This window comes from Dermacentor variabilis, chromosome 6 (assembly GCF_050947875.1).
Source record: "Dermacentor variabilis isolate Ectoservices chromosome 6, ASM5094787v1, whole genome shotgun sequence".
Lineage (NCBI taxonomy): Eukaryota > Metazoa > Arthropoda > Arachnida > Ixodida > Ixodidae > Dermacentor > Dermacentor variabilis.
In genome coordinates, this window is record NC_134573.1 from 40,435,665 (window position 1) to 40,997,544 (window position 561,880).

Below are 561,880 nucleotides of genomic sequence, written 5' to 3' on the forward strand. Positions count from 1 at the left end.
TTCCCCCTCATCTTTTAAGAGATTCCATACATACAAGCATTTGTCTCGCAAACGAGATTTATTTCAAGGGAATTTTCCACGTCTCAATAATTTCTCTCGTCGTATTCGAGTGCTGATTGCCGTGTTATAGTTTGTTAACGAAGCTTCCCCTCAAGTCTAAATATTGTAAGGCAGTTTATCGTGTGCGTATCATGGCCACGCATGCTTATATCGCCTTTCCGTTTCTCTACCACGGTTGTGCTTTAAAACCACGGCGCTGTAAGTTTGCTTCAGAGACTTTCCTTTCCTTCCCTCTTCTCCGCCCTTAAACTGGCTCTCTTAACTACTACACGCACAGAAAAAGCAACAGCGCGCGCTTTAGATCCTATAGATGAGACGAATATTTACAATTATTATTAGGGTTATAATTATATTCGAGTGCTGATTGCCGTGTTATAGTTTGTTAACGAAGCTTCCCCTCAAGTCTAAATATTGTAAGGCAGTTTGTCGTGTGCGTATCATGGACACGCATGCTTATATCGCCTTCCGTTTCCCTACCACGGTTGCGCTTTAAAACCACGCCGCTGCAATATTGCTTTCCTCTCCTTCCTTCTTCTCCGCCCTTAAAGTGGCTCTCTTAACTACTACACGCAGAGACAAAGCAACAGCGTGCATGCGTTCCCATAGATGAGATGAATACATATATATAGACAAGTATTAGTCATAGCTCTCGTAGTATAGCCTTCTGAGCCGTTTCCTGATTTTTTTTCTTTTGTTTTTTCTTTGAAAGAAGTCCTATTAGGGTTATTATAATTACACGAAGGTATTTCGCCCTCGCCAGCAGCAGTACTTGAGATAGCTATTCCGGCGGCTAGCTTCCAACGCTGTGCGTGCCGCCTTCGCACCTTGTTAAGCTTTTTCCTAGACGCTAGAGCTATACAATGTCCGCGCAACCTTGAGCGATCGGAAAGCGCGTTTTCCACTCTTGGCCGGCGGAGAGGGGAGACTTCGTTCCGGCCGCGAAGCTCTACATCTCAGTAAGGTGCCTGGTGGTGGTCTCGTGCTGACGATGCCCTCTCGGTGAGCGCATATTTCCCCCCTCATCTTTTAAGAGATTCAATACATACAAGCATTTGTCTCGCAAACCAGATTTATTTCAAGGGAATTTTCCACGTCTCAATAATTTCTCTCGTCGTATTCGAGTGCTGATTGCCGTGTTATAGTTCGTTAACGAAGCTTCCCCTCAAGTCTAAATATTTTAAGGCAGTTTTCCTAGTCTCTAAAGCCGCTCGAGTTCACGCTGCTCCTCTGGCGGCCATTTTTCCGAGAAACTGGACATCATCAGTCCCTTTCCACATAAGTATGAGGCTCGGAGCAGGAGATATGGCGCTTGAAAGTAACCGTTGGCTTGACGAACCAACCGACTGAGCTACCTTTCCGGGCAACATTGAAGGATCACGAGTTCAAATCACATGTTATGTTCCTTTCCCCCCCCCCTTTTTTTCTTTCTTTTAATGTATTTTCCTTCATTTTATCACTGTACGGAAACCCTCCTAAAAAAATTATATATCCTCAATTATGTGTGGCCACACATGTGCAGGTCATAAATACCAGGTTCTCTAGCCGAGTGCCATCCATGCGGTATAACCGAGCTCAGATTGGTCCACCTTGACTGATCAAATAGGGCACCACTGTAGGTTAAATGAGGCGTACAACTCCTGCGGGACCCGCCGTGGTTGCTCAGTGGTTATGGTGTTAGACTGCTGAGCACGAGGTCGCGGGATTGGACCCCGGCCACGGCGGCCGCATTTCGATGGGGGCGACATGCGAAAACACCCGTGTACTTAGAATTAGGTGCACGTTAAAGAACCCCAGGTGGTCGAAATTTTCGGAGCCCTCCACTACGGCGTGCATAATCAGAAACTGGTTTTGTCAGGCAAAACCCCATAATTCAATTTTTAATTTAACTCCTGCGGGGATGGTAGAGTATCCGTCTCCAGTGCAAGAGGACCGTGATTCAAATCCCGGTGCCGCGCAATTCTCCACCGGAAAATACAAAAAAAAACCGTGTGTTGAGAAAATTGCACAAACAGGCCTGGAGTGGGGCCTGATCCCGGTGACCAGAACCGGTAACGCACTCTCTCACCAGAGCAGGATTGGCCACCCTGGTGCAGTACTTGGCCACAACCTCCTATATGAATACAACAATCAAACCCCGGCCGTCAGTCCCCAGCAGCCGCGAAGCAACTGACCACGGCGGCGGTCAGATCTGTGACGCTGCAGAGGGTGCTAAGAATACCTGGCTCCGGACAGGCCGCCATTGGAATCTGAACCTGGCAACGTTTAACGTTAGAACGCTATCTAGTGAGGCGAGTCTAGCAGTGTTATTGGAGGAATTAGAGGGTAGTAAATGGGATATAATAGGGCTCAGTGAGGTTAGGAGGACAAAAGAAGCATATACAGTGCTAAAAAGCGGGCTTGTACTGTGTTACCGGGACTTAGTGGAGAGACGAGAACTAGGAGTCGGATTCCTGATTAATAAGGAAATAGCTGGTAACATACAGGAATTCTATAGCATTAACGAGAGGGTGGCAGGTCTTGTTGTGAAACTTAATAAGAGGTACAAATTGAAGGTGGTACAAGTCTATGCCCCTACATGCAGTCATGATGACCAGGAACTCGAAAGCTTTCATGAAGACGTGGAATCGGCGATGGGTAAAGTCAAAACAAAATACACTATACTGATGGGCGACTTCATTGCCAGGGTAGGCAAGAAGCAGGCTGTAGACAAGTCGGTGGGGGAATATGGCATAGGCTCTAGGAATAGCAGAGGAGAATTATTAGTAGAGTTTGCAGAACAGAATAATATGCGGATAATGAACACCTTTTTCCGCAACCGGGTTAGTCGAAAGTGGACGTGGAGGAGCCCGAATGGTGAGACTAGAAATGAAATCGACTTCATACTCTGCGCGAACCCTGGCATCATACAAGATGTAGACGTGCTCGGCAAGGTACGCTGCAGTGACCATAGGAGGGTAAGAACTCGAATTAGCCTAGACTTGAGGAGGGAACGGAAGAAACTGGTACACAAGAAGCCAATCAATGAGTTAGCGGTAAGAGGGAAACTAGAGGAATTCCAGATCAAGCTACAGAACAGGTATTCGGCTTTAACTCAGGAAGAGGACCTTAGTGTTGAAGCAATGAACGACTATCTCATGGGCATCATTAAGGAGTGCGCAATAGAAGTCGGTGGTAAAGCCGTTAGACAGGAAACCAGTAAGCTATCGCAGGAGACGAAAGATCTGATCAAGAAACGCCAATGTATGAAAGCCTCTAACCCTACAGCTAGAATAGAACTGGCGGAACTTTCGAAGTTAATCAACAAGCGTAAGACAGCGGACATCAGGAACTATAATATGGATAGAATTGAACAGGCTCTCAGGAACGGAGGAAGCCTAAAAACAGTGAAGAAGAAACTAGGAATAGGCAAGAATCAGATGTGTGCGTTAAGAGACAAAGCCGGCAATATCGTTACTAATATGTATGAGATAGTTCAAGTGGCTGAGGAGTTCTGTAGAGATTTATACAGTACCAGTGGCACCCACGACGATAGTGGAAGAGCGAATAGCCTAGAGGAATTCGAAATCCCACAGGTAACGCCAGAAGAAGTAAAGAAAGCCTTAGGAGCTATGCAAAGGGGGAAGGCTGCTGGGGAGGATCAGGTAACAGCAGATTTGTTGAAGGATGGTGGTCAGATTGTTCTAGAGAAACTGGCCACGCTGTATACGCAATGCCTCATAACCTCGAGCGTACCGGAATCTTGGAAGAATGCTAACATAATCCTAATCCAAAAGAAAGGGGACGCCAAAGACTTGAAAAATTATAGACCGATCAGCTTACTGTCCGTTGCCTACAAAGTATTTACTAAGGTAATCGCAAATAGAATCAGGAACACCTTAGACTTCTGTCAACCAAAGGACCAGGCAGGATTCCGTAAAGGCTACTCAACAATAGACCATATTCACACTATCAATCAAGTGATAGAGAAATGTGCAGAATATAACCAACCCTTATATATAGCTTTCATTGATTACGAGAAAGCGTTTGATTCAGTCGCAACCTCAGCAGTCATGGAGGCATTACGGAATCAGGGTGTAGATGAGCCATATGTAAAGATACTGGAAGATATCTATAGCGGCTCCACAGCCACGGTAGTCCTCCACAAAGAAAGCAACAAAATCCCTATAAAGAAAGGCGTCAGACAGGGAGATACGATATCTCCAATGCTATTCACAGCATGTTTACAGAAGGTATTCAGAGGCCTGGAGTGGGAAGAATTGGGGATAAAAGTTGATGGAGAATACCTTAGCAACTTGCGATTCGCTGATGATATTGCCTTGCTTAGTAACTCAGGAGACCAATTGCAATGCATGCTCACTGACCTGGAGAGGCAAAGCAGAAGGGTGGGTCTGAAAATTAATCTGCAGAAAACTAAAGTATTGTTTAACAGTCTCGGAAGAGAACAGCAGTTTACGATAGGTAGCGAAGCACTGGAAGGGTTAAGGGAATACATCTACTTAGGGCAGGTAGTGACCACGGATCCGGATCATGAGACTGAAATAACCAGAAGAATAAGAATGGGCTGGGGTGCGTTTGGCAGGCATTCTCAAATCATGAACAGCAGGTTGCCACTATCCCTCAAAAGGAAAGTGTATAACAGCTGTGTGTTACCAGTACTCACATATGGGGCAGAAACATGGAGGCTTACGAAAAGGGTTCTGCTGAAATTCAGGACGACGCAACGAGCTATGGAAAGAAGAATGATGGGTGTGACGTTAAGGCATAAGAAAAGAGCAGATTGGGTGAGGCAACAAACGCGGGTAAACGACATCTTAGTTGAAATCAAGAAAAAGAAATGGGCATGGGCCGGACATGTAATGAGGAGGGAAGATAACCGATGGTCACTAAGGGTTACGGACTGGATTCCAAGGGAAGGGATGCGTAGCAGGGGGCGGCAGAATGTTAGGTGGGCGGATGACATTAAGACGTTTGCAGGGACAACATGGCCACAATTAGTACATGACCGGGGTAGTTGGAGAAGTATGGGAGAGGCCTTTGCACTGCAGTGGGCGTAACTAGGCTGATGGTGATGATATATATATATATATATATATATATATATATATATATATATATATATATACGCACACATGCTAGCACACCTTAAACACAGCTGGTAAACTCAGTCTTGAACAAGAAAAAAGGACCAGCCCCTTTTGTAAACCCCTTTCACACATTTAAATGAGGCACATGAGTACAGCGAGGTCCTTCGAAACTGGCGCGAAACGCGTTTGCACCATCTGTGTACAGAACTAGTAAAAGCTACGGGCTTCGCCATACAGAAAGAAAGGTAGATGGTGCGAGCTAACGCTCCATTGCATACTGAGAACGAGAGCCACTGAATAATGGCCGAAACGTCTTGGGAGGCGTAAAAAACCCACGCAAAGGTTGTTGGCTTGCGCAAGCATTCTATTTTACAGCGAGTAAAGAGCACAGCAGCTTCTACAAGACCAGGAACAAAAAGAAGAACGTTAGAGAAGGACAGAAACGCGTGTTTCTTTGGAATGCAGAGCATGCAGCACACAAAATATAGTGCCAAAGAGACGGGGAAAGCAGATGGCGCGAAGGTGTTTGTCCTCAAAGCTTGAAAACGATTTGTAAACTACAAGGTGTGCCGAAGTCCACCTCCTCTCATCAGGTTGCAATTGCATTTAAATTAAAATTACAGTTGCCTCAAATGCAGAGAGAGAGAGAGAGAGAGAGAAAATGTGTACACTTGCTTCGCATAGCTGCATGCAGCTGCGTATGCTGTGCATTGCCTGTGCTGTGCGTGTCATGTGTGTTGCATGTGTGTGTTGCACGTGCCGGCGTGTGTTGCGTGTGCTGTGCGTTGCATGTGCTGTGCGTTGCATGTGTGTGTCGCGTGTGCGTGCGTGTGTTGCGTGGGCTGTGTTGCGTGTGCTGTGCGTAGCGTGTGCTATGCGTTGCGTGTGTGTTGCGTGTGCGCGCGTGTGTTGGGTGTGCTGTGCGTTGACTGGGCTGTGCGTTGCGTGTGCTGTGCGGTGCGCGTGTGTGTTTCAAGTGCGCGCGTGTGTTGCCTGTGCTGGGCTTTGCATGTGCTCTACGTTGTGTGTGATGTGCGTTGCCTGTGCGGTGCATTGAGTGTGCTCTATGTTGCGAGTACTGTGCGTTGCGTGTGTGTTGCGTGTGCGCGCTGTTGCCTGTACTGTGCATTGCATGTGCTGTGCGTTGCGTGCGCTGTGCGTTGCATGCGCTGTGCGTTGCGTGTGCGTGCGGCGTGTTGCGTGTGCTGTGCGTTACATGGGCTGTGCATTGCCTGTGCTGTGCATTGCCTGTGTGTGTGTTCCGTGTGTCTGTTGCGTGTGTTCCGTGTGGTGTGCATTGCATGTGCTTTGCATTGCGGGTGAGCGGGTTTGTTGCGTGTGTTGTGCACTGCGTGTGCCGTGGATTGCCTGTGTTGTGGGTTGCGTGTGTATGTGTTGCGTGTGCACGCCTGTGTTCCGTGTGCTGTGCGTTGCATGAATGTGTTACGTGTGCGCGCGTGTGTTGCGAGTGCTGTGCGCTGCATGTGCTGTGTGTTGCATGTGCTGTGCATTGTGTGTGCTTTGCGTTGCATGTGCTGTGCGTTCCGTGTGCGCGCGCGTGTTGCGTGTGCTGTGCGTTGCATGGGCTGTGCGTTGCCTGTGCTGTGCATTGCCTGTGTGTATGTTGCGTGTGTCTGTTGCGTGTGTTCCGTGTGCCGTCCATTGCATGTGCTTTGCATTGCGTGTGCACGGGTTTGTTGCGTGTGTTGTGCGCTGCGTGTGCTGTGCATTGCCTGTGCTGTGGGTTGCGTGTGTATGTGTTGCATGTGCACGCGTGTGTTCCGTGTGCTGTGCGTTGCATGTGCTGTGCGTTGCATGTATGTGTTGCGTGTGAGCGCTTGTGTTGCGAGTGCCTTACATGTGCTGTGCATTGTGGGTGCTTTGCGTTGCTTGTGCTGTGCGTTGCGTGTGTTCTGCGTTGCGTATGCGTGCGTGTGTTGTGTGTGCGCGCTTGTGTTGTGCGCGCGTGCATTACGTGTGCTGTGCATTGCGTGTGCGCGCATGCATTCTGCATGCTGTTCATTGCCTGTGCTGTGCGTTACGTGTACTGTGCATTGCGTGTGTGTGTTGCGTGTGCTCTGCGTTGCATGTGCTGTGCATTGCATGTGCGTGTTCCGTGTGCTCTGCGTTGCGTGTGCTGTGCGTTGCATGTGTGTGTTGCGTGCGCTGTGCATTGCATGTGCTGTGCATTGCATGTGTGTGTTGCATGTGGGCTCGTGTGTTGGGTGTGCTGTGCATTGCTTGTGTGTGTTGCATGTGCGCGGGTGTGTTGCGTGTGCTTTGCGTTGCATGTGCTCTGCGTTCCGTGTGCTATGCATTGCCTGTGCTGTGTGTTGCGTGTGTGTATTATGCGTGTGTGTTGCATATGTGCGCGTGCGTTGCGTGTACTGTGCGTTGCGTCTGTGTTGCGTTACCTGAGCTGTGAATTGCGTTTGTGTGTTGCGTGTGTGTTGCCTGTGCTGTGCGTTGAATGTGCTGTGCGTTGTGAGTGCTCTGGGTGTCGTGTGCTGTGCGTTGCATGTGGACTGCGTTGCGTGTGTGTGTTGTGTGTGCGCGCGTGTGTTGTGTGTGCTGTGGGTTTCATGTGCTGTGCGTTGCGTGTGTACGTTGCGTGTGCGCGCGTGCATTGTGTGTGTTGTAAATTGCCTGTGCTGTGCATTATGTGTGCGGTGCATTGCATGTGCTATGCGTTGAGTGTGTATTGCGTGTGCGCGCATGCATTGTGCATGCTCTGTATTGCCTGTGCTGTGCATTGCAAGTGCTGTGCATTGTGTGTGCTCTGCATTGCGTGTGCTGTGGATTGGCTGTGCTCTGCGTTGCATGTGTTCGTGTGTTGTGCGTTGCGTGTGCTGTGCGTTCCGTGTGCTGTTCGTTGCGTGTGTGTGGTTCGTGTGCGCGCGTGTTGCATTCACTGTGCGTTGCGTGTGCTGTGCGTTGCCTGAGCCATGCGTTGGGTGTTTGTGTTGCGTGTACTGTCCGTTGCGTGTGTGTGTTGCGAGTAAACGCGTGTGTTGCGTGTGCGGTGCATTGCGTGTGTGTGGTGTGTGTGCTGTGCATTGTGTGTGCTGTGCGTTGGCTGTGCTCTGCGTTGCGTGTGTGTTGCGTGTTTTGTGCGTTGCGTGTGCTGTTCGTCGCGTGTGTGTGGTTCGTGTGTGCGCGTGTGTTGCATGCACTGTGCGTTGCGTGGGCTCTGCGCCGCGTATGCTGTGCAGCAAGTGCTGTGCGTTGCCTTTGCTCTGCATTGTGTGTGCAGTCCGTTGCGTGTGTGTGTTGCGTGTGCGCGTGTGCATTGCCCTGTGGAGTGTGTTGCGTGTCCTGTGTGTTGCGTGTACTGTGTGTTGCATGTGCTTTGCGTTGCGTGTGCTGTGCGTAACGTGCGCTCTGCGTTGCGTGTGCTGTACGATGCCTGTGTTTCTTGCATGCGCTGTGTATTGCATGTTCTCTGCGTTGCATGTGCTGTGCGTAGCGTGTGAACTGCATTGTGTGTGATGTGCATTGTGTGTGCTGTGCGTTGCGTATATGTGTTGCATGTGCCTGCGTGTGTACATGTGCTGTGTATTGCATGTGCTGTGCGTTGCGTGTGTGTGTTGCGTGTGCATCGCGTTCCCTGAGCTGTGTGTTGCGTGTGTGTTGCATGTGCTCTGTGTTGCGTGTGCTCTGTGTTGAGTGTGCGGTGCGTTGCATGTGTGTGCTGCCTGTGCTGTGTGTTGCGTGTGCGGTGCGTTGCGTGTGTGCGTTGCGTGTGTGTGTTGCCTGTGCTGTGCGTTGCAAGTGCTGTGCATTGCGTGTGCTCTGCGTTGCGTGTGCTGTGCGTTGCGCGTGCTCTGCGTTGCGTGTGTAGTGTACGCGCGCGTGTGTTGTGCGTTTCATGTGCTGTGCGTTGCGTGTGCTGCGGGTCGCATGTGTACGTTGCGTGTGCACGCGTGAATTGTGCGTGCTGTGCATTGCCTATGCTGTGCATTACGTGTGCTGTGCATTACCTGTGCACGCGTGTGTTGCGTGTACTGTGCATTGCATGTGTTGTGGGTTGCGTGTGTTGTGCGGTGCGTGTGCTCTGCGGTGCGTGTGTGTGCGTGTGTTGTGTATGCGTGCGTGTGTTGTGTGTGCTATGCGTTTCATGTGCTGTGCGTTGCGTGTGCTTTGTGTCGCATGTGTACGTTCTGTGTGCGCGCGTGCATTGTGTGTGCTGTGCATTGCCTGTGCTGTGTATTACGTGTGCTTTGCGTTGCGTGTGCGCCCGTGTGTTGCGTGTACTGTGCGTTGCATATGTTGTGGGTTGCGTGTGTTGTGCGGTGCGTGTGCCCTGCATTGCGTGTACTGTGCATTGCGTGTGTGCTGTGTGTGCCTGTTGCGTGTGCGCGCGAGTGTCGAGTGTACTGTGCGTTACCTGAGCAGTGCGTTGCGTGTGTGTGTTGAGCGTGTGTTGCGTGTGCTCTCTGTTGCGTTTGCAGTGCATTGCCTGTGTGTGTTACCTGTGCTGTGCATTGCCTGTGCTGTGCATTACGTGTGCTGTGCGTTGCGTGTGCGTGCGTGTGTTGCGAGTACTGTGCGTTGCATGTGTTGTAGGTTGCATGTGTTGTGCGGTGCATGTGCCCTGCATTGCGTGTGCTGTGCGTTGCATGTGTGTGTTGCATGTGCGCGCGTGTGTTGCCTGTGCTGTGCATCGCTTGTGCTGTGCGTTGGCCGTTCTCTGCTTTGTATGGTGTGTTGCGTGTGCTGTTCGTTGCGTGTGTGTCGTTCGTGCGCGCGTGTGTTGCGTGCACTGTGCATTGCGTGGGCTGTGCGTTGCCTAAGCTGTGCGTTGCATGTGTGTGTTGCATGTGATGTGCGTTGCGTGTGTATGTTGCGAGTGTGTACGTGTGTTGCGTGCGTGTGTTGCCTGTGCTTTCCGTTGCACGTGCTGTGCATTGCGGGTGCTGTGCGTTGCGTGTGCTGTGTTGCATGACTGTGCATTTCCTGTGCCCGTGCGTTGCGTGTGCTGTGCATTACGTGTGTATGTTGCGTGTGCTGTGCATCGCGTGTGTATGTTAAGTGTTCTGTGCGTTGCGTATGTGTGTTGCTCGTGCGCGCGTGTGCACGTGCGCTGTGCGTTGCCTGAGCAGTGCGTTGCGTATGTCTGTTGCGAGTGCGCGCGTGTGTTGCGTCTGTGTGTTGGCTGTGCTGTGCGTTGCACGTGCTGTGCATTGCGTGTGTTGTGCATTGCGTGTGCTGTGTTGCATGTGCTGTGCATTTCCTATGCTCTCATTTGCGTGTGCTCTGCTTTGTGTGTGCTGTGCGTTGCGTGTGCGGTCGTTGCGTGTGTGTGTTGCGTGTGCTGTGCGTTACGTGGACTGTGCGTTGTGTGTTTGTGTTCCCTGCGCACGCATGTGTTGCGTGTGTGTGGCCTGTGCTGTGCATTGCATGTGTTTTCCATTGCGAGTGCTCTGCGTTGCGTGTGCTGTGCATTGCCTGTGTTGTCCGTTGCGTGTGTGTGTGTTGTGCGTGCGCGCGTGTGTTGCGTGTGCTCTGCCTTGCATGTGCTGTGCATTGCGATCGCGTGTGCTCTGCATTGCGTGGGCTGCGCGTTGCATGTTGCATGTGTTGCGTGTGTGTCTTGCGTACGCTGTGCATTGCGTGTGCTGTGCATTGCGTGTGTGTGTTGCATGTGTGCGCGTGTGCTGTGCGTTGCGTGTGTGTGTTGCATGTGCGCGGGTATGTTGCGTGTGCTTTGCATTGCATGTGCTCTGCGTTCTGTGTGCAGTGCGTTGCATGTGGTGTGTGTTGCGCGTGTGTGTTGCGTGCGCGCGCGTGTGTTGCGTGTGCTGTGCATTGCGAGTGTGTTGCGGGTGTGCGGGTGTGTTGCGTGGGCTGTGCGTTGCGTGTCTGTTGCGTGTGCGTGTTGCGTGAACATTGCATTGCCTCAGCTCTGCGTTTCGCGGGTGTGTTGCGTGTGCTCTCTTTTGCGTTTGCAGTGTGTTGCGTGTGTGTGCGTGTTGCCTGTGCTCTGCGTTGCATGTGCTGTGCTTTGTGTGTGCTTTGCGTTGCTTGTGCTGTGACTTGCGTGTGCTCTGCGTTGCGTGTGTGTGTTGCGTGTGTACATGTGCTGTGCATTGCATGTGCTGTGCGTTACGTGTGTGTGTTGCGTATGTCTGTTGCGTGTGTGTGTTGCGTGTGCATCGCGTTCCCTGAGCTGTGTGTTGCGTGTGCTCTGTGTTGCGTGTGCGGTGCGTTGTATGTGTGTTGCGTGTGCGGTGCGTTGCGTGTGTGTGTTGCCTGTGCTGTGCGTTGCAAGTGCTGTGCATTGCGTGTGCTGTGCGTTGCGTGTGCTGTGCGTTGCGCGTGCTCTGCGTTGCGTGTGTGTGCGTGTGTAGTGTACGCGCGCGTGTGTTGTGTGTGCTGTGCGTTTCATGTGCTGTGCGTTGCGGTGCAGTGGGTCGCATGTGTACGTTGCGTGTGCACGCGTGAATTGTGCGTGCTGTGCATTGTCTATGCTGTGCATTACGTGTGCTGTGCATTGCGTGTGCACGCGTGTGTTGCGTGTACTGTGCGTTGCATGTGTTGTGGGTTGCGTGTGTTGTGCGGTGCGTGTGCTCTGCGTTGCGTGTGTGCGTCTGTTGTGTGTGCTATGCGTTTCATGTGCTGTGCGTTGCGTGTGCTTTGTGTCGCATGTGTACGTTCCGTGTGCGCGCGTGCATTGTGTGTGCTGTGCATTGCCTGTGCTGTGTATTACGTGTGCTGTGCGTTGCGTGTGCGCCCGTGTGTTGCGTGTACTGTGCATTGCATGTGTTGTGGGTTGCGTGTGTTGTGCGGTGCGTGTGCCCTGCATTGCGTGTACTGCGCATTGCGTGTGTGTTGTGTGTGCCTGTTGCGTGTGCGCGCGAGTGTCGAGTGTACTGTGCGTTGCGTGTACTGTGCGTTACCTGAGCAGTGCGTTGCGTGTATGTGTTGAGCGTGTGTTGCGTGTGCTCTCTGTTGCGTTTGCAGTGCATTGCCTGTGTGTGTTGCCTGTGCTATGCATTGCCTGTGCTGTGCAGTACGTGTGCTGTGCGTTGCGTGTGTGCGCGTGTGTTGCGATTACTGTGCGTTGCATGTGTTGTGGGTTGCATGTGTTGTGCGGTGCATGTGCCCTGCATTGCGTGTGCTGTGCGTTGCGTGTGTGTGTTGCATGTGCGCGCGTGTGTTGCCTGTACTGTGCATCGCTTGTGCTGTGCGTTGGCCGTTCTCTGCTTTGCATGGTGTGTTGCGTGTGCTGTGCATTGCGTGTGCTGTTCGTTGCGTGTGTGTGGTTCGTGCGCGCGTGTGTTGCGTGCACTGTGCATTGCGTGTGCTGTGCGTTGCCTGAGCTGTGCGTTGCGTGTGTGTGTTGCATGTGCTGTGCGTTGCGTGTGTGTGTTGCGAGTGTGCACGTGTGTTGCGTGTGTGTGTTGCCTGTGCTTTGCGTTGCACGTGCTGTGCATTGCGGGTGCTGTGCGTTGCGTGTGCTGTGTTGCATGTGCTGTGCATTCCCTGTGCTGTACGTTGCGTGTGCTGTGCATTGCGTGTGTATGTTGCGTGTGCTGTGCGTCGCGAGTGTATGTTGCGTGTTCTGTGCGTTGCGTATGTGTGTTGCGTGTGCGCGCGTGTGCACGTGTGTAGTGCGTTGCCTGAGCTGTGCGTTGCGTTTGCTGTGCGTTCCGTATGTGTGTTGCGAGTGCGCGCGTGTGTTGCGTGTGTGTGTTGCCTGTGCTGTGCGTTGCACGTGCTGTGCATTGCGTGTGCAGTGCGTTGCGTGTGCTGTGTTGCATGTGCTGTGCATTTCCTATGCTGTCAGTTGCGTGTGCTCTGCTTTGTGTGTGCTGTGCGCTGCGTGTGCGGTCGTTGCGTGTGTGTGTTGCGTGTGCTGTGCGTTACGTGGACTGTGCGTTGTGTGTTTGTGTTCCCTGCGCACGCATGTCTTGCGTGTGTGTGGCCTGTGCTGTGCATTGCATGTGTTTTCCATTGCGAGTGCTCTGCGTTGCGTGTGCTGTGCATTGCCTGTGTTTGTCCGTTGCGTGTTTGTGTGTTGTGTATGCGCGCGTGTGTTGCGTGTGCTCTGCCTTGCATGTGCTGTGCATTGCGATTGTGTGTGCTCTGCATTGCGTGTGCTGCGCGTTGCATGTATCTGTTGCGTGTGTGTGTTGCGTACGCTGTGCATTGCGTTCGCTGTGCATTGCGTGTGTGTGTTGCATGTGTGCGCGTGTGTTGCGTGTGCTGTGCGTTGCGTGTGTGTGTTGCATGTGCGCGGGGGTGTTGCGTGTGCTTTGCATTGCATGTGCTCTGCGTTCCATGTGCAGTGCGTTGCCTGTGGTGTGTGTTGCGCGTTTGTGTTGCGCGTGCGCGCGTGTGTTGCGTGTGCTGTGCATTGCATGTATGTGTTGCGTGTGAGCGCTTGTGTTGCGAGTGCATTGCATGTGCTGTGCATTGTGGGTGCTTTGCGTTGCTTGTGCTGTGCGTTGCGTGTGTTCTGCGTTGCGTATGCGTGCGTGTGTTGTGTGTGCCGCTTGCATTACGTGTGCTGTGCGTTGCGTGTGGTGTGCGTTGTGTGTGTGTGTTGCGCGTGCGCGCATGCATTCTGCGTGCTGTACTTTGCCTGTGCTGTGTGTTACGTGTGCTGGGCGTTGCGTGTGTGTGTTGCGTATGTGCACGTGTGTTACGTGTGTACTGCGCGTTGCATTTGCTGTGCGTTGCGTGTGCTGTGCGTTGCGTGTGTGTGTTGGGCCGATCCCGAAGAATGGCCAATAGAAGGTCGACCCACGGCGGATATGAAACAGGCGTTAAGCACACTCCATACGTGGGCCGATACCGAAGATAGCGCCATACAGGCCGACCCGCGGTGAAGGTGAAGCAGGCGTTCAGCATTCCCCATACGTCGGACGATACCGAAGATGGTGAAATGGCGGGCCACCCACGGAGGAGGTGAAGCAGGCGTTAAGCACTCCCCATACGTGGGCCGAAACCGAAGATACCCAGGCGGCACGTCAGGTCGGGCCAACGTTGGAAACACATTGGCTCTTCCTGGCCCAATGACGGCCCAAGATTAACAGCGTGGTTCCAATATTGGCACTGCCATTTTGAATCCTGGCCCAATGATGGCCTAAGGTTAACAGCGTAGCGCGAATATTGGCTGTGCCATTCTGATAGAGATCCAACGTTGGCCCACAATACACAGTCAGTAAACAATATTGGCTGTGCCATTCTGATAGAGATCCAATGTTGGCCCACATTACACAGTCAGTAAACAATATTGGCACTGCCGTTCAACAAGGCGGGAATTATTGGACCGACTTTCGTACGGATTTGCCAAGATGGGTTACTAGTTGGCTTTCTTTGGAGGACATTGGCCCGTAATAAGCCAATTTTCGCCTTGTCGGTTTTTAGTGCTCTACGACTTGCTGGTATTGAACAACGTGTTTTGAAAACTAATGCACTGATCACAGGCACACTGCGCAGGAACCAGAAATATGCTCTCCCAAGTCAACTCCATGCATGGTACACCGCCATTTTTGTACTTCGCGTTCACCGAAATGCGCCCCCTAAAGAGAAAAGCCAGTGCACCACGTAGCAAGCAGGGGCAGTCGCATAAAATTAGCCGCTGCTTTATTGATCGTGCATGGGAACATGAGCTTTCCATAAGAAGCAAGAACCGCGGCTTTGCAGGATCAGGATTCCGAGGAGAATCGAGAATTACAGTGCCACAGAGTTGATGGAAACGTTTTATATTGCATCGAGATGGAGCGCATATGTATTAGTGAAACTTTTGCTTTTTTGTTTAGCATGCATGGCACGTTGCGGTGACGTAATCATCATGCTCCTATTCCAATATATTTGTTTTTTCGTGCATGTTTAGTAAGCTCCTTGTATGAATGCCCCTGACAGAAAAAAAAATTTATTGCACGTTTTGCCTTTTCCTCTTGTCTTTGCCTGTAGTTCGCACGGCGCATTCCGGATTTTTTTTCCCGCCTAACTTTTCGTCCTTCAGCCCCCCCTTGCCACTCCCCCACGCACCCACGTGAGCCTGGTCAAAGCTGTCAGTCAAGCACTCAGGCAGCTATAAGCTGCTGTGTCGAATTGGCTGCTCTCGGAAGCACGGAGAAAAGCGGTGGGGTCACTATTGTCCTCCTTGTATCCCTTCGTCGCTGCCGCCCAAGGAACGCGGTCGGGCTAGGTCCAGCGGGGGAAAGTGGCGTTTACACCGAATTCTTGATTCACCCTTTCCTTTCACTCTTTCCTTCTATGCATCGCTAGCACGCCGACTGGGTGCAACACCGCCTGAGTGCTTGGCGTCTTGGCCGTGTTTGTCAGCGCACTCCTATCGTGAAAAATGCTCGCTTGCGGTCGTCATTCCTACTGAGAAGCCTACATCTTGAAATACACAGCAAAGTGGCCACGAATTTTTGTAAGTGTTAGAATTAATATTGGCGAAACAACAACCAGAAAAAAAGTCGGCGCTCGTGGCCACCGTCTTCGATGTGGGATGAACTCGGATACACAGAAGCGAGGATCTTATAATGGTGAGTGCATTTGTTTTGCGCATGTATAAGTTTTATAGGGAGCAATATCACCCAATCAATATCAGGCGGTATATATATTACGGAAACAGCCCTGGCTAATGTAGAGTGCTTCTAATTACATAGCTCTTTTTTATTCGCAGCCTTTGAATAGTGCCCGGAGTATAACACGTGTAAATCTCTGTGAATTTCACCCAAAGCTCCAGGACTATGATTTTATCAAGCCATGCGCGCGACCTGATCCTGCTAGTGATACCGAGGAACCGCGCTTCTTCTCACTGTTCTAGGTCGAGCATCATTTCCAGCCGGCAGTATTTCTTCCTTTTCGTATAATAAATGCCTCTTTTGCCAGTGTTTCCTGAAAGAACTACTCGGTTTCCACATAAAAACTTTCCTGCGAAGACCGCATTCTGCCTAGACAGTCTGAAACTATAGGCTTTTTGGGCTGTAGCAGGTTTTGCTGCAATTTTTTAATTATAAGGTGCTACGCTGACTAGGTGTGGGGTGTAAACAAGGCGGACGGATCCTGCGCATTTTATGTTTGTTCTAAATATTCTGTTACACCTACGAAATATGCCATATATGTCGAAATATTAAAAAATGTTACCTGACAAATCTTGCAGGAAAGTTTCTTGATTCACCCCTTCGACCTCTCTGTTCAGACTCATAATATTGTTGCGGTATGGCGATTTTTCAAATGAAAACACTGCCACATACATTTGTTATACCAACATCTCTGATAATGTTTCTTTTTATTTTACAGTGCAAGCATCTCCAAGTAATGGTAAAGTGGCTATGGGAAATGGTAGCAGTTTCAATGAAATTACCGCGTTATCGTGGTCCTCGCGGGCTTGATCAGCCCGCCGTCATCCAAGCACTGACCAACCTGGCTACCAACGTCAGCTCCCTGCCCTGAAACCCCTGGCCAGCCTACCGTCCTCGGCACCTTGCCCAATGCAATACAGGCCGACCCGCGGTGGAGGTTCAGCAGGCGTTAAGCACTCCCCATACGAGGGCCGATCCTGAAGATTGAGCAATAGAAGGTTGACCCACGGCGGTAATGAAGCAGGCGTTAAACACTCCTCATACGTGGGCCGATCCTGAAGCTAGCGCAATACAGGTCGACCCGCGGTGGAGGTGAAGCAGTCGTTAAGCATTCCGCATACGTGGGGCGATCCAGAAGGTAGTGCAATACAGGCCGACCCGCGATGGACGTGAAGCAGGCGTTAAGCACTCGACATGCGTAGGCCAATCCCGAAGACTGAGCAATAAAAGGTCGACCCGCGGTGGCGATGAAGCAGGGGTTAAACACTCCTCATACGTGGACCGACCCCGATGATAGTACAATACCAGGCTGACCCGCGGCGGAGGTGATGCCGGCGAGCTCTCGCTATACGCGGCCCGATCACAAAGATAGTGCAATGACGGGCCGACCCATGGCGGAGCTGAAGCATGCGTTAAGCACTCGCTATAAGCGGGCGGATCCCGAGGATTGTGCAATGCCGGGCCGATACGCGGCGGATGTGACACCGGCGTTAAACACGTAGGCTGATACGTAGGCTGATGCCGTATATTGTGCAATACAAGGTCGACGCGTGGTGTCAATGAAGCAGGTTTAAGCAATCCTCATACGCAGCCCGATCTCGAGGATAGTGCAATGCCGGGCCGACCCGAAGCGGATGTGACACCTGCGTGCTTAACCCCTGCTTAATCGCCACTGCGGGTCGACCTTTTATTGCTCAAGCTTCGGGATGGCCCACGTGTGGGGAGCACTTAACGTTTGTTTCTCCTCCACCACGGGTGGGCCTGTAGTGCACCATCTTCAGGATCGGCCCACGTGTGAGAATGTGCTTAACGCATCCTTCAACTACCCCGCGGGTGGCCCACCATTGCACTAACTTCGGTATCGGCCCACGTATGGGGAGTGCTGAACGCCTGCTTCACCTCCGCAGTATGTCGACCTTGTTTTGCTCAATCTTCGGGATCTGCCCGTGTGTGGGAAGTGCTTAACGCCTGCTTCAGCTTCACCGTGGTTGGCCCACCATTGCACTATCTTCGGAATCGGCCCACGTAAGGGGAGTGCTTAACGCCTGCTTCATATCCGCCGCAGGTCGACCTTTTATTTCTAAATCTTCGGGATCGGCCCACGTGTGGGGAGTGTTTAACGCCTGCTTAACCACCACTCGAGTCGGCCTGTATTGCACAATCTTCGGTTTCGGCCCACGTATGGGGAGTGCCTAACGCCTGCTTCACCTCCACCACGGGTGGCCCGCCATTGCACTAACTTCAGTATCGGCCCACGTATGGGGAGTGCTTAACGCCTGATTCACCTCCACGCAAGTCGGACTTATTGCACTATCTTCGGGATCAACCCACGTATGGGGAGCGCTTATCGTCTGGTAAACCTCCACCACGCGTCGGCCTGTATTGCACTAACTTGGGGATCGCCGCACGTACCTGGAGTGCTTAACGCCTGCTTCATCTTCACTGCGGGTCGGCTCTATAACACTAACTTCGGGATCAGTCCACGTACAGGGAGTGCTTAACGCCTGCTTCATATCCGCTGCCGGTCGACCTTTTATTGCTCAAACTTCGGTATCGGCCCCCGTCTGGGGAGCGCATAACGCTTGCTTCACCTCCACCGCGGGTCGGCCTGTATTGCACAATATTCGGGATCGGCCCACGCGTGGGAAGAGCTTAACGCATGCTTAATCTCCACCGTATGTTGGCCTGTATTGCTCTTTTTTCGGGATCTGCCCACGTATGGGGAGTGCTTAACAACTACTCACCTCCACCCTGGGTCGACCTGTATTGCGCAGCTTCAGGTTTGGCCCACGTATAGGGAGTGCTTAACGCGTGCTTCACCTACACCGCGGGTCGGCCTGTATTGCGCTATCTTCGTGATCGGCTCACGTATTGGGAGTGCTTGATGCCTGCTTCTCCTCCACCTCGGTTTGGCCTGTATTGCACCATCTTCAGGATCGGCCCACGTGTGGGAAGTGCTTAATGCCTGCTTCATATCCGTCGCGGGTCGACCTTTTATTTCAAAATCTTCGCGACCGGCTCGCGTCTGGGGAGTGCTTAACGCTTGCTTCAACTCCACCGCGGGTCGGCCTGTATGGCACTATTTTCAGGATCGGCCTTCGTATGGGGAGTACTTAACGCCTGCTTCACCTCCACCGCGGGTGGGCCTGTATTGCACTATCTTCGGTATCGGCCCACGTATGGGGAGTGCTTAACGCCTGCTTAACCTCCACCACGGATCGGTCTGTACTACACTACCTTCGGAATCGGCCCACGTATGGGGAGTGCTTAACGCCTGCTTAATCTCCACTCGAGTCGGCCTCTATTGCACAAACTTCGGTATCGGCCCACGTATTGGGAGCGCTCAACGCTGCTTCACCTCCGCCCTGGTCGACCTTCTATTGCTCAATGTTCGGGATCTGCCTGCGTGTGGGACGTGCTTAAAGGGACACTAAAGGTTACCAGAAACTCAAGTTAAAGTGGTAGAGCAATGTTCTAGAACGTCTAAGGCGTCAATATAATCGCGAACAGAGCTTTAGTAACCGAGAAATTGAGGTGAATGCATGACACGATTTGAGACCCCCCAGCGACATTGCGGTACTAGCCCGATGACGAAAGGTCTCCTCATAATTTGTGTTACTAATACTCAACTACTCGTATTAAAAATATCATTTCATTCGATTATAAGCCGGAAAAAATGCTACTTGTCTACGTCTATTCGATTCAAGGAAAAAATAACATTTTGACGTTACCCTTCAGTAATATGGGTGTTCGAAAGGTTTCGTTTTCGCTCGACTCTGCGCCGCGCACGCTTTGGAGTTTCAGTAGTTTCGTTATCGCGTCGTGCTGTGAGGGTTCTGCTCGCGAAACTTTCATTTGGAACAAGCAGCGAGAATGCCACGTCCATGTGATGTCGTGGGAAGCCCTCGTTGCTTTCCCGCTCCGGAGAGCCGGTGTCGAGGCCGCCGTCGTAGTACGCAACGGCGCCGGCAGTGCGAGCCCTCAGAAGCAGGTCGCGCTCGTCGGTGCTCAAATCGCTGAAGTTGAGCCCACCATCGCGAGCCAATCTGTCGGTGTCAGGGTCCATTGCGACGAGCGTCGAAGTTAGCGTCATAGAATGAAGTACCAGCTTATGGGCGTCTTGCGCTGGAGTGTGAGGTATAGTAGCGGCGCCTGGTGGCGGTGCGGGAAACGACATCTGGGTCGTGCCAGCTTGGGTCGTATTGAGCCCTGGCTGTGGCGAAGCACGTTTCTAGGCCGAGTTTTGCGTCGATTCGCACATTTTTATGCCCTGTTGCGAGTGCGAAAAGGCTCGTCGCTTCTCATAGACCACGCCGACCACGCTGCGAGCTCGCTGCAGCCTATAGTTTAACGAAAACGGACTCTCCGTGTGCCGTGGGACGTAATGTGGGACGTAATTAGTTCCTCTTTGCGCTAGCCACCACACTCCCGCTTTCGCTCTGCTGTCGGCTCTGTCTTGGCTCTGTTTCTGGCCGCGCGTTCGCGTTTTGCGCAGAAAAGCCGTAGCGCCGTCTGCGGACGCCGTTCTACTCACCGATGGCGCAACGTCACTATGAGACCATGATGTCAGTTCTCCTCGATCGGAGGGCGGGCTATTTGAACTGCGCTAGAGGTACGCGGACGCTTCAGAACGCATTTTCTCTTAAAATAAGTCTCTCCTTGGCACGAAACAAGCGTTTCGAGGTTTCTGGGATGGTATTTCAACAGTCCACGTTGACTTAATAGTAACCTTTAGTGTCCCTTTAACGCCTGCTTCATATCCGCCGCGGGTCGACCTTTTATTGCTGAAACTTCGGTATCGGCTCACTTCTGGGGAGTGCTTAACGCTTGCTTCACCTCCACCGGCGTTCGGCCTGTATTGCACCACCTTCAGGATCGGCCCTCGCATGGGGAGTACTTAACGCCTGCTTCACCTCCACCACGGGTCGGCTGCATAACACTAACTTCGGGATCGACCCACGTACGGCAGTGCTTCACGCCTGCTAAATATACTACGCGGGTCGACCTTTATTGCTCAAACTTCGGGATCGGCTCACGCCTGGGGAGTGCTTAACGCTTGCTTCACCTCCACCGCGGCTTGGCCTGTATTGCACTAGCTTCAGGATCGGCCCATGTGGCGGAAGTGCTTAACGCCTGCTTCACCTGCACCGCGGGTCGGCCTGTATTACAATAACTTTGGGAGCGGCCCACGTACTGGGCGTGCTTAACGCCTGCTACATTTCCACCGTATGTTTGCCTGTATTGCTCTCCTTTCGGGATCGGCCCACGTATAGGGAGTGCTTAACTATTGCTTCACTTCCACCGCAGGTCGGCCTGTATTGCACTAACTTCGGCATCGGCAAATGTGTGGGAAGTGCTTAACGCCTGCTTCATCTCCACCGTATGTTGGCCTGTATTGCTCTACTTTCGGGATCTGCCCACGTATGGGGAGTGCTTAACGACTGCTTCACCTCCACCCCGGGTCGACCTCTACTGCGGTAGCTCCAGCATCGGCCCACTTATGGGGAGTGCTTAACGCCTGCTTCACCTCCACCGCAGGTCGACCTGTATTATATTAGCTTCAGGATCGGCCCACCTATGGGGAGTGCTTAACGCCGGTGTCACATCCGCTGTGGGTCGGTCCGGCATCGCACTATCCTCGGGATCGGGTCGCCTATAGCGAGAGCTCGCCTGCTTCACCTCCACCGCGGGTGGGCCTGTATTGCATTACCTTCGGAATCGGCCCACGTATGGGGAGTGCTTAACGTCTGCTTAACCTCCACTCGAGTCGGCCTCTATTGCACAAACTTCGGTATCGCCTCACGCCTAGGGAATGCTTAACGCTTGCTTCACCTCCACCGCGGCTTGGCCTGTATTGCACTAGGTTAAAGGGACACTAAAGGTTACTATTAAGTCAACGTGGACTGTTGAAATACCATCCCAGAAACCTCGAAACGCTTGTTTCGTGCCAAGGAGAGACTTATTTTAAGAGAAAATGCGTTCTGAAGCGTCCGCGTACCTCTAACGCAGTTCAAATCGCCCGCCCTCCGATCGAGGAGAACTGACATCATGGTCTCATAGTGACGTTGCGCCATCGGTGAGTAGAACGGCGTCCGCAGACGGCGCTACGGCTTTTCTGCGCAAAACGCGAACGCGCGGCCAGAAACAGAGCCAAGACAGAGCCGACAGCAGAGCGAAAGCGGGAGTATGGTGGCTAGCGGAAGGAGAAACGAATTACGTCCCACGTTACGTCCCACGGCACACGGAGAGTCCGTTTTCGTTAAACTATAGGCTGCAGCGAGCTCGCAGCGTGGTCGGCGTGGTCTATGAGAAGCGACGAGCCTTTTCGCACTCGCAACAGGGCATAAAAATGTGCGAATCGACGCAAAACTCGGCCTAGAAACGTGCTTCGCCACAGCCAGGGCTCAATACGACTCAAGCTGGCACGACCCAGATGTCGTTTCCCGCACCGCCACCAGGCGCCGCTACTATACCTCACACTCCAGCGCAAGACGCCCATAAGCTGGTACTTCATTCTATGACGCTAACTTCGACGCTCGTCGCAATGGACCCTGACACCGACAGATTGGCTCGCGATGGTGGGCTCAACTTCAGCGATTCGAGCACCGACGAGCGCGACCTGCTTCTGAGGGCTCGCACTGCCGGCGTCGTTGCGTACTACGACGGCGGCCTCGACACCGGCTCTCCGGAGCGGGGAAGCAACGAGGGCTTCCCACGACATCACATGGACGTGGCATTCTCGCTGCTTGTTCCAAATGAAAGTTTCGCGAGCAGAACCCTCACAGCACGACGCGATAACGAAACTACTGAAACTCCAAAGCGTGCGCGGCGCAGAGTCGAGCGAAAACGAAACCTTTCGAACACCCATATTACTGAAGGGTAACGTCAAAATGTTATTTTTTCCTAGAATCAAATAGACGTAGACAAGTAGCATTTTTTCCGGCTTATAATCGAATGAAATGATATTTTTAATACGAGTAGTTGAGTATTAGTAACACAAATTATGAGGAGACCTTTCGTCATCGGGCTAGTACCGGAATGTCGCTGGGGGGTCTCAAATCGTGTCATGCATTTACCTCAATTTCTCGGTTACTAAAGCTCTGTTCGCGATTATATTGACGCCTTAGACGTTCTAGAACATTGCTCTACCACTTTAACTTGAGTTTCTGGTAACCTTTAGTGTCCCTTTAAGGATCGGCCCATGTGGGGGAAGTGCTTAACGCCTGCTTCACCTCCACCGCGGGTGGTTCGCCATTGCACTAACTTCGGTATCGGCCAACGTATGGGAAGTGCTTAACGCCTGTTTCACCTCCGCCGTGGGTCAACCTTCTATTGCTCAATCTGCGGGATCTGCCCGCGTGTGGGAAGTGCTTAACACCTGCTTCACCTCCACCGTGGTTGGCCCACCATTGCACTATCTTCGGGATCGACCCACGTACGGCGAGTGCTTAACGCTTTGTTCACCTCCACCGCGGGTCGGCCTCTATTGCAGTATCTTAACTATCGGCCTACGTATGGGGAGTACTTAACGCCTGCATCACCTCCACCACGGGTGGGCCTGTATTGCACTAGCTTCGGGATCGGCCCACGTATGGGGAGTGCTTAACGCCGGCTTAACCTCCAACGTGGATCGGTCTGTACTACAACACCTTCGGAATCGGCCCACGTATGGGGAGTGCTAAACGCCTGCTTAACCTCCACTCGAGTCGGCCTGTATTGCGCAATCTTCGCGTTCGGCCCTAGTATGGGGAGTACTTAACGCCTTAATAACTTCCACTGCGGGTCGACCTTCTATTGCTCAAACTTCGGGATCGGCCCAAGTGTGGGAATTGCGTAACGCCTGCTTCACCTCCACCGCGGGTCGCCCGCCATTGCACTAACTTCAGTATCGGCCCCCGTATGGGGAGAGCTTAACGCCTGCTTCACGTCCACGCAAGAGGGACTTATTGCACTATCTTCGGGATCAACCCAGTATGGGTAGTGCTTAACATCTGCTTAAAATCCACCACGGGTCGGCCTGTATTGCACTAACTTCGGGATCGGCGCACGTACGGGGAGTGCTTAACGCCTGCTTCCCCTCCAACGCGGGTCGGCTGTATAACACTAACTTCGGGATCGGGCCACCTACGGGGAGTGCATAACGCCTGCTTCATATCCGCCGTGGGTCGACCTTTTATTGCTCAAACTTCGGGATCGTCTCACGTCTGGGGAGTGCTTAACGCTTGCTTCACCTCCATTGCGGGTCGGCCTGTATTGTACTAACTTCAGTATCGCTTCACGTATGGGGAGTACTTAACGCCTGCTTCACCTCCACTGCGAGTCGTCTGTATAACACTAACTTCGGGTTTGGCCCACGTACGGGGAGTGCTTACCGCCAGCTTCATATCCGCCGCGGGTCAACCTTTATTGCTCAATTTTCGGGATCGGCTCACGCCTGGCGAGTGCTTAACGCTTGCTTCACCTTCACCGCGGCTTGGCCTGCATTGCACTATCTTCAGGATCGGCCCATGTGTGGAAAGTGCGTAACGCCTGCTTCACCTCCACCGCGGGTGGCCCGCCATTGCACTATCTTCGGTATCGGCCAACGCATAGGGAGTGCTTAACGCCTGCTTCACTTCCACCACGGGTCGGCCTGTATTGCGTTATCTTCGGGTTTGGCCCACGCGTGGGGAGTGCTTAACGCCTGCTTCATATCCGCCGTGGGTCGAACTTCTATTGCTCAATCTTCGGGATCGGCCCACGTGTGGGAAGTGCTTAACGCCTGCTTCAATTCCACGCGTGTCGGCCTGTATTGCACTATCGTCGGTATCGGCCCACGTGTGGCAGGTGGTTAACGAGTGCTTCACCTCCACCGCGGGTCGGCCTGTATAACACTAACTTTGGGGTCGGCCCACGTACGGGGCGTGCTTAACGCCTGCTTCATTTCCACAGTATGTTGGCCTGTATTGCTCTCCTTTCGGGATCGGCCCACGTATGGAGAGTGCTTAACGATTGCTTCACCTCCACCACGGGTCGACCTGTATTGCAGTAGCTTCAGGTTCGGCCCACGAATGGGGAGCGCTTCACACCTGCTTCACATCCACCGCGGGTCGGCCTGTATTGCGCTAGCTTCGGTATCGGCCCACGTATGGGGAGTGCTGAACGCCTGCTTCATATCCGCCGTGGGTCTTAACGCCTGCTTAACCTCCACGCGAGCCGGCCTGTATTGCACTAACTTCGCTATCGGCCCACGTATGGGGACTGCTTACGGACTGCTTCACCTCCACCGTGGGTCGGCCTGTGTCAAGCTATCTTCGTGTTCGGCCCACCTATGGGTAGTGCTTAACGCCTGCTTCATATCCGCCGGGGGTCGACCTTCTATTGCTCAAACTTCGGGATCGGCCCACGTGTGGGAAGTGCGTAACGCCTGCTTCACCTCCCCCGCAGGCGGCCCGCCATTGCACTTTCTGCGGTATCGGCCCACGTATGGGGAGTACTTCACGCCTGCTTTACCTCCACTGCGGCTTGGCCTGTATTGCATAATCTTCGGGTTCGGCCCACGTATGGGGAGTGCTTAACGCCTGATTCACCTCCACCGGGGGTGGCCCGCCATTGCACTAACTTCAGTATCGGTCCACGTATGGGGAGTGCTTAACGCCTGCATCACCTCCACGCAAGTCGGACTTATTGCACTCTCTTCGGCATCAACCCACGTATGGGGAGTGCTGAACGTCTGCTTAACCTCCACCACAGGTCGGCCTGTATTGCACTAACTTGGGGATCGGCGCACGTATCTGGAGTGCTTAACGCCTGATTCACCTTCACTGCGGGTCGGCCTTTATTACACTAACTTCGGCATCGGCCTACGTACGGGGAGTGCTTAACGCCTGCTTCACCTCCACCGCGGGTCGGCCTGTATTGCACCACCTTCAGGATCGGCCCACCTATGAGGAGTGCTTAACGCCTGCTTCACCTCCACCGTGGGTCGGCCTGTATTGCGCTAACTTCGGGTTCGGCCCACGTATGGGTAGTGCTTAACGCCCGCATTACTTCCACTGCGGTTCGGCCGGTATTGCACGAACTTCGGAATCGCCCCACGTATGGGGAGTGCTTAACGCCAGTTGTACCATCCGCCGAGGGTCGACCTTCTATTGCTCAATCTTCGGGATCTGCCCGCGTGTGGGAAGTGCTTAACGCCTGCTTCACCTCCACCGCGTGTCGGCTGTATACCACTAACTTCGGGATCGGCCCACGTACGGGGAGTGCTTAACGCCTGCTTCATATCCGCCGTGGGTCGAGCTTCTATTGATCAAACTTCGGGATCGGCCCACGTGTGGGAAGTACTTAACGCCTGCTTCAAATCCCCGCGTGTCGGCCTGTATTGCACTATCGTCGGTATCGGCGCACGTTCGGGGAGTGATTAACACCTGCTTCATATCCATCGCGGGTCGACCTTTATTGCTCAATCTTCGGGATCGGCTCACGCCTGGGGAGTGCTTAATGCTTGCTTCACCTCCACCGCGGCTTCGCCTGTATTGCACTATCTTAAGGATCGGCCCATGTGTGGGAAGTGCTTAAGGCCTGCTTCACCTCCACCGCGGGTGGCCCGCCATTGCACTATTTTCGGTATCGGCCCACGTATGGGGTGTGCTTAACGCCTTCTTCACCTCCACCGCGGGTCGGCCTGTATTGTAATATCATCGGGATCGGCCCACGTATGTGGAGTCCTTAACGCCTGCTTAACCTCCACCGCAGGTCGACCTGTATTAAACTATCTTGGGGATCGGCGCACGTATCGGGAGTGCTTAACGCTGGTGTCACATCCGCTGCGGTTCGGCCCGGCATTGCACTATCCTCGAGATCGGGCCGCGTATAGCGAGAACTCACCTGCTTCACCTCCGCCGCGGGTCGGCCCGGTAATGCACTATCATTGGGATCGGTCCACGTATGAGGAGTGATTAACCCCTGCTTCATCGCCACCGCGCGTCGACCTTGCATTGCACAATATTCGGGATCAGTCCACGTATCGGGAGTGCTTAACGCCGGTGTCACATCCGCTGCAGTTCGGCCCGGCATTGCACTATCCTCGAGATCGGGCTGCGTATGAGGATTGCTTTAACCTGCTTCATCGCCACCGCGCGTAGACCTTGTATTGCACAATATACGGGATCAGCCTACGTATGGGGAGTGCGTAACCCCTGCTTCACCTCCACCGCGGGTCGGCCTGTATTGCGCTATCTTCGGTATCGGCCCACGTATGGGGAGTGCTTAACGCCTGTTCCACCTCCATCGCGGGTCGGCCTGTACTACACTACCTTCGGGATCGTCCCATGTATGGATAATGCCTAACGCCTGCTTCACCTTGACCGCGGGTCGGCCTGTATTACACCATCTTCGGTTTCGGCCCCCGTATGGGGAGTGCTTAACGCCTGCTTCACCTCCTCCGTGGGTGGCCCGCCATTTCACCAACTTCGGTATCGTCCGACGTATGGGGAATGCTTAACGCCTGCTTCACTTTCACCGCGGGTCGGCCTGTATTACACCATCTTCGGGATCCCCGCACGTATGGCGAGTGCTTAACGCCTGCTTCCTATACGCCGCGGGGCGACCTTCTATTTCTTCAATTTCGCGATCGGCCCACGTGTGGGAAGTGCTTAACGCCTGCTTCACCTCCACCGCGTGTTGGCCTCTATTGCACTAATTTCGGGATCGGCCCACGTATGGGGAGTGCTTAGCGACTGCTTCACCTCCACCGCGGTTCGGCCTGTATTGCACTAGCTTCGGGATCGGCCCACGTATGGGGAGTGCTTAACGCCGGTGTCACATCCGCTGCGGGTCGGCCCGGCATTGGACTATCCTCGAGATCGGGCCGCGTATAGCGAGAACTCTCCTGCTTGACCTCCGCCGCCGGTCGGCCCGGTATTGCACTATCATTGCGATCGGTCCACGTATGAGGAGTGATTAACCCCTGCTTCATCGCCACCGCGCGTCGACCTTGCATTGCACAATATTAGGGATCAGCCCACGTATGGGGAGTGCTTAACGCCGGTGTCACATCCGCTGCGAGTCGGCCCGGCATTGCACTATCCTCGAGATCGGGCCGCGTATAGCGAGTGCTCGCCGGCTTCACCTCCGCCGCGGGTCGGCCCGGTATTGCACTATCATAGGGATCGGTCTACGTATGAGGAGTGCTTAACCCCTGCTTCATCGCCACCGCGGGTCGACCTTTTATTGCTCAGTTTTCGGGATTGGCCTACCTATGTGGAGTGCTTAACGCCTGCTTCAACTCCACCGCGGGTCGGCCTGTATTGCGCTATCTTCGGGATTGGCCCACGTATGGGGAGTGCTTAACGCCTGTTTCATATCCGCCGTGCGTCGACCTTCTATTGGTCATTCTTCGGGATCGGCCCAAGTATGGGGAGTGCTTAACGCCTGCCTATCCTCCACGCGAGTAGGCCTGTATTGCACTACTTAGGGATCGGCCCACGTATGGGGAGTGCTTAACGCCTGCTTCACCTCCACCGCGGATCGGTCTGTATTGCACTAACTTCGGGATCGGCCCACGTATGTGGAGTTCTTAACGCCTGCTTCACCTCCACCGCGGGTCGGCCTGTATCGCACTGCCTTCGGGGTCGGCCCACGTATGGGGAGGTCATAACGCCTGCTTAACCTCCACCGCGGGTCGACCTTCTATTGCTCAATCTTTGGGATTGGCGCACGTGTAGGAAGTACTTAACGCCTGCTTCACCTCCACCGCGGGTCGGCCTGTATTGCGCTATATTCGGGATCGGCCCACGTATAGGGAGTGCTTAACGCCTGCTTAACCTCCACCGCGGATCGGCCTGTACTACACTATCTTCGGTATCGGCCCACGTATGGGGAGTGCTTAACGCCTGCTGAACCTCCACGCGAGTCGGCCTGTATTGCAGTAGCTTCTGGATCGGTCCACCTATGGGGAGTGCTTAACACCTGCTTCACCTCCACCGCTGGTCGGCCTGTATTGCAATATCATCGGGATCGGCCCAAGTATGGGGAGTGCTTAACGCCTGCGTCACATCCACCGCGGGAGGCCCGCCATTGCTCTATCCTCGTGATCGGACCACGTATGGGGGTGCCCAATGCCTGCTTCATCTCCGCCGCGGGTCGACCTTCTATTGCTCAATTTTCGGGATCCGCCCACGTAAGGGGAGTGTTTAACGCCCGTGTCACATCCGCTGCGGGTCGGCCCGGCATTGCACTATCCTCGGGGTCGGTCCGCTTATAGCGAATGCTAAAGGCCTGCTTCAGCTCCGCTGTGGGTCGGCTCGGCATTGCACTAACTTCGGCATCGGGCCGCGTATAGCGAGAGCTCGCCTGCTTCACCTCCGCCGCGGGACGGCCCGGTATTGCACTATCTTCGGGATCGGTCCAAGTATGAGGAGTGATCAACCCCTGCTTCATCGCCGCCGTGCGTCGACCTTGTATTGCATAATTTTTAGGATAAGCCCACGTATGATGAGTGCTTAACGCCTGCTTAACCTCCACCGCGGGTCGGCCTGTATTGCGCCAACTTCGGGATCGGCCCACGTATGAGGAGTGCTTAACGTCTGCTTAACCTCCACCGCGGGTCGGCCTGTATTGCACTATCTTCGGCATCGGCCCACGTATGTGGAGCGCACTTAATTTAATTAATTAATTTAATTATGGGGTTTTACGTGCCAAAACCGATTTCTGATTATGAGGTACGCCGCAGTGGAGGACTCCGGAAATTTCGACCACCTGGGGTTCTTTAACGTGCACCTAAATCTAAGTACACGGGTGTTTTCGCATTTCGCCCCCATCCAAATGCAGCCGCCGTGGCCGGGATTTTATCCTGCGGCCTCGTGCTCAGCAGCCTAACACCATAGCCACTGAGCAACCACGGTGGGTCGGAGTGCACTTAGGTTTCATTATTCGAATTAGCTTTGAAATTGAAAAAATTGATATTTCCACACCCATAATTTTTACTCAAATACCTGAAGCATAAGTCATTTGAGGACGTAACTTCAGGAATAGCAACAGTATGCCACCAAAGAGTCAACACAGCTCAAATTTTTTTACATTCTTTTACAATTGTTTCCTAATGTACATTCATTAAAACCATCTTAAGCCTCAATAATTGACTAAACTAAGCTTTGATAACAGCTGCATGCTTGGAACGAACGGTGCATGTTCCGGCCACTCTAGGGTAGCAGTTTAGGGTAAAAAATATCCGTTACTTAGGAATGCCACTTGGTGACCTTGTGCAGAGAAACCCCAGCTGGACTTTACCATCTGAAGCTGCTGCGCACAATGCCTATCACTGGCTTCTTTGGTCTTCTCGATGGCATCCACTTGCTTGAGAAGCTCGACCTCAATGAGCTCAATGACGTCTGACCACTGGCAGCACATATTTCTGTTTATCACAGATGAAAATTGCCTATGAGCTCTTATTTCGCCCAAAACACAGACTTTTGCCACATTTAAGAAAGTGGCACTCTCCAAGTCAGTGTGGTCAGCATGTCTGGCATGCACTTTCATCTCCTGCGTCAGAGTGGAGTTACTATCTCAGATTAATGTGCTACAGAGATGACAGAGAGGTTGGCAAAGAAGTTATGTGCCCAGACAGAAAGAAAGATAATATTTATGTCTACTGCAATTCAAAGCCATCTATTTGAGCACCTTGCACCACCAGAGAAATCCTAATGGCTTCCTTTTCTTCCATCTCATAATGTGGGCGGTAACACCCCATTAAAACGTCCCTAAGATGGTTTTTGTCAACCCTGAGGAAATGTCTCGCAGAAAACTTGTAGACAGTCTTGATAAGTGTTGTCAGATTACTTTTCAATGTGTTCTTTATCATCACTGTGGTGATCGTAATTTCAATTCATGTGCAGCACTCACACAGTGTGCAATCCTTGCAGACATCTGTAACTAGTGGCAGTTCACTAGCATACTTGAAGGGAGGAAAAAAGAGCATGGCCACACCAACCACAGCACAGCATGTGCATGCATCAGATGACATTGTGGAACCTAATTCTATGTCAGCAGGAAATGCATGGCTGCTGTCACTATTTCGAGTGCAAATATTTGTCCCACGGGTACAGAGAAGTCATTATGGCAACCACATAATCCAGGCAGCTTAGCGCTGGGCAACTGCAATATTTATGAAGCAGCACACTGCATTCAAAGCCAGGCGCTGTCACACTTGTCTGGGGAAATCGGTGCTTGTATACACAGGGGCTGGACCATTTCAAACCACAGTCACATTGGAACTCTGTCCACTCTCGTAGGGTGTATTTTCTGTGTAGTCACTGCCACTGCAGGAATAATTTTCTTCGAACTGCACAGACAGAAAATTGCAGCACTGTGCTCTGCAGTGCTTGGTGGAAAGGCAGAACAGCCATGAGCCTTCTCCCATCCACAATTCAGAAATCCGCCAATACATAGATGGCTTACAGTGGCATCCCTACAGGCAGCACACACCACCTATATGCTGCCACTTAGATTGCAACACACTGAGGGTCTCCATGCCTTTATGTAAATGCTCAAATATACTACAGGACAGGATCTTTAGGGAATAAAGGTTGTTTCACAGTCCTCATATCTATGCTACGACAAAGCCAACTCCAACTGCACAGGTAGAAATTGCTGTGGAAAATTAAATTTTACAGTTCCATGTACCATATTTTCCATACAGTACTATAGTCTGCAGGATCTAATTCGGGCTGAAAAAGCCCCTCTCATTAAGCACCATGGCAAATTTTAGTTACAGGTACATTGGAAGTTGTAAGATGCCGTCAAGGGAGCATTTTCTCAAACAAATATTTCTAATTAGTTCATTATTAAAGGAAATGGAAGAAATGGAAATGTTACATTTTCACGCTGCCAGGAGGCGAGTGCTAAAAGCGACGGCACTCAACCCCTTTTCCTCCAAGTGATCTTCCTTCTTCATCTTCCCCCATGACGGAGCCAAGGGTTCACGTCACACTCGCATGACGAGCCCTGTCTTTTCTTTCCTTTTTTTTTCTTCTCTTCCTTTTTTGCTGTGGGGCACACATCCAGGGATGGCATTTAACATTGGTTGGCTTACGAAAGTCACTGCCATGGTTGGTGATATTGCAGGCAGCACGTTTTACATAGAAACATTTGTGCATGTAACCTTGACTCTGGCTGAAGCAGGGCTTCGTTGAGACCATGATGGCTTTTGTTTAAAATTTCAGCTGTTTTCCCACTGTGCATCATTTTGTTAATTTGGAGACAGGATTGTTAGTGTGTGATCTATGCATTGCACTTGTCGGTTTGCAACTTCCAATCTTGGTGAGACGCCTTTTCATATATCAAAGTGCAACTGAACTTCCTGAAGGCATTTGCCTCCTATGTTCAAGGGAAGCAGCCCACATCCGCATACCTTATTCACAGATGTCAATTCTTTTTTTGCTGCTGCTCCGTATTAAAGATGGGAACCCAAGACTGTGGAAGTAGCGTGGCCTTGGTGGTCTGGAGCTTACCGTTGGTTGCCGGATCGTGCCGCTGACTGAATTTTGCAGCGGCTCATGAGTCCGGAGGGGGCCAGGCAGGAGATACGGCAACAATGCAACGAGTAGCAATGAATGTTTACTTCACATTGTTACGGAGTGGTCAACTCTGCAAGTTTCCCGATGGTGAGTGACAGACATGCTACTACTGACAGACATGCTACGTCCTTTATAGTGTTTGGAAAACCCTCGCTCAAGAGAAGGAGAGAGAAAACACTCTCCACGCTGGCGGCTGCCGCTCGATACATGGAAGTGTTCAAAAAATTTTCTAACCCTCACTGGCTCAGCAGAAGGAAAGGCACTGACATGCGCACACAACGCTGGCATCTTCCCTGCCGAGGACGAAGAGAAAGAACGAATGCACACACGAAGCTTTATCGTCTCACTTGCTGAAGGGAGACTGCACTGTGGAGACTAAGCAGACATCAGGGTGTTGTGCAAGCCGTGGGTAAGAAGGCGAAAATGGCTGCACAAATGACAAGGTCTTATTGCTATTGGGGCCTCCTAGGCGTTTTCCAACGGATGCAGGCGGCTCGGCGTATTTAAAGGGTCCAGCCTTTCGCTGTTGCTTTGGCGGCGCGACACAAATCATTGACCAAACAGGCCAGTCATAACATCAGTTAGACCAGTTCTTGTGCATGCTCAAGGACACTGAGCTTGAACGACGCCATGAATGCTCTGTCTTTTCAGTGCTATTAGAACTGTTCTTGTATTTTCTGTGTATACGAAGTTGATTATAAATCCTTGTGCATTTTGCAACGTGGCCTTAGATATCCAAGCACTGAAACGCAGCCACATGATCAGAGTGAGCAGCATTCACTTGCATATCGTGAGTTGCCAGAATAAATTGAAAATATTGTGCTGCGACTATCATTACTGCGTCATGAAGCAACCAGAAATGACAGTACTATGCTTCACAATGCAACTTTCATTTCTCCCCTGGTGCGCTTGTACTTCTCTGGTCCCCTTTCCACTGTGTAGGGCTCCCAGAAAAGCTTTTCTCAGGACAGGGGACCATACTGTGCGCTCAACCAGGTGGCACCCATCACCACAACATTGCCCCAATCAGTCTCACCTTGTCATCACTCGTCCTGTCCTGTGACGTCCTTCACATTTCAAGGATGAAGGTTTAGCACTGTGCTTCCGATGACTCTTTAGAGCTCTGGGACAGTGCTTCCGCTACCAGGGGCAATGCTACAGAACAGCGAGTCCACTGACGCAGGTACGCGACGTTTGAAGAGACAAAGATAAAACCTTGTGCAGGCTGTCCGACATGCATATACATCTTCTTCTGCGCCTCTTTCTAAGCAACAATGCTTTCACTGGTGAACAGGAAGGCAGCCTTTGTTTCTTTTTTTTCATTATCGTTTCTCAGTTCTACAAGGCCATAAAGAAAAATAAAGAAAACAGGAAAGATTGCGAACCAGCCCTGCAATTTTCTTGAATTATTGGAAACGAATATGTGCGAACAGAGGATGCCAAATGAAATTAACAGCCAGGTGCAACAACAAGTGACATCATTCAGGTGGTGCAGGCGGTTTGGGAGGCCCATAAAATGCCTTAATAATGGGATTTATTTGAGGGTGAACATGGTGAGAAGGCTGCTTCTGCCTTGCAGTGGTGTAAAGACTGCTGCATGTCTGGAGGTTAAATGCTCATCATTCTATCATACATGGAAGTATTCCGACTATTTAGTGGAGGCATGGGAAAGCCACTCAAGCCTACATTAGCAAAATGTGTGGTACTGATTACAGCGAACACACTCCCTCCATGTTCATGCAACCGAATGTAAACATACTGAAAGCTGAGGTGTACCTGACGAGTGTACCATTGTGATGCTTGCCAACAGCCCATAGAACAGGAAAGGCAAATCCCTGTGCACGCATAGTGAATTCGTCACTACTGTGCATGCTCATTTCTGCAAACTGGTATAACAGATGTATTGCGAGTGCAATATGTGACTGTAAAGCATGTGGCGCGTCTTTGTCACCATAACTTGAGCTTGGTGAGAATCAAGTGGTTTGATAAATGTACAACAGAGTCAGCAATGGTGGGACAGTTCTTAGAAACTTCACAGCATGCCCGTCTGCCTCTACAATGTAAAAAAAAAATTGGCTTTGATCCAAGAGCCAGATCTTTCTGACTGGGCAACATTCATGCACCAGCTTTGTCAGTTTTTTGATGCTCCCACTACTTGTGCTGAGGTTGTGAGAAAGGCCCAGAGAGAGTATACAATTAGAGAATCATGTACCTCTTACATTGTCGATGTCCTTGCACTGTGCTAACGCATGAACACCACCACGTCTCAAAATGATCGAATGCGACATATTAAAGGCACAAACACTGTTAGCTTATACGTCTTTGGTATGCAGAACCCCAGCACCTCCACCACTTCTAAGGAACCGCTTTATTCTTGCCGAGCTAGAGCTATGGCGAGGAAGAAGCGACACACACTACGTACGGATGAGGAAGATGAAGGAAAGTCACATTGCGCTCACAATATCGCTAACGTGGTAGTTTCCCAAAGGAAGCGGCCACACCACTGCGTATAAAGTGTATTCACAGGGATTCTCATATGTCTTCCCTGTCCAAGGGATTGGTTTCGCGTTTTCCGGCGCAACGAATAGCAATGTTGCTGGCAAAAAACACGGGACTTTCAGCCAGTTTCGGTAGTTTGCGACTACCAACATAAGCAATGGTTTGTCCCTGCCTCTCAAACTTTTATTTTATGAATACATATCCTGCGCTTAGCAATTAACAATTCGTTGAAAAGCTCTATGGGCCTGTTGTTCGTACCCCGTGTAGCAAGTAAATAAACATCGTCCTATGCGCAGGCTTTCCCGCACTAGTCCTCCACTGGTCACGTGTCGAGGCGGGCCGTTCGGAAGCGGTGCTGCCGCTCTGCCGCTGCGATGAAATTCCAACTTGCCCGAACCTCGCCGCTCCCGCCGCTAGTGCCGCCGCCGCCGCTCGAAACAGATTTCTGCGGCGCGGCGGCAGGATTCGCGAGCATTTTCGCTTGCATGTGAAACAGGCTTAACGCTTTCGGGCCCGTTCGAATGACCAGGGCGACCCGGGCACAGCAGACACGGCCGCAGACGGCCCCTGCGCATAAAGCAGTGTTAAACTTGTAACCTAAATTGATAACTTAATACCGCATATAAAAGGCCGTAATATTTATTGACATCAATGAGCAGTATCGCAGAGAAGGGAACACGGCAGGCGGGAAGATCGCAAAAGTACGGCCGTAGTCAGCCGTAGTTGTGCACAGCACGTGTGCATTGGCGGCTGCCATGTTGCAGTGTACAGCCTCGTCCACACGAGCACATCGAAATTGGATTTCACCGCTCTTTCTGCGCACGCGCGAGGAGCAGTGGTTGCGAGAGAGAAATGTGGGGACTTTAGGTGCTCAAAATTTCTCGTCATTTAGGTACTACGGGGAAGAAAACCGTTTGCTCCGTTTGTCCCTAGCCGAGCTTGCTGCAGAGAATCGACAGGATGCGTGACCGGCAAGGCGAAAAAGCCGCGTCCGAGGTGAGTTTGTTGCTATTTTGTTGCGACGGTAGCATATTAAATTTTGTAGTCGCAAGGGGATACGTTTGGAAGTGAGGTGTCTTCTCGGATGACTTTAGTGGCAAAGCATTACGTCGTGCCGATGCATTGTTCATTAGCGTCGTTGATCAAGGTCAGCATACCACACACTGCAGGGGAATTGCGGGAACGGAAACAGTTTATGAATTAACTGCCGTGCCGATGCATTAGTTCTTAATGTAACTGAGCATACAACACACTTGGAGATTCGTGGGAATAAAAATTTTGTACTCTGTATGTGTATGTGTGTACTTGCGTCGCCATGCAATCTGAGCCGTAGATCGTTGAATAATCCCGGCTGTTACGATGTCTAGCTCATATACGGGGCGCTCTGTGTGGACGAAACAAGGGCTCAGATCGCTACAACCGCATGCGAAATACTCTGAATGCCTGCCAGTACACTTGTTCGGCGTCTCCGTGCTTGTACTGCGGCAGGAGACGTAACGGCAAGTGGGCACGTATATCATAGTGGCCGCTTTCACGCTTGGTATACTTTGCCGCAATACAATGCGCATGCTTCATTGCTGGCTTCGAAGCTGGCTTTAGGCAAACGGTATTATGCAACGCTCGAGCCATGTTGTCCGTCACTGCGGATAGAAAACGCATACACGTTCAACCTATTTGAGCTGCATCATTTTTTCGATGTTTAACCCTCTGTACTAAATGAAGAGCATAACGTACGCCTGTGTGGGTGATTTAAAAGATTGATAAAAAGCCTGGTAACATGTGCAGTCAGTCAAAAAACACTATTTATGCAGGCGTCCACGCTCCTGTAAAAAAAATGCAATTCAGTGATGACCCTCTGCAGGTGGATCCGCACCTATATAAACACAGCCGGCTCATCAATCACAAAGTAGGAGCTGAAAATAAATTTTTAATGCTCATTACACAGCGATTCATTTGTGGTCAGCCAGTGACAAACGCATTGCACGAAACAGTGAGACTTCGTTTAATCCGCAATGCTTATGTGGCGAACAGGAGAGCAATAACATTTCTAGCAGAAAATGCTTGCTCCTTGGCATCCGATCTCCTTATTCATTTGCTACTTTCTTCAAATTTTTCTTTTTATGTGATGCTCTTGCCGTCACACACTGTCAGACTTCTCCTTCATGCGTTTCCTTAATACTCCTTCTATCCGCTTCTTGCTCGACATACCGTGCATGCCTTCAGTCATGTCCAATTGATCGATGCAGTCTTGTCCTTTTGTCTCTCTCCTCCAGAACCTGCAACTTTCAACAACCACTCCCCAGCATTATTTTGCTTCTTTTTGTGATGGTGCCTGGCTATCTGTTGCTGATGCCACACATTCATTTTGCAATGGTTTATTCCACAAAATTCATGCAGAAGTGGAAACACAGATTACACTTCATTCTTCACCACAGCTTACTATGTCTGCATCAAAACTTGATATTACCTACACGTCTGCACTGTCTTTGTGTCTTCCTTTGCAGCTGTAGGTCACTGCATGAGCAGAAAAAGATTTTGTTGCTTAATGTTCATGTGCTTAAGCAGGCAATGTAGTGTACTTGATTTTCACAATGCTTAACTCAATTGGTGGTATGCCTGCACTATAACATGCACAAACTGAACAGCATATCCAAACAAGAAAATTGCTAGCCTATCACAGTTAGGTTGAGTCATTTGAATGAAAGTTGGGACAGTTTTTGTATGGGATGGCTGATGGCATTCAGGCTCATCATGTCATCCTCAAAGTGGGAGCAAAAACGCAGTACATGTATAAAAGATGAGCAGTTTTATTGGATTGTGGTGCTTTACATGCACCTCACTTCAAGCACAATGATGTCTTTGCGTGTCACCTGTGTCGATATGAAGCCACTGCAGCTGGTGAGCAATGTGCTTGCAGATGGCACTGGCTACATTCCTTTGGAAAGGCATCATGTTGCACAATGTAGTGAAGATGAAGGCTTTTAAATTAATGTGTATTTTACTTTTTATTTACCTCTCACCTACTGTTGCCAACACAAATGATGCCTCCTGGTAAGCCGAATGCCTGTGAACATTGCAAGGCAAAGTGTCAGGCAACCGTTTATAATCTTCAGCATAATACTGTAGAAGGCGGCCTTCTGGTTTGTATACATGAAAGCACCAGGAAAGCAAGCTAGATAGGCTAAAGACTAGCTGACTTGACAGCTCTGTACAGCCTGTACTGCTTACAGAAAGCAAGTCACACTGGTCATGGGAGCTATAGCAGCGGCATGCAAATAGAGGTTTGTATTACCTGTAGTACATATACATAGCCTTTCTTTCATGAAAAATATGTTTGGTCACTTTCCATTAACTTTACCTAGTCAGGACATGCATTATCACTTAAACTGCTTAGTCTTCAAATAAAACAAGCATTTTCTGCATAGTAACTTTTACTTACATGAAATATGTGGTCGTGTTGACCTGCAGAAGTGTACAGAATACATAAAATCTTGAAGCACTTAAGCAGAATTTATAAACAATGCTAAATTTAGGTGGACTGACAAACTGGACTCTACAACACAGATAATATAGGGCACTTTCAAGACAGTTTCTTGATGGCCTACTACCTAGAAGGTATTTAGAACAAAAACAGTGTCAACTGATTGGAAAAGGAAAGGGGACAGACACAGTGCTCACTTACGACTCAAGGTTTTTTTTTTTGTGTGTGTGTGTGTGTGTGTACAGTAATATATACAAGGTGGGTTCAAAAAGAAACCGAACTTTTGAAATAGCGTGTCAATCAGCAGAGGGAGCGCGCTGCGGCTACTGAGCGCATGTAGCGGCAGGTTTAGACAACAAACTGCCATTCGCTGCGTTTCGCTCTGGCTGTTATTTGGCGAGCTACAGCCGCTGAAGTGAGCACATGAACAAGCTGCTCTTCGGATTGGTGCCAAAGTGACAATGAAGGAATTGGAAGAACAGTGTGTGTGTGTGAAGTTCTGCTATAAACTTGGGAAAACTTTCACAGAGACATTTCAGTTGCTTAGCCAAGCATACGGGGAGGACTATATGAGTCGCACGCAGTGCTATGATTGGTTCAAGCGTTTTGAAGAGGGAAGAATGTTGGTCGGTAACGATCCCAAGCCTGGACAACCTTCCACATCCACAGATGATGACCACATCGAGAGAGTTCGAATTATGATTCGTGGAAATCGTTGTTTGACTGTTTGAAAAGCCGCTGATGACGTGGGTATCAGCGTAGGATCATGTCATGAAATTTTGAGTGACAAACTTGGGATGCGTCGTGTCAGTGCAAAATTTGTGCCACGTTTGTTGTCTGGTGCACAGAAGCAGACCCGTGTTGAAATAAGCCAGGAAATGCTTGCCGCTGCCAATGACGATGAAAACTTTCTTAAGAACATCATAACAGGCGATGAGACATGGGTTTATGCCTACAATGTTGAAACGAAAGTGCAGTCGTCGCAGTGGGTGGCCAAAGGTTCTGTTCGTCCAAAAAAAGCACGCATGAGTCGGTCAAAAATGAAAGTGATGTTGGTTGTGTTTTTTGACTGCAAAGGCATTGCCCATCAGGAATTTGTGCCACATGGTTAGATGGTAAACAAAGAAGTTTGCCAGGGAACCCTAACATGTTTGAGAGATTGTGTGTGCAGTAGGAGGCCTGAATTGTGGGAAAATCAGGCTTGAATGTTGCATCATGACAATGCCCTGGCTCACATGTGGCTCCTTGTCTGCAGCTACTTAGCGAAACACCACACTCCTTTTGTGCCCCACCCACCATATTCTCCGGACCTAGACCCTTTCCAAATCCTAGAGGAGATCCAGGACAATGCGAGAAGAGACCTGCATGCCATTCCAGAAATTGCATTCCAGGAGGCTTTCCAAAAAATGGAAGAAAAGATGGGAAGAGTGCATTGCCAGTAGAGGGGACTACTTTGAAGGGGACATCACTGAAGATGTACCATAAGCAGCAAAGCTGTTATAGCAAAAGTTCGGTTTCTTTTTCAACACACCTCATATGCATGGAAAGGGTGGGGTTCAAGGCAGGTGCAACAACAACACCCAATGTGAGGTCGAATGTAGAGTTTAATGTCCAAACCACAGCAGTAAGCTGGTAACTTTTAAATGGTAAGCAGAACAGTAATGCTACGGGAACTGTCATCCCCTTCATAATTGTAACAACCGTCGGAATATTGAAGTGTCTTTTCAATGTCCCATTAATTTCCACTATTCTCATTCTAAATGGGCAAATGCACCTCCATTCATTTACCATAAGACATATCAAGAGATCAACCCCAATAATGCTAGTTCTTTCTAGGTAGCTGAAGCAAAATAGCATTTCGTTCAGTCAGTATTGATGCAAGTTTTCAAACACTCCTATCATGAAATAGCTCAGTTGTCCATCTTGAGCAAGGCAGTTATTAGCTGGTATAATGTCAGAATTTGTTTATCATTTACTGGTAGACCTGCTGATGATAATGTAAGCAGAATGCTGCTGAGACCAATGAGAAAGTGTGAAAAAGAAAATAATTATAACATTGTTCCAGCCATCATTCCCTAAGGTGTCCACCCTGCCCCATCGTAAGCAATCACTTCACATCCCAGCATGCATATCTTGCGCATTTCTGTATTTCACTTTTTCTCTATTGTGTAGGACTGGCCATATTAGCTTAAAGCACTAGAAATCAATAACAATGACATCAGCATTGCCGCTGAGGAAAGACTGAAGTTAAAGAAAACAGAACAAAATCGTACAAGGAAAGTAAGGAACACACACGAGCACCTATTCACAACTGGAAGTTTATTGGTGAAAAAACAGGTACAACACAAATTGATAAGGAAAAAAAATGTTCACGGAAAAACTGTACATGTGTAACAGAACCTTGTGGGTGCATAAAGAAAAAAAGAGTAAATGTTAACCTCATCACCCAAAGGGTCCCTGAAACTATTTTAGTTGTGTGTTACCTACACGTACACAGTATCTCTCCTCGAATGGTTACTCAAAAAAGCTTCATGTCACCATGCTATATAAAGAGCTGCAAGTGGTTAAAAATTACCCTCCTCTAAAGCCTTTCCTCTCCAATGTCACTTTTATTCTATGTGGCCTTGGCTATGTCCTGCCTCATTGGACACAACATCGTACAATGACAGTAGTGTTGGCTACTTGCAGTTTACTTGAACCTAGTGTGTTCCTGTGTCACTTAGAGATGCAGCTTTTTTTTGTTATTGTGGTGATGAAGGCCTCAAAACGAAGTTTACATAGAGCGCTTATGTTTTGTACAGTGTGCAGTCGCGGTAACTTACTCTCTGCACTCCCCTGCAGTACAAGAATATAAGTGCAATAGATACAGTGCAAGTTTCTGCCACCACATGTACCCCTCTGCTGCTTTGCTTTGGTTGCTGTTGTCACTGTGCTATTGTTAAACATTATTGCATTCTTTTTCACTTTTTGCCTGCACATCTACAGCCTGGCACATCTATAGCAAAGCCCTGATTTTTTGGGGAAACTTTCTAATTCATACCTTCCCTACCACACACATACAAATGTACTATCGACCCAAAAAGTTAACGAATGGAGGGATCTCACAAAAAGCTGAATATCTCCGCAGCCTCAAAACGAAGCCTGGTATTCCCATTTCCAGCCTCTACTAGTATATGCGAACATTGTGATGTACGGTTTTACTGGCTACTTTTAAAGGCTGCTCGGATATTTAGCGTTTTCTGAGATCCCGTGGTCCGTAAACTTTCTTAGTCAATAGTATGTGTGTAAACAACAGTGGCAGACAATCTGCTATCTCAGGCAAGTCTACCATTGGACTCAAGAAACATCTACATGTCTTACATTAGTGTGTTTACTTTTACAGGTACATCAATTACTGTGCCTTCATATCCTACTAAAAATAAGCTTAATGAGGAGGCTTGCTTTGCGTATTCTTAATGATGTCATGTGGGAAGCCAATCCACTTCATGAAAAAAAGATCACTTGTTCGTTCTACTACGGGTGGCTCAAAACCTGGGAAGTGGTGCCGCTGTGACATCTAGCAATGGTGATGTTTAATACCTAATAATTACGCAATTTATGCAGAATACCTAAATTTTATTTCATCATTCATCATTAGTACAGATGGAGGTCCCAGAGTTACAAAAACTGTCAGTGGGACCTATTAGTAGTTAATATAGTAATGAATACATTATGGCAACATAGCAGTGATACACATCAGAATACACGAAGTTAATGAAGCAAGTAATCAAATACAAGGAAGGTGCTTACAAATGCAAGCAAATGAAATAGATGATGTGTATGAATAAATAAAAATGTAGTAATTGGCACGTTATGGAAACATAGGGATGACACATATCAAAGAACACAGGGTTAATGTACGAGATAATTAGAAACAAAAATATGCTTACAATATGCAAAGTACAAGTGAAATATATATTGTGCGACAAAAAACTTAAAATTTCTAAAAATAAGGAAGGAAAAAATAAAGACAATGGGATATAGAGAATAAAAGCGATACATTAGGCAAGTACAGAAGCACTGAAAGTGGTAAAATAAATTTGTATATAATATATGTTCGTAGTAATGAGTCTGTAGCCAGTAGTGTCGATAGTAAATATTTCTTCATATCTCTCTTGAATGTTAATGTTGTGCGGCAGGCTTTAATAGGGGGTGGTTTAATTTAGTGTTTAATCACCATAAAAGAGCAGTAAACATTGACAATTAGTGTTTATTTGAGGAAGGAAAGAATTGTTAGAGGAATGTCTCGTATTGTTAGTGTTGGTAAGAGCAGATATATTAAATGCTGAACCCTTGATGATCACCAGAAGGTACGCTACTGACGGTGCACTTGCACAAAACTCAAAATAATTTCAGAGCCCTAAAAACGAAGCTTTCTTTTCCCTACTCGTCAGGTGTTTCACAATCTGCACTGATGGTGTTCTTCTCGAGTATGGCTTGTGCTGTGCGAATGTTCAAAATGTCAAATGTAAATCGAATAGTTGTTGACCATTTGGATTTGTATTCAGTTGGAGAACACGCAATTAGAAGTTATCAAATCTTCCTTTCTGTCAATAATTACACACACTAGAATCTTTAGGGAGAAAGTCAGGTGCATGTGGTGACCATTCTCAAAGGGAACTGCAGTTCCTGAGTGGACATATAGAGCAGGTACTTTTTTGCTTTGCTTAGTAATTTCTAGTCACGCAGTAGGGATGCCTCGCCTTTAGGCAGCCAACAGATTTGTTTTCTCAATTGAGGCTGTAAAAATTATCATTTGGACAATGTGAACATGTTCCTGATGTCCTCTTGGTGCGGCAGATACTATTACCTTTCAGTCACTCTCATTCACAAACTTATCAGTTGACCAGAAGCCTGGTTGTGACTGGCATTACATGTGTCAAACAATCTAAAAAACATCTCTTCTAAAGCTTTCCGCGGTTTCTTTTCCACCTCTCGAGTTTCAAAACCCGCCATAATGCCTTTGGCATTGTGTGCTGCTAATCCCAAGGGCGCGGAATCAAATTCCAACTGCAGCAGCTGCATTTCCACGGGGAAGAAATGCAAGAACACCTGTTTACCATGCATTGAGTGCACATTGAAGAATTCCAGGTGGTCAAAATTAATCCGGAGTCCCCCACTATTGTGTGTCTCATAATCATGTCGTGGTTTTTGCACATAAAACCCCAGACTCACCTCTTGTGTCCCCTGTAAGTAGCATTGATTACACGCATTTAAGGCCATACTGCTCCACTCAAGGCCCATGTGTAGTAGGGGTTTTCATATTCTGATATTTCTGGATAGAATTAAATATGGATATTTGACGAAACTGACCTATTGAATATTGAATAACAAATATGTTCACATTTCAGAGAAGTGTGGAATATTTTTGAAAAAAAAAAAGAAACTTTACATTGCAAGGGTGGACTTTTAACATTGTTGGTACAACATTTTTTTAGTGCTTAGCGCAGAAACCATACACAAGACAGACGAGAGAAGAGACCACACACAAGTGGTACTTTCAACGATTTATTGGAAGTTGGATCACGGGTTTATACATGCAAGCATTTGCTAGCATTCTTGATAAACCTGGCCAGATTGATGCTATATTCCTGTATTGCAGACAGAAAAGCATTTGAGCTTGTTTGACACTCAAAACTAATTGAGAAGCTCGAAATCACAAATCTTCTGCCATACTTAATTGGCTGAATCTCTGCATACTTAACTAAGCACAAACAATTTGTCAGCATAAGCGATTGCCCTTCCCATGAAGTGCTAGTTACTTCCAGTGTTCCTCAAAGCAGCATGCTTGGCCTCTTGTCATTTTTAATATATATTAATGATATAGAAGTAGTCAGTCACCCCTTTTAAGTAAAGTTTTGTTGATTTTTTATTTAATGAAATATGTTTCTGTTAGCCCAAACTTCTGTTATTTCAATCTCAAAATTGGCCTTCGTCAGATAATTCGAACCTCACTGGTCAGATTCGCCCAAATACAGCTGTGTTAAGCGCTGAAGCATATGCAACTTACTGTGGTGAAGCATACCAAGAATGGAAAAGGGCCACTGTCACAGGACATAGCACGTGTTCCTTGATTATACAGGCATGCAGTCTCCTGTCACAGTAGGAGCACCTAGCCACCTAATAAGCATACTGGCAGCCATTCAGAGCTGTTTCTTACGTTTCAGTGGTGATTTGAGTCCTTTTTTCACCTTCCATGCATGTCTCGTATATGAGACCATTAATGAGGCCTAGTATGTGTTCTTTAAGTAAATGTGCCGTGCACAGAGAAGTGGAAAACAATCATGTGTTTTGGGAAAGCTAGCAAAAAGGAAGGCAGTAAGTTGAAAAAACTGCGATAAGCCGAGGAGATGTTAAAAGCCAACAAAAGAGTGTGAATATATCAAACTCTGAAGGCCTGCCCATACACCTATTAGGCGTCTTGGTGCTCATACTGTGACTGGAGACTGCACATGTGCATGTACGTAAACTAGGGAACACGTGCTGTCTTGCAACAATGGCATCTTTCCCTGCTTGGTATGGTTCTATGCATAACATGGCTGTATTGCAGTGAAGCTAAAATTAAGAAAAATAGTAAACTGGGCGAGTTGGTAGCTGTTGATGGTTGCAGGTGTAGCGCTAAACTGAAACGCGGCCAAAGTTAATTTTAAAGGCAAATACTGTAAAGTGAAGCAATGGCATGTTTCAATGTTCTTTTATGCCTTTTGTTCAATTCAACCAGTCTCAATGGTCCCGTCAGGATCAATTAACGGGCATGCCTCATAATCAGAACTGGTTTTGGCAAGTAAAACCCCAGAGAGGTGATCAAATTAATGGAAGTCGACTGTATATATGGCTCATGAGTAGAGCCACCACTGTCTAAAACCGGTACAACAAGAAAACACCAAGAAACCTAAATGATCCATTGCAAATGCAGTCAACTTTCATGGCATGCGCAAATAATCTAACTTTCTCACGGACAATGATAGTGATAGTTCGCTGATACATTGGTCAGCGGCCGAGAGGATTTGCCCAGTTTCTACTATTAATTTTACACACTTGTGCTTATCCCTGTATATAACAGCGGTGTCATTTAGAAGAGGGCGACATGGACATGTATTGCAATGCAAAGCAAGAAAATCATCACCTGATACACTATATTTCTGTGCTCTCTTAAGTGCTCATTAATGCATCTTCCGGTTTGGCCTATGTAGCATCTACCGCATGACAGTGGAATATGATAGACCACTCCTACAGCGCATCCGACGAACTCATCTTTGCGATTCTACCGCAAACCGGCTTTTTTGTCCTTATTGGGTTAGTGGTTTTACACAAGGTGCTTAGCTTATTTGGAGCTGAAAAAACACCCGCACGTTACCTTGGCTTCCTATCTTTTTCAGGCTATGTGATATCTGGTGTATATACGGAATCACAGCGGTTTTCACCTGGTCACGGCTGCTAGCTCTTGCATTTGCACGGAGGCATCGTCTCGAACGTTCCTGTTTGAGCAGCCTTTCTGCCATTGACACCAACACATGGTTAGGGTAACCAGCCTCCTTAAGACTTGCAGCCTGTTGCTGGAAACTGGTTTTCATCAGGATGTTTTTGAAACACATGTTAGTTACGAAGGGTTTAAGATTGGGCTTGTTGATAAATTATGCTTCAAACTCAGGTTAACAGCGCAAAGCCACCAGAAGGGATAGAAGAGAGAACGGAGTGCTGAACTTCCAACTGTTTATTTTCTTTTCAGAAAGCATCGCTATTTATAGTCACACAATAGCCCACTAACCATACTTAGAACGCCACGACAAAGCCACACAAAATTCAACGTGGTGATAGCCCGAGGTGTCTGATCTCCTCGTCAGTGAGAGCAATAGAGGGGTGCTGATTCAACCATTCTTTAAACGTAGAATTTCTCCCGCTTTGATTATCTCATGTGTAACACGGTCTCTGTGTTTTGCAACGATAAAACATGTTTTGAATTTCGGCCTACATCCACATGCGCAGCAGTGGGCAGAAAGCCATTCCTATTAGTTAGTTATGCCCCTATTCACCAAATTCAAATGGGCTGAACGAAATTGGAGAAGGGGTTTCTTAGCTCATGGACTGTAAGCCCAGCAAGTCCTACTATCAGTAGAGATGAACTGAAAGTCAAGAAACTGAAACGTATTGCACTTCAAGAGGTCTCAAACACTCGCAAAAAATCTTAGACATCAGGACATTTTTCTAGAAAACTATTACTAGGGAAATCCAGATACACTAAAAAATTGTTGACAAATCTAAAAGCTCGCTGAAAAACTGTTAGTCCCGTGAGGTGGTCATATATGTGCCTATCTAATTGTGCTAAATATAGGTTGCTAAAGACGGGAGCCAGACACAACCCTATGCAAATGCCTTTCTTCTGCAGATGCAGCCTATTGTTCCACTGTGCAAATGTTGACGACATGTAAAAACACCATAATTCTAAATACCCTTCTACTGAAACAACCTGCTTCCTGTGAAAGCCTTACGGCACCATATTTGTCAATACAATCCTCGACACATTGAATAAGGTCATTGAGCAGGATAGAATAATATAATTCTCTGACCTTAGCTGAGAAGGCCTTGAAGCCCTTTTTGCCGTGAAACCTAACAAAATCAAGGATTTGTCAGAACCTTTTACAAGAAACTGGTCATCAATCTAACGTTCAGCTTTGAAACCAGGTACAGGGCAGCTTGCTTCTGCCAGGTACTCCTTTCGAAAATTATGACCTGAAAAGGAACATCCTCCTTGTGCACTTACTAAAAATTACATCTCTGAACTTTTCCTTAGTTTATCGAGATTAAACTTTCTGTAAATTTCACTTGGTTTCGCTGCTGCTTTCATAAGTGATACATGCTTGCGCTCATTCAACACTGCAGAAATTGCTTGACTGGCTTTTTCCAAGAAACATTTAAAGGAAAAAACTGCAAAACCACCCTCTTTGTCAGCTGGTATAACACACAATGAATTATTCTTCAGGTAACACTACACATTTTACAGGTAACTTAGAAGGTTGGGGCTTACATCGTAACAGGGCATCTAAACCTTCCGAGTTCGTCCTCACACCATCTTCTTGCGGGGCTCTTCTGGACACTTTACTTATGATGGACAGGGAAGTTCCGGTTTAGTCCAGCTGGTAGCTTGGGCAAATTTTGGACCGAGGCCAAGAACTTTGCACACACTGTTGGGAAGGATGAAACCTTCAGAAACGTAGACATCACTTGTTGCTTTCTGTCAATTCTTGTCCACGTGAGCCCGTAGTAGTCTTATTTGAGGTTGCCAAAGGAACTTGGTGGCCTGATCAGCTAAGTGCAGGTGCCTCCACAGAAGATTCCTTGCGACGCACGGCTCATACTGATCAAACATCTGCACGCTGAGGTAATCTCTGTGGAGACATGCCTGCTGAAGTCGTTTAGCACATACAATCTTCAAAATTCTTTTTCCGTGACCGACATTCGAATGGTGCGAAACCAGTAAACAACGATTTTATATCCTGTGGAAGCTGCTTGTTATGAATACGGAACGTTAGGACACACGTGCTGCTAGCAGCCGTGGCAATGAGGGCAACAGTATGCCCAAAATCCCGAGGAACATATTGAAAAAAGCCTGTTGTACTAGAAATGAAATTGACAAGGGTGTCAATATGGGCTTGTTGGTCGGTCATCATGGAATGGTATCTGGGTAGTGCAGCAAAACACGCACACAATAAAAGAAAGCTAGAACTACCTGTGAGCACATATATATGCACAAGTGTATGGTTGAATAAACTCACAGGTGTTTAATTTTTTTTCTTCTGTTGCTACTTTTTCTTGCATTTTGATTGCTACATATATTGGTAATTCCCGCAAAAAGCATCAGCTGGTAGTCACCACTGTATTTTGCTATGCAATTTGTATTTTGTTATGCAATTTTAGCATCTCAGCGCGCGCCTGAAGGCGAAATTGTTGCCTAGGCAAACTATCGCCGAAGTGGAACGTTTCAGAATACGTCCCCAAGTATGTGCACGAATACTTCACTGAAAAACATTTCAGGCGTATCTTTGCTTTATTACTAAAATTTCGCAGCAACACAGCATTTCTTTACTCTAAGTTATTTAGGAATCACTAGGTGTCATTATCTACGTCGTTCATACGTACTTTAGGCAGTAAAAACGGCACACCCACCTGCGAGCTTCTCCGATACCGACGTGTCTGTTATAAGGCGATGATATATATATTATTCTGGACAAATCGGGCGAAGCCAACATGCTAAGCATATAATGTACGATGTGTACCAACTAATGGGATTTTGTTTTGAAATCGAACTAGAACTGAAGCAAATGAAAACGCAGGTTAAGATTACGGTAGATTACGGTAGAGATTACGGTTACGGTAGTACCCATGTAGTGGTTTCAATACCACTTTTCATCAGGCCTATAAGAAAGTGGCGGTCAGATGCAGCCGTATACCGATAAAGCATGTATTAAATTACAAATATTGCCCTTGCAACGAAGGTCGGCGCAAGCTGGCTGAGAGGGTTTGCTTACCTCCAGAGATGGCGCGTATACAAAGACACACACGTATCGATGCAGGACTTTCTAGAGGCTCCACAAATACTCACAGCATCTATTCAATGAGATTGCGTTATGCATAACGGCACACGAAAGCTTCGAGACTCAGCCACACTCAGCTGCGTTAGTTACGCCAACTTCGAAAAGTAAACAGGAAGCTGCCATGGCACTTTTTTCAGGAAGCAGGTGGCGCTTCATGCATCAGAAACCGAAACAGAAACTAGCAAAGCCAATCTTTCTTTTTTTTTTTTTGTAAGCGTTAATCTTGTTCTCAGTGCTCGGAAGTTATAAGTTATTCTATTGGTTTGTTGCAGGGCGTCCGTGTCATTGAAGGATTCAGTCCCAGTTTAAATGGTTTAAATTCTTCAAACAGCTAGTATTTTTTGCACCGCCAGTACACAGAATCGTTTTATAACGATCTTTATTGATAAATCGATATGTGGCCATTGTTTATTGCGTTTTGAAGAGCACTCGCTTCGTCTTTCCAACAGGACGCGTAGGTTCGGCGCTCCGATTTGCATTTAAGGCGAGCTTTTGATAGCCTTACTTTATCCATTTACGCGCTGTAGATGCGTTGTGACGCCTTTCAGTAGTTTGCGACGACGCAGAGTATAACAGCGGAGTCCCGCTGTTTACCTTTAACATGTTAAACGAAGCAAAACCTCGGTAGTGCATCGTAAATTTTTTCTAAACATAATGCAGGCACCACTCGCACCGTTAAAGCATGACTGTTAAGAAGCATTTGCAGCAGCTCATTTGTCACTACGTTGGTGCGAGAATATTGCTCATCTGCCGCTTTACCTTTACTGCTCCGTATTTTTGTGTATCCGGATATTTTAATTTTATGCAAACCACCCCTTCCGTGTGAAAAAGAAAAGAATTTAAGGAAAGGATGATGCAACAGTTGCAAGGAAGGTGCAACAGTTGTGTGAAATAAATAGTGCTTTACCAACATCTGTAGTGACCTGGTGATCGTGCGCCTTGGGCGAATTCATTTTGTGTAAAAATGTGTTCCGGCTACTTAAAAAGTAAGCGTGACGTTATGGCATCAACTTCTATCTCTCATGTTGAATGAATTTTTGACAATACGTCATGGTCATGGTGCCGAGGCAAAACACAACTGAAAGTCACCTTGCAACCAAAACGCTGCCTTTCAACATACGACAGGAACACGTAAACAAAACATTACGCTTCAGTATACCTTATTTTTACAGCTATTCTGAGCTATAAAGCTTAGGTAGTTGTGAAAATGAGAGGCAGCTGTGATGGATATAGAAGAGCATAGTATGCTTGCAATACCTAGAAATATTTTAAGGATGAAATTTCAGTACTTGAAAACAGTGCATAAAAGTAGAGCACTGCATGGACACTTTTCCCTGGCCTGACCCGAGCCAGTGCCATGCACTGGTCCACCCTTGTCTAGCTCAGCTAGGTTTGTCCTGTTAGCCCTTCAGCCTCAGTGTAGCATGATCCACCTCTCTGTTGTTATGAAGATGCCAACTGCATACGTATTTGCTAGATACAAATCTTGCTAAGCAGTTTTCCACTTGCATTGCTGCCGACAAGTGGCAAAAAAAAATAATTTTTTAAAAATTTTTGGCAGCAGTGAATAATTTGCCACCTTGCATTACTTTAGCTGTGGTCATAGTAATGCAAGCACAAAAAAAATTAGAAAATTTCTCAGAGCAATGAAATTAATTGACATGGAAGGAAATAAATTATGGATATGCATTCACCAATTATGTTGCACGTTAAGGTGTAGTCCAACCGACTAATGATTTCCATTTAATTTCTTTATTCATTGTTCAAGCAAGTTGAATGAAGTTGTGTAATTCATTGCATAATTACATCAGCATGAATGAATTCTTGATTGAAAGTTTTCTTCAATAAATACTTGAAGGGGGGATGCTGCGAAATTTCTCATTGGTGAAGGGGATTTGAAAAACAGAAAAGAATGTAATGTCTCACCACAATGTCGATGGGATTGGTGGATGAACAGGCGACCAGAGTGTGGTGACTCCGGTTTGAAGAGGGAAGGCAGGCGGCGGCAGATGGTGATGGCGTTCTGGCCAGGCAGCTGGGCGTAGAACTCGGGTCCATAGCCCGACTGCTCTCGTTCTGCTCATGGGCGCAGAAACTCGCCGGTTTCGAGCAGCCGTTCACGATCGGGTAGAGTGGTGAAGCCCAGGAACGGGTTGGCAGGAGGTTCCAGTTGGGTGAAGTCCTGGTGGCTCGGGTCCGCAACCTGCCGGTCGGTCTTGAACTCCCAGTCCGGTAACCGACCTTCTCTTGGCGTCGCTTCCTAGAACTCTCCCTTCTGCCAGCGCACCTCGCTTTTCTGCTGCTCTCGTCGATTTTTCGTTTCCTGATTGGCCCCTGGAAGCTCTGTGTTTTCTTCTGATTGGATGCATTTTCATTTTTTTTTTCTTGTGCTGCGTGCTCACGTGCCGGACGCTCTTCAACGTTGTCTTCCATCCAGTACGGAATTCGCCTCTGCGCGCACATTCTTTCCCGTCTGCTTATTGTCTCTCTCCATCTGCTGCACAGTGTCGCACACTACACACCACACTATGTAGTACAGACATTCATATTATTACGATCTCATCGAGAGATGCTCAAGAGATGAGCCGCCGCGAGGAAGAGATGAAGTGTGTCTGGGCTCATGGCGTGAGCGAGTGTCGGCCTGGCTGTCTGGCTCCAGTGTAAATAGCATGTAAATAGCCTCTTTCATCTGTGTATTTCGTCTGTGTCTGTGCAACATTCTGGTGGAGGTTAGCGATCCCCGTCCTCGTCACGGCACTCCAAAGTGGTCGGTACATCGAGCTTGTCACCGTACCTCCCATTGACGAGACCGCATCTGCAATGGCTTCAGCTTGTCCGACTGCTCTTATCGTCATGGTTGCCCAACATCGTGACCCTGGTCTCTTCTGTGGCCTGGAGGGACAGGACGTTGATGATTGGCTCAAGCTCTATGAATGCGCCAGTGCTAATAACAGGTGAAATCCAACAATTATGCTTGCTTATGTAATCTTTTATCTCGGTGGCACCCCACGCATGCGACTCTGAACGCATGACGAGATAATAAGCTGGGACAGTTTCAAAGTAAAGCTAAGAGAACTGTTTAGCGACCCCTTTGGGTGCAAGGTTGCCGCGAGAAAGGCTCTTGCGCCTCGTGACCAGACATCTACAGAGCCATACGTTTGATACATCCTAGACGTCTTGGCTCTTTGCCACAAAGCCCACCATACTATGTCTGAAGCAGATAAGGTGGCTAAAAGGCATCGCCTACGACGCTTTCAATTTTCTTGTTTTCGGCAACGTCTTTCCTATCGGCGCCATGACAAATTAATACCGTCGTCTTGAACAAGCTAAGAGCCGCCGTATCACACACCACATCACGCAGCTACCCAACACTGCTGCTACGTCGACATGTGAGGGTCGACCACATCAGGCGACCACCTGTGATGACCGAACCCGTATTGTTCGCCGCCAGCTCGAGGCCACCTGTTGGCCAGCCTTCTCTGCAACACCTCCCGACCCGCCAGCAACCACAATTGCCAGGATTCAGGCCGTCGTCAGACAGGAATTTGAGAACATGGGTCTGAACTCCGTGTGTTGCACGTCTCAACCCAGCGTTCCCCCGTTCTCTAGCGGCCCTCCTCGTCCCCGGCACTCTTTTTCTGCCACATATCGCAACCCGTCCAAATAGCGTACCCCTGATGACAAGCCGATCTGCTTCCACTGCTGTCGCATCGACCACGTCGCTTGTCACTGCCGCAACCAATGGCCACCACCTCCTCGGACATACGCCTGCGCTTATTCCTGCACCTTTGGACCTACTGTTCCCTATGCCACCCGCCTAGAACCCACTGCCGCTGATGCCCCACCTCCGAACCTTCGCTACAGCCACTCGCCCTCATCTCAATGCCATTAGTCTCGTACACCCAAGGCCCGTCGCTTCTCCTCGCCGCCTATTGCCTCCTGGATGCAGCCAAAAAACTAGGCACCACAGCTTCTGGAGGTGAAGCTGTGTTGTCGACCCTGCCCTCAAATTCTCTGCTCATGTTACCTACGAACCAAAACTTTCTTGACGTTGACGGGTATCCTGTGTTACGTTCGACCAGCTGGTGCTGGCGATCTTCGAGGAAGGGACCGACGGGAAGGCGCCACCAGGTCTGCTGTGACGACTCGCTTTGAAAGGACGACCAGACATCAGTCCCCAGCCCATCGGCGCTACCATGGCTGTGGCGGCGACTGGTTTTGTAAGGAGGACAATGCGCCTCGTTTCCAACGGAAGGGTGCCGAGATGGCTAGACACAGTGGACGGAGCAAGTATTGTTAGTGTGTTCACCGTCAAGGTCTGCTTGGAGCAGGGGAGCTCCTGGAAGATATTTTGCGGTGCCGTCTCAGGCAGCTTAGAACCCGTCTCACGCATCAATCAATGGACAGATGCGGCGGCCACTGACTGCAGGGTCAACTCTGGAATAAAGAGGCGCCTGCTCGGGTCAAGCACAGTGTCTGCGAAAACCCTCTCACCTTGGTGTGGTCAGTGCAACCTGTGCAGAAGTGAGTGCATAAACCCTCCCCCTCAAAGGCGGGTTGGTTACGATGACTTTGGACGCTCCGAATTAGTCGGCGGTGAACTGCCGTTTTCCCTCACCTAGGGATTTCGGGAGGACAGTGTATTTAAGGAGCCGTTGGCGGCTCCTCAGGGTGCATTCCTTTTTCAGTCATGTTAGACTGATGAACTGTCACATTCTCATGCAGATACTGTAAATAAATCCCAGATTCCTCATTCTTGATGAGAACAAGTCTCTCCCTTCAACAACGTCCTCAGCGTGGATAAGTTCGATGACCGCATGGGCCAGCTACCATCTATTTCATGCCCGACTCCAACCATTACACCTGTCACTGCACTCATCGATGCAGGAGCACATCTTTCTATTATGAGTGCTGCCTTCCGACGACGACTGAAAAAGCACTTCACCCCAGTGTCTGCACACGTTGGTTGCGTTGCGGATGGCGGTACTGTGCCTATCATCAGCATATGTACGGCATGTGTGAGCATCGCCGGCCGCCACACTCCTGTCCTCTTCACCGTGATTGCTCATTGCCCCATGGCCTAATTCTCGGACTCGATTTTCTCTCTGCGCATTCTGCTCTTATTGACTGCTCTGCCAGTACCCTTTGCCTTGAGTTGCCGATTCTCGTAGAACCTTCTAACGCACCCCAGTGTCGCTTACGCCTCACCTGCTTTATTCGCCTGCCACCGAAGTCAATAGCTTATATTAAACTGTTGTGTTGCCCACCTGTTCTTGATGGCGAGTACCTCGTCACTCCTCTGCCCAACATTCCACTACAGTATGACATCACCGTGCCTCACAGCATTCTGACTGTTACTGCTAACCATACTCGCATGCCTATCTTTAACTTTTGATTGGGAAAGCAAATCCTACTGCAAGGTATTTGCCTTGTCAACGTTGATTGTCTCGGCGACTATCACGTAGCAGCTTTATCAACCGATGGTTCTTCTGAGCTTAGCAAGCCCGTTGCACCAGCCTCGGGCACCGATGCCAACATAAAGAAAATGGTTGCGGTGGACCTGTTCTCTGCGCAGGCTGACAACCTTTGCCACGTATTATCCTCCTACCGAGATATTTTTTACTTCAAACGATCACCCTTTAGGCCAGACGCTCGCGGTCCAGCATCGGATTTCTACTGGCGATGCTACGCCTATTCACCGATGACCATATCAAGTTTCTGCATCGGAACGCCGAGTAATTCTAAGTGAAGTGAACAAAATGCTAGATAAAAACATCGTTAAGCTTTCTTCAAGTCCCTGGGCGTCACCTGTGGTTTTGGTTAAGAAGGACGCCACGTGGCGCTTCTGTGTAGACTACCGTCATCTGAACAAAATTACTAAGAAGGAAGTCTACCTGCTCCCAAATATAGACGATGTCCTTCACTGCCTCCATGGTTCCAGCTATTTCTCTTCTATTGATCTTCGTTCTGGATATTGGCAGATTTCTGTTGGCGATATGGACAGAAAAAATACGCTCAATCAGCTTGGTAAGTTTAAAAAAGTAGGGTACGCTGTTCACTCCATAGAGAAATGTTTTGCGTTCCTGGTTCATTGGCCTTGAAACGAAATTGCCCTCGCTGTGCAGCACTATAACATGGTTGAACTTCAAAAGTTCCTCTCATAAGAATGCAAAGAAGCTCCCCAGAAGGACGGCTGCAGTTGTCTAATGTGGCTATCACTAATATTACCCACAGTCAAGATTCTATGGCACATATGTTTCTTTGATTAACAAAGCCAACGTAAAAGCAAGATGTGTGTTTTTACACCATAGATCAGCAGCACATAACCTCCACCTTAAATGTGATTGTTCACCTAAATCTGCCTGCATTTGGAAAGTTAGTGCAAACATTAAAATTAAATTAAATTGTGGGGTTTTACGTGCCAAAACCACTTTCTGATTATGAGGCATGCCGTAGTGGAGGACTTTGGAAATTTCGACCACCTGGGGTTCTTTAACGTGCACCTAAATCTAAGTACACGGGTGTTTTCGCATTTCGCCCCCATCGAAATGCGGCCGCCGTGGCCGGGATTCGATCCCGCTACCTCGTGCTCAGCAGCTTAACACCATAGCCACTGAGCAACCACGGCGGGTAGTGCAACCTTCTGTGCTGTTGGCACCCAATTTCAAAGTGTTTGCCCAGCCCTGTGCACTGTAACTTGATGGTTCCAAATTGCTGGTTTTTAGGCCCTTGCCCAACTGGTTTGTTGAAATAGATGTTAAAACGAATGACAGCTACAATTTCCTGGACACTTATCAATGAGATTCCGCTGTAATTTCAGCGGTGCTCACAGCAACAACAGATTTGGTGAAGTAAGGGACAGGCAGAGTGTTAAAGAGAACTGTGAAATCCATCAAACGGATATGTTGAGCTAACAATGTGGACTGATTGTATAAAGCGAGCAAGCTGCCGAGAATTGCTAAGCTTGATGTGCAGACCTCATTTCTTAGGCAAATAAACTGTGCAATGTCTTGTTTTATTATTGATGACTGCTCTGCCAGTCTGCCTGAGTTGTCATTTTTTTGTATCTATCATAAAGCAGGCACTTTCATGTTTTTGTAATTGTGTGACACAGAGTCATTTGTTTCTTACAGCTGTCATCTTCTCAGAAGCAGGTACTCATGCTTGGAGACCTGGAGAGCACAAGCTGCAGCATGTATGCCGAAATAAACAGCCTATTTCAAATAGAACCAATGTAAGGCAAAGCCCCTTTTTTGCTGTACTGTGCTTGCAAATTGCAAAGCAATGATAAGACACAATGTAGAAAGAAACATTTTCTTTTATTTGGCGGACATTAGAGTGGCATCAAAAAAAAAAAAAATATTGAGCAGCCCCAAATCAGTCACTACACTAAGCAGCTCCACTACAATTCACATGACCTAGGAATCCCAGCCATAAAACCGAATGATTATTCGTATAAGTGACGATCAAGATCATTCTTCACTTGAATGCCACGGAGCGCTGTTCAGTAACAGCAGTCAGTTTGTGTCCCTGCAAGCAGGAATATTAATTCGTGTTTTGGTTAATGGTGACATAACGAAATTTATAGTTTTCTGGCCCATCAGATGTTTGAATCAGAAATAACTTCGCCAAAGATGTACACCTTGTCAGCGGTACATGCAGGATGATTTGCGTTGGCCAGAGACTTTTGAGTGGGACTTCGGTATCAATGGAGGTATAATGTGTGTGTGCATGCTTCAGTACAAGGGAGATTGGAGGCAGCATCAAGGCAACCTATAGGCACCGCGTGAAAAATCTTGAAAGCTATGCTATTTGCTAATGCCCTTCTGCCCTCTGCACTTGATAGAATACTTTCCAGGTTTAATTTCAATCAGAAAAGAAATTTAGTATTTTCTGATGCTACCTTGACATGCAAACAAGTTTTTGTCATGTAGGAGGAGGGGTTAGGTTAAACTACAACACAATTTATCTAAAAGTTTTTCAGCGTCCTATTTCATGTGTGGTACACTTTCTTTAATTTGGCTTGCTGACCTGGCAGTCGCTTAGTCTTGGGCCAGGGATGACTGGATGGGAGAAGACAATGAGGTGTACTGTTCATTGTTTAATAGGCGCTTGTGTACTATAACATGTAAAAATAAAAAAAACGAGTGATATTTTTATGCTTTAAGCATTTTGCAGAGTGAAGTAAAGTTATAACGATTTTTTTTTTCTCTAAGAGATGAGAGAAGATGGTGTTGCTTGCTCATGATGTTGCTGGGATACCCTAGTACCTAGCTCATAACTCTTTAGTGAAGTGAAGATCACCAGGTAGAAACCACATCAATTTGTAAGAGTTATGAATCTTCAGCATGAAAGTAAAATAGTGCTTTATTTTATTGGATACGTTCCCCTTTTGGAAAGTTCTGTGAACAAAATGAAAATTTGCAAAAGGAACAAATAAGAATTTGGAACAAGCATGCTATCAACACAACTAATGCAAAAGCAGAATTTAGTCACACTACATACCAATAAGGACAGTGTAGGTGTGAGAACGTTGCTGATACTTTACTTTTCCACCTATGACAAAGGAAAAAGTATACTCCAGTAATTCAAATGAGAACACAATTCTTGTTCCACCAGGTGTGGCAAGCCCGGGAGACAGCAAGAGCCGCAGGAGTCCTGGACTAAGGGCGCCTCCCACACAAGCAGAAAGACACCTGCTTTTCCTTTCTTTCTTTTAATAAATGTTTTTCCTTCTCCTCCTCTTCCTTATAATATTCTTTAATACAATGGTTTACCTGACTTGGAGGCAGTTTTATCTTGGGAGCTCCTATCTGAATACATGGGAACAGAGAAATAGTTTTTCTCTGAAGCCAGCAGCAGAATTCGATGAGGTTGGTTACATGTAAAAAAAAAAAAAGCTGAAATGTAGAGACTGTTTTAGGGGGCAATTTTTTGTGGCAGGAAATTTTGAAAATTGTGAAATTAAAAAGACTTCCGTATGAAGTTTACAACTTGATACAAAAGCTATGAAATTGTAAACTTTGTGCTTATATTTGTAAGCTTACTGACTCTCAGCAATTTTTCCTAAATATTCAAGGTCCTAAATCAAAATTATGCAGCCTAGAATGACTAAAATTTAACTTTTTCTCTCAAATGCAACAAATTTCATTGAAATTATTCCAGTAGTCTCAAAAGCATTTCTGCATTTTACATGTATTTGAATGAAGAGATTAGAGTTGGCACTGAACTAGAGCATCCTCCTCAAGGTAAGCACATCATTTCTGGCCGTAAGGCCAGTTATCAGTCGACACTCTACACTATAAAAGAGAATTGCCTTTTTTTACACTTTTCCAGCAATTCCAACTTAGTAGCATGCTTAACTGAATGCAGCTAGGAAGAAGGAAATTTGACAATTTTTAGTTTATGTGCAGAATTAATGCATTTGTATGTCACTGAATTTTGGCCTTCATGAGCATTCATATCCTTGAATTTTCTTTCAATGTTGAATCGAACATTTTGTACAATACCTGAAGCAGCCATCAGGCCACCAAGCAACGTAAGGGCAAATAAGAGCTTCATGTGGAAGCACTTAAAAGGTCTGCTCAATTCACCTGCACAACTGTGAACCAGTTAACGGAGGTTCACGAGAAGTTCAGAAATTGTGCAGCTTGTTTCTGCGGTGCAGGCACAGCGCAACACTCGAAACAAATGCCAAGGTGCAGATGCGGTGCAGGCGTTATGTTATGCCCGATTAATGTGCACAGAGTGCGTACATTTGAAAGATTGTGAACTACAAGAATTATCAGCTTGTGGGCCTAACTACAAACCACACTTGTAGACACATCAGACGTGTGTAAGCGGGCTTTTAATGGTGCTTGCACCCATGTGCTGGATTGTCTGCTGCACTGCTGCGTCGCACCTGTACACCTGCACCAAGTCGGCACCGACAGCGGAGTAGGTGCAGCAAAATCATGAACCAGCCCTGCACCTTTTGAAACGAACGGAGTGGTTCAGCGGGTGCCATTGCTGCACCACGGGAACGAATGGCAGGGTGCAACACCTTGTGAACTGGTTCAGGCGGTGCAGGCGCATTGAACGCACCTAAAGTAAAGCACATTCAGGGGTGCTATAACATAAAATGATTTCAAACTGTTTTGATTCCAATCTCCTGACATCAAATTTATGTAACCGGCGCAAGCATCGGGCAGTGACTTGCAGCGTGGTCTGAGCAACCCAACCAAACACACTCCTCGTTTATAGGAGGTCACCTTTGTTCACTTCCAAAACCAATAACATTGCCTACACTCAGCGGTTTTTCTTATCTAATTAGCTGACAAGAGGCGAGGTGTACGGTCTAGTGGAGAGGGTTTCGATGGGGCCGAGCCAGCACAGTGAAAATAGATAACCGCATGAAGAGGGTGGTGCTGGCTTCTCCGAATGGTCCGCTTCACCTTATTTAGCTTGCGGTGGCTGGTCGAAAATCGCGGCGGCTTGCAACAGAAGGATAAGAATGCCGCTAAAACAAATCCTCAGCAAGGAAGAGTTGGCAGAGCAATGCTGTATACATGCCGCAAGGGCTCGATAACGTTTTACTGCCGTGCAAAAAGGTTTATAATGTGCAAATAAATACATGCTGACCGGCAGGTGTGAGTAGCGAGGGCCTGAGCAATCGGCGGGCAGCCATCTTCTATTCCTTTCAGAACGGGGCAGTCTCTGGCTATTCAGAAAAATTTTCAGTTTTGTTCAGCATATTAATGCATTTTTTTTCCACGTACACGTCACTTTGATGCAGTCAGTTTTTGTGGTTTTGTGAGGTCGCGTGACAGACAGGCGAGGTGGGTGTTACCCAAAAACATTGAACCAATAGCAGAGGGCCAATGGTGAAAAGGCGTTGAATCAGGAATAATTATTTTTCTTTTGTGCAGTTTAATCATTCATACTCAGTGTGTACATGTATAGCAGATGGAGAGCCATCACGGTTTTCGTGACAGACGGGTGAAGTTTGGAGTGGCCTGAAAAAGTTTTGACCAATCGTGGTGGGCTGATTGCAGAATTGGAATAGAAAAGTTTGGAATCATTTTATGTTATAGCATCCCAGGATTCTACAGGGGGCCATAGAATGTAGGCTTCCATGCAAAGATGGCCAACCTCACAAGGTTCACACGGCTGACGTAATGAAGTCAACCTAAGCTGATCTCAACCTCCCTAAGTGATGCGACATTGGTTGGCTGTTAAAATTTTTTAGCTATGGCAGTGGCAACCTCATGGACAAATTTGAGGTTGACTGAGGTCGAATGCTCGGTGAGGTTATATTTCACAGCAGCTGATGTGCACATTTCCACCTCATGAATAAATATGTGGAAAGTTTTATGATTTTACTGATATGAAGGGGTAAATATTTATGATAATAATACAATAGCCCCAGGCAGGAATCTGGAAGTGGGCCTCACCCCAAGTCACCTGAGGCTTTGTTTTCAATTTGTATAGACAGCTCTCGTCACATATGAACCATAGGTGTACATTTCTTTTGCTTTACTTCAGATGTGTGACACCACCGCAGTTGGATATCTTACATCGGCCTGTATCCTCTGACCTTACTTTTAAAAGACAGTGAGTCACATGCCAAACTTCTTCCTCGTCTGCTCTGAACTAACAAATGACAGTTGTTGCCTCTCATTCAGTGTTGGCCAAAGACACCTAGCCAGAAACTTGGTACTGAATAATGAAACTACGCAAGACAAACATTCTTTTTTCTGGTATGTTGCCTGTAGGCAACAATTGTCAATAAAGGGTTAATGAGAAATAAATTAAAAACTGAAATACAGTAGAACCTCATTGATACGATCTTCACAGGAACTGGAAAATAAAGTATACCATAGGAAAATCATATCATCCAACATATTATCCAACCAAACCGGATTTTCAAGAAAAAAAAAAAAACTTAACATTTCGAAAAACGTATTAAGCAGAATCGTATCGAGGTTCCACTGTATAAAAAAACGACACTGAAATTGGCTGTAGAAAAGTCAGTACTACTAATTACTAACTGCGCTCTGAAGCTTGTCACAATTTTTTCTAGAGTTTAGAAGTCTAGGACCTTGATTTAACGCAAGAAATGAATAGTCAAAAATATCATGTAAGTACCCCTTTAAAGTTCAACATCTTGAGACGTATTTCTGCACATTGAGATGTAATATTTACCAAAGCCATAAGACTCTTAACAAAGCATGTTTCACAGTCTTGCAGGCAAACCGAACATTTACAGTGGTGCACCTTCAAATGGTGCAGTCAATTCTATGGACCTAATGCTTGCATCTTGCACACCTGCTCAAGCCAGAGGCAGGAAATTAGGAAAACCTCCAAAACACTTCAATTATCTCTTTCTGAAAGAGAGAAGTATGTTTTATCCAGCAATTCTTGACATGGCCAGACTAGTCAAAAGGTAAATTGACAACTATGTTCCTCACAAAGGCCTGATTCACACAGGTGTTATCGGCCCCATCACGGTACATGCGTCTGTCAGGACAGAGCATTTCCTTGCCGATTTCTCTGCAGAAACAAGACGCTATCGACATTTGCTGATGCTATAAACATCATCAGTATCCTGTGTTAGAGGAGAAAATGGTGTGAAAACCCTCTATTTTCACAGATACAGGTTCCGTAACATTTGGTGCCGAGACATGACAGAATGGGTCAAATGTGTGAACCAGAATTAACTTACAATGGCACTTGAACATAAGATAAGTTAGAGAAACATTGCTGTAAACAGATGGCAACACAGGTGAAAAGTTTTAGATAATGATGCCAAAGGACAGACACCATTGCTTGTAATGCTTCAATAGAAGCATAAGGTGAGATTTTCAAGATCATAAGCTGGAATCTAAACCATGCAAGGCAAGCAAAGCCCACCTGCCAACTGTGTTCACAGCAGCCTACACATATTGTCAACCCACGTGACGTTTCTGTGGCCAACATACCATGGCGGTTGTGCCAGGATGACTGTGGATGCAGATGGCAACGTGGCCAAAGCATTCTCGCCTTGAGCTAGCATTGCAGATGCAGCCAAGGAGCACCTACTGCATAAATCAGTCTTGCGTCTGGAAGCGTCCGCAACCTCCATGAAAGTGTTACAGAGGAAAAGAGATGCACCAAATATGTTTACTGAATATTTACAAAAGCTGTAGCAGCTGACAAGATAGTAGTTAGCACGCAAAATCCAAAAGTGTTCCCTTTTTCATCAGCCTTTTAAAATATGCTCTCTAGATCACTAGACTATCTAAAGCAGAAACAATCGATCGATCCTCTTCAAAAAAAGACAATACAGCATTGACATGGATACTCACATGAATGAGCCCACTTCATGTGTCGACCACTCGAATCTGTTTTAAACACAGGCCTATTTCCAAAGCTCTAACTGCAGTGCACTTGCTTTTATGAGATATGTAAATTAATTTGGGCTAGTTGATGGGTCTTAAACGAATGCACAAATATAGATGGAAGTGACAATGTGGACAGAACCGTCTTCCAACTGTTTCTATTAGAGCATAACCTCCCTATAGCAAAGCAACATATAGGGAACTGACAGTTACAGTGAAAAAGTGCCAGTCCTGATTACACTCCGTTAGGCATTCACATATTTTTCAATGATATCCCATTCATACACTGCGTGCACAAGAGACTATTTAAATATGACAAGCCTTTGGTGTAACTTAGAATGATCAGGGGTTCCCTGCAGTGCGATTAGGTGACAAGTTTGGTTCAGTACATATTGATTGGTTTCATTGCATGGTATTTATATAATTGTTACTTTTACAAAATATTTCGCCTACTGCCTAATGCGAAATTTGAGTGCAGCTCTATACAGGTTTCCATTTCGCAATATATTGGCTAGCATGGACAATCTATCTCGTGTGGCACTTCGCAAACAAAGCAAGGTGTGGTGCAACTGCGTTGCTAATTGGAAGACCACGAGAGCAGCACATGGGTGATGCGTGGGCGCAATTCACAGCAGCTGCCGCAGACAGACCTTTGCTCATGCAGTGCTTTGTTTCCTTACAGATGATGCGCACTAGTGTGGTATAATGGCTTCCAAGATTTTCCTTCCTAGGAAACATCTAATGAAGCAATAGCTCCTAAGAAGGCCACTATCCAAGATAATCAAGAAAGGAATAGAGAAAAATGTCACAGAAAATCACATCAAACTAGGTCAGAGCATCAAAAATTGACTAACATTCTAGGCCTTGCCCTTGGAAAAAGTCTTGCAGCAAGGTTAATTGAGCACAAATTATATGCAGGTATTCTATGGAGTGATGTCAAAGCTCAAACACTGAGCTCTGCTCTTCTGCAGGACCTTGGTGATGCACATTTTAAATACCTTTCTTCTGGCTACTATGGTTTCCAGGAAAATTGGTCATCCTTAAGAGGACAGGACACCACCATAGTACATTTTCAGGCATATTACTTGCGCTAGCAGGCAAAACAATTAAGGTATACTGACAATGAACATTTGCAGCAGGACGCAATAGCAATGACAGTATTTGGCAGGATGTTTAGACAACAGACTAAAAAGAGTGGACTGGAGGTGAAAGCAGTTCTTTTGGTGAAGTATTTAGCTCGGCTTTAAACAGTGCATTGCTTGCATATAGGGTAACATACTTGTCATGTGCAAGTTTGTAACAGTGTACTTATGATGGAAAATTCTGATCAAAACCACACAGTGGCATGGTGAGGCCAGTGGACAACACAGTGGTTTTAAAGCATTGTTTCATGCTGAGTACTAAGTAGCAAGTTCGGTATTCCCACACAGCAGCCAGGTTAATGAGATCAAAAATGAGAATAAAATGTCAAACCAAGTGACAAAGCATGAAGCAAGACCTATAAAGTTTCAAAGTTCTTTGACTCGTGTGTGCACCTTGTTGGCAAATGTGTGAACTTTCGACGCAGAAAAAATGTTGTCATAGGAAACAACTTGTCAAAGATAATCACTTGTTTATCAACAAAGCGAGATTTTATCACACAAGAGTTCAAAAATCGCTGCTTAAAAAATTAGAAACACCAGTAATTTTGACCTTCTCTTACATTGAACACCCTGTGATTAAACTGTCTATGGCATCTCTAGCATGTTGTGCGGACCAACACCTAGGCAAGAGACAATGCCAGCAACTGCTGCAGAATAGGCAAAAGCAGAGAAAACAGTAATGGCACGAAACAGGCTGTAGCATTACAAAAAGAAAATGCACAAGTTTGATGACAAATGATAAAAAAAATACAATTCAGAGCCCTTCCACTATGTGAAGATGGAAGACCAGCTGAAGCTGTACTTGTTGACAAGTATATTGAGTTATATATGGTTAATTGCTATATTGATTAAATAAAGAAACATACACACAACTTCGTTATCTTTGATCTTCTATTTACTTTGTCACCATGGTAACCATTGCTTTGTGGTCACTGTGATATACTGCAATTGGTCGCCGATGCTTTCGTGCCCACTCCCGCTTCTGTTTGCAAAGGTGATCCTCACGGGCACGCTGTTCTTCATCGGTCACAGAGCAGCTAGCCGACATTACGGATCTGCAGACAAGGCGGGTCTGGCTATAGCAACTGCCCGTTGCCTTCACGCTGTTGCTCACACCGGTGCTCTTAACATGCACATTGTTGTTCTTCAGTACGAACTAGACGCGTCCTGGCCATAGCAGGACCAAAGTAAAACTGCTGATAACGTCGCTAGAGCGATGTCGACTTCACAAGAAAACGAGGCACAGACATTGGTGGGTACACAATGACGTTTTATTATTCTGCCATGCACTCCGGAGCCACTGAGCACTGCTGGCGCACAGCAGGCTACTGTGGATTCAATTTTGTCGACGCAACTTTTTTCTACACACCCTGTCGATGTATGCACTATTGGTCATGGTCAGAACCTAGCCATATACAGCTTCTCTGTAAAAATAGCAGGGGAAACAGAAGCAGACACGTTCAATGCATCACAAAGGAATGCAGCAGGCAAAAAGATGCGGTTTCTGCAGCACAAGCCATGACCTTGTACAGCTTGTGGCAAAAAAATGCAGCACAAGCGGATAGCTCAATCACTTCGCAGTTGTTCTAGCCTTGTGAACTGGAGCAACTGGCTTTCCTGTCCAGGAAGCATGGGCAACGACACTGCACACATGTTGGTAATATCAAGCTTTGATGCAGACATAGTAACGTGTGGTGAGGAATTAAGTAATCTTTGTTTCCACTTCTGCATGAATTTTGTGGAAGTGCTGGAGGGTCAAGGTTTTATACAGCTATTAATTTATGTATGTGGTCTAATAAACCATTGCAAAGTGAATGTGTGGCATCAGCAACAGATAGCCAGGCACTATCACAAAAAGAAGCAAAATAATGCCAGGTTGTTGAAAGTTGCAGGTTCTGGAGGAGAGATAGAAAAGGACAAGACTGAAGGCATGCACGGTATGTTGAGCAAGAAGCGGACAGAAAGAGTACAAGGAAACACATGAAGGAGAACAGTCTGACAGTGTGTGAAGGCAGGAGCATCACATTAAAAAAAATTGGGAGAAAGTAGCAAATGAACGGGGGATCAGATGCCAAGGAGCAAGCATTTTCTGCTAGAAATGTTATTGCTGTTGTGCCTTAGCCCTGGTGCTGCAAATGGAAGGTGGAAGAAACAAGTACAGTACAAGTTGAGAAAGCGTTGTGGCAAGAGTGAGTGGCATTAGATCGGTGCCTCATCAAAATGATAGAATTTGCAGTGCTCATCTGCACTCAACAAAGTGTGGTAACCTGTGTTGCTGGAAGTGTGTAAACTATCTCGAGATGAAATGTACAATCAGCCAGCTCTTCCAGATTCAGAAAAGACTTAAGACCAGAGGAAAATTTCAAAAATTACAAGACGGCAACCTGATTTGATAAATCATATTTTGGATGTTTCCAGTAGAAGCACTTGCACCAACGGAAACTAAGCTGCATTAAAGGTTGGACTTCAGAAAGTGCATCAACACTACACCAACGATAAATGCAATTCCACTACATGGATGACTTGCCTTGTATGAAAACATTGTTTTCACCTTTTGCTCTCCTGTTCGCCACGTAAGCATTGCGGATTAAGACGAAGTCTCACTGTTTGGTGCAATGCATTTGTCACTGGCTGACCACAAATAATCGCTGTCAATGTAGTCTAATGAGCATTAAAAAGTTCTCTTCAGCTCCTACTTTGTGACTAATGAGCCGGCTGTGCTTACATAGGTACGGATCCACCTCCAGAGGGTCACCACTGAATTGCATCTTTTTTTTTCTTTACAGGAGCGTGGAGACCTGCATTAATAGTGTTTTTTCACTGACAGCACATATGTTACCGGGCTTTTTATTAATCTTTTAAATCACCCACGCTGGCGTACGTTATCCTCTTCATTTAGTATAGAGGGGTAAACATCGACAAAATGATGCAGCTCAAATAGGTTGAACGTGTATGCGTTTTCTATCCGCAGTGACGGACAAGATGGCTCGAGCGTTGCATAATGCCGTTTGCCTAAAGCCAGCTTCGCTGCAGGGCACCAGTGTCGCGCAATGAAGCATGCGCATTGTATTGCGGCAAAGTATACCAAGAGTGGAAAGCGGCCACTGTGATATACGCGCCCACTTGCCGTCACGTCTCCTGCCGCAGTACAAGCACGGAGACGCCGAACAAGTGTACTGGCAGGCATTCAGAGTATTTCGCATGCGGTTGTAGCGATCTGAGCCCTTGTTTCGTCCACATAGAGCGCCCCTTATATGAGCTAACATTGTAACAGCCGGGATTATGTACTAGCCAATATCAGTGTTACTGTACAGCTTTCACAAAGGTCTACTGCTATGAAGTTGCATGACGACCATTTTTCTTTAGCATACATTTCTTCCGTATTCATCCGCAGGGCGTAGTGTTTTGCCAGTGTGGCTGTACAGCTCTCACAACGATCTACGGCTCGATCGCATGGCGACGCAAGTACACACATACACATACAGAGTACAAAATTTCCATTCCCACGAATCTCCAAGTGTGTTGTATGCTCAGTTACATTAAGAACTAATGCATCGGCACGGCAGTTAATTCATAAACTGTTTCCGTTCCCGCGATTCCCCTGAAGTGCGTGGTATGCTGACCTTGATCAACGACACTAATGAACAATGCATCGGCACGACGTAATACTTTGCCACTAAAGTCATTCGAGAAGACACCTCACTTCCAAACGTATCCCCTGCGACTACAAAATTTAATATGCTGCCGTTGCAACAAAATAGCAACAAACTCACCTCGGACGCGGCTTCCTGGTCTTGCCGCCCACGCATCCTGTCGATTCTGTGCTGCAAGCTCGGCTAGGGACAAACGGAGCTAACAGCTTTCTTCCCCGTAGTACCTAGGCGAAGAGAAATTTTGAGCACCAAAAGTCCCCACATTTCTCTCTCGCAACTACTGCTCCTCGCGCGTGCGCAGAAAGAGCGGTGAAATCCAATTTCGATGTGCTCGTCCTCGTCCACTGGGTGAACACGGCTCACCGTGGCCGCGCTCAGCGGGGCGCAAGTGCGTCCGGCGCAGCGGCGCATCGAAGTGAAGCGGCGCAGGCGCACACGGACCCAGGGGAGGTGCTTCGCGTCGTCTGCTACAGCGCTGGAGCGCGTCGCCTCTTGCTTTGCTGTACACTTCGCTACACCCAGGTGACTGAGTGCCCGAGGTGGCATTGCGGGAAGCCGCACTTCAGTAACTGGAGCATTTTCCAGCTGGTTCCGTCTACAGCTTGTGAACAGCCTGCTTAATCAATATACATAAACAGAAACAAGCTTCTCACCACATAAATCACTTAGCATGTTTTTTATCACTGATGAGGGTAAAAATACAGTCATTTCTTTCGCGCTCTTTATTAGGCTGGGGCGTAGAGGAGACGCTTGATAGTCGTGTCAGGGAAGTCACCCAGCCTGAGGCTGTTCTTAATTTCTCGGTGGAGGTCGGGTTTTCAGCAGCCGCCGCAACAATGGTCACTCTTTGCCGGGCTTTACGGGGAGCATCCGCAATTGCTCCATGCTTCTTGTAAGCCTGGACGATTCTATTTACAGTTCTCAGTGGCCTTTTTGTCATCTCCGATATAACGCGTTGAGCATAGTTTTGTAGGCATAGATCTACGATGCGCCGTCTTTCTTTTTCCAGTACCCGCGAAATGGCTAGTTTCCAAAGTGCACCGGGGAAATGAAATTATCCTGCACTTTTACAGCGTTTTTATCGCCGAAGTGCCATGGCAACCAGCAACCGAACAACATGCAATTCATCATGCAAGTCGACGGAAATGCGTTTAATGGAAACACCTATGGTGTCTCTCGATTTGGCAAGTCATCCCGGAATCTTTAACTCCGGAGCGGCTAGTCACTCAGTTGAGTAGTCGTTGGCTGCACGGGATCATCATATTAAGCTAAGATAGGGTAGCATGACCTAAGCAAACAAAAAAAAAAGGGGGGGGGGGTCTCGGCGGTTGATCGGGCTGACGCCCATGGTCAGTTAAAAAGTAGACTGGCTCGACCACAGCAACCTGGCTTGGGCCGGGCTTAGCTTTTACAAATGGCGAGCCCGTTTGCAGACCGCCGGCATGCGGTGGGCAGACGACACCGGGCCGGCATCATGACCGCCGGTTTAAATATCTTGGCCGCGATCGCCCAACACACGGACCGGTCACTTCCCCACGACGGCAGCAGCGTCGCGTATTCGCGGCAAGGGTTCCTGTGCCGTATTCATATTTGGGTTTCACCCACTCAGCCCAACCCACCCCCGTCTACCCCCTAAAAAAAAAGAAGGAATAAATTCCTCCTAATCTCCAAATTTATCCGATGCCCTCCTCTATGGCTAAACTCAGATGCCATATGGCGCTTCGGGACATATACCGCACAATTAACAAATTATTATAAGCTAGTGAGAATATGCATATGGCCCATTCCGAGGAAGTACTGAAATGAAATAGAAGCGAATAACGACCCAATTACCCGGCAAGACGTAATTTAAGCTAGAAAACAGACGTGTAGATTATAGATTTTCCACTCCAATTACCTATTCAAAACCGACGGAAACAGCATTCGCATGCGGCGTGCATTGACTCCAAGGAGAAAAAAAAACAAAAAAATAACGTCGGCACAACATGTTTTACTTCACCTAATCAACGTAATCAAATAATTGACCGACGATTCCTCTAAATGAGAATGCGACTTCTAGCGTCAGGTAGCCGTCAGAAGACCAGCACCGCTTCGGTGATTTTACTCAAACTGTGGCAACAAAAATAAATTTAGTTCTCTTATAGGATGTAGGAAGATGAAAAGGGGGAGTAAATGAAATTGCCGCCAAATCAGTTGCTATACCGTGGAGAGCACTTTGCTACATCGCGTAAAGCGCTCATTGCTCTCCTACCAGCGACATTAACGCGTCAATAAGAGAGTGCGAATCAGCGGACACCACTTCTTAGTTGCTGTCGAAGTAATAGTACTGCCCTCCTTAATGGTAAAATCGATGGCAAACATGATGATGCGTGATTGAACAATCGCTCTCTTAACTTTCTGCAAAATTTATAGCGGGTTTAGGTCGTTTTCTTAAGTCAATTAAGCACATTTGTTCTAGCATCAAGACATGCGCGAAACGGCGCGCTAGGCTCATCACATGATGACTCCAACCAAGAGGGTGCCTAATAGGTTTCTTGGTACGCACTACACCAACTGTTGTGAGAGTAAAATAAAAGGCCCCAGCCTAATAAAGACCGCGAAAAAAATGATTGTATTTTTACCCTCATCACTTATAAAAAACATGCTAAGTGATTTATGTGGTGAGAAGCTTGTTTCTGTTTATGTATATTGATTAAGCAGGCTGTTCACAAGCTGTAGACGGAACCAGCTGGAAGATGCTCCAGTTAGGGAAGTGCGGCTTCTCGCAATGCCGCCTGGGGCACTCAGTCACCTGGGTGTAGCGAAGTGTACTTTACAGCAAAGCAAGAGGTCGCGCGCTCCAGCGCTGTAGCAGACGACGCGAAGCACCTCCCCTGGGTCCGTGTGCGCCTGCGCCATTTCACTTCGATGCGCCGCCGCGCCGGACGCACTGGCGCCCCGCGGAGCGCGGCCACGGTGAGCCGTGGACGACGCTGTACATGGTGTACTGTAGGCATGTCAAGGCGATGTGTGCGCGATTTTTAGTGAATGAACGATGTGTTTTTAAGGAACCCGAGGTGCTGGCGTCTGCGCAATCTTATTCCTGCAGCATTATGTTTGGATATGGGTGTTGTGTGACTTCAAAACAACGGAAGGCAACTGTTTTTTACCCCTGTGCTTCGTGGATCTATCAGCGTGCATCGATTTGATGTGTTTTCGCCGGCGCCGATTCCTTTCCATTTGGAGGTAACTATTGTACTTATTTATGCTTCTATAGTATAGCATAACGTTGTTTCTTTATATCCCAATGGTGGATGCATTTCAGTACTGTGTCATTGGGCCGATTGTTGTGCGCATAGCAGCAGTGACATGCATGTTTCCGACAATGGTGTGCAAGATTTCTGTCTAAAGTTGTTCCTTATCTGCCTACAGTTTCGATGTAACTCACAGAACATATTAGGTGCATTCTATGTGCTGTCTAATTGTTCTGTCATATCAGATGGCGTCATTTTTCTTTATGATAAACATGTCAAAACTAAGCATATCACACTTTGTCCTAAAATTAGTTTGGAAATTACGGGGCCATATTATTCCAATTTAGAAGCAAATATTGCCTGCTTAAACATTTAGTGGTAGAACTAGCACCCCTGCTTTTAAATGTTTCGATATGTGTGTATGTTTCTGCCCAGGTTTTTTTTACCACTCCAGAAGGACATTCTCTGGTCGAAGTGGTGGAGTAAAAGCTCTGGCAATCAAGATTACTGACCTGACGAAGATCTCGAAAGAGAAATCTGTAAAAATATTTGTGTGCCAATAAATGCTTCTAGCAATTATGCCTGTTTTTCATTCTGTAACAGGCGCATTGAAACCTTTTCTTTCACACCAATAGACCTATTAGACTAATACGCCGATATACCTATTAGAGTAATACACCAATAGACCTATCAGACTAATAGGCCAATACACCAATATATCTATTAGGCTAATACACTAATAGACATAATAGAATGTATTAGTGTCAGCCTCATAGGCTATTAGTTTTTGTATTAGAATTTTTGCTAGGGTACATTTCTATGTGTTTTTGCTCAACAAATTCTCATGGAAACTACAACAGCGCAGATTGTGCTTGGTGGCCAAGCAGATTCTCAGGACATTGGCCTGCGCCCATGTCTATGTTACAGAAAAGTGCTTGGCCTCCATGGTAATATATGCGCAACATACCGCAGATATCGGCCAAGCCTGTTTCCTTGAATTCTTTGGTAAGGGCTAACTACTAAGGGAAACGCATTCGTATAAAAAAACACATTCGCCGCTTATTCCGCCATCTTTCCCATATTTAAAATGGAGGCCATGTCCTTTTCGATCACACAGCCAGGGCACTGGCCAATTACAATGGAAGCCGATGGGAATCCAGGATGTGTCCAACCATCGGCCGGTAGGGACATGTGAAGGTGGGTGACCAGCAAAGCTGTGCGCGCGTGGGCGGACTGTCAATCGCCGTGCACCAAACGCCGTATGTGCATATGTGGAAGGTGAGGCGTAAGCTCCTCCAGGGTGTTGAGCCTCCGAAGATTATAAGGCATCGGGGGGGGGGGGGGGGGGGGGGTATACATACCCATGTATTGTTGCAAACCGCGGCATGACACCTTTTACCAATGAATCCCCTGGAACGTAGAACACACGCACACCGTACCGCACTCAAAGGGCACATACTGCTTCACCGTAGCCAAGGCAGTCGTGCATTGGTCCACGTCTCGCAGTGAAGCAATGGTTGTGAGGTCACCCAAAAACAAGTGGTCACAAACCACACAGGCCACACAAAATTGGTTCCCCACAAAATCCCTCTGAAACCTGGCTGTTGCTCCGGCATAATCGTTCCAAGTTTGCGGGATCGGAATGGTTCACATTTTTTTCCGCCTTGCGGTCTTGGCAGGCAGCATGCTTGCGGGACCACCCCCACGAGAAAGCGGAAGGAAAGGAGATATGCAAGGGCTTAAAATTTAAATTATGGGGTTTTACGTGCCAACTGTTAAACTAAGGTTACTTACGATGCCACACGCACCACAGAATCGACAAATACCTTGATTGACCTTTTTATAACCAACCAGCCAATAGACACAGTTATATCCAGAGCTATTTCTTCCCATATCAGTGATCACCTTCCAATATTTTTATTCGTTAGGCCTCGCAAATGCGGTGTTAGTTATTGCTCATCCATTAGAACAGTACAGAACATTAATCAACACAGTTTAGACAATTTTCGCAAAAAATTATGTTTGATAAATTGGGATGCCGTAACTCGAGCAAGGACATCAGATGAGGCGTATAACATTTTTATTCGCAAGTTTGCAGAAGCTTATGCCGAATCGTTTCCACTGAAAGAGATAAAGAACGCATGTAATTCGCGTAAGCCGTGGATCACTAGAGAGCGCAAAAGATAAGAAAAAAAAAATAAACTCTTCCAAAGGTTTTTAACTTCACGCAGCTCAGATGATTGGGCTATATTTAAACAGCATCGGAATAAAAGCAACGCCTACCTGTGAAAAACAAAATACGCATATTTTTGTGGTGCTTTTCAGCAGTACGGAATGACCAAGCCTGATGTTATGTGGAAAAAGTTGAACTAATTGCTGAGTCGCTCACATTCCGCAGGAACTATTAAAGAATTGATGCTAAACAATGCACCCATCAAGGGTTCAGAACTAATTGAGTCATTTAATTATTTTTTTATACGAGTTTAGTAGTCAGTACGCATTACCCAGAGGCAGCAAACAAAATAAAAACGATAGCAGTATATATCTCAGTCCTACAGATTATAATGAAATCGTCGGTATACTTAATTCCTTTAAAAATAGTGCAGCTTGTAACATAGATGGAATACAGATAAGAACAGTTAAACATGTAATAAGACATTATTTTACCACATCTTTGCAATATTTACAACTTAGCGCTCCGTACAGGTGTCTTTCCTAAGAAAATGCAGATATCAAAGGTGGTTGTGATATTTAAAGGAGGTGACACAAATAACTTTTCAAATTACTGACCAATTTCCATACTACCCATTCTTTTGTAAAGGCGTAAAAAATTTGACAAGGTTAACGAAGTTCACTGATAAATTCAATATACTTAATGATGCCCAGTTTGCCTTTCGCAGTAGCCGTTTAACCGAACTTGCACATTTAACTCAGAAAGACTATTCTCAGAGCATTCGAGGAAAAGCAATCAGTCATGGGCATTTACATAGGCTTCTCGAAGGCGTTCGATCGACTGACTCATCAAACACTACTAATAAAATTACAGTTGTGTCGCGGTTTACCATTAGATCTCACAGCATATCTCCGGAATCGCATGAAATATTGTCACGTGGTGGTGACGTTGAAGAACACAGTAGCAATACTGTGAACGAAAAAACTAACTTTTATTGGGCGAACCTGTGCCCACAAAACAGGCTACACATATAGCACAACGATAGCGGCGAACACGGTCGGCGATCGTTGAAAATCTGATGAGTGGTTCAAATGAGTCGGCTTTTATACATCAGTCGTCGAATGTTCCAGAGCAATCGCTGGGACCCGTGTGCCTTCCACAAACTTCTACACCATTCGCGTCACGCATAGATGCAATCAGATTACACAAGCTGTAGTGAAAGACAGTGGACGGAACCATCGATAACATTCCAGAAACTTCTTTTACATGCAGGCGCGTCCTGCGCTATGCGATAACATTTGTTAGGCGGCGAAACGTAATCGCCCGATAAAGTTAAGTACATGTGTCATTACCCCCCTCTTAAAAAGCATCGACCCAATGCTGCAAACAAACGAAAGTAATGAAGAAAAGCACTCGTAGCAAAGAAAACAAAAGTAAGGAAGTTCGTCAGCGTCCGTAAAAGGGCTTAAGGCGCACCACGTGGACAACTTCAGATCGTGCGCGGCGCCGCTATGAATGCGAAATTCCGTCTGGCACGACCTCATAGTCCAGAGCGCCAATACGTCGGATGACCTTGTAGGATCCGAAATAGCGTTGGAGTAGTTTCTCACTGAGTCCTCGTCGGCGTATCTGGGTCCATACCCAAACACGGTCGCCGGGCTGGTACTCGACGAAGCGTTGTCGGAGGTTGTAGTGTCGGCTATCGGTCTTCTGCTGGTTCTTGATCCGCAGGCAGGCGAGCTGTCGGGCTTCTTCGGCGCGCTGGAGATAGGTAGCTACGTCGAGATTTTCCTCGTCATTGACGTGCGGCAGCATGGCGTCGAGCGTCATCGTCGGGTTCCTGCTGTAAACCAGCTTGAATGGCGTGATCTGTTGTTTCTTGCCCCGCCGTGTTATAAGCGAATGTTACGTATGGCAGGACCGCATCCCACGTCTTGTGCTCGACGTCGACGTATATTGCAAGCATGTCGGCGAGGGTCTTGTTCAGGCGCTCCGTGAGACCATTCGTCTGAGGGTAGTAGGCAGTTGTCCTCCTGTGACTTGTCTGGCTGTATTGCAGAATGGCGTGCATGAGCTCTGCTGTAAAAGCCGTTCCTCTGTCGGTGATGACTTCTGGAGCACCATATCACAGCAGGATGTTCTCGACGAAAAATTTCGCCACTTCGGCTGCGCTGCTTTCAGTAGAGCTTTAGTTTCAGCGAAGCGGGTGAGATAGTCCGTCGCCACGACGATCCACTTATTTCCGGAAGTTATGTCGGAAACGGTCCCAACAAGTCCATCCCGATCTGCTGAAAAGGTCGGTAAGGAGGCATGATCCGCTGTAATAGTCCTGCTGGCCTTGTCGATGGTGTCTTGCGTCGCTGACAGTCTCGGCATGTCTCGACATACCGGGCGACGTCGGCTGTTACGCGCGGCCAGTAATACCTTTCTTGTATCCTCGATAGCGTCCGGGAGAAGCCGAGGTGCCCGGCGGTCAGATCGTCATGTAGGGCGCGCAGTACTTCTGGACGCAGCGATGACGGAACAACAAGAAGGTAGTTGGCGCGGACTGGTGAGAAGTTCTTCACAAGTAGATTGTTTTCAAGCGTGAAGGAAGATAATCCGCGCTTAAATGCCCTGAGGACAACGTCGGTGTGCCCTTCCAAATATTCGACGAGGCTTTTTAGCTCCGGGTCTGCCCGTTGCTGTTCAGCGAAGTCTTCTGCACTTATCATTCCAAGGAATGCGTCGTCGTTCTCATCATCTTGCGGCGGCGGGTCACAGGGGGCGCGTGATAGGCAATCGGCATCGGAGTGTTTTCGTCCAGACTTGTAGGTTACAGTGATGTCGTATTCTTGTAGTCTGAGGCTCCACCGCGCCAGTCGTCCTGAAGGATCCTTTATATTCGCAAGCCAACACAACACGTGATGGTCGCTGACGACTTTGAATGGCCTTTCATATAGATTAGGGCGAAATTTAGCTGTAGCCCAAACGATGGCTAGGCATTCCTTTTCGGTCGTAGAATAGTTTTCGGTCGTAGAATAGTTCCGCTTTTGACAGCGACCGGCTAGCATAAGCTATCACCTGTTCGACTTCGTTTCTCCTCTGGAATAGAACGGCACCGAGGCCTAGGCTACTGGCGTCAGTATGGATTTCTGTATCGGCGTACTCGTCGAAGTGTGCAAGTACCGGCGGTGACTGCATGCGTCGTTTGAGTTCTTCAAATGCATCGGACTACAACGTTTCCCACTTGAACTCAACATCACATTTAGTTATACGTGTCAACGGCTCAACGATGCGGGAAATGTCATTGACAAAGCGCCTGTAGTAGGCACGCATGCCAAGGAATCTACGCACTGCCTTCTTGTCGATGGGTTGCGGAAACTGTGCGATGGCAGCTGTCTTTTGCGGGTCTTGGCGGACACCAGATTTGCTGATTACGTTGCCTAGGAACAGAAGCTCATCGTAAGCGAAGCGGCACTTTTCGGGCTTCAGAGTGAGCCCTGATGACTTGATTGCCTCTAGTACTGTCGCAAGCCGCCTCAGGTGATCATCGAAATTTCCGGCGAAGACGACGTCATCCAAGTAAACGAGACAGGTCTGCCACTTCAATCCTGCTAAAACCATGTCCATCATGCGCTGGAACGTTGCAGGCGCCTAGCACAGTCCGAATGGCATAACCTTGAACTCGTAGAGGCCGTCTGGGGTGATGAAGGCCGTCTTTTCGCGATCTCTTTCGTCGACTTCTATTTCCCAATAGCCAGGCTCGAGGTACATCGACGAGAAGTATTTAGCGTTGCAGAGCCGACCCAATGCGTCTATCCGTGGGAGGGGGTATACGTCCTTCTTCGTGACCTTGTTCAGACGACGATAATCGACGCAGAAACGTAGGGTTCCGTCCTTTTTCTTCACCAGGACAACAGGGAATGCCCACGGGCTTTTCGACGGCTGGATGATGTCGTTGCGCAGCATTTCATCGACTTGTTCTCTTATAGCTTCACGTTCTCGCGGCGAAACTCGGTAAGGGCTCTGGCGGAGTGGTCGAGCGCAATCCTCGGTGATTATACGATGCTTGGCGACTGGTGTTTGTCGAATCCTCGATGACGTCGAAAAGCAGCCTTTGTATCGTCGGAGCAGACTTCTGAGCTGCTGTTGCTTAATCACGGGGGGACTTGGATTAACGTCATAGTCTGGTTCGGGAACCATGGTCGTCGGGGTAGATGCGGCGGGATCCGAGAGGACAAACGCATTGCTGGTTTCCAGAATTTCCTCGATGTATGCGATCGTCGTGCCCTTGTTGATGTGCTTGAACTCCTGGCTGAAGTTTGTCAGCAACACCTCAGTTTTCCCTCCATGAAGTAGAGCGATCCCTCTTGCGACGCAAATTTAACGGTCTAGCAGTAGACATTAGTCGCCTTCGATGACGCCTTCTGCGTCAGCGGGTGTTTCGGTTCCAACCGAAATAACAATGCTCGAGCGAGGCGGGATGCTCACTTGATCTTCGAGCACACTCAAGGCACAGTGACTAGGAAGGCTCTCCGGCGGTATCGCATGATCTTCCGACAGCATTATTGACTTCGACTTCAGGTCGATGACTGCGCCGTGTTGAGGAAGTCCATGCCGAGAATGACGTCTTGTGAACACTGTTGGAGGATAACGAAGGTGACAGGGTAAGTCCGGTCATGAATGGTAATTCTTGCCGTGCAAATTCCAGTCGGCGTTATGAGGTGTCGTCCAGCGGTCCGAATTTGAGGGCCTTCCCACGTAGTCTTGACTTTCTTCAACTGGGCGGCGATGTGTCCACTCATGACGGAGTAATCAGCCCCTGTGTCGACTAAGGCAGTGACTGCTTGGCCGTCGACGAGCACGTCGAGGTCGGTGGTTCTTTGTCTTGCATTACAGTTCGGTCTTGGCGACGGATCACGACTGCGTCGCGTTGACCTGTGGCTGGTATGCGACATCGTCAGGTCGTCTTTCGTCGTCGCCTTCTTTGCTTCCAGACTTCGTCGGGACGGCGGCGTGTCGTTATGTCGTCGAGGTAGTTTCTTCGGCGTCTTCGGCGGCGGCGGAGGATCTTCGTCAGTTCGACGAACAGCAACCACACCTCCATCGGTTGCTGCCTTTAGTTTTCCGGATATGGGCTCGCTGACCTGCCCCGGGCTGGGCCAGTGTATGGTCCGCGCTGCGGTGACAGGTAGCGGCCTGGTGATGGCGAACGCGACAATCGTTGAGAGCTCCATTGAGTAGTGGTGAGCTAGTCAGCGATATCGCGAGGGCGTTCACCTTGCTGCGGGCGGGGAGCGTTGACGGCGAAACCTCGCAGTCCCATCTCTCGGTATGGACATCGTCGGTAGACGTGACCTGCTTCTCCGCAGTGGTAGCAGAGCAGGCGGTGGTCAGGAGCGCGCCAAACGTCCGTCTTCCTCGGGTAGCTGCGCTGGGCGACAGGTGGGCGTGCTGGCGGCGACGGCGGCGGTGGTCGACGAAATTGTGGCGTTAGAGGGCCCTGGCGCGGTCGCGGAGGATGACCTTGACGGCGTGCGACGGCGGCGTAGGTCATCGCTTCTGGCTGAGGTTGCGGTAATTGAGGTTGCACCTCCGGAACTCCAAGCGACTGCTGAACCTCATCTTTGACGATGTCAGCGATCGAGGCCACTTGAGGCTGCGACGACGGGAAGATCTTCTGAAGCTCCTTTCGTACGACTGCCCTGATAGCCTCGCGCAGGTCGTCGGAGGCCAGTGATTGAACTCCGGCATAGTTTGTAGAGTTGGTGCGGCGGTCGAATTGCCGGTTTCGCAACTCGAGTGTCTTCTCGATGCTGGTGGCCTCACAAAGAAACTCGTCGACGGTCTTCGGTGGGCTTCGTACCATTCTGGCAAAAAGTTCCTCCTTCACACCACGCATGAGTAGGCGAACTTTCTTCTCCTGGGGCATTTCAGGGTCGGCGCGGCGGAATACACAGCTCATTTCCTCCGTGAAGATCGTGGTTGTCTCATTAGGTAGCTGCACCCAGGGTTTCTAATAGCGCTTGGGCTCGTTCTCGGCGTACGACGCTTGCGAATGTATGCAGGAAGGCGCTTCGGAACAGGTCCCAGGTCGTTAAGGTGGCTTCTCGGTTCTCGAACCACGTCCTGGCGGCGTCTTCCAATGCAAAATAGACATGTCGCAGCTTGTCGTCGCTTTCCCAGCTGTTAAACGTAGCCAGCCTCTCATACGTTTCCAGCCAGCTTTCCGGGTCCTCAAATGTGGAACCGCGAAATGTCGGTGGTTCCCTGGGCTGGGGGGGGGGGGGGGGGGGCTGAAGAATTATTGGGGCCGCTGCGGCTGCCATTGGGGATGTCTTCTTGGTCGTTTCTGGACGATCTTCTTGGACTGTTTTCTTGGTAGTATCTGGTAGAAGACCGTGTTCTGGGGGCAGCTGCTGTAGCCGGCGGCTTGCTCGGTGTTCTTGGACAACGTTGGTGTTGTCTTTGCGGTCCAGGCTTGGATTACGGCTTGTCGGGGGCGTCCGGTACATGAACGTAAAGCACCTCCACCAGATGTCACGTGGTGGTGACGAAAAACACAGTAGCAATACTGTGAACGACAAAACTAACTTTTATTGGGCGAACCTGTGCCCACAAAACAGGCTACACATATAGCACAACGATAGCGGCGAACACGGTCGGCAATCGTTGAATATCTGATGAGCGGGTCAAGCGCGTCAACTTTTATACATCAGTCGTCGAATGTTCCAGAGCAATCGCTGGGACCCGCGTGCCTTCCACAAAGTTCTACACCATTCACGTCAAGCATAGATGCAATCAGATTACACAAGTTGCGGTGAAAGACAGTGGATGGAACCATCGGTAACATTCCAGAAACTTCTTTTACATGCAGGCGCGTCCTGCGCTGTGCGATAATATTTGTTAGGCGGCAAAACGTGGTTGCCCGATAAAGTTAAGTACACGTTTCAATATGAAGAAATCAATGGCTACTCATCGTCGTGTAAACCCGTAAATACAGGGGTACCCCAAGGGAGTATTTTAGGTCCCTTGTTTAATCTATATAAATGACATTGCAAATATTAATAAAACACCTAAATATGTCTTATATGCAGATGATACGACACTATTATTCCGTCCACAGGATTTACATAGTACAACTAGTGATTTAAACATTGTTCTCCTAAGTCTTAGCACGTGGTGCAATTTGAATTCATTACAAATAAATGTAAACAAAACAAAATTTATCATATTTTCACTGCCCCAAATAAACTTATCACTAACAGACATCCTAGTTCTGGTAACTCCATCCTAGAGATTGTGGACACTGTCGAAACTCTGAGTTTACTTTCATAAAAATTTGTTGTGGGATACACATATCAACCATCTCGTTGCCCACATTTCCAAAACAGTAAGTGTCTTCGCAAAATCACAATTTTTACTTCCTAGTAGTGTCAAACTACAGCTGTATCATGCAATAGCTTCCTCTCAAATGAGCTACTCTCCTTGTTTGTGGCACCACGTCACTAACATAGATCACACATACTGGAAAAGAACGCTATCTGTCATACAGCTGGAGAACACTACAGACCACACACAGGACCGCTATTTACACGGTCTTGCGCAGTTCCTGCTCACAACTTCTATGCATACAATTTAGCCTTCAGATACAAACAATGCCTTAAATTTCCTGATGGGACATTATGTACATTAGCTAAACGTAAGAAAAACACTCACCCTTACCCTTTCCGTAATACTTAAAACTGGATTATTTTACACACTCGATTTAATATGAGTGAGCAGACGCTTTGTTACAGACTGCCAAAACTTTTAATTTACTTGATAGAATGTGAAATATTCATTGAATCTACCAGTAAGAAAACACTAAGAAAATTTTTTATATCTGTTGAGTAGTGCACATCTGTGGAAAAATGTACATTTCTTCTCTTTCTATGTTTTGGTTTTATAGTGTAATGAAACTGTACTAGTGTCATGAAACTAGTGAAATTAAACTGTAATGAATGTTTCATGTATTTCTTTTGTTTTCAGAAATGTAACATGTGGTGTTTTGTGTTTTTTCTTTTGCATGTATGCATACTAAGTGTTATATGCATACATATAAAACACAAGAGGGCACAGGATGTTTTGTTATCGTAATTACGCATAACAAGTGTTTTTTTGATGTTCCACATCAACTGCCATGCTATATGCCTTGTAAGGGGAGCCCGAATCCCCACCAAGTGAACAGAGTTTCACTTTTTGTTTGGGCCTCCTCCATTCCCTTTTTTATATCTCAAGAAAAATGGAATAAAATTGAATTGAATTGAAAACTACGATTATGAGGCACGCCGTAGGGGGGGGGGAGGACTCCGGAAATGTGGACCACCTGGGGTTCGTTCACATGCACCTAAATCTAAATACACAGGAGTTTTCGCATTTAGCCTCTACTGAAACGTGGCAGCCGTGGCAGGGGCTCGATCCCGCGACCTCGTGCTCAGCAGCCGAACACCATAGCCGCTAAACAACCTCGCCAGGTTCTGCAAGAACTTGAACGCCAACAAAGAAAGTGGTGCGAGCGTAGACCTGGCCGACGCAGGTCAAAGTGTAGTATATCTGTTCTTATCAGCTTAATTTCTGATACGGGTTGTCTTTAGACCTAAGATTAAATTTATTTTTGCAAGTTGGCAGAGTGCTTAAAGCCAGCCTCACCTCCGCCGCGGGTCGGCCTGGTATTGCACTATCTTCGGTATCGGCCTACATATGGGGAGGAATTTTCTATCTACGCGGCTCGATAGACGCATGCAATTTTTTCCAGTACCTAGCCATATAGAGCTTTGCTGTAGAAGGCATGCTTTAGAATCAGGTAACTGCCATACTCCAACACTGTGAGCTTGAATATTTTCCTGGGCAGGGCGAGAAGCTTTTGATGGGAGATGACTTGTGTTCAACGCATTCAATGTGCTTTGGGCTCTGCCGAGACAGATGCTACCAGTAAAGGGGTCACTATTGTGGTCACTAATGTGGTCAGGCGTGTGGATTCTTTCTGGTAACATTCAAATTATCCGGTGAAGGCCAATTTTAGGATAAAAATAAAAGCTTGGATCCATAGAAATGCATGGGCACCAGCTGGGACCTTCAGCCAGGAGTGAAATAACCGAGAAATGGAATTAACCGAAGTCAAATTAACGAATGTCTACTCATAATCGATCTTAGGGATATATAATATTAACCCTCAAAGATCAGGTTCAAAATCAAAAGCAACAACACTGCATGCATTTGAGCTCCCACAAAGTCAACACATCATCCCTCTAGCTAGTTCTAGATGCAGCCCGTTTTTTCCTCGCTGGGGCCAGCAACAAGTGGAGTGTGCCTGTGTCTATAATGCTACCTTATTGCTGTGCATTTAAGGGCCACTTTACCTACCATGCAACACAGATGAAAAAGAGGCATGCAAAAAAAGAAAAAAGGAGAAATATGACTATGTGCAGCTCAGAGTTTGTCTCATCGGCAAATTTCCCTGAAGTGTGGAAGGACGTTGAACAGTGCAAAATACATGCGTGTGAATTTCGCCTTGGGGAGTGGATTTACAGCAGCGTACACTGCACTGACATGAAGAAACACCTCAAGATAAAGTTATCTACCATTAAAGGTTTCATTGTCTCATAAGAAACCACCCACCGCATTGAACCTTCCTTTTCCCTTTTATGGTCACCCACTCTAATCCTCATTTTGGCTCGCCATATTTGCATTTTGGCTGCATCAGTAGTTGGAAACCTGCACAATCTGCATCAGCGAGCCAGAACTTGGATCATGATGACCTACGCTTGGCAGCAGTCCTTTACTGCACTGCAAAGGCTGAATATTGCCACTGTCACTGAAGCAGTGTGAAACACAGCTGCTTACAGGGATTACGTCAATGAGCAGTGCATCCGTGAATGAAGGCTCTTTTTATGAAGACTGGGCGGCATTATATGAAGTTACTTCCACAGGTTAAGGTTCACATTTCTTTTTCCGGGGTGTTCAAATTGTAGGTGCTAGTTATACGTGGAAAAATACAGCATTCGCACGCCGGAGAACGTTTAGTGGAAGTGGTATGCTGTATAAATCACAGCTCATCTCACTATGCTTAGAGGTCGATAGTTTCTAAAATGCCCCAGATGCTGTCCCATGTTTGGAGAGAAATTCTGCACAAATGCCACAGGCTGGTCAGCACAGAAGACTTGCCAGTAGCTTTCGATGCCTTCAAGAAAGAATTACATTTGAAGCTATGCTCGTTAAGGACTGCCCTTGAGACACTCATTGGCGACATTGACTTCTGCTCTCAAACAATTGTAGACAAAGCAAAAAATTTATTGCATTGAAAAAGTGGACGGGAATCTACACAGCACTCCTTAGCTCCAAGTTACTTCCGTTTCCCTTTTCTTTGTTTCAGTTTCCATTATAATGTTGCTATTGCCCCGGTCAACACATCCGTTGCCCACAATCTGTCGAATATCCACATTCTTTCCTCGCATTGGTGCATAGAAAAAGTGTTGCCACCCAATGGCCTTGAAGGTGCACAGCAGGTGCATGTCATCCGGTCCTCGAATCGCAAGAGGTCAGCTCTGGTATTGGCACACTGCAACTGCGGCGTTTCCATGGCAGATCCTTAGGCCACCCTGCCACAGTTGACAGCAGCAGCCACCTTACAAGTATCCCAGCATGAGCAGTCCCTGGCGCACGGTCAGTCCAAGCAAGGCAAACATGCCGAAGTACTGGAAACTGCCACGCATCCGCTTGGACGGGTCTGCGAGCAACGAGTGCAGAGTTCAGGAATGAAAACTATCAAGATTACGAGTGCACAAGCTTTCATCAAAAAATTTTGAAGTGATGAGTGCATGTGGGCAGTGACTGTCATTTTCAGCATATATTGGGCCACCTGTGGAATTTATCGCACTGCAATACTATAAACATCGAAACAGCAGTTTTTCTCACAATCCTGGGTGTCGAGCATGCTGAAGTGTTGTAGAGATTCTGCAAAAGAGTTTGGCAACAGGTCTCAAGACTTGCACAGTGGTTTCAAAACATTTTGAAAATAATATCTGTACTTACTGTCCTGTACTGTAAGGTGAGGGAAAGCATGGGGAGGGCATCATATACCTACCTAGTCATCACATTGTTATATTTGCACAGCTGAACTCGCAAACATAAATCACTGGCACTAATATGGTCACAATGATGAAAAGAAACAGTTCTGAACATCATGGCACATGTCTATATGGAGCAATTGTCTTCGTAAGAGAGATCACACCTACAAAGACTGGTTTACCAGAACGTCTCCAATGCGTGCAATTTGAGCAAGGCTCGAAATATCGCATTAAAGGAGTCCTGAACCACTCCTTGAACAAGGTGAAAAAACACTTCACAGATAGCATACGCTGCTGTGAACATCTCAGCCAAATTTTGCACTTGTGCACTACACGCGTGGTTCTCAAGTGGAGCGCGAAGTCGCCTTTTTCTCAAACACCTTCTTTTCAACAGAAGCCTTCTCATCCTTTTTGGGGCTGCCATATTTTGTCATAGAGCAGATTCCCATACATGGCTGCTATTGGCCAAAAGCTGACATCAATCAAGCATGAGCAGACTATCATCTGTCTACGTAGGAATGAAACTGAACACACTGCTTGTCGAGGTGTCATAGCCGTCGGCTCTTATTTCAATTACAGTTAAAACTCGATCTAACGAAACCCAATCTTACAAGGTCCCCAATCTGATGAAGAAATTTGCAATCCCTGGCAAGTACCCATAAGGTTCAATGTTACAACCAACTCAATTTAACGAATGTAGCTTGCATTTAAACCGATTTAATGAAGCTTTTTCAGAAATAAATGAGTAAAGAAAGCACAGCTTTCTTCCTAGCTTTGACGCAGACAGGTTTTTCTTTGAGCGTGCGCTCCAACACTACCGCATTTAAACCTTTAGGCACCCTAGTCATGGCCCTAGCTTAATTTTGACGAGGCTGCACACTGCACCCATGCATGGAACAGACTCGGCAGTCGCTAGCATTCTCACGTACCAGATGGCGCTAAGGCTGGCGGCAGTTGAGCTGCCCTCGCAGACTTTTTACAAGCGCAGGCATGGGTAAGCAGCAAATACAATGCCGCGGTACCTTTTGGGTGTCGCTACGTTACAATTTTAGATTTCGAAGGGCCGAAAATCCCTTACTCGATTTTCCGAACTTCCCAATTTAACTAAATAATTCGAGCGTGGTCATCACTTCGTTAAATCGAGTTTCAACTGTAGGCTGGAACACTCAACCAGCCTCGAACTATGAGGAACTTGAGCCTGGACCACACATACGCTATGCTTGCCGTGCCTCGACGTGAATAGGGGTTAGAATCCAAAATTAAGGGACGCACGCCAGCATGTGCTCGCTCCCGGCCACTTCTGGCTAGATGTGCTTCATTTTAAGCTTCATACTGAAAGCTAGAAAGTAAGCAATCTGGATCTGCCTACTATCCGAGCAGGAAAAGGCCCGTCCGCACCACTAAGCAGCCAGGCGGGAGCACACAAGTGTGCACTCCAGCCCTGCAGTGCACTTACAGTTGCACCAAGCTACACAAAGCTGCATCTGCTGCATAGAATAAATAGCTTACTACTCCAGTGGCAGCTGCGTATGGCAGAGCTAAACAACGTTCTTATACATATTTCAGTTTCACAGCATCACTCGGGAGGTGGACAAAGTAGTGGTCGCACAAACTATTGGCACTGTGGTCGCATCTTTCATCACTTCTGGCGCTTCTGGTTTCACTTATGCTTACAGTTCGGCATTCATTTTGGTGTATTGTCTGTCGGTATACTGTCATCACATTGTTGGTGTTGCGTGATGTGTGGCAGTTTTACCTGGTGAAAATTTTTGCGCAGAAGCACTTGGGCATCTCACAAGAGGAAAACTTTTCTATGTGGTCCTGCTTTGCCCATGGCTGCTCCAGCAGGCAGATTCATATGGATGCTGGTGCTCACAATTTTTTTTGCACTGCGACAACAGAAGAGAGCTTTATATATGGAAATGCATGCTACGCTGAAAGGAACAATGTCTGAAAGATAAGCTCGAAGTGTGCGAACATCACATTGAGGATGATGATCTATATTTTTAAACATTATTCTTGAAAACAAAGATGCATGGATTCCTCGCAGAAAATATGGGTGCTAGTTCCCAGAGCAATTCCTCTACCTAATTTTTCCCGTTCTTCCTTACGAGATCTTGAAGCCAAGAAATGCGATGCAAAAGCGAACTAAAAGAAGGAGCTCTAGTGTTGACGGGTACTTTGGTGGAAGCTTGCAGTGATGCGCTTCAGGTTTCAAACCAATTGTCCTTGCAACATTGCTGTGCTCGCTCTCAAACTATGTGCTACATAATGTCATCAACAAGCTCACAACCATCCCTTTGCCTTCTGTACATTTAAAGCTTGAATTTATTGAAAATGGCGCCTCACAGAAGCGTTACGTGGATCGCTTTACATGAGGCAACTGGTAGGCAGGTGTCTTTCTGAGTTATGGAAACTGTAGTCCTCGGATAGTATCGCACCTATTTTTCTGCACGAAAGGCTGCAACAAAATCCACAAAATGATATTTCTAGTGGTTATACTACTTTCAAAAGCAGAGAAGCACAAGGCTTGAAAATTAAGCATGGGTGTGCATACCATCAAGCCAAAGTAGATGGCAACGTATAATATCACTATGCACCACAAACATTGTGTAGTGCACAGTACTTACAGAAGTGTGGGTGCGTTATGTCTGGCTGCAGAGGCAACTTGCCGTAAAAACCCGCACATAATACAAACCTGCATATAGTACAATAAAATTTTTGGGACGCGAAATGGAAAAAAAAAGTTTTATCTACGTATAATACGAGTTGGGAAAACTCGAGGAAAACATTTATTTAAATTGCACTCCGCACTTCAATCACTGTCTTCCTGAGCTGCGCTCTCTTCGGATAGTTCTGTGCTGGACATATCTTCCCAGACGTACTCGTCCTCTGTGCCATCGAGCGCGTTTGAGATGCCGCACTTCTTGAATGCGCGACGCACAAGGTCCTCTGGTTTGCTGGCCCATGCATCCACAATCCACTTGCATAGCATGGCTGGCGAAGCCTGTTTCAGCAGCCCGGTTGGCATCACTGCAGGCTCACCTGAGCGCATATAATCTGCGTAACACCGCTTGACCACGTCCTCGAACGGGTTGTTCACGCAAACATCTAAAGGCTGCAGCTGAGACAGTCATCCCACCTAGGATAATGACGAGTTCAGTGCCGGATTCACGCAACAGCCTCTTCACTGAGTCGGCCAAATGGCAACGAAATTCGTCCAGCACGAGGATGGACGGGAACGAGAACAGTGCGCCTGCCCACCTACACCAGACAGACTTTATCCAGTGAAGCACAAGATCCTCATTCATGCAGTCTTTCCCACGGCATATCACGACCACATTTTTTGGGAGCTCTTCACCTTTAGGCACTGTCTTGTGCTTGAAGACATCTAGTGCGGAAGCTTGCGTCTGTCTGCCGTGCACGACAACATGACGGGAACTCGCGTTTTCTTGTTGCCAGTGGACCGGACATAAACTTGTTTAGAGTCCTTTTAGTGCACGGTGAGGGGCAATGGCATGTCCAGATAAAGCAGCGTTTGGTCAGCACTGCTGATTTGCCCTAGCTGGAAGTTCTTGGACTTGCGCAGCAAAATAACGTGGTGCTGGAAAGCCACAAGCAGCTCTTCGAATGATTCGGGCAGCTTTTGCGAAATCTGTTTGCATGGTGCACACAATCTGATTAGACATGGTTCTGTCGCTGTAGAATTTGCGACACCATTCAGGAAAGTTCCGATATGTGTAGGCCTGTTAACACTGAGCATTAACTTTGTAACAGTGGTTAGCCGGAGAAAAACAGTCACAGGGAAAAGGACAGGCACTATATACTGGGCCATTACTATGCCATGTATAGTGCCCGATGTGGCTTGTGCTCTCATTAAAAGCAGCAGTAAGGGGAACATGACTCAACATGCACAAGAAGCCAGAATGCCAACAGGGAATCTGCAATTGCCAACCAAAACTTCCAAGTGAGGTGACAATGTTAGCCTCGCTCCTTGCACCACTAGTGGCAGGCTTTTCAAGCGGCTGAAATATAGCAGAACCTCGTTGATACAACACTGTTTTGTACAAAACGGGCCCCACCAGATCTGCACACATCGGCGTCTCATGCTGCAATTATTTGCGCAACACTTTGGATTAAGGAGTCGTCAACTACAGCAGAGTTGAATTTTTTAGTGACTTCGGATCATGTCTTCCCATGTAGTCAGGTTGTTTTTTTGTTGCACTTCTTTCGAAAAAAAAAAGAACGAGGTTATACTGTATTCCTTTCCCAGTATAATTCACCAGACAGCGTCCATAACTAAAGACAAAGCCAGGGCACAGACAACTGGCTTACCTCCTGTGGAGTACCCGATGGCATAGACAATCCTACCAGCCAGGTACACTAGTCCAGAGCAGGCAGCGAATTTCTGTACAGTAAAAAAAATCCACATCACTTGCCAGATCACACTACTCTTGCACAGTACGACCACCTCAATGAAACACTCAGCCAACACTCAATCACTCACTGGGCGAGATATGCCAGGCATTCCATTCAGGTGGCATTGTCCGTTAGCTGATGCCTGTGTCACACATACACCCATGCAACAAATGTGCCAATTCTACCTCAGTGCCTTGCATCCCAAGACTGTACAAAATGCCTTTAAATGTTATTTTCAGGTTTGCCTACCGAAGAAACAAAAATACTATCACCACGCAACCAAGGTGTACTATCATGGACATGTTCCATTTCAAAGATGATAAAAGTGTGGGCTCTGCAAAAATGACATAGTACCAGCTCACCACTGCACTTGACTTGATAAGCATGCAACATGTACCCCGAGTTATTGTCCTCAGAGGCAATCCTTACCTTCCCTTTTAAAGAAAGAAGACTAGTTACTTCAGTGGCTGTACAGAATTGCATTTGTCTGTACTGTTTAGCTATTATTAGTTAAATGTGTTTAATGTGAAGGTATTTAGTGTTTATAATACTATTTTTGTATTACATCTGTACTTGGCAGCAACCTTTCTTGATGATGATGAAGCAACATTTACTGGGCCCGAAATAAATCTGTGATGCACGCAGGCACCAGACGGGGTGGTTCCCTAGTTACGGGACACATATGTTTCCAGCAGCTCCTGGCCCCTGTCCGTCAGCGCGAGCTGAATCAGTAGGGCGGGGCTGGATAACAAGGTCTCCCATCGCTCAAGGGGTTGGGGATTGGGGGTGTTGGTGGGAAGGGGAGGAGGGGGTGTCTTGAGTTCTGTGCACTCTGCCAAGACGTGCGGCAGGGTGCCCTTTTCTCTTCTGCAAAAAGGACAGAGCATATCGTATTCCGCAGGGTACATGCGGTTCATCAGTACGGGATGCGCATGCAATCCTGCCTGCGCTCGACGCAGGATCGTCTGTTGTTGCCTGGTGAGTTTGGGGTGCGGTTCTGGCAGTCGGCACCTTTCTTCTCGGTACATCCGCGTAATGTCCCGAAAGCTGGTAACCGAGTGCGGTAGCTCTTCTGGCTCGTGCTCCGCCCGGATTGACATTTCTCGGGCATGGTAGTCGGCGATGGTGTTGCCTGCTACCTGCGAGTGAGCCGGGACCCACATGAGCTCTATGGCTCTTCCCGGAGGCTTGTGCTTGGCTAGAATGGCTCGGGTTGCGGAGGAGATTACCCCCCTGCGGAAGCTTCTGTAGGCTGTCTTTGAGTCGGTGACTACGGTGTCCACGCTCGGCTGTGCGAGTGCGAGGGCCACGACCGCTTCTTCGGCAACTGCGGGGTCTGTTGTCTTCAGAGACGCGCTGACGATCAGCCTGTCTTTTGAAGTAACCACCACGGCTGCATGGTCACTGTGTTTTCGGAGCGAGGCGTCCGCGTAGAGGACCCTGGGGTTCTCTTCCAGCTTACAGGCTAGGGCTTTGGCTCGCGCGGTGCGCCTCTCGTCGTCCTTGCCCGGCGTCATGTTCCGGGGAAGGGGTTTTGTCTGAATGATCGTTTTCCAGTCTTCCGGAAGGGCAATCTTGATGGGTACTGGCTCGATCTGCCATCCTATCTTGCGTAGGACGGCTCGTCCGTGTTCCGTGTGACTGAGCCGGATTCTCTGATTAGAGAGGTGGGCTTCGATGAGCTCCTCCACCGTGTTGTGGGCGCCCATGTCTAGCAGCTTTTGCGTGGACAAGTATATGGGCATGCCCAGTGCTTGTTTCGTTGCCTTACGAAGCATCGTGTTTAGGGTGTCCCTATTCGCCTTCGTCAGCTGGAGATACGGGGCGGAGTAGGTAACCCGCGACACGACGAACGCGCATATCAGACGCATGGCATCGTCCTCTTTAAGGCCTCGGTTTCTGGTTGATACCCTCCGAATCATACCAAGTATCTGTTCAGTTGTAGTCTTGATCTTTGTGATGGCGGCCTGAGCCTTTCCGTCGCTCTGAAGTATTAGGCCGAGAATCCTAATCTGCTGTGTTGGCTTGATGGTCGTTCCGGCGATCGTGATAATCACGTTCGGCGGCAGCTCCTTCTTGGGTTTTCCCGGTTGGATCATGAGCAGCTCTGATTTCTGGGGAGCGCAGCTCAGTCCGCACGACTTTGCGTACTCGTGCACGGTCGTTGCCGCCCGCTGCAAGACTTCTTCCATCCAGGCATCGGATCCGGCTCGGGCCGTCCACACCGTAATATCGTCGGCGTAGTACGCGTGATCCACGCCTTCAATTTGCTTGAGTAGATCGGGCAGGGGCAGCAGGGCCAGATTGAAGAGCAGGGGCAACAAGACCGATCCCTGAGGGGTGCCCCTATCGCCGAGCTCAATCGGGTCCGACTTCTCCTCCCCTATCCTGATGGTCGCCGTTCGGTTTGACAGAAAATCTTTTATGTAGCCGAATGTCTTTCGGCCACACCGGGTTTTGTTTAGATTCTGCAACATGCTCGCGTGGGACACGTTGTCAAACGCTCCCTTCAGGTCGAGGGCGAGTATCCCGCGCAGCGCGTGCCTCGTTGCCGGCTTGACGACCAGTTCGTGGAGTTGGATCATCACGTCTTGTGTGCTGAGATGTTGCCTGAAGCCATACATCGTCTCTGGCATCTGACCTGTTTCTTCGAGGTGCTTCTGCAGCCGGCGAAGCACCATGCACTCCATCACCTTCCCCACACAGGCTGTGAGGGAGATGGGCCGCATGTTGTCTATCATGAGGGCCTTGCCGGGCTTTGGGATGAAGTGGACCTCGGCGTCCTTCCATTCCTTCGGCAACTGTGAGCTCTCCCACGCTTCGTTAATGTGCTCTAGGAGGCCGCGGGCCGCTGTACCGCTCATGTAACCGAGTAATTTGTAAGTTATGGCGTCCCTGCCGGGTGCACTTCTCTTGTTACTGTCATCTATCCCTGTCCACAGCTCCGTCAAGGTAAACGGCCGGTCCAGTTCTTCGTTGTCGGGTCCTTCATACCTCTCGGGCACCGGGTACTGGCCCTTCTGTCTTTAGGTACTTGGCCTTCAGGTCTTCCAGGAGCCTGCGGCCGTCTGCCTTGTACGTGTTGAATACTTTGGCGAGGTTGCGATTGGTCGCAGTTTTGCTACTCAGCGGGTCGATCAGATGCCTCAAGAGACACCACGTCTTCCACGTCGAGAGCTTGCCCTGTAGGCCGTCGCAGGTCTTCAGCCAATTTTCCTTAGATAGTTTGGCCGCGTACTCGGCGATCTGTTTGTTCAAGAGTGCTATGCACTTGGCCAGCTTTCTGTTGTGTCTCTGACGTTTCCACCACCGCGTCAATGAGTGTCGGGCCGCCCACATGTGGGTCAGTCTGGCGTCCACGTACGGTGTCTGCGACGTCGTTGCGATTTCTTGGGTAAATTTATCAAGAGCCTTCTGGTCCCTCGTCCATTCGGTGTAGGTCATTTGTCTTTCGGCCTGTCCCGTTTCTTCCTCGGATGCCTCTTCTTGTTCTTGGGTAAACTTTCTCATCTTGTCCCAATCCGTGATCCGCGCCGTCCCCAGTACAGCCCGATATCGGGAGCCTCGGATCGTGATGCCGATCACGCTGTGGTCCGACCCCAGGTCCACTTCTTCGCTTCTCCAGGAGATGTCTAGCGTGCCCGATAACCACGACAGGTCTGGCGTGGTGTCCCTAGCGGCACTGTTGCCTCTTCTGGTGGTTACGTCCGGCTCGTTCAGGAGGGCCATCTCGTGATCCTCTATTGCTTTGGCCAATGCTTTTCCTCTCTTGGACTGAAACTTATAGCCCCACGTTGTGTGAGGGGCGTTAAAGTCGCCGAGGATCAGGAGCGGCCTGGTCCCCGCCAACCCTTTCGCCTGGCTCACGATGCGGTCAAATTTGTACTGCCGTTGTGACGGCCGGCAGTGCGCGCTCATTACAAATAAATTGCCCGAGCTGCCAATTTCTCTCGCATGAATTTCGACCAGCGTGTGCTCGCACCCACCCTGCACCGTGACATGTTGAGTTGCCGCCACGTTGCTGCTGCGGACGAGCACCGCCGTCCCGTTCTCCGTGGGGTCCGTGTAAGTGACGTACCCCGGAAGTCTTGGTTTCCCGTTTGTTTCTTGCACACCAATTACATCGGGCTTGCTTTCTTGTCCGTCAATGTGTAGTAATAGTTCCGCTTCTTTGTTGCGAATCCCGCAGCAGTTCCATTGGTAAATTACTGTGGTATCCCCCCCGGTTTTCTTCTTGTGCTTCTTACTTGGCGTCAGCATCATCCTTTCCGGACGTCTCGAGTCGATTGCGCCTTTTCGCGATCGCGCCTTTGATTTTTTCGGACCGCTCCTTTTTCAGGGACGCGAAGCGGTTCCTCACCGAAGTTGAGGCTACTTTTGGCGCTAGGCGCTTGTGCTTCACCGATCGCGTGTGAAACTGACTCTCGACAGCCTCGAGTCGGGCGTCCATTTTGCCTAGCCTTTCATTAATTTGGGAAATTGTGGCCAAAATGGCCGTCAGCTCTCCTTCTCGCGGGATCTGTGTCGTTGCCGTGGTCGCGGTCTCTGCGGCCGCCGCTTCCTCTGCGCTCGCGGGGCTCATTTCAGCATCCATCGCCTCGTGATTACTTGATGCACGCTGCGTAACCCAGCCTCTCCCGCCGCCCGCCCTAGGCGGAGCGAGGGGGGGTCCCTCCGCGACAATATGCGCAAGCCTGCGGCGTTGTTTGCCGCCGTGTTGTTTTTATGAGGGCTTGCACTTGCAGAGCGTCCGTTATTCGCCAGCGTTTAGATCTTATTCATGAGCGCCCGTATTTGGGCGTTCTGCTCCTGGATCTGAGTGTTTTGGCGCTCTATGATCCTCTTAAGTTCTATCACTTCGCTACTGTCCTTTTGCGGATTCGCTTGCGAGTTAATGGGTCGGGAGGGGGTGAGCGGTGGGAATTCGGTGTTGTTGGTTCGAGCGACGGGAGACCTGTTGGTCCAGCCCACCTTTTTCTCAGCGATCCCTCGGCATCTGGTTGACTCACTCCGGGACCTTGAACTGGCCCCGGATCTCGAACTGGCCCCGGATATCAAACTGGCCCCGGATATCAAACTGGTCCGGGAGTGCGAGCGGCGGTTGCCGCCGCCGTTGCCGCCCCCAGGTGGTGTCTTCGATCGGCAGCGACTCCAGTGGCCGTTTCCGTCGCCACTGTTGTTGCTGCTCCGACCTGGCGTGTGTGACCGGCCCCGTTGTTTGGAGCCGCTACGGCGGGGTCCGCCTTCAGGACCTTTCTTGTTTTGGTTTCTTCTCCCAGCGTCTTCTTCCTCTGCTCGGCGCCATTCCCAGCGTCGCCGGCGGACGACGTAGAGCGTCTTGAAGCGGGCTTTGCAGGCCTTGTCCGCAGTCAGGTGTTTGCCTCCGCACAGGCCACACTTCGGGACACATCTGTGGTCTTCGGCAGGGTTGGAGATTCCGCACCCTTTCTCGACACTCAAGGTAAAGCTATGATGGTAAAGCTTTTGCACAGGTGTCACTCCGCCAAGCAGCTGAAACTATTGGGCTTTCTGGCACCCCTGCTTTCCTTTTTTTTTTTGTATTTTGATTGATATTGACACACACAAAAAAAGTGCTTCACATGGAAAGGAAAATTACATGGAAAGGAACTTTGTGGTGGCGAAATGGTTGAGGAGCTGCCTCGTACATTGGAGGTGCGGGGTTCAAATCCCAGCACTACTTTGAAAGGACCAGTTTTTCCTATGGGTAGAGGTGTACCGCAGCCTAGCACTTGGCGACTTATTGAGGCTCTCATCTCGAGAGGCGGGCCCCTTAGAGATTCAAACCATTGAAAGCAAGACATCACCTTTCTGGTTTTTTTCCCCAAGTATTGATAAATGAGATTTGAAGTTACCTGCGCCTAATAGATGAAGGATACACAGGAGACAACATTCATGCACAAAAGCAGACGTCTACTTAGCCCGTATTGCATACAAAACCCTACCTTGCCAGGCTGGCCAATCACCAGTAACACAGTGACCAACCAGGGGTGGTATTATTGATCGTTTGCTTTTGGGGATGCAATAACTTTTGCAAATTCTGGACTTGTGAGACAACATTCCTGGCATACTGTCCACCATAAAAGCTGATGCATCCAATGAGTGTCAAGATTTACCAAGGAAGTGATCATATCCCATAAAAGTGAAGGATCAAGAATGCTACCCCAGCACAGAACTTGAAAATTAGTGCAGTGAATGAGGTATTTGTGCCTACACGTAACAAATTCATCAGGGCACAGTTCACAGTCACTGGCACCACCATGACTCAATACCATGACACGCAGGTAATATGAGATGTATACATGGCTTGCGCACAGTCAGCTCCCATTCATAAGGAATTGCAGCATAGCACATAAAGTGGAACCTCATTCGTACGTTCTGGAAGAAACCGCGAGAGAAAACGTACTAACCAGCAAACATACGATCCGAAGTAACGAAACAAATTTTACAGACTTGATTATTGTTCGTGTCTACATAATGCGAAGCATCGCGCGGATCGTGGCGGCACAAGACGCCATCGCGCGTCGAACTGGTAGAGCTCCGGTGGCCCGAGATGCATTTTGTTGTTTTCCTATTGCGCATTGATTTAGGAGGGCGACGGGAAACAGAAATGAAATCGAGCTGGAAGGCGTCGCCGGATGCCACCATAGTAAAAAGTGATGCCCATGTTGCAGCGCCTGCAGCAGGGAACAACGCGCATTTGGATTATCGCCTACTAAAAGGGTGCAATACGCTACCAATGGCACTGCACACCATGAGCTGTAAAACAGATAGGTAGGTGAAGATGCTTATCGCAAGAGGCTTGGCAGCGATAGCTGTCAATGCGGTGTGCGACGACCCAGCCGGAGATTTGCTGGTACCAGTATAAGAAACTGTGCGTGCCAGCGTTTTCATGTGAGACGGGCAGGCAAGTATTGCGGTGAAGCTGCCGCAGCAGGCAGCTAGCTATACACTGTTCTCGATTGCGTGCCTCGCGCATTTTATTTTTTACATCGAATCTAGCAGCCGGAAAACATATCATACGATCGCAGTTTGGCAACACACTAAACATTGGTGCTGAAAAATTGTGTTTTCTGGGAACGTATGAACCGGCAAAAAATGAGCGTAACTCTATTGGGTCATTTTTTGTTGTTCTCAATTGCGAATGTTGGCACAGGGAAACGTACGTAATGGAAATATACCAACAATGTTCTATAATTAAGGGTTTGACGACTGTTCGTCTGGTCAGGCATGGAAATGAAGGAATTATGGTCACTGACCAATTCTGATGAATAATCTGACATTTCGGAACCGCGTACGGGCCACACGACGAACGCCATTGCCGAGCATGTGCATGAACATAATCACAAGATTGACTGGGACAATGCCACTGTTGCTGCCAAAGAAAAGAATGTGTCATCCCGACGGCTGCTAGAGTCTCTAATCATTCAATTGACGCCAGCTACAATGAACCGGACACCAGGGACTATGCCTGCCGTTTACGCATATTCATTACGTCACGTGCTGGCTATATAAGTGACGACGATTTCTTGTCCAACTCAGTGAACAAAAAAACCGTACGCGGTTCCGAAACGTCAGATTATTCACCAGACTTGGTCAGTGACCGTAATTCCTTCACCAACAATGTTCTACTGTATTTGCAATTGCCAACACGTAGTTAAGGTCAGGTACATGCAAATTCCTCTTGAAACTCCTTGGCAGAGAAGTAATGTGTTCCCACAGCTGAGACGGTAACGACACTAGATGGCATGTTTCAGGTATCGTGCTTCGACATCCTGGCCTCAGCAGCCACCCACAGGACTGCTACATATTGATCCCCTGTCCATTCAGCACCCGGGTGTCGAACCAAGCTGGAACAGAATGGAAAAGCAGAGCTGATCCCTTATTCTAAGCTGAGCCAGAACCAAACCAATATTTTTTCCGCCATTTTGGAACCAAACCCTAAATTATGAAGGAACCGTTTCGAACTGGTTCAACCACAGGTTCAGCACAGGCCAGGGTTGGGAAATTTTACAAGAGTAGATAACACCTCTTGCATCAATTCTGCATAGTATCCAAAGCAGAGGGTTGCCACTGAAAGTCATGTAGCTTGCCACAGGGATATTCTTGGCTCACGCCTAATCTGCTCAACTGTACACTGGGTGCATGGTCAGCACACATTGTTCAGACAGAATGTCTCCAATGCTGCATCATCGTGGAAGACGCTACTTATACTCGGGCCATCTGCCGAGTTCAGGAACGGCAGCGTACTAGTTGTGCTGTCCTATACAGTTACTGTTGCCGACCGATGATTTGGACTCCAGAGGAACCATCAAAGATCTGAATAATCGGGAGTTCGAAATAACAAATTTGCTCAAAAAAGAAGAGAGTCTATTCCGAAAGTGGCCAAAAAAGGTGTGCGGTATTCTTGAATCGTCACTATCGGGGATACCTTAATTTTACGTGACTAGCGTTAGACACATCAGTGTCAAGCATGCTATTGCAATGAAGAAATGCTGTGACACATCTGCACGTCACAAAAATGAAATGATCTTTGAAAGTGATCGTTCAAGAATACTGCCCATGTTTGTAAACGTGTTGCTGCATGCACATATGCTTGCCTTTGGCCTAGACATTCCACATTTTCTGGCAATGCCTTTTACATGCCTTTATACCTTTTGGAGCTTCGTCAGTGGTGAAAGCGATGCTCCACATGCATCATCAACGGGATGAGCCGGTCCTGAACAGTGGATTAGAGTGGCACACAATCAAGTAGGAGGCATTGCTATAAAATCACAGCCCCTATGTCAACCATTGTCATGCTGTACAGCTAGAGAAAGTACAGTCAAGACATGCACCGAATCTTCAACGATGACTATAGATCGACTAGGCCTTGTTAGTTTCGGTTTCAAGGAAGCCATGGACTAAGGCTATGGCTTCAAACTTGCAGGAATTCACACCAGGCCCCTTGCCGGTGCATAAACAACACAGCCCGCAATCTATATCATTGATACCACATGCAGCTGCATACATAAATGTGCGATTGCCACAATAAGGCTACATGAGCAGCTTGGTGAGAGGCACAAGAGGACCTGACCTGGAACTTTGAGGTGATCAAGCTGCTTCAGTTTTGGGAATCCTGCCAGCGTACCATTTCTCAAAGCGTAGTGGCAAGGTGTACCCACATCAAACCACAGCATGAACGTTAGGCCTGAGCTCTCACTCTTGACAGCCTGTATCGAGAGTGTGAGGCTGTAAGGTCACACATAGTTTTCCATAAAACAAGTTACATGTCTTTTTGGCAGCACAGCCCTTTACGAGAAGCCAAGCTCGAGCAGGGGGACTGTAGGATTTCTTTCCTCTCTTTTAAACCTTTACTGTTAATGTCCCTATTTTGCTCCTACCATGTTCGTTCCCAACAAGGTGAGATTTCCTAAAACCCTACTTCAGCGTGTTTTTGCATCCAAGCCATGCTGAAATGTTCACAGTGTAACCGCAAATTGGGGTAGCAACCTCACTCCCCAGTGCTAAAGGCTTGTTCTCACATTGCATGAATGACAGCCTATAGCACTCACCGGATACTCTAATCCACCGAGGAACAGCAGCATCAGGAACTGTGGGTAGTTCTCAAGGCTGCACAAGACAAGAAATGGCACCAGATAAGTTAGGTATGAGATTTGTAAATATGATGTTGGACAGAAGTCCTGCTCTTTCTGGGCTACCCCAAGACACTGTTATTAAAATTCATGAATTACATTCATTACATTAATAATCTTCCCACTAATATTTCTTGTAGCATATGTTTTTTCACAAGCAAATTTTTGCGTGGTTCATCATTAAATCTTTAATGATAATGACTTCCCATCACTACAAGATGATGAACAACATAGCTGCTAATGTCAATGAAGGTATCAAATTGTTCTTAGTTTAATTTACTCGCAAAAAGTATTTAGGTCCACCAAAGTACACTATCTGCAGGACTTCAATACCTTCTGCCAACACATCTAAGCAGCTTGGCACCTTTCCATATTCTTTCTTCGTCCTCTCTCGTAACGGCTACCTCTAACAAAGCCAACCACATGATTGGTTACTTTCACAGGAACTTGCACTCTGTTCCCCTCTCTGCGAGATTACTAGCTTATATATCTAACAAATGTCCAAAATGAGTGGACCAACATCAATCTAACTTGTCTAAAACACTTGAAGCAGTTCAGAATCACGTGGCTATACTTATTTAAATTGCTCGCATCTCACCAGCATTTCCAAATGTAAACTGAAAGCACATCTTGCTAACCTACACCCAAGGCATCTTAATTTAGCCTGCACATTTACCACAACTTTTACCATTCCTTTTTTATAGCCTTGTTAACTTTGCCAGCTCACAGTCTGTCTTGCTGCATAAATATGCAAAAGCTGTCTACCCGGTGCCTGCACAAACTGTTGCTCACCATGGCCCCCTTTTTTTTTTTTTTTTTGAGAGCTGCGCAAGACTGGAACGCTCATCCAGAAGCACTGTGCATCACTTCTGCCTGTATGGTTTCAAGGTTGCCATCAAATCAGCACTAAATAATGGCCCTTTCACCCTTGTAAAACCACATGCTTGAGCCACTGGAGGACTTCATAAATAGAAAACATGTCAAATAAGTTAAGGCAACACCATACTAAAGATAAAATGGTCATGATGGCACTGAAAACTGGACAGCACAGAAGCCATGACATTCATCTAAGCAAATGGTATACACGAGTGGAAGAACAGATTTTGTAAATTTCTGGCAACTTGCAAAAGCCTGGTGTAGGTGTTATTCCAGACATTCAAATCCCGTGATATTGTTGAATTCTGCAGTGTTGGTGTTTTGAGCCAAACAGGGAGGGTGCAGCCGCCCTGTGAGCCAATCAAAGATGACAAGATGGTGAATTTGACAATGTCATGGAATCTGAGTGGCCAGAATGGCATCCCTGGACTAATGCTTCCCAAAAAAAGTCACCCTGGTAGAATTTCTCTATTCTGATTATGTTTTCTTTTTCTTCTTGCCAACCAAAAATGAAAATGGAACTGCAGTGCTGCAGCATCTTGGCAACGTCACGCTCTGCAGCTCATCTACACTGAGCACAATGCTCCGATAGATAAAATAAACGACAATGCACTTACAAATTCTGGTGGGATCTCTGGATGCAGTTGAAGGCAATGTTGGTGTCCGAGTACATGGTTGGGTACTACGAAGCAAGAAGAAAAAGGGCAGCCAGGATTAAATGCGACTGCCTCTCAAATTAGCTGTTGAAATTCTGAGTTTTTAAGCGATTATGATTACAATCTGATTATGAGGCATGCTGTAGCGAGGCACTCCGGATTAATCTTGACCACCTGGGATTCTTTAACATGCACCCAATGCAAGCACACTGATGCTTTTGCATTTCACCCCCATCGAAATGCGGTTGCCGGGATTCGATCCCACACCCTCGGTCTCTGTACAGCAACGCCATAGCCACGACACCACCACGGTAGGTAGGATAGCTGTTCAGACTCGTAACACAACTCCGAAAATTTCGACCACATGGGATGCTTTAACTTGCACCTAGATCTAAGTACACGGGTGCTTTTGCATTTTGCCCCCATTGAAATGCGGCCGCCATGGCCAGGATTCGATCCCGCCACCTCGTGCTCAGCAGCCCAACACCATAGCCACTGAGCAACCACAGCGGGTTCAAGGCAAAATTAAGCAAACACTTTATTGCAATGCCACTTATGCCAGCCAGTGTGCTCCAAGTGCCAATGTTAATTAAAGATTCATTGCAAGTCAAATTCGTCATTAATGTACCATGGTTGTAAAGAAACCGCAAGAAAGCGTAACTTCTTTATGCGCTTAGTAGTGAAAGTTTACCATGCACATCATACAGCACATTTCTTCAACTTTTCTCAAGAGAATCACAAGAATAAGCGATTTATTCTATGAAGTCATTAGCATAATGGAGCATGTTCCTACTGATGAAACAACACAAAGACAGGCACAACAAAGCGCTTCATGTGCCAGTTTTTCTTTTTTCACCAGCATTCAGCATGCTCCATTATGAACACCACCAACCAGCTCAATACCGTGTCAAACTAGTGCCGACCAGCCACCAACCAAATGTTCCAGTGGTTCCACTACACCTGTACAAGTGGCTAGGCTCGCGACTGGCAAAAGTGGTGGTGATTCATTGCTATTCCACCGTATTTACGTCCACATAAGACAACACAGGAGGTAGTCCATAAGCACATGCACTTATCACTGTATCCTGCCTAACCCTTTATTGAGGAGTGTTGCCCACAGGCAACATACCAGAAAAACAAAACTTTTTAGCAGAGTTTCGGCACTAAGCACAAAGACTCCGGCTAAATGTCAGCCAACGATTAATGGCAGTAAGTGACATCTGTCGGTTTGGAACAGGAACACAGGACGATGAAGAAGTTTGGAATGCGACTCACTTTTTTTTCAAAGCACGGTCAGAAAAAACAGACCAATACAAGGTCTCCATTTGCAGTGATATCGCACATGTCATGTAAAGCAAATGAAATGTACGTCTATGGCTCACATGAGGAGAACTCTCGAACAGATGACTACTTACGGAGAAATCCTCAAATACTACCGAAACACTCACTATAAATACCCTTCTCCTGACAAATCATTAAACAAACACCAAGCAAATACATGGAGACTTCTACAAACAAGCACCTTTCATATGCCACTACTCATGCACCGAATACACTCAGAAACATACTCGTCCCCCTGTGTAAGACATATAATACACCACGTGCAAACCTCCGTCACATTATATGGGCACGCCCATCAGCTCAAACAATATTAGACGCAGTATAAACCACAATGCTAAAAAAAAAAACCCTAAGCAGTGGGAGGCTGTACTGCCCAGCGAATGCCCAGAAGACTAGCTCTGGGCTGTCCGTCCGGCGGAGGACGCTGCTACAGTGCAAGGCCTGGCCTGCATCTGACTGAAAGGGGAGCTTTACGTGGCTAGCTTCCCAGCCTCTCCGTTCTCCTTTCAAAGTCAGCAAGGACTTTTTTTGTTTTCAATAAACATGTTTTATCTCTCTCTCTGTCGCTAAAAATTTCAAACGAAGCCATAGGTGGCTTGAAGCCCACTTCGTTTTCTGCCTGCTGTATACTGTTTTCTGCCTATTGTTGAAAATGTTTCCGCAAGATATTCTTTCTTTTTGTTAATTATGTTTATTGTCAATGTGTCCTGCACATTTATAGAAAATAAACATTTTCTTCGGGTATTCATATGTGCAGTTCACATACCTGCCAACCCTCCCGATTCGCCCGGAAGACTAGATTTTCTACTGAACTTTCCTATTGTACGATCGCTATCTTACATCTCTCGAAAACTGGTGTGTGTTCGCACAATAATGGTTTTTGCGAAACCGGCACCACAGAATCTACAGCTACATCGTATTCGTCAGCATCACCAACAACAACAGCACTAGCACCATCAGTATCATCGACTAAGCAGCCGACTACAGCGCCTAGTAAGCCGACCAAAGCCAGAGCCAATGTAGTCCTTGTATTTCATGCATGCCTTCCTCCATGGTGCATCTTGTTGCTGCTGCTTGTGTGTATGATTAGTGTTGGCTAGACCGTCTGTGTGCGGTGCACCGTGTAAAGTTAGAATTCTCGTGTGCTTGATGCCATGGCGCTATCAAAGACGAAGAAAAGGTATTTGCAGAAGTTATTGCGAACTTATACTTCAGAATTTCCATGCTTTTTGACATCGAGAAAAGGAGAACACCTTAAGGCAAAATAGTGAACTTTCTGCGGAACAAGTGCGACGACAGTGTCATACGTGTGGAGTGCCTGTTTACGGGATTCCTCGTCGAACACAAGCTACCCCTTAGTGTCAGCGACTACGTTGGGCCTCTTCTACGGAAAATATTTCCAAAATGCGATGAGGCGAAGCGCTATAGATGTAGATGAAACTCTGAAATGCAACTATGAAGAATGCAGAGGTGGTCAACCTGAAATTTATTTCACAGGCACCGCTCTTGAGTCTTCGTTTCTTTATTCAGTTTCCCTCAGCTGCTGCCCCGAGATTTCAATGAATCTGCTGAAGACTCTTTAGATGCTCTCGAAGCTCAGTTTGCCACACTACAGGCGTACAATCTTCCAGAAGACATTCTTAATGAAGAAAGGTGGGACATGCAGTGGTCTATGGTTGGAAAAATGAAAAACACTGATGGAAAACATGTTTCACCGAGTTGCTAAGGCGATGCTGGATTTACTCGTGATATTGCATAGCAATGCAGAGTGTGAGAGGATTTTTAGCACGGCGCAAAAAACTAGGACTGAGTTCCGCTCATCAATGTGCAACACAACCCTCCAACACCTGCTGCTAGTGAAGGGCCGTCAGTCTGGACCATGTTTTGAGTAAAGCTACTCCGACAAATTTTTGAAGTGAGCAAGGTATGCTACTGCAAGGTGCTGCAAAAGGACTCATCGAACACTACCTTAAAGGGCCCCTGAAACGGTTCGGACAAATTTTGTAGACGCATAGGGTACAGCTTAAGTAGAAAATTCACACCACAATTTAAGTGAAGCGTTACATATTAATGGAGCTATAAACGATTACAAGTTACCCTCCTCCCTAGCCAAGCTTTTCGTCCTCAACTCGTTAGCAATCGGGGCTAAGCTCCGCCTTCACTGGTTCTGCGTAACGACGCGATGCCACATCGTCCACTTCCAGTTGTTTTGGAGCCCGCCCGCGCGAACGTCTCCTCTGCTAGCAGCTTGGCTGTCAACCCCAAGCGAGAGCTATCGAAGCAGCGTGCGTTACGAGCATTCTGTCGTAGCGCCGAATGTGTCTGGTATTTCGGTAATCACACACTAGCAGAACGGTTCGGCGGAACGGTGAAGGCATAAGCTCAAGCTGATGAAGGAACTTTAGCGTAGACGTACGTGAGCTGCCTGATTGGTCTCCACGGTCCAGCCACCCGTTGGTGCACAGCTTAACCAGCCAAAGAAAGGCTAATATTGCTCTAACCAAGTGCAAAAGATTTGAAACATTTACAAAAACAACATGTTAATGAATACACTCCTGCGAAAAATTTACACCAGCAGCAAAGAATACATTTTGTTACTGCTACTGTGTGTGGTTGAGCTCTATGCCACCAGGTGGCTGTACCACTCAGACCATTCACATTTGCGCTTCTGTTCATCCCCTGAAACGACACACAAGGAGACACAACCAGGCCGTGTCCCCTTGCACTTGCATTTACCCTAATACAGGACTCGCGAAACGCTATTACGTCAGTAATCTTCCGGTGTAAAGTGACTGTTGCAATCGCGCAAATCCTGGCGCCCATCAGATAGCGGCAGTCCAATGTGCTGCAGCCAGTCCGCTGGTCTACTGGCTTGCAGAGGAGCACAATGTTGCAGCTTGACATATTGCCAGTCGCTACGTTTGCAGTTCACAACGCAAAATCATAGCACTCGCGTCCCACATGCGTTGCCAGTGGTTTCGCAGTTTTTTTCGTATGTAAGGTTTCAGATCTGTGAGAGGCACCAAAGCAGTCTTATTAACAGCAGGGGGTGCAATTGACGTAGCCATCTGGTCTGCCAGAACGTTACCTTCGATTCCCCTGTGGCTAGGTACCCAGCATATGATGATATGCTGGCTAGATAGATAAGCTTTGCACAGGTCAGAATAGACCTCAGTGTGTACAGGATTTTTCTTTTTGTAGGGTGACATTAAGGCCTTCACTACACTTTGGGAGCCTGTATATATTACGGCTTTTTGGAGTTTTGATTTCCGTATATGCTTTACAGCTGACCATAATGCGTAGGCCTCTGCTGTAAAGATACTTGTTTCTGGATGCAGTACATCAGATTCCGAGAAGGATGGACCGACGGCTGCATAGGACACTCCGGCATGTGACTTAGAAGCGTCTGTGTAGAACTCTGTGCACGAGTGCTTGTACTGAAGTCGTAGGAAATGCATTCTTATTTCAACCTCTGGAGTGTGTTTTGTGACTTTTAAAAAGGATACGTCACATTCTATCACCTGCCACTCCCAAGGGGGTAAGAGCATGGTTAGGTGCATTAAGGGAAGCTCGAGGAGTGGGACATGCATTTCATCGCTAAGCTCTTTCACACGCAGCAAGAACGCCTGTCTTATAGAGGGACGATTGCGGAAAAGTGTAGCACACGTCACATCTGTAACGGTATTAAAACATGGGTGTTCAGGATTTGAGTGCACTTTAAGGAAATATGTAAAGCTGACGTATGATCTCTGTAAGTGGAGTGGCCACTTATTCGATTCGGCATATAAGCTTTCGATCGGGCTTGTTCTGAAAGCGCCAGTGGCTAGGCGGATACCTAGATGATGGACAGGATCCAGCATCTTTAGTGCGCTCGGGGCGGCAGAGTTATACACTATGGCCCTATAATCTAATCGTGACCGTATTAGGGTCTTGTAGAGATTCATTAGACACTTTCTGTCACTACCCCACGTAGTCTTAGATAGAAGTTTCATTAAGTTCATTGTTTTTAGACATTTTTCTTTCAGATATTTCATGTGTGGAATGAAAGTGAGTCTATCGTCAAGTATAATACCTAGGAATTTGTGCTCTTTATTGATAGGAATTTGTTGTCCACACCGTTCTAAGCAAGGATCTGGGACCAGGCCTCTCTTTCGTGTAAACAGAACACAAGAACTCTTGTTAGAATTGATTTTAAATCCATTTTTCTCTGCCCATTTTGATACGTTGTTCAAACCATGCTGTACCTGTCTCTCGCACACTGTGAGGTTACAGGATTTAAAAGCTATTTGAATGTCGTCCACATAGATAGAGTAAAAAATCGCCGGTGGTAATGAAGCACAAAGCGTGTTCATCTTCACTATAAAGACTGTGCAGCTAAGCACGCCTCCCTGGGGTACACCAGTTTCTTGTGAAAAAGGATGTGGCAGTACATTGCCGACTTTTACACGGAATGTACGGTTGGATAAATAGCTTTGTATTAGGTTTAGCATATTACCATGAATGCCCATTTCTGACAAGTCTCTCAAGATTCCGTAGCGCTACGTTGTGTCGTATGCCTTCTCCATATCAAGGAATATGGACAGGAAAAACTACTTGCGTACAAAAGCGTCACGGATGTTTCCTTCGATGCGTACAAGATGGTCAGTTGTGGAGCGCCCTTCTCTGAAACCACACTGATAGGAATCAAGCATGTTGTTCAGTTCAAGGAAATGTATGAGTCTGCGATTAATCATTTTTTCAAATACCTTACAAAGGCAACTTGTGAGGGCTATCGGGCGGTAACTTGCCACTGAGGAAGGGTCTTTGCCTTGTTTCAAAACAGGGACCACAATGGCTTGTTTCCACGCGATTGGAAGGTATCCCACAGCCCAAATAGTGTTAAAAAGTGAGAGTAGTGTAACTTGCGTGTCATTGTGTAGGTTTTTGACCATTTCATACATTATTCTGTCAGATCCAGGTGCAGAGCTCTTGCATGCGCTCAAGGCAGCCCTAAACTCTGCAATACTAAAAGGACGGTTGTATGGTTCATTTTGACGATATTTTCTGATGAAATGCTTACATTCTTCTATTTGTTTGTATTTGAGAAAGGATTGTGAATAATTTGTTGAACTTGACACGCTCTCAAAATACTCCCCAAGTGAGTCTGCCTGGTCTTGCAGTGTATCGCCCTGTGTGTTTACCAGAGGTAGTGAATATGTTTGCCGCCCTCTAATCCTATTAACCCTGTTCCAGGCTCTGGCCTCATCTCTGAATGAGTTAATACTCGATAAAAACTTGTGCCAACTTTTTCTTTTGGCCTGTCGGCGGGTTCGCCTGCCTTGGGGCCTTACTTTTTTAAACTTGATAAGATTCTCTGCAGTGGGAGAAGCGCGTAGCAACCCCCACGCCTTGTTCTGAATCTTACGCGCGATCCTACATTCGCTGTTCCACCACGGTACACGTCGTTTGCATGCCGAACCACTTACTTCAGGTATGCATTTTGATGCGGCATGTATTATGAATGCTGTAAGATACTCCACAGCAGCATCAATTTCTAAAGAAGACATGTCAGCCCATGAGATGCTAGTGAGAGTTCTAAATTTCTCCCAGTCGGCTGTGTCTATCTTCCACCTAGGAGCTTGTGGAGGATATTAGTTTTCTTTAGATGTTGTTATCAGTATGGGGAAGTGGTTGCTCCCGTAAGGATTGTTCGTAACTTCCCATTCGAGTTCGGGCAGTATGGACGGGGAAACGATACTAAGATCTATTGAAGAAAAGGTTCTGTTTGCTAGGGAGTAATATGTGGGTTCCTTCTTATTCACCAAGCAAGCACCTGAAGAAAAAAGGTACTGTTCAACAAGACGACCTCGCGCGTCTGTACGAGAGTAGCCCCACAGGGAGCTGTGCGCATTGAAATCGCCAAGAACAACATAAGGTTCGGGCAATTGATCTATAAAGGATTGGAATTCATGCTTCGTTAATTTGTAGTGTGGGGGTACGTAAAGCGAGCAAATGGTGACGAGTTTATTTAGAAGAACAGCTCGAACCACCACTGCTTCAAGGGGCGTTTGTAGCTGTAAACGCTGATACAAAATACTTTTATGAATAGAAATAGCAAAACCGCCTGATGATACGACAGCATTATCGCGATCTTTGCGAAACTTGACATACGGTCAGAGAAAGTTTGTGTGTTGTGGTTTTAGGTGTGTTTCCTGTAGACACAGCACTTTTGGATTGTGTTTTTGGAGAAGCTCTTGCACGTCATCAAGGTTCCCAAGAAGACCTCTGACGTTCCATTGAATTATTTGTGTATCCATATTGGAAGTAAATAGGTGCTGTGTATACGGAAACAGAAGTATGAATTACAGAGATTTCAGAGATTAGATTACAGAGCTCTTTCGAGGCCCTTTTTGAAGCGTTCGAGGGAGCCTCGCCGCTCCTTAGGCGCTTGGTGCACCTTGAGGATAGGTGTAATGTCCATTGCCTCTTGTGAGGCGCCGGACACGTGCTCTTGCCAGCGAGAAGTTTCCCGAGAGAGTCCCGCCTCGGAGGGCAGGACCCCTGCGCCCACCAGCCCGGAGGTCGATTGGGCTCCCTGAGGGATTTGGCTGTGCCGGCTGTTGCCAGCACTGGAAGAGGCCGGGGAGGTTGGGGCAGCCTCGGCTGCGCCCACCTTCGGGGTTGATGGTCCCTTCTGCTTGGTTGGTGGAGCAGCGCTAGCTGCGACCACCGTGGGGGCAGATGGCGTAACTGCCGACTCACTGCTTGTGGGTCGGACAGCCGCCGGAGGACGTTGTGACGCTGCCCCCTGATGCGCCACTTCGGCAAAGCTTTTCTTTGGCAGGTATGCTACCCGCCTTCGTGCCTCTTTGAACGATATATTCTCTTTTACTTTTATCCTTACAATTTCTTTTTCCTTCTTCCAGGAGGGGCACGACCGCGAGTACGCGGTGTGATCCCCGTCACAGTTTACACAGTGGAGAGAGTTCTTACAAGCTTCAGTGGCGTGTTCAAGGGCACTGCATTTTGCACATGTTTGGCGGCCTCGGCAGCTCTGCGAGCTGTGGCCAAAACGTTGGCATTTGAAACATTTCAGGGGATTTGGCACATACGGTCTTACACGGAGCTTAATGTACCCGACCTCAATTGACTCAGGCAGGACACTTGAATTGAAGGTGAGTATTAGGTGTTTGGTCGCAATTTTTTTACCATCTCGCCTCATCTTGATTCTTTTGACATTTATAACATTCTGTTCACTGAAGCCATCGAAGAGTTCAGCCTCAGTGAGCTCCCGCAAATCATTGTCCGAGACAACGCCGCGGGTGGTATTCATCGTGCACTGCGGGGTTACTACTACTTGGGTCTCCCCAAATCATACTAGTTTAGGCAGTTTCTCAAATTGTTTCAGATCGCGGAGCTCCAAGAGGAGGTCACCGCTAGCCATCCTCGACGCCTTATAACCTGGGCCAAAAACTTCAGTAAGGGACTTTGATACAAGGAATGGTGAAATTGTTCGCACTGGTTCAGCTGGTTTATCAGAATGGATGACGTGGAAACGAGGGAAAGATTCTTTTTGCTGACTAAAAAATTGGAATAATTCATCAGTGCGCCCCCTTTTCTGAGGGCGATCAGGGAGTGGGGGAAGGAGCTAGCCATAAAGATATGCGAGATTTCGGCAGCAATGCCAGCCACCCACCATGGTGTCCTACAAGGGGACGCTGCAGGACCTGTGAAACACGGCCTGCAAATGCCAGCTGTACATTACCACTATAACCAAATCTGAAATAACCTAGGTTGGCTATTCAGACAAGGTTAACCCTTGCTGCCTGGAAAAATTGGTAGTAAAAGGAAGCCAGAATAACAGGAAAGGTGGAAAGTAAGGAAAAGACGAAGGTTGTAGGGAGAGAGAGACAGGAAAAGGCAACTACCAATTTTCCCCGGGTGGGTCAATCCGGGGGTGCCGTATATGTGAAGCAGAGGCCAAAGAGGTGTGTTGCCTCTGCCGGGGGGCCTTAAAGGCCCAAACACCCAGCATCGGCTCAACCTCCAGGATCCCCCTTTCCCCAAACACGGCTAGGCCGCGCACGGCTACACGCAGGAGGGTCCAACCCTCATGTGCTCGGGTCCGTGGTGTCTCAACACCCCAAACGGCTGCTGACGCAGACGCCCCTGCGGGGGTTTGGTGCTAATAGTATGAGACGAAGTAGCACTTGACAGCAATGGGATTAGGGATTCTTGCTCTGAGAAGTGGACAGCCATGCTGTTCCAAAAGCTGAGCAGCATGGATGAAAGCTTATCAGCTCAAGTAGCCAATTGCGCACCCCCATTCAGCAGATGACAGCATGTACGACTCAGTGTCCTATCCGACGTACAGCCATGGTAGTAACTGATGAACAACTAAAGCTGCTTGCACAATTTTCCGATCAGTTCAACAAAAATCCCAGATATTAAAAACTGGACCCGCCATCCTTAGACACGTCTCGCATCGTACCACTCTGCATGGCACAACCTTACGCCCGATACCACACGAAACGATAAATGGCTGCGAGAACATGCCGGAACCTGACAGAACCTGTTGCAAACATGTTTGAGGAAGCTGTTGGGTAATTTTGGGTGTCAACATATTTCTGTTGGGTGAAGGGGAGCTGGGCAGAATATTATTCTTCAGTTTCGTCGGGGGTGCATGTGGTCACTACATGACTTGGCACTATATGGAAAAAGGAGGGAAGGGGGGGATCATGGTACAGGACGAAATAGTGGGGGGATCAGTCGTCCCTCTCGCCCACTTTTAGAGCTGCCTCTGGCCATCGGTTATAGACAGGGCTGTGCGAATATTCGCAAATTTCGAATATTGCCAAATATTATATTTTGCAAACATCCACCTGCTATGAACGGGTGGATGTCTGAGTTTCCCTTTATATTTTGAATATTCGTATTCGATTCAAAAACAAGGTATTTGAAAATTTTTGAATATTTGACCGGATACAAATATTTGAAACAAATCGAATATATTGCTGGCTGTGCGGGAGCAAATAAGGTTCATAGCGTTTATTTCTATGTAATCTAAGAACCCGTGTGATTTTGTGCCGAGTTTTGCAGTGATTTCATGCTGCTGGCGAAATTTTGCTTGTTAAATATGCTTACCCACTGGACGACTGAGCTTTGCAGAAAAGCCAGCCTCTCAAAAGCAAGGAGCAACGGGTTCACAAACAGCAAGGGTGCACTCCTGTGCAGGTTCCACACCTAATCCTGAAGTTATTGCTGGACAGCAAATGCAATGAGTCACAACTGGTACAAGGTCAAATGCCCCTGAGTTTACAAGAAATTGATGCCGTATAATAAGCTACAGGTTAGCAAGAACAGACGACTAGCAGAAATTTTGATTTTCCAAAGCTAACATCAGCCAAATATACAATTTTTTAGTATAACAGCTTACTAGCTTATTTTTACTCATGACAATGTAATTGCACTGTTCCAACACGTCAAAATAAGCCAACTTGCTAATAAATGCATGAGCATGTCATTATTCAATATTCTATGCAATATTCGACCCCAAGTATTTGTATTGAAAATTTTAATATTCGCACGCCTCTATTAATAAAACACGGGATTGCATTCCAAATCATATACCTCTTGTCTCCTGCTCAAGTGTGATATACTAATCTCCACTATGTTTTCCCAGCTCAAGCACAAAAGTAAGCAGAAATAGAAAAGCAACAGCAAAGTCACAAGTCAATCTATGTCCTGCATGCTTTGCCACCAACAAGAACCCAGTAGTAAGTCCAACAAAACAAAGAAAATGGCCTTCGACAATGCTCCTATTCATAAGGAAACAGGAGAAGTATACATGTCTAACTTTCTTGTTTTGTTGTGGTGGCCAATGAAAGAAACACTGTCCACATACAAAATGCAACACCTTGTGTGTGCCTTCTTTGACCCTGCAATTCATGTCTTAGGCCTGGAATCCCAAATGGAGCTAAAGCACACATGGTAGGGTTACTTTTGTAAACAGAATGATAAAAGGTTAAGAAGTGTTTCAAAACCAACACTTATGTCCCGCTTTTTAAAGTAGCACTTTTCTAAATAAGTATGCCAAACAGTGACGAGGCTAGACGAATTTCTGTGGGTCATGCACATTATCAACAGGTAAATAGTGCTGGCCTCACATTAATAGCAAACGTTAATATTGGGGTATCTATGCACAAACCTAGCTGAACAAGCTAAGTAATTTGGCACATAACTCAACTTCATCTGGCCACAAACACAAACCACCAGCCTTTTTCTTCAATTTGATGTTGTAAAGCTACTTGTGTCTGTGTGGCAACATAACAACGTACAATTTTGTATGTTGTTATTGCATTTATGTGTATTTCTTGTGTTTGAGATATGTTTACTCTGTTGTTTTAACTTCCGTGCATGTGTTACAATTGAAAGAAGAAAGGCTAATTGAGGAAGTAGAACACCAATACGACGCCAGCTGAGACCGCAGCTGCAGCATGTAGCTTTGCACATGGCCTGCTGCCAAACCTGTCTGACAGTGACCATATTCGGCATAGTACTGTGGAGGATTGCACCCGCTGCCGCTTCGTCCTTGTGCATGCCTGCTGCAGGCACATTGCCATACGAAACGCTGGAGGCATCCCTCAGAGTCTCTCTACGTCTGCATTGTTTCGTGCACATTCATGCAAGCCACACAGTTCACTGGTTTTTTCAGCAAACAGGAAGCATTGCCACAGATGCAGCACCACTTGCTTGAAAAATATGGTAACTTGAAAGAAACTCCACGCCATTTGCAAATTGCCACAGGGTTCTTGTGATCCCTTAGGGCTGGTTGCAATGCAATCACACATATGTAGTACGTATGATCTTGTTATTTCATCCACGTGGATTGCAAGATTGACAAACTCGGCAAAACTGCCATTGTAGTTGGCCATATTGCTTTAGATAAGTAGCACTTAAAGGGACCCTACAGCGATTTTGTTGGTTTTGTACAAACATACTAAGTCGTTGTGGGCTAGACACTTCTTATCGTTAAGTACACATTTAAGCACTCCGCATAAAGCATATAATTTATTATAATGTTTTAAAAATGTGCACTGCTATAGACTGCAGCAGCACGAGCACAACAGCACTGCTACCCTGAGTTTTCAGCTGCCCTGTAGCAATTAACGTAGAGGGCACATGTGACGCCAGTTGGGCGAGCTATCCGAGTGGCTGTTTAGGCTGCGTCATCAATAATTTTTGCAACTTTATGGCGAACAGATGTTTGTAATATTTGTAATGTTGGTTAATTTGTTCTTATAAAAAAGAAGTAACAGTAAAAATACACGACAATTTATCACTACACTCAAGCACTTCCAGCACATGGCAAGCGTCGTCTGCTTGTGTTACAATGTGCTCCATGTTGACGCAAGCTGCACGGCCAGTGTTGGTCTCATGCTTTCTTTTTGCCAGCACCATGGATCGCCCTTGTCGGGTCGTGGGCATCAAATCTAGTGATCGGCGATATATCAAGCTGCAATACTGTGTCCCTCTGCAAGGCAACAGGCAAGCAGAGTGGCTGCAGCACACCGCGCTGTCGGTATCGAATCAGCACCAAGGTCTATGCATTTGGGGCTACCACTTCAAGTCAGAGGATTACTACCACAATAGAGTTTTAGTGTGTCCAGTATTGCAGTAAAGAGAAGCAATGGCAGGGCCCACCTTGATGTCAAACCGCCTCCGTGCACTTCCGACACGGAAGGCGAGCCACATGTTGACGACGGCAGAGCCAACTCCAACAAGCACCACGTAGCCATACTCCCTCAGCAGCACCGGGTGATATATGGCCATGACTGAAACAATGCAGCCTGCAAGTGTAACATGCAATTAGCCCCATCTCAGAGAAACAAATGTGAATTAGCAAAGTTTCTGGGAGAGTTATTGCTTTGATATCATCCTTCAAACCAGACCCAAAATTACACGCACTCACAACAGGTTCAGAACAAGCATATTTGTCTCGTGGTGTGTGTGTGTGTGTGGGGGGGGGGGGTGATGTGCACGCATAATTTTGTGCCCGATCTACTACAGCAAAGTACTGCTACTCAAAGGCTTGAACCAGCTTAAACACAATGGACACATAAAGAGACACTGCAACACTGCTGTGTTGGATTGCAGGATGTTAGTGGTAAAGCGATTAAATAACAGAATCCAACTATGGTACTTTGAACTCTGAATCAGTGCCATCAGAAATGCACACCAGCACATAGAGAATGCAGTGAGAACATGGTCAACTGCGATACATGAACAACATGACGAAGCTAGAGTTCCCACTATACTTTGTGTTGCTAAATATGTGCAGTACTATGAAGGCTGTGGCTCATGTCAGCCAATCGGGATCGAGAAACGGCTGTCAAGCAACATGTTGGGCAGTCAGATTCACAGATCACAGAATCATAAGCCTACCCCCCCCCCCCCCCTATGATTTGTGCGCAACAGAAGGCGGCATGCTTCCTCTAGCTTTTCTCCCTTGCGCACACAAGACTAAGCCACCATCGTTGGCTCACCTATCCCCCGCTTCCATCCAACGCTTTCACTCGCACATACAGCATGCGGCGCTCGGTGACAATGTTATTGCCCTTGGCCTTTATACGGAACAAGACAGTGACAGCAGGAGTGCACCAGGAGTGTCTATATGATTGCTATCACAATAATATAATAAGAGTATCCGGCAACTGAAGAGTCCCGTGGCTCATTACTTTCTGCAAAAGAAGTAACAAAATTGAACTTTCACCATGAGACAATGTGCTGCGCCGTAACAATTTCTTTTTTCTTAAATTAAGTGACATACCTCCCCCACCATGCCTACGCCACCACTCCTTAGACACATTCCTAAAGCACCGCCAAATTAATCTTGAAACTGGACAGCTATTCGGCGGTCAACATTTGCTGCCTCTTTCACTCCTTTTGGATGGCGGTAGCTACCCGGCATCTCCTGGGGTGTGAAGGTCAGTTTTCTCATCGATTCGGTGCCCGCATGTGTAAAAAAGAGTAAGAAAGTAAGTTCTCTACCATAGACTCAGCTAGCTAACCATACACTTGGTTAAAAAACGAGCTCAGGTCGACAGCAACCCGCGAATGTGCCCCTGCGGAACACAAACACGCAACGCAAAGTAAGGCACACGCGTACACTCGCCCCAAGCGGCTCCCATGCAAAAATGGCGCCTTGCGAACTTGGGAGAGCAAACAGACACACAACCTTTCTCTTTGAAACGCAACTTTACTCTCTCTTAACACAGGCTACTGTACACCGCCAGGGTCATAAGACACAGGGCTCGAGGCGGAGGAAGATGCCTGCAGTCAGCGAAGGGGGTTGAACCAAGGGTCGCAATGAGGCTGCAGGCATGCAGCCTGCCGCTTGTGGGACTGTCTCCTCATTGCCTTCGAGGCACCTGGGTTTCCGAGAAAACCGAAGCCTGGTGGTCATGGTGCCATCTTCGTTGCTTACACGTGATTAACTCGAGATGCGTTCAGTTGTCACCATCTATTGCAACAGTCACACGCACCGCTGTTTCTTCCTTAGTTCAATCTTCTTTGTTTACACTCATCCAGGGACCAAGAAAGGGATTCAGTTCGTAGTAAGTTGGTCTGTATGCTCTTCGAACGAGTTGCGGCCGGAGAAAATGCCAGCTGTATTTAACTTCTCCTTTTGCCTCATTACTGCCTCGAGTGATAGCATGCTGCGTTGCTGGCAGATCCTCGGAACCACATACCCATGATATGGGTTAGAAAGGTGGAAAATAAGGTCATGCGAAACAGCATCCATCATCAAACCTTGCAATAACCGTAAAACCCATAGGCAATATGAATGTCGCCCATTACCTCGTCTGGATTTTCCCTAATTGTACAGCACTTTTCGTGCAAATTGGCAACTGGAAACAAGAGACGCAAGGAGTTTAGAAATTATGTGATCTACTAAGGGAGAGAGCCGACTCGAGAGCCAAACAGGAAGGAAAAGCGAAAATTAACAAATTTAACCATTGTTTGCGAAAATATTTATGGATCAAGATCTTTCTGTTTAACAAGGAAGTAGAAAAAATGCCACCGGAAGTGGAGAATGATTCCGTGTGTTTTGAATGACGCTTCTACAATTATCAATCGAGCCGCCTGACATAGCCACTTCTCTGCTGTGCTTATGTGGGCGTTTTCTAACCTTTGCAGTGGGCGCAGTTCGTCTAGAACCGCAGCGTCCGGCACTCTATGCAATTGTACGGGACCTGCAGCCTCGCATCATTACACAACTTCCCAATTAACGATACGAGTCGGTTTTGGCACGACAGAGCAGTAAACGAGGGATTCACTCACAGTGGTTGCTCAGTGGCTATGGTGTTGGGCTGCTGAGGACGAATCCTGGCCACGGCGGCCGCGTTTGGATGGGAACGAAATGAGGAGACACCCATGTACTTAGATTTAGGTGAATGTTAAAGAATCCCAGGTGGTCGAAATTTTCAGAGTCCTTTACTACGGCGTGCCTCATAATCAGAAAGTGGTTTTGGAACATAAAACCCACAGTAAAATGCACAGCAAAAAATGCACAGCAAATAAGATGTCTTAAAAAAAAACGCAAATGGAGTCTGACATCCCCAAACACGAATAAATAGGAGATGCATACAGAAGCAAATATTTTCGAATATGAGCTATTTCTATCGACTGATAGCAAGCTCAGTGGTATGAGGCCCGAACTTTGTCACAATTAAGATTCTCTCTCAAGAGCCCGTAAGTCAACCTCAGCTGTCCTGAAATACTCTTAGCCCGCGCACGATGCCTCAGTGTTGTTTCACTACTTTAAAGAGTTTATTTAGGTGCAGATGATGGACACCTGCATCCCGGCATCAGCTAACACTTTCTTTCTTGAGCTCAAGCTCCTTCAAAACGGCGGCAGCACGCTTCTTTTCTCGTTCATTCCTCAATGCATAGGTTCTTTCTGTTCTTGTCCTCCTTCCACCACTCGTTCGCCCCACGGACAATTTGAAGCATCTTCTTCGTCAGTTGTACAATCCAAGTCCGATTTTTCGTACTCCCTAGGGACTGCGAAAACGTCCGAAAAAATCGGCCAGTTGGAAAATATGAATGCATGTCATTTACTGCCCTTACGGGCTGAAACCGCCACAGGCACATTCGAAAATGCTCTGGAAGCCTGCCGGTACACGTATTAGGCATATCGGTGCTCATACTGTAGCAGGAGATCCCGTATGTACGCGTGTGTAATTAAGGAGTGACCCGTGACAACTGCCCCTTCAGACGCTTGTAATGCTTCACCGCAATACGTTTGCGTATGCTTCACCCCGTAACATTCCTGTACTAAGGCGAAGCTGACGTTCAGGAACCGGTTTTATTTAGCGCACCATGCTTTCCGAGCTTCCAAGCCCATTGCGAGGACCACAAAGGCGCAGTCGGTGCCATTGCTGACAGCAGCGAATTATTTCAATGAAAAACACGGCACCCAACGGCAAGAAGCTTAAAAGCTAACGTCGAAGCAGCTAGGTCTAGCGTTGCCGCAGTGGTGGCTACGGCTGCCAGCGGAACTCCGTGCGAAATCGCCGGTTCGAAGCGGCGAGGTAATCAAAACGGCAGCGGTGGTGGCTTTGATTATTGCCGTTTCGGACCTGCGGTCACGGCAAAAAGTCCAGAAAATCGGACGGCGAAGGGTTCTTGCGTCCCAAATTTCAGACGTTCCGATACACTGACTATATGGGGGTACGTGGTGGTGCCGCGAAGCCGTCCAAATTATCGGGCATCCGGAAAGTCGGTCGTTGAGTGTACACTGGAAACTCCTCCAGCCGACGACAGGGCGCCAAAGACGATTCATTACGATTCCTGTCTATTACTCGAGCCGCGACTTTCGACCCTTTCAACAAAATTACCGCTACTTAATTTTCCCTGATAGAGGCACAAATTCCCCGAGCTTTCCGAGTTTTTCCAGACTACTCAATATCCCTGAGAATTCCCGGTTTTCCCGGTGGGTAGACACTCTGGCTTCAAGGATCGTTGGCGAACAAACCCCGACGGGCAGCGAAAGTACCGTCGAAGGGCAGCGGGAGAACTAGCTGCTCCTCCTCGGGCCAGCCCAAGAGGAAGCGACGTATCGTGCTACAAGCTCGCGGATGCAGAAAGTGCTGCACTCCAGCTGCCTCGTTAGCCCCGTGCACTGCAACGAATGCTACACCTCGTGTCGGGCAATGGAATCACATTTATTTCAACATCAGTGCGGACAGAAAGCCTTGTTGGGAAAAGATCGACTACGGGTCCGCGCGCCCCTTATATACACAGACTCCATACAGGAAAAAAAAACAATGACAGGAACAACGGAAATAATTGGAATACTAACAATTAACAGCACAACATCGAAGAAACAATAAAATAACAGCAATGAATTAGAGCAAGGCACCGATCAGTAAGATATATCCATTCGGTTATGGCTAAACTTGGGATATAACTAATAATGCAGTAAGAAGAGCCGGCTGCTTGCTCCAAGGCAGGAATGCTATCCCACTGCATGCTACCGATCATTCTGCGAAGCTTCCGTTCAGCTGGCGACATACGCGCGGTCGGAGGCGGACGATGGGGCCCTTCTGGTTCTCTACTCTAGTTGGCTGACACAACCCATAGCTTTCGCTACGCTGTACGGAATCGATGAGACGTAGCACGCTAGGGGGAAAAATCAAGACCTCGGGCAAGAAGCACACCGAAAGACGGCATTGGGGAAAGCCAATGTGTCGCGAGACCCTTCGTCTTGCGTACAGCATTGATACAGGCCAACTGTCGGCATTCCGCCGCCTCCGAAAGCGCGTCATTACGAATAACTCGAATTCCGAGCTCTCACCGTCTGCCTCGTCAGTCACTTTTCTCCCCAGTCCTTTCCTAATCTCGCCTAAGCAGGCAAGGAAGTGCCGACTTACTGCGCAGAGGGCCCCCGATTGGTGTCGCTGTTGTGTCGCGACCAGGATGAATTAATTTTGAGCTTTTGTTCGTAAGCCTCGCCACTGACCCTCCAGCCCTCTGCTTAGGCACCTGAGCCATCCTTGGGATAAGTGCTCATTATTTCTCTGACATCGGCGGATGCCAGTCGATATGCCGCTCCAGGAAGGCCGCTTTACTTTGAGGGTCCCTTTTTTATTGTAGATTTCAACACTTCAGAGTGATCTATTTCAAGAAAAAATGAGCAAGGAATTGTTACGCGACATTAAAGAAACTTTTTTTATTTGATGTATGCCCTGTTACACATGGTTTATTGCTAAATACATGGATGAACTAGTACACGCTCATATTATAAAAATGCAATAACAGGCTTGACACCTGCATTTTGCAACGTTTCACTTCATTTTCCATTTTTATCATGTGCCGTGTCGAGGGTGCGATCCCAGCCAAAATATTGGTGCGGCGGCCTTCAAACTATGTCCGAACCACTGACGAATATATGTGGTAATTTGTTCTTGGCGCATTATAGTCTGCACGGCTGTTGCGCTATAAAAATCTCAAATCATCATCATCATCATCAAATCATCATTATATGTGGTAAGAATGGAAAACGAGGTGGATCATTAGAGAATACAGCCCCAGAGACGCGCGGCCACATCGAAAACGAGACATATGTATGACTATGTATGTATAGACATATGTATGTATGAATAAATAAATAAATAAGTGAGCGCCCGCAGACTAAGTGTGGTGCGCACACGTAGGAAAAACTAAACGAGTGAGCAGCTCCCTGCTGTCTCGCGCGCGGCGCAACAGAAGGCACGCACGCGGGCCGGTTTGCTAGGGCCCGTCTGCAAACACCACACGCGCAGTGGCGTAGCAACAGGGGGGGGCCGGCGGGCTGTGGGCCCCGGGTGCAAAGGGCCAGTGGGGGGGGGGGAGGGGGGTGTCATATACCTCTGAAGACACCCCTTTTTCCGCCGGCTACACCCGGGGGAGGGGGGGGGGGTGACAGAAGACCTATGGGCCCCGGGTGCCAGACGACCTAGCTACGACACTGCACACCCGTACGGGAGATTCGGAAAAGACAGTTTCACCACCGCCCCCTGCGCGTCGTGAGCACGAGGCGAAGCGGTCTCTTCGATTCCACTGCACTTTCTGCTGCAGGAAGTGCAGCACTTTTGTGCTCGATATTTTGCAGTGCAGCGCACGCCGCCTGCACCGCGCTCTTCGATTTGAATTCGTGCAAAGCGAGTTCTGCTCGAGTCCACAGTTCTCCTGCGCTCACTACTTTAGATGTGCAGGCGTCGCGCAAGCTCTCCTTAGCAGACGACAAAGACACACCGCTAGTTGAATAATGTCGCGCGGACGTACTTCATATATCCCGCTTTGGTTGCAACAGTTTCATACAGCTGGCATAAGAATGTGCATGCGGCGCAAGGTCGATGCCTGAATGATTGTGAGGGCAGTAAAGTCACGCGACGTGTTAAATCGCTGTCAATCGCATGCGTTTTACTTGGAATGCGTTCGCTGACGAAAAACCAGCATCCACGCCCACGTGGCGTTCTCATGACGTAGTGCTATCCCGACAGCGAATATTGCAATCACGAAAAGAAAGTACCCTTCTTTTTGGTAAGTGAACGTTCACGAGAGGCCTATACTAAGTAGAAGGGAGATACTGTCAGATCGCAGAATCATGTCCGCATAGGTACCGAACTTAGCACCGAACCGTGCTGGTTACTTTCCTGTCAAAAATGTACAGCCACGCTGATTACGCCCGTGCGGTTCGTGTCATGAACTTACCGGGCGCCAGCGTTAAAGAAAGGCGCGCAAAGTACATGGGGATTGTCGTTGTGGGACAAGATAAGCCCCAAAGGGCGCTAACTTCTTCAAGAGTAGTGCAAGCACTGCACTTTCTGGATTGACATTGGCCTCTGCTGCACTCGCACGGTACCGAAACGGAATTAGTGCAGTAGGTGCAGCCAAATCGAAGTACCGCGGTGACAGGCACCATAAAGCAAAGCGAAAAATCAGTTCCGGAGGAATCCGAGGGGCGGCATCACAAAAGGATTTTTTTTTTTTTTTTTTTGTGGAAGCCACGGATGTTGGAATCACCGCTATCAGATACTTGGTTGGAATACTCTAGAGTTACGCTAGGTGACGGTTCTTCCCATAAACGCGCATTTTCTCAGACGTTCGATTATAGTTCATCACCGCCGTACATGTACGGCAGTGACCCTTTGAAACACCAAAGAGAAAAACATCACCTTCAAAAAGTTATCCTTCTAGCATACGAAACCAAGCACTTCCGCCGGAAGAAGATGCTCGGCAAGCAGGAAAAGACGCAACACAGGTGGCGACGCCGCCTTGAAACCCCCGGACCCCTTCGTCGTGACGTCACGGATTTAGACGGCGTACGCTAGGGATAATTTTAGTGGATCGGTAAAATGCGACTGCATCCTGTTCTGAAAGAGACAAACACTGAACGTGGCAAGTTTCAAGAACTCTGGTTAAGTCAAAACGCCCCAGACACGAGAAAATACTTAGAAATATAGGTAATGTCACGCAGATGTATCGGAGACGAGGTTCCGGCGCGGAATAATATATATATATATATATATATATATATATATATATATATATATATATATATATATATATATATATATATATATAGCTTTCAATTTCTTTGGTGTAATATTCAACCTCTTACCGGGAAATTGACAGAAATAGAGTTTTAAAAACGGATGACAAGCATTGTGGACGTAAGCTGTAGAACATCCAGTATAAAAGGTAAAATAAACCCTCCTGCTAAGTTCCACAGCTCTATATTTACAAAATGCAGGAGGAATACGTCCGATAATTTCATACCGGTACCGGTATTAAATTTTTTTCGGTACCGGTGCGAATTGCTGCGGGCGACAAGTCAACAACAAGCATATGTTGCTGACTGTTGTCATTATTTTCTTTCTTTTTTACCCGCGCCCGAACCGAACGCAAATGATTCGGCAAGTTTTTATAGAAATAGCGCTCATTCGATTATTTGAAGCAAAGCCTTACAGCACCTAAATGGGTGTGAATCACGCAAAATCGAACGTAAGGAGCCATGATTCATTTTTTTCGAAATGAAGGCCGTATAAAAGTGACCCCCCTCCCGTAATGATCCATCCAGTAAAGCACGTTTTCACAACCTCATTTCAGCAAGCTATACGCGTCCACGAAAATACTTTCAGACGAAGGGAGGAGGGAGCGCTACCACCCGCAAAGACTGACAGGGCGCAATGGGCACAAATTTAAATTCCAATGTGATAACGCTAGAACCCGTTAGAAAGCGTAATCACAGGCGCGTAAACGATAAGGTTAAAACGCAAGAAAACGGCGATATTTGCAAGTCCGAGAGAGGTTAGAAGCAGAAACGACGCGCTATCCACAAACATTTACGGTAACGTATGCGTATCGCATACGAGAAAGCAATGCTTATTATTGTAAACATAAGGTTGCAGTGTTGATCGGATATTTCCTAAAAGCAGGTAGACACGCCCACATGAAATGACCACGGCCAGCTGTCAACTAAGCTTTAGCTGAAAGGAGAACCAGGATATACACTTACGTAATGGGCAGCACATCACTAGGACAAATTTGGAAAAGGATAGAATCGCTCTCAGTAATTCTGTGCAGCGCTGCGGAAGTTACGGACGGGCACCTCGACATATTTATCAGGAAGGAAAACACATCCAGGAGTTGTATAGTCCACGCTCTGTTGCAATAATAATAATATTTGGGGTTTTACGTGCCAAAACCACTTCCTGATTATGAGGCACGCCGTAGTGGAGGACTCCGGAAATTTTGACCACCTGGGGTTCTTTAACGTGCACCTAAATCTAAGCACACGGGTGTTTTCGCATTTCGCCCCCATCGAAATGCGGCCGCCGTGGCCGCGATTCGATCCCGCGACCTCGTGCTCAGCAACCCAACAACGCTCTGTTGCAAGCATATGCGTTTTCAGGCTTCGCACCCTTGAAACTGCCGCGATGAACTGAGACAAAGTATAAAGAGCAATGTTAAATGACACTAAATGAAAATGATTAGCCGAGCTAGGCCAATGGTTCACTCCTTAAAAGAGCTTTATCATTTCCCGCGTGCTAATATCGCATTGTAGCACAGAAAATTGCCGCCGAAAGTCCCGCTGTTGCTCCTCAATTTGAACTGCCCGAGCCAAAAAGTACGCGTTGACATGACCTTCACGTCACCTCCCCCTAAGCCACTCCCTGTGAATCGGCCAGTGCTGACGTCGACCAAGATGCACTAGAGTCCACGACAGGTGGAGCCATTCCGATTTTAAAGGCCTGTTCTCCCAGGGAATGGCGAATTTGTTACAGACGCCTAATTTTTCCATCGAGCTCGAGTGAATATTTTCGCTTAGTGTACCTTTAAATCGGCCCAAATTCGTGTATAACGCTCCTGCAACAGCCACTCTTGCAGCGCCTGCATGCTTGGCGCACCATAGAAGACGCAAGAACAAAAGACAGATGGCTACAGTACACTCCCAGCGCCAGCTTGCCCTGAAGTCATGGACTTCGACAGCTACTATTTAGGCTTACTGAATAATTTGTGGGGTAAATGGCTACACTGCGAACTAGAGAAGTTTCCAAAACTTCGCCTGCGACACATACGCGCATATACCGGGGGGAGGGGAGAGGGGCAAGGGGGCGCTTGCCCCTGCCTACGGTTGAAAGTGGGGGCCAAAGTATGTCATATGTCAACCCTCGTTTTTTCATGTATTTTCGCGTAATACCTTCAGTCCCAAATTACGATCGACTGTCCATAAATGTGTGAAATTTACATAATTTTATCCGAGGGCGGCTGTAGACTCCACACAGAAAGCAAGTCAAGGTGGGAGAATGACTCTGCATTTTATAGTGACCCATCATAATTACATAGTAATCAAACAGTGCACAGTCAGTCATGCTAAGTTTCTTCACTCAATATATTGAATCACCCGCTCGAATTACGTGCACAGGCTAATTATTGGGCGCAAGCATTACAACGAGGGAAGAAACAGTCTTTCGCGATTACTACCGGAACGCGCCCCCCTTGAAACGCCCCGTCAAAGACGGTAGTGCCTTCGTGAAAGCGGTCGTGTGCAGCGATACATTTCACTCGGAGGTAAAATGGGCGTACTTTAAGAAATCAGAATGTTCAATTTACTCAAAGCTTAATGTTCATTGTCTATTCCTTGCAATCACTGTACAGCAATCGCGAAAGTAAGTTGCGTTCACAAATGTGTACGCCACGACTGACGGGTAGATTACGAGATTCGCAGTTTGTTTCTCCGGCGCCCTCCGTGAGCTAAACAAGGCATCATGTTTATATCTAGGGAAAATTACGGGCATGGTATGTATAAGGTGTAGGTAACGCGCCAAATGGATGGGTTAAATGCGCTTCTTCTAGCAGAATATAGGTACGCAAGTGGTCCATAGCCTTATTAGTCCGTTTTACGAGCGGCGCAAGACTTAGGCGGCTGCGCTGGCATAATTACAACAAAAACTGAGGTAAAATTTTGCGAACCTAAGGAGAACAGTACGCCAAGTTTATGCACGATGGTAAATGTGTGTTGATCAAGTAGAGAATTAAAAAATTTGTAAGCAAGTGTTCGAAATTATCACACCTGCTATTAGCTAGGTTTCCCAATATGTCCCAAGAGAACTCTGCGTTTCAGATATTTTATACTTTGAAGGAATAGGCTACACTTTAAGTCGAATGTGTTGCGTAGTTTCAACATTTCTGGGTTATATAGAAGCGTTACGAATAATTATTGAACCCTCTTTCCTTTCTTACTTTTTCATGCCTGATATCTTGGTTTTACCTGGTGCCGTCGCTGAACTAAAGGAGGCAGCTTCGTTACGTTTGGTGACTGCAAGGACAAGTTAACGGGAGATGTGGAGGTGAAGTTCAAAATAGATGGACAATTAGGGGTTTGGCAATAAATTACTTATGCAAGCACTCCGGAGTGTTATGAGCGTGTCTAACGAGCGGGGAAGAATTGAGCCCGCTGCCTTGGCTATAAAAGCCGCCGAGGCCACATTTAGCCGAAATTGGTGGTACACTATGGAAACTCTCTGTGCTAAGTTAAATTATTATTATTAAATTCTTATTAAAATGTTAGAGCACGCGGTATGGCCGCTATCAGCTATGCTTCCCAGTGTCTTGACATAGCTATAGATTACAAGTATACTCCCCCCCCTCCCCCCCCCCCCACACACACAAGAAATAGTTGGTACGCCACTGCTGCGCCGAAATTACCCGAACACGAGAGAATGCTCGCGACGCCACAGTGCACGTGCCAGCCGCTCGATCGTGTCCTCGCCGTGGCGGGTAAGGGGAGAGAGGGCAGGCGCACTAGTTGCATGCAATGGACTGTACGCACACGCACTGTCCGGCACGCGGTACTGGCACTGTACGCGCGCTACACACAGAAGCAATGAGTCCACACGTAGGTGCGCATGCGCAGAACGGCCGCACAGAATACACGCCCAAAAGCCGGCTACTATACGTACAGCACCGCCACGCGACATGCCGATTGTAGTGCGTGTTAGCCTTCGAAGGAAGAGGCGACAATTATAAGCAGCTGCTTGAGGGTTTGAACGCAATTTTCGTGCCTACGAAGTTCACGAAAAATCATGCGTGCCCTCCCCCACAGGAACCGTATACCCGGAACTTGCATTTTAAGGAGTATTGTTATTTGTGCGTACATGTGCACATGCATGCGTGTGGGTCTTTCTTCACGAGCACGCTCCACGCACGAGACAAGGTTTTTTCTTGCATTCGGAAGATCCCACACCGCAAGCGAACGTATTGGGAACCGCCCCGCACGATGGCCGTGCCGGTTTTGTCGAACATACGCAACCGCGCCTACATCCTACACTGAACTGAGCGGTTCTGTAAGCGTTCATATTGAAAACGTCGGGCGCCAGTTCTAGCCAGGACATGAGTAAGTTACCGTCTCTGATGCACTGTCTTTTTTTAATCGCGAACGGTTTATTTTTAATCGCTGTATCTTGTGCATAATCCATCGCACGTCTGCGTGTGACGCGCTGGACGTCTGTAAACAAAGGAGAAACTGCCAATAGTGTACAGACGCACGCAGTTCAGAAAGAAAAGAAAGCATAGGCAAATGAAATTGGTCAATTCGTTCACTGCCCCCTTCGCTTACACGTTGGTAAAAGCTTATGCCAGTGTGGCTTGTCCACTAACTTTGATAATTACGCTTGTGAGCTAATACAATCTGCGCATGTCACTCGGGATATAAATGGCGGTCTCTCTGCCCACTGCGTAAGTGACGTAAACACCACCGCATTTTCACAATTAGGCTTTGCAACCGAGCGCTTGCGCAGCGTCACACCAATGTCGTTAAAATTCTGGGCTTTTACTTGACAAAACCACAATCTGAATGTAAGTAAATCGGCACGCAGTGAATAGCTTTGGAGAGATTGTGTTTCCTTGTCTGACCTTTTCCTTAGAGGTGTCTTCCTACTTTTCTTTTGCAGAATTAAGGTAGCTGTAGAATCTCTGTAGATATTTTCCAAGATATTTACGTAGGTGGTCTCTACTCCTTGATTACGTAATGCCTCTATGACTGCTGGTATCTCTATTGAGCCAGATTCCTTTTCGTAATTATGAAAGCCATATAGAGAGGCTGATTGTACTCTGCGGATTTCTCGATTACCTGATTAATGACATAGATGTGATCAATTGTGGAGCTATAGTATCCCTTCCTGAAGCCAGCCCCTTGGTTGACTAAAGCCCAGTGTTGCCATTATTCTATTGCAAATTATCTTGGTGAATATTTTATATAATACTCTCAGTAAGCTAATGGGCCTATTACTTTTCAATACTTTAACGTCTCCCTTTTTTTTTGGATTAGTATAAGGTTTGCATCCTTCCTGTTTTCTGGGACCCTTGCAGTCGATAGACACTTCGTATAGAGAGCCGGCCGCCAGCTTTCCAAGCATTATGCCTCCTCCATCTTTGATTAAATCGACTGTTACTCCATCTTCTCATGCCGCTCTTCCCCGTTTCATGTCTTGCAATGCCCTTCTGACATCATCGGCCGTTATAGGAGGAGTTTCTGTATCCTGTTCATTATTGCTTCGAATGGAGGTATTCTGACTACTCTGGGTGCTGTACAGGTCAGTATAGATTCCCTCCGCTGCTTTCACTGTATCTTCGAGATTGCTGATGATACCCTGCATATCTTTCAGTGCATGTACCTTGGTTTGTCCTATGCCAAGTTTCCTTTTCACTGGTTTCAGGCTGGGTCCATATTTTACGGCTTCTTCAGTCTTCTCACGTTATAATTTCCGATATCCCTTATTTTCGCCTTGTTTACCAGTTTTGACAGTTCCGCGAATTCTACCTTAGCTCTTGAGTTGGACACTCATTCTTTGTCGTTTCTTTATTAGGTCCTTTGTTACTTAGGAAAGCTTGCCTACTGGTTGCCTTCATGTCTTGCCTCCCACTTCAATTGCCGCCTCTGAAATGGGAGGCAAGGCACCAAGGCAACCAGTAGGCAAGCTCTCCCAAGTAACGAAACAAGCTCTACCTGCTTCTATATTCTATCTCTATATACGCCTGTGATGATCCCGCCCTCACTTCTTGCTTGCTTTTTTTTTTTTTTTCATTATGAGAAAACGGAGTTACACATTTCGCGCTTCCAAATTTAGGGTGTTTAAACCAGCGGCCTTACATAAACAGAAAAAATATGGATACAAAAGAACACGAGAAGGTACAAAAGAACGCAAGCACGGCCATGGCGGTTTGGGTACGACGCTTAATTGGGTGCGCTATATCTGAAACTTCCGCTAAATGCATAATACCTAGCTGGCCATCACTGTGAGATGAGAATAGGCGAAAGCGTACTTGACCACCTACTGCTCGCAGACGCAGGGAGGAGCAAGCCGCAAGGACGAATTCGGATCGAAGGCGGCGGCCTATAGGCGCCGCCATGTTACGCTGGCTACGCAATCCGCAACGCTAGCACTTACAGGGTGTCTACCAAGTTGGCATTTCCAAATTACCTGAGTTTTCCAGGTTTTCCCCGAGTCCCTTCGCAATATTTTCTTAATCCAGTTTGAATAGTAAGGGGTAGTGTTCATTTTATTCAAAAAGAAAGCAGAAGGGAGGGGTTAGTAAAATGCACAGCGAATAAAATATCTTCGAAGGAAAATAGCAAAACCCATTGCAAACTGAGTCGAACATTCTCAAATGTGAATAAAAAAAAGATGCATACAGAATATTTTCGAATATGAGCTATTTCTATCGATTGATAGCAAGCTAACTGGTATGCAGCCCGAACTTTATCACAAGTTAGATTCTCTCGCAACAGCTGGTAAGTCAACCTCAACTGTCCTGACATACTCAGCCCGCGCACAAGGCCTCAGCGTTGCGTTTCACTGCTTTGAAGAGTTTTTTTTTTTTTTTTACTTGGGTGACGGACACCTGCATCTCCGTGTCCGCCAACACTTTGCTTTTAGAGTGCAAGCTCCCCCAAAAAAGCGGCAGCGTGCTTCCTTCCCCGTTCATTTCTCAATGCGTAGGTCCTTTGTCTTCTTGTTTTCCTTAGGCTGCGCATTCGCCACACGGACTATTTGAAGCATCCTCTTGGACAATTGTGCAGTCAGCGTCCGATTTTTCGGACTCCCTAGGGGCCGACAAAACGTCAAAAAAAATGAATGCATGTCTTTCACAGCCCTTAAGGGTTCAAATCGCCACAGGCACGCCCGAAAAAGTTCTGAAGGCCTGCCAGTACACTAATTAGGCATAGAGGTGCTCGTATTGTGACAGAAGATGGCGGGTGTACGCGTGTATAATTAAGGAATATATGTCATACTGTGTCCCGTGCCAGTTGCCCCTTCACACACTTGTTATGCTTCATAGCGTAACACTTCTGTAATGCGGTGAAGCTGACTTTCGGGAACCGGCATTATGCAACGCGCCGTGCTTTCCGAACTTCAAAGCCAGTCGCGATAACCACAAAGGCGGTGTCGGTGCCATTGCTGATAGCGGCGAATCCTTTCAATGAAAAACACGGTACAGAATGGCAAGAAGCTTAAGCTAGGCCTAGCATTGCTGCGGTGGTTGCTACGGCTGCCAGCTGATCTGCGTGCAAGTGTGCCGGTTCGAGGCGGCGAGGTTATCAAGATGGCGCCATTTGTGGCTTTTATTAATGCCGTTTCGGACCTGCGGTCACGGCAAAAAGTCCGGAAAATCGGACGGCGAAGGGGCCATGCGTCCGAAATTTGTGCGTTCTTATACACCCTATGGGGTACGTACTGGTGTCGCGAAGCCGTCCGAGTTATCTAGTGTCCGGAAAATCGCTCGCTGACTGTACTCTGACAACTCCTCCAGCCGATGAGGCGGCGTCAAAGGCCATTCGTTACCAATCCTCTCTGTTACTCGGGCCAGCATTACCGTGACTTTGGGTTCGCTTTCAATAAATTTACAGCCAATTTTCCCTGATAGAAGCACAAATTCCCTGAGTTTAACCTGAGTTTTTCCAGACTACTCAAAATCCCTGAGAATTCCCGGTTTTCTCGGTTTTCCCGGTTGGTAGACACCCTGACTTACATCCAAAGGTTGGCGTGCGTAAGTCAACCGAAAAGCCCTAAGTTATTCATCGTGTTCTGCGTACGCGCAGTTTGGACCGGCTATTAGAGTGTACGCAAGAACTTTGCGTTCGTTATGCCAGAGTCCTCCGATATCAAGGAAATATGGAAATACCGAAACTCCGTTATGACGTCACAATGCGACATCACAGTAACGGTAGCAGAAGCGTTTCCAAGAGCCATTGCCAAGTTCAGGGTAAACACGCAGGAGGGCAACACATTCTGCTTCCGGACCAGTGTGCGCAGCGCCACAGAGGGGCCAGTGCACAAGACGCAGACGAGATCACAAGAACCAGCCGGTACACCTACGCGTATCGGCTGCGCACCGTCGCACCAACAAAAGCGCGGTCCATGCCCGACCTGCCCGACCTCTTACAATTACGCACACTTGGAGCGTGCACATGCGAGACCTCGCTCAACCTACCGGCGACCGCAGTTTCTGGGCAGGACGTCACCGCCGCGTGTAAAGAGACGTCATCAGCGTCTGTCGGCGCGAGGGCGTCTCACCGCAAGTGACGCATACGTCACAGCGGACTCCATCAGCGAGGAACGAAAAATAATAACGAATGGAGGCGACAGCCTCTGCCGCTCGAAGCCAGCCGGCTTGGGAGCGCGACGACCCCATGTCAACTTCCTCCATCCTCCCGACCTTGCGGCGCGGCATCCTCCTTTACGACGGAAAGCTTCTCGCAGCGCCAAAGCCACTTCAGCTAATGTGTACTAGCTCCGACGGGGTCGCGTCAGGGCGGAGCAAAAGCCACACGGAGAACGCGCGCTGTCGTCGCGAGCAACGCCGCCCGTAAGAGTTTCATACAAAGCACCCTAGAAAGAAATATGGCGCCAGTGTCTACGTGGTGCGCTGAACCGCGGAGGAAGCCAAATCTGTCGGCCCAACACGTGATCGCATGTCAAAGTGCGCGGTTGGTTTTGAGTGTTGCCAGTGCTCTAAGCAGAGTCATGGCAGGGCAGCCGAACAAGCGTGCACAGAATAAAGACTAATGGCATAGCTATCGGGAACCGAACGTCTCGGCAAATCTCGATCCTTGCTCCGTGATCTCGACGCAAGAGAATACGCGTTGGGTCGCCACTGAGCAAAGGGACTGGCTTCACAGAGCGTTCGCTTGCCAAGGTTGGCTTTGCATGACGTAATCCTAGCTCCTTACTTTTTTCCTTCTCCATGCGCTGAACAGTAGGGAGGTTCGATGACAACGGGAATGGTCGGTAACATACCCGTTTGTCTATATTTAATCCTTCTGCCTTCGAAGGACCTCGTGGGCTCTTATTTCGACGTTACCAAAGTCCATTTCTCGACGCCAATTCTTTCTATCGCGACAGTAATTCATTTTCTGATTTACAGACATGCCAACCTTGCAATTTGAAAAATACTGTGCGCAGTCGAAGCCAAGAAATACGAAAAGTTGAACAATAAACCATTATTTTACATAACTCAAGATGACCGACCTAAAATTTAGACGTTATTTTTATTTTGTAGGGACGCTGTCATCCGGCACTTGCTGCTATGACCTGCGCTGTACACAAACAAAAATATCTGACGTTTATTCACGAAAAATCTGCCGGGTTCTGAAAGTGAGGCTCTGCAATTTCGGCCAGTGACCTATCACATTCTACTTCTGCTGTAAAGCGTTTGTAGCGACATGATCGCTAATGCGCAATTTATGGTTTTCCTCCGACGAGAACACTCACGCAACACAAGTTTTAAGAACCGTAACAAATTGTGGTTGGGCAAAGCCTCAGAAGGTGTCGCTACCAGCCTGGTTAGATTACTGCCGTACAGGGCTCCCGTAATCCGGTAAACCTCTAACGGTAACGGTCGAGCTAAAACTACTATTGTCATGCCCACGTACTCTACTGAGGGGAAGAAAGTAAAATAACCATCGATAATGAAGTCAAGCTTGGTACTAACAAAGAAGAAGAGAGTTTGAACACTCCCAGAGATTGAAAGAACGCGCTACGGTCCTGTCCAACAGCCGATGCGGAACGCCGTTACGGACTCGCAGTAAGCAGTGCCCGAACAGAAAAACTGACCTTCGTCCGGGTGGTGCCATTTTTCGTTCAGAACCAGAAAATAATTCACCGACGATTACGATACTCCCTAGTGCGAAATTTGAGCGCAGCTGTATACGTGTTTTAATTTCGCGAAATATTGGCTGGCGCGCACAATATGTATTGTGCGGCACGTTGCCAACGGAGCGACGTGCCGCGCGACTGCATCGCTAATCCGGAGATCGCGAGAGGCGGGGCGATTCACGGCAGCCGCCGCAGACAGACTTCCGCTCATGCAGCGCTCCGTTTCCATACAGACGATCGCGCTACTCTGGCGCCATCTTGTAGCCATCGTCGCCACAAAGCGCGTATTGGGCAGCACTACGCTATTCTTACGCTTCCGCCATACCGTCCTCCTCCGCTTTCCTCCTCGCGCCCTCTTCGCTATCGCAGTCTCTCATCCTATGTCGTGAAGGGCAGCCCGAGGGGTGCAGGAGTTCAGTCACGGTGTCGCACGGCAGACCGTGCCCACGGTAAACACGGGCAAGAGACGCGCGCGCGAGCGAAAAGCCTTTAGCTCCATCGCATTTCCGCGGCGTGCTGCTGTTTCTGGTGCACTTTCTCTCCCTCTACTTTCATTCCCTACCCCCTGTGCAGCGCGGTTGAGGTGTCCTCTGCTGAGAGACAGTTACTGCGCTGCACTTTACCCCAACCTTTCCTTCCCATCAACAAGAATCTCCTTCTTCCCGTTGCGTTCCTCGTTCGCTTTCATCCTTCGCTGTGTTCGTTCGCTCGCTTACGAGGGAGAACGCCGACGCTCGCCGCAGCAACGGGCGCCAGAGAGCTGCGATCTGAAACTACTTTCAGTGTAACAACCCAACAGCACTCTCTTGGGTCATTCTGTTCCGCACCTGAACGCCTTGCTTACACTAAGGACAGAACAATCAGTATTATACTATCGTTTACAGCAGAGTCCTGCACTATTACCTTAAGCGTGGCTGACAATCTAATCGTCATATCGCTCACATTTTCGTTTTCAATCATTTACGCTGATGAAATATTCCCAATAATATAGGTTTTACGATGACCTAATATTAAGGAAACTCGCAGCTGAAAAACTGAAAACTGGGCGAGTTGGTACCGATTTATATTGTGTACTCACAGTATAAAGAAACTCGTAATGACTCACTCCTGTATATGCAATAATCCCGAATGATGGGTTGACAAAACGGTGTTTATTAAAGAGCCCCTCACCCGGTCTTGCCATTTTGAGCTGACAAGCGCCTTGAATGCCAAGGTAGTAGTACATCGCTACGCGCCGTGAGCTGAAATTTCAAGCCGTACGCCATTTACGCTCCTCCTCCGGGCGCAGCGCTCCCAGTCGGAGAGTCAACGCACATCGCGCAAATGCGCCTACGTACATGGCAGTGCCGTGACGTCGCTCATGGTGGAACGTAATTCCGAGAAATATTCGAAGCAACAACTGTTGTTATTCGCGTAATCTGTTGCTTCAGTAGACGAATTGAAGTTTAGCGGAACAAAACACCCAAACCGCATGTCTGCGTGTTTTTGTTTTACATCGCACCGCAGCAAGATATGTGCTTCCGTTTCCTCTAGTTGTTCCCACGTCGTGCAGTCGCGCACGCATAAAACAAACACATTTTCTACCGTGTTCCGGAGCGCGATCGTGATCTGTGATTCCGTTGTGCCTGCCTCAGTATAGGTCACTGACTTATGCCGCTAGTCAGGTGCTCTGGTGCACAGCGCACAAAATCGTGCGCTGCGCGAAGCGCACGGGGAACGTGTCCTCCGTGAGACCTGTCCCACGAGCACTGGGCAGGCGTCACAATGCCCTCTGGAGCTTCCTGGCCGTTGCCACAATGCCCTTGGGACTCTCTGGCCGTCGACACAATGGCCTCTGGACGGCTGCAACTACGCGTGAGCCCCCGCAAAAGCATTGCAGAAGCTGAAGCGCTTACTTTGTACTCGTGTGCAAGGAGTCCAAAAGGGAAGAGGTCGAATGGTAGAGCGGAAACGAAGGAAAAAGAGAATGCGTAAAGCCAGCGCCGTGAAGAAACGAGTGAAGAACAGCCTTGCCATTCTTCGCTTGTGGCAGCTTATATACATGGGAGGATCGCCATGTCAGAAAGCAAGCTTAGTTTACTGTGTATTCAAAAAAAAAAAAAAAAATAGCAGGTGACCTTAATCTTTCACTTAGGCGTTTCTTCGTGGCACTCGCACCTCGGCGTTGGTGTTCTTCAGGTAAACTTTAGGCGAACGCAACGCACGAACCGAACTCGGAGGCAACTGTTTTGCATTAATAAGCCAGTTAAATATCAGGCCACCTTGTGTGTGACGTCATTACTTCCACTTTATACTTCCGGGTTTCCAGGAATTTCGCCGAAGTCATGCTCACGTGGCGAGTCTCTGAAGTCTACGATTCTGCGCTTTGGTGTGCGGTAATCAGTGATTTCTAATTAATTCTAATTATTCCAGGCACTTCAGTAACTAAACTTGTAACTGAACTTATGCTCTGATAGATCTATAATGAAATCCATGGATTTCGTACCGTACTTTTTTTTTCATTTATTTTGAATTTCCTCCCCGGTTGTCTCAGGAGGTGAACCGGAAGTGCTGCGCAAGGAACAAGAGCGTCACTCGATGCTCGTGCCACTAATAAAAGAAACGCTACTTCTGGACACAGGCAAATTGAGAACAAACTAAAGATTTGAATTCCGCGTAGGGCACGGCGCGTTTCTGTTATTTCTGAAAAATAAACGCCGTGCAAGGTTGTCCATGCGGACGAGTGACGCATGAAGCTAGGACGTGCGGAAGGAAAGCCAAGCACCGCAGCGTTAAGACAACAAGCCAACACTTCAGCCACGATGGGATGCGTCGTGCGAAACAATGACAAGCGCTAACCTTGTCGCTGGATACCAACTATGGCGCACAAAAACGACTCGAGCAAACACGTCTCACTGTGTGCTCTGTGTACTTCGTAGACAAATAACTGCTGCACGCAAGGTAAGGTTAATATCACATCAAGACTGTCGTATGCCGTCAACCACCGCCAAATATCGTCAGTGATCTCAAACAGCAAAGAAAGCTTCGCTTACATCGCCTTCCTTTCTTTTAAGAAGCCTAGGTTATTGGATATAGCAAGAACTTCTGAAAAATTTTTTGTAGGGGTTCCCTTTTACGAGTGGGTCGCACAGTATTAGCTGTGCATCAGTAAAAGGGACAACTTGTTCAGTGCTCAAATAACGATTCCTACAGGCAACCGAGCTTTCTGCAACCTGAAACACTGGCACGTGATGGAAAATACGTCTCGTGGCAACTGATGCTGAGTGTACGCTGACGTCAGGGAGGCGCACTGCTGGCGTGAACCAGTGGCGGCTGTAAGACGCAACCCAGAAATAGCGTCGAAAAGTCGGTCCCAAAAGGCATCGCACCGCAATGAATCTAAAAGCGACCGAGCGCGTTCAAGTCGTAAAGAGGCACGCTATACAGAAGTAGGACGCGAGCTGCAAAAACCGCTATCAGACACGACAGATAGACCGCTGAATCTGCGCGGCGAACATGAGACAAGGACGGCGACAGGGACGGGGGGGGGGGGGGGGGGGGGGTTAATGCCCTCATCGTTCGCGCCGACCCCACGCGCGTAAAGGCCGCAAGTGCTCGCTTCGTGCGGATACGATGCAAGGCCCATCAAGAAGTAGGCATCAGCGCGAACTTTTCACACGCCGCGTCGCTGCATGGGAAGCGCCAAATTTGGGGGACCGCCACTTTTAATGACTTCACCTGGAAAGTGGGCAGGGCCGTACCAAAACCATACGCATAGCTAGACTTCGTCAGCCGAAAGCGACTTCTGTCATATCGCTCGCCGAAGGGGTACTTCTGCGTTTAGAGAGTTATATCCGGCTGTTTAAGCAGGGCTACAAAGTTGCAGGACATCATAGTGTGGGTGCGCCTTGGACGCAACCACAGAAGAGACGATTGTGGAGCTGTTTTTGTCTCGTGGCGCTGGTTGACTGCGTTTACGGCTCTCACGGCGTGCGCGCCTATCGTCGGTGCGGTGCAAATATTTAACGCGAGTCTTTCTGGCAACATTGTTGTAACAGCACGGGCGACATTATCTCGGCAAGGTTGGCTGCACCGATAGACGTTGGAGTTCGCCAATACGTCCGGTGGTAGCTCCCGAGTCCGGTATATTATAGCCGCTTGAGAAAGCCCTCAAGGTCCGCGTAATCTGGGTGATTACGGCACAATCGTCTTTTTTTTCTGCACGCTGCCCTTTTCGAAAGGTAACGGGAGCAATTTCAAGCGGTAAAAACACTTACGTAAATCGGCCGCGAGAAGCGATTTGGTTCGGGCGGCGTTACTTCTTGCGACATTTCACCGAGGAGAACCGCACGATGCTGAGTTTTCAAAAAATAACCGCTTGACCGCGAAATGCACGCAGTGTTAGCAGGTAATACACGTTTCGGGACCTTAGTGACTGGTCGACTTGCTTGCTTCTCAGCAGAAAGCTTTTGGCGGGAAATTGACCCGGCTGAATTAAGCTATAGTGAACAGTGGTATGGGTATTTTGCGTCAAGAACGACGCCATCCCTAAAGCACATTATATAAGCTTGAAGCGCTCCATACTTTTTTTTTTTCGACTCAAATGCGGTTCCTCCATGATGCATTCAAATGTAATCGCTAAAGAGCACGTATCCGACGCTATTACTTGCGCAATTTACAGAAACCGCATCAGGAAGAATGATAATATGCACCACCACAAACTGGCAATCATAGTAGGGGCATGCGTAAATGACTTTACATCAACGTTGGCATAAAACTGGTTTCGCGAGTCGACGTGACGACATTCGGCCACGTTGTCGTACAGCCATCTTGGTGCTGCGGCACGGTGCCCGTGGAAATCGAATGCGGTCGCATGATAACGGGGCGAAGTAAACGTTGTAGACGCGCCCGTATACATGGAGCGACCGACAACGAATGTGTACGCGACTACTGGGCGAAACTTGCCCCTCGTTCAGGACGAACTTGTGGGCTAGTTGGTTGTACATGTCTATTGGATCACAGCGCACAATAAATCGCAACGGACTGACAAGAGTTAAGACGCCACGAAGCGCCGGCTCTTCGTGACGCAGAATGTGTTGCACGCGACCACCGATAACCGCGGCTTTTCCGGTTCGGTCTTCCCGTCCTCGCTCCATCTCGTGCTCGCACAGCCCGTACAAGAGATATTGCCTCACTCTACTAAAGGGACCCTAATGAACAATAAATTAGTTTACATATATTTTATTTCGGAACTACTTCTGTTCCTTTCACACACACACAAAAAAATATATTGAGCGTTACTAGATAAAACGCAGTGTCAAACTTACTTCAGTTACGGTTTGTTTTAATTTCGCGCTGAAATCTGAACATCAATACGAAATTCAAAGTGTTTTCTCGTCCGTTTTGGGGCACGAAGATGATGTTGAGTCTCAGGGTCTTTAAGAATGGCAATCTAGTCTATTAACTCCAAACCAGACACAAGCAGGCGCTGTCAAAATGCATTGAGCAGACGTCACAGCGCGGTGGCGTCGCCGCGCGTCTCCTGTTCGTCGTCCTTTTCCACCAAGCCTCCCACCATGGGGATCGGCCGCGCTGACACAGCTGAAATCACTGTTCTACGAGACGAGAAGAATTGGGATTGGGGGGCCTAAATCGAGAGGACGTCTACGTGGATTTGCTACAGCCACCCCCCCCCCCCCATTCCCCTTTCACACACGCTCAGACACCCTCAGATATACTCGAGATTTATTTGAATCCTCCACTATGGAGCCTATCGTATCTACGCTGCGGCTTTCGACGAAAAATCATTCTTCTTTAAACAAGAACGCGCATCTGGCTTTTCGCGTTCGCCATAGACGACACTATAACGCGATTCACCGCATGTAAGCTTCTGGTTCTCACACATCTTAATGACAACACACTTTTTTTTTTTTGTTTCTTCCCCGCTCGGTTCCTTGACCGAGAGGCACAACGACCTCACGTTATGCAAAAGCTCCCCGTACACGTCCCCACATGAGAGCATACCGCACAGGTGCACTCGAAAGCCGGTCGCATGTGCCGCTTTGTGTTCCCCGCAAGAAACCTCGACAGTCGCATTCGGATCGCACTTGCAGGTTGCCCAGCATGCCGCGTTTGTGTATATGTGTAGAGCTAACGCGTACGGGAGGGCCTATTCGCAAGCACTACTACCGGCGTTTCTTTTTTTCTTTTTTTTTTCCTAGCTGCGCGAAATTTTAGACATCGCGCCTGTGACAGAACTTGATGGGGCGGACATTACTTCCACGAGAAATCCAAGTGCTTAATAGAACAATTAACAAGATTGGACGAATTAATTATAATTAATTATTCTACCCAATACATTGCAATTTGCGATTTGTAGCCGCTGAGTTGTTCCACAAGGCGTATTAGAACAAACTGGGGATGACAAACACACACACACACACACACACACACACACACACACACACACACACACACACACACACACACACACATACACACACACACACACACACACACACACACACACACACACACACACACACACACACACACACGCACACACACACACGTGTGCATTTTTCACGGCAAGTTTGATGGCGCATATTTCGAAATCGGAGGCATTTCCGAATTCGTTCCAAATAGATATGCCATGCACAGTAAAGCCAGCCACAATTCGTGAACTGTAATATAGACCATAAATTAATAAGTAAAACGCCTAATTAGTGAAATTTTGTTAATAGTCAATTGCGCATTTAACTGCTCGTGGAAGTAATGTCTGCCTCATCGAGCGATTTAGTTCAAGGGTTAGAATAGTGCTATCAACCACCGGCCATTTTTTTTAATTTTGGTGCAGCAAAAAAAAAAAAAAAAAAAAGCGCCCGATGTAGTAAAACCGCTCCAAGGGTGCTGCTGGACTTAATGTCTCTAAGTACAATCGACACCATACAAATAAGGAACCGGTAAAGTCCGCTTACGATATCAGTAAAGCCAACCGTGAAACTATCCCAAATTTCTCGAGGCAGTATTTCACATTGAGGAGTCAAAGCTTGAAAATGAACTAAATGAACAAGCGTCCCATGGAACCACTTTCCCTCCACAATCACCAGCACAACTGCTGACCACAAGTTCAAGATCGCTTTACAAGAAGCCGTGTATGTTTTTTATTTTTTGTTAGCTGCTCGTCTTACCATTTCCCCCCCCCTCTCCTTTCCGTAGTGCCTTTGCGCCCTGAAAGTATTTTTAATAAATAAATAAATGAAGAAAAAATGCAACCCGGAGAAATGTAATGCGCATTAGTTACAGCCTTCCCTCTCGGTTAGCTTTTCGCGTGCGCACGCGTACCCGAGTATCGTTTCCTAAGGGTTAAGCACCCGAAGGTCGCTACGTGAAGGGAGCAGGGAGCTGAAGTCATGTGGTAATGCTAGTTTCATGGAGAAACAAAACAAAGAACAAAACGAGTAATGGATTCCATCAAACAAGGCGGATATGTGCGGGGAGTCAACCAGCAAACGCTGACTCAGAGAAAAAAAAAATAAAGAGAACATGGCTAGAAAAAAAATCACGAGAACTGTTTAAGCATACAGTTAAAGAATATACCGCATCACGTCAGCCGCGCAAAAGCAAAATAATAAAGATAAAAAAGTTTGTTGCCTTTCACCCCATAAGTATATACAGCTACAGTATGTACAACTATAGTGTAAGCGGTCGTCCTCATAAATTTCCTTGTCTTGCGTCATCAACTTGAAGTTCATCGTGTGTTCCTGTCTCCTCCTGCCCATTAAACTGTTCACGACGACAGCATTTCCTTAACATCGTAAGCCGGGCGCACGCCGCGCTGGATTTGCAGAGTAGCAAGCGCAGTCACGACCACGTGGTCAGAAATACAGAGATTAGCACCCGTTTCGAGATACCTGCGTGCCGCTCCCCTCTCCCCCAAATTTGAGGCGAAATGTTTTTGTTAATGTTCAGCGTAACAGTTGAAAATTGATACGGTGGAAATGAAAATAAAGCACTAAAGTTTACCAAACCAGTGTAGAAATTGTTAACTGCTTAAAAAAAACGCGCCAACTTTATTTTCCGTTAACAAACATTCTGCACTATACAGGGTGTCCCAGCCAAGTTTAGACAGAATTTAAAAAGGTGCGGATGACACGTAGCTGGGCAGAACCAAGGCAATGTCGTTTGCCGTCGCTTGGAGATACTCAAACTATTTTTTAATTCTGCCTAATTAGATATAGTTAGTCTCAAATAAATAATCAACTCAAATATCATTAAACGAAAAGTGTAAATGCGAAAATTGTAGAGCAACATGCAAAACTCCCGATATAGCTTTCGGTGCTCAATAAGTGCCACATAAAATGTTTTTCCGAGCGTGAAAGAAGCCCGCGAATAACGCAAAATGCCTCGAGATGCTGCAGTCGCGCGGCAATGTATTCGGTGATCCGCGTATTACAGTTTCGAGAAAACGCCTTCATCGTCCTCGACGTCCTTCTTGTAAATGAAGACGATTTCGCTATCGAAGAGCCTGAATTAAGGGTTGCGGGACGCGGGTTAAAGCCGGCGTATTTCGTGGCTGACCTGGAGGGCGTTAAACGTGTGCGTTTCCACTTGCGTACCATAGCGTCCGTGCACCTTCGGAGCGCGTCACAGCGACAAGGGATCGCACCCGCGACCTCGAGAGCACAACGCCGTCGCCACTGAAACATCGCGGCGGTTTCATTTCCCTGCACGAGAACCAGCAACGATGGCAAGAATGGTTTCAAGTTGCGTCACTCCGCGTAGCCTGTGCAGGCACCGAAACTTTAGGGCTGGCTCTCGCACACGTCAACGCGTGCTCGTAGGAATAGCGGCATTAACTCAAATTTAGCCTTTCTTTTTCTTGCGTTATTTGACTAACGCAAATTCTTAAACTGACTACATTTTGTGCTTTGCCCGGCTTGACTTTGACTTAAAGCGCAGTTCTTAGGCGCTCGTTCCTGCGTTGAGCGTCGGCGTAACCGAGCGAACGCGGAGCGTAGCGAGCAATGAAAGAAGGCGATAGCGAAGAGAGCGCAAGGAGGAAAGCAGGGGAACCCACCTTGAAGCACCACCGGATGACGCTCACGTACGCGCATGCGCGGACGTGAGCGCACTACCGAACCAAAGATCAATGGGCCTGTTGGCTCTGGGAGCCCACGGTAAAACCACAATTGAGGCAGTGCAGGATGACATATGGGGTTGGGGCTCTTTTGGAAGTCAGAGGAGGGCAGAGCAAAATTAGTTTTGAAGAAGGACTCGGGAGCATGAATGAAAATAAATGGGCAGCTAAACTGCACGAGCATCTGTACTTGAAAAGCGTAGACACAGAATGAAGGAAGAGCACAAAAATTTGGCAACCAAGTACAAGGTATACCTGAAACTGTAAACAGAAGACAACCAGGGATCATCAGAAAGAAAGTGAGAGAAACAGAGACAGCGAATTGGATGCAAAGAATGGAAACAAAAAGGTCCATGGATATTTACGAGAACGAGAAGAAAGAAATTAGAAGGGAAAATCTGTACGACCGCACTAAGGACAGTACCTTGCTATTTGAGGCTGAAGCCGGGTGCCAGCGGACAAAAACATTTCGGAGCAAACATTCGGAAAGAAATGAGGCATGTGTCAGCAAAATCCGGAGACCACTCAGCACATACCAATTACATGCGAAGGAATTCACCCAGTAAGAACCATTATGTAACGTACACCTTCCAGACGCGCTTTAGTTTTAAGTGGACCGAAGCATCAACCGGTCAGCTGTCGAGATAAGCAAGAGACGCGTACAGTGTCGATGAAAAAAAAAAGAAAGGAAGTTGATACGGCCGGATCCGTTACAGGCATAGGTAGCAATGCAAGTTAGAGAAGTTCTGAGGGGAAAAAAGATTATGGAGATGTATGCAAACATGCTGGATAAAAACATGTATAGCGTACCTCATTAAATCTAGCAGGCTAGGCGACTATTTATCACCACCCCGTTTCACAGGGGATTAATAATAATAATAATGATAATAATAATAATATAATCGTGTACGCGCTCACGCCGAGGACGGGCTATTATTATTATTATTATTATTATTATTATTATTATTATTATTATCGTACGCATCCGCGGCTCTTTCGCCCTTCCGGGCGAAAGAGAAAATTGGCTGCGGCTTGGCTCAGCTAACCCTGGATATGCAAAGCGAAAGTTTGGTTTAGCCTGGTTAAGTCTTGGTTTCCTTGGTTAACCTTTGATTTAGCTGTAGTTGTTATACTTAGGTATACAATCATCGCTAAGCCAGGTATGACGGCTGTGCCTAGGTCGGTGGCTAGACATGACTGATTAGGCTTGGGTGGACACGCATCGTTCGACGGTGCGATGCCTGTTGTGCCACAGGAAAGACGTGCAAAGAGACGCCGCGAACATGCGCATCGTCGAAGCACAAACGGACAGGGCGCGAACGCGGTCTCTACATTGATCTCGACAATGCGACATTCCGGACCCTCTCCAGAGGAGCTGCTCACCGGGCGATATCCGCGGGGTGGTCAGACGCTGCTTATCGACGTCGGCTCAAAGCCTCCCGCGCAACGCTCAGAGAAGACGGGCCGGCCTCGCTCTCACTCATGCGCAAGCTGGCACTGACAAGGCGAGCGCGGCGCTCCCCTAGCCAGGCGCGTGGCGAGTCGCGTGGTCAGGCGGCGACCCATATGCGGAGAGCGCATGCGCCAAGTCGGCGGCAGCGGCGCCGGAGCTCGGCGCAGCGAGTCACACGATGCGTTGCCAAGGCTTGCGTTGCGTTGCCAGCTGCGGTCAAATGAAAGCCAAATTCGCGGCGATGGCGAAACTCGGCTGGAGGAGGTTAATAAAGCTCTCGCTTGAAAAAAAGAACCAGGAAGATCGCTTCGCGCACAGCGTTCCCCGGTAAAGACTACGGTTGCATAAGCTGCAGAAGCCAGGAAGCGGCAACTGTGTGGCCGCTCTTTGTATAGCGCCGCGCATCGCGGCTCTGCCAGTCGGTGCGGTGATCGGTGCGATGCTTCAGTATATCGCGAAATGAAAACACTTGCAGAGCTGCGCTCATATTTCGCATTATGGAGTATCGTAATCGACGGTTAACTTTTTTTTTTAGTTTTCAGATGGTTGTTACTTAAAGAAACAAAGACAGTGACAATTCTACAAAAAACATGAACGAAGGAGAGTACACATGTACTACAGTCAGTTTCCCATTTAAGGGAAAACCCGGAACGCATTGCATCGTGATGCGGCGAGCGCTGGAGTCGGACGGCAGCAGCAGCAGCTCGCACAGGCGCTCGAGGGGCAGAGTCATTATCTGCGTCGTCTGCCACGGCGGCGCGCGCTGGCCACATTGTTCCACAAGGGCAGTGCACCGATTTCATCGTTACTGCGGGAACTGAGCTGATATTCTTAACGTTGTGCGACGCCAAACTGAGCCTTCATTGGCGATAATGGAGTTCCACAAACTTCTTTTGACAGCATACTTCCTTGGTTGTTTCGAAAGGCCGAGGTACTGAGTGGTACTGAGCGCGTGCACGTATATTTCTTCACTGTGTGTGCTACCGTAATACGCAGCGACAATACGCACCAAGATGTGCACGCAACGTGCTCAGTCTGACTCGAAACGAAAACAAAGCGCTCAACAATGATAACTATGGGGGTCAAACACGACGAAACAAACGGATACGAATAAAGGAATGTTTTAGGTTAAGACAGGAAACGATTTTTCTCGACAATCATGCACTACACCAGACAGACCCTGCGCGCCGGCGAGGAATTGGACACGTCACGCTCTGCACTACAGTTAGAAGTGCAGAGCGTGACGTGTCCAATTGGCAGCGATGGCAGCGATGACAGCGCTCATCCTGGAAGGCTGTGAAGTGTTGAGTGACTTGATCAGCGATGTGTTCATTCGCAGCACGTCTCAGTTGCTAACGATGGTGGACCGAAGCCTATCCTTGGGCGACCGATGGAGAGAATGGTGCGCCAGCGATGCCATCGTGGCGATACTTTCAATAAGCCGCAGACAATTTAAATGATGTTGACGCCCGAGAATTGGGGCACTACTCCAGGAGAGTGACGGCGCGCTCTTCGAGCAGTTCTTGCACAACACGAGCAGTGTGGATCGGCGGCCTACCGTGTTGGAACGTATAGTCGCCTTCCGGGAACGGGCCGTCAAGAACGTGTGGAATCAGTACGTCGTCTATGATTGCCCTGCACCTTTCAGCATTGAACTTACCTTCGAGGCCTATCAGTGGTCGTCGGACAACGCTTAGTAAAGAATACCGGCTCGTTTCACGCAGTAACGATGAAATCCGCGCACCGCCCCTGAGAGTAGCACGCTTCCCGACAATGCAGACGACGCCGTTCATGACCTCGCCCCTCAAGCATTTGCGCATGCGCGAGCTGCCGCCACCGCCTCGCCGATGCAACGCGCTCCAAGTTTTCCCCGAAGTGTGAAAGACTACATAGATGTATCATACACTTCAAAAAAAAAAAAAAAATCGTGAGCAAGACCAGCCCCCAATCTCCTCCGGAAAAAAAAAAAAGACTAATTAAGACGACTGCCTGCATTGATTCTACAAACAACCTGGCTAACAAAAAATAGCCCAGATAAGCTCGTAAAACTATATACGAGGATATTTGCTTTTGAGACCGAACCGTATGGTATAGACGACAGCCGACGGCAACCTACATCACCTCTGATAAACCTGCTTACACAAGCACTGCACCACGCGTTGACGCCACCTGCAATGTTCTCTCTGACGACATTCTCTGTTACAAGCATTTTAGCTCTACTATTTATCGCGCGAGAATTTTGGCTACACAGAAAGGAACTTCGTTTTTTCACTATCGCTACAGAGTTTCACTGCTTGAAGCGTCCGGTTTTAGTTTTCCGATAACCGTACTACGACACTGTCGAACTGCATAGCGTGTTGCGATCTGTTCTGTCACTTTAACGGAACTACCAAGGTGCAGACAATGTAGTAAAAAAAAAAGGGGGGGGGGAGAAAAAAAACCGCCGTGCTACAGCTGTTAAGAGTACACGACTCGCGACCGAAAATTCATGAGCACGAACCATGTCGGAAAACGATTTTCTTTCCCTTTTCCACTGTTGAGCGGACTCCCCGAGAGAGTGAGTGAGTGAGTGCGCTCTATAACTCGCTTTTGATCGGACGTACCAAGAAACTCACGTTGCAACACGGTCCGCGATCAGTAGAATTACTTTCGCCATTACAACAAAAAAAAGCCCCGGTGCGTTTGTAGCAAGCGGCCGCCTGGCACACCCGGCACTACACAAGGCGCGCACACGTGCGCTTCTGTTCATTCCGGTTCCTCCGCCACTCCTCCCAAAGCCGGCTGAAAACTTTTCCTGCTTCTCGTTCAGCAGTCACGGCCAGTCCGTGCCGCGTCGACCGGAAAGCGTTCGTTGGGGCCGCGCGAATGCGAGGCGACGGTGCCGCTCGTCGAGCCACGTGTTGTTCGCTCGGGGCATCGGCGATCGCCCGCCTCCGCGGACGAATGTCACCGGGACTCCGGCGTCCTTGGACCTTAACGACGTCGGAGACGATGTGTGCAGTCGCTGCATCGCGCGAGTTTTTCCTCGTTGGCGACGACGACGTCGGCAGTGATGCGGCCGCCTACAGACCAGAACGAGACGCTGAAAACAAGCAGGGCGCGAGTGGGGCGGACGTTCAGGAGAAAAAAATAAGCGGGGCTGCGTTACCTTTCTACAGTAACAAAAGTTGGGAATTAAATATTATTCTACAACATCAAAAAGACGCAAAAATATAACTTGGTGATTTCTAATAGCATCCGCTTCCAAATGGGGGATGGAAACAAATGGACACCTAGCCCGCCCGAGGTAATCAGGCTTTACTACATCTATTACATGTCTGGCGTTCTGCCTGTCTCTTTACCGTAAAGTTGCGTATGTCTGTAATGACCCCGGCTCCAGACCTTGCTTCTTCCTTGCTCCACATCTCGCTAAAAGCGTGTGTCGCTCAGCCTGGCCACTCGGCAGAAGAAGAGCGGGCGGCGGTGACGCCGTCTTCTCGCGCCGTGACGTCGCCGATTCTGACGGCGAGGGCTTACACGGCCATTCGGTTATCGGTCGGCAGAGGCCACACGATTATTCCAGTGGAGTCGCAAACACTGAAGTTAGCAAGTTTCACGAAGCTACGCTGGGCCACGACAGCCAAAATACGAAACAAAATCAGTTTTATATCCATGAATTCCCACGGATGCACAAGAGCAAGGGTATACAGGCGCGAAATAAAAAAAAAGGAACCCCCGAATTTCTAATAATCAACCAATTATCAAGAATTTAACGAAGAAAGAACTTTAAAGCGAAGCGTGATTCTAAACTGATTTAACCTCTCTCTCTCTCTCTCTCTCTCTCTCTCTCTCTCTCTCTCTCTAGTGTTGCTTTAAACAGGTCGTCGTCTGAGGTATCGCCGCCACGCACTAAATTGCTGGATTATGCCACTACGCTCTTGGTTCGGTTTCCTGTTGACCCATACTCTTACCCAGGCGGTTTGCTGGCTTAATATACTGCAATTTTAATGAAATACTACCGACTCCAATTGCACCTCTAATTAATTAAGTGATGCCCACGAAGTATGACTTCCGGGATGGAAATGTTGAGAGGTGGTGCGACCATAGGTAGGTGTTCTCTCCATTCGCACTTCTAACCAGCAAATACAATTTTAAAGAAAGCTAGTCGAAAAGCGGGCATATGCAAGCTGCGACAATAACTGCGTGACGCGACAGTTAGTCTTCTTCTTCGTTACATCACACAGATTTTTAAAATTAAAACAAGGTAGTGAGTGCATGCAGCGAGCGTGGCGTTCTCGCAGACCGAGTTCCCAGGCGAGGTGGACATAATTTTCCGTTATATTAAAGTGAGCTTCAAGTGACTAAGAAACAGAAAAAATTCTTAATGAAGTTTCATTCGTGCCTCGGGGGCAGTTACCTAAATGTCTGATTTGGAGGCAGCGACGTTCGCACGTCCGCCCATCATTTAACCATCTTCAAGACAGCACCCAATTCGAAATATTCGTCATCAAATTTCAAATTAGATCGAGGCAGTATAGAGACTGAGCGCATCCCCTGCGCGTCAGACGGCAACGCCTCCCCCCACCCACCCCCCCCGTGAATAAGTGTGGGGCATGCCGCGACATATCCCGACCCGGCCCCCAGATGCTTGCAAGGTCAAGAGTGCCGTATCAGCGGCTGCCGACACTGGCCGAGGCGTTGTTCAGCCCTCGAGCTCGTCGTCGTCGCGCGGTGTTTCGGCCTGATACGATGGCAGCGGGGCCGCGCCTTTTCGGCGCTCCCTTGTAGGTGCGACTTTCTCAAGGTCTTTAAGAGATGAGGGCGCATTAAAATATTAACGACTTTCAAATTCGCCTTTTAAATAACTGCGCCTAAAGCACTAATCAAAAAAGTTAAATAATGAATTTTCGGCAGTCTTCGGGAGCTTGACCTTATTATAGCGGCAAAATATATCCTCCTCGCATACAGGAACCCCTCTACAAAAACGTCACGTTCGCTGTGCTTACGTAGCATTTTTATAAAGAAAACAACTATATATTGTCCAAAGAGTCAGTATACACTAGTATCACTATATAGCAATACCTACGGAGTGAAGCATACTGTGAAGCTTCAACTTGTTAGGACTGCACATTGGGCAAGTTGTCAGCGATTCATACTGCAACAGCTCTGTAAGCTGGTGTAATTCACCTATAGTAAACTCGGTTGGTATAGTCCGCGTGTACGCGTCATGTGTTCCCTCTCGTTTGTAACTGTCGCTCTTGAAGCACGCGTGACCACAACTTGCATAAATGGGTTATCTGTCGTCTCACAACGAAAACTATACTTTAAAGTATTTTTTTAATAGGAGGGAGGGGGGGGGGTCGAGTCGAGGTAAGCGGGGAGAGTGCTGAAAGTCGGACAACAGTCCAGCGCAAATGGGAACGTAACTTTTAACGGGCCTCGGATGACCCTATAACGTCTAAATGTGCCTCCGTCTCCCAGAAACTCCCCAGAGCGCACATTAATTTCAATGCAGCAACAAAGTTCACGATTCCAAGGGCACACGCTGTACAGCGATCGCCAGCAGCAGAACACGACAGCCAGCTTTTTACGCGGTCATTGCCGAAACACTTATGACTACATTACAGTATGCACCGACATCGTCGTTTCATTCAAGAACACCACCATCCTTAAACGAACCGTTCCCGCAATATTGGATCAAATAGCTGTCAAACGGCGCTTAAAAAAAAAAAAGAACGAACTGCACACAAGTTTGTAGTAACACCAAACACAAACAGTATCAATATTTTTAAAGTGATGGAGTAATAGCTGGAAAATATTTTTGTTCCATTTCTATAATCCCACCACTACCTCGAAACATGCACCCAATCCATCACAAGCAATGCAGAGAGAAATGGGCCGAGGCTCTTGAGAAGCGTTTCAAAAACTCGAAGGACGTGCTCTACGTTGATGCTGCAGACTATGGCAACGGCCGCATGGCGTAGCGAGCGCTGAAACTAGATTGATAGCCAGTGGCACAGTTCCAACGGATTGCTCTCAGATTGGAGAAGAATCTGCCATAGCACTTGCAATTGCAAGTGCTTCAGCCAAAATTATAGTCAGCGACTCTAAGGTTGCGGTGATGAACTTTGCCAGAGGCAGAATTTCTCCCGAGGCGAACAGAATCCTGCAGACCTGCAGAGATAGCAGGAAAATTGAAATAATCTGGGCACCTGCGCACGCCTCCCTCGCTGGGAACGAGGCGGCCCACGAATTAGCTCGACGACTTTACATTCCGAGCTGGCGGGCTAGCCGAAGGCTTCACGGGGCGGGACCGCTTAGTGTGTTACAGAAAGATCACACAACACTACAGACTAGGGCGGGTTAAATATCCTTCGGCTGATATATCCTTAAACAAGAGCCAGGCCTCCAGTTGGCGTCGCCTGCAGACCAACTCGTTTCCAAGCCCGGTGTCGTGCAGCCTCTACTACCCGGGTCAGTACTCAAGCCAGTGTAAGCTATGTAAAGCCAGGGCTAATCTTAATCATATTCTGTGGGAATGCCCACAGGCTCCCTCTGAGGGAAGAATAAAGTCTTTAGAACAATGGGAGACCTTATTACTCAGCTCCGATCCCGAGATTCAACTGAAGACCGTCGGACTGGCCGAAAACGCCGCTAGGGTCCAAGGACTCCTGGCCGTCGTCTAGGTGGGAAGGCTTAAAGCCTTCCCTACATCTGTTGGACAAATAAAGTTTTACAATCTAATGTTCATTTCGAGCTAGGAAGCTGGTTACTAGAAGACAAAATGAAGGTCGGCATGTTACTTCTTTTAAAAAGTTACCCGTCAGAACCCCAGCGCCGCTAAGTCAGTGCAACGCCACGAACTTTAAGTTTTCGTATTTGTGCCCCTGTGGTTCAGTGGAGATTATAAAAGCTGAAGTTTTACTATACTCTGAGACAAAGAATCACAAGGTTCAAGTACACGTACACAATTACAAGTACACGTCTAACACTAAAACAAAATTTGTACAGACGCGCCAGCCAATTACATTCACTTATTTAGCTGACGTCAAGCGGTTTCGCACGTTTGAAACAACTTTTCTACGCGTACAGATCGGTGACTGTGTCACTGGTTTCAGGAGGAAACCTGAAAGTCTAGCCACATTTTATATCCCGATGCCGCTGCTGAGCCAAAGGTAGTATTTTGCCTCGAAACAACTAGCTTCTATTTTTCGGATTAGCCTAGCATTTACATTAGCTGACCAAAGTCGTTAAGCTGTGGGCGCACTCCAGCTGATCCAGCTCTCTGCCTGAGATGACGAGCGAGGCCACCGCGCCTTTTGTGGGTGAAGCTTCTTTGCAATTCTTAGGTTGACATCGACTAAACGGCTTTCTTTTCTTTTTTAGAATACAGTATATAGTTCATATTCACCGATAAATATTCATCTAGCGGCCACAGTCAGGGAGAGCTCGTATGGGCACTTCAAGGCTTCGTCGCCGCTGATCTTTCGCTTTCATGGCTCGCACAATTAATGCCCGCCCTAACTGCAAAAATGACATTCTGGTATTGTTAAAAAAAACAGACGAACATTTTACTCATAAGGTGGTGTCGCATTAAACTGGCGAAATATTATTTCGAATCCCTCCGTTGCGTTTAATTGACAAAACAAAACCTTGGCCGCCAGAAAGGGGAAAAAAAGCAATGACCGAAAAGATTCCCCCCTCTTTGAATTTTGCGACGAGAGCGCAGCGCGGTGATGTCAGTGACACGTGACGAATTTCGCAGTATATACTTTGGTGTATGGTAATTTTCGAGTGGTGAAAGTACTCGAAATTAGTCAGCGTTTAGCTTCTTTTCTTCTTTTGGCATTTCTTCTGGCGCCTTCCCTGAGAGATGAATCCCCCTAAATTTTCTTTTACCTTTCTGACTTTTCTCTGACGTGTACGACTATGTAACCATTGTCACGTGCACAAATCTTCCTCTCCCTTGCAGGTCAAGGCTGTTTGGTTCGTTGTGCAGTCGTGTGTGTCGTGCTATTCAGCAACTTATTTATCGGAGTACGCACAACGTCCTTGCGGCGTTAAAGCAGAGAGGGAGCACAGCAGAACGGACTGGAAGAAATTGTGCGGCAGCACCTGCCATATTTGTCAGTGTAAGTGAACGGCTGAACACTTCTACGGAAAGCTAGTGCATGCTTGGTGAAATAAATGTCGCGCTAGACTGCGTACATTTAATACAACGAGGGTATTTAGGTAGCGTTCGTTGCTTCATTCGGTCGTTCGGTAGGGAAGAGACCAGCACACCTGTAAGATTAGTACAGGTACACACGGGTGGCAAAGCCGATTCGCCATGTGTGCTCTCTCCAGCAACCGAGTGCCGGCATACTGCCACCCTCCTCTCCCGCAGAGGCCACCGGGGGAGGGGGGGGGGCGAAACTACAGGCAGGCCCCACTGCCTCCCCGGCCGGCCCAGCGCCGAGTCTACACTTTCGGACGCCCCATGCAACGCGCAACAAACAGCACGCACGTCTCAAAGCCCATCTCCGCAACTCGGATGCGCGAGAACACGTTTTACAGCGGTGCCTCCGCGTCGGCGAACCACCGAGCGCCAACCACGAAAGCGGACGCAAAGAATCTCTACTCGCCTTAAAGCACCAACCACGCGGAACGATTAGCGCAGAGCAGTGACTGCGTATTCTAAATCCATCAGTCACAAATAGAGGAGCAATTAACGATCGCGACGATGCTAACAATAGATCCATAAACACATCTGCATCGCCATGCACGAGAGCCGTAATCTTACATTCACAACCTGTTGCGCTACTTCGCGGGCATTTCCCTTCTTTAGCGCGTTTAGTCGTATATCAACAACAACAAGAACTTACCTCTGAGAGTTGTCTTTGAACAATAATCGTATCTTGCGCGCACCTGATTTTCCAACGACACCCGCCGCGGAGTGGCGTCGGGACGTTGCAGACTCGAGGTCCCGCGCTTCACCACGGTCGCATTTCGATGGCAGCGAAATGCAAAAAACGCGGTCGTGCATTTAGGGGCACCTCGAAGAACCCCGAGTGGTCAGAATAAATCCCGAACGCCCCGCTATACGGTGTGCCCTCATAATCATCGCGGTTCCAGCGAGTAAAACCGCGCAATTTAGCACCTATTCCATTTTCTTTCTTTCTTCGGCGCAGTGCCGATTTCCCGTCACGAACGGCATCGCGTATCAGCGTGAAACAGCGCTCCTCGCAGGAACGAAAGGAGGTGAACGTACGATGATTACGGATTAGGTATACAAGGTAAGCCCACGAAGGGTCTTAAAAATCTTTGCAGAGACACGTGCACTTAGCATGGTGGCTTTTCAACAGCGCCCCCTCAAGGTGCCAAGCCGTCAGGAGGGTAGCCAAGAAAGGTGGGAAAGGGCCCGTCCCGAAGTTTCTGTGCACCAGCTGGAACGGCCGGGCCCGGCAGCGACTGCGCAGGACCTGGCACAAAGTCACGTGCCGGGTGCACAGGTCCACACTAGCGGGGGAAAACGCGCGCCGCAGAAGGCGCCAACAAGTGGCGTGGCCACACTTGCGGGCGTCCCTGCCGCCGCGGCAGGAAAGCGAATCGCCGTCACCTGGATTCACTGCGAATAGGCGATGCTAATTCCCTTCGCGCGTGTGCTCGCACGAATGAATCTGCCGCTCCGCGTTGGTATCCCCAATCGGCGGCGAGCGGCCTGCGGCAAAAGAGAGCTCCGACACCCATCCGCTTCGCGGCAGGAAAAGTCGCCGATTTCGCGGCACGCCGCGCGCGTTCACGCCGCTAGTGTGAAGCGGTCGAGTGCGAGGGAAAGGTCGCGGAACCCACGCGCAACGTAGCGATCCCCTCTGTGTCGATGGCGGCCTGGCCCTCGGGAAGGCCGGCACCGAGGCCGCGACCGATAAAGAGAAGAATCGAAGATGCGGCGGCACTCTGTTATAGATCGCGAACAGCGGTACGGCAAGCGCTTTATGGCCGAAGCCCAAGCTCTGTCCTCCAAAAAGGAACTTTCAATTGTCGTTTACCGTCGCCACGCTAATTGTGTAATTTTTTAACTAACATAAGGTTTCTTTCTTTCCGTAGCATATGTGTGCATACGTTACATATCATATAAAATGCTGAATGCCTTCTTACTGTATGTTTACCGTTATTAATGTATTTTTTCAAGTGAGCTACGATTACATATGCATCTCGCAAACCATTTCTTTCTTTCTTTCTATTGCTTTTCTGTAACTTGAAGTCAATGATGTAAATCAATACGCAACGCTTTTAGGTTGTTTCATCAACATTAGTCGCAGCGCGCGTTCACTGCATTACGTTTGCCCAGATCGGTACCAGCTAGGCAACAATAAATTCTCGAGCACCCGATTCTTGCTCATTAAAAAAAGAAATTACGATGAACGCAATGAATAATTACGGTTCGGCAAAATACTAGAACATTTACGTCATTGAAAAGAATGCTTAACGCTTAGAAATGGGCTACAGAAAATGCTGGCATCTGTCACGCTTAGGTTTCACAGAATCTTTTCTCCCTCTCTTTCCCTCTTCTGTCTCGGAAAGTGTGAAGAACATCGCCGAAGGCTGTCGGCCACACCGACAAAGCATGTTAATGAGATCGTTGACCAACTGTCAAAGAAACGTACTGCTCAGCGAGGGATAGCAACAAATATAGCGTGAATGCCATTTATGTATATACAATTCGAGTACCCAGGATTTTGACACAGGAATTCGAAGACCTAGCAAATGCACCACGATACCACCTTTGTTATTGCGGGTCACATGCATGGTTTTGAATGAGTCAATAGCGACTTTTGTTTGTTCAAAAGAATTGAAAGCCCCCTGAAATGACCGCATTTTGGAAAACGAGACTGCACCAGTGCAAAGCGACAGCTGCCCTGGCCGCGCTTCCCGTGGAAGGGTTCCGGGACTGTTTCGCGAAGTGCAGGGAAAGACCGCCAGCGTGTGGAACTATACTGTTTCACGCCAACACAAGCGCTCGTTTTCTTTTAAAACGTGACCCCTGTTAACGGAGACGCGGCACGAATTGTACCCGACTTCTGTTTATTTAAACGTCCGAGTACCATACGATCAATGTGGCGTAGCACGTTTTGTATATTTTATTCAGAAACAGTGAATACACACAGACACGAAAACATAACTGGGTGAACGGATGTAATGAGCGTCCCCTCTGGAACGGGGCGGTGGGTTGCGCCACCAAGCTCTTGCTATTATAATGCCTAATGTCCTGCCTAGGTTTAAAAAAAAAAAAAAAAACACGCTGAATTACCACAACCAAATTTCATGTGAACTCTGATTTTGTGCGTCTCCGTTTTTTTGTCGTTTCCCTACTTTTCTTCCACCGATCTTCAAATCATTGTTTACCAATATTTGTTCAAACGTTGCTCAAACCAAACGTTCTTCCACCATTCTTTCAATCGTTGCGTGCAAGTCGCAGCTCAGCCTGCATCACGCGCGCAGTCCCTTCCCGTTTCGTTGGCGCAAAGCTATGAGCATGCACGTGCACAAGAAGGGAACACAAACGTGCGTCTCACGAAAAACACGTGAAAAAAAAAAAGAAACAAGCAGGGTGTATACCGAGTTGACATTTCCAAATTCCCTCACTTTTCCAGGTTTTCCTTGAGTGCCTTTGCAAAATTCCCTGAGTGATGCAGAACTATGTTCTATGTCAAGACTGGCTGAAACCATATCGCCCGATGCTGTCGCTCTCTAGTAAGCATGCGAAAACATTAAAAAACTACATAGTCCCATTTGAATACTAAAGAGCAGTGTTTGTTATTCAAAAAGAGAATAGAAGGGATAGGTTAGTAAAATGCACAGCAAATGTCTTCGAAAAAAAAATCGCAAATCAAGTCGGACATTCTCAAATACGAATAAAAAGCAGATGCATACAGAAGCAAATATTTCCCAATATGAGCTATTTCTATCAAACGATCGCAAGCTCAGTGGTATGAGGCCCGAACGTTGTCACAATTGAGATTCTCTCTCAACAGCTCGTAAGTCAACCTCAACTGTCCTGACATACTCTCAGCCCGCGCACGACGCCTCAGTGTTGCGTTTCACTGCTTTGAAGAGTTTATTTTCATTTGGATGAGGGACATCTGCATCTCGGCATTAGCCAACACCTTTTTCAGCTCAGGCTCCTTCAAAACGGCGGCAGCACGCTTCCTTTCCCGTTCATTCCTCAATGCGTAGGTCCTTTCTGTTCTTGTCCTCCTTCCGCAACTCGTTCGCCCTACAGACCACTTGAAGCATTTTCTTGATCAGTTGCACAGTACAAGTCTGATTTTTTTTAACTCCCTAGGGCCTCGAAAACTTAAGAAAAATCGACCAGTTGGAAAAAATAAATGCATGTCATTTACTGCCCTTAAGGCCTCAACCCCCCACAGGCACATTCGAAAACGCTCTGAAAGCCTGCCGGTACACGTATTAGGCATATCGGTGCTCGTACTGTGACAGGAAATACGGGGTGCACGCGTGTGTAATTAAGCAATACATACTGTGTCCCATGGAAATAGCCCCTTCCACGCTTGTTATGCTTCACTGCAACACTTTATGCTTCACCAAGTAACATTTGTGTACGAAGGCAAAGCTGACTTTCGGGAACCGGTATTATGCAACGCACGTGCTTTCCAAGCTTCTAAGATAACCGCGAGGACCACAAAGGCGGAGTCCGTGCCATTGCTGACAAAAGCGAATTCTTCCATTAAAAAACACGGCATCCAACGGCAAGAAGCTTCATAGCGAACGCCAAAGCACCTAGGCCTAGCGTTGCCGCCATGGTGACTACGGCTGTCAGCAGACCTGCGTGCGAGTGCGCCGGTTCCAGGCGGCAAGGTAATCAAAACGGCAGCAGTGGTGGTTTGATTAAAGGGGTTGGGACACCAAATTTTGAGGCTATAAAAAGCATGTTGTGGGCTGCTTCCGTATGCAAGGACACCCAGAACGAGGTATTGGACGCTGCAAACATTTCAAAATAATTTTAATTCAGCTCCAAAAAGTCATTAAAAACTCCTTCTCGTAGTCGAGACCCATAGCTGGCGCGGCAGTTACTACGTCACAGAGGAGGAACGAAAATACCCACGTCATAGCACACTAGCACAAAAACGTGACGTATCATGAGTAGCGATGAAATGCTGAGCCGAGCGACCGAGCATAGCCTCCACTATGACCGAGCTACAGGCATATAGAAATCCTTTCTTAATGCTAAGAAGGGGTAAGGCGTGCAGACACGGACACGACAAGAGAGAAGTGGACAACACGAACGCCGCACGGCGGCCCGCGAACGTCAAACTGCATGCGGCGAGTTGCCGTGCGGACGGGCCTTTGCACGTTTGAGTGTAACACTAGCTGGCCGACTCCGAAAGGGACCAGGATATGCGGTGTTCGTGTTGTCCGCTTCTCTCCTCGCATAGCTGCATAGTTCGGCAGCTCGGAGCGGTCTCTCGTTCGCTTGGCCTTTCTCAGTGTGAGGGCACGTCCACGTTGCCGGCACGGAAACTCGCCGCACGCTGTTTGCCGTTCGCGGGCCCCCCTTGCGACGGCGGTTTCGCTCGCGAACGGCGAGATTTCCTTGCCGTAGAGAGGACGGGCCCGGGACCCATTTGTGCGGCAGCCGTACGGCGAAGCGGCCAATCAGCGACCGAGGAGTGGTCACTCTGGCACCGACGGCAGCTTCACCGCCTCTGATCGTTCGGCGCCGCCGATATCGTCGCTAGGCCTTTTCCGGTTCACTTAAAAGCTAAAGCTTACGGCGCTTCGGAATGAATCACCGACTCTCACAAGCCGCAATACTTTCTTACCGTTGTTGTCGCTCTTCGGAATAATTATAATAATCGCGACATGCACTTCGAATCGCCAGTGGTTGACCTCTGCTGGCAGAGCACGCGTTTGCGCGAGCAGACGACGCAGCATAGTTTTACGTCACTATTTTTTGTGGCCCACGTGACCAAGCCATGTTGAGTTTTCTCCTCTGACGTCATAGCTTCCCCCGGAGCCCAGAAACCGAAACCGAAATCGCTCGGTATAATAATGCTGTTATTAAATTATTTATCGGATATATATGAATCCCGCTGTGTGTATCGTGCTCCCTGAAGCATGACGCAACGTTTGAATCAACAAACTCATGAACGAAAATGTTGATGTCTCCACCCCTTTAACGCCGTTCCAGACCTGCGGTCACGGGAAAACCTCCAGAAAGTAGTACGGCGAAGAGTTCTTACGTCCGAAATTTAAGACGTTCTGATACACTGACTCTATGGAGTACGTGGTGGTGCCGCGAAGCCGTCCAAATTATCGGGAACCCGGAAAGTTGGTCGTTGGCTGTACACTGGAAACTCCTCCAGCCGACGACAGGACGTCAAAGACTATTCATAACGATTCCTGTCTGTTACTCGAGCCAGCATTACCTGGACTTTCGACCCTTTCAATAAAATTACAGCTAATTTTCCCTGATAGAAGCACAAATTCCCTGAGCTCTCTCTGAGTTTTTCCTGACTACTTAAAATCCCTGCGAATTCCCGATTTTCCAGGTTGCTAGACACACTGACAAGGAAGGACTGTTTGACTTGGGATATGCCACCATATTTGGGACATTTTTCGCTCTCTCAGCAAGTCAGTGCTAATGGACACGTGACCGGAAAACGAAGGCGTTTCGAACGGGGGCGCCAAAAATAATCGCCGTGCTCGAACGTTCCACGGCTGATACGAGAATATCAGAAATGCCGTAATGCTGGTTCTATAAACGTTTGCAGTTTTCTTTTACAATAAAGAATCTAGGTCAGTAACAGGTGCCACTGAATAGCCTGTGTTTTGTCAGAGATATTTAAGAAACAGGTTAGGGCTTAATCATGGCTTGCAAGTCCAGCTGCCGCTTCCTGGCCAATACCGCTGGGGTATAACCACGCATACGAGAAAAAAAAAAAGAGATAAAACCTTCGGGAGTTTATTTTACGTGAACGAGAACATCCCATTTACAAGCGCGAAAGTGCCAGAGGCAAGTCAGCCGGAAAAAGCGGTCGTCTCGTACGAACGCATTGCGACACCGCTGATGCAACAAACACACTGTGAGTGTAACATTTCAGCGACGCAAATCACATCGCCACTTGCCTCATGTTACGCGCAGAAACTAGCTGGACCTTCTCTCTCTCGACATTACGATCGCATACTTCGTCATATATACCGTAAGCAGCTGGGCTGTACAGAGAGCGCCAGCTGATCTGACGCAAGCCACCTGTAAATGTCAGTGTTCTGCCGGCTGGACGACGCCTGCGTGTAACTGAAGCTTACACATTCACGTTAAAAGCAAAAAATAAAGCAAGCGCAAAGTAATTAAGCCTATAGACACCAAATCGAGATATCCAATGGATACACTAAAATGGTGCCGGTGCGCGCGGCCGATATTCCAAGCACTTCGCTGAAGCGACGGCACAAGCGCTTTTTCATGTTTGCATGGTCGTGTTTTATTCGTATCTCAATGTGCAAGATGTAAGTAGTTTCCTCCCCTGCGACTTTATCCTCTCTCTTGCCTCCTTTCCCTTCCCTCTAACAACACCCCACTCAGGTATCAACAACAGTGCGGTCAACATTGATTTGCCTTACTTTTCTTTATATAAAACAGAAATAAAAAATATGTTACTTAGTATACTACTACTGCTACTACAGTGAGCACCGGTATGCATATGCCAACTTGTACCATCACAAAACGTGGCTAAATGTGGGCAAACAAGAGAAGCCTCAACCCGAAAGCAAACGTTTCGACAAAGGGGACTTGTCCCATTGCGCCCTCGCTCCGCCTGCCCGTGGGCCCTTTGTCGTGTTCGAAGTTGCACGATGGCAGCATTGTCACGCAGATCGACCTGCTCGCTTTCAACCGTTAGCTGCAGCTGAAATATCGCATGTCTAACAAGAGACGATCAGACCAGTCGCACCATTCCTCTCACAAGGCTAGAGTTTCACGCCGCTTTCGAAAACGCGCGTGCGCCACGAACGTGCTGCGCATAGCCACGCCTACTGGAGGATATCAATGACTCCTCTTTTTTTGAGGAGTCAATACAGTTACAGCACGCTGTTACTAATTAAAAATGTAGAAAGTAAAGTCGCTTACCCAAGAGCTGTACACAAGAGGAAATAGGCGATCAGCCGGCGTGAAGGCAGTGAAGGCCGTAGCAGCAACAGTCGCAAACAAGTGGCACAGGAAGCGCTGTAAATGCTCGTGCTTTGAAAAGCGCGAACGGGCACGACTTGGCGCGGTGACCTTGCGACAATGCGCGCTAGCTGGCGCCACTATTGAATCAATATTTTACAAATAGTGAAATTTACATACAAGGATCGAGTGCAAAAATGTGTCACGCTAATTTTATAAAATGAGTATGATTGTTAATATTCTTGGGCGAAGATAAATAACTGCCACGAACACAACACATAAAAAAATCTTCGCCACCCAGACGCGACATCTGGCAGCCACAGCGGGAACCGGCTACAAGCATCCCAGAGGGACTGCGGACTGCGGTCCTTCCGGATTTTGGAGTTTTTTTAATCGCTTCGATCGTAGCGATGTGTGGACGAGGAATGTGACCCCCGGCCCGAAAAGGAAGGATGGAGCTGTCGCGCTGTAGGATCAGGCGCACCGGATGCAATGCCCTGAGAAGCTGTTAGTACGCTTTTTCTCATCCCTCGCCGTGTGCTGCACGCCCAACCACGGCGCGCGCGCGGTCGCATTGCGTATGTCTTTCTAATCGGTTCTCATTCGCCGCGCGAGCGGGCCTCCCATCTCCGCCGCCGCCGCTGTCAAAAGCGCGCCGCCGTCGGGCTGGCGGCGTGCGCTCGGCGTCGAGTACTCGGCGCAGGTGCACGATGTGGCCCACCCTCCCTGCAGCTTCCCGTGCGTGCATGCCGCACTGATGGCCAGCGCAGAGATCTCGGCCCGAGCGTCGGGCATCTGTGCGGAGGAAGGGGAAAAAAAAAAACGCGGAGACGAAGGAGCGCGTACGGCCGGAGCTCATCTCGGCGCGCGGGTGGGACGGGCCGCTTGCGCGCGCCCGACTCCATTGAAGCGCGCGGCGACTGGCGATCTCCAACGCGCGATTCGAAGATGTGCGTACGCGGTGAACTGCGGTCTGCGGTTTCACGACGAGGCGGAGCGTGCAACGCGCGCGGCCCGCACCGTTGCGATAGAGGCTACGGGCGCCGCCGGAGAGTGCAGGCGATCGCGCTTCTGTAGGAGCCGAGCAAACTCTGCATGCTGGCCGTAATTGCGAAACAGTGCTCGATCGGGACCGCATCGTTTGCTCCTCCTCGATCCACTCTCTCCGTACGTTCGTGGGTGAAGAGCATATTACATCGACCTTTCCATATATACATGCGCTCCGGCTCCGGAGCGTACTACATACACTCTCACATATACTATGGTTACATCGATTTTCTTTTTCTTCTCTTTCCGACCACCGCCTCGAAATCTTCAGGTTTCTATTGCACCGTGGGCCTCATCTGGGCGGACGGCGACTGCGTTTTCATCACACCGCTGCAGCCGCCCAAAAACTCGTCGACCAGTCATCACCAGGTCCACTTCTGCCGTCATCAGGTGCTCGGCTTGTTCAGGCGAGTGTGACCTAATTTTCTCTCGTCGCATCGCTTGGAGTGCGTCCTTGCCTACGTACGTGATATCTCCCGAACCACGTATACCGCTTTTCTTACTCCAGAACAGAGCACAAAGCGCAGACGTTCTCTCGGGACGCAAGAAAATATACAATAAAATCGTACTCGATCGCCCAGCAGCGCTTCACATATCCTTTCACGTCGGGATCGCGCACATATATCGGCGCGCGTGCTCGTATTGAATAACTTATGGGCCAGTTTTTGATGCCTCAGTGGCGCTATAAAAGAGCCTCAGGAATACTTCCAGCTATTTTATGTCCCTTTCTTATTTCTCTGCGTTGTGCATGCGGATCGATATCTAAAATCGCATATCGATGACCGTTCGTGTGTGAGCGCGCGCGGACGTGTTATCCGCGTGTTTTGTGCGGAGACGGATGGATGAAATGGTCCGCGGGAAAGAAGAATCGCGTGTTCATTCCAGAGGCCTGCATTCCTCCCCATTTTGGCCCGATCCCGTGTGAAGCCGAGGCTGCGCCAGTGCCTGTTTACATCCTAAACCGTCAAATCGCGACGACGGCTTTGCAGAAAGCGTGCTCAGCCACAGTACTATGTGTGGTGCGGTGAAGTGTCTTTTGAGTGCAAACGTTACGATGTTCGCACAACCTCCGTGGCGTACGTACTTACTTTACGCTCACACTTGAAGGCGGAACGTTAATAAAATGCTCGAAGGTAAAATACATTGATGCGAATATGTCTGCCTAAAACGTGGTTTAGTCTTGCAAACGAACTTTTCATTCACTAGGCCTAAACTTCGTTTGGGGACTTGCACATGTGTGGAGGAATGTATGCTATGTTATAATACGATGTGCGACATAGTTTTGTGTGTTATTAGCGCCTATCCATTATATTAGAGAACAGTGGCTTTGCAAATCACTTTTTTCTTCTTCTTGATTCGTCATGCTGTGACGTCGTGAGACGTACGGCGATTAAAAATTTGCCTAATTTATATGCTGCAGATAAGAAAATTAACTGTGTGCATATTTCTTTTTGTCATCTTAATTATATATTTGTTAAAGATACATTCAGCTCTATTGTAAAGACTACGTGCTTTTATATTCCGCGCAATCAAGGAAATTGTAGACTGTACAGGAAGAGCATAGATTTGATCAATGGCAACTGCTGGAGGATATTCATATTTCTATTATGCACTTAATTGAGATCAATATACCCAGTAATTGCAAGCAACGGATACCGGAGTCTCAGGGCTTACATCCTGACTCACGAACGCGTGATATTTTCGTTGCCATGTGCTTTGCAGTTGAGGTGAGCTTTTCATGTTGTAAATTATATGAGGAACATTATACTGAAACTGCACATGCATGGTTAGGCAACTACATAACTTCCCTCATGGATTCAGTATATGTATCACTTTGTCATATCAATGAAACATTGCTTGCATTATTTGTCAACGAAAGCTGCATTTAGTATTATATACATTATATATGAACTTGCTACAATCGGGAAATTGTGCATTCACCTAGGAAACATATTTAGCTGGGTAGTGAGAACACATCAAATGGGTAATTGAGCTACTGAGTCAAGTAACAACAAATTCTATCTGGTATTGCTAGATATATTTTTTACTGAAGTAACCGATGGATTTGTTTATTTTCAGTGTTAAAATATAGCCACGAAATCTTTTTATTTTCTTCAAAAACAATATATTTGACATTGTCCAGTGACATTTCATATAAGTTGAACTTCGGTATATTGAACACAAACTAATGAATTATCAGACATAACGAAGTAAATAATGCCTCACCGCTGTTACTAGTGCAAATTATGTGTGTTTATAACGAATATCAGATATATAATGAAGCCAGATGCTACTTTGTTATATGCCATGCCGATGTGCCAGATACTACTTTGTTATAATGGCCTTCAACTTACAATTGTCCGTCTGACTCCATTGTTAACATATGTTTAACATTGTGCATGCTTCAAACCATCTGCTGCTTGCATTTTCGACTACAACTGATTGCATTCAGCATTGTAGCCACCATCAAGTTAGTGAGGGTAATAAACTTATGTAATTAGCTGCAGAACTGCTTGTTTCATTTGGCAATTGACAGAAGGGAGTTGTGACAGGTTGACTCATAGCTCCTGATGGCTATCAATGAAGACTCTCGGAATGTCATTGACCTTCTTTTTATAGTGATATGAGAATTATTCATTCTTTTTGAACTAATTACCTTTATTTTTTCGTATGCTTTGCATATATGTAGCAAAAAACAGTCAGTTGGCATAGTTACATTCCTGTGAAGCTATGGTTTCTCATGTTTTTTCGGTGATATTTCTGAGCAAGTAATTCTGCCCATGGTTCACCTGATATTTAATATTGACCCAGTAATGTTATAAGTGCTTCATTTTATCCAAGCTTTCTTTTTATTTTTTCTCACTTTCTTTGTTTGATCAGCTTAGAGTGTCTTTTCTGTGCATGAAACAAATGTCTTGTAAATAATGAATACCACAACAAAGTATATTTGCTCATTTTAAATTCTTTTCTTTTTTTGCAACAACTATAGTAGCTTCCAGACTGCTTTTGCCTAATTCTAAGCTGAATAAGTGGTACAGTATGAAAAAAGATGTATATGAAGAATGGAATTGTTATCAAAATCTGGTGCACGTAGAAAAAAGAAATTTGTGAGCAGCACTTCGTGAAAAAAATATGTTTTCCACATTATCTATTGTTATCTTGATGATGTATATTTCCCAGTGCAAGATACTAGCATTGCCCTCTTCTTTAGCTGTTTTTACTCCAACAGTAGTTCCAACAGCAGCAGTGCTATGGCTGTTGCTATCTATATATATTCTATCCAAATGAGAAACCGTATGTATCTTCATTTTACCATATTAAAACTATAATTACATTTCAAAGATACAGCTTTTGATATAGTCACTCAAAACTAGTTATGGTCTGCAACCACATCTCTCAGGTATGCAAAGCCCCCCCAGTTCTTGACGTCCCTTGACTCTTTATGGCTTGGTCAGACAGCTAATATATGTAAACCATGTGGTCCCTGAAGTTGGACATACACACTAATTAACACCCTTCTCATCCCCGTAGGTGCTTCCAAGGGGACCATTTTGAAATTTGCTTTTACCTGTGCATATAGATCCACGAGCTGAATGAGGGTGACAGGAAATGTTCTGGTAGCATTCATAAGCCCAACGTGTCTCGTTCGTGTTCACAGCTAGTTCTGCCATCATACCTCTGTTCTGACTCTGCCATTCATTTCAAAGCTTTTCCCAATCTCATACACTCTTACTGAACTTGTGAAAAACATGTAACACCAGCACAATTTACTCTAGGCCTCTCTACTTCAAGCTCGGCCCACTGCTGACTTATACCCGTGTCACACAGTCACTTTCAGTAGCGATCGGGCCTGATCTGGATTGAAATTCTCAACCGTGATTGGTTTGGTTCCGCTGCTTGTGCAAATGAACCAGTCACAACCGAAAAATTGGATCGAGCTTGATCACAATAGAAAATGCACCATGGGACGTTGGTATAAGCTGCAAGTTCATTGGTATCAACATTGGTCCAGCCGAACTAGTGGCTTTGGCTGAGCGTGGGGGATGAATTTCGCAGAATTAATTGGTGTTAGTTGCAGCAAGAAAGTAGGAGCAAGGATGATGATGATAACAATGATGAAAAGATGGCGGAGAGGACGCAATGCACAAAGGGATCAAGGAAAGGTAAACTGTTTTCTTTTTTTTTTAACTAAAAACTGCGGGTGTGCAAATATTTGAAACTTTGAAAACCACATATATTGGCAAATTCAATTGGGTCTTTGAATTGTATAGTTACTATTCGTAAATACAAATGCATATATTTTGAACAGTTTTAAAATATTTTATATCATTAGTGGTGGATGACCAAACATAAGGTTGGAGCAAAAGTGCAACGAATTTCTTCCCAGAATAGACGTAAAACATGAGAAAGTCACACAGCAAGACACTTAGGGAAGCAAAGCTTTATGGCTAAACTGCTGTCATTTGCACTGACTGAGGATTCTTGTGCACACAAACAAACTGTTTATTTGTTCTCGATCCTTTACTTGTGCTTTTACTGAACAACGCTTCATAATGTGCAGTATAGTGACAGAAGCTTGAAGACATGCTGAAGATACTAAGATATGAATATCCTTTTTATTAATGGTGAAATTGGCCTGTTCTATATCTAAAAAAACATTCGATATGCAATTCGATTTGCTTCTGGCTCTATTTAGCTCATATTTGATTCATTCTCAAAAATTTCTATTCGCACACCTCTAATGGAAGAGTAGCAGGAACTGGAGCAGCTATCTGCACCTGTCTATTAATTATCAATGCAGTGAACCAACAGAAATTATGGCGCCTTGATCAAGTTAAAATAAAAGGTCAATGTTGCGCAGCCTTTATTGTCTCCTTGAACACATGAGTCTGGCATGATGATGTGTTTATGTACACTATTCTCATACATGTCACAGTGAGCACTATAACTTGCCAGTTATGAGTCCCCAAACAAGTGGGATGTGTCTGTCCTTATTCACTCCAGGAAACTAGTTCCTGCGTCAGTTCCTGCATCAGTGACTGGCACATAAAGAAAATGCCTCCATTACTCAACAACAGTGATCATGCCACGGTCGCGCACCACATGGACAAACAACCCAAACCACCAGCAATGGAGGAGACAGGTCAAAGCACAAGCAGTTGGTTTAAGAGGGACTAAAAGAGAGATTTTCCTGACCTTCTGTCCAAAGTACAGACTTTCCAAGAACCAAGTGACTTCTGAAAACTTGGCCACTTCTTTTAACCTTGCCTTTGAGAAAAAACATGACAGTAGAGTCTGTCAAATTTTTTTAGGGGGGGAAGGGGGGCATACAAAGTGATTGCAATGTCACCAAATCTCAATGGCGTGACACTTTGTGGCTTGTCTATAGTCTATACTTGAATATTGCCCATGCAGCAAAAATTTCTATTCCTGGACACATATAGTCTACATGTACTGCACACCTACCAACTTTTACGATTTTATCATGAAATGCTGGATTTTTTAGCGCTCGTCTGTCTGTGTAATATCTACACAAATATTTTACTACCTTTTCATTTTTGGGGCATTTTAGGCCAAGAACAACTTGAAAAAAAGAAAAAGACATGCAGTTGCTAAGTGATCTTGATGATTCAATTTTTCAGACCTATTGTGTCTGTTCTGCCTATAAAAAACTATGCAATATATTTGTATAATGGGTTCTGTGGCCGTGACAAGTTCGTGTTCTCTTTTGTTTCATCTCTATCATACCTGTTTCAAAAAGCTCTGTGAAACCTTTCCACGATCATTTGCTTATGTAATCTGATTGTGGTTTTTGTGTCTTTCTGCATGAATGTTTTTTTTTTGTTAACAGCAAGTAAAAATGCATGTTTTCTGTCAACCACTATGATGCTGCCTGTGTATGAGGTGGCCAAGTTCCCCTCAAGCTGCAACCTGCAGCTTTTTCGCGTGGTCTTCGTCACAACTTTGTTGCAGCATAAACTTCAATACAAATCAAATTATACAGCCGTTCTTGTGAATGTTGCATTAATAAGCTTTATAAACATTTTTCCTTCACTGTGGCACAGTTCATTGTTGCTGTGTCTATATAGAGTCCATCTCTTTTTAGTATTTTAGTATTTTTTGCCTTCTGCTGTAGCATATCTTTAATTCTAAGGCTACTGTGATCTGGGTCCTACGTTCTTGTGTCAACTAGCAAACACGTTTGATCCGTGCTTGTGGAAGCTTGAGTGAAGATAGACATTCTGCACCTGTCATTCAGGGTTGACAAGAGTGGAGATTCGGCTTTGTCGGTGCAACATATTTATAAGCTTATAGTGCAAAGCCACTGAAGTTAAGGTGGAAATCCAGGGTAATCAGTTATCCATAATCATCTAATAATAGCACATAAAATGAGAGACAAGCAGAGTTATGTTTATGTCTCTTCTGTGTTTGTCCCTCGTTTTGCGTGCTGTTATTGGATGATTAAGAAGGTAGAGCTTGTGCTGTGTGCATCCGGTTTGACCTTGTGGCTTTGCATGATGAACTTATGGCAGGGTCTTGGCTAGCTTGCACCAAATTGGTTACATACTGCTGGTGTCTGTTAGCTACAAAAATTTTGGAGATTCACTCGGCTGCATTCCAACTTTTTCTTGTGTTTAAACACAACACTAAGTCGTTGAACATGCCTCTCATGTTCGCAGCACTGAGTAGTGCAGAGCATGGGTTTCTGTGACAACCATTTGGTTGCCACTTAGGTATACTTTCTTGGCTGCTTTCGAAAACTATATTCACAAGAGTCCTTCTACTTAAGAGCCCTTCCTGATTGGGCATCAGTCAGGCTCTGCTCTTTGTGATGGCAATCAGCTTGATAATGAGACAATCGCCACAGCTGTGGCCAACCGTGGACAACATTTTGATGGCTAGGTTTAGTACACATGCACAAACGCCCAAGTGCTCATGTGTGTGGCTACTGTGGCAGCCCAGTGGTAGAGTATCGCAGATGTAATGCAAAAAGTTTGGCTCCTACCTACAGCACATTGCCTTTTCATCCACTTTCATTTGCACTTTTTGATGCAATTTCAGAATTTCAGTTTAAAAAGGACAAATAATTTCTCATATCCTTTTCTGGCTGTTCATCTTCTGTTGGCTTCATGCTGATGTAACTTACAAAAAAAAAAATTCATCCCACAGTTTACTTTATTCTTTTAGCTCGTTGCATAACAGAAGTTTTGTGAATACAGGCCCACAACATTGCACAACCCTTGTCTTGCTGACTAGTGAGGACGGAGTAGTTCCTTGGCTACTATTGGGCACTCCGTGGCTACTCATGTGTTTGGGGCTGAGCAACGTGCCTGACGTTGCTGTGCAGGACGGTGCACGGCCTGTGCTACAGCAGCCCCAAGAAATGGCCCCCGCTGATCAGCGTGGTGGCCGAGCGGGTGGACGACGGCTCCCTGGAGCTCTCCATCTGGCGCATGAACACGGCCGTCCAGTGTGTCTCCTTCTCCAAGTGGGCCATCCTGGCTTTGCCCCAGCTGCCCGTCCTGCAAGGTGGGCACATTCTTCCCTGCACTGTTTATTTGCTTTTTTTACACAGCAAGGGCTATATCGCTGGCTCACACCCCTCGTTGCTTTCACGTCCCCCAGGATCGCCAGTGTTCATCACAAGAATCCCCATGTGCGTTGCACGAAGTTTATAACAAAATAAATAAATAACGAAAGGTTGTAGTGCTCCACAAGAATTTCAACTCCAAACCCTTGGTTCGCCACTAGTAGGTTTTACCTGACAGCCATTCTGCCAATGCTACAGTAGAGAAGAATACTTCACCTAGGCAACGTGGTCATGCCACCAGCTACTACAGTTGGCTGACACACTATGACTTAGTTATGCCATGCTTTGAAAGCTTCTGCATTGATCAGCACCTAGACGAAAGCATTTAAATGACGCCAGTGATAAGAAGTAAAAGGCAGTATAGAAAGGTGGAGGAAAGAAAAGCTGTCTCTCCATTTCGCCACCACCATGGAGTGCCACCTCCACAAACAAAAAAGACAAGGGCGAGAGCCAACGTAGAAGGAAATTCCCTTTTTTTCAAAAACAGATTGCTCAGGTGCACCGCAAATGTTAGCTCCAACCAATTCCGCATGATAGAGGGCAAGATTTATTGTGCACAACATTGCACCACCTATCACACACTTCTTTGCATTGTTGACGAAGTTGCTATCTTTGTTTTTTATTGAAATGAAAACGAGAGACGGAGGTGTATAATGTAATCCAAATTCTTGGCACTAACTGCTGGTTCGTCATCATCACTGGACAATCCTCATAATGAGTCCTGTTCAAAGACCGGTGTAGGTGGTAAAGAAGGCAGCTTTGAGGAGACAATATATAAGTGTGTAGCAATGAAGACTGCTTTACTGTCTAGTGGCAGACAGCAAAGACAAGTAGTTTTCTTTGTATGTGTGCTACAGTGAAAGCTGTATTGTTTTGCTTTTTGATTTTCTTTTTTCTGTTGCATTGTCATAAAAATTGTCATTGTACTCTTACCTGCATCGTCACATACTGTCAAGGGGGGCAATTATAGGTCTCGTCAAGTGGTTGATTCCACTTTTCACCGATAGTAACTTCCAAGAAATTTTCTGGAAGTTAAACTAATTTAGATTGAATTGACTAGGTAGCCACAACGTATAGTGAAATCAATCAGCCATACTTACAAAATGAGTCGGCTTTCTTCAAGGCTTACTCACACAGAAAAAACTCTAGGCATACGCTTGAGGTAACGAGTCTGAACTGTGGATTAACATAACTAAAGGGATGCTAAAGAGAAACATTTTTGGAGCTGTATTAGTAAATTCCCCTAACACAATACGTAAAAAATAATTTTTATCGTGAAAAGGTACTTTATAATAAAAAAAAATATGCAGAAGTTAAAGACTAGTGCCGAAGCTACCTTAGAAGTTGCCGCACCAGATTGCTCTAACATCATGGATTTGGCGCCGTCTTCTTGGGCCTAGTTAATTTTTCACCGGTAAAGGTTGACTCCATTGTATTCTAAAAGGTCCAAAGACTGAACCTAGTAAGTTTCGAGAACTTCCACTGAGCCACAACTCCTAAAATGAAAGAAAAAATACTTCGAAATTCATGTCGCACTGACACAGCAGCGCTAGGGTGTTGGCGTGAAATTTAAAAAATAATAATAATCAAATTTGACCTTGATTTTTTTTGTATAATCAGTCTTTTACCAAGAATTCAATGAATATAAGGTTTTGAATGAATACTTTATCAACTAAACAGATTGAGTGTTTATCTTTCTTGCCCTTTTATGTGGTACTTTTTAGTTGGGATTAAGATTAAGAAGTGGAGTTAGGCAGGTTATGTGACAGAGGTAGAGCAGATAAATGACAGTCTGTTACATAAGAGGGTAAATGCCAAAGAAAGAGAACCTATTTATTTATTTATTTATGACAAATTGCAAACACTGGTGACATGCGTTGTATGACATCGCTTTGTTCTCCACAATTTTAAATTGTTAAGTGAATGAAGGATGCTGATGTAAATGAGCAGAAGAGGAACACTGTCATTGACAGCAGAGGACTTGATGCCGCATTGAGATTAGAACATTTGCAGATGTAGGCTGTGTTTGGTCTGTGCAGGACAGAATTGACTTTAAATTTCCAGAAGGGATCTTCATTCTGCCACAAGCTTGCTGTTGTTGATATCATTCTTTATTAGTACAACTGCTACGTACTACTACTACCACTACTACCACTACTATATTACTGCTACAAAATAACAATAATTGTACCAGCTTTCATTAAATGTTTTGCCTAATATGCACGCACACAAAAAGAAGGTAAGGAGCCTGCCTATGTCGAGCTTGCCTGGTGTGTCCTTGCAGCAGTGACCATCTCATTTAAAAAGAATATTATGTGATTTAATATTGTGCCTAACATTTGCACATCGCCTCTGCTTCGTACGTGCACAATAGAGGATAAGGCGTCATCTTTGCCCACCATAGTAGATTATTTAGGTACGGCGCTCTATTGCTGCGCACCTGATCACAGGTTTGAGTCCCAGCCACATTTTGATGGAGATGCAAAAACACTTGTAACAGCATGTTGAACTGGGCCGGTTGGCGCATTCTTGGAAGGGAATCGAAGAGCACTTCAGACAGGATGCTGAAGGCAGGACCGGGCAGCGCTGTTAGTCAATGCGGTGTCTGCCGTCCTTATTTTGTCCTGCCTGAATTGCTGTTCGATCCCACTCTAAGGACACTCGTATACTGTGCTTCGAGGGCTTGTTAAGAGGCACCTGGGTAGTGAACGTTAAAGGAGCACTAAAGATAAAAATAATTTCAGCTGCAATAGTAATGACACTTTATCAATACTGATAAAGCCACTCTTACCATGAGAAGAGGCTTTGTCATCAAGAAAAAGTGGAAAAACGAAAGACGGGGGTCGTCTTGAAATTCCCACACCAGTCAGCCATGACCTTATGTCCATGGATATTTATGGCATCTGCTTAGGCCCAGTTATTATTTATTGGTAAAGACTGACGACATTGTATTCTAAAGAGGCCCAACACTACACTTACAGTGGTAGGAATGCTGTACCAATGTTGCTCTTATGCTGATTGTATTAAAGGGTCTGACAACTGGCCAGAATGTGTGGTGAGACGATGATGGAAATGAAGTGGCCATCTTTTACAGTGATAGAATCGAGCACGCTGTTAGCTATTTAAGTAGGAATTATAATTTCAAATTGTCAAAGGAAGTTACAAAAACCAATAAGTGGCGCGGCCTGGCGGTGAAATCTTGGTGCTTCACTTCACTTCACTTCACTTTATTTCCTTAAAGACCCCACAAGGGGGTGTTACATAAGGGGTGGGTTGTACAGAGATGTTACAAATGCCACAGGTATTTAACAAGACAGGTATATGGATACACTTTGAATAAAACGTGATGGACAGGTGATTGAAACAATGTCGTGGGGAAGGCCATTCCATTCTGAAGCTGCGCGGCAAAAAAATGATGCAGAAAAAGTAGTGGTGCCAGAACGGGGTCGGGTGACTTGAAGTGGATGGCCCGTGCGGGGGGATGTGCGAGCGGCGGGAGCGATGTAAGGTGGATGGCTGAAAGAACTGTGATAAAACTTGTGGTAAAGTGATAGTGTGGCGATCCTGCGGCGAGACGAAAGAGTGGGCAGACCAGAGTCATTCTTAAGGGATGACACACTGATATCATATGAATAAGAAGAATGAATGAAGCGAGCAGCACGATTTTGCACTGCTTCGATAGCGTTAATCAAATAAACTTGGTGAGGGCTCCAGATTGGTGATGCGTATTCAAGTTTGGGTCGAATTAACGATTGGTAAGCCAAAAGTCTTACGTGGTAGGGTGAGTGACGCAGATGACGTTTTAGAAATCCTAATGATCGGTTAGCCGATGAAATGATATTCGTGACATGGGTGCGCCAGGAAAGATCAGGGGTTAATGTTACACCAAGGTATTTATAGGATTCACTTGTTCCAACTGGTATGTTAGCGATTTTATAAGGAAATTGGAGTGGGTTTTTGCGGCGGTGGAAGGAAACTAATTTACATTTGTTAGGATTAAGGGTCATTAGCCAGCGGTTACACCAGTCTAACACTTTATTAAGATCATTTTGTAGGGCTGTTTGGTCAGATATGTTAGTTATTTTGCGGTAGATAACACAGTCGTCAGCGAACATGCGGATGTTACATGATAAATTATTAGGCAAGTCGTTGATATATATTAGAAATAAAAGTGGGCCGAGGACAGATCCCTGCGGCACGCCGGACGTTACAGGGAGCGAGTCAGACTTGACATTGTTAAGGGAAACAAACTGAGAGCGGTTAGTCAGAAATTGGGCGATCCAGTTTAGAACGTCGTGTGGCAGATTTAGTTGAGAGAGCTTCATTAGCAGACGCTTGTGTGGTACTTTATCAAAAGCCTTGGTGAAGTCAAGAAAAATGGCATCTGTTTGTAGGTTAGTGTCGAGGTTAGCATTCAGGTCGTGAAGAAAAAGGGCTAGTTGGGATTCGCATGAGAGGCCTTTTCGAAATCCGTGTTGAGAGGGATTAAAAAAGCTGTTAGAATCAAGGAAATGCATGACCTGAGAGTATATGATATGTTCCATGATATTCCATGCCGACGTATTCTATGAGATTACTGTACCCAAGTCTGCTGTTATTAAGTGTAGCACATCTAATGCTCAAAATTGCAGTTTGTATATCATTAGACTCTTGCGGCTTTACTCTATGCATATGGCGAAGTAAAGAAAGTCGATGGCAATAACGAGCAGCAAACGTGTCCCACAGTGCATTGCAGCGCACATGCTGTCATATGTGCGCGAGTTTACGAGTAAGTACCCAGAGCTGTGGTCTCCCTGTGAGATACAAAATGCCATCGGCTAGTTGTGCTGTAAATGTGTGCCAGCACTATGTACAATATTAGCACACGCATGGCTATGGCAAGACACTGAACTGCATATCACGTGTAAAAGCGTCATTTCACTTTCAATTACTCAACTTGGCTTGGCTAAAAAACACCCTTGACCGGTTAGTGGCCAAAGCAGTTGCACAGGAAACCACAAAAACATATAGCTATTATTGCAGACACAATTTTACACTTTCGAAAACATGGATCGCAGGAACGTCGGCTTGGTAAACAAAATAATACTTTCTCACAGCTCTAGTCACACCTGTTATCTCCCTTCCACCAATGCTGGCATACAATTGCTATCGCACTCACTTATCACTGTTTTCAGCATGCTTCCAGTGAATGACTACATCCTCACTGCAGATAAAAAAATGTATGAGAAAAAATTTTCCACAGCATTTTCCATGCTAGCACTACGTGATTACACAGTCTGACTGGTAAGCTTTCCATTGCTCTGAAAAAAAGAATGGGTACCATAAAAATTGTTCGTCAGTCCCTTTAATGTTGGCAGACATCTTGAGATGGGCTTGATGGAATTTTTCGGCCTTAATTGCACCATTCCTGCGCCATGGCATACTTTCGGTGGTGCAGAAGTTGGGGAGCTACCACACCATACAATACAAAGCGTGGCACTGCTGCATTCATCGGCTGCATTAGTTTGTGGTATTATAGCCAGTGAGGTACAAACAACACAGAACAACACCATTCACTCGAACAAATTATGGGTATCAAGACCAATATGATCAGCTACCCTTGCTTTTAAATATTGCTGAGAAGGAAATAAGTTTTAATGCACCTGCAGTTGAAAAACATTATATGAAGCTTTTCTGCTAAATCATTACATTTCGTACATATAAATAAAGTGCTCCCTGAGCTGTAATCCTGGTAGAAACAGAGAACTCTGTGTCCTGATTTAAGTGTATGTGTTGTTTTGTGTTGGATTTCAAATCTGTTAGATATATAGGTTCATGTGAATGATCTGTGTGTGACGTGCACGAAAAGAGTATGTCACTAAGTGTGTGCACAATGTAATAGACCTGTATAAAATGTAAATGTACCTGCATTTCAAATGGCAACAGAAGCCAGCAACCCTGTCAGGACACACGGCCTTTAGCTCTTGCTAAAAAGCAAGAATATTTTTTTAGAGATTTTATTGCACTAAAGTGGTTTTGTGTCCATTTAATGCTTGCTAACTTAAGCTACGCAGCTGACGGCATGTCCTCTGCTCCCCTCTGTCAACATCACATGCTGCGATGAATCATTTGTTCTGTTCCCTGTTTTTATGAGAAAATTATTATAATTTATGTCAACTGAAGAGAACTGTCAACTAAACTTCATTTCTCTGTGTGTGCTCCGATCACAGGAGCAAGTGCTCCAAAAGAATATGTCACCTGCCCCACTGGCTGTTCCAAGATGCACAAAGGCTTTCCCACCATTGCACTTGCGAGTTTCAATGACTCTTGCTAAGGCCAGAATGGCCCAAATATGAATATATGCTTCAACAATTGTGACGTCGCACTAACATAACGGTACTTGAATTTTTTTTCTATTACATTCATAAAATGGAAGTTTGACCTTCAATTTCTGTTCTAGTAGCAAACTTCTTGCAGTGCAATTCATAAAAATTAGGTTTCGAGAGAACACTTTATAAGAGTAAATTGATTTAGTGTTTATCCGTAGTGTCGCCTTAAAGGAGTATATTGACACATACTTTTGGAGTTCAAACTATGCTGCGCACATCCTGTACTGGCCAAGTTGGAAATGTACAATATCTTAGTAATTTGGTACGAAAGTTGTATCCCAATACTAGCTCTCAATGTCAGTGGCATAATGTCTTCATTGTGTATTGTGTCATCATCCTAATGTTTTGCGGCATCATAAAATAGAGTATATAAGGAGTCCATAAAAGAATTAACAGGAGTGCTGTGCACATTTATGCTGGCTGTGCTCGCATGTGACAGCAACGGGGGGAGATAGTGCATCATGATGCATCCAAAGGCCTCCTCTAGATACCGAAACTGAAACACTGGTTTATAAAAACAAGTATTAGAGTAAGTTACATTGAACGTTTTGATGCTTGCCAGTAGTTTAGAGTTTAAACCTGCCTTTATTGCAAGAGAAAAACAAGAGGCAAGTTGGAAATGCTGTGCCAGTACTTTTTTAATCCAGAGCTATGTACTATGGCATCTCATAGCTCCCATATTGGTTCAGGATACCAAGCCCCACTGGCTGCAGCCCATGTTATTCCATCTCATTGCTTGTTTACAAACACTGAACGACAGTGGCAAGGAGTAAAGGGCTCGCATACAAACAGAAGATGCGCAGGATCGGAGAGCCGAGTGTATATATATATATATATATATATATATATGCTAACAAGAGGATCGAGATATAACATAGCGAGCGGCAGTACGACATTACGTACGCTGCCAGTGTATTGTGATACTCACCTGTCTGTTTTCGGCACGCTATCTTGCAGCAGGCTATCCTGCTCGCTGACGCGAGACTCGAGGCGTGTCACAGCTGAGCGGGCACCTTTGTTTGACGAGCACTTGTCTTGAGAGCCCATTGTTCGAGCTCGCTAGGTCTTGAGCTGTAGTGCCTCCATTGTGCTTGGTTGGCTCGTAGCGAGTATTCCTCATTCACTTTGCTGTTGTGGACGTGCTTTTTGCTAGCAATTGACCCATTTGTTGGGTAAATACTTGTTAAGCAATTTGGCCCAGTGTGCATTCTGAAAGAAATAAGCAGAATTGAACTGCGCACACTAACAAATCACTAGAGTGATAAATTTATTCATTACTCTTTCATTCCATAAAGAAAAAGAAAATAAGACCTGAAATGGGACACACTTATGAAGAAAAACAAAAAAAGCTCTTGTTCTCCTGTATGGCAGCAATTATTAGAATTTTGTGGTGTTTTTAATGTCACAGTGTGCACACTTTTTCGTCTTAACACAAAAAGAGACCACATTGAATCATTTCTTTTTTTTATTGGAGACTTCCTACATTGAAAGGCTTATAGATTACATAATTTAAGAAAAGATTCCATTCCCACAATTTACTAACTGCCAATTTCCTAGTTGCAGTTTCACATCGTTTGCATTGAACTACTCACTACTTAATCCAAGAACAAATTATGGCAAATTTATGACCGATTATTTAGCTACATTATACTGTGGACTTTATTAGCAACTTGTTTAAAGAAAATATTGTCTGTCTACTTTTGAATCACATTTTAGTTAAATTTTTCAGTCAGTGCAATCGTTCCATTTACTGCCCTTATGGCAATAATTGTTCCTAGCTATGGACACTAGCTTTTTTGGTTCTCTTTATATTTTTAGCTATTGAGCTCCGAAATGCATGGTTTTAAAGTTTGTTCGTTTGTTTGCTTGCTTTTAGTTTTTAAGTTAGGACTACCAGGAGGTTCTCTTTTTAGTCTGTTAGAAACGGCACTTCACTGTGGATGCATACTCAACATATTGCAATATATTGTTATAAAAAATCAGCTGAAACTTTTTACACTCTTGAAATAGTTATGCTTACTTTGTAACTTGCATATTAGCAGCGTTTTTCTACAGCCAAAGTGCACATGCTTGATATTGCACATTGTAGTAACAGTGAATAACCAGACACCGCCAAAACTGTCAGTCCTGTGTCAGTCCAGAACCTGTGCCTCTAAAGACGAGTAACAGTCGAATCACAACAATAGCAGTGACCACAGTGGGTGGACGTTGTGCCTGAGTTCATGGGTCAGGTACGTCTGCTACATATGTGTGTATCACTGCACATTCCAGTGCAATCACTATTGCTTGAGCACATTTGGAAATGTGTAACACTAGCCACATGAAGCAGGTAGTCTGATAAGATAAGTCTCTTTCAGTAGAACTGGCGACAGCATACAAGAACGTTTAAATACAGTACGCATGACATGTGCTGAGTGATGCCTTGATAACAGTGATGATCCGGTGAAAAATTGGTCACCAGCAAAATATAAAGCAATGCACACACGAGAATGCCCCACTCAGAAAACATCATCCCAATGCTGCAAGCAATGCAGAAGGCAAAAAAAAAATCAAGCATGAAAAATAAAAATAAGAAGCCGAGCGAGGTATCAGAATGAAACTTCCACAGTTTGCTAGCATGCGTAGAACATATTAAGGTGCACTGCATGGATAACTTCAGGTTACACACAGCACTGGTCTGACTGAGCACGCATTAGAATGTTGCATGCAGGCCAGCTGTTTCGATGCATCATAGAAAAGGCCATGAAACTGCAGTAGCATGTTGTATTGGGGTGGTTGGTACACCACTGAACTTCAAGGAAACAGCGAAAGAGTGCTAAAAAACAGGATGGTGATGAGAGGAGACGAACACCCTGTTTGCGTCCTCTCCTCACCATCCCATTTTCTAGCGCTGTTTCCTTCACGCTCATAGAACTGTGCGTAGCATGGTCACGCTACAGCAGTCGCTGTCCAGATGCCACTGTCAGCTTCTCGGTTAGAATGAAAGCAGTCAGTTGACTGAAAAAAAGTGCCACCGTGCACCTGTAAAAAAAAATATGTAGCTGCACTGTGGATAGTATAATGTTCAGACTTAATCAGAGTAGTGTACCTTGACTGGTGGCTAAAGGGTGTTTGATAGCCTCTTTTGTGAACTATCTGCAATGCCTTAGAGTGCCAAATCTGACCTGCCTTCCTGAATAAACCTGAGAAATCAATTACCCGGTGCTTTGGTGAAGGTGCAACATAAGTATTAAAACTGTGCTTTAGAGATAGCAAAATTACTGTTTTAATGGTCCATTACTTGCACCTCCATAGGCACCAGGAGCTGTGCGATTATCACTTCTTAATTCATTAATTAGTTAAAATTCTGGCTGCAGCGGCCGCATTTCGATGGGGATGAAATGTAAGAAATGCTCGTGCCCCAGGTGGTCAAAGCTAACCCGGAATCCCCCATTATGGCATGCCTCATAATCATATTGTGGTTTTGGAACATAAAGCCCCATAACTTCATTTGCATTAATTAGTTAACTAGCATTTTACTAGTTACTGTAGGCAACACATTGCAACTGGTGCTTAGAAAACAATAAGCATTCAAGGCACTTTCGCTTTGTAGGTTTTCTGAAAATAATGCCTGTTCTGAAAACCTGTTTGCAAACATAGTTGAATGCATTGACAATGTCCCACTGATTATTTTTCCAGAAAGCCTTTTTCTTGCACGTTGTGGAGCAAAGTTATGAAAAACACGACAGTATCTTGTGGCACACCTTAAAGAGGAGTACCTTGAAAGTGGTGCCAGTCTTTCGGTGCATAAGTGGGCATGCCTTTAGTAGTGGCCGTCTACAATTCTCCAATCGCAAAATTTTACCCTGTTCGACTCTTTAGAGAAAACTTGTTATTTACATAAACTATAACGTAATGCAATTTCACCTGCTCTAACATTGCGTTTCCTTTTGTCTTGTGACTGGCACAGCATGGCCTTACTTGCCTTTGTACCAATTAACTAAAATTAACCAACCAACCAATCGCAATGTGTGTCTTAAAGTAATTAAGTAGAAAATTAATTAGTAAATCTTACCTAATTGAGTTGGTAATTGGTGATTATCACCCAGTCTGTGATGTCTACTGGCACGAATAATGTGCAACGAAACAAATACTAAGCTTTTCATCCCCACTGCTCTGCTTTAATTATGCAGTCTTATTCTGAAGCACTTGGCCTAGACAGCCGTCATCTTACGTCTTCTACCGTATCTTAGCTGGTAACCTTTGGCACTGCTCATACGTTTGGCACCAATACATCACTGATTATGCATGCACATATAGTCGCAAGGATCTGCCGTGCTGGCTGGAAATCAGTTGCATTAAGCAGCTAGGCACAAGGTCTCAGGCTCGGTTGCTGCTTGCATAGTCGCATTTTAATAGAGATGAAATGCAAAGGTGTTCATCTTCTTTGATCCAAATGCATGTTAAGAAAACCTCAGCTGGTCAAAGCCCTTATTGCTCGCCATGGAGTTTCGGCATACAAAACCCCTCAAATTAATACTGCCGTCATTTTCCCAATTTTAAGAAGCGGGTAAGGCCTCTAATTCAGGTGCCTCTGTGCCAAGCACCTGTCAGATCAGACTGGCAAAAGCAGGTCTGACGTGGATTTTCGACGTGGATTTTTATGGAAACCACAAGACTTATTGAGTGATGAGAAGTCTGGTGGTTTCCGTAGAAATTCACATCGAAAATTTCGTTGGACAGCAATGGGTGACTTTGTTTCCATATACGACACCACACAATGGGCTCTCTCTTGAAGTGTGGTCATTTCTGGTATTTATTCAGCACCTTAAACAAAACAATATGTTAAAAAAACTACAAAAAGTTTTTTGAATTGTTTTACATGCTGCCACAAAGTGCAGGTTTCTATGTATCATAGTCTTTATTTATTTACTTCATTTTAGAATCAAGGAGGTTTCATGTGGACACCCTGTATATTGAGAGCCAGAATTTTGGCCGCCATCACATGAATATTTCATGAATAAGCTTTGCCAATATTTTTGTATGTCCATGGTGCAGGTCATATGCTAGATGCAACTATATCAAGCACAGTGCCTGTTCACACCATCCTTATCCAAACATTTTAAACAGTCAGCATATTGAGTAATGACCCGCCGTGGTGGCTTAGCGGCGATGGTGTTGCACTTTTAAGCATGAGCTCGTGGGTGCAAATCTCGGCCGCATTTCGACTGGGGCAAAATGCAAAAATGCCGGTGTTCCATGCATTGGGGGCACATTAAAGATCCCCTTGTGGTCAAAATTAATCCGGACTCCCCCACTACGGCGTGCCTATAATCAAGTCATGGTTTTGGCGCGTGATACCCCAGAATTCAATACAATTATTGAGTAATGATGCAATTCATAGCATTTTTTCAAAAAATGTTAGCATTTCTTGCCTTTGATTGTAATATTTTTTCGAGGTTAGCAGATCTGAATGTGTATGAATATATAGTTTACAGTACAGGCTGAACACAGAGGGAACACTGAATTAGTGTTGAAGTGACACTTATTTGCACAGTTCGCCTGTTTTATTGAGCAAAATATATGGCGAGTGTACTATTGCCCATTAGGTATCCACCTGCCATGAAAAAAAAAAAGATTACAGGTTTTCATATCCCTTCTGAAGTGTAATCAGCTTAGAACATCACTCGTATCTTCTAAATGCAGCTCATACTATGTGATGTGTATTTCTGATTTTAATTAGCTTGATCATTAAATGCTTATTTAATATATTTCATTTGTATGAGGCCATTTTTAGGCTAATGACAGCACCTAATTGGGCTTGTTATTAAGCGCAAGCTTTAGCTCAGCTGCTCTGATCTAGTTACATGGGTACGGAGAAATTGTTTTTCTCACTAACTGCTGCACCAAATTTGATTATGTTTGTCGCATTTAAAAGGAAACTTAAAAACTGTGGTGAATACAAGAACCAAATTTTTTATTTATGTCATCAATTTTTTAATAAGCAATGTTGAAAATTGTGAATCGTAACTCAGCAACAACTAATGATAACTAATTACTAATAATGACTAATAACTAAGTAAAATAGCAGCATAACTGGGCCCTGAGCTAAAGCTTCTTCTTAAGGTCAAGAGGTCAATGTTTTGTGTGCATGTGGCGATGAATTTTGCTGGAAGTAGCAAGGAGGTGGTGGGAGTGCTGCTTAACAGCTTATGCTGCCTTTAGTACGTGCTTGTTAAAGGCTACATGAACATAGTAAGGAATCTAGTGAAAGAAAATGTAGCATACCAGTTAAGGAGCATTGAAGCAAGGACCTCTGCACTCTGCATGTCATTTCATTTCATTTATCCTCCATCAAGCTACCATTATTAAGGGGAGTGGGCGGCATGTGAATGTAGTCAGACAGAAACCACACATCAGCCAAGCTAAAAAGTTCAGCTTCCTCCCTACCCAGGGTTGGTAAATTCATTCGGTCATCTAAAAAATAACTTGCTGACCAGTAATGAGTAGTCGCTTGTTTTGGAGTAACTGCTACTACACACTATCCTGTCTTTATGCAGGGTGTCTTTGGCACCCCGAACGAGATGTCTTCTGCCTGGTGTTCAAAGACTCAGCACGCATCTATGTGGTCAACGAGGACAGCTCAGAGCTTCAGGAGGTCAAGACCATCACTCCATTTGCTGGGTCAGTGTCACAGCTGTTGGGCACATTACTACGCTTGTAGCTGTCAGGAGGCGTTGTAACAGCACTGACCACGTGCATATAAAGAAGTCACTGACAGAACAGCAGCTCTCCTGTCTTCTTCTTGTCAGTCTTTTCCTTTCTGTTGTTTTTTTTCTCTCAGTGCCACCCCATTTTTATTCTTTTTCTTAATTTTCCTTCACACTTTATTTCTTCATTTATTATCTTTCTGCAAACTCTTATTTTCTATTCTTACGTATTAAACATCTCTTTTATTTGGTGGCACATTTTTAAACAATTTAATTTGCTTTTTTAACTTTGACTTTATTCTCAGACGCCACTTTTTTTTTTTTTTTTCGTTCTCTAGTCCCTTTCGCAAGATTCCAGTTGCAAAAACGCTTGCATAGTTGACTTTAACTCCATGGTAAAGAACCTCAGGTGTCCGAAACAAATCTACAGCCTTTTACTACAGTGCTGCTTCAGGGCATTAAACCGGATCAATTATTTGCTCTCTCAGCAGAAGTTCGCCTGTGTCGACTGCTTTTTCTGTATTCTCTTAGTTGCACTAGACACTGTAAAATGTGCAGTACTTACCTGTTTACAGTATCAACGCAAAAGTACAGGCGAGTTGACTACCGATAGTGTCAATACTTTTTTTAAACTACTGATAGTGTAAAAAAGGATATTGATAGCACTTTTAATGGTATTACAATATTTTGCCACGAAACCACGAATAGTGTAACAAAATCTATCGATAGTGGCATGATCTATAGTACTTTTGATAGTGTAGAAACAGACAGCCCACAAAGGATTGCCACTTATTAAACAGATGACTGCGTTGATATCGTGGCTGCCATCGTTGAGCCTATACGCCTGATGGCACTAGTCCAGTCTCTTTTTCTCCTACCATGGGGCTCTAGAAGTACTGTCCACTAGTTGCGGGTGTGCCAGTAGAGTAGTGGTGGCAAGGGCGTTCTTGGCAGAGATAAAAGCAGATTCAGCAGCATTAGTCCATGATATAGGCATGCTAGCTCATGGTGTGCCAGAGAGTAGAATGTGCAGAGGCTGCAAAATTGAAGCACAATGAAGAATGAAACAGCGATGGTAATTGGTGAGGCCCAGAAATGCCCGTAATTGCTTGGTGGAAGATGGACGTGGGAAACCTTTAATGGCTTGGACATGGGATGGGACAGGTTGGATGCCATGCTCATCTACTCGAGGGTCCAGGAAATCAAGAGAAGCTACGCCAAACTCACTCTTCGAGATGTTTACAACCAGGCCTTATTGATGGAGGTGTTCAGACACTTTACGTAGGTCATATTCATGTTCCACAGCAGAGCTACTGAATACAAGAATGTCGTCTCAATAGACGAAGCAAGAAGTCAGGCCATGGTGACGAACTGCTGAAATGTTTGAGCAGCATTTCGGAGGCCAAATGGCATGCACACCTGTTCAAACATGCCAAAAGGGGTAATGATCACGTTTTTAGGAATGTCTGAAGGCTCAACAGGAATCTAATGGTAGGCCTTTACTAGATCCACCTTGCTAGATATGCAGCACCCATGAATCAATTTGGTGAAATTGTGGATGTGAGGAGTCAGGTACCTGTCGGGAATTGTCACTTTGTTTAAGGCGCGGTAATCACCACAGGGTCGCCAATCACCCACCTTCTTGGGTGCCATGTGTAAAGCAGATGACCAAGGGCTAGCGGAAGGACGAACAAAGCCCAACTCGAGCATGTGTTCAAATTCTTGCTTTGCAATTTTCAGACGGTCTGGTGGTAAGCAGCAAGGTCACAATGTGGTGCGTGACATTGTGCAGTATTGGACGATGTGGTGAGGGTGGTTCGAACAGCTCTGCAAATTCCAGCAGTATGGTAAACCATGGTTTCGGTACCTAGGTGTGTGCTTGTACAAGACACAAAGGTTATGCAGACATGGTGATACCTTGTAAGGACAGGTTTGTTTAGGAGCCAAGAAGGTGGCAGTTGCGAAGCTCGACGAGAAGGTTAAACTTTCATAGAAAATCAGTGCCGATGAACGGCCCACGGACATCAGCAACGGTGAATAGCCATCAAAAAGGGCATCGCAGACAAAGGTCGAGTAACAGATTTCTGATTGTACATTTTAATGTTGTAACCGTTGATGGCAGTGAGAAAAGACATGTCATGGCGATGTCTTCTGCGATCTGAAAAGTAGGGGGAATGACACAAATTTCCGCACCAGTGCCTACAAGATAGCAAACTTTTGTGACACGGTTGGTGACGTAGAAGAGGCACCTTGATGTAGGGCCAGTAGCATTAGCCGCGATCAGTGTCTGGCTTGATCATTGCCCAGAAAGTTGCAAGGCGGACGGCACTGCAGTACGTGAGTGCCATATCTGGCGTGATACCAACAAATAAAGGGAGACAAAGGGCGTGACACGTTTTGGTCATGCGAACGATACCGCTGCTGATGGTTGTTCGCCCGAAAGCATAAGGGAGCCAACTGGTTAGTTAGCTCCTCTACTTGTGCAGCAAGGTGTGTGCTTGAACTGTTGGGTTGGGGTTGTGTCACAATGGGTGCAATACAACAGTCAACAGTGGATATCACAGAATGCAAAGAATCCATAATCTGGTCTGCCGTCATCGCTAAGGCCTCGACAGATGTCGTAGTAGGTGAGGCACATAAATTCATGCGTACCTGGTTTGGTAGACGCTGTAAAAAAAGCTCCCGAAGGATTTTCGGGTCTGTTGATGAGGGACTGGTTCCCAGGAGTTGTGTCATGCGAGGAAGCAGCTTAGTCAGTTTTCTGTCACCAAGTTCCTCCGATGAGAGGAGCTGTTGAATCCGTTGCGACTCAGTGTCCGTGGTGCACCGTAGTAACTCCTGCTTAGGAGTAAAGTACTGATCATCGGGCAGAGGAGGTAGAAAAATGTTGTGGACCAAAGCTGCAGTGGTCAGGTTGAGCACACTCACGATGTTGTTGTACTTGGCCGCCCGAGATGTGACTCTGTGACGGCGAAACTGCGCCTTGATGTGGATGAACCAGAGTTCACAGTCCGAGGGCCAGAAATCTGGAAGTTTCAGTGCGGTGACGGAAGATGTTCCGTTTTCTTCGAGACATCGTTGTTCGGCGGCCGGTTCAATGGCGTCGAGAAGAAACTCGGTAGACCTATACCGTTGCAATATGGTATCACATCCGTGGTCACCAACTTGTAGGAACAGACAGCCCACAAAGGATTGCTATTTATTAAACAGATGGCTCTGTTGATGTTGCAGCTACCATCGTCAAGCCTATGTGCCCCTGATGGCGCTAGTCCGGTCTATTCTTCTACTGCAGGGCTGTATGAGTACTGTCTACTACAATAGTATTATGGCAGTTCGCTATTAACAATGTCATCACTGGTTTTGAAAATCTTGGCTAGTGATATCACAATAAGTTTTCAGATAACTGACCATCATTAACACTCAGTTTATGCAATTGGGAACAGGGAAATGTCACCAAATTGACATTGCAGTGTTTACGTGCATTACATTGCATGATTTTACATTATCGATAGTGTACTATTGATTGTTCTACCGACAGTTCACTCAAAAGTACTACGTATTGATATCAGTAGTGCACAGTTAGCAGTATTGTCGACAGTGCACTATTTATATTTTGATAATGACTCAACTATCAATAGTATCTATACTAGCCTTATTCATAATTTAGCGTCACAGATCTGTAGCTGTACAGTGCATTGAAAGACCGAAACCACTCCCGCCTCTCAGGCACAGAAACTGGCTGCTGTGCTGCTTGGAAGCTTGACATCATTTGGTGTTTTGAGCACATTTAAGAAAGATTATGAAAGGAACAGAATGGATTTTCTCCTGTGCTGTTCCTGTTCCTGTCCACAGAAAATATTCACTAAAACTTACTAAGTGCCTGAAGGAGAGTAGGTGGACATGCCAGTTGTACCCAGCTTATCTTTTCACAATGAATCTGTTCAGCTAGCATTGCGCACAGGGGCATTAGCAGCAGAACACTGCTAGGCAAGTTGTAAAAGTTGTGATCTGTTTTTGAAACAGTGCAAGTGAGTTGTTGCTAATCCGACGTCGTCTTCTTGCAGGTCTCGGTTTGTGTGTGGTACCTGGAGCAAAAATGGCAAGAGGCTTATCTTGGCGACGGAGTCAACTCTCATGGTGAGTTTCAATCACTCCACCTCCCAGCAAGACTGCATGGCATGCTGTGTGTTCTGAACTTCTTCTTCAAGGGTACAGTTGTGGTGAAGTTGTAAATTGTGACAGTGATGACTGGCAAGTTATTACGAGCATTTCATAGAATCGTAAACAGGGCTAGTCGTTATATGGTTCTATATGGTCATATAGTACTGGTTCATAATTAACAACAGGGCAAAAAAACAGGGATAGAGAAACATGCAAGAATGACAGGAGCACGATGCTGGCTATCAACTCATTAATTGTGTCGCTTCTCCTTTCTATAGCTGACGGGCTAGCTTATGCTGTGTGTTTATTGCCAAACACAAGAGCATCAAAACAAAAAAGGAATGCAGGAAAACAAAACTTGGTACATTAACCTCTTCTGTAACTTAGCAGAGCTGGGCTCATCCACGTGTTTCCGGTAAAAATGGCCCAAGGAGGAGCTCAGCTTGTCAACGGTACTTTACATTTTCTAGCAATGCCATGGACAAGGCTCATGCTTTTTCATCCTTTTGGTAGATGGCAGCATGCAATCCATTGGGCAGTGAAAGCAGAAGCGAATTTATTCTTTTTGAAAAAGTACTACATGTTGGCAACTAGGGTTCTGAAAGATAATTCGGCCATTTTTGGTTAGAATTTAGAATTATAGTGTGGCATGAAAAGGGTGAAGCCCCACCAACCAATGCAGTCAATCCATCAGAGAGTTTGTTTCTATTTCAATGGATGCAGAATGCAGAAGTACAGTATAATAAGTGCCCCAGTTTATGTCTACATAATCCCATTATTTTACAGAATTGTGAATTTTTCACTAAACTCAGAAAAATATGCAATGTATGTGCAGTAACTACAATGAAGCAGGGTTTGGGTACGGGCTAGTTGGTACTCAGCTAGTTGGCACTTGTCTTTGTCATTCTTTCAGTCCCTCTGTCTATGTACGCGCTGTGAGTGATGTTTGCAGTAACTACATTCTGCCACATGTCGCATGACAAGTAAGGACAACGGAGCAAAAGAAATGTTTATGATGTGTGTGAATGCAGTGGTGTGTGTTTTTCCTTCTTATTGTCCCCCGAAAATACAATATGTGTCAGTCGTTCTGCTATGTTTCAGTAGGCAGGCTATGACAGGCTAAAGTAATGTGACATCTACCGTTGAATAGGCACATGTGTGTGCACAGTTTAACCCTTTAAGTGTCGTTCCCCATCATACTTGTCTGGGCACCGATGCACACTGTGAATGCACAATTTGCAAATGTGAAAAATTGATAGACTGGTTGTGCCAGCTACACAACGGTTGGTTAAACTAATATTGTATGGCAGACTTAGTTATAAAACAAATGGCGTGACAAAGCTTGTCTTATCTGTTTGAATTGCTCACCAACACGAAAAGGCTGCACATATTTTTTAACGATGCACAAATTCAAGAACTTCTTATGAACTCTGATTAAGAGGACATTGATGTTGATTAAGACTCTGTCTTCAAGTGGCAATGACAGCTTTGAAGGGGTAATATGGGCTGTGGAAATTGATTATCTTAATTAACATAATCAATTACCGTGTCTTAATTTTTATGAAAATATCTTTATTAAAAGTATTTGTTAATGTTGCGCAACATATATCTGACAAATAGGATTTGAATTTAAAGCCTGTTATGTGTTATAGACTAAAATTTCAACAAACAGCATGTGGCAACATTTGAAACATTTGAAACACTTGGCACCCAAAGGGCTAATAAAGAAAACTAAGAAATGCAATTTCTTTTGTGGTAGCCAGAGCTCAAGCATCTCTGTTGCTGCAAGTTATGTATTAATTTAGGTAGTTAATTACCAGCAAGCAAGTCCAGAACCATGTGCACTCACGAACAGCTTTCTGTGGCAGTGAATTGAATGAGCTACAGGAGGATGAGCTTCTGCATGTGTCTGTACTGCACCAAGCAGTCCAGCAGCATCTGACAATGCTTTTGGCTTCTCGGAACAGATACTGAATCAGTGTGGCATGTGCGATGGTTCTGAATCTTCCCAAACGTGAATGAGAAAAGCAGAAAAATAAGTCAAGATTTAACACATTGACGCATTTTGTCTTATCTTGCTTTTGTCAATAAGATGCCTATGCTTTCTCTTCTCAAGCTTGAATTAATGCATATGAGAATGTGGGACTTCAAGAGCGCTCAGAACTATAACGGCGCGCTTTCTTTATCCATGTCTTTCGTGCCTTTTTCTTGCTGCAGTTTTACAGCATACCATGTTCCGACATCGAGCAAACGGAAATGGAGGTCATTCTCGGACTGGAAAGGCAAGTGCAAGGAGTTTATGCAAAGCTCTTGTTTGTGAGCCGGGTTTGTCAACAGTTGTAACACAACAAATGAATACAGGCAGCGGTTATATCACTGCGCTGCTTGGATATCATAGTTGGCGTCTCCTTAAATGGTAGTTTCCTTAATTTTTGGTAGCATCTATCTGCCTGTCAAAAAAAAAAGAATACATAGACTGCTGTTTTCTCACGTTCTCTGATGTCTAATAAATATTTTATGATATATATATATATATGTAGTTAGAGGAGCTGGCGTGCCACTACCTGAAAAATTTGTTGGCTTCAGCTGTGGTCACTTGACCTTTCACAACAGTGCGCACAAATGCAGTGTTTCACTGTACTTGCTCACAAGTGATGCCTTTCTCTGTCACATAAAAACGCCACTGATTCCGGTCACATGCAGGGTGTGCTGTATCGAGGGACTGGATGGGGACCGGTTTGTGTGCACGGTGGAGCTTCCCCTGGACAGCATGGTAGTGAGGAGCCGCTCGGAGCGCTACCTCATGGACCAGACTCGGGGGCCCCTGGAGACCCTGCTCAACATCCATGCGGCCACTGAGGTCAGTCCTCCTTCCGTCGGGGGTCTCTTAGTTGCCACACCAATGCGGTACTAGCGTCAAAAAAATGTTGGCTGCAACAAAAAATTGCGGCAGGGCCAATCTCTCGATGACTGTCTAGGGTAATGCATTAGCATTAAATCAATATAACGACACAAGGTATCGCCACCGCTGAAACAAGTTATGTATGAGGCACGTTGTGCAGTGTAACTCCTCTTTCACGCTTCTCCAAGAACATTTGGCACCATCTAGTGCTGTCACCGCAAAGCCTGCACGTGACCTCCAAAATGCACGGTGCACCAGTGCATGCAAACACTGAAAAACACGCCATATGGCAACCGGTCTCGTCTCTCGCGCTTCTTTGTGGACATGCTGTGGCACCGTGGCATTCAAGATGACAATCGTGGCACACTGGTGCATGCGATCAGAGAATTATTCCTCCACATGCCGCACACTCAGTGGCACACACTCGGGGACCCAAGTTTGCAGGAGGTTCATTGAAGAGCAGCACATGCCGAGTGCATGCATGGCACAGGTCGCTAAAGCATTGGTGTGAAATGCGTTCTCTAAAAAGCGGCACATACCCAGTGCATTTGTGATGCAGTCTATGAATGCGTCAGATTGCTGTCATTGAGGAACCCTTGTGACATGGGTTCGATTCCACTTGGCATCAGAGAAATTTAAGGGATCTTTTTCATCATTGTCGGGCAGCATTGTAGGGCAGTGGCACATACCTAATTACCCGATTTGGCATAAAAGAGGTTCATTGAAGACCAGCACCAACCGAGTGGCACATACCCAGCGCTCCAAGTTGGCCTCAAGGAATTTTTTTCTAACAGCAGTGTTTACCTAGTCTGGCGTCTGCAGTGGCCCATGTCAGCATGAAAGAGCTTCATTGAAGAGCTGCACGTATGTACACATTGGCACATACCCAAAGAACCAAGTTAATTCAATGGTTATGAACCCTGTTACCTCAGTACAGCAGCTTGATGCGCTAATCATTCGACCACAGACTACACCGTGGAGAAGGTAGGCAGAAAAATAGTTTGATACAAACATAGATAGATAGATAGATAGATGGAGGGATGGATGGATGGATGGATTGGATAGATGGACGGACGGACGGACGGACCAAGGAAAGTGCGTGAAGTACCTAAAGAATACAAATGCATTGAAAGAAAAAAACTGCCGCAGAACCCATCTCACAATGACTGTCGACGGTAATGCATTAGCATAGAATCAATATAGCAACACAAGTATTGCCAGTGTCAAAGCAAGATGAGATATTTATTGCAGCAGGACTGCTCTTTTGCACTTCCTTAAGAACACTCAGCGCCATCTAGTGCCGCCACCATGACACCTGCATGTGGCCTCTGAAATGCGTGCCACCTGACAAACCCATCATGTAGCAACCAGGCTCCTCTATTACGCTTATTTCTGTACACGCTGCGCCATCTAGTGGCACTGCCACAAAGTCCACACATAGCCTCCGACGCAAGAAGCATGGTGCACCGTTGCCTGTGAACACTGAGAATTGTTCCCTCACTTCCCACACACTCAGTGGCTCATACTCAGTAATCCAAGTTGGCAAGCAGTTCATCTAAGAGTGACCCATATCCAGAGCATTCTTGGCACAGCTCGCTAAAGCACTGGCATGAAAGGCATTCGTTTAAAAGCGGCACATACCCAGTGCATTTGTTGCGCTGCCTGCTAATTCGTCGGGTTGCTGTCCTTGAGGAACCGTTGTGGCATGGGTTTGGAATCCACTTGGAATTGGAGAAATTTAAGGTACTTTTTTCATCATTGCAGAGCAGCACACTCTAACAAGCGCGTAACTATGTTCAAAAGTTGGTGTCGAGGACGTTCATTGAAGTGTGCCACAAACCTACAGGCAAAAACCTAGAGCAAGGAAGTAAATACCAACATACCATACTTATTTGTGTAAGGCCTGCACCCTGGCAAAGACTTCGAAAAAGAGCTTCAGTAAGAGTCACGTGAAGCATGTCTATGTGCTCATAATTCGTTCAAGTCACTATTAGTAGCACTATTTATGGTCCTGCCAATAATAGCATCATCATCATCACCATATCCCGCTGGATTGCAATTACACAACGTAGATTCAGCATGTTTCAACTGTAACACTGCACTGTGGCATACTTGTTTAGCTGCAGTGCACTTCAGGGCCCATTCAGAGGGCATCACTACAGAATCTCAAACAGTAATCTCAGATGAGAATCTCAAACAGTAATGGACAGCTTGTAGGACGACCAGGTTTGGGAGAGGACTGGTGAGGTGAGCTTGTCGAATGACAAGGGCAGCTGAAGCAACGATGATGACTGAACGACTGAATAAGTGTGTGTTCATAGCAGTTGATCACCAGTGGTTGGCGTTATTCTGCATGGCAGTTGGAGCGCAGTTCGAGGCTTTATTGAGTAGCCATACATGTGCCTGTTGTAAGTAAGGCCTGTTCACTGCAATAAACCTGAAAAAATGTGCAGGCTTCACACAAGTAAATACAGTATATAGCCAAGTATGAATATGTCAAACATAGAGGAGATCATGAATAAATTTGATATATTGAATTCAATATGTGAAGATGTGAAGATGTAATCTGTAAATTGAACCACCATAAGTCGTTGCTGGCTTCCTGCTGCCACAAGAAACCATAGCCTCAAGGTTACCGCATTCAGAACCCCACAATTTGTGAAGCTCTTCATGGCAAAACTGTGCTAAATGTACGTAGACCCTTGCCCAAAGTACGAGCTTAATTACGTACAGCATGCAACCTGCATTGCACTGCAAGATGTGGCTATGGCACATCACTAGCTGACTCACAGGGTCACTGCACTGAAGTGGGCAGCTGCTGTATGACATAAGGCAGCACATCATGGAAAAGGCTGCCAGCATAGCTACACAGTGGCATGTTTGCTTGGATGTAGGTTGGCCTCAATTGCAGCTTGATAGCTAATTAGTAGAGGACTGAAATGTTCGTAAAAGAGTATTGACACAATATTTTCAACACTTCATTTCTTGCGTCAAATGAACGTCCGGGACCCCTGAGAAAAAATACTGGCAAGCCTCAAAGCACCCTAAATAATTTAGTATAACAGCTTTCTTACCGCCAATTCAGTTTTGTTTCTATTTTGTGTTGTGATGTCATGACATAGAAGGTAGTCACATGGAAGCAGGACATTGTGATGTTTTGACAGTCACTCCAGCTCGCCTGATTATATGCTATGCTGCTATATCAGCCCTCACAGTCAGTAGCAGCATACAAAATGACCAGGCAAGCCACAGCGAGTGTCAAAACGTTGTAATGTCTGGCTCCCAGGTGATCATGTACTGCACCATGACATCTCAATGCAGTATCCTTCTGGGAAAAGAAACGAAAACTGGCTGCAGAAAAGCTAATATATTAAATTATGTATGGCGCTCTGAGGCTTGTGACTGTTTTTTTCTATAGTTTGGAGGTCTAGTACCTTCATTTAATGCAAAAAACATGAATAGTCCAAAATATGTCAGTATACCTTTAAAAGAGAAGTATTTTTTTTTTAATGCAAGCAAGCTAGAGAGGACATCAACAACAGCAACACAAATATAGTTTTACATTCAATCATAGTCTATGGCATGATGGAACACAGCACAAAATGTGAGGAAAAATGGAGCGGAGTGCTCTCCATCATGTCAGCAAAGCATCTTGCTCGATGGATGGGCTAGTTGGTTCAGATTACAACAGCTATAATAACAAGCACACAGACAAAGTGCTAACTGTGTGCATTTATTATCACATGCCATATGCCTTTTATATGTGGAGAAAATATATAGGACCGAGAAAAGAATTTTAAAAGGAGACAGAAGACACGTGAGGCATTCCTATCATGCATTCATCCGAGAGATCACAAAACCATGGTGAAGAAATGCTGGCTCTCTCGTAATCGAGAGTAGATGTAAGCATGAAATGGCTACTGGCAAAGCAGATTGGTCGGAACAATTACGATTACTCACAACCGTCCGCGGGGCACTGGATGCTGTTGGCCTGGTCACACAGCGTGGCGCCATCTCTCGAAGGAGGTGGCACAAAAGCTGCGCTGCTGCACTGACAGATCGCTGGCAGTGAAAAAAGCACAGGCAACCCTGTCTCAGTGCCAAAAGATGACAATCAAGTGTATGGTGCACTGTATCTGCCTTTTAAATGTCGCTATTGCAAATGACAAATTGAACTTCAGCATACTAGAGGTTACAGCTTAAGTGATATTGTGAACATTAGGTAGAGGTCGTAAGCAATATTTCTTTTAAACTTGTATGGGCACTAACTAGCATACGTAATACAGTCCTGTACAAAGGATTGGGGGCCAGAGACCACATTTTCTTAAGTTTTGACTGTTTGCCCGGATGATCTCGTTTTGCTCTCGTGACGATGCCCGGGTGTTCCCGTTTCGTTCTCGCCCCACTCTCGTACCATTCTTGTCTTGAGTGCCCAGATAACAGCTCTGGGTTATGGCTCAAGGTGTCTTGAAGGTCGCTGACAATGGGAGCTAAAAGCATTTTATGCTTAACAACTCGGTTTCTTTTGCAAAGTTGGTTAGTCTCAAAGGCCTTAAGACCTCTCTTGTGCATTTATCGAGGTAACTAACAAAAGTTTAACACTAGGAAAGCATAGGAGTATGTTTGTATTTTGAACATGCAAGACAAGTTTTTCAGATATGCCGAGCTTGCCTTTGTTGCTTTTGTGCTCTCGTAGCCAATGTCCCATGGTTTTATTATCTCCTGTGCCAGTGTTCACAAGTCATTTGTGTGAATGTATCTCGTCATGCCAGCTCTTCAATTCTTAACTTAGTATGTATAGGTCATTGCAGGCTCCCTGTGGACATCAGATGGCATAAGGTGCATGAAAGTTGTGGCTGAACAGGATCTTACAAACTGTAGCTTTGGACTTAGTAGCTTTGGATTCAATACCTTTAAAAAAAGATATTGGCCTGGATTTGAAAACAGTGTACATTCATTTAGAGATTGCAGTGAGCTGTAAGAACATCCTCTAGGAATAGATGAAGGACAAATCAGTCATCTCAGTGAAAATATTGTTACGGTGAAGTGAAGGAAGAAGTTGGATTAGACTAGAGGAAGACGAAGTCTGCCAGTTGCCTGAACGTCATTAACCTCAGTTGTAAATATACATTATTTTACACTCGTGGGCCCGCTTTCTTCCTGCAACATTTTGGTGGAAGGTGCGGGGTACAATCACGGAACTTCACAGTGGACATCATCTACCTGCCGCCACAATGGCAAATCAACCGACACAAGTGACAGCGCCTCAGCAGCCCGTGCCAACGATCATCCTCACTCATCCGCAGCACCCAGGGACATTTTATGGCACGGACAACACCTACGTCGAGGACTGGCTTACGATGTACAAGTGAGTGTGCGACAACAACAGGTGGGATCCAACAATGATGCTAGCAAACGTGATATTTTATCTAAGAGGAACTGCGAAGCAATGGTACGACACACACGAAGCTGACTTAACGAGCTGGGATGTCTGCAAAGAAAAAATGCGAGACCTGTTTGGCAGACCTGTCGGTCGTCAGCTGGCGGCAAAAAAAGAACTTGCGTGTCGCGCTCAGACGTCCACAGAATCCTATGTCGTCTACATACAGGATGTGCTGGCCCTCTGTCACAAGGCTGAAGGCAACATGACCAAGGCAGACAAGATTGGTCACATACTGAAAGGTATTGCAGACGATGCCTTCAATCTCCTGATCTGCAAGGATTGCGCCACTGTGGATGCAATTATAAAGGAGTGCCGGTGCTTCGAACAAGCGAAGGGCCACCGCGTCGCTCAAACTTTTGACTGATTGCCCAATACTGCCGCGACATCTTCTTGCGAAGACCCGCCGCGGTTCGTTCAGCCCACAGGACCGGAAGAAATCACGCACATCGTTCGCCGTGAGCTTGAGGCCATGGCTCTGGCTCCAGTTCGTCCCGACTGTCGGGAAAGCGTGCCCGCTATCTCCGTTATACAAGCGGTCATTCGGGAGGAAATAGCAAGTTTGGCCATTCCATCTCTCTGCTTGGTCTGCCATACAAACACCTACCAGATTTCTCCGGCCGCTCACTCCCAGACACAAAGCTTTCCGCCACCCGTCGCAACCCAGCTGACTGGCGCACAGCGGATGATAAACCTATCTGTTTTAATTGTTCCGGTATTGGACACACCGCCCGTCATTGCCGCAACCACTGGTCGTCGCCTCCTCGGTGGTCGTCTCCGAGTCACTACCGCCAAGTACCGGACAATCATACTTTCTCGCGCTATACGCCGACTAGGAACATCAACGCCGACAGTGCTCCACCAAGATCCAGCCGCTCCCCGTCTCCATGAGGTCGTAGGTCCCGTTCGCCTCTCGTTCACCGCTCTTCGTCCCCTTCTGCAACCGCTCGCTTGGCTTCGGGAAACTATGCGGTGCAGCTCCCGGAGGTGAAGCTGCAACTCCCACCCGGCCCACAAATCCTCTGTTGACCCTGCCAACATGTGGAAACCTACTAGACATTGAAGTTGATGGCTTTCCTGTTAGATCTCTCATTGATACAGGAGCGCAGCTTTCAGTTATGAGCGCTGCTCTCCGCCGAAGGCTCAAAAAGGTTCTGACACCCGCCGTACCGTGCACTGTGCAAGTCGCTGATGGGAGTACTTCACCTGTCCTTGGAATGTGCACAGCACGTGTGACCATTGGGGGCCATTATGCCGTTGTTCTATTTATCGTCCTTGAACACTGTCCGCACGACCTAATTCTCGGCCTTGACTTCCTTTCGAAACACTCTGCCCAAATTAACTGCTCCGCAGGCGTTGTACAGTTGGATCTGCCGCTTCCTGCCAATGCAACAACTTGTGCTTCACACAGCTTATGTTCTGCTGAGTTTGCAAGGCTGTCTCCACAGGCGGCTACAAATGTCCTCCTTACGCCCTGTCTTCCCATACCTGATGGCGAGTATGTCGTGTCGCCGCTTACTGACGTGGTTTTGTCGTGCAATATTGCCCTGCCGAGCACCTTAATCCGGATCCGCGAGAACTGCACTTGCGTGCCCATCCTCAATTTTGGATTTTCATCCCATGTGCTGCCACACGGTATCACCATAGCACATATCACTCCTTTGGAAGAAATTGAGGTTTCTTCTTTGACCTCTGAATCTTTCCTCAGTGCCAACGGTCCTTTGTCACCCACTCCTCCGTACTCGACACCTGCGGACGATGTTTCTAAGATAATCGCCCCTGACCTTCCTTCCGAACAAACAGCAGCTCTTCGTCACCTCCTGTCATCTTATCAGGACATCTTTTATTTGGACGACCGTCCACTTGGCCAGACATCTGTTGTCATGCATTGCATCAACACCGGTGACGCCAGCCCCATTCATAGGCGGCCATATCGTGTCTCCGCAACAGAACGGGCCATCATACAGAAAGAAGTAGACAGGATGATGGACAAGGACATCATTGAACCTTCCAGTAGCCCGTGTGCATCACCGGTTGTCTTAGTAAAGAAAAAATACAACTCGTGACACTTCTGCGTTGACTACCGTCACCTCAACAGGATAACAAAGGATAACACAGTTTCCCGAAGTGAAGCGACCGGTTGCAGAAGGGGACGAAGAGCAGTGAACGAGAGGCGAACGGGACCTACGACCTCGTGGAGACGGGGAGCGTCTGGATCTTGGTGGAGCACTGTCAGCGTTGATGTTCCTAGTCGGCGTATAGCGCGAGAAAGTACGATTGTCTGGTACTTGGCGGTAGTGACTCGGAGACGACCACTGAGGAGGCGACAACCAGTGGTTGCGGCAATGACGGGCCGTGTGTCCAATACAGGAACAATTAAAACAGATAGGTTTATCATCTGCTGTGCGCCAGTCAGCTGGGTTGCGACGGGGTGGCGGAAAGCTTTGTGTCTGGGAGTGAGCGGCCGGAGAAATCTGGTAGGTGTTTGTATGGCAGACCAAGCAGAGAGATGGAATGCCCAAACTTGCTATTTCCTCCCCTGCCTCGCATTGATGATGCTCTTGACTGCCTTCACAGATTCCAATACTTTTCATCAATTGACCTCCGCTCCGGCTATTGGCAGATTAGCGTCGATGAGGTGGACCGCGAGAAAACCGCCTTCGTCACAACGGACGGTCTGTACCAATTTAATGTCATGCCCTTTGGATTATGCCTTGCGCCAGCTACATTCGAGCGCATGATGGACTCTCTCTTGCGCGGCTTGAAGTAGTCTACATGCCTCTGTTACCTCGACGGTGTGATTGTGTTTTCGCTGAACTTTGAGGGCCACCTGCGGCGCCTCACAACCATACTCTCCGTGTTTCGCAGGGCTGGCCTTCAGCTAAACTCCTCCAAGTGCCATTTCAGTCGCCGTGAAATTAACACGCTCGGCCATCTCGTCAACGCCACTGGAATCCAACCTGATCCGCACAAAGTTCACGCCATGCAAAATTTTGCTGTACCTTGTTCAACAAACGATGTCCGTAGTTTTCTGGGCTTATGCTCTTATTTCCGACGATCTGTGAAAAATTTTGCCGACATCGCTCACCCTCTCACTGACCTTCTTAAGAAAGACGTCTCTTTCTCTTGGAGACCACTGCAGGAGAAAGCGTTCTCTACCCTGATTGAGCAGCTTACAACTTCCCCAATTCTGTCACAATCCCGTGGATCAACCGGACGATACTGATGCAGACTCGGCCATCAGTGTTCTATCCTTCTTCGGCTTCCTCCATATTGGCGACGAGCAGTGCAAAGATCCTGTTCTTCGAACACTTATGGAACGCCTAAGCTCCTCGCCCAATGACCCATCCCTCCGCATATTCACCTTGCTCGATCGAACTTCATACCGTCGTAGCGTTCGTCCTGACGGCCCAGAGCTCCTCCTAGTCGTTCCCAAGCACCTTCGACTAGCCGTGTTCCAGCAACTTCACAACGCGCCTACTGCTGGACATCTGGGCATCACTCGTACATACGACCGCCTGTGGTGATGCTTCTTCTGGCCCGGCATTTATGGCTCTGTGCGCCGTTATGTCGCTTCTTGCGACCTGTGTCAGTGCCGGAAGACGCCTGCTATGCCTCCCGCTGGTTTGCTGCAACCAATTGATATCCCTACAGAGCCCTTCTTCTGTGGGGCCTAGACCTCCTTGGCCCCTTTCTAATTTCCATCAAAGGAAACAAATGGATTGCTGTAGCAACCGATTATGCCATGAGATATGCCATCGCACGAGCGCTACCAACCAGCTGCGCTACAGATGTCGCCAACTTCTTACTATACGACGTCATCCTGCATCACGGCACCCCTCACCAGTTGCTTACGGATCGCGGCTGCTACTTTCTATCAAAGGTCGTCGATGATCTGCTCCACTGCTGTTCTACAGAACACCAGATTGCTACCGCGTACCACCCCCAAACTAGCGGCCTCACCGAGCGACTCAACCGCACGCTAACTGAAATGCTGGCCATGTACGTTTCCGACGATCATCACGTCTGGGATGTCGCTTTACCATGCATCACTTTCGCATACAACTCGTCCCGTCACGACACTGCTGGATTTTCACCATTTTACCTGTTGTATGGCCGCGACCCCACCTTGCCCTTTGACAGGTTGCTGCCTTCCGCAGTACAATCACCCAGCACTGGTTACGCTCGCGATGCTATTGACTTAGCCGCCAAGGCCCGAGAAGTCGCCCGGCGTCGCCTCACAGTCTCGCAAGCTTCTCAAAAGCGACGCTATGACCTTCGGTACCGAGACTCCCATTTTTCACCTGGTTCCCTTGTCCTTCTCTGGACACCTTCACGTCGTGTTGGCTTGTCGGAAAAACTACTTTCCCGTTATTCTGGTCCGTACCAGATCTTACGCCAACTGTCCGATGTGACATACGAGATCGCCCCAGTCAGTCAGCCTTCAATGCCTCCCAACGTCACCAGCGATGTTGTTCATGTCGCCAGGCTGAAGCCATATGTCCCCCCATTAAGTGAGGCTCTATAACTTGCACCAGGACGGAGCTACTCCGCCGGGAGGGTGATGTTATGGTGAAGTGAAGGAAGAAGTTGTATTAGACTAGAGGAAGACGAAGTCTGCCAGTTGCCTGAATGCCATTAACCTAAGTTGTAAATATACATTATTTTACACTCGTGGGCCTGCTTTCTTCCTGCAACAATATCTCATTGCGTCTGGTCCATCTGGCTTGTGTCTCAAAACACATCTAAACCAACTGGAGCCAGTTTCAAACTGATACTTTGAGACGACATAAACCATTTACACCAGACTCGGTGAGGTTTTTCAACCAAGGTATGAGTAGGGTCTGTTCAGTTAAGGCTTTGTGCTTAGTTAGGGGTGGTTAAGATTTTTGTCACGCTTCTATTTGGTTAGTTCCATACAGGTTTGGAGTCACATTTCTGACACAGGAATTATTTTTTAAAGTTGTGTGCAGAAATTCACTTTAGCAGCTGTGCGAAGCGAACTTTACACTCGGGAATTGCTGTTGTTCTCAGATTGTCATTCTCAGTTTCGCTGAAATACGGTCAAGTAGGGCTCCTGCACCCAAAATGAAATTTGTCCAAAGTTGTGCAACAGAGTGTCAAGGTGACCTTTGGTACTGAGTGTCTCCTAGCTGACCATTATAACTACACAAATTCTGCAAACGCTTCACGCAGGGTCCACTGGAAGGCAGCTCGCAGCTGTTTCTACTACAGTGGAACCCGGACACGGACAAGCCAGAAGTCCGAAGCTGGGACGAGCTTTATGGCATCCTCTCACCTGACCTCTTGGCTGTCGAGGTAGTGTCAACCTGCCAGCTGGCATGTGCCACTGTGTTGTTATTCCTATTGACAACATCAAGTTCAGGCGTCCAAGCAACTAGACATATTAGTACAAGTCCAAATAAGTAGCGTGGCTTCTCAACAGGCTTCTACAGAAGCACTGAAGTGCCACTATTGTGGGCTCTTAACAGGAGAATTTTCTAACTGCAGCAATCAATGCATGGTGCTAAGCTGCATTTGGATACAGGTATGTTCAGTGTTGCATGACGAAGTTAAGTTGACATCGTTGCTCACAGAATCTAGGGATTATTCATATTACAGCACAAGATGGCAGCACTCATAAATTGAAAATAAAATTGTCTGTAAGTAGCTTAGTCTAGGCGTAATTATTTATTCACATACAGCCTCCGAAATTTCTAATAATATCTTGTGTGCATTGATTGCATGGCACATCAGTATGCCTTATAATGGTGAGAGGTGGTGAGATTGGCAATAGTATGTGCATCGTGTGCTATGCTGTCCCCTTCAGGGAGGCACACACCCTGGCAGAGTTTACTGTGCAGCCCTGCATAGTAAAAGCAGGTGTGATGGCACGTGCATGACTAAGCTAGATGTATCGTCTGCCGTGCACTTCTTTTTTTTTTATTACTGAAGCCCACACATGCGCCAGGAAATTAAGATAAAAGAAAAATAAAGAAGGACATTTTTCTGTACGTGCAAGGTTCCATATAAAAGAAATGACAACCATTCCACTCTGTGAAGATGGAATGGCAGCGAAAGCTGACGATAGTCAAAGCTCTCAAAAGGAAAAACAAAGTGCTTTCACTGCCATTCCATGTTCACAGAGTGGAATGGCTGTAATTTTTTGCGTTGCAAGTCAGGCGTCGTTGCTCATTCAGAGGTGCGTAGGCTTGCGATTGTCATTTTGGTTCAGCATCGCGGGAATGTTCTCTGTCGGTGGTTGTTTTGCGCCAGCGCCGTTTACATTCTCATTGCTCTTCCCTCCGGCGCTCCTCGTATGCATGTTGTTCTTTGGGTGTACGAACTATACGTGTCTGCCCCATCGATAACCCAGCTGTTTTTAGTGCTGACACCTCTCCTGCTTATATACTGCGATAACCTTGATGTCGTGCTATAGTTCACGGCAAGTGTTCTAATCTGTTCCGCATTCTGCCATCTGCATCGCTGCACTGCACCTGTATGGGTTTGTCAGAGATCGCCAAGTACGTTTCTGTTGGCGGACACCCAAAAAATTATGGAAGGTTAGTCATATACAGCTTTCACTGTAAAAGCAGAAGCTGGCCTTGTTATATGTGGTAGTGCACAATGGGACCTTGTGGATAACAAAAGCAAGGCGCATGCTCTGCCGAAGCGAACAGTGAAACAGATAGTACTCTCACTAGAAAGCATACTATCGTCAATCTCACTGCCTCTCATCACTATAAGGCACTGACATGCTGCGTGGTCAGTGCTCGTGTGATATTATTAAAAATTAAGGATGCTGTACATCACAAGCTCAAAATGAAACATTGCATGAAGCGGGGCTACAAAAATTCTTCGAGTTTAGATTTTGTACACTATAGACATAGATGTATAGCTGGTAGAAAGTGTCGTTAAATAACACTAAGTGATGATTAGATTGATTACAAAAAATTAGAGGTGTTCAAATAGCAAAATTTCCAAACTGGATATAATATTCTGGAAAAATGCCTTTCGAATAGTGAGTGAAATATCGAATAATTTCCCATTTATAAACGCAATGAAATAACAAGCTTTTGTGGAGTCCGTCTGCTAAAGAAATGAGGCTCATCTACATTACTTGATATGCATGCATGTAATATGCCTTTCACAACAGCATTTCTAGTCTACTGAGAAGCTTGTAAATTAGAAACAACCGCTTTCTATTATCGGCTCTCCTGGAGCATAATAATTCGGAATGGTCCTCACTTACGTCAACCTCTCTCCTCGTGAGACTCCCACAAGTGCCGTTATCCTATATCTTAGAACAGAAACGAATATTCAACACTTCTGAATAATGGGTTCTCAAATTGAATACGAGTCTACTAACAAAGACTGTTCAATTGGTATTTAAAATTTCAAATATTCGCACACCCCTACAAGAAATACAATGCATTGCTCGAAGTAGAGTTACAGAAAGCAAAAAAATATGTATGCATATATATGATCATTAGAAATTTATGACATCTAATCACTTCAGTAAGTACAATTAAGCACATAAAAAAGGGAAAAAGTAGCGAAACACAGTATTACACAGCACTCAGTGCTGTTAATGAAGAAGTTTTGTGACTTAACGAAGTCTTTGTAATTTAAAATAGTTTCATGTACAGCATGTTTTACCTTTATCGAAGAATAAATTGCTTTTAATGACACTCTGAAGCACTTCTAATTACGAATACTAATAGTGTTATCTGTGGTGTTTCCAACGCACAAAGAAAAAGGCAATGCTGAGCACTGAGTGTATTCAATTATTGATACATCGATAACTGGCAAGATTGTGTAGGCAACATGATGTGTGATGTAGCTGAACTTATGATGAGTGTGAACTATGTTCTGTTGTGTTGTGTTGGCAAGGGAAGTGTGACATCCCTGTGGGACTATGGGCACCCTGCAATGAAGTTTGGCCTGTACATGTCGCGCCACCTAGCAGCGGCGGTGAGCACCCGCGGGTAGGCCCTCACCGTCATTTCACTATTGTCCGTGGTGCGCTCAGGCCCGCCTGAAAGCCTGCTTTTCCAATTTTCCAATGGATTCACCGCGGCTTCTTGGCAGCTCTTTCGTGAGAAGTTTGAACAAAAAGAACAAGTGCAGATACTGCTAAGGAAGAGAACAAGTGCTAAGAACAAGTGCAGATACTGATACGTTAAGGATTGTCACCGCCTCGAAGAGAATGTCGATCGGTATCAAATAGTACCGCTTCCCTTCAAAACCGGGGGAAGCAGCCCTGCGGCTGCAGTGGATCGTCGCGGTTCGTGTCAGTCTTCTGAATTCTGTTCAACGGACTAAGACGTAAATGCAAATACAAGAAAAATAAAATAAGAACGAGCAGCGGCATCTGTAAAAATATGCAATAAAGCGTCAACTGCACAAAAACGCGTGAACTGATCCCCGCTCTTGTAAATCAGTTTAGATAGTTTTTTAGCTCGTCTTGCTCCAAAACAAACGCGTAGTGGTTGTTACGTGTCAAATCTAGCTTCGTAAGCGCGCCATGCTGGAGCTTTGTACGCGCTGTGTTTCTTCCTGCGTCAAGATCAAGACGCGAATGCTGGAAAAGAGCTCATTCGCGCCGATATTTTCTCGCGCTTAGAACAGAACTAAAGTTGGAGTACACTGCAGCACACGTCGAGTATTTGCAAATTAGCATTTCTCTCGCACACGCTAGCGCATATTTGTTCAGTCTTCACGTTGTTTAGTCTCCAGCTGATTGCCCTCTATGACGCTTCAGCGGTAATGCCCCCTCACATTCGAGCCCAAACGGCAATACCAGAATATGCTCGAGGCACTTTGTTCAACGGAGAAAAAAAAGCACTTGCCTGCCAATTCGCCAAAACCTCTACAGTTGTGAGGCGCAAGGTACGCTCCATTGAAGCGACAAATGACAGTTCAAAGACGCCCACGGCCGTATTTGCTCACATAAGTGGCATAAAATCATGATTTGTTAACTCAGTTTGAGTTCGACGTAAGTATGCTGGTTTTGTTGTGACCAATACTTCGCGACCTGCGGTGCTTGCTTAGTGGCTATAGACGGTGTTGGGCTGCTAAGCACGAGGTCGCGGGATTAAATCCCGGCCATGGCGGCCGAATTTCGATGGGGTCTAAATACCAAAACACCCTTGTAATTTGATTTATGTGTAGGTTAAAGAACCCCAGGTGGTCCAAATTATTCCGGAGTCCCCCATCACGGAGTGCTTCCTAGTCATATCGTGATTTTGGCACTTAAAAGAACATGATTTAACTTAAGCACCTCGCTGTGATGATGTCCGTGCTGTTTACTTATTTGACGTGATATACATGGCTGTTGTAAATTTGACGTCCTTTCTCAAGCGTCGGTAGTCCAAGATAGGCCTCGATGTTTTCGATTGCCTTAAAACCACAATTTAGTACGTCCGGCAAGTTTCAAACGAGCGCCGCAAAAGCATGCCTCCGTAGCAGCGGCCGCCTCGGTGTTTCGCGCAACTGACACGGTGGCGCTGACAGCTGAATCGATCGCTGCACCGCCTGACCATTGCAGGGTGCCTATACATATAGTAACAGCGATCATTTTTATTAGTCGTGCTAAAATGTCAGTTCTAATCGCGGGAGGATAAATGTGCAGCATGGTATTTAACAGCTTCAATGAAACAAATTAGATAGGCTTAGTGAGGTGAAATATTTGAAGCAATAGCTCTAAATAATAATCCATGGCAGGTCATTGGAATAGAACATGTACATTACGCATTGCACTATGGAGGTCATTTGTGTTCGTTATAGGCATTGCAGCTTGTCCAGAAAACTCTGGACAACATGTTGTCCTTGTATTGTGAAAGAAACTGTGAAAAAATAAATGGTATGAAGATGGAGCGCTAGGGGAGACGAGACATACACTGAATTGACAACTACTAATGCTTTATTCTCACATACACATGTACACATGAGGTAACAACATAAATTCAAAGGTGAAAAAATAAGACTCCCTTGTTCTTTTATAGGTACAGTGGAACCTCGTTAAACCGTAGTTGGCCGAAGCTCGGAAAAAGTACATACTAAACGGTAGTACTGCTTAACCAGAATAGCATAAGATCGCCCACTTACCTGTCTAAAACGGAACTTAGAGATAGTGCAATGAAAGGGGAAAAAACATGCAGTATTTATTCACTTTGCGCGACAAAAGTGTTATTTTCGTTTCATGACACAGCGACCTAGCAGCGACGACAGTAGCCTCAAACTTGCTGAACCTGTGCGCCGGCTTTTCAGCCAGCCCCCTCTTCTTGGCAGACACTCGCATGGCAGATTCTTCATTGGCATTGCATATTCTCTGCGAACGAGTGCTGTAGGGCTGCAGAAATCACTGAGCACCTTTTTCATTGCGAGGTGCTGTTCTCGTCGCGACGATTGCATTCAAGAGGCTGATGTAATGCACAGCTTCTGCCACTATCAGGCGTGAATCGCCTGTGCTGTCGCTTTTCGTGCTGTCCTCATCACTGTCGTTAGGCGACACTTCGGCAACAACAGAGGCAACGATGGTGAAAAGTCGAACCTTGTAGCCGACATCTTTTCGCGGTCGCAGCAGCACTGCCGAGCAACTTCTTAGCATTCCAAATGCCGCACACTGTAGTCAACAGTAGATCCATGTCACGTGCCAGCACCGACCTCTCCATGTCATGTTCGATAGCTGAACGATGTGTAATTTTTCTTCTATGCTGAGCACCCGGTGTCTTTTTTCTCCAAGTTTCTGCATGATGCGAGTCCTTGCTTACACGACGCCACAACGCTCTCTGGCACGGCATGGTACCGAAATGATGTTGACATGGCTTCACGCGCAAATGCACAGGGCACTTGGAGGCCGTTGTTCTGATCTCTGAGGCTTGTTGTTCTACCCGGCCGCCCGATGGGGATGACGCACTGCTGTGATTGCACGACAAAGAGTGGAAACACTACGTGTTAACCGATATGTACGCAATAAGCTGGTGCGGTTTATGCAGATACAAAACATATTATGCTCAATGGCCGCTGAGCCGGGGATTTGACTTTACTACATTTAAAACGAAACTACTGTTTAAGCAGGTATGGTTTAAAGAGGTCCTACTGTATACACATATCAAGAGCCAACAATCTGTAAAGGCATGCATTTACAATTCCTTTATACATGTGCTGCCCGGCCTTGGACTTGTGGAGTATATCTGCTTTTTTAAAGCAAGCTACCCTCATGAGTTGATAATACTGTTAGTTATTTATTATGAGAAAAAAACTAATAAAAAAATTTGCATAGCAGTCTTTTTGTACCACTTATGATATTAAATAGGGCAGCACATGCGTTAATAAATAATGCTTACTTTTCTGTGTCTTCTAGCTATTGACGTGTACAGCTATAAAAAAAAGAATGCAGTTGTGCACTTTCGCTGTTTTATATGTGCGGCTATCTTGAGTATGTTGTATGTATGCTGTTTGCAGGTAACGTTTCGGTTATGAATTAAGTGCATGCCTTGTCTTCCCCTCTGCACTTTGTATCTATTTTCTCACGCTGTTTCTCTCACAAAATCACAATGGAGTGTTCCCTTGTAAACAGCACTTGTTGTGTTTCTGCATGCACAAGCTTCAGGTCGCCTTGCTTTCCTTTTCAGCCTTCATCGAACCTCATCGTGGTCGGGAGCAACAGCTGCCACACCCTGTACGTGTACGGCATTGTCGACGAGCAGCTTGAAAAGCTCCACGACATTGTGAGTTGGACGTGGGGGCTCGAAGGGGTCTCACAACAGCTGCTCCCCTTTGTACCTCATACTACATAGTTTAGAATAGGCATTCAATAATTTTCTAGAACCTGTCAGGCTCGTCATTATGGGGATCACACAGTGGCATGGTGTGTCACTGTTTACCATCGGTGTGTCTCTCACCAAGAAATGCGAAGTGCTCAGAAAAGTCAGCAGTTGTCATTGCTTTCTTCAGCATAAACAGCTGAACTCTTATGTGTTAGTCAACAAAGCACTGCAGTGAGATGTCAGCCAAACCTTTTTTGTTTTGCTAGGAGGTGTAAGGAGAAAGATGCCTCGGAGTAGTGTGGTTACAAAAATATTTATATGCTAACTTGATGGCCAAGGTTTAAACAACAGTTTTAGCACAATGACAGAACATATGCTTATAATGAATATTTGATATAGCAAAGGTATTTAATTCCATGACTGTTGCTGCTTTGTTATCTTTTATTTATTTGTTTTATTTACAAAATACTGCAGAATACAAAGTCTAAGCAGGAAGGGCAAAAGAAAAGGAAACTTCAAATGTAGTGATTTCAAACATAAAATAACATAAAAGGAGAAAAGGGCTGTACAAACACTTTCATATGACTATTGTATACGATCACAGTTATTAACAGTATAAAAAATTATTTAGTGTATTGGAAAATCATTGGTAAGTATGACATATTCCGGTAATTTGTTCCAGTCCTCAGCTGTTTGTGGGAAATAAGAATACCTAAACATATTAGTTCTGGCAAAATAAGGTGTCAGTGTGCTTATGGCACATTTTAGCTGTGGTTAGAAGGATTATGCGAGGTTAAAGCAAAGTTAACTTATAATTAACAGGGATGGAAGTGCTGCACCAACCTGCGCGATCTTGCGCCAGACCATCGAGCTGCACCAGCCTGCAGCAAAACATTAATTTCAAATGAAATTGCCAAAATTAGCAGGATGTGCGTGTTCAGTGACAAGTACACAGCCATAGACATGCATTGGCTAGCACTCAGCGCTGCAATCCAAGCCTAAGCAAACCGTTTCAGCCTCGGTGTCTTTGGAGTGTGGGCATGTTTGGTGGCATAATTGTAACTAGGCCACAAGAAAATGAAAACCGTTTTGTGTTATACAATGGACTACAATTGTTTTATGAGAGTGTTACATGTTTGCATATAAGCTGACTAGCTAAAGATTATTTGAACTGGTGCTTATTTCATGAGGCACTCGGAAAGGAAAGGTGCGCTAAATGAATAAGCTTGCACCGTCTGCCCAGCGTGTAGCTCATCAGTTTTGTTATACATTTTAGCACACGACTTTGCGCCCTAATGGTGCATCTGTGTCGATTCATGGGCGAAAGCCGTATGTGTGACATTCCAAATCCACTTGGCACATGCCCCAAGTCCGGTTACCAGGATGATCTAGTGTGGCATGCTCACAAACGAATTGCTCGCTTTCACGAAGCTTCTTGGTCACAAATACCTAACGACAAGTGCAATCATCACTCAAACTTGCTCTCAGACTACACTATTTTCTGCCCGGCCACACCACACAACATCCGGCTCTTGCCGCCGCAGAACGCAAGCTAATGATGACAAGTTTCATATTTTGTCAATCTCAGCAGCCAAATTGTGGTCGTGATTGACCCGCCGTGGTTGCTTAGTGGCTTTGGTGCTGTGCTGCTAAGCATGAGGTTGCGGGATCAAATCCTGGCCATGGTGGCCTCGTTTCGATGGGAGCAAAATGTGGCCGTGTACTTAGATTTAGGTGTACGTTGAAGTACATCAGGTGGTCAAAATTAATCCATTGTCCTCCACTACGGCATGCCTCATAATCAGATCGTGGTTTTGGTACGTAAAACCCCATATATTATTTTTTTGTCGTCGTAATTACACATTCGGTGAAACCGCAAACCTCTTAAATTGCATTCGCGGCAACGATGTTCACAACGCAACTTGCACACCTCGAGTCCAAAAATGTTAATGAAACATCGTTTGACACACAAAATATCAACTGCCATTTTACACTGGCTCTATGGCACCTGTGGTGGAACCACGAATAAGCCTGAATAGCCAAGCTTATTCAATATATTGGTCTATAACGCAGACCAGAAAGCCAGGGAACACTTTTATCTCTTTATTGTTTTCAAAATACCTTTCAGCTTTTTCTCGGCAAGCGATGTGAAATACTGGCAAATGAGCAATGACTAGTACATCACTTGACATTTATTCTGCACTGTTCTGCTATCTTAAGTGAAGGTCACCAAGAATTGAAAATTACCTCAAGCACTATGCGAACGGTGCTCACTGTACCTTGATAGGGGTTGTTCATGGTGACCACTGTGAATATTTCTCATTCATTGTGCATAAATACCTTTAATTAGATCAATTTATAAATTTACCTAATCGATGAGATGGCAATGAATAAGTTGTGGATGATGTTGGCAAATGCCCGATAACCACATTTAAAACAAACTAAGATTTGTGAAGACATTTTTAATAAGAAAGAAAGCCATGAAACAGATGAAAAATAAATGAAAGCAGCTGTGACCATGACAATGCTTCTGAGCACTGAAAATTGCACCAATCTTTACGCAGACCTTGTCAAATGGAGGCACTGGGGACAAGCAGCTACGCTTTTTTCTCATCGCGTCAGCAGTTCTTGGTGCGCATCTTCGGTCCCTATCAAACGCAAGGAGTGCGATCTAGTTAATGGTTTACTTTCCGAACCATTACAAGACCGTGACCCAGGTTTGCACGTTCGTAATATACACAATGCACCGAAGATGTTTACGTCTGAGACCACTTATATTACTGGTGCAAAGATGCGTTGTCACATCGATATTTAAACAAATTTGCAGGCATTTTCTTTTTTTTTTTTCTTTGTCAGAAAAAAAAGACCACACAAGGACTAGGTCGCTATATATGCTGCTATCTATCATTTATCGATGTATTCCACAACCTTTTAATTGGCACCTTATTGAATAAGTAAGGTAATAACAGTTGGTTCATTAAAATTAAATATTAGTTGCTTGTTCACAATGAAAAAAGAAACTTAACTAGCATCATCAAAAGTCTGTCAACATAGAGTGGGCGCTATTTTAGGAAAACCCTCGGTTATTTTTTTATTGACCACATTTAGTTGCCACAGCCGGTATGTGATTTAATGGTGGTTTCTGAGAAACCTGTATTCCTTTGTAACTTCAAGCTACAGTCATGCGAATGGCAATTTTTCCCTGTCATGAATTTTGCTTGCCTCGGGCTTCTGCAGAACTGATCTGCCATAATCTAATAGTGTTTTGCAAAGAGAAATAAAGAATAACTTTTCTTCACATGCCTGTATTTCACTACCTTTACTAAGCTGCTCCAAAACGCATATTAACCGCTCCAAAACAGACAATTCCTGCTCCAAACTTGTTTCAAAGTGAGAAATTTGCTGCTCCCAGAGTTGCCCCAAAACTTCCATGGCCACTTCCATCCCTGAATTAACTGAAGATTGTAAATAGCGCAGTCGGACTACTGTCCTTTTTCTCTCTAAAGGGGTTTAATCTGATTGGCTGACGTGAGAGCGCACGGGGAACCGGTTCTCTTGCATGGAATAAATCTGAAGCCAACTGAACAGGGCTCGACTGTAATTTGCCATAGCCGTTTGTTATGTCGAGGTCCAACTGTAGTCGTATGTCCAAAGGTTAGCGGCTGAGAATACCAACCTAGGGGTGTCATGCCTCGCTGGAAATTTCACCCGTGAAGCCCCGCTTGCGCATGCGCTCGCACAGAACCTCCCCAAGGAGGAGCGGCCCAAGGGGGTGACAATCCACAACCAGGAGGCGTTGCTGATGATGGCCAAGCTGCCCGAGGAAGAGCGCCAGGTGCTGTCGCTGCCACGCTCGGAGTTTGTCGAGTACGAAGTTGTCCTCCAGAGCATCCCACTGTCAGCCCAGCCCCAGGGGGCCTGCACGCTTCAGAGCCTGCTGGGTCAGGCCGCCGCCAAGTCGTCTGCTTCGCTTGACAGCGCCGTCTCAGACCCCATCGCCAGGTATGGCCGCCTGTACGTGACAGCATTCTTCTGCTTGTTCTATTATAGTTGCATGAATGTGCCGAGCCAGTTTGTGGCCAATTCGCGAGTGTCCGAAATTGATGCTTCGTGTGTTAAAAAGACATTCAACTCTGTTGTATGCCATGGGGAATCATTGGCCGCGGTGGTCTGCTGCTAAACACAGGGTCATGGGTTTAATTCTCAGCCGTCTCCAGACTCTGCAGTTATGCATGCACCGCTTACAAAGGGCCCCCCTGCACCGTGCCTTAGGGTTTGTTTGCACCAAGCTGCAAACATCTCAACCAAGTTTTGTAGTTAAGCACAGTGTGTTCGGAGCTAACAAACACAATGTGCAGTTGGCTCCCTTGTTTTCAAAGAGAGGGTCTCTTTTTGCCATCTCTGGAACTACCAGCTGATGGCAGGTTGCAGCAGCAGCCCATGAACGTCAGCCATTGGACAATCATTCCCGACCACAAGTTACGTGTGCCAAAGCTCACGCATTCATATACCCTGTTCCAGATTTGTCACGAATTAACAGGGGGTGTACTACAGTTGAGCTCACTTGTAACAATATTCAGGTGCAAAAAAAAATCTCGTGGTTACAACAGATAATTATTGTAACCGGGTAGCACGAAAAAAAGCAATAGGTCAAACATTCAAACATTTCATTTAAATAGAAAGAAGCACTGTTGAACCCACTTATAGCACTACTGGTTTTAACAATACTCGAATCTAACAATGAGCAGCTGCCCGTCCCTGAACTTTTGTGTGTTCGTATGGTCCATTATTGACTATAACAATTAAATCTGGCTACTTGGTGTCTGTGCCCAAAAGAAAGGGAATGTGAAATCCAGGAATATAAAAAAGAAAGCCAACACCTTACACCTTTGTGCCACGCATCCTGCATGGCACATCTTATACCCCTGTCACACGGGAAGATTTAATGTCATTCGAATTGAATGGCATTCAATGCATCGAATGGCATTCGGTCCCTTGCGGTGCTACACAGTAAAATATAATGGCACTCGCAAATGATAGCAATGACTATCTGGAATGAAAGTTGTGAAGTTCAAAGAAATTTTGTGCCTATTAAATGCGTTTAAGAACTTTTGCGAGTAGTTTTAAAACGGACGAAAACATTTTGACGGCAATTATTCACAACTAAAAGCACTTCGATCAACACATGCAATATGGCCGACCGCCGCGACAGACTCCTGATGCAAAGAGCAATTGTGCTTGAGCACAGCCCGAATGAAAATAGCATTGTGGCAAAAATAATTATTGCTTTTTATAAGTCTAAAGAAATATCGTCTGACTTTGCTGATGCACGCATTATTTTCTTGCGTTGTGTGTCGCTGTTGTCTATCTGGGGTCAAGAGTGTGCGTTCGGTTTGAAATCAAATGCGAATGAGTTCCCCTAACTCATTCGATAGCAAATGTCATTCTATTCGAATTACAGTAAATTTTCCTGTGTAAATCCTGATTAGTGGGATTATATATGAATGCCATTCGATTCTAATGACATTAAATCTTCCTGTGTGACAGGGGTATTAGTCACCCCTCTCCAATAACTCTTACACCACTACGACATCGGCGAGGGGTAGGGAGGGAAAGGGGCATGGCACAAAGGAGGATGTGGCAAAGCAAACATGTCGTATTTTTTTTTTTTTTTTTTCAATTCAAAGCAATGTGATGAAGGCATGCTATGTGCGAAAGGTGTGTGCGGCACAGAGACCAGTGTGACGAAATGGTTCGTGTTTTTTATTGGCACAAACACCAAGTGACAGTCTTGTTTCTTGCACAGCACTTCCGGTTCACCTCCCGAGACAACCGGGGACGAAATTCAAAATAAATCGGAAAAGAATAGAAAAAAACAATATGGTACAAAATTCCTAGGTTTCATTATAGATATGATGTCAGAGCATAAGTTTATTTACAAGTTGAGTTACTGAAGCATCTGGAATAATTAGAATTAATTAGAGATCACTGATTACCGAACAGACCAAAGCAAAGAATTGTACACTTAGAGACCAGCCACATGACCACGACTCTGGCGAAATTCCTGGAAACCCGGAAGTAGAAAGCGGAATTAATGATGTCACTAATGATGTCACACACAAGAAGGTTGCATGATTATTTAACCGGCTTAGTAATGGAAAATGGTTGCCTGGCACAGACTGAACATCCGCCTACCAGAGTGGATGTGACGTCACTCCCTCGCTCTCGCTTTTCCTCTCCCAGCGCTCACCTGCTCGCCCGCTCGCTGGCAACATGCTCTGACGTCAGCACCAGACAGGGCGCGTAAGGTGTGTTTTGTGCGCCGCTTGCTATGGGGCTACGCCCCACCAGGTGGCGCATGCTGCGCTTCCTCCTCGCCCTCCCTCGCTCCTTGCCCGCATACCATGCCAGGGGAAAGATGTCCGCTCGCTTAACCTAAGGAACACCAACGCCGAGGTGCAAGTGCCACTAAGAGACACCTAAGTCAGAGATTAAGTTCGCCTACCATTTTTCATTTTTGAGGATTTGGATTTCCTTTTTTCTTTCAGAGAATGCATCCTGTAGCCAGATTTAATTACTTATAACCAATAACGCGGCATGGGAGCATTGTAGTAAGCAGTTTATATTACCCTAGAACATATGCAAAAGTTGATGGTGCATCAGTTGCTCATTGTTATACCCTGTATATTGTTAATACCAGTATCGTTATAAGCGGGTTTGACTGTGGTGCCGTAGCAGTCAGTCCCGATTTAATCCTTGTGGCCCTCTAAATTGTTCCTGCTATGCATTTTAAGGCTCTGCATTGATGAGTTGCAATGTACGCCCAGTGACACGTATGGTGCTTCACCTGGTTTTGTTTTCTTTTCCACCTTCATCCAGTGATGGTTGCGACAGACATTGTGACTGCGTGAGTAAACAGGGTACACTGTCTTTTGCCACCGTGACTGCATGAGGGTAATGCGGGTCCTCACTCTGTTGCTTTCAATCCTTTTTTTTTTAATCTGCCACTCCGCCTTCTTAGCTGTTCTCTAGTTGCTTGCTTTTGTTTATCACTTTGTTCATTGTGCGCTACTTTGATTCACAGACCAGCACTGATTGAAATGTTTAATTAATGTTGACCGGTGCTTGTGCCAGAATGTGAAAGAATACAAAAATCACATTCCGCAGCCCTGAGTGAAGGACTGCGTTAAGCCCCTCCACTGCAGTGTTCCACTTTGCATGACCTAGCAATCCCGATCATAAATGAATACTAAATAAATAAATAATGCAACTGAACGAATGTTTACAAAAGCAATGCATACAACTGGTCTTCTCTTGAACACTGCTGTGCACCGCTGAGTAACTTGGCACTTTCTACCTCCGCAAGCAGGCAAATTGATCCGCCATGTGGCAGTTCGGGTTCTCGGCGACAGGGTGAAATTTGTACTTCTCCATTGTTTCAGTTGCACGAGTGAGGAACAACTCCTCTGAAAGATGCATACCTCAAACAAACAAGAAAAACTATGACTTCGGCTTGAACAGGCTGAGTCTGTGTGTGCATGCTTAAAACATGCATGAGGTTCAGGGCACGAGTACTGAGACAGCCCACAGTGCGTCGCTGTAAATCTTACGAGGCCATGGAATCGGCTAGTGCTTACCTGCCAGCCTTGCAGGAAAGTACTCAAAAACCGCAAGATTAGCACATGTTGTTCATTTAACACCACTTTTCAGGTTTAATTTTAATCCTGAAAGAAAGGAGTTTTGTAATGCTACTTTCATGTAACACTTTCACGGCGACAGAACATTCTTGTAACACTTTCACGGTGGCAGAACATTTTTAGGTCCCGATTTACATGCGTCGTGACCCACCAGTAAATCACACTGCTCTGCATCTTTCTTGGGCTCCAAAAAGATAGTGCGGCCACCTTTGGCATTAGGTGCCTTCATTTGAAAGATGTTAAGCTATTTTTTGGCCTTTACTGCGTCGTCTTGTGTTGAACCACAAAGTTCTGGAAACCAAACAAAGTCAGCTTTTCTTTTATGAAAAGCTTTAATTGTTAAATGTGTTTAGACGAAATTAAAAGTGAGTAACACTCAACAGCTTTAGATGATGTCTGGAAGTTCATTTTAAAATCCTGCTTGGGTAATCATTGAAGTTTGCTCACTTCACAGGTTTCACTTGTGTGCAGAATTGAAGCATGGAAAACACACGAACGGTTTGCCCGGGCATTCTCGACAAAAGGTGGCCACTTTGCTCACCTTCACCTTTGCTACAATCAGGCTACTACTGGTTCTAATGGAAGCATATAGCAGCCAGTGCAGTTCCGTCGAGTCTTGTATGCTGACCCGCCAGTCTTTTCAAGCATGTAGGTCCACTTTTTTCCACGTGTTTTCTTGCTGCTGTCTGGATGAGCGCTGTGTAGTTAGTGAACAAGCCAGTTCCCCTAGAAATTTTCTAACTGGCGTAGCATTTCCTTCAACCATACAATGGATGTTTCACACATTGATGATAGCACTTCCGGCATGCGACTCTATGGCCACCTTTCGATACCACTTGAGTTTTTTTTGAAGACAGCTGTAATATGACGCCATTTGGTCGCTATAATGTCCACCTTTCTTTGCTGCGTTGCAATCGAGGCCGAACAGTCACGAAGCCTGAGGCTTCGTGACTGCTGTGCCATCTCTTGTTTTCTTCGTGGTGTTCTATGAAACAGCTTGGAATAAAGCAATTGAATTGACTTGAACTAGCCTCTTGTCTACCCACTTCAGCACTTTCACTCTCTCTTTGGACTGAAGTCTGATCACACTACCTTTAATACCCTTTCCTTCGGTCACACCTTTTCCCAGTCCTTTCCTGTTTAGCCGAATTGTACCACAAATACATGTGCCTGCCTTTAGCAGGCAAATAGCGAGTGACACACTGGTGCAGAAGTTGTCCACGTTTAGCGTGCCCACGTTTAGCATGCATCTGGCTCTCTCGTTTCTCCATGAGTTTCATTGCCACACCTTTGGCTTGTCTAACGCCAAGTTGTCGATCAGACTTTCCAGCATATACATCAACTTTCAATATTCTTTAGTATATGCCTTGGAGAGTTTGACTCAATACTTGTGAGCTTTTCCGAGAATGTATTGTCTGAACAAAAGTTGGCCACACTATGACACCATGGTTTCATCAACTGCAACTGCTGTGCTCAAGCTGCGAGCAGCTTGAGCACAGCAGCAAACTTGTTGTTCAGTTTGTCTACAAAAAGTTGTATCTTGAAGGCACAATGCCGCATCTCTGTTGGCAGCTCATTGTCCGCAAAATGCGAGAACCTGAAAAGCTGCAGAAAGTGGTCTCGGGTCATATTCTGAAGAATCATTTGTACTCCATACAAGTAACTTTTTGCCCATTAGTCACTTATAGTAGTAAGTCGGACAAGGCCAATACAAACCAGGATTCCAACAAATGTTTTCGTTTCTTCCACATCGGTGTCCAGCCATTTCTTCAACCGCAAGTTACATTTCGAAGTAGTTGATTCCAACATTTGTTGTGCAAACCTGTTTCTTTCATCAACCATAATTTGCCAGTCTGTGATAATCATTGAATATAAAGGCAGGGCACTGTTGCTAGATTGCACCTGAATTATTTTTGGAGGCCTAGAGTATGACGTCACATTTGGGGAAGTAGTCATTGCTGGTGCCCACTTGTCTGCCAACAAACCAGGTAAGGCGAGAGAATCGTCTCCTGAATTGTCCACCTCAGAAAACTCAGTCAAGTCCAACTCCTCATTCAACGTGCTTGCTGAGCTCTGTGATGGTCTGTAAATGCTTCCATCTTCACTGTCTCCACTGTCCAACCACTGTACAACACCTGACACTGATACCCGTGACTCACTGGCCAGTGATTGTGAAGTTTCCAGTGCATCATTCTCGCCAAAACTAAATATGTTTCTCTGATGTTTGTTTCGCTTCTTTTTGTGTCTGCAAAAGCCCTTTGGATCCATCAGATGCGTTAATATGTTTTATTAGTCATATCATAAGAGGCCAACAAGCACTGGCACCAAGACAACATAGGGGAAATTACTTCTGCTTAATAAATTAAATAAAGAAATGATAAATTAATGGAAATGAAAGTGGATGAAAAAACAACTTGCCGCGTGTGGGGAACGATCCCACAACCTTCGCATTATGCGTGTGATGCTCTACCAATTGAGCTACCGCAGCACCGTTTCCCCATCCGCTTTCTTGGGTATTTATGTTTCCTAGTAGAACTCTGGGAGTGTTAGCCAGCGTCACCACTCACAAACCTAGGCGGTGGATGTGGAACATCCTTTCTGCCAAAGGCGCCACAAGAATGATTTTTTGGGGTGAAGGCAACCGGTCAATAAACTCAAACATGCTGCCTGAAGGCATCAATGTTGCTGGATTGAATGCAAAAGCAGCATGACTTCTCCAAGTTCCAAATATCACAGCCATGATATTTGGAGCCATGACCATGATACGTGACGTCATACAATATCACATGTCTTTCACAACTCTACCTTGATCCACCTTAATCCGCCTTGCCCTAATTTGTACCAACCTTAGTGCACCTTGACTCACCGTGCTCTAATTTATATAAACCTTAATCCATTTTAATTGACCTTGCTCTAATTTGTACCACTTAATCCATCTTAATCCACCTTTCTCTAATTTTTACCAACCTTAATCCTCATTAATCCACCTTAATCCTCTTTAATGCATCTTCATTCACTTTACTTCACCTTAAACCACCTTGAGCCAAACGACAGCAAGGTAAAAGTGGGAGCCAACGTTTCAACAAGTGGACTTGTCTGTTTCAAGGCACCATTTGAAGACAATTACACTTGTCGAAATGGCTCCCACTTTAACCATGTCCTTGTTTTGCTCATCATCTTGAATTTTCTTCTCCCACATTCCCCGTGGTTTCTCTGGACTTAAACCACCTTAATTCACCTTCATTCACTTTACATCTCCTTAATTCACTTTGCTCCACCTTAAGTCACGTTACTCTAACTTACTCTAACTTACTCTGTATTACTGCATACATCATACGAGACACTGATGATGTATTTTTGGCACCACTCATTGTGAACAACAATGCCGGCCGGCTTTTCTGCCTCCTGGGACATGTAATGCTTTTGCATTAGCATTGTTACAAAAGTACGATAAATTTTATCCCCAACAGCCGTAAGCATAAAATGTGCAAAGTTACACAATGGAGAAGGCTATATCGCTTGGGAAGCCAGATTTTGCCACCTAAACCATGATCATTGACACTTTCCAAGGAGCCCTGTATATGTGACTGAACTGCTTATTTGTTCCTAATGCTCACTTTGGGCTTTTAATAAATAATGCTTCATAATGTGCAATGTAGTGAAGAAAACTTGGTAGTGTTATGGATGTAGTACTAGGATGTGAAGATTGCTTTTATGAATGTGGAACATGGCCATTAATTAGCAGAAAGCTATTAAAAAGGTATTCAATATCCAATTTGACTTGATTCAATTCTAGCACTATCCGATTTGTATTTGATTCAGTTTCAGTAATTACCATTCACACACTCCTATCGTAGAGATGATCCATTTCTTGGCCTATAACTACTTAGTGCAGTAAAAGGAAAGAAAATGCACAAGCTCCACAATAATAATCATTTCAACAAGTGTTTGCCATGTTGGCAGTTGTGTGTCACAGGAAAGCCAGCTTGAAACTTTTCTACAAAGGTTTATCATTCACGAAGAGTTGAGGCCCGTATGACTTTTCTCAAAGGGATGATCGGGCATGCATTTTTATATACCAACAAGATACCCGCACCACTGCCCTGTTTTGTTGCAGACGGAGGGATTCATACAGACGGGACAATCTGGCGGCCGAAAGGTAGTTGCTCAAAGCGTTTACTAATAATCCCTGCACCGTGGTTGTGTGTGCAGCAATCGATCCTTGCACTCCTTGGCTTTCTTAGCTTTTTTTTTTTTACTGTGATACTCGATGAGAAAGTGGCTCTTCAGTGCATTCTTACTTGCCAGTTGTGTGGGTTGCACCTTTCCTGTTTGCACTTTGCTTTTTTGTTATGAGACAACTGTGCATGATGGTGGCTCATTTGAATATGTTTGCAGGCTTTTATTTTCATATGATTTTACATTTCTTCATGGCCTTTGTTTAGTGGCTGTACCGTGTCATCGTTGTACGTTTGCAAGCTGTCTTTGTTTTGACTGACATCTGGCATGCAGTAAAGCCTGCCTGGTTCTTCATAGTCATTGCTGTTCTTTCGGAGCTCTTGACACAAAAGGTATATGTGATGCACTGCGCTCCTGAATGTCCTGTTTCAGGTTTCCAATGAGTGTTTTGAATAGGCACATAGATTAGAATGCATTCCATTCTTTAGTGAACACAAAATGCTGCTAATGTACTGTCATCATCAGCCTATTTGTGTCCACTGCAGGACAAAGGCTTCTCCCAGTGGCCTCCAAGCTGTTTGTGTCGGCTGACAGCATCTTATGCCTGAAAATTTCTTAATTTCATCACACCACCTAGTTTCTATTACTTTACCATGAAGTGCTATATCACTTTATCACTTTAAGTGTGGTACCACTTTATCACAAAATGAAGCAGTCAACAGGGCCATTAAAAATGATGTGCCAGATTTAGTCACCTTTTAAAACATCCGTGAATATTTATAAGTACAGAACATCTCTCAATAAAAAAAACATTCGAACCTCCTTAGGTGAAATTTACCACATTATTAACTATTCCACCCTTTTGTTAGACTTCTTTTGAAATGCCTTTCGAATTTATGCATCTCATGCTGTAATGTGTCTGGCCAATATGCAATATGAAGTTTTTCACCAAGTTAATCTATCCGGCAGTGAAATTAGTCAACAACATACTATTGCACGTTTTATACATGCATTGTACCTGGTACGGTTTGTTCTTAGTGCAAAGTCCAACTACAGCTGCTTAAATGCCTTTTTAACTAAAGCAGTCTGTCATTAAATTAATAAAATGTCACTAATTCTTATGTTACCTTCTGTGAACAAAAAGCAATGCAAATATGTAAGACAGGTAGTTTGGCTCATGAGTTCTGGTTGTTCACTTACATGCTGCTGCTCATCATAGATGGCAGTGCAACCACACCAAGAAAAGATATTGGCACATGGTAGCCTATGTAATCAGGACACCTGTGCTATTCTGTTAAAAAAAAAAACAAGGCATTAGTCCAAATCACCAAGCTACAGGAAGAAAAATAACATGCCAAGCTGACGTAAACTAGATTTACCAAGCAGCAGAGTTGTATCCATGCACAGCATTAGCAGAATGCGTGTCATTTGAGTGACATTCTAATAGTCCCAGCATGAAATTTTGTACCAGTGAGTTTGTTGCAAAAGCCTTATGACTTTCTCAAGAGCAGAACAGTGCCAAAATAGCATCAGAGGAAGGAACAGATAACACAGGGGACCCTGTAGTCCATTCAACCCGCCCCTTGACATAGGGCAATCAAAAACTACTACCATGACAAGCACACACAAGAAGACCATGAAGCTTTCGTAATCCGAAATGCAGGCTTGGGTAGTGTAAGCATGCTGTCAATAGCACTATACTATATAGAAAGGAATGCACATGTTAGTTACCTCAGTTCGAGTGCTGTTCATGAGTGGCGTTTTTCATTATTTTAAGTTTTATTTTTGTCCTTCCTTTCATGTAGCATGTATATATGTCCTCATTCAAGAATCACCTGTTGGCATAGTTGTGATGCTGTTTGTTTCTTTTCTTCTTTTCATCCGGCCTCTGCACTGTTCCACTCGAGATGCAAAACCACCCCGGCCTTCACGCTTCTGGTGACTTGATTGGCGCAGGTACAGCAGGACCCCGCAGGGTCCAGCGTCAACGGCCAGCTCGAGCCACCTGCTAGCCGGTGCAGGTGAGCTGAACCGGTGCGACCCCGCCGCTACCATGACCTGGCCCCGGGGCCTGCTGGGCGACCTCAAGAGCCACCTACAGGCATCGGCTGCACCCCCACCACGGCCGTCATCGTCGGCAACCAGCGAGAGCCACCTTGCCCACCGGGCCCAGGCAAGACGTTCGGTGCGCGCTCCCCATGGCTAGAGTGTGACAGTACCCGTCGAGTCTGCAATGATGGTGTCTGGTTTTCCAATGACCCAGAAGTCATCAAGATGCTTGTTTTCAAAGTCTTCGTTTGATTTTTAGCATACTAGTACTGCTGCTTCTATAAGCTACCAGCTTTGGGCAGAGTAGTTAAGCCACGCCAGGTGCATACACTGTAACTTGATTGCCACACACTAAAGCCTTGCTGATGACTGACGCAATATCGGTAGAATAGTAGCAGTGTTATAAACCTCTCTATTTACACAACGATGAGAAAATGAGGTGGGAACAGTGCAAAGGACTAGGACAAACTGAAAGCACAACACACTGCACATTTTTTTGTTGTCCTTAGTGCTACTCCTGCCTGAATATTAATAACCAACCAACTGATGCTTTCACCTTGTCAGGAAAGAGATTTGGTGCACAATCAGCCGTGCCAGCCCGGTCTTGAATGATTGTCTTGAAGCTTCTCGAGACCCTGCAGCCGTGCAGCCACTTGCTTTAGAGCTTTTTGAGAGTTTTAGTCATCAGTGAGTTCAGCTGGTAGCGAGCCCCTTGGAGCCATGGAAGATTACATTTATCTAGGCCAGCCATTCACAGGAAATGCAAATCATGAGTAGGAAATCTTCAGAAATATAAAAATGAGCTGGAACACATATGACGGGCACTCTCAATTAATGAGCGGCAGCTTATGATACCCTTGAAAATAAATGCATGCAATCAGCGCATTCTGCCAGTAGAATCTGTGGGGCCAAAACATGGGAGATAATAGAAAGTTGAAAGGTTGGGGACTGCACAAGTGATCGGAAAGAAAATGATGTGCATAATGTTATGAAACAGGATGGTCCTATGTGTTGAAGAGGCGAACATCCTAGCTGTTATTCTGTCTGAGATTAAGTGGAAGTAGGGCTGGGGAGGTTGTCTAATGCATAGATGAATGCATAGAAGAGTTAACCAGTGGTCTATTTTAGTAGCTTGATGGGTGTCAAGGGCAGCAGAGCGTTAGGCAGCACAATGAGACAAAGAAATCTTCAGGCACGGTATGGAGTCAGCTGAAGATCACTGGGATAGGCCTTTTGCTTATAGTAGACATAAAATATACTTACCGTCCGTTGCCTCCAAAGTATTTACTAAGGTAATCTCAAGTAGAATCAGGAACACGGTAGACTTCTGTCAACCAAAGAACCAGGCAGTGTTTCATAAGGGCTACTCAACAATAGACCATATTCACACTATCAGTCAGGTGATAGAGAAATTTGCGGAATATAACCAACCCTTATATATAGCTTTCATTGATTATGAGAAAGCATTTGGTTCAGTCGAAACCTCAGCAGTCATGCAAGCATTACTGAATCAGGGTGTAGACGAGCCGTATGTAAAAATACTGAAAGATATCTATAGCGGCTTCACAGCCACTGTAGTCCTCCATAAAGAAAGCAACGAAATCCAAATAAAGAAAGGCGTCAGGCAGGGAGATACGATCTCTCCAATGCTATTCACAGCATGTTTACAGGAGATATTCAGAGACCTGGATTGGGATGAGTTGGGGATAAGAGTTAATGAGAATACCTTAGTAACTTGCGATTCGCTGATGATATTGCCTTGCTTAGTAACTCAGGGGACCAATTGCAATGCATGCTCACTGACCTGGAGAGGCAAAGCAGAAGGGTGGGTCTAAAAATAATCTGCAGAAAACTAAAGTAATGTTTAACAGTCTTGGAGGAGAACAGCAGTTTACGATAAGTAGCGAGGCACTGGAAGTGGTAAGGGAACACATCTACTTAGGACAGGTAGTGACTGCGGATCCAGATCATGAGTCTGAAATAAACAGAATAATAAGAATGGGCTGGGGTGCGTTTGGCAGGCATTCTCAGATCATGAACAGCAGGTTGCCATTATCCCTCAAGAAAAAAGTGTATAACAGCTGTGTCTTACCAGTAGTCACCTCTGGGCCAAATACCTGGAGGCTTACGAAAAGGGTTCTACTTAAATTGAGGACAACACAACGAGCTATGGAAAGAAGAATGATGGGTGTAATGTTAAAGGGGGATAAGAAGAGAGCAGATTGGTGGAGGGAACAAATGCGAGTTAGTGACATCTTAGTTGAAATAAAAAAAAAAAGGAATGGGCATGGGCAGGGCATGTAATGAGGAGGAAAGATAACCAATGGTCATTAAGGGCTGCGGATTGGATTCCAAGAGAAGAGAAAGGAAGCTTAGCAGGGGGCAGCAGAAAGTTAGGTGGGCAGATGAGATTAAGAAGTTTGCAGGGACAACATGGCCACAATTAGCACATGACCAAGGTAGTTGGAGAAGTATGGTAGAGGCCTTTGCTCTGCAGTGGGTGTAGCCAGGCTGATGATGATGATGATTAGGAGGAGACATAAGTTGAGAATGATGGTAATATAATTTTAGTCAACAGTTACCATCCTCCCCATCTGCCAGCTTTGTGTCTACTATTTTTCCATTTCATGCATAACAGGCAATGCTACAAAGGCCTAGAGAGGCCTACAAAGGCCTACATAGAGAAGCTTCTCTCATCTTTCACATTTGCAACTAAGAAATACTGCATCAGACAGGAAAGAAATATGTAGGTAGCATCATGTATTTTGATGTAACATTACGTTTAAGTTGCAAAATATGATTTAAATATTACACTGAAGGCATGGCAGATATGAATGTACTTACCATTGAATGAGCAGATTAGCGTGTTCCTACAACCAACAGCTACCGCTTGTACTTGCGTAGTATGTAAAACATTGCATGTTAGATGTTGAAAAAACAAAGATGTAGAAATATGCGACTTGACTTAACCTGATGTCCAGAAGTTGTATTTGTAATATATGAAATAGTTATTTTATAGAAAGTGTCCGTAACGCATCCATAAGAAAAACTGCATGCAAAATGCACGGAGGGAGACTCCTGTGACCACACTATTTGTCTGGCATCTGCAGTGTTACCTGCTAAGTGTGTGCAATGAAGTAAATAAGCCACACCACGTGTGCGCATTGCATGAATTGACTAGCATGTGAGAAGCTAGCGGGCCTCATTGTGGTAGTGATAACGTAGAGTAGCAGTGACATGCTAAAAGTTCCTATTCGCAGAATGTTTAGGACAGACATATGGCTCAGCTTGTGATGATGATGACTTCACATCATGATCATCAAGAAAATTTTTTCTGTTCAGTGAGAAGAACCAGTTGCATCACCATTTCAGAAGCAACAAAGAGAGTTTGTAAGGGAAGCCCAACAAACTCTCTCCCTGCAAAGTGTCCAAGACATAACGATACCAAAGTAGACAAAAGTTAATTGCTGTCCCATTGGCATCATTGACTGGGGAGTCACACTTTCTCAGTGAGAGTTTTGTGGATCACACGGGTGACTGAAGGTTTTAAAAGCAACTGTGGTGTACATTTTCCCTAAATAACCATTCATTTGAGAGCTTGTCGCCAAATGATGACCAAACATTGAGGCAGTCACTCATTGTCGAGCACTGTTATTTTTCACATATATTACTTGAGATGGGTAATTTTTGTCAAAACGGTATTACACAATCTGTAAGGCTCTTATGCAAGATGTGGTATGCACTTCAAATGGTTTAATGTGGCCAGTACTTTTGGCAGAGATTCACATCTCAACCCAAAGCTCACAGGAGTCTCACAATTCATCAGTGCAGTAAATGTCTAGCACAAATGCGTAGCACAGAGTCTTGGCTTGACATAGAGAGAGTCAATGAACCGAAGATGAAATTAGCAAAATTTCGAGGTTGTGGAGTAATCGCCATAGTCATAGTCATCTGCTAATTATGACATGGACTTAGACAAGTTTGACCAAGTAAAGCGCTGTTAGCTGCACGGCTTTCAGCACAGCAGTTCCACTCAGTGTTCCTTTTACAAGGACAGTTTTTCACTCTTTTGGAATGCCAGCCATTGAAGCATCATCATTGTGCCTTTGTTGTCATCAAAGTCATGGTCATTGTCACATTGTCATTGTCATCACTACATCACAGTCATTGTTGTTGGCAGTGCAGGTTCATATTAAATTCCTTGTCATATATGCTGTAATGCTGCTGTTGTAATTGGGTTTTCAACTGCTTTACATAGAAAATGACTTTAGGATGCCAGGGATTTAAAGTCTCTGTCTAGTGCATGGCCTGCCTGTTTAAAGGGTAAAGCCACACTTTGCTGTGTGCAATATGTCCTCAGCATTGGCCCTCCCCTGTGATTCTCTACAGCGGTGCGCTGCATACACCATACTGGTGTTAAGGGCTGCTACGTACAAAGAAATCCAATTGACCATGTTATCTCATGCCAGCAAAATGCTTATACCTACAGCTTTCATTGAACTATCTTGGCCACAGGCAATCCCATTAGACCCTGTTAACCACAAGCACACCTCGTGCATTGTCCCCACAGGATCCAACTCCACTGGTTGAGGACCTGACAAGCTTGCTGCACTTTCATGAGGCCGGAAGAAGTGCAGATCCCCCGCCGGCCAATGACCTCCTCGATCTGTCAAGCCTCCTGTCGGGCGGCGGCCTTTCCTCTTCCGAGTTGCTCGTGGGCCGGAACTTCGAGGAGCTCGACGGGGACGTTGGTGGCCGCCTCGGCGGGGGCTTCCACGAGGAGTTCTTTAAGAAGTCCTCCGGCACTGGCGACGGGGTGCGCCAGGACATCGGCGGCACCCCTCGCACTCCCATGGCGGCACCGGGAGGCGGCTCGCACACGCTGCCGCGTGCTGCCGAACATGCGGCGCCCGCTGCGGCAACAACTAGCACACTCGGCTCAGTGGCCTCACGCCTAGCAGGCCTCGAAGGCTGCCTGGCTGCACTGGGCCGAAGCCAGAGCCGCGAACTGCAGGAGATCAAAGGGGAGCTATCTGCTATCCGCCGCCTTCTGATCTCGGTCCTGTTCCACGTGCTGCCAGAGGAAGCGAGGAGTGACGCCGTTGCCAAGTACACGTGAGCCGAGACTTACGAAAGTAGTTATTTCGGCACCCCGCAATGCGCCCAACGTTGGCCACGGGCAGAGAGTTAAGCGAAGAGAGCTCCAACCGCGAAACACGCGAAGGTTTATCGCTGTCCACGTTTTGGTAGTCGGGCACAGACAACGTGAAAAAGCTCCAGGTCTGAAGAGGAGGTGTATCTAGGTGACATGGTGCCGTAGACCTGTCTCGACATCAGTGCCGGCTGCAGCCGGACCTTGCGTGGCGAGATGCTACCCACCAGCAACCCCCCCGTACCCCTGCTGCAACTGTCTTATGTGCAGTTTGTGGTTGCAGGCTGGCTTCAAACTGTGAGTGATGTGCTGTGTCGCACGTGTGCGATGCTCATGCTTGACTGAAAAGCTTTAGACTGGAATCTACTCTGTTCCACTACGTGTGGCTGACGTACGTTGTCTACTTTCTAGGTGGCTGCATTGGTGACAAGTGTGCTTTCTTTTCTTTCTCCGCCTGTGCCACAGATGTTCCTTTTTCAAATGCTGAGACTTTGCTTCCCGGAGTTTGTGCGAATGATGTGCATTTCATTGCTAATGCAGTCACAGTATACAGTGTGCAGTTTAGTGTGTCGCATTAATTTTGTACGAGCCTACGCAATACTAATATGAAAGGCGGATTTCTTCTTTTCGTGACCCAAAGCAGTGGAGTATGGGTGAGGCAATGCAAAGAAGGGGACAGTGGACACTGCTGACACAGACCACAGGTGCGTTTTAGAGTGGCCAAGAATTCCAGCGCAGCACTGCATCAAAATGTCTTGCTCACTACTTTCACTCAGGTGTGGTGGCGTAGAACAATGGCTCTTACAGCCTCCATTTTTCTGTTACATCTTCTTTTTTACATGTTCTCTTACACCATAGGTAACATATGCGAACTCTTATCTCTCTTTACAAATTCGTCTTCGCACAAGGCACTTCCACACAGATGAAGCACCCTGCTTTCAGGCTTTGGCTGAAGCTGCAGCAGTTCAACGAACCCACCTAAAAGGAGTTGCCAGGGTTTCTGCTGTACACACGGGCAAATGTCTGCAACAGACGACGCATTGTGCTGTTACGTGTTGTGCAGTGTCGAGATAAGTATACACAGAAGTGCATACAAGCGTATACAAACAGCCTTGCTTGCACAGAATCCCAACCACGGATACGAGGCAAGGGTGTGGCTGGCTCGATGTCATTGGAAAAAGTTTTTCCTGGAAGCACATTAACTTCTCTGCTCTCAAGAGACGTTCTCACGTGCCTGTGTGTGTGTGTGCATGTGTGTGTATGTGTGCAGAGAGTGCTCATGCGGACAAAGAAAACCCAAAGCAGCAGGTCTCTGCTGATGCTGCACGACATCTGCTGCACGCCTTGGAGACCGGCCGACTCAGCCCGGGGTTTTTGGCTTGCCTTCTCCTCTTCAAAAACTCGGCCGCCGGTAGATTGACTTCAAAGCACAGAACCTGGGGCAGGGGAGGGCGGGGTAATGGGGGTGGGGCGAAGGAAAGGATGGCACGACGGCAGCCACGGCTCGATCGCTCGGTCACGTTTGAGTATTCGTGGTCGAAACACCTCCTGCCGAAACCTTCTGCAGCTGAAACTCTCTTGAGAAAAGCTCCAGCGTCGACCGCCATTGTCTACACGCTGCTGGAACAAAAACACTTGCCGCCGTTGCCACATGCGTGTGTTCCACGATGGTGGATGTGACATCTCTCAGTCTACCTGTTTGGCACACATTCTTTGTACATATTATACATAGAAGCAGAAAAGAAGAGAAAAAGGTTACAAAAAAAGAGGGAAAAGGGAAGGGGGAACAAAGAACAGTGCACAGCCATAGGTGGCAAGGTTCTGCTTGTGAACATGCTCAGCAGGTTCCTGCCTAACACTGACAGCAACAGCAGTTGCCAGTGCCACAGCAGTCACGACACAAGAATGGGGAACTGGAGGGGGGGGGGAAAGATTCTTTCCTTTCTGCTTTTTTATAGGATTTATAAATACATTTTTAAATGCATATATACACTCGTGTCATTGAGAGGCAGTAGTCAAGAGAAGAAGGAGATGAAGGGTGCTGCATACTGGCATCATTTGAGTGTGAGTGGAGGAACAATCTCTTGCACAATTGGCCTACATTGCTGCACCTCTTGTCGAACTGCTCTATGCCAGTGATGTGCGTCGTGCAAAGCAGAGACATAAATCTTGCTGTCCATCCGCCATTGTTCAGGTTAACGCGTGTGCTATCGCATGCACCGCTAATGCCATACGGCTGACACTGGCCTGTTTTGTTTGCAGAGTGTTTGTTACGGGTGGGAATTTATTGTTTCTGCCGCTCCCTTCTTAGTTGATCCTTGTGCAAGCATGCAGACATCTGTCCTGGAAGGGGGAAAACAAGAAAAAAAAAAGCTAATGGTAAATTCCATTTGCTGTTTCGAGGATGCTACCTGAATGTTTGAGAAAGCGTTTGCACTATGCTCAAGCTTCACGGAACCAAACCTATCACAGAAAAGCATAGCAGTACTCTGCGCTAAAACAGCACAGAGTTTGTTGCATGCAATATGCACAAGTGTCACTACATGCTGTAGCACTTCTGGATAAATCCGTAAGCCAGCAGTGGAGCAAGAGAAAGGAATCCGCTGCATAGTGAGAAGATGCCTAACAACCATGGAAAAATATGAATCTGTTCTGAATCAACTGGTGGAATGGCGTTCTTCTGTAGAGGAAAAGAAAAAAGAGCTATAGATTGGCCAGTGGAGTTCACCTTAAGGCATGTGGACTGAGCAGGGCCTCTACTTTCAAACTTAAAAACCGCAGCATGTCCCAACTTGCATTCATCACTGTGACCTTGTAGCAAACCGATGTGTGCAGGAACTGCCTCTGCAAGATTGCACTTGTCGATTTGTGGGAAACACTTAATGCTCAGTGCAGCACAATGTGGCTTTCAGATAGATCCACAGACTTTGGACGCCAAAAATGGTTCATTCTATGCTCTACTTCCACCCTGGCAGCTTGATGTAGAAAGCACTTCTGCTGCTACTTCCACTGCGATGCTTGCTCAGTGACTTGCGGTAACCTTGCTTCGTTTAGAGCTCCTCTCAGCTTTCGGACATGGTGCACTCATTATCTTCCTCAGCTCTGCAACTCAGGACAAGTTTGAGGCTTGGACACATGAACAGGTGTGCGCTATAATGTATTCACATAGTATTGTTTGGTGCAGTGAAGTTGCACTTCTTCATTGTACCTCTTGGCCACCTCAGTTCGATACTGGGCTGTCATTAACCACTCAGTGTCCCGTCTGAAAAGAAAGCACGTGAGTTTGGCTCGTCCTCCTCCTACCACACTAGACTGCGCTCCCGGTTCATCTTGAATTTGCAGGAGCCCGAACAGAGGCTAACGCAATGGTGCTGCAATCTCTCAGGCTGGTTGCATCGCACATATTTGGTACGGCCACTGGTTTCAGAAGGACGGTGAACCGTCTTCGCATGCCAGTCATGTTAGCACTGTGTTGCACGAACACCACCTGTGTTCTTGTTTGAATGTGCCCAGTTGACCGCCTCGCGTGTGCTTGGAAACTTTGGACGAAAGGCTGAGGGTTTCCTTATTGCACTACACAGGACTGGTGGGCATGGGCATCCACTGCTGCAGTTTATTGTGGCCACCTTCTCGCAGTTGTCTGATATCTCGTTGGCCGCTGTCGCTAGAAATTCCACACACAGACACCTCTAGTTTGTTCCGCCACCATTCCCTTTATTCCCAGTGTCTTGCTTGCACTGGCTGTACAAGGCATAGAGCAAGGTGCGAGGTTATGAACCACAATAAACAGGAAGTGGCAGCTTTATATATAATATATATAACACACACACACACACACACACACACACACACACACACACACACACACACACACACACACACACACACACACACACACACACACACACACACACACGCACGCATATATATATAAACACACACCTAACATGGTTGAAGATGTGTGCCACTGCACCGCGATTGATGTGTTGCTGTGGGGGAGAAAGAAAAAAAATAGCCATGATTGCTCAACACTTTTTATACATTGGTTGTGTAGCATAGTGATCGCGTGGTTGAATCTTTCCGTGTAGCTTCGTGAGGTCGTGTTTGTGTAGTCAGTCCCATGACAACTGACCTGCTACACCGAGGCTTTGGCCCCAGTTTATTATATTGGGTCGAGTTTGCTGGTATTATATCGCGCCATTTACATTTCGCTTCCTCCCATCCGAAATCGCTGGCGTTGTTCCTGCCTTGTTTTGTCTTGGCAGGCGCCGGAATGGGTACTAGTTTCGTGCTGTCACCACTGCCTGCTGGGTCAGCGGTGTGAAGATGCACGAGAATAAACGTTATGTAGCTAGCTCACACGAGACTACGCATCACTAAAGATCTTAGAAGTGGCATCGATGAACTCTCACAGAAGAGCCGTGGGTGCCTAACATTCGAAGTGTGGAAAGAGCTACAAGCTATAAGGTAAGGTAAGCAACCTTACTCGGTGAACATCTCGTACGGTGAGTTTATTCTTGTGTGCCCTTGCAAAATGGGCCCAGCAGTTCAGGTGCAATGAGTGCCAGTACCAGCCACATTGCTATCCATTTTCACTTCACTTCAGGCACCGATACTAGCTTGCACTATTCTAACCCTATTGGAGGGCATCCCCGGATTATTAAGTACTGTTCACACGTGCTGGGAGCAAATCCTGGCAGCATACACCACTCGCACTATGTCAGTTAGTTGTCAGAGCATGGTGTGGCCACTTCTGTGCCAGTCGTGGTGTGGAAGAAAAAAATAATCTCTTAATATATGCTGGGCATTGTTTTGGTGCCTTTGGCTGGGAGCATGCCATGGCATTTCCTTTCTCTTCTTTTGCACCACAGTGGAACAGAACTGCTTTCAGGGAAGACTAACTGTGTTGCTTGTTACATTGTAAACCGAACTGATGACCCGTGCATCTTTCAGCTAGGTCGAAGCAGGACAGCCAAAGAAATGTATTCAGTGTACATAACCGTGGGTCCAGTGCTTTGCTTGATTTCTAAACCAATGCGTTAACAATTTACATGTCAATTTGCTGGGCACTGGCATTTCATAAAGCATAGCAGCTTGTCTTATTGTGGCACAACTTTGACCATTTGATGTCTTTCTTTTTTTTAAACTGCAGCCATAGGTTTAAGCATATGAAACAGCATATTCATGACTTCATCACCACTTGGAGAACAAGAAATGTTTTGGAAGAGAAACTCATCTTCTTTTATTACTATCATTAAAAAAACTTGTAAGCCCTGTCATTTGCCACTGTAATGCAGTAGCAGTGGCATTCTCTCGCTGGAGCACAATGTCACAGGCTTGATTCCTGCAGAAGGGTTGAATATTGAGCTTGCCGGCACGTTGTTGGCAACCTGAGAACAGCACGATTCCTGGCTGTGGCGGCCACATTCTGCCAGAGGTGGAATGGAAAAGTGCCAGTTTGCCAAACCTTGGGTGCATACGAAAGAATGCCAGGTTGTCTAAGCTAATCTGGAGCCTTCCACTACGGCATCCTTTGCGGCCCCTGTCTTGTCTTTGGGGAAATGTTATCCCCCTCTCTTCGATGATTCTGTATAGTCATGTAATATAATGTTGAGCTTTTTTTCCTGTTAAGATGCCTTACATGGGAGATTATTGTATCAGAGGTTGTAGGGTTTGTGTCTTTCTGTTGTTAATGTTTCTTTTTATAGATTCTTCCATGAGAGCACAACCTGGTGGTCAAAATATGGACTACCCCGTCAAAGTGTCGCCAAATCTCCCCCAGAGAGGCATAATAAGATTTCTGTATCTTTTCTAAGCATGGTGTTAAGTTTCCTGTGTACGCTGACGCCAAATGGGAGCTTCTCCTCCTAAACATTTCTTGCACTCATAGCAGCATTACATGTAAGCTTGATCAGCTGTGAGTTCTCCCGTAATGTGCTCGCATGGCTGTGAGGCCAGCCCACCTTTTCTTTGCAACCGAGTTTTGAGTTGATCACGAGTGCTTATGCTGTTTGCGTCCCTAATTTTTCTCACGGTGCACTTTCCAGCCATGTTTCTGTCTTGCATTATGATTGCACCTCATTGCTGCTACACTCCATCCTATATTTAGCAGGCAATGTGTGGAAGCTGTTGTACTAGCACTACCATAGGAGCCCACATATTCTATTGTGAATTGGTTTTGATCTGAAACATCCTCTATGGGGTAACTTCGTCTGTTGCCACCTTAACATCTGTAGTTCAAGTAATGCCAAATTTCACTATCTTTTATTGTGGTGTTTTTTTTTTTTTTTAACACAAATGGCATGCAGTGCATCTTGAGGGAGATAGATAAAGGACGGAAAAGCGGACCGAGACTGGCTGGCTCCCCTACTCTGGGGGGAGGGAAAGGGAAAAAAAGAAGAGATATGACAGAGTTCAGGTACACTCAGATGCAGACGAAATGCGATTTTCACCAGTGTCACATGCAGTCACTCAGCCTGGTTGACTTCTTAAACCACAGCAGCGCTGTTGTGGCTCATAGCAAGGTGCACAGCAGAATTGAAAGTTGGGCAAGTAATGGTTGCACACGACGACTTGGTAGAGAAAATGTAAGGCAAGGCTTAAAAGGCCCATCTGTCAGTCTATTTTTTCTCATTCCCCGTGTTTTATCAACCAAGTTGCTTCATGCTCTTCTTTCTATAGTTGCAATGTGCATGGCCACAGTCTCAAGGCCTTGGTGCCAGAGAGAGGTCTTCCATCTAGAACTTGTCAAGCAAGTTGGCTGATAGTTGGGAAAGCCATTACAGCACTAATATGGTGAGCACAGAGGCCATAAGACAGGCATAGCACCCATTCTGTGCTGTCCTCTGTGTCCACTTTATTAGTGCTACGATGGCTTCTACAAGTCTTCTGTCTAGCTGGCTGAGGGGTGCACGGAGAACAGACCTTTGATCTTTAGAGGAAGAACAACCGCTGAGAAAATGTGCAGTTTCTTCACAAGCACAAGTGTTGCAGTTGGTGCTTTTGCTTTCTTCAATCGAGGATTAGTAAGCATCATGGGGGTGTATGCAACAACCAAACAAGAAGCGATATGACGGGCTGGCTTTACATTAGTGAAGACCAGGTAACAGGTGCAGTTGCATGGAGGACTCCACTGAGTACAGTGCTCTCTGTGAACTGCACAAGTAGCGCAGTCCTAAGGTGTATCACTCTATCGCTTTTCATCGTGAAGCGGTGTAGATCTGCAGGTTCTTCTATAGCTTCTTTATCGATTATGACTGTAACACACAGAGTCATCATTTTATCTAATGATAAAATTGTTTTTATGTTTTTTTGCTCCTAATGTGTGATGCAAAGATGTCATATTGGCTGAGTGGCTGCGATATTCTGCTGAGCACACAATCAAGGATTCAATTTTTGGCTCTGCCAGCTGCATTCTAACGAAGGCAGAATGCAAGAGTGGCTTGCATGCCAAGCGAACATTAAGGGCAGTAAGAATTAGTCGGGAGCCTTCCACTTAGTCGGAAGCGCCTGGATTGCTTTGGAACATTAAACGTCATCGACTAACTCTAATCCATACTCAATGCACAATTTTTTTTATTGCAAATGCAGCCAGTGCGAAAAATAGCTCCAGTTTCCACAGCATCGCCTGCTAAGTATGAAATGGAATGTACATATGTCTTTGTAATTCTTTATCCTTGTGTTGCACTTAGAGGAGCTTATGACTTGTCGAACAGTGTACGCTTCGGGTGATTGCTCTCTCTCTCCTCCGATACACAAGCACGAACTAATGGGAAAGACAAGGTCAGCTGAAATGCATTTTGCACAAACACCACGACACGGCAGGCACCATCTGCATTGAACACCTTGTGCTATGCCCTAAGCACAGCGTCTCGTTTCTTAAGCTCTGTACTTCATTGAAGCATTGTCCAGTTGTGTCAGTATTTATGAAGTAGGCATTCTTTAGCCATGGTGTTACTGAAATGACTGACGGAATGTGAAAGAAAAATACATTAGAAGTTATTGGGAAGATAAGCAAGAGTAAGAGATAAACCTGGAAGTGAAAGTCTTAAAAAAACACTAATGGTACATTCGACTGGTCGCTTTCAAGCACTCTCGTGGTGCAGTTTGCACTCAAACGGTCAAAATTGAGTGCTTGGAACTCATTCGTTAGGTTCAGTCAGGGCGCCGTGTCCCAGCTCAGAGTGCTTGGAGACACTCTTACCTTCAAGGTGGAAGCCATTTGAGATCTAACAATCTCCATCACATGGCTACTCCAATTGCTCTGGAAGAAGCTTAATGTTTGGCTCAGACAGTCTTCCTGTGGCTCGAATGTCGAAATGCATGGCTGCAAACCAATTCAGAGTGCAGTAGGAGTCAGTCGAACATACCATAAACAGAAAATTAAGTTAAGCGTTATCAGTAAATTGTGCTTCCACAAAACAAGAAAAAGCCACTCCAACACAGAGAAGGCTTTCATAAGCCAGCGAAGACATCATAACAAACGATGGTTGGTGATGCTGCCTTGAAGTTTCCACTCCAAGCAGCTTTGACAAGTCCAAATTCTGAAGTGTGCGCTCTTTGAGAAGTTTTGCAACGTGCATAATTGACAAGCTCCGGTATTGTCTGGTGGATCGTGCCTTTGAAATTCTGTTTGCGTTTCTTCATGGAAGAAGGTTTGTTACCAGCAAAGACGATGAATACCCAGCTTCTGTTTTTCAATTTTGGACCCATGTCAATTTGGACCCTGATCAATTTTAAATCCAGGTCATAGCACTGATGGTATCAGTCGTACATAAAGGATTCTGTGGTATTTTCACATATCTGTAACTCATTTGTACAGGGATAGTCTACAAAAATTGCTTTCTTAAGCTTTTGTTTTCTACTTTCTGCTGCAATATATGTGGTCGTTGTCATTGATATACAATGAACTAGTACCTACTGAACATCGCCAAAATGTGGGACATCTCGAGAATCTGGTGCAGAAATTTTACGGTGGTATTACGAATTGTCTCGTTCTTATGTGGTTTGCAGCTTACCAATACCTCGCTTACAGAACCACTGGCCTCGTGGTAGCTCCTGCAAGTTCATGCTGGAAATTTATGTTTCTTCATTGCTCCATGTGCTGCCACTTGCCTGTGCATAGAGCAACCGAACATGGTGCTTTGTTTCCTCATAAAGGTCCTCCTCACTTGGGAGTTATAAGTTGTTTAGTGGGCCAAATGTGTTCCTACTATTTCACGGGTTCTGCTGAAAGACATTTTGGTAGCAATAGCAATCTAATCATGTGGATTGGCTTTGAAATTCTGTAATGTACAAAAAAAAATTTTTTTTTTTTTGTTGTCTTGAGCCATGCTGCGAAGGTTTGCTTGCAATTACTTATTTTATTTTAGCTGTTGTTCTGATTTCTGCCCTTTTATTCCCATTTCGTTTTTCTTTTTTTTTTTTCGTGGCTCAGGCTTACCTTAAACCTCAGCCTGAAATTTCATGAATAGCAGTCCTTAACCAAAGATACTGTTCAATTTGAAGCAAAAGTAGTGTCGACGTTAAGTAGGACGTCAACATAAAAGAATTCTGCAAATAATTTATATTTTATTATTTTCTGTCTTTTTTAAGAAAGCTCTGTTGAAAGATCTTTATGACATGACTTTGGTTTACTTATATCATTTGATGTACACCTGGGGATGAAAACTTGCACAACTTCACACCAGCGCTTCAAGAAAAGAATGAATTTTCTTGCAGAATCGGCATATAGTTTTGAAATTGATCATATACTGCATATGCCTCAATGTGTGAGCATTGCAGTAAGCACAGAGAAACCATATTTTTCTTGCGGATTGCCAGTTTGCAAACTTTGCTCCTCCGATACACTCCTTATGAAAAAAATTGAAACATTGTGTTATCGTATTGACAACAAAACAATACTTGATAAACGTTTGTGATTATTGCACTAGTCCTTCCATTGTGGTGTAATGAGGCTTTAGCATTTAATTATATGTATTTATTTACCATTCCTTATAACAGCACGCATGTAATTTTCTTTTTCCTTAACACAGAAAAAGTAATGGTCAGGGACCTGAAAGGCACACGCTGCATGGAATGCGGCACAAGGAAAGCTGCCATGCTTGTCACGGAGCAGTTCTCAAACCAAAGAGGGACAACTTATTTCTTTGTGTAACGTTGTCGTGATACGTTGTCTAACCTGAACTGGTCTAATCCTCAATTGTGTGCTATAGATAAGCGGTGGCTAAACAAATTTGCCAACACAAGTTCACTAATGAACTCCACACAGGGTTGACTTGTTGAAGGTAGCTGCTCATGTTTGGTGAACACTGTTTGCTTGACAGCTGTTGCCATCACGGAAATGTCGCCTCTTTTGCCAAGACTGGTCACAACTTGAATCTTGTTTGGAGATGCTCAGTGTGGTGTAATAGCTAGGGATTCTCCTGCACTTGCATTACGTGGTCGTCACTGTTCTATTGAATCATAGCACTGCTTTTTTTTTTTAATTGATGCCTGTACCCATCGTCTTGATTGCTTGCTCCTGCTTGCATGTGGTTTCTGCGTCACACACTTGGTGAGCCCTGAAGACTTTTCTGCTCACAATCACAGTGATTTTGCTAACTCATGTCATTTACCATCATTCAGTCTTGTCAGCATTCCTACATAGCTAGGTAGTAGCAATTAAAAAAGTTGTAGGTGCATACAGACTTTTATAAAAACTGTACCAAGCGATATTGACCATTAAACGACAAAAAAAAAAAAAGAAAAAGTATATTAAATGAACAAGCTGTAGTGGTTAGGTGCTTACTTGAACTTTCGTTTTGCAAGAGGTGGGTCAAATAACGGTTCCACTTAAGTATAGAACAGCGCTGTCATGTTGCAAGAAGGATTGACAGTGTTGACCACCGACCGAACGGTACTGTTGTGTTTGTGTTGGTACAAATGAAGGAGTAGTCGTTGATCTGTTGCTGCGTTTCTGCTGGCATTTTTCTCCGTGGCTGTCTCCCTGCAACAATTAATATATGGCAAGTATTTTAAGTGCATTTGCACTCTCAAACATGATGACATTGTCAAACGCGACATGATGACATCACTCGCATTGGTGCAGCAGCTGCTCTTATACTCATGTATTGCTTCTGCATTAATCTTGGCACTGTTTGTGGTTTCAGAACCTCTGTGATTTTCACCCTGCGGTTTCCAACGACATGAAGCAAATATATAAAAATGAAGCCACCACTTTGCTCTGCTGATAACAAGCTCCAGGAAGTTGTTCCTGCCTTGAGATAATGTTAGAGAAAAAAATGCATAAATTTAGCAAAATGCGACTCTATTGACTTTAAAACATGCGTTAGCTCAGGGTGTACTTTTGATTTCTCTTTTTCCTGTACACGCGAAACACATTTACAGGGAACAGGGACATGAGGCATGCTCTTGTTAGACAATCGCTGAATAAATTTGAATTAACTATGTTGTATTTAAAAAGCTAAATTCTACCCTCTGTTAGAAGCACAATTTCTTCGAACAGTACATAATATTTAAATTTTGTCTGCCAAGGAAAGGTTGAAGCAGTCAAGGACGGCTGAGGGTTAGGCGGTGCAATGAAAATATAAATTTTGTAGGCATAAGATGGAATCAACATATGCAAGGCAGGAGTAATTGCAGATTTCTGGGTGAAGTCATTGTCCTGCAGATAAGCATAAATTAGGCTGATAATGATGGATGTGACGATGATTTTTAGATTTTCTAATAGTAGTATGTGCATTTTATTCAAATATATCTTTTATTGCTGTTAAGGAGTTGTAACCTAAATTCTTGTTTTCATTTTCTTTAAGAAATTTGCAGCGGTGCTTCGTTCATAAAATTGACAGCCTAAATAAAAAACTTGCTTCCAACAGTCAGTATAATTTAACAACATTTCTCAAATGCAACAAACGCTATCAAAATTGCTCAAATTAATGTAATACAAAACAACTTCATCATTTCTGTGTATTTAGACAGAAGCTTGCAAGGAAGGGGCTTTTTAAGAAACATAAATTGGCAGTTGTATTTTTGTGTTTCCTTGCTGTGTATTCAGGGAAAACAAGGGGAAGGAGGGAGATGGAAATTCAAGATGACGAGCAAAACAAGAACAAGGTAAAAGCGGGAGCCAACGTTTCAACAAGTGGACTTGCCTTTTTCATGACAACTCCACTCGAAAAAGACAAGTCCGCTTGACGAAACGTTGCCTCCTGCTTTTGTCCTTTGCTTGTTTTGCTCATCGTTTTGCTGTGTATTGTCACATAAGGAATTATTTTCTTTTGTGCTGCGGTGGTTAACTAGTAGCACAACTAGTAGTTGTGGGTGCAATGGCATGCAGTCAGGAGAGACCATGTAGGCTTTATGGGCAGGTGCATTCACGATTATGCATTAGAGACATTCCATGAGCATTGTTAATTCTAAGTCGGCAAGTTTGTGAAGGAAAAAAATGAAAGGGTGCAACTTGCTGAGTCACATACCACAATATCTGGCCCTGACCAGATGCAGACATAATGACCTGCTTGTGTGTGCGAAACACTACAACATGTTCGAATGCTGATTGCGCCATTTATTTATTTGTGTGGCCGCAGGGACTCGCACCACTTTATAGCAGCAAGGGATTTCCCACGCTTTACCTAAGCTATAGCTGCTTTCTTTCTTGTATTAAGCAGGTACACCTTTTGTGCTAGTAGATTAGAATCGTGTTTACTGAAGAGCGGGATGAATTTTGTGCAATTGAGCTTCCAACAAGGCTCCCAGAGAGGCTATGTCTGCAGCTACCCGAAAGAATGCAGGTCATGTGTTTTGTGTGAACCAAAATGATGCAATTGTACCAGGATGTTTCTTTGAGACTGCCCTGTAGACAGAATGATCCTTCCATTTTATGTGCTTCCTCTTGCGTTGCGGCATATTAACCTCCTGCAGCGCTATGAAAAATTATTACAGGTAAAATGGGTGCCAATTTGTTGGTCAAGCACACCGCTGAATGAGGGAACATACGAGTGTTGGTTGGTGGGTTTTCAGGATAAGTCGTAGCACTGTTACTTCCACGACATGTTTCACGCTGTGTGGAGCACCTCAATGTTTGACTTGCGCTCGAGTGCCATGCTATTGTATGAATTGGCCAGATGCACCTGTGGCAGCCACCTTCTGCTGAGTGGGCATAAGCGGCAATTGTTGGCCAATGCCCCAATGCCTCCTCGTCGTTCATCTTTAAGTGACACCGACTACATCCAAATGTCAGGATTTTGGGCTTTGTAGTTTTTGCTACAGGCTTGTTGGTTGATGATTTTGAATTTTTTAACAGTGCAAACAGGACAATAGTTCTTATTTCAACTGCGCTGTTAAAAAATTCAAGATTCTTCTAGACGTTAGCTATGGCAGGAACAGTGCTAAGTACACGGACGAAGGCGAGGGCACATAGTAATCAACACATTGCACTGTCCTTTGTCCGTGTCTCTAGCACTGCTACCATCTGAATATGAATAACCAACTAGCCAATGCTTTCATGTTAGCTATGGATTTGTTACAAGTGTCCACCAGTATTGCTTTCTTCTTGCAGTAGTAACCTTGGTGGGATCTCCCTTAGCTAAACGTGCTGAATTTTACCAGCGGTGGTGGCTTAGTGGCCGTGACATTCTGCTTTAGTGAGGTTGTTAGTTTGATATCCAGCCATGGTGACTGTTTTGATGACGAGGAATGCAAAAATGCTCCTGTTCTGCATATTAGATGCAACCCAGGTGGTCGAAGTTATTCCGCAGCCCTCCACTGCAATGTCTTTTATAGTCCCTGCAGTGCTTTGGGACCCTATCGATCAAATTACCTCAATATCCAATGATCCCACATAGACATGCAAAATCATACGGGTCTTTCATTACGGTTCAATTATACATGTGATCCTCCTAGGGCATCCAATGCAAAACATATCAATCAAACAAAAGAAGGCATTGCGGGCACATATGTCTTGCTTCTGTTCTCAAGCAGCCATATGCTATCAATTGCGCCGAATTACCAAACTCTTTGCGGATAGAAGACACATAAATGCTAGGTCAAGTTGAGGCAAGTGGACAAACATAGGGGCCATTAAGGTTGCAACTCTACCTGTTGGTATGGATCTCTGGCTACCGGCTGTGTGAGACAGACGACATGTGTCAGCTGTTCCTTGTCTTTCCATTTGTTTTGCTCTGCCATTAACCATCAATTCATATAAACTAATCTGATCACAGTGTTTGCTATGTAAAAACACTGCAGTTTGCACGTGACTGAAGAATTTTTCTTCTTTTTTTTTCATATTCTTGCTGTTAAGGAGTTGGCAAGTGGCCTAGTGCCAATGGAAGCTGGGCACATTGTTGCGTTTGAGGAGAAAGAAAGCAGTGCACAGAACTGGAGCTACTGTAACAGCTGAAACAAGTACTGATGCAAAATGTGTCTCATTTGATCTTTTCATTTGACATCATACCTGTAGAGACAATGTTTTCTCTTCTTTCATTGTTTCATGTTTCTTGCACCACTTACAATCAGGTAAACACAGTATGAAACCTCAATCCCTCAAAAGAACAATTAATTAATTATGTCTTTTGACATGACCAGTTCAAAGCGCATGCCAGTAAAGCATGGCTTCAGGCTTGAAGCTGGCCTACTCATTACACAAGGAACATTTTAGATAGTGGTCACATGATCTCAGAAAAATGATGTAAGAGACTGGTTTAATTATTTGTAGCATGTCTAAGAAATGGAGGCCTCATTCTGTGACTAGAGTCAGCCACTATATATTAACAAAAATTTAGACAAAATTTCATGTTGATGCTCTTTTAAGGGCAAGTTAAGGAGATTGTTAATTCAGGCATTCAGGAATTCAGGCATCTACATATAATCTACGTATTAGAAATATTGACTGAACATTCTGGTTTGCTGTCATGGTAATTTAGACAAAATTACACAGCCATGTTGAATCTGATTTATACGCTTTGAACTTATGTTCAGAACTTGCATGGCTGCATTGTGAACATGCCACATCTCAATTTCTGCTCAGTGAATTGACAGTTCGATACTTATTAACACTTGCTCTATACATTGCGCAAAGAACAACATGAACCCTCGTAGATGTTGCCAGTATGCGTGCAAATTCTGGCGATTACATCTCAGGCGCTATCACTTCATCTAGAACAGCATCTCACAGCAGTTTTGACTTCAGCTTGCTGCTGTTGGGTGTTTTCTAGTTACCCTAGGCAAAAATGTAAAAAAAGAAAATTACTAATTGTGTTCAAGGGGATGAGTTACAAAAAATAAAATGCAGCTGAAATGTGAAATTCTGCAAAGAATATTGTGTAGCTGCCTTTTAATTGGGGCCACTTTTTGCTACCAGATTCTTTATTGGGTGAAGGCATAAGGGTATGGTTGCCACATGTGCGTCTGGCCAGGTTGACATTTTTACAGGCGCTGGCTTTCTGTCTGTTGTGTGTGGTATTAATCTGCCAAACTATTTTGTTTTTGCTCGTGTTTTTATTTTACCTTTACCGGAGCTGCGAATGTGTTGTACATGTAATAGGCCTCTGCTAAGAGTGAAGCTGTGGAGGCTATTTAGTCTTGTCTAGTGTCAACATTTAATATACACACACACACACACACTGTTTCATGAAGCATAGCACTAGCAAGCAGTTGAAAAGATGAGCTTTCAATTAAAATTTGTAAGTGGTACTGTCACCACTTTTCGGAAGGCATCGCTGACACTCGCTGAGCAAGCTGTTGGTGATACCATCTATACACTTTTGCCGAAGTGAGCTACAGGCAGTGTCATTACAATCAGTTACTGTGCAAGTCTTTGATGGTTTCATTGCTTATATGCCTAGTTTTTGTGTCGTCTGCAGTGGTGTTGGTAGCATCAAAATGATTGGCAGTCCTTGACAGTTGCGGGTGTTGAAATGTGTCAATAGCACCAGTAAAGAGATAGTGGTAGTTTTTTTTTTTCTTTCTCTTTTTGTCATTTGTCTTAGAAAAGGGCTTTCACCAAAGTATGTGGTTTGGGTGGGTGCAACATAATACAGGCACGCACTGTGCAAACACGCCACTTTATAAAGGAAGTTTCGAGCTTGCCACATGCATACTGGCCCGATCACAAGCCTGCTGTCGGGCATGCGTTGAATGACCGTTGGGTTTGACAAACACAATGTAGAATGGGAGCAGAATGCTAAGGCAATATGTAACGAGGTGGAGTTAGGTGTTTGCATGTGATAAGACTTTTTCAAACTCCTGTGGCCACTGACCGATGAGTGTTATCTGCAAACATATTACAACAATTGTTCCGTGCTGGTCTTTTTCAACACCTCGCATAGGAGTTACTCATTCTCAGCACATGGAGAACAAAAACAAAATTTAAAAATGCACGCTGCTTTGACAGTGCCAGCCCAGCCAGAACTGCTGTTGAGAGACATGTCACGGTAGTGCTTTCGGCGTCCTGTCTTCGCTGTGACCAAGTTTTTTTTTAAAGGCTGGGTGAACTCAGTGTTGCAGTATTAAAGAGGGATACAACAGCCACGTCGTCGCCTCGGTTCCTTTGTCCGCCCAAAAGCCACCTGAAAGAACATCGCAGGCAAAATGCCTCACACAAATGTACCATGCTCTGTTTGAGATCTCATTTAAGTTGGACCTTGATATAACGAATTATCAGTTATAAAAAGGAAATTTATAATTATTCTAACTGATATCAGCGAGCAACGAAAATATGATTTTGATTAATATTGTATTGATACAACAAAGGTATGTTCAAGTTGGGTGTCTTTGTTGTAACCTGGCTTGACGATAAACAGTGCTGGCTAAATGCACTCTTTCTGCCACTCCCACTTTGTCTGGCTAATCATGCTTAGCCAAAGCCATCCTCTACAGAAATGATGTGCATGCAAAAGAAAAAATGATTAGAAAAGAATGTATAGGGTAGCCACACATTAGCTGAAGGCCACTGCGTGGCCATTTGCCTTGATCGCATGTGCGTTTTGTGACAACGGCAACTTATAACTTTTCGTTTGCGTTCTTGTTGCTGTGGTATTTTATACGGGGTAGCACTCTTTTTTTTCTTGTTAAAATAGCTCATAGCCACAGATGCATTTCGACTTCTGAGGGTATTGTGGCTGCAGGAAATCTAAGAACAAAGAAAGAGACAGCTGGAATGCCAAGTCATTTTTAGCAGATTTTGAGGGGGGATATCTCAAAAGGGGGGCTAGTCAGGATTTCTACAAAGCAGACATGATTTCACTACTTGGCTTCAATTTCTAACATGTGCTGTAAGATCGGTAATAGCAAAAGTTTAAATAATTTAGTAAGCATTTCAGATAATTAACAAAATTATTGTTGAAATTTGCTGCTGTCTCCCTAGCCATGTAGCCTATCCACAAAAAATGGCAGGGCCTTGATATTTTTTTTATTGAACTTGAATGTACACCAGGTTAAAAGACAGTGCTCCTCTTATAATAATCTTTTTATCTGGTAGCAAAGCCATTTGATAACAAAATGTTCTTGCAATGTGTAATTGTAAGCAACAAAGAAGTCAATGTCTCATATCTATGAAAATGAGATCTGGGGGGCCGTTATTTTAACTGTCTCTTATAGTCTACTCTGTCGAACTGACAGATGCCCTCACAACAGATTTTACCTATCTGCCTGGTGTGTACCTACTGATGTTCTTCATCCAAAGGCTAACAATACATGGTACTTAAAGGAGTGCTGAAACACTTTTCAAACTAAACATAGAATGACATCACTATTGAATAACATTGCCTCCCAAATCTCCTGCCAATAAAATTTTGCGATAGCTTCAAGCACAAGTGAAGCTAGACGTAGTTATCAGACCCGATGAGCGGCTTTTTCACTTCATTTTCACTAGCATGCTGGAAGCTACACAAGATAGACGGCAAGGGGGCAAGAGGGTGCAATGCCCAAAGGTTGCACACCTCGGCGGTGAGACAGCTCGTGGCGGCCGTGGCCTCACTTTTCATCTTGGAAGCCACACATAGCAGACTGTTGTGTGTAGACCGGAAGTCCAAAGATGAAATGGCTTTTCTGTTGTTTTAAGATCGTAGACATAAGTATTTTTCATTTAACTCAAAAGAGCATTCATTGTAGTTAAATCTCGATATAACAAAATTCTCTATATAACGATGTAGTTAACATTTTATAACCTTTTGTCTATAGAACATCATGTAATCAGAACCTCAATATAAAGAAGTGTGTTTGTATGCGATTTCAATATAACGAAATTTGGCTTCCGCAGCAAATAAATGCGGCAACATTAAATGAAAACTTCCACGGACACAGATGGTTTAATTATTTAATTACAAGCAGTTACTTGCAAACGTACCTCTCAAATAGCGTGCTGCACGACAGGAGCTACCGACAAAGTAGGCTGCATTTATAAAGTCCAAGTGTGATAAGACCCTATGCGCCCAATGCATTTTGTGCTTTAAACGCAAGTGAAAGTGTGCGAGGGTGAAACAAGGAAGATGGTGGCTTTTCATGTGCTGCCTTCGCATGCAAAAGCAAAGGGAAAGAGGTAGAGGGGAGCGAGCTCGCGGTAACGCGATCATGCACGCGTGAGGGGCGTGGCAGGGGTAATGGGTGGGCGTTTCGGTCGTGGCTGTGCATGGCTATAAGGGCGGCTGAGTGCATACGCAGCCATGCGCCCTGCTTCAGAGGTAATCCGTTGTGTGTGCAAACAGTGGGCATGGCATTATGTAAGCTGTCTTCCCACGCATTTAGTGTTGAAGGTTGCATAATCGTAAAAAGGTTGAATTTCGGTGGCCCGTTGGAGGGAGAGGCAGAGAGAGCATTCGCTGCTGGTGCTTTTACTGTTAGCGTCGTCCCAGTGCAGGTGACGCTATCAGCCTTGGGGGCGGAGTGCATGCAAAGGCATAGCTGGCTTCGCTTAATTTGTGCCGCCTATGTGAAGATATGGTCGATGCGATATGAAACTGTATCATTCGTTACCGACTCTCAAATTCATCAAAATGAATTGTTTTCTCATTCAAGTTTGCTTTCTTCAATTGCATGATAACTCAGAAAATTTTGCGGCCCCTTTGCTTGTAAGAAAAAACGATCGGCAACTGTACTTATTTGCATAAAAGGTCGAATTTCAATACAATGAAGCGAATTGCCGATTTTACCTACTTCGTTATGTTGAGGTTTAACTGTATTACTAAGAATGTTCTCGCTGTCCAGAAATCAGCCAGTAGCTGCTGTGGGTCCAGCAGCTCGCAATTACCCTGCATGACGACATTGCAAAGGAGAGAGCAAGTGATTTTTCACTGCTTTTAACACAAGATTGTTACTTACCGGCTTCGTGTAGTGCAGTAATATTTGGCTCACATATTTGCTGGAGCCTTGTTAACGGATCTCAACATTTTCTTACTCTGTTCAAAAGGTGTTTGAGGGTATACTTGGAATTTAAAAGTGCAAAGATGGAACACCAGTAAAAGAAGGACATCAACACCGTGCTTACTCACAACAAGGTTTATTCGTCAGAACCACCGCACAATATATACTTGCACAGTATATGTATAACAAAATAAGGAAATTCCAATGAAAAGAAAGATAAACGGAAGAGTCTATCAGACACCGTCACTGCAAGCCATACAGATTGCATGCACAAACATGCAAAGTCAAGAAACGAGGAGCATGAATGTTTGTGAGATAGTGAACTAAACATTGTCATAACGAAGTCACATCAGACACCAAAATATCTTCCGTTATATTCTATATTCATTGCATGCTGATGTTGAAATGAAATATTTTATATTTACTTCATTACATATCCAGTAATTAAATATAACAACTTCCTTGCCAATATATCAGCATTTTTTTTTACCTTGTCACATCCAATAATTTGGCTGAAGTGCCCTATATATGGCCTCCAAGCTGCTTCCCATTGTAAAGGGACCCTAAAACGTTTTTGACGATTTTGTACAGATGTACTGAGTTGTTGTAGGTCCTTCTGATCATTAAGTGATGCATCTAAGTGCTCCGCGTAAAGTGTGTAATTTATTATAAGGTTTCAAAAATGTACATTGCTGCCAATCACAGCACACCGCTCGGCTCAATTTTGACGTCAAATGGTTGAACCATTTGACATAAATTGCACTAATGACATTAATAGGGCGAGCTATCAGACTGGCTGCCCAGGGCACATCATCAATACTTTTTCAAATTTTACGGTGAAAAAATATTGTTCGTAATAGTTGGAATGTTAGTTAATTTGTTTCTATAGAAAGTAGCAGAAAGACAATGCACAATTTCTCACTACCCTTAAGCACTTCCGGCACAAAGCAAGCGTCGTCTGCTTGTGTTACAATGTGCTCCGTGTTGACGAGAGCTCCGCGGTCAGCGTTGATCTTGATCTTTTCGCAAGCACCATGGTTCGCCCTTGTTATGTTGTGGGTGTAAAGGTAACAAGTTGCTGCAAATGTAGCAAATAGCAATATGTCAAGCTGCGACATCGCGACCCTCTGCAAGGTAGCAGACGAGTGGAGTGGCTGCAGCGCATTGGACTGTGGCTATCCGATCAGTGCCAGGATGTGCGTATTTGTGGCCGTCACTTTACGCTGGAGGATTATTACCACAATATCGTTTCACGAGTCCGGTATTCGGGTAAACGTAAGTGCATGGGGACTGGGCCTGGCCACTTGACCGTGCCGCTTCACGAGATGAGCAGAGGCGCAAACGTGAATGGTCTGCACGGTGCAGCTACCTGGTGGCAAAAGCTCAACCAAACACAGTAGCTGTAACGAAGTCTATTCTACTTTCATGCTGTAGGTGTAAATTTTTCTCAGGAGCGCATTTGTGAACGCATTGGTTTTGTAAATGTTTAAAATGTTTTACGCTTGGTAAGCTCTGCGCCACCAAGTGGCTGAACCATGCAGACCGATCAGGCCGCTCACGTTCATCTACGCTAAAGCTCTTTCATCATCATGAGTTTACGCCTCCACCTATCCATCGAAACGCCCATCTCGTCTCTGGTTATCGGAATACCGGACACACTCTGTGCTGCCACACAATGCTCGCAACCCTTCGCTGCTTGCTGTAACAATTGCTCTCACTTGGGGTCGACTGCCAAGCTGCTGCCGGAGAGGGTGGAGAGGCTTTGCGCACTTACTCCTAGACAACCGGAAGTAGACGACATGGCATGCCATCATGATGCAGAGCCAGTGAAGGCGGAGCTTAGCCCCGATCACTCGGCGAACGAGTTGAAGAGAGAACGCATGGCTATGGAGGAGGGTAACTTGTAATCATCCGTAGCTCTCTTAATATGAGACACTTCACACAAATTGTGGTGCGAATGATTAACTGTAGCTGTAACCTATGCATCTACAAAATTTGTCTGAACCGTCTCAGCGGCTCTTTAAGCATATTTTGTAGGATAGTCAACCATCAGCTGCTCAGAGGCAGCAGGCCCTCCATGGACTCTCTCTCTTCGAGGTGTAGACAACAAGGTCTATAAAGAATTGTGCACATAGCAAGCCATTCTACTCAAGCCTCTTTGGTTTCATAAGGAATAAGCTTTATGAATTTATTTAATGCGTAGGCCAAGAGACCATGTGTAAATCTATTTTCTAGTTCTTTAAATTTGTTATTGCTTTTCATTTTGTTTTGGTAGATGTTTCATCTCTCATATACAGTAATTTGTTACACCCATGTTTGTTAAATCAAGGTTCGACTACCTGTAAAGCAGTTCGGTGTGTTTCTTTTCCCCATTAACCTTGCTTCTGCGTATTGCTTCCAGGGTCTAAGTGAAAATCGGCAAACACAAATTTTATTTCACCCCTAATGGTGACACGAGGCAATGGGCAACACAACAAGAATATGTCAGCCAAAGCACAATACATAAATGTCACGGTAACATTTTCACTGAATAAATTCAAGAAATACTTAGTGAATTAGGCTGCTCATGTTCTTCTGCACACTTAGTTTGACAGAATATGCAACAGCAGCCGACGCTATGGCAACAAGGTTGGTGGCGTGTTCAGCGGCAAAATCCGGAAGTGTTGCGATGTACAGGTTCGTCGAAATTCTTGGTTATTACGCAGCTCCTTTAACACTGTTGCCTTCGTTGACTTTTGCCTCTACCTCATCCTTGAGGGCCTTGACAATGCCATCGTGCCATCAGTTCTGAGCAGACCATCACCTATGACAAAAATAGGGCAGGCAGAAAAGGGAGGAGGCGTGGCATAGCTAATTCAGTGCCCCAACCCTTCCGCAAAGTGCCGTTTCCTAGAGATCCTTTGTATGAAGGCTGCGTAGCACCACGGCTCTGTGGCCGCTATGTACGTTCATTGTTAGCCCTCAGGGTCGCCTATATTCCTTCGTCGTACAGGCAAATTCATTGTAGGGGGCCTTCACTGTAGAGACGTTCACAATACATGTGAAAGATGGGAATTTGGCTAGGACATACGAAAGCCACACTAAACTCGGGAAGGTAGGCAAAGAAAGGTTCGCTTTAGAATTATGCAGAAACTATCAAACCTGATCAACTGAGCGAACAGCTTTCTAACCCCTGCTGGATTACCTATGCAACTCTGTGGATTACCAAAATTTTTTTGTAACTTTTGTTAGCTTTTCGAAGTTATTTTTGTAACTACTTGTGGCATGAAGAACACCTTCTTTTTCCTCTTTCCAGGCAGCTCGGAAGGACTGTTGAGTTCTTGCACAAAATAAATCTATACTGCTTTTCTATAACTATTATTCAGTTATACAAATGAATGCAAGGTGGTTCAAGCCAGTTTGAATATCTTTTTCTCTGAAGTTGAACTAGAAATTAACCGTTTTCACTAGAGCGATGTGATAACTAGCACGAAAAATGTTTCGGTTTGACAGACTGCATGGCACAAGTGTAACAGTGTTGCATGCAGCACTGAAAGTTTGCATCTAGTATGTTTGTGGACATGATGCCTTAAAGCTGCCTTGGTTAAAGCACTTCTTAACATGAACTGTCTTTCTACCTGCCCTGATCAAAACATCAAATTTTTCCAGGCATTTTGAATCGTGGGTCTGAAAGAAAGCTTGATGACAATACAACAGAAGAGATATTTGCAAGGATTAAATATTTCGACATTTTTGATGCAAATTTTTCTGCGTCAGAACTATTGGCATCAATTTTTTAAATGTACCTTACTTTTGCCCTGTTTTGTTAAGTACACTAAACAGCACAAAGAAAGCATACCTCACTGAAATGTTCAAGGTTTAGAACGATCTTACGAATGGTTTCATGGAAAATGCCGCTATAAGTACTGCAGACCTGACTGTTGGAGAGACTTTTCTATCATAGGAAATGCAGGGGAAGCAGCTGGCAGAAGTGTCACCAAAGAGGAATGCAATGATGCAGGTGGCGAAAGATTTAGCAAGTGCAGCTCAAGGAGGATCAGTGCATGAGAAAATCATTTTGCAGTACAATTCCTTCAGGAGATGAGTGGACAAACTTGACTTCATTTCACTCTACGGGGGATGGAACAAGGGAACAAAGTGCGAGGGTAATTTTTCACTTTGAATATTAAGCACCGTGCATCTACAGCTGGTGAGAATACCTCAGAGGTGCAAACACCAGAGAAGCCCCCACTGCCCCGACCCCCAAAGAACACTCTGGAGAAACAGATACTGCACATAGCTTGGTCATCTGCAGCAAAACAGCAGCACGAAAACGTGGCCAGTCAAGCAATGAAAGCCAGTGCCACTACTAAAGGCAAGCACGCAGTCGCTAATGACAGAGGCCGACAGGTACAACAGCTACGATCACTAGCCGGAGCACGATGGCACACCAGATTGCCAGAAGTTCTTGATTTGCTGCCGAATGTTTTTCATTTTCCCATGCTTTTCAGCTCAAGATGTCTATATCTTGCATATGGTACAGGGTAACGCGTTTGTGTTGCTTATCAAATGAAGAAAGAGTGAAAAATAACTTGTGCCACATAGCCGGCAAAGAACACCTAAGAAGGTTTTGTTAGGTGCGAGCAATGTTTATTTTTTTCTGGCTTCAGGTGCACTGTCTACGGATTCGGACATCACGAAAAACAGTTAAAAATTAATTCTGTCTTTTGAAAACCATTCCTTTGAAATATGGAGAGGCCGAAATGCTGATTGGCACATTTTCTCCCCTCAGAAGCTTTAATTTGCTGCCTGAAGGGGTTAAGGTACCCTCAACTGTTATCACTGTAGAACTCTGAACTTGCTGCATAAGTGCTACAATATACAGCAGCATTTGTCTGAATTGAGAACGAGCAGCTGGGTGTGCAAAATTTTTTATTGTCAGCCCACTTCAACCACGGTCTGCAATACATTGTGCAAATAAGAGAGCTAAGTAAGCTTGGCTCTCCTGGCTCAGTTACCGACTTGTTTGCACGCAAATTTTTCACGGAGGTGGCATTTTATGGTACATATTGTAGTGCCTGCATTGTCTAGAATAAATTGCAACTACACCTTGTCTGCAGCAACGTAGTCATAAGAAAGCAGTTTGTCACTGAAAAGAGTACTGGCGCCATCTGCCATTGTTATGGCAAAACACAGTATGCCATGTTTCGTCGTAACTTTGACAGATGGTACCACTGTTCCATTGCAGAGAAAATCTGCTCTTTTCACCTGGCGTCACTGCAGAAAATGTGCAGTTGAGACTTAATCTTAATGAAATATGAAACTACCATAGGCAAACATATTGAATTAAGCACACTGTAAAGGGCCACTTCAGCTCAAAATTTCAGTGGTTTAGCTGGGAAAGCCCGTCCCTCATATTTGCTTAACATTCGACAAATGTGCATTCAGTGAAATGGTGCCCCCCTGTGTTGCACATAACAAAATGCACGTGATGACGAAGATGACAAAGATGATAGCGAGTGTAAATGTGTTGAGCCTCGACACCATTTTCGCCACCTTTGCAGACATGCGTCAAGTTTGAGTTTGGTGGCAGCGTGGTCGAACCCTTCTGCACCAGTTATGGCCATGTGATTGGAGTCCGGTGCTTTTTCCTCGGAGGTCCGTCGCCCTCGCCGTGGCACCTATTTGTGACACTCGTCTGCAAGGGCAAAATTCAGTTGACGAAAACAAAGTGACAAACCAAACAAGCCAGCTGTCACTAAAGGTGTGTTCTTCCCCACTCAGTGCAGACAGCTACTTCCCCATCTTCGCTAGACAGTCCCCACATAGATGCCACATTCAGCTGGTCATTTGAGAGTGTTACCAGAGTGCTCTGATGGCTGTGTTAGTAGCATTGGTAGCAGTACTTAGTGGCCCTATTCCAGCTTTGTTACCACTATAGGAGCGTGCATCATCCCAATAATGCCTAGTTACCTTGTTAAAAGACCTTCAAAGCTTTGCAAGAGGGCTTGGAAGTGGCCAGTAAAATGTGCCTGAAGTCTCAAATTTCAAAAATTACCTTAAATTCTGGGTTTTTACGTGCAAAAACCATTATCTGATTATGAGGCCCGCTGTAGTGAGGGATGACTTCGGACTAAGTTGGACCAACTGGGATTTTTTAACGTGCCCCCAATGCATGATAGACTGGTGCTCTTGCATTTCGCCCCCATTGAAATGCGGCCACCGTGGCCGGGATTTGATCCCACAATAAAATCTTCCAATCCAGACCCCCTTAGAGCCTCAAGCTTGACCTGTACTCATGCCAGCTTGTATTGACGTTGCCAAGGATGGACACTCAAGTGCTGTGCAGATAAGTGGCCACAATCTTTGCACTGTAACATGAACTTATCCACATAAATGTTTTTTTTTCTTTTTCCTCCACAACTGTGTTGGAGTGTTGTCCAACACTTTGCTGCATAATTTTGTTGTAGCACAAGAGGACGAAGACATAGACAAGATCCACAGGACGAGTGCTCATTCTCAACTGAAGACCTTATTGAAAAAGATTGTACATAGTAAGCGATTGCAACACACTTACATGGAAACCAAAAAAACACCCGGTCAGACACAATTTTTAAGGTTAACAAAGCATAATAGTTGAAAGCAAATATCAAACATCAAGCACTGCCATAAAATCAAAACCACAAATGCAGAAGACACTTATAGTATTAACAGATTATGTAGACCGAGCATACATACTTAGCAAGTACGCATATTCCATGTCCGACAACGAATGTGTCTCTCTTCTACGTTTTCGTCCTTTGGCGCTACAACAAAATTATGTTGCCGTACCCAGTCGTCCAACTATCGATCCTATTAAAATGTGTTGCTCTGAAGTGTTTCTGAAGAACATGTCCTCATACACAAAATAAAGCACCCAAAGTGAAATTGCCTATTGCGTAGTTATTAGCCCTAGTAGCTGGCACACACTCCACATTTAAGTTTGTTGAACAGAAATCTATTGCTTCTGTTTTTTTTTTACTTGTACAGCATGTCCTGCTTAGGCAAAATGTAGCATGCAAAACTAAACAAGGAACTATAACTGACTTCAGATGGACAAAGTTTGCATAATGCACTACAGGTAAAAAGAAATAAAAAATTGCAGTTCCGCCCAAAAGGCAAAGCCCCGATTGCGATAGCAAATTAGCAGATAGCTGTACAAAGTAAGGATAGTACTTTTATCGCCCATATAAACTTGTCAACATTCGCTTACTAATTAAATTAATGATAGAATGTGTAAGCATGACTCAATCATCATCATCATCATCATCATCATCATCATCATCATCATCATCATCAGCCTGGTTACGCCCACTGCAGGGCAAAGGCCTCTCCCATATTTCTCCAACAACACCGGTCACGTACTAATTGTGGCCATGCCGTCCCTGCAAACTTCTTAATCTCATCCGCCCACCTAACTTTCTGCCGCCCCCTGCTACGCTTCCCTTCCCTTGGGATCCAGTCCGTAACCCTTAATGACCATCGGTTATCTTCCCTCCTCATTACATGTCCTGCCCATGCCCATTTCTTTTTCTTGATTTCAACTAAGATGTCATTAACTCGCGTTTGTTCCCTCATCCAATCTGCTCTTTTCTTATCCCTTAACGTTACACCTATCATTCTTCTTTCCATAGCTCGTTGTGTCGTCCTCAATTTGAGTAGAACCCTTTTCGTAAGCCTCCAGGTTTCTGCCCCGTAGGTGAGTACTGGTAAGACACAGCTATTATATACTTTTCTCTTGAGGGATAACGGCAACCTGCTGTTCATGATTTGGGAATGCCTGCCAAACGCACTCCAGCCCATTCTTATTCTTCTGATTATTTCCGTCTCATGATCCGGATCCGCCGTCACTACCTGCCCTAAGTAGATGTATGACTCAATGAGGACGTAGAAAGAAACAGACACACAGAGACAGTGCTGTGTTTGTGTGCTTCTTTCTACGTTCTCGTTGAGTCACGCTTAAGCATTATATTATGGATTCAAACCAGCCAGCCTGTCAACGTGTTTTAACTAAATTAACCAGCAGATTGTCCAGTGCACACAGGTAAAGATGAACACATCTCACTCGATGACAGCAGAAACTGTCTGTAAAATGCCGGTTAGGAATCGCGGCAGCAGCTGCAAGCCAATTGACCTCCATGCATCTGTCGCTTCAACGCAAATGAAATGTTCAAAGCACAGCACATACAAAGCTACCAGCACTACACGCACTCTGCAAACATAGCAGATCGCTTTGAAGATGAGGCCCGTGCGAGCGCGCACTTTGACGACATCGCAGATCGCTTTCAAGACACACGAGCGCCGGCAACACGTCCCTACGGTGTCCGTTAAAGGCGTCTACTACGGCGTCCGCGATTCGCGCAGCCAAAGCCGCAGTAGACGCCGCAGTTGTCTCCACTCTGTACAGAGCGGTGGGTGAGGAGGACATCAAGGCACCCTAGCAGCTGCCCAAGAAGAATGCCCCTCCTCCCTCACCTGACCCCCCTGCCTCGCGCGCCATAGAAGGAGCATCTGGGCAGTGTTCGTCGCTCATGCACGCGAGATTGAACCGCAGTCACCAGCTCACCCTCACGCGCTTTCACTCATACGAAACATCGCGGCGAGGGCCACGGCAGAAATGCACCTGGGGCATCCATTTAATTTCCATCGCAATAAAAAGACCCACCTTGCTCGGTTTGGACTTGGCTTCTTCATCCCAGGAGCCCCACTCGCCGCCCCCACTCGCTGCGGCATCCGATTTCCTGTCTCTCTTTGCAAGAGGATTGCTTGGCCGCCGCCGTGCCTTGTCGTCGTCATGTGCTTGGCCATGGCTGCCTTTGCTGTGTACATGCAGTGCAGCGCAATGAATGACCCGTTAGATGCTCAGACTTGGACTGCGTTCGATGAGCTTTTCTGTGCAAGCAAAGTGGTCTAGTGTGCGTTCAACTGGCACTGGAGCCTCCACATGCTTTGTTCAGTTCCTGTTCAGAGCTGTACAGTAATGGGAAGCGTTGCACAATATTGTATAGTGATGAATAATGACACTTGCACAGGTGGTGTTTAAAATCGAAGAGATTTGGCTGCTAGTAAAGAGTCAGTACAAGGTCAGTCTGAAATTGGACAACTTTAGTATAACGTGTAGAAGTAAATGGAGGAAATAAGCATTCGCATCAGCGTTGCGTGCTCCACAATGCACATGCGTTGTGCATAAACAGTGCTGGACCTCCTACGTATGTACGCTATACATGGGATTTAATGTTGAATGGTAACGCACGCAAGCGGAGCCTTATGTATGGCAACATGGCGGCACCAGTCGAAGTCAGAGCTGCCCTCTTGGGATCCATAGAGTCGCCGGCCTGCACTGTTTGGCTCATTCATTCCCTGCTAATGCTCACGTTTAGATTTGTGTGATGATGTTTTGACAACGTCGTATAGGTTACAAATGGGCGTCAGCTTCAACGTATGTTCTTGATTAGCGGCGCATTAGGCTTCATGAGAGAGGTTGCTCATCTTTGCTGTAGTTGCGCCGAGATGGCGCCAATGCCTATACTAGTTCTTCGTGTCCAGATGGTGCCATATATGTTTGCATTAGTATTACCGTTTTGCTTCATTCAGCTATTCTAAAACAGTAGTTTATGCCGCCCAGTGCAGCCTTTCTTAGCATTAACATTGCGTCGCACGCTAAAGCAAGCGTTTTGCGCTATGATAAAGCTCTCTGTTGACTACATGCTCTTGTGTGAGTGAAAACCACAAACGACGGGAAGGACTGTGCGTAATAATCTGTACGTATGCTGTTGAAACACTGATGGGTAAAGGCAACCCATGGTGGGAAAAATAAAGTTGAACTTGATATTATTTGAACACGATTATCAAAATAACCTGAACTCATGAGCATCTACAGTTTTTTTAAGACATCATTAAAACAGGCTAGAAATTAGATTGGAAAATTAGACAATGCGAGTGAAGCTTCTGTGTTTTAATGCCACTGTCATTTAAAAATTATGTTGCAGAGTTGAGTAAAGCGGAAATTTCGAGTAGTTTTATTTTTCCAGGCTCCTAAATCTGTCAAATAATTAAAGTTCAGTCATTATTTCTGATGGTGCATGATGATGTTAGTAGAAAAATTCCAAGGGAAAAGTTTAACAATTTGTAAAAAAACTGTCAACCAAATTGATTTTGATCTATTTGATCAAAGATCTATTTCCAAGGCACAGTAAGAAAAGAGGTAAAAAATATTCATGATTTTTTAGGTGCATTATTTATTTCTTTGAGTCTATGTTGGCTCATTGATTTCACACATACAGTCGAACCCACTTATAACAATATTCAGGTGCCACGAAAATTCCATTGTTATAACCGATAATTGTTATAACCGGGTTGCACGAAAAAATCTAAATAGCGGGATGGCAGAGCTGTTGTGAGAAAACTATAATGGCGGGGAGGCCAGTGCCCCTCCCCACCACCCCCTCCCCTGCCCTACCGCGTCATCGCTGCCGTCGCTGTCTCATGCAAGCACGGTCACGACGATCGCCTCATCGGTTAGAAGCACTTAGTTTCCAAATCTACAGCCATGCGCTTTCTTTTCACCAGCAACGTCGTGCATTGCCCATGATCAGCAGGTGGATCAGCCATCTTTTGTTTCAGCGGCGAGAAACTGCATGGCCAGGAACGATTTCCACTCAAACAACGAAGACCAGTGCGAGCGATTAAGCTGTTTGCAGAACTGCACTGAATGAGGAGCCAGCGAGCAGTTGGTGCGGTCCATTCGTGTTTCGGAGGGTGGGGCGGCGTAGAGCTGTGGGCGCAGCTTATCTGTGCTCGGAGGGGTGGAAGAGCGATGGGATGGAGGCACGCAGAGATGGCTAGAAAATGAGCGCATGGCGGCTGTTGGAGCAGCGGCCCATCGTGCAGCAGCTCGAATTTCTCGTTTTCTTTTCAAGGATTTCGCATTTCACTACCTTTCGGCTTGGACACCCAGCAGCCAAACTTCATCATTATAACCGATAATGCAGCATCAGGGCATTGTAGTAAGTGGGTTATTTCACCATAGAAACATACAAAAGTTGACGGTGCAGCAGCTTCTCATTGTTAAAACTGATATATTGTTAAAACCGGTATCCTACCGGTAACTGGTAGGTGCAACGCCAGGCGGCGCGCTTTATTTGTTCGAAATATAGAAGGACAGACTCAGTTTCGGCAATGTTAAAGTCTTGCGGTCTTGAATTATTGGAAGATCGGTGCAAGAAGCAGAGAGTAAAAATGTTATTTCAAATAATTCACAGCGAACTAAAAATTAATAAAGATTTGTATTTAAAACCTCCAGGCAGACTGAGCTCCCGCTTAAACCATAGTGAAGCTATTCAACCGTACTGGTCCCGAACCAATGCCTTTCGTTGTTTGTTCTTCCCAGAGTCAATAGAGCTGTGGAACAAGCTGCCTGCAGAAATTGTTCGCAGTTCTGATACTGCATTGTTTACAAATGCAATCAAGGTGCTTTACTAAAGCTGTACCATGTGGATATTGTAAAGTGTTTTTCTTTTCTTTTTTTTTTTCTCTTTTTCCTTTTTTTCTGTTTGTGCGCGTGCGGCAGCTGGTTGAACATTTGAATACATGTCTTACAGTCTGTATATCATATCTTGTATTGTATCCGTAGGACACTGTAGTGCATGTGCATATTTCTTTTGTATCTGGCTGTCTTGTATGAACGTATATGTAACATCCCTCCCTGTTATGACCCTCAACTGAGGGTTGACAGTATTTCTAAATAAAATAAAATAAAATAAAGTGGGTTTGACTGTATAGCCGTCTTGTGATGGAATCCATTATTCATTTTGTTCTTTCTTTTATTTTGTATAGTTTTGATCAAATTGATTGATTTATATAGTTACAGTAACGAAATAGTTAATTCACGCTGCCATGTTCCTGTCTCTTAATGTTATGCCTGTCATTACCCATTCCATCACTCACTGCTTGATCCCTAATATCTATCCACCACGGCATGCTGCTGAGCTTGACGCTGCGAGTTCAATCCCACCCGTGGAGGCCACATTCTGATGGAGGCAGAATGCAAAAATGCTCATGTATTTAGATATGGGTGCACATTAAAAAACTCCGGCTGGTCAAAATTAATTTGGAGTCTCCCATTATTGTGTGCCTCATAAGCATATTCAGGGAAAACACGGGGAAAGCAGCAAATGGAAATTCAAGATGATGAGCAAAACGAGAACAAGGTAAAAGCGGGAGCCAATGTGTCGACAAGTGGACTTGTCCGTTTCTTTTTTTGCCTTAAAAAAAAAATATGTGTCCACTTGTCGAAACGATAGCTCCTACTTTTACCTTATTCTTATTTTGCTCATCGTCATAATAATATAGCAGCTTCAACACATAAAACCATGGAATTTAATTTTTTCCCCTTAATAACTTGTTTAGTATGTTTGTTATAACAAGTTTCAACCTCACAGGTTATACTCGGAAGAATGCATTGGTTATATACTTTTAAAATATGTCAGGAGGCTGCTGTAACCACCAAGATGGAATGAATTGCTCTACTTCTCATGAAACACTAAAAAACATTTAATACACTTTTTTGAAGACAGAGCAACATTTTTTAATTGCTGCATGGCTATGCGTTATTTGCAAGAAACTAAATGAAGATTTATTTTAAAAATGTTCAGGTTCGTTGCCTTAGCTAAAATGACACCACAAAGCCACTCCTCTCGGGGTTAGTGAGAGGCGCTTGCTTGAAAAGCAAAGTTTAGCAACTGTTCAAAAAAATACTGCAGTCGACATAAGTCTAAGTTTCCTTCAGTTCGAAGTTCTATTATAGGTAAAAATTAGCAAAAGAAATGTCTGGCGGTGTACAATATTTTAGTTTTGGATAGGTCATCAAACTAGTAAAATCAACAAGTAGCAAAAAACTCTTTTCTTAACTTTTAGTGACTCGCAATTTTCATTCTCGAAATCCATGCCAAGCCTCACAAAACAAAGGTTGATTCCTTTCTGCACAAACATTCACCCACCTCATATAAAGTTTTCACTGAATACAAAAAAGTTGTGTCCTTATCTGAACACACCCTATAGATTTTAATAAGCCTTTTCATAAAATGCCTTGAGTGAGTTCATATAGCTGATCAATTTTAATGGTAAAATTGGTAAATGGTAAATTCCTAGAAACTTGTGTGGGTTCTTTGTATGTTCAAACTATAGCCTTACAGATGCCCAATTGTCTCTTTCATATGCTCTCTTTCTTTTATAGTGAACAGGAGTCATGAGGCAAAGAAAGGACATATTTGCCCATCTGCAAAAATTCTGGAAAATTTTCATGCAATCTAAAAAAAAGAAGAGTGTGCGATGGTGCGGGGAATCAAACCAGCATTTATGTGACTTCAAACCTACCACTGTAACTAGCAGCACGTGTCTTCCTTCTATTCTGATCAACCATTATAACTAGGATATGTAGGTGGGGTCCCTCATTTTTGGATTTTATTGCATGGGTTCTCAACATCATGCTGCGCTCTTCGAGCAGTGGAAGCACCATTGATATTTACACAGACTGGCAAGATGCATATCATGCTTGTAAGTCCTGCTTCTTGGCTGCAGCTGACAATGCAACTGCAGCCAAGAAGGTGGTCGCCCACTGAGTACCATCAGCTCACAGTGGTATCCATGGAAACGAGAAGTCGCATGAGGTGGTGTGAGCTCTAGCTTCCAACTGCTCCTCTTTACTGTTGCCTGCCTATTCTGCATCACCAACAGCCAACTCTATGCTCAATTTCCAGGACCCTGATTGTGTCCAGCACTCCCTAAAAGGGCCGCTCACCAGGCCACATAGCGAATGCTGATTATATGGGGTGCCACTGGAGGACGTCGTTTGAAATGCACATTCAGTTTGCGCTCAGTTTCACCTCACGCGATTGGCCTAGGCTGTGCCAAGTCGTAATCCACACCCAGCGACTAACGACTCAGCGCGGCCTAGGCCAATCTGCGCGAGGCAAAAATGAACGCAAACTGAACATGCGTTTCGGACAATGATCTCAGATCGTGCTCATGCTGGGAGTTGTTACATGCCCTTTAGGGGTTGCCCTACAGCAAGAATTTTTCAAACTTCGAATTGGTTCATTATTAGCGGAGATAGAAATATGTGAAGTGTCACGAATTCACGATTTCAGGAGGCAAGTGCAGCGCCCACAGACGCCACTACTTGTAGATGTTAAAAGTCGACGCCCCCAGTTGACATGGCAGAAAATGAGAAAAATAAAGTTGGGCAGCACGTTCTCGCGGTACAAGCCCTGCATGCACTAGTTCGTTCTAAGAGCCTACTATGCTGGTCCTCTGGTCCTGGCACTTCGCTGCAACCTCTCAGTTTGCAACACAGGTGACCCTGTAGAACACGCCTTTCACCGAGCGTCACGCTGCCATGGCTATCTGGCTCGAGCCCCAGTTCGATCCACCACTGCCACCCTTCGAGTCAAGCTACGTTGGTGCATGGCTTGCGCAGTTCGAGGCAGCTCTGAAGCTGAGCAGCGTCTGGGTCTAGGAGTTCCAGTACCAGGTACTCCTCTATGTCCTACTGCTTGATCTCCAGCTCTGCCTCAGCGTCCATCACTTAGCCCATGCCCCTGCGACGAGCTCCACGGCGCTCCAGAGGCTGACCGCATGGTGTGCAACTCAACTCTGCCAGCAACAGCCAACACCAGGCATGGCTCTTCCTGCACCTGTGGGCCATCATCAGCAGGCCGGTGTCCTCCCCTCGACCTGCCACGATGACGTTTCATCGGCCGACAGATGCACTACGTGAGATCTCCGGTGTCATCACCTTTATCGGCACCTATGATGGCACGTGCCAGCAGTGACATCGCCATCCTGACGCTGACTCCTACGCCGCACGCCATTGGGGCTGTCACAAACGCTATCGCTCCTGCCGCTGGACCCCGATCAACCCTCTATCTGATCCGTTCACGTCGGCCACTGAGCCAGCCTCGGCGTGCTGGCTCTGCACCGGGCCGACTCCACTGCCTGTGACCGTGCCAACAGACTCCACCTCACGTGATTACTCCCCACGCTACATCATGGCACCTACTCTAAGAACAGTTTACATCCTTTGGCGTGCCCCTTCTGCCACACAACAAAAATCGTCATCTGCCTTGATGCGTTTCCTTTCTTTATCGCCGTGAGCGCGGAACTTTCCAGTAACAAACGGCACTCGCGTTATCAGAAGGGGCACTCCAAAGGGTGTAAACTGTTCTATGCTGATAACGCGCGTGCCGTTTGTTACTGGAAAGTTCCGGGCTCGCAGCGTTAAAGAAAGGAAACGCATAAAGGCAGATGATGATTATTGTTGTGTGGCAGAAGGGGCACGCCAAAGGGTGTAAACTGTTCTTAGAGTGTACGAATGAGCGAAAGTAACTCAGCTGCAGCAGCGATCTTCATTCCTTCCCTCGGCACTGGGAATTTGCTCGTTTCTCTCCCACGTCCAGGCTGTGCAAGACATCCCAGCACCCTATGCAGTACCCCAGACTGCAGTACGCTATGCCAGCTGCGTGAGCTCCTGGGCCTAGTGAATTTCTCCCGACGCTTTATTCCGCACTGCGCTGAGCTTCTGTACTCATTGACTGACCTTCTTCGCTCGACCAAGGGTTCCTCATCCACGATTTCCTGCTCTATCAAAGCTCACGCTGCTTTCAGGGCTGCTAAACAAGCCATCGCCAATTCGGTGCTTCTCATCCACCTGAGAACTAACGTGCCGACCCGCTTCATGGTGGATGCTTCCAGCGTGGCCATCGGCTTTGTTCTCCAGCAGCAAATTGAGTCTGAATGGCACCCACTGAGCTTACGGAAGCTCCAATGTGCCAAGACTCGCTACTGCGTTTTTGGCTGCACGCTGCTCACTGTCTACTCCACCATCCAGCACTTCCGGCTCTTCTTGGAGGGTCAGCTATTTTATGTTCTAACAGATCATAAGCCTCAGATATGTCTTCCGTACAAACTCTACCAAATTCCAAGTGAACTTGGTCAACTGGCCTATATAGTGGAGTTCACTACGGATATCCGGCACATCAAAGGCACCGAAAATGAGGCAGCTGATACACTCTTCCACATCGCTTCACTCGGCACTTCTACATCAACTGTGGAGTGCAAACGTCTAGCTTGGGTGCAGATGGAAGACCATGATCTGCAAGCGCTGCGTGACCATCCCTGTTCCCTCTGTCCACAACTCATTCCTCACCAGTTTGTGCCTGGCTCACTCTGGTGTGAAATGTCAGCGGCTCCACCTTGCCACTTCATTCTGGCTGCCTTCCGTCGTGCGGTGTTCGAATCCCTTCATGACATCTGCCATTTCAGCATCCAAGCCACGCAGCGTGTGGCCTGGATGGACGTGGCCATCACTTTGACCACTTCCATCTTGATTTGGATTGACCATTTCCTCTCTTTCATGACTGCAAGTACATTCTAACAATGACCGACCGCTTCACACGCTGGCCCGAATCCACGCCCATTCCGGACATCACTGCGGAAATGGTCACCAAAGCCTTTGTTTCAGCATGGGTTTCCCGCTTCAGCTGCCTCAGCATCGTGACCGCTGATCATGGCCGGCAATTTGACTGTACCCTCTTCACTTCCCTCAACCGCCTGCTTGGCACTAAAGACTGCCATACCTTTGCATATCATCCTTGTGCCAACAGCATGGTTGAACGGCTCCACCGCCAGCTGAAGGCTGCCTTCACTGTACACATGGATTGGGAGCACTGAGTCGACCACCTTCCTATGGTGCTTCTCGGCCTACACGCTGTCCTTTGTTGCAACCTTGGCTGTTTTCCGGCCGAACTCGTCTAAGGTGTACCCCTGCGGGTCCCTGGAGACTAGTTCATTCCTTCGGACCCCTCGCCCCAGCCGCTGCAGTACCTTCACTACCTACAGGACTGCACTCAGCAACTGCGCCCTGTCGCGCCTCGATCTTTGGACCACAGCATCTTTGTGCACCCAGACTCTGTGTCTTCAACCCATGTTTTTCTCAGATGAGACGCCGTAAAGGCACCTCTTACACCCTCTTACGATGAGCCGTACCATGTCCTCCACAAGACGCCGAAGCGCACCACCATCCTACTGAATGATGGTGAAGAGGTCGTCTCATTAGACCACCTCAAACCGGCCTACCTCGAAACGCCTCTCACAAAGCTCCCCTGAGATGTCGCCAAGTATCCATAGATCTGCATGTAACGAAGACAGCACAGTCTTTACTTCGTTGCTTAGTACATTTCGCTGTTCCAACTGGGCGAGGGGCCTTTTAGCACCCACCAACGCCGCTGTGCGCGAATGCTAGAGGTCAGCACTCTCAGTTGCCATGGCAAAAGATGAGAAAAATTAAGTTGTGAGCAGCGCGTGCTCACGGTGCAAGTACAGCACACGCTGGTCCATTCTAAGAGCCTGCTAAGCTGGTCCTCTGGTCCTGTCGCTCTGCTGCAACCTCTCGGTTCATGACACAAGCTTCCCTGCCAAGACTGACACTCTCGCCACTTGCCTCGTCTAGCCTCCGCAAGCGAAATTCCTTCCCTACGTCCTCCCATAGACGAAGCAACCTAAAGTTTGCCCGCGCGGCACCAGCGCCGAATGCTCCTCTAGCGGACCGATGGAAGTTCCGAGGGTCGTCGCTGCGCTACCACGCGCCCGTGTTCTGTACGGCGGGAGCGCTCGTGCGCGTGGTTTTTGCGATGCCGAGTGCGACCTCATCAGCCAGGAAAGGTGGCACGCAATACTGATGTGTTGTTGATTGCCACAGCAGCCTCGAAAACACGAAAGGTCGTACGCCGCCCGTGAAGTTCTACAGATTTCCTGGGAAGTGGTACGAGAAGGACAGATGACAAGCATGGATAACTGCAGTGCGCCGAGTCAAGTAAGTCTCATACTTTCGCATTCGCGTGTAATACCTTGAAAGCGGAATAGTCATATGCCTGTTTTTAGTGCACGGCCGTTTGTTTAGTCGTGTCGCGTTGTTGAATTGTGGTGGCATCCGCCGTTTGTTAGTGGTAAATGCATGCGTGTCGCGCCGGTAAGCTCTACGACGCGTGCTCGATTCCTAGCCACGGCGGCCGCATCTCGATAGGGGCAAAATGCAAGAACACCCTTGTTACCGTGTGCTTTGATTTTTATGCACGTTAAAGAACCCCCAGAGGTTAAAATTATTCCTGAGACTCCCCATTACAGCGGGCCTCATAATGATTTCGTGGTTTTGGCATGGTTTTGGCACTTAGAACCCCCGAATTTATTTGATTGCACTGTGCCTTCCCTCGCGATCGGCATGGACGAGCTCAAGAGAATTATTTCCCTTTTCCAAACGCTGCAACTTAAATTACTAGTTGTGCAGGTAACGAAAGGGGCCGCGCGCTACTTTTGTGTGGTAGCAGACTGTATTTAATGCAAGCCGCGGTCGTCGCGTGCGTCGGGAAGCGGCAGATCAGAAAGCAGCCGCTCGAGACGTGCGCGTTGTGTTTGTTGTTTGCCCATGCTTTCTAAGTATCTAAGTGTGCAAGTATCATAACTTGTAGTGGTACCACTCTTGTAGAATAATATATGCACACAATCACAGGAACGTTACCTTTGCAAACATATTAATAGGAGTAATTTAATCCCCACAACAAATAGGCACACATACTGTTTCATTTATAAGCGATGCAGATGGAAGCGGCGCCAAACAGACCAATGGCAATCACAACAGTTTTCTCAGCAGTCAGCACCACCGGGACATGTGCTTTCGTACTGCAGCGACACAGCTTTTGAGCAGCAGCAAGACACGTGTGAAACAGACTCCAGAACATGCCTTTGTGAAGTGACGGAACCGTCAAGAAACAGCCCAATGGATCTGCAGTCATCGAGTAGTATGACAACAGAAGTTCCTGCTGCCAGTGTGACTTATGTTGTAATTGAAATAAAGGTGGCTAAATTTCTGAACATCGTGCGTACCTCTAACTCGACGACGCCTATGATCTTGTCGGACACCTGTGACATGCACTTGGCTTTCACTCTCACATCACCGTCCACAATTTGTTCAACGCCGTACACGTTCGGAAGCAGACGCTCCCCTATCGTGAGGTTGCCGCCACGAGAAAAAGCTGTCGGCGTCGGCAACCTTCTTGAAACCGCATGGCAATCTTTGCATCGCTGTTGCTCAAGCAGGTGATCTGCCGCCGTCGAAAACGGAGCGCCGTGCGAACGAGCAGCGAAGAAAAGCGCAGACGGCACAATGTAAACAAAGTGGAGACTGCGCCACGACGCGACCGCGCTGCTTGGCGTTTCCACATCGGGGCACTGTCAGGAGGCGCAGTAGCGCCGCCTGGCCATGGTTTTCTCGTCTATACTGGAGCTGGAGGATCATGTCATGCACATGTCATGGTCCTTTTCCTCTTCCTTTTTTTTTTGTTTTCTAACATTTTTGTTGTCAGGTGCACTTCCAGTGACAATCCCGCATGCTGGAGCAGGTGCTGTTGGGTTCGTTTCGTTTTGCTCTGTGCTCCATCTTGTGAGCTGTGCACGAGAACACCTACCTTGTTGTCTGGATACTTCTGCGAAATGGATCCCTCAGTGTGCGCACGTTTGGAGAGGCTGGCCCCGCTGATGGATCCTTACGACGATGCATATACCACCTCATTGTACCACTGGAACCAGCATCAGGGACGATGCCCCTAACTAGCGGAATGATAATTCAGTGCCACATGAACACTGAGGTAGAGGTGTGCAGATGAAAGAGCATGATCACATGCTGGAACACGGTGGAAAGTAGCGTAGTCTCGTTCTCTGAGCACACGAAGTGGGAACAAGCAGATTAAACAGAAGTACATCCCTTTTGCAACGGTACGAAATAAAACATAGATATGCAGACATTCGGCTTTTATGTTTTGTTGTTTCTCTAAACTTTAATTCGTCTATTGAAGCAACAGATCAAACAGATAGATGATGTTGCTTTGAATAATTCTTGAAGTTGCCTGTTACTGTAAATGACGTCGCAGCTGTTAAGGTTGGCGTCTGGCACCACATGCTGAAAGGAATTTCATCCGACCATCTTCGTCGAAAAGAAGCGTGACTTCCTAATTCGCCATGACCATTTCGAGTGTCTGCCGGTCTGGCGGGAGCCCCGCAGTGTACAGGCCTCTTTTTCTTTTTTTTTTTTTTTTGTGTGTGTGTGTGTGTGTGTGCACGTGCGTGCGCGCGCATGCGAGTTTAGAGAGACCCTTTTCTCGAACAAACTACAGGAGAACTTCCATGAACCCGCAACGTGCAGAAGAGACGGACAGGCATCTACAATTCCCAGAGGCGGGACAACCTCCTCCTTGCAGCAGACTCAGTATAACCAGAGGAGAAGGGGCCCTCTTTCTGTGCCAGTCACGTGACGTCGACGGAAGCAAGATCCCGCCCACAATTGTAGAGAGCCTATTTAAGGTGCTCTGAAATGTACTTTTGAACACTTCATGCTCTTCTCATTTTCTTTCCTCTACCTTTGAATAAACCGTGCAAGTTTTGCACTAGAAATCGTCTCGCCCTTGCTTGGTCGCCATGGTCTACCGGACGCCTGCAGCCCGCCGACAACGCCACGCTACCCGATAAGTAACGTCGGTCGAGCTTCAATAGGCAGGCGTCGCTACAACTCGGGACCAGTACGATACGCTACCCTGGAGTACGCAAAACAGTGCAACCATTTACGCAGGTGCACTTGGGTGACTGACATCAACTCTCCAACTGAGAGCATGGTGCCCTTGAGAAGGGCGCATGGCGTTTCATTACAGTCTGGCTTTGCCTTCATGCCAGACGTACTAGAAAAGTGGCACACTTGTGCAAGACATTGAGCAGAGGCAAGTTGGCAAGGTATTTATGCTGACAATGATGCACATGGTGCCCGCAACAGTGGCCATACCTGCTACGACTGCAAACAACCAGTACGACCCACCGCCAGTCACCTGATGTGGGAAAGTTCGACATAGCATCTGGTATGGAGAAAGCGCCTTTGTCAGGAAGACTTACCGAGCTACAAGGAGTGAATCTGACCGGTGGGCAGTCTAGAGGACTGTCGTGCAGCCCTGCAGTCCTTCCTGGCTTTTCAAACCGGTTGGAGACCCTACTCCTAGCATCACGCCTTGTACTCTTGACATACTTCTTCCCCTTTCCCATTTGCTCACTTGTATTAGGCCAAAGAGCCATTCAATAAATAAAACATTTATTCAATCAATCCAATCATATTTTTTAATTCAGGGGACATAAAAATCTAGAGTTTTGAAAAATTTAAACCGGCGAGAACTAGGGGGTTTTTTCATTGTCTGGCACCAAAATTGACGAGAAATCAGGGGTTTTGTCTTCTAGCAGGAAAGTTCAGTATTTTTTAATAACTTTTATACAGGCGACATCGACATTGGAGACTTTTGGACACATTCTACTTGAGCAAATGAAATCATTCACAAGAACATGTAATGGCAAGGAGAGCTGCTCGCAAATGATGTGATGAAATCATCACTACATATCCTGCTTCTCAGGCATTACTAATACAGTCAGAAGAAGCCATATTAATGAAAACAATAAATAGAGATGGTTTTTGATCCTTTGTTTACTTTGTTCTCTCCACTTGTCTTAACAGAAAAAAAGTATAAACAGTCACAACTGTTTATACTTTTTTTCTACACGGGCAAGCTTCACAGGAGGTGTACTATTCCTTATCTTATGAGTGTACATTATCGTATGCATTGGGAGTATTTCTGTGTCATCATATAGACCTGTTCTACCTTTCATCTTCCTCTGCTGTTGTCCTGTTCTATAAGCTCCTAATACGCAGTCTTGCAATAAAATTAATGAACTACCCAACTAGATGAATCAACCACTCTCCTGTAAATGTAACCCAGTTGTGTAAACATCCTCTCAACCTTACGGCTATAGTTCCTAATGCAGAGACACGTCAGCTCTGTGTTAACTCACTTCCTGACGCATTACCACAGTTTGCATGTATGTGACGGGCAGGAAATGTGATTCAATGGGCTATTGTTGTATTCATGCTAACACAGCTGATAAATAAGCAACAAGCATTCGATATTCAAGGCTGGCAGGCACTGAATAGTATACACTATTTTTATACATGCTGGTTTTTGCTTTATTGATAAGTGAAAAAGAGGCACGTACCATGTACCAAATAAAAGTAACGATGTGATATATCTTGACCACTTGCTCATAAAAGGTTCGCAGCATTCATTAGTTTTGTAACACTTGCATTTATTATTGTCCCTTACAAGAAAGCAAACGTTGCAGAGAAATTAGGTTTAACCACGTTTTCATAAATTTTGTTCAGGGTGCACAAATACGTAATTATCTGGTTTTACCCAAACAGGAAGGACCCTAGACATAAACTAAACAGATATGTCCCCGGCTGAGTATATTCACTGGCCAGCACATAAAAATGCACAGTAGAAAGGAAAGGGCTTCACAACATGGTAGATGTGAAGCCAGAGACGATTACAATAAAAAACTCTGCACCAGCTGTCACCAGTACAGAAAAAGTGCTCCCCATCAACGAACAAAAATCACCGCTCAAGCACTCCGTACAGATGTTTAGCCAGCGTAGCAGAAACATGCGACCCCAGTGTTTAGCACTGGGTTAATCCCGACTGTTCATCAAATGACGGCTTGGCAGGCTGCCGGATCCTCGGTACGCAGTTGCCGGTTGCGTTCGGCTGCGCGAGCCTGTTCTTGTGCCTGGGCTGCAGCATCAGCACGGCGTAGACGAGCTTGCTCCCAGTTCGGCTTGTGGTGTCGATCATCGAAAGCTGCCTACTCCTCAAGAGTATGTATGACGCATGGCCTACCCATTTCGGAGCCGGAGAGAAATTGCTGTGCGTGCGCTCAGCTGAGATGGAGAGCAACGTCAGTACAGGCGCAGCTAATCCAACGCCACCTAGATTAAACAAGGCCTTTCACTCCAATCCATCACGTCATGTCACCTGGCCCGACTGCCATAGAATCTAATGGGGATGCTCCTGAGTAGGCAACAGTAATTTTGACATCACCGCTTTTATCATGCCAGCCTTGTCAATGGAAATTTCCGGCCAGGTAGTGTGACGTCAAATATCAAAGTAAACAGGCCTTGTGCTAAATAAGTGGTGTTGGTTAATTGCGCACTTCTCCTTCTTTCTCTCTCTCTCTCTCTCTGGTTTTTTTCCGTGCATGTGCATGGGGTTGCACTGGAGGAATTTTCAGCGTACAGGTGACCGACAGATGGATGGACAAATTGGCTGGCCATATACAGCTTCGCTGTAAAAGCGCAGCGAGGGCCTTCGAATCAGATGACCAGGGACAAAAAGCATGAAGCAAGAAAAGAAACAGTCTGGGAGGGAATGTACACTCTATTAAACCAGAACACCACCTACACAGTATTCTTCTAAAGATCATGTGGGAGGTTTTGAAGAGCCAGGGCACTAATAAATGCTATTTGAAGTAACTGAGTTAAGTGAACGAAAGAGTCACTGGGATCCGCCAGTGTTCTTAAAGGACAGCATGGAATATACTAGTATATTGACATCAGAATATCACAGCACCTCCTTTAATACTGCATGCACACAATAAAAGAAATCCAGAATTCCCGTGTGGGATAGCACATCACATGATTACACATCACAGACTGCTGTTGTCCGCCCCTTGTCTCCTATCTGTACAAATGGAAAATGCCAAGCTATTTCCCACATTCGCTGGCTGTTGAAAACCACGAATTTAGCCTGGAATGCCTTGCAAAACAGAACCAAGGTCAGTTTTTTTTTTCCTGGGATCTTTTTTGCCACAGCTGCTTTAGAGTTGGCATCATTTCATTTTCCTCCATATTTGTGCTCGCTTCGCTAGGTTCCCACCACACTCAGTGGGGGTATTTTCAGTTCAATTAAACCTGCCACTAGTATTTGTAGAGACTGTGGGGTCGAGAGTAGTAGTGTCGCTCAGCTGCGTCATCTGCTCACCTCCACTGTCATGTGGACGCTCTTTGCAACCATATGGTCTTCAGAATTATTGTTAGTGGAGCAGTCATCTGTGAAGCCATCAGTTACTCGGATGCACTATAAAAAATTAGGGTGTTTGCGCTTAGTCTTCTCTTTGCAAGGCGTATGTAGGTGCCACGCTGAATATGGAAAGATGAATGTTTTGTTTATGCACAAGAAAGTGACCACAGCACAGTGAAAGCAATAAACGCATGCTCAAGCTCCATGCTAACAAACTTCTGTTTGTAAGTCTGTGCACGCCACAGAATGGTAAGCGAAGTCTGAAGTCAAGTCATACTAAACTTGTGCTGTAAGCTGTATGATATAATGGTAATATCTGTCTTACTGCTGACATCTATTGTTGCTTCCCCTCTGCCAACTCAGAGACTCTGCCAAAGTCGCAATATTTGGTGGCCGCAGTGGGATTTGACACCCACCTTTATCAGACTGCTGTCGATTTTGTGCGACCTGCATCTCTGAATTTCACTACACCGTAGGAGCACAAGACTGGACGTTAATGGACAATGAGAGTCGTAACTGACCGGTGCTTTGTGGACGTTGAGTCAGAGGAAGACTCCTGGGAGGCCTTCCGCTTGTAGCGGCTGTTGGCCCGCTCCCGCAGGGCTGACAGGGCTCGCCCCGACCGTGTGTCGCGGTACTCCCGCTGCGGCAGTGGCAGCACTGTCTTCTCGTACAATTGCACCAGATCCGCTTTGTCCAGTTCCTCAAGCCGCGGGTGCTTCACATACCGCTGTTATGGAATCGTAATTGCATGTGTGAGACATCTTTTTCATCTTCTAAATTAGAAAATTAAATTTTACCCTTTTCAACTTATGCAGGAAGCACCGTTTCAAGTCTTCTAGCTCTTATGTGAGCCCCTCCGCCCCCAAGTGGTTTATCAACACCATCACATTGCAATCTTGGGAGCAAACAGTGCAAAAAATGTGGAATGAGGACAGACAAGACCAAGAAGGAAAAAGTTTGTAGTCCTGTTATCTTTTGCTTCTATTCATTCCGCAAGTATGTTCAGACTGTACTTTGTCACAACAACTTCATACAGTGCAGCAAAAGTTACAAGCCCCATCAGCTAATGAGGAATGAGAAGCCAAGGGACTTGCCCATTGTCTGCTGCTAATCTCTTTGTGCACTATACCGGATCAGCTAAACGACCAGAAGGACTAGAAGTGCACAATGGGCAAACCTCCCCTCGCTTTGCATTGGCTAGTAAGACCCGTAGCTTTTTTGCTGCACTGAATGCAACTGGTGAGGTGGAGTACAGTTCACTTAGCCACTTCATTATCAACAAACAAACAGCGTCTAGAACATTACAGAGGTTTGTTTCAATATCCCCCTATCACACTGCAGTCCAGTAATGAGTTATAATCTCTCAACTATACACTGCTGTATGCCAGCTGGTTAATAATTTAATTGTGGGGTTTTACATGCAAGAACCACTTTCTGATTATGAGGCACGCCATAGTGGGGGGCTCTGGAAATTTCGACCACCTGGGGTTCTTTAATGTGCGCCTGAATCTAAGTACACGGGTGTTTTCGCATTTCACCCCCATATGCCAGCTAGTTTCACACAGCTTCAACATACGATGTATTCAAATACATATGATACAAAGCTCACCATTACAATGAGTTATTCTTTACATCGGTCTGCACAGAATGTTCATGAAAATGAATGATTGCACCATGGCAGCCGGTCAGTACACTTCCAAACCGCTTGCTTGAATGCTCTGCAGATGAATGAACCCAATATTCTGCATTGGGGTGTGATAACAAAACAGTCACAGGTTGCTCACCAGTATTGTGAAGCAGTACACACTGCTTCAAACTTGTACGGTCACAGTGGAAGAGCGGCTCACACAATGAGATTAAACATTGTGCTACAAGAGATGACATACGATACAAAGTCTAGAACCAGAACGAAATAGTCTAGCCTTTCATCTCTTATTTGCTTAGACGAATGTGGCAATTGCCAGCGTAATTTCTTCTTGCAATGATGCTCCAGACAAGTTCAACAGAAATCAAGTTTCTTTGTTCCCAGCACACTTGATGGCGGTTGGGTGGTGGCGCACAAGTCAGCCACTGAGGTGACATTTTTCCTTTCCACATGCCACACTCAAACCTCATTATAAAAAAGTTTGATTTGACATGAAAATACTTTCATTGTATCCGATACTCGCAATAAGCACATAATCATTATGCGCTGATATTGGCATGATTTAGATTTTATTTGTCACATACCATAATTCATTATATCCATGTTCACTATATTGAAAATATTCTGTCAGCATTCCTCTAGAAAGGCTGTCATATGCTCTATGACCCATACTTATTTGTCTATAAAGATTTTCTTGTCATAGCTCTGGATCATAGTGATTGTCTTGTACAATAAAAGACATTCAAATGAACCCTGAGAAAACAATATTTTTTTCTGGCATATTTATTTTGTGACTTCTGTGGTAAATACCGTTATTGCATGAGAAGCAATGATAAATATATATACAGACTACACTGAGCACTAACCTGTCACCATGTACACCTGTCGAAACAGCCTGTCACAATTATTTCTGTAATGCACTATGAAATGGATGGTGGTCACGGAGTACTGTGTATTCATCATAAAACCAGTCGGCATGCTTTATAGTCCTTTAGGGCAACTGTTTCACTAACGGCATTGATATCTTGTTCAAATCTTGCAATCAAAGAGCCCCCAAGCTGATCAACAGTTATTCTAATCCTTCCTACAGTGCCTTAAAAATATTTCAATTTCACCAGACAGCCAACAGGCATATCATTAAGGCAAACTGCCCAGCTTTCTATGTAACACTTGTGCAACTATAAATAGTGTTTTCCAAAGAAAAAAAGACATATACACATGTTCATACAGTTTTTGTGGCGATTTCTACAAGCCCAGACACATTCGCCGTAAGCAAGTGTAGCATGGAGATCCTTCGCACAGTACACAATTATCTTAGCACGCACGTTTCGCAGGGCCTCGCCACAGAAGTGCGAGTGCAATCTGTACATGTTTTGCTAATTGTTAACACCCGCTTTATTACACATTGCGCAGTGTTCAAGTACTACCACACCCAGAATCACTAGGTGTGCTGTACAAGATTCGTCTCACGTATCACACGTTTTTCAGTTGGGAAGCAACAATGATTCAAAGGGAAGACTTAAAATCTACTGAAAACGCCGAAAATTTAGATAAATATTGAAAAAAAGAATTGTGCAGATCCTACACACTGTGGCAATCGACGTTATGCGAAGCTACACCAGGCTATCTAGCATTGTTTGGGGTACCCCGAAAGCGACACCAAGTGGACTAACGTGTGTGTGTGTAAATTGAGCAGTTTGTGTGCGTTGTGGGCGTACGGTGCCTGTGACGACAGCAGCACGATGACGACAACGTTGAAAACGATCGTACGGCGGCAACGGCATGGCTTCTAAGCCGGCAGTTTGGTGCGGGCTTGCATGGCAATTGTCGGCTCTAACACGAGTAGTGGACGAGCGAAAACTTGAAAAACCCAGACGATGAAGTCACCAGCGACTACGTGTTATGCAATCGTACGTATCTGTGGCTATGCAACGTGGTGTATGTAAGACGACGATGATATGTGCACTACAGTGAAAAAATGCTCAAGCACGATTAACTTGGGCGATCACGAAGTCAGTACAACGTCGCACAATTTCTACGGAGCGTGCTACGAGGAAAGTACCCAGAAAGTGGGCCGGTCCCGGAGGTAGTGCAGTCGACGGCAGCTCAGAGCGCGGGCTGTCAAAAAGGGAAGATGACGAGGTAGTGTCACGGGGCACACGCGCCGCGCGTTTCGAAGAGCTTGCTGGCTTTGGAACGAGAGAAGTGCGTGTACCGCACGTGCGCGATCGCGGCCAAAACAGACAATATAGGTAAAAAAAAAAAGAAAGGGCTATCGTCGCCTAATTGTTAGATAACCGGAATATTACGTTTGATAGGGAAAAAAAAAAGGAACACCTGCTGTGCTCGACGGCAGAAATTCGATTCCATCATCGCTCACGCGTTACTTCCGTTTTCTCAAAGCGAGGCGAGACAGGAGCCTACCTACCAACCGCAAAGTGCCAAGAATGAAGCAAAGAATACTTCGCATTAAAACAATATGCAAGAAATGCGTTCATGCACCAAGGAAACGCATGCTTCATGCACGACACCGGTTTTTCAGAGTAGCGCGAAATCGCACGTGAGATAAAAGGGAAAGCGACGGGCACATTGCTGCCCACAATCCAGTGAGTAGAGACGGGAGTGTTTTTCGGCAAGTAGCGAACGAACTAACGACAGCACTGCCAATGTAAAGCAAAACGGCAGGCTGCTGAGATCGCTAAAAACGCACATACACATTCCAACGGGCGCTAACGACGCCGAAGGCACCGGTACACGGCTGCGCGTTGTTAATCGCCGGAACTAAGTTATCTAGCACATGTGTTTTTTGCCCGCGAAAGAGCCAAAACGTTTGCTCACCTCTTTCAAAATTTTGACGATGGCCTTCACCGACATAAGCTCTGGATAAAGTAGGTCCACATCTTCGGAAGGAGCTGACGACGCGCCGCCGGCCGCCATCGCGGAATTGAGTCGCCGCTGTTGCCAGCTGAAAATGGGTTTAGGGCAGCAGATAACTGGTGTTAAAGATTAGTTGGTTACAATCTGTAACAATTACCATAAAATTTAATCTCCCTAGTAACCTTGCAATAACTTAGACATACACTTTGCGAACAACTTATTACATCCGCTATAACTTTTGCGAGTCACACTTCTGGCACAGTCTACTGGACTGACTGAACAAAAGGCATTGACTGAACTTATGAAAGCGTTAAAGTGCTCTGTCGTGTAACGACGATGAAGCTGAGTTATGGATATAAATGTCTTTAGTAGGATTATTCCGGATTTGCTAACGCTGTTGTCGCGGCAACGTATGATTATTTTGTTAAACGACCTTTGAAACTTCGCAGGAGCGCTCGGAAATAACCTGTCAAATATGTACCAGTATATGCCCATGGGTGGAGGGATTGTTAAAACAGATGCGACAGTGCCAGGTGTTTGTTTGCATAAGTTACCTAGCGCTTCAGCGTCAGCGATAATATCTCATTTTACACGGGGCATGGACTTCGAAACTAAAACTTGCGATCATAATTATTGTACTGTCGCAAGAAAGAAAAAGATAGACATAGAGCGAAAGAAGCAAGCAATCGAACTTCATAGACTGAAAAACTAATTTCGCACGTTACACTAGTTTCACGCACGGTCTTCTTTTAGAACGGTTTGCAATTATCAGGTTTTTGTCAGAGAATTCTTAGATATATATATATATATATATATATATATATATGAATGTGCGTTCCTGAATGAAATGTATGTCGCATATATTAAACCTTCATGCCAGCTCGCAACAGCGAAATGTAGAATTCTTGCGGAAGCATGACACAAAGAAAAAAACAACTGGAAATTGAGACATTCAGCTGCAAAAGGATTAAAGACTTCATCGGCGCATTACATACGTGCACTCCAACCGCTGCATGTAACAGCGCTGAGCGCTTCAACGAAATAATCAAAGCACAGAACTCAAGTTGCTACTGGGTATAATGCCTTTAATCTACTTCAGGAATGACGAAAGGACAGATATACACATCGGAACGCAAATGTTTATGCCACCGGTAGTGGCAGTGGTTTATACATCGATGGGCTCCCTACCTGACCTCGACTGAGCGGTACCGGCCGCGCCTCCTCGAAAGAGAGGAAGGGTAAAAAGGCACGCCAATTCAGAGAGGGAGAGGAGCATGCAACTTTGCGTTTCTCCCTATGTTTCTCCTCTCTCAAAGCTTCCAGCAAACATGTCCGCGCCCAGACCCATGGCTGCGTACGCCAGCGCTTCGTGAGTGTGCGGGAAAGCAAAAAGAGAGTGGCTACCCGCGAGCGAAAAAGTCATGGCTGTGGTGCGTGCGGTGATCGTGAACTTTGTGTTGGCCTGTGCGTGCGTCGGTGTGCTCGCGCAGTTCAACTGGCACGTGCGGGACAACTTCGACGACATCCGGACACGGATCGACAAAGTTAAGGGCGAAAACTGTCGGGTCGTCGATGTCAACGAGCTCTTCCTGCCCAACGAAACCGTCACTCATGTGCCCAACATCCAGAGGCTCAACATCGATCCGGTCTTTCCGAACCGGACCAATCTACTACACGTACACAACATGGCCATTTCGCGGGCATTCTTCTTCAGGTAAGCTATGCGACGCGTCGCTGGCGACGCCCTGTTTTGCTAGATGCGCTCTCCACGGAAAAAGCGGCACATCGACTCATCGCATTCCACGATCGCTTACGTACGCTCTCGGCATCGCTAGGCGTCCGCTCTGATGCCGTAACATAAGTTCTCGACCGTTGCGATTTGCTCGGAAAGGTGTACGACTTGACGCGCATCAAAGCACGACGCAGGAGTTCCAGGCTGGATAAACAGCATCCTGTTAATTCGTAGTTCGCGTGTGTAAAATTTTGACCGTGTAGGTGCCTCTCGATCGAAGGAGCCCCTTCTAAGCCGAGGACACGCATTCAAATCCCGTTACCGTTTGTGCGAAGCCTTACAAACCAGCGCAGCGCGTACTTACGCGGGAAGCGCATATTTTTGAAAAACCTGATTCGCTCGCCACACGCGACAACAGTGCAGCCGGGTTATTTCAAATCCGTTCCACTTCCGACGGCGGCCTCGAAGCGATCATGCATGTCTTGTGTGTTGCAGCTTGCGATGCGTTGTCACCACGCGCAGTGGTAGCTGACGAGAAAAACGGGCTGTTGAAACCGCAGCAGTACTGTCGCAACTCATGCCGCTGTGGTCTGCGGCCTTGCGAGAGCTTTCTGTGGGAAGGGGTACGTTTTTATGATGTGCATCATTAACGCCGCAAGTGTCCGCGCAAGTCCTGAGTGAGCATATCAAGCAGTCGCCTGGTTGAGAAATTAATTTATCACAAGGGGATATTTCCGTAGCTAAGCAATGTCGCATCGACAGACGGCATACATTACTTCCGTCTTTATGTATTGTTGTTCTATACTTGCGTTTCATTCCGTAGCCAACGTACGCATTCAAACAGTTCAGTAATCAGTTCCCATATAATTAATTTCCATCATGTTTACCCCTTCGGCTTATCAAGTACTTAATTACCAGATTCCTTATTCTCTTGAACATTTCAAACACTATTACTGTTGGATTAGCAGCCCATTAGTTCCCTGTGCTTTGTGCAGCAAGAAATTCAGCTGCACATACCATAAAAGCTTTTGTAAGGAACAGCACAAACAATTGCATAGAAAACTATCATGTGTCAAATAAAAGCTTCATAAATCCTCAATTCTCTAATTCATCATGCCTCATAAACAGTTGCCAAGGTTTAGCTGTTCTTTTCTTTAAGCCATCTCACATTCTATTGTGAGCCTGTGGTAAAAAGTATATGAACTGAGGAGTCTGGAAAAAGCCAGAATTCGCTTGTTTCTTTGGTATGTAACTATAGTCCTTCGTTTATGGATTTTACATTTTCTTAAACTTGGGGTTTATGAATCGGGCATTAATTTGAAAGAGGAGAACAGGGGAGAATTTCGGGCTTTTGTGCCTGCACCCCAAAATTCGGGGATTTTCGTGGTGACTTTTGGATAGTGTCCAAAATACTCTCCAACACTCTCCCTTTGGACACAAACATCCTATTTAAGTAAGTGAAATCACTTACAGAAACATGTGATCGCAAGGAGAGCTGCTTGAAAATCGTATGGCGAACTTATCTCTACAAATCCTCGTTCTCAGACATTAACCACCCATTGAAGGAAACAACAAATAAAGTTGGATCTGTCGATGCCTTTTTTACTCTTGTTCTTTACACTTTATTAACAATGGAAAAATACAAAAGCTGTGCACACAGGTACACTTCACAGGCGGTGTCAAGCTTTTCCTTATATTACTAGCCCTTGGTGCCATGCAATATCATATGCCTTTATGTTTCTGTATTATATATAGACCTGTTGGGCCTTTAGTCTTTGTCTGTTGTTGGACTCTTATAACGTCAAATTATTCCAATCTGTTTTTATCCCAAATCGGACATTGGCCATCCCTGATAGGTCAAAATGTCTCGGGCTCTGCCCATGTAGGCGTGGTCCCTTCCCATATGGGCAGAGCCCGAGCCATTTTGACCTATCAGGGAGCGCTAATGTCCGATTTAGGATAAAAACAGATTGGAATAGCTTTACGTTATACCAGCCTTGGTTTATAGTGAACACTCTTGCAACAACATACCAAAATATATTCATGAATCATATTTGCAAACAATATTCACAAATCAGCCACTCTTCTTTCAATGTAACGTAGGGCCCTATAACGTAAAACTATTCCAGTATGTTTCTATTGCAATCTCCTGACGTCAAATTTGCGAAACCACCGACACAAGTACCGGGCGGTCACCCACAGGTTTGTTTGTACAGACCAATCAAACACTCTCCTCGTTCATAGGAGGTCACTTTTGTTTGCTTGAAAAACGAATAAAATTGCCTACACTGAGCGGCTTGTCGTATCTAATTGGGTGACAAGAGACGAGGACACCGCTCAAGTGGAGAGCGATCCGCTGGAGCAGAGCCAATGCACTGAAAATCGATAACCGGATAAAGAGGGTGGTGCCTGCGTCTGCGATTGGTTGGCTTTCCCTTACTTAGCTTGTGGTGGCTGGTTGAAAATCACAGCGGCATGCAAAGGAAGCTTAAGAATGACGCTAAAACTGACCCTCAGCAAAAAGAGTTGGCAGAATGAGGTGGTAAACATGCTGAAAGTGCTCGAAAACGTTACACAGCTACTCAAGAAGTTTTATTACATGCAAATACACCCATGCTCTCCGGCAGGTGCGACTAGCCAGCGTCTCAGTGGTCGGCGGCAGCCATCTTTTATTCCTTTTGGAACGGGGCAGCCTGCGGCTATTCCGAAGAAAATTCAGTTTTGTTCGGCATATTAATGCATCTTTGTCACGTACACATCACTTTGATACGGTGAGTTTGTGCAGTTTTGTGACGTCACGTGACAGGCAGGTGAAGTGGGTGCAGCCCGAAAACTTTTTACCAATAGTGGAGGGCTATTGGCGAAAAGGGGTCGAATCAGAAATAACTGTTCTTATTTTTTCTGTCAAATCATGCATAATCAGTGTGCACACATCATATCAGATGGGGAGCTATCGTGGTTTTCGTGACGTCATGTGACAGACAGGTGAAGTGGGGGTGGTCGAAAAAAGTTTTTGACCAATCGTGGAGGGCTGATAGCAGAATTGGAATAGAAAAGTTTGGAATAGCTTTACGTTATAGCGCCCGTAGTTGGGTTAACCATCCTCTCAATGTCCCAGCTACCATTTGCAATGCGGAGCAATGTCAATGTTGCATTAATTTACTCCCCAGCGCATTACCACATGTATGTGACCGCTGTGACGTGCAGAAGATGCGATGCAATGCACCATTGTCGTATTCATGTAAACAAGGCTACTAAAGAAGCAACAAGGTTCCATTGACTAACGGTCAGCAGGCGCTGAATATATTATATTTTAAATCGAAGCTTTCTTTGATTTTTGTGCTGCTGCTGCTGTTGTCTTGCACGTGGTGCCGGGGGATGTCTCAGAGCGTGTATATGCATGGCAGAGAGGAAAGTCCACGCGAGAAGCTTGTTCGGTCCTTTCCGTCTTGTGGCAATTATCCATGACCCCACTCAAAAGCATTACAGAAAGTACAGCGCTTACATTTCTACTAATGTGCAAGCCCAGAGGGGACCTAGATAGAACTGTAGAGAGGAGGCAGAGAATGGGTAGAACCGACGCAATCCAGCAACGACTGAATAGCAGCCTTGCCACTTTCGCAGTTCGCATACTTGGGCAGTGGGTGGTTGAGGGAAAAGATGATGTGAGAAGGCAAGGAAGCAGTGGTTACGGGCAAACTAAAGGTACGGTACAGTAAGCTTCTGCTATTTCTGAACAATAAGCATCATGCAAATTTGTCAAGCAAACAACTGACTCAAAGCCACATTGAAACACCGTAGTGTCCAGGCGATACTACAGAAGCGGTCGCAGGTCAAATGAACACTTCTGTGCCTGCCGTAGTAGCTTGACCGATATGGCATTGCTCGAAGTCACACATTTAATCCTGACCGTGGCAGCCGAATTTTGACAGGAGCGAAACACAAAAGCACTAGTGCACTTAGATTTAGGTGCATGTTAAAGAAGAGTGAAATGTCAAAATTAATCTGAGATCCACCACTATGGCGTGCCTCATAATCTGATCATGGTTTTGGCACATCCAGCCTCATTCATTCATTTTAAACAGCGTTAAAAAACATGGACAAGGAAGGGCACGAGACCAGCGCTGGTCCCATGCCCTTCCTTGTCCATGTTTTTTTTTTTTTTTTTTTGCGCTGTTTAAAATGAAGGGTCCATACCAACTAGCTTGGGCCTGGACCCTACTGACCTATCATTCAATTAAAATTTAACACTTCTACCACGATACGGTGTGCCATGTGAGGCAAGAGAAAGCTCAACCCTCTTAGAGATTATGAAAAATGGCGCACAACGCCTCAAGGAAACATGTCTCCCTGTGTGTTGGCTTCCACGAATTTTACGTTCGTGTTAACGAACAGAATTTCCTACAGCTATCTACTGAAAGGAATTTCAAGTCACGTTTGCTTTGTCAACATGGAATTCATCATTTGCAGCTGGAAATTGTTAAATTTTGGTCAGTTAATCTTCGTTTACATTTGCAGGCAGGATATAAAATTCTAATTCCAATGACAACACACATCACAATTATAACTAACCTTTATTATCTTCATCCCCCATCACATATTTGAAAGAAAAAGGTGGCACAAATTTGCATCTCACTCACATGCTTTGAGAAAATAAAAGGGCTGAAAAACGTGGGCCCTGTCAACAGTGTGCTGCATCATTTCCAGGCAATATTCTGTATTGGAAGTAAAAGCTTGAAGCCACTTGCTTCTTAGCACACATCTCGTAAGGGTGAAATGATTTCACTGGCCATATAATTATTATTTAGTTTGAAAACATATATTTACAGTTGAGCGACAGGAAAGAAGGAGAAAAGTAGGCTGGCAGCTGCCACTGGAAGGGGTGCTGCACTTGACGGTTGTTGAAGAGAAAAGAAAGAACAAGATGACAGATGACAAAGAGTGGAGTATGGCAATAGAAACTGAAGAGAAAAACCAAGGAACTCTCCAGGTTGCTCTAATTACAAAACAATACAAAAAAGTCCAAGGTCTCATCACTTGCTAACAAAGAAAAGAAAGATTACATATGGGAAGCCAGGGCAGTTTCTTGTAGGAAAGTAAGTAGAGCACGATGAGCCTGGTCATGTCGAGATGCACAGTCACTGGGATGCAGGCATTCATGGGGCTACAGTGAGAATCATGCATAGAACTGATGGTTGTCCCGGTGCAATCACACATTGCTGCTGCAGTGTCGTAGTGGCTGCACAATCAGCATGGGTTTTGTGGGTAGTGCTTGAATTTTTCTTGTTGTGCAATAGAGTTGACGTTGGACAATCTTGTGGCGTCTTATGTGAATGTTTAAAAGGCTAATTTGGTGCCACAATAGTTATATAGGACTAGTTCACTTCAGCCTCGAGTGTTGCTGACTGACTGATTTTATGAAAGTGTAACGTTGTGGGTTAAAAGAAACGTCATTAACTAAAAAAATTCAAATTGTGCAGTTAAGCATCCTGAAAATGCACAGTCGGTTATGAGGGACGTGGCAGCGAAGCTCTCTCGATTAATTTTTGTCACCTTGGGTTCTTTAACGGCCATCTAGTTTAAGTCCATAAGCATGTATGCAGTCTGCCCTCATTGGAGTGTGGCTGCTGTGGCAGGTGCCATTAACCAACAAGTATCGTCTTTGCATATCTTGTCTTATTTGGGTTGACTTAACCGTTCCAGCCAGAAATTGCCCATAGGCTAGGATTGGATAAGGTACAAAATGCTGGAGGGGCAGCATTTTACATAATGAGGTTTACAAGCAGTACATCAAGTTGTTGAAGGGTTGGAATTTATGTGCACATTAAATAACAGTAAAACATAGCTATAACATGTTTACTTATTTATTTGAAGGTAATATTAGTCCAGTTCTGGACATAGATAGAAGTGGTAAATACAGTTTACATATAGTACATTTGCACTTATATTTAATAACAGCTTGGCACATCAGTACAATAAAATACTGATTTAATATTTCACTACAGTAATACAATACAATGGCTATCCTTGCAAGCATGCTGAAACAAGGGCAGAGAGAAAATTTGGCATTTGCAATGTGAGATGAGGACAATTTCATTTGTACAATAATAACACAGGCCAATACAGTAACAACACATTAGCACATCAGTAGATAAAAAAAAATGGCTGTTGTTTAGCCCTGGTTAAACCTGGTTGAATTGCAAAAACAAAGTTTCCTGGGCACGCTGCAACCTCTTTCTCTCATTCTTCCTAGCTTGCTTAGCTTTCTCCTTATAGAATTTAACTGTTCGGAAGCAGTAGAGCAACTAGATTCAGATATAGACTCTTCGTTGGTAACTTCCATGGCGAGTCTGATCAACCAACGCGTAGCGCACCGCTATGTATCCCAGTGAAGCCGCACGGAGCGAGCGCAAGGCGAGGAGGTCGTATGGTCATGTCAACGGAGAGACCACCTGTTAGCCGCGGCGCTGGCTTGGGGACCGCGGTAAAGCCCCTCAATTTTTCAAAAGTAGCGCCATTCTTAGATCTTTCCGCCGCCCCGCTCAACATGGCGCGTCCTCCTCCACGCCTCCTGTCGCCCCAGCATCCTCCGCTCCCCCATTGGCCAATCTGTGTCACGTGGAAGCAGCCACCGCGCTTCCGCACGCGCTTCCGTATATTTTTGTCTTTCCAGCATGGAGCAGGCGCCGCGCTTTTGTATATTTTTTTCTTTCCAGTGCGCGCCGACCTCCATTGTTGGGCCTGCGCGACGAAAGTACTGCAGGCTGACTGGCGGAGTGCGTTAGCGTAATAGAATGTGTAGGGCCGAGAACTTAATTGCGATGCAGTGCTGCTGCGCCTTCGGTTGCCGCAATAGATACAGTGAGGGCAAAAAGCTTTTTGCTTTGCCGTCCGGCGTGCGCAACGCAAGAAGTATGGATTCGCAGGATCGGACGGGCTGACTTCGAGGAAGTGGCAAAGAACGCACGGCTTTCTGAAGTAAGGGCCGCGGCTACTCACAACCTCTTCTTTTGAGCCTAGTTCACGCCTTCAGCCTGTTTCACATGATGCGATTTTCGTCGCACCGGAAGTGCGATTTCCGTCGTTTGCGATGAAAATCGCAGTCGCAGTGCCGACCCCCCGATTTTCGGCTGCGACCAACCGGTTGGTCGCACAGTCGCACCGTCGCACCGATCGCTGCGATTTTCCGTCGAAATTGCACGGAGAGCTGTCAACGGAGCTATTCCGCCGGTTTGTTTTGGAAAATGGCGTCTCGCACGACAAGTGCAATGCGCGGAGACGTGGATCGTCGAATTCGGTACGTACGCGAAGAAAGAATAAAAAACTTGTACCGCAGATTGCATTCTCCGATTGCTATGCGTTTGTTGACACGCTACACAGCAAATGAAGTGCATTTTCACGTTTGCTTCGTACGCCTTTAGGAGTTCTCAGTGCTAGGAGGTGTTCGAACCCCAGCAGACGACGAGGTCGTCACAATTTTCTTTTGCTGAGTAGCATGCAGAAATCGCGCTTACAAAGCAGCTTGAATTACTTCAAACTTGGCAAGGGCAAATGACAAGACAGCAAAGTACCCGAAGTTTCAACGTTGCGCTGAACGCGGTACCGTTCAGTTGCATTTTCTTGTCGGTTTTCAAGCATGAATTTCCCGATGCATCTTGAAAGCTTATCTTGCCTCTTATTAAATTTGACAGAGCGAAAGTGTAGGCTATCGTAATGAATTTGCTACGATAGCATTAAATCCGTGGCTTGAATAAAACATTACATGCACGTCAAGTTGCACCTCTTCTCTGGATATATTTTTTTTTTCTTGCACAGAAACCAATAAACATTGACTATGTTGCGGACTTTGTATCCTTACTGCATCTGTATGAACACATGCTCTGCAAGGTACTTAACTGTACAGCTAGTAGATTAAGTAAATTGCTTGCTATAGTGGCAAAGTGACGACGTACCCACCTGCACAATTATGTAGAGCTCGTGCAACAATGCGAAAAGCAGGCAAACGGCCTGTTCTTGTGGGGATAAACCAGTATAAAACGACAAGCTGAAGAAAAGTAAATCAAAACTGTGCAGTGAAGTCAGCCAGTACAAGCAGTTCTTGCACGTTCACGGCTGATCAAGTGTGCAGAAACATTCATGCCTTACATGTTTCTAGTAAGTTTCTAATAAGTTTGTGATCACATATATTAGTGTGTAAAACCATATAACGATATCCGCTGCGATTACTATCTTTATAAATAATGAAATACCATGCTACTTGCAAGAACATATATCACCCGAGGATTTTAGAACAAATTTCTGCATTTCAACTATACACAATATGTGGTTTATTCAATAAAATAACACAAACTGGGCTTTTTTGCAATGACAAACTTATTCCAAACTTTACTTACATACAGGCAAGAAAAAAAATTATAGACAGAAATATTGTTCTTCAATTTGCTCACCTGCCACTGTGGCTATAGCATTCTGCTGCTAACACAAGGCGAGGGGTTGTTTTGCCAGCCATGGAAGTCGCATTTCAATGGGAGTCATAGGTGAAAAAAAAAGCTCTTGCACTTAGATTTAGTTCATCACCTTTTATTGAACCCTTGCACTTCAATATACTATTGCATAGGGGGGCATGCTTATGCAAAATCTAACACCAATAGAAAGCAAAGGGCAGAATTGTAAAACAACCATGTTTCGTGATAATTCGAGTGTGTAAATATTCATTGCGTCAATATGTATTGTTCAACAGCACTGCACAAATAAGCATGATCAGGTATAGCAAGTACTCTGTCAGGAAGCTGGTTCTACAGATGTATAATATCAAGGCATGAATGCTCATACTACATATACGTCGCACACATAGCACAAAGAAAACCTTTTTCAAGAGTTGTCCCTTCTGGCAGATATGAGTGGGCCATAAGCAGCAGGAACTTTATTGCAGGACATTGTGTAATACCGCTTATGAAAGAATGAAGAGAGTTAAGAGGCTTTTAACAGGAGTACCTCATGCTGCTCTAATAAGAGGAACGATGAGCAAAAACATTTTTGGTAGAGCACTTAAACAGTAACTTTCTGAAAGGCAGAAAATTCCAGGTGAGAGTTGGAGGTACATTTGGCCCACACATACCAACAACACGGGCATACTACAAGAAACACTACAGCCTATGGTGTATTACAGTCTATGGGAAAGCTATCTTATGCAGAAATCAAGAATGATGCAACAAGCCCTTGACAACACTTCAGACTTTCTTGGCCGGTCTGGCCTCTCGCTTTCTGATAAGTCAGCTCATATCAACGTCGAAAAAAAAAGAAAGACTAGAATCAAGAACTGCCCCAGATTGCACATTGTGATCCACATAGCTGGACAAGTATGCCCACAAGACAACATCCACAAATCCTCAGCCAGTGTAAGCCCATGACGGCAGAGCCAGCACGTGGGTGAAACAATTATGCAATGCCTGGACGCAACTTCCACACCTGGTGAAAAGAATAATCTCGAAATAATGGGGGCGGACAAGTGGATACTATAGAAAATCGCAGATGCTGTGCTTGTGTCCAAGGTATGGTACGGTATGAATTACCAGCAGCACACAAAAAAGACAACTCGTCGAATACAGGCATCGGGTAGTAATAACAGGTCTTTCCAACTTTACCATGCTTGAAGACCTCTATGAGAAAGAGCTAACGAACAAGCACCTAGACAGTAGAGTTGCAGCCTGCAGCACAAATTCTTTGTCTCAAGAGCTCAGAACCTCGTCCCAAGATACTATGCCAGCTAGCATATGAGATGCAAAGACGACTACCCCTCCCTTCAGAAACACAACCTCGGGAGTGCCTGAACTTGAAACACAACAGGCCCATACCGTGGAATATGGGGGCAAACAATTAAGCCAGGAGACTATATGCAACTGCCAAACACACAGAGGAGGTTGCTAATCATGAAGATGCAAGCAAACATAAGGCACATATGGCATGGCAATAGCAGTGTAACAGTAGTATGACACTACATAAAGCTAAACCCTATATAAGTGAGTACCATTCCAGGTCATCCTACACCTAGAAAAGCTGAACTGAAAGCAATCAAAGCAGCACTTGTAGTGCAGATTACACCCTGCACAACACCCTGCATGGATTCACTAGAAACTATTTGGGCCTGCACATCACACAAGATTGTCAGGAAAATCAGGAGATTGACACGCGACTTGCAAGCACATGGCCAGAAATTAAATTACAGGATACATAACCGTGCAGATATTCCAGGACACAAGCAGGCTTATAAGCCCGACATAATAACTGAAAACTAGATGACTTTGTGTGTAATCATTATTAACTGAAGTGCAACAGATTGACAACAGACAAGAACGAAGTGCTCTGTGTGTTCACTTCGTTCCTGTCCATCGTATTTCTGTTGCACTATAGTTAATTACTATAGATTGTAACACCATAACTTGATACAAACATGCACACTATAGGATGCAGACAAATGCTCAGGACAAACTCCAGAATGTTTGCATCCTGATACTTATGAAAGTGAACGGTTTCATTCCATGGCTGTCAATGAGACGGAGAGAAAACTTGATTGTGTTCGTGGAACAAAAATGCATTGATAAGCTTAGACATATAGTCATTGCTTAACACTTTCGAAATGAATAATTATAGCTTGCTATCGACATTGAAGCAGCCTTTCGACAGCAAGAAAAGGAATCAGTTTTTCCAGCTCTGAACATCGAATTGCAGGAAATGCAAGCAGACACAAAATTCTGCCAATATAATCTGTTTAGGAATACCAAATTGGAATAAACATGGAGGCTTGCACTTGTACTTTCTCTGGCTGAGCAATCTAGTTTGAAATGACTCCCATAAGCATGTCGTAACAATGTTGATCTAATACAGGTTAAATGCATGACTATCTTAAGAAATCTGGAAGATTGCTATAAATTACAGTGAAGAAACTATAATATCTAATAACATTGATAATAATATTTATTTCCACAGAACAGGCTAACCGTGAGAGGCGTGCGAGGCTGAGCAGAAAGCTGAAAAATTCTACGGCAAGTGCGCCTGCCGTGGGCCCACGATCCTGCATTATGGATAGCGCGTATTGATATGGTCTTCTTGTTAGAAGTTCCGAGTATAGTACCAGCGCGAGACACGGGACAACAAAGTGGACGAGAAGTGTGTCTTTTAGAATGCTATGTTACAACGTACAGGTTTCTACAAAAGTGACGGTAACTGCTCGAAACATTTGATTCGTCGGCTTTTGCGCCTTTAGAAATATTTATAGAGGGCTCCCATATATATATTCGCAGCGCAAGCACGGCGATGGACGAACCAGGCTAGCGCTAAGGTTGAATTTCACAACACAATTTTTATTCCACGTCGTAATCACACAGATCGTTTGAGGCTTCGTTCAGGGGCACACGCGGGCGTTCGGGTTGGTGCTTCTTGATGCGTTTGGCGTAAGAATATGGCTAGGAGCAGGCACCACATATGCGCAATGACGGGCATTGTACACGCATCATTTCTCCAAAAGCTGACGCCGAGCACGGGTAGCGCGAGGATCTTGTTGGGCTGACACGACAACTTCGTGCAGCCGAACTCCGAATACTGCATATACGGTGAGGGCAGCTATATGAACTTGTCGGTAGGCCATCTTGTAGATTGTTGTAGCGCAGGCAAAACGAAACGGTCATAGAAGGTAGATAAGACAACACACAGCGCTGAACCATAGAATAAAGAATTGCTGAACCACCTGCGAACAGCTGTTTACGTGCGCGATGTTGCACTGATCTACAGAAACCGCCGTCGCGCACTCCAAGACAAATCTTAAATAACGGTTTTAATTTAGTAAACGTACATATTATTTGCTTCTAATCAAGATAAGTCAATAATATTATAGTGTAAACGTTTTATTCACTACAATAAAGTAATTATGCAGCGTGTGCCGCGAAACCTGGCTGTAAGCAATCCTGGGCGTCGCACCAGTCGCATTGTTGAAATCGCAATCATGTGAAATGAGCCCTCTAAAAATCGCATTGCGACGCGCGCGACAGCACCGATTTTCGTCGTTGCAGTCGCAGCATGTGAAACAGCCTTTCCGCTTCGAAAAAGTGTGTGTTCATGCTCTGCGTGGTATTTAGCGCGTTGGTTGACTTTTCTTTTTCGAATGTGCTCTCTTTGTTTCATGTAGTTTCGTCTTGCGGTGAAATGCACGCATCTGCAGCTGGCCTGTGACATAAAAGCGACTTTATTCAGGGTGTGTTTTGAGCTCCGCCAGAAGTTAGCACATGCAGGCGTACATTATGTACGCCCGCATGTATTGATTTGGTTTGTGGTGATTAATGTTTTTAACGTTCCGAGGCGACTAAAGCACGCCTGGGGATGTTTAACGTGCACTTTGATCGTAGTCGTACGTGGGCCAGTAAATTCCTTGTTGGCGTTTCACAATACTCGCGCGGGCGTGCTAGCGCTGCTTTAGAAGTTGGCGCCTCGGCGCGATTGTATTTCTTCAATAAATTTTATTTACTAGTTGTAACAACTTGTCATTATTTCGTATTATTGACGGCACCTCCAGGGCACCAAAGCGGCAACGGGAACACCAAAGCTAGAACCAGGGCTGGATGGCGCTCGCTGAAGCCTGTGCATGCCAAGGGGGTATAAGATGGCGGACAGCCAATTTTGTATGCGAACACTCCCTGCGACGCCTGCTTTATTGTAATGTCACGTGCTCTTCAGAGGCCTCCGTTAGCTATTACATGTGCCCTCCTGTAGCAGTAATTGTAAAACAAAAACAATATATCGTCACGATTACCAAAGCACCCCGCAATGAAAAAAAAAACGGCCCTATTGCCAGGCATTGCTGACCGCACAAAGCCGGAATCTCTCACGCGACGGCCGAACAAAAGTATCCTGCAGGTACGCAAATGAACCTACGAAACCACGTACACATACTTTCACGCTGTCAACGCCTGAAACTTTGGTAATTACGCGCGTGTTTGAGTACACCGCTTGCTTGCGTCGTGTTTCAGCAACACGAACTCTCAACGTCGCGCGTTTTACGCCTTAAATACGCCTTGAATAATGGTGCTTTTCTCTATTTCTTCCGCGATTCCAACACGAAACTCTAAAGGCCAGTTGCCGACTGACGAAAAAAGATCTCGATTAAAAAGACTGCTCCGCAGGGCTCGAACGAACTTTTTTGCGGACTTCCTCCCGTAGCGTGTTAACCGTCGTCTGCTACGGCAGGCCAAGCACCGGCGGCGCGACCGTCGAGGCCGCACCGAGCGGAGGAGGAGGGAAGTGGCTGGCGCTACTTTGGGAGATTGAGCGCCGCGCCGGCTCTGGGGGGCACGGCATACGCAACAAGCGGTTAGACCTGGCGTAGTATTGCTTTCGAAATAATAGCACATTAGCCCTTCACTGCACTACCAAAATCTGAGTGCTATCCTTGCAGTCTGGACAGGGGTAATTGGAGATTGCAGGGAGAGGCCTTCGTCCTGCAGTGGACATAAAACAGGCCGATGATGATGATGGTGATGCTTGCAGTCTGAAACAAGCATTGAAAAATAAATTGCAAATTTTGGCATTTACATGCTCAGGAAGATGGTCCCATTCATGTGCAGTCAACAAAAAAACCAAGTGAGTGTTTGAAACAGTTATTTGGGAATTACGGTTCCCTCACTTGTTGGTTGTGCTTATTGAAAGTAATCACATCAATTCTTTATTTGTCTAGAGACTGTTGTCTCTACAAGTGTTCCTCATTTTTTGTATTGTCACGCTGTAATGATAATGAAGAAGGAGAAACACTACCAGGAAGAATGAGTGACAAATTTAATTCTTTATCGGGTGAATTTGTGCCCAACAAGAAAAGCGTCACTCGGACGACAGTGATAGCGGTGAGGTCCTCGGTTGTTGAATCTGCACGCGTGGCCCAAGTCCCCATACATTCCAGATATTATTGCCGATGCTCCTTTAGATTACAGCATGTAAACACCGTTTCCTCAGAATGACTGAAAGCTGAGTGGTAGGCGTTTGTGATACGGAAGAGCAGGCATGCAAAACACGGCCACAATGAGAGAGAGGGACAACTCAGTAAGGCCGAGTGTCAACTAAAATGTTGCATATTGGCTGAAACAAAACGTGTGAGACATAAAACCTATCTGCACTTCATTATCTAGGAAAGACTTCCGAAGCATTTCAGTCATGGACACGTGTGGACACCTGCCAAAAATGGTGGTTTAAACATCACAATTTCTCTTTATGCATGATAATCGAGGGCTGATTTATGCACATGCTACCACTATTATTCACATGCCATACGTCAACCATAAGCAACAGTTCATTTTTATGTTGAATGGAGCCTTACCGTTTGCAAATTTAGGAGTACATTTTCAATCGCGGCAGTGCCTCTAAATGTGCATTGCCGTGCATGCAATGTGATTAGATGCTGCCGCCTCGCTGTCAGTTTGATGACAATGTTTACGAAGTTTCTGATGCACAAAGCATGTACTTGCTTGAGGATGATACTGGATAATGGTGATGAACCAGTGAAAGCAGTCACTAACAAAACGTAAGACAATATGCACGTGGCAGTATGCCTGATGGCTTGTGAGGGAATTTGCAGTACAGTAAGGGCCAATGTGCAACCTCATTCTTCCTAATCTGTGCAGGTCACCATCACCCTTAAACCTTTGTCATCGGTACAGATTATCACCAGCACATTCCTTGATTGTCGTAGCTTGAGCTTGGCAAGAATAAAATGGTTCATTCGGGTATATTATAGTGGACGTGGTCCAGAGCAGCCATAAGCACTATAAATCAGTGTTGTTTCTGATAGGACTAGGTTTTTCTTCCATTTATGTCAGGGGCCTTTGTTTCCATGTTCCAACTTTATTGTGGATAAATGACCATCCCTTCTTCTCTTGTGGTGCAGTTTCATCCTGCAGAAGGCAGCGGACAATGATGAGCCTGGTTTCATGTACTACTTCATGTCGGTGATCTCAGATGTGGCCGCCAACCGTTTCATCAACAGCAGCGCCATCTACTACGGCCCCAACATGTCATTCACACCGTCGTACAAGGGTTTCTTCAACAAGACCATGCCCTTGTTTGCACCAAGGGCGTACAGGTGAGTGTGGCTGGCCAAATATATGTTGTGATGTGCAGGTTGCTCAGTGGTGCAGCAGCATGCATGCACGTGTGTGTCCGTCTCCATGAGTATAGCAGCTTTTCTACAGGGTGTCCCTGCTATCACGCACCAAGTTCTTTCTTTTTGTTTAAAAAGAAATGCCTATTAGGCTTTAGAACATATTTGGAAACATAAATTTCATTTGTTTTGTGGCAATATATTGTGTGGCTCTACTTTCCACATTTTAAAGAGACCCTGTGAAACACAAAAAGACCTGACACTGCTTCTTGCTTGCATCTCACTGCAGTGGCACTCAAGCATGCTACGAGGCAACTAAATGCATTCCCCATGGTTGCATGGTTGTGTGTCATTTGATATGGCTGTAATATTTCTGCTAGCGGCAAGGCCTCGTGTCTAATCACTTGACAGTTTGTAACAGTGGTAAGCAGAATGCCAAGGCTAAGTTATCAAAAACATTACAGCTCAGGCTATTAATCCTTTAACCCCCAATCTCGAGCTGTACTCGTCATGGGAGGTTGTACCAATATCGCCAGTGACCAGTCGCACTCGCTGAGCCTGATTTTGCGCTGCTGCCGTTGCCAAAAACGAATTACGGTCGGCATTGAGGGAACATTGCCTTCAAAGTAGATTTGCTTTTTGTTTAATCTGTGTGTTAATTCTAACCAGAAACCAATAAAGTAATGTATATTCAGAATCAAAATGTCATAGAAAAAATTATGACTACATAAAAAACTTATAAAGTTTGATATGTTTCTCCAGAATTATTTTGGGGATTAAAGGGTTAATTTGCCATGTGAAGCCAACCTTAAAATGGCCATGAATATGTAGCAGCCACCTTAAAGAAGAAATTAGACTTCATGTTTATGATTGAAATGGTCAATTACACGGGCAGAATTAGTTTTTTTTCGCCACGTGTCAGAAGGCAGCACTGCGGCGGTGCACAAGTGGGAAGCTCGGTTGGCTTTTAAAATATGTTGTGAGCTTTTTCTTTGGATGCAGAAAAAAAGTGCAGGGCAGGAGATAGCGTGCCACAAACAAAACCGTTGAAAGTTGGGTTTTTGGTTATGCTCTAAAACCTAGTGTTTGTATATGTGCCATGAGTGTAATAATTCAGTTATTAATTAACCATTACAAACTAATAATTAGGAACAGTATAGAAACACTGAACACTTCAGGTTGGTGTTAACAGCATATAGTCTGTTTCATCTGGATATAAGCCTTTGCTTTTTAAAAGACTTGGTGCATGATAGCTGGGACACACAGTATATGAAGTATACCTGCAAGTGCATTGATTTCAGTTTTGTTTTATAATAAATTAGTATAATAAAAAGAAAAGGCTAGAGACAGACATGTTTGGCATCATTATGTCATTTACTGTGCAGCGCTGTTAACTAACTCTGGTTGTTTTCTCTCATTTTATTAAACTGCAAGCAAAGCACACTTTCTCCTTGCCACCCTGAGCTGCCATGCTTCCGTCGATGAATTAGACAACCTTTCGTAATTATGACAGTGTCAATTATCATGTGACCTTGAAACTCTGGATATCTCGTCTTTAGCTCTTTGACTCTTTTTGTACTAAATCTTATTTCTAAATCTCTCATAGCCTGCCCAAGAAAACAATTTAAAGTGTTTGCTTCTAGTGTTACACTAAAGCATGGTGTTAAACTTTTCTTTTTTCCAAGGGTTATTGGTTTGTGCACTTAAAGTTTCATGCAGAATGAATGCGGCATGAGGTATTATGGCGCAGATCACATGGCGAACCTCTCATGGTAGTACAGTCTGATAAAAATTAACCAAAGGTCTGAGCTACATTGAAAAATAGAAAATGAATGTAAGAGCAAAGTGTATGGCAGATAACTTGTGCGATCATATTAAATGCCCCAAACACTGAGCATGCCCACTAAATACCTATCTGATCCAGTTTCTTTCTTCTCCTTTTTCTCTTCTTTGTATAACATTCATTGCACTGCTGTGCTTCAAAGACATTAGTCATAAGCTGTTGATTCCCACCACATCATCATTGTTTTTTGGGGGGTTATAGAAAAAAAAAGTCTGTTAATTTTACATTGCATGTGAGTTCTACCTTTTACGTTTTCCATATGCATGATGAGCTGAACCATTTGCTTGCTGAAAATACATAAGACCAGCTCAGTCCGAACTGAATAGCTGGCATGTCAGTGTGATAGCATGGATTTCCACGTATTTTTGCATGTCTGGGCTGTGCAGAAATAATGAACAAAGCTTGCTGTGTTAAGTCTGTGGCTTCTTTATTATGAAATGTTATCTTTATTTATTAATTAACAACTGAGTACTCCAAAGCATGCGCTGTCAAAGCCTGCGACGAGCAGGGCTGGAAACTTCAAAGTCATGTCATTGCACCTCTTTCGTGTTTGAGTCTTTTCTGGCTTACCAAGCCTCCGCTTATGGTAAAACTGGCCTTCTTCTTCTTTTATTCTTTGGAACCCTGATTTACCCATCCAGCATAACCTGATTGTGTTCAGCTTTAGTGCGACTGAAAAGCAGGCCTAACCAGCTTGTACCATGTGCAGTTAGCAGGCAGCCTTTCAAACAATCAATGGCATATATTTTTCGCTTGTGTGCTGTTGTGCAAGAAATGATGCTCTTCTGTGCAGGCTTGTTTGCTGTGGTTCAGTGATAGCATTCTCCTGCTAAGTGCAAGGTCACAATTTCGATTCCCAACCATAGTAGCTGCTTTTTTGATTAAGGCAAATTGCAGAAATGCTTGTGTACTTGGGGTAAAGAACCTCTAGTAGGCAAGATTAACTTGTAGCTTTCCACTGCGCTGTTGCTTATAGTTCCAGTGTTGCTTCAGGATGTTGAACCCCACGAATGAATTATTCAGTCTTGCGTGGGCACTCGCTTTCCTCAGCACGAGCTGTTCTTGCTGAGCTATTGACAAATGTGAGGGCTTTACTGTGGTTATGCCATGACCACTTCTACTGTGTGTTTTTGCTCACACGTGCTGCCTTGCATTCTTTTAGGGCTGACGACTTCAATGACCCGTACCATCTAGAGGGCACGTCAACGTTGAACACAATCGACGCCGTGGACCTGGGTGCCATTCCTGTGGATACGCCAAGCCGCAACTACTCGAGTGACCAGTACCGCATCAACGAGTGGTACCACCACTGGCTGCCAGATCTGACCAAGCGCCAGGACTCCAAGACTACGTACACCATTCAGATCACCCACTTCAATGGCACCAACGAGACCTTTGTGTGGCACGGACCTCCGGGTGAGTCAAGCCTCCTTCTGTTTCCTGAAAATAAGCAGCTAGTGACTTCCTCCACTAAGCTTCAAGGTGCATTAAAAAGAAGGGTTTTGGTTCTGGTCTGACCCGGCACTACATATAGCTACTACAGTCAAACCCAAATAATAATAGAGAGTTTTAGTATAGGGGCCCCAATAGTTTGGGGCCCCATAGAACTTTGCAGGTGTTAGCGTTGGGGCACGCAGGAGTGAAGAGTTTTATAATAGCGTTTTACGTTTGCGGATAGCGTCTTGCGCTGACAGCGCCACTACAGCGTCAAAGAAAAGCTATTTGAAATAATTAAACAAAATATACTATTTTATGATGGAAATAATAATTTTGACTTGTGTGTATTCGCATTTAATTACAATTTATAGGTTATTCTGTAAGCAGCAAACAATTAGTTGCGCTTAGTTTTGAGCAAACCAACTTAGCCAAGCGTAGCCGTTTTAGGCCTATGAGCCATAAAATCCACAATCAAATTCAGAATCAGCGGCGTCTAATGAATCAATCTTCATAACACAAGCTAGTTGAGAAAAAGCGATAACCGCAGTCACTTCTCCTAGTTTGTGAACTTCATGCGTTACCAAGAATCAAACCGTTTAGTGCTAGGTTAGAGCCGTCACTTCAATCGGTGCCACCATGTTTGCAGACGCAAAGCTTTCGGGGCCTCTATATGGGCTCCCGCTAAATCGGTGAAATAGCGTTCCCAACGCAACGCCCAAACGCAGTTTGCGTCTCATGCATGCGCAGTGGCCTTGACTCTATTTCTTTGGGGCCCCTATTCTAAAACTCTCTAGTGAAACTGGGTACAGTATATTGCGCTCTATGTTGAACACGCAAAAGGTATTAAGTCATTTTCATACACACTAAATTGTCCCTTGAATGGTTGTACAGTAAACCCTCCTTAACTGGAACCCTGATATCTTGATGGGTCAAGTCACATTTTGTTGCAGCCATGGTTTAAACCCATGTGTATTTCACCTATCATTTCTAAAAGTTTTTGTGCTGCACTCGAGATATCTCGACTTCGAAATCACCAGGAAAAGGGCAGTGGTGCAGCATAGGTAGAGTCGCTTGCACTCACTGTTTTACACGGCGGCTACTCGCTAGCCAAGCGAAATGCTGTGCCAGGCCGCGCTCGTCTTTCCCGCTTCTTTCTATCAGTCACCGCTTGAGTGCACTTGCCTGGCTGTTCGCTGTCACTTTGTTCTGGCTTCTGTGGCATTGGTATGCTGGGTGTCGCTCTTTTTGTTTCTTTCCCCTCTCATTTAGGGCACTATCAGTTGCGCATCAATGTGGTCATGGCGTATTAATGATGATCTTGAGCAAGATGATTGGCATTTTTGAGCAGGCGCAATCAGCCCTTGCACTGCTTCAAAAAGAAGCCAGTATGCAAGCCCACAGCGTTTCAGCAAGATTGCAACTTGATATGGATGCTAGCTTCATGTTCACTCGACCATGAGGCGTGAATGCTCAGTTCAGTTCAATTCATTACCTCAAAAGTCCCCTGTAGGGACGTTACATAAAGGGTGGTTTTTTATAAAACAGCAAAAACATTGTGAGATATAATCATGTAACAAAGTAGTCTGTTACAAGTTCTATAAACTAAGATGGACAAGTGAAATGCTGTGTCACTCGGAGGTGTCTGCTAAAGGCTTGACAATTGTGCACTTCACCAATCACGGTTTTTGAAGGTATATTGTCTAGAATTCATTACGATGTAGAAAGCGATAGCGCCAGCATTTTTTAGATGTTTGAAAATGGTTATGCTTGAATGATTGGCTTCGAATATATCATTAAGATCAATTGTCTTGACTGTGCACCAAGTATGCTGTCTTGGCACAGTGCCAGTTGCCTGTCGATGCCGATGTCGCAGGGCTTAACGCGTGCAAAAGTGACCTAAGATATTACTAGCGGTATTTCGGAAAGGCTCCATGTAGTCGGTGTGTGGCCAAAGCGCTTCTATTTTTGTGATTTCGCTTAGGCCAAAATTCCGCTTATATTAAAACATCTTATGGTTTTTCACAATTTCGAGTTAACGAGGGCTTACTGTACTGAATTCTGCATGCCTACAACCTGCTCCATATAACTGCCCGCAACAGCATCTCTTGTTCCATGTATGCTTTCTGAGCATTTCTTTTTTGTCAAGCGGCTCACCGTGCTCTACAGCATGTTACTTACATACGCTGCTACGTGAATCAGGTCGCTGTAGGACATTTCAGCAATTTTGCACAGCTTTGAACTACTTTTAACACACAGACCAGTTTGTTATAAACGGGTTTGACTGTACAGTGAGGAAAAAGAAAGGATGTCTGTAAATGGTCGTGTAGTGATTGGCCGCGCGCTAGCCACGGATGCCACGCATACTAGTTAGATGGCCCCCGGCTCCGGATGGCTCCTATGAGTGTAACCCAGTACTGCAAGCATCCAGTCCCTGTCATGGCTGGTGCGTTGGCCGCCGGCCTTCTCTACTTCAGGCAGGACTAGGGAAGGGAATCTTCCTCCTCTAAAGCAGTCTTTCTTTTCTGAAATAAACCATGGGCTTACAAACTTTGGACAGTGAAGACATTTCCCTTCCTCCCAGTGGAGCGAATATATTACAGTTGTAAATCAAGTAGCTGTAATCCGCTCTGTTTCATTGCTTCTGCTTAGTTTTTACTTGGAGCAGCAAAGTTGACCCAATACAAGTTGAAAGATTGTTACTTTTCTGATGCCCTTATCACTGCACTGCTCTCACACTTGGCCCACCCATTTCTCCCAAAGAGATGTGGCAAAACATGCCGCATGGGGCAGCATAAAAATGTTGGGGGCTAACTGTTCTTTTTTTTTCACAACAGTGGAATGAAGTGGGTACTAAATAGGAGCATATAATCCGTTTATGTATGCAAGATGTTTAAAAATTCTATTTTCATTCATGCCAAAGTCATAGCACCGGTGACACCAGGCGATGACAACGATTTTGTTGCTTGTTTTAGTATTCTGGGTGTTTTCTTGCAGGACAAGTACCCACAAGTAGCTAGGCTGAGTCTTTGATCATGTTAAAATGCAACGTCATCCTTCTGTACATACGTAGCCCGGAGCAGATGCTTTTAAAATGTGTGTCATGGAAAGCCTGTGTGGGAAATTTCAGAAGCATGTCACCGCCTGTCTTCCATTTCTTTCTTTCTTTCTTTCTGGCTTATAACTCCTCCTTTATGGCTTATAAGTTCCCTGCTCATGGTAAGACTGACTAATTTGGTATTCGACAAGTGCGATTTAGCACACTTGTTTTAAAGGACACTATTGGAAGATATCAAGCTGAGCTAGATTGACAGAGTATTTGTCTAGAAGTTTTTCACTTTTTTCTCTTGTGTTAATTTATTGCGTAGAAAATGGCTAAAATGGCATAAAGGGATTGTATCAATGAGGTGCCGCTGTACCAGTTATACTTCGCATGATAATTTGAAGATAATTTGCGCTGACTGCAATCAAAATGTGCCGTCATGTCCGCGGTTCCATGTATCGGTCATCATGGCGTGGTAGCAGTGGTTTCTAGTGTCTGGTGACTTTTCTTTTCCTCCACAAGTTTTCTCTAGATGTGAACATTTTTTCATAAACAGTCTTTAAAATCTCTTCATCTAGGGACTTTCTTTTGGGTTGGCAGCACCGTACTGCACTTCTTACTACTGCCATCTTGTTGTAGATTCGTGTACTAAAACATGTTCTATAGGTTGCCACATGCTGCGCCCATATACTGCATGTACACTGCAGTGACCGCACTTTATTTTTCAGTTGTGTGTGCGTCAAGATTTCGTTTTTCGCAGGTATGCATTTTGTAACCTCTTGCTGAACCTTTCTTTTCACCTCCTGCATTTCTCAGAAGTAAACATTCAAAACAGCACAGGCGAGACGCATGAAATTGGGCTCAGGTACCAGTAGCCAGGTTGTGTACAGCAAAATAGAGCCAGTGCATCATCAATATCACTGCATGTGATTGATTGGGGGTGACTAGGCGATAATATCGCTAGGGTCATTTACATAGGGGCAGCATCACTGATTGAAGCCTGTTTTTTGTGGGTCATCCGAAGTGCTACGTTTAATTAAGGCAACAATGTGCTCCCCATGTAGATCCATCAGACAATCCGGGACCTGTCAAGTGGTCTCGACCATACTTTGACTGTGAGCGATCCAACAAGTGGGTCTACGGTGCCACGTCCCCAATACCTGACATCTACCCACGTCACACACAGTGGCGTCACATCGAGATCCCCAAGTAAGCCTTCTTGCATGATAGCTATTGTGGGGTTGAAAAGGGTGCGCACTGAGCAAACTCTGGCATCCCTAACGGTTGATCACATCCTGTGGTATTGTGCATAGAGTTTCTCATTATAACACCTAGAGGGAAATCTGGCACCGCCGTCTATGGGAGTTTCCTAAGCGGCGCTGGTGCCGTCATGAGAATGACGGTATATGTGTCTGCGAGGCTTGTGTTGGCTGGTGTTGTAAGAGGCTTCATTTAAATATGGCTACACAAATAACGTAGTCTTAAATTAAAACCTTCATGAGAGGTTTTCATTAACTCATATTACATCTTCCAATGAAATTTACTCACCTACAATGCACAAGCAAGCAAAGAAAAGCAAGAACAGATGAGAAACTGTTACAAAGAAACCGCAAGTCTTCTCTTCTGTCCTCCTACTTTAGTGGCCTGCTGATGCTTTTTACGTTTCATATAATTGTACATGCAATAACAAGTTCTCATAATTAAACAAAACATCTTTTTATATAATAGTAAAGCTAAAACAGCTTTTTGCATGCAGTTTTTGTAGAAAGTGAATCAGTGTGACAGACGAAACGCTGCTTACCTGGTGCGTCTTCAAGGTGTCCTGGCTCTCCGACAAAAATGCCAATCCAAAGTCGCAATATACCGGCATTTCCTTGTATATACCACAGTGCAGCAGTGCCAGATTTCCCTCTAGGTAATATAGTGAGAAACTCTATGGTTGTGTGCATGTAAGTGTGTGGTGCAAGCCAACTAGAGTGGGCCATGCTGTTGGTAACAGCAGGAACAATGATACAAGAATGCAAACGAACAAAAAGAGCCCATTACCCTCTATTTGCTCCCCCACCCTTCTTTGTGCAGAGCTGTGTTATTATTTGTAGACATGCGCACATCCTGTCATTGACAGCTTGATTTTCCATCAATGTCCCATGTGGCTCAACTCATCACATTGTGAAGTTAAATCCTACATCAGTTTTTAGAGCATCATTTAGCATATGACTCGAGGAGCTTTCTCATACTGCACTTCTGGCAAAACACAATGGGTTGTGGCCATTGTTAACCTCCGACCCTTCCTTCTCTCTGTATCTATGGATAAAGAACTAACATTATAGTTGTGCAAATGTGATGTTAGAGTGAAATCCCAATAATTCGAACTGATGGATGATTCGAACCGCTCTGTTGGTCCTGGCAAATTCCTATGCATTTGAATAGAGTAAAATTCGGGCGAAATCGAACTGCAAGAACGGGGCAGTGATTATTGCGCGCAAAATTTCTTGCTTCCATGAACCACTCTGCAGAGAGACCCAAGAAGCTTCAATGTGTTGCTAGCTAATATAATGTGTTGTCCTGCAGACCGAAACGTTCCCCAGTCCGGTGCGATTGTGCCACATTTTCCCAGCGCAATACCAAAACGCTCTTTGCGAGTTATGTCAGGCAACTAGAGCGACGCTCTCGCATATGTTGTGGGAATGTCCTGTAATATCAGCTAAAATGACAGCAGCTCCGGAGGCTCTTGCGTCGAAGTGGGTCGCCGCTCTGCGCAGCTCCAACCTTAAGACACAAGAGTGGGCAGTCTAGCAGCCCGAGAGGCCGCGACGAGGCCTCAAAAGCCTCAAAAGTGCCCTCATGGGAGACCTGAGCCAGGGTCGTTAAACTTTGCCGGATTTATAATGAAGTTGTTTCCATCCATCTTGTCATAGGAAAGACGTGCGGTCAGCTGAGAGTGAACTGAACCAGAGCAAGCAGGGTGGTGTGCATCTTCCTTTCCCATCCAGCTTACCGTACTTACTCGAATCTAGGCCGACCCCGATTCTAAGCCAACCCTCTAAAGTCCGAAGCCAAAAAAAAAAAAGAATATATATATATTATCTCAAATGTAGGCCGAACAAAAAAAGTGAGGACAGCGTTCAGAAAATGCAAACAGCATTTATTTAATCTGAACGTGCAGAGCTTATTCAACGTCGTCTTGAGCAGGCAATGTCTTCCTTTTAAATATCATGTAAGGAGGGAGTTTATGTCCATCAGCTGTGCAGCACAGCATCACAGTTGCGTGCTGCTTCTCATAGCCCACAGAGCGCACCCTCACCTCCTTGGCACCCTTTTCATTCACGGTGTACGCCACTGGCATATCAAAGTACACGGCCGTCTGGTCGGCGTTGCTGATTTGTCCAAGGCTGTAGCCTGCTGCTTCTCTCTTTCACAGCATATAGCGCTGAAAAGCTATCAGCTTTTCTTCGAAATCGCTTGGCAGCTTCTGGGTGATTGAAGTGCGATGTCGGAAGCTGAAGATAGAGCACTTCATGAATTTCTGAAGCAGGCCCCGGCTGACTTTGAGATCCTTTGGCGGTAGGCCTCGCTCCCTTGAAAGTTCCCTAGCTTTCGCTTGGAGCACTTCTGTTGTCACTGGAAGGGCAGCTGCTCTCTGCGTCCGAACAAAGTCGGCCAAAACTGTCTCCACTTCGTGGTGACGGCCTTTGTTTCGTCCGCTAAATGCCATCCTCGTTACGGCGCACGCAAAAAGCTGCTGTCGTTGTCCCCTCCAACGACGGACATTTTTCTCGTCGACCCCGATGTCCCGCCCGGCTTGAAGGTTCGACGATGCCTCCGCAGCTATCACAACTTATCGCTTGAAAGCGGCACTGTAGTGGTATCTCCTGCTTGGTGCCATCGCGATAACACCACGTCGCGCATCGATACGGCCGACACGACACAGGTCAAAATGGCAACCTCGCTTGTGTACGGTTGGCTACTGGCACGGCTAGTAGCGGCTGCGATGCTGACTTTTCTAGATGGCGCTAACTATGCACCATATTTAGCAGTTTCAATGAAAAACTGGCGTGTTTATTAAAATCCTCGAACCTAAGCCGACCCTAGAGTTTGGAATATGATTATTTGAAAAACACCATCTGCCTAGATTCAAATGAATACGGTAATTGAACGGAGTTAAAAAGAGCCCCCTCACCTGCCTTCGCAGTGCAGCTGGGATTGTTATAACCTCTTATCCGTGCTACCTGATTCTGGTACACTCTAATTAGCTGACGAATAATTTGTTTAAGGTTGCTGACTGATTTTTTGGGCCTGCTCAGTTATTCAAGAGGCACTGCCACCTTTCTTATTGATCCAATGCATAATGATGACGAAAGTTTTGTGCACCGTACGGTGCCTCACTTGATTTTTCAGGTGCATCGCCCGCACGTGTGACGCTGGAAGAATGGTGGCCATGTAGAAAGTAGGCACCATTCAGCCTGTCCCCCATGCTCTCATTTTTGTTGGCGAGGTGGTGTCTCAGCTTTCTTAGAGTTGTAAAGCTGCTGCGAATAGATCTGTGTTGAATTGGCACCAAACCATAGCTTTAGTCACTAACATCTGGTAAGATAGTGCTGATTATGCCTAAGAACCAAGGCAATGGAATAAAAACTGAAAAAAATTCGCTTTTGGTTAGCGTGGTGGCAGGCAGCAAACCGCTGCAAGAATTTCACCACTTACCACTGATCATGGACAAAGTTCACTGGGGGAGCCAGGGTGTATGCCGCTACCATTTTCCAAGTTCACTGAGACGACATTTATGAAGGTGGACAACACAAAGAGAAAGCCAGCACATCTCTTGTATTCATGAGATAAATAATAGACAAATAACATGAAATGCTGTGGCACCATCTGGCAGGTATAAATCTAACACCTTCCGTTAGGCCTAACCGTGTCAAAACAAACAGTTGACCTCAGTATCGGCAAAACATTGCCAATCCTTTGTCATCGTCATGAGATAAGACTAAGCAAAGTCTGATTTTACTGTGTATTTCTTGCTGTTCTGATGGAGAGCAAGTAGCAAGGGCAAATTGGGTTCAAAGCCATGCTGGGCACTGTGATGTTATTAAGTTGCTCAATCACAGCAACTGGTGGAAACCATCTTGGTTGGCTTGTCGGCTGGTAGCGGCAAATATCAAGAGCCTTAAAGCTCCATACTTGATCATTCATTCTTGTCAGCCGGTATTGTAAACAGTAGGATGGCAGTGCTATTATGCTAAAACACTGCAGTAAAACCTCAATAATTCAAAGGTCGCTGGACCACGAAAATTCTTCGAATGAAGCGGATTTTCAAATTGACCAAAATGAAGAAAAAGAAAAAAAGAAAACAAGCAAGAACTTGCTGCAAAAATAAATCGCCTTTATTTTTGATGACCGAGAAAGATTACTTGAAGTAATAACTGATGCGGGATTGCTTGGCATGGTAGTTTGCTGCTCCAAGTGTCCTGTTCTCCACCTCGCTCACAACACGTAGCATATAAAGATCACCACCGCTGCATTCAACAAAGCTGCGGACGATGTTCACGGAATCAATAACCGCTGCTAAAGCAGGCATGCTGGTGCTTGACTCCAAAAATTCTGACTTGGTGGATATTGTGGACTTAATAACAGTGTTTTGACACTGTTAGGCCTAACGGATGGTGTTAGATTTATACCTGCCAGATGGTGCCACAGCGGTTCATGTTATTTGCCTATTATTTGTCTCATGAATGCAAGAGATGTGTTGGTTTTCTCTTTATGTTGTCCACCTTCATAAATGCCGTCTCAGTAAACTTGGAAAATGGTAGCGGCAAACACCGTGGCTCCCCCAGTGAACTTCGTCCATGATCAGTGATAAGTGGTGAAATACTTGCAGCGGTTTGCTGCCTGCCACCACGCTAACCAAAAGCGAATTTTTCTCAATTTTTATTCCGTTGCCTTGGTTCTTAGGCATAATCAGCACTATCTTAATAACTGGTTTCTATTGATAATGCATTTCTGCGACTGATTTATCAGACAAATTGAGGCCCCAAAGGTCAATTTTGACCAAAGGCCCCAAAGGTCAAATTGCTCATTCCGAGCCACGCTACGTGTTCTTGGAGTCTGCCATGTTGGATTTTTGCTGGCTTGGCTTTCAGTGGCCCGCTCTATAGCCTCTAAGATTGGTAGGTGCACGGGATCAAAAATAGGAGTGAGTGCTATTCTCCGGTCTTGGAGGCCATGCCTGCTCTTCCTTGACTGACAAAACGCTCCAGGGGACGGCACTTTTTCTTTCTTTTTCAGGTCAGCACTATCGTCAGAATCACTTAATGCATGAGGTTTTTTTTTTTTTGTTTCTTCTGAAGGTTCGGTTTCTATTTTGCACGTGGCGTGTCCACTCAGCAGGTGTGTCTCGAAGATATTGCCACATCTTTGTGGGCGTTTGTGTAGCTTCGCATTTGTGTGATCGGTGCCACCTCCAGTACACTTGCAAGAGCCAAGTGGTTCAAAGAAATCATGCCATCTATCACCATGGTGAACTCCGCTGGCAGGAAATGCCAACGCGGTGACACTCTTGTCAGACTGTATACGGAGGCGACATCACTCTCGCACAAATCTAAGCAAGTCTGATCGCTTCCAAGTGTAGTATGAGGGAGGGCGCTATTATAGATTTTTTTAAGTCGCTTTAAGCCAAATAACTTTCATTTTTTTTGGCTGAAGAAGCTTTTTGGGCTATTTTTCAGTCCCTGTCAGGTCTGGAAAATTGGTTGGCAAATGTATGTAGTGCCCTAACTTAAGTGTTGCACATTGCTGCCGGCTGGAAACTACGGATTATCCGGATAGAGCCACGAAGGCTATTCAAATTATCCGGTAGAATTTGCATTGAAAATGAAGGTACTGTCCGAATTCTTCGAATCAACCGAAATGTCAAATTATCAAGGTATTACTGTATATTATTGAATGACAGAAGACTAGCAAACTGAAACTGCAGTTGTTGCAATTTAATGCCTTGCTAGTTCAGTCAGGAATATTGCTTGGTCTCAGCCACAGTTGTCATTGGAAGTCATGTGCACGCCCAGGTACGTGGCGGTGGCTGTCCTAGAGCTGGATTTTGAGCGTCTGGACATCAACCAGTGCCCCATCGGGAGCGGCAATCCCCGGCCCAACTACTTTGCTGGGACATCCCGCTGCAAGAATGACACCACTGAGGTTAGTTGGCAATCACGTGGTGCACCATTCCCTGTGATGACACTTCTAGAGTGTTTAGTGCAACAATCACTGTAGTGAACATGCCATACAACTCGGTGTCGCTAGTCCCGAAATTTTACCCTTTATTTAAGAGTAAATTTTTTTATGGAACAGACATGTCGGACATAGCCAGAACATGTCCAATTTGTCAGATTATTGAAGGGGGCATCTCAAAGGCCTGCTTTCACTGGCCTTATAAAACGCCAGAGTGAAAAGGTGAAGTCAGGAAAGGCAGCGGCAGTTGTTACCCAGGCATGCTGATTGTGCTGACTTAACAGGAAATTCACCAGGAATCCTGCATGGGTTGGACGAATCCTCAGTGTCAAAATGTTGTACCTGGCAGCTCATAGAGGAATGACACAAACATGCATGAAAATGAGCGTCATCTTCTTTAATGTCCGCCTCAATGCCTTTATTCGTTTGCTTGCCAGGACTGTCAGACTGGCTCATTGTCTTCAATATATGATGCCGCATCCTTGCAGTGTGAACCAGTCCACGGATACGGCTTCCGACGTGGTGGCTACCAGTGTCGGTGCCGGCCTGGCTACCGACGTCCCCGGATTGTGCGCAACCCATACCATGGCGAACTCATTGAGCGTGCCACCGAGCACGACTACCGCACAGGCTTCAACTGCGAGAAGATTGGCTGTGAGTAATGCTGCTGTGTCATTGCCTAGACTGTGTGTTTTTAAAGTGGGTTCTGCGGGCCCCTCCTCGTGGTTCTACGAGCCACTGATAAATTCTCCCTGTTCTGCCCTCACTAAGTCACTTAGACGGCAAAACACAAGGTGCGCTCGATCCAAGGAGCCTCCATTACCCATGCCCGCGTAAAAAGCACATCACAGTCTGTAGCAGAAAGACGCGAGCCGCACAATAAATCCGCCAGCAGCTTGTAGCCACCATATCCTTCGAAAACGGGCAGCATGCCTAAGCTTTTTCACTTGAATCTCAGAGGCCGTAACTTACCCTTGTGCATTTCTCTTGTTTGTTCATAGGTGTCGCTAGCATGCACACTGATGTATATGTCAGACGATTAATGAAAAATGCATGGATCAGCACAACACAGTCGGTTTTAGTACGGTAGCTCGGCGAGTACGGAGCATCGCATATGCGCGACCAAAGAAAAACAAAAATGCTGCGAAACTAAAATGAAGCAGTGCAGTCATAACTGTAAATCATATACAGAAATCGTATAGCATATGAGGATACACAACTGACTGCAACTCCGGAACGCTTTGTGCCTAGTTGTGCCTTTAACGCCTTTACTTTTCGGATTATCGCTGCACATAACAGCGCATTGGCGGCTTGCCGTGTGCCTTCATTACTGCATAGTCACCATCCATGATCCTGTCAGTAGCCACCACGGTTTCATTTGCAGCTAACAGTAGTTTCGTTTTGACTGGGTGCATGTGTCAGCCGCACGCCTTCAAAACTGCATAGTTCCCATCCATGATCCCTTCAATAGAGACCGAAGTTTCGTCTTCAGTTGGTGAGTGAATGGTAGTTTCATTTTGACTTGGTGCGTGCATCAGCTGCCTGCCTTCAGAACTGCAATGTCGCCGTCCACGATCACGTTGATAGCTGCCACGGTTACGTCCACAGTAGTTGTGGAAAACAGTAGTTTCGCATTTACTCAGTGCACAGCTGTTGAGGATGGAGAGCACCGGCTGCATTGCTATGGCTGAACGACTTGATGGCAACCAGCTCACTGGCAAACAAAATAGTGGGATGTGTGCGGCACAGTAGTGAAGAGCGTGTTTTAGTGCGTCCAGTATTTCGTCAAGCGCAGTAAGTTTGCTGGGTAAGTGGGAGTGTAAAGGTAAGCAGCTGGATTTGTGGTGTCACCTGCTGGTGCAAACCTCAATGAGACAAACACAGAGGTTAGTACATTCTCCTTCGCTGCTGCTGTAAATTTTTGACAGGGGCATAATCATGTTCGCCATTATAATGCTGCCAAAAAATTTGTGCCAACAATGAAGTAGTGTATACTTGGGTACTGCAATATTAGCTCTGTCTTTTGTTTGCTTGAGCTCTGCAGCACCAGGTGGCTTACGCCTCTGCCCATCTGAGAATCCACCCAACCCACCTGCTTTTGTTGAAATACCGGACAGGCTAGAACTCTCTAAAGACACGCGCTGCAGCCGCGCTGCGAAGGAAGTTGCGCGGCCTTTATCGCTGCGTGTGCTAATTAGTCATGAAATGATGAGAATTGCAGTTTCTGCACTGCTTTTGTGCAAAATAAAAGCAGGATTTGCGATTCATTCAGCAAAGAAAAGCGTGTTGATGTAGTAAGCGTTTCTTTATTGTTTTCTTGAGACCCTTGGTAATCCAACATTTGATTAATTTGGACATTTTTTTCAATCCCTTGAAATTCGAATGAACAAGGTTTTGCTGCATTCAAAGTAGAATCGGTACTAATTCTAAGACCTTCTGTGATAAAGTGTTACGAGTGTTCCTGTGCAATATATGCTGAAAACTGCCATTCTTTCTTGGCATGCCTTGGTTTCGATGCTGTCTTGAATGACGACTGCAGCAAGTTTGCACAACGGGGGTTGCACGTCGCTGTCAAATAGCTTGCCCACCACCACTGTTGGCCCCAATGTGTTGCGCACTGCGCCTAGCCTCTCTACTACTTGGGGTTCCTTGGCACTTCATGGAGCTCGGCAGGTTTCCCAGGGACCAACATGCATGCGAACCCCTGCATGGAGTGTCGGCAATTGTGGATTCTCAGCACACCGCCAAATTACTTGTTGAATAAGAGTTTCGAGTCACATGGTTCGAACAAGATGTGATGAGATAGCCAGAAGGTGCAATTTTACTAATTTTATTTGTAAAATATCTTACAAAGCCCTTACATCGGGCACTGAGTAAGGGTGGCGAAGAATCAAGTAAGCACGTACAATCTCGTAACAGTATGAAAGTACAAAAAAAACAACACCTGCCAAGTGCACAGCCGAAAAATTAGAGAAACATATTACAGTGAAAGCTCGTTAATTCATGACTCATTAGTTCGAAATTTCGGATAACTTGAAGTAGCCGCTGCGGTCCGTCTAGCAGTGTATTGAAAGCAGTATGTAACACATCCCGCTAATTTACACTGAAATCTGCCCCCCCACTGATAATTCAAACTCCGCACCATCGTGGATGGGGAGAGTGCTAGTACGCGGGAGCACGTGGGCGAGTCGCCGCGCGGCCTGCACAGCGTTGCTTTTTCTATCTGCGGCCCTTTGTTTAGGCTTGACTGGAGAGAGACGCATTTGTCCATCCGCACCAGTTGGCATGGCGAACGCACGGATGGAGCAAGAGCCATCTCGACGTCGGGCATGTCGGACTGCATTGGCCGCATCCGGTTACACTGGCTGCGTCAGTGCTTCAAAGTGTAGACGTTATTCACGACGTGACATAGCATTTATGCGCGCGTGCTCACACTTCCTCGGACTGTGTACGCGCCTTAATCGAGAGATTTTTTTCTGACTTCCGTTAGTTGGAATTTTGTATAACTCGAATTTTCGTAGCATCCCCGCAGAATTCTAATTAATTATCTTTTACTGTAGCTACATACAGCTGTATGTGAGTACAATACAAAGGAACTCAATAAGTTTATAACAAACGTATTACAATGCAAGGAAAAAGTAGGAAAAATGAAACCAAACAATGAGTATGATAGCAATGGTTAATAAGGGTTAAGCAAGTTGAGTGAGTGCTTGAATTTTTCACGGTCAGTTTCCGCAACTATGTTATCGGGGAGGCTGTTTCAGAGACGAATGGCACGTGGAATGGCAGACGAGTTAAATGCTTCAGTTTTACCATAGATGAATGTGAAGCTCAGGTGATTGTGTAATCTGTGCCACGTGTGCGATGACGTTTCTAAGTGTAGAGAGTGCTTGTTAGTGTGGTGGGCGTACTTATGAAATAATGACAAAAGGGCTATGTCGCGACAATTACTTAGCAGCTGAAGTGAAAGGTGAAGCTTTGTTTGAGTTACACTAGAATGGTAGTCATAATTCTGGGAAATGAAACGTGCAGCTCAATTTTGGATTGATTCCAGCATGTTGATTAAGTAATTTTGTTGAGAAGACCAGATCGGAGAGGCAAACTCAAGCTGTGGGCAAACGAATGTTTGAAATGCCAGTTTGCAGATAAGTGTAGGTGAGTTTCGAAGGTTGCGCCGCAGGTAACCCAGTGATCGAAAACTACTGGCACAGACGGTGGTAATGTGAGCAGTCCAGGAGAGGTTTGTTGAAAGATTTATGCCTAGATGTTTTAATGATGAGGTCCGAGATAATGGGACATTTTTAATGGACACTTGCCGAGATACTTCGTTGTACACACGCGAAAGATGGATAATGGTTCAGGGCTTTGTAGGAAGGGGAGACCCTGCTCTTGGGAGCTGAAAATTGGCCCAACTATCTTTATGCGTTGCATTGCTCCAAGTAGGCATAGAGCATTTATTCTTGCTTGATTGGTTTATCCTCTGCTATAATCATCATAAACAGGTTGTGGAATGTTTTTCTCATTTTCTTAAAACAGAATTTCTGATGGTCTCACTGTTTTGTAGTGATGATATCTCTGGTTCTGCTTATCCTATTATCCTATCACAACGATTCATTTGTTTGTCAGAAAGGTAGACACATAGAGATTGCAGTGGGTATATAATATGGGCAACTATTATGACAGAAATATTAAAGAAGTAATAAATTTTCCTGGGTGTTACTATGAGTTGATGCTTTCAAAAAGCTTGACATGCTGTAACTTTGGTTCCAATCAGTCTAGAGCAATAATGCTTGTACCACTGCATACTGAGATTACTCAAGATCATTTTGATATGTTGACATATATTACACCTTATATAGTTTAGCAAATAGCCCACCTTCAAGCTTGTTATGATTTTTTTTTAATTTCTAGAAATATACTTATTGTGTAAGATAACTGAATGTATAGCTTGAATTAACACACGGAAATACATAAACTCCACAAGTTTTATCAAAATCAATTGAGAAATACAAGAAAAGTGTTGATGCAGGGTCTCTTTTAAGGGGACATCGCTGAGAAAAAGAAGTAGAACTGTATTAATAGATCCATCTTCTATGATCCCAAAAAAGTCCACTCTTACTGTGACTGAAGGCATTATAAGCCAGAAAACACACTAGAACGAAAGATGCGTGGTGATGTCGCATTGACGTTCCCACATGAGGTCACTGTGACAGAATCGTGGATTTCGGCAGCATCAATTGGGCCTAGTTAATTTTTATCACTAGATATGGAGCATTCTAATTGAGGCAGAGAGTGAGCACAGCAAGTTTTCGTAATGTTTACTCTGCCACAATGGCCTGATTATGAAATAATATTTCGAAATTCCTAATGTTGCACAGACATACTGGTGCTGGGGTTTTTGGTATGAAATTAAAACTGAAGTTTAGGATTCATTTTGTCTTCTGGTAATTAACCTCCTGTTGTGAACTCAACAAAAATGATTTCGAAAGTGTACTTTTGTCACTCTAAACGGATTTAGTCTTTTCTTTGCTGAACCTTTAAGATATGTGTTAAAATATTAAATTGCTTGGTGCAATATTTGACTCAGAATCAGCGTGAATCTGTTGCTTTTCTCATTGAGTGGTTGGAACAAAGTCAACTTTTTGTGTGCAGACTTGATGGTGCAGACACAGAATCTGCTCCGCATAGCAGAGGAGGACCGCCTCCGCTTCATCGGCATTCAGTCCAACCACATGGCCATCCTCAACATCAGCAGCGGTGCCAACAAGGACCCACACCTCATCTTCACCCTCATGAAGGCGGTGAGTCGGCTTGGTGTTCGGTTAAGGTGGGCCGGATGCACTCTTTTGTTTCAGTCTTAGCTGGGAGCCATGTAGTAAGCAGTTGTTTGGTGTAAGGAATTACAGGTGTTAAAGTGTTTATTTACTGAAAAAGACGCTGGAGTCTTAAAGTAGCAACACAGCTGTTAATGTGAAGCTTGCGCTCTGGTCTCACTTCCTGTTCGTCTTCACTACAGAGGACTTTGGTCCAACTCGTGCACCCCACACAAATAGGAAAAGGACTCAAGAAAATTACACCACATTTATCTTACTGGACAATAGGATGACTGCGCCAGATGGTATGCAACAGGGTGAGACACATGAAGCTAGAATGACTGTGGTTGGGCGCGGTAGTTCACAAAACAAACAGTTCAAGCCCTCTCGTTGTAAAGGGGCCAGCAGAGCAGACGAAGACAGGCTGTCAGAGAGCGAGGCGTCACGAGAAGACAACAAAGAGCAGATTATGCCCCGACGGTTAGCACTCGGGCAAAAGTGGTGCTTGATGGTTCGGGAACGGGATGTGACGATTCATGCAACGCTCAGCCTTCATCTGAGCTGCAGTGCATGAACCGGGAGTAGCCAGCCCGCCCAGTGGACCGCTTGTGCGCAAGCTGCAGTGCTCGGTGCAATTTTGGCCATAAGCCACGCCACGATTGCTGTTGTGCCAGAGAGATGACTGGTGAGATGGCTTGCCCGTGAGCTGCGATTGCAGCTCGTAGCAAGAGGCTGCACAGCATGCCAGGCCAAGCTGTATGTGAGCTAGTGTACCTTGCTAGTGTAGCCTGTGTGCTAGCTAGTGTAGCCTTGGTCAGCCGGCAGCTCTACGGACAGCCATGCTCTCCTGAGCGTAGGTCGCCAGTGTTTGGCCTGCTGGCTTTCACCTGCAGCTGTGTGGCTGCACGTTCCTCACCAAGCATTTCATCGTGTGTGTGGTTCAATTGTGGGGCAACAAATATATGGCACAATGCGAGGCCTCCTGTTACTATTTGAAGACATCACACGCACACAGGGTCCAATTGTGAATGTACCCGTTGCAACGCTTCGTTATTATAGGTCTCTCCTTTTCCTTTCGCTCATCACACCAGGATACATGAACAAAACACAAATTGTCATTGTTGAGCAGTGATGGCGAAAACTGTCATGCGGTCACTTGTGTGTCCTTTAGATGCCTGCATTGTGACAGGTAACACAGTTAACCTCTTTGTTGCCTGAGTTCCTGAAAAAGAGTGTAAGAACATCTAATTTGTTCTTGGATGTACTTGTGTGTGAGATATACTTGTTTGTGGGCCTTCCGCAAGTGAGCTACTATGAGTGCTTTTCCAGTACTTACAATATGCAACACATGCGTTTACTTTTCTGTCTTTTGTGTGTTTTGCCACACTCTTTGTTCTCTTTTGTTCGTAGCATCATAGCATTGTCATGTGTGCCTAGGCCACTAGGCACTTTATTAGCCATTTCTGAGCAGTACTGGCTTCTTATTACATTGTCATACTTGCTGTATGCGCCTTCGAGAAGTGCAGAATATTGAATTCTCTGGATGGCTAGGCTGAGCACCTCTAGGTGGGACTAACCAGCCATGTGTTTTCTGAGGAAAGTGAGGGTAAATGAGCAGGCAGCATGGCTTCAATAAAGCAATATATTATTGAAGTGCAGTGTGTGTTTGTTATATGTACAGTCAACGTTCGATTTTTGGAACTCCCTATAGGTCGCTAAAATGTCCGAAAGAAATGAATGCATGCCCTTTACTGTCCCGAAAGACTCAAATCACTTCAGGCACGGGGCGAATTAACATCAGAGAATGGCAGACAGTAAAAACATGTAATCAAGTGTGAAGAATCAAGTGATGTATTTCCATATTCAAAAAAGCAAAAAAAAATTCACAAGTTCATAAAAACATTTAGGAAATTTGGTATACATTTTTCGGGAAATATTATGGGGATTAACTGTTTCCTACCATGGGGAAAATAGGTGTCTTTTGTAGGTTGCGCGATTCTTTTTTTCCCAAGGAACTACCGAACTCAATATTTTATGTAATACATAAGCAAAAGGCAGAATAAATGCACTTTTTATGCATCAAATTTTTATTCACGAGATGTATGTCATAAAAAAGATATCATTTGCCAGAATGAAGATTGTGGGACAAAATTGAACAAAGTTTGTAAAGACATGCTTGTATCTACTAAGAAAAAAATTTAACGAAAATTGTGAGGTACACAAAATCCATTGCCATCTAATAGGCACTATCTCCACAAAAAATCAAAATTTTTCATTGAACAGGTACTCCACTACAAAAATATAAGTGCAAGCACTATAGCTTGGCGTGCCAAGCTGCGGCCGCCAATGGTTCGGGCTTGCTTGCGTCGTCGTCACTCTCAGAGTCAAAGTTCGACGAAAAGGAGCATCCTCAGACTCGCTGCTGCTCGATCCGTAAATAAAATCAGCCGCAAATGCAGCGGAATTGCGAGATCTGCAATCTTTCAATGCGCTCGCGTTGCTCCCAGGGCTGGCCATTTTTGCTTTCTGCCACACGATTGCCAAACTTCAAAGCACGTTCAAAAATTAACTCCTGGCGGGGAAAAAGTGAACTCCTTAGGAAACAAAAATATAGTTCTCATTCGTGTCCTATGACGCATTGTCCATGAACGGCACGGAAGGTCTGTCTTGAAAGTGATGTTTCAAACCATTGATAGTGGGCGGTCATTTTCGCTTTCTCCTTTGTCGATTGCGAAACTTGGGAGCGCATTCAGAAATCACTGCCTAGGGGAGAAAAGCGAACTGCTTAGGGAAATAAAGGAATAGTTCTCCTTCATGTCCGATAGCACAGTGTGTCCATGAGCAGCTTTGGAAGTCACGAAATCAATGTTTCTAACCATAGTTAGCTGGCTAATGATGCCCAATGGGCACAGTACAGAAAGAGTTAAAGGGTTAAAAAATACTGTATTCCATGACAGTGGCCCCTTTCTGCTCTTGGCATGTTTCACCGCAATGCATTACGTATGCTTGACCGCGTAACACTATTGTACTGCGGTGAAGCTAACTTTTGCAAAAGAGCAATATGCAACACTTAACCCTTGCCATGCTATCCACGTTTCGAAGCCATCGGTAAAGATGACAGAGACGAAGCTGACAATTGCGACTTCCTTCAATGAAAAACTCTGCACCGAACAACAGGAAGCGTGGTAGCAAATGTCGAAACAGCTAGGCCTGGCGTTGGCATGGTGGCTATGGCTGCCGGTGCGTCAGCGTTTGATAGCGCTGGTTCAAGACTGTGAGATAACCAAAATGACGGTGGTGGTGGCTTTGATTAATGCCGCTTCGGACCTATGGTCTTGGCAAAATGTCCAGAAAATCCAGAAAATATTATACATACATACATAAGGGGTACGTGGCAGTGCCGCAAAGGTGTCCGAATTATGATGGATGTCTGAAAAATCAGTCATTAACTGTACTATATGTGATGTAACTTTTATTTTTCCTTTTTTTTCAATCCTAAATTACCCCTTATATTATATTTGGGTTTTTACGGTAGTTATACTCCATTTGAAACTCAAGGGTAAAAAGTGGAAAAGGAAAGGGTGTTATCCACCCAACAGTACCTTGAAGCTACAGAGGAACTGCGTACGAGTTTCTCAGAAAGAAAGCTTTGCAGTTTAAAAAAAATTCTTCCTGGTTTGGGGACCAAACCCAGAACGAGCACCTTTCCGGGGCAATTGCTCTGTCAACCAGGAGGCTAGTAGGTGTAATCGTGAAGCCGAGTTACTAGACAACTAAAAAAGTCAGGAGCGCTGAATATAGCGAATCATATCTGCAGAAATATACCGGGTGGAGGAAATTTCAGAAAAGGATCGTTTGTTATATGCAGTGTGAATTTCATGTGCTGGTTACAATATTGTCTTGCCATATAATGACGGTGAAGAACCAGTCATTGCCAAGACTGTGAGTCATGAATACAGCACTTTATTTTTTATTGGGCATACTTGTGCCCAGAAAACAAATAACACTCACAGCGCAACAATAGTGAGCACAACCATGAGTTGTCAAAATCTGATGTACGGGTAAAGTGTGTTGGCTGTTTATACGTGGCTCATCATACATTCTAGCGTAATTGCAGGTGATCTCGTACATTCCAGAGTGTGCACCACTATCGGCGTCACGCACACAATCTTATTAGACAAATGTTCTTTTGCTGTACGATGAGCGACAACTTTGAGAAAGTTTCGATACACGAAGGAGCCCCTTATGAAAAGCAATAACTTTGTAACAGCAATTAGCATGTGAAAAACTGTCACCGGGAAAAGATAGATAAACAATGTACTTGTGTCAATATCCTCCTGAGGCCCGAACATGTATCAGGGGCATAATCCCTTTTCAAGTTGGCTTTTTTTTTTTTTTTGCTGTCTAGTGTTTCACAAATGCGAAAAATGCATTAAAAAAGAAAATACCATGGCTGGATCCTGGAAGCAGAACCTCCATGTACCGTATCTACTCCATTGTAATGCGACCATGATTGTAACACGAGAAGTGACTTCATCGTGCGCATTGCGAACAAAAATAAAACTGCATATAGAATGCGAAGCCAGCCAAGGCAAAGGAACATTTATTTAGTAAGCAGTGTGTCTACAGGTTATCACTTTCAGCAAAATGCGATACTTTTGCTAGGCATCATCGTCTTCGGAGGACGAGTTCTCGGAAATTGAATTCTCCTCCTCACTATCACCCCACCCGAACAACGTCATTCTCGGTGCCATCAAGTGCATTTGGTATGGAGCATTTCTTAAACGCATGAGCAACCATATCAGGAGGGAAATCGTACCATGCGGCAGACACCCACTTGGTGATCTACGATGCACTCGGGCGCTTGATCCTTCCCGATGGTGTCAGGGCCTGATCTTTGCAAATCCAGTCGGTGTACATTTTCTGCATCCTGTCCTTAACTTTAAACAAAATTGAAAGCAATGTACATTATAATGCACAAAGGTTGTTTGGAGGATATACTAGCTAAAATTGGTGTCTAGTATGAAAGAATTATGTGCATTCCTTCTCATTATACATTCTTTTGACTTAGAACATGAACTGTCTTATGTCTTATGCAGCCTGTAAAACAGTTCACAAGGCAGAGGTAACAATAAAGGTACCATTTTCTGTATCACTTCTCTGATACCTTCATCTGCATACAGTAGAACCTCGCTCATATGTCTTGGAGAAAAAACAGTGCAAGAAAGCTGTACTAATCAGGAAAACATACTATCTGAAGTCACTAAAGAACGGGGCAGGCTAGTTGACATCTACGTAATGTGAAGCATTGTGCAAATCATTGCGGTAGGAGATGCCAACGTGCCGATCTGGTGGAGCACGAGTGGCCCGAGGCGTGCATTGCCATTTTTGTGGCTTGGCTAAGCTTAGGTTTCAGCTCCTTGAATTTGGCCTGGTTTAGCAACTTCTTCAAGCAGAGAACTTTGCCGGGATGTTTTGACGTGCCCATTTGGTGTAAATCGTTGCGGCACAAGCCATGCTACCACAGAAGTGCATTGTCATTTTCCTATTGTGTAGTCTTTCAAGACTGCGACTGCAAACCAAAACGAAAGCAAGCTAGTGGGAGATGGCGGAATACGATGCCTATGATCTGGCCAGAGTGAAACATGATGCTCACACAGTGGCGGGTTTGGCTTATTGCCTGTTAAAAGCGTGCAGTATGCTTCCCACCACTACCCCCCATGCACTATGAAACAGGTAGGTGAAGGGATACTTATCGCAACAGGGTTGGCGGCAATAGCTGGGAATGCGGTGTACGACGTTGAATGAGATTTGCTGGTACCAGAATAGAAAACTGAGTGCATGCCAACGCTCTCACGTGAGACAGGCGGGCAAGCACTGCGGAGAATTTCTTCTGTTTGGTGGCTGCTGTTCTCGATCACGTGCGCCTCGCACTTTTCATTGTTTACACGGGACCTAGCCGCAGGAAAACGCATCGTACAATTGCAAGTTTGGCGCTGTGTTGAATGTTTGTGCCTAAAGATCGTGTTTTCCAGGAATGTATGTACCAGTAAAAAAGAAGCGCAGTTGTGTTGGGTCATTTATTGTGTTCTCAATCGTTAACATTGGCACCGGGTAATCATACGAAATGGAATCGTATCAACGAGGTTCTACTGTACTCATCTGTATACTGTATGGATGTGTATATGTATAGTCTATGTGTATTGGGCCTGTGCCATTTAAATGTTGTCGTCATCTTTCCCTTTGTTTTGCTCCATGCATTGTGTTGATTACATTTTTCTTTTTGTGTGTTTATTATGTTTTTTTTTCGCTGCTACATATATCGTTCAATTTGTGCTTTAGTGCGCCACACTAAAAGGACCAAACTGTTTGTTTGTGGTCACATTTTCAATAAATAAAATAAAAATAAAATATTCTGCAATTTTTGTGATATGAATAAAATTTAACCTCTCTCTCTCTCTGTCTTTCTGATAATAATAATAATAATAATAATAATAATAATAATAATAACTGCAATTTGTGCATTTCAATGGATGTAGCTGTGCGAATTTCTTGCAGTGTTTTAGCCTATTTGGGAAATCAGCATGCAGAGCGTAATTTTCTGAGCGAGAGACGCAGATGTATTGATGTCAGCACTGGCACCTGTGAATGCAAGTGCTGTTGTTACGTTAAGCTGAATGATTAATATTAAGTTAATCTGAATTGTTCATGTTAGGTTAATTGAAATATTAAGGTAATCTGAATTTCTAAATTATACATTTATAAAAACAAAATAACAGGAAAGGTCAGCCTGACCATGTGTGAAGGACTTATAAACCAGACAAAAGTGCAAAAGCATTCTAAAGAGTCTAATGAATTGACTTAGCATTTAATAACTTTTTCTCCATAGAAGTGGCCTAAATGTGCAAAAGTAGTTCAAAATCTTTTAAGTTGTTTTGATGTACCATGCTTTGTACTACCCTTCACATTCTCAGCTCACAAACAACATCTGGCTATAAAGCCAGATGAGTAAAGGCAAATAAAGTCTTGAAAATTAACTTGTGGGGCTACGGCAGTGGTGTCATTGAACAGTGTATGGGCAGATAGTGTGTATGTGGCCGGAGTACTTGTACTGAGGCTCCATGCTGAACACAGGGTGGCACTAGGTGCGAGTTGGACAGCGGAATACTGGGGCAGTCATCTTGGCAGGCAGTGGCGAATGGTTGTAGACGAAGCACATACAATGCCAGTTAGTAAGCATAACGAACAATCCTGGCACACAAATGCGTCTCGGGTGTGCAGGTGACGGCGTCCAACTGTGCCGAAATCGGGCAAGAGCGCCCCGAGCTGCTGCGTCTACCGGGCGATGTGGCGCACGGTCGCGAGTGGCATCTGGAAAATGAGGCACGCTCAGCGGTGCGGCTAGCAAACTTCCTCTCGGGGTTCCTGCAGACCGTTGACCCCAAGGAACTGTTCGCCGAGTTCCGAGTGCCCGACCGCTCGCTCACGCAGGACCAGATCATTGGTGAGTGTGGTGCTTCTCGATTCTTTGTAGTCGCAAGCTGTGGCTCGGTGCGGTAGTGGCATCACCATCAGCATCAACACAGAGGACCAGAACAATGCAAATGGCCACTGTTGGGGGACTTGTGCAGATTAGAGAGTGGAGATTCAAAGACACGCTGTGGCTGCGGACGCCTTCTCATAATGCTTCCAGCGGCCTCAATTCAAGCACACCAGCAGTGCTTAGAATATGGCATTCATTGTTGCCCTTTGTTATGTCATCTGTTTGCCTTTACACAACAACCTTTGGCCTCAGAAGTTGTGTCCATTTCCTTTTCTTTAGTCATAGCCATCCTGTCCCAGTCTTTGAAATTGAAAAAAAGAATCCTGCTGGGATGTGTTTCATATGTGGAAACATTTAATCCAGAGCACCTTGTGACAAGTGACAAGTGTTCCTCCTTGCATGTCTGTGCCACAGAAAACCTGCCCTACAACCTCCAGCATACTCGCTGCAGTGTTGTGCTGCGGGGTTACGGGTTTAATCTTGGCTGCGACAGCCGCATTTCGATGGGGGCAAAATGCAATAAAGTGTTTGTGCGTAGACTTAGTTGCGCATTAAGGAACTCCAAGTGGTCGAAATTAATGTAGAGGCCCCAGCTGTGGTGTTCCTCATAATTGGATCCCTGCTCTGGCTTTTAAAACCCCAGAATTTAGTTTATGTTTACAACCTACAGAATGCTTTGTCTGACCAGTGAACGATGTCTATGCAACCGTGTCTATGCAACCGTGTCTATGCTTACCTCTACCATTTTGGAAGCTAGGCACAGTAGCTTTATATTTCTATGACAGAGAGCTAGGAGGCCAGGTTTGCCAGCACGTGTCATTTTGTGTACGGGTACCAGAAATTTCACAAAGGGCATACTGACGCATGCACTTGCACTGTTGCTATGAGGTGTGTACGCAAACAGTGTGCAGCCTGTATGCTTGGGCATGTTGGTAATTCCCTAGGACACTCCCAGTTGTTGCAGATAGCTGGTGCATGAGCGCAAGTGACTCACTTGGAAGTGCAGTCCTGTTTTGGTGGTACACATTGTATTCAATCCTTCTCAAAGCACGAAGTGATTACATAACATTCACCCAGGTTATGATGTCAGATACACATGGAATTGTGTGAAAGGGCTTTAATCACATTCTTGCTACCAGCTTTCGAGAAAATTAACACTAATATCACATAGGCTGCTGTGTTGTCACAGACTACAAGAAGTAATCATGAAGGGTGTCTTGAGTATCGCGAAGTGACACAAAATTTCGTGACGCAGCATCAACACAATGTTAAATCTTCATCTCTGTGTTTTTGCAAAGAAAAGCTGTTTTTAACACGTCAAACGTGAGGAGATGGTTACTCTGATCATGTCAGGGTTCTTTCCACAGTGGGCAGCAGTGGAAATTCCTTACACTGCACTGGCTTACCACCCACCGCTCCAATTTACCACCCACGGGACTCTGCATAGAGAATAGGCGATTAGATCACCATTCCCAAACTATTTTCTTTCGACACTTCCAGTTTTTTGTTTTATTATTGCATGGGGATATATTAGAAAGGAACCGAAATACAGTGGAACCCCGATCATACGCTTTTCACCGGACCGAGGAAAAAAAACGTAACAGCCGGGAAAACGCAACAGTGAGGAAAGCTCCGAAAATGAATGAAAAAAGTGCAGCTTCAACTATAGACAATTTATTTCCACAGAGTGCGTTTAGAACTTAAAGAAAGTCTAGAATGGTTACTTGCCGTTTCTTTCACTTGCTAGAAATCACCACACGTTTCTCAATAGCCTGGAAGGTCGCATTGCTGTCAGCGTCGCTGTGAGGTGCGACGTACCTGCGGAGGAGGTCCAGAGCCGCGACGGCTTCTCCAAAGCTAGGATTTGGCAACTCCCCGGCATCATGCGGCTCGTGCTCCTCGTCGTCACCGCGCCATGGCAATGTCAACGGACGAAGGAATATCCGCGGGAAATTTTGCCCTCTTTGGCATAATCATGCTAACGTGCTAACGATTGTTTAGTATTGCTGCGGAGCGCGCGCGTCCGAGCAGCCCGGTTGCGCGCAGCGCGGCGTGGTTTCGCGAGAAATGTAAACAAGAGAGGAGAGCTGGCCCGATAGGCAGAGCAACTATAGCTATAGCTATAGCTTCACAAAGAGTGACGTCAGGGCCTCTCCTGAGTTTCCTTCCTCCGTGAGTCGACCCGTCCAACAAACCATGCGGTGACCGTAATCACAGTGATAGTGAGAGCATTTTTCACGTACGGCCATCTATTGGCGGCCTCTCGAACTGGCGTGCGGCTTCTTGCAGCCAGTTCCATAGCCAAGCTCGGCCAAGCCCGGTCAAAACTCGTCAAAAACCAAAATGGCGGTTGGAGCGCGTTGCCTACTTTAGCCCAGGCGGGTTCGGGTTGCGACGCATCATGCGGGAACGTTTTCACAGCTACTACGTAACAGCGGGGCTCCTTATACATTGGATCCTATGGAAGCTATGCCGGGACCGGATGAAAACGACGTAGCAGCTGGGAAAACGCAGCAGTGAGGAACGTAACAGCGGGGTTCTACTGTAGAAGTTAAAACGACATCCCTTTTCAAGTATGCTGCTGACAAAAATCTGGTAGGAAATTGGAATCAAGGAGGTTCTATTGGATCGCAGATTGTGCGCTTTCCGTGGGCACAACGCTGCCATCTTTCTACCATCGTAAAGACGACAGATCGGAGCTTCAGGTAGCCACAGCGCTATATTTTGCCGCGCAAAACTAAGAGGGAAAGAATCTAGCGAAAAGTGGAAATACTGGCACTACAAATCGTTACTTCTTCTACATGCGCACAGGAAGCACTCCTATTGGCTGGCACAGATTTGAATTGCTGATGTGCATTTCATGCTCATTTCGACAGTGGGGAGCTACCATATAGACTCATGTAAGGGGCACAGCCATAACTTGGCAGCCCAAAATTTATGAGAGTGAGATAGTGAGATCTGCGCCTTGACCTCTGATGCAATGGTACATTCGAGGTGTGTGCAATTTTTACCAAAAGGTTCGGTTCTGGGTAAGGGCCCCACCTCGTCAAAATTTAGAAAAAAAAGTATGGCCCTTCCACGAGTCTCTACGGTATGCCTTTTTTTTTTATCCCAGCAACGTTTGGTGACTGGATGCGGTAGGCTGCACCTCTGGCTCGCATTTCTTTCGTTAATGCGTCCAAAGTACAAAATTATTGAATGTACCGTGCATTGAAAATGGCAATGGCCATATCATACTGGGAAAAAAAGGTCGGGGGGATACAAAGGGAGAAAACAAAGTGTCCCCTGTAAGCGTAACATTTTTTGCACCTTGAAACGCTAGACGGAGGACGCTTTCGTGAGCGGGAAAATTGTATTAGTGTAGGTCAAAAGTGGTGCCATCATGGTGAGGCTATAGTACCACCTACCAGGACGTAAATAGTTCGTTCAGAGTGCTTAGAAAGACTTGTAACATGGGGACTAAGCTTTAATGAGAGCATAGGTGAGCTTGAAGGGGGATTGTGAAGCCCGTTTTTGCTATTTATCTGCTGAATATTGTAATACAGCAAGTCCTGCAGCAATTCTATGGCACCTTGAATTGACCCGAGGCAGAGCAGTTGCTGGCAAGTCCTGCAAGGCTAGGTCTGCTCGCAGCTAACGTCCTTCTCCTTAAAATGACCACTTGAATACGTTTTTAGTTATTACTAATGTTTGCTTTCAGTGTCACTGACCCAAGCTAGCTTCCTTTGTAAACTGTACATCGACGCTATGCCAAATGGTACACAAGTGCGCAGTTTGAGCACTGCCGATCGTCGAGAAACTTTTGCCAACTACCCTTCTATGTGGTGTCGTGAGTTTGTTGTGTTCAACTCCAAACTGCGGGCTGCAGGCGAAGCCATGTCACTGGTCGCTGGCAACCAGCGGATCCTGGGCTGCGGTGTGTACTTTGACCGGAAACAGTTTCCTGGGCGGGCCCTCTACGCGCCTTACGCCTATCGGCGCCATCGCAATGAGCGGCGCTTCTACGTTGACGATATGGCACGCTTCCGTGGTGCTGCCTACCTGCAGGAAGGGTTCTTTTCCCATCTGAGGACACGCTGGGCAGCCAACCTCGATGACCTGGTCACTTACACCACCAAGATCCGCATCAGGTGTGTGCTTGCATGCAGGCATATTTTCACTGTCAGGACTATTTCTCGTCTTAGTCTCCACTTGCTAAAGGGACATGTCTTGGGGTAGCAGTGGTGCAGAGGCCGTAGCACTCGCACAAGTAGTGAATGAAAGAATCAAACTCTTTGTCAGGTAGACTTTGGCTCAGAAACCAGGGCAACACTTATAGTACCAGCGATAGTGACGAATTCAGTGAATCCAGTAACTCTGCTAAGTCCATTCAGTATTTATATATGCATTGCTGTACATTCTGGAGCAGTTGGTAGTGATTGTGCAGATTTAAAGATTTAAATACTATTTGCACCACATATGCAGTTCAGTTAGACGGGCCTGTCTCGCTACGGTATTGGTGACAATGGAGTTTCCAATACAACGAATTGACACTTTGTGCGATAGCACTAAAATAACAGAGATCATTCTGTCAAGGTGACCACTAGCAACGAGTAAAATTGCATATATCACAATATACCTCTACACAGAGGGATGCAAAAGTGTTAAACATGGACTACGACACCACCTATGTCGTCACTAGCGTGTATTGCTTTTGTGTGCTTCTGCCTAGCTATAAAGACGTCCTTCATGCAGTAAGTCTTGTTAAGCCAGCATTTTGCCATGAGTTGCAATATGTTGCATCTCTGCATGCACAAGAGAAATGGTTCCCTTCCTCTATTTGGCAGAAGGATAACCAAAAGGATAATGCAGTCGAATCTGGATATATGGAATCTGAAAGGGATCACAAGAAAAGTTCAATATATAGGTCATTCGATATATGAAATAATCATTTTATACGAAAATATTCAACGGGATTTTACTGCTGTTTGTTATATACAATAATTTGTTATATGTGGGTTCAGTATATCTGGGTTCCTCTGTATTTGCACAGCCCTACTCTTTCGTGCCCTTGCCCAAGCGCGTACACTATACTCGTCTGGCTACTGGTGCTCAGCCCTGACCATGCCTGATTAAAGCCATGTCATGCATTCTGCACGCTCCCGGCCCTTCCGAAGATGTATATATGAAACATTCATAGACTGGCTGCGTTTACTCGGAAAGTGGTCACACTAAAATGTTGTGGTAGGTTTTGTTTTTGTACGACAGATAGTGTGTTGACAAAGCTTAACGCGTCATGTTGATGTTGCTTGCATCCCTCATTTTTTCTCATGGAGGACTCGTGTTAAAAAAGCCTGCATGTCTTGGTGAATCTCGCGAATTTCGAGGTCCCCAGGTTGAGAGGTATGCAACAGCACAGTTGTCAGGGGGACTGTCGTGAATGAAAGCAAGTGCCTGTCAAAGCTCCAAAACCCTGCCCTCCAGGTGTAGCACCACTCAGCTTGGCAAAAAATAAAATAAAAATTAGAGCGAAAGGAAATAAATAAAAATAAGAGTCAAAAGAAGGAGAAAGTGTGCCCATGGGACTGGCTGTATAAATACGTCAGAACCATGTTGCAAGAGAGAAAAGGATGCATGGAAAGGCAGGGAAGATAACCAGAGGCAATTCCGGTTGGCTACCCTGCACAGGGGAAGGGTTAAGGGGGATAAAAAGTGAAAGAGAGTGGAAGGGGGAGCTAGAAAGAGAGACGAGCACAAAAAGAAATGCACACACTATAGAGTGGCAGGGGGCGGTACTGTTGCAAGCCTGGCAAAGGTACAAGCAGCGAGCAGGGCCTCCCTCCTGCTGTATTGTTGAGCCGCTGGCCACGCATTGCAGGGGAAACAAGCAGTGACCGAGCTGTGCTGTCAATCACAGCAGTGCCTAAACCTGTTGCTGCTTTCCGCAGGTACAACTCCACGGGCCACAACCCAATCAACTACGACCACTACCCGCTTCAGTATGATGCGGCAGAGGTGGAACACGGCTACTGGACCGACCCGTACTTTGACTGTGGGGGCCTGCACACTGACTGGGTCATGGTGTACGCGTCACCTTTCTTTGGCTGGGACAGCCTCCACGACCGCATCGAGTTCAAGTAAGTGGGGCCACCGTCGTGCAGCGTTGGTGCTCTTCTCTCGACAGGGTAACAGTGTGCAACAACGTGCACACGGCCAATAGGATATGCAGCAACCGACCGATTTTTCAGACCTCACAGGGACCGAAAAATAGTCTGAAAGATCTAACAGTCCAAAAAACTCATTCAGCACAAAAAGACAGAGAGAGGGAGAGAGAGAGAAAGAAAACATTTTAGTCTTGGAGTGGCTTAAGAAAATCTCTAGTAATGCCCTGCCTCATACTATGCTTGTAGGCCATCAGATTTGCTTGGATTTGCGCATGAGTGACATTGTCTCTGTGTACAGTTGGCAAGAGCGTCACCGCGTTGGCGATCTCCGCCAATGGAGTTCACCATGGAAATACAAGAAATGAGTCACGTTTCTTCGCACCACTTGGCCCTCGCGAAGACACAGGAGGTGGCACCGACCATACAAATGCGAAACCGCACAAACACCCACAAAGATGCGGCCATGTCTCTGAGTCACACCTGCTAAGTGGACACACCACATGCAAAACAGCTAACGATAGTTTAGAAAAAGAAAAAAACACCGGATCATGCATTAAAGGGCCCCTCACCAGGTCTGGCCATTTTGAGCTGACAAGCACAGATCATACAATGCGCGCCAAGGATTGTATTTGCAAAGAATTACATCGCTACACGCCGCGGAAAGGTCTGAAATTTCAATCTGAACACCGCTTTCCCTTCTCCTCACGGCCGCTGCGCTCTAAGCCATTCGGTGACCTACTCACGTCCCTGTGCCTATGTATTCAGGTCCACAGTGTGACGTCGCTCGTGGTGACCTGTGACTTTGAGAATTATTCAAGGCACCATCTGTTATTTCTGTGATCTCTTGCTTGAATTGACAAATTGAAGTTTAGAGAAATAATAAAAGACACAAATGGAATGTTTCCGTGTTTTTTGTTCCACTTCGCACCGAAGCAAGAGAGATGTACTTCCGCTTCGTCTGCTTCTTCTCACGGTCGGGCAGTCACGTGCCCAGGTACCGAGACTATGCCATCTTCTGCTGTGTTCCAGCATGTGACCATGCTCTGCGATCCGCTTGTTCTGCCTCAGTATTCGTGTAGCGCTGAATTATACCGCTAGTCATGTGTCCTTGTGCACAGCGTGCAAAAAAGTACGCTGTGCAAAACTAGACAATCACAGCAGCTTGTGCGCAGCGGCACAAAAGAAGAAGCGAGAAGAAAAAAAAAAATTGAAGGCGGGGCCCATACGTAGGGGTCACGCGATCCTCAATGACCGGTATGGGAGACCGCAGAGAATGAATGAGAAGGCTAGATGGGGCCAGTGGAGAGAGTGTCTCGCTATGCAGTAGAGCCCGCCTGTTGAAATCATGGGTTCGCAGCACTCAAATATTTCTATCTTGGCTATTAATGAGCCGACATGAAGAATTTTTGTAGCAGAACGCTGCCTAGAGGACGCGTAACAACTTGCAGCGTATAATCAGAATTGGCTATGGGGCTTGGTGAGAGGCCTTTTAAGTGAGCATGATGATAGTGCTGACTGAAAAAAAGAAAGAAAAAGTGCCATCCCCTGAAGCATTTTGTCAGCTAAGGAAGAGCTGGCATGGCCTCAGAGACCGGAGGATTTCGCACGCTCTTTATTGATAAAATGTGCCTCCCAATATTGAGGCTATAGGGTGGTCTACTGGAAGCCAAGCCAGGGGAAAAGGCAGCATGACAGCGTCCAAGGTCGGGTACCGTGGCTTGGAACAAGCGATTTTGTCTGGAAAATATTACTTTGGGGCCTAAATGCCTCAGAAAAATCGATTGCGAGAATGCATTAGCTCTATGGGAACCCTGACGGTGCGTATATGAAGTCTAGGATATCGATCAAGTCTAAATTTTTGGAGTCCGAAAAATCTGTTGGCTACTGTAGATACTTTTGTTAGGGTGGCTAGAATGGAGAGGTGTGAAAAGCGTGGCACATTTCACTTGCCAGACAGATGGTCCCTTGGCGCACTGCCTCTGCAGGGAGCACTTCACTGTACCGCCACCGCCATCACAGATTCCCCATAGAATATGCATTGTCGTCACTGGGGTGCTGCTGCGTTGTTTTTCTTTATCGTTATTGTTAATGGACAAGATGCTATGAAAAGTTAAATGCTTCGTTATATCGAGAATTTCATTATATTGTCATTCGTTATATCAAGGTTTAACTGTAAAGTCGCCGACCGTTTATTCGGACCTCACGGGGACTGCAGAAATGTCCGAATAAACAGGTGTCCGAAACAGCAGATTAAGAAAAAAAAGAAGATCCTTTATTTCCATGCACTTATTCGGGCTCGGCAGTAGGCTTGAAGAAATCGTGAATACGCCATTGCACGCTGTTCCGTTTACACGCAATCAGATAAGCCTGAATCTCGGAGAAGCGTCGTAAGGTCACTATAGGCGGCTGAAAGGACAGTCACTGCTTGTACACGGTCCGCATGCGACGGCATCGTAGCACATGGTGCGTCATCTTCCGACTTGGAGTCATCGTCCGACGGCGCAGCAGAAACCTGACGAATGATCTCGCCATCTTCGAGTTCTGCGCATGTCCGTACAGCAGTATCAGCACCTGTGAAACTGTCAAATGAGACAGTGTCTGGAATGGCAATGAAACCACTGCGCAGGTCTTGGCAGAACATTTTTGTAGTCAGTAGGGAGCACATTGGAAGGCGACAAATCCTTGGCCTCCCGGCACCCGCTTGCTGGCAATCCCCAGCGCAGTCTGCGCGGGCACTGTCGGCGCCATTAGATGTTCGATGCGATGTTTCCATATGCCGCGTTGCTTCACCACAACCTCAACACAGCACACAAAGTAAACATCACCACGCCATCACGCCGACACCAGTAGCACAAACGAAAAACATGTCCTACTCGCAGTGTCGTGCACAAAGAAACAAATCAGCTGCTGGATTGTCTTGACATGGCTTACTAAGCTGAGACTGGAACTGCTGTAGCTACGAACCAGGCAGAAACGATGATGATGAGCGGAGATTTGCAGTAGCGCCACTTCGTGGGGCAGCAAGGAGGCTCCGTTCAAAACAAAAATGGCGTTCAGCAAGTCGAACCATGCACCAGTCAGAGTCGATGCATGATGCTTTCGATTGAGTTGGCTCAAGGAGTGTCCGAAAAATGAGATGAGAGGTTGCAAGGTGTCCGAACTTTTGGCAGTTGTTATACATTACGGTGTATAGGGAGAATGGCGGTGCCGCGAAGCAGACCGAATAATTGAGCATGTCCAAATTTTCGGAGTCTGAAAAATCAGTCGGTGACTGTATATGCATGGTAGAAGCATGGCAGAAGCATGGCAGAAAGGAAAGTGATGCAAGAAACTCGTTTGGACCTTTCCATCACATGGCATCTGCACAATGCCCTCTGGAGCTCTCTGGGTGTCGCCACATTAGCCCCTTGACAGCTGTAATTACCCGTGACCCCTCTCGTAAGCATTGCGGAAACTGCAGTGCTTAGATTTCTACTACCGTGCCAGAGGGGACCTGTATAGAACTGCAGAGAGGAGGGGGAGAGCACACAGGAAATGGGTAGAACCGATGCAGTCGCAAAACGAGTGAATAAAAGCGTTGCCGCTCTCGCAGTTCCCATACAGGGGGAGAGGGTGGGAGAGGGAAGAGATGACAAGCCAGAGAAACAGTGGTTTCTAATCTGCCTCCTAATCTGATTGTGGTTTTGGCACGTACAGCCCCATAATCGAATTAAAATTTCATGCTTCTGCCACGATGCGATATGCCATGTGAAGGAATGACATCGCTCAGCAATATCAGAGGTTATGAAATATGGCGCACAACAAAGCCTCAAACAAACACCTCTCCCTGTGTGTTCTGTGTACTACGCAGACAAACAGCAGTGGTGCACGCGAGGTAACGTCTTAACGCGTTACTGGACTGAACGTTGAAGAAATTACACATTCGCCGCCAACATCACCGCTAATTATCAATCAACGCAAACAGCATAGAAAGCTTCACTTACATCGATTTCCGCAGTGCGTGGGTTCTGCATATTTTTTTCAACTCTATTGGTAGCCTTCCACACAAGTGTAACTCGAATGATGTTTATGTATGTTAGACATCGTTGCACATACTTAGCCATAGTTCCAGCTATGTATCTGTGGAAGAATGCTCCAGATACAGCAGACTTGCATTAATTTGACTCTGGTTCATTCAATTTTTTGGTCAAGTCAATCTCGACTGAAGGTCCCGGCCAGTGCACATACATTTCTATGGGCCCAAACTTTTGTTCTTTGGATCCTGAAATTTGCTTTCTTTGGATAATTCTAACTTTACTGGTCAGCATGCAATTGATTTTACCATTGAAATTGGTTCTTTCATTTTTTTTTTTTTTTTCCCCACTGCTTAACATGTTGACTGCAGCAGCACTTTTTGAAGTCTTGATTTCTTTGTGTGATGACCCGCCGGTGAGTCACTTCGCATATTTCTCTGGTGCTTTGTCACGCATTGGCAAGTCGCCAGGATTCTGTACTCCTTTGAAACTTCCTCAAGGTGCAGAGAGGTGGTTCCACGACATGGCAGATCATAAGCAACAAGAATTTTTCCTCGACCTTGATTTATAGCAAAGATGGCACTTATGCACTGCAGGAAAGCCCTGCACAGTCGCACAGGGGAATAACTGCTGATATCGACCCATGACCCAAGTCAAAGTGAACATGTTAATATAGAGCTCTATCTGTGTCCCAGAACTTTGTTGGCAACTGTATTGAGATTCTATTGTTGTCATGCAAATATGTTGCCATTGTTGAATGAGACTGGGCAGAGACGTGGTGTGCAAACAAGACCAGAAGCTGTGGTATTCTTAGACAATCACCCTCAGGGATAATTTCACTTTTGTGAGATTTCATATGACCAGTGTGAAAATGAAAGTGTCCCAGAAAATAGGGGTGCGCGAATATCGAATATCACCAAATCGAATTGAATAGTGAACGCTTGAACAATTCAATTCGCAAATCGAATATCTGCTGTCTGATTTTTAGAATAATAAATATATTTTAAGTCACGTAAGTCGTGATGCTCAGTTCTTTCGTCTGTCGTGCAGATTGCCCTTACGATAACCCACCTCCCATAAAGTTGGGATATGCCTGCTGCATTTTGGATAAACACTGTAAAGCAGAACTTTCTGTGCAATAAACAAAAGATTGCAGCAAAACAGAGGTGCATTGTTAATCTGAGAACCACATTGGTATTCAGTGCAACAGAACATCACGAATTCATTAGTTTCAGAAAAGGAAAGAAGAAAGAAAAAGAAAAGCTCTTGATTCTATTCAACAGAAATTCTGTTGATAAAACAAATATCTTCCAGACCTTCATATATTAGAACTGAGCTGTAACCAGTGTAATTTGGTGTTCCCTTTAATAATTGTAGACTGTACTGTATATCTTGATTCCTAGGTACCTAAGCTACTGAGAGCTTCCTACAATCTTTTTATACACAGCGGTGTATTTTCTTGCCCAAAATTTGTAAACATTAAATTGTGGGTAAAATTTTCTGATATTCGATGTGCACTTCGAAATCTACTAGTATTCGGTATTTTCACACCCCTACTAGAAAGTGAATGGCCGTGAATGCAGCTGCAGGATATTGTGATGTGGTTTCCTTTCATAATATTGCGCCTTGCTGTGGAGGCCTGGTTGGCACTGGCCACGTAAGCACTTCATGTCTGCGTGCAGGGGCGTAGTGGCCGTGACGGTGATGCTGTCGGAGCTGGACATCAACCAGTGCCCAGACTATGACCCGTACTCGGAGGAGAACATCTTCCAGGACACGCACAAGTGCGACCGCCGTTCATCTAGGGTGGGTGTAATATTCCTTTATCAGCCCTTTCAGTTGGAAGCCAGGCTTGTCAACCCATTTTTACTAGGAATGGGCGGTTCACAAATGACACTCATCAAGTCATTTGCGTTCATTTTGCATTTAGAAAGGATGTTGATTGATTGTCTGTGGCACAAGTCTTACTGAAATGCATGTTGAAAAGTTTGGAAAGGAGTTTAGTTTTGATTGTAGGTTAGCATCTCCTGAGAACAAAAATGTTTACCCGCTCGTGAACTCCGTAAGAGGGAGTCTATAAGAAAGGGTACCTTAGTTAGCTTTATATTTAAAACACGGAAAAACAAATTTATTGCAAGGGCGTTCTTACAAAGAGTAGTTACATAACTATTAACCACCTGGTGTGGGTCTAAAAGGGTACAGCTCATACTATGCAGTTCTTCAAGCAGCATTTGCAGCAGTGGGATTTGATGGTAAAGTTCAACCTTGATGTAACAAACTTCAGTATAACAAAATTCCTGATATAACGAAGTATTTAACTTTTTATAACTTCTTGCGCATAGAACACCTCAGCATAATTTAGTATGTTTATACAACATGTCAATGTAACGAAATTTCACTGCTGCCGGGAAGGAATACTGGGACAATAAATGGAATTTCAGCACAGCTGAGCGTGTACGCAGCCTGTGCACCAGGTCATTTGCAGAGGGTACCGGATGAATTGCGGTGGCCATGGTTTCGCGTGCACCGCCTTTGCATGCGTTCGGTGCTGGAGGTCTTGCAGAGACGCAGACAAAGCGTTCGCTCCTCTGCCTGTGCTTTCCGTGACTGCAGGCGACACTGTCAGCCGTGGCATGGCAGTGCACGAGAAACCTGTGCAGGCTTCGCTTTGTAGATATTGTTAACACAGCGTGAAACTGTAATTTTGATTGCCAACGCAAATTTAATAAATGTATTTCTTTTTCTCATTGAAAGTAATTTTTTTTTCCAATTGCCCAATAATTTGGAAAATTTAACGGCCCTCACATGTAAAAAAAAGCTTGTTGGCTACTGTACTTATTTACATAAAAGGCCGAATTTCAATACACTTCAACTGAGACATGATATAACCAAATAACGGATGTAATGAAGTAAATTTTATTCCCCTTGAAATCCCCATAGAGATCTACATATATAAAACTTCGTTTCAGTGACGTAAAATTGTTCTGACAATGGAGGTAATTAACTAGATTCGTCTCCGAAATCACCAAACATATCACTTTCTGCTGGAATCCACACTCGTTTGGCATGGCAGTTCAATATTCCCGCGTCGAATATGCTGCCGAGCAACACTGGTCTTTCTCACCGCCACGTGTAGGCGCGCGCGCAGTGGCCACACACAACCAGCACTTCTTTCTACCTTCTTTCTTACCTTATGTCTCTCGCTGCAGCATGAAGCTGGCAAAGCTAGGCCACCAGGTGCACCCTCCAAGATAGCAATCTCGGAGGCCATGCCTAGTTGTGCTGCAGGTCACGCCCGTCTCACATACTTATCGCTTTTCTAGCGGCACCCCCCTCACATTGCACGTGGCTGCTTCTTTGTTCGGTTCACGTGAAAAAGATCCATATTGATTGAAGGAGGGACATTTCTCGAGCCAGCTTTTCAACAAAGGGAATTGTTTTCGTCGAGGCAACAAGTGCCACGGGTTCTCGATGGAAACATGTGGCCGTGAGATTGCTAGGTGAGTGTGTACAGTATGATGACAAACGTCGAAATGTTCAAAAACGAGAGTTATGTTAGCCACAGTATAAGGGCGGGTGGGGGGGGGTATAGTGGGGGAGGCTGAAAGTGAGTCTTTCAAGTGGTGGCAAGGGTATGAAATAGACAAAGAGTCCTCACATGTAAGCAGGGCCTGTGAATCCCAGAGGCCTAATTTTTCGTGAGAAGAGGAAGGAGAGTTACACTCATTTGACTGTTAAATAAGGAGCAAAAAAATAAAAGAAGAAAAAAGATGATTAACAGAAAATGAGTTGTATCATTAGACTGATATTCATGCTCATTGCTTTCATTTCACATTTGCTCTACTCAGTCAATCCGCTCAGTGGTTGTAGTGTTGCACTGCTTAGCACGAGGTCATGGATACGATTTCCGGTCACGCCGGCCACATTCCGACAGATTTAATGCACAAAAATGCTCGCGTACTGTGCTTAGGGTGCGCAATCAAAATCACCACGTGGTAGGTCTCCACTACGGGTCTCCACTACGGTGACCTTCATGGACCAATTTTCAGCTTCTGGACATTACAACTCGCAATCTAACATAACCTAACACTTTTCACACGGCTGTGCACTGGAAGAACAACAAAACTTTATGCATGTTTATCGCATGCAGGATAACATAGAAAAATAGTGTGAATGATTTGTTTGTTTTGCATACATGTTTCAAAACAAATGCACTAACAGAGTGAGAATAATTAAATCACAACCTTCCGGCACTGAAAGTGCGAAATATAAATTCAGCAGGACGCACACGAGATCAATAAATACCCACAGTTGCACAGGCTCCTGAGAGTGAACATAACGTCCTGCCGACTCAAATTTTATTTTGAAGCATGAAATTACCATAAATATCCATTCGTCTTCGTTTAAGCCTCAAAATTTTGTGATCATATCATTACCAGAAGAATAAAAAAAAAAGGTACTGATCTGATGCTGAGGATTCTTTTGGTGCAAAATTATTGTATCAGAATGTTTTGCCTGAGAGTCATTTAAAATATGCGTAAGGCAGAAAAAAGAAGGCTAGACAAAGATGCACATTCCCTTTCCACAAGCACTTTTCTTTTTCATGGCTTGCTTCGTGCCATCGATTTTATGATGCCGGGCCAGCTGTGCTTTCGTGATGTTTCAGTGGGGAAAATAATTGTTTGAGTTTGATCCAGATTACGGGGTGTAGCTGTCTTTTGACACAAAGCACTTGTGGCAAACCATCGGCGCAAAATTTATGCACGCAGTCAGGCGCGCGCAGAAAATCGTACTTTGACAGTGCAGCAAAACGGTCGAGCATCGTGCGCTGTACCCCTCATCCATTGTAAATTTTTTTCAGTAGGTGGTGTCTGCAATTAGTGCCACAGCGCCCCCACGCGGCACTGTGGTCGTCTATAGTCGGTGCACCGTGTTGTGGGCCGCGTGCCGCTTGAACTTGACGCACTAGCTGTTTTCTTCGACCGTGTTGCTGTTTCGCCGGTTTCAGGACAATATGAGCGAGCCAAGTGGAATGCGAAAGCAAAATGCCATCACACTGGAACATAAGGATACTACCGTAAAGGCTGTCGTGTCAGGTGCTATAAAATTGCATGTCGCACACTCTGGAGGGTCACCTACTGTTGTTTTATTAACATTTCATCGCGGACGTGGCTGCGTAGTAGTTCGGCGGCTGGCAGAACCGTAGTCTTTTTTGCACATTTAATGTTATAACACCATTGGGCGTATACTGCAGTAATGGGCAATAGTTCACATTTTGAAGTAATAAATATAACGAAGTAATTTGGCTTGCCCTTCAACTTCGTTACGACGAGGTATGAGAGTATAACGAAATTTCACTGTGCAGTGAAGTAAACTGCTGATTTTGCCGACTTGTTACATGGAGGTTTGACTGTAAATTTCAATCAGGATCTCGATCCTTGAATGCTCCGAAATGGTGGGGTCCTATAGACAGCCCTAAGAATGCCATGCACTCTGAACACTTTACAGATATGTGGAAAAGGTGTGACGTTAAGTGACAGAAAGGTGGCAGTATGGTTCAGAGAGACAACATGGCTAGCTGGTGTTTTAGTTGAGATTAAGAGGAAGTTGGGCAGGTCATGTAATGCCTAGAGTAGATAGCGAGTCATCTATTAGACTTATGGTTACCAACTCTCGAGTGAACGAAGTAGGCACAGGGAGGGCTGGCCAGTAGGAGTCGCCCGTATGTAAATGCAACAATGTTACATAAAATTTTTTTAGTCCTAGCATGTAGCCATTTACCATAGGAAAGGTGCAGGCTGGCATTGCTGCTAATACAGACAGGTACTGTGAACGGTTAGGGTAGGGCCTACACCATAACTAGAACCATGACAAGAACGAAACCACCTGTATGTTTATGACAATGCAACAGAAAACAAAAGAGAAGAAAGACAAAACAGGAGAACACGCGACTGAGTGGTCGGAAATTATAAGAAGGAAATGTGGTCTGTTGATTGTTATTCAATAGAAAAAAGAAAAGTCGGGACATTTGGCCGCCTCTACTCCGTGAAGTCGGGACTCAAGGCATTTGCACTCAAAAGTTGAGCCTGTCCGGCTAAATTCGGTATAGTTGGCAACCCTGATTAGACTAACAGAATTGGTGCCGAGAAAAGGGAAATGCAGTGTAGGGTGGCAGAGAATCATGTAGTGTGATTGGATTAGGAAATTTGCAGGCATAGTATGGAATCGGTCACTGCAGGATGAGGGTAATTGGAGATTATTGGGAGAGGTCTTCATCCTGTAGTGGACTTGTGATGATGGCCATGACGAAAGCGACTAACTGCACTTTGTCCCTGTGTCTCCTTCCCCAGTGTGTGCCAATCTTGGGTCGCGGTTTCGACTCGGGCGGCTACAAATGCGAGTGCCTCCAGGGCTTCGAGTACCCCTACAACGACCCCATCACCTACTTTGATGGCCAGATTGTCGAGGCCGAGTTTGAAAAGGTCATCGAGGACAACCCCAGCAAGTACGACACGCTCAAGTGCCGCATTGCGGGAGCGTCGACTGTGTTCTCGAGTGCAGTGCTGATCGCAGTGGCTGTGGCACTGGTGCGGACTCTGAATGCTGCTTGAGCCTTGGATCTCAGTTGTGAGGTGCTCTGTGGAAAGCAGGTGTCAGAGAGCGATCAGAGCAGCCATTGTGTTGAATCGGATAGATCTTGAACGTTAGTTTCTCTTTGTGCGCTGTCCTCTTAAGTGGACTGCAGGTAATTTGTGTTCAGCGAGATTGAAGAAGTAGTAAGCTGCTGTGACTGAACGGCACTCGTGGTTGTGCAGTGGAAATGCACTTCAGGACACAAACCAGCATGTTGTGATAGCTGGCTAAATATTTTTGTCATTGAAATATTTATAATTTCTTGGAAAGGCTAGAATTAATGTCATCTGTCTAGCAAAGGAAAAGCATAGCAGCTCTTCTTCCAGCATAAGATCAATTTTTTTTTTCAAGCGAAGCTTGTATACGCTAGCCTGCTCCGGCAATGTAACGCTAAAACAGATCAGCTGCTCTCAGCGCTGCGCACATGTACGGATTGCTATAAAAAGAAAAGAGAAAACAAGCAATAGACCCATTGAACAGGGAATCCCGATGCGCTGCCGCACTACTGACGTCATTTTCTCCGCCAGTAGGAGTCGTGTGTCTAGGTAACGTGAGAAGAACAAGTGTTTCTCGCGTCAGAACACCATCGGAGCTGCGATGAGGTGGCTGCGTGCGTGCGTTCAAGCGAAGAACAGATGGCGTTTGATTAATGCCACCGCGAACTCACTCGAGAAAGGGCTTACTGTGAGGGAGCGTGAAGCTGAGGCGTTACGACGGTGCTGGCGGTAGCATATGACTAAAGACATGTTTACTGCCAAAGGCTGCAATTTAAAGTTTGAAGGAGCTTAGCAGCTGCGTTAGGGATTTGAAATGTCGTGGACGTGTGAAGAAGTAGTGATGAATGGAGACCATGTTACTACCACATGGGCAGCAGCGTGGCTAGGAGGGAACAGAGGAGAGTGAAGCGGGTCAGTGGGAATGAATTCGAGAGGAGCAGCGTCAAATTAGAATGGAGACCGGCTGACGGCTTGCTGCGTGCCAGCACATTGCAGAAGAGCACGAGGATGAGTGATAAGCGCTATGTTTGTGCTGGGCCTGTTGTTTTCAAGAACAGTGGAGAACAGCAGACATATGACACCGAAGTAAAATGTGCAGGCCAGGCCTGCCACACTTCAAAACTCAACTTCCCTGTTCTAAACATTGCTGTGCTCAATGCTCGACTTTGACTCCAGGATATGGATGGCATTGCTGCCCCTTAAGAGGACGGGGCTTCAGTAACCCTTCTGTGCAACTCCTACGTTCTTAAATATGGTACACCCGTTAGCGTGTCATTTTGCTACACGACAGTGACCGTCCATCCTGTGCACATTTTCTTAACACGGTCTGCCTGGTACATTCCTGTCATGATCACATCCCATAGTATTCCTGATGGGGAAGTATCAGGTGCTCACACACAGAAGAATGTTGGTGCCCTTTCGGGATTGTCTTGTCCCCAAATGGTAATCGTCATTAATCTTGCGTGTATTTTCTTTATTTGACACTCACTTACTTTCATATCAAAAGGGCTATCTATGTCACACTGATACATGCATGCCATTTGTGGCCTGAAATTACCAGGAGCTCAACATTGAAGGAAGAAAAGTGGAGGGGTGTTCCTCAAGCGACTCCTCACCTCGGGGATTGCCGAGAAGTGCCATTGAAACCTGAATACTGCGTCTATTGAGAGGTGGCAACACCATCGGCTTTCTGGAGTCAAAGTGGAGTGTCAAGTGGAGTTACGCTTGAGAGCATGGGCGTAAGCCTCGAAGCAAAGGCTGCACACTGCCTGAAGCACAGCATGTAAAAATCTTGTAATAGGATGTAAGCTCAGAAAATTATTACTCCAGGGAGAGCATTGAGGCGGAGCACACATATTAAGCACATTGAAAGAGCAGCTTGGCATGCACTAAGACAGCTACCACTGACACGGTCTTTTGTGTGGCGAGCAAACAAAAACTGTCATGGTTTCGTGTTAGTATGTGGACTGCTTTGTGACTGTTTGTCACATAGTGAACCTTTGAGAGAGTCTCGGAACAGTACAAAGAATGGTCTGGCATATTAAAGCTGCCATCTGTGTTGCGAGGAGGCAAGAGCATTTATATTGAGAGGGCTCAGGAGTGAACAAGGGTATAACCGTAGACGCGGTATAATTCGTATTTGATGTCATTTGTGCTGTTGCCTTGACAGCAGTTGCGCAGTAGAGGAAGATTGAAAGCAGTGCCTTTCTGGTCGGACCAATTCGTGCCATTGAGGATACGTTGTTTTGTTTGTTTGCCTGGGGCAAATTTTAAGCTTTTAGAGTGTGGCTGTCATGATTCTTTGTGGTTTATTATAACCCCCCCTTTTTTTTTTGTGTTGGTAGATGCATTCCGTCCACATTACATCACATGTGTCATACCTCACCAGTTGCATCGCGGTTCTAGAGCTTGATAATTACTCTAATGAAGCGACAGCTCTTAAACAAAAAGAAAAGCAGCCACCATTTTCAACGCTTAAAGCAGTGTCAGTTTTCATACCGCCTTTTCTGCAACTCAGAACCTCACATATCAATCAAGTGAGCATCTAAAATGTTGAAAAGGCATTCTTTAAGGATTTACCTCGTTGGTGCATATCACCCGCTTTATTATCTTCATTTTTTGACAGCAAGTGCCTTTGAGTGAAGTCAAAGGATACGATCTCCTGAATGGAGTACCAGGGGCACTGTTTGCAATGTTTATAGATTGTGTGGTTCCTATTGACCATGCCAGTCCAGCCGTCCATTTTTAGCTGCTCCCGATCCATTATACCCGGTGTAAATCAAAAAAGTCCTTTCACAAACTTTCTTTTAAATGCTTGTTTAAGAACTATTTCTGATAGTTTTCTTTTCTGGCAGACTTTAACTGTAACTTTCTTTTATGGTGTGTGTTTCTGATGTACACTTACTTTTTACTTGCCTATTTTTATACATATGACTGTTTTCTGTGCTCTTGCGAGTTGACCAGCTGGGGATGTTTATGTACATATTAGCCAAGACTACTGAATAGGGTGAATCTCAGGCACATGCCAGTGTGTGTGTATGTGATGCATGTGAAATGCCTTCACTTCTATTATCTGTGACATTCCATGAGCACCTTTTACGGTGACTCAGCACCTATTGAGCACGAGGTCGCGGGTTCGACCCCTATTCGCACTCTGATGGGAGGCAGAATGCAAAAACATCCATGTACCACTCATTGGGTGCACTTCCAAGAACCCCCAGATGGTCCAAATTAATGTAGAGGTTCCACATGACAGCGTATGTTCATAGCCTGTCTTTTTGGAGGATCAGCGCCCTCCATTGCAGTGTTTGTCGTACATGAGCTTTATGATATGTAAGGCTGCATCAGTTATTACACTGCTTGGAAGAAAAATAACTGCAGTGGGACTTCAGATCATATTTGTGATTGGAAACAAAATCTGGTTATGTGATATTCATGAGCTATTATTGGTATTGAACTGGTCTGTGTTTGGAAACCTGTGGATATTTGTGGTTTCTTGTTTTGATGGTGGGTTTTTCTCTGCTGTGTGAATATCCATGAGAGCATGCCTCATTTTATTTTTGTCATTATTTGTTTTGTTGCCTCTTTGTTTCAAGATCTGCATGGCTTTATTGCACTATTCTGCCTTTCCTTGTGCCCAGGTTGTTTGCTAATACTGTTCTTATGATGCAGACAAGATTTTTTATGTTAATTAAGATCATTCTCACATAGCAGAAAACAGGATTGATCGGTCCTTGTTGCATTTGTAGAAAGTTGCAACACATGGCAGTGTTGGTATTCTCTGTCTACCATTCCTATGAGGGTAACTTTTCTACAGTTTCAGCTGTTGTGTAAAGAGTGCGAGATGAGTCGACATTTAGACATTTTAAGAGTTTTAGTGCATGTTACGCAATACTTCTGCTAAAACTCATAATGGTGTCTGTGAACTGTGAAGCTCGGACACCTGTACTGAATTTAGTAAAAGACACAATTTGAACACGGACATACTGAAATGATCCGAGCAGTTCTCACCCAGTGCATTAACCATCTCGTCTGTGTTCCTGCTGGTTCTTCCCCTAAACTCGTTGTGCATAATTAACTAGCCCATACTGCCACTGTGCTCAAGTCTGTATTATGTACTCCACTATTAAAGTGAACTCCATTAAGTATTTGGCTGCAAATTACACCTAAATTAGAACTTGAATCTATGCAGACTATTTTTATTGCAAGCATGTCAGCGTAGTGGCATCCTACCAGCAGTTTTTTTTTCCCCAGTGAAGCAGAGGTGGTTCAGTTATATTGTGTTTACTACTATGTAGCTGTAGGCGTTCTGTTTAAAAGGTTGAACCGTATTGTGCACCTGCATGTCTAGGAAAAAAAATTGCTCATTATGGAGTCCAATCAGTTTAGCCGAAATAGTTTTACCTCTGAGTAACAGGCTGAACTATTAAAATTTCTGTCGTGAAAGCATGCTTACTTCACTGTTTTTCCTTGTGAACCTTGAAGTGTTGATGTTCATATTGACATGAGTTCTCTGCAACTCTTTCTCATGCATAGTAATTCTCTCAAATGCAGTACTGTTTACTGTTAGGAGGATGGTTACATAATCTACGTGTGAATACTTCAAAGGACTCCAAAGAGAATTGCTAGAACAGATTAGATGAGTAAAATATCCTTTCAAAAGGCTGGTATTTCCATTCATTTCGCTGGAAAAGGTTGATCGCCAGCAGTGGAAATCAAAGCCAAACTTTCCTTAATTCCATGCCCCAGCTGCAGTGCTGGCATGTCAGTATGACATCACACATTTAGAAGTATTTTCTATGTTTGGCAAGTTTTTGTATGAAGTTGTGATAACTGGCTCAGTTGAGACCTTGGGTTCTTTGTAATGTAAACATTATTCGTCGATAAAGTAGTTCTGACCAGATTCTGTCAAAATTTATGCTGTCATTGGGAGGTGTGGTGCGGGAATGTGAAGGTGGCATTGCCAACTGTGTCTTTAAGGCAAGGCTTTCTTAGCCAACCTTCCCAGACTTTGCCGACCGTCGCTGCTGGGTGCTGGTGTCTTGTCAAATAGTTCCCACACAGAAAACAATTTGCGTGTCTGATGGTGTTATCAAAGCTTGGTCTCTCGGCATGACAGCCTTATGCTCTAATGATTAGGCCACAATTACACGCACACTGCTCTCGTGCCAACGCCAGGTAGCTCTTCAAGATGACTGGCACGTGCGTTACATTGCATAGCACGTGTGTGCTTCACAAATGTTTAATTTCACATAGATCCCAACATGTGCATTGGAGCTGTATAATGTTTGTTTTTATATCTGGCTTACCAAGCCTCTACTCACAGCAAAGCTTTGGTATGGCAGAGGTGTAGTTTGCCAGTCAAACTCTACCTAATACTATTCCTATTTGTGTCCCTTTACTATATCTCTCTAGTGCCTCTTTCAGTGGGCAGGCTTATTGAACCGTGTCATCCCTAGGTTTCTGATAACTCCGCGCGATACTACAATAGACTTCCATTCACTCAGCTCTAGTTAATTAGATTTTTTTCAATAATTCGATCCTGGCCCAAGGTCCCGACTGGCGTCCATAGGCCCAAAGGCCTATAGGCCCAAACTTTCGTTATTTCAATCCTAAAATTGAGCTTCGCCGAATAACTCGAACTTGATCAGTCAGCACGCATGTGTCCAATCCCAATAGGGACTCCAAGAGCAACTTCTTTAGTGGCACCGTCTGTCTCAGCGGAGCTTAAGGGACAGTGAGCGCTTTGAACACATGTGATCTCCTGTCGAAAATGGCTACTTTTGGTGTGCCCTAGGAAGATTTTTAAGCAGTAACTGTAGCTCACAATGCCTGATTACACTATATACCCAATTCTAACACGTGCCTTTCTTCTTTCAAGAAAATCGAGCCGAAAATCGCCTGCACAGCGCATTCTGGACCCGATACCAAAACTGCCTTTGTGGTGTTCGTTGCTTTACCGCATAACATGGACGTATTGTTGCAAAGCTGACAAAAATTTGTGGAACAAAGCTGACTTTAGAAAACCGGCTGTCATTGTGCAACACGTTAGACCCTTGCCCATTTTTCTTGCTAGAAAATCAGGTGCTTGTTAGATTTCTACTTTTTTTGGGAGCTTGAATGTCATTTCTGTGTAAGTTCTCTAGTGTAGAAACATCGAAAGCAGGCATGCGTTTGTTTCAGGGGCATGTTAGAATCTTGAAAATACTGCCAAAATAATCAGCAGTGTGTTTCAGCGTTTTTGTCCTCGTCTTGTTTAATTTGACCAGTTTGGTGGGTCCTGTCAGGGTCAAATTAACAGAACTCGACTGTACCAATAACAGTAACATAATGCTGTATTTCATGGCTGGGCAGTACAACTTTGATTTTGTTCATGTTCTATTGCAATAATGCAATAGTACATGACACGGTAGACAGATATTTACCCTAAGTCCCAGTAGGTATGACTGTACTCCAATGACCTGTAATGTTGCCCATGTAGCAGGAATATTTGTGCACAGAGAATTTCTGCTGAAAGGTCGCGACATGTTGATTTGAGGATACTGGACACTCTCTTTCACTGCTGTTACTGCTGTTTCACTCTGCAAAAATTGTGAATTGTTTATGTTGTCTTGTTCTTGCTTAATTCCACTCTGTTGCATTTATAATTATCTCTTGAATCATTGTGGTAGTTAGTGCAGCTTAATTTAGATAGGTAATGAGAAAAATTAGATGCAACAGGAACGGAACGGGTAATAAGCAGCGAGACATTTCATGCTGCAGTCGTGGTGGTCAGCGGGAATTTTAAAAATTGTCATGCACATTCTGCATGCTGTGTTCCTGTGCCTGCAATGGCATTCAGGTATCCCGCAATTTTTTCTCAATTGATCTGCTGCTTTTGAGCACAGATTTCGCAGTGACTAAGCCATCTTTTGGCACAGAAGAAAAAGGTTTGCAGGCAGGACTGTAATGTATTGCTCTACCAAGACTTAATGTGTGCCTAATGTGTTGGTTCACACAAAGAGTTTTAATTTTTTCTTATTTGCCTAGGGGTTGCCATGTGGCATAATGTCGGAAAGAAATTATACAGGTAGTATCGAGGCCGGTTTCATATAGGTACTGCAAGAGCGACCTATACAATGTATTATCAGGGTTGTAAGTGGGATCATGCATTCCATCCACTTCTATTATGACTGGTGCAACAATTCTTGCTGCTATATCACTTGGTTTGTTAAATGCGTGATGAGAATCTCTGGAACCAAGGGTATCGATTTTTAACGTATCCACATCCTCTAGCTGGATTTTCTTGTATATTTATGTTTGTACTGGGGGGGGAGTGCTCTCTCAATAGTGCTGTACCCCTTTACACAAAATGGCAACACTGTATGTTGACTTCTTGCCCTTTCTCTGTCACCATCGTTGAAATATACAGCGTGTTCCAAATACCATGCATCACAGTTTTAAAAAGGACGGGCCATTCTTCGCAAAGATAACAAAAGTGGATGTTGTTTACAGTCGAGTAGAGCAGCTGGCAGTGTTTAATTGCAATAGCAATTATATGAACACTCCTGCCACATTTCTGCCATCGGCGTTGCCTTGAGGTTCCGTATAAAGTTCAAGGGTGATAAAATTGTCACCGCACGCCATGTGCTGTATGTGTGAGTGAAAGTGTGCGAGGGTTAGCTGGCAATCACAGCTGAATCTCGCACATGCAACGATGGAAACCGGGGAGCAAGTGTGCCGTCTTTTATCATGCGCATGTCTCCGGCAGGATGGGGAGGGGCCAGTTTCTACTCCAGGTGGCTCTGGCAGCTGTGCGCCCGGCCTGGCCGCTGTATCTTAAAAGCCATATGTGACAGGCACAGAGTCGGTGCTGCGCCGTGTTTTTGCAGCGTAGTTGGCGTTGATGCGAGCACCTGCACGAAGGTCAATTCGCCTGCTGCTGCTGCCGCGCTTCCTCACTCCAGCATTTTGACAGCGAGTTTCCGCAGTCATCGAGTGAGATGCGTTCATGTTGGCTTGTGCGTGCATGACACCATGCTTGTTAATTTAGTTAGTATACCTATGTTTACAAGTTCGCACGGTTGATAAAATTACTCTCCTTACTTCGTATAGCTGTCCACCAACTTGCTATTGCGATCGATGCTTCTGGGCGAAACTGCGACTTTTTGTCAATGTCATTTAATTTAACATATAATTTTGATTAGCTAAGTTTTTAATTGCTGCAGCCCCGAATGCAATGCCGTCGGGGAATAATTTGTAGGAAATTGAAAGAAACTTACACTGGCATGTTTTCAGTCGGGCACATTTTGCCCATTAATTTTATTGCGGCTGATAAAAAAGCCCACAAGAAATGAAAAGATATCACGGGACTAACTGTCCGCCCGCATCAAAAAAGCAGCGCCCTCAAACAAGCTCCATAGCAGTTAGCAGAGCTGCCAATGCTTGTCTTGTAGCAACACCAATTTGTCACACTGTGGCGGCTGGGGTGTGACAAATCGCCTACTAACTCCTGGGGAGCTTGTTTGAGGATGCTGCTATTTGATGCAGGTGGACGGTTAGCCATGTGACATTTTTCATTTTTCGTGGGCTTTCTTTACCAGAAGGAAAAAATAAAGGAGACAAAAGGTACTAGGCTGAAAACATGCCAGCGTTAAGTTTCTTTCAATTTCCTACAAATTCTTCATTCACAGCAGGCATTCATAGCAGTAAATAAAAGAATTAGTTGATTACAATGAATTAATAAATTGAATAGCATCAACAAAATATTACTGGTGGCTGCTGTAGTCGAGTGTAAACAAGATACACTTGGTTATCCTTGCGTAGAATGGCCTGTCTTCTTCAAAAACGTGATGCATTATAGCTGGGACACCCTGTATAAAAAATATTCTCTCTATATTGGTTGCTCGCTTCTGTAACTCCTTATATAGTGATGGAGCTCAGCTTGTATGCATGAGATTGTGGAATGCTTTAATTTTGTTTGGCTGTGATTCACCACTTCAACAGTAGTATAAATAGGAAGTTAAGATTCTGTCGATGTGCACACCTTGTGAGGTGAGACGGGTGTTAGGCTGTTTTTCTTTTTTTTTTCGTTCAAACTGTGATTTGTTGTTACATGTTGCCCTGAATTGCATGGTTCATAAACATTGATTTAATATGTGTCCTATGCTTTCAGTAATCGCAAGCTTTCTATTGCATTGCATGTTTGAGAACATTCCATGACATTTCGTCCCATTCTTTGACCTTCCAATAAAAGCACCACTTCAAAAAGGAGACTGTGCAATTTCTGTGTAAGGAATGCACAAGTTTTCACCATTCCATCCTTGTATGTGAGGGGACCAGTGTATTACAGGGGCAGCATTGGAGACCACTGCTGTTGAAGACAAGTGTATCGTGCAGTGTTGTAGTGCACCAATTGTAGCAGAGCAGCATAATCACACCAGATGGATATTTAATGTTAAGCAGAAGATGCATGGTACAATGTAGCAAGGCAGAAAGTTGGGTGAGTTGGTTCAAGTTAATGGTGCAAAAGGCGCACCTTTAACACACACGGACAGAAGAAAAGGTGAGAATGAGCACCTTTCCTTGTCTTTGCTTCTGTCCGTATGTCTTAAAGTTGCGCCTTTTATATCATGGTGCGATCCAATGTCTGATATGACTCCAACATGCATGGAGTCTGAAAGATGGGAGCTCTTAAGTGTTTTAACCTTCCAAAAACCTGATGGGAACTTGCTGGATAAGCCTGTCAGTACAACAGCTTTTACTGAGATTGCATGTGAAATTGTGACGTGTGTCTTCTGCTTTATGTATTAGGTACTGCTTGCCCGGTGGAATGCACATTTATTTGCTATGAAAGCGTGCGCCCCTTTTTAATAGCTTCCTTTCAGTGTCTTGTAATATAGTGTGTCGACCGTAAGCGAGGTGCCAACTACTGTCTCGGTAGTTGTTAAAGAATTGCTCAATTGTGTGAGTGCCCAACAGCTTGCCATGCCTTAGTGTTGTGCATACTTGGGAAGTTACGTTGAAGGAGTTGAATCTTGGGCTGCATATTGGAATGATCACTTTCAGGCACATTGTTTTCAGCAAGTGCCAATTGGGTGAACGTCATGCCGGCATGTAATATTGCAGAATTTTGTGTATTCATTGTACTCATAATTTGGATGACTAAAACGTTGGTATGCAAGTCCTTCACATCAGCGATGAGTCTTGCCGAATATTAGGTTAAGTGAAAACACCGCTGATTGTGACTGTTCCAAAATGTGTGCGTGCCTTATGGTAACCTTGATCATATCAATTTCTTATGTTTTTGTCTGTACATCTACTGATCTATTTGCTGTGCACAGCAATACAGTTCGTGAAGTTTGTACGAAGAAATAAATGACTTTAAAATTGTGGCTTGTGTAATGTGGTTCTGTATATGGATAAGCAGATACACTAGAGTCTCATTAAATTGAACTTCAAGGGTCTGCAGAGATGTGTTCTGATTAACAGGAGTTCTATTTACTGAAAAAGGTGTACAGAGGTGCAGCACTACATTTTGAGAACTTTTCTAAAGGACAATGAAAAAATGAGACGCAGAGAAATGGCAGGACAGGGGCCTTGTACTGTTGTTTCTCTTTCTCATCTAGTTTCTCTTTAAAAAAGTTCTCAAGATGAATATCAACCAACCTGTTTGTCCACCTTGCTGCACTATACACTTAAAGCTCGATATAACAAACCTCAATATAATGAAATTCTCGATATAACGAATTAATTTTTCATAGCCTCTTGTCCATAGAACATTACACATTTAGAACCTGAATTTAATAGTGTAGGCGATTTCAATATAACGAAATTTCGCTTCTGCCGCAAAGGAACGTCGAGACAATAAATAGAAACTTCTGCGGATGCAGATGGTCATATGGTTGAATTACAAGCGGCTGCTTGCAAACGCGCCTCAAATCGCGCGCGGCGCGACAAGAGCGAACGCCGAAGTGAAGGCGCATTATTATGTTCCGTATGTAGTCCAAGTGCGATAAGATCCCATCGCGCCCAGCGCAGTTTGTGCTTTGCACTCTAAAGCAGTTGCACCCTTTGGGGTGTACCACACAACGATAATCGTCATCTGTCGTGCTTGCGGTTCCTTTCTTGAAGACGGTGCGCTCGTTACTTACCTGTCGAGAATGCTTCGTCATGCTGATAACGCGCATGCCGTTCGTAACTTGGAAGTTCCGGGCGCGCAGCATTAAAGAACGCAAACGCAAGCTTGTGTCCGCGCGCCCACGCATGCGCAGACAGTGCGGCAGTGCTCCCACGCGTCGAAACGCGGCACGATCTCTGTGAGCAGCTGCTCTCTGTTATCGCGCGCTTGGGCCCGCCATTCTGCTGCGTGTGCAACGAGTGGGCGTGCGGAGAAGGCGTGTTATCGTGCAAGATATCGTTGGAGATTGCTTAATCTCGACTTCCGGCCGCCCGTCGGAGCGAGCACTCGTCTCGCTCCCAGCTGCCGGCGCTTTCCACGACAACGTCGGCGACGCCCCAGTGCGGGCGACGCTATCAGCCGCGTAGGGCGCGGTAGCGTGGCTGGCTTCGCTTAATTCGTACCGCTGATGTGCAGATATCGTCGACGTGGCGTGAATCCGTGCCAGTCGTCGCCGACTCCCAAATTGATCAGAATAAATTGTCATTCAAATTTGAATTTTTGCATTGCCCGGTGATTCGGAAAATTCTGCGACCCCTTTGTAAGCAAAAACGATCGGCAACTGTAGGTGTATGCATAAAAGGTTGAATTTCAATACAACGAAACCAATTACCGATTTTACCGACTTCGTTATATCGAGGTTTAACTGTGTGTAATTAACGTTCTTAATACTGCTGTAAAAAATGTTGAAAATTAATTGCAGTGAATGCAGTAGCTAGTTAAAAAGAAAAGAAAACGCAGCCTCGACTCCAGTTGACATCGACATAAAGTGAAGCATTCTTGGTGTGATTGGCTCATGAGCCATGTGCGTGCGCATATGAAGTGCGCTTTTCGAGGTATAAATATTAGTGTTAAATAGCAGCACATTACACGAAGAAAATGATCTTATTTGCGGTGAATTATAGACAGGCTGGATATTATATACGCACAATTTACTACACACAGTACATCGTACATATATTGCTAGCTTTAAATTTTCAATGGTGGATCCATAGTCTGGCGTTGCACTCGTGGTGTTTCTGATGCGTCAGTTTCTTCTAGTGCAACTGCGAATCGAAATGCGCCAAGCATCTCAACGCGCTAGCTTGCCCGCGAGAAAGCGTGTTCCGTGCCACTTGTCGAAGCATGCGTCCGTGGCTTTCGGGGTTAGAGGCCAGATACGCACGAAAAAGTGCCTGAAACTCGACAACAAACCTTCGCTTTTAAAGGGACAAGGTGCTTAAAATTTTATTCTGGAACCAGTACAATTGCCGGCCAATAACTGAGACTCAGCAGGGACCGCCTACAAGTTCAAATAAGTATAGAAGTCCAAGATAATGAATGGTTTCACCGAACGCTAATGGATTTATTCTCCAAGTGGCAATAAAAATAATAGAACAAGAGAAAAGGCTGCCCGACGCATTGCACAAACATGTACACGTTAGCATCCGTCTGTACATTGCCCATCGTTGTGCTGTCACTACAGATAGACAAATGAGTACGGGTAAAATCTGCATTCTCTCAACTTGAATAGAGGTCGGCCGTGCTGTGAGAGCTGGATAACAGCTTTTTTTTTTTTTTTCACAAGGGATTTTCTGGCACTTCCGTTGCTTCATTGTCGCATTCGTTGGAACAACCATCGAGGGTGGAACTATCGCTCTTTCAAGGTCCTAGATTTCGAGAGGCAAAAATTAGTAATAGCAGGCAAAGTTGCCCACGACGCTATTTATAAGACGTAAAGGAAAACGCCGTGCGCTCTGGGCATGCTGCATGTCCAACAAGGATGAGTTTCTTCAGAGAAGACAGGTGTTGCAACAACAACAATAATAAATGAACAAGTATATAAAATTCAGATTTTGTCTGAAAAAAAAAAGATTTCTTTAGAGGTTGATTGTGTAGTTATGTTTGTAGGGATTTGAAAATTGTAACAGCGCTAACACATGCATCCACGAAGATAATTATACAAATGGCGCTGTTACAATATTCAAATCAAGTGTGCACCAACTCGCCCAGATAGAAGTTTTAATGTTTGTAGGCAGTTGGGAACGTGTTCCGATTAACAAATATGTTTTTGTTGTTTAAATAAACAACCAATTGAGAGCCTGTTCCGTTTCACGGCAATCCTGTTTAAGGGATTACCGAGAGTCTACTATATATATATGGGAGCGTTCGGAGGAGCTGAAGCATGTTGTTGTAGTGAACAAACTACAATTGAATCTCGATACAGCCCAACCTCGTTATAGCAAAGCCGAATTAAACACGAATATATTTTGAATATACTTTTGTTATGACCAATATTTTTTTATGAGCGTGTTATATGCTTATATCGGCATAAAACGTTTTAGATTTACCTCGTTATATTCACGAATTCGTCATATTCGTGTTCCTTATGTCATGACTCGATTGACGAAGCTCTAATTGGCGAAATCCGTGGTATAACGACCATCTTATTAATTTCCCTGAAACACCACATATTTTGTTTAAACCACGAATAACATTGCTTGTAGTATGGTCGGACGCCTCGAGCTGCTACGAAATACCCTGTATAAAGAAGGATTCTGTATGCTGCGGTTGCATTCATATCATTCGTATGCATCGTGAACGGCTCTCCAGCGAAGGCCGCTGCAACGAATTTGCCTATGCAACAAAACAATTTCGGCGTCTTCGGCGGCCGGTTCGTTGCGTTACGAAGAGCGCGCTCGTACATAGCGCCGCCGCACAGGGAGTGCCGGCCTACGGTGCACGCAGCGCTGAAGAGCCTGCAGACGAACAGACGGTTTCGACACGCAAGGCCTCGCAGCTGAACAGTCGACCGCAAAAGTTTGCAGACAGCGCAAGCCCTTGCCAAATTCTATACGCTCCTAAACTGCCTTTCCGCTCCACGTGCCAACCTAGCGCCACCTATAGTGGTGCGACATCCGATGGACACCTGCCCGAAGAACACGAGAGCAGCACTACGCCGGAAATGTGTCGGAAATGGCGGCGCAACATTTTTCTTTCTTTCTCTTCGTGTCCAAACACTTGCTGGTACCGGCTATTCTTGTGCCGCACTTCGGTTTTCTGACCTCGTTTTCACGTAAAGCGTCCGGCCCCATCGGCACGCTGCTGATATCAGTTCAGATGATATCTGTCGATACAGATATCATTTGAACGTATACATATATAGCGGTTGTCTTGTCCGTTCATTCGGCTTCTTTGTGTCAAATTTCTATACGCTGCTTTACACAATAAAAGGGCATATAGAGAAAAATGATTTCACTTGTATTAGTAATTACTCTTCTACAAAAATTTGGGGGACGCTTAAGCTTCGCCTTTAAGAGTGGAACGCCGTATCATACACAGTTGCCTGACTGCTTCTCACGCTTCCCAGCTTATGTAACCGTAATGTTTACCGGTAAACGCTATGCACGAAGGCGAACGGGCGAGCTTTCTAGTAGAAACGCGGCCTCTTGCGCGCGCCGCGGATGCGCGGAGGCGACCGCCATCTAGATGAACGTGTTGCAAGGAACCGGGCACAGCGCGCCGCTCTGTGAATGGTAGAAGCGCTGGAAAAGAGGTTTATGTTCGAGTTCCGCGAAGTGGAATCATGTTTTTTGGTATATTCAAATTACAACCATGCGCTATCATGCCTGTAAGTTGTGCTTAGGTTGTACTTTACGATTTTTCTGACTCATCTTACTTTGAGGAATTCAATTAGTTCAGTAACGCCTCTGCACCACGCAGACGCGCGGTTGTGGTTCCGAATAATATTTCGTTAAACGACGCCGACACTGGACGCCGACACCGGATTATGCCAAACAAGTCAGACGAGAGGTTTGGCACGCCACAAAAGCCACAAGAACGAAAGACGGATGCTGACGCCGTTCCCGCACCAGATCGCCGTCACGTCACAGAATTTGACGGCAGCGCCTGTTAGGCGATTGTTTAGCCGTAAAAAGAAAAAAAAACTATATTGTGTTCTAATGGAGCCGAAAACTGCACATGGCAAGCTTCGGGAACATAATTATAGTGAGCCAACCAAGTGGCAACACTGACGTGCTCGTGATGTGTCGAATATGTCCGCGAGGGATGCCAAGGGGACATGCTACGAACATCTTACAGACATATGCGAGAACCTTTTGCATAGCGTTCGACCTAATCTCTGTTACGGTGGCAGCACACGCTGTGTGACAGATGCAGCGGGCAGAGCGCCCATGCATCGAGAACAGACACATTTGGCGCACACGTTACGCGCGCATGCTCATGTGTGCGGAAAGGCAGCTGACTCATCCTTCTAGGCCTTCCGCCAAACGCAAGTGGCTTGTTGAACTAATTTAAATTTTCTAAGTAAATTACATCAGAAAATTCGTAAAGTACGACGTACATCCGAGCTGCAGACACGATAGCTTCGGACTGCAATTCCAACATGCGAGGCAAAAAAAAATGGCAGTCACTTTAGCATACATATGCCAAAGAGGGCGAAGGCGAAAGCATGCGCGCTCAACAGACATCCATGAAATTACTTGACATCCTAATTCGAATGCGTTGTTACTTCTTATTGTTTTCTCCCACTAAAGTCGTGGGCTCGAGTGCCTTAATTAAATCTACCTTAATTAACTGTGCCTTAATATACTTCGCCTTATTTAACACCAAAGGTCGTGGGTTCGAGTGTCTCAACTATATATTAATTAAGTGTGCCTTAGTCAACTTCGCCCTAATTAACGTCAAAGGTCGTGGGTTCGAGTCTCTTAAGTCCATATTAATTAGCTGTGATTTGATCAACTTCGACCTAATTAACATCAAAAGTCGCGGGTTAGACTCCCAACAAAGGTCGAGGGTTCGACACCCACTAAAAGACGTGAGTTCGAGTCCTTAAAGAGACAACCAATTTTCATGATGCCCATTTTTTTCAGTGCAATGGAAAGCTTATCAGTCAGTCTCTAATCATGAACTGCTAACGCGGAAAACGCCGTGGAATATTTTTAAAGAGAATTTTGCGATCTGCAGTGAGGATGTAGTCCTTCACTGGAAGCATGCTGAAAACGGTCATAGGCGAGTGTGATAGCGATTATGCGCCGGTATTAGTGGGAGGCAGACGACAAGTGTCGTCGTCGCTGTAACAAAGTATGATTTTGTTTATCAAGTCGATGTTCTTGCGATTCACGTTTTCCGAATGGTTAAATTATTTCTGCGATAATAACTACGTGTTCTCATGGTTTTCTGTCCAACTGCTTTGATATTTAACCAGTCATGATGAAACCAATTGGATCGAAAACGAAACGACACTTTTACGCGTGATATGGAGTTCAGCGTGTTGCCGTAGCGACGCGTGCGTTTTACATTTCCGGAGCATAAAATAATGCGCGAGTGTCCAATAATATACCAACTGCAATTTTGAGCAATAATTATGATGTACTTAATAACAGCTACTCGACTTACGTACAGTAATCTCATAGGATACATTCAATGTACCGAGATTTCACCGCCAGGTCTCGCCACTGACTACTTTTTGAAGCTTCTTGTGCCAATTTAAAATTATAATTCCTACTTAAATCGCGAACAGCGTGCTGGATTCTATCACTATAAATCATAGTCATTTCATTTCCATCAACGTCTCACAATACATTGTGGCTAGTTGTCAGTCCCTTCAATTAACTCTATATTAGCAGTGCCTTTTTGGCATGATTAGCGGCATTGATGAGGCAGTGATGTGGCAGCATGTGGAATAAGATGACCAACGCGCGAGTAGTGGCACAAGCGCTCCAATTTTCTGCACCACACAACGCGGCTTTGATAGAGATCTAAGGCGTTCGCCTTAAAATAATTTTGTTACGAGGAAACTCAAAAACAAAGCCTCAATTAGAGGACAACTGCTCACGTGAATGCCGAAAAAGATCCGTATGGTATGACCTTGGGACAGCAGTAGTAGGATATTCGAAACAGGTCCATGTGTGATATCCTTGGGACATCCTTGGTAGAATATCCAAAACTGGACGTTCGGCGGATGTCCTATTTGTCTCCGAAATGGTGCATTGATTTGGGACATGATTCGGAGGTCCAATGGACGAAGTGTTTTGACTGGGAGCGTACGTTCCCAGTCAAAACGTTTGGCTCGCGCTCATGTGGTTCCTAAACATTTGCGGTCGACCAGTGCCCTGCATCACTTCCGGTTTCAGACGCGGAGCACTCCGTGATTTTCGATGCGATAAGTTCGACCGTGGTTGCACATTGTATTTCCGGAAGACAAAGATTGCAGAACAAAAATAGCGACTTAATTTTTCAGTAAATATTGTGGAAAGCATGTCCATTAAAGGGCCCCTGAAACGGTTCGGACAAATTTTGTAGACGCGTAGGGTACAGCTTAAGTAGAACATTCGCACCACAATTTAAGTGAAGCGTTACGCATTAATGGAGCTACAAGCGATTACAAGTTACCCTCCTCCCTAGCCATGCTTTTCCTCCTCGACTCGTTCGCCGAGCGATCGAGGCTAAGCTCCGCCTTCACTGGTTCTGCGTCACGATGCGACGTCACATCGTCCACTTCCGGTTGTTTTGGAGCCCGCCCCCGCCCGCGAGAAACCTCTCCGCTAGCCGCTTGGCCGTCGACCCCAAGCGAGAGCTATCGAAGCAGCGTGCGTTGCGAGCATTCTGTCGTAGCGCCGAACGTGTCTGGTATTCGGGTAATCACACACCTGAACATTTCGACGGAACGGTGGAGACATAAACTCAAGCTGCTGAAGGAACTTTAGCGTAGACGTACGTGAGCTGCCTGATCGGTCTCCACGGTCCAGCCACCGTTGGCGCAGAGCTTAACCAGCCAAAGAAAGAGCTAATATTGCTCTAACCAAGTGTAAAACATTTTAAACATTTACAAAAGCAACGTGTTAACGATTACACTCCTGCGAAAAATTTACACCAGCCACAAAGAATACACTTCGTTGCTGCTACTGTGTATGGTTGAGCTCTGTGCCACCAGGTGGCTGCACCGTGTTGACCATTCGCATTTGCGCTTCTGTTCATCTCCTGAAACGACACGCAAGGGGACACGGCCAGGCCCTGTCCCCTTGCGCTTGCGTTTACCGTAATACCGGACTCGCGAAACGCTATTGCGTTAGTAATCTTCCGGTGTAAAGTGACGGCCGCAATCGCACAAATCCTGGCGCCGACCGGATAGCGGCAGTCCGATGCGCTGCATCCAGTCCGCTCGTCTACTGGCTTGCAGAGAGACATGAGCCGCGTTTACGTGAATGCGACAGTAGAGACTTTTAGCGTGTCCGGTATTCGGGCAAGCGCGGGCGGTTTTTCGTATTAGCGGGGGCGTCAACGTGAGCGGCCAGATTGGTGGCGCCAGCTGGTGGCGCAAAGTTCAACCACACAAACACAGAGCCAATTACTATATTCTGCTTAGCTGCTGGCGTAAATTTTCAACAGTGGCGTAATCGTGTTCACCATTACGCCGCTGCCAAAAGCTTGCACGAGTGACGAAGCAGAATATGGTGAGTTACTGCAGCTTTAGCTATGCGTTTGTCTGGTTGAGCTCTACAACACCAGGCGGCTTCACCGCTCCGGCCGCTCACGTTTACGCCCCGACCATCCGGTAATCCGCCCAAACCGCTCCCGTTTACCGGAATAGCGTACAAGCTAAAGTCTCTAGTGTCGCATCGCATTTCTAGCGCATCACATTCATGTAAACAGCAGTAATGCGCTAGGAAGGCGCATCACATTAATGCGCCAGGCGAGGGTAGATTTACGGGCGCGAGTCGACTCTCGCGGAGCATGTAAACCACGACCTACTGTATAAATTTTTATACAGTAGGTCGTGATGTAAACGCAGGATCGTCGCATTAGGACCAACATGGCGGCGGTGCCGGCTGCCCGCTTCGAATTGAATTTGACCTTGATATTGTAAAATGCACTTCGTTCGCAGCAAATGATTGTGTAAACGGCTTCCGCTTAGTCTCAGGCCGCTTCGATGACAGAGTATTACGGATAACCTTGTGGTGTTTTCGAGATCGCTTCTCGTTTCGAACGAGTCGAAACCTAACGAAAGAAACATTCCAGATGTCAGCGCTACCTATCGCTAGAATCGGTAAATAGCCGCAACGACGGCATATGGCCTCTGAGACCCGAAGATCTCGCTGGCCACCTAAAGCTGTAAAAAACGTGCGCTGCTTCGCGTACACTACACTATAGCGTACGCTATAAGTTGCGTACGCTAAACTAAGACTGCCTATTTCTCGGCACTCAACCACCAACGTGCACTTGGCCCACCACCGGAAACCAGTTACACCGGAAGTCGGCTGCACTTCCCTTATACGACACCATGTGGCGCTGCGTTCTCGCGAGGAGCCGAGATCGGCTGGCGCCTGGCAGGTCGGGCAGTAGCTTTTTTAGGGGGTCCACTGCGCCTCAGGGCGTAGGGGTAGGTAGAAACAGTGTAGGAAGTGCAACAATAGAGGCTGACGCCAATAAAATGGCCACTAGGAGGTCCAGGAAGAAAACTACAAATAAATTTAACACCAGAATCAGGTACATAAACATGCAAGGCGGTAGAAAGAGAGTGAGGTGGTTAGAAATAGAACAGCAGTTAAAGGACGAAGAAGTAGGTGTATACGCGCTATGCGAAACACACCTCAGGGATCTAGAAGACCCACCGCTTATTGAAGGCTACGTCTGGGAAGGGAGCAATAGAACAACAACGGAGAGGAAGGGAGGAGGAGTAGGTATGCTCATACACCAAGGAACAAACTGGCAAAGAATAAAGTTAACTTGCAAAGAACATGTCTGGGTATCAGGTACAATTGCCGGTAAAAAGGCATGGCTAGGAGTACTTTATTTAGGGACAGGGGACAAATACAGGCAAGAGAACAAAGATCTAGTGAAGTGTCTCGATGACGATATAAAGCAGTTTGGAGAAGGTGCCGATATTTGTCTGCTGGGTGACATGAATGGCCACATCGAGGATCTGGATGGATACACAGATTGTAATGGGAAGTTGATGCTAGACTTCTGTGAACGACACAACCTAGTTATAGTAAATAGAGAAACTAAGTGTGAGGGACAAATCACGTGGGAGTCCCGTAACAGACAAACGACCATTGACTACTGTTTAATGTCGCAGGGATTGCATAGCAAGCTAGCAATAATGGAAATAGACGAAGAGGGGAAGTACAGCCTCGGAAGTGATCATAAGCGTATTAGCCTACAGTTGGGAGCCCAACTCAAAAGAGAAATGCAGGGAAGCCAAAAAGAGTACGCAAAATTAAATGACGCGCAAATAGCGCAAATAGCTGCTGGCATAGAGGAAGCAATAAAGAAACATCCCATGGAAAGGTGGGATTATAATCAGAACTACTCATTAGTACAAAAATAAAAGAGGTAAAAGGAGTAAACTGCTGGAGAGGAAAGGGGAAGCCACGAAGTTGGTGGAATAAGGAAATTAGAGAGGCCATCGAACAACGACGGTGGGCATCTCGGGAACACAGAGAAGCAAAGAGGGCGCAGTTATCTGAAGAGGAAACAGGCCAAAAATGGGAACATTATCGACAAAAGAAACAACAAGTGCAGGTCCTCGTCCAGGCTAAAATAAAGCAGTCCTCTGATCGCTGGCTGGCTGAAGTTCGCGATGCAACTAAAGGGGGGTCAAGAAAATTCTGGAACCATATAAGCTGGCTGGGTAAAGCTAATCACAGAAAAGAGGAACAGATTCACGATGCCGAAGGAAATTGTTTAGAGGGAGATGACGCTGTGAACTACATTGGTTCAGTTATAGCAGAGACATTTAGGAAAGACGATAGGGTAATCGCCCCAAGTGAGGGAGCAACACAGAATAGCATAATAGAAAACAGCTTAGAATTGACCAATCTTAACTGGAAAAAGGCGGAAGCAAATGTTCCAAAATGCACGTCCGCGGGGATAGACGAAATTCCAATCAAGTTAATTAATGAACTTGGCCCAAGAAGCAAGGAAACGCTGATAAAAGCATTGGAGGCAGTCATAACAAATAAGCAAATTCCGCACAGCTGGAAAATGAATTTGATTTATAAAGGGAAAGGTGATAGGAAGAACATAAAATCTTTCCGACCAATTACGATAACATCAGTTATATATAGGCTGGCGATGCAGGCGGTGAAATTAAATATGCAGTCATGGGTAGAAAGTAATAGAATACTTGGAGAACTTCAGAACGGGTTCAGAAGTGGTAGGCGCTTAGATGATAGCCTGTTCGTGCTTACCCAGTGCATAGAAATAGCTAAGGCGGAAAATAGACCTCTGTATTTAGCCTTCCTGGACATAAGTGGTGCATACGACAATGTGAACAGGGAACTCCTGTGGAACATATTAAAAGCTGAAGGTATCGGTAATGAGGTAATTGATTTTCTATAGGAACTATATCGAGAAAATAATGTTGAAATAACATGGGAAGGAATCAAGAGTACGACAACTGTCGAGGTTCACAAAGGATTAAGGCAAGGTTGTCGTCTATCACCGCTGCTGTTCATGCTTTATATGATAAGCATGGAAAGAAGGTTACAACGAAGCAATCTAGGGTATAATCTGTCGTACAGATTAGGCGAAAAGGTTGTTGAGCAACGACTACCGGGTTTAATGTATGCGGACGATATTGTACTGTTAGCAGATAGCCAGGAAGATTTGCAAACTCTGGTTAATTACTGTGGGGACGAAGGAGACAGTTTAGGTTTCAGTTTTAGTGCAGCTAAGTCCGGTGGGATGTTTTTCAACGATAGAACTGATCAGGAGCTTACAATACAAGGCCACGAAATACCCCGAGTGGCCGAATACAAGTATCTCGGGGTATGGATAAACAAAGGGCAGATGTACACGGAAAAGCACGAACAGTCTCTAATAGCAAAAGGGCGAAGAGATGCCGGGATAATGAAACATAAGGCATTGTGGGGTTACAACAGGTATGAGGTACTGAGAGGCATTTGGAAGGGAGTAATGGTGCCGGGGCTTACTTTCGGGAATGCGGTCCTGTGTTTAAGGGCAGAGGTTCAGTCGAGACTAGAAGTAAATCAGAGAGCTGTGGGAAGGTTAGCACTAGGTGCCCACGGGAAAACCACAAACGAAGCAGTACAGGGAGATATGGGCTGGGCATCATTCAAAGCACGGGAAGCTCAGAGTAAAATCCTATACGAAAAACGTCTGAGGAAATTGGATGATAACAGGTGGGCAGCTAAGGTGTTTAAATACCTATACAGAAAGAGCGTTGACTCACAATGGCGGAAGAGAACTAGGAAGCTAACCAGTAAGTATGCCAGACACGAGGACGAAAAAGGACAGAGCATGAAACGACAGGTTAAAAATGCGGAAGGTAAAAATTGGATAAATTCAATGGAAAAGAAGCATAGTGTAGAACTATATCGATACTGGAAACAGCAGATCAGGAAGGAAGCGTTTTATGATAACTCAAGAGGCAGTGCCCTACTCTTTGAAGCTAGATCAGGATGTCTTAGAACGCGGAGCTATAAAAAGAAATTTAACGAAGAAGAAGACATATGTACTGTGTGTGGTAAATATGTAGAAACGATGGAACACCTCATACTAGAATGTGATGGTATCAATCCCGATGTCGATGCGGCCACAGTCACCCATCCTGAGGCCCTAGGGTTCAGAGATGATAGTCATGTAAATAAATATGCGGTGGAAATTAGCAAAAGGCGCTTGGAGGATTGGTGGCTCAAAAGCAGAGAGTTGACATAAGGTTAAAAGGGTAGGAAGACGTATTTAAAGAAAATCGAGAAATTCAATAACACACAACACAGATAAAAATAAAAGGCAAAATAAAAATCTGAGCATGGTGGCAACTGCCATCGCCCCGTTTCAAAGGGGACGCTCCTACTTTCCATCCATCCATCCGCTTAAAGGCTAGGTGGCGCGCGCCGCCGCCGCCCGATTCAAAGGGTTGAGCCTCAATCATCCATCCATCCATCCATCGCTAAAGTTACTGTATATGCTACCGTAGGTAGCATATATGTGCTACCTGTGGTAGCACATACAGTAACTTTAGCGAGCGCTAGAGTCACTGGAACAAATTTCAGAGTACCGCAAAGGTCGGGAATTGACTGGCAACACTGAGCGGCCACCGCCATATACCTTCCAAGCCGACTGCGTCGCGGGAAGGCCGCCGTGTTGGAAGAGCTTGATATTCGGTGACACATCGGGTTGAGTGTTTACTGAAGTACAAATACTTTGTGCCCGGAGATAATGGTTGCTAAGAACGAAAATGAAATGTTATTTTGTTCGAAGTAACGCAGCCGGTGGTTGTATTTGCACGCCGATCGGATTTACTGCTGGAACTGTGCTACGATTGTGGGCAGTGACTTAGCGCTGCTATCGGGAGCTTAAGCACGCGTTTTTTTATCCTCTTCCGCGGAGCGAGCTACGAAGGAAACATTTCGTCACATCGAGCCGGAATGAGGCAAGCTTGTGCTTTTGTGCATGAACAACGTGAACCGCCGTCGGCTTCTATTGAATGTTTCCAAGCTGGACGAAACTAACACCTGACAGTGTCACAGGCACGTACGTTCATTGTATAATTTCACGAGCTAAACCGGATACATTTATATTAGTTTGCAAACGGATACCGCGCGTTCTCGTTTCTGCCGGGCGACTTCGTCCGCCGTATACGCACGACACACTGCGACTGCCATGTGCGCACCGGTGTTTGGCCGTGATCGATCTGTGCTCAGCAGGCGTAAGAACCAACTTCGATGACCATTTTGCGCATTAAATCTTGTGGAAGGCCAATATGAGACATTTGCGTGATTACAGCAACCTTTAGGTACTTCTGTACACTGATAGTGAGCGAGAGTTTGCTACATTGCGATTTATGAACGCGGCTGTCTAGTGCGTCCCCCCCCCCCTCCCATGAGCGGCTACTCTTCTCAACTTATTTATGACTGTTTTATTAGACTGCCAAGATTTGCTGCCTGTGTAAAAAAAAAAAAGCAGGAACGCCCGCTGGTGACGTCGCACTTTTTTTTCTAAGTTACATAGGCGACGTATAAAATTCTTGTGCTTTTAGAGCGGTTTATGTAACATGCATAATGACAGAGTCAAACTAAAGCTACTGGGTGTTCTGTTGTTTTGTATTTCTTGTTATGCATCAAGCACAACATTATTTGGGTATGCACCGTAGCATTTCAACATAAAACATATGTATGCTGACTTAAGTTCATTGCATGTGCTCGCCTTACAAGCTCAAAACTTCAAGCATGTGTTGTGAATATCATCTGGCCGTTGGTTTCAAACTCGAAATGCGTATGTAAAAATGCGCAAAGGATAAGTGCAAGAAAGGAAGTATCATGGGCCTCGTATTGACCATGTTTTTATTGACTGCGATCGTCACGGTCTGCGAAAAACAAGTGCCATATGAGTCGAGTGACTCGAGGCGAGAGCACGCTCACGTGCGCGGAGAAATCATGCGAGTACCTGGTGCACGTGAGGACGTGGAATTCTCGCGGGACAAGTGTGCCTTCGCGTGCCACGAGCACGCATTAGCCGCGTGTGTTGAGCAACAAACGCGTACACGTGTACCCGCGTCAAGCGTGCAAGACGCGAACGATCCCTGCAATGAACTCCTATTTTCGTAGCATCGCTAACACCGCGTGCACTTTGCTTAAATATCTTCTAAAACAGTGCCGAAAAGCACAGGCAAAGTGTACTTACACCTCGCACACGCGCGTGTTTTTTGTAGGCTTGAAGTTCACCCGGCCGATTCTGTGTAACCACGCAGAACGACGCTCTCGGTCATTTTTCCCGGTCGCAATCTAGAAAAAAGTCTTTCCAGACTCACTTCAGTTGCTGCATCCGAAGGCGCAGCAGCCAAGCATGATTTCCTTGCAGTCAAACGCGAGCGCGACAATCGGAATACAAAAAAAAAAAAAACGTAGGGAACCTGCGCTGCCTGCGCTATAACTCAGCCGGCCGGCCCGGCGCTTGGAAGGTATATGGCACCCCAAAAGTCACGTGGTACGGTTGGGCCAATGAACGCGTCGGCGTCGCGGGGAAAACGAACGCCGTACTCTGAAATTTTTTCCACTGACTCTAGCGAGCGCTACATGTAAACGGCTTCATTATGTCGCAGCTTGACATATTGCCAGTCGCTACGTTTGCAGTCCACAACGCAACAAAGTCGAATCATAGCGCTCGCGAAAAAACAAGCCGACACTGACGGCGGAGCTCTCGTCAAAGACGGAGCACGTTGTAACACAAGCAGACGACACTTGCTGTGTGCCGGAAGTGCTTAAGTGTACTGAAAAATTGTTTTTGTACATTCTCTTTATGTTACTTTCTTTCTATAAAAACAAATTAACTAACATTCCAACTAATACGAACGTCATTTGTTTACCATAAAGTTGGAAAAATTATCTGTCACGCGCCTTGGTCAGCCAATCGGATAGCTCGCCCCACTGACGTCATATGGGTGATTTCGCTCATATGGGTAGGGGCGGCTTAAAATTCCCCCGAGCAGTGTGCTGCGATCGGCAGCGATGTGCATTTTTAAAACCTTATAGTAAATTACACGCTTTACGCGGAGCACTTAAATGTGTCAATTAATGATCAGAAGGGCCTACTCTAGCGACTCAGTACGTTTGCAGAAAATCGTCAAAATCGTTTCAGGGTCCCTTTAACTTTCTTTTCTTTCTCTATGGCACGGCGTCTTCCACTGCACGCAAGGCACCGGGTCTATTCTGGCGGTGGCTGCGTGGGCCCTATCTTGAAAGCGATCTGCGATGAGTACAGAGTCTAGGTTCACCGAGGACTTACAGCCTCGTGTGCGCTTTGCTCTTGCGGCTTACTTCATGTTCAAGCGAAAGGCAACACGAAGGTCAATTCACTCGCTGATTTTCCTCACGCCAGCGTTTTCACGGCGAGTGTACGAGCTCATCGAGTGAGATGTGTTTACGTTTGCCTGCGCGCGTGAGACCATGCTTGGTAGCTTAGTTTTAATATGCGAATGTTTACGAGTTCATACGAGTCCAATAAAGCTACTATCCTTACTTTGTATAGCTGTCTGATAATTTGATCGCGCAATCGACAGGCGAAACATGCGGCTTTTTTTTCTTTTTATTCGTGAAAGAAAGGTGTAAAATGTCTGGTCTTTTTTCAGTTTATTACAGACATGCTTTTGCGCGCACTTATAGGTATTCATCTTCACACCTTTCATTACAGCGCTAAGGACGAGGAAGAAAACAACATACATAACAGGACGGGCGATGATCTTCCAATTACTTCCAATTAGCGTCTATTTCTACTATTCTATACACACTGCGCATCAGTCACACATCCTCAGCCAAACGACGGTACAATTCAATCGATTCACGTGTCTACAGCTAACTCGCAAAAAATGACAACTCTTTGTCACGGACAATTGAGTAAATTGTTGTTGATAGTGGTCCACTGCCGTGAGTACGGCTGGCAATTTGACTTGCAAAACAGATCAATTATCACCAGACACCCTAATGAGACGAGCCGGAAGATAATAGAGGCCGTCCAAGTTTATAACTTACGAAGCCTTTGTTTAAGTATCAATTTTGGCTGCTCAGTGGCTATGGCGGTCCGCTGCGGAGCACGAAGTCGCGGTTTCAAATCCCGGCAGCACATTTATGGGTGCGAAATGAATCGTGCGCTTAAATTTATGTGTACGATGTAAGCGCTCTCCTTTCTGCCAATAAGAAGACGCGGAATATCTGCGGAAACATTCAGAGGAAGTTGGCGGAACTGCTTCCTTTGGTAACAAGAAAGGCAGCAGTACCTCAGGCACAATGCTCAAGGACCATTTTGTTTCACTGCGCAAGTTTTGGCCGTCTTGCTGCCCGCATAACCGTCTTATCTCGGTGAGCGATTCTCCCGATCACCATTATACCAAGCAAATGCCGTTGGCTTCGAGCGTCCAGCACGAGTTGATCTTTGCTTGATCAATGACTTCATCATGCTTTCCGTCACTGTGTCTGCGGCCGCGCCATCAACGACGACGTCACATCATATGGTCACATCATGAGGACACCGTCGCCTATATAAGAAGCTTCCCGTCACCGCTTGCAAACCGTGGGCTTTGCAGCAGCACCTCAGGCACAATTCGCAAGAACACCTTTTGCTTCATTGCGCAGGTTAGTGACTACTTATCTGCCTACTGCTATCGCATGCAGCGACAACAGTTTCTTGTTGCTGTTGCCCAGCCCACTACGTATAAGGAGTGTTTTGGCATATGTTTTTTTTTTCTTCTCCAGAGAATCTTAAGATGGTGGTGATATTGAATCAAGCCCAGGCCCAGACGTGACTGAAAAGGAAGCGCTATAGCTGATCCAAGGTAAATATACCTGGTAGCGAAGCTTCCATAGGAGCCCATAAGTTCAAAACATGGCGGTCCATCTGCGGTTCATGGGGGTTAGCGCCATCTGTATGTGGTGGGAACACTTCCGACGGAAGAAAAAATAATGTGACGCATGTCCGTTAAAAGCAGAAGTGACGCCATTTTGTTTTCGAAGGCGCGAAATTTGTTTTGTTGTCCTTCCTTTGGAGCTATATATTCAAATGCCCCGCCATTCGACTTGATGGGCGTTCCGAGCTTTCAGCGTGGAAAGCGATGCAGGAAAAGGCCAGCAATACGGTTGTCGAAATCGCATCCCTGCACAGAACATTCTTTCTTTGGAGGCCGAAGAAAGCTTTAGGGGTAGAGTGCTGATCCTATTGTCGGATGCCAAGCCCGTCGGCCAGCGCAGTCGCACGAAAACAACTACACAATTATCTTGCGGTCGTAACTCACTACTTTTGACTGAACAGATTATGAAGCGATGAAGCTACCCGCGCCACCAAATTCAGACAAACTTCGACAAGCAAGAAAGCACAAACTGTGAGGGGGGCGTATTTCAATTACGAGTGCGCCTTTCTGCCCATTTCAAGACGTGCATTGCATTGCGAGTGATAGTGGCGTCACCCTGTAGCGATAGGCACTGAAAAGAAATGCATTTATTAATAATAATAAAATTAAACTTGTATTTTCTTAACTCGTCACGAATACATAAAATCGACTAGGAATTTTATTTTCGTTGAATGAATCTAACTTTGTCTCGTTTGAATTAAAAAACGCGTTTTTCTTTCCCAATGTTTGTTCCCTCCAAACATAGTCGCGCTTCAATCGCTTCTCCCATAACCCCCCATGCTGATGTCGGTGACAATCTGTACTGAACCGCTTTTCGCTTGGAAGCTTCGCGACCTATTTGAATCGACCTTGGCTGATCCTCTTGGGTCAAAGTGCCCTGACGTCGTCTATCAGTGACATTCTTGCAAAACAGTGTTCTTTTGGGGTAAAAACATATGGTTTGACAGAGAGAATGAAAAGTTCGGAAGACGAGGTGTGGCAACTAACAATAACTTAAAAACGGAAGTAGAGCCTGTGAAGTCAACTATTGATAAGCTTGACGCCACTGTTTCACGAGTATTAAGTGAAACTGGCGACTTCGAAAATAGATGCCCTAGGAACAACTTACTTATTTACGGCATAAAAGAAGAAGAGAAGGAGACAGAGGCAGAACTTACGCACAAGGTAGCAAAGGATATTTTAGTGAAAAGCTAGGCGTCATATAAAGACTCTGCATAAATGCCACCGAATAGGTAGGAAATCAAACAATAATCGCCTTGTCATAATAAATTTACATGACTGCCAAGATAAGACTTTAATAATGAAGGCATGCCCAAAATTCAAAGGTTCAGAATTTTCCGTCAGTGAGGACTACTCAAGAAGAATTCGTGTCGTCAGAAAAAAATTATGGGAAAGCACATCACAGGAAAAGAGTGGCAAACTTAAGCTGGTTTTTGATAAGTTAAGCATTAAAGGTGATATATTTGGATGTGACAGTGCAAAAAGCAAACGATATCAAATTCCGAAGAACCAAAAATGGCACCAGAAAGACACCAGTCTGGCATTCAAAATCCTTAACATAAACTGTCATGGCGTTTTCAATAAATCTGTAGACCTTGAGGTCGTGCTGTTTTCGCACACGACGGGGACACTTTCATGCTTACGGAGACGTAGTTGAGCAGCGAAATATTTGATAGCGAATTTGTTCATAAGGCCTCTCGCGGCGGCCGCGACAGAAGAGGCGTAGGAGTGGCCATTTTGTTTAAACCATCAATACAACTTTTTAGGATGCCTGAATCGCGAGGCATTGAAGCTTTATTTTTTCGCAAAGCATACATCAGCAAAGTCCGCTTTATCCTTGTCGTTTTTTACAGGCCTCCAAGCTCTTCTACTGCCGTCCTTAACCACGTAAGGAAATATTTACACTGCCATGTAAGATCGGATGACAGAATACTGCTGGCTTTGCCAAACCTTTATTAAGACACCTCTTCACTGCATTCTACCGGCAGTGTCGATAGCACAATGTTTGATATCGTGATTACGTTTGACTTACTGCAAATGGTTCATAATGTCACGTGAGTACAAGGAGCTGTAGGATCAAGACTTATTTTTTGTAAGTGGTGCCATCCGAATTAGGATAACCTGTGAAGTCACAAATAGGATTTATGATCACAAAGCTGTCCTGTTGAACTTGTCGAAAAATCTAAATTATGGGGTTTTACGTGCCAAAACCACTTTCTGATTATGAGGCACGCCGTAGTGGACGGCTCCGGAAATTTCGACCACCTGAGGTTCTTTAACGTGCACCTAAATCGAAGTACACGGGTGTTTTCGCATTTCGCGCCCATCGAAATGTGGCCGCCGTGGCCGGGATTCGATCCCGCGACCTCGTGCTCAGCAGCCCAACCATAGCCCCTGAACAATTCTACCTAATTCGCCAAAACAGTGTTCATTTATTTCCCAATTTTTCTTGTGCTGATGACGAATCTATTCGCAATATGTTTGATTTCTAGTTCTATGGTTTATGAAACAGTTCTTGTAATATAAATGACTTGGGGCTAATTCCCTTAACCCTTTCTGCGTCAGCGGGACACATATACGTCCCACTTTTTCTTGCGCATAAAAAAATTTCTCCGCCAACACCCGTTGCGTCAGCTCAACTAGAGTCTACCGCAGGTAGCAGAGTTGCGCGTCTGTTTTATCACGCCGCTAGCGTCTCTATTGGCAGAATGTCATCACGTGGTAGCCAAGCAACCGTGCATTGCGGAGAAGCAGATGTTCGGGCCAATTTTTGTATTTCCCGACGCCGCCGCTGCAGCGAACTCGATTGACACAAGTTATCGCCAGTCAAATTCAAATCCAATCCGGCCGATCTTGCCGTTCGCTGCCCACGTGCGTGCTAAGCGCGTAGCAACAACGCAACGTGCGCAGCGCATCTCACGTTTGTTTCGTCGGCCTGCCTCGTGACACCTTACTGCAGTAATTGTTTTTCTTCCTTTGTAAAACTAGTGAAGGGTGTTCAGGTAAAGACACCTGAACAAACAAATTTTCAGACAACTGCCTATTGCGTCAAGTGTGTATGAGATGAAATTGCTTGACTAACAGCTACGTGCTTTTTGGGCTGTGCTAAAAAATTCACAGCTGGAATATTAAAAGCTACTGCAAGTCTGGATTTTTTAAAAATAATTGAAGCACGTAGAGTTATACAGAAGATTCAGCTGGAATTACCAGTTTTCTGCATGTCATGCACCACACTGCTTTCACAGAAGTGTCGTAAAAAAGCCAGCTCACATTTTCATGATTATGCACTGCTTGGGTTGTTTCTCAATATGAAAGAGGTTACTACTAAGTAAAGATATTTAATATACTACTGCTTATGTGAAGCGGGATGCAAGAGGAATGAATGTCATCATTTAACATACGGTAAGGGCCTAACAGTGTTTTGAATTATTCCCTATAATGTAGCTATGTCAAACCTGTGAGAAAAACTTTCGCTACACTCCCACAGAAGGCTACTTTTGGAACCCCTGCAGTGAAAAGGCACATAATGAAATCACATTTGCAGGTGTAGCTGATATCCATTGCTTGCTGGTAGATGGATATGTGCCTACACAATATCTAATGGGGTACGAGAGTCGAAATATCAATGGTTGGTCATTGATCCACCAGTAATATTTTAGACTGGCTACATGTTGAGAGCTATGGCACATAAGCAAGTATGGGCCTCATTATATTTAGTACAGTTCCCTTTGTAAAATAGCAGCACTTGATAAAGCTCACTATATCAAAATATTTGCACGCGCATACACTAGTGTTTTTGTTTTTATGCGTTGCATATTGCAATCACTCAGTTCAGCCCTTGGGCGCGGCCGGGCAGCCAGCATTGACCTTTAGCGCAACCACGTGACGTGACGCCACGACAGCCGGAGGAAAAGCTGGGCCCCAACTCGCGCGGTCGCGCGCGGCCGCAGCCACCACCTGGCTCCCGCTCCTCCCGCTAGGGGCGCTGCGCCGGCGCGTGACGTCACGGAGGAAAAGCTGGGCCCCAATTGGCGCGGTCGCGCGCGGCCGCAGCCACCACCTGACCGCGCAATATGCAACGCATTCTTGGCTTAACCAAGCTAAGCCTGGCCATTTTTTTCTCTGAAATTCGCATTGTGATTTTATTGCCAAAAAAAGAGGCAGTTGCGGTTCGGTGCTTTTTGTTACTGTTTACATGCTGAAAGAGCACTGCACTGCTCTTAATAGCGTATTTATCTCTGTTGAAACAAAACCTGAGTGCCAAGCAGTATTCAAGCGAAGGAAAGTTATTAAAGTATCTGATTGTTTACCTCAATTACTAAAGTTTGGCCAGTTTTTAATACGCTATGTTATTTCGAACCTTATACTACCTTGTGAAGTAGCTTTTTCCCACGAAACTTCTTGTAGGATTTCCGGAATCTATAATATAACATCACCATATTCCCTAAGTTTATTCGGTGCGATCTAATCGTTACCGTCGCGGTTCACGAATGCTGCATCTGATCGGTGTATACAGAATACACAATCTATCCTAGATACGCGAGTACCCGTACGTTATTAGGGCGGAGAAAGTGCACACGTGAACGCAAGTCCAAAAAAAGAAAAACTAATATACGCGCTGCATCTTACGCCGCGCGCTAAAAAAGGGCAGCGCCTTTTTCTTCAGAATCTTATCCAGTCAGCTGTTTCGATGCGCTTTGTTTGCGATTAGGCGGAAAAGCGGTGCACAAGCGATGCAAAAGCGCCCACGGTCGATCGACGATACGCTAGGCATGTCGCCTGCAAAAACGGAGTGCGGCTTCGCCGCATAGACTTGGTTGCTTCTCAGGCAAGATGGCGGACCTACGCGCAACTCTGCTACCTACGGTAGCATATACAGTAACTCTAAGCTCAACGGTAAAGTGCTGTCATCTAATGTAAGACGTTGTAAGTTCAAGAAAAATTGTTTTACTGCGATTGCGATAGGTGGCAGTAGCGACTCAATTCAGTTAAAATCTTTAATTGGACCCTGAAACGCTTTTGACCATTTTCTACAAACGTACTGAGTCGTTAGAATAGGTCCTTCTGATCATTAATTGACACATCTAAGTGCTCTGCGTAAAGCGTGTAATTTATTATAAGGTTTTGAAAATGCACATCGCTGCCGATCGCAGCGCAGTGCTCGGCGGAATTTTAAGCCGCCCCTACCCATATGACCGAAATCACCCATATGACGTCAGTGGGGCGAGCTATCCGATTGGCTGACCAGGGCGCGTGATCGATAATTTTTCCAACTTTATGGTAAACAAATGATCTTCGTAATAGTTGGAATGTTAGTTAATTTGTTTTTATAAAAAGAAAGTAGCATAAAGAGAATGCACAAGAACAATTTTTCAGTACACTTAAGCACTTCCTGCACACAGCAAGTGTCGTCTGCTTGTGTTACAACGTACTCCATTTTGACGAGAGCTCCGCGGTCAGAGTTGGTCTCAGTCTTCTCGCGAGCACTATGATTCGACTTTGTTGCCTTGTGGACTGCAAGCGTAGCGACTGGCAATATGTCAAGCTGCGACATCGTGTCCCTCTGCAAGGCAGCGTACGAGCGAACTGGCTGCTGCGCATCGGACTGCCGCTTTACGATCGGCGCCAGGATTTGCGCGTTTGTGGCCGTCACCTTACACCAGAAGATTACTAACGCAATAGCGTTTCGCGAGTCCCGTATTAGGGCAAACTTAAGCGCAAGTGGACAGGGTCTGGCCACTTGACTGTGCCGTAACGGGATGAGCCGAGATGAGCAGAAGGGCAAATGTGTATGGTCTGCACGGTGCAGCCACCTGGTGGCAGAGAGCTCAACCATACACAGTAGCAGCAACTAAGCATATTCTTCTTTGCTGCTGGTGCGTATTTTTCGCAGGAGTGTAATCATCAACACGTTGTTTTTATAAATGTTTAAAATGTTTTACACTTCGTTAGAGCAATATTAGCGCTTTGTTCGGCTGGTTAAGCGCTGCGCCAACAAGTGTCTGGACCGTGCAGACCGATCAGGCCGCTCACGTACGTCTACGCCAAAGTTCCTTCATCAGCTTGAGTTTATGCCTCCAGTCATTTGCCGAAATGACCAGCTTGCCTGTGGTTAACGGAATACCAGACACGCTCGGCACTACGACAGAATGCTCGCAACGCACGCTGCTTCGATAGCTCTCGCTTGAGGTCGACAGCCAAGCGGCTAGCGGAGAAGTTTCGCGCGGGCGGGAGCGGGCTCCAAAACAACCGGAAGTGGACGATGTGACGTCGCATCGTGACGCAGGACCAGTGAAGGCGGAGCTTAGCCCCGCTCGCTCGGCGAACGAGTTGAGGAGGAAAAGCGTGGCTGGGGAGGAGGGTAACTTCTAATCGCTTGTAGCTCCATTAATACATAACGCTTCACTTAAATTGTGGTGCGAATGTTCTACTTAAGCTGTACCCTACGCGTCTACAAAATTTGTCCGAACCGTTTCAGGGGCCCTTTAAGAGTAGACACTCCCATACACCCCAGCGGTCCAATCGACCCTAGCGCGCCTGGCGGTTGGTGAGAGCAACTGGCCTGCACTTCCTGTTTCGGATTCGCTGGCGCTAGATTTGGATTACCCCACGTAACCGACGTTAGGCTGTAGCGGAAGCTTGTCATTTCAGACCACTTTTCGTCACCCAAATGGCAACGATTTTATTTGTGGTTTTGGTTTAGCGATTCCATATTTTGTCGAGTTCAATATGTGGTGTGAATTGAGGTCGTGACGCAATCTTTATTTCGGTTAAGTTATAACAGATGGAGATAGAGGTAATCATAATTCACTACGGCTTTATCCATCGCGCTTGTCTTCTGTGTTTTGGTAAAAGCGGTCATATGTATCAAAGAGAGAGAGTTTCCGCAATGTTTTCATTCCAAGCAAGATAGGCTTCTTCTGAGTCCTGTCGTTGTTAAAGCACCACGACACACAGCAGTAGCTGCCGTAGCTTGGACCGCTGGACGGCATGGCATCAGCATGGTCTGAAAATGTCAATACGTTCAGGCTTCGTTCATTACCAAAAACATATGTACACGTCACAACTGTACCAGGAAACCGCTTTGAATGAATAGCGAACCGATGCACAATATAAAAGCACCGACACATTTTGACCTCTGACCCATGAAACTCGGACTTACAAGGATAAATGTTAAGACCCCGGACAGGGGTGTCCAAAAATTCCCAGGCCGCCATCCTATGTAATCCCACGGCATCGCGGCCTGTGAACTTTTGGGCACACCTGTACGTACTCAGTCTAAGGAGTACATTGGTAGGCATAATAGCAGGTCACATAAGCGTGGTAAAAATAAATCCGAAACGTCCAAATACGACGCCTTTGTTCAAATGTGCGCCACGCCACGTCCACGCGACAATACGTTGTGCAATGATTTCCGCCACGAAAAAATGGTAAGGAGCCGAAAGTTAGTAGAATGCGCAGCACTTCCCAACACGCCAGCCGCAATAAGTACATGCAGTAGTCACTGGGGGCTTTTGCCCACCGTTACTTTTATGTATAAACCAACCGTACGGACCTGTACACCACCGTCCGTCCGTGCGCCGTAGATACACACCTCGCCGCAGTACAAAACGCAATAGGCTACGCTAGCTGTTTATGTCACATGGCATTCTTTGCAAGCAATATTAAAATATTCTGGAGCCCTTACTCTATAGGGCAACGAGCAAGCAAAGCTTGCCTACAGCGTGCCTAACGTCCTGCTTTTCTTTATTTAGGTTGCGCCCGTCCCCGGAACGCCGTTCTCGGTCTGAATCGGCGTGGCGTCTTTGACGGTCTTTCCAGCGTTCGTCAGCCTCTAGAACGGGCCAACGAAGGGACCGTCAACCGTCACGCGATCATGTAAACGCGGGTTAGGAATTCACTTTTCTCGAGACCGGAATTTTCCTGAAATATGCAATTCCTGATATTGACCTTAAGCGTTGTCCAGCAGATCGTTTTTAGTCCTCCGACACGAACTATTTCAATGGAGCGGTGATACCGTGGTTATCGCGAACAGCGCTGGGCAAGAACGGTTTACCCTCGCAAACAGAGACGCAGCGTCTCGAGTGCGTCTGACAAGCTGCGAGTCGCAGTGCAGTGCACAGCCGTGAAGCGGTGCAAGTTATTGGCAGCTTCGCGTTGTTTGATAATTTTCACGGAACGCAACCAACAAAGATTTTTCCGTTCTCGGTGGGGGTAGCAAGAAAGCACATCGTACAGCCCTCTGGCTACGCGTTTCTTGAGGGGGCATGCTTTTCGCATTGTTCGCGTCTAGCGGCGAACAATGCGGCTAGACGCAGACAGTTTGCGGTGTTGCCGCAAACTGTTTTTTTTTTTATTGGCAAACCTCATCGCCCTCACAAGTCAGTTCCAAGCTTCGCTTGAAAACGTGACTCACCTGTCTTACACACGAAAACACCGCCGCAGCCGTCGTTCACGAAGCCTTCCCGCTGGCACGCCTCTGGTACACGAATCGTTGATTTCTTCTCGATGGACGAATGGTGATTGGTGTTGATGACAGTACGAATTAAGAACAAAAAGCACGGAAGGTGTCTTGGAAATTCTGTTTTTATGCATAAGAAACACGCCAAATATGGGCGTATAATTATTATTTTGTAAAACGATTGAGCAGAATTCATTACAACATTTTCTTTTTTTGCGCCTGCGTCCTCTGGCGTTTGGTGAGAGCAGTAGTTCGTTACGTAGCCGTGACGTAGTTCCTGAGGCCAGATTTCTCGGAGTGTCCGCTGTTAGTCCTTTTCTTTCTCTATGGCCGTGCTTCTTCCCCGCCTTCGTCTCTTGCGCGAGTGAGATCAATCCACCGTTATCGGCTCACCCTCAGATACTTTCACTCGCACCTACAGCATACGGCGCGCGACCACGGTGTTATCGAACTTGCAATTTATAGGAAACATCATGGCGGCACCGACGGCGGAAATGCGTTTTGAGTGTCTTCTGATTGCTATCGCAATAAAACAAGCTGCATCGCACAGCGTTTCACAGATTTCATGTAAAACCACCATGCTATGAAAATCCCAGAGAAATAGCGGACGTTTCAAGGCCTATGGATACAGAATAGAACAGACACACGTGTGGTGAAAGTTACACAAAGTGCCTGTAAAATATGTCTCGTTTAATTCGTGGCAGCTGCGGCTGTACTTGCCCCGCGTGTGTACATGTGCAGCTTCATTCAGCCCGTCCCCTCTTTTGCAACTTATTAATCACAACGTTGAACATTTTCCGCTAGTTTACATATCTTATCACTTCGGCAAATGCTGCAGAAATTGACAGTGATTGCACTGTGTTGAAGCATATTACAGAGAATCTGTAAGACAAAATGCGAGGGTAACCTTAAATTATTATTAAATTATGGGGTTTTACGTGGCAAAACCACAAACTGAATATAAGGCACGCCGTAGTGGGGGACTCCAGATTACTTTAGGCCACCTGGGTTTCTTTAACGTGCAGCTAAATCTAAGTACACGTTATTTTTTTCTGCATTTCTCCCCCATCAAAATGTGGCCGCCGTGGCCGAGATTTGATACGGCGACCTAGTGCTTAGAAGTGAGGGTAAGCTTTAAAAACCCGATCAGGAAATTCTGTTGAACGAGAGAACATGCCATCAGGACACTTTTTTCGATTACTTTTCTGGAAATGTTTTCTTATACTGTGGCTAGCGCCCATTTGTGCACGTTTGTAATCATGCTCACGGAGCCGATCACTTGTGTGCTATGATTAAAAACTAACTTTGTATTTAGACATGTGCATAGCGCAGTACAAGCTATGCCAACAAGACTGTCAAAAGGAGACTGACGGCAAAAGGAGACTACCGAAGCATCCCCCCTGACAACGTCTACCGGGGTGGTCACAGACGAGACAGTTGTCGGTTGCCAAAATACAGCTGAACGGTTCAAGTGATCAAAACTACAAATGGGTGCACGAATACCGCAGATAAACAGTAAGCATTGCACAGGGGTTGCACTGTCACAGAAACATACTAAGCACACATACAGCAGGTTGTGAAAGTTTAATTCATGCCCGAATCAGCCCGAACATTCGCTTTCTTTAGTTGAGCATTTGTCATTCCTGCTCGCTAGTTTGGTTGGTCGAGCAAATGCCGGTTTATCTTGTACCATTTTATTGGAATTGTGAAATTTACTGTAATATTTGTTTATTATAACCTCTGCTGGGGAAGTTCATCTCTTGTAGGCGTCATTTTCGTCCGTGTTATCGTCCATGAATTAACTGCTCGCTGAAACGCACAAGGCGTACGTTTCTGTGAGCAGTACAAAATGCAGAGGTACTGAAGATGGTAATATCACAAAAGTAAAAAAAAAAAGAGTCCGTCGAGCCGGATTCGAACCAGCGACCTATGGATGTCCGCGTCGGGTCAACCTCTACAGTCCACCGCTCTACCAACTGAGCTATCGACGGAACTGAAAGCGGCTTTCGGCCAGCGGGACTGGACGGCGGCCGCACACCTCGTGACCCACTTAAACGGAGCTGACATGCGCCTCGTGCCAAACTGGTTGGGCCGTCGCTCGAGAGATCAGCCTTCTCAGTGCGAAAGGTAGCGCTGCCGCCGCCGTGATTGAAAACGTTTCCACGTGAATTCATCAGAACGCTACTGCACTAATGCAGTCAAGTTGGTTTGGTACTGCACTAACGGATTTATTCCATTTTGGTTTGTCTAGATGAGCATGGAAACGTTGGCCAATAGAACGTTAGCATCGAAAGCGCCGTTAAATCGGGCGCTTTTTGAAAACGCGCTTCAGAATATAGAAAAACAACCAATCCAACAAATCCGGCGCAAGATGCACTTTCTACAATTAGACACAATTAAAAAAAAATAATGTGATATAACGCACGCAAACACCACACACGCACACAACCGGAAAAAAAAAGCACGCCAAGTGTCGAAAGAGGTAATTTCTGCAATTAAGTAAGAACACCATGGAGCAAGTAACTTCTCTGCAGTTTAAATACAATTATCAAGGTTATTTGTTGATGCGAAAGCGTCAAATGGCCCATAATTCCGGCGCCTGTCATCTGTAGAAGCGAAACGGCAGGTACACTTCCATTGGCTGCTGCGCTACCTCACGAGCACGGCTCGACCGAGCCGAGCGGGCGAAAGGAACACCAGGGGGGGGGGGGGGGGTATTGTGTAAGAGTCCATTTAGTGGACTGGCCATTGTAACCGCCGCTGATTGGCTCGGGCCGCTCGCCTCCTCCTCACTCACACAGCTCCACCTAGTCACCACATCAGCAACGGCCGCGATGGACAGTCCACTAGGATGACTCTTGCAGAATACCCCTCCTGCTGGAACGCTAACGCGCCAGGTATTGTGTGAGGGGAGAGAACAGATGATGATGATAATTCAGTGGGATCCCCTTTGAAACGGGGAGGTCACAAATGTCACCTGCCTGCTTGGGTTACTCAGGTATACTTTTCATACCAGTATTTTTGCATGCACCTTCTTATTTTTTTCCTTCTTTTTCCTCCTAACTTCTCTATCTACCTTGTATCGCTACCTATGCCTGTAAATGATCCGGTCGCTCTTGCCAGCTTTTTTCCACCAATACTCGAAACATTTCTTGTTTATCTCGACTGCTGACCGGTTTATGCTTCCGCCCGCTTTAAATCCAAGGGCTTCTGGAAGGTGTGCGTTACCTATGGGCCTCACTGGGCGAATCCCTTCGCATTCCTTTAGGATGTGCTGAGTGGCCTCCGGATTTTCGCTGCAGCAGACACATGCCTCAAATGGCAAGGTACTGCCCTTCGTGTCATCGTACAAGCTTTCCCTTTTAATTTCTTTTTTCTCATTCTCGTAAATCGCCATGGAATTTTTTGTTTCCATTCGTTGCATTCAATTCACTGTGTCCGTTTCTCTGATTTCCTTTCTGATGACTCCTGGTTGTCTGTCTGCACATTTATTTACCCTCTACTCGGTTTCCAACTTTCTTGACCTCTTCTTGCATTGTGTGTCCATGCGTTTCAGGCGCTTGTGCACTTTAGCCGCACATTTATTTTGATCCATGTTCCTGAGTCCTTCTTCACCACTAATTTTCCTGTGCGCTTCTCTGTCTTCAAACGAGGCCCAACCCATGTCACCCTGTACTGCCTGATTTGTGGTTTTGCCGTGTGGTCTCAAAGCCAACCGGCCTACCGATCCTTGGTAAACTTCCAGTCCCGACAAGATATCCTATGTTAAGCACAAAATGGCATTTTCGAACGTTAGCGCTTGCAGCATTACTCCTTTCCAGATTCCACGCACCGCCCCATATTTACTGTGGTCCCGAAGTGCTCTATGCTTCACTACTGCTGCATTCCGGATCACAGTCTCCCCGAACGCTCCCCTTCAGTTCGGGCCTTCTAAAGCCCCTGCATCCACGCGCCACCGCCGCTTTGGAGGGGCTTTAGGGGAGACGAGCGTGAAGATGAAAGTAGTGGGGTGCTTGAGGTCACTCCCACCACTAATGCCTATGCGCTCCCCAAATGTCCCGTCTAAAGCACGACCTACTGTATAAAGGGCGACCTGCGCATCCCGTGGTCGCCTACGGCAGCGCGCGGCCGAAGAAATACCACGTGATCATTGAGTAGGGACCAAGCGTGCCGGTAGAGGCCGCCAGTGCTCACCCTCACAGCAACGCCCGAAACGCTCCGGCCCTGCCTTTAGGAGTACGGCGATGACGGTGAAAATTCGCAGAGGAGCTGCAGTAAACTCGGCATTTCACATTATTGACAGGGTGCGGCTAGAAAAATCCGCGTTGATACATGCGATACACGCCCCAGATATTTGGTATCTTCGCTGTGCAATGAAATTTTAAACTACTTTGAAGGCGCGGCCGCGCGGCTGCTAGGATTGAAATAGTGTAATTCCTTAGAGCTTTTTTTTCCCCCCTCATTGTCTGCTAAAATGTTGGTTAGCGCTGTGGTGCCAATAAGGTCTGGTGCGCACTTTCCGCGCTAGCCGAGGTCTGAGCGCGCCCGCACTTCATTCTCCCGTAGGTTTCGCTAGTCCCGAGCCGGACGCAATGAACGCACTACGTATACCGCTTTGCAGGGCCCACGCGTTCCTTTGCTGCATTCGGCACGTTCACTGAAGTGACGTGCCGCTGAGAGCGCGGCAGAACGTGAGTGGTTTTAATTGCAGTGCATGCCACAATCGTAAAAATGTGCTGTTATTGACGTATTTATTTACGCCACTTTATCAAATGATAACGAAAGTCTAGCTTGAAAAATTCCAAGGGTGCTTTATTGTGCCATCACACAGATAGTCACTACACTTTAAGCACTTTTCTTGAGTTGGGCTTTTGAAACGAAAAGCTTCCCTACGTTAGTCGACACCACGCTTCGCGCGAGCCGGCGTATCTCGGAATTGGCTCCGTAAGCGTGTTCGGAGTCGGCGCAGGTGGCCACTGCCGCGCGCTATGCATCGTCGTTTGACATTCGCCGCAAGCGCGTTTTTATCGCGGAGGCCGACTATATAACCGCTTGCCATAGAACAGGCGTGCGCATTCAACAGGGAAGGAGAAGAGAGTGACACTACCGATACAGAGAGCTGTGTTTATGGCTGTACAGAAATCGCAAGACAATGTGCCCAACAACGATGAATAAAGATTAATAATCCTGCATAACTTATGGTATATATCATTCATAAGCAATTTGCATCACTACACAAGGCACACGTATAGCATAACCATAAGCTTACCAAAGCATATGCATAAGTGAAACCATAAGCATATATAACCATAGGCTAAATCATAAAGCATAACCATAAGCTAAACCGTAAGAATAATCATAGGCTCATAAAGCATAACTATAAGCTAAACCATAAGCATCATGCACCGAACCTTTTCGCTTCGAGATATCCAGGCTTAACCTTAGCTAAGCCCCCAGCCATTTTTTTGTTGTTGTTCAGGTTTCAACCATTGGTTTCTAATATCGGTCACGGGGAACTATTGAAATTCGGTCACGGGGAACTATCACGGGGAATTATTGAACGCTTGACTTTCACAACGGTATGCAGAAGTAAACCATCGTGCATGAAGAAGCCGCAAACGCGAAAGCCGGCGCCCACGGGGCTGAGAATCACAGTGTCACTGAAATAGAATCTGGTAATCAAGATCTAGCGACACCAACAGATCACCAAGCACTCAGCTAATCGATTGTATCGCGCGCGTGCGTTTGCGTACGTCTTTCCGTGCTCTCGCTGAAAATGCTTGCTGCCAGTGCGTGCGGCCGGCCACGGGGTTGGGTACAGTGCACTAGAAAATATTGGGTAGTGGAAGAAGCGGCGGTCCGGGTGCGAGTCATATTGTGCAGAAGCTCACTAGATGGCGCGAGCTCTCACTTCCCGAGCACCGGCTGAGGGAGTATGCGGCAGAACGCAGCAAGCGAGTGCGGCGGCACAGAGTTTCATAATGCTGCGTTCATTTTTCCTCATGCCAAACATGTAAATATGGTTTTATGTAAGCTACCATAAGATCTGTAGCATCGGATGGCAGGGCACGGCACGTACCTGCAATGTCTGTTATAGCGATGCACGCACTTCGTGCACCCCCCTCCTCCCTGCAGCGACAGAGTGCACTTCTAGTATTAAAATTTCACTTCTTTTTTTTACCCAGCTGCAGCAGTAACAAGTCCTGTTCATAACATAGAAAATCTATTTGTGCTGAATGCATGCATATTTATTTATTTATTTATTTGTAGAGAACCTTACAAGGCCCCTACATGGGGATTGAGTAAGGGGGGCATAGAATCAATTAAGTACACACAATCTAGTAACAACAACAATATGAAATAATAATAAAAAGCACCAGCCAAGTGCACAGCCTAAAAGATGAGAAACATAATAGCTACATAATGCTGTATATAAGTACAATAAAAAAGAACTCTTAGGTTTGTGACAAACGTATTATAGTGCAAGAAAAAGGTAGGAAAAATAACACAGAACAGTGAGTGTGATATCAATGGTTAACAAAGGTTAAGCGAGTTGAATGAGTGCCTGAATTTTTCACGATCAGTTTCCACAACTATGTTGTCGGGGAGGCTGTTCCAGAGCTGAATGGCACGGGGAATTGCAGACGAGTTGAATGCTTCTGTTTTACCATAGATGCGCGTAAAGCTATCATGATTGTGTAATCTGTACGACGCGTGCGATGAAGTTTCTAGGTGTAGGGAGCGTTTGTTAGTGTGGTGAGCGTATTTATGAAATAATGACAAAAAGGCTATGTCGCGACGATTACTTAGCATCTGAAGTGAAAGGTGAATTTTTATTTGGGTTACGCTAGAACGGTAGTCCTAATTTCGGGAAATGAAACGTGCGGCTCTATTTTGGATTGATTCCAGCATGGTAGTTAGGTAATTTTGGTGGGGAGACCAGAGTGGAGTGGCGAACTCAAGTCGAGGGCGAACAAATGTTTGAAATGCCAGATTGCGGATAAGTGGAGGTGAGTTCCGAACGTTACGTCGCAGGTAACCCAGTGATCGAGAAGCACTGGCACAGATGGTAGTAATGTGAGAAGTCCAGGAGAGGTTTGTTGAAAGATTTACGCCTAGATATTTAAATGATGAGGTCCGAGATAATGGGACATTTCTACTGCAGTAGAAATAGTCCAAGTTAGTGCGTTTGCGGGTGAAGAACATCACTTTACATTTTGATGAATTTAGAGTCATTAGCCAGGTGTCACACCAATTAATAATTTGGTTAAGATCATTTTGGAGGATCAGGTGGTCATCAGAGCTGTTAATAGAACGATAGACAATGCAGTCGTCAGTGAAAATGCGCATGCATGGTAAGTTATTAGGTATGTCATTAATGTATATCAGATAGAGTAAGGGACCAAGAACGCTTCCTTGTGGTACACCAGATGGAACATCTGAAAGGGGCGAGGAGAAGCTGTTAGCGAAAGTAAACTGCTGCCTGTTAGAAAGAAAATTTCGAAGCCAGGATAGAGTTAGTGAATCAAGTTTTAATGATGATAACTTCAAAAACAGGCGACAATGGGCTACGGTCAAAAGCTTTAGAAAAATCCAGAAAGATGCTGTCAGTTTGAAGGTTTGAGTTTATGTTAAAGTGTAAATCTGTCATAAATTCAAGCGATTGCGTTTCGCACGACATCCTTCCTGAAACTGCTGCATTATTCTATCATGATGATTTAAGCAAGCCATGAGCATGTGCATTTCAGAAGCATGAGCCTCCTGAAGACAGTTTATTTCAGTCACAGTATCAGTGGGTAGGGGGAGGCATTTTCAAGAAACATACTGCAACAGAAGAATTCCACGGTAGGGAGTACACAATACCATTTCACATACTTATGTACAGCGGCTCAACTTCAGATATCTTGAGGTCTCCCGACCGTTATCTTTCGAATGGTTTGAGGACTTCACAAAAAAGTGCAGCCGCGTGGTAACATAAAACGCTACAACCTTCACCGTCAATGATTCTGCATGGCTATCCGGTCTTGGCGGTTTCTCTAAACAATACCAATAACATCCATAACACTCTCATGATGCAGATCTTGTGTACTGAATGTACACAAGAGCTGCACCTACCTCGACCACCTCTACCTCGACCACCGCATGCAGCTCCCATTCGGTCAGGTACGTCAGAAACGAAAGAAGCTTTTCCATAGAAGGAGATTCTGGCCGTAGGGCCTCTCCCATTTTCCCATTCCTCTCCCATTGTTTCCGCCGGTCATTGTCTTTAGGCGCTCCAAAAAGAGACAACGTGCGCCCATTTACTTCCCGAAAACCCGGATACCCGCTCTTGCATCCGGGCGCATAACAATGCGTATCGCTTTTTTTCTTCTTCTCTTCCATTATCCAAAAAGCGACAACAGGGCAGCATCGAACAGAGAAACGGTCACGCTCGGCATTTTCACTAGCTTCACTTGCAAAAATGCGAAAAGCACGGTGGCTCGTAGCAACAAGAATGACGCGGTAAAGCGCACGTGGGCAACGCGAGCTCCAACCGGCACGGTCTCCTCGGGAAGAGCACACCAGCGCCCCTAGCGGGAGTCTTCGCTCTTGGCTTCACGCTGCCTGTGCGCCCAGCCCTCCGCTCTTTCCACTACCCAATACTTCTAGCTCACTGTAGGGTTGGGGTAGGTGGGGGTGAGCACTAGCGCCACTGTTCGCGGCGGCGGTTTGGAAAACTAAAGAAAGCCACACAAGCAAAAGCAAATCAGCGGCGCTGGCGCAGCGCCGCACGCGCAGTTAGACCACGACCCTTATACAGTAGGTCGTGGTCTAAAGCCCCTGCATCCACGCGCCACCGCCGCTTTCTTAAGTAGCGACAACCTTTGTTGCGCGCCGCCTTTTCTCCTCACACCAAATCCGGTTCCGGTATTTCCGGTTCCGGCATATCCTGTTTAAAAATTTCCGGTTCCGGCGTTTCCGCTTCCTGGAGTTGCGCTGCGGGAATTTCCGCTTTGACTGTTGTTACTAGTTAGACGATGGTGAGACGCCCGCGCGTGCTTAGTAGAGCTGTGGCAGTCACCATGAGAAGAATGCAAAGGAGACAAGCTGTTGTATTCCGCTGAAGTAGTAGTTCGCGGTCACTGTTTTCCAAATGCACGAAAAACGGCAGTGTTCTCCAAGCGCCCAGGCACTACATTCCACTGTACGTTGTCGCTCGTGCCACAACCGGTCGCAGGTTGACGCGAAGCAGCGAACACGAGCAGATTGCTGGTTACAATAGGCGGTTGTTCTTGGATGGAATCACATTCACAGTTTCAACCGCAGCTGGTACAATTAAAGCCTCTCCGGCGACGCGAAAGTAAACAACGCTAAAAAACAAAATGTCACTTCTACTCGGAACAGGAAGCTGCAGCTACGTAAGTTCCGCTTGGCGCCGGAAGCTAAGGGGGTGAGTGGGAGAGGAGCGTGGAGGAGGAGGGCAAGTTGGCGGTACTTAACCTGGTCGGCGGAAACGTGTATGGAGGGGCTTTAGTCCCGTCGACCGTCTCGGTCACGGAAATTGAGCGACGCGACGCTGCCCAGCCGGTTTGATGTTTGGCATCCGCGTGCGCCTGCTAAGGATTCCCGTGAAAATGGCGGTAGCTTTACCACTTAGCCGGCTACGGCCGAGGAATGCTTTTGTGTGCGATTTCCATCGGGTCCCAATTATGGTGTTTGTATTTCAAGCGAACTGGCACACAGCTGCACGGGAGACAGATTTCTCAGTACCGGCAGGGTAGCCCGCTGTCCGGCGGATATGCAGTTAATAATCCGCGATTTCACGGAACATTCTCGGCAGCTTGCATGGCGGCCGTTTGCAGGTGAAAAGAGGGAAGACATAAGGGCCGATGCTCGCAGCCCAACGTAGGGGAGAGGGAGGTGGCACGTGTGTTTGAGAAATCCTATCCCCTGGCGTGTTCTAAAGAGTGCCACTGTTTCCACCAATGCTGTGTGCGGCACGAAGGTGGTTGTGCTATTGGTTACAATGATGTGAACTCGCATATGTGATTGGCTGGTTTGCGAATCCTTTGTACAACTGAGGGCTTAAAAAGTCATGTTCGGTTGTGTGGGAAGAGCGGAGCTTCGGGCTTGGACTCGAACAGACGCTTCGGCGTTTGAATAAAACGTCACTTCGTCAAACAACGGCTCTTCCTTCGCTTCGCCACCGTGCACTCGAATCATCGAGGGGCGCCGACTTCGGACTTCAACATCTTCCCTCCTTGACTACCGTTGAAGCTACGAGATGACAAAGGGAAAGGAAATTAACTGGCGCAGTCGACAGGATCGGACAGCCCGCAGCAAGGAAGGTGCTTAAGTCCGGTGAGGCTGACTGGACGCTCACTGCAACTTGGACCTGCTGGTACGCTGTGAGAAGCAGTACTGGCATCACGTACGAGCCTGCCAGACAACATTTGCGAGACGGGAGCTGAGCGGGACAAGAGCAGCTGCACGTCAAGAAGCGAGGGTGGACCCGAAGGATATCGTTGAACGACAAAGGAGTGGATGTGGTGTTCTGCATCAGGAGCAAGGTGGCAAGGAACGTCGACGCGAGTCAGCAAGGCAACGCCAAGGGTAATCCGGTGGAACATTTGGAGCACCGGAGGACTACAACACGACTAGCCTGGGAGACAAGACTGACGCAGCTGACAGCAGCACCGGGCGACGCATCACGACAAGGTGAGGCTCATTTTGCGCTCTCTTGAGGTGCCTTTCACTGAATGCACTTGCGTTCAAACTCTGGGAGATGGCAGATTCAGATGGAAACGCGATGGAAGGTGATAGTGTGAACGAATCGCATCGCACCCGCGAATTGATGCTCGAGATAGAGGCTTTAAAGCTCAAGCTGGAGCTGGAAAAGATGAGGTCGTCGCGTGCCTCGTCAGAGGAACCGGAGAACAGGAATCAGCACACCGGAATGGCACGATACGCGAAAGAGTTGAAAGCAGTCCTTGCCCCATGCCCACTAATGAGCCAATGATTCCCGCCTGGTTCAAGAACGTGGACGCTCTTCTTGCGGCATTAAGTGTACCTGAGGAAATACAGGACACTATTATATTACCATTCTTTAATGACAAGATGCGAACATTCGTTGCCAATCAATCGGAGGCTGGTGTAATGCGTTACTCAGACCTAAAATCTAGAGTGTTGAAGGAACTGCGGATGACTCCAAGTGAGTACCGCAGAATGTTTCTCAAAGTCAAGAGGGAAGCAAACGAGTCTTGGAGCCAAGTTGCGGCACGCCTGGAGACAATGTTCACGTACTACCTCAGAAGTAGAGAGGTGCTGTCGTTTGAGAGTCTGCAGGAATTGCTTATAGCTGACAGACTAAAGCAGTTAATGCCAAGTGATCTCCGCTCACTGGTCATCCATCAGGAAGTAAAGGGCTGGTTGAAAGCCAAAGACATAGCAGAGTAAGCCGCAAATTTCGAAGAAAGCCTGCACATTAGCAGGCAAGGCAATTATCATAGGAAACATTGGTTGCGCTTTCTAGACAGTCACATGTAAGAAGACAGGACAGGCGCAAACTAACAACTGAGAGTTATTCCAGAAAAAACACTTATATATCAGACCATACCAGCGCAGTCGCATCAGGGTATCAGCAGCGTAACAGAAGAACAACCCAAAATCAGAAAAAACCAAAGGCGTGGCTCACCTAAACATACTATCAAGAAAACGTGCCTCCCTATTGTAAAGTATGACTGAGGTGTCACTGATGCATGCTTGTCCCTTCTTTCTTATATAATATGACTTAAGAAGTTCACGTGCTTTTTCATTACTGCACTTGCGCAGGATCTTAACTTGGTTGAGCAGAGGCCTGCATTTATGTTCTAAGCAGTGCATGGGTAAATGACGTTGCTCCCGGTTTATAATTGATCTTTCATGTTCTCGGATTCGCACGTTCAGACATCGGCCCGTCTGGCCTATGTAGGTTTTGCCTCATGTCAGGGGAATCTGATAAACAACGCCAACTTGGCAATCTAAATAGGGGTTCTTGTGTTTCACGTCGCAGCCACCTTGCTTCTTTCTGGCGTGAAGTCTCCCAATGCGGGCGCAAAGGCGACTCAGCTTGCAGGGAGCCGAGAAAACGAGTGGGACACCATGCTTGGTTGCTATCTTCTTCAGATTATGTGCAGTTCTGTGAACATATGGAATTACAACTGGCTTTGAAGCTTTGTTGGCAACATCAGAGTTTACTTTTTGGGGCGCTTTTAGCCTCTTTTCGAGCGTTTCAACCACTGCCAGCACAACCAAATCAGGGAAGCCAGCCTCTTTCAGCCTGGAAATTTGCATGTCGAAGCTAGCCTGCATGGCATGCGTACATGACTTCTTCAAAGATTGCTCAATAATCTGTTTAGCAATGGCCCTTTTGGTGATTTTACAGTGAGCTGAATTATATGGTAATAATTGTTTTTGTGTGCGAGTGCAGAAACAGCTACAAACGTGCTCTTTTCCAAAGGTAAGTTTGAGGTCAAGGAACTGCAGAGTGTTATTGACAGGGAGCTCATGTGTAAAGGTTAGACCTAAGGCATTATTCTCAAAGAGATTTAAAATGTCTGCAATGGCGTCGTCATACATACAATCATTTCGTACTTTCAGCAGCACAAGAAAATCGTCAACATACCTGAAAACGTGTGCTACTTTGTCTTTGTCAAGTACACCATACACGGTGCGGTCAATACTCGATAAAAAGATATTGCATAAAAGTGGTGCTACGCAGGACCCAATGCACACTCCCTGTCGCTGCAAAAAGGTTTGGTTGTCAAAGGTGATAAAAGTGGCATTGAGATAGAATTCTAAAAGAGCCAGGAAACTGTCTACCGAAATGCCTGCTGAGTTTTGAAAATCAATGACATCGTTAGCTTCAATACAGCTACGCACTGATTCAAAAAGTGGCTGGTGAGGTATGGAGTAGAATAAATCTTCTACATTAACTGAGAACCCAAATCCGATTGAGTCAACTGTCTGATAAAGCGAAAAAACATCTTCTGAATTCTTGTTTAAAAATTTCCGGTTCCGGCGTTTCCGCTTCCTGGAGTTGCGCTGCGGGAATTTCCGCTTTGACTGTTGTTAGACGATGGTGAGACGCCCGCGCGTGCTTAGTAGAGCTGTGGCAGTCACCATGAGAAGAATGCAAAGGAGACAAGCTGTTGTATTCCGCTGAAGTAGCAGTTCGCGGTCACTGTTTTCCAAATGTACGAAAAACGGCAGTGTTCTCCAAGCGCCCAGGCACTACATTCCACTGTACGTTGTCGCTCGTGCCACAACCGGTCGCAGGTTGACGCGAAGCAGCGAACACGAGCAGATTGCTGGTTACAATAGGCGGTTGTTCTTGAATGCAATCACATTCACAGTTTCAACCGCAGCTGGTACAATTAAAGCCTCTCCGGCGACGCGAAAGTAAACAACGCTAAAAAACAAAATGTCACTTCCACTCGGAACAGGAAGCTGCAGCAACGTAAGTTCCGCTTGGCGCCGGAAGCTAAGGGGGTGAGTGGGAGAGGAGCGTGGAGGAGGAGGGCAAGTTGGCGGTACTTAACCTGGTCGGCGGAAACGTGTATGGAGGGGCTTTAGTCCTACGCTTTGCTATATTCGCCTAAACTGGGCCACAAAATAACAGCGAGGTCAAGTCCCTAATCTCAAACTGACTGAACTATGAATACTTTGTTTAGCGCAGAAAGACAGACTGACTGAACTATATTTTAGTTCCCATGTATTCCAACCTCTAGCGCGGGGCTGGCCAACACCAGCTTTTATGGGTGTACGAGTAGTGATTTTTGAGACCGAATACGAATCGAAGAGCGCCAGAATCGAATCGAATATCGAATACCTGACAATAAAGGTGACCCGGAATGCAGCAGTAGTGAAGCATAGAGCACTTCGGGACCACAGTAAATATGGGGCGGTGCGTGGAATCTGGAAAGGAGTAATGCTTCAAGCGCTAACGTTCGAAAATGCCATTTTGTGCTTAACATAGGATATCTTGTCGGGACTGGAAGTTTACCAAGGATCGGTAGGCCGGTTGGCTTTGAGACCACACGGCAAAACCACAAATCAGGCAGTACAGGGTGACATGGGTTGGGCCTCGTTTGAAGACAGAGAAGCGCACAGGAAAATTAGTGGTGAAGAAGGACTCAGGAACATGGATCAAAATAAATGTGCGGCTAAAGTGCACAAGTGCCTGAAACGCATGGACACACAATGCAAGAAGAGGTCAAGAAAGTTGGCAACCGAGTAGAGGGTAAATAAATGTGCAGACAGACAACCAGGAGTCATCAGAAAGGAAATCAGAGAAACGGACACAGTGAATTGAATGCAACGAATGGAAACAAAAAATTCCATGGCGATTTACGAGAATGAGAAAAAAGAAATTAAAAGGGAAAGCTCGTACGATGACAAGAAGGGCAGTACCTTGCCATTTGAGGCATGTGTCTGCTGCAGCGAAAATCCGGAGGCCACTCAGCACATCCTAAAGGAATGCGAAGAGATTCGCCCAGTGAGGCCCATAGGTAACGCACACCTTCCAGAAGCCCTTGGATTTAAAGCGGGCGGAAGCATAAACCGGTCAGCAGTCGAGATAAACAAGAAAGGTTTCGAGTATTGGTGGAAAAAAGCTGGCAAGAGCGACCGGATCCTTTACAGGCATAGGTAGCGATACAAGGTAGATAGAGAAGTTAGGATGAAAAAGAAGGAAAAAAATAAAAAGGTGCATGCAAAAATACTGGTATGAAAAGTATACCTGAGTAACCCAAGCAGGCAGGTGACATTTGTGACCTCCCCGTTTCAAAGGGGATCCCACTGAATTATCATCATCATCTGTTCTCTCCCCTCACACAATACCTGGCGCGTTAGCGTTGCAGCAGGAGGGGTATTCTGCAAGAGTCATCCTAGTGGACTGTCCATTGCGGCCGTTGCTGATGTGGTGACTAGGTGGAGCTGTGTGAGTGAGGAGGAGGCGAGCGGCCCGAGCCAATCAGCGGCGGTTACAATGGCCAGTCCACTAAATGGACTCTTACACAATACCCCCCCCCCCCCCCCCTGGTGTTCCTTTCGCCCGCTCGGCTCGGTCGAGCCGTGCTCGTGACGTAGCGCAGCAGCCAATGGAAATTTACCTGCCGTTTCGCTTCTACAGATGACAGGCGCCGGAATTATGGGCCATTTGACGCTTTCGCATCAACAAATAACCTTGATAATTGTATTTAAACTGCAGAGAAGTTACTTGCTCCATGGTGTTCTTATTTCATTGCAGAAATTACCTCTTTCGACACTTGGCGTGCTTTTTTTTTCCGGTTGTGTGCGTGTGTGGTGTTTGCGTGCGTTATTTCACATTATTTTTTTTTAATTGTGTCTAATTGTAGAAAGTGCATCTTGCGGCGGATTTGTTGGATTGGTTGTTTTTCTATATTCTGAAGCGCGTTTTCAAAAAGCGCCCGATTTAACGGCGCTTTCGATGCTAACGTTCTATTGGCCAACGTTTCCATGCTCATCTAGACAAACCAAAATGGAATAAATCCGTTAGTGCAGTACCAAACCAACTTGACTGCATTAGTGCAGTACCGTTCTGATGAATTCACGTGGAAACGTTTTTCAATCACGGCGGCGGCAGCGCTACCTTTCGCACTGAGAAGGCTGATCTCTCGAGCGACGGCCGAACCAGTTTGGCACGAGGCGCATGTCAGCTCCATTTAAGTGGGTCACGAGGTGTGCGGCCGCCGTCCAGTCGCGCTGGCCGAAAGCCGCTTTCAGTTCCGTCGATAGCTCAGTTGGTAGAGCGGTGGACTGTAGAGGTTGACCCGACGCGGACATCCATAGGTCGCTGGTTCGAATCCGGCTCGACGGACTCTTTTTTTTTTTACTTTTGTGATATTACCATCTTCAGTACCTCTGCATTTTGTACTGCTCACAGAAACGTACACCTTGTGCGTTTCAGCGAGCAGTTAATTCATGGACGATAACACGGACGAAAATGACACCTACAAGAGATGAACTTCCCCAGCAGAGGTTGTAATAAACAAATATTACAGTAAATTTCACAATTGCAATAAAATAGTACAAGATAAACCGGCATTTGCTCGACCAACCAAACTAGTGAGCAGGAATGACAAATGCTCAACTAAAGAAAGCGAATGTTCGGGCTGATTCGGGCATGAATTAAACTTTCACAACCTGCTGTATGTGTTTCTGTGACAGCGCAACCCCTGTGCAATGCTTACTGTTTATCTGCGGTATTCGTGCACCCATTTGTAGTTTTGATCACTTTAACCGTTCTGCTGTATTTTGGCAACCGACAACTGTCTCGTCTGTGACCACCCCGGTAGACGTTGTCAGGGGGGATGATTCGGTAGTCTCCTTTTGCCGTCAGTCTCCTTTTGACAGTCTTGTTGGCGTAGCTTGTACTGCGCTATGCACATGTCTAAATACAAAGTTAGTTTTTAATCATAGCACACAAGTGATCGGCTCCGTGAGCATGATTACAAACGTGCACAAATGGGCGCTAGCCACAGTATAAGAAAACATTTCCAGAAAAGTAATCGAAAAAAGTGTCCTGATGGCATGTTCTCTCGTTCAACAGAATTTTCTGATCGGGTTTTTAAAGCTTACCCTCACTTCTAAGCACTAGGTCGCCGTATCAAATCCCGGCCACGGCGGCCACATTTTGATGGGGGAGAAATGCAGAAAAAAATAACGTGTACTTAGATTTAGCTGCACGTTAAGGAAACCCAGGTGGCCTAAAGTAATCTGGAGTCCCCCACTACGGCGTGCCTTATATTCAGATTGTGGTTTTGCCACGTAAAACCCCATAATTTAATAATAATTTAAGGTTACCCTCGCATTTTGTCTTACAGATTCTCTGTAATATGCTTCAACACAGTGCAATCACTGTCAATTTCTGCAGCATTTGCCGAAGTTATAAGATATGTAAACTAGCGGAAAATGTTCAACGTTGTGATTAATAAGTTGCAAAAGAGGGGACGGGCTGAATGAAGCTGCACATGTACACACGCGGGGCAAGTACAGCCGCAGCTGCCACGAATTAAACGAGACATATTTTACAGGCACTTTGTGTAACTTTCACCACACGTGTGTCTGTTCTATTCTGTATCCATAGGCCTTGAAACGTCTGCTATTTCTCTGGGGTTTTCATAGCATGGTGGTTTTACATGAAATCTGTGAAACGCTGTGCGATGCAGCTTGTTTTATTGCGATAGCAATCAGAAGACACTCAAAACGCATTTCCGCCGTCGGTGCCGCCATGATGTTTCCTATAAATTGCAAGTTCGATAACACCGTGGTCGCGCGCCGTATGCTGTAGGTGCGAGTGAAAGTATCTGAGGGTGAGCCGATAACGGTGGATTGATCTCACTCGCGCAAGAGACGAAGGCGGGGAAGAAGCACGGCCGTAGAGAAATAAAAGGACTAAGAGCGGACACTCCGAGAAATCTGGCCTCAGGAACTACGTCACGGCTACGTAACGAACTACTGCTCCCACCAAACGCCAGAGGACGCAGGCGCAAAAAAAGAAAATGTTGTAATGAATTCTGCTCAATCGTTTTACAAAATAATAATTATACGCCCATATTTGGCGTGTTTCTTATGCATAAAAACAGAATTTCCAAGACACCTTCCGTGCTTTTTGTTCTTAATTCGTACTGTCATCAACCCCAATCACCATTCGTCCATCGAGAAGAAATCAACGATTCGTGTACCAGAGGCGTGCCAGCGGGAAGGCTTCGTGAACGACGGCTGCGGCGGTGTTTTCGTGTCTAAGACAGGTGAGTCACGTTTTCAAGCGAAGCTTGGAACTGACTTGTGAGGGCGATGAGGTTTGCCAACTCTGATGTTGCCAACAAAGCTTCAAAACCAGTTGTAATTCCATATGTTCACAGAACTGCACATAATCTGAAGAAGATAGCAACCAAGTATGGTGTCCCACTCGTTTTCGCGGCTCCCTGCAAGCTGAGTCGCCTTTGCGCCCGCATTGGGAGACTTCACGCCAGAAAGAAGCAAGGTGGCTGCGACGTGAAACACAAGAACCCCTATTTAGATTGCCAAGTTGGCGTTGTTTATCAGATTCCTCTGACATGAGGCACAACCTACATAGGCCAGACGGGCCGATGTTTGAACGTGCGAATCCGAGAACATGAAAGATCAATTATAAACCGGGAGCAATGTCATTTACCCATGCACTGCTTAGAACATAAATGCAGGCCTCTGCTCAACCATGTTAAGATCCTGCGCAAGTGCAGTAATGAAAAAGCACGTGAACTTCTTAAGTCATATTATATAAAAAAGAAGGGACCAGCATGCATCAGTGACACCTCAGTCATACTTTACAATAGGGAGGCACGTTTTCTTGATTGTATGTTTAGGTGAGCCACGCCTTTGGTTTTTTCTGATTTTGGGTTGTTCTTCTGTTACGCTGCTGATACCCTGATGCGCCTGCGCTGGTATGGTCTGATATATAAGTGTTTTTTCTGGAATAAATCTCAGTTGTTAGTTTGCGCCTGTCCTGTCTTCTTACATGTGATTGTCTAGAAAGCGCAACCAATGTTTCCTATTACAATGAACCAACTTGCCCTACAACGCATCCTGCTAAGGCAATTATCGCGGTATCTGCACCAGGAAATGATAATTATAGGCCGCAAGCTAAACAAGCCGCTGGGTCGAGCTTCAGCCCTAATTCTGTGGTGTGTTTTGGATGTGGACAACGGGGTCACTTCAAAAGAGAATGTGACTCTTCACATAACACTACTGCCATGAAAGCAGAAGTTTTGCGCGTAGCTCCCCAGAATGAGACATCAGTTGCGAGCATTGTCACACTATATACCGCGACACACCGCCTTTGGAAACAACCAAGTGATGGGCGACTCGAGAATAGAGATTTTAGTGCGAGACAAACCCTGCGTCGCGCGCATCGATTCAGGTGCAGATATCACGGTGATAAGAGCGAATGAGGTATCGGCTGAGATTTAGGGTCAGAGCAGCAGCAGAATAAAGCTAACTGGTGCTTTTGGACAGGGTGTCACCGCGCACCTAATGTATGTGCCTCTCGGTCTTCCGTGCTCGTCGGGGAGCGCTACTCAGCGTGTGCCATTGCTTTGTGCAGTAACAGATCAGTTAACTACCAGCGCGCCAGTTTTACTCCCTCCGGAAGATTACGAATGCCTTCGTCACTTTGAAAACTGCGCTTTTGAAAATTGCGATAAGGATTTTCCGTGAACAGTTACCAATTTATAATTACACGCTTTTATTTCGAAACATGCGAATATTCAGTGATTTCTAGTTAAAAAAAACTCAATTAATAAGTGAAAAAGCTGCTTATTACAATGGGTAGAATCCTGCTTTCTATCTTAAATGCAATAATATTTATTGAATGCAGCCCAGCTGTCGTCCAAAAACTGCATTTCGGCGTTCCGCAATGCATTGAATATATTTCACGAGCCTTTTAAAGTTGCCTCTGAGGCAGTGCTTTCTATTAACCTCCCTGCCTTCCTTTCCTGTCAGCTACTCATCTCTGTCCAGCATTTGACACAAAGCGATGAAACAGACGCATGATTACTAACAAAACCGTTATTTAACCTCTTTTATATCACTACTACTGTAGAGTAGGAGCCATGGACGCGGTTGTCTGAACGAACCCCATTCTACTTTACAGCGGGAAAAGAGGATGGGCTCAATTCCTGTTGCTGGTACGCGTCGTGGTCTGGGTCAGATGTAGGGAATGGGCAGGGCTTGCAGTAAATTCGGTACGGATGTGTTGATGCCAGCGATTCCAATCAAGGCCCAGTAGTATGGCAGACTCGATCAGTCAGGACGACTGTTCGCATGGAGATGGTAAAAAAAATATGTGGAGAATGCCTAAGCTTCGCCTTTAATAGTGGAATGCGATAGCATTCAATGATCCCCGACTGCTTCTTACGATTCCCGGCAACTGCAGCTTATGAAACCGTAATGTTTACCAGGAAGCGCTAGCAGCGAACGCTATACATGAGCCAAGCTTTCTGGTAGAAACGTGGCCTGTTGCGTGGGCCGATCCCGGAGGTAGTGCACAGCCACGCCAGAAATTTACATAATTTTCATATTGCTGTTATTGTTTCGCTCTATTAATATTTAAAACCGAGAACATTTAACATAAAAGGCATGCGCTGTCGGTGTTTTGTTTCATGACATTTGTTTGTGGGCTGTTATTCTCAAACATCCGAGGAAAAACTGTCAAGAATGTAAGACAAAGGTATGAGCGATTTTACTGATAGAATGGTGGGACAAAATAACCCGCATATACCGCATGTCATATAGCAAGGCGTGGCTTATCATTATCATCATCATCATCATCATCATCATCATCAGCAGCAGCAGCAGCAGCAGCAGCAGCAGCAGCAGCAGCAGCAGCAGCAGGAGCCTGGTTACGCCCACTGCAGGGCAAAGGCCTCTCCCATACTTCAACAACCCCGGTCATGTACTAATTGTGGCCATGTCGCCCTGCAAACTTCATCTCATCCGCCCACCTAACTTTCTGCCGCCCCCTGCTACGCTTCCCTTCCCTTGGAATCCAGTCCGTAACCCTTAATGACCATCGGTTATCTTCCCTCCTCATTACATGTCCTGCCCATGCCTCCCCCCCTATCTTTTTCTTGATTTCAACTGAGATGTCATTAACTCGCGTTTGCTCCCTCACCCAATCTGCTCTTTTCTTATCCCTTAACGTTACACCTATCATTCTTTTTTCCCATAGCTCGTTGCGTCGTCCTCAATTTGAGTAGAACCCTTTTCGTAAGCCTCCAGGTTTCTGCCCCGTAGGTGAGTACTGGTAAGACACAGCTATTATACACTTTTCTCTTGAAGCATAATTGCAACCTGCTGATCTGAGAATGCCTGCCAAACGCACCCCAGCCCATTCTTATTTTTCTGATTATTTCAGTCTCATGATCCGGATCCGCCGTCTCTACCTGCCCTAAGTAGATGTATTCCCTTATACGTGTACCTAAATATATACGGCAATTTTCTCTCACGGGGACGCCGGCGCCTGACGCCGACACCGGATTTTCTGCAACAGGGGGCCCTGAACGCTGTCACGTTAACAGGTCGCGATCACAGGTGTATTCCTATTTCACTGTGGACACAAACGACGCTGCTAAAACACCTAAAAGATTGTTTCAATAAATTCTCGGCCACCGCCTAATCTTTAAAGATGGGGCTGGGAAGTTGAAGAAATGCTACAGGCAAAAGTTTGGCAAAGGACACCAAGTCGCTTGTCAGTGCACCACATTTGAATGGAATGTACTTCATGCATGTCCTGTTATATTCCCTGGATCCTACCTTAAGTCTTCGACTTCCCCCGAGGCTTCCCCGATGAGATGCGACACTTTTGTGCAGGCTATGGTTAAACGTCCCATTTAACAGTGCCTACGCGTGACGTATACGGATGGCCGACATCGCAGGGTGTGACCACGGTGGTGACGAGGAAACATTACATCATGTTCTGTGGCAGCGTCCGCATGCAGCGTACAGAGACAATCGCTTTCCGTCGGGCTCTACCAGTTCGACTACCGGCCTCTGTTGGGACATTCAGTCCTAGAGCATCGATCAAAATAATATCCCCTCATAAGGCCGTACAAGCGCTACAGCGCTTCTTCTATCTATCTATCTATCTATCTATCTATCTATCTATCTATCTATCTATCTATCTATCTATCTATCTATCTATCTATCTATCTATCTATCTATCTATCTATCTATCTATCTATCTATCTATCTATCTATCTATCTATCTATCTATCTATCTATCTATCTATCTATCTATCTATCTATCTATCTAGAATGGGTAGCGTGTCATGCTGTTATGATTGGCGTTTAGCATTGTTATACTTGGCATCTATTCTCGACAATTAATGCTTCACCGGCAAGCGGGCAACCATGAAAGGCCCTTCACGCTGCGACGTCGTTTCTCAGGACCCCCCGCAGGGGCGTCTGCGTCAGCAGGCGTTTGGTGTGTTGCGACACCACGTACCCGAGCACACGAGGGTTGGACCCTCCCGCGTGTGGCCGTGCGCTGCTTTGCCTTGTCCGGGGAAAGGGGGATCCTGGGGGTTGAGCCGATGCCGGGTGTTTGGACCTTTAAGGCCCCCCGGCAGAGGCATCACACCCCTTTGGCCTCTGCTTCACGCAGACGGCACCTCCAGACTGACCCACCTGGAGGAAATCGGCAGTCGCCTTTTCCTGTCCTCCTCTTCAATCTTCGTCTTTCTCTCTAGCCTCTTGATCTTTCCTGTCTTCTGTTCACTTCTTCTTACTTCCGAATTTCCTGGCGGCAAGGGTTAACCGTGTGTAGTGTATCCAGTTTTGGTTATATGCATTAGGCTATAGTGGCGCTGCATAGCTGGCGTGTGCAGGTTGCTCGCAACCTGTAGCGTCCCCTTGTTGGGCTTGGTGGTGGGTGGCTATCACCGCCGCCGAATTTTGAAACCATATTATGGCAGAAGCTTTTCCGCGACTTCCAGATCGGCCTCTGAAAAGAGGCCGCACCGATGCACCTTTTCAATTTACCCTCCGAACCGACCTAGACAACTTTCCACGTTACCACGTCTTGCATAGTGAAGGAACACAAAGTATGCGTAAGCTATCCCCTTTCTTGGTGGCGAAATGCCTCATAGCAAAAAATGGAAAAGACTAGAAAGCCTCGAAAATGACCAGCGGAGACCTGTTAATTGAAGAAGAAAGAACAAGTGTAAAAGCTGTCCGAACTCGCCAATATTGGTGAAATGAAATGACAATTTCTCCCCATCATTCATTAAACACTTGCAGGGGCGTTATCTCTGAGGAAGATTTTCTCAGCTTGAGTGACGAGGAACTCCTCGAGGGGTTCTAAGAACAAAATGTGATCAAAGTGCAAAGAATTACAATCCGATGAAACAATGAACAACTCCCGACCAAACATATGATCCTCACATTTGGTACTAGTATTCTCCCCACCTCTCTCGACGCAGTATACCTAAAGATAAATGTCAGGCCATACATACTGAACCTGAGACGGTGTTTTAAGTGCCAGAGGTTCGGCCACGCATCACAATTATGTAGAGGCAAAGAAGCATGCACGAAATGCAGCACCAACGATCACCCATCTGTAAACTGTAACGCTCCCCCACGCTGTGTGGACTGCAAAGGGGATCATCCAGCGTATTCACGATCATGTCCCTGTTGGAAGAAGGAGAAAGAAGTGATTGCTCTTGCAGTAAAAGAGAAGATTTCATTTTTTGAAGCAAGGAAGAGGCTTTCGCTCTTACCTCAAATAAGCTATGCCAATGTGGCGCGGCAGGGGGCAGCACCACATCGGTCTCAGGAGTCTACAGAGGTCACAGTCAGTGATCCTGTAGCAACTCCATCCGCTCCCTCGGTGGTAGCAGCTAGTGCTGATCCACCATCATCCAAGACGGCCCTGCAGACCCCAAACTAAACAGAACGCCAAGGCCCGAGGCACGTGTCTCGGCGCCTGGCTCTTGATCATCCAGCGCCTCAGAGAAGGCGATGGAGGTCGACCCCAAAACTCCGGCGTCATTGACGCCAAAAGAACAGCGCTCTTCTGAGCGCCCAAAGAAGGACAAGGTCCTTATAACTCTACAGAAAAAGGGACAGGCAACCTGAACGGTTACCGCCCATTAAACGTGTACTGTCCCATATCGCATGTCACCTTTAGTTATTTAAGTTCGCAAACACCAGTACATTGTTCATTTTACAAACATGGCTTTCATTGTACACTGGAATTGCAGAGGTCTTATGCACAATATAGGTGACATCAAAGACATTATGAACACTTTTTCGCCAGTTGCAGTGTGCCTTCAAGAAACGAATCTTGGCCCAAAAAATAGTAACATTCTCAAAGGTTTCACCGTTGCCCGAAGGGACCGCGAACACTCTAGCCGTTTGTCAGGAGGAGTCGCCACAGTCGTTCAGGGCGGCACCCCTACACGAAATGTTCAGGTGAATAATTCTTTCGAGGCTGTCGCCGTCACCGTTCTATCATATAAAACCATCACCATCTGTTCACTTTACATCCCACCCCATACTCATTTTACTACTAGACAACTGGAAAATCTAATACACCAGTTGCCGGAGCCTTTATTCTAGTAGGAGATTTTAGTGCTCATTGTAGCCTCTGGGGCAGCGATAGAACAGACCAAAGGGGGCAAGTGAACGAAGATTTTATTTTGTCTAACGGCATATGTCTTTTAAACTCGGGTTCACCAACATATTTCTCACCAAGCTCACGCAAATTTAGTTGTCTCGATTTAGCCTTCTGCTCACCATCTGTCTTTAGTGATTTTAAGAGCGAAGTCCTCGACACTTCATATGGAAGTGATCATTTGCCAGCATTTATCAAGCTATCATCCACATTACCTACCATAAACTCTAAGCCACACCGCTGGAAAACACATCTTGCCGACTGGCCGCTTTTTATGAAACATGCAAAACTCTAAGAAGTCTTTTTAAATGAACTCAGAGTAAATGAAATTAATAAGAAGTTCACTGCGGTTATAATTTCAGTGACAGAAAAGGCAATACCGCAAACATCCAGCCTTGTGCGCAAAAAATTTTTCCCCTGGTGGACTCCTGAGGGCATAGAAACAAAAAAAAAGCTTCAATATAGCGCCTGGGGTATGTTACGAAGACACCCCACCTATACCGACCTTTTATGCTTTAAACATGGCCAAAGCCAAGGCACGATTTATCAGAAGGCAGGCAGAAAAATCATCGTGGAAGAAATATGTATCTTCCATAAACAGTACAGTCACGTCTAAACGCATGTGGGAACAGGTAGGAAAGTTTCGCGGAGATTACTCATTTTACACAATACCGTTACTTACAAGTCCAGACACACAAACAACAATACAAGAACAGGCAGATATACTTGGCGAACATTTCCGTGATGTATCCAGTTCAGGAAATTATACAAAGGAATTCTTACAGTACAAACAGTCTGCTGAATAACAGAAGCTGCCCACTACTGGCGCGTTAAATGAACCGTACAATTCCCCCCTCACACAACAAGAAATATACAGAGTTCTTTCTGCAGCGAAAAACACAGCGCCAGGACACGACCGTATCCACTACGCCATGCTGGCTCATCTATCTCAGGCATCTGTAGAAGCTCTCCTTAAATTTTTCAACATAATTTGGGAATATGGTATAATGCCCGAAGAATGGAAAAAAGCAATAGTAGTTCCATTTCTAAATGCCGGTAAATCCCCAACATCCGCAAGCAGCTACAGACCCATTGCCCTCTCAAGCTGTTTGGCAAAATCATATGAAAGCATTATCGATATAAGACTCATTTATTTTAGAATCAAGAAACCTCATAGACCCCCACCAGTGTGGATATCAAAAGGGTTGTTCAACTACTGACCGTCTTGTCCGTCTAGAACATGAAATTCGATATGGATTTTTACACAAACAACACTGCCTTGCAGTTTTCTTCGATTGAGAAAAAGCCTATGATACCACATGGAGATATGGAATTTTAAGAGACCCGGCTGACCTCGGCATCCGTGGTAAAATGCTAAATTGCCTAGCTGATGTTATGTCTAATAGAACGTTTCAGGTACGTCTGGGTACAGTACATTCTCATATATTTACGCGGGAAAATGGCGTTCCACAAGGCTGTGTTCTGAGCACGACACTGTTTATAGTAAAAATGAACTCAGTTAATAAGATTATACCGTCGTCTCTCATGCACTCTGTTTACGTAGACGATCTCCAAGTGGCTTGCCGTGCCTTAAATTTACCACCCTGTGAAAGGCAGCTTCAAATGACAATAAATAAACTTACACAATCGGCTAACAAAAATGGCTTCCGTTTCTCCACACAGTTTTTGTTCTCTCAGAAACGAGGGCTACACTGCGATCCAGTCCTAAAATTGAACGACACCATACTGCCGGTGAAACAAGACCATAAGCTTTTGGGAGTAACCTTTAACACCAAACTTAACTTCCTAACTCACATAAAAGCACTAAAGATTAAAGCAAATAAAGCTCTAAATATTCTTAAAATTTTGTCTCATAAGCGCCGGGGTTCCGACCGAACGTGCCTTTTACGTGTTTACCGGTCTCTTATGCGTAGCCTTTTAGACTACGGGTCCGTGGTTTACGGCTCAGCCAGACAGTCCTACACCCAACGACTTGATCCAGTACATAACCTTGGACTGCGACTGGCAAGTGGTGCCTACAGAACGTCACCTATTCAAAGTTTATACGTCGAGTGTAATGAACCCTCCTTACAGCAGCGCAGAACATTACTAGCTTTTTCTTACGTACTCAGAATTGAGTCATCACCGCAACACATATGCTACAACATCCTCACACAATGCAACTCACGCTTACACTATACAAATAAACTGAACATGATTAGGCCACTTGTCCTGCGGTATGAGCAATACTGTCGGGATTATGACATTCACCACGAAGTCCTCCAGGTTGCCACAAAACCACAACGGTTGGCCCCGTGGTACGATTTCACACACTGATTGGACGTTAACACATCTAAAGGAAAGAGACATCCCACACGAACACATTATACAAGAATTCCGTGCACTTCAGGACAAATATCAAAATAACATGCAATATTATACTGATGGCTCTAAAACAAAGGTCACGTTGGTGTGGGGGCCGTAACAGAAAATTGGGAAACAAGTATTCGATTGCCACAACACGCTTCTGTTTTCACGGCCGAAGTTTACGCTATCTGGGTTGTTGGCAAAAAGATTATCGCTGATAAACACAAAAATGCAGTAATATACACAGATTCTTTAAGCACACTGAAGGCTCTACACCTGAAATGTGAGTGTGAACCCCTGATTGGAGACATTTTAAACATGGTGGCTTTTAGCGAATACGGGAGGTCAGTTCGGTTCTGCTGGGTCCCAAGCCATGTTGGGATACCGGATAACGAAGCAGCTGATAGATATGCATTGATGGCAGCACACAAAGACATTACAAACACAACACTCCCATATAAAGATAGCATTTGTGCAATTAGAAAAGCCTTAACGGTAAAATGGCAATGCGAATGGGACCGTTGTGCCGACAGCAAGCTACATCTCACGAAACCCATAGTTGGCGAGTGGAAGTCATGCTATCATCAGGAGCGGTTCATGGTGCTTTTGACAGAACGCGCACGTCAAGTCAAGCTGCTGACGGCAGCTTTTAACCCGGGAGGACGTTTCTAGTCTGTACTAGAAGAAGAATAAACTTGAACTTGAACTTGAACTTGAAGTAGTTTTATGGCGACTACGCGTTGGGCACACACACCTCACACACAATTATTTACTTACGAAAGAAGACACACCAACATGCGAGAAATGTCAAGAGCCACTAACAGTTATGCATATATTACTGACATGTGCACATATTGAAACACACAGACGAAGACTTTTGCACAAATTACATCAACTACACATACCTTTACACCCTGCTCTAATTTTAGATGATGACCCACTAGTACCATTATGTGATGTCCGTAAATTTCTAGATGACACAGGTTTTTACTTAAAATATAGATTATTAACAAAGCCTTTTCCTTCATTAACTGGATTTTAAAACAACTCGTGTTTGGCGAAGCATAGCCTCAGCCGCTTTTGCGCCATTAAACCCAATTTAACTCACTAACTTCTCAGGACCAGGGAGCTGGCAACGAACTCAGCGTAACTAAAGCTGACGGGCGAGACGAGAGCCCGCCTGCAGTAGACGGAACTCGACATAGGCTGTGACGCGCGAAGAAAAGAGCACACCATAGGCGACAAGCGGACCATCACGAATGGCCCGCTAATTGATAAAAGGGGGCAAATGTCGCGAACTTCCGTGCGAACGACTTCGACATCAAGTTCCCAGTTTGCCACGTCGTCGCCTCGTATGCGGGTGCAGTATTAGAGGCAGAGCCTGGCGTAACGATGCGACGTCATGGGCGGGTTTTCGCCAACGACTCAAGGGTTGTGGTTGGCCGAGAAGAACAGCTAATTTCCCCGATGAAAGAAAGCGGAAAAGAAGGGCATAAAAAGTGGATCTTGAGTGTCGCGGGAACGTGCTCCAACTCGAACTAGTGCTTCTACTCGTGCTCATGCTCGTACATGTAAACTCTCATCATGGAAATTTCCAAACAAACCATTTTCCCATCTCTTGGACGTCGTCCCGGACCTCTCGATCGTCCCGCACCTGGCGCTTCACCAGCCACGGAACCGTAATGACCGCTCGGACACTGAGTGCGACAACTGCATGTCAGTGGTGGGATATGCTACCATAGGTCGCAACAGGCTGCAGTGCTGAGGGAACAGGGTTCAAAGCCAACCATCGAACCAACTTGGGTCACTAGGCATGAGGCACTGCGTGCCGCTCTTCGACTAACCTCTTTGACGCCGACATGGGTCACCGGGTTTGCGGCTCTGTGTACGTGGCTTGTGCACGTACCGCTCTTCAATGAATTTGTTTCATTCGATGAGTCGCTTTCACTCTGGCTTGGTGCACTGTGTATGTGCCACTCGGTCGGTGCTGATTTTCAGTGAACCTCTTTGTACCGACTTGGCCCACGGATTCCAGTGGGTGTATCTCGCTCTTCAGTTAACGTGTTTGATTCCAACTTCAGTAACTAGCTAATTGCCACTCTACACGTTTCGCTTTCCTCAATGCTCGGTGGAATGGCACCCGCGCCGAGCACGGACAATACGGTGGCACCAATAGATGGCACAGTATTTGCAGTGGAAAGCAACGTGCAATAGCCGCAGTACAGCGGGAGAGGAGCCCGGATGCATTTTTCGCGAGCCGAGTGTGCTATTAGAAATTTACTCCGTGCTGGGCAGAATCGAGCCCACATTACGCGGATCTGTCAAGGACAGCCGGGCGATGCTTTAGCAAGCAGCGCGATGGAATTCACTGTGTATGCGCCGCTTTTCAAAGAAAATCGTTCACGCCAACGCTTAAGTTGAGGAGCTGGGACATGAATGCACTGCGCATGTGCAACGCTTCGATGAACATCTCGCCAACTTGGGTCAACGAATAATCTGCCTTTGGGCTTGTGGCCAGAGAGCGAACAACTGGCAGCGTTGGCAAATATGCATCCCACACACCACGAGAGTAGAAGGATCGCCACGGCTCTAGCAACCCTTAAGGCATATGAACAGCAACAGGGTGTCATCTACGTCGATGCGGCTGAATATCCACTTCCGAATAGAGCATTTGCAGTGGCAGGGATTACGGGTAGACATGCCATTTCTTTCCACCTACATCCGTGTATGCATATCCACAATGGCTGAGAAGGCAGCTTTCGCCATTACAAATTCACAAGCAGATATTATCTTCAGTGACTCCAAGACAGCCATACACAATTTTGCAGGCGACAGAATTGATGAACCCACTCTTAATATTCTTTCTAAGATCACCTGCCCAGGTAGGGACATTGAATTGATTTGGGTACCGGCACATTCTCAACCCTGGAAAGGAGGCAGCTCATCAGACAGTCCGAGGTTTAGTCGCCCGGGCTGTGAGCACCTCCACTCTGGGGACATCCAAGGATAGCGTAATTTCATTTCAATATCTGACCCACCACATCCTCATTGGATGATGGAGGTTTCCGGCCCCACATAATAAGCTCAATAAATAGCAAGAAATAACCTGAAGGAGACCGCAAACAAACTCCTTTCCTAACGTGGTAGATCTCTCCCATCTGTTTCCATCGCAGTTTTCTCCCGAGTGCATACTGTGCGATAAGAGAGCTACCCTCACCCATATGCTCTGTGGATTTGAGGAAGACCCCCCACCTCCAGAATTAGGGAAATCCTGCTTCCAGATGAATGGGAGACCCTGCTGCGCAGCTTGGACCCGGGAGTGCAACATCGGATCCTCAAGCGCGCCTATGAGGTCACCAGTAGGCTTGACCTGCTGGCCGTTTAGTAGGGCAATGTAACCCGGCCCTGCACAACACTCCGAACAAATAAAGGTTTCTTCCTTCTCTTTCTCCCCCCACGAAACGACCCACGTGCTACTGCGGCAGCTGGCGTTCACTTTCGACAACCTCAGGTCACGGCTCGCGTTATTATGGGGAACGGGACGACGACCTCGTCAGAATGGTTCTCAAAACGGATTATTTATGACCAGCGCGTCCATCACTTGTCAGCCGCCCTAATTTGCATGTCCACGCCGGGGACGGATTCAGTGTACGATTGGAGTCAGCATACGTTCCCCTCCTTCCCTTGTTTGTGCCCAGTGATGTACGCGCGTTTTCGACCATCCCCTTTGAGGGAAAGAGAAACCAACCTCCGGATCGGTGGGACCTGATACAATCGGTATCCTGACAACGGATTGGGGGAAGAGACTGAACAATGACCACGCAAGGCATAAAAGGAGCAATGGACGGCGGGAGTGATCGGCTGCTATAACTTCATGAGGAACTTTTTCTTTATTACTTTGAATTTTTTGTAAATATGTAAACAGAAATAATAAATGTAATCTAATAGGAATACGGTCCAAGAGAGCAGCAGGCAGCGTGTCTTAACCAGAGCAGCTCAGGCAATCTCCAGCTCGCGTCTAATAATATTAATAATATTAGTACTGTGGGGCCATAACATACTGTGGGACCATAACATAATAATATTACTGTGTTTATTACCTAGTAGCTGGCGAAAAATTCAATCGAGGCTTCACAAAGCACAGCCCGCACAAGGACACCATTGAAAGAAATGCACACTCAAAACAGTGTTGTGTGTGCGTGTTTTCTGTCATGGAGCGTTTTGTGCACTGTTCTTAGTCATACATGAATCACAAACTCACCCGCGCTTCCACCATAGTAACTGAGGCTTTCTTCTTTTGCCTGCAGTCTCCAAGATGCTGCTCATATTTGATCACCACTTTGGACTCTATTGTCTCTGGACGTACAAGTCACCAGGGAATGTGTCACCACAGAGGCAGAATCGTCGCAAGGTATGTTTCTGAACACTTCAACTACAACAGTGATTTGTTCATTTATTGGACAAACTTTTGTTTCACCATTCTTTGCTTGCATGTTTGTCAAGGCTTCATGATTTCTCTTTTCAGGAAGAAGAACAAAACAGAGGTTATTGGTTTGCAAGCTGCCCACGCCAAGCCATAAGAAGCTCAACGGACACCATGACAACAGGTCCTCTTGAACTACGTGCTTCACCATGAAATGTTTGCAAGTTTACCAGATAGAGGGCTGTGAGCCCTATCAGGAAAGCAATAGTCTACAGTTTTGCATAGTATCGAGCGGGAATGCTAAAATTTGACATACAAGCTTGCTTGATTTTAAGGGCATTTTATGACAATCGGAGAAGTAACAAGTTGAGTCCCAACTTGTTTCTTTTCTCGTCATGTAGCAAGTTCCTACTTGGTAATGCACAAATTCTGTCATTTGCTATTTGAAAATCAGATTGCCGGGCATTACCAACAAGTATGACATGCTCCTTCATAGCGTGAATTTGTTACATGAAACTGCAAAGAATTTTAAAGCCTTCAAAACCGCTCAGTGCAATACAGTGAACTCTCACTTGAGTGAACTTCAAGGGACCAAAGGAAATACAGTGAACTCTCACTTGAGTGAACTTCAACGGACCGAAGAAAATAGTTCACTTAATTGAAAGTTCACTAAACTGAATATTCACTAGACCAACATAAGACATGGCATACAGAGTCAAAAGTTTGAAGTGCAATTCATGGAGCAAAAGACATGACATCCGTAGTGTTAGAAATGTGTGAAATGGAATTTGTACTTATCAACAAGTACAAGGTTGATAACAGTTATAATGCTGCCTTTCTCACTTAGAAAAAAATCTGTAATCTTCTTCTGCACTTGTACTTTTAAAGCACAGGAAGTAACAAAACTGTCAAAAGAGTCATTGTTTTTGTACACTTCTTCTGGCACAGCTTGCTGTTGAGACACAAAGCCTCTCAACTTTCCAGTGTACCCTACCACCTCAGCTAGAGTTATAGGGCTTGAAACTGGCTCGGCAGTTGCCTCTTCTTCGTCTCTTCTTTGTCTTCTTCGCCTCTTTTTCGAAAGAGACGACGACCATTCCACGACTAGCCGGTCGGAAAAAAACACACACCACGTGGTTTGTGGTGTGACAGATCGCAGCTTTGTTCTGGCGGCGTTGTAAGCCAGCGATGTTACTAGGTTCATGGCCTCCGAGATTACATGCTTGCTCGTTTTGTGTGGGCGATGTCGGAGGCCCTGCCTCGTTGCCGTTCATTTTCCACGCCGCCATTTTGCCCCAGGGGCGCTGTAGTGCCAGCGACGTTACATTGCCGTTTGATGAGGGCAGGCATCGGTACTGATCATAAAAATAAGCCTTGGTCCTCTGAGCGAGTTCGTTAAACTGAAATATTGACTCTTCCGAAATTCGTTTAAGTGAAACATTTTTGCGTAGAATCTATAAGAAAACTGCCGGGGATTCTTAAAAAGTTCGTTATTCTGAAATATTCAATAAACCGACGTTCGTACAACTGAGAGTTTACTGTAGTTCACTTAACTGAAAGTTCACTAAACTGAATATTCACTAGACCAACATAAGACATGGCATACAGAGTCAAACGTTTGAAGTGCAATTCATGGAGCAAAAGACATGGCATCCATAGTGTTAGAAATGTGTGAAATGGAATTTGTACATACCAACAAGTACAAGGTTCATAACAGTTATAATGCTGCCTTTCTCACTTAGAAAAAATCTGTGATCTTCTTCTGCACTTGTACTTTTAAAGCACAGGAAGTAACAAAACTGTCCAAAGAGTCAATGTTTTTGTACACTTCTTCTGGCACAGCTTGCTGTTGAGACACAAAGTCTCTCAACTTTCCAATGTACCCTACAACCTCCGATAGAGTTATAGGGCTTGAAACTGGCTCGGCAGTTGCCTCTTCTTCATCGCACTCTTTTTCTTCTTCAGGACGAACACGGGAAGCAATCTACAGATCCGTCTGTCCAGTACAGGTAATCAGTGCACTGTCACACTGTGCATAGTCTTCAAACGAAGTATTGCTATCAACCTCCAGCTGATGACAGATCTCTGTCCACATCGTAGAGTCTATCATCTCGTCGCGCTGTTCCTAAGGCTCGCATTCATTGCTCAGGGGGGGTAGGCCAGATTTCTGCCAGCAGTTTCTAATGGTAGCCGGAGTTACTGACCACCAGGAGCCTGTCACCATCTCGGCCGCCTGCCTGACGTTGATGGGGGCATTGCTGCCAACCCTCAGATTAATCAAAATCCGCTGAACCAGCCACCGTCGGTCCTCCACCTTCAAGTTTTGAATGATGCCCAGGTCGTTTGTGTGCACACACGGAACCGACGAGACTGGAAAGAAAGAGACGATGACCATGCCACGACTAGCCAGTCGGAAATAAACACACCACGTGGTTTGTGCTGTGACAGATCGCCGCTTTGCTCTGGTGGCGTTGTAAGCGCCAGCAATCTTATTTTGTTCATGGCCTCCGAGATTACATGCTTGCTCGTTTTGTGCGGGCGAACTCGGAGGCCATGCCTCGTTGCCGTTCGTTTTCCGCGCTGCCGTTCAACTTCGTTGAAGTGATCGTAAAAATAAGCCTTGGTCCTCTGAGCGAGTTCGTTAAACTGAAATATTCACTGTTCCGAAATTCGTTTAAGTGAAACATTTTTGCATAGAATCTATAAGAAAACTGCCGGGGATTTTTAAAAAAGTTCGTTATTCTGAAATATTCGATAAACCGACGTTCGTACAACTGAGTTTACTGTATTGAGGAACTGATGCTTCATGTTCACTGAAACTCTAGCAGTCACTCTTCACTTTATTATTGAATTTTTATTTAAAGTACGCTCAGGGCCGTATGCCATTAAAGAGGGGAGGGGTTACAAAGCAGTAGAGTAAAACAAACAAGAGCAGTGAGTTTGGGTAATACAATGATTCTCTTGATTATACAATGTTAGCTAATGTATTGCAAAAAAGTTTGTTATCGGTGATGGCTACGATACTTGAGAGAAGGTGGTTCCATTCCCGAGATGTACGGGGGATAAAAGATTGAAAGAAAGACTTCGTCTAGCAAGAATCAATCCCTGCGATGATCGATGCAGTTTGAAATGTACTTGAGGCCGTGGTATGAAGTCGTCGTGAAGTGTGGTATGACGGAAAATATTATGAAACAGCGAAACGTGGCGACTAGCTAGGGGAATAAGTGCTGGTTAGCTTCATTAAGGTTATGCTCGTGTTACAGTTATTATTAGAAAGAATGATACGAGCAGAGTTATCTTGTACTAGTTCAAGTGAAGTAGTAAGACTAACGCGACTGGGATCCCATATTGCAGGTGCATATTCAAGTTTTGAGCGTATTAGCGTCTTGTAAAGGTGTAGTTTTAAAGTAGACAGCGCTTTGAAAAAGTTGCAGTGCAAGTACCCGAGCAGGTCAGTTACGTTGTTAATGGCGTACTCTATATTGTTCCAATTTAATTTATTTGAAATGTGTACACCAATATATTTATAGGACATGATGAAATCTAAGGGAGCATTGTTAAGATGGTAAGTGATAGGGTTAGAATTAGATCTGGATATTGCATTCTTCATTTGCAAAAATCAGTAACTAGGCTAGCCCTGCACCGTAAGAAATGGCTAGAAGAGGCAACTTCACGAAACTGGCGTACTCCACACTTCTCAAGCATGACGAACCAATAAAATCAATTTTTCGTTCTCTTCAAACAGCAGATGACATACCTGAGGCCTTTGTGTTCACAAAAAGTTTTTGAAGTATACTCAAAGTTTGGCTTAACATTCAGCCAATCAAAGTGGACGAGCAAGGAAAGCCTCAGCGTGGGAACTTATCTACGTCACCGCCCTCACAAATTCGTTTGATTTTTGAAACGTTGGCTAGAGGCTTAGGCTTCCCTTGCTCACCTCTGTTACTCAACTGACGTGTTCATCTCCTTGTAACCCTTTTGCATTGTTTGAACACGCAAACCGACATGTTTTTTCAACACGAAACCGTAAATAGCATTTTACAAGGATCCGTGAGCATTAATGGGACATAATTATATGTTTATTTAGTATCCTTGTTTACACACAATATTGGCAGCGGTCCTTGTAAGCGCTGTCGTCTCCATAACGTTCCACGCCTTCCTACGAGTACTCCACTTGTGACAAAGCCTTTACTGCTGCAGCTGAACACTAAATGTGCAGTAGAAATATTGTTACGTAGGAAGACGCAGACGAAAAGCGATATACAAGCTTATTTACAAGGGAATACGCCGCACTTGGCCAAGAGGCAACAGCCCGCGCTAGCCTCCAATTGTCGTCGTCGTCTTCTCACTGCTCGCCTCTTCGTCATTGTAAACACTGTTCCGTAGCACTACCCCCGGAGTCAAAACTGCCGTCCCGGAGCGACTAAAGGCCGGACTCGGAAGCAGTGCAGTAGGCCTTGAGCTTACTGACGTGCACATCACTAGATGCCAGAGTAGAGGTTGAACGAGGTTGAACACACAGTAGCAACTTCGTACGTCACAGGCGTCACCTGGCGCAGCACGCTGTAGTGCCCTGTGTATCGGGAAAGGAGCTTTTCTGCAAGTCCGACGTGACGAGAGGGCGACCACAGGAGCCCGAGCGCACCAGGCGAGAACTGTACGTCACGGTGGCGGGCGTTGTACTGAAGCTGCTGAGTGGTTTGCGATGCCGTCAATCGAGCACGGGCAAGCTGGTGTGCATGGTCGGCGAGGGCGATGGCGTCGCGCGCATACTCGCTTGTTGAGATCGCAGCAGGAGGAAGTGCCGTGTCAAGGAGCAAGCTCGGTTCGCGACCGTAGAGTAGGTAAAACGGCGAAAATCTGGCGGTGTCGTGCAGGGAAGAATTGTACGCACATGTGACGTAAGGAAGGGCAATGTCCCAGTCGTGGTGGTCATTGGAAACGTACTTGGAGAGCATGTCGGTAAGAGTACGGTTTAACCGCTCTGTAAGGCCATTGGTTTGAGAATGGTAGGAGGTAGCTCGTGTTGAGTGGAGCAGGAACGCACAATGTCGGCGAGAACTTTCGAGAGGAAGTTACGACCATGGTCAGTAAGCAGCAGTCGCGGGGCGCTATGAAGTAAGATAATGTCACGCAAGAGAAAGTCGGCGACGTCAGTGGCGCAACTGGTAGGGAGAGCCCGCGTGATAGCATATCGGGTGGTGTATATAATCAGTTGCGACGGCTACCCGTTTGTTCCCAGAGTATGACGTGGGAAAGAGACCCAGGAGGTCTAATCCAACACGAAAGAATGGTTCCACAGGGACGGTGATCGGTTGGAGATGACCGGCAGGTAGCACCAAAGGTGTTTACGACGCTGGCAAGGATCACAGGCAGCAACATAGCGTCGGACGGAGCGAGCGAGACCAGGCCAATAGAAGCGGCGGCGGACGCGGTCGTACGTGCGGGTTACCCCAAGATGTCCTGCAGTGGGTGCGTCATGCATCTGAAAGAGCACAGTCTGTCGTAGATGTTTTGGCACAAGAAGGAGATCAGATCCGTCAGGGAGGAAGTTTCTTCGGTACAGAATGCCGCCCTGAAGGACATATCGGGGAACGGATGCGTCGGTAGGTGTAGAGCGCAGACGCTCGATGAGTGCTCGCAGCGATAGGTCTCGGTATTGCTCATCGGCGATGTTAGCGAAGGCAGACACAGAGAAAATGCCGTTGGCGGTACTACTACCGGCGTCGTCGGGCTCGCCTACCGGGTAGCGAGACAGGCAGTCAGCGTCCTAGTGTAGTCGGCGAGATTTGTAGGTGACAGTATACGAACATTCTTGAAGGCGTAAGGCCCAGCGACCAAGTCTTCCTGCAGGATCTTTTAATGAGCTTAACCAGCAAAGCGCATGACGGTCTGTGACAACTGAAAAGGGTCGGCCATGTAATTATGGGCGGAACTTCGCAACCGCCCAAACTAGGGCCAGAAACTCATGCTCATTGATGGAATATTTGCGCTCCGAAGGTAAGAGGAGCCTGCTGGCGTAAGCGATAACACGGTCGTTGCCACGCTGGCGTTGGGCCAGTACTGCGCCAATTCCGTGTCCGCTGGCATCAGTACGGGCTGCGTAGGTGCAGAAGGATCGAAATGTGCCAGAACTGGAGTCGTTGTGAGAGGTCGATTAGATGCGAGAATGCAGAGGCCTCGTTATCGCCACACTGGAAAGGGGCGTCTTTTTTCAAAAGCTCGGTTAGTGGTTGTGCTATTGCCGCGAAATTTTTCACGAAACGGCGGAAGTACGAAGAAAGGCCGACGAAGCTGCGCACATCCTTGACACACTTCGGAACAGGAAAGTACGTAACAGCATGGATCTTGCCTGGGTCCGGTTGTACTCCGTTCGCGTCGACGAGATGCCCAAGGACGGTAATCTGGCGACGGCTGAATTCGCACTTAGATGCGTTGAGTTGCAGACCGGCTCGACGAAAAACGTCCAGGACTGCTGAGAGGCGCTCGAGGTGCGTAGCGAACGCTGGGGAGAATACTATAACGTTGTCCAAGTAGCACAGGCACGTGTACCATTTGAAACCGCGAAGGAAGGAGTCTATCATGCGTTCAAAAATGGCAGCAGCGTTACATAGACCGAACGGCATCACTTTGAATTGATAAAGACCGTCTGGTGTTACAAAAGCAGTCTCCTTGCGATCGAGATCGTCCACGGCAATCTGCCAGTAGCCGGAGCGAAGCTCAATAGAGGAGAAGTAGCGAGCACAGTGGAGGCAGTCAAGGGCGTCATCAATCCGAGGTAGGGGATACACGTCCTTTTTGGTAACCCTGTTAAGGTGGCGATAATCCAGGCAAAAGCGCCATGAGCCATCCTTCTTTTTTACCAGTACAACAGGTGACGCCCATGGACTACAGGACGGTTCAATAATGTTCTTGACAAGCATTTTGCGAACTTCTGCATGAATGACTTCACGCTCAGCCGGTGACACTCGATACGGGCGGCGATGAATAGGAGGTGCATCGCCGGTATTAATGGGACGTTGAACACCTGTAGTTTGGGCCAGAGGGCGATCGCTAAAGTAAAAAAATATCGTGGTAGGAAAACAGAACGCGGTAGAGCTCACGAGCGTGCTTGGGCGGCATGTCGGGCGCAATCATTTTCTGTAAGTTGGCGATGGTACAAGTTGCCGACTGCGATGGTAGAGGAAAATCACCTGAACTGTCATCTACTGCAATCGATGCTACTGAGGTATCCTCCAATGAACAAAGCTGGGCCAGAGACATCCGGCGTGGCAGCACTTGTGTCATCAAACCAAAATTGACCACTGGCAGGCAGACGCAATAAGCCGTCATAGAGAAAACTGTATGAGGTACTGTGATCCCGTGTGTAAGTAGGACGTCTTGCATAGGAGCCGCGATGTAGTGACCGTCGGGCACTGGCGGGGATGACACTAAGTCAACGTAAGTCAGTGCCGAAGGTGGCAAGCGAACGAAGTCGACGGAACTGTTGCGACTGGGGTGTGGTTCAGCGGGATCCAGAACGGGCAGGTCAAGGCGGAGTATACTGGCGGAACAATCGATGAGAACAGAATGTACGGAGAGGAAGTCTAAGCTGAGGATGATGTCGTGGGGACAGTGGGCGATGACTGTAAATAGCACGATAGCGGAGCGATCGGCGAAGGAGACGCGAGCGGCACACATACCAACTACGGGGGCTGTTCCGCCATCGGCGACACGGACAACAGGCGTCGTGGCGGGCGTGATTATTTTCTTCAGGCGGTTGCGAAGGTCAGCGCTCATTACCGACAAATGCGCCCCAGTGTCTATAAGAGCAGATACAGAAACACCGTCGACTTGCACGTCAAGAAGGTTCAGATGAGTGGGCAACGTCAGTGGAGGATTTGGCGGCGTGGGGAGCAATGCAGCGTCACCTCGAGGCGCTGCATCGTCTAGTTTTCCGGCTGGGAGCGGCGTCCGAAGGGAGTCGGCGAAAAGGAGCGACGGGGCTGGGGAGAGCGAGATTGTCGTCGTTGGGGCGAAGGCGAACGAGAATAGGGGCGGTTCGGCGCAGGAGAATCAGTGGCGGCATTAACGGAGCGTGCGACATAGGGACGAGAAGGGCACCTGAAGGGCGACACTTGTCAGTATAAGTAGACCGGGTCGGGGAACTCCAGTGACTGCGACAGTGCCGAGAAATGTGCCCGATTCGGCGGCAGTGAAAACAAATGGGCTTGTCGTCAGCAGTGCGCCATTCAGATGGGTTGCGGAAACGTGCTGGGTAATAAGATGCGGGACGGGGCGGAATCGATGAAGCCGGGTGGTTATTAGGGCGATAAGCCGAGCAGATGGTGTGAAGACCCATGTTTGCGAATTCCTGGCGAACAACTGCCTGGATCAGGGAAACCGTGACTGCAGGTGCGTTGGAGGGGGCAGGAGTCGAAGGCAAGCCGGATAGGCGGCCTCGATCTCAGGCCGGACGATCTGGGTAACATCGCCAGTGTTGGTGGGACGAGGAGCGTCGGCACAGGAAGATGTCGCTGGGGTGTTAAGCAGACGGGCAAACTGCTGGTCAATACGTCGGCTTTTAGCGAGTTCCAGGCGGCGGCACTCTTTTATAACTGCATCCACAGTCACCACGTTGTTGAAAACGAGCAAGTTGAAGGCGTCATCGGCAATGGCTTTGAGGATGTGGGAGACCTTTTCGGACTCAGTCATGTATGCGTCAACTTTGCGGTACAGAGCGAATACGTCCTGAATGCACGTGACGTGGGGCTTCGTTGACGTCTGCACGCGGCCAGATAACGCCTTCTGCGCGGCAAGTTGGTGACCGTATGGGTTGCCGAGCAAGTTTCGGAGCTTTTGCTTAAGCGAATCTCAACTGGGGAGCTCATGTTTGTGCGTCCGAAACCAAACCCGAGGTGTGCCACCGAGGTAAAAGACTGCGTTGGCGAGCATGATAGTAGAGTCCCACCGGTTATTGCGGCTGACGTGTTCGTGCAGGCTGATCCAGTCATCGGCGTCTTCGCCATCTTTGCCCGAGAATACGCCAGGATCACGGGGAGCGGGGAGAGTGATGTAGGTCGTCGAAGTGGCAGCAGGAGTCAGGGCCGGCGGAGTCGAGTTGTCGTCGCCGGGAGCCATGAAGGAAGGCTCGACGTACCGTCTATTGCGAAGCTCCGTGACGAGGTACAGGGAACGTCCACCTCCACCAGATATGTTATGTAGGATGACGCATACGAAAACCTATATGCAAGTATATTTACAAGGGAATACGCCGCACTTGGCCAAGAGGCAACAGCCCGCGCTAGCCTCCAATCGTCGTCGTCGTCGTCTTCTCACTGCTCTCCTCTTAGTCATTGTAAACACTGTTCCGTAGCAGTATCGTGGCCGAAATTAGAAACCAGCTGTAATGCAAACAAAAACATGAAGAATATTTCTGCAAAAATATGGTGCACTGTTCTTGTTCCGATTTGAATAAGAGATGCATTTCGGCAATATCACGAGAGTTATGCAACACAACTGTGAATGATTCAAGCATAACCTTGGGAGTTCACTTGCTTCACCAGTAAGTGGTCAAAGCACCAGGGGCATTACGCTAACTCAATTTTATGTTATCGGTAACTCGTTTTAGGAAAAAGGTGAACTCAGGCTCCCGACGTGTTTCATTGTGTGAATGCGCCGCAATGCCCTAAGCGCCTCTCTGCCCAATATGTCTCCATTGAGCAGCTACGTCTATGACACCAGATATGTGTATTTGTGATTAATCAGTAATCAAGTATGGAAAATGGAAAACAAGATTCATTGCTTGATTTACGCTAAACCATGACGGGTTATCTCAGGCTGGATGTAATCTCGTGCTCACGTTTATTGGAACACGGAAGAGCCGAACAATATTTTATGAGCGATAGAGCAACCGGACAATGCAGAACAGAAAAAGAATGTGCAGCTGGAACAATAAATTCATTTGCTTGAGGCATCGAAGTTCAATACGCGATGCGAATTAGAACACTCGTTAGAGTAGTATTACGAGCATAAATATTAGAAAAAATCGTTGCATAAGTGTGTCATTTAGAAAAAACAAAAGCAGAAGCTGGTGTCAAGACAAGCCAGAAGCACAAGTCATCGTAGAGGCACGAACGCAATGCACCCATTTCAAGACAAGATATGCGATGTTTGTTTCTGCGTTTTTTAGCCAAGACAAGTGTTTTATAAAAAGGCAATTAGCGTATCGAATGCTCCCGTAGTCCGCTGCCAAGCGCTTGACTGTTCTAGGCGATTGTTATTCACACGGTACGGTTTACTACTGTTACTCAACAACAAACCATTTCATTCTAATTTGCATCCGCGTCCAACGAACGAGCAAGTCGCGCCGCGTGTCTGCAGAGGACAATTTTAACGCCTGTCGAAGCAAAGCACAGCACTTTTTCCGGGTCAGCAGCACGGTACTCGCGCCGCAACTATCGTCGCGTATGTTTCTTTACTAATCACAGCTTACAACTCCGATGCTGAGTGTTGGCCCAAGCATGCGCGCACACATCGCACTGGGTACTCTGTCTGCCCCAACGCCAGCAGAGAAACGTCGGCCATACCAACTCAAATGACTTCAGTGCGTCTCACAGAACCATTCCAACGCAGAACACGCCACGTGGCGCTAAATACACCGTGCGAGCCCTAAAGCAACCGCCAGGAAGTGCCACCGGGCGTATTATCTGGCATGCAACGCCGAGTGTCTGCCTAAGCCAGCATGGAGGCGAAAGCAGTCAGCTCGTAGAGGTCGCCGCTGCCTGCGCAATATGCCCAGGGCACTGAACCACTGAGACCCGTAGGCAGCGTTGACCTTCCAGAAGCGTTGCAATTCAAAGAATATGAAAGAACTGGCCAACGGTTGAGATAATTTGGACGTTTCGTGTGTTGATGGGAAAAGCAGGGAAGTGATTGATAGAACAGCAGTTATTGCAAGCGTAGGTAGTGGCACAGTTTAGTGATATATTGTTACGGTGAAGGGAACGAAGAAGTTGAATTGGACTAGACGAAGATGAAGTCTGGCAGTTGCCTGAACGCCATATACGCCAGTTGTAAATATACGTTATTTTACATTCGTGGGCCTGCTTTCTTCCTGCAACATTTTGGTGGAAGGTGCGGGGTACAATCACAGAACTTCGCAGCGGACGTCATCTACCTGCCGCCACAATGGCGACTCAACCGACACAAGCGACAACGCCTCAGCAGCCCGTGCCAACGGTCATACTCACTCATCCGCGGGACCCAGGGAATTTTTGTGGCACGGAAAACGCCGACGTCGAGGACTGGCTTACGATGTATGAACGAGTGTGCGACAACAACAGGTGGGATCCAACAATGATGCTAGCAAACGTGATATTTTACCTAAGAGGAACTGCGAGGAAATGGTACCACACACACGAAGGAGACCTAACGAGCTGGGATGTCTGCAAAGAAAAAATGCGAGACCTGTTTGGCAGACCTGTCGGTCGTCAGCTGGCGGCAAAAAAAGAACTTGCGTGTCGCGCTCAAACGTCCGCAGAATCCCATGTCGTCTACATACAGGATGTGCTGGCCCTCTGTCGCAAGGCTGACAACAACATGACCGAGGCAGACAAGATTGGTCACATATTGAAAGGTATTGCAGACGATGCCTTCAATCTCCTGATGTGTAAGGATTGTGCCACTGTGGATGCAATTATAAAGGAGTGCCGGCGCTTCGAACAAGCGTAGGGCCGCCGCGTCGCTCAAACTTTCGACCGATTGCTCAATACCGCCGCGACATCTTCTTGCGAAGACCCGCAGCGGTTCGTTCAGCCCACAGGACCGGAAGATATCACGCGCATCGTTCGCCGTGAGCTTGAGGCCATGGCTCCGGCTCCAGTTCGTTCCGACAGTCGGGGAAGCGCGCCCGCTATCTCCCTTATACAAGCGGTCGTTCGGGAGGAAATAGCAAGTTTGTGCATTCCATCTCTCTGCTTGGTCTGCCATACAAACACCTACCAGATTTCTCCGGCCGCTCACTCCCAGACACAAAGCTTTCCGCCACCCCGTCGCAACCCAGCTGACTGGCGCACAGCAGATGATAAACCTATCTGTTTTAATTGTTCCGATATTGGACACACCGCCCGTCATTGCCGCAACCACCGGTCGGCGCCGCCTCGGTGGTCGTCTCCGATTCACAACCGCCAAGTACCAGGCAATCGTACTTTCTCGCCCTATACGCCGACTAGGAACATCAACGCTGACAGTGCTCCACCAAGATCCAGCCGCTCCCCGTCTTCGCAAGGTCGTAGGCCGCGTTCGCCTCTAGTTCACCGCTCTTCGTCCCCTTCTGCAACCGCTCGCTTCGCTTCGGGAAACTAGGCGGTGCAGCTCCCGGAGGTGAAGCTGCAACTCCGACCCGGCCCACAAATCCTCTGTTGACCTTGCCAACATGTGGAAACCTACTAGACATTGAAGTTGATGGCTTTCCTGTTAGATCTCTCGTTGATACAGGAGCGAGCGCTGCTCTCCGCCGAAGGCTCAAAAAGGTTCTGACACCCGCCGTATCGTGCACTGTGCGAGTCGCCGATGGGAGTACTTCACCTGTCCTTGGAATGTGCACAGCACGTGAGACCATTGGGGGCCATGAGACCGTTGTTCTATTTATCATCCTTGAACACTGTCCACACGACCTCATTCTCGGCCTCCACTTCCTGTCGAAACACTCTGTCCAAATTGACTGCTCCGCAGGTGTTGTACAGTTGGATCTGCCGCTTCCTGCCGACGCAACAACTTGTGCTTCACTCCGCTTATGTTCTGCTGAGTTTGCAAGGCTGTCTCCACAGGCGGCTACAAATGTCCTCTTGACGCCCTGTCCTCCCGTACCTGAAGGCGAGTACGTCGTATCGCCGCTTACTGACGTGGTTTTGTCGCGCAGTATTGCCCTACCGAGCACCTTAATTCGGATCCGCGAAAACTGCGCTCGCATGCCCATCCTCAATTTTGGTTTTTCGTCGCATGTGCTGCCACACGGTATCGCCATAGCGCATATCACTCCTTTGGACGAATTGGAGATTTCTTCCTTGACCTCTGAATGCTTCCTCGGTAGCAACGGACCTTTGTCACCCACTCCTCCGTACTCGACGCCTGCGGACGATGTTTCCAAGATGATCGCCCCTGACCTTCCTTCCGAGCAAACAACAGCTCTTCGCCACCTCCTGTCATATTTTCGGGACATCTTTGATTTGGACGACCGTCCACTTGGCCAGACATCTGTAGTCACGCATCGCATCAACACCGGTGACGCCAGCCCCATTCATAGGCGGCCATATCGTGTCTCCGTAACAGAAAGGGCCATCATACAGAAAGAGGTAGACAGGATGATGGGCAAGGACATCATTGAACCTTCCAGTAGCCCGTGGGCATCACCGGTTGTCTTAGTAAAGAAAAAAGACAACTCGTGGCGCTTCTGCGTTGACTACCGTCACCTCAACAGGATAACAAAGAAGGATGTTTATCCCCTGCTGCGCTTGATGACGCTCTTGACTGCCTTCACGGATGCCAATACTTTTCTTCAATTGACCTCCACTCCGGCTATTGGTAGATTAGCGTCGATGAGATGGACCGCGAGAAAACCGCCTTCGTCACACCGGACGGTCTGTACCAATTTAAAGTCATGCCTTTGGTTTATCCAATGCGCCAGCTACGTTCGAGCACATGATGGACTTTCTCTTGCGCGGCTTGAAGTGGTCTACATGCCTCTGTTACCTCGACGGTGTGATTGTGTTTTCGCCGAACTTTGAGATCCACCTGCGGCGCCTCACAACCATACTCTCCGTGTTTCGCAGGGCTGGCCTTCAGCTAAACTCCAAGTGCCATTTCGGTCGCCGTGAAATTAATATGCTCGGCCGTCTCGTAAACGCCGCCGGAATCTAACCTGATCCACAGAAAGTTCCCGCCGTGCGAAATTTTCCTGTACCTTGTTCAACGAACGATGTCCGTTGTTTTCTGGGCTTATGCTCTTATTTCCGGCGATTTGTGAAAAATTTTGCCGACATCGCTCACCCTCTCACTGACCTTCTTAAGAAAGCCGTCTCTTTCTCCTGGGTACCACTGCAGGAGGAAGCCTTTTCTACCCTGATTGAGCGGCTTACAACTTCCCCAATTCTGTCACACTTTGACCCTTCTGCGCCCACTGAAGTACGAACTGACGCGAGTGGTCATGGCATCGGCGCTGTCCTCGCTCAGTGTCAACAGGGCCAAGACCGTGTCATCGCTTACGCTTGCCGCCTTCTTTCCACGCCCGAGCGAAATTACTCCATTACTGAGAGTGAATGTCTCGCGCTCGTATGGGTGGCCGCGAAAGTCCGGCCGTACCTTTTCGGTCGGAGCTTCTGCGTCGTAACCGATCATCACGCCCTCTGCTGGCTCTCCTCTTTTAAGGACCCAACTGGACGACTTGCACGTTGGGCATTGCGTCTACAAGAATATACATATTCTATTATGTATATGTCAGGGCGCCTGCATAAAGACGCTGACTGCCTCTCCCGCAAATCCCGTAGATCAACCGGACGATACCGATGCAGACTTGGACATCAGTGTTCTATCCATCTACGGCTTCCTCCATATTGGCGACGAGCAGCGCAAAGATCCTGTTCTTCGAACACGTATGCAACGCCTAAGCTTACGTTCGTACTCCTTGCGTAATAAGACTGCCAGAACTTCCTCAATAGAAAGTAATTTACAACACACAAACGCAAAGAACACGGACATATGCCTCGTTTTCAACTCTGTCGTCATGCAAATGACATATAGCTCGGACAAGCGTGAACAAGCTGTGTGTTAGCATCGTAAACTTCATACTCAGCAAGCAGCACACCAGTTTCCCACGACAGCCGCTAAAGAGACCAAGACGGGTGCACATGTCTGTGAAGGCGCAAACGGCGCCCTTAAGCCACTCTGCTCCTCCGCCACCCCCGCTGCATGGCTGCAGCACTCGTTTCAAGCACAGCACACCAAACACACATTCAGCGCTGAACAGTGGGCTGTCGACGCAGTTGCATTTACATGACTTGCAGCGAGCAGCACATCCCTCGATGTCCGTTAAGCAAAGTCGGACACGGTGACGCCACATCGCGGTTCACTGAACTGCGCTGCCGATGCGCTAGGCCACTTCGACATTTCAATTGTCACCACCGCCCGGTTCTCAAGGAAGCACGGGTCACAGAACGCAGATTCTGTACTGCCAGAGCTCGCGGAGGCCAAAGCCACACTGCCGCACTACCACTACTCACGGCTTCCCGCGAAGTAACATAGAACGTACAACCAACACACAAGCAAAATCACATGAGCAATGTTGAACAACGCGCGGACCCGAGAACTATGAAGCCGAGAAGGAACACGCCACGGCGTAGCTCGGCAGCACCATCGCACCTTCTCGAAAATCCCTAAACGATCCTGTCCCTAGGCACTTAGGATCAGGTCAAGTGAGGGATTTTTGTACGACATTTAGACGCACGCCAATAAAACCCCTCAATGACCAATAGTAGCGCCATAGAGTTTCTCACTATATTACCTAGAGGGAAATCTGGCGCTGCTACGCTGTGGTATGCATGGGAAGTGTGCGTCTATTTGTCGTACAAAAATCCCTCACGTGACCTGATCCTAGGTGCCTAGGGACAGCATCGTTTAGCGATTTTTGAGAAGGCGTGATGCTGGCGCCGAGCGACGCCGTGGCGTGATCGTTTTCGGCGTGATCCCTCTCTGGACCACGCGTTGTTCAACATTGCTCATGTGATTGTACGTGCGTTGCTTGTGTGTTGGTCGTAGGTTCTGTGTTACTTGGCGGAAAGCCGTGAGTGGCGGTGCGGCAGTGCAGCTTTGGCCTCGGTGAGCTCTGGCAATACAGAATCTGCGTTGTGTGATTCGTGCTTTCTTGAGAAGCCGGCGGTGGTGACAATTGAAATATCGAAGTGGCCTAGCGCCTCGGCAGCGAAGTTCTGCGAACCGCGATGTGGCGTCGCCGTGTCCGACTTTGCTTAACGGACATCGAGGGATGTGCTGCTCGCTACAAGTCATGTAAATGCAACTGCGTCGACCGCCCACTGTTCAGCGCTGAATGTGTGTTTGGTGTGCTGTGCTTGAAACGAGTGCTGCAGCCGTGTAGAGGGGGTGGCGGAGGAGCAGAGTGGCTTAGGGGCTCCGTTTGCGCGTTCACAGACATGTGCTCCCGTCTTGGTCTCATTAGCGGCTGTCGCGGGAATGTGGTGTGCAAGCTGCTTACCTATAGTATGAAGTTTACGATGCTATCACACAGCATGTTGACGTTCTTCCGCGCTATATGTCATTTGCATGACGGCCGAGTTCAAAACGAGACATATGTCTGTGTTCTTTGCGTTTGTGTGTTGTAAATTACGTTCTATTGTGGAAGTTCTGGGAGTCTTATTAGCAAGGAGCGCGAACGTAAATATAAACAAATGTGTGTCTGAAATTTTGAATTACCCACAATACCCTTTACGACTGATAAGCGGGCTACACGGGCTGTGTGAATCAGCTACCGTATGTTGCGACGCTCTTCCTTGTGGTAGACTGATGCATGGTGCGCGTTTATTTCTGTACTGTTGTAAAAACCTTTTGTTTAATAACTCAATACAAATGTACGGCTTCTTCGCCGCAATGCATTTTAGTTACGCGGTGAAGCATACTAAAAGTGGGAGGGGGCCACTATCAGCCAGAATAGTATGTCCACTTAGGCGACCTGAGAGGCGGCGAGTGCGCGAGCGTATAATTAAAGTACTCTTATTATGTTCAGTGACAGTAGCCCCTCTTCACTTTTAGTATGCTTCACCGCAGTACACTGCTTAGGCTTCACCGCGAAATATTGGTGTATCGCGAGAAAGATAATCGTAAAAAGCCTAATTATGCAACGTTTCTTTTGTATTTTGCTACCAGCAATACAGTGGTGTAAATAAGCATCGTGCAGTAAAGCATACTAAGAGTGGAAAGGGCACATAGGTTTACACTGTGCTCACTATTTTCAATTGCGACATAATTTGCAAATGCATCTGTGCTCGTGGTAAGCTTCATTGACAATTCTTTGTACATTACAAATTCATATTGCAGGGAAGCTTACCAAAGCACATTCGCCATTATAGTACGTGTTATTCACCTTCAATGCAGGAGCACAATGCGGATTCTTGCCCTTGCTTTTGGCTGGACTGCACATGCTCTTTGAGAATTGATTCATTGTTCATAAGTGCACTGGTACATTACTCTAAACTGGAGGGGTCAAGTTGATAGGAAGCACAATATTTATTAAGGGGACAAGATGTTGCAGAGATGGTTGCAGCACAGCTTTATTTTTTTTCTTCCGGGCGCCTTTTCTACTTGAAGCTTCTATTGCAGTGTTTCGAGCCTCTTTGAACCAGCACATAGTGTATATAAAGATTGGACACTAACATCACCTAAGTTCATGCCTATCTATAGTAAAAAGATATGGCACGACCAGACAAAATAAAAGAAGGGGGTAGGCTGCAGCAATACTAAGTGCTAAATGGTGCATCCTTTCCCTTATGTTTTCTGTTTTTGTGCTTTTTATTATGGATCATCCACAGTAACCACACGAGTGCCGAACTTGAGCTTGTTGGCTTCAAGTCTCATGGTTGTTACTAACAGAACAGTGTGATAAAAGAACACGGGCTTGGAGGCATCCGTTCACCTTGCTTGCTTCATGGTTCTGCTTCATAAGCACCGTGAGCATCCAGGCCAACTAGGTAGGGAAGTTTGTTACAGTCGCTTTTGAACTGTATTGCCACCAAACCAACAATGCTCTAAATTACAGCTTTTGGACAGTAGAATGCTTACACCCAGCAAAGTCCTGAGGAAGCATTCAGGATGTGCAAAGTGGGCTTTTGAAGCTGGCAGCATTACTGAAATGGCTTTGCCCATCTGCCCGCTTTATGGGTACACAAAGATGATTTCCTCTTTAATAGGGATTGTTTCAGAGGTCCTTACATGGCAACAGTGTTGGGTGTTTAGTAGCTTGTCTTTGCCCATGTTAATAATCTGTTCCTTCTCCTGTGCCCCTGTGAAGTGCCTACTTTTTGGACACAATGTGCTCTCCATGCATGCATGCATTTTTAGCTTGCAAAGACGTCTATTACCCCTTGCCTCAAGCTGGTCCTTGCTGATGTCACCCAAGAAGGCATTGGGGAGTATGGCAATGTACACTTACAAAACACTGTTGATACCAGTGAAACTAAATTAATGGAGCTGCTGTTCTTTTTTTGTCCACTCCATCCTGGTTAGTTACAGTAAGCAATGTCCGAGCAGTAGGCATGTGTAGTTGTTCGTGCATAGCCTGCGCACTAGGAGTTGTTGGCATGTTATGACCTTAGCACAGTTTATATGTGAAAACCTTCTGATGTGTTGATGACTTTCTCTTTATCATACTTTGCCTGATGGAGCCAGCAAGTGGTTGAACCAGATGTTCAACAGGCTTCCCACTAGTTTTCACAGAGTCTCCTTTACCAGGGTGCTGCTCATAGATATCTGTTTTCTTGACCTTGCACTGCACTTCAACCATGGCCACACCTGCTAAACCTATAGCATGCGATCAAAGAAGTGCTATACGTCATGTTGCTCCAAACTCGTGACATATGCTACAAGGCCTTGAGGAACACCCTCATTTATTTACGCCCTCATCATACTGTACGAAGCTTCGCATGATAAGTGCAATGATTAACATCTGCTGGTTTTGCAGTATTATTCCTGTCCAGTTTGCTGAAAGCTATGACGAGTGTTTCAAATGCAAAGGACTTCTGCCGGACAAGTGCATAAAACAAGGGTCGCTATAACCACATATGTCACACAAAATGAAAGAAGGGCACTGAGTGTACCGGCGGTTTACTCCATATCCAAGAAGCTTGGTTCTCCCTCTGCAAGTTGGTCAACTCAACTTGCCCCAAAGACATGGCCTGTGACAAACTATGTGCCAGATGCTGTGTCCCCTGCAAAGCTGAAAATGTGTACAAGATCCTGACACCCTGCAGCAGCTTCTACACTGGGCAAACAGGTCACTATAAAAACGAATGCCTTTACTAACATGCTAATAACATGAAAACAGGCAGAAATGTGGCTATTCATTGGCCTCAACTGCAGGTGCAAGCTACTTTTCCACCACGTGTGTGTTGTTCACAAGAACTGGAGGTATACAAATGCAGATAAGAACAATGATGTTTGAAAGTAGTAGAGCTGCACTATATTCTGCACAAGCAGTGCTACCTGCACCGCTGGTACCTTATAGCCACAATTTATGGGTGCACCACCATGCAAAGGCACTATTCTTGAATTAACTTCTATTTATTACATTTATGACGGCCAAATATTGCAAATGTCACATGTTTCATGCCACCAGCAGTGGGTAGCAATCTTTCAAGCTTGGGGACAGAGGCAAAACAGCAAAATTCTACAATCACACTCAAATGTAAAACAACCTTGGACACAAGAAACCTACATCATATTGTACAGAATGAAAGGGCAAGACCTCATCTAAGAACAGTCTATGGCACCACATACTTGACATGGTGTAAAAAATGTTGACATGCCCTACCCATAAAGAAAAAGCAACAAACATAGAAAACACGCCTTAAGATGCAATGTGCAGAGTCTGAAACCAAGAAAAAACAACCCGAAAAAGGTTTCCCTAAGTCTTTCAACAATTAAAATTGTCAAACTGTCTCATCACTTAATGAACCGGCACAGCTGAAAAGGAAGGAAGGAAAGCCCAATAGCAGCGCCACGGAACATGTCGCCAAATAAATATACTTTGCTTACCAAGGACACTTGTAGTTTAGTTGTGGTCTGTGTATAAATTAATTGTGCATTAACTTTTCTTGTGTGGAATGGTTTAGCGGATAGGGAGAAAATGACCATAAGAGCACCAGGTGTATGCATATTCTACGCACAAAAAGCCACTGCTTTCTTACTTTTATTTTTTTCTCTACTACTATTGATGAGTATTTAAGTGCCTTAATAGCACTCCTAACATACTACTGCAAAACACAAAATTGGGCAAGTTGTGGCATAAAGAAAATTGCCGTTTCACTCAATGTGAAACAATGATACAGTAGCTGGTGAAATATGCGCAGGAAGCTTACTTCATGCAGTGTTTGTTGAAGTGAACACTTGCCTATGCAAGTCGGTAATCTCCATAAAAAAGTCAAATAAGTAAGAGTCGTATTTATTTGCGGGAGTTGTGCCTCCCAGTGTTGAAGTGAAATGACTCGGCTTTTCTTCCTCTTTAATATCTGGACTTAACCACTGGTCTACACCAAAACAACCCTATAGCTTCTTACTGCTGAATTGGTTTTGGTTTTCTCAAATCTATATTTGGGTTACCCATTGCTAGGTCTTGCGCTTAATCAAAGAATGAATCAATGAAATGAATGAATTCTCAAAGAGCATGTGCAGTCCAGCCACAAGCAGGGGCAAGAATCCGCACTGTGCTCCTGCATTGAAGGTGAATAATGTTAAAAAATGGCGAATGTCCTTTACTAAGCTTTCCTGTGATATGAATTTGTAATGTACAAAGAATTGTCAATGAAGCTTACCACGAGCACAGATGCACTTGCAAAGTATGTCACAATTGAAAATAATGAGCACAGTGTAAACCTATGTGCCCTTTCCGCTCTTAGTATGCTTTACTGCACGATGCTTATTTACACCCCTGTATTGCGGGTAGCAAGCTACAAAAGAAATGTTGCATAATTAGGCTTTTTACGATTATCTTTCTCGCAATACATTAATATTTCGCGGTGAAGCCTATGCAATGCACTGCGGTGAAGCATGCTAGAAGTGAAAAGGGGCCACTGTCACTGGACATAATAAGAGTACTTTAATTATACACTCGCGCACCCGCCGCCTCTCAGGTCGCCTAAGTGGACATACTATGCTGGCTGATAGCGGCCCCCTCCCACTTTTAGTATGCTTCACCGCGTAACTAAAATGTATTGCGGCGAAAAAGCCGTACATTTGTATTGAGTGAATAAACAAATGGTTTTTACAACAGTGCAGAAATAAACGCGCACCATGCATCAGTCTACCACACGGAAGAGCGTCGCAACATACGGTAGCTGATTCACACAGGCCGTGTAGTCCACTTATTAGTCGTAAAGAGTATTATGGGTAATTCAATATATTTCAGCCACACGTATGTGTTTGTGTTTACGTTCGCACTCCTTGCATAATAAGATTCCCAGAACTTCCACAATAGAACGTAATTTACAACACACAAACGCAAAGGACACGGACATACGTCTCGTTTCGAACTCGGCCGTCATGCAAATGACATATAGCGCGGAAAAACGTGAACATGCTGTGTGTTAGCATCGTAAACGTCATACTAGGCAAGGAGCTAGCACACCACAATCCCGCGACAGGCGCTAATGAGACCAAGACGGGAGCACATGTCTGTGAACGCGCAAACGGAGCCCCTAAGCCACTCTGCTCCTCCGCCACCCCCGCTACACCGCTGCAGCACTCGTTTCAAGCACAGCACACCAAACACACATTCAGCGCTGAACAGTGGGCGGTCGACGCAGTTGCATTTACATGACTTGTAGCGAGCAGCACATCCCTCGATGTCCGTTAAGCAAAGTCGGAAACGGCGACGCCACATCGCGGTTCGCAGAACTTCGCTGCCGAGGCGCTAGGCCACTTCGATATTTCAATTGTCACCACCGCCGGCTTCTGAAGAAAGCACGGGTCACGCAACGCAGATTCTGTATTGCCAGAGCTCACCGAGGCCAAAGCTGCACTGCCGCACCGCCACTCACGGCTTTCCGCCAAGTAACACAGAACCTACGACCAACACACAAGCAACGCACGTACAATCACATGAGCAATGTTGAACAACGCGTGGTCCAGAGAGGGATCACGCCGAAAACGATCACGCCACGGCGTCGCTCGGCGCCAGCATCACGCCTTCTCAAAAATCGCTAAACGATGCTGTCCCTAGGCACCTAGGATCAGGTCACGTGAGGGATTTTTGTACGACACGGAGGAAGGAAACATTGTGAAGCTAAAGTGAAGCCGGAAGTTGGCGTTTATCATGGTGTTGCTCCGCCTATCGGGCGAGCTCTCCTCTCTTGTTCACATTTCTCGCGAAACCACGCCGCGCTGCGCGCAACTGTGCTGCTCGGACCCGCGCGCTCCGCAGCAATACTAAGCAATCGTTAGCACGTTAGCATGATTGCGCGAAAGAGGGCAAAATTTCCCGCGAATATTCCTTCGTTCGTAGCCATTGCCGTGGCGCGGTACATTGCGTACAGCGTTGCATGCGCGTTCATTTCACGAACTTCAGCTCGTCCTGTCGCACCTGGCCACAGCAACATCCGGTAGAGCACGGTCCAGATAACACAGCGCAACAAAACACGGAGACCAACGCAAAGCTGCCCGCACGGCGCCTTTGCCACTGTACGAAACGTACGGAGCTACACGTGTGAGCGCACAGAACAATAACAAAGGCGACATTGTGGTCCGAAAGGCGGGGCCACTACAGCAAAGAAATAAAAAAAAACAGCAAAACAAAGGAAAACCTACTACGTCATTTCCTCCACACTTTTCTCCTAGCGCGCGGAGGGGGTAGGGCCTCTCCTCAGTTTCCTTCCTCCATGTTGTACGACAAATAGACGCAGGCATAGAGTTTCCTACAAAATTACTAGAGGGAACTCTGGCGCTGCAGTCGTTGCCCTACCATGGGAATGATGGGAAGTACATGGATTTGTCTGATCTTCGTGCTTGTGGATTCAAACGTTCTTGTGGCTTTGTATATTACGCTATATAAATCTTATTGTCGTATATTTCAGCGCAATCTATATTCTTCGAAGTGTAGAAGACGCCGGGGAACGCGTACAATTGCTATTAATTGCAATGATTGAGCTTGTTTATGTGCCCAAATCGAAACGCACCAAGCGTCTCAAAGCACTGGCATGCCCGCGATAAATTCATAAGTGCGTTTCATTCGCTTGTCGATACATGCATCCGTGGCTTAATGGTTTCAATATCAGGCTTCTGTACTAGAGTCCCTGTGTTCGAATCCTGCAGTCGGGCAATTTAATGATGTTTATTTAATTATTTATTACGCAATAAACTGTTGAAAATGACGAGTTTACTAAGTCACAAAGCCGTTTGAAGCCAAAAAGGACGAAGTTTAGGCAAATCCATGTACTTCCCATAATTCCCATGCTGGGACAACCGCTCCCATTGTAGCTCACGTAGACACTAGCGCCACAGTTCCCTCTAGTAATTTTGTAGGAAACTCTATGGACGCAGGCGCATGGAAATGCCGGTATATTGTGACTTCGGACTGGCATCGTTCTCGGAGAGCCAGGCAAGCACGGTTCCGTTGGTCACAATGATTCGTTTTCTACTAAAACAGCACGTAAAAAGCTGTTTTAGCTTTATTATTACACAAAAGCTTATTTTGTTTAACTATTAGAATTTGTTGTTGCATGTAGAATTATATGAAGCGTAAGAAGTACCAGCGGGCCGCTAAAGTTGGAGGACAGAAAACAAGATTCCTGCTCACTCTGAAACAGTTTGTCGTCTGTTCTTGCTTTTCTTCGCTTGGTCATGCATTGTAGGTGAGTAAAGATGTAATATGCGTGAACGGAAACGTTCTATGAAGATTTTACTTTAAGAACTCGTTATTTGTGTAGCCATATCCACGTTTTACACGAAGGCTCTGGGAACACCAGCCAACACAAGCCTCGCAGACACATATACCGTCATTCCCATGACGGCACGGCTCCCCTTAAGAAACTCCCTTAGACGGTGGCGCCATATTTCCCTCTAGGTGTTATAGTGAGAAACTCTATGAGTAGCGCCCACCACTTCCCTCCTCGTCCGATCGGCGGGGCCTAGATGGTGGCGCCGCCCATGCTGATCCCGCCGTAGCAGACGACGGCTAACATGCTACCGGAGTAAATCCGCGGAAAAGTTTGTTCGAGCCCTGCGGAGAAGTTTTTGTAACCGAGGTCTTGCTTCGTCAGTCGGTAACTGGCCTTAAGGATATCGTATTGGAATTGTGGGAAAAATAGAGAAAAGTACCCTTATTTAAAGCGTAAGGAACGCGCACGTTGAGATTTCGTGTTGCTCAAACACGACGCATGCACGAGGTGTGCTCAAACGCGCGCGTAATTATCAGAGCTTCAGGTTTTGACGGTGTGAAAGTATGTGTGCGTGGTTTCGTAGGTTCACTTAGAGGGCATATGACGCATGCGATAGCCATTTACTTAAATGGACGCATAAAATGTTAACGTTAAGCAGCAAAAATGTTAATCCTTATCAGCGAACCTGCTATCCATTTCGCCCTTTCTCGGCCATTATATAACTGCACACAAAACATGCGAGTAGCCGCTGCTCATGCCTCTAATATTGAGGACGCGTCCGCCAGGGAGCCGGGATAGAGGCGAAATGCAAGAGGCCAGTGGATAGATTCCTGGTTGGTATTCCGTAATTCTCCTCGCACGGGCGCGGTATGTTGCAGCAGTCTCAGGGCGCTTTTTTAGTTGCGGGGTGCTTTGGTAATCGTTACTATAGATTGTTTTTTTTTATGTTTACAAAAGTGCTCCAGGAGGGCACATGTAACGGCTAACAGAGGCCTCTGGAGAGCACGTGACATTACAAGTGTTCCCGTTGCCGCTTTGGTGAATAATACGAAATAATGACACGTTGTTATAAATAGTAAATAAAATCTAATAAATAAATGCAATCACGCTGAGGCGCCAACTTCTGGCGCAGCGCTACCGCGCCCGCTCGAGAATTACGAAACGCCAACAAGGCATTTACCGGCCCACGCACAACTACGATCAAAGTGCACGTTAAACATCCCCAGGCGACCTAAATAAAGTTATCCGGAGCCATCCACTACGACCTCCATTATAGCTTTAGTCGCTTCGGGAGGTTAAAAACGTTAATCACTACAAACCAAATCAATACACGCGGGCGTACATTCGAAGCTAAACGACTGCATTCGTAAGTCATAGTGACCCATGCAAAAGCGTCGAGAATGTGCTAACGTCTGGTGGAGCTCAAAACATAGCATGAATAAAGTCGCTTTTATGTCACAGGCCAGCTGCAGATGCGTACCATTTCACCGCAAGACAAAACTACATGAAACAAAGAGAGCACATTCGAAAAAAAGTCAACTTAAAACGCGCTAAAAGCACGCACAGCATGAACACACACATTTTTTCGAAGCGGCAGTCGTGAACCAGGCTTAAAAGTAGAGGCTGTGAGGAACCGTGGCACCTCACAAAGCCGTGTGTTTTTGCCTCTTCCTCGAAGTCGACTCGCTCAATCGTATCTATCCACACTTTTCTTCTTTGAGCCTTACGCTCGCCGTATGGTAAAGAAACCTTTTGCCGTCGCTGTGTCGGTTGCGGGTACCGAATGCGCAGCAGCCCGGCATCACCATTAGGTTCTCGTCCCTAACACAGTCGATTTGTTCCGCTAACGTACTCGATCAGTCCGTTTGCGCGTAGTTTTGTCGCGCAAGGCCAACAATGGCGGTCGGAGCGCCCTGGAAAGAAAAAAAATATACAAAAGCGCGGCGCCTGCTTCCACGTGACACAGATTGGCCAATGGGGGAGCGGAGGAGGCTGGGGCGACAGGAAGCGCGGAGGGGGAAACGTCGGGGAGAGCGGGGTGGCGGAAAGATCTAAGAATGGCGCTACTTTTGGAAAACTGAGGGGTTTTACGCTCCAATGAGGTCAGTCCGAAGACCCGCCTTTGTCTACTGCTACGCTCCGACTATTGGGGACGAGGTATGGAGTCGCCATCTGTCGGAAGCGTCTCCCGTGCCTATAGTATGAGGGATCACACGAGGCGCTCCTCATAGCTTTGGTTTACGGCGCTCAATAAAAACACCACGTGGCAGCCCTCCTGGACATTTCTGTAAGTACTCTCAAAACTGGAGAAGCGTCTTAATGTCGAAATAATAATGTTCAGCAAACTGAAAGCACAGAATTGTTTACAAAAGCTAATTGTTTGCCGAATACGTAACTGTGCACGCCACTGTACGTATTTAGAATTATAGGGGGTTTAAATCATTCTTTAAAGAGTGTGCGAGTTGTGAGTTAAGCCACATACCCAGAAGAACACATCGTGGTCTCAGCAAAATAGCAGCAAGCACATACCCAGTGGCAGAAGCTAGCAGACAACTTCGGTCCCCCCGTATGTTAAAGAGGCTAGAATTATACTGCAACGTTGGTAAAATTCTCAAGCAATGCTAATTGCTTAAAAAGAACTAGAAGAGGGCAGAGATGGAACCAAGGCTGCCACAGAAATGGCTCAATCCATAAAGAAGGTTGAGTAGTTATCAAGGCAGATGTAGGTTCTGACCCGACCTGCGCACCCCTTCCTAACTACACCGGCCCACTAAGGGGTCCCGGCAACCAGCGACACCGGGCTGACCCCGCCACCTCCCCAATCCATTGCGGCCGAGTGTTCTAGACACAAGGCCATGGGTCAGGTGATGTTTACTGGGTTACTGTGCGTGTATGTGTTTATCGGGTACATCTCCACGTGGCATACCGCCTCAGCGATAACTCTGGACTGTTTGGCTATGAGAAATGCCATCGAACCCAGAAAGAAACTTAAACCAATAGACAAAAAGAGGCCGACAATCGAACACGGCGGTGTGTGCGGTCGAACAACAGCCTGAGCCCCTAACCATGTCCAATTGGGCTTGTGCCACTAGGTATGTACGTCCGAATTGGCATCTGGGCATATTGTTATGCGCAGCTCCGTCGGTCTTCGCAATGAATCACGGTCATTCCATTTTTTCGCCACTGCATCGCCATCATCCATCTTTCAAGCCGTTTACCTCAGGATGTGGTGGTTCCATGGTATTCACCACTGTGTCCATTACGAGGAGCTACTTTCGGCCACCAGAGAGGCAATTCCGGCGATACAGAAAGCCATCCGACATCTTTAAGTGGGAAGCTTGACGGCGCCGACGTCGAGAAGGTGGAGGAAGAGTCGATTTAGTAAGCGTTGTTCAGCGCAAAGCTTGTGCGCTCCAGGGCGGCCGAAAACTTCTGCTATGCTATAGTTTTGAAGCTAGCCAGCGTGCGGAGACCGGCTTCGCGGTTCTTTAAACCGCAGCTTGGCTACATCCAATAAATAGAAGATCGCGTTGTTGAGCTTTACGAGATCGTCCCATTTGTTTGTGGTGCTCGCTCTTTCTTACGATTCCAGCCAATCTTCAAACTCTTTTTCAGCGGTGCCGCTGAACATGTCAGGATCTCGGTGACTCTCGGCACCGGAACATGCCATGGCTGGTGAGACCGGTGATATGTCTGGTTCGCGTCGTCAGGCATGACGGACGGCATAGCTCGGTTGCGTAATTCCAGGGTGAGGGAAAATAGCAGTACATCCGTCAAAATCTAATTCGAAAAAGGACAGGACCGGAGAGCAGCAGGCAGCGTTGGCAGCGTCTCAACCATAGCAGCCCAGGCAATCTCGAGCTCGCGCCTCCCGGACGACTGACGATGTCGCGGCAGCGCTGGGCATTCCGCTTCACTACATGTATAATATTAAGTTAAATACGTGTCCTCAGGAATTCGCTACTTCCTTTTCGCTTCAGAAAACTTATATTCTTGAGTATTTTCTATCGCTAATCTATGGGCAGTGTCTGGTTTTCAATAGGTGATTTCTGAAAAAGAAGACAAAGAAGAAGCCACGTCCAGGCCTCCGTCCCGGCCGTCCGCGCCTTCCAGTTCGCATTGGATCTATCTCCAAGGCATCTCCATCTCCGGCGTCCACGTGGATTGTTTGCAATGTGCGAGTCCTACCGGGAGTTGACGGTTTTCGCCTGGAAGTTTGAACTCGATTGCTCACAAGGTGCCAGGTGAAGCTTCGGCATTCGGCAAGTGTACTATCCAAAATCGCAAGAGCAGCGCGGGCTCCTTGCGCGCCCACCTTACATGTGGTCTAGTTGGTCAGGACAAAGTTCAAATCCCTACATGCGGGCACTCTTCATCGATATTCAAGAGGAGCGTTATGAAAAAAAAAACTCACCCGCTTGAGGCTGGCTCAAAGGCACAGGCTTGCTGCAGTTCTACAGTGGGCCCCTACGTGGAGATCTCCGACACCCGTTCACTTGTATCTACACCCACCTTCAAAAAATACAGTAAATGCCGCTTCTTTATAACTCGCAGCCAGAGTGGTTCCAGTTTCGACAAATCCACGCTGTCCGTATCAAATGCAAGAAATGCATCAAGCTCACAGGGCTCCAAAGCCCATGAAAACGGCAAGGCTCCGAAATTACCATATGGTTCCAAGGGGCATGTCTGCAGAGCAAGCGACAAGGCACTGCTTTGCTTCCCGCTGAACTGGCCGCTCATTGCAAGCAGCCTAAGCGCCAAGGTTACAACCACCGTTTATGCGACACCTCCAGGTCAAGCCCGACAGCTCCGTCAGTTCAAGCCTCTATACCTCAATTGGGTGAACTACCCCAAGGCTTAACACAAAAAAGCGAGGGCCAGCTACTGCAATCCATAGTTTCCGAACAGCCACCAAAAGCAGCGCTGCCACCGCAAATGTATGCGATCGGAAGCGAAAATGCCGCAGTAACGGAGAAGAATCAGCAGTGGGAATCAGCGAACAAGAATCATCGGCCAGAAAATATGGAGCTCCTGCCGCCGGAGGTGCTTGTTACCGACTTGTTCGAAGCTGAACCGGTAACAGCAGAATCAACGACGGAGATAGTGCTCCATTCGCCGTCGCTAAATGATATCAGAGAAGAGGCCGGATCATCCGAATACATCTCATCTGCTTTGACCAGCTCCACACCCTCAGGCACACCGAAGCAACGCCGCGCGCAGCAGCATCGATGTTACAGGTCGATGGCCTTGGTGCTGCAAAATGAGCCTGGGGAATATGACGTTCCACGCGAGAAAACACTGGAGAGGGTCATTTTTTCTAGAAGTGGGCCAAGTATTGAGACATCTGTTGCTTACTCCAGGGTAGCGTACCGTACTGCTGCCGAGAAGTAGCGGCGCCTGCCTATCGAAGCTCGACCGACATTACTTATTGGGTAGCGTGGCGTTGTCGGCGGGCTGCACGCATCCGGTAGACCATGGCGACCAAGCAAGGGCGAGACGATTTTCTAGTGCAAAGCTTGCACGGTTTATTCAAAGGTAGGTGAAAGAAAATGAGAAGAGCATAAAGTATATAAAAGTACATTTCGGAGCCCCTTAAATAGGCTCTCTACAAGTGTGGGCGGGATCTTGCTTCCGTCGATGTCACGTGACAGGCACAGATAGAGGGCCCCTCCCCCTCTGGCATTACCGAGCAAGGAAAAGAAAAGTCACGCCTCATTTCGACGAAGCCTGGTAGAAGGCCGGGTGGTAGAAGGCCGGGTGATAGAAGGTCGGGTGGTAGAAGGCCCTTTGTGCGCAAGGTGCGTGACGTTAACCATCGCAGGAGAAGTCAAGCCTCATTTCGACGAATCCTGGTAGAAGGTCGGGTGAAATTCCTGTCGCCACGTGGTGTCAGACGCCAACCCTAACACATCCTACGAAGATAGTTTATCCCCGTGTTATGCTGTGGAAGCCGAAGCGCTGAACTGTGAAAAAGGATAGCAGCCCAGATGCTTCATTGTTGAAGAGAAGCATAAGGGGATAGCAAGCGCAGTGTTAGAAACATCATCACCTGCTATCTCAACAGTGCGTCTGTCAACAGCCACACGAAGGAATAGAGAATGTTATCAAACAATTGAGCCTACGGCTTTCTGAAGTAGACAACTCGCTCACTTCTCTGAGTAGGAGATAGCGTGAAACAGACGATGAGTATTTGCGATTTGTCGGACCTTTTTCCCCCGGAACTGTGAAGGAAAAGCATACTAATCTGCGCAATAATCGTAGTGCAAATAGCGACTGCTTTCAGTAGCGATAACGGGGAAATAAAGGACAGATCTCACGTTCTACGTCAAATAACAATGTACGTTCATCGTTGCTATGTTGGCGAAAGCTAACACGTTATCACTCCGTTAAATTCCTAACATTTGATCCTGACAGACAATTTCTGCAATACATGTACGTGTGACTATTCCTTTTGAAGTCGTAAAATACGTACTCGCTTGTCTCCTGGTCTCATTGTTATATTAATGCGATAACCATTATATAAAATATAACTTATATAACTCTACGCACTCGCCGTCGCCTTGAGGTTCCATATAGGTTGCACTCGCCGTCGCCGTGAGGTTTCATATAAAAAGTTGGAGGACGCTTAAGCTTCGCCTTCAAGAGTGGAACGCGATAGCGTTGTCGCACCCCGTTCGCACCTCCCACTCATTCGCTCGGCATGCTCTTCAGTCACACAAAGGCATAGTTTTCATATACAACACTTCTAAGTCCACAGCACAACTTTTTTTCTAATTATTTGTTCCAGGAGCACCACGCAGACGCATGACTTCTCGCCAGCAGCAGGGCACACATCGCAGGGGACGCTTTCCCACCAGACGCGCTACGGCGCAGCGATCACGCCAGAGGCGTCCCGCATCGGACGCTGCACCTAGGAATCGCGCTGTGAGCGGAAAGAGGAGCCGCGTGGCCTAAACACGAGAGTTCGAGTGACGCACGCTGGAAGTTGGAAGCGGAGAGAGCGAGAAAACATTAAACGCAAAAGTATTGGGGCATTCTCCCACCGGTCCCCGCACGGCCCCAATGCGCCCAAACGAGACAAAGGGAAGAAGCGGGCGAGTGGCGCGCCACCTGTCACGGCAGCGCCGTACATTGCGAGGAGGGGGTCTTCTGTGTTTGCCGCAAGATGGCTCTGCGTGTGCGCTAAGCGCAAAAGAAATGTAGCGGAAACGTACTTCGCTACTCGTTTAACTGCGATTGCTGTAATTTACATGCTCATAATTAGCGATAATCGCCGCAGTATAACTTTCTACGGCACGTTTCTAAGGCAACACCGTATTCACTAGAGGCGCTTTTGTGCCGCTTTGAACCACCAAACTCATGGCTGAGTGGTAGCGTTTCCGTCTCACACTGCGGATACCCTGGTTCGACTACCACCCAGCCCATCTTGCAAGTTGTTTTTATTTATGAATTGCCGTCCGGGATTTTTCGCTCACGGCCAACGCCGCCGACGACGCCGGCTTTTCTGCGACGCGAGCTCCTTAACGCTGTCGCGTTAAAAAGTCGGGGACCTCAAAGAAACGCGCCGCACCACACAGTAAGAGCCGCGCAGGTGCCTGCAGCCGTCTCGCGTACCCGCGTCCGCGAGCGACGAATGACTGCCCAGAGAGGCGGCGAGCCGAGTAGTACAAGCGAGGGACGCGAACTGCCGGGCCGTGTTTAAAGCGAAACTTCATGTGCCTGTATACTATCCCGTGGTTTCAATTGGGTCGGTCGGTAGGTCGGTCTGTCGGTCGCTACTGGGGTTCTCGCAGGATAGAATCAGTATCATTGTTGAAAAAAGAAAAATAATAAAGAAATGCACCGCTCCAATCGACATGCGGCTGTCGCGCCCGGGATTCGATCTCGTGAACTCGGGCTCAGCAGCGCAACGCCCTAGCCACTAAGCCACCACGTACTTTTTTTGAAACGTAGTATTCATTATAATGAATAAAATGACGTATGTATAGGAACTATGCTATAATATGAACATAGGGTGGTCATGAGGAATCAAAATTCAATGAGCGGTTCACACAACGAAAACGTTACCCAAATCAACATATTCCATCATAACAAAAACTTGAAAACCTGCCGTGGTTTCTTAGTGGCTATGGTGTTGTGCTGATAAATACGAGATTGCGGAATTGAATCTCGGCCATGGCGGCCCCATTTCGATGGGGGCTACATGCAAAAAACGCACCAGTCTACTTAGACTTCGGAGTATTTTATAAAAACCCGGTGGTCAAAATGTATCCGGAGTCCCCCACTACGGCGTGCCTTATAATTAGACCATGGTTCTGGCAAGTAAAACCCCATATATTCATATATGTTCAACAAAAACTTTGAAGAAGTTAAACACCTAATGAAAAGTCTACACCAGTCCTGTTGAAACTCTTCTTGGTTGTAAATGTCATTTGAGCGTGCAATCGTGTGAGCGAAATGCGATCTTCAGGATATTGTTCTTTCTGCATTTTGGTCTTGTATAGTAGTATTCCATAGGTCATGCAGGCCTATCAGTAAAAGCATACCGAATGGAAATTGATATGGAGTACATGCCAGAATAAAATGGCATCATTAGAATAGTTTCAGTATGTCACTAACGCGAAACTTAATTGACGAAACGAAAGGGTTCGGTTTCCGAAGCCATGTTATAACTGGCAAGGTAGCAATGTGTATTTTGTAAAAAAAAAAGTTTTGTAGAAGGGGGTACTGACATTTTGCGCATTCTTGCGAGTACATCGTATCCTGGTAATCTGGGGCGGAATTCACTAAGCTGCGCTGTTCGTACACAATTTCTTAGCCAAAAAGTTTTTAATATGAGATAAGGGTGCATCCGAAGTGGCAGCGCATTTAACTTACGACGTCGTATGAGAGCGAAGAGTAAGAAAAACTAGGATTTAACGACAAGAAATGAAAGACGTGCGGTGAACTCATAGCATCATCGCACATCAGGCATATGTAATACCGGCCAAAAAAGTAAACGGACCACGGCTTAGGTGCCGTGGTCCGTTTCGAGCAGCAATGGATGCCGGCGACATGCTATAATATGAAAGATAAGGTGAATATAAGCAAAACCATCAGAACGGGTTTTCGTTCCTACTCAGTGCCACGGCTCGATGCCCCGCTGCCCTCCGCTGCTGTGCAACAGCGCCACGTGATAGACCAACGGCAATGCACGGTCCCCTTCGTCGCAACCGTCAGCACCAGAGCAACCGAACGGTGCACTAGAAATTTGTCAAGCGCGACAAGGCACCGCGTGAGAGTGAGGGAGAAGTCTGGCGTCACTCGGGGAACTCTCACCGTCAGCGCGCGGAGTGAGATAGCTGTAGAGGGACCTTAGATAGCAGAGCCCCGGAGGGGCCCCGCAGCCTCTCCGGCCACCTAAGCCGTGGTCCGTTCACTTTTTGGCCGACAGTACTTGAGGCTATATTCTTAGCGAAAATCACTGCCCACTGCTATTATACAGCTTCATTTTCCTGGCGTCTGCTACAGAGCCGACAAGCGCAACCGCGCTCGTCCGTTCACCACAGCGCCGTAAAAAGAAGAATTGCACTGGAAGCGTTGCTTATTCTTCTCGCGCTTCTGCGAGAGACTGGACTGATGCCAGATGTTTGAGACTTCAAAGCGATGCCAGATGTTTGCGCGTAGTGCCGGTGGCTTCGCTGTGCTTTCGACATTTCGTTCGCGTTGAAGCGACGGATGCACGAAGGTCAATTGGCTGGCTGCTGTTGCCGCGCTTACTCACCCCAGAGTTTTGACAGCTTGTTTGCGGGGGTCATTGGATGAGATGTGTTTATGTTTGCTTGTGCGCACGTGACACCTTGCTTTTCAATTTACTTAATTCTAAGCACATTCGAGCGAGCATCCCATCGCATACGTGCTGGCGATGGCGGCCACACCAGGGCGACAACGAGTCGACACCGCTGCTCGCGTTCTACCTTCATGTGCGCTCTCTTTCCCTACGCCGTATGGCTATCTCATCTGCTGATTTTCCGACGCGTGGCACACATGCAATGCTGCCCGGATCGGCAACACAGGACAGTATGTAGCGCATGCCTACACGCGCTGCCCACGGGAGCCGCTTTTCGTCAACGCCGCCCTTTCGCACGCTCCTGACCGGGGTCATCGATACTCTCTCTTCCTATTGGTCTCGCTACGCCGCGGCACGCCAGCTTACTTACCAAAGTAATATTGACTACAGTTCATATTGCTCCTAGAGCTGCTCGCCTTACTTCGTATAACATTCCAATGTGCTACTATCGCATTCATTGCTTCGGCCTCGCGGCGAAACTGTGGCATGTTTTATTCTGGCAACGTTTGCGGCAGCACGCACGCGCAATAATCAAGTTACTTTGCACTTGCTGGTTAGCGGCGTCGGTCACCTCTGTGTGTTTCGGTGATTCGGGCTTCGTGCAATCGAGTACCATGTGCCTCGACCCTTTCCCGAAGAACACATCAAGAGAGAGAGAGAGAGAGCGAGACAAAAGGGGAGGAAGGACAAGGAGGTTAACCAGTGTAAGTACTGGCTGGCTACCCCGTGCAGGGGAACGGGGTAAAGAAAATAAAAGGAGAAAGTATAAAAGAATTCCGAAAAATTCACACAATAACGCAATGCTACTCGCTACAACATTCGAAGACAGTCGCACAATTCACAAGCCCTTAAAAGCTTGAGCAGAGCCGTCGCTAAATCAAGATACAAGTTATCAAAGCTGGCCAAGTACAACCCGAACTTACCGAACATACCTGGGCCAAGCCAGCTTATCTGGCCTACCGTAGGCATTGCTACGCCTGCGCTTACCATACAACGAGGAGTGCAAACGAAGCCACGATGACGTCGCGTGCTCATTCTGGCAGCAGCTGCGGCAGCAAGCACAGGAAATAATCAAGCTACTTCGCATCTGCAGGTTTGCCATGAGCTTATCATTTTCCCTTAGTAACATAAAGAAAGAAATTTCAACAAGAGCGGACACTCCCATAGAGCCCAGCGGCCGAATTGACTGTAGCACACCAAGCTGATGGTATTAACTCCTTCCGGTTTCGGTTCTGGGCGCGTGCGTTTTGAACACCAGTTGGTACACGTCGCGCAGGCTCTGCTGCTCGGGGCGGCATTTCTTTTTTTTCGCTTCTGCTGAACCCTGCGTGGCCCTGGCGTGGAATCGTTTCATTATTTAGAAGAAATGATTGCGAACGACCTTTACAAGACTGCGCCGAATCTGTCAGGTTCAATTTCATAAAGAAAACGAAAGAAGTCTTCTGAAATGATGAAATGTTTATTTTGCTCTGTATAAAAGCTCGTTCCGGGCTTCTTCTGCATTCATCCAAAGTTGTGGCACCCGGTAAGCAGCAGTCGTTGCCGTACGAAGCTCCAGCGGATGCCATCAGCTGAAAGAAAGTAAATTACAAACATGTATCATTTCGGTATATTGACCTAACAGGAGTAGTATTGCATTTAGAGGCGAAACGTGCGTAAGTGGTGAATGAGCGGCATTACAGATAAATTTACTTTTACATACATTTCGCAGCAAGGACTCCTCCCAAACAATGCCATAAAATGTGAAGAAAACATCCGATTTTCAAGCATCCCTCCCTTCCCGGACATTATTTCCTGCACTTTAAGACCACAAATACACGGGTGACTGCGCGTTTCCAAAAGAACTTGGCCTCAGAAAACGCGATGGTACGCCAAGTACACAGAGGTGGCTACAACACAGGCTCAGCCAGACCATGTTACACGCTCGCAGAATGCCTTCTAGTCGCACTCAAGACAGACTCGTGGATGCAAAGCCTGTTTTCAGTCGCTTAGAATACATAAATGTCAAGTTCTCGAGCTCCTCCGTGTTATCTTTTACGCGTCCAGCCGGCGCAAGCAACACTCCCGTGTTATCACTCTCGGCAATCGCTCGTCGCGTTTTCGACAAGTGTGAGTACCGAAATAAGGTATATGTTGTTGCAGGGCTGTAAAATGCGTCACAAACTTGTCCCACTAAAGTTCAGTACACGCAAAACTAACTCACTATGGCCGGCTTGCTTTTTTGTTAACAGCTTCACAACCCCAGGGGCGGCGAGCATGCCTCAAAATATCCCAAAAAGTTACCAAATGGATTACAATACTTTTTCGGGTCAGATAATTCGTCACGAACTTCTACCACTACGATTCAGAGCACGCGAAACTAACTGCGGCACACAGCCGAGCTGCTTTTCGCTAACTGCGCCACTACGCCGAGCGCGGCCACTGGGCTTGGAAAGTACCGCAAAAAGTAGCGAAATTACAATAATGTCTGGGGTCAGAGAAAGCGCCAAATCATGCACCGGTAAGATTCAGTACACGCAAAACTGCGTCACACAGCCAAAGTGCTTTTCGTCAGAAAGCCAGGTGCGGCGAGCGGGCCCAAAAACTACCGAAATAAGTTTTAATTATGCTTGGGCTCATAGAAAGCGTTGCAAACATCTCCCATTACGAATAATTAACTCAAGTTAACTAGGCTTGGACGGCGGAGCTGTCTTTCGATAACTGCGTCACTATATAGGTTCAGTTTTGTGCAGTAAGCCAAATTTGCTTGAAGTGCGTCGCAGACAGTCAAACAACATTCCTCACCTTGTTGTAATCCAGTAGTGCAGCTGTGCCGTGCCGAAATGCAGACGGAACACAAAAGAACACCGGGAGCCCAAAAAAAAAAACGGGATAAATAAAAAAAAAGACGGGTCGCCGAGCACGCGAGCTTCACATGCGCAGCCGGCCTTGCTCACTCCTGCGGCTTGTCTGGCGCATGACGTAAGCACGTGCGTCTGGCGTGCCGCTAGCTTCTTGCTAATCAACTCAACAAAAATAAGTCGTAAAGTCGAAGTTCATTTACACGCAAAACTTTTCCACTTTTAGTGGGAAAGACTAAAAAAATGAAAACGTTGTCTGTAAGTTTATTTCACGTTCTTTTTTTTTTTTTTCGGATGCACGCGTCAAGTAACGGATGGAGTTGAAACTAGGCGTGACGTGTTTCCTGTTGCCAGTTTTTGAAGAGTGTCCCCTCTTGTTGAATTTTTTCCTCTATGTTAGTAATATCGCCTGTACTGCCTCAGTCGATGCCAGAATTATGCGGAGTGTATTGATCGGCGTAACAACCCACATTACTGTTTTTCTTTTTATTTTCTTGCGACGCCTGAACCTTAGTTTATTTTCCAGAGCGTAATACCTACAAACGCAAAACTCGCAAAACGAGTGGAGCCACTAGAACCCAAGCCTGCAAATTTTACTGCCGAGATTTTCGATGTCATCTATGGAAAATTATTACCAAAAATGAGCAACTCCGGATTATGTATAGTGGAAATAAAAAAAATAAAAAATGAATAGTTTGATGACCAGTGCTGAATTCCTCAACAATCTAGTAGAATAAGTGAAGCAGGAAAATGCTACGCTTGTAGCCGAAAATAGCGCTGTCGAAGGTAGCAACAACGCGCTCACAAAAATATGAAGGATCTAGAACACAATTCGAGGCGGAACAACGTCGAGTTGAAACGTGCTCCTTGTACACAAGGAGAAGACCGCTTTGTGGGGATGCAATCCTTGGTAGCAAAATTGGTTGCCCATTACCGCCAGAGGTTCGTGACGTTGTTCACCGTGTACCTACCAACAAGAAGACATTGCCCGTTTTATCACGCGAACGGAAAAGACTGCTTTCTTGACAAACGCATGGAAAGCACGGCTAACTCCAGGCGACATTGGTATATCAGCAACTAAAGAAACGCCACTTTACGTAAATGACCACCTCACATCGTAAAATAAGAGCCTCTTTTATAAAGCCTTAATTTTGAAGGAATCGAAGAAATAGCCATTCTTATGGACTGACAACTGCCAAATCAAGGCTCAGAAAAGGGCAGACAGCTGCGTTTTTTTAATCATCACCGAGACAGACCTTTCTGTGATAACTTAGCTGCCATCGCCTTTGACAAATCGCATCACCAGGCAAATTCGCAGTGCCATCGAATTTTATGGCGACGAAATAAATAACTATATATGTCTAATAATCATAAATCTACCATTGACTTCAACGCACGAAGTCAACGCAGACACTATGATCACTTTTCAAATCTGATTGCGACACTTCATTTCATATGCTCAGTTATTGGTATCTCGGAAACTTGGTTAATTGAACAGGATACGGACCCGTTTTGCTTCCATAGCTATGAAGCAGGATGCTCGAATCGTGAGTTCAGCCGTCATGGCGGTGTCGCAATCTATATTTCAAGTACTCTCACCTACAGAATAAGGCATGGCCTTGTTCTAAGCCTAGGTAACTCTGAAACGGCATGGGTTGGACTTAAAGTGGCTTTCTTAGAGTGGACAACAAAAGTCTCATTCATCGCCTGTGAATGATCCCTGCGCCGCGCTTCATCCCGTGCTTAGTAGCCTCACAAACGAGAATAAGTACGTGATAATCGTAGGCGATATTAACGTTAACCTTGCAGACGCCTCGTCTACTTCCGCCTTGCAATATACAAATTGCTTCAGTAGATTTTGTTACAAATGCTTGATTAATGGGCCTACACAGTGCACTAAGTATCAAGGTAGTACATTATTCCGTCAAGTACTGTCAAATTTGTTGTCTTCACCTGACGCAGGCATCCTATTCCAAAATCTGACTGATCACTTTCCAATATTCTTATGTTTTCAGAGTAATGAAGACTGTCAAAGCCACTTACACTAAGCTAACACTTGACAAAGAAGCTTTCGTTGATTCGCTCAGAAGCTTATTGGTCTGCTATAGCAGATATAAAAGATCCACAAATGCCATTCTCTTTCTTTTTATCTTCACTAAAATCGTATTTTGACCACCACACCCACGAAGTCAAATGCAAAAAATTTGCGTCACCACATAATTCTTCGCTGCCAGATAAGCTTTTAGCCTTGTTGCGCACCAACGGCAGTCTGTATTAAAAAAAAGAAATATGGTCATTTGAGGGCAATTTGGATAGCCGGTAAAAAAAATTTCCACTTTTCTTTTTCACGAACTGGAGAAAGCTAAAAAACTTTATTTCGAAAAAAATTATTCTAGTGTGGCAATGGCGTTAGTAAGAAATGGAAGGCGGTAAATATTTTTTCTTGATATGGGAAAAATTACGACATATTAACTCAAATCATTCATAACGGCAGTAAGTACACCTCTCACGAACTAGCTCAAGCTTTTGCAAATTTTTTTCTTTAGTAGTGTGGGGTCTCACACATGCTCTTGGGACAAAGAAACTACCACACAGTAGAGCAAACATTCACGAGGGCATTTAATGTTCCTTTCATACACCAGTCTAGCCAGCCGATAGAACATGCCGATGGGCGGGCGACGTCGAGGAAGTCCGACTCGCCGCGACCGGATAGCGGGTGGATGTCTTCGACCCCATGGTGGACCCCAACGCCTCGAACGTAGGCGCGTTAGAACGGTCGTGTTCGTCCATCCCGGTGCCCAGCTCCAAAGCCTACCTCTGGACGGTTCCGCGAAGTGCTGATCGGCGCACGCGCGGAGCGTCCGCGTCGCTCACTGACCTCAAGCCATGGAGGAAGGTGAAAGATGGGAGAGTGCATTACGTCATGCAGCCGGCCTTGGCAAACGAACGCTCCGTGAAGCCGCAGTGGTGGCCCCACACGTCACCTCTTGCGTCGAGATCCCGGAGGAAATTCGAGACTTGCTGAGACGTTTGGTTGGCGGTAGTTTTCGTTTGGTGCGCGCTCGGCCGGAAGCTGATAGTTGCTCAGATGGAAGCCTCCGTGGCTGCTCATGCCTCTCTGTTTGTATCTCTGGTCGCATTTTTTCTCTGGATGCTTGTTCCGCTTCGGTCGCTTATTGCAAGGCATGTGTTCCGCATTTTGGGCAAGTTGCGAGAGGTTCACCATCCAACGTACGTGAGCGCATTTAGGCTACAGGTATACTTCGACCGAAGTAAACAGACCGTTGTGAGCGATAAGAAGCGATGTGTGTACATTGCCCTGTTATCAGCTTTACTGATTTGCATTGTCGCTGGATCAATGGTATCTTACGCATGAGGGTTTTCATGCCTGCGATTGATCCCGTTGCGGGAGCGGAGTCATCATTGCAGGCCAAAGGCGGTAAAGCTTATTGCGTCAGATGACGCCGACTCGCGCAAGAAACGGTGAGTTGCATTTGCTACGCACGCGCTATGCCGCTTTCTCGCGAAACGTGGTGCGTTGTCAATTTATCTGCTCCCAAGAAAAGCAGCAAACAATGCTTGTTCCAGTTTTTGGAGTTTAAGACCTATATACGGCAGGGTCATGCGGTCTCTGCAATGTTCTTAAGCATAAGCATTGACCCTGCTTTGAACACTGCATACTGCGAACACGGACAATTGGTAAGTCATCGGACGCAGACGGTCTTAAAATCGGAAAAATTATAGCGTTTTGCGGGCCAAAACCATAATCTCATAATGAGGCACGCCGTAGAGGACTCCGAAATAATTTGGGCTATCGGGACTTCTTTAACGTGCACCTAAATCAAAGTATACGGGTGCTCTTGCATTTTGTCCCCGTGGAAATGCCGCCGCCGTTGTCAGGATTCCATATCACGATCTTGTGCTTATCAGTCCAACACCATAGCCACTGAGCAACCACGGCGGGCAAGACATAACATGTATCGGCGAACGAAAGAGAAAGGTGCACTTGAACTCAAAAACTAAACTTTATCCTTCACACAAGAACTTGCAAAATCTTTTAACATATCTCACCTTGCAAATTTTCTTGAATCAGGGGCCGTACTCTGTAGCGGTTCACTTTGGAACCGGTTCGGTCTGGCTGTTACGTCTGGATTACGTCACTCGGAGAAAGAGTGGAACGGGGTGGCGTGAGGGGAACCAATCAACGAGCGGCGGTCTACCGGAAGGTCACGTCATCATTTTTGTTTGTACTTGGGGGACGGTATAGCAATTGAAGGATGTTGCTGCTTTGATAAAAAAAAAACATTGGTTTGTATAGAACACTTGCAAATATAATTTTGAGTAATAAATGTGAGCTTGCGGCGCAGACGGCTACTGGGAGTTGTAATTTTATTTGTGTTGTTTTCTTATTTAGTCGCTAGGTGGTGTGCCATACGTTATGCAAACCACTTGCCTCGCTTTGTTTACGTTTTGGACTTGTTCCCGCGCCAAAACCGAAACGATGTCGTCGCACAAGGACAGGCGGCTGGGTCATGTTTCAGCGAGGCAGCGCGAAATAATCGTCTCATTTGTCGAGGAGCACCCCTACCTAGCAAAGGCGTCGTGTGTGTTGGGCCAGCACAGCTGACGGCGGCTTTCTGTTGCGCCGTGGATGGGAATCTAACCCATCCTTTTTCTTTGCCCACAACCGTAATGGCCTTGGCAACGGCCGTAATGATCCGGTTGACCGAAGGCTGCGACAGTGCAATCGCTTCTTCATTACCGACACACTGTTGAAAGCTCCCGGTGGCAAAAAACCGAAGCGCGCACAGCACTTGCATCGTAGTGTCGACACCACGAAATTTTTGAGGTCCGAGATGTTCTTCCAGCTCATCGCAAAGACGTCGCACTATGTATTTGGAGAGCCTAAAATGCCTTCGAAACTCTTCTTCGGCCATGTTGAACGCGTCGCGTCGTTGTTTGTCGGCGCTCGCCAGCAGCACAACCTAGCACAACCAAAGGAGCCGCCATTGCCGTATCTGTCTCGTCTCGTCTAGGTGCCGGCTCGTCAGCTGGCGCGAGACTAGCCGGCAGCCACGGTTGCCCTAGCAACCCTCGACATCATGCTCGCCACCGCGCGCGACCCTCGAGCGAACCACTTCTCCGCGTTCCTCTCGTGGCAGGGAACCGGTTCCTTTCCAGATAATTGACAACCTGTGTGACGTCAACAAAATTTGTCGTCCCGCCCACCAGGGATGACGACAACGAAGCGCCGACCAATGGCAATAGCCAGACCGAACCGGTTCCACAGCGAACCGCTACAGAATACGGCCCCAAATAACTGTTTAACTGTTGTCAACACGGGTTCAGGAAACCATAGTCTTGTGAAACAACTATTAACATTCACTAATGACTTGCATGAGTTCTTGGATTTGGGTGTTGCGACGGACTGTATCTTTCTATACTTTTCTAAACTACTTTTCTTTTTATACTTTTCTTTTCTCACCATAGTCATTGTCACCAGACAACGACTCTGGTGAGTCATTGTGTTGCGGTGACAATGACTCACCAGAGTCGTTGTCAATTGTAACTTGTATTAGATATTTAAACACAGCGCCGGGACCGTATGGTAGCCAGGCCGTACAAAATCAGGCCGCGTTTGTCGAGAAGAGCTAGCCTGTGCTACAGGTGGCCAGTGCTGCGCTCACGCGGCCATGCAGTACTGTACGTTTTTCGCGCTCGTTGAAAGGCGAACGGAACAGGCGTTCCCATAGACAGGAAAAGCTTGTTCAGATAAATTCATGAAATGTGTGCCGACGGAGATTCGACGAAGTATTGCATACGAGGAGTCGTATTGACGACGTAATATTACACGTTCCTAGAAACTGCCCAACTGATTGCCGAACACGACGAACGAAAATCACCAATACAACAAGGCTACCGATAGACACCACTGACCACTGAAAGGTCATCGACAGTGCCTGTTTATTATTCACTGAATATCACTCCACCGATACGCCGGTGTTACATATTTGACCACAGTCGTCAATACTGCGCAACGAATACGCTATTTCTTCCTTAAATCTGATTAGAATTTCTTAGCGTCCCCTTAAGTGCCAGCCGACGTTTTAGTTAATCTGCGTTCGGGCAAAATTCGACGACACCAGTGAACATTTTTTGCGCCAATCCTTAGGTACATCTTCCTTCGGTTAATTAGGTTATGCCACCTCCAGGCACTGCCTGCTCTTTAAGGTTCGAGGCTTCCGTTCCGTCGATAGCTCAGTTGGTAGAGCGGTGGACTGTAGAGGTATTGAACACAGGCATCCATAGGTCGCTGGTTCAAATCCGGCTCGACGGATGTTTCTTTTTCTCTCTCTACGGTTTATTCAACTGAATGTAACTTTTCTTTGCGATGCAGCAACAAAGGCAGACTTCGCCTCTCCTCGTAAGAAAACTGTGGTCATATTCTCCTGGCCAAAGATAGGTCTGGCCCTCTTCATGAAGTGCGGAGTATCTTTCTCAATAGTTAAAGCGGACTTCCTCTTTGGGCAGTATTGTTCCCGGTCCAACTCACAACTCCAAAGCGACCCCTAACCCCTCCCCCGTTGCCCCCCCCCCACCTATACCCATGTATCAATCGCAGTCTCGTGGCTCTCCCCACGCGCACGGATAGCGCCATCGCAAAGCCACTTTATTTATTTCTTTTTTCAACAGCAGTTGGGGCTCCCTCAGGCGAGACGCGGTTGCAAACAACATGAAATTTCCTGAGAGACCATTTGGGACCACAGTGGCTTTACAGACCGGACGTGTACAAATGTACACTAGCGCAGCACAGTAACAAAGTCAATGTAATGAATAAGGTAATAAAAATTAAGGCTTACAAAAAGTACAATGAAGTTTGTATGTATTCAATCAATACAAATATGAAGGAAATCTTTAGTACATTAAGATAACGCAAAATGTTTCACGTGAATCCAATACCCAAAATAACGCAAATTACAATAAATGCAATACACAGAGCTTACAATCATCATTGTAATGCCAATACAAAGTCCTAAAATAAGAACATTAATCAAGAGTTGAAAAACAATCTTTCATTTGTCTTTTGCTGTACGTAGCGAAGCCAATGTTTCTCTGTTCACGTTTGTTGAGCAAGAATCACAATGTAAACCTGAGAGATTGCACGTAATGGCCTCTGCAGGAGAGCATAATCATCCACCCTCCCGACTTCAAATCTCTTGAACATTCGCTCACTCTTCCACACAGGCCCGCAACAAAGCAGCTCCTATGCGCTGTGTCATGTGGCATGTGGAATAAGTGTTTGGCAGAGCTAGCGAGTCCCGTGTAGCCCTTGATTAGGGAATGTGCCAAATAAAGTTTTCTTCGCCTTCTCAACAGTCAGTGATGCGGCGTCGTCATGTCACCGTCGTCGTTTCATCCCCATTGTGCAGTCAGTGCTGCTGTCGTCGTTTTCATTGAACCGTTGGCGATTTGTTGTCGTTGTTGCCTAGAGTTTAACAACGCTGCACTGCGTTGGCGGCAGCGTAAGGTCGACGATCTGGCTATCTTGTAACCGCTTATCTTTAAGAAGGAGGCGCTGTTTAAAGATAATGGGTTGGGGACCTTTAACGAAGTTGCAAATTAAATGCTCTCGTAGTATATGCGTTCGGAGACACACGATTCGCTGAACTCTGAATGCGTTTCTAGAATATATCACCGAAGCCTTGTCAAAAATGTCTGGATAAATTTTTACAATGCATAAAGCACCTTTAATAGAGTGAACTATTCGAACTAAGCCTATCTTATGTGAATGTTACTTTTCTCCAAGTGCACAAAAATGCAAGAAGCTTTTCTGGTGAGTGCACATAAAGGCACCATTTTGCAGTTCACCCAAAGTGCAGAAAAATGAGTTTATACATATTCTCACAACTGAGTATTGCAGCACTTTGAAAAAAAAAACAAGTTGTAGCTATATTTCATTGGCGAAAAAAAAAAAAGAGTCGTGGAGGTGCTGGGTATCGATCCCAGTACCTCTCGCATGCTAAGCGAGCGCTCTACCATCTGAGCTACACCCCCGACACCTCTGCTCGGTAATCGAGTCGTTACCGTATTGTGCTCTTCGAGTGAGTCTAGGTCGAAGGAAAGCGAACGGCCGAGGTGAGAAGGGACGGGGGGAGTGGCGGCGCGACCGGTTGCAGCAAGAATCTCGCTTCGCATATTAAAGGGATTGCCTACCGCGCAGAACATCTTTTTGGATTGCGCTGGAGATCAGACAATCCTCTGTCACATTGACTTAACGAGAATGCTTGTGTTTCATAAACCTGGATATATATTGTTAACTTGGCTCTGAATTTGAGTGCCAAAATAACATGTGGCGTCGCTTGATGGAAACATGGTGTCAACCAATCACTGTACAATCACGTAAGCAAACACTATATACACCGGTGTTACGTATTTGGCCTCAATGTCCTGTCAGAGAGATAACTTTCAATTATTCTCAGCAGGTTGCCGCGAATGCCCATTGCAGGAAGATCCCGAAGGATCCCGAAGCGCCACGTAGTATCATACGCCTTCTCCATGTCAAGAAACACTGATAACACAAGCTGTTTGTGGACAAACGCATCCCTGATATACATTTCCATGCGTACAAGCTGATCTGTCGTCGATCTGCCTTCTCTGAAACCACATTGATATGGGTCTAATTTCTTGTTTATTTCTAGATAGTGGGACAGGCGACTGTTTACCATCTTCTCAAAAACTTTGCATATAAGCAGCTCGTCAATGCTATAGGCCTATAATTATTTGCCAAAGAAGGGTCCTTGCACTGTTTCAAAATGGGAATTATGATGGCCTCTTTCCAAGCAGAGGGAATGTGGCCGGACGACCATATAGAATTGCAAAGACAAAGAAGGGTTTTTTGTGTTTCAGGCGGCAGGTGTTTTAGCATTTCATACAGGATGCGGTCAGAACCGGGGGCAGATTTGTTGCAGCTGTTTAGGACTGCCTGAAGCTCTGCCATGCGAAAAGGTCTATTGTATGCCTCGCATTTTGTGCTTTTCCGGTCTAGTGGTTTTCCTTCTATTTACCTTTTGTACCTTTGGAATGTTTCAGAGTAGTGTGACGAGTTGGATATCTGTTCGAAATGTGCGCCAAGAAAGTTCGCCTTATCTTCCATGCTGTCGCCTTGGGTATTCACCAAAGGCAGCGAGTAAGTCTGTCGAGCCTTTATTCTATTCACTCTATTCCAAACCTTTGTTTCATAAGTGTATGAGCTAATGCTCGTTATATACTTTCTCCAACTCTCTCTTCTAGCTTGTCGCCGCGTTCTCCGACCCTGGGATTTGACCTGTTTGAAATTGACTAGATTTTCTGCTGTCGGAGAGTCCCGAAGTAAACCCCATGCCTTGTTTTGCTTCTTTCGCACTATTCGACACTCATCGTTCCACCACGGAAGACGGCGTTTTGTGGACAATCCACTTGTTACAGGGATACATTTGCAAGAGGTGTCAAGGAGAAAAACCGTAAAATATTCAACCGCGGCGTCTATGCTTAAAGCACACATGTCGTCCCAGGATAAAGAAGCAAGATTTTTGAACTTTTCCCAGTCAGCTGAGTCAGTTCTCCAGCGAGGTAATTGTGGAAAGCATTCATTACACATTGGTGTGCTTAGAACTACAGGGAAATGGTCACTCCCGTATGAGTTTTTAAATAACTTTTCATTTAAAGTAAGGTAGAAGAGTAGGAGATGCAATGCTAAGGTCTATTGAGGAGTATGTTTTGTTTGCCAGATTGTAATACGTGGGCTCCTTCCCATTCAAAAGACATGCACCTGAAGAAAAAAGGAACTGTTCAATCAGGCGTCCTCTCGCGTCGCAGCGCGAGTCGCCCCATAGGTTGCTATGTGCATTTAAATCTCCAAGCACAAGATATGGTTCGGGTAACTGATCTATTAATGTTTGGAATTCTTGTTTGTAAAGCTGAAAATGCGGCGGAATGTATAAAGAGCAGATGGTTATCAGTTTATTTAAATGTACAGCACGAACGGCCACTGCCTCGAGAGGTGTTTGTAGCCGTAAGGGTTGAGAGGCTATAGATTTGTCAGCTATGATGGCTACGCCGCCTGATGATGCGAGGGCATCGTCGCGATCCTTCCGAAAAATATTATAGTGACGAAGGAAGTGTTTGTGTTTAGATTTCAAATGAGTCTCTTGGACACACAGCACTTTCGGAGTTTGTTCATTAAGGATTTCTTGGACATCATCGAGGTTGCAAAGCAGGCCTCTGATATTCCATTGAATAATTAGTGTATCCATATTAAAATAAGTGTGGTGCTATGTGTCAAAGAGAACGTACTTCGTTTAGCTTACAGTGCCCTTTTGGGGTCCTGTGATTGGAATTTTGTCTTTCCTGGAGCGGTCGAGAAAATCGCTCCGCTCCTTAGGCGTCAAGTGTGCCTTCTGACTGGGTGTTGTGTCCATGGCCTCTTGAGAGGCACTGGACACGTGCTCTTGCGAGCGAATTGTTTTCCGTGGAGGCCTTGTCTCGAAAGACAAGGTTTTGGGGCCCACCGTGCTGGTGGTTGATGGACTTGTGTTGACCTCTGAGCTGTGCTGACTGGTGCCAGCACTAGCAGAGGCCTCCGCTGGGGTCAAGTTCGGGAGAGGTAGGGCAGCCTTCGCTGCTCCCACCGTGGGGGCGGGTGGCGTTGCCCCACGCTCGCTATGCGTGGCACTGGCGTCCGCCAAGTGCCGTTGTGGTACTGCCCTCCGACGTACCACTTCGGCGAAAGATGTGCTCTGTGCAAATGTTGGTGAGATGCGTTGTCTTGCTTCTCTGAAAGTTATGTTTTCTTTTACCTTAATCGTAATTATTTCTTTTTCTTTTTTCCAGACTGCGCACGATCGAGAATATGCAGGGTGGCCACCGTTACAATTGCTACAACGGGGCTCAGCCTCACAGTCATCTGCAGAGTGATCATTGATGCCGCATTGCGCACACGTTAGCCGCCCTCGGCAGCTCTGGGAAGCGTGGCCAAACCTCTGGCATTTAAAACAGCGTCGCGGGTTGGGGATGTACGGTCGTACTCTGATTTTGATATATCCAGTTTCTAATGTCTCTGGTAACGGGCTAGAGCCAAAGGTAACTATCAGGTGTTTAGTTGGCAGCTCCTTGTTGTCCCGTCTGATCTTTATTCTTTGTACGTTTATTACATTTTAATCTTTCCATCCTTCCAGGAGTTCTTCGGTCAAGTCCATCAAGTCAATGTCAGAAATTACGCCTTTGGCCGTATTCATGGTTCGGTGTGCTGTTACACTGACGGGGATGTCTCCAAGTTCTACAAGGTTCGTTAGCTTGTGTTGTGTTTTGTCTTTCAATTCGAGTAATAAGTCGCCACTGGCCAGCTTGGTGATTTTATAGCCGCCTCCAATGGTCTCTGTGAGATACTTCGCCACAATGAATGATGAAATCGTCCTTGCCTTCTTGTCAGGTTTATCACTGTGATCAACGTGAAATTTCGGGAAAGTCTGAGTGCCTTTGAGAGAAAACTGAAATGTAGCATCGGTGCGTCCCCTTTTAGAGGGACGATCGGTTGAGAAAGGGTTGGAAGTTTCGATGAAATATGTTGAGTATTCAGCGACGATGCCAGTCACCCACCACCGAGCCCAACAAGGGGACACGGCAAGGTATGTGGTGAAACAAGCCCTACCATGCCAACTGTACGTCGTCGCTATAACCACATATGTTATAACCAAGGTAGGTCATAGCGCACCAGGTTAACCCTCGCCGCCAGGAATGTTGGAAGTTATCAGAAGAAAAAGAAGACAGGAAAGACTAAAAGTCAGAGGGAAAGACGAAGATGTGCGAAGAGAGAGAGACAGGAAAAGGCGACTGCCGATTTCCCCCAGGTGGGTCAGCCTGGAGGTGCCGTCTATGTGAAGCAGAGGCCGAAGGGGTGTGTTGCCTCCGCCAGGGGGCTTAAAGGTCCAAACACCCAGCATCGGCTCAACCCCCAGGATGCCCCTTTCCCCAGACATGGCTAAGCCGCGCACGGCTACACGCGGGAGGGGCCAACCCTCGTGTGCTCGGGTACGTGGTGTCCGCTTTAATTATTGAGAATTAAAGATGCTCCGCCGTTCATGAAGAGGGCCAGACCTGCTTTCTTTTTGGCCCGGAGAATATGACCACCTTTTTCTTATAAGGAGAGGCGACGTCTGCATTTGTTCCTACATCTCAAAGAAAAGACCCATTCAGTTGTCTTGACCCGTAGAGAGAACAAAAAATATCCGTCGAGCCGGATTTGAACCAGCGACCTATGGATGCCGGTGTTGAATGCATCTACAGTCCACCGCTCTACCAACTTAGCAATCGATGGAACGGGAACCGCAATCCTTAAAAAGCAGGCAGTGCCTAGGGACGGCATGACCCAATTAGCCGAAGGAATATGCGGCTAAGGATCGGCGCGAATCTGGTTCATTAATGTCCTCGAATTTTTCGGAGCCCAGATTAACTTGAACGTCGGCTGGCACTTAAGGGGACGCTAAGAAATTCTAACTAAATTTAAGGAAAAAATTGCGTATTCATTCCGCAGTATTGACGACTGAGGCCAAATACGTAACACCGGTGTATATAGTGTTTGCTTACGTGATTGTACAGTGATTGGTTGACACCATGTTTCCATCAAGCGACGCCACATGTTATTTTGGCACTCAAATTCAGAGCCAAGTTAACAATATATATCCAGGTTTATGAAACACAAGCATTCTCGTTAAGTCAATGTGACAGAGGATTGTCTGATCTCCAGCGCAATCCAAAAAGATGTTCTGCGCGGTAGGCAATCCCTTTAATATGCGAAGCGAGATTCTTGCTGCAACCGGTCGCGCCGCCACTCCCCCCGTCCCTTCTCACCTCGGCCGTTCGCTTTCCTTCGACCTAGACTCACTCGAAGAGCACAATACGGTAACGACTCGATTACCGAGCAGAGGTGTCGGGGGTGTAGCTCAGATGGTAGAGCGCTCGCTTAGCATGCGAGAGGTACTGGGATCGATACCCAGCACCTCCACGACTCTTTTTTTTTTTTCGCCAATGAAATATAGCTACAACTTGTTTTTTTTTTCAAAGTGCTGCAATACTCAGTTGTGAGAATATGTATAAACTCATTTTTCTGCACTTTGGGTGAACTGCAAAATGGTGCCTTTATGTGCACTCACCAGAAAAGCTTCTTGCATTTTTGTGCACTTGGAGAAAAGTAACATTCACATAAGATAGGCTTAGTTCGAATAGTTCACTCTATTAAAGGTGCTTTATGCATTGTAAAAATTTATCCAGACATTTTTGACAAGGCTTCGGTGATATATTCTAGAAACGCATTCAGAGTTCAGCGAATCGTGTGTCTCCGAACGCATATACTACGAGAGCATTTAATTTGCAACTTCGTTAAAGGTCCCCAACCCATTATCTTTAAACAGCGCCTCCTTCTTAAAGATAAGCGGTTACAAGATAGCCAGATCGTCGACCTTACGCTGCCGCCAACGCAGTGCAGCGTTGTTAAACTCTAGGCAACAACGACAACAAATCGCCAACGGTTCAATGAAAACGACGACAGCAGCACTGACTGCACAATGGGGATGAAACGACGACGGTGACATGACGACGCCGCATCACTGACTGTTGAGAAGGCGAAGAAAACTTTATTTGGCACATTCCCTAATCAAGGGCTACACGGGACTCGCTAGCTCTGCCAAACACTTATTCCACATGCCACATGACACAGCGCATAGGAGCTGCTTTGTTGCGGGCCTGTGTGGAAGAGTGAGCGAATGTTCAAGAGATTTGAAGTCGGGAGGGTGGATGATTATGCTCTCCTGCAGAGGCCATTACGTGCAATCTCTCAGGTTTACATTGTGATTCTTGCTCAACAAACGTGAACAGAGAAACATTGGCTTCGCTACGTACAGCAAAAGACAAATGAAAGATTGTTTTTCAACTCTTGATTAATGTTCTTATTTTAGGACTTTGTATTGGCATTACAATGATGATTGTAAGCTCTGTGTATTGCATTTATTGTAATTTGCGTTATTTTGGGTATTGGATTCACGTGAAACATTTTGCGTTATCTTAATGTACTAAAGATTTCCTTCATATTTGTATTGATTGAATACATACAAACTTCATTGTACTTTTTGTAAGCCTTAATTTTTATTACCTTATTCATTACATTGACTTTGTTACTGTGCTGCGCTAGTGTACATTTGTACACGTCCGGTCTGTAAAGCCACTGTGGTCCCAAATGGTCTCTCAGGAAATTTCATGTTGTTTGCAACCGCGTCTCGCCTGAGGGAGCCCCAACTGCTGTTGAAAAAAGAAATAAATAAAGTGGCTTTGCGATGGCGCTATCCGTGCGCGTGGGGAGAGCCACGAGACTGCGATTGATACATGGGTATAGGTGGGGGGGGGGCAACGGGGGAGGGGTTAGGGGTCGCTTTGGAGTTGTGAGTTGGACCGGGAACAATACTGCCCAAAGAGGAAGTCCGCTTTAACTATTGAGAAAGATACTCCGCACTTCATGAAGAGGGCCAGACCTATCTTTGGCCAGGAGAATATGACCACCGTTTTCTTACGAGGAGAGGCGAAGTCTGCCTTTGTTGCTGCATCGCAAAGAAAAGTTACATTCAGTTGAATAAACCGTAGAGAGAGAAAAAGAAACATCCGTCGAGCCGGATTTGAACCAGCGACCTATGGATGCCTGTGTTCAATACCTCTACAGTCCACCGCTCTACCAACTGAGCTATCGACGGAACGGAAGCCTCGAACCTTAAAGAGCAGGCAGTGCCTGGAGGTGGCATAACCTAATTAACCGAAGGAAGATGTACCTAAGGATTGGCGCAAAAAATGTTCACTGGTGTCGTCGAATTTTGCCCGAACGCAGATTAACTAAAACGTCGGCTGGCACTTAAGGGGACGCTAAGAAATTCTAATCAGATTTAAGGAAGAAATAGCGTATTCGTTGCGCAGTATTGACGACTGTGGTCAAATATGTAACACCGGCGTATCGGTGGAGTGATATTCAGTGAATAATAAACAGGCACTGTCGATGACCTTTCAGTGGTCAGTGGTGTCTATCGGTAGCCTTGTTGTATTGGTGATTTTCGTTCGTCGTGTTCGGCAATCAGTTGGGCAGTTTCTAGGAACGTGTAATATTACGTCGTCAATACGACTCCTCGTATGCAATACTTCGTCGAATCTCCGTCGGCACACATTTCATGAATTTATCTGAACAAGCTTTTCCTGTCTATGGGAACGCCTGTTCCGTTCGCCTTTCAACGAGCGCGAAAAACGTACAGTACTGCATGGCCGCGTGAGCGCAGCACTGGCCACCTGTAGCACAGGCTAGCTCTTCTCGACAAACGCGGCCTGATTTTGTACGGCCTGGCTACCATACGGTCCCGGCGCTGTGTTTAAATATCTAATACAAGTTACAATTGACAACGACTCTGGTGAGTCATTGTCACCGCAACACAATGACTCACCAGAGTCGTTGTCTGGTGACAATGACTATGGTGAGAAAAGAAAAGTATAAAAAGAAAAGTAGTTTAGAAAAGTATAGAAAGATACAGTCCGTCGCAACACCCAAATCCAAGAACTCATGCAAGTCATTAGTGAATGTTAATAGTTGTTTCACAAGACTATGGTTTCCTGAACCCGTGTTGACAACAGTTAAACAGTTATTTGGGGCCGTATTCTGTAGCGGTTCGCTGTGGAACCGGTTCGGTCTGGCTATTGCCATTGGTCGGCGCTTCGTTGTCGTCATCCCTGGTGGGCGGGACGACAAATTTTGTTGACGTCACACAGGTTGTCAATTATCTGGAAAGGAACCGGTTCCCTGCCACGAGAGGAACGCGGAGAAGTGGTTCGCTCGAGGGTCGCGCGCGGTGGCGAGCATGATGTCGAGGGTTGCTAGGGCAACCGTGGCTGCCGGCTAGTCTCGCGCCAGCTGACGAGCCGGCACCTAGACGAGACGAGACAGATACGGCAATGGCGGCTCCTTTGGTTGTGCTAGGTTGTGCTGCTGGCGAGCGCCGACAAACAACGACGCGACGCGTTCAACATGGCCGAAGAAGAGTTTCGAAGGCATTTTAGGCTCTCCAAATACATAGTGCGACGTCTTTGCGATGAGCTGGAAGAACATCTCGGACCTCAAAAATTTCGTGGTGTCGACACTACGATGCAAGTGCTGTGCGCGCTTCGGTTTTTTGCCACCGAGAGCTTTCAACAGTGCGTCGGTAATGAAGAAGCGATTGCACTGTCGCAGCCTTCGGTCAACCGGATCATTACGGCCGTTGCCAAGGCCATTACGGTTGTGGGCAAAGAAAAAGGATGGGTTAGATTCCCATCCACGGCGCAACAGAAAGCCGCCGTCAGCTGTGCTGGCCCAACACACACGACGCCTTTGCTAGGTAGGGGTGCTCCTCGACAAATGAGACGATTATTTCGCGCTGCCTCGCTGAAACATGACCCAGCCGCCTGTCCTTGTGCGACGACATCGTTTCGGTTTTGGCGCGGGAACAAGTCCAAAACGTAAACAAAGCGAGGCAAGTGGTTTGCATAACGTATGGCACACCACCTAGCGACTAAATAAGAAAACAACACAAATAAAATTACAACTCCCAGTAGCCGTCTGCGCCGCAAGCTCACATTTATTACTCAAAATTATATTTGCAAGTGTTCTATACAAACCAATGTTTTTTTTTTATCAAAGCAGCAACATCCTTCAATTGCTATACCGTCCCCCAAGTACAAACAAAAATGATGACGTGACCTTCCGGTAGACCGCCGCTCGTTGATTGGTTCCCCTCACGCCACCCCGTTCCACTCTTTCTCCGAGTGACGTAATCCAGACGTAACAGCCAGACCGAACCGGTTCCAAAGTGAACCGCTACAGAGTACGGCCCCTGATTCAAGAAAATTTGCAAGGTGAGATATGTTAAAAGATTTTGCAAGTTCTTGTGTGAAGGATAAAGTTTAGTTTTTGAGTTCAAGTGCACCTTTCTCTTTCGTTCGCCGATACATGTTATGTCTTGCCCGCCGTGGTTGCTCAGTGGCTATGGTGTTGGACTGATAAGCACAAGATCGTGATATGGAATCCTGACAACGGCGGCGGCATTTCCACGGGGACAAAATGCAAGAGCACCCGTATACTTTGATTTAGGTGCACGTTAAAGAAGTCCCGATAGCCCAAATTATTTCGGAGTCCTCTACGGCGTGCCTCATTATGAGATTATGGTTTTGGCCCGCAAAACGCTATAATTTTTCCGATTTTAAGACCGTCTGCGTCGATGACTTACCAATTGTCCGTGTTCGCAGTATGCAGTGTTCAAAGCAGGGTCAATGCTTATGCTTAAGAACATTGCAGAGACCGCATGACCCTGCCGTATATAGGTCTTAAACTCCAAAAACTGGAACAAGCATTGTTTGCTGCTTTTCTTGGGAGCAGATAAATTGACAACGCACCACGTTTCGCGAGAAAGCGGCATAGCGCGTGCGTAGCAAATGCAACTCACCGTTTCTTGCGCGAGTCGGCGTCATCTGACGCAATAAGCTTTACCGCCTTTGGCCTGCAATGATGACTCCGCTCCCGCAACGGATCAATCGCAGGCATGAAAACCCTCATGCGTAAGATACCATTGATCCAGCGACAATGCAAATCAGTAAAGCTGATAACAGGGCAATGTACACACATCGCTTCTTATCGCTCACAACGGTCTGTTTACTTCGGTCGAAGTATACCTGTAGCCTAAATGCGCTCACGTACGTTGGATGGTGAACCTCTCGCAACTTGCCCAAAATGCGGAACACATGCCTTGCAATAAGCGACCGAAGCGGAACAAGCATCCAGAGAAAAAATGCGACCAGAGATACAAACAGAGAGGCATGAGCAGCCACGGAGGCTTCCATCTGAGCAACTATCAGCTTCCGGCCGAGCGCGCACCAAACGAAAACTACCGCCAACCAAACGTCTCAGCAAGTCTCGAATTTCCTCCGGATCTCGACGCAAGAGGTGACGTGTGGGGCCACCACTGCGGCTTCACGGAGCGTTCGTTTGCCAAGGCCGGCTGCATGACGTAATGCACTCTCCCATCTTTCACCTTCCTCCATGGCTTGAGGTCAGTGAGCGACGCGGACGCTCCGCGCGTGCGCCGATCAGCACTTCGCGGAACCGTCCAGAGGTAGGCTTTGGAGCTGGGCACCGGGATGGACGAACACGACCGTTCTAACGCGCCTACGTTCGAGGCGTTGGGGTCCACCATGGGGTCGAAGACATCCACCCGCTATCCGGTCGCGGCGAGTCGGACTTCCTCGACGTCGCCCGCCCATCGGCATGTTCTATCGGCTGGCTAGACTGGTGTATGAAAGGAACATTAAATGCCCTCGTGAATGTTTGCTCTAATGTGTGGTAGTTTCTTTGTCCCAAGAGCATGTGTGAGACCCCACACTACTAAAGAAAAAAATTTGCAAAAGCTTGAGCTAGTTCGTGTGAGGTGTACTTACTGCCGTTATGAATGATTTGAGTTAATATGTCGTAATTTTTCCCATATCAAGAAAAAATATTTACCGCCTTCCATTTCTTACTAACGCCATTGCCACACTAGAATAATTTTTTTCGAAATAAAGTTTTTTAGCTTTCTCCAGTTCGTGAAAAAGAAAAGTGGAAATTTTTTTTACCGGCTAGCCAAATTGCCCTCAAATGACCATATTTCTTTTTTTTTTTTTAATACAGACTGCCGTTGGTGCGCAACAAGGCTAAAAGCTTATCTGGCAGCGAAGGATTATGTGGTGACGCAAATTTTTTGCATTTGACTTCGTGGGTGTGGTGGTCAAAATACGATTTTAGTGAAGATAAAAAGAAAGAGAATGGCATTTGTGGATCTTTTATATCTGCTATAGCAGACCAATAAGCTTCTGAGCGAATCAACGAAAGCTTCTTTGTCAAGTGTTAGCTTAGTGTAAGTGGCTTTGACAGACTTCGTTACTCTGAAAACATAAGAATATTGGAAAGTGATCAGTCAGATTTTGGAATAGGATGCCTGCGTTAGGTGAAGACAACAAATTTGAAAGTACTTGACGGAATAATGTACTACCTTGATACTTAGTGCACTGTGTAGGCCCATTAATCAAGCATTTGTAACAAAATCTACTGAAGCAATTTGAATATTGCAAGGCGGAAGTAGACGAGGCGTCTGCAAGGTTAACGTTAATATCGCCTACGATTATCACGTACTTATTCTCGTTTGTGAGGCTACTAAGCACGTGATGAAGCGGGCGCTGGGATCATTCACAGGCGATGAATGAGACTTTTGTTGTCCACTCTAAGAAAGCCACTTTAAGTCCAACCCATGCCGTTTCAGAGTTACCTAGGCTGAGAACAAGGCCATGCCTTATTCTGTAGGTGAGAGTACTTGAAATATAGATTGCGACACCGCCATGACGGCTGAACTCACGATTCGAGCATCCTGCTTCATAGCTATGGAAGCAAAACAGGTCCGTATCCTGTTCAATTAACCAAGTTTCCGAGATACCAATAACTGAGCATATGAAATGAAGTGTCGCAATCAGATTTGAAAAGTGGTCATAGTGTCTGCGTTGACTTCGTGCGTTGAAGTCAATGGTAGATTTATGATTATTAGACATTTATAGTTATTTAGTTCGTCGCCATAAAATTCGATGGCACTGCGAATTTGCCTGGTGATGCGATTTGTCAAAGGCGATGGCAGCTAAGTTATCACAGAAAGGTCTGTCTCGGTGATGATTAAAAAAACGCAGCTGTCTCCTCTTTTCTGAGCCTTGATTTGGGAGTTGTCAGTCCATAAGAATGGCTATTTCTTCGATTCCTTCAAAATTAAGGCTTTATAAAAGAGGGTCTTATTTTACGATGTGATGTGGTCATTTACGTAAAGTGGCGTTTCTTTAGTTGCTGATATACCAATGTCGCCTGGAGTTAGCCGTGCTTTCCATGCGTTTGTCAAGAAAGCAGTCTTTTCCGTTCGCGTGATAAAACGGGCAATGTCTTCTTGTTGGTAGGCACACGGTGAACAACGTCACGAACCTCTGGCGGTAATGGGCAACCAATTTTGCTGCCAAGGATTGCATCCCCACAAAGCGGTCTTCTCCTTGTGTACAAGGAGCACGTTTCAACTCGACGTTGTTCCGCCTCGAATTGTGTTCTAGATCCTTCATATTTTTGTGAGCGCGTTGTTGCTACCTTCGACAGCGCTATTTTCGGCTACAAGCGTAGCTTTTTCCTGCTTCACTTGTTCAACTAGATTGTTGAGGAATTCAGCACTGGTCATCAAACTATTCATTCTTTATTTTTTTTATTTCCACTATACATAATCCGGAGTTGCTCATTTTTGGTAATAATTTTCCATAGATGTCATCGAAAATCTCGGCAGTAAAATTTTCAGGCTTGGGTTCTAGTGGCTCCACTCGTTTTGCGAGTTGTGCGTTTGTAGGTATTACGCTCTGGAAAATAAACTAAGGTTCAGGCGTCGCAAGAAAATAAAAAGAACAACAGTAATGTGGGTTGTTACGCCTATCAATACACTCCGCATAATTCTGGCATCGACTGAGGCAGTACAGGCGATATTACTAACATAGAGGAAAAAATTCAACAAGAGGGGACACTCTTCAAAAACTGGCAACAGGAAACACGTCACGCCTAGTTTCAACTCCATCCGTTACTTGACGCGTGCATCCGAAAAAAAAAAGAACGTGAAATAAACTTACAGACAACGTTTTCATTCTTTTTAGTCTTTCCCACTAAAAGTGGAAAAGTTTTGCGTGTAATGAACTTCGACTTTACGACTTATTTTTGTTGAGTTGATTAGCAACAAGCTAGCGGCACGCCAGACGCGCGTGCTTACGTCATGCGCCAGACAAGCCGCAGGAGTGAGCAAGGCCGGCTGCGCATGTGAAGCTCGCGTGCTCGGCGACCCGTCTTTTTTTTTTATTTAGCCCGTTTTTTTTTTTTTTGGGCTCCCGGTGTTCTTTTGTGTTCCGTCTGCATTTCGGCACGGCACAGCTGCACTACTGGATTACAACAAGGTGAGGAATGTTGTTTGACTGTCTGCGACGCACTTCAAGCAAATTTGGCTTACTGCACAAAACTGAACCTATATAGTGACGCAGTTATCGAAAGACAGCTCCGCCGTCCAAGCCTAGTTAACTTGAGTTAATTATTCGTAATGGGAGATGTTTGCAACGCTTTCTATGAGCCCAAGCATAATTAAAACTTATTTCGGTAGTTTTTGGGCCCGCTCGCCGCACCTGGCTTTCTGACGAAAAGCACTTTGGCTGTGTGACGCAGTTTTGCGTGTACTGAATCTTACCGGTGCATGATTTGGCGCTTTCTCTGACCCCAGACATTATTGTAATTTCGCTACTTTTTGCGGTACTTTCCAAGCCCAGTGGCCGCGCTCGGCGTAGTGGCGCAGTTAGCGAAAAGCATCGCGGCTGTGTGCCGCAGTTAGTTTCGCGTGTACTGAATCTTAGTGGTAGAAGTTCGTGACGAATTATCTGACCCGAAAAAGTATTGTAATCCATTTGGTAACTTTTTGGGATATTTTGAGGCATGCTCGCCGAGCCTGGGGTTGTGAAGCTGTTAACAAAAAAGCAAGCCGGCCATAGTGAGTTAGTTTTGCGTGTACTGAACTTTAGTGGGACAAGTTTGTGACGCATTTTACAGCCCTGCAACAACATATACATTATTTCGGTACTCACACTTGTCGAAAACGCGACGAGCGATTGCCGAGAGTGATAACACGGGAGTGTTGCTTGCGCCGGCAGGACGCGTAAAAGATAACACGGAGGAGCTCGAGAACTTGACATTTATGTATTCTAAGCGACTGAAAACAGGCTTTGCATCCACGAGTCTGTCTTGAGTGCGACTAGAAGGCATTCTGCGAGCGTGTAACATGGTCTGGCTGAGCCTGTGTTGTAGCCACCTCTGTGTACTTGGCGTACCATCGCGTCTTCTGAGGCCAAGTTGTTTTGGAAACGCGCAGTCACCCGTGTATTTGTGGTCTTAAAGTGCAGGAAATAATGTCCGGGAAGGGAGGGATGCTTGAAAATCGGATGTTTCCTTCACATTTTATGGCATTGTTTGGGAGGAGTCCTTGCCGCGAAATGTATGTAAAAGTAAATTTATCTGTAATGCCACTCATTCACCACTTACGCACGTTTCGCCTCTAAATGCAATACTACTCCTGTTAGGTCAATATACCGAAATGATACATGTTTGTAATTTACTTTCTTTCAGCTGATGGTATCCGGTGGAGCTTCGTACGGCAACGACTGCTGCTTACCTGGTGCCACAACTTTGGATGAATGCAGAAGAAGCCCGGAACGAACATTTATATAGAGCAAAATAAACATTTCATCAATTCGGAAGACGTCTTTCGTTTTCTTTATGAAATTGAACCTGACAGATTCGGCGCAGTCTTGTAAAGGTTGTCCGCAATCATTTCTTCTACATAATGAAACGATTCCATGCCAAGGCCACGCAGGGTTCAGCAGAAGCGAAAAAAAAAAAAGAAATGCCGCGCCGAGCAGCAGAGCCTGCGCGACGTGTACCAACTGGTGTTCAGAACGCACGCGCCCAGAACCGAAACCGGAAGGAGTTAATACCATCAGCTTGGTGTGCTATAGTCAATTCGGCCGCTGGGCTCTATGGGAGTGTCCGCTCTTGTTGAAATTTCTTTCTCTATGTTACTAAGGGAAGATGATAAGCTCATGGCAAACCTGCAGATGCGAAGTAGCTTGATTATTTCCTGTGCTTGCTGCCGCACCTGCTGCCAGAATGAGCACCCGATATCATCGTGGCTGCGTTTGCACTCCTCGTTGTATGGTAAGCGCAGGCGTAGCAATGCCTACGGTAGGCCAGATAAGCTGGCTTGGCCCAGGTATGTTCGGTGAGTTCGGGTTGTACTTGCCCAGCTTTGATGACTTGTATCTTGATTTAGCGACGGCTCTGCTCAAGCTTTTAAGGGCTTGTGAATTGTGCGACTGTCTTCGAATGTTGTAGCGAGTAGCATTACGTTATTGTGTGAATTTTTCGGAATTCTTTTATACTTTCTCCTTTTATTTCCTTTACCCCGTTCCCCTGCACGGGGTAGCCAGCGAGTACTTACACTGGTTAACCTCCTTGTCCTTCCTCCCCCTTTGTCTCGCTCTCTCTCTCTCTCTCTCTTGATGTGTTCTTCGGGAAAGGGTCGAGGCACGTGGTACTCGATTGCACGAAGCCCGAATCACCGAAACACACAGAGGTGACCGACGCCGCTAACCTGCAAGTGCAAAGTAACTTGATTATTGCGCGTGCGTGCTGCCGCCACCGTTGCCAGAATAAAACATGCCACAGTTTCGCCGCGAGGCCGAAGCAATGAATGCGATAGTAGCACATTGGAATGTTATACGAAGTAAGGCCAGCAGCTCTAGGAGAAATATGAACTGTAGTAAATATTACTTTGGTAAGTAAGCTGGCGTTCCGCGGCGTAGCGAGACCAGTAGGAAGAGAGAGTATCGATGACCCCGGTCAGGAGCGTGCGAAAGGGCGGCGTTGACGAAAAGCGGCTCCCGTGGGCAGCGCGTGTAGGCATGCGCTACATACTGTCCTGTGTTGCCGATCCGGGCAGCATTGCATGTGTGCCACGCGTCGGAAAATCAGCAGATGAGATAGCCATACGGCGTAGGGAAAGAGAGCGCACATGAAGGTAGAACGCGAGCAGCGGTGTCGACTCGTTGTCGCCCTGGTGTGGCCGCCATCGCAAGCACGTATGCGATGGGATGCTCGCTCGAATGTGCTTAGAATTAAGTAAATTGAAAAGCAGGGTGTCACGTGCGCACAAGCAAACATAAACACATCTCACCCAATGACCCCCGCAAACAAGCTGTCAAAACTCTGGGGTGAGTAAGCGCGGCAACAGCAGCCAGCCAATTGACCTTCGTGCATCCGTCGCTTCAACGCGAACGAAATGTCGAAAGCACAGCGACGCCACCGGCACTACGCGCAAACATCTGGCATCGTTTTGAAGATTAGGCCCGCGCGGGTGCGCACTTTGGCCACGTCGCAGATCGCTTTCAAGGTACGGGGGCCGCACGGCCGTGCCGTAAGCAGCAGCCGCCGGCGAAGAACGCACGTCGTACTCTTGCCTCACGTGCGAAAGGAAAAGGCGCGCTTCCGGCCGGCCTTCCTCGCCGGCGGACTCGCCAGCTCACCCTCGCGCTACTTCACTCGCACGTACCGTACACGGCCCGCGGCGACCTTATCGGCCTTGTAATAACGCGGTGGCTGGGGTGGCGTATGCAGCCTGGCACTGGTCGGCCATTGCTCCAACTGAGCACCCTTTTCTGCGCCAAATATGTCACCATGTGTCCATCAGTCCAGTCTCTCGCAGAAGCGCGAGAAGAATGAGCAACGCTTCCAGTGCAATTCTTCTTTTTACGGCGCTGTGGTGAACGGACGAGTGCGGTTGAGCTTGTCGGCTCTGTAGCAGAAGCCAGGAAAATGAAGCTGTATAATAGCAGTGTGCAGTGATGTTCGCTAAGAATATAGCCTCAAGTACTGTCGGCCAAAAAGTGAACGGACCACGGCTTAGGTGGCCGGAGAGGCTGCGGGGCCACTCCGGGGCTCTGCTATCTAAGGTCCCTCTACTGCTATCTCACTCCGCGCGCTGACGGTGAGAGTTCCCCGAGTGACACCAGACTTCTCCCTCACTCTCACGCGGTGCCTTGTCGCGCTTGACAAATTTCTTGTGCACCGTTCGGTTGCTCTGGTGCTGACGGTTGCGACGAAGGGGACCGTGCATTGCCGGTGGTCTATCACGTGGCGCTGTTGCACAGCAGCGGAGGGCAGCGGGGCATCCAGCCGTGGCACTGAGTAGGAACGAAAACCCGTTCTGATGGTTTTGCTTATATTCACCTTATCTTTCATATTATAGCATGTCGCCGGCATCCATTGCTGCTCGAAACGGACCACGGCACCTAAGCCGTGGTCCGTTTACTTTTTTGGCCGATAGTACATATGCCTGATGTGCGATGATGCTATGAGTTCACCGCACGTCTTTCATTTCTTGTCGTTAAATCCTAGATTTTCTTACTCTTCGCTCTCATGCGACGTCGTAAGTTAAATGCGCTGCCACTTCGGGTGCACCCTTAGCTCATATTAAATATTTTTGGCTAAGAAATTGCGTACGAACAGTGCAGCTTAGTGAATCCCGCCCCAGATTACCAGGATACGATGTACTCGCAAGAATGCGCAAAATGTCAGTACCCCCTTCTACAAAACTTTTTTTTTTTACAAAATACACATTGCTACCTTGCCAGTTATAACATGGCTTCGGAAACCGAACCCTTTCGTTTCGTCAATTAAGTTTCGCCTTAGTGACATACTGAAAATATTCTAATGATGCCATTTTATTCTGGCACGTACTCCATATCAATTTCCATATTTTCATCTAAATTATCACAGTATCCGATATGTTGTTGTTCCGTGTGATGATGCACCATTCGGTATGCTTTTACTGATAGGCCTGCATGACCTATGGAATACTACTATACAAGACCAAAATGCAGAAAGAACAATATCCTGAAGCTCGCATTTCGGTCACACGATTGCACGCTCAAATGACATTTACAACCAAGAAGAGTTTCAACAGGACTGGTGTAGACTTTTCATTAGGTGTTTAACTTCTTTAATGTTTTTCTTGAACATAAATGAATATATGGGGTTTTACTTGCCAGAACCATGGTCTAATTATAAGGCACGCCGTAGTGCGGGACTCCGGATACATTTTGACCAGCGGGTTTTTATAAGATACTCCGAAGTCTAAGTAGACTGGTGCGTTTTTTGCATTTAGCCCCCATCGAAATGGGGCCGCCATGGCCGAGATTCAATTCCGCAATCTCGTATTTATCAGCACAACACCATAGCCACTAAGAAACCACGGCGGGTTTTCAAGTTTTTGCTATGATAGAATATGTTGCTTTGGGTAACGTTTTCATTGTGTGAACCGCTCGTTGAATTTTGATTCCTCATGACCACCCGGTGTTCATATTATAGCATAGTTCCTATACATACGTGATTTCATTCATTATAATGAATGCCACGTTTCAAAAAAAGTACGTGGTGGCTTAGTGGCTAGGGCGTTGCGCTGCTGAGCCCGAGTTCACGGGATCGAATCACGGGCGCGACAGCCGCATATCGATTGGAGCGGTGCATTCTTTGTTTATTTTTCTTTTTTCAACAATGAGACTATTCTATGCTGCGAGAACCCCAGTAGCGACCGACAGACCGACCTACCGACCGACCCAATTGAAACCACGGGATAGTATACAGGCACATGAAGTTTCGCTTTAAACACGGCCCGGCAGTTCGCGTCCCTCACTTGTACCACTCGGCTCGCCGCCTCTCTGGGCAGTCATTCGTCGCTCGCGGACGCGAGTACGCGAGACGGCTGCAGGCACCTGCGCGGCTCTTACTGTGTGGTGCGGCGCGTTTCTTTCAGGTCCCCGACTTTCTAACGCGACAGCGTTAAGGAGCTCGCGTCGCAGAAAAGCCGGCGTCGTCGGCGGCGTTAGCCGTGAGCGAAAAATCCCGGAAGGCAATTCATAAATAAAAACAACTTGCAAGATGGGCTGGGTGGTAGTCGAACCAGGGTATCCGCAGTGTGAGACGGAGACGCTACCACTCAGCCATGAGTTTGGTGGTTCAAGGCGGCACAAAAGCGCCTCTAGTGAATACGGTGTTGCATTAGAAACGTGCCGTAGAAAGTTATACTGCGGCGTATATCGCTAATTATGAGCATGTAAATTACAGCAATCGAAGTTAAACGAGTAGCGAAGTACATTTCCGCTACATTTCTTCTGCGCTTAGCGCACACGCAGAGCCATCTTGCGGCAAACACAGAAGACCCCCTCCTCGCAACGTACGGCGCTGCCGCGACAGTTGGCGCGCCACTCGCCCGCTTCTCCCCTTTGTCTCGTTTGAGCGTATTGGGGCCGTGCGGGGACCGGTGCGAGGATGCCCCAATACCCTTGCGTTTAATGTTTCCTCGCTCTCTCCGCTTCCAACTTCCAGCGTGCGTCACTCGAACTCTCGTGTTTAGGCCACGCGGCTCCTCTTTCCGCTCACAGCGCGATTCCTAGGTGCAACGTCCGATGCGGGACGCCTCTGGCGTGATCGCTGCGCCGTATCGCGTCTGGTGGGAAAGCGTCCCCTGCGATGTGTGCCCTGCTGCTGGCGAGGAGTCATGCGTCTGCGTGGTGCTCCTGGAACAAATAATTAGAAAAAAAGTTGTGCTGTGGACTTAGAAGTGTTGTATATGAAAACTATGCCTTTGTGTGAATGAAGAACATGCCGAGCGAATGAGTGGGCGATGCGAACGGGGTGCGACACTCTTGAAGGCGAAGCTTAAGCGTCCTCCAATTTTTTATATGAAACCTCACGGCGACGGCGAGTGCAACCTATATGGAACCTCAAGGCGACGGCGAGTGCCTAGAGTTATATAAGTTATATTTTATATAATGGTTATCGCATTAATATAACAATGAGACCAGGAGACAAGCGAGTACGTATTTTACGACTTAAAAAGGTATAGTCACACGTACATGTATTGCAGAAATTGTCTGCCAGGATCAAATGTTAGGAATTTAACGGAGTATTAACGTGTTAGCTTTCGCCAACATAGCAACGCTGAACATACATTGTTATTTGACGTAGAACGTGAGATCTGTCCTTTATTTCCCCGTTATCGCTACTGAAAGGAGTCGCTATTTGCACTACGATTATTGCGCAGATTAGTATGCTTTTCCTTCACCATTCTGGGGGAAAAAGGTCCGACAAATCGCAAATACTCATCGTCTGTTTCACGCTATCTCGTACTCAGAGAAGTGAGCGAGTTGTCTACTTCAGAAAGCCGTAGGCTCAATGGTTTGATAACATGCTCTATTCCTTCGTGTGGCTGTTGACAGACGCACTGTTGAGATAGCAGGTGATAATGTTTCTAAGACTGTGCTTCCTATCCCCTTATGCTTCTCTTCAACAATGAAGCATCTGGGCTGCTATCCTTTTTCACATTTCGGCGCTTCGGCTTCCACAGCATAACACGGGGATAAACTATCTTCGTAGGATGTGTTAGGGTTGGCGTCTGACACCACGTGGCGACAGGAATTTCACCCGACCTTCTACCAGGATTCGTCGAAATGAGGCTTGACTTTTCCTGTGATGGTTAGCGTCACGCACCTTGCGCACAAAGGGCCTTCTACCACCCGACTTTCTATCACCCGGCCTTCTACCACCCGGCCTTCTATCACCGGCCTTCTACCACCTGGCCTTCTACCACCCGGCCTTCTACCACCTGGCCTTCTATCAGGGTTCGTCGAAATGAGGCGCGACTTTTCCTTTCCTTGCTCGGTAATGCCAGAGGAGGAGGGGCCCTCTCTCTGTGCCTGTCACGTGACCTCGACGGAAGCAAGATCCCGCCCACACTTGTAGAGAGCCTATTTGAGGGGCTCCGAAATGTACTTTTAATACTTCATGCTTTTCTCATTTCCTTTCATCTATCTTTGAATAAACCGTGCAAGTTTTGCACTAGAAAATCGTCTCGCCCTTGCTTGGTCACCATGGTCTACCGGATGCGTGCAGCCCGCCGACAACGCCACGCTACCTAATAAGTAATGTCGGTCGAGCTTCGATAGGCGGCGCCGCTACTTCTCGGCAGCAGTACGGTACGCTACCCTGGAGTACGCAACAAACTGATTGGCAGCGATTGGGATACGGAATCCTGGAGACCCCAACTTGGACGACAACTACGAGGTCGTAGCCTCTTCGTCCTGGCGACAACATTCGGAAGGAACGTGTCTGGACCATGACTGCCTATGGTGAGTGCACGGCTTTTCTTCACTGAGATATCACTTGGCTTTTACGTATTTTTTGGAAAGTACATTGCAGTGATTTTTCTTTAAACCATTGACGGAAGTTTGAGTACGTCAACGTTGTATAGAGTGAAAGGTTAGCAGCACTAAGGGCAGCCATGAACTTGAAGGCACTAAAGAAGCCGGAATTGTTGAGCTTGGCCAAAGAGTTGGGCCTCCAAATTGCCGAATCAAAGAGAAAGCCGGAGATCATTGAGGCGATCGAAGCGACCGGGGCAGACGACGAGGAACTGACACAATGCCTAGAGAGCATTAAAGAGAAAGAGGAAGAGCGTAAGCGCCTAGAGAAAATAGAAGAGCGTAAGCGCCTAGCGGAAAAGAGGAGCGCGAGCTGGCAGCACGTGAGGCCAAAGAAGAGCGCGACCTCGAAGTGAAGCGCCTAGAGATTGAGCTTCTGAAAGCACAAAATAGCGAAAGACCTAGCACAGAGGCACGTGAAAGCGAGCGCAGAATGACAGACTTGATGGCACCCTACGCAGTAGGAGGGGACATAGGTCTTTTTCTGGTACAGTTTGAGCGCACGTGTGAGAAGGCAAAATTCGCGAGAAAAACGTGGCCGCAGCACTTGCTTACGTTACTGCCACGTGAGGTAGCTGATATTATCGCCCGCGTGGGGAAGGAAGAAGCAGAGGACTTCGATGAAGTCAAAGCAAGCAAATCTGCTTAAAAAGTACAGATTATCAGCGGAAGCATTCAGGCGAAAGTTCAGGGAAGTCGAGAAGACCAAGAGTGAGTCATATTAAGATTTTGCATACACCTTGGAGGTAAACCTGAAGGAATGGCTCAGAGAAGAGGGTGCACTCGGCGACGCCGAAAAGACAATGCCGTGCGTTGCTTTAGGACAGTTGTACCGCCGGCTGCCAGTAAACATCAAGTATTGGGTTCAGGATAGGCCAGGCGTAGACACTGTTTCGAGAGCAGCCGACCTCGCTGAGGAGTACGTAACTCGCCATGCGGACGAAGGCAGCGAAGCTCCTAAGGAGGAGATGAATAAATACAGACCCGACAAGCCAAAGCGATGGTAAAAGTCGAGTCGCTATAAAACAATGGAAAAGTCAGATTCGGTGAAAACTAGTGTTGAGGAAAGCGAGGCAGAAAAGGAGTCACCCGAGCAGAGGGCAGAAAGGCAAAAGAAAAGGGCTTTCGAGGCCAAGAAACCAATAGTTTGCTACAACTGCCAGCAAACGGGGCATTCTCCGTGGGCTGCAAAAAATCCCAAACTAGTGTTGATGTCACTAACTAGTAACGTAGACAATCTGAACTTGCTAGAACCCTACATTCGAGACCTCGTGGTAAATGGCAAACCGTGTAGAGTGCTTCGCGACTCGGCAGCCACATTGGACGTAGTGCATCCGTCGTACGTAAAGGAAGGCCAGTTTACGGGAGAATGTGCTTCGATAAGGCAAGCCGTAGAGGCCTCCAGTGTTTGTCTCCCAGTGGCCAAAATTCGTATTGAAGGTCTTTTCGGAATACTGGACACTGAAGCCGCCTTCTCGTCACATCTCCCGCCGCAGTATCCTTATTGGTTTTCCAACAAATCAGAGGCTTTGCAACGACGCAAGGGAAACGGGTTTAGTGAGGGAACAGTGCAAGCCCTAACTCGTTCCAAGGCAGTGTACGAATGTCCAGTGGTGGAGAAAACAGGTTTGACAGCTGATTAGTCAACCAGTACTGAACAGGATAGCCCTATAGGGGATGAGGCGGAAAGTACGCCAGCTAATGAAAAAACCAGGAAAGCAGCCGAGCCTGAAATGTCGCGAGAGGCAGAATGTAGGAGAAAGTTGTTAAACGTAAGCCCTGCCACAATGATTGCTGAGCAGGAAATGCGTAAAGCACAAAACAATGCTGAGCATTACTATGACAGGACGGCTCGCACGCGACGCTTTGAAGTTGGGGAAAAGCGAATGATCGTGAAACCCTCTTTAAATAACCAATCTGAGGAAATACCTGTCGACTTTCCAGAGTTAACAGCCGTGACGGAGACAAAAGACATTCACGAGACCATTGATAAGTTAGTGGAACAGGCGGAGTTGAATCCCAATCAAATGGCCGAACTGAGGGAACTCGTGTTTGAATTTGAAGACGTATTTTCAGACACACCGGGCAGGACAACTACGATTGTTCACAATATCGAGTTAACCTCGTCGGACCCTGTTCGCTCGAAAGCTTATCGCGTTTCGCCTCGTCAACGTGAAGTCATGACCGCTCAAATTAACAAGATGTTCGAGCTAGGTGTAGTGGAGCCAGGAGAGAGTGATTATACCTCACCTCTTATCTTAGTTGAGGTCCCAGGAAAGGGGCCGCGCCCATGTATCGACTACCGCAGGCTCAATTTAATCACGAAGGACCAGACTTATCCAATACCGCATATCGAGGAAAGGCTTGAGAAAGTGAGCAGTGCTAATTTCATTTCAACGCTCGATTTAGTCAGAGGGTATTGGCAGGGTCCGTTGACCGAGAGGGCAAGCAGGCTTGCAGCGTTTATTTCCCCGATGGGAACCTTTCGTCCGAAAGTCCTGAGTTTTGGATTGAAAAATGCGCCAAATTGCTTCTCTAGCCTTATGGACCAGGTGCTACGAGGAATGGAGGACTTTGCACTTCCCTATCTCGATGACATAGCTATCTTTTCTTCATCATGGGCGGACCATATGCAACACCTGCGAACCGTGCTGTGTCATCTACGAGAGGCCAACTTAACTGTTAAGGCTCCCAAATGCCAATTAGGGCGCGCGGAGGTAGCTTATCTAGGTCATATAATAGGGCAAAGCCATCGTCGGCCTTCCGAAGTTAAACTGACCGCGATAGACAACTTCCCGCAACCATGCACCAAGCGGGACATCAGATCATTCCTTGGCTTGGCGGGTTATTACCAAATATATATTCCGCGGTATTCCGACATTGCGAGTCCTTTAACGGATGCTCTCAGAAAAACAGAACCACAAACGGGAAAGTGGGATGACGCAAAAGAAAAGGCCTTTAGTATGCTGAAGAACGCACTAACGAGTCAGCCAGTGTTGAACGCGCCCGACTACTCTAAGCCATTGATTCTTCAGTGTGATGCCAGTGACAGGGGTGTGGGGGTGGTGCTCTGTCAAAAGAGAGATGACGAGTACGAACACCCTGCACTGTACGCCAGTAGAAAGCTTTCAGTTCGTGAAGAAGCATACAGTGCATCAGAAAAGGAATGCGCCTGCGTAGTTTGGGCGGTACAGAAGCTAGTTTGCAGTATCGCTGGCTCAAGATTCACCATAGAGACTGATCCCTGTCCCCTCACATGGCTGCTGTCCATGTCTACGAAAAACGGTCGTCTTTTGCGCTGGAGCTTGGCTCTTCAACAGTACACCTTCGATATTCGCTACAAGAAGGGTAAACTTAACGGCATGCCGACGGTTTAGGTCGTTGCCCCTAGAGTATCGAAAGCCTCATGCTCATCCGGGTTTCCGTGGCATTTTTTTTTGTTCGTTCATACGTTTTCCGAATTCATATGTTTTTCCGAAGTGACGCCGATTGTTAGCTGATTTTAATAACCACGTCTTAACGCTTTCAAGAAATGGCTGTTTTTAGTGTTGAGGGGGGGAGGACGCGGGTAGGGAATGGGAAACGCGTAGCGGGTTTTCTTTTTTTTTTTTAAAGTCGGGTGTGTCTCGGGGGAGGGTGGCCTTGTGCTCGCTGCTTTGTGGTTGTAGGTCCGGCACTGTTCTGGGGTGATTGCTTGCCCACGCAGGAGACGAAAAGTTGCGAGACCTGCTTGCAAGACCAATTTCACCGGACCGGACCAGGGAGAAAAGTCACCAGAGCGCCACGAGGACGGATGACCACTCCCAGGAATCTACCTACTACGAACTAAGGGTTCGTGACCTCTACGTGGAAATCTGATACCGAAACGCCGATCCCTCGTACAGCGGCTGCTGGCCCCTACACGTCGGGATCTTCCTCCCCCCGCCGGAGATGCTGTTAGGGTTGGCGTCTGACACCACGTGGCGACAGGAATTCCACCCGACCTTCTACCAGGATTCGTCGAAATGAGGCTTGACTTCTCCTGCGATGGTTAACGTCACGCACCTTGCGCACAAAGGGCCTTCTACCACCCGGTCTTCTATCACCCGGCCTTCTACCACCTGGCCTTCTACCACCCGGCCTTCTACCACCCGGCCTTCTACCAGGCTTCGTCGAAATGAGGCGTGACTTTTCCTTTCCTTGCTCGGTAATGCCAGAGGAGGAGGGATCCTCTCTCTGTGCCTGTTGCGTGACATCGACGGAAGCAAGATCCCGCCCACGCTTGCAGAGAGCCTATTTAAGGGGCTCCGAAATGTACTTTTCTATACTTCATGCTCTTCTCATTTTCTTTCATCTACCTTTGAATAAACCGTGCAAGTTTTGCACTAGAAAATCGTCTCGCCCTTGCTTGGCCGCCATGGTCTACCGGATGCGTGCAGCCCGCCGACAACGCCACGCTACCCAATAAGTAATGTCGGTCGAGCTTCGATAGGCAGGCGCCGCTACTTCTCGGCAGCAGTACGGTACGCTACCCTGGAGTAAGCAACAGATGTCTCAATACTTGGCTCACTTCTAGAAAAAATGAACCTCTCCAGTGTTTTCTGGCGTGGAACGTCTTCTTCACCAGGCTCATTTTGCAGCACCAAGGCCATCGACCTGTAACATCTATGCTGCTGCGCGCGGCGTTGCTTCGGTGTGCCTGAAAGTGTAGAGCTGGTCAAAGCAGATGAGATGTATTCGGATGATCCAGCCTCTTCTCTGATATCATTTAGCGACGGAGAATGGAGCACTATCTCCGTCGTTGATTCTGCTGTTACCGGTTCAGCTTCGAACAAGTCGGTAACAAGCACCTCCGGCGGCAGGAGCTCCATATTTTCTGGCCGAGGATTCTTGTTCGCTGATTCCCACTGCTGATTCTTCTCCGCTACTGCGGCATTTTCGCTTCCGATCGCATACATTTGCGGTGGCAGCGTCGCTTTTGGTGGCTGTTCGGAAACTATGGATTGCAGTCGCTGGCCCTCGCTTTTTTGTGTTAAGCCTTGGGGTAGTTCACTCAATTGAGGTATAGAGGCTTGAACTGACGGAGCTGTCGGGCTTAACCTGGAGGTGTCGCATGAACGGTGGTTGTAACCTTGGCGCTTATGCTGCTTGCAATGAGCGGCCAGTTCAGCGGGGAGCAAAGCAGTGCCTTGTCGCTTGCTCTGCAGACATGCCCCTTGGAACCATATGGTAATTTCGGAGCCTTGCCGTTTTCATGGGCTTTGGAGCCCTGTGAGCTTGATGCATTTCTTGCATTTGATACGGACAGCGTGGATTTGTCGAAACTGGAACCACTCTGGCTGCGAGTTGTGAAGAAGCGGCATTTACTGTATTTTTTGAAGGTGGGTGTAGATACAAGTGAACGGGTGTCGGAGATCTCCACGTAGGGGCCCACTGTAGAACTGCAGCAAGCCTGTGCCTTTGAGCCAGCCTCAAACAGGTCAGTTTTTTTTCATAACGCTCCTCTTGAATATCGATGAAGAGTGTCCGCATGCAGGGATTTGAACTTTGTCCTGACCGACTAGACCACATGTAAGGTGGGCGCGCAAGGAGCCCGCGCTGCTCTTGCGATTTTGGATAGTACACTTACCGAATGCCGAAGCTTCACCTGGCATCTTGTGAGCAATCGAGTTCAAACGTCCAGGCGAAAACCGTCTACTCCCGGTAGGACTCGCACATTGCAAACAATCCACGTGGACGCCGGAGATGGAGATGCCTTGGAGATAGATCGAATGCGAACTGGAAGGCGCGGACGGCCGGGACGGAGGCCTGGACATGGCTTCTTCTTTTTCAGAAATCACCTATTGAAAACCAGACACTGCCCATAGATTAGCGATAGAAAATATTCAAGAATATAAGTTTTCTGAAGCGAAAAGGAAGTAGCGAATTCCTGAGGACACGTATTTAACTTAATATTATACATGTAGTGAAGCGGAATGCCCCGCGCGGCCGCGACATCGTCAGTCGTCCGGGAAGCGCGAGCTCGAGATTGCCTGGGCTGCTATGGTTGAGACGCTGTCAACACTGCCTGCTGCTCTATTGTCCTGTCCTTTTTCGAATTAGATTTTGACGGAAGTGCTGCTATTTTCCCTCACCCTGGAATTACTCAACCGAGCTATGCCGTCCGTCATGCCTGACGACGCGAACCAGACATATCACCGGTCTCACCAGCCATGGCATGTTCCGGTGCCCAGAGTCACCGAGATCCTGACATGTTCAGCGGCGCCGATGAAAAAGAGTTTGAAGATTAGCTGGAATCGTTAGAAAGAGCGAGCACCACAAACAAATGGGACGATCTCCTAAAGCTCAAAAACGCGATATTCAATTTATCGGATGTCGCCAAGCTGTGGTTTAAAGAACCGCGAAGCCGGTCTCCGCACGCTGGCTAGCTTCAAAACTATAGCATAGCAGAAGTTTTCGGCCGCCCTGGAGCTCACAAGATTTGCGCTGAACAACGCTTACTAAGTCGACTCTTCCTCCACCTTCTCGAGGTCTACGCCGTCAAGCTTCCCACTTAAAGATGTCGGATGGCTTTCTCTATCGCCGGAATTGCCTATCTGGTGGCCGAAAGTAGCTCCTCGTAATGAACACAGTAGTGAATACCATGGAACGACCACATCCTGAGGTAAACGGCTTGAAAGATGGATGATGGCGATGCAGTTGCGAAAAAATAGAATGACCGTGATTCATTGCGAAGACTGACGGAGTTGCGCATAACAAAATGCCCAGATGCCAATTCGGACGTACATACCTAGTGGCACAAGCCCAATTGGACATGGTTAGGGGCTCAGGCTGTTCGACCGCACACACCGCCGTGTTCGATTGTCGGCCTCTTTTTGTCTATTGGTTTAAGTTTCTTTCTGGGTTCGATGGCATTTCTCATTGCCAAACAGTCCAGAGTTATCGCTGTGGCGGTATACCACGTGTGGATGTATCCCATAAACAAGTAGACGCACAGTAACCCAGTAAACATCACCTGACCCATGGCCTTGTGTCTAGAACACTCGGCCGCAATGGATTGGGGAGGTGGCGGGGTCAGCCCGGTGTCGCTGGTTGCCGGGACCCCTTAGTGGGCCGGTGTAGTTAGGAAGGGGTGCGCAGGTCGGGTCAGAACCAACATCTGTCTTGATAAGTACTCAACCTTCTTTATGGATTGAGCCATTTCTGTGGCAGCCTTGGTTCCATCGCTGCCCTCTTCTAGTTCTTTTTAATCAATTAGCATTGCTTGAGAATTTTACCAACGTTGCAGTATGATTCTAGCCTCTTTAACATACGGGGGGACCGAAGTTGTCTGCTAGCTTCTGCCACTGGGTATGTGCTTGCTGCTATTTTGCTGAGACCACGATGTGGTCTTCTGGGTATGTGGCTTAACTCACAACTCGCACACTTATTAAAGAATGATTTAAACCCCCTATAATTCTAAATACGTACAGTGGCGTGCACAGTTACGTATTCGGCAAACAATTTGCTTTTGTAAACAATTCTGTGCTTTCAGTTTGCTCAACATTATTATTTCGACATTAAGACGCTTCTCCAGTTTTGAGAGTACTTAGAGAAATGTCCAGGAGGGCTGCCACGTGGTGTTTTTATTGAGCGCCGTAAACCAAAGCTATGAGGAGCGCCTCGTGTGATCCCTCATGCTATAGGCACGGGAGACGGTTCCGACAGATGGCGACTCCATACCTCGTCCCCAATAGTCGGAGCGTAGCAGTAGACAAAGGCGGGTCTTCGGACTGACCTCACTGGAGCGTAAAACCCCTCAGCTTTCCAAAAGTAGCGCCATTCTTAGATCTTTCCGCCACCCCGCTCTCCCCGACGTTTCCCCCTCCGCGCTTCCTGTCGCCCCAGCCTCCTCCGCTCCCCCATTGGCCAATCTGTGTCACGTGGAAGCAGGCGGCGCGCTTTTGTATATTTTTTTCTTTACAGGGCGCTCCGACCGCCATTGTTGGCCTTGCGCGACAAAACTACGCGCAAACGGACTGATCGAGTACGTTAGCGGAACAAATCGACTGTGTTAGGGACGAGAACCTAATGGTGATGCCGTGCTGCTGCGCATTCGGTACCCGCAACCGACACAGCGACGGCATAAGGTTTCTTTACCATACAGCGAGCGTAAGGCACAAAGAAGAAAAGTGTGGATAGATACGATTGAGCGAGCCGACTTCGAGGAAGTGGCAAAAACACACGGCTTTGTGAGGTGCCACGGTTCCTCACAACCTCTTCTTTTAAGCCTGGTTCACGCCTGCCGCTTCGATAAAAATGCGTGTGTTCATGGTGTGCGTGCTTTTAGCGCGTTTTAAGTTGACTTTTTTTCGAATGTGCTCTCTTTGTTTCATGTAGTTTCGTCTTGCGGTGAAAGGGTACGCATTTGCAGCTGGCCTGTGACATAAAAGCGACTTTATTCGTGCTATGTTTTGAGCCCCACCAGAAGTTAGCACATTCTCGACGCTTTTGCATGGGTCGCATGGGACTTACGAATGCAGTCGTTTAGCTTCGAATGTACGCCCGCGTGTATTGATTTGGTTTGTAGTGATTAACGTTTTTAACCTCCCGAAGCGACTAAAGCTATAATGGAAGTCGTAGTGGATGGCTCCGGATAACTTTATTTAGGTCGCCTGGGGATGTTTAACGTGCACTTTGATCGTAGTTGTGCGTGGGCCGGTAAATTCCTTGTTGGCGTTTCGTAATTCTCGAGCGGGCGCGGTAGCGCTGTGCCAGAAGTTGGCGCCTCAGCGTGATTGTATTTATTTATTAGATTTTATTTACTATTTATAACAACGTGTCATTATTTCGTATTATTCACCAAAGCGGCAACGGGAACACTTGTAATGTCACGTGCTCTCCAGAGGCCTCTGTTAGCCGTTACATGTGCCCTGCTGGAGCACTTTTGTAAAAAAAAAAAAATCTATAGTAACGATTACCAAAGCACCCCGCAACTAAAAAAGCGCCCTGAGACTGCTGCAACATACCGCGCACGTGCGGGGAGAATTACGGAATACCAACGAGGAATCTATCCACTGGCCTCTTGCATTTCGCCTCTATCCCGGCTCCCTGGCGGACGCGTCCTCAATATTAGAGGCATGAGCAGCGGCTACTCGCATGTTTTGTGTGCAGGTATATAATGGCCGAGAAAGGGCGAAATGGATAGCAGGTTCGCTGATAAGGATTAACATTTCTGCTGCTTGACGTTAACATTTTATGCGTCCATTTAAGTAAATGGGTATCGCATGCGTCATATGCACTCTAAGTGAACCTACGAAACCACGCACACATACTTTCACACCGTCAAAACCTGAAGCTCTGGTAATTACGCGCGCGTTTGAGCACACCTCGTGCATGCGTCGTGTTTGAGCAACACGAAATCTCAACGTGCGCGTTCCTTACGCTTTAAATAAGGGTCCTTTTCTCTATTTTCCCCACAATTCAAATACGATATCCTTAAGGCCAGTTGCCGACTGACGAAGCAAGACCTCGGTTACAAAAAAACTTCTCCGCAGGGCTCGAACGAACTTTTCTGCGGATTTCCTCCGGTAGCATGTTAGCCGTCGTCTGCTACGGCGGGATCAGCATGGGCGGCGCCACCATCTAGGCCCCGCCGAGCGGAGGAGGAGGGAAGCGGTGGGCGCTACTCATAGAGTTTCTCACTATAACACCTAGAGGGAAATATGGCGCCACCGTCTAAGGGAGTATCTTAAGGGGCGCCGTGCCTTCATGGGAATGACGGTATATGTGTCTGCGAGGCTTGTGTTGGCTGGTGTTCCCAGAGCCTTCGTCTAAAACGTGGATATGGCTACACAAATAACGAGTTCTTAAAGTAAAATCTTCATAGAACGTTTCCATTCACGCATATTACATCTTTACTCACCTACAATGCATGACCAAGCGAAGAAGAGCAAGAACAGACGACAAACTGTTTCAGAGCGAGCAGGAATCTTGTTTTCTGTCCTCCAAGTTTAGCGGCCCGCTGGTACTTCTTACGCTTCATATAATTCTACATGCAACAACAAATTCTAATAGTTAAACAATATAAGCTTTTGTGTAATAATAAAGCTAAAACAGCTTTTTGCGTGCTGTTTTAGTAGAAAACGAATCATTGTGACCAACGGAACCGTGCTTGCCTGGCTCTCCGAGAACGATGCCAGTCCGAAGTCACAATATACCGGCATTCCCATGCGCGTGCGTCTATTTGTCGTACAACATGGAGGAAGCAAACTGAGGAGAGGCCCTACCCCCTCCGCGCGCTAGGAGAAAAGTGTGGAGGAAATGACGTAGTAGGTTCTCCTTTGTTTTGCTGTTTTTTTATTTCTTTGCTGTAGTGGCCCCGCCTTTCGGGCCACAATGTCGCCTTTGTTATTGTTCTGTGCGCTCACACGTGTAGCTCCGTAGGTTTCGTACAGTGGCAAAGGAGCCGTGCGGGCGGCTTCGCGTTGGTCTCTGTGTTTTGTTGCGCTGTGTTATCTGGACCGCGCTCTACCGGATGGTGCTGTGGCCAGGTGGGACAGGACGAGCTAAAGTTCGTGAAATGAACGCGCATGCAACGCTGTACGCAATGTACCGCGCCACGGCAATGACTACGAACGAAGGAATATTCGCGGGAAATTTTGCCCTCTTTCGCGGAATCACGCTAACGTGCTAACGATTGCTTAGTATGGTTGCGGAGCGCACGGGTCCGAGCAGCACAGTTGCGAGCAGCGCGGCGTGGTTTCGCGAGAAATGTAAGCAAGAGAGGAGAGCTGGCCCGATAGGCGGAGCAACGCCATAAGCAACGCCAACTTCCGGCTTCACTTTAGTTTCACAAAGTTTCCTTCCTCCGTGTCGTACAAAAATCCCTCACGTGACCTGATTCTAGGTGCCTAGCGACAGCATCGTTTAGCGATTTTTGAGAAGGCGCGATGCTGGTGCCGAGCGACGCCGTGGCATGTTCGTCCTCGGCGTGATCCCTCTCTGGACCGCGCGGTGTTCAACATTGCTCATGTGATTGTACGTGCGTTGCTTGTGTGTTGGGTGTAGTTTCTGTGTTACTTGGCGGAAAGCCGTGAGTAGTGGCGGTGCGGCAGTGCGGCTTGGCCTCGGTGAGTTCTGGCAGTACAGAATCTGCGTTGTGTGACCCGTGCTTTCTTGAGAAGCCGGCGGTGGTGACAATTGAAATATCGAAGTGGCCTAGCGCCTCGGCAGCGAAGTTCTGCGAACCGCTATGTGGCGTCGCCGTGTCCGACTTTGCTTAACGGACATCGAGGGATGTGCTGCCCGCTACAAGTCATGTAAATGCAACTGCGTCGACCGCCCACTGTTCAGCGCTGAATGTGTGTTCGGTGTGCTGTGCTTGAAACGAGTGCTGCAGCGGTGTAGCGGGGGTGGCGGAGGAGCAGAATGGCTTAGGGGCTCCTTTTGCGCGTTCACAGACATGTGCTCCCGTCTTGGTCTCATTAGCGCCTGTCGCGGGATTGTGGTGTGCTAGCTCCTTGCCTAGTATGACGTTTACGATGCTAACACACAGCATGTTCACGTTTTTCCGCGCTATATGTCATTTGCATGACGGCCGAGTTCAAAACGAGACGTGTGTCCGTGTTCTTTGCGTTTGTGCGTTGTAAATTACGTTCTATTGTGGAAGTTCTGGGAATCTTATTATGCCAGGAGTGCGAACGTAAACATTAACACATATGTGTGTCTGAAATATTGAATTACCCATAATACTCTTTACGACTAATAAGTGGACTACACGGCCTGTGTGAACCAGCTACCGTATGTTGCGACGCTCTTCCGTGTAGTAGACTGATGCATGGTGCGAGTTTATTTCTGCACTGTTGTAAAAACCATTTGTTTATTCACTCAATACAAATGTACGGCTTTTTCGCCGCAATACATTTTACTTACGCGGTGAAGCATACTAAAAGTGGGAGGGGGCCGCTATCAGCCAGCATAGTATGTCCACTTAGGCGACCTGAGAGGCGGCGGGTGCGCGAGTGTATAATTAAAGTACTCTTATTATGTCTAGTGACAGTGGCCCCTGTTCACTTTTAGCATGCTTCACCGCAGTACATTGCATAGGCTTCACCGCGAAGTATTAATGTATTGCGAGAAAGATAATTGTAAAAAGCCTAATTATGCAACATTTCTTTTGTAGCTTGCTACCCGCAATACAGAGGTGTAAATAAGCATCGTGCAGTAAAGAATACTAAGAGTGGAAAGGGCGCATAGGTTTACACTGTGCTCAATATTTTCAATTGTGACATAATTTGCAAGTGCATCTGTGCTCGTGGTAAGCTTCATTGACAATTCTTTGTACATTACAAATTCACATTGCAGGAAAGCTTAGTAAAGCACATTCGCCATTTTGTAACATTATTCACCTTCAATGCAGGAGCACAGTGCGGATTCTTGCCCCTGCTTGTGGCTGGACTGCACATGCTCTTTGAGAATTCATTCAAATAATTGATTCATTCTTTGATTAAGCGCAAGACCTAGCAATGAATAGCCCAAATATAGATTTGAGAAAACCAAAACCAATTCAGCAGTAAGAAGCTATAGGGTTGTTTTGGTGTAGACCAGTGGTTAAGTCCAGATATGAAAGAGGAAGAAAAGCCGAGTCATTCCACTTCAACACTAGGAGGCACAACTCCCGCAAATAACTACGACTCTTACTTATTTGACTTTTTTATGGAGAAACGACTTGCATAGGCAAGTGTTCACTTCAACAAACACTGCATGAAGTAAGCTTCCTGCGCATATTGTCACGTGGTAGTGACGGTGAAGAAAGAAGCAATACGGTGGAATACAAAACTAGCTTTTATTGGGCGAACCTGTGCCCACAAAAACAGGCTACACTTATAGCACAACGATAGCGGCGAACACAGTCGGCGATCGTCGAAAATCTGATCAGCGGGTCAAGCGCGTCGGCTTTTATACAGCAGTCATCGAATGTCCCAGACTAATCGTTGAGACCCGCATGCCTTCTACAAAGTTCTACACCATTCGTGTCAAGCGATGAAATCAGATAACACAAGGTTCGGCGACAACAGACAGCGGATAGAAGCATCGATAACTTTCTAGAAACTTCGGATACATGCAGGCGCGTCCCGCGCTGTGCGATAACATTTGTTAGGCGGCCAAACGTGGTCGCCCGATAAAGATAAGTACACGTGTCATTACCCCCCTCTTAAAAAGCATCGACCCGATGCTGCAAACAAACGAAAGTAATAAAAAAAGAAGCACTCGTAGCAAAGAAAACAACAAAGTAAGGAAGTTCGTCAGCGTTCATAAAAGCGTTTGAGGCGCACCACGTGGACCACTTCAGATCGTGCGCGGCGCCGCTGTGAATGCGAAATGCCGTCTGGCACGACCTCATAGTCCAGTGCGCTAATACGTCGGATGACCTTGTAGGGTCCGAAATAGCGTCGCAGTAGTTTCTCACTGAGTCCTCGTCGGCGTATCGGGGTCCATACCCAAACACGGTCGCCGGGCTGGTACTCGACGAAGCGTCGTCGGAGGTTGTAATGTCGGCTGTCGGTCCGCTGCTGGTGCTTGATCCGCAGGCGGGCGAGCTGTCGGGCTTCTTCGGCGCGCTGGAGAAAGGTAGCGACTTCAAGGTTGTCCTCGTCAGTGACGTGCGGCAGCATGGCGTCGAGTGTCGTCGTCGGGTTCCTGCCGTAGACCAGCTTGAACGGCGTGATCTGTGTTGTTTCTTGCACCGCCGTGTTGTAAGCGAATGTTACGTACGGCAGGACGGCATCCCTGGTCTTGTGTTCGACGTCAACGTACATCGCTAACATGTCGGCGAGGGTCTTATTCAGCCGCTCCGTAAGACCATTCGTCTGTGGGTGGTAGGCCGTTGTCCTCCTGTGCCTTGTCTGACTGTATTTCTGAATGGCTTGAGTGAGCTCCGCTGTAAAGGCCGTTCCTCTGTCGGTGATGAGGACTTCTGGGGCGCCATGTCGCAGCAGGATGTTTTCGACAAAGAATTTCGCCACTTCGGCTGCGCTACCTTTCGGCAATGCTTTAGTTTCAGCGAAGCGGGTGAGGTAGTCCGTCGCCACGACGATCCACTTATTTCCGGTTGTTGACGTCGGAAAGGGTCCCAGCAAGTCGATCCCGATCTGCTGGAATGGTCGGCAAGGAGGCTCGATTGGCTGTAGTAATCCGGCTGGCCTTGTCGGCGGTGTCTTGCGTCGCTGACAATCTCGACATGTTCTGACATACTGGGCGACGTCGGCGGTCAGGTGCGGCCAATAATACTTTTCTTGTATCCTCGATAGTGTCCGGGAAAATCCGAGGTGTCCAGCGGTCGGATCGTCATGTAGGGCGTGCAATACTTCTGGACGAAGTCCTGACGGGACAACAAGAAGGTAGTTGGCACGGACTGGTGAGAAGTTCTTCTTCACGAGTAGATTGTTTTGAAGCGTGAAGGAAGATAATCCGCGCCTAAATGCCCTGGGGACAACGTCGGTGTGCCCTTCCAAATATTCGACGAGGCCTTTTAGCTCCGGGTCTGCCCGTTACTGTTCAGCGAAGTCTTCCGCGCTTATCATTCCAAGGAAGGCGTCGTCATTCTCGTCGTCTTGCGGCGGCGGGTCAATGGGGGCGCGTGATAGGCAATCGGCATCGGAGTGTTTTCGCCCGGACTTGGAGGTTACAGTGATGTCGTATTCTTGTAGTCTGAGGCTCCACCGCGCCAGTCGTCCTGAAGGATCCTTTATATTCGCTAGCCAACACAACGCGTGATGGTCACTGACGACTTTGAATGGCCTGCCATAAAGATAAGGACGAAATTTAGCTGTAGCCCAAACGATGGCGAGGCATTCCTTTTCGGTCGTAGAATAGTTGCCTTCCGCTTTTGACAGCGACCGGCTAGCGTAAGCTATCACCTGTTCGACTCCGTTTCTCCTCTGGACTAGAACGGCACCGAGGCCTAGGCTACTGGCGTCAGTATGGATTTCTGTATCGGCGTACTCGTCGAAGTGCGCAAGTACCGGCGGTGACTGCATGCGTCGTTTGAGTTCTTCAAATGCATCGGCCTGCGGCGTTTCCCACTTGAACTCAACATCACATTTAGTTAGACGGGTCAACGGCTCGGCGATGCGTGAAAAGTCCTTGACAAAGCGCCTGTAGTAGGCACACATGCCAAGGAATCTACGCACTGCCTTCTTGATGGGTTGCGGGAACTGTGCGATTGCAGCTGTCTTTTGCGGGTCTGGACGGACACCAGATTTGCTGATTACGTGGCCTAGGAACAGAAGCTCATCGTAAGCGAAGCGGCACTTTTCGGGCTTCAGAGTGAGCCCTGATGACTTGATTGCCTCTAGTACTGTCGCAAGCCGCCTCAGGTGATCATCGAAATTTCCGGCGAAGACGACATCATCCAAGCAAACGAGACAGGTCTGCCACTTCAATCCTGCTAATACCGTGTCCATGACGCGCTGGAACGTTGCAGGCGCCGAGCACAGTCCGAATGGCATAACCTTGAACTCGTAGAGGCCGTCTGGGGTGACGAAGGCGGTCTTTTCGCGATCCCTTTCGTCGACTTCTATTTGACAGTAGCCAGACTTAAGGTCCATCGATGAGAAGTATTTAGCATTGCAGAGCCGATCCAATGCGTCGTCTATCCGTGGGAGGGGGTATACGTCTTTCTTCGTGATTTTGTTCAATCGACGATAATCGACGCAGAAACGTAGGGTTCCGTCCTTTTTCTTCACTAAAACAACTGGAGACGCCCACGGGCTTTTCGACGGCTGGATGATGTCGTCGCGCAGCATTTCGTGGACTTGGTGTCTTATAGCTTCGCGTTCTCGCGTCGAAACTCTGTAAGGGCTCTGGCGGAGTGGTCGAGCGCACTCGTCGGTTATTATGCCATGCTTTGCGACTGGTGTTTGTCGAATCCTCGATGACGTCGAAAAGCAGTCTTTGTATCGTCGAAACAGACTTCTGAGCTCTTGCTGCTTAATCGCGGGGAGACTTGGATTTATGTCGGAGTCTGGCTCGGGAACGACGGTCGTCGGGGTAGATGCGACAGAATCCGAGAGGACAAATGCATCGCTGGTTTCCTGAATTTCCTCGATGTATGCGATCGTCGTGCCCTTGTTGATGTGCTTGAACTCCTGGCTGAAGTTTGTCAGCAACACCTTTGTGTTTCCTCCGTGCAGTCGAGCGATCCCTCTTGCGACGCAAATTTCACGGTCGAGCAGTAGACGTCTGTCGCCTTCGATGACGCCTTCTACGTCAGCGGGTGTTTCGGTGCCGACCGAAATGACAATGCTGGAGCGAGGCGGGATGCTCACATGATCTTCGAGCACACTCAAGGCGTGGTGACTACGAGGGCTCTCCGGCGGCATCGCTTGATCTTCCGACAGCGTTATCGATTTCGACTTCAGGTCGATGACTGCGCCATGTTGATTCAGGAAGTCCATGCCGAAAACGACGTCTCGTGAACACTGTTGGAGGATAACGCAGGTGGCAGGGTAAGTCCGGTCATGAACGGTAATTCTTGCCGTGCAGATTCCAGTTGGCGTAATGAGGTGTCCTCCAGCCGTTCGAATTTGAGGGCCCTCCCATGCAGTCTTAACCTTCTTCAACTGGGCTGCGATGTGTCCACTCATTACGGAGTAATCGGCCCCTGTGTCGACTAAGACAGTGCCTGCGTGGCCGTCGAGAAGTACGTCGAGGTCGGTGGTTCTTTGTCTGGCGTTGCAGTTGGGTCTTGGCGTCGGATCACGGCTGCGTCGCGTTGAACTGAAGCTGGAACGTCGCGTCGTCAAGCCGTCTTTTGTCGGTGTAGTCTTGGCTTCCTGACTTCGTCGGGACGGCGGCGTGTCGTCATTAGGTCGTCGAGATGGTTTTTTCGTGGTCTTCGTCGGCGGCAGAGGATCTTCGTCAGTTCGACGAACAGCAACCGCACCTCCATCGGTTGCTGCTTTTAGTTTTCCGGATATGGGCTCGCTGACGGGCCCCGGGCTGGGCCAGTGTATGGTCGGCGCTGCGGCGAGAGGTAGCGGCCTGGTGATGGCGAACGCGACGGTCGTCGAGTGCTCCACTGAGTAGCGGCGAGGTAGTCGGCGATATCGCGAGGGCGTTCACCTTGCTGCGGGCGCGGAGCGTTGACGGCGAAACCTCTCAGTCCCAAGTCGCGGTATGGGCATCGGCGATACACATGGCCGGCTTCTCCGCAGTGATAGCAGAGCGGGCGGTGGTCGGGGGCTCGCCAAATGTCCGTCTTCCTCGCGTAGGTGCGCTGGTCGACGGATGGGCGTGCTGGCGGCGGCGGCGGCGGCGGACGACGGAATTGCGTCGTTGCAGGGCCCTGGCGTGGTCGCGGAGGGGGACCTTGACGGCGTGCGACGGCGGCGTATGTCATCGCTTCTGGCTGGGGTAATTGTGGTTGCAGCTCGGGAACTCCAAGCGATCGGTGCACCTCTTCTCTCACAATGTCGGCGATCGAAGCCACTTGGGGCTGCGACGAAGGCAGGGCCTTGCGCAGTTCTTCGCGCACAATGGCCCTGATGGTCTCCTGAAGGTTGTCGGAATCCAGTCCTTGGATGGCGTACTGGGGCGTGAGCCCCTGGCGGTTATATTGCCGGGTGCGCATCTCCAGAGTTTTCTCGATCGTCGATGCCTCTGCAGAAAACTCAGCTACGGTCTTCGGCGGGTTACGAATAAGTCCTGCGAAAAGTTCTTGCTTGACGCCCCGCATCAGGAAGCGGACTTTTTTATCCTCTGACATTTCCGGGTCGGCGTGCCGGAAAAGACGGGTCATCTCCTCCGTGAAGATCGCGATCGTCTCGTTTGGCAGCTGCACTCGGGTTTCTAGTAGTGCTTGGGCTCGCTCTTTTCGCACGACGCTTGTAAACGTTTGCAAGAAGCCGCTTCGGAACAAGTCCCACGTCGTTAAGGCGGCTTCTCGATTCTCGAACCAGGTCCTGGCGGCGTCTTCCAGTGCGAAATAGACATGCCGCAGCTTGTCGTCGCTGTCCCAACTGTTAAACGTAGCGACCCTCTCATATGTCTCGAGTCAGGTTTCCGGGTCCTCGAATGTTGATCCGCGGAACGTCGGAGGTTCCCTGGGCTGTTGCAGCACGATGGGGGACGCTGGAGCTGCCATTGGGGTTGCCTTGGCCACAATCTTCTTGGTCTTCTCAGGTAGGAGTCCGTGCCCCGGGGGCAGCTGTTGAAGACGGCGGCTTGCTCGATGCTCCGGGACTACGTTGGCGTTCTCTTTGCGGTCTGGGCTGGGATCACGGCTTGTGGGGGGCGTCCCGTACATGAACGAACTAGCACCTCCACCAGATGTCACGTGGTAGTGACGGTGAAGAAAGAAGCAATACGGTGGAATACAAAACTAGCTTTTATTGGACGAACCTGTGCCCACAAAACCAGGCTACACTTATAGCACAACGATAGCGGCGAACACAGTCGGCGGATGTGGTTATAGCGACCCTTGTTTTATGCACTTGTCCGGCAGCAGTCTTTTGCATTTGAAACACTCGGCATAGCTTTCAGCAAACTGGACAGGAATAATACTGAAAAACCAGCAGATGTTAATCATTGCACTTATCATGCGAAGCTTCGTACAGTATGATGAGGGCGTAAATAAATGAGGGTGTTCCTCAAGGCCTTGTAGCATATGTCACGAGTTTGGAGCAACATGACGTATAGCACTTCTTTGATCGCATGCTATAGGTTTAGCAGGTGTGGCCATGGTTGAAGTGCACTGCAAGGTCAAGAAAACAGATATCTATGAGCAGCACCCTGGTAAAGGAGACTCAGTGAAAACTAGTGGGAAGCCTGTTGAACATCTGGTTGAACCACTTGCTGGCTCCATCAAGCAAAGTATGATAAAGAGAAGGAAGCCATCAACACATCAGAAGGTTTTCACATATAAACACTGTGCTAAGGTCATAACACGCCAACAAGTCTTAGTGCGCAGGCTATGCACGAACAACTACACATGCCTTCTGCTCGGACATTGCTTACTGTAACTAACCAGGATGGAGTGGACAAAAAAAGAACAGCAGCTCCATTAATTTAGTTTCACTGGTATCAACAGTGTTTTGTAAGTGTACATTGCCATACTCCCCAATGCCTTCTTGGGTGACATCAGCAAGGACCAGCTTGAGGCAAGGGGTAATAGACGTCTTTGCAAGCTAAAAATTCATGCATGCATGGAGAGCACATTGTGTCCAAAAAGTAGGCTCTTCACAGGGGCACTGGAGAAGGAACAGATTATTAACAGTGGGCAAAGACAAGCTACTAAACACCCAACACTGTTGCTATGTAACGACCTCTGAAACAATCCCTCTTAAAGAGGAAATCATCTTTGTGTACCCATAAAGCGGGCAGATGGGCAAAGCCATTTCAGTAATGCTGCCAGCTTCAAAAGCCCACTTCGCACATCCTGAATGCTTCCTCAGGACTTTGCTGGGTGCAAGCATTCTACTGTCCAAAAACTGTCATTGAGAGCACTGTTGGTTTGGTGGCAATACAGTTCAAAAGCGACTGTAACAAACTTCCCTACCTAGTTGGCCTGGATGCTCACGGTGCTTATGAAGCAGAACCATGAAGCAAGCAAGGTGAACGGATGCATCCAAGCCCTTGTTCGTTTATCACACTGTTCTGTTAGTAACAACCATGAAACTTGAAACCAATAAGCTCAAGTTCGGCACTCGTGTGGTTACTGTGGAGGATCCATAATAAAAAGCACAAAAACAGAAACCATAAGGGAAAGGATGCACCATTTATCACTTAGTATTGCTGCAGCCTACCCCCTTCTCATATTTCGTCTGGTCGTGCCATATCTTTTTACTATAGATAGGCATGAACTTAGGTGATGTTAGTGTCCAATCTTTATATACACTATGTGCTGGTTCAAAGAGGCTCGAAACACTGCAATAGAAGCTTCAAGTAGAAAAGGCGCCTGGAAGAAAAAAAATAAAGCTGTGCCGAAACCATCTCTGCAACATCTTGTCCCCTTAATAAATATTGTGCTTCCATATCAACTTGACCCCTCCAGTTTAGAGTAATGTACCAGTGCACTTATGAACAATGAATCAATTCTCAAAGATCATGTGCAGTCCAGCCAAAAGCAAGGGCAAGAATCCGCATTGTCCTCCTGCATTGAAGGTGAATAACACGTACCATAATGGCGAGTGTGCTTTGGTAAGCTTCCCTGCAATATGAATTTGTAATGTACAAAGAATTGTCAATGAAGCTTACCACGAGCACAGATGCATTTGCAAATTATGTCACAATTGAAAATAATGAGCACAGTGTAAACCTATGTGCCCTTTGCACTCTTAGTATGCTTTACTGCACGGTGCTTATTTACACCACTGTATTGCTGGTAGCAAGCTGCAAAAGAAACGTTGCATAATTAGGCTTTTTACGATTATCTTTCTCGCGATGCACTAATATTTCGCGGTGAAGCCTAAGCAGTGTACTGCGGTGAACCATACTAAAAGTGAAAAGGGGCTACTGTCAGTGGACATAGTAAGAGTGCTTTAATTATACACTCGCGCACTCGCTGCCTCTCAGGTCGCCTAAGTGAACATACTATTATGGCTGATAGCGGCCCCCTCCCACTTTTAGTATGCTTCACCGCGTAACTAAAATGCATTGCGTCGAAGAAGCCGTACATTTGTATTGAGTTATTAAACAAATGGTTTTTACAACAGTACAGAAATAAACGCGCACCATGCATAAGTCTACCACAAGGAAGAGCGTCGCAACATACAGTTGCTGATTCACACAGCCCGTGTAGCCCGCTTATCAGTCGTAAAGGGTATTGTGGGTAATTCAAAATTTCAGACACACATTTGTTTATATTTACGTTCGCGCTCCTTGCTAATAAGACTCCCAGAACTTCCACAATAGAACGTAATTTACAACACACAAACGCAAAGAACACAGACATATGTCTCGTTGTCAACTCGGCCGTCATGTAAATGACATATAGCGCGGAAGAACGTGAACATGCTGTGTGATAGCATCGTAAACTTCATACTATAGGCATGCAGCTTGTACACCACATTCCCGCGACAGCCGCTAATGAGACCAAGACGGGAGCACATGTCTGTGAACGCGCAAACGGAGCCCCTAAGCCACTCTGCTCCTCCGCCACCCCCGCTACACCGCTGCAGCACTCGTTTCAAGCACAGCACACCAAACACACATTCAGCGCTGAACAGTGGGCGGTCGACGCAGTTGCATTTACATGACTTGTAGCGAGCAGCACATCTCTCGATGTCCGTTAAGCAAAGTCTGACACGGCGACGCCACATCGCGGTTCGCAGAACTTCGCTGCCGAGGCGCTAGGCCACTTCGATATTTCAATTGTCACCACCGCCGGCTTCTCAAGAAAGCACGGGTCACACAACGCAGATTCTGTACTGCCAGAGCTCACCGAGGCCAAGCGCACTGCCGCACCGCCACTCACGGCTTTCCGCCAAGTAACACAGAAACTACAACCAACACACAAGCAACGCACGTACAATCACATGAGCAATGTTGAACACCGAGCGGTCCAGAGAACGAACATGCCACGGCGTCGCTCGGCGCCAGCATCGCGCCTTCTCAAAAATCCTTAAACGATGCTGTCCCTAGGCACCTAGGATCAGGTCACGTGAGGGATTTTTGTACGACAAATAGACGCACGCCTCCCATGCATACCACAGCGCAGCAGCGCCAGATTTCCCTCTAGGTAACATAGTGAGAAACTCTATGGCGCTACTATTGGACAGTGAGGGGTTTTATTGGCGTGCGTCTAAATGTCGTACAAAAATCCCTCACTTGACCTGATCCTAGGTGCCTAAGGACGGGATCGCTTAGCGATTTTTGAGAAGGCGCGCTGGTGCTGCCGAGCTACGCCGTGGCGTGTTCCTTCTCGGCTTCATAGTTCTCTGGTCCGCGCGTTTTTATTTATTTATTTATTTATTTATCATACCCTCAAGGTACGGTTGTACATTGCAGAGGGGAGGGGCAAAGTAAGTAAATACAGAGGCAATCACAAAATAAGGAGGGAAGGCAAACAACATGGCAAAAAACATCGTATACAAAACAAGAATGGTAAATAGAAACTTGTGAGCGTGGCAAAAATACATGGCGGAACAAAATAAAGAAAGGAAAGAACATACGATATAAAAATACAAGCAATAATGTAAAACAATGGCATATAAGCAGTTATTATACAGAACAAGCAAACGCAACAATTATTTATAACATGAAGCTTTGAAGTGTGCTTTTAAAGTTGTTGGTGTCAATAATGCTTGTAAGTAATGAGGGTAAGTTATTCCAATCTTTGCTCGTTTGGGGAAGAAATGAGTATGAAAAGCCGACGGTGTTGCAGTGCGGAATGTTTACCTTTTGGCGGTGGTCTATGCGAGATGAAATGTATGGTGGTGGTTGGACAAAGCTAGAGCGTAAATATGTGTTATGGTAGTAGATTTTATGGAAAAGACATATGCGAGATAGTTTTCTACGGGTTGATAACAGCGGGAGGTGAAGGAGAGCTTTCATGTTAGTGACACTCGCAGTTCTTTGGTAGTTGGCGAGAATGAAACGGGCTGATCGATTCTGTATTGCCTCTAGAGAGTGCATGAGGGTGTCATGACCGGGGTCCCATACTGATGACGCGTACTCTAGTTGTGGGCGAATGTAAGTTGTGTACAATAAGAGTTTTAGTGATGATGGTGCTTGAGAAAATTTTCGACGAAAGTATCCCAGCGTGCGAGTGGCCTTAGATGTTATGTGATCAATGTGAGTTTTCCAGGATAGATTGCTGGCAATGTGAACCCCCAAGTATCGATATGTCGTTACACATTCTAGTGGGATGTTATTTAACGTATAGGTGGGGCAGATGACGTTAGTACGAGAAATCCTCATAGTCTTACACTTTCTAATGTTTAATTCCATGCGCCATGTACGACACCACTCATTTATGTTATTGAGATCCTCCTGAATTAGTAGAATATCTGAAGAATTAGTTATTTTACGATACAAGACGCAGTCATCCGCAAAAAGACAAATGTTCTAGGAAACGTGAGTGGGCAAGTCATTAATATAAATTAGGAATAATAAAGGACCGAGCACAGACCCTTGCGGGACGCCGGAGTCAACTGGGGCTAAAGGTGAGTTAGCGTCATTAGTGGTTACATATTGAACACGTGATGTCAGAAACGCGCGAATCCAATTAATTACGGAGGGGTCGATGTTTAGAACGCCTAATTTATGAAGAAGCAATGCATGGTTCACTTTGTCAAATGCTTTAGAGAAGTCGAGAAATATACAATCTGTTAAAAAACCAGAATCTAAATTGGCATGTAGGGCATTAGTGAAGAGGATAAGCTGAGTATCACAAGAGAAGTTTTTACGGAATCCATGCTGCATAACTGTGAAAAAGTTGTTATTTTCAAGAAAATTAACCAGATGTGTGTATATTATATGCTCCATAACTTTGCATGGTACAGATGTAAGTGAAATAGGTCTGTAGTTGTGTGGATCATGGGTTGGTCCGGTTTTGTGAATGGGGATTACTTTGCCAATTTTCCAATCATACGGTAAGGTGCCAGAGTTGTAAGATTGTGAGTAAATGCATTCTAGTAGGATTGAACAGTATTCCGCTGTGTTTTGTAAGAATATAGTGTTAATTTCATCTACCCCACATGATGCTTTAGGTTTTAAGTTTTGTACTATGGCTATGATACCAGTTGCGTCGAAAACGATGGGATCCATGAAATGGTAGTTAGTTGATTTTATCTCGGGCATCGGATCAGGGGTCTGAGGTGATGAGAATGACTGAGTGAAGGTATTGTTAAGCACGGTAGAACACAATAGGTCAGGTACTGGGTCCCCAGAAGTTGTTAGCAATGAGATTCCAGTTTTATGGTTGTTTCCTCGTATGGCTTCCCAGAAGCGTTTTGGATTAGTCTTCAATAAATTTGGAAGTGTACAATTAACGAATGAAAATTTGGCTGACCTTAGTGCTTTAATATATGAAATTGCTGCGTGTTTATATGCTAGCCAATGTGTCTGTTTTGAGGAATGTTTCGCTGTACGGAATAAACGTTTTTTCCTGTTCGATAACCGATTAAGATATGTGCTGTACCATGGTGCTTTATTGTTAGCATAGACGGATCGAAGGGGTACGTGTTTGGTGATAAGCTCACTTATCTTATTTTTGAAGATAGACCAGTTAGTTTCTATGGAGCGTTGCAGATAAAGTGGTAGGAAAGTGTCTAGAAATATGCATAGTTCTCTGTTGATGGCTTGATAGTTAGCTTTTTTATAATCTCGGAACTTTTTTCGCTGTCGGTATGTTTTTTGTTGTGTTGTTGTAAGTGTAAAATGCAAGATGTCATGATCGCTCAGTCCGGGCATGTGTGTCACCGCAGAAAAGTTATCGGGCGATGACGTTAGAATGAGGTCCAGGAGTGATGATGTGTTATGTGCTACACGTGTTGGAAGTCTGACGATCTGCGATAAGCCGAAGTCAGAGGAAATGGAAATGAACCGATTGGCCTCGGCCGACGAAGGATTAGAAAAGGGATTGACATGTGACCAGACAATGTTAGGAAAATTAAAATGGCCTAAGAGTATAATTTCAGTTCCGGGGAAACGCATGGTAATCTTAATTAAACAATCATAAAAGTCATCGCAAAAGGATGAGTCGCTTGATGGGGATCGGTAGCACACACCTAGTATTATTTTTTTAAAACTAATAGTTATACAGCACCAAATTAGCTCTAAATTGGTATCAATGGTCACAAAAAAACAATTAATACATTCTTTAACGGCGAGCAGAACGCCACCACCAATTCTACCAGTTCGGTCACTTCGGTAAACAACGTATTGGTTCTCGCACTGAAACAGTTCGGGGTTTGTTATTTTACTATTTAACCATGTTTCTGTGAGTACAATGATGTCAGCATTACAGTCGTTAATAACAGCACATAATTCGTCTTTCTTAGGAAAAAAACTACGAATGTTAGTAAAAAGAACTGAACACCCGCAATCTTTTAAGGCACCTCCCCTCGGATGGCCCTAACTTGGCTGTAACTTACGGCCAGAACGAAGAGTTGTACCAGGTGTATGCGTTCTGCGCATTTCATAAATACTTTCACTGGCTTCGTCATATGCGTAGCATTTCCCATCCAACATTAGTTTTTTATATCTTAGTTTGAAAAGCGTGTTTTTCGATTTGCCATATTCTATTAATTTTTTCCTTATGTTACGAGTGGCTTGGCAGAAATCTTCAGTCATTGCTGTGTCAGTGTTTTTTAACAAACCCCGCTTTGAAGAGACTAGCTCCCTGGTTTTATAGGTTTCAAATTTAGTTATTAATGGTCGAGTTTTCGCTGAATCAAAATGACCAATTCTGTGCGCCCGGCATATGTCAGAACCGGTTATGTTAACCTTCAATGTATTAGTCAGCAGGTTTAGTATCCTATTTTCCGATTCTGATGAAGTTTCGTCTGCGGTGTCCGGGATACCATAAAAGATCAGATTATTTCTGCTAGATCGATCTTCTGCGTCATCAAGACGTGAGTGAAACGCACTCGTGTCTTTTTTGAGGCGCTCTACCGTGGCATGCAATTCTTTCATATCTTTTTGGCACTGCTCGAAAACAGAAGTTTGAGTTTCGACTTCCGCTAGTCTGTCCTTTATTTCGGACATCGCTTCTGAAACAGACTGCTGCTGTTGCTTTACTTCAGCTACTGTTTCCAATATTGTTTTTTGCGCTGATTCATTTCTCTTTGTGCGCTCATTCAAGTCTTTCATCGTTTTCAGGACTTCTGCAAGATTATCGGGGCCAGGGTTGCTCTCAACATCCCCACAAAGAAGAAGCAGCAAGGAGCAAAAAGGCAATAGGACGGCTTCAGGGCACGGAAGCACGATAGCGAATGGATCATCTGATCTGAAGCTACGACAAGGTAATTTAGAAAGGCAACTAACCTGCAGGACGAAAAAAGAGGTGCGTAAGCCTTTGGTTCTTCCACTCATCGTGCCTCCGTGCCCACTGGAGAGATACTGTTCGATGCTTGGTCTTATCCTTTCCAGACGTGATGACGTTGACGTCGCAGCTGCGCACTGGCGGAATTGCAGGTGGCGCCCGATGCGCACTGTCAGGTCCACGTGAGCTGTTGCCAGCAGGTGTGGGTCCGGAGCAGAGGCGGCATCACAAATTCCGTCCGAGGGTGGAAGGTTATCCAGAAGGCCAACCACCGATGCGCCGGCCGCGAAGACAACGACGAACTGCAGGACGAAAAAAGAGGTGCGTAAGCCTTTGGTTCTTCCACTCATCGTGCCTCCGTGCCCACTCCGTGCCCAATGTTGTTCAACATTGCTCATGTGATTGTGCTTGTGTGTTGGTTGTACGTTCTTTGTTTCTTGGCGGAAAGCCGTGAGTAGTGGTAGTGCGGCAGAGTGGCTTTGGCCTCCGCGAGCTCTGGCAATACAGAATCTGCGTTGTGTGACCCGTGCTTCCTTGAGAAACCGGCGGTGGTTACAATTGAAATGTCGAAGTGGCCTAGCGCATCGGCAGCGCAGTTCATTGAACCGCGATGTGGCATCACCGTGTCGGCCTTTGCTTAACGGACATCGAGGAATGGGCTGCTCGCTACAAGTCATGTATATGCAACTGCGTCGAACGCCCACTGTTAAGCACTTAATGTGTGTTCTGTGTGCTGTGCTTGAAACGAGTGGTGCAGCCGTGCAGCGGGGGTGGCGGAGGAGCAGAATGGCTTAGGGGCGCCGTTTGCGCGTTCACAGACATGTGCTGCCGTCTTGGTCTCTTTAGCGGCTGTCGTGGGATTGTGGTGTACTGCTTGCGGAGTATGAAGTTTACGATGCTAACACACAGCTTGTTCACGCTTATGCGTGCTATATGTCATTTGCATGACGACCGAGTTGAAAACGAGGCATATGTCCGTGTTCTTTGCGTTTGTGTATTGTAAATTACTTTCTATTGAGGAAGTTCTGGCAGTCTTATTACGCAAGGAGTACGAACGTAAGCTTAGGCGTTGCATAAGTGTTCGAAGAACAGGATCTTTGCGCTGCTCGTCGCCAATATGGAGGAAGCCGGAGATGGATAGAACACTGATGTCCGAGTCTGCATCGTTATTCTCCGGTTGATCCACGGGATTGCGGGAGAGGCAGTCAGCGTCTTTATGCAGGCGCCCTGACTTAGACATAATAGAATATGTATATTCTTTTAGACGCAATGCCCAACGTGCAAACCGTCCAGTTGGGTCCTTGAAAGAGGAGAGCCAGCAGAGGGCGTGATGATCGGTTACGACGCAGAAGCTCCGACCGAAAAGGTACGGCCGGAGTTTCGCGACCACCCATACGAGCGCGAGACATTCACTCTCAGTAATGGAGTAATTTCGCTCGTGCGTGGAAAGAAGGCGGCTAGCGTAAGCGATGACACGGTCTTGGCCCTGTTGACACTGAGCGAGGACAGAGCCGATGCCATGACCACTCGCGTCAGTTCGTACTTCAGTGGGCGCAGAAGGGTGAAAGTGTGACAGAATTGGGGAAGTTGTAAGCCGTTCAATCAGGGTAGAAAAGGCTTCCTCCTGCAGTGGTACCCAGGAGAAAGAGACGCCTTTTTTAAGAAGGTCAGTGAGAGGGTGAGCGATGTCGGCAAAATTTTTCACAAATCGCCGGAAATAAGAGCATAAGCCCAGAAAACTACGGACATCGTTTGTTGAACAAGGTACAGGAAAATTTCGCACGGCGTGAACTTTCTTTGGATCAGGTTAGATTCCGGCGGCGTTTACGAGATGGCCGAGCATATTAATGTGACGGCGACCGAAATGGCACTTGGAGGAGTTTAGCTGAAGGCCAGCCCTGCGAAACACGGAGAGTATGGTTGTGAGGCGCCGCAGGTGGCTCTCAGGGTTCGGCGAAAACACAATCACACCGTCGAGGTAACAGAAGCATGTAGACCACTTCAAGCCACGCAAGTGACAGTCCATTGCGCGCTCGAATGTACCTGGCGCATTGGATAAACCAAAGGCATGACTTTAAATTGGTACAGACCGTCCGGCGTGACGAAGGCGGTTTTCTCGCGGTCCATCTCATCGACGCTAATCTACCTATAGCCGGAGCGGAGGTCAATTGAAGAAAAGTATTGGGATCCGTGAAGGCAGTCAAGAACGTCATCAAGCGCGGCAGGGGATAAACATCCTTCTTTGTTATCCTGTTGAGGTGACGGTAGTCAACGCAGAAACGCCGTGAGTTGTCTTTTTCCTTTACTAAGACAACCGGTGATGCCCACGGGCTACTGGAAGGTTCAATGATGTCCTTGCCCATCATCCTGTCTACCGCTTTCTGTATGATGGCCCTTTCTGTTATGGAGACACGATAGGGCCGCCTATGAATGGGGCTGGCGTCACCGGTGTTGATGCGATGCGTGATTACAGATGTCTGGCCAAGTGGACGGTCGTCCAAATCAAAGATGTCCCGAAAATATGACAGGAGGTGGCGAAGAGCTGTTGTTTGCTCGGAAGGAAGGTCAGGGGCGATCATCTTGGAAACATCGTCCGCAGGCGTCGAGTACGCAGGAGTGGGTGACAAAGGTCCGTTGGTACCGAGGAAGGATTCAGAGGTCAAGGAAGAAATCTCCAATTCTTCCAAAGGAGTGATATGCGCTATGGCGATACCGTGTGGCAGCACATGCGACGAAACACCAAAATTGAGGATGGGCATGCGAGCGCAGTTTTCGCGGATCCGAATTAAGGTGCTAGGCAGGGCAATATTGCGCGACACAACCACGTCAGTAAGCGGCGATACGACGTACTCACCTTCTGGTACGGGAGGACAGGGCGTCAAGAGGACATTTGTAGCCGCCTGTGGAGACAGCCTTGCAAACTCAGCAGAGCATAAGTGGAGTGAAGCACAAGTTGTTGCGTCGGCAGGAAGCGTCAGATCCAACTGCACAACACCTGCGGAGCAGTCAATTTGGGCAGAGTGTTTCGAAAGGAAGCCGAGGCCGAGAATTAGGTCGTGTGGACAGTGTTCAAAGATGATAAATAGAACAACGGTATCATGGCCCCCAATGGTCTCACGTGCTGTGCACATTCCAAGGACAGGTGAAGTACTCCCACCGGCGACTCGCACAGTGCACGGTACGGCGGGTGTCAGAACCTTTTTGAGCCTTCGGCGGAGAGCAGCGCTCATAACTGAAAGCTGCGCTCCTGTATCAATGAGAGATCTAACAGGAACGCCATCAACTTCAATGTCTAGTAGGTTTCCACATGTAGGCAGGGTCAACAGAGGATTTGTGGGCCGGGTCGGAGTTGCAGCTTCACCTCCGGGAGCTGCACCGCCTAAAGGGGACGAAGAGCGGTGAACGAGAGGCGAACGCGGCCTACGACCTCGCGAAGACGGGGAGCGGCTGGATCTTGGTGGAGCACTGTCACCGCTGCGGGTCTTCGCAAGAAGATGTCGCGGCGGTATTGGAGAATTGGTCGAAAGTTTGAGCGACGCGGCGGCCCTACGCTTGTTCGAAGCGCCGGCACACCTTTATAATTGCATCCACAGTGGCACAATCCTTACACATCAGGAGATTGAAGGCATCGTCTGCAATACCTTTAAATATGTGTCCAATCTTGTCTGCCTAGGTCATGTTCCTAGTCGGCGTATAGGGCGAGAAAGTACGATTGTCTGGTACTTGGCGGCATTGAATCGGAGACGACCACCGAGGCGGCGCCGACCAGTGGTTTCGGCAATGACGGGCGATGTGTCCAATACCGGAACAATTAAAACAGATAGGTTTATCATCCGCTGTGCGCCAATCAGCTGGGTTGCGACGGAGTGGCGGAAAGCTTTGCGTCTGGGAGCGAGCGGCCGGAGAAATCTGGTAGGTTTTTGTATGGCGGACCGAGCAGAAAGATGGAATGCACAAACTTGCTATTTCCTCCCGAACGACCGCTTGTATGAGGGAGATAACGGGCGCGCTTTCCCGACAGTCGGAACGAACTGGAGCCGGAGCCATGGCCTCAAGCTCACGGCGAACGATGCGCGTGATATCTTCCGGTCCTGTGGGCTGAACGAACCACTGCCGGTCTTCGCAAGAAGATGTCGCGGTGGTATTGGGCAATTGGTCGAAAGTTTGAGCGACGCGGCGGCCCCGGCACTCCTTTATAATAGCATCCACAGTGGCACAAGCCTTACACATCAGGAGATTGAAGGCATCGTCTGCAATACCTTTCAATGTGACCAATCTTGTCTGCCTCGGTCATGTTGTTGTTAGCCTTGCGACAGAGGGCCAGCACATCCTGTATGTAGACGACATGGAATTCTGTGGACGTTTGAGCGCGACACACAAGTTTTTTTTTACCGCCAGCTGACGACCGACAGGTCTGCCAAACAGGTCTCGCATTTTTTCTTTGCAGACATCCCAGCTCGTTAGGTCTGCTTCGTGTGTGTCGTACCATTTCCTCGCAGTTCCTCTAAGGTAAAATATCACGTTTGCTACCATCATTGTTGTATCCCACCTGTTGTTGTCTCACACTCGTTCGTACATCGTAAGCCAGTCCCCGACGTCGGCGTTTTCCGTGCCACAAAAATTCCCTGGGTCCCGCGGATGAGTGAGTATGACCGTTGGCACGGGCTGCTGAGGCGTTGTCGCTTGTGTCGGTTGAGTCGCCATTGTGGCGACAGGTAGATGACGTCCGCTGCGAAGTTCTGTGATTGTACCCCGCACCTTCCACCAAAATGTTGCAGGAAGAAAGCAGGCCCACGAATGTAAAATAACGTATATTTACAACTGGCGTATAAGGCGTTCAGGCAACTGCCAGACTTCATCTTCGTCTAGTCCAATTCAACTTCTTCGTTCCCTTCACCGTAACAATATATCACTAAACTGTGCCACTACCTACGCTTGCAATAACTGCTGTTCTATCAATCACTTCCCTGCTTTTCACATCAAAACACGAAACGTCCAAATTATCTCAACCGCTGACCAGTTCTTTCATATTCTTTGAATTGCAACGCTTCTGGAAGGTCAACGCTGCCTGCGGGTCTCAGTGGTTCAGTGCCCTGGGCATATTGCGCAGGCAGCGGCGACCTCTACGAGCTGACTGCTTTCGCGTCTATGCTGGCTTAGGCAGACACTCGGCGTTGCATGCCAGATAATACGCTCGGTGGCACTTTCTGGCGGTTGCTTTAGGGCTCGCACGGTGTATTTAGCGCCACGTGGCGTGTTCTGCGTTGGAATGGTTCTGTGAGACGCACTGAAGTCATTTGAGTTGGTATGGCCGACGTTTCTCTGCTGGCGTTGGGGCAGACGGAGTACCCAGTGCGATGTGTGCGCGCATGCTTGAGCCAACAATCAGCATCGGAGTTGTAAGCTGTGATTAGTAAAGAAACATACGCGACGATATTTGCGGCGCGAGTACCGTGCTGCTGACACGGAAAAAGTGCTGTGCTTTGCTTCGACAGGCGTTAAAATTGTCCTCTGCAGACACGCGGCGCGACTTGCTCGTTCGTTGGACGCGGATGCAAATTAGAATGAAATGGTTTGTTGTTGAGTAACAGTAGTAAAGCGTACCGTGTGAATAACAATCGCCTAGAACAGTCGAGCGCTTGGCAGCGGACTACGGGAGCATTCGATACGCTAATTGCCTTTTTATAAAACACTTGTCTTGGCTAAAAAACGCAGAAACAAACATCGCATATCTTGTCTTGAAATGGGTGCATTGCGTTCGTGCCTCTACGATGACTTGTGCTTCTGGCTTGTCTTCATACCAGCTTCTGCTATTGTTTTTTCTAAATGACACACTTATGCAACGATTTTTTCTAATATTTATGCTCGTAATACTACTCTAACGATTCTTCTAATTCGCATCGCGTATTGAACTTCGATGCCTCAAGCAAATGAATTTATTGTTCCAGCTGCACATTCTTTTTCTGTTCTGCATTGTCCGGCTGCTCTACCGCTCATAAAATATTGTTCTGCTCTTCCGTGTTCCAATAAACGTGAGCACGAGATTACATCCACCCTGAGATAACCCATCATGGTTTAGCGTGAATCAAGCAATGAATCTTGTTTTCCATTTTCCATACTTGATTACTGATTAATCACAAATACACATATCTGGCGTCATAGACGTAGCTGCTCAATGGAGACATATTGGTCAGAGACGCGCTTAGGGCATTGCGGCGCATTCGCACAATGAAACACGTCGGGAGCCTGAGTTCACCTTTTTCCTAAAACGAGTTACCCATAACATAAAATTGAGTTAGCGTAATGCCTCTGGTGCTTTGACCACTTACTGGTGAAGCAAGTGAACTCCCAACGTTATGCTTGAATCATTCACAGTTGTGTTGCATAACTCTCGTGACATTGCCGAAATGCATCTCTTATTCAAATCGGAACAAGAACAGTGCACCATATTTTTGCAGAAATATTCTTCATGTTTTTGTTTGCGTTACAGCTGGTTTCTAATTTCGACCACGATACTGCTACGGAACAGTGTTTACAATGACGAAGAGGCGAGCAGTGAGAATACGACGACGACGACGATTGGAGGCTAGCGCGGGCTGTTGCCTCTTGGCCAAGTGCGGCGTATTCCCTTGTAAATATACTTGTATATAGCTTTTCGTATGCGTCATCCTACGTAACATATCTGGTGGAGGCGGACGTTCCCTGTACCTCGTCACGGAGCTTCGCAATAGACGGTACGTCGAGCCTTCCTTCATGGCTCCCGGCGACGACAACTCGACTCCGCCGGCCCTGACTCCTGCTGCCACTTCGACGACCTACATCACTCTCCCCGCTCCCCGTGATCCAGGCGTATTCTCGGGCAAAGATGGCGAAGACGTCGATGACTGGATCAGCCTGCACGAACACGTCAGCCGCAATAACCGGTGGGACTCTACTATCATGCTCGCCAACGCAGTCTTTTACCACGGTGGCACACCTCGGCTTTGGTTTCGGACGCACAAAGATGAGCTCACCAGTTGAGATTCGCTTAAGCAAAAGCTCCGAAACTTGTTCGGCAACCCATACGGTCACCAACTTGCCGCGCAGAAGGCGTCATCTGGCCGCGTGCAGACGTCAATGAAGCCCTACTTCACGTGCATTCAGGACGTATTGGCTCTGTGCCGCAAAGTTGACGCATACATGACTGAGTCCGAAAAGGTCTCCCACATCCTCAAAGCCATTGCCGATGACGCCTTCAACTTGCTCGTTTTTAACAACGTGATGACTGTGGATGCAGTTATAGAAGAGTGCCGCCGCCTGGAACTCGCTAAAAGCCGACGTATTGACCAGCAGTTTGCCCGTCTGCTTAACACCCCAGCGACATCTTCCTGTGCCGACGCTCCTCGTCCCACCAACACTGGCGATGTTACCCGGATCGTCCGGCATGAGATCGAGGCCGCCTATCCGGCTGCCTTCGACTCCAGCCCCCTCCAACGCACCTGCAGTCACGGTTTCCCTGATCCAGGCTGTTGTTCGCCAGGAATTCGCAAACATGGGTCTTCACACCATCTGCTCGGCTTATCGCCCTAATAACCACCCGGCTTCATCGATTCCGCCCCGTCCCGCATCTTATTACCCAGCACGTTTCCGCAACCCATCTGAATGGCGCACTGCTGACGACAAGCCCATTTGTTTTCACTGCCGCCGAATCGGGCACATTTCTCGGCACTGTCGCAGTCACTGGAGTTCCCCGACCCGGTCTACTTATACTGACAAGTGTCGCCCTTCAGGTGCCCTTCTCGTCCCTATGTCGCACGCTCCGTTAATGCCGCCACTGATTCTCCTGCGCCGAACCGCCCCTATTCTCGTTCGCCTTCGCCCCAACGACGACAATCTCGCTCTCCCCATCCCCGTCGCTCCTTTTCCCCGACTCCCTTCGGACGCCGCTCCCAGCCGGAAAACTTGACGATGCAGCGCCTCGAGGTGACGCTGCATTGCTCCCCACGCCGCCAAATCCTCCACTGACGTTGCCCACTCATCTGAACCTTCTTGACGTGCAAGTCGACGGTGTTTCTGTATCTGCTCTTATAGACACTGGGGCGCATTTGTCGGTAATGAGCGCTGAGCTTCGCAACCGCCTGAAGAAAATAATCACGCCCGCCACGACGTCTGTTGTCCGTGTCGCCGATGGCGGAACAGCCCCCGTAATTGGTATGCGTGCCGCGCGCGTCTCCTTCGCCGATCGCTTCACTATCGTGCTACTTACAGTCATCGCCCACTGTCCCCACGACATCATCCTCAGCTTGGACTTCCTCTCCGTACATTCTGTTCTCAGCGATTGTTCCGCCAGTATTCTCCGCCTTGTCCTGCCCGTTCTGGATCCCGCTGAACCACACCCCAGTCGCAACAGTTCCGTCGACTTCGTTCACTTGCCACCTTCGGCACTGACTTACGTTGACTTAGTGTGATCCCCGCCAGTGCCCGACGGTCACTACATCGCGGCTCCTATGCAAGACGTCCTACTTACACACGGGATCACAGTACCTCATACAGTTTTCTCTATGACGGCGAATTGCGTCTGCCTGCCAGTGGTTAATTTTGGTTTGACGACACAAGTGCTGCCACGCGGGATGTCTCTGGCCCAGCTTTGTTCATTGGAGGATAACTCAGTAGCATCGATTGCAGTAGAAGACAGTTCAGGTGATTTTCCTCTACCATCGCAGTCGGCACCTTGTACCATCGGCATCTTACAGAAAATGATTGCGCCCGACATGCCGCCCAAGCACGCTCGTGAACTCTACCGCGTTCTGTTTTCCTACCACGATATTTTTTACTTTAGCGATCGGCCTCTGGCCCAAACTACAGCTGTTCAACGTCCCATTATTACCGGCGATGCACCTCCTATTCATCGCCGCCCGTATCGAGTGTCACCGGCTGAGCGTGAAGTTATTCACGCAGAAGTTCGCAAAATGCTTGTCAAGAACATTATTGAACCGTCCTGTAGTCCATGGGCGTCACCTGTTGTACTGGTAATAATAATAATAATATTTGGGGTTTTACGTGCCAAAACCACATTCTGATTATGAGGCACGCCGTAGTGGAGGACTCCGGAAATTTTGACCACCTGGGGTTCTTTAACGTGCACCTAAATTTAAGCACACGGGTGTTTTCGCATTTCGCCCCCATCGAAATGCGGCCGCCGTGACCGGGATTCGATCCCGCGACCTCGTGCTCAGCAGCCCAACACCATAGCCACTGAGCAACCACGGCGGGTTGTTGTACTGGTAAAAAATAAGGATGGCTCATGGCGCTTTTGCCTGGATTATCGCCACCTTAACAGGGTTACCAAAAAGGACGTGTATCCCCTACCTCGGATTGATGACGCCCTTGACTGCCTCCATGGTGCTCGCTACTTCTCATCTATTGAGCTTCGCTCCGGCTACTGGCAGATTGCCGTGGACGATCTCGACCGCAAGGAGACTACTTTTGTAACACCAGACGGTCTTTATCAATTCAAAGTGATGCCGTTCGGTCTATGTAACGCTCCTGCCATTTTTGAACGCATGATAGACTCCTTTCTTCGCGGTTTCAAATGGTACACGTGCCTATGCTACTTGGACAACGTTATAGTATTCTCCCCAACGTTCGCTACGCACCTCGAGCGCCTCTCAGCAGTCCTGGACGTTTTTCGTCGAGCCGGTCTGCAACTCAACGCATATAAGTGCGAATTCGGCCGTCGCCAGATTACCGTATTTGGGCATCTCGTCGACGCGAACGGAGTACAACCGGACCCAGGCAAGATCCATGCTGTTACGTACTTTCCTGAATAAATGGAAAATAAGACATCCACCCGTTCGTAGCAATTGCTACGAACGGGTGGATGTCTTATTTTCCCTTTATTCATTACTTCTCTCCACCTTGCGGGTTTCCGCAGAACTACTACGTCAAACGTACTTTCCTGTTCCGAAGTGTGTCAAGGATGTGCGCAGCTTCGTCGGCCTTTCTTCGTACTTCCGCCGTTTCGTGAAAAATTCCGCGGCAATAGCACAACCACTAACCGAGCTTTTGAAAAAAGACGCCCCTTTCCAGTGTTTCGATAACGAGGCCTCTGCATTCTCGCATCTAATCGACCTTGTCATAACGACTCCAGTTCTGGCACATTTCGATCCTTCTGCACCTACGCAGCCCGTACTGATGCCAGCGGACACGGAATTGGCGCAGTACTGGCCCAACGCCAGCGTGGCAACGACCGTGTTATCGCTTACGCCAGTAGGCTCCTCTTACCTTCGGAGCGCAAATATTCCATCACTGAGCGTGAGTGTCTGGCCCTAGTTTGGGCGGTTGCGAAGTTCCGCACATAATTATATGGCCGACCCTTTTCCGTTGTCACAGACCATCACGCGCTTTGCTGGTTAAGCTCATTAAAAGATCCTGCAGGAAGACTTGGTCGCTGGGCCTTACGCCTCCAAGAATGTTCGTATACTGTCACCTACAAATCTCGCCGACTACACTAGGACGCTGACTGCCCGTCTCGCTACCCGGTAGGCGAGCCCGACGACGCCGGTAGTAGTACCGCCAACGGCATTTTCTCTGTGTCTGCCTTCGCTAACATCGCCGATGAGCAATACCGAGACCTATCGCTGCGAGCACTCATCGAGCGTCTGCGCTCTACACCTACCGACGCATCCGTTCGCCGATATGTCCTTCAGGGCGGCATTCTGTACCGAAGAAACTTCCTCCCTGACATATCTCCTTCTTGTGCCAAAACATCTACGACAGACTGTGCTCTTTCAGATGCATGACGCACCCACTGCAGGACATCTTGGGGTAACCCGCACGTACGACCGCGTCCGCCGCCACTTCTATTGGCCTGGTCTCGCTCGCTCCGTCCGACGCTATGTTGCTGCCTGTGATCCTTGCCAGCGTCGTAAACACCTTGGGTGCTACCTGTCGGTCATCTCCAACCGATCACCGTCCCTGTGGAACCATTCTTTCGTGTTGGATTAGACCTCCTGGGCCTCTTTCCCACGTCATACACTGGGAACAAACGGGTAGCCGTCGCAACTGATTATATACGCCACCCGATATGCTATCACGCGGGCTCTCCCTACCAGTTGCGCCACTGACGTCGCGGACTTTCTCTTGCGTGACATTATCTTACTTCATGGCGCCCCGCGACAGCTGCTTACTGACCGTGGTCGTAACTTCCTCTCGAAAGTTCTCGCCGACATTGTGCGTTCCTGCTCCACTCAACACAAGCTGACTACTTCCTACCATTCTCAAACCAATGGTCTTACAGAGTGGTTAAACCGTACTCTTACCGACATGCTCACCAAGTACGTTTTGAAGGACCACCACGACTGGGACATTGCCCTTCCTTACGTCACACGTGCGTACAATTCTTCCCTGCACGACACCGCCAGATTTTCTCCGTTTTACTTACTCTACGGTCGCGAACCGAGCTTGCCCCTTGACACGGCACTTCCTCCTGCTGCGATCTCAACAAGCGAGTATGCGCGCGACGCCATCGCCCTCGCCGACCATGCACGCCAGCTTTACCGTGCTCGATTGACGGCCTCGCAAACCACTCAGCAGCGTCAGTGCAACGCCCGCCACCGTGACGTACAGTTTTCGCCTGGTGCGCTCGGGCTCCTGTGGTCGCCCTCTCGTCACGTCGGACTTGCAGAAAAGCTCATTTCGCGATACACAGGGCACTACAGCGTGCTGCGCCAGGTGACGCCTGTGATGTACGAAATTGCTACTGTGTGTTCAACCTCGTCCTCTACTCTGGCATCTAGTGATGTGCACGTCAGTAAGCTCAAGGCCTACTGCACTGCTTCCGAGTCCGGCCTTTAGTCGCTCCGGGACGGCGCTTTTGCCTCCGGGGGTAGTGCTACGGACCAGTGTTTACAATGACGAAGAGGCGAGCAGTGAGAAGACGACGACGACGATTGGAGGCTAGCGCGGGCTGTTGCCTCTTGGCCAAGTGCGGCGCATTCCCTTGTAAATAAGCTTGTATATAGCTTTTCGTCTGCGTCTTCCTACGTAGCAATATTTCTACTGCACATTTAGTGTTCAGCTGCAGCAGTAAAGGCTTTGTCACAAGTGGAGTACTCGTAGGAAGGCGTGGAACGTTATGGAGACGACAGCGCTTACAAGGACCGCTGCCAATATTGTGTGTAAACAAGGATACTAAATAAACATAGAATTATGTCCCATTAATGCTCACGGATTCTTGTAAAATGCTATTTACGGTTTCGTGTTGAAAAAACATATCGGTTTGCGCGTTCAAACATTGCAAAAGGGTTACAAGGAGATGAACACGTCAGTTGAGTAACAGAGGTGAGCAAGGGAAGCCTAAGCCTCTAGCCAACGTTTCAAAAATCAAACGAATTTGTGAGGGCGGTGACGAAGATAAGTTCCCACGCTGAGGCTTTCCTTGCTCGTCCACTTTAATTGGCTTAATATTAAGCCAAACTTTGAGTATACTTCAAAAACTTTTTGTGAACACACAGGCCTCAGGTATGTCATCTGCTGTTTGAAGAGAACGAAGAATTGATTTTATTGGTTCGTCATGTTTGAGAAGTGTGGAGTACGCCAGTTTCGTGAAGTTGCCTCTTCTAGCCATTTCTTACGGTGCAGGGCTAGCCTAGTTACTGATTTTTGCAAATGAAGAATGCAATATCCAGATCTAATTCTAACCCTATCACTTACCATCTTAACAATGCTCCCTTACATTTCATCATGTCCTATAAATATATTGGTGTACACATTTCAAATAAATTAAATTGGACCAATATAGAGTACGCCATTAACAATGCAATTCACCTGCTCGGGTACTTGCACTGCAACTTTTTCAAAGCGCTGTCTACTTTAAAGCTACACCTTTACAAGACGCTAATACGCTCAAAACTTGAATATGCATCTGCAATATGGGATCCCAGTCGCGTTAGTCTTACTACTTCACTTGAACTAGTACAAAATAACTCTGCTCGTATCATTCTTTCTAATAATAACTGTAACACGAGCATAACCTTAATGAAGCTAACCAGCACTTATTCCCTTAGCTAGTCGCCACATTTCGCTGTTTCATAAAATTTTCCGTCATACCACACTTCACGACGACTTCATACCACGGCCTCAATTACATTTCAAACTGCATCGATCATCGCAGGGATTGATTCTTGCTAGACGAAGTCTTTCTTTCAATCTTTTATCCCCCGTACATCTCGGGAATGGAACCACCTTCTCTCAAGTATCGTAGCCATCACCGATAACAAACTTTTTTGCAATACATTAGCTAACATTGTATAATCAAGAGAATCATTGTATTACCCAAACTCATTGCTCTTGTTTGTTTTACTCTACTGCTTTGTAACCACTCCCCTCTTTAATGGTATACGGCCCTGAGCGTACTTTAAATAAAAAATTGAATAATAAAGTGAAGAGTGACTGCCAGAGTTTCAGTGAACATGAAGCATCATTTCCTCAATACAGTAAACTCAGTTGTACGAACGTCGGTTTATCGAACATTTCAGAATAACGAACTTTTTAAAAATCCCCGGCAGTTTTCTTATACATTCTATGCAAAAATGTTTCACTTAAACGAATTTCGGAACCGTGAATATTTCAGTTTAACGAACTCGCTCAGAGGACCAAGGCTTATTTTTACGATCAGTTCAACGAAGTTGAACGGCAGCGCGGAAAACGAACGGCAACGAGGCATGGCCTCCGAGTTCGCCCGCACAAAACGAGCAAGCATGTAATCTCGGAGGCCATGTACAAAATAAGATTGCTGGCGCTTACAACGCCACCAGAGCAGAGCGGCGATCTGTCACAGCACAGTTTTTTTCCGACCGGCTAGTCGTGGCATGGTCGTCGTCTCTTTCTTTCCAGTCTCGTCGGTTCCGCGTGTGCACACAAACGACCTGGACATCATTCAAAACTTGAAGGTGGAGGACTGACGGTGGCTGGTTCAGCGGATTTTGATTAATCTGAGGGTTGGCAGCAATGCCCCCATCAACGTCAGGCAGGCGGCCGAGATGGTGACAGGCTCCTGGTGATCAGTAACTCCGGCTACCATTAGAAACTGCTGGCAGAAATCTGGCCTATCCCCCCTGAGCAATGAATGCGAGCCTTAGGAACAGCGCGACGAGATGATAGACTCTACGATGTGAACAGAGATCTGTCATCAGCTGGAGGTTGATAGCAATACTTCGTTTCAAGACTATGCACAGTGTGACAGTGCACTGATTACCTGTGGACAGACGTATCTCTAGATTGCTTCCTGTGTTCGTCCTGAAGAAGAAGAAGAGTGCGATGAAGAAGAGGCAACTGCCGAGCCAGTTTCAAGCCCTATAACTCTATCGGAGGTTGTAGGGTACATTGGAAAGCTGAGAGACTTTGTGTCTCAACAGCAAGCTGTGCCAGAAGAAGTGTACAAAAACATTGGCTCTTTGGACAGTTTTGTTACTTCCTGTGCTTTAAACGTACAAGTGCAGAAGAAGATTACAGATTTTTTCGTGATGGATTACAAAACCCTTCGTGATGGAGATCACGAAGGGTTTTGAATGAAGCAGTGATAATTTTGTGGTTGGAATTCAAATTCATAAGTGAAGGAAAAAACATGCAGGTTTCATGGTTCTTTTGGTTGATCCAATTATTCCGAATACATTTCAACAAGTGAGCAGGGTCAATAACGAAAGAAAGAGGACAAGTGGGATCTGATGGGTAAGGATAGGAGCTGCTGACTTTTGATGGCAATCCAAAGAGAGACATTGTTTTGTGATTGATAGAGCTGTTATCTGTGATGACTGCAATGATTCGAAGCCCAATTTTTTCAAGCTCATTTGTGATGCAGCGGAGCACAGTGTTAAGCTGTTGGGTATTTATTAGAGCGCAGCTCTTTGGCGTCCGTTCCTGGGTTTCGCGTCGTCGTCGGCGTTGTCGTCGGCCTCGTAACCAGCTCCGCCCCCCTTTCATCCCCCCAGCGCTAGCAGCGACCGACTGATACCGCTGGATGCCGCTGACGCCGCTAGAGAGTCAAGATAACGTGACTGCATAGAACACCGTCGCCGCCACGCAGAAAGAGGAGGAAAGGGTCCCCCCCCCTGTTCTTGTGTGGCGGATAGGGTGCTCTTCAGTTGCCGACGCGCCGGTTATTTCACGTAGGCCCCGGCACGTCGACGAATACGTGACCACCTTCCCACGGCTAGACCTGGTTCTTAGCGCTGCGGAAGCGAGGGTATCATATTGTTTGTGTCGGCATCGGCGGCGTTGTCCCTGAAACCAACTCCGTAGCTGGGGTTGACTCACTATCGGCGTCAGCGGCATCAGTCAGTCGCTGCTATCTCTTCCCTCCTCCCTTTATCGTGTTGTCCGCTTGCTGCGCGCGCTTCTGCCCCCATCGTTTGCCGCTGGGTGTACACGCCGCCCCCCTCCCCCCTCTTCCTGCGAGTCTCCGGTTGTCAAAGCGCCGGCTCGAACTTAATTCCTTTCTTCGCTCCTCCTCCAATGCAACCCCTGTGCGGTGGCAATCAGAGAGCCAGATCGGTGGCGGCGGATCTGTATATGTGCACCGCCCGAGCCGAAATTGCCGCTGCCGTTCGCCCTGTGCGGTGGCAATCAGAGAGCCAGATCGGTGGCGGCGGATCTTTATATGTGCACCGCCCGAGCCGAAATTGCCGCTGCCGTTCGCCACTGCGAAATTATCTGCCAGTTCTTTCTGAGCCATGAGCGAGACGACCGATGGAAGTCCTCCGTCTGCTGCTGCTGCTGCTGCTGCTGCTAAACGAGCTGCCAGAGCAGAGGCCCAGCGCCGTCGCCGTCAGAATCCAGAGGTGCGTGCCGCCGAAGCAGAAGCTTACCTAGTGGAGTCTTTGTTAAAGGAATACGTGTGAAAAATAAAAAAAAATTCTGTGATAGCGCATACATGTGTTGCTCGATTTCTTTGCCTCAATCTATCGAAAAGGTGAAACAGCTTATTTGCTGCGCTCAAATTTCGCATTAGGAAGTAACGTAATCGTCGGTAATTTTTCGTTCTACTGACAAAATGTGAACAACATTTTTTGGGATGACAGGAGGCTTTGGATCATAAAGACATGAGCTGTCTTTGCAGCATTTGAAGTGTTGCTGGTGGTGCCGACAATCGTGCCACCCTTATAACCAAAACACGCCTGTAGATGGATCTCATCGATCATGAGAACCACCGAGTTCTCATGATCCTTCATTGCACTCGCGAGCTTCTTCGCATAAAGCAGGAAAGAAGCATCCTGCTGTTGAGCTGCTGGATTTAGAACATATGCATTGCATACACGCCTGATCGTGGACTCATGTGGCAATGTGAGACCTCTGTAGTTACGCAAGTACCTATAAGCATGAGGAGAGATGCTAAATAGAAGGCTGGAAAATACCAACAGCTCTGAAGAGTAGCGACGTGACTTGCTTAAAAGGAGAAAGACTTGTTCCTTTAAAAATGTCATAGCATCTTGCCGCTCTTCGTCTTGCATATCTTGATTTGTTGCGTCTTCAAGAAGAGATAGCACGAGCTTCAATATGCCACCTGTCTTGTCTTCAGGTTCGTGGAAGGCAGGAAACTTATCACAGCTCTCAACAGAATCCAACAGACCTGTCAAGCACCGAATATCATTCACAGTTTTTGGAATGATCTCCACGCCATCAAGTTTGGTGACCTCGACATCATGAAAACACAGCTTTAGAGAGAGGTCCTCGGTGACTTTAACGGACTTTTTGATTGCTGGGGCACCATCGACAGTCAGATTGAGGAAGAGAATAAAGTCATGCTGGGAACAACCGTCCAGAATTTGGAGATCTTGATACATGGTATGCATTTCAACAGCGCCTGAAGGTTGTCAATTTTGTTTCTGTCCTCTTCGGCCTGGTGTGTTTCAGTAGACAAGTTGATGGCATCTTGTAACGCAGTTGCCTCTCGGCGCGTCCTCTTTTCATCTGGGGCCTATCGAGACGTGCTTGCATTTGGGGCAGAAAGATATCCCGGGCAGTCGGGAAGTATGCTTGGAACAGCATCAGGTCGTAACCGTACGAGCTTCAGCGTCACTTCGATTACTTTGCAGGTCTTTGTATCCATGTAACTTGTTCTATTTACCATGTCGGACGGTTTAAAGTGGCGCTCGCAGACCTGGGATAAGAAAAAACAAAGACAGTAAAAGCTTTAGAACCTGAAGTTTGAAGATCGTACAGGTCCGTGACAGTGCAAGAAATTTCTATAAATTTCATGTGAACTGAATGTGAGCAACACAAGTTTACTCGGTCCGAAAGGGGCAGCACTACGGAATCATCTCGCAACATGCTGCCTGCAGCGTTTTCAATGCAACTGAGGGAGGCGTGACAACGACAGTTAGGGGAATGTTTCCTTAGCACCGACCGCTTTCCTGGAGTGAAGTACGCACGGTGGATAGCTCTAATCCATTGAGCTCTTCTTGCTGGGTCCGAAAGGAAGGTGAAGACACGCACACGCTCGCCACCATCATAGTTCCCGCGGCACCGCGGTACGCAGCAATGCCCGGGCATTATCGCAGCCTACACACTGGACACATACCTCCCGGCACTGGCGTACTCCCTCGTCGTTACCGACGACGTTACCGTGCCGGTGCTAACTCGGAAACAGCGTTGAGTTTCATGACAGAAGCTGCACGAAAAAAAAAAAGAAACGCAGAACTGCGAACACGTGCAACTACATTCACGAAATGAAGGAACCACTGGAACCGCAGTGCACGGTGGAAGATAGGATAGGTGAGAGAACGGAGCGCTGTCAGCGCTCTGTGGAAAGGCGCGGGCGGCGTTCTGGTAACTCGGCGCGACGAGAGAGGGTGCGCGAGACTAGTTCCCGCTAGTGTTCCTGTATATGCTGAGCATATACAGGAACACTAGTGCTCGCTTTGCTTCCCGCTGGTGCCCGCACGCCTGCCAGTGCGATAGAAAAAATTCCAATAAAGTTAATAAACTTGGCCCAAGACGCAAGGAAACGCTGATAAAAGCATTGGAGGCAGTCGCAACAAATAAGCGAATTCCGCACAGCTGAAGATAAAGTAAAATGAATTTAATTTATAAAGGGAAAGGTGTTAAGAAGAACATAAAATCCTTCCGACCAATTACGATAACATCAGTTATATATAGGCTGGCGATGCAAGCGGTGAAATTAAAAATGCACTCATGGCTAGAAAGTAATAGAATACTCGGGTAACTTGATGATGTTTCAGGTTTAATGGCGCAAGGGCCAGGTATGGCCAAAGAGCGCCATGCTAGTGGTAATGAATATGTCGTGGTCTGATGGGATCTGTGAATTTAATGTGACGTGGCTGTAAAGGGGCCTAAAAGAGTTTGTGTAAATTGCATAAAAAATACACGTAATAAAATTATGGCAATGATTAATGACGTGTACTATGATCACTAAAATGCATTAAGAAAGAATGATGCTATATATAAAATATGTGATCATCTAGATGTATAAAATAGTCTAGAGCACTACTTCCTACCCGGGGCCCTTGAAACCCAAGGGCCTAGAGGCATGTGCTATACAGAGAATCTATCCTAGCGATATCCTCTGGAAAGAGGATGCGCTACGAAATGAATGGGCTTGTAACATGTAGTACAACATCTTTTAAGAAAGCGAGGACTGCTTTGGTCTTAAAAAGCGGTTCTTCACCAAAAGACATAGCCGGATGCAGTGAAATACAATGGTGGTATGCAAACGGGAAATGTTTCCTCCTGTCTCTTTCGGCTTGCCGGCACTCCAGGAAGACATGGAGGACGGTCAGCCGGTCGCCACATCTGCCACAGGTTGGAGGCTCGTTACCGGACAAGAGAAAGTTGTGAGTGCCAAATGTGTGTCCTATTCTCAGTCTAGTGAATAGGACATCTGTTTATCGTATTTTCGTAGTTGGGTGCCAGGGACCTAGCTTCGGCTTAATTAGGTGAAGCTTATTACTTGTTTCTGTGTCCCACAAGCGTTGCCAGTGGCTTCGGAGTTTGTGTCTTAGAAAAGGCTTCATGTCTGTGGCAGGGACAGCAGCAGAACGAATACCTTGCGATGCTATTGATTTGGCGATCTCGTCGGCAAGCACATTTCCCTCGATTCCTCTATGGCCAGGAACCCAGCATATTACTACATGCCTATGTGATAAGTAGATGTTACATAAGAGTGAGTAGAGTTCATTGAAGACAGGATTCGTATGCTTTTGAGAAGAAATGAGTGCTTTTACAAGACTTAAGGAGTCTGTGAATATGATGGCTTTGCCCAGTTTCAGTTTCTTTGTATGTTTTACTGCACACAGTACTGCGTAGACTTCTGCAGTGAAGATACTTGTTATGGGGTTCAACACGTCAGATTCAGTAAAAGAGGGACCGACAGCAGCGTAGGATACGCCAGCATGTGATTTTGATGCGTCTGTGTAAAACTCGGAGCAGGAGTACTTCAATTGAAGCTCCCGGAAATACATGATAATTTCAAGCTCAGGAGCGTGCTTTGTGACCTTTACAAACGATACGTCACATTCTATCACCTGCCACTGCCAGGGCGGTAATAGCTTAACAGCAGGCATTAGGCGATGTTCGAGAAATGGGACGTCCATTTCTTCGCCAAGTTCTCTTACATGCAGTGAGAAAGGTAATCTCCTAGAGGGCCTATTACGAAAAAGTGTATCACGCTTCAAGTCGTTCACGGTTGTGAAACACGGATGCTCCTTATTAGAGCGCACTTTCAGAAAGTAGTTAAAGCTGATGTATGTTCTCCGAAAATGGAGTGACCACTCATCGGACTCGACATACAGACTTTCAACAGGGGTTGTTCTAAATGCGCCAGTGGCCAGGCGGATACCTAGATGATGAACGAGGTCTAACATTTTTGGCGCACTCGGTGCAGCAGAGTGATATACTACGGCACCATAATCCAACCGTGATCTAACTAGGCTCCTGTAAAGATTCAACAGGCACTTCTTGTCGCTACCCCATGTTGTGTGAGGTAGGATTTTAAGTAGGTTCATTGTTTTTAGACATTTTGTTTTTAGACATTTTAGGTGTGGAAGGAAAGTAAGCTTGGAGTCAAGTATAACACCTAGAAATTTGTGCTCTTTGTTAAAAGGAATTTGTTGTCCGCCCAGTTCTAGAAAAGGATCTGGGACCAGGCCTCTCTTTCTTGTGAAGAGGACGCAAGAACTTTTGTTGAGGTTGATTTTAAATCCATTTTGGTCTGCCCACATGGACACCTTGTTTAGAGCCTGCTGTACCTGTCTCTCGCAGACTGTGAGGTTGCAGGATTTGAAGCCTATTTGTATATCGTCTACATAGACGGAATAAAAAATAGCTGGTGGTAATGATGCACGAAGCGTGTTCATCTTTACGACAAAGAGTGTGCAGCTGAGTACGCCACCCTGGGGTACCCCAGTTTCCTGCATGAATGTACGCGACAGTGCAGGACCTATTTTCACCCGAAATGTACGGTTCTCTAGGTAGCTCTCTATGATAGTTAACATATTGCCGCGGATGCCCAGCGCCGAAAGGTCGCGCAGGATTCCATACCGCCAGGTTGTGTCGTATGCTTTTTCCATATCCAGAAATACTGATAAGAAGGATTGTTTGTGTACGACGGCATTGCGAATGCTCGCTTCAATGCGCACGAGATGGTCGGTTGTAGATCGCCCTTCCCTGAAACCGCATTGAAATGGGTCAAGCATTTTACTAGACTCTAGGAGATGTATCAGACGGCGATTGATCATTTTTTTCGAAAAGCTTACAGAGGCAGCTTGTAAACGCTATGGGACGGTAGCTAGTGAGCAATGAAGTGTCTTTACCATGCTTCAAAATAGGGATCACAATAGCCTCCTTCCATTTCGATGGGAGATAACCAGCAGCCCAGATAGCATTGAGAAGTGTAAGTAGCGTGATTTGTGTGTCGGAGTGCAGGTGTTTAAGCATATCATACATGATTCTATCGGGGCCCGGTGCAGAGCTCCGACATACTGACAAGGAGGCTTTAAGTTCAGCAATGGTAAAAGGGCGATTATAAGGATCGTTTGGCGTGCATTTCCGATTTAGAGGCTTGAGTTCTCCTATTTCTTTATATTTAAGGAAGTTCTCTGAATAATGAGTGGAGCTAGACACGCGCTCGAAGTGTTCACCCAGAGCATCAGCCTGGTCTTGCTGGGTATCGCCTTGTGTGTTTACCAAAGGGAGGGAGTATGTTTGTCGCCCTCTTATGCTATCTACCTTGTTCCAGACTTTGGCCTCACCTGTATACGTGTTGATACCCGATAAAAACTTCTGCCAACTGTCTCTTCTGGCCTGTCGGCGGGTTCGCCTGCCTTGTGATTTTACTTTTTTAAAGTTGACAAGATTCTCCGCAGTGGGGGAGGCGCGTAGCAACCCCCACGCTTTGTTTTGTTTCTTTCGAGCGGTCCTACATTCGTCGTTCCACCACGGGACACGCCCTTTACATGCCAAACCACTTACTTGTGATATGCATTTATATGCGGCATCTATTATGAAGGCTGTGAAAAACTCCACTGCAGCATCAATTCCTAACGAAGACATGTCAGCCCATGAGATACTAGTAAGAGATCGAAATTTCTCCCAATCAGCTGTCTCAATCGTCTACCTAGGAGCGTGTGGTGGATATTCGTTTTCCTTAGGTGATCCTAGCAGTATAGGGAAGGGGTCACAGCCGTAAGGGTTGTTGGCAACTTCCCATTCAAGTTCAAGCACTACAGACGGGGAGACTATGCTAAGATCTATTGAAGAATAGGTTCTGTTTGCAAGAGAGTAATATGTGTGTTCCTTCTTATTCAACAGGCACGCACCAGAAGAGAGAAGGAACTGTTCAACAAGTCGTCCTCGCGCATCTATACGAGGGTCGCCCCACAGGTAGTTGTTCTTGGCGATTTCAATGCACACAATATAAGGTTCTGGCAATTCATCTATGAAGGACTGAAATTCATATTTAGTTAATTTGTAATGTGGGGGTATGTAGAGCGAGCACACAGTGATAAGTTTGTTTAGGAGAACATCACGAACCGCCACTGCTTCAAGGGGCGTTTGTAGCTGCAAACGTTGACAAGCTATGCCTTTCTGAATAACAATGGCAACACCGCCCGATGATGGGACAGCATCATCGCGATCTTTGCGATAAGTTATGTACTGTCGGAGAAAGTTTGTGTGTTTTGATTTTAGGTGTGTTTCCTGTAAACACAGCACTTTTGGATTGTGTTTGTGTATGAGTTCTTGTACGTCATCCAGGTTTCTAAGAAGACCTCTGACGTTCCATTGAATGATTTGTGTATCCATATTTAGAGTAAATTGGTGCTGTGCGTACGGAAACGGAAGTGATGCCTTAGGTTACAGAGCTCTTTCGAGGCCTTGTAACCGGGGTTCTGCCCTTTCTGGAGTGTTCGAGGGAGCCTCGCCGCTCCTTAGGTGCTTGGCGCGCCGTGAGGACAGGTGTAGTGTCCATTGCCTCTAGTGAGGCACCGGACACATGCTCTTGCGAGCGAGAAGTTTTCTGTGAGGGTCCTGCCTCGGGAGGCAAAACCCCTGCGCCCACCAGCCCGGAGGTCGATGGGGCTCCCTGAGGGATTTGGCTGCGCCGGCTGTTGCCAGCGCTGGAAGGGGCCGGTGGGGTTGGGGCAGCCTCAGCTGCGTCCACCTTCGGGGTCGATGGCCCCGTCTGCTGTGTTGGCGTAGCAGCGTTAGCTGCAGCCGCCGAGGGGGCGGATGGCGTTACTGCCGCCTCACTGGGTGTGTGTTGGGCAGACGCCGGAGACCGTTGTGGCGCTGCCCCCTGACGCGCCACATCGGCAAAGGTGTGCTTTGGCTGGAAGGATACCCGCCTGCGTGCTTCTTTGAAACTTATGTTTTCTTTTACTTTAATCGTAACTATTTCCTTTTCTTTCTTCCAAGATGTGCACGACCGCGAGTATGCAGCGTGCTCACCTTCACAGTTTACGCAGTGGAGAGGGTTTTCACAAGATTCAGAAGTGTGCTCATTAGCACTGCATTTAGCGCAGGTTTGGCGGCCTCGGCAGCTCTGTGAGCTGTGACCGAAACGCTGGCATTTGAAGCAGCGCAGGGCATTAGGGATGTATGGCCCGACACGGAGCTTGATATACCCGGCCTCGATGAACTCGGGCAGGACACTTGTGCGAAAAGTAAGTATCAGATGTTTGGTCTTTATTTCCTTGTTGTCACGCCTCATCTTAATTCGCTTAACGTTGATGACGTTCTGCTCACTGAAGCCCTCCAAGAGCTCAGCCTCAGTCAGCTCCAGGAGATCATCATAGGAGACTACGCCACGGGTGGTATTCATAGTACGATGCGAAGTTACTGCCACTTTGTTGTGGCCAAATGATACTAGGTTGGGTAGGTTTTCATATTGCTTCAGGTTGCAGAGCTCCAAGAGGAGATCAGCGCTTGCCATTCTGGATGCTTTGTAACCTGTACCAAGAACTTGGGTCAGAGACTTGGACACGAGAAATGGGGAGATTGTTCGTACGGGTTTGTTTGGTGTTTCAGAGTGGACTACGTGGAAGCGGGGAAAAGTTTCTTTTTGACGGGCGAAAAATTCTAAAACATCATCGGTGCGCCCCCTCTTCAGGGAGCGATCAGGTAATGGGGGAAAGGAGGTAGCCATAGGAGATTGTAATTTTGGCAGTAACGCCAGCCACCCACCGTGGAGTCCTACAAGGGGACGCTGCAGGACCCGTAAAACATGGCCTGCAAACGCCAGCTGTACGTTATCACTATAACCCAATATGACATAACCAAGGTTGGTTATACTCACACAAGGTTAACCCTTGTTGCCAGGAAGGTCGGAAATAATAAAGAAATGAGAAGGAGACAGGAAAGGTGGAAAGTAAGGAAAAGACGAAGGTTGTAGGGAGAGAGAGACAGGAAAAGGCAACTACCGATCTCCCCCTTGTGGGTCAGTCCGGGGGTGCCGTCTGTGTGAAGCTGAGGCCAAAGAGGCGTGTTGCCTCCGCCGGGAGGCCTTAAAGGTCCAAACATCCGGCATCGGCTCAACCTCCAGGATCCCCCTTTCCCCAGACACGGCTAAGCCGCGCACGGCTACACCCCGGAGGGGCCAACCCTCGTGTGCTCGGGTGCGTGGTGTCGCAACACACCAAACGCCTGCTGACGCAGACGCCCCTGCGGGGCCGGGTAACTTCAGAACGGGTTCAGAAGTGGCAGGCGCTTAGATGATAGCCTGTTCGTGCTTACCCAGTGCATAGAAATAGCTAAGGCGGAAAAAAAACCTGTGTATTTAGCCTTCCTGGACATAAGCGGTGCATACGACAACGTGAACAGGGAACTCCTGTGGGAAATATTAAAAGATGAAGGTATGGGTCATGAGGTAATTGATTTCTACTGGAAATATATCGAGAAAGTAAAGTTGAAATAACATGGGAAGGAATTAAGAGTACGACAACTGTCGAGGTACACAAAGAATTAAGGCAAGGTTGTCCTCTATCACCGCTGCTGTTCATGCTTTATATGATAAGTATGGAAAGAAGGTTACAACGAAGCAATGTAGGGTATAATCTGTTGTGCAGATTAGGCGGAAAGGTTGTTGAGCAGCGACTACCGGGTTTAATATATGCGGACAATATTTTACTGTTAGCAGATAGCCAGCAAGATTTGCAAACTCTGGTTAATTACTGTGGAGACGAAGGAGACAGTTTAGGTTTCAGTTTTAGTGCAGCTAAGTCCGGTGGGATGTTTTTCAACGATACAACTGATCAGGAGCTTACAATACAAGGCCATGAAATACCCCGAGTGGCCGAATATAAATATATCGGGGTATGGATAAACAAAGGGCAGATGTACATGGGAAAGCACGAACAGTCTCTCATAGCAAAAAGGCGAAGAGATGCCGGGATAATGAAACATAGAGCATTGTGGGTGTACCACAGGTATGAGGTACTGAGAGGTATTTGGAAGGGAGTAATGGTGCCGGGGCTTACTTTCGGGGATGGGGTCCTGTGTTTAAGGGCAGAGGTTTAGTCGAGACTAGAAGTAAATCAGAGAGCTGTGGGCAGATTAGCCCTAGGTGCCCACGGGAAAACCACAAACGAAGCAGTACAGGGGGATATGGGCTGGGCATCGTTCGAAGCACGGGAAGCTCAGAGTAAAATCGTATACGAAAAACGCCTGAGGAAATTGGACGATAACAGGTGGGCAGCTAAGGTATTAAGTAACTATACAGAAAGAGCGTTCACTCACAATGGCGGAAAAGGACTAGGAAGCTAACCAGTAAGTATGCCCGACACGAGGACGGCGAAAGACAGAGCATTAAACGACAGGTTAAAAACGCGGAAGGTAAAAATTAGATAAATTCAATGGAAAAGAAGCATAGTGTGGAACTATATCTATGTTGGAAACAGCACATTAGCAAGGAAGCGTTTTATGATACCCCAAGAGGCAGTGCCCTAGCTACTCTTTGAAGCTAGGTCAGGGTGTCTCAGAACGCGGAGCTATAACAAAATTTAACGAAGAAGACACACGTACTGTGTGTGGTAAATATGTAGAAACAATGGAACACCTCATACAAAAATGTGATGGTATCAATCCCGATGTCGATGCGGTCACAGTAACGCTCCCTGAGGGCCTAGGGTTCAGAGCGTTCAGAGATAACAATAGTCACGTAAATAAATATGCGGCGGAAATTAGCAAAAGGCGATTGGAGGATTGGTGGCTCAAAAGCAGAGAGGTGACATAAGGTTAAAAGGGTGGGAAGACGTATTTAAAGAAAATCGCGAATTTTAATAACACACAGCACAGGTAAACAAAAATAAAAGGCAAAATAAAAAGCTTAGCTTGGTGGCAACTACCATTACCCCGTTTCAAAGGGGACGCTCCTACCTTCCATTCATCCATCGACTTTGTTTCCCGCTGGTGCCCGCAGGCCTGCCAGCGCCTGCTCTGTTCTGCTGACACCTTGATTGCTATGAGACAGTCGTATTTGATTTGTGTGTTAGTAATTTGATCAGCTTTATGCGGCTGTGCGATGCGAAAGTGCTTTGTGCCCTTCTTACTTATTTGCAAACGTGAGAAATAAAGTCTCATCATGATGTTCTGCCCGGGACTGTACATACCTTCTTGGTGGTTACATAAATCATCTGGTCCATCAATTTCTCTACCAGTGCGACTTGAAAACATGCTCGTAAGTAGGTTCTATCAGGTGTACAGAACAGATAAAGGACCGCGGAATCACTCCGTTGAAACTGGCGCAGCCACATCGTTAAATCGCCTACATCTCATGCCGCACACGGTTTTGACTGTTCTTTTGAGACGTACACGAAACATATGAAGTCTTTTCGGTAATTTATGGAAATAGTATTGCATATACAATGTAAGTGAAATCAAAGCGCCCACTGTAACTATGTAGTGTCACGCTCGAAATTTTCAAGAACGCGATCGAGTGCTCGGAAAGAATTTATATGCTGCATAGTCTGCAGTCGCCTATAATGTGTCAATGTATGAGGGGTTTGGCATGCGCTATCTGCTTGTAGCAATACCACGCAACTAAAGCGGTTTAACACTAGAGCTACAATAAATATTTTTCTGAAAATATGCGTCCCGTAAAATTTTGATCGGGACTTCTACGTGCTCCTTTTTAACACAGGCTGAAACAGCGACGATACATGGTTATTTCACCTAGCCCGGCGTTCTTTAAAGTGGGCACATAAGAGCCATCAGTGAACACATATTTGATGGACTTTGCGCGGGCGGCTGGAGTTACAGCTTAAATCGGTACAGGTGCTAGCGCGGCAAATTGCGCGTACGCCGTCTGCTTTCAGGCGCTTACGGAACACCGAGGGCCTTAGAATCACTGGAAAAAATTTCAGAGTACCGCATTCGTTTTCCCCGCGCCGCCGACGCGTTCATTGGCCCAACCGTACCACGTGACTTTGGAGTGCCATATACCTTCCAAGCGCCGGGCGGGCCGGCTGAGTTAGAGCGCCGGCAGCGCAGGTTCCCTACGTTTTTTGGTGTTCCGATTGTCGCGCTCGCGTTTGACTGCAAGGAAATCATGCCTGGCTGCTGCGCCTTCGGATGTAGCAACCGAACTGAGTCTGGAAAGACTTTTTTCTAGATTTCGACCGGGAAAAATGACCGAGGGCGTCGTTCTGCGTAGTTACACCGAATCGGCCGGGAGAACTTCAAGCCTACAAAAAACACCCGCGTGTGCGAGGTATAAGTACACCTCGCTTGTGCTTTTCGGCACTGTTTAAGAAGATATTTAATCGAAGTGCACGTGGTGTTAGCGATGCTACGAAAATAGGAGTTCATTGCAGCGATCGTTCGCGTCTTGCACGTTTGACGCGGGCACACGGGTACGCGTTTGTTGCTCAACACACGCGGCTAATGCGTGCTCGTGGCACGCGAAAGCACACTTGTCCCGCGAGAATTCCGCGTTCTCACGTGCACCAGGTACTCGCATGATTTCTCCGCGCACGTGAGCGCGCTCTCGCCTCGACTCACTCGACCCATATGGCACTTGTTTTTCGCAGACCGTGACGATCGCAGTCAATAAAAACATGGTCAATACGAGGCTCATGATACTTCCTTTCTTGCACTTATCCTTTGCTCATTTATACATACGCATTTCGAGCTTGAAATCAATGGCCAGGTGATATTAACAACACATGCTTCAAATTTTAATAATAATAATAATATTTGGGGTTTTACGTGTCAAAACCACTTTCTGATTATGAGGCACGCCGTAGTGGAGGACTCCGGAAATTTTGACCACCTGGGGTTCTTTAACGTGCACCTAAATCTAAGCACACGGGTGTTTTCGCATTTCGCCCCCATCGAAATGCGGCCGCCGTGGCCGGGATCCGACCCCGCGACCTCGTGCTCAGCAGCCCAACACCACAGCCACTGAGCAACCACGGCGGGTGCTTCAAATTTTGAGCTTGCAAGCCGAGCACATGCAATGAACTGAAGTCAGCATACATATTATGTTTTATGTTGAAATGCTACGGTGCATACCCAAATAATGTTGTTCTTGATGCATAATAAGAAATACAAAACAACAGAACACCCAGTAGCTTTAGTTTCACTCTGTCACTATGCATGTTACATAAACCGCTCTAAAAGCACAACAATATTATACATCACCTATGTAACTTAGAAAAAGAAGTGCTGCGTCACCAGCGGGCGTTTCTCCTTTTTTTTACACAGGCAGGAAATCTTGGCAGTCTAAGAAAACAGTCATAGATGAGATGAGAAGAGTAGCCGCTCACGAACGCACTAGACAGCCGCGCTCATAAATCACAATGTAGCAAACTCTCGCTCATTATCAGTGCACAGAAGTACATATACGTTGCTGCAATCACTCAAATGGCTCATATTGGCCTTCACCAAGATTTAGTGCGCAAAATGGTCATCGATGTTGGTTTTTACGCCTTCCTGTGCACAGATCGTGTTACGATCACGGCGCAAACAGCGGTGCGCACACGGCAGTCGCAGTGTCTCGTGCGTATACGGCGGACGAAGTAGCCCGGCAGAATCGAGAACGCGCGGTATCCGTTTGCAAACTAAATTAAATGTATCCGATTTAGCTTGTGAAATTATACAATGAACGTACGTGCCTGTGACACTGTCAGGTGTTAGTTTCGTCCTGATTGGAAACATTCACTAGAAGCCGACGGCAGTCCACGATGTTCATGCCCAAAAGCACAAGCTTGCCTCATTCCAGCTCGAAGTGACGAAATGTTTCCTTCGTAGCTCGCTCCGCGGAAGGGGAAAAAAAAAACGCGTGCATAAGCTCCCGATAGCAGCGCTAAGCTGCTGCCCACAATCGTAGCACAGTTCCAGCAGTAAACACGATCCTCGTGCAAAACAACCACCGGCTGCATTACTTCGCACAAAATAACATTTTATTTTTGTTCTTAGCAACCATTATCTCCGGGCACAAAGTATTTGTACTTCAGTAAACACTCAGCCCGATGTGTCACCGAACATTAAGCTCTTTCAACACGGCGGCCTTCCCGCGACGCAGTCGGCTTGGAAGGTGTATGGCGGTGGCCGCTCAGTGTTGCCAGTCAAATCCCGACCTTTGCGGAACTCTGAAATTTTTTCCACTGACTCTAGAGGGCCTCAGTTCGGAGCGCGACTGGTGGCGCGCTTTGAAAGCAGAGCACTGGCGCGCTGCGGCTCTCGGCGTCGTTCGCTCACCTAAAGTATTCTTCCCATAGAGTATTCTTCCCTAGAGGACAAGCTACCCATAGGGCCCATGCATTGAAATCGGGAACCGCAAGAGCGCCGCCATGTTGCTACGCGCCGAGGTTGCCAGCTCCTGAGACGCTTGCTAGACTTGGTGACAGCAGTCAGTTTTAATCCAGCAACAGTAGCAGCGTAGCAGCATGGCGTCTCGCTTGTAGTGTCGTGATGTCTGCGCGCAGCCGTGTGTTTGTGCTTTATAAGTTGGTTCTTTATTCTATGTTGCGGGACGGTGTGGGTGTGGTCCATGTTGGCCGTACAGGTGACAGTTATGCAACCGAGGTATTATCCTGATGAAGTTTCCGGCGGTTTTCAGCGGTCACGCCTGTTGCAGGAGTGTCACTGGACGAGGTTACGAGCTCGAAGCTGTGGTCAGATTCCTCATTGGCGTTCCGTAATTCTCTTCGCACGGGCGCGGTATGTTGCAAAAGCCGCTTTCGCGATCTATCGCCGCGACGATAGATCGGGTTTTTTGTTTTTATTATTATAAGTACTGATCCAGCTGTAGGGCACATGTAACCGACAAACGGAAGTCTCAGGAGAGCACCTGAGATTATAATAAAGCAGGCGGCGCAGGAACTCCAGGGCACCCAAGGAACAGTGGGGCGATCAAATCTCGAAGCAGAACGGTACGTAGGTTGGGGCCGCTGAGGCAGGTGTGTGCCAGGGAGTGTTCGCACGGTCAGCTCCCCTGGCACGCGCAGCACTGCCTCGCAAGGTTGAGATACTTTAAGGGCACCTGCGCCCATGATCTTTCTTTTGCCTCGGTGCAGTGAGCACGACTAACGAGAATAATATGGAGGGCATCCGGTGCAGTCGCGAAAGCGTCATGACAAATGTAGCTCGCGTCGCCTGGCGTGTAGCAATATCAGAGTTGGTTGTATGAACTTTATGCATAATACGCTTTGTTACGGTACCTTAACGGAAGAGGTCTAGAGGACGGTGTTGGTACAGTTTTTCGTACCGCCCTAATCCTGTACCCCCCACTACAAACACACACACATACCCCCTTTTTTATGTATACATACAATTCCTTGCCATGACGGATTATAGCTTCCTTTATTTTTGAAAAATAGAGGAGGCTATGGACGGATTGACCAGTTCAAGTTGTCAACTTGTCAGTAACTGTCATAGGAATCACTGTAATAAACACACTTCCACGATCGGATTGTTTACTTTCATTTTTTGTTGTAACACTGAGGACTACATAAAACTTTATTTTGTATATGTGAGAGAAGTATGTGGATATCACGAGCTTGAGCCAGTGTGCGATATACAGACAAAGCAGCTGATACTACATGAGCTGCATTGAGGGCCACACAACACATACGTAATTAAAGTGCAAAATATAGGTGGGAGCTTCAAAATACGCTCTGTAGCACTGTAAAGTAAACATATATTGTATGTGTACAATAAATGTTCAAAAAACAATGCATCAATGTCCCATGTGCCTTCAAGTTTATTATCAAGTTCAAGTTTACTGAAGTTTATTATGAGCATATGTACAACAGGAATCTAGTGACACACCCGCAGTCAAGGTGGCTGTTCGAGGTGTGCTGGCTGTCTCAGTGTAAGAAAAAGAAATTGGGTGAATGTCGACACCAGTGCCACTGCTTCTTGCCTCTGAGCTGCACGTGTCTCCGCGGCATCTTTGTGCACAAGTGTGCTGGCGTGGCGAGGCGTAGGAGTCATCCGAGAGAAAGAGTATCGTTTACATGGAAAAGTGGCTGTTCACACTGCCTGTGGCTTTCCCTCAAATGCTTCCTTGGCGATTAGGGTGACACACCCGCAGTCAAGGTGGCTGTTCGAGGTGTGCTGGCTGCCTAAACGAAAGAAAAAGAAATTAGATGAATGTCGATACCAGTGCTATTGCTTCTTGCCTCTTACCTGCATTTGCCTCCACGGCCTCTTGGCTTGCGGAGTCTATGAGGGAGCTGCTGTGGCTAGGCGTAGGCATTGTCTAAGCCAAAAGAAAAGGCCATTCAAATGGGGAATTATGGAAATAAATGCAGTTGTTATGTCTGCTTCTTGCACTCTTCTTGCCTAAAAGTTTTCAAACATAGTGTCCAGTACACACCATCACTTTGACTGCTTCTGCTTTTTACCTTCAGGTGTTGCTGCGAGATCCTTAGTATGGCTGCGTGCAGCATTGTAACACTTGGTGGAGGCATTTGAAGTGGTAGCCAAAAATATAGGATCATCCTTGTCTGCATGAATGCTTTCAATTTCTAAATTCAGTGGTAACTATCACTATTATGCGGCAAGTGCCATAGCTCGAAACTGAATTTTTCCTTTAGTGTTTCACAAGGCGTCTGATATGTCCCCATTAAATGTGATATGTTTGTTTTTATTTATCCCAGTGTGGAGAGAGCATCATTAAATTGTTTTTTATTTTTGCGTGTCTTGTTTTTTGGTTTATTTCTGAATTTGTCAAGCAGCAGTCTCATGATGCTAAAGTGACTTATGTAATGGCAATCAGCTTTTGTTTTGCAGAAAAACAACGCATTTTCTGACCCATTGTTTGACATCCCCTCACTCGCTTAATTTTGCTGAGCATTCTACCTATATTAACTTGCTTGACCTCCACTAAAAAGTCTTGCATTTTCAAATATGACTCTTTCCTTAAAATCATTCGACAATTTCTGTACCTTGGGCTTCTGGAACTCTGCATTCACCATTTTTGCTTGTTTCTAACTAGAAATGTCTTCTTTAATTTAGAGCTTAAATTTTACCTTTGGAACACACGGAAGGGCTTGCCATTGCTTATCTGCATAAAAGGGAAATATGTTTCATTAAACATTTGCAAAGTCGAATTGAAGATTCATGAACGCAGCTTGCAGTGTGATATGACTTAATGAGCCATAAAAGTAACTCATCTCACTTGGTAAATTAAAGCACATATTAGTGTGATCTACAAGATACGTTACACTAACGTGGTGGGCTCTCTTGCTTATACAGCAAAATAATCGGTGCGCGAGAAAAAAATTATTTTTGCATACCCCTTGTACACATTGATTTAAGGAAAATGAGCTGGAGCTGTCCACATGATCTACTTATTTTACTTGCGAGTATGGTCAACAATACTGTGTCTCAGCTGCTTAGGGGTACTTGAGATTATGTAAGTATTGCATATGTGCCCGTTGTCTAAAATAATTGAATTTTGAAAATGCTCGCAGGGATCTGATGCGAATATCTGCAGTTTATGAATACATGTAAAAGACTCAGCGTCAAGTGCAAGTGAACGGTCCCACAGGCCCGGAGTCGATCATGCAAATAGATTCGCTGCACAAATTTGTGACCAGAAAAGATATTCCAGATGAAATGGCATGCAAGGAAGTGCTGAAAATATTGCACAGTTAATAAAACGCCTACGCTATTAATATGTGGGTTGATGCACTCGTTATGCAAAACGGAGGTGAGGCGTGCAGGCAGGACACAAGAGTAGAGTATTTACAAGTAAACAACACGAGCGCCGCCCACTTCTCTATTCTTGTGTCCTGTCTGCACGCCTCACCTCTGTTTTGCATAATGACCCCTTACCAACTAGCTGAGCTTTCTGTCGTTCTAAGTCTCGATGCACTCGATTTCGTCCGCATTAGGCACTCGCCTCTTGATTACTTCGTGGCACAGAAATACTCGGTATCAGGCTGTTTTTCTGCTGTGGCCTTTGCAGAAGCATGATTGTTCAAAGTGCAACAATTAAACAGATTCTTTGAGTTGCTTGTGGCTTCGCCAGTACAATTCCGGTGCGCTGGTCCGCCTGCCCAGCAGTTTCCTACTGAAGGGAAACCTGCAAATAAAAATACCGCTCCGCATGTAGAAAAATGCTCTACTGTGACGCTACTCAAACGATTGTGATGCACCACAAGAGCTGCCTACTCGCGTGATATTCTCAACAAGGAGGTACATTCGTTTACTTACATGTGAAGGTATATGCCAGAGCACTTCGGGGCTTCGGTGGCACATAAGGCACGAGTGTGCCATAGCGTCCGATGTCGAGGCGCGATCGCATGTCAAACCAAAAATGTACGAAACTACTACGCATCCAAAAAACAGATTCGAAACCGAAATTCACGTCATCCTTTATTGCATGAATGCGTACATTGTTATTTACATAAGTCACGGACTTAGCGATCGCTTTCTGTAAACTTAATATTAACGTACCACCTTCATAAAGCCATCAGGTATGCGTTTTTAGATGACAAATCATAAGGTGACCTGTACTTTTTTTCAGCTCTTTCAATAGTAATTGCGCTGGCCACATTGACCAGTAGCAACAGGGCGGCGCCCTAGAGGTTCCCACTTGTCCGGCCCAGCTTTTCCTCTAGAGTTGGTCTACTAACTCTATGATTCTTCCATCGTGCCGCAGTGCGAACGCATTTTCCAGTCGAGCACTCTGTACGAATACGAAAAAGTGTAACATAACCACGTACATAAAACAATATTACCTTCCAAAATAACCGGTTCAACAAAAAATATAAATTTTTACAAAATTGCATTTTTATTTTTGAAGAAAAGCAGTAAGGAAAGCATCAAAATGTTTTCTTAAATTCGATACTTCGGCTGGTATTTCTCCGCGCATGCGTTGTTGCACCAAGGTCACGGAGACCGGTTGGAGAAAGTGGGGCCACGACGGCCGCTCCTCGAAAGCGCCGAGAGCTTGTCCGTCGTAGTGTGATGACGTAGCCACAAAAGGGAGGAGGATATGGAGAAGCCTTAACTAGTCTAGATGGCGCGGTGTAAAGAAGTATACAGAGTATATCCGTACACCGTGCTAGAGGGTGTTGGCTGAGCTGGCTCCGGGCCGGCGGGGCCGCACGGCGTGCGCGCGGGGACAGTCGAAGGTGAGGGAGTTGCGAGGGAGTAACGATGGAGGGCGATTGGAGAGGAGTTGGGGAGGGGGAAGTGCTCTGCCACATGGATCGGCGCGCGTGCGCGTGACGATCTACGAGGCCACGCAAAGGAAACGAATTTTTGCGTTTGCCCAATACAGAGATGGCGCCAATTACCCCTGCCACCTAAAACGCCTTGATAATTTGAAAGTAGCGACACTCTCCTCCTCACGGCGCTTTCATTCTCAATTCTTCTCGCCCGGCGGCTGCGTACGGCGCGCTTTTCCTCCTGGGCTCTCGCGGACGGGCCGCAGGATTCAGTGGATGCGTGTTATTTTAGGCCAGTTGCGCGCCCCAGTGGGGTTTAAAATTTTGATAAATGCTAATACCAGCATCGATAATGCTGGAGGCAACGTTTATGAGGAGGTTGGTTTTTTTCTTAAAGCCGTATAAACGGGGTACACCAATGTAAAGGGAGCTTTGAGGCGAGTTCTATACTCCAGACAATTTTTCTGCCTCATGATCAGATGCTTTACTTCGTGCGTCTCATCTAGAATTGCTTGTGACACATCCCTTTGTGTGTGGCTTATTAAGCGAAAGCCTTAGACCTCTGTTTCAAGGTCCCGTTGTGAGCTACAGAAAATGTCACGTCACCGAAGGCGGGAAGCGAACCAAAGCATGTGCAGCCGCGTATAAGAGATGCTTAATGATTAGCAAAGTAATGATTGATTAGTGATTGGATTAAGGTGAATTCAGGTGTATTAAAGAGGATTAAAGTCGATGAAGCTGCATTAGGGTGAATGAAGGTGGATTAAGGTGCGCAAAGGAGGACTAGGTTGGATTAAGGTCGATGAAGGTGCATTAAGGTGGATGAAGGTGCGTTGAGGTGCATTAAGGACGATTATAGAGGAATATGGTGGATTAAAGTGCATGAAGATGGATAAGGGTGGATTAACACGGATTAAGTTGCATTAAGGAGGATTATCGTCGGCTAGGGTTAATTACTGTGAATGAAGGAGGATTAGGGTGGACTAAGGCAGACGAATGTGAGTTCGGGTCGATTAATGTGAATTAAGGACGAGTACAGTGGATTAGGGTGCATTAAAGTGAACGAGGAAGCATTAGGGATGATTAAGGAGGATTAAAGTGCATTAAGGAATGTTAGAGTAGATTAGGTCGATGAAGGTGGATTAGGGTGCATTAAGGAGGACTACCGTGGGTTATGGTGGATTAAAATGAATGAAGGTAGATTAAGGTCGATGAATGTCGATTCGGTGAATTAATGTGCATTAGGAGCATCATGGTAGATTAACCGGTCTTAATACTCAATGAACCCTAATTCACCTTTGTCCACCCTTATCCACCTTAATGCTCCTTCATCCACCTTAATACTCCCAATCCACCTTAGTACAGCCTAATCAGCCTTTATCGCCCCTAATGCACCTTAGCCTACCCTACACGGTCCTATTCCTCCTTTATCAACCCTAATCCATCATATTCCGCCTTAATCCTCCTTCACCAACCTTAATCCTTATTCATGCACATTAATCCAACTCAATCCTGTTTAATAGTCCCAATTTACCTTAATACACCCTAATCCACCTCTATCAGACCTAATCCAGATTCATGGTCCCTAATCCACCTTAATCTACCCTAATCCATCCTAATCGGCCTTAATCCTCCATTATCAACCCTAATTCACCTTAATCAACATTGATCGACCTTAATCTTCCTTTATCCACCTTAATCCTCCCTAATCGTTGTTCATGCACCCTAATCGGTCTTAATACCCTTTCATCCAACCTTCACCATAATCCACCATAATCCGCCTTAATTCTCCCCCAACCACCTTAATCTTCCTTCATGCATCTTAATCCTTCCTAATGCACTCTAATCCACCTTAATCTTCCTTATACCCTCTAATCCACCTTAATCTTCTCTAATACCCTCTAATCAACCTTAATCCTCCATAATCCACCTTATGTCAATCACTAATGATTCATTATTTACTTGGGTTAAAAATTATGGGGTTTTACGTGCCAAACCACTTTCTGATTATGAGGCACGCCGTAGTGGAGGACTCCGGAAATTTCGACCACCTAGGGTTCTTTAACGTGCACCTAAATCTAAGTACACGGGTGTTTCCGCATTTCTCCCCATCGACATTTACTTGGGTAATCATTCTCTTAGAGGTGTACATGTTTGGATCACCTCTGGCCTTCCTTGGGTCACATGATACTTCCATTATACAACGCAACCTTGAAACATAGAGATCTAAAGGGTTTCGCCCTAAAACTTAAAAAAAAACTCAATGTTGACTAGCTAACGCTCATCACCTGCAATACCACGGGTTTACTTGCGACTAATTTTTTTCAGGGCGCGAAGCAGAATCTATAATGCTGCACTTCCGACTGAATAACAACAGTTAGCGACGTGCGAGGTAATCGAGCCACCCCAGAATATTAAGCATACTGAGGACAACCGCAACAAAAACGCTGGTGAGCAGGCCGGAAGAATGAAAAAAAAAATGCAGCATTACGGGATGCTTTGCTACGAGCTATAAGAAAGACGCCTCAGCTCGCAAACAACGCTGTTCTTTGTCGGAACAAAGTTCTTTCGGCCAATGTCATGCAGCCACTGCTTCCTGCGCAAGCCGTCGCGCTTTCCTTGTGGCATCATGAAAACGGCATAACCATGTTCATGCTTCTTGCGACAGTTATATGCGCAACAGCCCGGTTTAGCGCTAGCACATGGAGCAGGAAATACAGCGTACAACGTTCGCTACGCCGAGCTAAAGCGCCGAGCCAGCCGTTGTTGCGTACTCCAGGGTAGCGTACCGTACTGCTGCCGAGAAGTAGCGGCGCCTGCCTAACGAAGCTCGACCGACATTGCTTATTGGGTAGCGTGGCGTTGTCGGCGGGCTGCAGGCATCCGGTAGACCATGGCGACCGAGCAAGGGCGAGACGATTTGCTAGTGCGAAACTTGCACTGTCTATTCAAAGGTAGTTGAAAGAAAATAAGAAAAGCATGAAGTATGAAGTATATCACAAGTACATTTCGGAGCGCCTTAAATAGGCTCTCTACAAGTGTGGGCGGGATCTTGCTTCCGTCGATGACACGTGACAGGCACAGAGAGAGGGCCCCTCCTCCTGCATTACCGAGCACGGGTAGGAGAAGTCGATCCTCTTTTCGACGAATCCGGGGAGAAGGTCGGGTGAATGACCTCTTCGGCGCCGTGGGGTCCGGCCAAGTAGAAGGTAGGGAGATGACGTATCGCCCGTGGTGTCCGACCAAGTAGAATGTAGGGGGATGACGTATCGCCCGTGGTTTCCGACGCCAACCCTAAGAGCATCTCCGGCGGGGGAGGAAGATCCCGACGTGTAGGGGCCAGCAGCCGCTGTACGAGGGATCGGCGTTTCGGTATCAGGATTCCCCGTAGAGGTCACGAACCCTTCGTTCGTAGCAGGTAGATTCCGGGGAGTGGTCATCCGTCCTCGTGGCGCTCTTGTGACTTTTCTCCTTGGTCCGGTGCGGTGAAATTGGTCTTTGCAAGCAGGTTTTGCAACATTTCGTCTCCTGCGTGGGCAAGCAATCACCCCGGAACAGTGCCGGACCCACAACCACAAAGCAGCGAGCACAAGGCCACACTCCCCCAAGACACACCTGGCTTTTTAAAAGAAAAGAAAACCCGCTACACCTTTCCCATTCCCTACGCGCGTCCTCCCCCCCTCCCCCTCAACACTAAAACCAGCCATTTCTTGAAGGCGTTAGGACGTGGTTAATAAAATCAGCTAACAATCGGCTTCACTTCGGAAAAACATATGAATGCACGAAAAAAATGCCACGGAAACCAGGATGAGCATGGGGCTTTCGTTACTCTAGGGGCAACGACTTAAACTGTCGGCATTGCCGTTAAGCTTACCCTTCTTGTAGCAAATATCGAAGGTGCACTGTTGAAGAGCCAAGCTCCAGCGCAAAAGACGACCGTTTTTCGTAGACATGGACGGCAGCCATGTGAGGGGACAGTGATCAGTCTCTGTGGTGAATCTTGAGCCAGCGATATAGCAAGCTAGCTTCTGTACCGCCCAAACTACGCAGGCGCATTCCCTTTTCTGATGCACTGCATGCTTCTTCACGAACTGAAAGCTTTCTAATGGCGTACAGTACAGGATGTTCGTTCTTGTCATTTTTCTTTTGACAGAGTACCACCCCCATACCCCTGTCACTGGCATCACACTGAAGAATGAATGGCTTAGAGTAGTCGGGCGCGTTCAACACTGGCTGACTCGTTAGTGCGTTCTTTAGCATACTAAAAGCCTTTTCTTTTGCGTGATCCCACTTTACCGTTTGTGGTTCTGTTTTTCTGAGAGCATCCGTTAAAGCACTTGCAATCTCGGAATACCGCGGAATATATCTTTGGTAATAACCCGCCAAGCCAAGGAATGATCTGATGTCCCGCTTGGTGCGTGGTTGCGGGAAGTTGTCTATCGCGATCAGTTTAACCTCGGAAGGCCGACGATGGCCTTGCCCTATTACATGACCTAGATAAGCTACCTCCACGCGCCCTAATTGGCATTTGGGAGCCTTAACAGTTAAGTTGGCCTCTCGTAGACGACACAACACGGTTCGCAGGTGTTGCATATGGTCCGCCCATGATGAAGAAAAGATAGCTTAGATAGATAGATAGATCGAGGTAAGGAAGTGCAAAGTCCTCCATTCCTCGTAGCACGTGGTCCATAAGGCTAGAGAAGCAATATGGCGCATTCTTCAATCCAAAACTCAGGACTTTCGGACGAAAGGTTCCCATCAGGTAAATAAATGCTGCAAGCCTGCTTGCCCTCTCGGTCAATGGAACCTGCCAATACCCTCTGACTAAATCGAGCGTAGAGATGAAATTAGCACTGCTCACCTTTTCAAGCCTTTCATCGATATGCGGTATTGGATAAGTCTGGTCCTTCGTGATTAAATTGAGCCTGCGGTAGTCGATACATGGCCGCGGCTCTTTTCCTGGGACCTCAACCAAGATAAGAGGCGAGGTGTAATCACTCTCTCCTGGCTCGATTACCCCTAGCCCTAACAGCTTGTTTATTTCAACGGTCATGACTTCACGTTGACGAGGCGAAACGCGATAAGCTTTCGAACGACCTGGGTCCGACGAGGTTAACTCGATATCGTGAACAATCGCAGTTGTCCTGCCCGGTGTGTCTGAAAATACGCCTTTAAATTCAAACACGAGTTCCCTCAGTTCGGCCCTCTGTATGGGATTGAACTCCGCCTGTTATACTAACTTATCAATGGTCTTGTCAATGTCTTTTGCCTCCGTCACTGCTGGTAACTCTGGAAAGTCGACAGGCAACTCCTCAGATTGGTTATTCAACAAGGGCTTCAGGATTATTCCCTTATCCCCAACTTCAAAGCGTCGCGTACGAGCCGTCCTGTCATAGTAATGCTCAGCATTGTTTTGTGCTTTACGCATTTCCTGCTCAACAATCATTGTGGCAGGGCTTACGTTTAACAACTTTCTCCTACATTCTGCCTCTCGCGACATTTCAGGTTCAGCCGCTTTCCTGGTTTTTTCATTAGCTGGCGTACTTTCCGCCTCATCCCCTATAGGGCTATCCTGTTCAGTACTGGTTGACGAATCAGCTGACAATCCTGTTTGTTTCACCACTGGACATTCATACACTGCTTTGGCCGCGAGCTCCTTTGCCTTTGGAACGAGTTAGGGCTTACACTGTTCCCTCACTAAACCCGATTCCCTTGCGTCGTAGCAAATCCTCTGATTTGTTAGAAAACAAATATGGGTACTGCGGCGGGAGATGTGTCGAGACGGCGGCTTCAGTGTCCAGTACTCCGAAAGGGCTTTCAATACGAATTTTGGCGACCGGGAGACAAACACTGGAGGCCTCTACGGCTTGCCTTATCGAAGCACATTCCCCCGTGAACTGGCCTTCCTCTACGTACGACGGGTGCACTACGTCCATTGTGGCTGCTGAGTCGCGAAGCACCCTACACGGTTTGCCGTTTACCACGAGGTCTCGAATGTACGGTTCTAGCAATTTCAGGTTTTCCTCGTTACTAGTTAGTGACATCAACACTAGTTTGGGATTTCTGCATCCCACGGAGATATGCCCCGTTTGCCGGCAGTTGTAGCAAACTACGGGTTTCTTGGCCTCGAAAGCCTTTTTCTTTTGCTTTTCTACCCTCTGTTCGGGTGACTCCTTTTCTCCTTCGCTGTCCTCGTCACAACTTTTCCCTGAATCTGATCTTTCCTTTGTTTTATACCGATCGACTTTGACCATCGTTTTGGCTTGTCGGGTCTGCATTTATTCATCTCCTCCTTAGGAGCTTCGCTGCCTTCGTCCGCACGGCGAGTTTCGTACTCAGCGAGATCGGCCGCTCTCGAAACAGTGTCTACGCCTGGCCTACCCTGAACCCAATACTTGATGTTTACTGGTAGCCGGCGGTAGAACTGTTCTAAAGCAACGCACTGCATTGTCTTTTCGGCATCGCCGAGTGCACCCTCTTCTCTGAGCCATTCCTTCAGGTTTACCTCCAAGGTGTATGCAAAATCTGAGTATGACTCGCTCTTGGTCTTCTCGACTTCCCTGAACTTTCGCCTGAATGCTTCAGCTGATAATCTATACTATTTAAGCAGATTTGCTTTCACTTCATCGAAGTCCTCTGCTTCTTCTTTCCCCATGCGGGCGATAATATCAGCTTCCTCACGTGGCAGTAACGTAAGGAAGCGTTGCGGCCACGTGTTTCTCGCGAATTTTGCCTTCTCACACGTGCGCTTAAACTGTACCAGAAAAAGACCTATGTCCCCTCCTACTGCGTAGGGTGCCATCAAGTCTGTCATTCTGCATTAATTTTCGCGTACCTCTGTGTTAGGTCTTTCAGAATTTTGTGCTTTCAAGAGTTCAATCTCTTGGCGCTTCATTTCGAGGTCGCGCTCTTCTTTGGCCTCACGTGCTGCCCGCTCGCGCTCCTCTTTTTCCTCTAGGCGCTTACCCTCTTCCTCTTTCTCTTTAATGCCCTCTAGGCATTCCGTCAGTTCCTCGTCGTCTGCCCAGCTCGCTTCGATCGCCTCAATGATCTCCGGCTTTCTCTTTGATTCGGCAATTTGGAGGCCCAACTCTTTGGCCAAGCTCAACAATTCCGGCTTCTTTAGTGCCTTCACGTTCATGGCTGCCCTTAGCGCTGCTAAACCTTCACTCTATACAACCTTGACGTACTCAAACTTCCGTCAACGGTTTAAAGAAAAATCACTGCTATGTACTTTCCAAAAAATACGTAAAAGCTAAGTGATATCTCAGTGAAGAAAAGCCGTGCACTCACCATATGCAGTCATGATCCAGACACCTTCCTTCCGAACGTTGTTGCCAGTACGAAGAGGCTACGATCTTGTAGTTGTCGTCCATGTTGGGGTATCCAGGATTCCGTATCCCAATCGCTGCCAGCCAGTTTGTTGCGTATTCCAGGGTAGCGTACCGCACTGCTGCCGAGAAGTAGCGGTGCCTGCCTAACGAAGCTTGACCGACATTACTTATTGGGTAGCGTTGCGTTGTCGGCGGGCTGCAGGCATCCGGTGGACCATGGCGACCGAGTAAGGGCGAGACGCTTTGCTAGTGCGAAACTTGCACTGTTTATTCAAAGGTAGTTGAAAGAAAATAAGAAGAGCATGAAGTATGAAGCATATCACAAGTACATTTCGGAGCCCCTTAAATAGGCTCTCTACAATTGTGGGCGGGATGTAGCTTCCGTCGATGACACGTGACAGGCACAGAGAGAGGGCCCCTCCTCCTGCATTACCGAGCACGGAAAGGAGAAGTCGATCCTCTTTTCGACGAATCCGGGGAGCAGGTCAGGTGAATGACCTCTTCGGCGCCGTAGGGTCCGGCCAAGTAGAAGGTAGGGGGAGGACGTATCGCCCGTGGTGTCCGACCAAGTAGAAGGTAGGGGGATGACGTATCGCCCGTGTTGTCCGACGCCAACCCTAACACCGTGCTCAGGGGGAAAATGGCGCGAACGAAAGAGAAAAACGCAAGAAAAACTCAAGATCCGCGTGTTTCCAAGGGCAACGGCAGGGAGACCAATCGTCGTGCACAAAAACGGGGGCGAAACTGGTTGCTCCGGGGGAACGCGAGAGGGGCGAGGAGGTCGCGCGGCGGCGGCAGAGTTCAAAGAGTGTCGCTACTTTCAAATTATCAAGGGACTTTACTGCCACCGAAACAGGGGAGTTTCCCCCGACTTGTATCTGGCTTCACAGCTGAGTTGTAAGCATTATGGAACGTTCTCGCTGTCTCGGAGAGGTTGTATTTTCGCCGTACATGTTCGAACCGACAGCCGATACAGAAAACGATGGCGGCAACGGGGGCAACGACGATGTGTAATGTGCCAACAGCGAGAGCGATGTGTACACTTTCTCGCGCGTTGGAAATCTTAGATGGTACACATGTCGTTTCATGTAGTTGCACGCACCAATGACGCGAGAAAAAACGCGCTAAAGTGTCATTGGGAACTTGCAGCTGGAAGAATGCCGAAGCACGAACATCTCATTAGGTTGTAAACACGGGTGCAATACCGCAATGTCATGCACCTTGCCGCTGCTTGTCTAAAGTTCCGTGGTTTTTTGCGTGTTGATACATGATCGCGAACATAAATGCCACGTTTGGCTACTTCAAACTCTTCAACAGTATCTGCCTGTGTCACACTGGCTGTTTCAAACTCTTCGACAGGTGATGGTAGTGGAACAGGTTCATCAGGGGCTCGGTTCTCAAGGTACTCTGCTAGAACCTGAAAGAGTGCAAGGCATGGATGTCATGAATTTCAGCATAGCATGCTTATCAGCAAACATGACAACAGTTGGATTACTTACAGTAATTGAAATACTTTTTTCAATAATTTATGTGATGGATTAGTTGTCTAGTGATTTAGTAATGTCAATTATTTGGTATCTGTAATTTCATGGCTAAAGTAATTTATTAAATGCGTTAAATATGCACCAGTAAGCTGTGTACGGCGCCAGAAAGTTGGTAGTGTCATGAGGTGTCGTGGCGGCACATGGAGGAGAGGGCATGAAATGTTGGCAAGTGTATGTTACCTTGAAGAAAGGTTGGCGTCCCTTTATACTTTGCTTTTTGCTTCTTGTGGGCATGAAAATTTTTGGAAGCTTTCGTAAAGTAATACCATTACTTTTTTGAATGCGGCAATTGATAATGTAATTCAAATCAATGAGCGTATAAGAAAGTAATGAGTAATGTATTATATTTACTTTCAAATAATAATTTTGCCATGCGTGATGCATAGCCAGTTAAAGGCAAGAAAACATTTTTTGTCCAGCAGCGATGCCTGTATTGGGCTAGACCACGTCGAACGCTGACAAGTTCAATACCTCACAACGTTACTTCATTATTTGAGCCCGTTCGCCTTGCCACGGGCGCGGCTGTGCCGACGCTCGTTTTTGCGGCATTTCGCTGCTGGTAGCAAGCTGTGAGTGCGAAACCTACGGAACGAAGTTTTTACACGACGGATTCAACTACTATAACGCGAGCATGAAAATATTACCGTAACGCCTTAGGTCGTGCGATTTGAACACGAATGCTGAACAGCTAAACCTGCGGGCACCGCGTGGTAGGACGAATAGCAAATATCACTGAATGCGCACGCGTACCCACGGCCAGTTATTTCACCGTACCAAAACAGCGCCGAACAAACAGCCATAGTACAGTGTTCCGTGACAAAGCGGAGTGGAAAAACAGGATGAAAACGGCAAGCACTATGCACGCATGTGCATATTACCGGCTGTGCCTCCACCTCGCTTCGTCATATTCCGCTATAAGGCCGTTTGTTGGACACTCAGGTGATCATCCGTTAAAGAAATTGCCTGTGTGCACATTAAAACCCTTACCTCACCCTTTCTCCTCTTGGTGAAGGCCGCTCTTGGAAGTGGCGAGGTGTTCCTCTTGTGGGAGAATACAGACGGAACAACGCCGGCCTTCAGTCGCGCCGATTTGATTGGAATACCGATTGCCCGCATCATTGTCTAGCTCCGATGATAATCACCGTCGCGGAAATGGTCCGAACACAGCACAGTTGATTTCGTCGGCAAGAAATTGTCTCTCCTCACCGCACGGACGCCCTGCGTGGCAAGTTTCTTGTCCTTCGGGAACATGTGAAACACCACATCGTCTCCCCCGCCCGTGTTCGCACAGCCGAATGCTGCATAGAATGAGGGCATGCTGGGCGCCCTTGACTGTAGGCCCCCACGCAGCACAGAAAGGAAGCAGTTCACGAAAATTGCAAAACAAACATGAGCGGCGGCAGATCTCTCGTAGCGTCGTTTAGTAAAGCGCAGGGCGGAAACAAACATGCCAGCGAATGCCAGCGCGCCGGACCGGCAGTACGGTCCCCGGGAATGACGTCACTCTAGCCGGTTCTCTCCTCCGGCTGCCTGCTCGCCCGGCGCTCCGTTAAGCGACGGGGGCGTGTCCGCGGAGGGGGGATTTAGAAAGCGATTTGTGCCCCTTATATTGATAATACAAAGAAAAAAATTCAGAACCGTAATTTAATAGGTCGGTTCTTCCCAACCCCAGCAGTTCATTGAAATTGAAAACCGTTTCAGCTTCCCTTTAAGGGCGTATGCAAGGCTTTATATATGGTTAGGATACTTGCTTTCTGCGGGTTCTTTATTGAAATGTATGCTGTTCTGTTCGTTGTATGTGTGATTTCAATGAATGTGTACACTGTTCGCTTCATTTTACTGGGCGCTTGTAGCCTCTGTCTTACAGGTGTATGAGCGATTGTATTTTTTGTCACATACGTAGATAAGAGCCAAAGCATTTTGTCTTGCTTACGGGGCTATGAGCCATTGCTGATGATGATAGCTGCTTGTTTTAAGCATTCATTGAAACGGGGGCTCTTGTGTACGTACGAACTGTTCCTGTTGCATAGCTGAGTACTTACAGCCTCTGCATTACGAGGGCGACGAGCCATTGCATTTCTTGCTTGCTTAGCGAGGCATGAGACATTGCTGATGTTGGTCATTTTTGCTCACGCAAGGACAGGAAAAACCACCAAAAGGCTAACAGCTTCGCTGTAGTCAAACGTGACTATTTTCTAGTTAAACTCGAATGCGCTGATTCCTAAAACAGAAACTAGCATCCTTTAAGCAGAACGGCAGTTTCCTTTCATGTTATGCTACTTCAATTACAGAAGTACAGGACCAGAAAAGTTTTATTTTAAAACCACTTTGCCTAAGAGAATTTGTGTGCTTGAACGATCGGACAACATTAGAGCGATTAATAAACCCATGTGCGTTTTAAAACAGTTGTAATATTGTCACGTAATAGTGGCGGTGAATCATACAGCGACAAATCTGTGAATGATGAAACTAACTTTTATTGGGCTAACTTGTGCGCACAAAAATAAGTTACACTGCAAGTACATCTGCAGCGGCGAACACGGTGGGCGATCGTCGAAATCTGATCTGATAGTCCAGCGCCTCAGCTTTTATGCGTAAGTAATCGAAGGTTCCAGCATGTTCCAGAGTAATTCCTGGTGCCCACGTGTCTTGCATCAAGTTGTACGCAATTCGCGTCGCACATACAATCAGATTGCACAAGCTTTGATGACAACATACAGCAGATAGCATCATCTATAACAGTCGAGAAACTTCCGACACATGCGGGCGCGTCCTGCGCTGAAAGATAATCATTGTTAGACGGTGAAGAGCGGTCACCCGAAAAAGTTAAACAAGCACACGTGTCAATATAATGCAAGATAAATGGCATGGGACAGTTTTGGTGCATTTAATGATTTGGTCTAGAATATGGAGCTGGTCGAGGATCGTGCTTGACTCTGGTCCTTTGGTAGTGGACGCGCTGAAACCAGCCGCAAAAAAATTTTTTTTTGTAACTAACGCGTGTCAGCATGTCATTCGATAAGAACCATTCAATACCTCACCCCTCCTATATATCTCAGGATATGCCTGTAGGGCAGGCAGCTGGAATATGACAAACCTAGTGCATAAAAGAGAGACGTAAATTCGCTCAAAGGAAGGCTCCGTGACATTACCAGGAGACCCAACCGACTTTTCCAATGCTGAGCCTTAACGGTCAGTTCCAGCAATGTGACAAATTTATACAACGTTATTTACATAACGTGGTACCCCGCGAGGAAAGGTACATCGACTACAGGCACGTCAAAAAATAAAACTCGCTTTCTTCGTAACCCAGTCACACTAACTGAAATTCATGAGTGGAATAAAAGGTCCGCAATGCCAAAATAGTACTGCAGTCCTTAAAATAAGCTTATAATCAAAAGTGGATATGAAATTCTGCCGTATTACAGCATCCCTACTCTGTATACTTACGCTCGGAGGAGTACATCACGCTTGCTGGCCTTGTTCATCATATTCTGCGAAGGAATTATCGTGTCAAAAACTTCATTAGGATACAGGGATAGGCATTGTTTCCTTACGCTTCATGCCCATTCCTTCAAGCTAACCACTGCCATTATTTAGTTGTCCATTAAAGCAGTAAATACCAATTGCACATAACTTCGTCAATAAACAAAATCGCCAAGGATATATCGTTTGTGAAAAAGCAATTGTGTATAAAGAGTGAAACAACAATCAATGGGCAAATTTATACGAAGCCAAGAGCACAATCGCCAGTGCCTTTTCTGAGGTAAGTTTTCTTCTCGGCAACTTTAGAATCAATTTCTACAGAATGACCAGTATATGCACAGTTTAGAACGACAAAACATTTACCTCCTTTCAGAGATCGCAGGAGGGTCTAACTGATGGCGCCCCGAAAGCAACAGCAGCGCCTGTAGCAAAATACACTTGTCATTCTGCAAACGAGAGCGCCATACAAAAGAGACCCCATTTTTCTGCGATATACAGGGGACAGTTATGCGCAGCTATTCATTGACACTATAACCAGCACGGACCTGCACGTCGGCCTGCAAGGTCGTCGGACATGACACCACTGGACTTCTTGCGGGGCTACGTGAAAGATCGCGTGTATTTATCAGCGAAACCACCACATCGGAAGCCCTAAATTCAAGAATAAGCAGAGCCTGCCACGAGATTCCAACGTCGTTGGTCAAAGCTGCAACAGCGCAAAAAACAGGCGGTTTGCCTGCCTTTCGTATTGTTGCAGGAGTTTTACATGACGTTGCGGGAGGGTGCATTATCACTGTGCCCCTATTGCAAGTCAGTAATATTATGTAGCTACTTAAGTACTGTACAAAGCAAGGGTTATTAGAGGAGCATAAGGATAAAAAGGCCGTAATATATTCAAGGTTTATTGGTTTCTGCGGAGGCAAAAAAGAGATTTTCCATCAGAGAAGAGATACAACTTAACGTGCATGAAATATTCGAAAACAAATTGACGACGCTGTTTATTCAAACCATGGAGTTAAATATGCTTTTGTGGAACGTACGATAACATGCACGTTTGGCATGGCAAATTCAATAAGCAGGTGAGGTAAGATAACCTTTCAACATGCATTGGGACATTTACGCGTCAAGAAACCGACAGAAAAAATGCAACTAATGCGTTACGCGTTCAGCATAACGTTTAAACTTCAGGTACGTTGCTGTCTTGCCATTTGCCTTTGCCGAGGCTAGTTATATTTATCTGCTCCGTACGCGCAATTTTAACGCGACCGCGTTAAGGAGCCCGTGAAGTCGAAAATTCGGCGCCCGGTGTACGGCGTCGGACGTCGTTCGACTAAAAGTTTCGAACCACACATATACTGCCGCTCATGTGACGCAAGAAATTCACTGAAGTAACTGAATTTTTAAAGCTAAAATACGGAGAAAAATCGTAAACTAAGACTTACACACAACCTACACACATGATAGCTCTCGTATTGTGATCTTATTACAAGAGAAAACATTATTTGGTTACGCGAAAACTCAAACAAACTCCTTTTCCCGCGTTTCTACAATGCACAGACCGGAGACGGTGTCCGCATTTGCGCAAACCGGCGCGTAAATATCTCAGAGTCCACGGAACGGCGCGCGCGCTTTCTTGAAAGAATTCCAGACGACGCTCGCCTTCGCCGCACCGCGGCCCATGCAAGAAGCCGCGTTACGACCAGAAAGCCTGCCTTCGTGCATTGCGTTCGCCGCGAGTGTTTCCCGGTAAACATTACGGTTACATACGCTGCAGTTGCCGGAAAGCGTGAGAAGGAGTCAGGGATCTTTGAATGCTGTCACGTTCCACTCTTAACGGCGAAGCTCATGCGTGCTGCAAATTTTTTGTATACAACTCAACGCAAGAAAATTGTGACGACCCCGAAAGGCCATGTCGTCTCGTGAGGATCGAACACCTCGTAGTATTGACAACTCACGAAGGTGTGTCTATACCATACGAAGTAAACGTGAAAATTCACTTAGTTTGCGACGTAGCGTGTCAAGGGAGGAACAGAAATGGGAAGATAAAATCTGCGGCACAAGTATTAAGGCGAAAAACTATATATCTCTATGCTGACGTACAGAAGAACGGAGACCGCTGCGGGAAATGGAAACAACAGCGCCGGAGGAGGGTTCCGAGAAAGGGTGACGGGGCCCAGTCGGAGAGTTGAGGGAAATGTCGCCGGCGGCGCCCGCGAAACGTTCGAAATTGGCGGCCAGGAGTTACGGAGTCGCCATCTGTCGGATGCGCCTCCCTTGCATAGTCTCAGGGATCACGCGGCGCGCTCCTCATAGGTTTCGCTTACGGCTCTCAATAAAAACAGCACGCGGCAGCCCTCCTGCACATTTATATAGGTACTCTCAAAATGAGGGAAGTTTTTACTGTCGATATAATAATCTTGGGCAAACTGAAAACACAGAATCGTTTACAGACACTTCCTCTTTACCGAATACGTGCAGTGAACGCCACTGCGCGCGGTCGCCGCGATGGAGTCTCCCGAACGGCTTCTTGCATGAAAGGTAGGCAAACGCTGAGAGTAAACTATGTGAAATATGCTCTTATAGTGGGCTATCTGTGTAACCAAATAGGGCACAACAGAATGGAACCTCAATCCAGCGATCGCACGAGTTCGCAGCGACCGACTGCGCGCCTGCATTCATGTCCGCGCACAATGTTTTGCTTTCGCTGTGAGCGCATTTCCGCACAGTGCCGTGATCTTTAGGCCACAGCGCATGATCATATGACAGTACACTAGCAACCATTGTTGCGTGGACGATATCAGAACTGTTCAAAAATAATTTCGTTATAGAGAGTTCGACGCCTACGGCGACTGTGATGTGCCGTCGCGACGATTGAATCTTTTTTTGTCTTTTAAATTCTTAGACATTTCAATATGATTTCTCAAGTGGCGTCGCACTGTATGTTTATCCGTCTTCTCAGCATGCGTCTTCCCTCTGCTTCTTTTTCGTAATCCAGTGCAATAATTCATAACACAAACGTGACCATATGCCATGCCTTTTTTTAAAGTGCGTCTTACCGCTCTCTCTCCGTTCCAGTGAACTTGCCAGTATCTAGCATCAACAAGTTAGTAGACTAAACCGTTATGACATTAGCCTGGCAGCGGGCGCGGGCGAGCGTCTCAGTGCACGTTTTCTTCTACTCCCCGAACGTCGCGGAGTCCCGGCGCCGTAGCAGAAATCTACCTCGCGTCTGTGCTTGCTGCATACCCGAGTTGTAGCCGATGGCTGTCTGCCGGTTCTAAGTTTCGCCAGCCAAGCTTCACGAAGCACCTTGCCCTGCGGCTACGTGTGAATAAGGCTGACACCGGGCTCCGCTGCGTACGTCCGGCACTGCGGCACCGAGCATAGCCTACCATGCTGCACGCCTCCAAAGGTAGCCACTACCTATTATAGTACTTTCAAATGTTGTCAAGCAGACAACCAAGGCGGTAAAGCCTCACCCCTTAATCAGAACCGCGGCGTAGATAAGACTTTAGACTTTCATTTTCAGCGCGCTTTGGCGCTTCCGAAGCAGCCGACGTGGCCGCCGTGTCCACGTGATCCCTCATAACACGTCACGCCGACGGTGGCGCCAGCTTTTCCAGTGGTGGAGCTCGCTCCCAATAAAACCCCTTGATAATTTGAAAGTAGCGACACTCTCTTCCCCGCGGCGCTTTCCTTCTCGATTATCCTCGCGCGCTGCGCACGGCACGCTTTTCCTCCTCGGCTCCCGCAAACGGGCCGCTGCATTCGATGGAGGCGCATGATATTTGGCCAGTTGCGCGCCCCAAGGGTGTGGAATATTTTGAAAAATGGTGATAAGAGCATCAAGGAGCCTGAAGGTAACATTTATGAGGAAGTTGGTTTCTTCTTCAACCCATATGAGCGAGGCATATTGATGCAGAAGGAGTTTTGAGGTGAGTTCTCTACTCCAGACATTTTTCTGCCTCCTGATAAGATGATTTATTTTGTGCATCTGATCTAGTAGTGCTTGTAGTACATCCCTCTATGTTTGGCTTTTGTTTTCCTGCCTGTGATGCTCCATACATGCTCCATAGTTTCCCTAGCTTTACCGCAACAAGCAGATGTTTCTTCTTCCGTCTGATATCTCGCTTTATAGGTGCGTGTTCTAAGGCATCCCTATATCGCTTCGAAAAGTAATGAGCCTCCGTTTGAGGTATCATAAGTTGTTTCTTTCCTGATTTCGTTTTTTCCTCTTAAGTAGTTGGTCATGGCAGGTTTCTTTTCCATTGCCGCCTCCCATGAGATTTTTTCAGCCTCCCTGAGTTTCCGCTTGACCTTCTGTGTTGCTGTGTTGCCCAGCCTACAGGCCGCATACTTGCTGGTAAGCTTCCTAGTTCTTCTCCTCCACTGTGAATCAATGTTTCGCAATCAATCAAACAGAACTGGTTTTGCTTGTTTCGCACTGACGTTTTCGCACTGACGTAGTATATCTACGGAAACCCGCAAGGTGGAGAGAAGTAATGAATAAAGGGAAAATCGTACATCCACCCGTTCGTAGCAATTGCTACAAAGGAAACCCATAAGGGTTCCTCGAAAGAAAAGCCTCATAGTTGAAGAAAAATTCGTCCTGGTCCGGGACTCGAACCCGGGACCACCACCTTTCCGAGGCAGCCGATCTACCATCTGAGCTAACCAGGCGGCTAGCAGATGGGAGGGCCAAGTCAAATTTGTCGACAACATGAAGCAAAGGCAAGTCTTTGACGTAGTAGTTCTGCGGAAACCCGCAAGGTGGAAAGAAGTAATGAATAAAGGGAAAATCGTACATCCACCCGCAAGGTGGATATATGATTTTCCCTTTATTCATGTTTTTGCACTTGTGCTCTATTTACTGGAACAGTGAAATAATTGCTTGACAAATAATTGAATTCTCGAAGAGGAGAACGCTTTCCCTCCCTCAGTAGTGCATTTTGTGCAAGGAGATAGAGAATGCAAGAAGAAGAAAGGAAGGCAGGTAAGCCAGACGGCTTGCTACTGGGGATAGCAAACCCCTTTGTAGCGATGCAGTGCAAAAGAAAGCACTGTGATGCGTCAATAAGCTCTAGTATATTGTTACTGTGGGCTAATTGGTGTATGTAATGAACAGGTAAAAAATGAAATGTGTCGTAACATTTACCGATGGACAAAGCCAACGGAACAAATAGTCTTGCATGGCGGGTCAAAAAAAAAAATTAAGCTTCAATCGTCATGCCTGCTCGGCACTGGGCGTTCTTTCTTTCACTTTTTTCTTTTTGACAATACACACAGTACTAGCACGGTACTGTGTCCATGATCTTAAGTCACCTTCCGGTGGTTTGCACACATGTCCGTGCATGTTTATTCTGCCTGACAACAAGGTGCGCGCTCAGCGGTCTTGTTTCAAGATGAAGCACCAAATGTTTGCGATTACATCTAGCCACAAGCACAGACAACACATCAACAGTGAATATTATGCGTAGTAGTTGATCTAGTATTGCTTGTAGTACATCCCTCTATGTTTGGCTTTTGTTTTCCTGCTTGTGCGCGCATCTGCGCTGCATGAATTATATTCAGAGCGCCTCCTTATAATGAATTAGTCGTCTACTGCATCATCCGTCCATGTGTGTGTCTTGTCAATGTGAAAGCAGCTTTTGCGCTGTGGTCTCTATACTGAATAGGACGGTTACGCAATTTCAGTGTGGGCAAGCGTGCGTGATCATTTGAACAACCCTGCACACGGCCTGTATCCGTGAGAAAACCGAATAGTAATCGTCACTCACGCATGCAACGTTACTAGATACGGATGGATGTTATGAGCGTCCCCTTTGGAACGAGGCGCTGGGTTGCGCCTCCAAGCTCTTGCTATTATACTGCATAATATACTACCTAGGTTACTTAAGTTGTAAAACTCCGCCTAGGAGCGGTGCGAGAACGCGGCCCTCTGCCATCTCCTCTCGAGAGGTGGTGCTGCCGCCGCAGTCGGCCTATTCCCTTGGATACTAATGGATTGATGGATGGATGTTATGAGCATCCCATTTGGAACGGGTCGGTGGGTTGTGCCACCAAGCTCTAGCTATTATACTGCCTAATGTCCTACCTACGTTATTTAGGTTGTAAAACTCCGCCTAGGAGCGGTGCGAGAACGCGGCCCTCTGCCATCTCCTCTCGAGAGGTGGTGCTGCCGCCGCAGTCGGCCTATTCCCTTGGATACTAATGGATTGATGGATGGATGTTATGAGCATCCCATTTGGAACGGGTCGGTGGGTTGTGCCACCAAGCTCTAGCTATTATACTGCCTAATGTCCTACCTACGTTATTTAGGTTGTAAAACTCCGCCTAGGAGCGGTGCGAGAACGCGGCCCTCTGCCATCTCCTCTCGAGAGGTGGTGCTGCCGCCGCAGTCGGCCTATTCCCTTGGATACTAATGGATTGATGGATGGATGTTATGAGCATCCCATTTGGAACGGGTCGGTGGGTTGTGCCACCAAGCTCTAGCTATTATACTGCCTAATGTCCTACCTACGTTATTTAGGTTGTAAAACTCCGCCTAGGAGCGGCGCGAGAACGCTACCCTCTGCCGTATCCTCTCGAGAGGTGGCGCTGCCGCCGCGGTCGGCCTAGAGTCACTGGAAAAAATTTCAGAGGACCGCAAAGGTCGGGATTTGACTGGCAACACTGAGCGGCCACCGCCATATACGTTCCAAGCCGACTGCGTCGCGGGAAGGCCGCCGTGTTGGAAGAGCTTGATATTCGGTGACACATTGGGCTGAGTGTTTACTAAGTACAAATACTTTGTGCCCGGAGATAATGGTTGCTAAGAACAAAAATAAAATGTTATTTTGTGCGAAGTAATGCAGCCGGTGGTTGTATTGCACGCCGATCGTGTTTACTGCTGGAACTGTGCTACGATTGTGGGCAGCAGCTTAGCGCTGCTATCGGGAGCTTATGCAAGCGTTTTTTTTCCCCTTCCGCGGAGCGAGCTACGAAGGAAACATTTCGTCACTTCGAACCGGAATGAGGCAAATCCCTGTGTTCAACTTCTCCACCCAGTGTTCCACAGTTCTCTAGCGGCCCTCATCGTCGCCGCCAGTCTTTTTCTGCCACATCTCGCCGCAACCCGTCCGAATGGCGTACCCCTGATGATAGGCCGATCTGCTTCCACTGCTGTCGCATCGGCCACGTCGCTCGTCACTGCCGCAACCGATGACCAGCAGCTCCTCGGACATACGCCGCCGCTTATTCCCGCACCTTTGGACCTTCTGTTCCCTATATTACCCGCCATGAACCCACTGCCGCTGATGCTCCTGCTCCGAAACTTCGCTACAGCCGCTCGCCCTCACCTCGACGCCATCAGTCTCGTTCGCCCCAACCCCGTCGCTTCTCCTTGCCGCCTATCGCCTCCCGGGTCCAGCGGGAAAACTACGCACTGCAGCTTCTGGAAGTGAAGCTGCGTTGTCGACCCTGCCCTCAAATCCTCTGCTCACGTTATCTACGAACCAAAACCACCTTGACGTTGACGTCTATACTGTCACGGCAGTCATCGATACAGAAGACATCTTTCTATTATGAGTGCTGCATTCCTACGACGGCTAAAGAAGCTCTTCACCCCAACGTCGGCACGCGTCGTCCGCGTTGCGGATGGCGGTACTGTGCCTATCATCGGCATGTGTACGGCCCGCGTCAGCATCGCCTGCCGCCACACTCCTGTGCTCTTCACCGTGATTTCTCATTGCTCCCACGACCTAATTGTCGGCCTCGATTTTCTTTCCGCGCATTCTGCTCTTATTGACTGCTCTGCATGTACCCTTCGCCTTGAGTTACCGATTCCCACAGAATCTTCTGACGCACCCCAGTGCCGCTTATGCCTAACCGGTTTTCTTCGCCTGCCGCAAAAGTCAGTAGCCTATATTGAACTGTTGTCTTCCCCACCAGGTCCTGATGGCGAGCACCTCATCACTCCTCTGGCCAACATTCCACTACACTTTGACGTTACCGTGCCCCATAGTATACTTACTATTACTGCGAACTGCACTCGCATGCCAGTCTTTAACTTTGGATTGGCAAAGCAAATTCTACCGGAAGGTATTTGCCTTGCCAACGTTGATTGTCTCGGCGACCATCCCGTGGCAGCGTTATTGACTGATGGTTCTCGCGAGCTCAGCAGGCCCTCCGCGCCAGCCTCGGGCGCCGATACCAACATAAAGAAAATGGTTGCGACGGACCTGTCCTCTGCGCAGCAGACTGAAGACCTTTGCAAAGTATTATTGTCCTACCGAAATATTTTCGACTTCGACGATCGCCCTTTAGGCCAGACGCTCACGGTCAAGCATCGGATTCTTACTGGCGATGCTGCACCTATTCACCGACGACCGTATGGAGCTTCTGCGTCGGAACGCCGAGTAATTCAAAGTGAAGTGAACAAAATGCTGGATAAAAACATCATTCAGCCTTCTTCGAGTCCCTGGGCATCACCTGTGGCGTTGATTAAGAAGAAGGACGGCACGTGGCGCGTCTGTGTAGACTACTGCCATCTGAACAACATTACTATGAAAGATGCCTACCCGCTCCCATGTATAGATGACGCCCTTGACTGCCTGCACGGTTCCAGCTATTTCTCTCCTATTGACCTTCGTTCTGGATACTGGCAGATTGCTGTTGACGATATGGACAGAGAAAAAACCGCGTTCATCACACCTCACGGCCTTTAACAACTTAAAGTAACGCCGTTTGGATTATGCAATGCCCCTGCCACCTTCGAGCGTATGGTGGACTCCTTGCTCCAAGGTTTCAAGTGGTCCGCGTGCTTGTGCTGCCTCGATGACGTCATCTTCTTCTCGCCAACGTTCGACACTCACCTTAAGCGTCTAACAACTATACTTGATGCATATCGAAAGGCGAAGCTGCAACTTAACTCGTTCAAATGTCGTTTTGGCCACCGTCAAATTACTGTTCTGGGCCATCTCGTTGACGCTTCCAGAGTACAGCCTGATCCCGACAGAACTCGCGCTGTCCGAGACTTTCCGGTTCCGAAGACAGCCGCAGACGTTCGAAGTTTTGTGCGGCTATGGTCGTACTTTCCTCGTTTTGTTCAAGATTTTGCGGCAATCGCTAGACCCCTCACTAATCTTTTGAAGAAAAATGTAAAATTCTCGTGGGGTACTTCGGAAGCCGCCGCCATCTCTCGTCTCGTCACTCTTCTAACCTCACCACCGATTCTCGCCCACTTCGACCCTGATGCCCCTATAGAATTGCGTACAGATGCCAGCGGTCTAGGCGTAGGTGCCGTGTTAGCCCAGCGTCAGCGTGGCTAAGATGACGTTATTGCTTATGCGAGCCGCCGCCTCGCACCTTCGGAGCCCAACTATTCAATTACGGAACGAGAATGCCTTGCTGTTGTACGGGCCGTTGCGAAGTTCCGTCCTTACCTTTACGGTCGACCTTTTTCCGTAGTCACTGACCATCATGCTCTCTGCTGGCTCCCATCGCTCAAAGATCCTAAAGGCCGGCTTGGTCGATGGGCTTTGAGGCTTCAAGAATTTTCATATTCCGTGGTGTACACGTCTGGCTGCCTGCACCAAGACGCTGACAGCTTGTCGCATTACCCTGTTGGCGACTTGGACTCCTCCAATATTACCAGTACTGCTTGCGTATTCTCTGTATCACAGCTGCTTCATTTCGCCGACGAGCAACGACGTGACGCCTACATCAGAGCACTCATCGACCGTTTTGAACAATCTCCGGTCGATGCTAGCCTGCGCCTCTTCGTCCTCCGCGACGGTACTCTGTACCGTCGTAACCTTCATCTGGACGGCTCTGAGTTCCTACTTGTAATATCTAAACACCTCCGCTCCACCGCTCTAGAAGAGCTTCACGACGTACCAACGGCAGGCCACCTCGGCATATTTCGAACCTGTGACCGTGTACGTCGCCATTTTTTCTGGCCGGGCCTTGCCCGTTCCGTACGACGTTACGTCGCCGCTTGTGAACTTTGCCAACGACGCAAGAAGCCTTCCCAGCTTGCCACTGGCTACCTGCAGCCACTCGACATTCCTGCCAAGCCCTTCCATCGTGTCGGCTTGGACCTTCTGGATCCATTTCCGGAACCTACATCAGGAAACAAGTGGGTTGTAGTCGCGGCGGACTACGCGACTCGCTTTGCCGTAACCCGCGCTCTTCCGACCAGCTGCGCAACTGATGTTGCGGACTTCCTGCTATACATGATATCATTTTGATGCATGGTGCTCCGCGTCGATTGCGAACAGACCGTGGCCGTCCGTTTTTGGCTAAAGTCATTGACGACGTCATGCGTGCCTGCTCAATACAGCATAAATTTACCACCTCCTACCACCCTCAATCTGACGGCGTCACTGAGCGTTTGAACCGCACACTTACAGACATGCTATCTAAATACGTTTCAGACGACCACCGTGACTGGGACCCTGGCTCTACCTTACATTACCCTTGCGTACAACTCTTCCCTTCCCGAAACTGCTGGCTTCTGCCCGTTTTAGCTCTTTTATGGCCGAGAACCAACGCTACCACTGGACACTGTGCTTCCGTCCACCACATCTTCAACTAGCGGTTGTGCCCGTGATGCAATCGCCCATGCTGATCATGCTCGCCAATTTGCGAGCGCTCTCGACAAGTGTCTCAAGACAAGCAGAAGCAACGCTACGACCTCCGTCACCGTGAGGTCCATTTCGCGCCCGGCAACCTCGTGTTGCTTTGGTCACCATCGCGTAAAGTAGGCCTTTGTGAAAAAAATTGGAGTGCGCTTAAGCTTCGCCTTCAAGAGTGGAACGCGATGGCGTTCCCTTCGACCCGCCAAGGGGTGTAAGACAATGCGCTACGGCGCAGCGATCATTTAAGAGGCGCCCCGCATCGGACTTTGCACCCACCAATCCCGCGGTGAGCGCCGAGCAACGCAGGGGTCGGCGCGGCAACGAAACGTGCGCCTGAGCAAGCGGAACGAACCAAAGAACTCGGTGTCTCGGAGGGAGAAACGATCTACGACAGCCAAACGTCGGGATCGGCCCGGACAGCCGGGCCGCGACGCGCCATGAAGGCCGACGCGATCATGGGGCTGATGCCTCAATGGGATCGTCCTCTATCTCGCTTGGGAGCACCACGCAGACGCATGACTCCCCGGAAGCAGATCGGGACACATCGCAGGGGACGCTTTCCCACCAGACGCGCTACGGCGCAGCGATCACGTCAGAGGCGTCCCGCATCGGCCGCTGCACCTAGGAAACACGCTGTGAGCGGAAAGAGGAGCCGCGTCGCTCAATCACGAGGGTTCGAGTGACGCATGCTAGAAGTTGGAAGGGGAGAGAGCGAGAAAACTTATTAAACGCTAGGTTAGTTGGGCATCCCCGCACCGGTCCCCGCATGGCCTGAAAGGGAGAAGCGGGCGAGTGGCGCGCCCCGTGTCAGGGCAACGCCGCACATTGCGAGGAGGGGGTCTTCTGTGTTTGCCGCAAGACGGATCTGCGTGTGCGCTGAGCGCAGAAAAAATGTAGCGGAAACGTACTTCGCTACTCGTGCAGTGGCGACTTCTGTAAGTTACATGCTCATCATTACCAATATACAGCGCAGTATAACTTTGTACGGCATGTTTCTAAGGCAACACCACATTCACTAGACGCGCTTTTGTACCGCTTTGAACCATCGAACTCGTGGCTGAGTGGGAGCGTCTCCGTCTCACACTCCGGAGACCCTGGTTGGATTCTCACCCAGCCGATCTTGCAAGTTGTTCTTTATTTATGAAGTACCTCCCGGGATTTATCGCTCACGGCCAACGCCACCGACGACACCGGCTTTTCTGCGACGCGAGCTCCTTAGCGCTATCGCGTTAAAACTGCTTTCCTGTTACAGAGGCCCGTATCGAGTGCTCCACCAAGTGACCGATGTCACCTATGAAATCGTTCTATCCACGCCCACTACGTCCTCCGCTGTGACAACCAGTGACATTGTCCACGTCGCCCGACTCAAGCCTTCCACCTCTCCACGCGACTTGGATTTTTAACAGCACCGTGATCGCGCTTTTTCTGCAGGGGGGATAGTATTACGATATTATCTGCGAGATGCTCAGAGACGAGCCGCCGCGAGAACGACAAAGTGGGTCTGTGCCCTTAGCGCGAGCGAGTGTCGGCCTGGTTCTCTGGCTCCAGTGTAAATCGCCTCTTTCGTCGGTATCTTTCCACACGTAACAATATAAAGAACGGCTTTTGTTTTTAGATTTAGAAAGGATATGGTAGTGTTTTCGATCATAATCTTGTTTAGCTTGAGCGACTGTACATTTAAATACAAATAAATTTGTTTATATAATATGCAGCGGTGGCGTAGAGGTAGAACACCCACCTCGCGTGCAGGAGGTCCGTGGTTCGAATCCCGGTGCCGGCAATTTTCCACCGGATTAAAAAAAATCCGCGTGTTGTTAAAATTGCATAAACAGGCCTGGAGTGTGGCCTGATCTCGGTGAACATAAACGGTAACGGGCTCCCTCACCAGAGCAGGATTGGCCGTCCTGCTGCAGTACTTGTCCAAAACCTCCTATATGAACACAACAATCAAAATCCTGCCTTCTGTCCCCAGCAGCTGTGAAGCAGCTCACCACGGTGGCGGTCAGACCTGCGACGCAGCAGAGGGTGCTAGGACTCGCTGGCTCCGGACAGGCCGCCAATGGAATATGAACCTGGCAACGCTTAACGCTAGAACGTTATCTAGTGAGGCGAGCCTAGCAGTGCTATTGGAAGAATTAGAGGGCAGTAAATGGCATATAATAGGGCTCAGTGAAGTTAGGAGGACAAAAGAAGCATATACAGTGCTAAAAAGCGGGCACGTCCTGTGCTACCGGGGCTTAGCGGAGAGACGAGAACTAGGAGTCGGATTCCTGATTAATAAGAACATAACTGGTAATATACAGGAATTCTATAGCATTAACGAGAAGGTGGCAGGACTTGTGAAACTTAATAAGAGGTACAAAATGAAGGTTGTACAGGTCTACGCCCCTACATCCAGTCATGATAGCTAGGAAGTCAGAAGCTTCTATGAAGTCGTGGAAGCGGCGATGGGTAAAGTGAAAACAAAATACACTATACTAATGAGTGACTTTAATGCCAAGGTAGGTAAGCAGCAGGCTGGAGACAAGGCAGTGGGGGAATATGGCATACCCACTAAATAGCAGGGGATAGTTATTAGTAGAAGTAAAACACGTTGTGGGGGCTAGTTGGTGCATAGCTTTCAATAGGTGAAGCGCCAATAGTGACGGCAGACAAGACAGGACAGGACAAGGCGCTTCTGGAGTTTGTGGAACAGAATGATGTAGGAATAATGAATACCTTTTTCCGCAAGCGGGATAGCCGAAAGTGGACGTGGAGGAGCCCGAATGACGAGACTAGAAATGAAATAGACCTCATACTCTGCGGTAACCCTGGCATCATACAACATGTGGACGTGCTCAGCAAGGTGCGCTGTAGTGACCATAGGATGGTAAGAACTCGAATAAGCCTAGACCTAAGGGGGGAAATCAAGAAACTGGTACACAAGAAGCCGATCAATGAGTTAGCGGTAAGAGGTAAAATAGAGGAATTCCAGATCAAGCTACAGAACAGGTATTCGGCTTTAACTCAGGAAGAGGTACTTAGTGTTGAAGCAATGAACGACAATGAAGCAATGAACGACAGAAAACCAAAGTAATGTTTAACAGTCTCGGAGAACAGCAATTTAAAATATGTAGCGAGGCAAGGGAATATATGTAGTGGTAAGGGAATACATCTACTTAGGGCAGGTAGTGACGGCGGATCGGGATCATGAGATGGAAATACTCAGAAGAATAAGAATGGGCTTGGGTGCGTTTGGCAGGCATTCTCAGATCATGAACAGCAGGTTGCCATTATCCCCCAAGAAAAAAGTGTATAATAGATGTGTCTTACCAGTACTCACCTACGGGGCAGAAACCTGAAGGCTTACGAAAAGGGTTCTACTCAAATTGAGGACGACGCAACGAGCTATGGAAAGAAGAATGATGGGTGTAACGTTAAGGGATAAGGAAAGAGCCGATTGGATGAGGGAACAAACGCGAGTTAATGACATCTTAGTTGAAATCAAGAAAAAGAAATGGGCATGGGCAGGACATGTAATGAGGAGGGAAGGTAACCGATGGTCATTGGAGTTACGGACTGGATTCCAAGGGAAGGAAAGCGTAGCAGGGGGCGGCAGAAAGTTAGGTGGACGGATGAGATTAAGAAGTTTGCAGGGGCGACATGGCCGCAATTAGTACATGACCGGGGTTGTTGGAGAAGTATGGGAGAGGTCTTTGCCCTTCAGTGGGCGTAACCACGCTGATGCTGCTGCTGATGATGATGATGAAATTTGTTACCAGACCATTTTTTTCGGGACTGGGTATAAATAAGCTGCTTGCAAGCTGCCCCTCAGCGTCGGTGGTCTCGCGTGCAGTATGTATTCCTCCGAGGGCTCTACGATGCTTTCTTTGCCAGATGCATCACTAAATTCAGCTTTTTTGTATGTTCTTTTCATTACGGCACAATGTTTCATAGCTTTGTTGTCTGCGCGCTCTTCAGAATAGGAAGCCTAACGTACTTTACGAGCGGATATAAATTTATTATAATTAACAAATGCGTGTACCTGATGGCATGATGGCATTATCTGGCAACGAATTTCAAATATTATTGGAAAGTTGTCATTGTTGGTGGCACAGTCCAAGGCTGTCCAGGATAAGCTAGTGAGAGACGAGCTTATGAAACTTAAATCCAAGGCTGAGGGGGACTGATTACAAATAAATGTAGGAATTCTAGAATTCCGACAAGACTGATTGTTATCTATTGTAGAATCCCACAAATGTTTGTCACATTGGTTAGATCGAAAGCCCCTACACGTGTGATGGGAGTTGAAATCTCCAGCAAGAATTTTGTCCTTACGCCATGAAGTCACAGCGGAATCCAAACATCGAATATTCTGCACACCTGCAGGAAAGTATAAATCTACTAAAGAGAAAGGTAGGGAGCCTGGTACAGTTATATATAAGGCAGAAATTTCGCTTTCGGGAGACATGTTTTTATGAAATCGCAGCTTTAGGACAAATCCTATTAGTGAAAAAGAACGCTATACTTCCGCCCGTCGATCGATGGTCCCGTCGGAAAGATCGGTATTTCTTTAATTGAAAGGATTGATGTCCTGAATGCCATGTTTCTTGCAACGCAATAATGTCCGGGCAGAATTTTGTTTATAGATACAGTAAATGTGTTACTGCAGAGTGGATGGATCGGAAATTCCAATGAAGGATATTGTGGAATCCTATGGTCGTGAAAGAATTGACTCAGTAACTGCCCTACTTAAAATGCTTTTCTTTTGAAATCTTCCTTTGTAAGGCTGTCTTTCAGGTGTTTTTTGGTCTTTGAGTGAGTTAGTGTCGTAGTTTTTTTTCTTTTACAAAGGAAGTCTCTATGGCTTCAACGATCGAGAATCCATGTCCATTTTATCTGGCCCTCTGTGTTATCATCGATGCTTTCACATTGACCCTGGTTGACATCAACGGATGGGCCTGGAATTTTGGCATCTTGGGACGTGAAAATGGGAGTTACTTCTTCTATAGAAGGACGTGGACAGTCAGTTGTTTGAGAAGTGATACCAGTAGCTATTGTACCGAATAACTGTGCCATCTGGTTAGTATTTTTGTCAAAGACTCCCGAAGGCTTCGAGCTAGGCGTTCCATAGCTTTTTCCATAGCCCTTTCAACAGCTTCAACAATATAAAGTGAAAGGGAAGATTCCGTTGCTGCCGTCTGACGGGATGTGACATCGGCGTGTCCCTGCGTCCTAGGCTGAATTTCAGCTATGGCTTCTCTACGGGAACAACGTCTTCGTTCAACAATTTCTAGGATTTGCATTTCCCGTGCCTCTGCTGAGCAAATGCAGAGGCACCACCTTTCTTCCATGCTTTTGTACTCGCTGGAATTGCGCTCCTCACCACTAATTTGGCACATGGAAGCAGACCTACATCATTTCAAAGTGTGTCCATAACGCCAGCACTTTACATATTGGAGGAGACGACGGTGCAGAGGTTGCGCTCAGTAGATTATAGGGCCATGCCTTAATTTCTGATAATAGAGTGGTCTCAGCAGTAGTGACTATCACCATCTCAGTAGGAATCCCATTTTTTTAACCACATGTCCACACCGATAAACTGAAGTTACATCCGCTGGTGAAACCATCTCTGATACTTCAGCCGAAGTCATGTTCACATCGACGTCACGGACGATCCATTTCACACATGCCAAGTGGGGAGTAATAAATGCGCCCACCAAATTGGCAGCAAACAGCGAACACATTAGAAGGTCTTGTACACAGGACTGGATGTCTAAAGGCAATTTGGCTTGGGCTCAAAATCATGTTCTCTGTTAGCCAATTATCTATGCGGGCGTGTAAGGTTCTTTCGACGAGTTTTACTAGGTTAGATGTCAGAGATATTGGCCTAATGTTATTTAATTCGTAACCGGCACTTTGCTTTTCTATTAATGGGATAGCTATTGCAATTCTCCATTCCGGGGGAATGCACGAATTTTTAATAGAATGGTTTACGATGATAAGTAATGCATGCTAAGATATCTTAAACAAAGTTCTTTATTATTGCCGTAGTAATGCCATCGGGGCCTGGCGCGGAATTAGGCAGCTGGCTTAGTACATTTTCCAGCTCCGAAATCGTAACTTCTTCGATGTCTTCACGATGAGAAGGCGTCGTAGTGTGATTGGGCACAATCGACTTAAATTGACATTATAGAGCTTTGGCAGTATCTTCCAGTAATTTACTCAATTCGGAGGGTGTTGGAACCACAGAGTCGACGTTTATCTGTGCCGGAAGGATCTTTTTATTTCTCAGAAATCGAAAGAGTACTTCTCTTTGTTGGTGGCCTTGAAAGAGGGTCGAAGTCCTTGCAATTAAGGTTGCCTTTCGCATTTGCAACTGTTCTTTTAAATGTTGCTGCCACGAACTTTTTGTCTCTCCAATTGCTAGGACGCTGGTTATGGAGTAGTTCTATCAATGCTGCTTTTTTGTCCTGTATTTTGTCCTGATTTTTTTGTCCTGTGATTTTTTTTGTCCTGTTCCACCAAGGGTTAGAAGATCCGCTTTTAGGGAAGTGCACAGTCAATGACGACTGTTTAACAGAATATTTTAAAACAGAAAAGAAATTTATGATCTTTTCTTCATTATCCCATCGCTGATTCGATAAAACCATGTGTAGGACCTTTTCAATGTTCAGAATTCAATGAGAGTAGTTGAATGCATAGCAATTTGAATCACTCGGCACATAGGCTAAAGAGTAGGGGAAGAGGGTCAAAAGGTTATGGGGTTTTACGTGCCAAAATAACTTTCTGATTATGAGGCACACCGTAGTGGAGGACACCTGAAATTTCGACCACTTGGGTTTCTTTAAAGGGACACTAAATCGAAACAATAAATCAGTTTAGACTAATGAAGCATTGCTTGAGAACCCTGCAGGCAGTCATTTAAAAAAATAGTTTGATTATTAGATGAGAAAGTGAAGGTGCAAATATCAGTATATGAATTTTGCGCCGAAATCTCAGCTCCGGTACGTGAGCGTGACGTCAGTGATGCCAAGGTATGTTTTCGCATTTGGGCCGTGTTGGCTGAATAAAGGTTCCCGGAACTTGCCATGTTTAATATTTGGTTCGTTTAGAACACAATGTAGTCAATCCATACCGCTATATATAATTAGGAGGCCCTAGAAGATGCCCTCAAAATCCAATACGTCACAGCCCGCAGGTGCGGGAACTTAAGTAGGCGTCGCCACCCGTATTCCGTTTTTGCGCTTTTTCTGGCTTACCAAACGTCTTATCGTTGTAATAGTGATGTTTTTGGTGTTGTAGAACGGTAATTGACTGTTGCAGAAGAAATCATTTTTCACTTTAGTGTCCCTTTAACCTGCACCTAAATCTAAATACACGGGTGTTTTCCCATTTCGCCCCCATCAAAATGCGGCTTCCGTGGCCGGGATCCGATACCACGACCTCGTGCTCAGCAGCCTAACACCATAGCCACTGAGCAACCAGGACGGGTAGGAAGATGGTCACTGCTTGTGCCGGAGTTTATAGCAGACCATCTGGAGATATAAAAATTAGGACCACTAGCTTGGCGCTCTTAGGCCGTGCCTGACCCTTGCACCATAAAATCTTATATATCTTGCGGCATAAAACCTTATATATCATCAATTAGAATTAGTGAAAAGTGTTATCTATCACGGAAAGTGACTGACTGCTAATAAATGTGGATGTTCTTGCCTTAATGCATGAATAATTATTGTTAGCAGCCCGATCCAAAAAGCTTTTACCACTCGAATCGGTCTTGAACGCCCACGGAGTATTATGGGAGTTAAAGCCTCCGGCAGAAATGATTTCTTATCCGCAGGCAGTATTAATGTATCTAGGACACTAGTATTCAGAATGGCCACAGGGAAATAAATATTAACTGATATGTCAGTAGGATGCGGCCTGCAATATAAATGTCTATAGCTAGAATTTCGCTTTCTGAAGTCATACGCTGGTAAGCCGTCCATCGTGTTTGCCGTCACTATTGGCGCTTCACATATTGAAAGCTGGTAAGCTATTTTGGCCTGACGCGCAATTTTTGAATATATAAATATAGCTAAGCAGCTTCTACGAGAGGGATGGTCTAAATGAAATATGCGGTAATATTTCAGGTAAAATGCTTTTTCTGCTGATAACCTGGCTTCCTGAAACGCGATGATATCAGGTCGCTGTTGGCTACAGAGGTAAGATAAGTGAATAGGAGCGTAATAAATAAAAGGGCAATTCCACTGTAATATTTCTAGCATGCCTCTGTTGAGCTAAGACCGGCAGCAAAAACTGGCTTGTCTAGAATGCTGTCCTTCAAAAAATGTTTTGAAGACATATTCTTCTTCTGGCACTCTTTGCCTTTCTGTTATACGTCAGCAAGGCCCGCGTATATATATATATATATATATATATATATATATATATATATATATATATATATATATATATAATATTACGATATCATCGAGCGATTCTCAAGAGACGAGCCGAAGCGAGAACGACGAAGTTGGTCGGTGCCCTTGGCACGAGCAAATGTCAGCCTGGCTGCCTGGCTGCAGTGTAAATAGCGTGTAAATAGCATCTTTCGTCTGTGTATTGCCACACGTAACATTTCTGGTGGAGGTCGGCCATCCCCGTCCTCACCACGGAACTCCGAAGTGGTCGGCACACCGAGCTTGTCACCATGCCTCCCGGCGACGAGCCCGCCTCTGCAACGGCTTCGGCTTGTCCGACTGCTCCAATCGTCACGTTTGCCCCGCATCGTGACCCAGGTGTGTTCTCTGGCCTGGAGGGACAGGATGTTGACGATTGGATCAAGCTCTATGAACACGCCAGTGCTAATAACAGGTGGGACCCAACCATTATGCTCGCCAATGTCATCTTTTATCTCGGCGGCACCCCACGCGTGTGGCACCAAACGCATGATGACGAAATAACCAGTTGGGACAGTTTCAAAGAAAAGCTACGGGAACTGTTCGGCGACCCCATTGGGCGCAAGGCTGCCGCGAGAAAGGCTCTTGCGTCTCGTGTTCAGTCATCTACGGAGCCATACGTTTCCTACATCCTTGACGTCTTGGCTCTATGCCGTAAAGCTGACGATAACATGTCCGAAGCAGATAAAGTGGCACATGTGCTAAAAGGCATCGCCGGCGACACTTTCAATCTGCTTGTTTTTGGCAACGTATCGACTATCGACGCCATTATAAAAGAATGCCGTCGCCTTGAGCAGGCTAAGAGCCGCCGTATCTCACACCCCATTGTGCGGCTACCTAACACTGCTGCTACGTCGACATGTGAGCGTCGTCCGCGTCAGACCACCACCTGTGACGACGTCACCCCTATTGTTCGCCGCGAATTTGAGGCCGCCTGTTTGCCAGCCTTCTCCACGACGCCTCACGATCCGCCAGCAACCAATATTGCGACGATTCAGGCCGTTGTCAGACAGGAATTTGAAAACATGGGTCTGAACACCGTGTTCCACGTCTCGACCCACCGTTCCCCAGTTATCTAGCGGCCCTCCTCGTTCCCGGCAGTCCTTTTCTGCCCCATCTCGCCGCAACCCGTCCGAATGGCGTATCCCTGATGACAGGCCGATCTGCTTCCACTGCTGTCGTATCAGCCACGTCGCCCATCACTGCCGCAACCGATGACCACCACCTCCTCGGACTTACGCCACCACTTATTCCCGCACCTTTGGACCTTCTGTAGCCTATGCCACCCGCCATGAACCCACTACCGCTGATGCCCCTGCTCCGAACCTTCGCTACAGCCGCTCGCCCTCACATCGACGCCACCAGTCTCGTTCGCCCCAACTCCGCAACATCTCTTCGCCGCCTATCGCCTCCCGGACCCAGCCGGAAAACTAGGCACTGCAGCTTCTGGAGGTGAGGCTGCGTTGTCGACCCTGCCCTCAAATCCTCTGCTCACATTACCTACTAACCGAAACCTTCTTGACGTTGACGGCTATCCTGTCACGGCACTCATCGATACAGGAGCACATCTTTCTATTATGAGTGCTGCCTTCCGACGACGACTAAACAAGCTCCTCACCCCAGCATCGGCACGCGTCGTCCGCGTTGCGAATGGCTGTACTGTGCCTATCATCGGCATGTGTACGGCACGTGTCAGCATCGCCGGCCGCCACACTCCCGTCCTCTTCACCGTAATTGCTCATTGCCCCCACTACCTCATTCTCGGCCTCGATTTTCTCTCCGCCCAATCTGCTCTTATTGACTGCTCTTCCAGTAACCTTGGCCTTGAGTTGACGATGCTCGCAGAACCTTCTGACGCACCCCACTGCCGCTTACGCTCCACCGGCTTTTTTCGGCTGCCGCCAAAGTCCATAGCCTACATTGAACTGTTGTCTTTCCCACCAGTTCCTGATGGTGAGTACCTCGTCACTCCTCTGTCCGACATCCCAATACAGTATGACGTCACCGTGCCCTCACAGTATACTTACTATTACTGCGAACCACACTCGCATGCCTGTCTGTAACTTTGGATTGGCAAAGCAAATTCTACCGCAAGGTATTTGCCTTGCCACCATGGATTGTCTCGGCGACCAATACGTGGCAGCATTATCGACCGATGGTTCTCGCGAGCTTAGCATGCCCGTCGCGCCAGCCTTGGGCGTCGATCCCAACATAAGGAAAATGGTTGCGACGGACCTGTCCTCTACGCAGGCTGAAGACCTTTGCGAAGTATTATCATCCTACGGCGATATTTTCGACTTCGACGATCGCCCTTTAGGCCAGACGCTCGCGGTGAAGCATCGCATTTTTACTGGCGATGCTGCGCCTATTCACCGAGGACCGTATCGAGTTTCTGTGTCGGAACGCCGAGCAATGCTCAAGGGACGAGCCGCCGCGAGAACGACGACGAAGTGGGTCGGTGCCTTTGGCGCGAGTGAATGTCGGCCCGGTGCTCTGGCTCCAGTCCAGTGTACATAGCCTGTAAATAGCTTCTTTCGTCTGTGTATTTCTACACGTAACATTCTGGTGGAGGTCAGCGATCCCCGTCCTCGCCACGGAACTCCGGAGTGGTCGGTACATCGAGCTTGTCACCATGCTTCCCGGTGGCCAACCCGCTATGCAATGGCTTCAGCTGGTCCGACTGCTCCAATCGTCACGGTTGCCCAACATCGCGACCCTCGTGTGTTCTCTGGCCTGGAGAGACAGGACGTTGACGAATGGATCAAGCTGTACGAACATGCCAGCGCTAATAACAGGTGGGACCCAACCATCAGGCCCGTCAATGTCATCTTTTATCTTCGTGGCACCCCACGCGTGTGGTACCAGACGCATGACGACGAGATAAGCAGTTGGGACACTTTCGAAGAAAAGCTACGGGAACTGTTCGGTTCCCGTAGCTATTTCTCTTCTATTGATCTTCGTACTGGATACTGGCAGATTGCTGTTGACGATAGGGACAGAGCAAAAACCGTCTTCATCACACCTGATGGCCTATACCAATTTAAAGTAATGCCGTTTGAATTATGCAACGCCCCTATCACCTTTGAGCGTATGATGGACTCCTTGCTCCGAGGTTTCAAATGGTCCACATGTCTCTGCTACCTCGACGACGTCATCGTCTTCTCGCCCAGTTTCGACACTCACATTGAGCGTCTAACAGCTATACTTGATGTATTTCGAAAGGCGAAGCTACAACTTAACTCGTCCAAATGTTCTTTCGGCCGCCGCCAAATTACTGTTCTGGGCCACCTCGTTGACGCTTCCGGAGTACAGCCTGATCCTGACAAGACTCGCGCTTTCCGAGACCTTCCGGTTCCGAAGACAGCCGCAGACGTTCGAAGTTTTGTAGGGCTATGCTCGTACTTTCGTCGTTTTATTCAAGATTTTGGGGAAATTGCTAGACCCCTCGCTAATCTTTTGAAGAAAGGCATACACTCCTCGTGGGGTGCTGCAGAAGCCGCCGCCTTCTCTCGTCTCATTACTCTTCTCTCCTCACCACCCATTCTTGCCCACTTCGACCCTGATTCCCCCACAGAATTGCGTACAGCTGCCAGCGGTCATGGCGTAGGTGCCATCTTAGCCCAGCGTCAGCGTGGCCAGGATCGCGTCATTGCTTATGCGAGCCGCCTCCTCACACCATCGGAGCGCAACTATTCCATTACGGAACGGCAATGCCTTGCTGTAGTCTGGCCGGTTGCGAAGTTCCGTCCTTACCTTTACGGTCGCCCTTTTTCCGTAGTCACTGACCATCATGCTCTCTGCTGGCTCTCATCGTTAAAAGATCCTACAGGCCGGCTTGGTCGATGGGCTTTGAGGCTACAAGAATTTTCATATTCCGGGGTCTACAAGTCTCGCCGCCTGCACCAAGACGCTGACAGCTTGTCGCGTTACCCTGTTGACGAGCCTGACTCCTCCAATATTACCAGTGCTGCTTGCGTATTCTCTGTGTCGCAGCTGCTTCATTTCGCCGACGAGCAACGGCATGACGCCTACATCAGAGCACTCATCGACCGTTTTGAACTCTCTGGCCAACGCCACTCTACGCCTCTTCGCCCTCCGCGACGGTACTCTGTACCGTCGTAACCTTCATCCGGACGGCTCTGAGTTCCTACTTGCCATACCTAAACACCTCCGCTCGACGGCTCTAGAAGAGCTTCACGACGCACCAACGGCAGGACACCTCGGCGTATCTCGAACCTATGACCGTGTACGTCGCCGTTTTTTCTGGCAGGGCCTTGCCCGTTCTGTACGACGTTACGTCGCCGCTTGTGAACTTTGCCAACGACGCAAGAATCCTTCCCAGCTCCTCGCTGGTTACCTGCAGCCGCTCGACATCCCTGCCGAGCCCTTCGATCGTGTCGGCTTGAATTTTGTGAGATGAAATCAGCGGCCCAATTCTGGCATAGTGGTTCTATGGCACTATTCTTATTCTAGCATAGTGGTTAAATAAATGTAATGAGAGGACCATATTGAAGAAGCAAATTTAAGTTTAGGGCGAACAAATGTAAGATAGGCTAATTTGCGGACATTTGTCGGCGTCTTACGGAGGTTCCAGCGTAAGTATTCCATGAATCGGGAGGCATTTCCGCAGATGTTGTTGATATGTGTATTCCAGGACAGGTTTGATGTCAGGGTTACGCCAAGGTATTTGAAAGAAGTAACTACAGACACAGGATTGTTATTAATATAGTATGAGAAGTCGCAAAGGAAACGTTTGCCAGTGAAAAACGTTACTTTTTATTTATGTGGATTAAGCGACATTAACCAGGTGCTACACCAACTGCTAATAAGGTCAAGATTATTTTGAATTTTTACGTGGTCATCAGTACTAGCAATTTCTCGGTAAATTATATAATCGTCAGCAAAAATACGCACATGAGAAGATATGTTATTCGGTAAGCCTTGAATATATATCAGGAAAAGTAGTGGAGCGAGGACACTGCCCTGTGGCACACCAGACGAAACGTAAGAGAGCGGGGAGGAAAAATTTTTAACTACGGTGAACTGCTGCCGATTGGTAAGAAAGTTCCGAATCCAATATAGTGTTAGTGAATCTAAGGACAACGAAGACAGTTTAGAAATTAGTCGGCAGTGAGCTACCGGATCAAAGGCTTTTGAAAAATCTGAATACATGCAGTCAGTTTGCCGGTTTTTTCCAGATTAAAATGTAATTCAGTCGTGAACTCAAATAGTTGCGCGTCGCACGATAAACCCTTCCTAAATCCATGTATGTTCGCGAAGAAAGAATTATTCCCTAAATGACTGTAAATATGGGAGGTGATTATATGCTCTATCAGCTTTCAGCAGATGGAAGTAAGTGAAATGGGTGTGTAGTTTAGTGGTCAATTTCTACTACCACATTTAAAGATGGGAATGACCTTCGCGATTTTCCAGTGTTGGGGAAGCATTCCTGTCGATAGCGATTGCCGCAATATATGAGATAATATTTGGCTCGAGACTGATATTGTGTTTTTTAGTATCTTTGAGTTTATGTCATCAACGCCTGCTGATGTGGACAATTTCAGATTATTTATACTGGATGCGATGCCATCGACAGTAATGTCGATGGGCTGTAAAAAAGGGTAGTCAAGGTCAGCTACCTCAGGTACGTTTGAATCGTCTTTTATTGTGTATGCTGATGAAAAGAATGAATTGAACGCGTTTGGACAGCCATGGTCTGGAATTGGAGTGTCTTCGTTATCATGCAAGATGACGTTGCTTTCCTGTCGCTCCGGACACTGATTCCCCAAATTTTTTGGTGGTAGTTGTGAGCCGGGATGGCAAATCGTGCGAAAAGTACTCATCTCGGGCAGTGCGCACTCTAGAGCAGTAGCTTTTCAAGAAGTCACTGTATTTTTCCATGATATTGGAGTGGGCGCGCGTTTTGCGGCCGCGTACAATCACTTCTTCATATTTCTTAGTTTGTTAAGTGACTTAGTGAACCACGGGTTGCGTTTATCATTTGTTATTTTATTTAACAGGACATGTTGACTAACCAGAGTTATTAACTTGTTTTTGAACAAATCCCAGTTATCTTGAACTGTTCGGTTACTGAAACAAGGAAGTGATACACCAGCAAGAAATGTTTCAAGTTCAGCGTTAATAACACTGTAATTTCCGCTGTTATAATAACGAATTATCCTAGTTGTGGCACCAGAAAAACGGGACGGGACATTTAAGGTTTACTTGCATTAATTTGTGGTCACTGAAACCATCTAAATATGTTATTTTTTGAACTGAATTAGGGACCTTTGTCAATAGTAGATCCAGTATATTGGAATCACGAGTGGGCTGACTTGCCATCTGTGACAGGTTGAAATCCAATATTAAGGCAATTAAGTCTGAAGAAAGGCGGTAGGTCGATGACAACTGCTTCCAGTTTATGGACGGAAGATTAAAGTCGCCGAAGAAAAAAATACTTTCAGCCGGACAAGTCCCAACGGCGTGAGTTACGCTGTTTCGCAGGTCACTAACAAACAACGCACTTGTGTCAGGAGGACGATAACAGCAACCTAACAATGTTTAAAAACGATTCATGCACGCAACTCAGACAATTTCTATGCTAGTGTCGGAATCAAATAAGATGTTACCGTCTTCCTAGCGCCTCTAAGTACGCCTGCACCTCGTTTACTACTGCGATCACATCGGTAAATATTATCAAGTGGTACTGACGGTGAAGAAAGAAGCAATACGGTGGAATACAAAACTAGCTTTTATTGGGCGAACCTGTGCCCACAAAAACAGGCTACACTTGTGCACAACGATAGCGGCGAACACGGTCGGCGATCGTCGGAAAACTGATCAGCGGGTCAAGCGCGTCGGCTTTTATAGATCAGTCGTCGAATGTTCCAGATTAACTGATGGGACCCGCGTGTCTTCCACAAAGTTCTACACCATTCGTGTCACGCGATGAAATCTGATAACACAAGGTTCGGCGACAACAGACACGCGGATAGAAGCGTCGATAACTTTCCAGAAACGTCGGATACATGCAGGCGCGTCCCTCGCTGTGGGATTACAGTTGTTAAGCGTGGAAACGTAGTTGCCCGATAAAGATAAGTACACGTGTCATTACCCCCCTCTTAAAAAGCATCGACCCGATGCTGTAAACAAACGAAAGTAACAAAGAAAAGCACTCGTAGCAAAGAAAACAACAAACTAAAGGAAGTTCATCATCGTCCGTAAAATGGTTTAAGGCGCACCACGTGGACCACTTCAGATCGTGCGCGGCGCCGCTGTGAGTGCGAAATGCCGTCTGGCACGACCTCATAGTCTAGTGTGCCAATACGTCGGATGACCTTGTAGGGTCCGAAATAGCGTCGCAGCAGCTTCTCACTGAGTCCTCGCCGGCGTATCGGGGTCCATACCCAAACACGGTCGCCGGGCTGGTACTCGACGAAGCGTCGTCGGAGGTTGTAGTGTCGGCTGTCGGTACGCTGCTGGGTCTTGATCCGTAGGCGGGCGAGCTGTCGGGCTTTTTCGGCGCGCTGGAGATAGGTAGCGACGTCAAGATTCTCCTCGTCAGTGACCTGCGGCAGCATGGCGTCGAGCGTCGTCGTCGGGTTCCTGCCGTAAACCAACTTGAATGGCGTGATCTGTGTTGTTTCTTGCACCGCCGTGTTGTAGGCGGAGGTGACATACGGCAGGACCGCGTCCCACGTCTTGAGCTCTACGTCGACGTACATTGCTAGCATGTCGGCGAGGGTCTTGTTCAGGCGCTCCGTGAGACCATTCGTCTGCGGATGGTAGGCAGTTGTCCTCCTGTGGCTCG

The 561,880-nt window shown here is 46.6% G+C and overlaps 4 protein-coding genes, 1 long non-coding RNA gene and 7 other non-coding genes across 17 annotated transcripts; 7 read left to right on the top strand and 5 right to left on the bottom strand.

Annotated features, from left to right (window-relative positions):
• Window positions 1–69,938: 69,938 nt before the first annotated feature.
• On the top strand, window positions 69,939–70,821 carry LOC142584133 (uncharacterized). Its single transcript, XR_012828710.1, has 2 exons — window positions 69,939–70,236; window positions 70,680–70,821. It is a non-coding gene; the product is annotated as an uncharacterized LOC142584133 (long non-coding RNA).
• Window positions 70,822–80,960: 10,139 nt separating this feature from the next.
• Window positions 80,961–81,144, top strand: LOC142586490 (U2 spliceosomal RNA). Its single transcript, XR_012829243.1, has one exon. It is a non-coding gene; the product is annotated as a U2 spliceosomal RNA (small nuclear RNA).
• A 1,566-nt stretch (window positions 81,145–82,710) lies between these two features.
• LOC142584750 (glutathione S-transferase 3, mitochondrial-like) lies at window positions 82,711–156,972 on the bottom strand. Its single transcript, XM_075694978.1, has 6 exons — window positions 156,816–156,972; window positions 112,135–112,280; window positions 99,073–99,137; window positions 97,499–97,556; window positions 87,843–87,915; window positions 82,711–83,167 (listed from the first exon to the last, which is right to left on the bottom strand). Exons 2-6 carry the CDS (start codon window positions 112,261–112,263, stop codon window positions 83,067–83,069), a joined length of 426 nt encoding a protein of 141 aa, XP_075551093.1. The 5' UTR covers window positions 112,264–112,280; window positions 156,816–156,972; the 3' UTR covers window positions 82,711–83,066.
• A 214-nt stretch (window positions 156,973–157,186) lies between these two features.
• Window positions 157,187–227,481, top strand: LOC142584752 (WD repeat and coiled-coil-containing protein-like). Of its 5 annotated transcripts, none has more exons than XM_075694980.1 (13): window positions 157,187–157,361; window positions 158,173–158,308; window positions 165,250–165,431; window positions 178,400–178,523; window positions 182,614–182,686; window positions 184,928–184,992; window positions 185,414–185,570; window positions 196,249–196,371; window positions 202,692–202,787; window positions 206,569–206,840; window positions 214,641–214,682; window positions 216,659–216,887; window positions 221,322–227,481. In XM_075694980.1, the coding sequence occupies exons 1-13, from the start codon at window positions 157,307–157,309 to the stop codon at window positions 221,868–221,870; spliced, it is 2,103 nt and encodes a 700-aa protein (XP_075551095.1). In that variant the 5' UTR covers window positions 157,187–157,306; the 3' UTR covers window positions 221,871–227,481. The 5 variants fall into 5 exon arrangements, with proteins under 5 accessions (XP_075551095.1, XP_075551096.1, XP_075551098.1 ...); XM_075694981.1 differs by having other exon boundaries at window positions 216,659–216,875; XM_075694983.1 differs by having other exon boundaries at window positions 206,569–206,828.
• A 4,883-nt stretch (window positions 227,482–232,364) lies between these two features.
• On the bottom strand, window positions 232,365–269,890 carry LOC142584753 (uncharacterized). Of its 2 annotated transcripts, none has more exons than XM_075694986.1 (4): window positions 269,757–269,890; window positions 265,792–266,000; window positions 249,946–250,099; window positions 232,365–232,890 (listed from the first exon to the last, which is right to left on the bottom strand). In XM_075694986.1, exons 1-4 carry the CDS (start codon window positions 269,853–269,855, stop codon window positions 232,720–232,722), a joined length of 633 nt encoding a protein of 210 aa, XP_075551101.1. In that variant the 5' UTR covers window positions 269,856–269,890; the 3' UTR covers window positions 232,365–232,719. The 2 variants fall into 2 exon arrangements, with proteins under 2 accessions (XP_075551101.1, XP_075551102.1); XM_075694987.1 differs by lacking the exon at window positions 232,365–232,890 and adding an exon at window positions 241,383–246,939 and having other exon boundaries at window positions 269,757–269,889.
• A 1,202-nt stretch (window positions 269,891–271,092) lies between these two features.
• LOC142584751 (uncharacterized) lies at window positions 271,093–340,721 on the top strand. Its single transcript, XM_075694979.1, has 12 exons — window positions 271,093–271,509; window positions 286,451–286,645; window positions 289,669–289,922; window positions 294,048–294,192; window positions 300,045–300,174; window positions 300,696–300,861; window positions 305,860–306,008; window positions 313,302–313,524; window positions 317,432–317,693; window positions 319,491–319,679; window positions 325,402–325,525; window positions 330,070–340,721. The coding sequence occupies exons 1-12, from the start codon at window positions 271,217–271,219 to the stop codon at window positions 330,328–330,330; spliced, it is 2,391 nt and encodes a 796-aa protein (XP_075551094.1). The 5' UTR covers window positions 271,093–271,216; the 3' UTR covers window positions 330,331–340,721.
• Window positions 340,722–368,232: 27,511 nt separating this feature from the next.
• On the bottom strand, window positions 368,233–368,324 carry TRNAY-GUA (transfer RNA tyrosine (anticodon GUA)). Its single transcript is given in 2 exon segments — window positions 368,233–368,268; window positions 368,288–368,324. It is a non-coding gene; the product is annotated as a tRNA-Tyr (tRNA).
• Window positions 368,325–382,100: 13,776 nt separating this feature from the next.
• On the top strand, window positions 382,101–382,192 carry TRNAY-GUA (transfer RNA tyrosine (anticodon GUA)). The gene is given in 2 exon segments: window positions 382,101–382,137; window positions 382,157–382,192. It is a non-coding gene; the product is annotated as a tRNA-Tyr (tRNA).
• Window positions 382,193–439,868: 57,676 nt separating this feature from the next.
• Window positions 439,869–439,958, top strand: TRNAY-GUA (transfer RNA tyrosine (anticodon GUA)). The gene is given in 2 exon segments: window positions 439,869–439,905; window positions 439,923–439,958. It is a non-coding gene; the product is annotated as a tRNA-Tyr (tRNA).
• Window positions 439,959–441,603: 1,645 nt separating this feature from the next.
• On the bottom strand, window positions 441,604–441,676 carry TRNAA-AGC (transfer RNA alanine (anticodon AGC)). The gene has a single exon. It is a non-coding gene; the product is annotated as a tRNA-Ala (tRNA).
• A 4,911-nt stretch (window positions 441,677–446,587) lies between these two features.
• TRNAA-AGC (transfer RNA alanine (anticodon AGC)) lies at window positions 446,588–446,660 on the top strand. Its single transcript has one exon. It is a non-coding gene; the product is annotated as a tRNA-Ala (tRNA).
• Window positions 446,661–448,305: 1,645 nt separating this feature from the next.
• TRNAY-GUA (transfer RNA tyrosine (anticodon GUA)) lies at window positions 448,306–448,395 on the bottom strand. The gene is given in 2 exon segments: window positions 448,306–448,341; window positions 448,359–448,395. It is a non-coding gene; the product is annotated as a tRNA-Tyr (tRNA).
• Window positions 448,396–561,880: the final 113,485 nt, after the last annotated feature.

What these genes read in the sequence shown, in the direction of transcription:
- LOC142584750 (XM_075694978.1), bottom strand. Translation starts at nt 112,263, where the DNA reads ATGGCCATATATCACCCGGTGCTGCTGAGGGAGTATGGCTACGTGGTG. An exon ending in TCGGTGGATTAGAGTATCCG is followed by an intron (nt 87,916 to 97,498) that starts GTGAGTGCTATA and finishes TTTACTGTACAG; the next exon opens with AAATTCGCTGCCTGCTCTGG. An exon ending in CATCGGGTACTCCACAGGAG is followed by an intron (nt 83,168 to 87,842) that starts GTAAGCCAGTTG and finishes CGTTGCTCGCAG; the next exon opens with ACCCGTCCAAGCGGATGCGT.
- LOC142584752 (XM_075694980.1), top strand. Translation starts at nt 157,307, where the DNA reads ATGGAGCTGTCGCGCTGTAGGATCAGGCGCACCGGATGCAATGCCCTG. An exon ending in ACATCCATGCGGCCACTGAG is followed by an intron (nt 185,571 to 196,248) that starts GTCAGTCCTCCT and finishes CGCTTCACGCAG; the next exon opens with GGTCCACTGGAAGGCAGCTC. An exon ending in ATCGCCAGGTATGGCCGCCT is followed by an intron (nt 206,841 to 214,640) that starts GTACGTGACAGC and finishes GTTTTGTTGCAG; the next exon opens with ACGGAGGGATTCATACAGAC.
- LOC142584753 (XM_075694986.1), bottom strand. Translation starts at nt 269,855, where the DNA reads ATGGCGGCCGGCGGCGCGTCGTCAGCTCCTTCCGAAGATGTGGACCTA. An exon ending in TCGTCAAAATTTTGAAAGAG is followed by an intron (nt 266,001 to 269,756) that starts GTGAGCAAACGT and finishes ATTCCATAACAG; the next exon opens with CGGTATGTGAAGCACCCGCG. An exon ending in CCAAGTCCAAACCGAGCAAG is followed by an intron (nt 232,891 to 249,945) that starts GTGGGTCTTTTT and finishes TAATTGTTGCAG; the next exon opens with GGAGACAGCCACGGAGAAAA.
- LOC142584751 (XM_075694979.1), top strand. Translation starts at nt 271,217, where the DNA reads ATGGCTGTGGTGCGTGCGGTGATCGTGAACTTTGTGTTGGCCTGTGCG. An exon ending in CGTCACATCGAGATCCCCAA is followed by an intron (nt 294,193 to 300,044) that starts GTAAGCCTTCTT and finishes GTGCACGCCCAG; the next exon opens with GTACGTGGCGGTGGCTGTCC. An exon ending in GCAAGAATGACACCACTGAG is followed by an intron (nt 300,175 to 300,695) that starts GTTAGTTGGCAA and finishes GCATCCTTGCAG; the next exon opens with TGTGAACCAGTCCACGGATA.